Source organism: Macaca thibetana, chromosome 19 (genome assembly GCF_024542745.1).
Source record: "Macaca thibetana thibetana isolate TM-01 chromosome 19, ASM2454274v1, whole genome shotgun sequence".
In the NCBI taxonomy this organism is placed as follows: Eukaryota; Metazoa; Chordata; class Mammalia; order Primates; family Cercopithecidae; genus Macaca; species Macaca thibetana.
In genome coordinates this window covers 4227144-4734463 of record NC_065596.1, presented here as the reverse complement: position 1 = coordinate 4734463, position 507320 = coordinate 4227144, and the positions used below count along the sequence as shown (strand labels likewise).

At 42.0% G+C, this 507320-nt stretch overlaps 6 protein-coding genes, 3 long non-coding RNA genes and 3 pseudogenes across 14 annotated transcripts; 8 read left to right on the top strand and 4 right to left on the bottom strand.

Annotated features, from left to right (window-relative positions):
* Positions 1-22720: 22720 nt before the first annotated feature.
* Positions 22721-39805, top strand: LOC126942407 (uncharacterized). The gene is made up of 2 exons (XR_007721552.1): positions 22721-23341; positions 39584-39805. It is a non-coding gene; the product is annotated as an uncharacterized LOC126942407 (long non-coding RNA).
* On the bottom strand, positions 29287-59122 carry ZNF506 (zinc finger protein 506). The gene is given in 6 exon segments (XM_050769646.1): positions 29287-30466; positions 30469-31521; positions 41575-41670; positions 42488-42614; positions 57567-57623; positions 58945-59122. Coding segments are annotated over 6 exon segments (1458 nt in total). The 5' UTR covers positions 58948-59122; the 3' UTR covers positions 29287-30344.
* A 6983-nt stretch (positions 59123-66105) lies between these two features.
* Positions 66106-67163, top strand: LOC126942363 (iron-sulfur cluster assembly 1 homolog, mitochondrial-like; annotated as a pseudogene).
* A 26-nt stretch (positions 67164-67189) lies between these two features.
* On the top strand, positions 67190-82793 carry LOC126942406 (uncharacterized). The gene is made up of 2 exons (XR_007721551.1): positions 67190-72530; positions 82682-82793. It is a non-coding gene; the product is annotated as an uncharacterized LOC126942406 (long non-coding RNA).
* Positions 82794-100364: 17571 nt separating this feature from the next.
* Positions 100365-368947, top strand: LOC126942272 (zinc finger protein 486-like). Of its 3 annotated transcripts, none has more exons than XM_050769677.1 (4): positions 100365-100497; positions 120015-120141; positions 355986-356081; positions 366594-368947. In XM_050769677.1, exons 1-4 carry the CDS (start codon positions 100495-100497, stop codon positions 367646-367648), a joined length of 1281 nt encoding a protein of 426 aa, XP_050625634.1. In that variant the 5' UTR covers positions 100365-100494; the 3' UTR covers positions 367649-368947. The 3 variants fall into 3 exon arrangements, 2 of the variants coding, with proteins under 2 accessions (XP_050625634.1, XP_050625633.1); XM_050769676.1 differs by lacking the exons at positions 100365-100497; positions 120015-120141 and adding exons at positions 343497-343660; positions 354367-354493; XR_007721535.1 differs by lacking the exons at positions 120015-120141; positions 355986-356081; positions 366594-368947 and adding an exon at positions 146306-146997.
* On the top strand, positions 127952-128371 carry LOC126942361 (transcriptional repressor p66-alpha-like). Its single transcript, XM_050769861.1, has one exon. The coding sequence runs from the start codon at positions 127952-127954 to the stop codon at positions 128369-128371; it is 420 nt and encodes a 139-aa protein (XP_050625818.1).
* On the top strand, positions 128381-129947 carry LOC126942263 (transcriptional repressor p66-alpha-like; annotated as a pseudogene). The gene has a single exon (XR_007721533.1). The product of XR_007721533.1 is annotated as a transcriptional repressor p66-alpha-like (transcript).
* On the top strand, positions 209428-243023 carry LOC126942205 (zinc finger protein 93-like). The gene is made up of 4 exons (XM_050769533.1): positions 209428-209655; positions 224834-224960; positions 226201-226296; positions 236135-243023. The coding sequence occupies exons 1-4, from the start codon at positions 209653-209655 to the stop codon at positions 238024-238026; spliced, it is 2118 nt and encodes a 705-aa protein (XP_050625490.1). The 5' UTR covers positions 209428-209652; the 3' UTR covers positions 238027-243023.
* ZNF682 (zinc finger protein 682) lies at positions 263611-297533 on the bottom strand. Of its 3 annotated transcripts, none has more exons than XM_050769640.1 (4): positions 296472-297533; positions 281746-281872; positions 280516-280611; positions 263611-265311 (listed from the first exon to the last, which is right to left on the bottom strand). In XM_050769640.1, exons 2-4 carry the CDS (start codon positions 281777-281779, stop codon positions 264041-264043), a joined length of 1401 nt encoding a protein of 466 aa, XP_050625597.1. In that variant the 5' UTR covers positions 281780-281872; positions 296472-297533; the 3' UTR covers positions 263611-264040. The 3 variants fall into 3 exon arrangements, with proteins under 3 accessions (XP_050625597.1, XP_050625596.1, XP_050625598.1); XM_050769639.1 differs by lacking the exon at positions 296472-297533 and adding an exon at positions 292338-292521; XM_050769641.1 differs by lacking the exons at positions 281746-281872; positions 296472-297533 and having other exon boundaries at positions 263611-272414.
* LOC126942355 (zinc finger protein 93-like) lies at positions 323545-324749 on the top strand (annotated as a pseudogene).
* Positions 368948-382308: 13361 nt separating the features above from the next.
* On the bottom strand, positions 382309-405277 carry LOC126942402 (uncharacterized). The gene is made up of 3 exons (XR_007721543.1): positions 405082-405277; positions 386020-394296; positions 382309-382579 (listed from the first exon to the last, which is right to left on the bottom strand). It is a non-coding gene; the product is annotated as an uncharacterized LOC126942402 (long non-coding RNA).
* A 69581-nt stretch (positions 405278-474858) lies between these two features.
* Positions 474859-491747, bottom strand: LOC126942246 (zinc finger protein 737-like). The gene is given in 5 exon segments (XM_050769613.1): positions 474859-475143; positions 475145-476498; positions 483373-483468; positions 484612-484738; positions 491592-491747. Coding segments are annotated over 5 exon segments (1671 nt in total). The 5' UTR covers positions 491595-491747; the 3' UTR covers positions 474859-475052.
* Between the last annotated feature and the right edge of the window lie 15573 nt (positions 491748-507320).

Sequence of the window (507320 nt, the reverse complement as noted above, 5' to 3'; positions counted from 1 at the left end):
TCTTCTAATTGATTTCATGGCAGTTTGCTAATGTGGACAGAGGCTGATTCTCTCTTTGTTATTGTTACTATGTGTTTATTATTAGTACGAAAGATTCAAGATTTATCGTATGTACAACGTGTATTTGTTCAATTTCCTGAATATTGTTAAACAGTTTTTGTTCTGAAATTTGAAATCGATTCCCCTGCTTTTCTATTTGCACTCATGGCCTCTGTAGATAACTGCAGTTCAAATTCTTTGACTTACATTCTTTCCTGTTTCCTCCTCTTCTCTCTTCTGGTCCAGGCTCAGGCATCCCCCAGAGTGATAAATGGGAGAGGCCTGGCTGGCCCTTGTCTTAGACTTTTCTTCATTGAAACGCTTCTGATGTTTGCTGTTGATTATGATGTTTGCACAAATATCTTTGCTTAATATGAATTTTATTTCCTTCCTTCCTTCCTTCCTTCCTTCCTTCCTTCCTTCCTTCCTTCCTTCCTTCCTTCCTTCCTCCCTCCCTCCCTCCCTCCCTCCCTCCCTTCCATCCATCCTTCCTTCCTTTTGAAACATGATGTCTGATGTTTCTCAGGCTGGAGTGCAGTGGCTAGTCACAGGCGAAATCATAGCTCACTGCAGCCTCAAACTCCTGGGCTCAAGCGATTCTCTCACCTCAGCCTCCTGAGTAGCTGGAACTGTAGTCATGTGCCACCATGCCCAGCCAGAAGTTTCTGTTATCCTATTTGGTATTCTTAATCATTACATATTTTATTTAAGGATATACTAAAGTGATTACATATTTTTTCTATGTTAATCTTTTAATCAAATAAATAAACTAAATAATTTTTTTTGAGACACGGTCTTGCTCTGTCACCCAGGCTGCAGTGCAGTGGTGCCATCACAGCTCACTGTAACCTCTGCCTCCTGGGTTCAAGCAATTATCCTGCTTTAGCCTCCTGAGTAGTTGGGACTACAGGCGTGTGCCACCACACCTGGCTAATTTTTGTCTTTTTAGTAGAGACAGGGTTTCACCATGTTGGTCAGGTTGGTCTCGAACTCCCGACCTCAGTTGATCTGCCCGCCTGAGCCTCCCAAAGTGCTGGAATTACAGGTGTGAGCCACCGCGCCCAGCCTCGATTTTATTTTTAATAGTAAAATGTACATGAATAGTTTTTCACGTAATCTGGTAGTAGAAATACACAAGATATCACCATTAGATACTGCTAATCAAACACTTAACAGGTGCAAGTATGTGGGTGATTTTGTATACAGTACTTCCAAACCTTTTTGTCAGACTAATGAGTATAATGAGATTTGATATTTGCTTCTGATGTTGCTGGATAAACTGGGTAAAGAAAAGGATTAAGTCAGGGATTCAAAGTTTTTAATACAAGTACTGCATTAATATCCTAAAAATTTATATGGAGCCCTGAAGAAGATCCTTATCTCCCGCAGCTTCCGGGCTCAAAATGCCGAAAATAAATCGCAGCATCTCACCCCGTAACTGGATGAATTACAACAAAAATTAAATTCCCAGGCTGGCAGGATGCCTACTATTAAAGTGGGTGTATTCATTCGGAAAACATTGGATATTAAAAAATTAGAATGAGGACCTGGCGCAGTGGCTCACGCCTGTAATCCCAGCATTTTGGGAGGCCGAGGTGGGTGGATCACCTGAGGTCGGGAGTTTGAGACCAGCCTGGCCAACGTGGAGAAACCCCTTCTCTATTAAAAATATAAAATTAGCTGGGCGTGGTGGTGCATGCCTGTAATCTCAGCTACTCAGGAGGATGAGGCAGGAGAATGGCTTGAACCCGGGAGGTGGAGTTTGTGGTGAGCTGATATCTCACTACTGCACTCCAGCCTGGGCAACAAGAGAGAAATTCCATCCAAAAAAAAAAAAAAAAGTATAGGCCAATGCTGGAACACAAAGTTGAATCAGGTAAGATTTATCAATGTGGGTCTTCTAAGCAGATTCTACGTTTAATGTTGCAGCTTAAGGAATCAAAAAAAGTTCTCCTAGTTTGCTTCATTGACCAAAACATAAGCCAAAATGTGGTCAGTAGTAACTGAGTTAGAAATGCTGGATCTTAGGCCGGGTGGCTCACGCCTGTAATCCCAGCACTTTGGGAGGCCGAAGCACGTGGATCACCTGAGGTCAGGAGTTTGAGACCGACCTGACCAACATGGAGAAACTCCGTCTCTATTAAAAATACGAAATTAGCTAGAAAAGGATTAAGTCAAGGATTCAAAGTTTTTAATACAAGTACTGCATTAATATCCTAAAAATTTATATGGAGCCCTGAAGAAGACCCTTATCTCCTACAGTTTCAGGGCTCAAATGCTGAAAATAATCACAGCATCTGGATGAATTACAACAAACTATAACTGGATGTAACTGGATGAATTACAACAAAAGTTAAATTCCCAGGCTTGCAGGATGCCTACTTTTAAAGTGGGTGTATTCATTCGGAAAACATTGGATATTAAAAAGTTAAAATGAGGGCCAGGCGTGGTGGCTCACGCCTGTAATCCCAGCACTTTGGGAGGCTGAGGTAGGAGGATCACCTGAGGTTGGGAGTTCTAGACCAGCCTGGCCAACATGGAGAAACTCTTTCTCTACTAAAAATAGAAAATTAGCTGGGCATAGTGGCGCATGCCTGTAATTCCCAGCTACACAGGAGGCTGAGGCAGGAGAATCTCTTGAACCCGGGAGGTGGAGGTTGCAGTGAGCTGAGATTGCACCATTGCACTCCAGCCTGGGCAACAAGAGCAAAACTCCATCTCAAAAAAAAAGAAAAGAAAAGAAAAGAAAGAAAGAAAGAAATGCTGGATCTTCATTGGTTTGCTATAAAGTGATTCAAAAGCTTTGAAAGATTTGAATGATAAAGTGTCTTTTTTTTTTTTTTTTTTTTTTGAGGCGGAGTCTTGCTCTGTCTCCCAGGCTGGAGTGCAGTGGCCGGATCTCAGCTCACTGCAAGCTCCGCCTCCTGGGTTTACGCCATTCTCCTGCCTCAGCCTCCCGAGTAGCTGGGACTACAGGCGCCCGCCACCGCACCCGGCCTCCTGAGGAGGATCCAGGAGATACCATTCATTATAACTGTGAGACATATATTTGTGAGAGGAGTCCCAGTATCTCTGAAGAGCTTGATCAACACACTTCTCTGTAAGACAGAACTTACAATGAAGATTGTTGCCACCAAAATGAAAAATCTAAATGCATTGGTTATAACTGGGTCTTGGGACTGCAGGATTTAAGTGGCAGCACTCAAATGCAGCTGTGAAAAAAATGGTGGGAATGGGTATTTAATAGACTGCAAAGTCAAAGCAAGCAATAAGAACAGTTTGACTCATGGGCTTCCTAGAATTAGAATAGATGGCACAGTGACTCATGCCTGTAATCCCAGCACTTTGGGAGGCCGAGGTGGGTGGATCACCTGAGGTCGGGAGTTTGAGACCAGTATGACCAACATGGAGAAACCCCATCTCTACTAAAAATACAAAATTAGCTGGGTGTAGCGGCACATGCCTGTAATCCCAGCTGTTAAGCAGGAGAATTGCTTGAACCTGGGAGGCGGAGGTTGCAGTGAGCTAAGATTGCGCTGAGCTGAGATCACACCATTGCACTCCAGCCTGGGCAACAAGAGCGAAACTCCGTCCCCCGCCCCCTGCCAAAAAAAAAAAAAAAAAAAGAATTAGAATAGATAGGAAGACTACTAAGTTCTTACTTGATCTGTAAAAGTTCAAGTCAAACAAACAAAGTCAAACCTGAAGTATGAAACAAAAAACAAAACCAAGGATTTATGGCTTCTCAATTTTTTTTTTTTTTTTTTTTTTTTTTTGAGACGGAGTCTTACTCTGTCACCCAGGCTGGAGTGCAGTGGCCAGATCTCAGCTCACTGCAAGCTCCTCCTCTCGGGTTCATGCCATTCTCCTGCCTCAGCCTCCCGAGTAGCTGGGACTACAGGCACCCGCCACCTTGCCTGGCTAGTTTTTTTTTTTTTTTTTTTATTTTTTAGTAGAGACGGGGTTTCACCGTGTTAGCCAGGATGGTCTCGATCTCCTGACCTCGTGATCCGCCCGTCTCGGCCTCCCAAAGTGCTGGGATTACAGGCTTGAGTCACCGCGCCCGGCCTTTTTTTTTTTTTTTTTTTTTTTAAATGGAGTCTCACTCTGTAACCCAGGCTGGAGTACAGTGGCGCGACTTCGGCTCACCGCAACCTCCACCTCCTGGGTTCAAGCCTTCCGAGTACCTGGGATTACAGTTATGTGCCACCACGCCGGCTAATTTTTGTATTTGTTTAGTAGAGACTGGGTTTCATCATGTTGGTCAGGCTAGTCTCGAACTCCTGACCTCAGGTGATCCACCCACCTCAGCCTCCCAAAGTGCTGGGATTACAGGCATGAGCCACTGCACCCAGCCTGAAATCATAATTTTAAAACTAAAAAAAATAAATAAATTCAAGCCTGAATGGTTTTCTGAGTCCAGTGTTTAAAAAAGAATTAACACCATTTCTACTCAATATTGTTCAGAAAGTAGAAGAGGAAGGAACATTTCCCAATATATTTTAGGAACCTAGTACTACCCTCAAACAGAATCAGAGAAAGGCAATACAAGTTCAGGTGCGGTGGCTCAATGCCTGTAATCCCAGCACTTTGAGAAGCCAAAGCAGATGAATCATTTGAGGTCAGGAGTTCTAGACCAGTCTGCTCAACATGGCAAAACCCTGTCTTTATTAAAAATATAAAAATTTGTCGGGTGTGGTGGTGGGTGCTTGTAATCCTAGCTACTTGGGAGGCTGAGGGAGGAGAATCGCTTGAACCCAGGAAGCAGAGGTTGCAGTGAGCCAAGGTTGCGCCACTGTACTCCAGTCTGGGCAACAGGGCGCAACTGTCTCAAAAAAAAAAAAAAAATTCACTAGTATTTAAATGTGCCTGTTGCTGCAGGTTCACATTATCAGTAAAATAGCATCAGATATCGAAATATGCAAAAAGAATAACACCCATGAACCCAAAGACAAGATTCCCAGCTTCATAAATGGCCCAGCAGCATCAGAATTAGAAGATTTCTAAGTAACTAGAATTCTTTGCTCCACTGGAGAGGATGAACATGGGGGCTCCAGCAAGATAAGGACAGGGCCAGTGGACAGTGACTGGTCTAGTGAGCGTAGAATCCCAAAGACCTTGGGAAATAGTTACACAACAAGCTTTCAGGAAACAACTGGAACAAACCAGGCAACCCCGCAGATACTACCAGGAATGGATAAGCAGAAGAGGGTCAGAACCACAAAATCTAAGCAAAAGACACCAAACCACAAGAAGCACCCAGCCCTGTGAACACCAGCTATGGCTACATCAGGACCAATCTTTTCAGACAACTGCTGTGGACTGATGAGAGCAGCCACACACCAAACAGCAGTGCATCTGAATACAAGTCCCAAGACTCTCTTCTCTATTAATCCTCGTTTTGAGAGGATGGATATGGTTACATTACAACATCCCCAAGCAACACTTGTGGGCGAGGGTGATCAGACACCCTCACCTAAAGAGGGCACAGAAAGGAGTAGGATGAAAACAGAGGGATAGGGAAGGGATGTGTGCACTGGATCACATGGACTTTCCCCACAGGCACTATTTAAAACAAAAGAAGAGCCCTAGAAATGTGCTGTGGTCTCCCTATACTTCCTCATCTTGCCAGGTGCATAGGTGCCACATGGTTTTGTTTTGTTGGTTTTTGAGATGGAGTTTCGCTCTTTTGCCCACGCTGGAATGAAGTGGCTTGATCTAGACTGACTGCAACCTCCATCCCCTGGGTTCAAGCGATTCTCCTGCCTCAGCCTCCAGAATAGGTGGGATTACAGTGCCTGCCACCACGCCTGGCTAATTTTTGTATTTTAGTAGAGATGGTGTTTCGCCATGTTGGCCTGGTCTCAAACTCCTAGTCTCAAACTCCTGACTTCAGGTGATCTACCCGTCTCGGTCTCCCAAAGTGCTGGGATTACAGGCGTGAGCCACCATGCCTGGCAGATGCCATAATTTTTTTTCTTTCTTTACACAGGTGCTGATGAACTCAGGTGTAATTAACCCTAAGGGGTAAATTATTCACTAAGTACAGTAATAGGGTCCAATTTTTATGGCCAGGTTTTCAGTTCTTTGAAAACCTACATTCAGACATCACAAATGGGCCCGGCGCGGTGGCTCAAGCCTGTAATCCCAGCACTTTGGGAGGCCGAGACGGGCGGATCACAAGGTCAGGAGATCGAGACTATCCTGGCTAACACGGCGAAACCCCGTCTCTACTAAAAACACAAAAAAAATTAGCCGGGCGAGGTGGCGGCGCCTGTGGTCCCAGCTACTCGGGAGGCTGAGGCAGGAGAATGGCGGGAACCCGGGAGGCGGAGCTTGCAGTGAGCTGAGATCTGGCCACTGCACTCCAGCCTGGGCGACAGAGCGAGACTCCGTCTCAAATTAAAAAAAAAAAAAAAAAAAAAAAAAAAAGACATCACAAATGAAACATACTGGAATGTGTGACGCGAACAATGTCTTGGAGATTAACATCCAGGTTTTTACATATTAGATATAACAACATGAAAGCTGGTACCATCTGGGAACCAAAGGAACTGTCCCTGAGAACATAGAATTTTAGGGACATCAATTATTAAGAGGTTACATGGAAGCAGAAGTGGTCCTAGATGTTTCCATTATCTAGATAGAAAAATTCAACAGATGAGCCCCAGTGAGTTAAGGAACATCCCTGACAGCTGTGGGTGATGGGCTTTCCATCCAAAGCAGAGATGTGAAACCTGATGGCTTTCAAATGACCCCCCAGTGCTCCACATCTCAAAAGTCAATCCCACAAAGCTGAAACGCTATCTGTTCCTGAGGGATCAGGTCCGACCTGTGTCTCTGAGACACTGATTTGAGATGAGGCCAATGATTTCAAACGTAAATTGCCTAAATCATCATCAGTTTCATGTTGTGTTTTGGAGCTTGTCCACTTGAGAGGGTTGACAAAAAATGGCTCACAAGACACATGCCTGGGAAATGGGGTTTTCTCCTTTGCTCTTGGCAGATCCTGGGCAACCCAATAATTAAGCTTCTTGATGTCTCAACTTTCACATTCGCGAAAAAGGCGCCAGTGTGCGGGATATTTCCCCGAAGCCACGGCCCTTGTCACCCCCGACAAAGCTCTGAAGTTGTGCACAGGTGGGCCAGGTGGTAGATTTTTCTCAAAAGCAGCTGAGCTCGCACTCTAGCTAGAGAAGGTACAGGGCTGCGGCACAACGTACATTGTCTTAGACATCAGGACAGTTTCCAAAGCAGTTTGGGAAAGAAGGCAGCTCCCTGGGCTGGAGACGACGCCATGCTCTGGGAAGACCCCTGGGTGCGGGTGAGAGGAATCCAAGCTGCACAAGGCCAATGACGGGAGGACGATCCGCCCGATTTAGACAAAGGTAAGGTATATTTCCTAGCTTAATACCCTCCTCAATGCCCAGCCCAGACCTGCCTTTCACGTCCCTAGCTGTATTCACTCTCCCTGGCAAGGGGGCGGCGTGAAATCGGCGGCCAGCAGTGCTTTCCACACTGGTAAATCCACACCGCTATGCCCCTCCCTCCAGGGCTACGCACCGCCCCGATGCATACTGGGATTGTAGTTCTGAAGCTACCTACCCATGGGCCTAGAGCAATGAAGAGACTATAATTCCCAGCATACAAGGCGCGGCGCGCACCACCCGGCCCCTTCCTCTAAGGCTGCGAACCGCCCCTGAGCCTGGTACAGCTGGGATTGTAGTCCTGCAGCCTTGTGGCCGAAGGGCTGGGAGTTGGCTATGAGATTACATCTCCCAGCAAGCTCAGCGAAGCGCGCGCAGCTCCGCCCCTTCCTCCAGTGATGCGCACAGTCCCTGATCCCTGTGCACGCTGGGATTGTAGTCCTGCAGCCCTGTGATCACTGGCTGGTAACAAAAAATTTCAGCTCACGGAATGGTAGGCGAAGGCCCCCAACCTCAGCCTCGCTCCTCCATGCCTTCACAGCAGTTCTGCCATGCGGAGGGGGAGCCTGCCTGTTCTTTAACCTCACCTACCTGATGGGAGAGGGCAAGCTACCAGGGCAGCTTGTCTCACCAAGTAATTGTGATCCCGTATCCCCCAACGTGCTGGCTTCTTGACTTCCAAAGTTGCGGTAAGTTTGATTTCTCACAGAACTGCAAGAGTCCGGGATCGTTTCCCAGCCTGCCCAAAGTTGCCATGGTTCTCACCCTCTGGGAGGTTGGCACACCCAGTGACACCTTGTGTCCCTTGAAACTAATCTGTGTCACCTTTTAGGGTTTTGAGACCGCTTGAACTCTGACTTTGTGGCGTTTATTACCAAATCTACTAAAATGGGTCAACTGTCTGATTTTACCTCCTTTTTCACACATGTTGGTTAGGTCATCTGTTGATTAGACATGGTTTTCTCCAAAAGGGGATTATCTCTTCTTGATTACCTCCAAGAGAAGGATGAAACGATTGGGCGCTCTAAGGATCTATTTCCCAAATTTGGGATTCCACACTGATCATTCCTGGGCAAAATGTGTCTTTCTGTTCCATAACCACAATCTTAGGCCAGCCTGAGTGCCATTCCAGCCCAATGGGGGTTATGGAACTCCAACTTAGTTCTGGTTAAGTTTTATGTAAATATCCTTGTCTCTGTTTCGCCTGGCTCTGTTAGATAAAATGTCTGGGAGAAAGTAGGAGGTGACAAGAATACAGGTGAAATCATAGGTACTGGAATGGGACACACTGATTCTGTGGAGGTAGAGGGAGAACAACAACCTAAAACCCAGGGAATGAACAACTTAGACCTCCGAAGCTGTGGGGAATGGAGGGGCATTAATAACTTTTTGTCTTTCTGAATTACCTCTGGTGCAACCCAGAAAAGAGTATGGGAATCCTGTTGGGCCAGGACAAGAGTAGGGTTAGACCAGAAGGTAACGCAGAGGCTGTGAATTCATCTTCTCCTTTTGGCTCCCCATATTAACCTTAAGAATCCTTTGAGACTGTTCTCTCTGTGATGTAGGTGTGGAATTCTAGGGGGCAGCATGCACTCTCGGTGCCCAGCTGTCTGAGACCACGGTTCTTGCAGATGATGAATGATATGGTTTGGCTGTGTCCCCACCCAAATCTCATCTTGAATTGTAGCTTCCATAATTCCCATGTGTTGTTGGAGGGACCTAGTGGGAGGTAATTGAATCATAGGGGTGAGCCTTTCCCATGCTGTTCTCGTGATAGTGATTATGTCTCAGGAGATCTGATGGTTTTATAAAGGGCAGTTTCCCTGCACATGCTCTCTTGCCTGCCACCATGTAAGACGTGACTTTGCTCTTCCTCGCCTTCCTCCATGATTGTGAACCCCGCTGCCCTGACCTATAGGTCACATGTGGAATTGTGAGTCAATTAAACCTCTTTCCTTTATAAATTACCCTGTCTTGGATATGTCTTTATTAGCAGCATGAGAACAGACTAATACAATGGAGAACCATGGCTTTTTTCTGAAGAGACTCAGTCCCCCGTGGGTAAGCTTAAGCTGGGTGCTATGCAGCATTGATTACATTTTCTCCTTCTTCTGTGAACTGGGGCTCCTCCTTCCGTTTTCCTACCACCATTAATCTTTTTGGTCAATATTTGGGTAAATTAGAGACATAGGTAAGGGAATCTTAGACAGCCCCAGCATAGCTAGACTCTAGCCTATTTCTTTTCCCAGTTTATGAAATCAATTATATTGGCAAAGAGAGATACCCTTAGGTGGGGTCACTTAGGAGCAATTAGAGCAGCGTACTTCTAGAGAAGCTGATAGGACAGGGCAGATGTGCCAGTGAGGATCAAAGCTTCTGTCTAAATTTTTGAGTCTATCTGTGTGTGGCAGATGAATTCAGGAAAGATCCCAGATCCCTGGAAGGTACCATTAAGAGAGGATTCATGTAGATCAGAACACTAGGGCGTGTGTTCATCAGTGACCTTCTAAGTCAGATTCTCAGGGTTAAGTCTGTGGTAGGGCTGCAGAGCAATGCTTGCCTGTGAAAGCCTCTGATCATGTGTAAAATATGTGGCTCTGGCACAGGGAGACATCTTTATCTGACAGAACATTGTACTTCTGTGGATGTGAGACTCTTTGCTCTTCCTTAGCAGAGCACCGCTGACTGATTGTTTGAGAATCATGCATACATAGGCCTGTTTATTTTGAATTTCTTAAATATTAGAACAGGTAAAAACTTTTTTTTTTTTTTTTGAGATGGAGTCTTGCTCTGTCGCCCAGGCTGGAGTGCAGTGGCCGGATCTCAGCTCACTGCAAGCTCCGCCTCCCGGGTCTACACCATTCTCCTGCCTCAGCCTCCCGAGTAGCTGGGACTACAGGCGCCTGCCACCTTGCCCGGCTAGTTTTTTGTATTTTTTTAATAGAGACGGGGTTTCACCGTGTTAGTCAGGTTGGTCTTGATCTCCTGACCTTGTGATCCGCCCGTCTCGGCCTCCCAAAGTGCTGGGATTACAGGCTTGAGCCACCGCGCCCAGCCAGGAAAAAACATCTTTATCCACTTTCTTTTTTTTTTTTTTGAGACGAAGTCTTAGTTTGTCTCCCAGGCTGGAGTCCGGTGGTGCGATCTCGGCTCACTACAACCTCCCTTTCCCAGATTGAAGCAATTCTCCTGCCTCAGCCTCCCGAGTAGCTGGGATTACAGATGCGTATCACTATGCCTAGCTAATTTTTGTGTTTTTTGTGGAGACGGGGTTTCACAATGTTGTCCAGGTTGGTCTTGAACTCCTGACCTTGTGATCCGCCCGCCTCGGCCTCCCAAAGTGTTGAGATTATAGGCGTGAGCCACCACGCCTGGCCTTTATCCACTTTCAAGTTGAATAAGAGCATGAGCATCTTCAGGGAGAATGTCACAGGAGGAAATTCTGGGGCCTTGCCCATTCCCAAAAACCTCAGAAATCCTGATACAATTTGTAGAATTCACCTTATCAACACTGATTCGTTTTTTTGTATAGATTTATTTTTCATTGGACCTTTATTTTGTTCTATATTCTGAAGAACATGAAGAGTAAATCATTTCTTTCCTTTGTGATAGGAACATCAATTTTTCACATGTAAAAGTATTAATGATGCCATCCTCCACATAGCTTTTCCTGCTTATTAAATTTTTGCTGTGGTCTAAATATTTGTGTCCCCCTCCAAATTCATATGTGGATAGTATTAGGCATGCGACCTTTGGGGAAGTGACTAAGCCAAGAGAGTGCCATCTTCCTGAATGGACTAAGTGCCCCTTTGAATGAGGTTGAAGGGAGTGTCCTTGTCTTTCACCATGTGAGGACACACCAAGAAGGTATCATCTATGAGGATCAGGGCTGTCACCAAACACCAAATTTGTTGGTGCCTTGATCTAGCACTTTCCAGCCTCCAGAATTGTGAGCAATAAATTTCTGTTGTTTTTACATTACCCAGCCTAAGGTATTTTGTTACAGCAGCCTGGATGGACTAAGACACTTTCTTAGGTACTTTAGTCTATTTCTGAATTTTTAGTTCCAATGATCTATTAGCTTTTATTTATTTTATTTTATTTATTTATTTATTTTTAGACAGAGTCTTGCTCTGTCACCCAGGCAGGAGTGCAGTGGCGCAATCTCAGCTCACTGCAAGCTCCGCCTCCTAGGTTCACGTCATTCTCCTGCCTCAGCCTCCCAAGTAGCTGGGACTACAGGTGCCTGCCACCACGCCCTGCTAATTTTTTTTGTATTTTTAGTAGAGACGGGGTTTCACCATATTAGCCAGGATGGTCTCGATCTCCTGACCTCGTGATCCACTCACCTCGGCCTCCCAAAGTGCTGGGATTACAGGTGTGAGCCACCACGCCCAGCCGATCTGTTAGCTTTTTTAATCAAGATTTTTCACAGGGCTGGCCAATATTATCTGTGTTATTTTTTGTTTCCCCAGAGTTTTCTTGGCTCTTCTTATCTTTTCATCTATATGCTGTTTTATGTATGTATGTATGTATATGTGTATGTATGTATGTATTTATTTCTGAGACAGAGTCTTGCTCTGTCACCAGGCTGGAGTGCAGTGGCACCATCTTGGCTCACTGAAACCTCTACCTCCCAGGTTCAAGCAGTTCTCCTGCCTCAGCCTCCCAAGTAGCTGGGATTACAGGCACCTGCCGTCTTGTCTGGCTAATTTTTGTATTTTCATAGAGATGGGTTTCACCATGTTGGCCAGCTGGGGCTCAAACTCCTGACCTCAGGTGATTCACCCACCTCGGCCTCCCAAAGTGCTAGGATTACAGGTGTGAGCCACCACACCTGGCTTATATACTACTTTATAGTAAAATGCCTACCTCCAATATTTAATGGTATCTATATTAGAACAAAATTTAATGTATGAACTACCTTAAGGACAATTTATATTGATAGTATATTTTCTGTCTAAGAACATGTAATTTTTCTATTTGCTTATGTCTACATTCATATATTTCATGAACATCGTGTGTCTTTTCTCATATTCTGTAAACCTTTTTGTAATATGGATTCCTAGATGGTTTATTTTATTCTACTAAAAAGTAATCTGAGACACAATAAATTGTAAAGAGTTTATTTGAGTGAGAACAATTGATTAATTATAGGACACCAGTCTAAAAGAGGTTTAGGTTTTATTAACAGTGTAAGAGGCAACTATTTATTGGAAAAATGTAGAAACAAATTATTTGATTAATGGTAGTTACAAACTTGTTTCTTCTTGGTTTTTTGTTTATCTTGTTGAAAAGTCCCTAGTTATATAAGGTTGTTGGCTACTTCTGATTGGTTTAGCTTCCTTTCTATTTTTCTTTAAAATAGGCAGCTACGAGAAATAATTCAAGTTAAGTTTAGCTGGGCATGGTGGCTCATGCCTGTAATCCTGGCACCTTGGGAGGCCACGGCGGGTAGGTCACCTGAGGTCAGGAGTTCGAGACTAGCCTGGCCAACATGGTGAAACCCCCATCTCTACTAAAAATACAAAAAAATTAGCTGAGCATGGTGGCGGGCGCCTGTAATCCCAGCTACTCAGGAGGCTGAGGCAGGAGAATCACGTGAACCCCTGAGGCAGAGGTTGTAGTGAGCCGAGACCGTGCCATTGCACTCCAGCCTGGGCAACAAGAACGAAACTCCAACTCAAAAAAACCAAAAACAAAAACCAATACCCAAATCCAAAATACTCTTCCAACATTAACTTTTGAAAACTGCCTGTGATTCATGCTGACTCATACACCTCCCTCCTCCTCAATTCATGGAGAACGTGCAGGAACTATCAAGTTGTAGGACAGATGGCCAGAACCAGACACGGTGACATGCTGGGGTGGGGCCTATTTCACAGACCTTCGAACCCATAAGAAGGAAAAGTAGAACCTGGAACTGAGGATGCTCCAGCAACTCCAGATTTCATAACCCCTTAACAGGACTGACAGGAAGACCAAAGGCAAAGTTGAGACATCTGGAGGGTGAAAACCACCCTTGAACATCGGAATCCTTGGACATTGGAACTCCCCATGTCCACAGCCCTCTCCAAGCATGGATAGAGAAACTCAACAAAAATACACAAAAAGCTCAGTATACTCCAGAGTTTCTCACTCAGGAGCTCATTTTAATCCTGGAGGGTCAATGTGGGCAGGTGTAGGAGAATATCTTGAAATTGCATATGGCAGGCCCAATAGCAATAGAGCCATATTAAAGTGGATCTTGATTGTACATTAAGAAACTATGGCTGGGCACGGTGGCTTACGCCTGTAATCCCAGCACTTTGGGAGGCTGAGGTGGGTAGATCATCTGAGGTTGGGAGTTAGAGACCAGCCTGACCAACGTGGATAAACCCTGCCTCTACCAAAAAACACAAAAATTAGCCGGGTGTGGTGGTATAGCAGGACGAGCCACAGACAAAACCCCTCAGACACCGATTTAAAGAAGGAAAGGCTTTATTGGGCCAGGAGCATTGGCAAGACTCACATCTCAAAAACCGAGCTCCCGGAGTGAGCAATTCATGTCCCCCTTAAGGGCTTACAATTCTAAGGGGGTCTGCGTGAGAGGGTCGTGATTTATTGAGCAAGCAGGGGGTACGTGACTGAGGGCTGCAAGCCCTGGTAATTAGTACGGAACAGAACAGGACAGGGATTTTCACAGTGCTTTTCTATACAATGTCTGTAATCTATAGATAACATAAACCAATTAGGTCAGGAGTCGATCTTTCACTACCAGGCCCAGGGTGTGGCGCCGGGCTGTCTGCCTGTGGATTTCATTTCTGCCTTTTAGTTTTTACTTCTTCTTTCTTTGGAGGCTGAAATTGGGCATAAGACAATATAAGGGGTGATCTCCTCCCTTATTCCCCGCTTTTGAGAACTTCACTCATTAGTGGGAGTTCTCACTTTCATTTTCACTACCCATGTCTTCTTGCAAAACAGATCAATAGTGATTTATATAGTATACTTCTGCTAAAGCATTTTGGTGAACTAAGGTAGCAATGAAGCTTTTTATCATTCGAAGAAGTACAGGTAGCAAACAAGGGAGCAGTAAGCAGGTTCCTATTACTATTATGACTCTTATTATAAGAGTTTTATTTATTTATTTATTTTATTTATTTTTTTTTTTTGAGGCGGAGTCTCGCTCTGTCGCCCAGGCTGGAGTGCAGTGGCGCGATCTCGGCTCACTGCAAGCTCCGCCTCCCGAGTTCCCGCCATTCTCCTGCCTCAGCCTCCAGAGTAGCTGGGACTACAGGCGCCGCCACCACGCCCGGCTAATTTTTTTGTATTTTTAGTGGAGACGGGGTTTCATTGTGTTAGCCAGGATGGTCTCGATCTCCTGACCTCGTGATCCGCCCGTCTCGGCCTCCCAAAGTGCTGGATTACAGGCTTGAGCCACCGCGCCCGGCCATTATAAGAGTTTTAAATCCTCTTAGCTCTGGGAACCATTTTTTAAACATGGCCCCAGGATCAAATCCATGCCACACTTGCATGGGCACATGTGCCAGTTTTGTCATAACTCTATGTCTTCAACTACTTGCCCTTGATCAACTATGTGTAGACAGCAATTAGTAAGGTTATATTTCCTACATACCCCTCTTTCAGCTGCTAGCAAGTAGTCGAGAGCCAATCTGTTTTGATAGATAGCATTTCTCATCTGAGTTTCTTGCTGGGCCAGAATAGTCAAGGCTCTGCTGGTCTTATTAGTGATTATTTCTAAGACAGCTTGTAACTGTATGATTTGGTTGAGCATGTAAATGGGGATACGGTATCCCTGCGAGCCATCTTGTGCCCAAGTACAGGCCCATGATATTGTATGATTCTTTCAGGGGGACATTTATCATCTTTCTAATTTCCTATAGCTGTGCTTCTCTTTTCACGGGAAGCATAGACAGGGAAGCCCAGGAGTTTGCCTGTCTTTATGGCAGTAGGAAGAAAGATGGTTTAATAGTGCCAGTAACACAACTACCTGCCCACTGGTGGGTAATTTGGTGTAAGCTCTATGCCCACATATCCAGTATAATCCAATGGGGGCTGTCCAGTCCCGGTGGAACTCTGGGTGGGTCCTCAGTTTGCAACTTTGTGAATTTACTAAATGGATTTTTCTTAGTGTGGTTTTAACTCCTCTAGGTGACTGTTTTTGTAGTACTATTATACAGTTTTTGCCCAAGGCAGCTGAGTCTTCTCACAGGAAGGGTGAAGTCCTTCCCCACTCTTGCTATATGGTATTGTCTAATGATTGAGGCTTTTAGGACCCAGAAGTTATCAGGGTGATTCTTTTGAGCCAGGAATTCATCAGGAACTGGGTCTGCAGGTACTAATTCTCGGGCTTCCCATGGCCATTGATCTCCCATTACAGTTCCTCCACATACATAACATGAAGTGACACTGAGAGACTGGGCTACATGCTCAGCTAATTGGAAAAACAAATTTCTTGTTTTTCCTGGAATTTCTGGTACTGGCACATTCAGTTCATCATAGAAGGTTTGAAATACCGCCTCAGGTGAGTGTTAATAAACTTCTTTTCAAACCACGATATTTACTCAAGGATCTAGTCCAGCCCCATCAATTCCTAGGATTACACGCTCCCCTTTTTTCCAGTGAGGATCAAGGAGGTTGGTTATTACTAGTTCTAAGGGGTTCCACTGACCACTGGTACAGAAAGGGCTACTTTTCCCTTTCCGAAGGTGGACAGGATCCTTTTTATTTTTTACCCAACTAGCCTAAATGATACATGACCAGTATCCACATTCATTTTCACACAGTCTTAATTCATGACAAATGTACTTATTTTCTGCCACATAGCCTCTTTCTTAATTAAGAGAACCACATCTTATTCCTAACTTATTACTATTAATGACAGCACAGGCATCAAACTTCAAGGTGACTTGTTTGGGGACCCCCCCCCTTTTTTTTTGTTTTGGCTAAGACTTTACTCATATCATTCATGAGTCCCCACCAGTCCTCAGTCCTTAATCTCATTTTAAAAATTGTGGTCGTGGGAGGCTCAGATGGGTCATAACACACATCAGGTTGGTCATTCCCTGGGCTATATACCTTGTATAGTATAGCATTACACAAACAAGTTCTTTTTAGAGTCCCGGTACACTTATAATAACCATAAAATAATAGGACGGTAGCAACTTTTTGTCCTATCTCAGTGACTTGATATATACACTGGGAACAGCCCTCAGTCTGAGGAAGGTCAGTTGAAGTCCTTACTGTACAAGTCCAAATTTTAAGGAAAATGAGTCCCACAATGAGTTTTCTCATGCTTTGGCCATGCATGGACCAGTCAGCTTCCGGGTGTGACTGGAGCAGGGCTTGTCGTCTTCTTCAGAGTCACTTTGCAGGGGTTGGTGAAGCTGCTCCTGCCCACTACAGCTCACAGTCTACTGATGTTCAAGGATGGTCTTAGAGGTTGGGCCACTAGAATAAACTGAGTCCAATACCTCTACACAGTTATGTTTAACTGGGCTCTCTGATACCGGAAGCAAGGTGGCGGGGTTTAGGGTGTTGCAAACTTCAATGGTTATGCGGGGATTTTCACATAGCAAGCTTTGGCACTTGGTTAATCTAGCATTTGTTAGCCAATGATGTCCTGTGGTATTCATCAAAGTCACCACAGCATGGGGGGCCTTTATATTCAGGTTTTGCCCAGGGGTTAGTTTATCTGCTTCTTGTGCTAACAGGGCCGTTGCTGCCAGGGCCCGTAGACATGGGGGCCAGGCTTTGGAAACCCCATCTAGTTGTTTTGAGAGATAGGCCACTGGCCTTGGCCAGGGCCCCACAATCTGGGTTAAAACTGCAACTGCCATTTTTTCTGTTTCTGGCACATAGAGTGTGAAGGGTTTTGTCAGGTCAGGTGGCCCCAGGGCTGGGGCTGACATGAGTTTTTCTTTTAACTCATGAAAAGCTTATTGCTGTTGGTTGTAATAGATGTAGTTTATCCAATTTACATTTTTATTAACTGTCACCCACCAAAATATTGACTCAAATCCTGCAGTTATTTGATTTCAAGCTTTAAATTGATCTGGTATTCCCTGTGGGACTCCAATTGCATCTAAATAAACGTGAGAGTCGAAAGACCCATAAGGGGCTTCTCTTGCTTTATGATATCTTATTTTTCCTCCCTCTGGTTGATGAAATGCCAGGGTGAAAGGGATAGCCAATTGGACTAAAGTACAAGTGCCACTCCAGTTATTCGGCAGAGTGCCCAGTAAAGGTCTACTGCAGTACCACCACACATCTGCATGGGGGTGAACAAGGGCTGACTGATTGATAAGCTCTTGAAAATTCTGAAGCTCACTGCATCCTTTCAGGTCTCCAAGGAACGCTAAGTATCCTCCCTGTTGTGAAAAACACGAAGTGAACTTAGTGTTGGGAGATGGAGGCTGGATGGCCCTCGGGGGCTGACCCATAGGGTGCCAGACTTCAAGATATAGCAGAGAGGGCTTGGCACAACTTATTACTCCAGGCTGTAGAATCCTGAAAAAGAGCTACCATGCAGCACATGCCTGGTCAACTGGAGGACCACCTTAGTGGAAAGGGGACAGTCTGGGCCTCTGGCCTGCCATATGCACAAGCAAAACAATTGCTTTTGTTTAACATGCGGATGCAATACTCGATCCATTCCAACCAGGCATTTGCGTCTTGGTATCCTGTTTTAATTGCCAAAGTTTGTTTTAAGTCTTTAACTTCTGTGATCCTCTAATAAAATTAATATGATTTTAGGAAATTACAACAACTGGTTGGGGCAGTCCATCCTTTCTCTTTAGTGGTCCACAGAATGTTGGACCAACTACAGCATAAAAGCTCTACATTGGGGAGCAAGACTCCTGGTTGACACTGGAGTCTTTATCAAAATTTCCCCAGATTAAATGGCCCTAATTTACTGATGCCCAGTCTGAGGAGAGTCAGAAGGGACGGAGGTACTTTTCTGAAGTAGAGAACTGTCTTTGACTTGGCAAGTCCCCACAGGGTATAACAAGGGAAGCATTAAATGCAATAGTTTGAGACAAAATTGACTTGGTTATGTTAATAACTAGATGGTCAGCAATAGAGTGAGGAAAGAAGAAAGAGTAATAGAATGGATGAAAGAGTTAAAAGAGATGAATGGATGAAAGAGTTAAAAGAAATGAAAGAGTTAAAAGTTTTCTTAGCTTTAGTTTGGTAGGGTTTTCCCCTGGGACTATTGCCCATGACTCTGGAGGGGGTGGTGCTTTCTTGACTTGGTTGTGACGAGTCCATCCTTTTTCAGCAGTCTTGGTGGTTAGCAACACAAACTAGGGTCCTTCCTAGGCTAGCTCGAGTTTCCTTTCTTTTCATCTTTTGATGAAAATGTGATCTTTAGGCTGGTGCTGGTTTACTGGAAATTCTAGGGGTGGTACATGTGCTAAAAGACTTTTAGTTTTGAGGGAAAGGAAAGTGGAAGATAAAGTATACAATTTCTAAGGAAATGACCTCTTGTTTTAATGTGGGGACATCAGCAGTGGACTTTATAGTCCTTGGTGCCTTTCTACTGAGAAATTTCTTTTAGCACCTATTTTTATTAGTTTTTAAACCAAAGAAAGCCAAACACCATTTTATATTTAATAATGCTTCTTGTATGATTTTCATACCAGATAAGCTAAATTTCACCTTTATATTAGTGTGTTATTAATGTTAAACTTAATTTTAATAAAACCTTGTAGACATATTTATCCAATTTTTAATGTTGGACCATAAGGTAAGATTTTTACAGACTCTTTTTAATCTTTTATAATTTTTGTTAAAGGGTAGATTAGTGCTTTAAGAAAAACCTGTTGTGTTTTTACTTTAATGTCCAGTTCACAGAAAAACTGGATGACCCCTTTGACTTTAATATGTTTATACACAGAATTTTCTTTACAATTAACATTTTTAAACTTGCTTAAACCTTCAAAACAATAATTTTTTAACCTTTTAATGTAGGTAAAAATTTACATTCTTATGCCTCCTTATAATCCTTTTACCAAAGGTATATTTTACTTTCCTTATACAACTTTCACATAAACTGTTTTTTTAAATAGTTTTACATTCAGGAGGCCTACTTATTTATTTATTTATTTTTTGAGACGGAGTCCCACTCTGTCGCCCAGGCTGGAGTGCAGTGGCGCGATCTCGGCTCACTGCAAGCTCTGCCTCCTGGGTTCACGCCATTCTCCTTCCTCAGCCTCCCGAATAGCTGGGACTACAGGTGCCCGCACCACACTCGGCTAATTTTTTGTATTTTTTTTTTTTAGTAGAGGCGGGTTTCACTGTGTTAGCCAGGATGGTCTCAATCTCCTGACCTCGTGATCCGCCTGCCTCAGCCTCCCAAAGTGCTGGGATTACAGGCATGAGCCACCGCGCCCAATTACTTTTAAATTATACAATATTTCTTGAATAAATTCTTTTTTTATAACATTTTGCTCTTTCACAACTTTCGCAGACAATTCTTTGACATGCCTCAACTTTCTGACTTATTACAAACATTTCTTTCTTTAAACAACCAGTTAATTTATTTCAGGACAAGAATTTACCATATAACACTCTTTTTACATAAATTCTGCCCCCCCTTTTTTCCCTTTTTTCCGAAGATAACCATTCTTTTTTTGTTGTTGTTGTTGAGGCAGAGTCTCGCTTTGTGGCCCAGACTAGAGTGCAGTGGCCAGATCTCAGCTCACTGCAAGCTCCGCCTCCCGGGTTCACGCCATTCTCCTGCCTCAGCCTCCCGAGTAGCTGGGACTACAGGCAACCGCCACCTCGCCTGGCTAGGTTTTTGTATTTTTTAGTAGAGACGGGGTTTCACCGTGTTAACCAGGATGGTCTCGATCTCCTGACCTCGTGATCCGCCCATCTCGGCCTCCCAAAGTGCTGGGATTACAGGCTTGAGCCACCGCGCCCAGCCAACCATTCTTTTCCAAAGCGAACTTCCTTTATGTCCGTGTGCTAGACTGTCTAAGGCCACAAGATGAGAAGTTACTGTAATACATGTTACACTGTTAACTTTTAGCAAACTTTACTTTTGTTGAAAACCTTGTAAGTTTGGGATTTTAATTATCCTTTGCTATTAATAAGACCTTGTTTTGTCCAAATTAATTTAGAATCGTATAGATGGCTTTTTTTTTTTTCCTTCAATTACCTGGGAGGAACCATCCATCCTCCTGTCCTGAAGGGAGTTCCTCCTAGGTCTGGTTGGACCTTTGTATGGTAATTAAGATTTAGATGCCCTGTTAGGAAAACTGGGTTAAGGGAATTTTCAGTGGTTAATGTTAAATCACGCTTTTTTTTTTTTTCCCCTTAGGATACTTCTGAACTGGTGAGGTGTGCTCACAATGATGTTTTCTCTAAAAGTTATTTTTTTACTTTCTTCTGTTAGCAAAACAGTTGCTGCTACAGATTGAATGCATCTGGGCTATCTGGGGGTTACTGGGTTAAGGATTTTTGATAGGAAGGCTACGGGTTTTTAGTGGCCTCAGTGCTTTTGGAATACTCCCTTGTTTACACTGACAACAAAGTGGTATTGGAGTGTTATAGGGTTATGGAGAATACCTTCAATTATCAATTATAAGTTTTAAATTTACCCTGGCTTTTAAAGGAATAGGGTACACTGTTTTTTTTTTTTTTTTTTTTTTTTTTTTTGAGACGGAGTCTTGCTCTGTCTCCCAGGCTGGAATGCAGTGGCGTGATCTTGGCTCACTGCGACCTCCACCTCCTGGGTTCATGCAATTCTCCTGCCTCCGCCTCCCGAGTAGCTGAGATTACAGGCGTGTGCCACCACGCCTGGCTAATTTTTGTATTTTTAGTAGAGATGGGTTCACCATGTTGATCAGGCTGGTCTCGAACTCCTGACCTTGTGATCTGCCTGCCTCAGTCTCCCAAAGTGCTGGGATTACAGGCATGAGCCACCATGCCCAGCCTTTTTGTTTTGTTTCTTAACTACTTGTATAGTTCTTTCTTTCTCTCTTTGATTTTCTGTCTCTTTTTCTCTTTGACTTTCCTTTACTTCTGTCTCTCTTTCTCTCTTTCTTTGACTCCCTCTTTGTCTCTCTGTCTCTTTGTTTCTCTGTCTCTTCCTCTTTCTCTCTCTGCTGGTCTTTCCTTGCCTGTGCCAGCCGCTTATGCTGCTGTTCTCTCCACCACTATGGGGTGAGGGTCTAAAACCTGCTGTAACCAAGTGTCTATGTACAGGAACTGATCTGGGTGCCCTGGCTTACAGGTTACCTTGTGCCATACCTTTGAAACAAGGGATCTGTCCAGGCTTCCTTCTGATGGCCAACCCACCTCTAATGCTGGCCAGTCTATTTCACACAAAAGTTCTAAGTTTTCCTGGTGTCATAATAACACCGTAATCTCCCTTAAATTCTTTCTTGAAAATTTTCAACATAGTTCATACTGGGGTGGGCTTACTTTGTGCCTGACCCATGCTTCTTCGAGACATAACACCATGCTCACACCACCCGCACACCACAAAACAAAGAATGGGTAAAAAGGGCACACACACACTTTTACAGTTTACACCAAACCAGAATCAATACCAAAATCAGAGTATCCAGAAATCCAAGCAAGGTCAAAACCAAAACCAAAGTATCAAGCAATCCAAGTCAAGTCAAAAACAAAAACCAAAGTGCCAGTATAGGCACGCCGTGGGTGATCAGGCCACACTTCCACTCAAATGGAGTGGGCAAGTTCCAAAGACTAGTCTTCCCAAGTTTCAGATGTCCAGATTTCAAGTGCCAGTTCCCTCCTGGTGTTCAGCCACTGTGTTGATCCTCTGCAAGGGCCTGCCATCCTGCTCTGGCAAGGTGTTCCATTGGGGAAATTGCCTACCTTAGAGTGCTGTCAGGATCTGCGTCACTCAAGCTGGCCAGAGTCCCCCGCAGGAATGCTCCACAGGGCAGGCCGAAGCCGCCTAAGGGGCTGCCTCAACTGCCCATTAATCACCTCGCTTCCCGGTCAGGGAACCAAGAAATGTAGTAGGACAAGCCACAGACAAAACCCTCAGACACCGAGTTAAAGAAGGAAAGGCTTTATTCGGCCAGAAGCATTGGTAAGACTCACGTCTCAAAAACCGAGCTCCCCAAGTGAGCAATTCCTGTCCCTGTTAAGAGCTTACACCTCTAAGGGAGTCTGCGTGAGAGGGTCATGATCGATTGAGCAAGCAGGGGGTATGTGACAGGGCTGCATGCACCAGTAATTAGTACAGAACAGAACAGGACAGAGATTTTCACAGTGCTTTTCTATACAATGTCTGTAATCTATAGATAACATAACCGATTAGGTCATGGGTTGATCTTTAACTACCAGGCCCAGGGTGTGGTGCCGGGCTGTCTGCCTGTGGATTTCATTTCTGCCTTTTAGTTTTTACTTCTTTCTTCGGAGGCAGAAATTGGGCATAAGACAATATGAGGGGTGGTCTCCTCCCTTAGTGGCGCATGACTGTAATCTCTGTTACTCAAGAGACTGAGGCAGAACAATCACTTGAACCTGGGAGGTGGAGGTTGCAGTGAGCTGAGATTGTGCCATTGCACTCCTGCCTGGGCAACAAGTGCGAAACCCCATCACAAAAAAAAAGGACGCTATGGTGGGCTGCTTGGAGTTAGGAGCTGTATCTGACATGAGGCCAGGAGAAGCCTCAGCAAAGCTCACATGACCTTCAATGTTCCTTTTACTCCAAAACATGAGCAAGGACTGTGCCCTTGCTTTCCATTCCTCAGGTGGGGACAGGAAGTGGAAAAACATGCAGACACTAAAGATAGTTTGTTTTGCAGGCAAGGTAAGAACTACAGAGGAAGAACCTACTGCAGACATTTCCCAGGAGACTTTAACTGAAGCATCAGCAAAACTGAAAGGTAATGGGAGAATCTTGTGCCTCTGAGGATGTCTTTCCCATGGATCCCTGCTCAGTTGCCTTTTACAGGTCCCCTGATTTGCCTGAACTCCTGACCTCAGGTGATCCATCTGCCTTGGCCTCCCAAAGTGCTGGAATTACAGGCATGAGCCACCATGCCTGGCCTGTTCCGTGCATTTAAAAAAAAAAAAAAAAAAAAATCAGTGAGAACAAGAAGAAATGTAAATGCTAGGCTTTTCCTGTAAATCCAGGGAATTATGAGACAGTTAGTACCCACCTCCCAGGGTGTTATGAGGATAAATTCACATTATGTCATCTTTCCAGCACAGTGCTCTGTAGCGTGCTTCTGACCACATAGTACATGCTCCATAAACGTCGCATTAATGCATGTGCACGTTTTCTAAATGCAGACTTACTCAGACATGAGCTACCTTCTTCAGCCTCTGTGAAGTTTTTAAGGACCAGCAGGGAATGCCATGTTTAGGATAGTGATTGGTAGTTTTTATTTTGGACCAAAAGCATTTGTGTTGTGAGAAGAGTATGGGTTTAAGGAACTGTGTGCTGTGGCACTTTGTCTAGTTGAGTGCTGCTATAAGTGAAGCTTTGTTGATGTTTAAACATAACATTGTATGGCTGTATTCCATTCTGAGATGGTATGAATCCATATAGGTGAGAGTAAGTTTATATCTACATCCTCAGTGTAGGCTGGGAAATTTAAAATGTTTGTTGATTAATATCTTTTGTATACATAAATAACTACATAGGCAAACTCATATAATTATGTATGTGTTTTTATTATTTTATTTTGAGACGGAGTCTCGCTCTGTCGCCCAGGCTGGAGTGCAGTGGCGAGATCTTGGCTCACTACAAGCTCCACCTCCCGGGTTCACACCATTTTCCTGCCTCAGCCCCCTGAGTAGCTGGGACTACAGGCTCCCGCCACAACGCTCGGCTAATTTTTTAGTATTTTTAGTAGCGACGGGGTTTCACTGTGTTAGCCAGGATGATCTCTATCTCCTGACCTCGTGATCCACCCGCCTCGGCCTCCCAAAGTGCTGGGATTACAGGCATGAGCCACTGTGCCCGGCCTATGTGCGTGTTTATCTATCTGCCCATACCATCTCAGAATGAGAGTAAGTTTATATCTACATCCTCAGTGTAGGCTGGGGAATTTAAAATGTCTACCCATTGTATTTGCTTTCAGTATCACAGTCTATCTTCTAATAAGAAACCTAGGCTTCTGGCTGGGTGTGGTGGCTCACGCCTGTAATCCTACCACTTTGAGGCGCTGAGGTGGGTGGATCACTTGAGGTCAGGAGTTCGAGACCACCCTGGCCAACATGGTGAAACGCCATCTCTACTAAAAACATTAAAATTAGCTGGGTATGGTGGCGTGTGCCTGTAATCCCAGGTCTAGGGAGGCTGAGGCAGGAGAATTGCTTAAACCCGGGAGGCGGAGGTTGCAGTGAGCTGAGATGATGTCACTGCACTCCAGCCTGGGCGACAGGAGTGAAATTCCATCTCAAAAAAAAAAAAAAAAGTATTATTATTATTTTTTTTCCTGTGCTGGGTTATTTTACTTAGCATAATACCTTTCAGATTCACATTGTTGCAAATAACAAGACTTTATTATTTTTAAGGGCTGAATAGCATTTTATTGTATACACATACCACGTTTTCTTTCTCCATTCACCTATTGATGGACACTCAGGTTGATTCCATACCTTAGCTATTGTCAGTAATTCACTTCCTTCCCTTTCATTTGTGTTTTTTTTGTTTGAGATGGAGTCTCGTTCTGTTGCCCAAGCTGGAGTGCAGTGGCATGGTCTCGGCTCACAGCAACCTCCACCTCACAGGTTCAAGTGATTCTCATGTCTCAGCCTCCCGGGTTCAAGCAATTCTCCTGCCTCAGCCTCCCGAGTAGCTGGGATTACAGGCACGCACCACCACGCCCAGGTAATTTTGTATTTTTAGTAGACATGGGGTTTCTCCATGTTGGTAAGGCTGATCTCCAACTCCTGACCTCAGGTGATCCACCTGCCTCGGCCTCTCAAAGTGCTGAATTACAGGCTTAAGCTACCATGCCTGGCCAAAAGCCTAGGTTTCTTTCTATGTAAAATGTAAAAAAAATTTAAACTCGTAGAAGCAGCGTGCAATAATGAAAAAAAAAAAAGAATTCCCTATGGGGTTTTTTGTCTGATTAAGAGAGCTTCTTCAAGATCTTTCAGGGATTATATTTTCTTCCATATTCTGCATCATCCTGTTTTTCAGCCAATGGATGAAAAAAGATACAGAGAAAACACATTTGCTTTTATCCCCTTCACTTCCACTCAATATTAGTCAATGTGGATACAGCTGAGAATAGCAGTTTTCTGGCAGGACAGCCACGTCTCAGTAATAAACAACACACTGAAAATAAAGTACCCATCTGTCATAAAAAGCTAATGGATTTTAAGAAAAATAAGTATATGCATCAGTAATTCTTGTGGTAAAGATTCATCTTGTTGATTTCTATTGAGCTCCCATAATATTTGACCAAAAGCTTGCAAATATACAGCAGAAAAGGAATATTATTCTAAGAATATTGTTATGGTTATTTTGTCAATATAAGTCAATATCCAATATATAGAATAGTTTTGTCAATATAAGTAAAAATATGACCTCACACTAATAGTCTCACCTATAGTTGTAATCAAATGCTATTTATTTATTTATTTATTATTTTTATTTTTTGAGAGTCTGGCTCTGTCGCCCAGGCTGGAGTGCAGTGGCGCGATCTCGGCTCACTGCAAGCTCCGCCTCCTGGGTTCACGCCATTCTCCTGCCTCAGCCTCCCGAGTAGCTGGGACTACAGGCGCCCGCCACCGCACCCGGCTCATTTTTTGTATTTTTAGTAGAGACGGGGTTTCACCGTGGTCTCGATCTCCTGACCTTGTGATCTGCCCGCCTCGGCCTCCCAAAGTGCTGGGATTACAGGCGTGAGCCACCATGCCCGGCTTTCAAATGCTATTTTTAAAAATTTTATTTAAGTAATCCCGGCACTTTGGGAAGCCAAGGTGGGCGGATCACGAGGTCAAGAGATCGAGACCATCCTTGCCAGCATGGTGAAAGCCCGTCTCTACTAAAAATATAAAAATTAGCTGAGCATGGTGGTGTCCCAGCTACTAAGGAGGCTGAGGTCGGAGAATCACTTGATCCCGGGAGCTGAGATCACGCCACTGCACTCCAGCCTCGGGACAGAGCAAGACTCCATCTCAAAAAAAAAAAAAAAAAAAAGGTCTATATGTTTGCAGACAGACCAGATGTTCAAATAAAACTATATAATAAAAATTTACTAATAAGTTTTCAGGACTCAGAAATGTATGGATTCTATTTATAGTTTTTTTTTTTTTTTTTAATAGTCTCGCTCTCTTGCCCAGGTTGGAGTGCAGCAGCATGGTATCAGCTCACTGCACCCTCCACCTCTGGGGTTCAAGTGATTCTCTCCTGCCTCAGCCTCCAGGTGTGCGCCACCACGTCTGGCTAATTTTCGTATTTTTAGCAGAGATGGGTGTTGGGGTTCAATCAGGCTGGTGGGAAAAATATTAAAAATAGAGTAATAGTCAAAAGCTGTCTTAAAGGCCTGAGTTTGTATAGCTTCAGATTGCTTGGCTGAAGGCAGCCAGGGTGCAGGAGCCAGAAAGATTAGGGTGCAAGTACAAAGGAATGTGGGAATTTTATTTTACTAATCTGTTAGTTATGTGGGCTTAAGACTAAGTTTTGTGCTGCCACGGGTACTTTACTGCCTCCTACTCGGGGTTTGGCAGAAGCTTAATACCTGCAAATGGTATTTGCTTTAGGCCTGGGAAACTGGCCTTTAATCTTTACCCGCTAGTGGTGTTTACGCACAACTTTTGTTAATTAGTCTTACTGAATAAATGCGAACCTCACTATCTGATCAGAGCCAAGTTGCAACTGTTTACAGAACTCACCTTGGAGCCTGTAAGCGGCTCGGATCCTCAGCTGGACTGAAGGAGTGGAATATGAAAGCGCTGCCTCAAGACGGGGTTTCACCATGTTGGCCAGGCTGGTCTTGAACTCCTGACCTCAGGCAATCCACCTGCCTTGGCCTCCCAAAGTGCTGGGATTACAGGCGTGAGCCACTGCACCTGGCCGTATTTTATTTTTCTGTATAATTTTTATTATGACCATAAAAATAAACCTGTAGTCAATAACAATTTGTACATTTAAAAATAATTAAAAATGTATAATTACACTGTAATTCAAAGGATAAATGCTAGAGGTGATGGATACCTTATTTACCCTAATTACTACATATTGTATGCCTGAATCAAAATATGCCATATAAGGCATAAATATATACACATACTATATACCCACAAATACTAATAATAAATTTCAATAAGAAAAAATAAAAATTTAAACTATGGGAACAATATTCTTCAACTCATTTGCAGTTGAAAGCCACTGGCAAAGTGACGACTAGAGATGTTATTCCACTATGCACCAAATAGTATATTGTTACCATCTTTTAAGTACACCCTTGATTAAGGTGGGATAGGTTAAAGTTAGTGGCATAATATTGCTTCATTAAACACACAATAGTCTTAACAAGGCAAAAAAAAAAATAAAGTTCACACATAATTTAACAATTTTTATATGTACTGCATTCTATTACATAAAAGTACAATAAAATAATATTCTCATTTAATACTTTTAACTATAATTTTTCTCACTATAATGTAGAAAACTATTACTCTGAACCCCCACCTTATCTTTATTAATAAAGTGATTCATTATTTTTTTTTTTTTTTTTTTTTGAGACGGAGTCTGGCTCTGTCGCCCGGGCTGGAGTGCAGTGGCCGGATCTCAGCTCACTGCAAGCTCCGCCCCCCGGGTTCACGCCATTCTCCTGCCTCAGCCTCCCGAGTAGCTGGGACTACAGGCGCCCGCCGCCTCGCCCGGCTAGTTTTTTGTATTTTTTAGTAGAGACGGGGTTTCACCGTGTTCACCAGGATGGTCTCGATCTCCTGACCTAGTGATCCGCCCATCTCGGCCTCCCAAAGTGCTGGGATTACAGGCTTGAGCCACCGCGCCCGGCCTCATTATAATTTTTGAAAAAAAGTTTTAAAATGGTCTGCCAACATGTTAATGTAGGTTAGGCCATCCAAAAGACAAAGCAAAGCGTCAACATTAAGTCATAGGCTAGGATTATACAAATAGGAACCCCCACCTTATACATTACTTAATATAAGTTAACTACAAAGAGCCTCTCCACTGACATTTTCATCAGGCACCTTACATTTTAATGTCCTTACTCTTCTATAGAAAAAGTCATAATACCCAATAAAAAAAGAATCTGTAGTATCTCTAATGCAGCAATAATCACGTTTTCACATGTGAATACAATAGGAATAAAATAACAGCATAAAGAAATTTGAAAGCTGTATTACATCATTATTCACTTTTCAATTTTTTTTTTTGAGGAAACAAGTATACTTTCAATGTAATTACAATGCTTCAGAAAATCTCCTTTTAGAGTTATATACAAAAACAGTTTTAGTTGTGGATTCGTTTTTATATTCAACACTGATTTAGTGTAATGTCTGAAGTGTCAGTGCCTTAGTTATTCTAGTGTAAATTATTTGATATTTACATAGAATCAATTTTGAATTAAATATTTTTTCATATTTACTGCATCTGCAAAAATATTTTAGTATAAACTCTGTGGTGTTTTCTAAGTTATAGATTTTGAAAAAAAGTCTTTACAAATTCATTATATTTGCAGGACTCTTCTCCAATATAAATTCCATGATGTTGAACAAAACTGGAGCAACTGCTTCAGGGTTTTCCTCTAGTACAAATGTGTGCAATAAGATCTGTGATACAAGTAAAGGTACTACAACCCCCTTTATATTTGTAATGGATGATTTCAGAATATTCTTCTTTAAAGGGTTATATTTTCTGAAAGATTTTTTTTTTTTTTTTTTTGAGACGGAGTCTCGCTCTGTCACCCAAGCTGGAGTGCAGTGGCCGGATCTCAGCTCACTGCAAGCTCCACCTCCCGGATTCACGCCATTCTCCTGCCTCAGCCTCCCTAGTAGCTGGGACTACAGGCGCCCGCCACCTCACCCGGCTAGTTTTTTGTATTTTTTTAGTAGAGACGGGGTTTCACCATGTTAGCCAGGATGGTCTCAATCTCCTGACCTTGTGATCCGCCCATCTCGGCCTCCCAAAGTGCTTTGAGCCACCGCACCCGGCCTGAAAGATTTTTTGACAGTAATTGCACTTTTAATGCCTTTATTAACTGTGAACCTTCTTCTCTTGAATAAGATGTAAGTAGGCATTAATGGCTTTTCGATATTCTTTATATCTGTACAATTTTTCTCAAGGATAAAAGCTTTCCTGTGAAATAAAGTGTAAACACTCATTAAAAGTTTTGCCATATTCTTCACACTTCTAGGAGTTTTGGTAGCATTAATTCTCACATTTCATACATTTCTAAGGTTTCACACTAATTTATTTTTCTGTATACAAAAGTTGGAGGTGGTAAGCACTGTCGCATCTTTCAGGTTTGTAGAGTTCCTCTTCAGCATGAATTATCGCCATGTCTCTTAAGAATTGAGAACTTGTGGCCTGGCATGGTGGCTCATGCCTGTAATCCCAGCACTTTAGGAGGCCGAGGTGGGTGGACCACCTGAGGTCAGGAGTTCGAGACCAGTCTGGCAAACACGGCAAAACCCCATCTCTACTAAAAATACAAACATGAGCTGGGCGTGGTGCTGGGCACCTGTAATCCCAGCTACTCAGCAGGCTGAGGCAGGAGAATGGCTTGAACCCAGGAGGCAGAAGTTGCCATGAGCTGAGATCATGTCATTGCACTCCAGCCTGGGTGACAAGAGTGAAACTCAAACTTGTAGGGTTTCTGTCCAGTATAAATTATGTGTAATAAAAAGCTTTGTCACATTCTTTGTATTTGTAAGGTTTATGTTCCATATAAATTCTCATAGAGTCGAGGGCTGGTTAAAGGCTTTCCCACATTCATCAGGTTTCTCTCCAGTATGAATTATCTTATGCTTATTAAGGGTTGAGGAACATTTAAAAGATTTTCCACATTCTTTGCTATGTAGGGTTTCTGTCTAATATGAATTTTCTTATGTTTATTAAGGGCTGAGGACCAGTTAAAAGCTTTGCCACATTCTTCACATTTGTAAGGTTTCTCTCCAGTATGAATTATCTTATGTTCAGTTAGAGTTGAGAATGCAGTAAAGGCTTTGCCACATTCTTCACACTTGTAGGGTTTCTCTCCAGTATGAGCTCTCTTATGTTTAGAGAGGCTTGAGTACCAAGTAAAGGTTTTGCCACATTCATCACATTTGTAGGGTACATCTCCAGTATGAATTCTCTTATGTTTAGTAAGGTTTGAGGAACGGTTAAAAGCTTTGCCACATTCCTCACATTTGTAGGGTTTCTCCCCAGTATGAATTATCTCATGTTTAGTAAGGGTTGAGGATGAAATAAAGGCTTTGCCACATTTATCACACTTGTATGGTTTCTCTCCAGTATGAATTTTCTTATGTGAAAAAAGGGTTGCGGGGTGGTTAAAAGATTTGCCACATTCTCTACATCTGTAGGGTTTCTCTCCAGTATGAATTATCTTATGTGTAGTAAGGTTACAGGACTGCTTATAGGCTTTGCCACATTCTTCACATTTGTAGGGTTTCTCTCCAGTATGAATTTTCTTATGTGTAGTAAGGTGCGAGGACTGCTTATAGGCTTTACCACATTCTTCACATTTGTAGCGTTTCTCTCCAGTATCAATTTTCTTATATGTAGTACGGGTTGAAGACTGGTTAAAAGCTTTCCCATATTCTATACATTTAAAAGTTTTTTTTCCAGTATCTCTTATCCTTATCTTATGTCTGTTTGAATTTGAAAATTTAGGCAAGAATTTCACATATTCATCACAATGAAATATTTTTCTCTGGGTAGTTGTCAAACATTGTTTAAGTCCATTATAACCTCTTTTGTGTACTGGACACTCATCTACACTTTCACAGCCTTTTTTTAACTGTAAATTGTCATGTCCACATTTTTCATACCTTCTTAGTATCACTTTTTGGAAAGAATCTTTTATGCTCTGCTCTGACCAAACGTCTTGGGCAAAATGAGAACATATAACTGAAAGAAAAAAATAAAAACACATTACTTCAATTGCTAGACTCAGATAAATACAAATCTAATCTATAAAATTATACAAACTACATAAGCAAGATGACATAGCAAAATACCACAAGCTGTAATTTCTTCCTGGACATATAAGTGTAACAAAAACATACTGACCAAAATACATTTGTAAAAAATTTATAAATGAGTTAAGTGTGTCAAGGACCCCACAATGCAAAGAGCCACATGGAAGAAAAGGAAAAGTCTATTACTTATACCCAACACAGCTCTTCCTGCTCTCCAGTATAACATTGTGCCTTTAAAAGTAAATTGTGGGCTGGGCACAGTAGCTCACATATGTGATGCCAGCACTTCGGGAGGCCTGAGGCAGGTGGATCATGAGGTCAACAGTTCAAGACTAACCTGGCCAAGATGGTGAAACCCCATCTCTACAAAAATACAAAAAATTAGCCAGGCATGGTAACAGGTACCTGTAATCAGTTTCTTTGGAGGCTGAGGGAGAATTGCTTGAACTGGAGGCAGAGATTGTAGTGAGCCAGGATCATGACGTTGTACTCTAGCCTAGGTAACAGAGTAAGACTCTGTCTCACACATGCACACAAAAATGTAAATTGCCAACTCCTGGTTCCTTTTTTAAAAAACAAGAAAAATATTGGCACATACATCTTTATTTCTGGCTTCTAGGGGCTTTTTTAGATACTGGTTAATGTCTCCCACGACATGAATATACGTTGGAATGACACTTTGAGTCTAAAGGTAAATGTTACAGAAGCAAAGAAACTGCTGTATCCCAAACACGGAATGGGTGAAGCAAGTGATTACTGATTATTAAGAAGAAATATGAATAAGCCGATTTAACAACACAAAATTTTAGACAAGACACATCTTAAAAACATGTTTGAGAAATTCCCAGAATCTCGAGCCAAGACAACTGATTTCAGACTATGCCAGGACAGAGTTACATTATAAAGATCGTAACAGGTAGCTTTTTGTTAATGTCCAAATCTCAAAGATTACAATGTATACAAAATATTAGGGTGACATGGCCCCATCAAAAAAATTATAAAATTTTCAAACACAACAATAAAAAGTGTATAATTTTTAAAATTCCAAATAAATTGAACAGGCCAGGATTAGTGGTCTTGGCATTTGCCTGTAATCCCAGTTACTTGGGAGGCTGACAAACGAGAATTGTTTGAACCCAGGAAGGGAAGCAGTGAGCAGAGATTGTGCCACTGCCAGCCTGGGCAACATAGAAAGACTCTGTCTCAAAAATAAAATAAAAAAGGCCAGGCATGGTGGCTCACACCTGTAATCCCAGCACTTTGAGAGGCAGAGGTATGCAGATCATTTGAGGTCAGGAGTTCAAGATTAGCCTGGCCAATGTGGTGAAACCCTGTCTCTACTAAAAATATAAAAAATTAGCTAGGCGTGCTGGCAGGCGTGTGTAATCCCAGCTACTCAGGCGACTGAGGCAGGAGAATCGCTTGAGCCTGGGAGGCAGAGGTTGCAGTGAGCTGAGATCACAGCTCTGCACTCCTGGGTGAGACTCTGTCTCAGGAAAAATAAAATAAATGAAATAAAATAAATTGAACAATATTCACGAAGTGAAATAGGAACACAGACAATTACTGAAGATCAGAAAAATGAGGATAACACCAAAAAATATTAAAATATAAAACAAAAATTGTGGAAGTAAAAAATACAAAAACTAAGTGAAAAATTTCTTAAAAGAAAGAAAAAATGGTGTAAATATGAAAAAGCTGAAAAGGTGAACAAAACTAGGATACACCCAAACATATATTTATAACAAACACATATATAAACAAAATTTCAAAAATCACAGATCAGAAAAGAATTTTGGGAGCTGCAAGATAAAAATGATGGCCATTTATAAGCACAGTCTTATGAGATAATAAATTTATCAAAAAAATGTTTGCAGGTCAAAAGGAAACTGTGATATTGTTATTAAAGTTATAATAATAAAAAAAAGCTGTTAAGTGGGAATAGTACCATCAGCAAAATTGTACCACCAAATAAAAAGAAGTCCTTCCAAAATAACCAAATGCTGAGAAAGTATATTGGCACTGCATATGCCCTATATATCAAGGATGCTGAAAGGAGTTTTTTTCCACAGAAAATAACATAATGCAAGAAAACAACACATAATCATATGAAAATATGTAAATTTCTGGAAAAGATATGCACATACATAAAAATGGAATTTCTTAACATCATAATGGTACAGAAAACATTTTTAATTCTCTAAAATTTAAAAGATAAAAGTATAGAAATTATTAACATCTGTTAATGAATAGACAACATAAAGATATAATTAGTAAAATCAATAACAAAGTTGAAGGCAGATGTAATAATGAGGAATTTTTGTATGCAACCGGAGTTAATTTTTTACCACATTAAAATATATTGTTGGATCTTTTAGAGGTTTTAGGTAATCCCCCAAGGTACTAAGAAAACATCTATATAGATACACAAAAGAAAGCAAGAAAAAAACTCAAAGCATATCAATACAAAAATCAAAAAAGTTTAAAAAAGAGAAAATGAGACACAAAGATACAAGAATCAAAACAATTATTTTATTAACAGTAAGTTTTTCTTTCAGAAAACTATTTAAATATATATAATTATCTTTCCAATCGAGAGACATACTTTTAATAAAGAGGTTCATTAAAAAACTTTAAAAATCAAGATTCAACTTGCCTTTTTACAAGAGTCACCTGAGATCTAATGACAAGAAAAGACTGAAAGTGGCAAGAGAGAAGTAGAAATTTCATGTAAATATTAACAAAATGAGAGAAGAGGTCAAAATAATATTACACAAGCTACATGTTAAGTCAAAAACTGTCATATTTTATAAAATGTACTTTAAGTCAAAACTTCAAAAGATAAAGAAGGACATTAAACAATATATAGATTAATTCACTGGGAACCTATGACAGATTTTTTTTTTTTTTTGAGATGGAGTCTCACTCTGTCACCCAGGCTGGAGTGTAGTGGTGCGATCTTGGCTCACTGCAAACTCCGCCTCCTGGGTTCATGCTGTTCTCCTGCCTCAGCCTCCCAAGTAGCTGGGACTACAGGCACCTGCCACCACGCCCAGCTAATTTTTTGTATTTTTTAGTAGAGATGGAGTTTCACCGTGTTAGTCAGGATGGTCTTGATCTCCTGACCTTGTGATCTGCCTGCCTCGGCCTCCCAAAGTGCTGGGATTACAGGCGTGAGCTACCGCGCTGGGCTGAGACAAATTTGTTTATCCATGTGTGTATTTTTTTGTGTGTGTGTTTCAAACTGGGGTTTCAAATATATGAAGCAAATACTAACAAAGCTGAATAAACAGAGAGAGAGAGCAATAGAATTATAGTAGGATATTTCAATACCCCACTTTCTGTAATAATAATAAAACAAGACAGTATATTAGTAAGGGAACAGACGACTAGAAGGCAGTAAAAAACAATTATTTCTATTGAAGGTATAGAGAATACTCCTCAACAATATCAGGATACACAGCCTTCTCAATAGCTCATACAACATTCCTTTTTATAGACCACCTGTTAGGTCAAAAACAAAGTCTTAACACATTTTTAAAACTGAAATTTCATAGTTACTTTCTATGACAAAAATGAATTAGCGTATAAGACAATAATATAAATAATTGATAAATTTACGAATGTATAGAAATGATTCAACACACTCTTGAGCATGCACTTGTTCAAATAACTGGGCTGGATGCCGTGGGGCTCACTCCTTTAGGAGGCTGAGGCGGGTTAATTTAACTCCATTTCAAAAACAATCAAAAAGGAAATAATATTGTGAGGATGTCTATACCGCTCAATTTAATCTATAGATTTAATGCAATTTTTTCAAATTTCTCATTGCATTTTTGAAGAAATAAAAACAGCAAATCCAAAAGAACATGGAGTCTAAAGAGGCAATAAAGTACCCAACAATCTTCAAAAAAAAAAAAAAAAAAAAAAGTTGGAGGCATTACAATTTCTGATTTCAAAACACATCAAAAAGCTACAGAATTAAAACAATTTGGTATGAGTATAAAAGTGAAAAAGTAGACTAACAAAACAGAATGCAGCACATATATCATCTTTCACATAATTATAGCAGCACTGCTACTGAAAGCCAACAGATAAAAGCAATGCAAATTTCTGTCACCAAATCAGTAGATATAAAAATACTGGCATATCACTCAATTTTCAAAAAGCAGAAAATACTCTAACAACTATTATGAGAAATATTGATGACATTATGCAAAGTAAAATGAGCCAGCCACAAAAAGACAGATTGTATGAGATGTATAAAGCAGTTACACTCTTAGAAACCGGAAAAAGTGGTGCTTTAAAAGTGCTATCAAATGGGAAGAATTGGTAGTTGTTTAATGTATATTGAGATTTAGCTCTGCAAGATAAAAATATTCTAGTGATATGATGCATAACAATGTCAACATAATATGACTAAACAGTATACATATATATACTTACTATTTTTTGAGATGGAGTTTCACTCTGTCTCTGAGGCTGGAGTACAGTGGCAAGATCTCGGCTCACTGCAACCTCTGCCTCCTAGGTTCAAGCAATTCCCCTGCCTCACCCTCCTGAGTAGCTGGGACTACAGGCATGCGCCACCATGCCCGGTTTTTTGTATTTCAGTAGAGACAGGGTTTCCCCATGTTGGCCAGGATAGTCTCGATCTCCTGACCTCATGATCCGCCTGCCTTGGCCTCCCAAAGTGCTGGGATTACAGACTATGAGCCACTGCGCCCGGTCTAGAAATATTTTATTATAAATTTTGTTATGTGTTTTTGACAGATAAAACATTTTGTTATGTGTTTCTCCCACACAAAATAAAATAAATAGATGTTGAAATTAGGAGAATTTTTATGACTACTCACCTAGATAGGATTAAAAAACTGTTTCAGGCCAGGAGTGGTGGCTCACACCTGTAATCCCAACACTTTGGGAGGCGGAGGCAGGCGGATCACCTGACGTCAGGAGTTTGAGACCAGCCTGACCAACATGGTAACATCTCTACTAAAAATACAAAATGAGCTGGGTATGGTGGCACGTGCCTGTACTCCCAGCTACTCAGGAGACTGAGGTAGGAGAATCACTTGAAACCGGAAGGTGGAGGTTGCAGTAAGCTAAGATTATGCCACTGTACTCCAGCCTGGGCAACAAGAGCAAAACTCCCTTCAAAAAAAAAAAAACAAAACAAAAAATGGCTGGGTGTGGTGGCTCACACCCGTAATCCCAGCACTTTGGGAGGCCAAGGCGGGTGGACTGCTTCAGGTCAGGAGTTCGAGATCAGCCTGACAAACATGGTGAAACCTCATCTCTACTAAAAATGCAAAAATTAGCAGGGCATGGCACACCTGTAGTTCCAGCAGTACTCACAAGGCTGAGGCAGGAGAATCGCTTGAATCCAGGAGGTGGAGGTTGCAGTGAGCCAAAATCATGCCATAGAACTCCAGCCTGGGTGACAGTACGAGAATCCATCTCAAAAAAAAAAAAAAGGATGGGGACGGAGGCTCGAGCCTGTAATCCTAGCACTTTGGGAGGCTGAGGCGGGTAGATCACCTGAGGCCAAGAGTTTGAGATCAGCATGGCCAACATGGTGAAGCCCCATCTCGACTAAAAATACAAAAATTAGTCGGGTATGGTGGCATACGCCTGTAGTCCCAGCTACTCGGGAGGCTGTGGCAGAAGAATCGCTTGAACCTGGGAGGTGGAGGTTGTAGTGAGCCGAGATCGCGCCATTGCACTCCAGCCTGGGTGATAGAGTGAGACTCTGTCTTTAAAAAAAAAAAAAAAAAAAAAAAAAGAAACCTACTCTGAAAAAACACAGTAACATGGAACTTCAAAACAATAATAAGAGAAATGTTCACTCATAAAATCTGGTATGCAACATTGATGTATCATTTTAAAAAACATTGTTAGGCCAGGTGCAGTGGCTTACATCTGTAATGTCAGCACTATGGGAGGCCAAGGCGGGCAGATCACCTGAGGTCAGGAGTTTAAGACCAGCCTGACCAACATGGTGAAACCCCATCTCTACAAAAAATACAAAAATTAGCTGGGCATGGTGGCACATGCCTGTAATTGCAGCTACTTGGGAGGCTGAGGCATGAGAAACGCTTGAAGCCAGGAGGTGGAGGTTGAGGTGAGCCAAAATCACACGCACCACTGCACTCCAGCCTGGGTGACAGAGCGTGACTCTATCTCAAAAAAAAAAAAAAAAAAAAAAAGGTCTACAGGTGTACTCATTAAATGCGGGTATTTTGAATCACTGGCATGCACTGTGTGGCAGTACAATTTCAGAGACTATGCAGTATCATTATACATAGAAGATTCTAATGAGAAATTTTTAATAAATAATGATTTAAAAGAAACTAGTGTTACTTTTTATGTTTTAAATATTCTTACACAAAATGAAACTGCTGTAATCAACTTTAGAAGAAAAGAATAGACTTATATTGTTAAATAAAGAAAAATATATATATTTTGCAGAGTGGGATTAGACCCTCCGATATGTAAAACAAATATTAGGAAATAAACTATGTTATTATTTAGATATAAGCTGAAGAAAGTAGATGAAAATTCTGTAATTCCTTTTTGCCTGCAGCAAACTTAAATTTATAAGTAACTATTTTAGTAAATATGGAGTGTCTACTAATTATCTAATTTACTTCCGGCCATGCAAATTCTAGCGTATTGTCCTAAACATCTGAATCTAAAATTACAGACAAATTTGAAACAGAAAACAGAAAGTAAAAATGTATAGGGACAGTGACCTCACCAAGATGAAAAGATTAAAAGTCCCCTATTTTCATATCCCTTTACAGCAAAAAAATGTCAGCCATCCCTGACCAGAATGCCTTTATGAGAGAACCAGGCTAATGCCTGGTTACAGGCATTACCAGCTTACACCTGTAATGACAGCTCCATGATACATTAAGGTTGGAGAAATGCTTCAGGCCAGGATGTTGAGACCAGTCTGCGTTATGTAGCAAGACCCCATCTCCAAAATAAGTGCCTGTAAGATTTCAGAGCCAGAGAGGGAGTTCTGAAACGCTGTTAAAGCTTAAGATTGAGAAGTGTTCTATTCAGAAGGCAGGCCCTCATTCAGGTGGGAAACTACAGGACCCCTGTTCTTGGCCACAGACCAAGATAGGGTTCACTCAACTTGGTCTGACTGAGAATTCTGAACTTAATCTGAAACTATGCGAAACTCCTCCCAGCCACAGTCTGGGAGAGGTCCTGCCATTCCAGAGACCTGGAGGAAGGCACCCATTTACAGCCATGTAGGCAGGCCTGCAGACCTTGGCCTTTACTGTGGTCACTGAAACAGTTCAGTGACTCAGTTTCAGTTACCTGAGCCACAGTTTATGGCCAGTTCTGCCTATATAGAAACCCATACAGTTACCTGAGGAAATATTCTCTGGTACTCACTGAAAACCGTACTCATCCATATCCTGATACAAGGCCCACCGTATGCAGACCCGACTGCAAAAACATGCCCTAGTGTCTGCCCTACAGAGCAAAGTCCTGAAGGGTATTCAGTCTGTCCAAAAATAAAATGGGAATTACAACTACCCAAGTCCCTGTATCAAGCCAACTAAAGGTGGACCATAGTGCAGACCCAGCAGCCTTGTGACCAATCTACAATCCCTCTTCACTACAAATTCAGAGGGCATCTCATCACGTTAAGGGCCCAATAAAATAAGATTTTTTACCTTCTAAAAAATCAGTTTAGGAAAACTTGAAGAGGTGTTTTTCTCCATCAAATTCAGACACCGATACAAAACTATATTGTGCCCATTGTCAATGCTTCTATTTTAATCTAGCACTGGATGTGGCAGAATAATTAGTCAAATAAATAAAAAAATCCACTGAAACAGAAAAATACGTAAAATGCTGTTGGTAGATCATACAATCTTATATTTAAAAAACCATACACAGTACTTTTACATTGGCTGAGGAATGGTTTACCAACTATATGGTCAATTTTGTCAATTTTGTCTATTCAGGACATAGGCATGAGCAAGGACTTCATGACTGCAACACCAAAAGCAATGGCAACAAAAGCCAAAATAGACAAATGAGATCTAATTAAACTAAAGAGCTTCTGCACAGCAAAAGAAACCACCATCAGAGTGAACAGGCAACCTACAGAATGGGAGAAAATTTTTGCAATCTACCCATCTGACAAAGGGCTAATATCCAGAATCTACAAATAACTTAAACAAATTTACAAGAAAAAAAAAAAACCATCAAAAAGTGGGCAAAGAATATGAACAGACACTTCTCAAAAGAAGACATTTATGCAGCCAACAGACACATGAAAAAATGTTCATCATCACTGGTCATCAGAGAAATGCAAATCAAAACCACAATGAGATACCATCTCATACCAGTTAGAATGGCAATCATTAAAAAGTCAGGAAACAACAGATGCTGGAGAGGATGTGAAGAAATAGGAATGCTTTTACACTGTTGGTGGCAGTGTAAACTAGTTCAACCATTGTAGAAGACAGTGTGGCGATTCCTCAAGGATCCAGAACTAGAAATACCATTTGACCCAGCCATCCCATTACTGGGTATATACCCAAAGGATTATAAGTCATGCTACTATAAAGACACATGCACACGTATGTTTATGGTGGCACTATTCACAACAGCAAAGACTTGGAACCAACCCAAATGTCCATCAATGACAGACTGGATTAAGAAAATGTGGCACATATACACCATGGAATACTATGCAGCCATAAAAAAGGATGAGTTCATGTCCTTTGCAGTGACATGTATGAAGCTGGAAACCATCATTCTGAGCAAACTATCACAAGGACAGAAAACCAAACACTGCATGTTCTCACTCATAGGTGGGAACTGAACAATGAGAACACTTGGACATGGGCGGGGAACACCACACACTGGGCCCGGCCTGTCGTGGGGTGGCGGGTTGTGGGAGGGATAGCATTAGGGGAAATACCTAACATAAATGATGAGTTAATGGGTGCAGCAAACCAATATGGCACATGTATACCTATGTAACAAACCTGCATGTTGTGCACATGCACCCTAGAACTTAAAGTATAATACAAAAACAAAAACACACATAGTACATTAAAACCTGTCTAAACTAATAAATACACTAATTAAATTAGCAAAATATTAACATAAAAGTATATCTATGGTTTCATAGTTTAACTATCTGATAAAATAAAGAACAAATCTTATTTACTATAGCATTAAATAATAAATTTCTGAAGAAAAAATTAACCAAGGAGTTAATACAAAAAAAAAAAAAAAATCAGAGAAGATCCAAGTAAATTTTAAAATAGTTTATGTCTATGGATTGAAAGATTAAATATTATTGAAGTGCCATATTATCCAAAGTAATCTATAGATTCAATAAACTTCCTATTAAAATTGCAGTGGTATTTTTTTCACAGTAATGGAGAATACAATTCTAAAATTTACATGAAACTAAAATAAACTTTGAATAGCCAAAGCAATCATGAGGAAAAAGAACAAAGCAGGATATCATACTTAAAATTTCAAGCTATATATTTCAAGACTATATAGTAATAAAAACAAAAATGGACAAAAAAGTGGAACAGAAGCTAATATACATTTAAGACCTGATGCAAAACGAGAACTTAAAAAGGTCTTAGTTTCTCAAAATCATGCAGATACTTGTGTGTCCCCAAAACAATGGAAAAGCAGCCAGATTGTGCAGTCTGTTAGCTGTCATGAAGAGGACTTTGGCTCTCACTGTGAACTTGAAGGAAGCTCACTGAAAGAAAAGTAGAATCCCCAGAGAATTTAAAAACATAAGACAGATGCCTCTTTGTAAGAGCAAAATTAAAAAAAAAAAAAAAAAAAAAAAAGCTGCCCAGGAACTATTTCCTTGGGAACACAGCTTCCCATATAACATTTTAAGGACTCGCTTTCTCTTTGACCTTGGGACCTCTTATCTGTGTCGTCTGTTGTGTTCATTTTCACTCACACCTACCTGGGGGTTTGGCAATCATCTCATGTCTCTTCATAGTTAAAGGTTTTTTTCCTTGCTCCAGACAGGTGATCAGGTCTGGTTTAGAGACAACAATACCTGTTTTATTAAGAATAAATAACATGAATCTTGCTCATATTCTCCAATTACAAGCTAGTAATGTGCTCAGCAGAGAGGATGTGATAAAATATTCTAGTAAATAAATACTAAAATACTAAGTTATAACAGAAATTTCTTTCTTTTTTTTTTGAGATGGAGTTTCGCTCTTGTTGCCTAGGCTGGAGTGCAATGGCTCGATCTTGGCTCACCACAACCTCCACTCCCGGGTTCAAGCTGTTCTCCTGCCTCAGCCTCCCGAGTAGCTGGGATTACAGGCATGCGCCACCATGCCCAGCTAATTTTTGCATTTTTAGTACAGGCAGGGTTTCACCATGTTAGTCAGGCTGGTCTCGAACTCCTGACCTCAGGTGATCCACCTGCCCAGCCTCCCAAAGTGCTGGGATTATAGGCGTGAGCCACCACGCCTGGCCTATAACAGAAATTTCTAAATATTTAGAAAATACTTTCAATTTGTAGGTTTCTTAATTTTACTACCTGGTACTACTAAAATCAAAAATTGGTGGTGGCAATTAGATTTTTAGGTGGGGGCAACAATATTTTATGCCACTAAATTTCTGGAATTACCACTAATTTGGAGTGAAGAATAAAGCTCAACTCAGGAATGTGGAAAGTTTGGATTAAGATGAAACATCTTGAAAAAATTCTTTTCTAAATGAACAAACTCTAAAGATTTTTCTGGAAAAAGGGTATCTGAAACTCTTGTATGCAAAGAATAAATTACTAAAAAACATTCTACAAAAAAGAGAAATAAAACCTTTAGGGTATATTATTAATTAGGTACTCAAGTTATCCTCACCAAGGAAGACCAGGTTTCTGTAGTTCTCTAACATCACATCCCTATATAAATTCCGCTGTGCAATGTCCAGGCAATGCCACTCCTCCAGAGAGAATTCTATGGCCACATCTCTAAATTGTAATGGTCCCTGAAAAACACACACACACACATATTTTTACCAAGTGGCCATGGGCGGAATTTTTAATTTGACTTAAGGTGAAATTAGAGAGTAAAGAGAAGTGGTTCTGACTTATAGGATTAGAATTATCCAATAAAATGTTTTCAACACAGAAATATTCTCTAACTCTGAGAAAAAAGAGCAGCACAAGATCCACATCACTTCATATATTTTTCTAAAGTATAAAATTAAGGCCATGAACACGAACATGTACATTTTTGAGTGCTATATTTACATCATACGGAATGAGTTGTGAATATTTTTCAGACAGAAATGCTGAGTTAGAAGGCACCTCTCAAATTTTAATATGTACAATAAGCTGAAGACCTTGTTATGCAGATGCAGGGTTTTTTTTTTTTTTTTTTTTCCCCAGAAGATCTTATTTACTTATTTATAGATTTATTTATAGATGGAGTTTCACTCTTGTTGCCCAGGCTGGAGTGCGATGGCGCCATCTTAGCTCACCAGACTCCACCTCCCGGGTTCAAGCAATTCTCCTGCCTGAACCTCCCGAGTAGCTGGGATTACAGTCATGCACCACCACGCCCGGCTAATTTTTTGTTTCGTATTTTTAGTAGAGATGGGGTTTCTCCATGTTGGTTAGGCTGCTCTTGAACCCCCGACCTCAGGTGATCCGCTGCTTCAGCCTCCCAAAGTGCTGGGATTACAGGCATGTGCCACCGCGGCCCGCCAATTTTTTGAATTTCTAACACACCAGTAATGCAAATGTTTTTGGCCCAAGAGGGATATTTTTTCAAACATTTACTAAGTGGAAGAGCCTGTGTTTTTCCCATATTTTCTAGCCTATAAACAAAGAGCCCTCATTTATCAAAGAAAAATATGCAGGGAAAAAATAAGAAAGGACAGCTGCCAGATTAAATATGATGGTTTATGCACATCAGCTGCATAAAGATACTTAATAATAAAGAGAAAAATTATAGTGAAAAAAATCTATCAGACAGCTGCTTAACCAAGTGAATTATTAACCATTAACTGCACTAGGGCAGATTTTTATGTTGTGCTAATGCTCACAGAAGAACACAGCATCACTGTTGAAATATTCCCCCCAAAAAAGAAAATTATAGTCTGAATTTAACCATAAAGAAACATTAGTTTTAGGCCGGGTGCGATGGCTCACACTTGTAATCCCAACACTTTGGGAGGCACGAGGTGGGCGGATCATGAGGTCATGAGTTTGAGACCAGCCTGACTAACAGGGTGAAACCCTGTCTCTACTAAAAATACAAAAATTAGCTGGGTGTGGTGGCAGGCACCTATAATCCCAGCTACTCGGAAGGCTAAGGCAGGAGAATTGCTTGACCCTGGGAGGCGAAGTTTGCAGTGAGCCGAGATCGCGCCACTATACCCCTGCCTGGGTGACAGAGTGAGACTCTGTCTCAAAAGCAAAAAAAAAAGGAAAAAGAAAGAAACATCAGTTTTATGGAGACTTTTACTTAGCACCCTAGAGAGCAGGTATCTCCTAATAATTGTTTTCAGAACTTTCTGGGTAATAAATGCCATCCCATTTTAATACGTATTTTCTTAATCCCGTTGTGCACAGAGCTAATGGAACACACAGATGGAGCCTCAACATTACATGTTCTATATCTTTACTAAGGACCAGAGTTTTCCCCCAATAGAAATCTTGAGTATCCACATCTTTCTATGTTCAACCGCCACAAAGGACACATTTTTAATATTGCAGATCATAAATTATTGCTGAGAATCCTGCATGGCATATAAGAAGCTATGATGCAGCAAATAAAGAGAAGTCTCTGAGATATAGGAAAGAAATATTTTTCAGAGACCCTTGACTATCATAAGAATTTTAACAAGTAGTTAAACCAAACTCATTAGGGAGGAAAAACACAAGTAGAGAAGTAAAGGTGTGTGAGTACTAAATGCATGGCAGTCCAGGAGGAAGAGTGGACACAGCTCTTCATCTGACACGTTTACCTGAAGAAAAGCCTTTTTTTTCTTCCTCCTCCTCCTCTGGAATTCATTCTCAGATGAGACTCTCTGGATAAATTACACCTGCATCTTGACAATATGCCTTTAAAGGTGTCAGTATTACATGTTTACCTGCTAGGATGACATCAACTGGCAGAAAAAGAAAAAGTCAACCCATTTCTGTCCTTTAAAACAGAAGAGATTCTGGCACCATGAGCTGCTCCATGAAGATAAAAACATGTTTCTCCTTTCCTGTCCTCAGGTGCCCTCCCCTGCCACAGACACCAGTAATTTCTGTTACAGTAATGCAAATATGTGCCACACTGACCTGTCCCTATCAAACCCAAATAGAACAGGCCCTGTGACCACCCTAGAGTACAAAGGTGGAACTTAACTCTCATGAATGTATTTTGAAGCCCTCATACCTGATTCTGGCCTCACCTTAGAGTCATATGAGGCCCTTCATTAAAACAACATGGATGCTTCCACCCACAACAATAAACAGAAGCTGTGGGGAGGGCACAAGAGGTTTCTGCAAATTGACCATGTGATCCTAAGGAGAAGCCTGGGCTGATAACCACTAAGCTAAGCATTGCTTCTCAGGCTTTAACGAGTTTATGAATCACTTGGTAATTTTGGCCTCACTTTAGCCCCCCTGTCACAACCAAATACTTCTGGCACAAATAAGGACAACCCATCTCCATCCTAAAGTTTTATATTCTTTGCTGGCTATTTAAAGTTTACAGACGGCCGGGTGCGGTGGCTCAAGCCTGTAATCCCAGCACTTTGGGAGGCCGAGACGGGCGGATCACGAGGTCAGGAGATCAAGACCATCCTGGTGAACATGGTGAAACCCCGTCTCTACTAAAAAATACAAAAAACTAGCCGGGTGTGGTGGCGGCGCTTGTAGTCCCAGCCACTCGGGAGGCTGAGGCAGGAGAATGGCATGAACTCGGGAGGCAGAGCTTGCAGTGAGCTGAGATCCGACCACTGCACTCCAGCCTGGGCGACAGAGCGAGACTCCGTCTCAAAAAAAAAAAAATTAAAATAAAGTTTACAGACAAAACAGAAGGCAGCAATGTCTGAATAAGTCTGTATTTAAAAAGGAACATGTGTACACATGTACTAATGCAATGTTTATTAAACAGGCACTATGTGCTTAAGGGTATGATGCAGAGCACTGTGCTGGGCATAACACATTATGTGATTTAATTCTCATAACACCTGGGAGCTGGTACGAAGGGTTTCATAATTTCCAGGATTTAGATAAAGGTCCCAGCATTTTTATTTCTTCTTCTATTTCTCAGTCATCAAATTTTTTTTTAATTGTGTAGAATAAAAGCCAAATATAGACAGATGAAAGAGATATAGAAGGAAGAGTTTAATGTAGTATACAGAAAATTTTATTCTATTCATATTTACTTTTTTGTGACTTATGGAACAACTACTGGATCTTCAGGAATAGAAAACAAGTTGCTAATCAGAATGTCTCTCCCAGCACTGGTTTTAATACAACAGTTAAAAACTAAGACTCTAAAATACATACTTTATTTTTCCCATTTATTTGCTTTTGGGTTTCAGGAAATTGTGAGCACCAGCTCTAGAAACTTACTAGGATTTATCAGCCAAAACTCTGATCTCTTTTAATCAGTTCTGTGAGGCAAGACTCCAAGGTAGGGTCAGAACTCAATAAAGGCTCCAAAAAGGGTGTCTCTGCGGCTGGTCGCAGTGGCTCACGCCTGTAATCCCAGCACTTTGGGAGGCCAAGGCAGGCAGATCATGAGGTCAGGAAATCGAGACCATCCTGGCTAACACGGTGAAACCCTGTCTCTACTAAAAATACAAAAAAATTATCTGGGCGTGGTGGTGGACGCCTGTAGTCCCAGCTACTCGGGAGGCTGAGGCAGGAGAATGGCGTGAATCCAGAAGGCAGAGCTTGCAGTGAGCCGAGATCGCTCTACTGCACTCCAGCCTGGGTGACAGACTCCGTCTCAAAAAAAAAAAAAAAAAAGGGGGGGGGGGAATCTGAACAGATCTGGGGCAGGGTGAGGACGCTATATAGAATTCTGTTCTCTATGCCACTGGGGTACTTCCAGTTTTGTTTTTTCTAAGCTTACCTAAAAGAAACTTAAATCCAGAGCTTCTGCAATTTTAATCCTTTCTAGCCACTGCCCTGTCAACTTTATACTATATACTAATATGCAATTTAAACAAAACAAATCCCTTCACATCTTCTAGGGTAATTTTGTTTTTTGTTTTGTTTTGAGATGCAGTCTCACTCTGTCGTCTAGGCTGGAGTGCACTGGTGCGATCTCGGCTCACTGCAACCTCTGCCTCCCAGGTTCCAGTGATTCTTCTGCCTCAGCCTCCCAATTAGCTAGAACTACAGGTGCATGCCACCATGCCTGGCTAATTTTTGTATTATTAGTAGAGATGGCGTTTCACCATATTGGCCAGGCTGGTCTCAAACTCCTGACCTCATGATTCGCCTGCCTCGGCCTCTCATGTGCTGGGATTACAGGCATGAGCCACCGTGCTCGGCCCTTCTAGAGCAATTTTATTAGAAAATAAATACGTGTACTTAACAAGGAAAAATAAATAGAAATTCTACTGCTGGGTGTGGTGGCTAACGCACGTAATCCCAGCACTTTGGGAGGCCAAGGCAGGTGGATCGCAAGATCCGGAGTTCAAGACCAGCCTGACCAAGATGGTGAAATCCCATCTCTACTAAAAATACAAAAATTAGCCAGATGTGATGGCAGGCACCTGTAATCCCAGCTACTCAGGAGGCAGAGGCAGTAGGATCACTTGAACCAGGGTGGCAGAGGTTGCAGTGAGCTGAGATCACGCTACTGTACTCCCGCTCAAAAATAAAAAGAAAAGAAATTATAGTAACAGTTCTTCTGTTCATAAATATGCCCTCAGATGTAGACCTCAGAAGTCACAACGATATAAAAAAAGTGACCTAAATAAAGCCCAAGATTTTGGACACATGTATTTGTTGTACCAACCATATGATGCACAATTCAATTATTTATCCAGTTGCTAGTCTAAACTAAAAGTTTCTGGATTGTAGGAACCATGACTGCTTTATGTTTTTTTTTTTAATGGCCATATGAAATGGAAGCTACTAGTTTATCTATTTGGGTCTCCAGATCTCATCCTTGTTTATTATCCAAGTACCAGGAAATTGGAGAAACTCTCATCTAGGTATCAACCAAAGACACCTCTTGTATGAGGGGATGAACAAACACAGGATGACTCATTTCTCTTACACTGAGACAGAAGCAGAATTAACCATTCTTGTCAGCCTGACATAATTCTGTACAGGACATCTCAAATGCCTCAAAAATGCCTCAAAGACACCTAGGTGATTTTGAGGGAATTCCCAGTGACCCTGGGCCAATGGCCCAATGATAAGCCAGGCTGGAGAGACTCAGACTGATTCTAAATAGAAAATGGAACAGCCCTGGTGGAGCTCCAGAACCTGGATCACCCGTTCTGATTTACTAGCTCTTGGGTAAGAGAAATAACAAAAATACTCTACTCCAGTATCACATTTTACAGGTAAATTTAGTTGCGGTTGTGGTCATGGCTCTGGATACTTTGTGGCCTTGATCTCTCACTACACATTCTGCCATCAGATTCTATTTCCTCCTGGAGCCTCTCACATAACTGTAGCAGGTCAATGAAGAAGATGTGAAAAATCTCAAATAGCCATACTCCCAAATGGGGGCTATAAGATGTCTATGTTGACATCTCACAATGCAGAAAAAGCCTTTTGTTAGTTGTCTGTACATTCTCTATCCAAAGTCTGGCCCTTTTTTTGTAAATCCCAGGCAGAGGTCAGACCTTATCTGCAGATTCTAGGTAGGAGCAACTTGGCTCTGTATCCTTTGGTGTTACAGCAAGTGGAGTACAATTAAAGGAGAGATGTTAAGAAAAAGCTCAGATTAGATATGAGATTGATCAAGTCAGCCAGAAAATATTCCCTTAAAAGCAATTTCTCTCTAAACACCCAAAGTACACAGCTACTCTCAGCATGAAAAACATGAGCATTATGAAGAAAGGGGGCAGATTTTCAGAAGAATTTTTATAAAGTTTCTTTTCCATCTCTGCTGCTCTCTCATCTCCTAGCCATTGAATGGGGGTTCTATATTTAAATACATCTGACAACTTCCAACAACACTTTTTGATGAAGAAATAGAATCTGACTGTGTTCATATAATGGAATATATTAGAGCTTGCAACATAGCTAACTGAAGAGCTATGTTGGTCGTGTTTGGGTGGCCACATCACCTGTCTTTATTTGTCCTGTAATAGCAGAATTCCAATTTAGTGAAATAAAAGATACTAACATTGTGTTTACTCATAATTATCCCTATTGAATAAAGTAATAAACATGTCAGACTAATATCTACTACAACAATTTGGTAAATTTTCTTTGGATATTAGATATAAATAATTATCAATAATTTTAATGAAGTAGTCATAATGTACGTAGCATTTTTAAAAATTGCAACTATACTTCAGTTAAAACGCTTTAAATAACAATATTAAAATAACCATTTAAGTGATTCATTCAAAGTAATTATTGTGGCTTTATATTCATACTATTGTAGAAAATACTGTTTATGGCTCAGCCCTATAATCCCAGCACTTTGGGAGGCTGAGGTGGGTAGATCACCTGAGGTCAGGAGTTCAAGATCAAGGTGGGCAACATGGTGAGACCCCATTCCTACTAAAAAATACAAAAACTTACCCAGGCATGGTGGTGCACGCTTGTAATCCCAGTCACTCGGGATTCTGAGGCAGGAGAATTGCTTGAACTCGGGAGGCAGCGGTTGCAGTGAGCTGAGATCATATCGCTGCACTCCAGCCTGGGCAACAGAGAGAGACTCTGTCTCAAAAAAAAATGAAAATACTGTTTAATTTATATGAATGCAGGTTGTCTACAAACACCACACATAACTATGCTAACTGTTCTGAAGTAGTAAATAGAACGCAAGGTACAACTACAGACTCCACTGTTCAGTTTATACACTGAACTGTTCTTGCTTTTGCAGTATAAGTACTTTAGCCTGCAAATATTGGATAATTTCCTTGGCTAATCAGGTTTCTGTCAAAGAAACTTAATATCTTTTAGTCTTTATCATTATGTATTGCTAAATTTAATTTTATCTTTGTGCTAAGCTTCTGTGTGCTCTTAAAATAAGCTTTTATCTAAACAAATCTGTGTATACTTTTAAGGACTAAAAATGCAAAAAATAAACTTTTCAGAAGCAAAAAGAAAGCAAAAAATCTGAAGTACTAGCTAAAGATAATCTGGAGTCAGAAAAAATGACAAAAGGTTTATTTAGCTGTTAATATGATTTACATATATTTCCAAAAAAAGCAGAGAAAAATATTTACATATAATCTAAATCCCTTAAGAGAGAATAGCAAAAAATTTTTTGGAACTTTTTAAAGAGTTTTTGAACCCTTGGACATCTGAATTTTGCACACTGTATGCACTTGAAAGAATGTTTATGGGAGAAAAAGCAGAAGAAAGATGTTATAAAAAATAAATGAGTGCACAAGACCAATGCAACAGAATAGAGAGCCCAAAATAGACACTCTCTATAACCGTCAGATTTTTGACAAATCTGACAATAAGAATGTAGGAAGAATTCTCTGTTTAATAAATGGTGCTGGAATAACTATCTAGCACTATGTAGAAGACAGAAACTGGACCCCTTTATTACACCATATACAAAAATCAAGATAAAGACTTAAGTGTAAAACTTAAAATTACAAGAAGTCCTGCAAGATAACCTAAAAGATACCATTCTTGACACAGAAACTGGCAAAGACTTCATGAGGAAGCTACCAAAAGCAATTGCAACAAAAGCAAAAATTGACAAATGGACCTATTTAAACTAAAGAGCTTCTTCACAGCAAAGGAAACTATCAACAGAGTAAACAGACAACCTACAGAAGAAAAGAAAATATTTGCAAACTTTGCCTCTGACAGAGGTCTAATATTCAGAATTTATTAGAAACTTTAAAAAGTTTACAAGAAAAAAACCTCATTAAAAAGTAGGCAAAAAACATGAACAGATACTTTTCAAAAGAAGATATACATGTGGCTAACAAGCATATAAAAAAAACTGCTCATCACTAATCATTAGATAAATTAAAAGAGAAACCACAATGAGATCTCACATTACACCAGTCAGAATGGCTATTTTTAAAAAGTCAAAAAATAACAGATGCTGGCAAGGTTGCAGAGAAAAGGGAATGCTTATACTCTGCTGTTGGAAGTGTAAATTAGTTTAACAACTGTAAAAAGCAGTGTGGCAATTCTTCACAGAACAAGAAACAATTATCATTTGACCCAGGAACCTCATAATTGGGTATATACCCAAAGAAATATAAATTATATTATAAAGACACATCCACATGCATGTTCATTGCAGCACTATTCACATAACAAAGACATGCACAGGCCATAAATGCCTATCAATGGTAGACTGGATAAAGAAAATATGGTATGGTCAGATGCGGTGGCTCATGCCTGTAATCCCAGCACTTTGGGAGGACGAGGCAAGTACACTGCCTGAGCTTAGAAGTTTGAGACGTGCCTGGACAACATGGCAAAATCTTGTCTCCACAGAAAATACAAACAGAAAAATTGGCCAGGTGTGGTAATCCTCGCGTGTAGTCCCAGTTACTTGGGAGGATGAGGTAGGAGAGAATTGCTTGAGCCTGGGAAGTTGAGGCTAAAGTAAGCCAATATCACACCACAGCACTCTAGCATGGGCAATAAGTGAGACCCTGTCTCCAAAAATAAAATAAAAGATTTAGTAAAAACAAAATATGGTACATCATGGAGTACTCTGTGACCATTAAAAAAAAAGATCATGTCCTTTGCAATAACACTGATGAAGCTGGAGACCATTATTCTTAGAAAACAAATGCAGAGGCTGGGTGTGATGGCTCATGCCTGTAATCCCAGCACTTTGGAGGCCAAGGGGGATGGATCACCTGAGGTGTGGAGTTTGAGATCAGCCTGACCAACATGGAGAAACCCCGTCTCTACTAAAAATACAAAATTAGCCAGGGGTGGTGGCACACGCCTGTAATCCCAGCTACTCAGGAGGCTGAGGCAGGAGAACTGCTTGAACCTGGGAGGCGGAGGTTGTGGTGAGCCAAGATCACACCATTGCACTCTAGCCTGGGCAACAAGAGCAAAACTCCGTCTCAAAATAATCATAATGCAGAAACAGAAAACCAAATGCATGTTATCATTTATAAGTAAGAGCTAAATAACAACAACACATGAACACAAAGAGGAGAACAACAGACACTGAGGCCTAGTTGAAGGTGGAGGGTGAGAGGACTAAGAGGATCAGAAAACAGACCTGTCAGGCCGGGCGCGGTGGCTCAAGCCTGTAATCCCAGCACTTTGGGAGGCCGAGACGGGCGGATCACGGGGTCAGGAGATCGAGACCACCCTGGCTAACACGGTGAAACCCCGTCTCTACTAAAAAATACAAAAAACTAGCCGGGCGAGGTGGCGGGCGCCTGTAGTCCCAGCTACTCGGGAGGCTGACGCGGGAGAATGGGGTAAACCCGGGAGGCGGAGCTTGCAGTGAGCTGAGATCCGGCCACTGCACTCCAGCCTGGGGGACAGAGCGAGACTCCGTCTCAAAAAAAAAAAAAAAAAAAAAAAAAAAAAAGAAAACAGACCTGTTTGGTACTATGGGTAGTATCTCAGTGACCAAATCTGCACGCCAAACCCCCATGACATAATCTTAGCTTTTTAACAAACACACGTGTACCCCAAACCAAAAATAAAAGCTAAAAGAAAAAAAAAAATCCCTGGGTGGGAGAGAGTGCAATGTAGGTGAAAGGACTGATTTTTGGTACAGACAGTGGTTCCAGTGGGGCTGTACTCTGACTTCTGTGTGCATGCAAGCAGGTGAGATTATGAATAGCTGGTCCAAAATGCTAGGATAGTGGAGAAAACAGGTTGCTGCTGCAGATTCAGTGTCTGTTAGTGGGAATATGCTAGGAGACTTGTAGAGCCTTGTGGATTCTTGGCAAGAAACACTAGGATCAAAAATGCCATTGTGAAGTTCCTGAGAGTGGTGCCAAGTCTTGGCAGGGGTGTGGACACGTCAATGTCTAGTGTGTGTGTGTGTGTGTGTGAGTGGGTGGGAATCCTGTGGGTGGCAGCTGTGGGAAAAGGGAGTCTGTCACAGAGCTCCTTTCCTCTATATTTTCAATCATTTGTCACCCTGAGAGAAGACCTGGAATCACAGGACAATGGGCAGTGTGACAGCCTGCATACAACAGAGCATAGCCTCCCATTCCCAATCTCCCAAAGTTTTATTCCAGGTCAGGCCTCTGTTATATCTTTTTTCTGGCACCACATCTGTAGAGTTTGCTGAACATCAAACAATTCTCCAAGACTAATTTATTGTCTCACATTTGAATTCTGACACCACCCACAGTCAGCACAGACCCTGATTCAGGGCTCCGTCCCACAACATTGTCCTCATGGCAGATGCCAGTCACAAACCCCAAGGGCCCATCTATGCTTCTGAGCTACTGTGTAAAACCTGGGGACTCCCATAACCTCCCTGCAGTTCAATAATTTGGTACAGTAAGCTACTCACAGAACTCATCAAAACACTGTAGTTACCTTTACTGGTTTAATATATAAGATGCAGCCATGGAAAAGCCAAATGGAAGAAATGCATAAACAAAGAAAAAGAGATGGGGAAAGATGAAACACATAGATAATCCTGGAAAATATTTGTGATTAATAAAATTCTTCATCCTTTATGTGCTCCAGGAACAGTTTATGGAAAGAAACACCCTTCCCATTATGAGTTAGATGGTGCTCTCTTTTCTTACCTGTCACACAGCCAGACACACACTCTGCACATTTTTTTCTCATTAAAAAAATCAGCTGAATTTGTTTTCAGTGGTCATAATGAAATATTTCTTTTCTTTGCTTTTTTTTTTTTTTCCAAGCTGGATTCTCACTCTGTCGCCTAGGCTGGAGTGCAGTGGCGCTATCCCGGCTCACTGCAACCGCTGCCTCCCAGGTTCAAGCAATTCTCCTCCCTCAGCTTCCCGAGTCACTGGGATTACAGGTGCCTACCACCACACCCGGCTCAATTTTTGTTTTTCTTGGTGGTTTTTTTGAGATGGAGTTTCGTTCCTGTTGCCCAGGCTGTAGTACAATGGTGTGATGTTGGCTCACCACAATCTCCACTTCCCGGGTTAAAGCAATTCTCCTGCCTCAGCCTCCCGAGTAGCTGGGATTACAGGCATATGCCACCACACCTGGCTAATTTTTGTATTTTTAGTGGAGACAGGGTTTCACCATGTTGAGCAGGCTGGTCTCGAACTCCTGACCTCAAGTGATCAATCCCCCTCGGCTTCCCAAAGTGCTGGGGTTACAGGCATGAGCCACTGCACCTGGCTAAGGTGCTTGCATTTTACACCTCCATAAGAAAAGCAAATATGTCTACTTCTTTCAGACAATATATTATTATTTATATTTTATTATATTAAAAATAATGTAGTAAAAAATTAGTCATATGGGAACACTTCTAGAAGTACCACGTTTCATCACATATAATTTAGCATTAAACTCAGAAATCAAGACAACAGGATATAGAACTGAGATATTCACTGTCACAAATTTACCCAGCAAAAGGAGGTACTGTGGTTTGACGAATCTATATAACTCATCAATTATCTACCAGATTTTCCTGTGGAAACATTTTCATTGTCTACAGCCAAAATGGAAGAGAGATTTTCCCTACTTTTTTCCCTTGGTAGCTAGCATTCTTAAAGCTACGGCTTAGAATTCTGTTTGAAATCACAGCTATAAAAAACACACCTGAGAAAATTCCTAAACTCACTCTGGGAAAGAAAAAGATAAATGAGAATTATTAACAAATATATGATTAAATACTAATATTTTGAAACTCATCTCTTTTATGTCCTTCGTAAATATTTTGTTACCTTTCAAGCCCTACTAATAAAATGCAAATTACAGTTAAAAAATTGATGCAGCTGGGTGCAGTGGCTCACGCCTGTAATCCCAGCACTTTGGGAAGCCAAGGCAGGTGGATCGCTTAAGATCAGAAGTTTGAAATCCGCCGGTTCAGGCGCAGTGGTGGGCACCTGTAGTCCTAGCTACTCGGGAGGCCGAGGCATGAGGATCACCTGAACCCAGGAGCCAGAGGTTGCAGTGAGCTGAGATCGAGCCACTGCATTCCAGCCTGTGCAACAGAGACTGTTTCAAAACAAAACCAACAACAAAAACACTTGAAGTTAAAATAAGTGAACAAATCTTTTCAAGCTAGAGATCCTATCACCCACCCCATCCTGTTCAGTTACATGCTCAATAACTACCCTCCCAGGAGACACTGCGCTATGCCCCAGTGAGTGCCCCATGTGCATTTTACTTTCTTTTTTACACCATCTCACTGGGGTCAGTTTTTTTGTCTTTTGAAGTGTTTTTTCACAAATTTTTCACTACTTTTCCGCTGCCCAAGCAAGAGAATCCAGGGGGCAGAAATTATTTGTTTTCCCCTCAATACCAGCATCTGATTGGCTGACCAGCAATGTTGTCTCCAAGAAATGGAATCTAGGTTGAGTGAAGACAATTTTTATGTCGCAAGGGGTTAGCTTTTCCAAAAAAAAAAAAAAGTGCACCAGGATCTGTCTTTCAACCCCAAGGCTGCCACCTGCTCCCTTCAGAGGCTACACTCTATACTTCAGGTGGTCCTATGGCATAAAATGACCCAAGAGCTAATATTCACTAGACACTCTAGCAGACATAGCCATGGTGGGTATCTTGGTTTATCCCCAGAAAGTTCTAAAACCCAAGACCACTGAAGGTTGGCTGAGGACACATCATCCTATTAAGTTTCCAGAGGGTAATCTTGACCAAAAAACATTCGGTAAGTTCTCTGGAAAAATAAAAGACAAAGAGGCACAGATAGTTTTTACAATACAGTATCAGGGAATTATTCTTTGCTTTCTTCTCATGGGAAATATTTACAAACAAAAAACATATTTTCAATAGCGTTATGCAATGCTTTTTAAAAAATGACTATTGGCCGGGCGCGGTGGCTCAAGCCTGTAATCCCAGCACTTTGGGAGGCCGAGATGGGCGGATCACGAGGTCAGGAGATCGAGACCATCCTGGCTAACACGGTGAAACCCCGTCTCTACTAAGAAATACAAAAAATAGCCGGGCGAGGTGGCAGCGCCTGTAGTCCCAGCTACTCGGGAGGCTGAGGCCGGAGAATGGCATGAACCCGGGAGGCGGAGCTTGCAGTGAGCTGAGATCCGGCCACTGCACTCCAGCCTGGGCTACAGAGCGAGACTCCGTCTCAAAAAAAAAAAAAAAAAATGACTATTGGCCAGGCGCGGTGGCTCACGCCTGTAATCCCAGCACTTTGGGAGGCTGAGATGGGCGGATCACGAGGTCAAGAGATAGAGACCATCCTGACAAACAAAGTGAAACCCTATCTCTTCTAAAAATACAAAAATTATCTGGGCGTGGTGGCACGCGCATATACTCCCAGCTACTCAGGAGGCTGAGGCAGAGGAATTGCTTGAACCCAAGAGGCAGAGGTTGCAGGGAGATCGCCCCACTCTGCTTGGGACACATGTGAAAAATGCCAGAGAAAATCAGTCCCCTGTGGGGTGTGAAAATAATTAAGTGGCAGGCAATTAGAATGAGGAAGCTCTAGTACCCAGATTCCTACCTCTAAGAAAAAAAATCAAAACTCAAGTGCATTTTTTGGTAAATTACTACATTCAGGGAAAAAAAATTCAGGCTTAAGCAACTATAAACTGCCAATTAAACTCTGATTACATAACCAAGAAATTTCCACCTCGATTGTACAAATTTAAAAACTACCTAACTAGGCTGGGCACGGTGGCTCACACCGGTAATCCCTGCACTTTGGGAGGCCGAGGCGGGTGGCTCACGAGGTTAGGAGATCGAGACCATCCTGGCTAACACGGTGAAACACGTCTCAACTAAAAATACAAAAAATTAGCCTGGCGGTGGCAGGCGCCTGTAGTCCCAGCTACTTGGGAGGCTGAGGCTGGAGAATGGCGTGAACCCAGGAGGCAGAGCTTGCAGTAAGCTGAGATCCAGCGACTGCACTCAAACCTGGGCGACAGAGCGAGATTCAAAAAATAAATAAATAAATAATAAACATAAAAAAGTAAAAACTATGTAAGTATACCTAACCAATAATTGAATTTGGTTTTCTTCATGATGCACCTTATAAATGTCTTTCCTTCAAGCCCCTCCCATGGACCACAAACCACAAACTGTAGCTGGGTGCTCTACAATTCTTTTTTTTTTTTTTTTGAGACGGAGTCTCCCTCTGTAGCCCAGGCTGGAGTGCAGTGGCCGGATCTCAGCTCACTGCAAGCTCCGCCTCCCGGGTTCACGCCATTCTCCGGCCTCAGCCTCCCGAGTAGCTGCGACTACAGGCGCTGCCACCTCGCCCGGCTATTTTTTGTATTTCTTAGTAGAGACGGGGTTTCACCGTGTTAGCCAGGATGGTCTCGATCTCCTGACCTCGTGATCCGCCCATCTCGGCCTCCCAAAGTGCTGGGATTACAGGCTTGAGCCACCGCGCCCGGCCTTGAATCACTCTTTGATTAAATTATTTGATATTTTTGCGATGACTCCTCGCTTTTTTTTTTTTTTTTTTTTTTTTTTTTTAAGGCAGAAACTAGCTCTGTCGCCCAGGCTGGAGTGCAGCGGCCGATCTCAGCTCATGGCAACCTCCGCCTCCTGGGTTCAACTGATTTTCTCACCTCCGTCTCCAAAGTAGCTGGGACTACAGGCGTTTGCCATCACACCCAGCTAACTTTTGTATTTTTAGTAGACATGGGGTTTCCCCATTTTGGCCATGCTTGTCTTGAACTCCTTACCTCAACTGATCCGCTCGCCTCGGCCTCCCAACGTGCTGGGATCACAGGCGTGACCCACTGAAAGGAATAAGGCACATTCCTCATGTATCTCCCAACTCCCTGAGCCCAGCACCAGCCCAGCACAAACACATTCCTCATATATCTCCCAACTCCCTGAGCCCAGCACGAGCCCAGCACAAACACATTCCTCATATATCTCCCAACTCCCTGAGCCCCGCAGGAGCCCAGCACAAACACATTTCTCATATATCTCCCAACTCCCTGAGCCCAGCACAAACACAACCCACCATATATCTCTCAACTTCCTGAGCCCAGCACAAACACATTCCTCCATATTTCTTTCAAACTTTAGAAAAACACCACCTGGGAAATCTCCGATAAAGACACAGCGGGAACCAATAAAAAAAATGCTAAATGTAGGCCGGGCGCGGTGGCTCAAGCCTGTAATCCCAGCACTTTGGGAGGCCGAGATGGGCGGATCACGAGGTCAGGAGATCGAGACCATCCTGGCTAACACGGTGAAACCCCGTCTTTACTAAAAAAAATACAAAAAACTAGCCGGGCGCGGTGGCGGGCGCCTGTAGTCCCAGCTACTCGGGAGGCTGAGGCAGGAGAATGGCGTGAACCCAGGAGGCGGAGCTTGCAGTGAGCTGAGATCCGGCCACTGCACTCCAGCGTGGGCGGCAGAGCGAGACTCCGTCTCAAAAACAACAACAACAACAACAAAAAATGCTAAATGTATAATATTAACCAATTGTAATGCTATAACTGAGAGAATTACCTTGTTCCCCTGTAACTTTACATATCCTGTTTACATCGGGCTATAAAAAGCAAGCACTCGCATTGTTCCCGGCCCTCTTGTACGCTGTGGAATGGAGGGACCAAGTTCGAACTTGTAGTAAAAGATCCTTGCCGCTTGGCTTTGACTCTGGACTCTGGTGGTCTTCTTTGGGGAACAAACGGTCTGGGTATACCACCACCACTCCCGGCCCCATAAATTTTTAATAGGAGAAAAGAGAAACTGTGAACCCCATGAACCAAAGCTCTTCCCATTCATGAACCCGTACCCCGAGTCAGGATTCTCCCCTGACTACCCTCCCGTGGTCCCTAAACAATCTGGGAAAGACCTGTTGGTGCAGAGCTGCCCGGAGAGGGCTCCAGGCCAGGGCACAGTCACTGAGCAAGGAAAAGACAGGAGGCCCGGGGCCCCGCTGTCAACGCAGCCTCCATCTTACGGCTCAGGCGGAACTGGGCAACCAGAACTTGGAGCGCAGACTGCGGAGCTAACTGCCGGGAGGCCTAAATTCTGCCACAGCCACTTCCTCCCCAGTTCCAACCAGTCCCTCCCTGTCTCTCGGGATGTCGAACCGGCACTCACCATTTCTATGCTTCCAGGGGGTCCCAGCGTCTTAGCGGTGGCTCTCCCAATACCTGCAGGTCACAGGGCCACAGAGGCTGGGCCTCTAAGAGCAGACGCCACAGAGCAAGACCACACCTGAAGCTGTGACGGCCGAGAGACAATGGGCACGCCAAGGCCGGAAGCCGGAAGCAGTCTTGTTCGCTCCAGCTGCCTACCTGACTGGACGATTTGCAGCCCAGCGTCCCTGATTGGATAATGCTTAAGGCCCCGCCCCTCAGGTCCTAAGTGACAGAAGACGTGATCAGATGCTGGACTGAGTGAAGAGTAACAGTGTAAGCCTGCAGCCTTTTCTTTTTTTCCTTTCATTTATTTATTTTTTTGAGACGGAGTTTCACTCTTGTTTCCCAGGCTGGATTGCAATGGCGTGATCTTGACTCAATGCAACCTCCACCTCCTGGGTTGAGCGAATTCTCCTGCCTCAGCCTCCCGCCTATCTGAGATTACAGACGCCCCCTACCATGCCCGGCTAATTTTTTTTCTAGTTTTAATAGAGACGGGGTTTCACCATATTGGCCAGGCTGGTCTCAAACTTCTGTCCTCAAGTTATCCGCCTGCCAAGGCCTCCCAAAGTGCTCGGTTTACAAACGTGAGCCGCCGCACCCGGCCGGCTGCAGCCTTTTCAAACAGGACTTCCTCCCTGAGCTGAGCCAGACCCACCCAGAGCATGGGAAAATTCTCTTTTTTACTCTCTCTCTTTTTGAATGTATTCAAAAGGTGAACAGAAGTATTCTGCTGTCGTATTAATAATACATAAAATTTTTGTTCAAGAGAAAATCAACTTTTACTTTGGTAACAGTGTGTAGCTAATTTTAATAAAACTTTACAAATAAATCAAATTTGTCATTTTTGAACACCAGATTTACATATATATTTTGCAATTTCTTGTAATTTTTCTTAACTTTTTATATTTTATTTTTATCCACATTCTTTTTATTTTTCCATTTGAAACAACCTTTACTTTCAAACTGCTATAGGAAGTAGAAAGAAATCATTTAGGGCCAGGTGCAGTGGCTCACACCTGTAATCCCAACACTTTGGGAGGCCAAGGTGGGCAGATCACTTAAGGTCAGGAGTTCAAGACTAGCCTGGCCAACATGGTGAAACCCCATCTCTATTAAAAATACAAAAAATTAGCAGGGTGTGGTGGTGCACACCTGTAGTCCCCGCTGCTCTGGAGGCTGAGGCAGGAGAATCTTTTTTTTTTTTTTTTTTTTTTTTTTGAGACGGAGTCTCGCTCTGTCACCCAGGCTGGAGTGCAGTGGCCGGATCTCAGCTCACTGCAAGCTCCGCCTCCCGGGTTTACGCCATTCTCCGGCCTCAGCCTCCCGAGTAGCTGGGACTACAGGCGCCCGCCACCTCGCCCGGCTAGTTTTTTGTATTTCTTAATAGAGACGGGGTTTCACCGTGTTAGCCAGGATGGTCTCGATCTCCTGACCTCGTGATCCGCCCGTCTCGGCCTCCCAAAGTGCTGGGATTACAGGCTTGAGCCACCGCGCCCGGCCCAGGAGAATCTTTTGAACCCAGGAGGTGGAGGTTGTGTAACGGCCCAAGGGGTTCACCTTGCCCTTTGCCTAGACAGAGCCAATTCATCAAGACAGGGGAATTTGTGGAGGAAAACTTAAATATTAAATTTGAACTTAATTGAACCTGGACACAAACAATGGTCACCAAGTCCTGGAAAATGTTATGTGTGCCCCTTGAGGCGTTTATCCTGTGCTGTTTTGGAGAAATCTCTATTTCAATCTATTCCAATACATTGGTTATTGAAAAACAATAGACAATTGAAAAAAAAAAAAAGTTGACCTTTTTGTGTTCCTTGACCCCATTCGTGAAGGGTCCTCATGACTGGGCCTCATGCCAAAGAACTCGTTACAAAAAGAGCTAGGGTCCCAGATCGCGCGGAAGCTTCATGAGACCTCTCCTTGTCTGTGCACGGATGGGTGTCCGACTCTGGAGCCCAGCCTGTTGCTTCCCGGTCTGGTGGTGAATCCTCCATAGTCTGGTGTGGAGGAAAAGTTAAATATTAAATTTGAAGTCAATTGAACATGGACACAAACAATGGTCACCAAGTCCCGGAACAGGTTGTGTGAGCTGCTTGAGGCGTTCATCCAGCGCTGTATTGGAGAAATCTCTATTTCAATCTATTCCTATACATTAGTTGTTGAAAAACAATAGGCAGGCCGGGCGCGGTGGCTCAAGCCTGTAATCCCAGCACTTTGGGAGGCCGAGACGGGCGGATCACGAGGTCAGGAGATCGAGACCATCCTGGCTAACACAATGAAACCCCGTCTCCACTAAAAAAAAATACAAAAAAATTAGCCGGGCGCGGTGGCGGCGCCTGTAGTCCCAGCTACTCGGGAGGCTGAGGCAGGAGAATGGCGGGAACCCGGGAGGCGGAGCTTGCAGTGAGCCGAGATCGCGCCACTGCACTCCAGCCTGGGCGACAGAGCGAGACTCCGCCTCAAAAAAAAAAAAAAAAAAAAAAAAAAAAAAAAAAAAAAAACAATAGGCAATCGCAAAAACCACTTGACCTTTTTGTGTTCCTTGGGCCCAGTTGCGAATGGCCCTCATGAATGGGTCTTATGAATGGCAACGAATTATGCCAAACAATTCGTTTCAAAAGAGCTAGGGTCCTAGACTGCACTGAAGCTCCATGAGAGACTTCTCCTCGTCTGTGCATGGGCGAGTGTCCAACTCTGGAGCCCAGGTGGTTGCTTCCCACTCTGGTGGCGAATCCTCCACAGTCTGGTGAGTGTAAATATATATATCTCTTTTCCCATCTCCTCTTCCCATTGTAACTTGCTTATTATATGAATCTGCTTATTATATCAATCTGCTTATTATATTTATTTGCTTATTATATCATTTGCTTCTTATATCTGCATTGCCATTTACATGGGATAAAGTTTGTTTACTCTTTTTTTTTTTTTTTTTTTTTTTTGAGACGGAGTCTCGCTGTGTCTCCCAGGCTGGAATGCAGTGGCTTGATCTTGGCTCACTGCAAGCTCCGCCTCCCGGGTTCACGCCATTCTCCCGCCTCAGCCTCCCAAGTAGCTGAGACTACAGGCGCCCGCCACCACGCCCGGCTAGTTTTTTGTATTTTTAGTAGAGACGGGGTTTCACCATGTTAGCCAGGATAGTCTCGATCTCCTGACCTCGTGATCCACCCGCCTCGGCCTCCCAAAGTGCTGGGATTACAGGCTTGAGCCACCGCGCCCGGCCAGTTTGTTTACTCTTTTTTTTTTTTTTTTTTTTTTGAGACGGAGTCTCGCTCTGTCGCCCAGGCTGGAGTGCAGTGGCTGGATCTCAGCTCACTGCAAGCTCCGCCTCCCGGGTTTACGCCATTCTCCTGCCTCAGCCTCCCGAGTCGCTGGGACTACAGGCACCCGCCACCTCCCCCGGCTAGTTTTTTGTATTTTTTAGTAGAGACGGGGTTTCACCGTGTTAGCCAGGATGGTCTCGATCTCCTGACCTCGTGATCCGCCCGTCTCGGCCTCCCAAAGTGCTGGGATTACAGGCTTGAGCCACCGCGCCCGGCCTGTTTACTCTTAAAGGTATTCTGTATGTGTCTTTTCTTCTCCCCTCACGCCTTTCCCTTACCGAACATTTTTGGCATTACAAACAGGATTCGAAACCAAAAGTGTGCCTCTTTTTGGCCACAAGGACAGGGCTGGAGGCTCGGGAACTTCCCATACCTTGGTATGGGAACTCCCCTAGTTCTCCCCCTTGGCGATTGAATGGTCCAGGGAAACTGGCCTTTGTGAGAATTGAGAATCTAAATTAGTGCAATTTAAATCTCTGTGCATGAAGTGCTACAGGGGATTCTAGTCAGCAAAAAAGATGCTGAGGGAATCTCTCAGAGTGGATGGTGTTTGCTTACTGCTTATAAGTTAATATGTCAAATTAGGGGCTGGTTGCAAAAAGAGAAATGTAAGTTGGAAAAAGAAAATGCTAATCTGACGTCCAGACTGGCCCTGGCCCAATGCCAGGCCTATGTCTTGACTGATCAGGCTCAAAGCTATCAGCCTATTGCTGAAAAAAGCAGCTGTCCAAGTGGCCCAGTCAGGGTGAAACTGAGGCACTAGTCAGCTGGGGCTTGGAACAAGTAAAAACCCAGCTCCTATCTCAAAAATGGGAAATTAGCCTAGTAAAATTCAAGGAACTGCACAAACTGTAAAATTCCTTGGTGTCTTGTGGAATGCAGGGAAATAGTCCATTTTACCAAAGACTAAGGCTAAAATACTAGAATTTGCAACCCCTACCACTAAAAAGGAGGCTCAGAAATTTATTGGCTTGTTTGGATTCTGGAGACATCATATTCCCCACTGGGGTTGTTATGCCCAGTCCGTTTATTCCCCGAAGAAGACCACCAGAGTCCAGAGTCAAAGCTAAGCAGCAAGGATCTTTATTACAGGTTCGAACCCGGAACTCTCACTCACTCTCGGCATGAGAGGGTCAAGAGAGAGAGAGTTCCCCCACAGAGCATTCAACAGTGTTATATAGTCTAAGAAGAGTGGTCATAGAATCATTATACAGATCAGATGTATGATTGGCTGGTGTTTGAACAAGGCGATTTGGCTAACTATGATTGGTTCCCGCCATTTCTGGTATCTCAGTTCAACCCTTGAGACGGAAGAGCAGTTTCTGCACAAAGGCAGTTAATTATATTGCGTCAGGTTGCACAACCGGTTTATGGCAGCATGAGTTTATCTTACTTAAACATGTCTTGTGACCTAGCCCCAGGAAGAGAAACAGGTACTTACAGAACTTTCGAAACCTCTGGTACGTGCAGAGATAAGAAAGCAGAAGCAGAACAAAGGGTGTAGCAATAGGGAGCAAGGGGGGTGGGGGTGTCTTTGTGTTTTTGTGTCCTTTCAGGGTAACATTTTACAACCTCTGCATGCAGCCACTAGAAAATGCTATGACTTTCATTGAGGAGAGACAGCATGACTTCTGAACAAGCTAAACAAGTGGTGCAACTGGTCCTGGATCTGTGGCCCATATGGCATGGGCCAGCAGAACTGCAAGTGACTGTCCTAGATCAACATGCTAATTGGAGCCTTAGGCAGAAACAAGATGGGAAGAGGGTACCTTTCAGGTTTTGGACCCAGAAACTGCCAAAGGCGGGAAAAGCTTATACCCCTTTTGAGAAGCAATTGTTAGCTTGCTATTGGGCTTTGCTGAAAATGGAACACCTCTGCTTCAACCATGATGTCTTTATGAGGCCTGAAATTCCTAGTATTACTTGGTCTTGAGTTCCCCCAAAACCCACCAGACAGGGCATGCCCAAGAATGTAGCATCATAAAATGGAAATGGTACATACAAGACCAGGCTAAGCCAAAACCAAAGGAGGTATCAGTTTTACATGAGGATGTATGAAACTTCCCAGCTCAGGAAATCACCGAGCAAGTCCTGCAGATAGGGAAGGAAACCTCCCCCGCCCAATGGGGCAGATCCTTTAAAGAACTAAGCCCAGAGGATCAGAAACATGCTTGGTTTATGAAGGATCCACCAAATACATTGGGGACCCGATGCTCGAAGGCCATGGCTTATAATTCTATTAAAAACATAAGAATTTATGATGAAGGAAGGGGTGGGAGCAGCCAGTTAACTGAACTAGTAGCCATCCTCCAAGCTATTCAAGAGGAGGCCAGAGGGATTTGTCACTTGTATACCAACTCGGTCTGTAGCAGATGGTCTTACTACCTGGATACCCCAATGGTAACAAAACAAATGGTTAATTGGGAATAAAGAGGTTTGGGGAAAAGAATACTGGGAAGATATCTGAATCCTGGGACACACTACCATTATCGCTGTTTTCCATGTTGGTGCCCATGCATCTCTGCTTTCTCTTGACAGACTATTTAATCAGCAGGATGATCAATAGGCCAAAATCTCCACCATAACTGCAAAATTGAATCCAAATGAATGGATTACAGTGTGTTCAAGCCTTTCAATGACAGGCATTGTAATGTATGGTGGTATAACCGATAGTGATTATTGGCCTAAATGCTACTAATTTAGTGGCCTAAATGCTCCACTTAAAAGATACAGAATGGCAGAATGGATAAGAGTTTACCAGGCTGGGTGCAGTGGCTCATGCCTGTAATCCCAGCACTTTGGGAGGCTGAGGTGGGTGGATCACCTGAGGCCGGGAGTTTGAGACCAGCCTGATCAACATGGAGAAACCCTGCCTCCACTAAAAATACAAAAAAATTAGCCAGACGTGGTGGTGCATGCCTGTAATCCCAGCTACTCAGGAGGCTGTGGTAGCAGAATAACTTGAACTCAGGAGACAGAGGTTGCGGTGAGCTGAGATCATGCCATTGCACTCCAGTCTAGACAACAAGAACTCAACTCCAACTCAAAAAAAAAAAAAGATTTTACAAGCCAAATATGTGCTGTCTTCAAGAGACTCACCCAACATATAAGGACTCACTTAAACTTAAGGAAAAGGGTTGGAAAAAGATATTCCATGCAAAGGTACCCCAAAAGCAAGCAGTAGTAGTCATTCTTACATCAGACAAAACAGATGTTAAAGCAAAAACAGTTAAAAGAAAAGACAAAGAGGGACATTATATAATGATAAAAGGACTAGTCCAACAGGAAAATATCACAATCCTAAATATATATGCACCTAACACTGGAGCTCCCAAATTTATAAAACAATTACTACTAGACCTAAGAAATGAAATAGATGACAATACAATAATAATGAGGGACTTCAATACTCTACTGACAGCACTAGACAAGTCATCAAGACAGAAAGTTAACAACAACAACAACAATGGACTTAAACTATATCCTAGAACAAATGGACTTAAAAAATATTTACAAACATTCTATCCAAGAACTGCAGAATATACATTTTACTCATCAGCACATGAAACATTTTCCAAGATAGGCATATGATAGGCCATAAGTCTCAATAAATTTAAGACAATCAAAATTATATCAACTACTCTCTCAGACTGCAGTGGAATAAAAGTGAAAACCAACTTCAAATGAATGATCAAAACCATGCAAATACATGGAAATTAAATAAATTTTAGGAATTAAATAAATACATGGAAATTAAATTAAAAAATTAAAGATCAACCTGTTTCTGAATGAGCGTTGGATGAAATCAAGATGGAAATTTAAAAATTCTTTGAATTGAATGCGCCCGCCATGTCCATGGAGAGAGGCTGAGGCGGCTGGGCTTGAGGTACTGGAGCACCCCGATGGCGAAGACGTCGGCTTCCTTAGTCCCGGCAACTGTCTGGGCTGTAAGCAAGAGGAAGCGTCAGCCCACCCGGACCGCCCTCGCCCTGACACCTTCAGCAGTAAACAAGATAAAACAACTTCTTAAAGATAAGCCTGAGCATGTAGGTGTAAAAGTTGGTGTGCACGCCAGGGGCTGTAATGGCCTTTCTTATGCTCTAGAATACAGGAAGACAAAAGGAGATTCCAACGAAGAAGTTATTCAAGATGGAGTCAGAGTATTCATTGAAAAGAAAGCACAGCTAAACTTTTAGAACAGAAATGGACTATGTTGAAGAAAAATTATCCAGTGAGTCTGTGTTCAATAACCCAAACATCAAAAGAACTTGTGGCTGTGGAGAAAGCTTTAATATTTGAAATCTCAGGACTCTTCTGGCTGTAGGTTCCAGGAAAGCTCCGAAGCCTTGGGGCTCACTGCAGAAATCATGTGACTGTCACATGCTTAATGTGTAGCTGCCTTGTAGGAAAATAAAGTGATGCATTTTGAAAATGAAGCCAGTGTGTTAGATTCCAGAAGAAATGATATTTGTATTCTCTGTAGGGGACAGAAAATGAGAAGCCATCACTTTCTTCATATCATTTAGGTCTCTTATATCCTTTGTTTTAGAACCAGTTTCATTAAAGTTGCCTTCCTGGGCACCTGTTTATCCATTTCCTGGACTGTGTGCACTCCTTAGATCTCTATTGACTGGCTTGAACATGCATCCCCCTCGGCATTTCTCCCAACCAGATCAGAAACTTCTAAAATCGGAGACAGGACATCCTGACTGCTTGTAGTAACATGGTGGTGCATTGTTTTATCCACCCAAACTTAACATAGCCTTTTGTATACATTTTAATGAAAACTTTCATTGTCAGATGCCTCATTGCGTACCCTTTAATAGTACTGGGCAAAGATTTTCTTCAACTATAGTACAGATTAGTTCTGAGTGATGGTATCAAAAGGTGAGAAAGATGTCATCCACCTGTTTTTTAATCCATTTCTTTTGCCACCCTATATGTCTGCTCAGAGATGGGATCTCAAGCTGACTGATTCTTTTAATTGAGGGGTCTCTTACAGCCATCTAGCCTGCCTCCCTCAATTCCCTCTGTGAGGAAGCAAAACCCCAGGGAAGCCAAAGTGCTCCTGTCCACCCCCACTCCACAGGCCAAGGGAGAGTGGGGACTCTACCCCCATCTCCCCTTCCTTGTAGGTGACACATGCTCTGCCCTCTGAGGCAATCAGTGAAGGCAAATGGTCTGATTTCTTTATTTGGTTGACATTTTGATAGAATTTATTTATAATTTGATGGAGGTCGTAGTATTTTTATTTTATTTTGAGTGGGAAGAATTTTAAAACCCTTTTATGTGAATTACCATCTTGTTTCTTTCACCTTTGAAACAATGGTTTGTAGCAGAGAAGACATTGTAGAAATCCAGAATTATGTTTTTGGAATGTGGTCCTCATTGTGCAGGAGAATGTGGGGATCTTTTCTTAAAATTCCCAGTGTGCATACACTTTCTGTTTCCTCAATCCAGTCGCTAAAGTTCTTAATATTTTAACCTAATATTTTTATCATCAACTTTTCTTTAAAAGTGTTCCTTTCATCACATAGTTATCGATTTTCCTGGGTTTGACATGTTAAGTATTCTATGAGATGATATATATGCTTTTTTTGAAAGCTGATTCTCATGAATTCAAGTAGCTGAGGTCTTTTATGTTTCTGTTATTCCCTAAAATAGCTGGCACAAAACACACCAAAACCCAGAGCAGTAGTTTTATGTAAATGCTCATGAGTTTGTATCAATAATATAATTGTTGATCCACTTATAATTTGTGCAATACTGTATGTATCTAGAGATTGAGTTGTCAAAAAAAAAATGAGGCCTCAGGCCGGGTGCAGTAGCTTATGCTTGTAATCCCAGCACTTTGGGAGGTCAAGGTGGGTGGATCACCTGAGGTCAGAAGTTCGAAACCGGCCTGGCCAACATGGTGAAACCCCATCTCTACTAATAATACAAAAAAATTAGCTGGGCGTGGTAGCAGGTGCCTATAATCCCAGCTACTTGGGAGGCTGAGGCAGGAGAACTGCTTGAACCTGGGAGGTGGAGGTAGCAGTGAGCTGAGATCGTGCCATTGCACTCCAACCTGGGCAACAAAGTGAGACTCTATCAAAAGAAAAAAATGTGGCCTCTTTGTGATAAAAAAAATAATAATTCTTTGGACTGAACAATAATAATGACACAAGTTATCAAAATATCTGGGATACAGCAAAAGCGGTACTAAAAGGAATGTTCGTAACATTAAGTGCCTATATCAAAAAGTCTGAAAGACCATAAGTAGACAATGTAAGATAACACCTCAAGGAACTAGAGAAACAAGAACAAGCCAAACCCAAACCCAGTAGAAGAAAAGAAATAACAAAGATCAGAGCAGAACTAAATGAAACTGAAACAACAACAACAACAACAACAACAACAACAACAACAAAAAAACCAGAAGATAAATGAAATGAAAAGCTGGCTCTTAGAAAAGATAAACAAAATTGATAGATCATTAACAGCATTGACCAAAAAGAGAGAAGATCCAAATAAACTCAGTTAGAAATGAAACAGAAGATATTGTAACTGATGCCACAGAAATACAAAAGATCATTGAGGACTACTGTGAACACCTTTACATGCACAAATTAGAAAACCTACAGGAGATGAATGAATTCACAGAAATGTACAACCCTCCTAGATTAAGAAACAACAACAACTCTGAACAGACAAATAACAACCAGTGAGATTGAAATAATAATTTTTAAAAATTGCCAACCAAAAAAAAGTTCAGAACCAGGTGGATTCACAGCTGAATTCTATCAGACATTCAAAGAAAAATTGGTGGGGGTGGGCTCAAGATGGCTGACTAGAAGCAGCATCCCATAGAAAAGAATCATAATAGCATGTGAATCCTGCACCGACACCTGAGGTATCCAGGTTCTCTCATCAGAACTGTCTAGGTGGCTGGCATGAACCATGGAGAAGAAGGAAGAGCAGTGTGGTGCAGCAGCCTACCTGACACCCACCTGGGGCTGGGGAGCCCCCACCCCCAACCCAGCCTGGGAAACTGTGCTTTTTCCATGGAACAGTGCAACCCATCGGTCAGAAGATTCCACTCATGAACCCATGCCACCGGAGCCTAAGGTCCCAACTGTTGGAAACAAGAGCTGAGTCACAAAGAAAACAAGCACTCAAGGAATTTCTCAGCAAGGCAAATTTGCTTCTGCAGAGGGTGCTCCTCACATCTCTTGTTGTTGCGAGAACATGCTGTGCTAGAGAGGGAAGGAGTTATTATTGCTAACATAGTCCCTACTTCTCTGTCCTGTCCCCATTGGCTAGAGTCGGACCGCATAATCTAAGCTAACTCGATTGGCTATTTTAAATCAAGACTGGCAGGAAGCTTGTTTACAGAGCACATAACTAGGAGTGAGGAGGACTTATTCCAAATAAAGAAGAGATGTGGGTTACAGATTGGGACTGGCGGGAAGAGTTGTTTACAGAGCAGGTAGCTAGAAGCGGGAACGTACAAGGAAGTTGATTTCAAGAACAAAAAACAAGGAAGTTACCATTTGAAGAGAAACTTATTATGCCTGACGTAAGTCTGGAGCTGAGCAGATTCTTAATAGCCTCTCAGCTAGAATCTGCTTAAGCCTGCCGAGTTCCTAGGGGAGGGGTGGCCAGTAGCACAGCTGTGGCTGGCTGCTGTCTAAGCCCTTTGAGCTCCTGGGGGGAGGGACAGCAGCCAGCACTGGGACTCCCAACTGCCTGACAGGCTAAGCTCCCTGGGCTCAGGAAGGGCAGCAGTCATCTCTATAGCTCCCGGCCACACTTTTCCCCTGCTAGAGCCAGGGAGACTGGACAGCTTGGTCTCAAGAGGTGTCGCCTACAACCCAACACTCTGGCTGTGGCAGACTGTGGCCAGAGTGTCTCTTCAGGCCTGACCCTGACCCATCCCTCCTCACTGGGCAGGGCCTCCCTGCAGGAACTACAGCAACTCCAGCCGGCGCTCAGGGACAGAACTCTGATCTCTCTGGGCCTCAGCCCCTAGGGGGAGGGGTGGCTGCAGTCTCTTTGGACCAGCAGACTTAGCCTTTCCTCCTGCTAGTTCTGAGGAATTCAGGCAGCCCAGATGAGTGGGTTTCCCCTCAGGAAACACCCCCCCTTCCACCAAAGGACAGTCAAAATGCTTCATTAAATGGGTTTGGCTCCCTGTGCCACCCAACTGGGTGACACCCTTCAACAGGGGTTGTCAGACACCCTATACAGGAACGATCCTATGGGCATCAGGTTGGTGCCTCTTGAGGTCAGAGATCCTAGAGGAAAGAGCAGGAACCTACCTGTCTTTGCTGTTCTCCAACCTCCTTGAGTGACATCTCCAGGCACAGGAGTGAACCAGATCAATAGCGCCTGAAGTGACCCCCCAGCAAGCTGCAGCAGCCCTACAGAAGAGGGACCTGACCACTGAAAGAAAAACAAACAGAAAGCAACAACAACAGCATCAACAACAAAAAAGTACCCACAAAAACCCTATCCAAGGCCAGGCATGGTGGCTCACACCTGTAATCCCAATACTTTGGGAGGCCGAGGTGGGCAGATCGCTTGAGGTCAGGAGTTCGACACTAGCCTGGCCAACATGGCGAAACCCTGTCTCTACTGAAAAATACAAAAATTAGCCAGGTGTGGTGGTGCATGACTGTAGTGCCAGTTACTCGGGAGTCTGAGACATGAGAATCACTTGAACCTGGGAGGAGGAGTTGCAGTGTGTCGAGATCATGCCACTGCACTCTAGCCTGGGTAACAGAGCAAGACTCAGTCTAAAAAAACAAAAACAAAAACAAAAACAAAACAAAACAAAAAAATCATCCAAGGGTCAGCAGCCTCAAAGATAGAAACTAAACTCATGAAGATGAGAAAGAATCAACAAAAAAATGCTGAAAGGCCACAGTGCCTCTTCTCCTCCAAATGATCAAAATGTCTCTTCAGCAAGGTGCAGAACTGGGCAGAGGATGAGATGGATGAATTGACAGAAGCAGGCTTCAGAAGATGGGAAAAAACGAACTCTGCTGAGCTAAAGGAACATGTTCTAACCCAATTCAAAGAAGCTAAGAACCTTGATAAAAGGTTAGAGGAACTGCTAACTAGAATAACCAGTTTGGAGAAGAATGTAAATGACCTGATGGAGCTGAAAAACACAGCACGAGAACTTCCTGAAGCATACAAAAGTATCAATAGCCGAATTGACCAAGCAGAAGAAAGGATATCAGAGTTTGAAGACTTTTTTATTATGGCGTCCTGTGTGGGAAATGCACAAGGGGAGAAGAAAAGACACACACACGATACCTTTAAGGGTAAACAAGCTTTATCCCACGTAAATGGCAATGCAGATATAATAAGCAAATTGATATCATAAGCAAATTGCAATGGGAGAAGGGAAAACAGATATGTATGTGTAAATATATATATATTTATATATATATATATCAGACACCACACTCACCAGACTATGGAGGATTAACGCCACGCTGGGAAGCAGCAGCCTGGGCTCTAGAGTCAGCCACCCATTCATGCACACACGAGCAGAGGAATCTTAAAGCTTTGGGGTCCAGGACCCTAGCTCTTTTTGTAATAAGTTGTTTGGCATGAAACCCAGTCATGAGGGCCCTTCGCGACTGGGCTCAAGGAACACAAAAATGTCAACTTGTTTTTGCGATTGTCTATTATTTTTCAATAACTAACGTATAGAATACATCGAAATAGAGATTTCTCTGAAACAGCGCTGGATGAACACTTCAAGGGGTTCACACAACCTGTTCTGGGACTTTGTGGGGAAAAGAAAGAGAGATCAGCCTGTTACTGTGTCTATATAGAAAGAAGTAGACATAAGAGACTCCATTTTGTCCTGTATTTGAGATGCTGTTAATCTGTGACCCTACCCCAACCTTGTCCTTGCAAGAGACATGTGCTGCGGTGACTCAAGGTTTAATGGATTCTGGGCTGTGCAGGATGTGTCTTTGTTAAACAAGTGCCTGAAGGCAGCTTGCTGGTTAAAAGTCATCACCATTCTCTTAATTTCAACTACCCAGGGACACATACATGGCCAAAGGTCGCAGGGACCTCTGCCTAGGAAAGCTAGGTATTGTCTAAGGTTTCTCCCCATGTGATAGGCTGAAACAATGCTGCTAAAAGGTTTATGGAGATGTTTGCATATGCATCTCAAGGCACAGCATTTTCCTTTAAACTTATTCATGTCACAGAGGTTTTTGTTCATATGTCTTTTTTTTTTTTTTTTTTTTTTTTTTTTTTTTTTTTTTTTGAGACGGAGTCTCACTCTGTCCCCCTTGCTGGAGTGCAGTGGCCGGATCTCAGCTCACTGCAAGCTCCGCCTCCCGGGTTCAGGCCATTCTCCTGCCTCAGCCTCCCGAGTAGCTGGGACTACAGGCGCCCGCCACCTCGCCCGGCTAGTTTTTTTGTATTTTTTAGTAGAGACGGGGTTTCACCGTGTTAGCCAGGATGGTCTCGATCTCCTGACCTCGTGATCCACCCGTCTCGGCCTCCCAAAGTGCTGGGATTACAGGCTTGAGCCACCGCGCCCGGCCTGTTCATATGTCTTACTGCGGATTTCTTCCCTACAATGATCCTATTGTCCTGCCACTCCCTTATCTTTAAGATGGTAAAGATAATTATCAATAAATACTAAGGGAACTCAGAGACCGGTGCCGGCGTGGGTCCTCTGTAAGCTGAGCGCCGGTCCCCTGGGCCCCCACTTTTCTTTCTCTATACTTTGTCTCTGTGTCTTATTTCTTTTCTCAAGTCTCTCGTTCCACCTAACGAGAAACACCCACAGGTGTGGAGGGGCAGGCCACCCCTTCATCTGGTGCCCAACGTGGAAGCTTTTCTCTAAGGTGAAGGTACGCTGGAGCGTGGTCATTGAGGACAAGTCGACGAGAGACTCCCGAGTACGTCTACAGTCAGCCTTGCGGTAAGCTTGTGCGCTTGGAAGAACCTAGGGTAACAATGGGGCAAACTAAAAGTAAATATGCCTCTTATCGCAGCTTTATTAAAATTCTCTTAAAAAGAGGGGGAGTTGGCCGGGCGCGGTGGCTCAAGCCTGTAATCCCAGCACTTTGGGAGGCCGAGATGGGCGGATCACGAGGTCAGGAGATCGAGACCATCCTGGCTAACACGGTGAAACCCCGTCTCTACTAAGAAATACAAAAAAAAAATAGCCGGGCGAGGTGGCAGCGCCTGTAGTCCCAGCTACTTGGGAGGCTGAGGCCGGAGAATGGCGTGAACCCGGGAGGCGGAGCTTGCAGTGAGCTGAGATCCGGCCACTGCACTCCAGCCTGGGCTACAGAGCGAGACTCCGTCTCAAAAAAAAAAAAAAAAAAAAGAGGGGGAGTTAAAGTCTCTACCAAAAATCTAATTACGCTATTTCAAACAATAGAGCAGTTTTGTCCATGGTTTCTGGAACAGGGAACTTTAGATCTAAAAGACTGGGAAAAAATTGGCAAAGAATTAAAACAAGCAAGCAGGGAAGGTAAAATCATTCCGCTCACAGTATGGAATGATTGGGTCATTATTAAAGTAGCTTTAGAACCGTTGCAAACAGAAGAAGATAGCGTTCCAATTTCTGATATCCCTAAAAGCTGTGCAGTAGATTGTGAAAAAGAGGCAGGGATAGAACCCTGGAAAGGAAAGTTCACACTGTAAATGTGTATCAGAGCCGGCAAAATGTTGACAATAATCAATTACAGGAGGTAGTATATCCTGAAACGTTAAAATTAGAAGGAAAAAATCCAGAATTAGCAGAGCCATCAGAGTCTAAACCACGATGGCCAACTGCTCTTCCAGCAGCTCAGATGCCTGTAACCTTACAACCTCAAATGCAGGTTAAACAAGTACAAACTCCAAAAGAAGATCAAATAGAAAAAGATAGAGTCTCTTTCATGGCAATGCCAATCCAAATGCAGTGTCCACAATATCAGCCGGTAGAAGATAAGACCCAGCCACCAGTAGCCTATCAATACTGGCCGCCAGCCGAACTGCAGTATCGGCTGCCCCCAGAAAATCTGTATGGACAGCCAGGAACATTTCTAGCGCCACAGGGCAGGGCGCCATATCCTCAGCCACCCACCATGAGACTTAATCCTACAGCACCGCCTAGTACACAGGGTAGTGCGTTACATAAAATTATTGATGAGGCAAGAAAACAAGGAGATATTGAGGCGTGGCAATTCCCAGTAATATTAGAAGCAAGACCACCTGGAGAAGGGGCCCAAGAGGGAGAGCTTCCCGTAGCTGAAGCCAGATATAAGTCCTTTTCTATAAAAATGCTAAAAGAAATGAAAGAAGGACTAAAACAGTATGGACCCAACTCTCCTTACATGAGAACATTATTAGATTCCATTGCTCGTGGACATAGATTGATTCCTTATGATTGGGAGATTCTGGCAAAATCCTCACTCTCACCCTCTCAATTTTTATAATTTAAGACTTGGGGCACAAGTACAGGTCTGAAAAAATAGGACTGCCAATCCTCCAATTAACATAGATGCAGATCAACTATTAGGAATAGGTCAAAATTGGAGCACTGTTGACCAACAAGTAATAATGCCAAATGAAGCCATTGAGCAAATCAGGGCTATCTGCCTTAGGGCCTGGGAGAAAATCCAAGACCCAGGAACCGCCTGCCCCTCCTTTAATACAATAAGACAAGGCTCTAAAGAGCCCTACCCTGATTTTGTAGGAAGACTTCAAGATGCTGCTCAAAAGTCAATTACCGATGAAAATGCCCATAAGGTCATAGTGGAGTTGATGGCATATGAAAACGCCAATCCTGATTGTCAATCAGCCATTAAGCCATTAAAAGGAAGGGTTCCCGCAGGATCCGATGTAATCTCAGAGTATGTTAAAGCCTGCGATGGAATTGGAGGAGCTATGCATAAAGCTATGCTTATGGCTCAAGCAATCACAGGAGTTGCTTTAGGAGGACAAGTTAGAACATTTGGGGAAAAATGTTATAATTGTGGTCAAATTGGTCATCTAAAAAAGAATTGCCTGGTCTCAAATAAACAAAATGTAACTACTCAAGCTACTACAACAACAGATAAAGAGCCACCTGGCCTATGTCCAAGATGTAAAAAGGGAAAACATTGGGGTGATCAATGTCGTTCTAAATTTGATAAAAATGGGCAACCACTGTCGGGAAACGAGAGGAGGGGCCAGCCTCAGGCCCCGCAACAAACTGGGGCATTCCAAATTCAGCCCTTTGTTCCTCAGGGTTTTCAGGAACAACAACCCCCACTGTCACAAGTGTCTCAGGGAATAAGCCAGTTATCACAATACAGCAGTTATCCCCCGCCACAAGTGGCAGTGCAGCAGTAGATTTATGCACCATACAAGCAGTCTCTCTGCTTCCAGGGGAGCCCCCACAAAAAATCCCCACAGGGGTATACGGCCCATTGCCTGAGGGGACTGTAGGACTAATCTTAGGAAGATCAAGTTTAAATCTAAAAGGAGTTCAAATTCATACTGGTGTGATTGATTCAGACTATAAAGGTGAAGTTCAATTGGTTATTAGTTCCTCAATTCCTTGGAGTGCCAGTCCAGGAGACAGGATTGCTCAATTATTACTCCTACCTTATATTAAAGTTGGAAACAGTGAGATAAAAAGAACAGGAGGGTTCGGAAGCACTGATCAGACAGGAAAGGCTGCATATTGGGCAAGTCAGGTCTCTGAGAGCAGACCTGTGTGTAAGGCCATTATTCAAGGAAAACAGTTTGAAGGGTTGGTAGACACTGGAGCAGATATCTCTGTCATTGCTTTAAATCAATGGCCAAAAAATTGGCCTAAACAAAAAGCTGTTACAAGACTTGTCGGCGTAGGCACAGCTTCAGAAGTGTATGAAAGTACAATGATTTTACATTGTTTAGGACCAGATAATCAAGAAAGTACTGTTTGGCCGGGCGCGGTGGCTCACGCCTGTAATCCCAGCACTTTGGGAGGCCGAGGCGGGCAGATCACAAGGTCAGGAGATCGAGACCACGGTGAAACCCTGTCTCTACTAAAAATACAAAAAATTAGCCGGGCGCGGTTGTAGTCCCAGCTACTCAGGAGGCTGAGGCAGGAGAATGGCGTAAACCCAGGAGGCGGAGCTTGCAGTGAGCCGAGATCGCGCCACTGCACTCCAGCCTGGGCGACAGAGCGAGACTCCGTCTCAAAAAACAAAAACAAAAACAAAAAAAAAAAAAAAAAAAGAAAGTACTGTTCAGCCAATGATTACTTCAATTCCTGTTAATCTATGGGGTCGAGATTTATTACAACAATGGGGTGCGGAAATCATTATGCCAGCTCCATTATACAGCCCCACGAGTCAAAAAATCATGACTAAGATGGGATATATACCAGGAAAGGGATTAGGAAAAAATGAAAATGGCATTAAAGTCCCAATTGAGACTGAGAAAAATCAAGAAAGAAAAGGAATAGGGTATCCTTTTTAGGGGTGGCCGCTGTAGCGCCTCCTAAACCCATTCCATTAACTTGGAAAACAGAAAAACCGGTATGGGTAAATCAGTGGCCGCTACCGAAGCAAAAACTGAAGGCTTTACATTTATTAGCAAAGGAACAATTAAAAAAAGGACACATTGAGCCTTCATTCTCACCCTGGAATTCTCCTGTATTTGTAATTCAGAAAAAATCAGGCAAATGGCGTATGTTAATGGACTTAAGAGCCGTAAATGCTGTAATTCAACCCATGGGGCCTCTTCAACCCGGATTGCCCTCTCCGGCCATGATCCCAAAAGACTGGCCTTTAATTATAATTGATCTTAAGGATTGCTTTTTTTTACCATTCTTCTGGCAGAGCAAGATTGTGAAAAATTTGCCTTTACTATACCAGCCATAAATAATAAAGAACCAGCCACCAGGTTTCAGTGGAAAGTATTACCTCAGGGAATGCTTAATAGTCCAACTATTTGTCAAACTTTCGTAAGTCAAGTCCTTCAACCAGTTAGAGACAAATTTTCAGATTGTTATATCATTCACTATATTGATGATATTTTATGGGCTGCAGAAACAAGAGAAAAATTAATTGACTGTTACACATTTCTGCAAGCAGAGGTTGCCAACGCAGGACTAACAATAGCATCTGATAAGATCCAAACCTCTGCTCCTTTTCATTATTTAGGGATGCAGATAGAAAATAGAAAAATTAAGCCACAAAAAAATAGAAATAAGAAAAGATACATTAAAAACATTAAATGACTTTCAAAAATTGTTAGGCGATATTAATTGGATTCGGCCAACTCTAGGCATTCCTACTTATGCCATGTCAAATTTGTTCTCTATCCTAAGAGGAGATCCAGACTTAAATAGTAAAAGAATATTAACCCCAGAGGCAACAAAAGAAATTAAATTAGTGGAAGAAAAAATTCAGTCAGCGCAAATAAGTAGAATAGATCCTTTAGCCCCACTCCAACTTTTGATTTTTGCTACTGCACATTCTCCAACAGGCATCATTATTCAAAACACTGATCTTGTGGAGTGGTCATTCCTTCCTCACAGTACAATTAAGACTTTTACATTGTACTTGGATCAAATAGCTACATTAATTGGTCAGGCAAGATTACGAATAATAAAATTGTGTGGTAATGACCAGACAAAATAGTTGTTCCTTTAACCAAGGAACAAGTTAGACAAGCCTTTATCAATTCTGGTGCATGGCAGATTGGTCTTGCTGATTTTGTGGGAATTATTGATAATCATTACCCAAAAACAAAAATCTTCCAGTTTTTAAAATTGACTACTTGGATTTTACCTAAAATTACCAGACATGAACCTTTAGAAAATGCTCTGACAGTATTTACTGATGGTTCCAGCAATGGAAAAGCGGCTTACACAGGATCAAAAGAGCGAGTAATCAAAACTCAATATCAATCAGCTCAAAGGGCAGAGTTGGTTGCAGTCATTACAGTGTTACAAGATTTTAATCAACCTGTTAATAAATAATCAGATAATCAGATTCTGCTTATGTAGTACAGGCTACAAGGGATGTTGAGACAGCTCTAATTAAATATAGCATGGATGATCAGTTAAACCAGTTGTTCAATTTATTACAACAAACTGTAAGAAAAAGGAATTTCCCATTTTATATTACTCATATTAGAGCACGCACACACTAATTTACCAGGACCTTTAACTATAGCAAATGAACAAGCTGACTTACTGGTATCCTCTGCATTCATAAAAGCACAAGAACTTCATGCTTTGACTCATGTAAATGCAGCAGGGTTAAAAAACAAATTTGATGTCACATGGAAACAGGCAAAAGATATTGTACAACATTGCACCCAGTGTCAAGTACTACACCTGCCCACTCAAGAGGCAGGAGTTAATCCCAGAGGTCTGTGTCCTAATGCATTATGGCAAATGGATGTTACCCATGTACCTTCATTTGGAAAATTATCATATGTTCATGTAACAGTTGATACTTATTCACATTTCATATGGGCAACATGCCAGACAGGAGAAAGTACTTCCCATGTTAAAAAACATTTATTATCTTGTTTTGCTGTAATGGGAGTTCCAGAAAAAATTAAAACTGACAATGGACCAGGTTATTGTAGTAAAGCTTTCCAAAAATTCTTAAATCAGTGGAATATTACACATACAACAGGAATTCCTTATAATTCCCAAGGACAGGCCATAGTTGAAAGAACTAATAGAACACTCAAAACTCAGTTAGTTAAACAAAAAAAAGGGAGAGACAGTAAGGAGTGTACCACTCCTCAGATGCAGCTTAATCTAGCACTCTATACTTTAAATTTTTTAAACATTTATAGAAATCAGACTACTACTTCTGCAGAACAACATCTTACTGGTAAAAAGAACAGTCCACATGAAGGAAAACTGATTTGGTGGAAAGACAACAAAAATAAGACATGGGAAATAGGGAAGGTGATAACCTGGGGAAGAGGTTTTGCTTGTGTTTCACCAGGAGAAAATCAGCTTCCTGTTTGGATACCCACTAAACATTTGAAGTTCTACAATGAACCCATCGGAGATGCAAAGAAAAGCACCTCCACGGAGACGGAAACACCACAATCGAGCACCATTGACTCGCATGATGAACCAAGTGATGATATCAGAAGAACAGATGAAGTCACCACGCACCAAGAAGGCGGAGCTGCCGACCTGGGCACAGTTAAAGAAGCTGACACCGTTAGCTGGAAAAAGCCTAGCTAGCACAAAGGTGACACAAACCCCAGAAAAAATGCTGCTTACAGCTTTAATGATTGTATCAATGGTGGTAAGTCTCCCCATGCCTGCAGGAGCAGCTGCAGCTGCAGCTAATTATACCTACTGGGCCTATGTGCCTTTCTCGCCCTTAATTCGGGCAGTCACATGGATGGATAATCCTATTGAAGTATATGTTAATAATAGTGTGTGGGTACCTGGTCCCACAGATGATCGTTGCCCTGCCAAACCGGAGGAAGAAGGAATGATGATAAATATTTCCATTGGGTATCGTTATCCTCCTATTTGCCTAGGGAGAGCACCAGGATGTTTAATGCCTGCTATTCAAAATTGGTTGGTAGAAGTACCTACTGTCAGTCCCACCAGTAGATTTACTTATCACATGGTAAGCGGAATGTCACTCAAACCACAGGTAAACTATTTACAAGACTTTTCTTATCAAAGATCATTAAAATTTAGGCCAAAAGGGAAAACTTGCCCCAAAGAGATTTCCAAAGAATCAAAAGATTTAGTTTGGGAAGAATGGGTGGCCGATAGTGCGGTAATATTACAAAACAATACATTCGGAACTGTTATTGACCTCACTCGAGGTCAATTCTACCACAATTGCACAGGACAAACTCAATTCTGTCCCAGTGCACTAGTGAGTCCAACTGTTGATAGTGACTTAACAGAAAATTTAGACAAACATAAGCACAAAAAATTACAGTCTTTCTACCCTTGGATATGGGGAGGAAAGGGAATCTCTACTCCAAGACCAAAAATGATAAGTCCTGTTTTTGGTCCTGAACATCCAGAATTATGGAGGCTTACTGTGGCTTCATACCGCCTTAGAATTTGGTCTGGAAATCAAACTATAGAAACAAGAGATTATAAGCCATTTTACTCTATCAAACTAAATTCCAGTCTAACAGTTCCTTTACAAAGTTGTGTAAAGCCCCATTATATGTTAGTCACAGGAAATATAGTTATTAAACCAGACTCCCAAACTATAACTTGTGAAAATTGCAGATTGTTTACTTGCATTGATTCGACTTTTGATTGGCAGCACTGTATTCTGCTAGTGAGAGCAAGAGAAGGTGTGGATCCCTGTGTCCATGTGGATCCCTGCGTCCATGGACCGACCATGGGAGGCCTCACCGTCCATCCGTATTTTGACTGAAGTATTAAAAGGCATTTTAAATAGATCCAAAAGATTCATTTTTACTTTAATTGCAGTGATTATGGGATTAATTGCAGTCACAGCTACAGCCACTGTGGCAGGAGTTGCATTGCACTCTTCTGTTCAGACAGTAAGCTTTGTTGACAATTGGCAAAAGAATTCCACAAGGTTGTGGAATTCACAATCTGGTATCGATCAAAAATTGGCAAATCAAATTAATGATCTTAGACAAACTGTCATTTGGATGGGAGATAGACTCATGAGCTTGGAACATTGTTTCCAGTTACAGTGTGACTGGAATACGTCAGATTTTTGTATTACACCCCAAGTTTATAATGAGTCTAAACATCACTGGGACATGGTTAGACGCCATCTACAGGGAAGAGAAGATAATCTCACTTTAGACATTTCTAAATTAAAAGAACAAATTTTTGAAGCCTCTCAAAGTCACTTAAATATTGTGCCTGGAGCTGAGGCATTAGATCAAGTGCCAAAAAATCTTTATGGATTAAACCCCACCACTTGGATTAAGTCTATTGGGAACTCTACTGCAGTAAATTTTGGAATTATATGTCTCTGTTTAATCGGCTTGTTTTTAGTGTGCCGGACCAGTCGAAGAATCCTGCGTCAAAATCGAGAGAACGAACAGCCTTCGTCGCCATGGCACATTTATATAGAGGAAAAGGGAGGGAAAACTTTGCGGGAAGTCAGGGACCTTGAACGCGGGGACTGGCTGAAGCCACGGCAGAAAAACAAAAAATGTGAAGATTTCATGGACATTTATTAGTTCTCCAAAATTAATACTTTTGTAATTTCTTATGTCTGTCTTTAATCTCTTAATTCCATCAGCTTCTTTGTAAACTGAGGAGGATATATGTCACCTCAGGACCCTGTGATGATTGCCTTAACTGCACAAATTGTTTGTGGAGCATGTGTGTTTGAACAATATGAAATCTGGGCATCTTGAAGAAAGAATAAGATAACAGCAATGTTCAGGGAACAAGGGAGGCAACCTTGAACTGGCCGCCGGTGAGCCGGACGGAACAGAGCCATATTTCTTCTCTTTTCTTATGCAAATAGGAGAAATATCGCTGAATTCTTTTTCTCAGCAAGGAATATCCCTGAGAAAGAGAATGCGCTCTGAGGGTAGGTCTATAAACGACCCCCTTGGAAGTGTGCCACCTTTTACAGTTGAAGCCAAAGGGATGAAATAAGCCCCGGCCTCCTGTAGCACTCCCAGGCTTATTAGGAAATTCCCACCTAATAAATTTTGGTCAGACGGGTTGTCTGCTCTCAAACCCTGTTTCCTGGTAAGATGTTATCAATGACAATGCATGCCCCAAAATTTTTAAATTTAATTTTAACGCCATCCTGTGATCTCATCCTGCCTCCACTTGCTTTGTGATATTTTATATTCTATTACTTTGTGAAGTATGTAATTGCAGGAGTCTCGCAAATCGGTGTCAAAGATGACATTTGGTGGTTTTGCTGTTAGTAGAAAAACAGTTCCAAAAGGGGAGAACGAGTCATGAAAATGTGGGGAAAAGAAAGAGAAAAGAAAGAGAGATCAGCCTGTTACTGTGTCTATATAGAAAGAAGTAGACATAAGAGACTCCATTTTGTTCTGTATTTGAGACACTGTTAATCTGTGACCCTACCCCCAACCTTGTCCTTGCAAGAGACATGTGCTGCGGTGACTCAAGGTTTAATGGATTTTGGGCTGTGCAGGATGTGTCTTTGTTAAACAAGTGCCTGAAGGCAGCTTGCTGGTTAAAAATCATCACCATTCTCTTAATTTCAACTACCCAGGGACACGTACACGTATGCCAAAGGTCACAGGGACCTCTGCCTAGGAAAAAACCACTAGATATTGTCCAAGGTTTCTCCCCATGTGATAGGCTGAAGTAATGCTGCTAAGAGGTTTATGGAGATGTTTGCATATGCATCTCAAGGCACAGCATTTTCCTTTAAACTTATTCATGGCACAGAGGTTTTTGTTCATATGTCTTACTGCCGATTTCCTCCCTACAATGATCCTATTGTCCTGCCACTCCCTTATCTTTAAGATGGTAAAGATAATTATCAATAAATACTAAGGGAACTCTGTAAGCTGAGCGCCGGTCCCCTGGGCCCCCTCTTTTCTTTCTCTATACTTTGTCTCTGTGTCTCATTTCTTTTCTCAAGTCTCTCAGCCCGGCTAATTTTTTTTTTTTTTTTGTATTTTTAGTAGAGACGGGGTTTCATTGTGTTAGCCAGAATGGTCTCGATCTCCTGACCTCGTGATCCGCCCGTCTCGGCCTCCCAAAGTGCTGGGATTACAGGCTTGAGCCACCACGCCCAGCCTTGAATGAATTTCTTAATCATGAATTTTTTTTTTTTTTTTAGATGGAGTCTTTGTCACCCAGGCTGGAGTGCAGTGGTGCGATCTTGGCTCACTGCAAGCTCCACCTCCTGGGTTCATGCCATTCTCCTGCCTCAGCCTTCCAAGTAGCTGGGACTACAGGTGTCTGCCACCACGCCTGGCTAATTTTTTGTATTTTTTTAAGTAGAGACTCAGTTTCACCGTGTTAGCCAGGATGGTCTCGATCTCCTGACCTCGTGATCCGCCCACCTCGGCCTCCCAAAGCATTGGGATTACAAGCTTGAGCCACCGCGCCTGCTTTCTTAATCCTGAATTCTAATTTGATTGCTCTGTGGTCTGAGAGACAGTTTGTTGTGATTTCTGTTCTTTTACATTTGCTGAGGAGTGCTTTACTTCCAGTTATGTGGTCAATTTTAGAATAAGTGTGATGTGGTGCTGAGGAGAATGTATATTCTGTTGATATGGGATGGAGAGTTCTGTAGATGTTTATTAGGTCCACTTGGTGCAGAGTTGAGTTCCAGTCCTGGATATCCTTGTTAACCTTATGTCTCATTGATCTGTCTAATATTGACAGTGGGGTGTTAAAGTCTCCCATTATATTGTGTGGGAGTCTAAGTCTCTTCATAGGTCTCGAAGGGCTTGCTTTATGAATCTGGATGTTCCTGTATTGGGTGCATATATATTTAGGATACTTAGCTCTTCTCGTTGAATTGATCCCTTTACCATTATGTAATGGCCTTCTTTGTCTCTTTTGATCTTTGTTGGTTTAAAGTCTGTTTTATCAGAGACTAGGATTGCAACCCCTGCTTTTGTTTGCTTTCCATTTGCTTGGTAGATCTTCCCCCATTCCTTTATTTTGAGCCTATGTGTGTCTCTGCATATGAGATGGGTCTCCTGAATACAGCACACTGATGGGTCTTGACTCGTTATCCAATTTGCCAGTCTGTGTCTTTCAATTGGAGCATTTAGCCCATTTACATTTAAAGTTAATATTGTTATGTGTGAATTTGATCCTGTCATTATCATGTTAGCAGGTTATTTTGTCCGTTAATTGATGCAGTTCCTTCATAGCATTGATGATCTTCATGATTTGGCATGTGGTTTTTTTTTTTTGTTGTTGTTGTTGTTGTTTTGTTTGTTTGTTTGCAGTGACTGGTACTGGTTGTTCCTTTCCATGTTTAGTGCTTCCTTCACGAGCTTTTGTAAAGCAGGCCTGGTGGTGAAGAAATCTCTCAGCATTTGCTTGTCTGTAAAGGATTTTATTTCTCCTTCATTTATGAAGCTTAGTTTGACTGGATATTAAATTCTGGGTTGAAAATTCTTTTCTTTAAGGATGTTTAGTATTGGCCCCCAGTCTCTTCTGGCTTGTGAGGTTTCTGCTGAGAGATCTGCTGTTAGTCTGATGGGCTTCCCTTTGTGGGTAACCTGACCTTTCTCTCTGGCTGCCCTTAACATTTTTTCCTTCATTTTAACCTTGGTGAATCTGACAATTATATGTCTTGTGTTTGCTCTTCTCAAGGAGTATCTTTGTGGTGTTCTCTGTATTTCCTGAATTTGAACTGGCTTGCTTTGCTAGGTTGGGGATATTCTCCTGGATAATATCCTGAAGAGTGTTTTCCAACTTGGTTCCATTCTCCCCACCACTTCCAGGTACACCAATCAAATGTAGATTTGGTCTTTTCACATAGTCCCATATTTCTTGCGGCTTTGTTCATTTCTTTTTACTCTTTTGTTTAAATTTGTCTTCTTGCTTTATTTCATTAATTTGACCTTCAATCACTGATATCCTTTCTTCCACTTGATTGAATTGGCTACTGAAGCTTGTGCATGTGTCATCAAGTTCTCGTGCCATGGTTTTGAGCTCCATCAGGTCATTTAAGGTCTTCTCTACGCTGTTTATTCTAGTCGTCTAACTTTTTTAAAGGTGTTTAGCTTCCTTGTGATGGGTTAGAACATGCTACTTTAGCTCGAAGAAGTTTGTTATTACCGACCTTCTGAAGCCTACTTCTGTCAACTCATTAAAGTCATTCTCTGTCCAGCTTTGTTACATTGCTGGCGAGGAGCTGCAATCCTTTGGAGGAGAAGAGGTGCTCTGGCTTTTAGAATTTTCAGCTTTTCTACTCTGGTTTCTCCCCATCTTTGTGGTTTTATCTGCCTTTGGTCTTTGATGTTGGTGACCTACAGATGGGGTTTTGGTGTGGATGTCCTTTTTGTTGATGTTGATGCTCTTCTTTTCTGTTAGTTTTCCTTCTAACAGTCAGGTCCCTCAGCTGCAGGTCTGTTGGAGTTTTCTGGAGGTCCACTCCAGACCCTCTTTGCCTGGGTATCACCAGCGGATACTGCAGAACAGCAAATATTGCAGAACAGTAAATATTGCTGCCTGATCCTTCCTCAGGAAGCTTCATCCCAGAGGGGCACCCACCTGTATGAAGTGTCTGTCAGCCCCTACTGGGATGTGTTTCCTAGTTAGACTACACAGGGGTCAGGGATCCACTTGAGGAGGCAGTCTGTCCATTCTCAGAGCTCAAACACCATGCTAGGAGAACAACTGCTCTTTTCAGAGCTGTCAGACAGGGACATTTAAGTCTGCAGAAGTTTCTGCTACCTTTTGTTCAGGTATACACTGCCCACAGAGGTGGAGACTATCGAGGCAGTAGGCCTTGCTGAGCTGTGGTGGCCTCCTCCCAGTTTGAGTTTCTTGGCTGCTTTGTTTACCTACTCAAGCCTCAGCAATGGCAGATGCCCCTCCCCCTACCAGGCTGCTGCCTTGCAGGTCAATCTCAGTCTGCTGCGCTAGCAGTGAGCAAGGCTCCGTGGGTGTGGGACCCACCAAGCCAGGCACGGGAGAGAATCTCCTGGTCTGCTGGTTGCTAAGACCATGGGAAAAGCACAGTATTTGGGTGGGAGTGTCCTGTTTTTCCAGGTACAGTCTATCATGGCTTCCCTTAGCTAGGAAAGGGAAATCCCCTGACTCCTTGCACTTCCTGGGTGAGGCGACAACCCATCCTGCTTTGGCTCACCATCTGTGGGCTGCACCCACTGTCCTACCAGTCCCAATGAGATGAACCAGGTACCTCGGTTGGAAATGCAGAAATCACTTGTCTTCCACATTGATCACACTGGGAGCTACAGACCAGAGCTGTTCCTATTCGGCTATCTTGGAATGTATCAGCATCTTCCTTTTATTTCTCATATTCCATGACAGCATTTTCTCTTCCCTGGCTCTGCTCTCATTTGGTAGAATGAGGTTGTGGCTTGCATCTGTGGTTTCTAACCCAGTGTGGCTGGGCTGCAGGATGGTAGTGGGGTCCCTGAGAAGTGCATGGCTTCATGTTAATATGATCTCCTCTGTTCTTGCAGAGACCTATGTATGTCAGCCTTCATCATCCTGTCCTTGCTGGAGATAGGTCAACTCTGGAAATCAAATATTAGCACCCCCGCTTTTTCTTTTTCTGAGATGGAGTTTCCCTCTTGTCACCCAGGCTGGAGTGCAATGGCACCATATTGGCTCACTGCAACCTCCACCTCCCAGGTTCAAGTGATTCTCCTGCCTCAGCCTTTCCAGTATCTGGGATTCCAGGCATGCCCCACCATGCCCAGCTAATTTTTTTTTTTTTTTTTGAGATAGAGTCTTGCTCAGTTGCCCAGGCTGGAGTGCGGTGGCGTGATCTCAGCTCACTGCAAGCTCCGCCTCCCAGGTTCATGCCATTCTCCTGCCTCAGCCTCCTGCTGGGGCTACAGGTGCCCGCCACTATGCCCAGCTAATTTTTTTGTATTTTTGGTAGAAATGGGGTTTCACCATGTTAGCCAGGATGGTCTCAATCTCCTGACCTCGTGATCTGCCCATCTCGGCCTCCCAAAGTGCTGGGATTCCAGGCGTGAGCCACCGTGCCTGGCCAGCTAATTTTTTTTTTTTTTTTTTTTTTTTTTTTTTTTTTTTTTTTTTTGAGACGGAGTCTTGCTCTGTCATCCAGGCTGGAGTGCAGTGGCGAGATCTCAGCTCACCTCAAGCTCCGCCTCCCGGGTTCACGCCATTCTCCTGCCTCAGCCTCCCGAGTAGCTGGGACTACAGGCGCCCGCCACCTCGCCCGGCTAGTTTTTTGTATTTTTTAGTAGAGACAGGGTTTCACCGGGTTAGCCAGGATGGTCTCGATCTCCTGACCTCGTGATCCGCCCGTCTTGGCCTCCCAAAGTGCTGGGATTACAGGCTTGAGCCACCGCGCCCGGCCGATTTTTTTTTTCTTTTGAGATGAAGTTTTGCTCTTGTTGCCCAGGCTGGAGTGCAATGGCTCGATCTTGGCTCGCCGCAATCTCCACCTCCAGGGTTCAAGTGATTCTCCAGCTTCAGCCTCCCGAGTAGCTGGAATTACAGGTGCCTGCCATCAGGCCCAGCTAATTTTTTTTGTATTTTTAGTAGAGATAGGGTTTCCACCATGTTGGCCAGGCTTGGTCCTGAACTCCCAACTTCAGGTGATAAATCTGCCTTGGTCTCCCAAAGTGCTGGGATTACAGGCCTGAGCCACCATGCCCAGCCTCGCAGTCTTTTTATACATATAGACATATATATAAGATAGGTGGTTAGATAAACATATACATGGAAAATGGGTAACATAAGTATGTCAATGTAGTTTCCCTTATTGTATATGTCCTGTGGAGAAGCCTCAGAATAAGTAGGTCGGAGGTCATTTTCCTTCCCAACTTCTGCAGCCCAGATGAGTTTAATGAGCCACTTAGACCATCTTAGATGGATATAAGTCAATTAGCTAAACTGGGAAAGTGAAGGCATCCAGGCAGGACCCAAATGGCAAATGTGAATCACATAGGCATACAGTGAGAAGGGAAGCAGGGCCCTGAAATGCTAATCTGGAACTACAGTCTTACATGGCTTTACCAAAAACATACTTCCCAGGCCATGCACCTAAACGTGAAGCTTTCTTGATATTTAAACATAACATTGTATGGTTGTGTTCCAATCTGAGATGGTATGGATCCATATAGGTGAGAGTAAGTTTATATCTGCATCCTCAGTGTAGGCTGGGAAATTTAAAATGTTTGTTGATTAATATCTTTTGTATACATAAATATCTACTTAGGCAAAGTCATATAATTCTATATGTATGCATTTATCTACCTATGTATATCTACATACAGATCTAGCTACCATTTTTTCCATATGCGTACAGAATAAAGATACAGGAGGTCAAAGGATATACAGGTATTTTTCTACTTACAGCAATGTAAAGAAAAACGTCAATAAATGCAAAAATCTTATTTGCCCTTTAAATTTTATCTATAAGAATACAAAAATGGAGGTATGCTCTGATCTGCATCTTGCTGCATTTAATGTTTTCAGAGAAAGAATTGGCTTTTATTGCTCACATCTGTTAGCAAAAATGCATTAAGGCCATGAGAGTCATTTATTGCCAAGTCAAAAATGGCCTTTTTTATTCTGGTGAACATGAAAACATGGATAAACTAGCCTCAGCTGGAAGGCCTTAACACAAATTTGCAAATGAGAAATAATTCTTTTTAAAGCTTCCCTCAATTTTAGAGCTCTTATTTTCAAACACGTGACATAGAAATAGAATCTTTTTTTTCCTTTTTTTTTTTTTTTTTTTTTGAGACAGAGTTTCATTCTTGTTGCCCTGGCTGGAGTGCAACGGCATGATCTTGGCTCACTGCAAACTCTGCCTCCTGGGTTCAAGTGATTCTCCTGCCTCAGCCTCCTGAGTAGCTGGGATTACAGGCACATGCAACCATGCCCAGTTAATTTTGTATTTTTAGTAGAGTCAGGGTTTCTCCATATTGGTCAGGCTGGTCTGGAACTACTGACCTCAGGTGATCTGCCCACCTTGGCCTCACAAAGTGCTGGGATTACAGGCGTGAGCTAACATATCTGGCAGAAATAGAATCTTATCTTATTGTTTTGTTTGCTCAAGTAGTGACATTTTGGGTAAGAAAATTAAACACGAGGTATCTGACTTGAAGATAGACTGCTATACTGAAAGTGAATTTCTGGGTGTTTTCAGATGCTTTTTTCTGCAGATTTAGATACAGATATAAGATGTGTAGATAAACATATACAGCCAGGTGTGGTGGCTCATGCCTGTAAAACCAGCATTTTGGTAGGTGGAGGCAGGTCAATCCCTTGAGGCCAGGAGTTCAAGACCAGTCACATCAACATGGCAAAACCCCGTGTCTACTAAAAATACAAACATTAGCTGGGCATGGTGGTGCACACCTGCAACCTCAGCTATTAGGAAGGCTGAGGCACAAGAATTGCTTGAACTTGGGAGGTGGAGGTTTCAGTGAACCATGATCATACCACTGCACTCTGGCCTGGGTGACAGAGTGAGACTGTCTCAAAAAACAAAAAGCAAAAAACAAAACTATATGCAAAGACACAAGAGCGAGACAGAGTCTCACTCTGTTGTCCAGGCTGGAGTGCAATGGTGCAATCTTGGCTCACTGCAACCTCCACCTCCTGGGTTCAAGCAATTCTCCTACCTCAGCCTCCCCAGTAGCTGGGATTACAGGCACCTGCCATCATGCCCAGCTAATTTTTGTGTTTTCATAGAGACAGGGTTTCACCATGTTCGCCAGGCTGGTCTCGAACTCCTTACCTCAGGTGATCCACCCACCTCGGCCTCCCAAAGTGCTAGGATTACAGGTGTGAGCCACCGCACCCAATCTAAAGTAGGGTCTTTTTTTTTTTTTTTTTTTTTTTTTTTTTTTTTTTGAGACGGAGTCTTGCTCTGTAGCCCGGGCTGGAGTGCAGTGGCCGGATCTCAGCTCACTGCAAGCTCCGCCTCCCGGGTTTGCGCCATTCTCCTGCCTCAGCCTCCTGAGTAGCTGGGACTACAGGCGCCCGCCACCTCGCCCGGCTAGTTTTTTGTATTTTTAGTAGAGACGAGGTTTCACCGTGTTAGCCAGGATGGTCTCGATCTCCTGACCTCGTGATCCACCCGTCTCGGCCTCCCAAAGTGCTGGGATTACAGGCTTGAGCCACCGCGCCCGGCCTAAAGTAGGGTCTTTATAGTAATGGGAAGAAAGTCTAGGTCTCTTTTTAGAAGACAGATTGTGATACTGAAAGCAAATATAACAGTACATGGTGTCTGGCCACATTTCTTTTCTTTCCTTTTTCTTTTCTTTTTGAGATTCTCTGTAGCCAGGCTGGAGTGCAGTGGTGCAACATTGGCTCACTGCAACCTCTGCCTCCCGCATTCAAGCAATTCTCTAGCTTAGCCTCCCAAGTAGGTGGGATTACAGGTGCCTGCCACCACACCTGGCTAATTTTTTTTTTTTTTTGTATTTTTAGTAGATGCAGGGTTTCACCATTTTGGCCAGGATGGTATTGATCTCCTGACCTTGTGATCCACCTGCCTCGGCCTCCCAAAGTGCTGGGATTACAGGTGTGAGCCACTGCACCTGGCCTAATTTTTGAATTTTTAGTAAAGATGGGGTTTCACCATCTTGGCCAGGCTGGTCTTGAACTCCTGACCTTGGTGATCCACCTGCCTCGGCCTCCCAAAGTGCTGGAATTACAGGCATGAGCCACCGCACCTGGCCAAATTGGGCATTTAATCCTAACTAGAATGTGATAAGCTGAGATCTACTGAGCTAAGAATTGCCTCTTAAACTTTAATGTGCAGAGAAATCATCTGGTAATTCAGGCCCCACTCTAATTTGATTCTACAGGTGTTTTTTTTGTTTGTTTTGTTTTGAGACATAGTCTTTCTCTGTCACCCAGGCTGGAGTGCAGTGGTGCAATCTCAGTCCAACTTCTGCCTCCCAGTTTACAGGCATCCGCCTCCACACCCAGCTGGCTAATTTTTGTATTTTTAGTAGAGATGGGATTTCACAATATTGGTCAGGCTGATCTTGAACTCTTGACCTCAGGTGATCCGCCTGCCTCGGCTTCCCAAAGTGCTGGGATGACTGGCATGAGCCACTATACCCGGCTGATTCTGCAGGTTTGAAAGGGGTCCATTGTTTGGCTTCATTCACAGCTAATGCTGAGCTTGCTTGCCCTAGATCACTTATAGCAGCACTCACCTAGACAAAGCGCCACAGTACACAGTCTGAAAGGCCGAGGCGGGTGGATCACCTGGTCTAGAACTCCTGACCTCAAGTGTGATTCATCTGCCTTGGCCTCCCAAAGTGCTGGGATTACAGGCGTGAGCCACCACCCAAGAGAAAAGCCTTGTATTGCCTTTCTCTGATTCTGTTTGAGGGTAATACTAGGTTCCTAAAATATACTGGGAAGTGTTCCTTCCTCTTATATTTTCTGAACAACATTGAGTAGAAATAGTGTTAATTCCTTTTTAAACACTGGAAAACTCAGTAAAACTATTTGGGTCTGAATTTACTTATTTATTTATTTTTAATTTAAAAATTATTATTACTTCAGTTTCTTTCTAGTGTAGGGCAATTCAAAAATACCAGTTTTTTAATTGAGTAATTGTGGTAGTCAGGAGTTTGAGACCAGCCTGGCCAACATGGAGAAACCCCGTCTCTACTGAAAATACAAAAATTAGCCGGGCATGGTGGCGGGAACGATAATCTCAGCTACTCGCCTGGCTGAGGCAGGAGAATCGCTTGAATCCGGGTGGCGGAGGTTGCAGTGAGCCGAGATCACTCCACTTCACTCCAGCCTGGGTGAAAGGGTGAAACTCCTTCTCAAAGTACAAAACAAAACCAAACCATGTGGCACCTATGCACGTGGCAAGATGAGGAAGTATAGGGAGACCACAGCACATTTCTAGGGCTCTTCTTTTGTTTTAAATAGTGCCTGTGGGGAAAGTCTGTGTGATCCAGTGCACACATCCCTTCCCTATCCATCTGTTTTCATCCTACTCCTTTCTGTGCCCTCTTTAGGTGAAAGTGTCTGATTACCCTCGCCTACAAGTGTTGCTTGGGGATGTTGTAATGTAACCATATCCATCCTCTCAAAATGAGGATTAATAGAGAAGAGAGTCTTGGGACTTGTGTTCAGATGCACTGCTGTTTGGCATGTGGCTGCTCTCATCAGTCCATAGCAGCTGTCTGAAAAGATTGGTTCTGATGTAGCCACAGCTGGTGTTCACAGGGCTGGGTGCTTCTTGTGGTTTGGTGTCTTTTGCTTAGATTTTGTGGCTCTGACTCTCTTCTGCTTATTCATTCCTGGCAGTATCTGCGGGGTTGCCTGGTTTGTTCCAGTTGTTTCCTGGAAGCTTGTTGTGTAACTGTATTTCCCAGGATCTTTGGGATTCTATTCTCACTAGACCAGTCACTGTCCACTGGCCCTGTCCTTATCTTGCTGGAGCCCCTATGTTCATCCTCTCCAGTGGAGCTGGGAAGAATTCTAGTTACTTAGAAATCTTCTAATTCTGATGCTGCTGGGTCATTTATGAAGCTGGAAATCTTGTCTTCAGGTTCATGGACGTTATTCTTTTTGCTTATTTTGATGTCTGATGCTATTTTATTAATAATGTGAACATGCAGTTGCAGGCACATTTAAATATTAGTGATTTTTTTTTTTTTTTTCAGACAGATCTCCTCCTGTCACCCAGGCTGGAGTACAGTGGTGTGATCTTGGCTCACTGCAACCTCCCCCTCCTGACTTCAAATGATTCTCCCACCTCAGCTGGGATTACAGGCACCCACCACCACACTTGGCAAAGTTTTGTATTTTTTTTTTTTTTTTTTTTTTGATACGGAGTATTGCTGTCACCCAAACTGGGCGATCTTGGCTCACTGGGCGATCTTGGCTCACTGCAACCCATGCCTGCTACGTTCAAGCAATTTTCCTGCCTCAGCCTCCCGAGTAACTGGGATTACAGGCATGCACCATCATAATCAGCTAATGTTTGTATTTTTGTAGAGATGGGGTTTTACCGTGTTGGCCAGGCTGGTCTGGAACTCCTGAACTCAGGTGATCCGCCCACCTCGGCCTCCCAAAGTGCTGGAATTACAGGCATGAGCCACCACACCTGGCAAATTTTTGCATTTTTCATAAAGATAGGTTTCCGCTATGTTGACCAGGCTGGTCTAGAACTGCTGTCCCCAAGTGATTCATCTGCCTTGGCCTCCCAAAGTGCTGGGATTATAGACGTGATCCACTGCACAAGAGAAAGGCCTTGTATTGCCTTTCTCTGATCCTGTTTGAGGGTAATACTAGGTTCCTAAAATGTTTTGGGAAGTGTTCCTTCCTCTCATATTTTCTGAACAATATTGAGTAGAAATGGTGTTAATTCCTTTTTAAATACTGGAAAACTCAGTAAAACTATTCGGGTCTGAATTTATTTATTTATTTATTTATTTATTTATTTATTTATTTATTTATTTATTTTGAGACGGAGTCTCGCTCTGTCCCCCAGGCTGGAGTGCAGTGGCCGGATCTCAGCTCACTGCAAGCTCCACCTCCCGGGTTCACGCCATTCTCCTGCCTCAGCCTCCCGAGTAGCTGGGACTACAGGCGCCCGCCACCGCTCCCGGCTAATTTTTGTATTTTTTTAGTAGAGACGAGGTTTCACGTGTTAGCCAGGATGGTCTCGATCTCCTGACCTCGTGATCCACCCGTCTCGGCCTCCCAAAGTGCTGGGATTACAGGCTTGAGCCACCGCGCCCCGCCTATTTATTTATTTTTAATTTAAAAATTATTATTTCAGGCTGGGCGTGGTGGCTCACGCCTATAATCCCAGCACTTTGGGAGACCGAGGCAGGTGGATCACGAGGTCAGCAGATCGAGACCATCCTGGCTAACACAGTGAAACCCCGTCTCTGCTAAAAATTCAAAAAATTAGCTGGGCGTGGTGGCAGGCGCCTGTGGTCCCAGCTGCTCGGGAGGCTGAGGCAGGAGAATGGCGTGAACCCGGGAGGCGGAGTTTGCAGTTAGATGAGATAGCGCCACTGCACTGCAGCCTGGGCAACAGAGCGAGACTCAGTCTCAAAGAAAAAAAAAAAATTATTATTTCAGTTTCTAGTGTAGGGCAATTCAAAAATATCACTTTTTTAATTGGATAATTGTGGTAGTTTATGTTTTGAGGGATTAAATCACTTCATCTAAGCTGTTAAATTTTATGTGTATGGAGTTGTTCCTATTGAAGTTCCAACCCTCATTGGGACTGGGTGTGGAAATAGAGCTTTCTAAGAGGCAATTAAAGTTAAATAAGGTCATGAGAGTAAGGCCATAATCCAGTATGACTATCCTCATAAGAAGAGATAGAGGCTGGGCACTGTGGCTCACGCCTGTAATCCCAGCACTTTGGGAGGCCAAGGGAGGTGGATCACTTGAGGCCAGAAGTTTGAGACCAGCCTGGCCAACATGGTGAAAGCTTGCCTCTACTAAGAAAAAAAAAATTAGCTGGGGTTGGTGGTGCACACCTGTAATCCCACACCTGTACTCAGGTCACTGAGGCAAGAGAATCACTTGCACCTGGGAGGCGGAGGTTGAAGTGATCCAAGTTTGCACCACTGCACTCAAACCTGGGTGACAGAGCAAGACTCTGTCTCAAGAAGAAAAAAAGAGAAGGGACAAAGAGACATTAATTATAATATATTATTATATATAATAATGTATATTTATATAATTATATATTTAACACTGAAGATTATAAATGTAGTCTCAATTTAGAATAAATTAACAAAAGATTTGTTTTTGAAAAAAGCAAATGTATAAAATTAATGGGTAACAGATGCCATTAGCTGCTAAAAAATAGTATGACTAAATTCAGTAAATATCTAGCCATGCAAATAACAGCCCAATTAAATGAAGACCCGAATAGGTGCATGTGGAAAGCATTGCTGTGCAGTGTTTTCTCAGCATTTTCTTCTGCCTTTTTACAGAGATACCAATTTCCCCTGGGTGACTCAGGGTGCATACTGGGAACTGAGAATGCTGTGTTCTGAGTGATTACTGAAAACATGGTTAATAACTTCTTCCATATCATAATAAAATGTTAAAAATCTTACTCTGCCTCAGAAAAGCTTTCAGTGAAAGATTATCTATAGTACTCAATTTGGGTTCATGGAAAATTTCAATATTCCAGAAAATTCAGGCACTTAAATGTCAATGAAATCCCATAAAACATATTTGAATAAGATAAAGTCTTCTTAGCTAATAATTTTATATTACCCATAAATTTAGAAAAAAATAGAAAACCAGGGCTTTAAGCCAAATAACAGCGTTGACACATGAGTAGCACCCAAACAAGTACTCTTCATGATCGTTGTTAAAGTAGCAATAGCACCACGTGCTTTCCTGGGACTTGCTGACCTGTTTTCCACTGATATAAAGTGGAGAAGCCATTAAAATAGCAAAGGAGAGTGATATAAATTAAATACTTATATGAAATAAAATGTTAAATAAAACATAGCATTTGATGTTGTACAACTATAGGTGAGACTATTAGTGTGAGGTCATATTTTTACTTATATTGACAAAATAACAATTCGCAATATTCTTATTTAGAATAATTTTTTAATTTTATTTTATTATTTTTTTTTAAGACAGAGTCTCGGCCGGGCGCGGTGGCTCAAGCCTGTAATCCCAGCACTTTGGGAGGCCGAGACGGGCGGATCACGAGGTCAGGAGATCGAGACCATCCTGGCTAACACGGTGAAACCCCCTCTCTACTAAAAAAATACAAAAAACTAGCCGGGCGAGGTGGCGGGCGCCTGTAGTCCCAGCTACTCGGGAGGCTGAGGCAGGAGAATGGCGTGAACCCGGGAGGCGGAGCTTGCAGTGAGCGGAGATCTGGCCACTGCACTCCAGCCTGGGCGACAGAGCAAGACTCCGTCTCAAAAAAAAAAAAAAAAAAAAAAAAAAAAAACGGAGTCTCGCTCTGTCGCCCAGGCTGGGGTGCAGCGGCCGGATCTCAGCTCACTGCAAGCTCCACCTCCCAGGTTTATGCCATTCTCCTGCCTCAGCCTCCCGAGTAGCTGGGACTACAGGCGCCCGCCACCTCGCCCGGCTAGTTTTTTTTTTGTATTTTGTAGTAGAGACGGGGTTTCACCGTGTTAGCCAGGATGGTCTCGATCTCCTGACCTCGTGATCCGCCTGTCTCGGCCTCCCAAAGTGCTGGGATTACAGGCTTGAGCCACCGCGCCCGGCCTAATTTTTTTTTTTTTTAGACAGAGTCTTGCTCTTGTTGCCCAGGCTGGTGAGCAGTGGCATGATCTCAGCTCACTGCAACCTCCGCCTCCTGGGTTCAAGTGATTCTCCTGCCTCAGCCTCCTGAGTAGCTGGGATTACAGGTGCCCACCACCATGCCTGGCTAATTGTTGTATTTTTAGTAAAGACGGGGTTTTGCCATGTTGGCCAGGCTAGCCTTGAACTCCTGACCTTGTGATCTACCCGCCCTGGCCTCCTAAAGTGCTGGGATTACAGGCGTGAGGCACCACACCCAGCCAGAATAAGATTTCTTTTCTGCTGTATATTTGCTACCCTTTGATCAAACATTATGGGAGCCCAATAGAAATCAACAAAATGAATATTTGACCACAAGCATTATTGATGCATATGCTTGTTTTTCTTAAAATCTATTAGTTTTTTATGAAAGATTTATACTTTTTTTCCAGTTTATTGTTTATTGCTGAGAAGTAGCTGTCCTTCCAGAAAACTGCTATCCTCAGCTGTACACATTGACTAATAGTCGATGGAAGTGAAGTGGATAAAAAGCAAATGTGTCCTCTCTGTATCTTTTTTCATCCATTGCCTGAAGAACAGGAGGATGCAGACAATGAAAGAAAATATAATCCCTGAAAGATCATGAAGAAGCTCTCTTAATCAGACAAAAAAACCTCATAGGGGATTCTTTTTTTCCATTATTGTACTCTCTGCTTCTATGAGTTTAAATTTTTTTTACACTTTACATAGAAATCAGATTATGTGGGCCAAATATGGTGGCTCACGCTTGTAATCCCAGCACTTTGAGAGACTGAGGTGGGTGGATCACTTGAGTTAGGAGTTTGAGACCAGCCTGGCCAACATAGCTAAAACTTGTCTCCACTAAAAATATAAAAATTAGCGGGGTGTGGTGGCACGTGCCCATAATCCCAGGTACTGGGAAGGCTGAGGCAGGAGAATCACTTGAACTCTGGAGCGGAGGTTGCAGTGAGCCGAGATGATGCCACTGCACTCCAGCCTGGTCAACAAGAGCGAAACCCCATCTCAAAAAAACAAAACAAAACAAAAAAGGATGATTTTTTAAATTTTTTTCTGTGCTGGGTTATTTTACTTAGCATAATATCTTTCAGGTTCATTAATGTTCTTGCAAATAACAAGACTTTCTTATTTTTAGGGGCTGAAAAGCAGTTCATTGTGTACATATACCACATCTTCTTTCTCCATTCACCTATTGATGGACACTGAGGTTGATTCCATACTTTAGCTATTGTGAGTAATCCACTTCCTTCCTTCTATTTGTGTTTTTTTGTTTTGTTTTGTTTTTATTTTGTTTTGTTTGAGATGGAGTCTCATTCTGTCACCCAAGCTGGAGTATAGTGGCACTATCTTGGCTCACTGCAACCTTTGCCTCCCAGGTTCAAGAAATTCTCATGCCTCAGCCTCCCAAGTAGCTGAGATTACAGGTGTGTACCACCGCACCAGGCTGATTGTTATATTTTTAGTAGAGGCAGGGTTTCACATGTTGGCCAGGCTGTCTTTCATTTGTTTGTATATTTCTTTCTTCCTTTCCTTCCTTATTTCTAGAAGAATTTTAATTTTGAAATACAAGTTATGACTGTTAAAATCCTTCATTTCTCTGTCTTTTTTTGAGATGGAGTCTTGCTCTGTAACCCAGGCTGGAGTGCAGTAATGTGATGTTGGCTCACTGCAACCTCCACCTCCTGCATCCCAGTTCAAGAAATTCTCCTGCCTCAGCCTCCCAAGTAGCTGGGATTACAGGCACATGCCACCATGCCCAGCTAATTTTTTAGTAGACGTGGGGTTTCACCATGTTGGCCAGGCTGGTCTTGAACTCCTGACCTCGTGATCTGCCTGCCTTGGACTCACAAAGTGCTGGGATTATAGGCATGAGCCTATAATGTTTTTAAAAAAATTTGTAGTGGCCATTATAATGGGCATTAGGTTATTTGGTTTGTCATTGTGTTTTTTTTCTTTCTCCACAAATTAGTAATTTTGTGTGTCCTTTCAAATGCATTTTCCCATTTGTGTTTTTTTGATGAAAACTTTATCCATTTCTAAATTGAGTTGATTCAACTTTACTGTTTAAAGAGTTGTTAATATATTTTGAATATTAACTCCTTTAACATATAATATACAAATGTTTTCACCTATTTTCTAAGGGATGTTGTCACTCTTAAATTTTTTTTGATGTGCAGAAATTTTGAAGTCTCGTGTAGTTAAACTTTTATTTGTTGCTCATGCATTTAATGTCATATCTAAGAAAATAATGCCAAGACCGATGTCATGCCTTTTTCTTGTATTTTTCCTAAACAATGTGTTAGTTTTTTTATGTCTTTGTATTTTATTTAAAATATGTTTTGTATCATTCAAGGAAATAATGCAACTTTATTTTATCGGTGTTGATACTGTAGCTTTTAACTGTTGGTTGTATTCACATCCTTGAACAATGAAATTTTTTACCCCTGAGCAAGAATATGATGAAGAGTGTATTTTATATTCACATATTTTTGAATTTGCCAGTTTGACTTTTGCTTTTAATTCCTAGTTTTATTCAGTTTTTGTTAGAAAACACACAGCGTATAATTTTAGTCTTTTAAAATGATTTGTTGTTGTTTTGAGACAAGATCTTACCATCACCCAGGCTGGAGTGCAGTAGCATAATTTGGCTCACTGTAGCCTTGGCCTCCTGGGCTCAAGTGATCCTTTCACGTCAGTTTCCTGAGTAGCTAGAACTACAGACATGCACTACCATACAGCCTCCGCCTCCTGGGTTCAAGCGATTCTCCTGCCTCAGCCTCCGGAGTAGCTGGGACTACAGGTGTGCACCAGCACGTCCGGCTAATTTTTTGTATTTTTAGTAGAGATGGGGTTTCACCGTGCTGGCCAGGCTGGTCTTTAACTCCCGACCTCAAGTAGTCTGCCCACTTTGGCCTCCCAAAGTGCTGGGATTACAGGCGTAAGCCAACACACCTGTCCCTAAATGATTTCTTTCTATCTCCTATAACAGTTTGAAATTACTTAAAGGTTGTTTCAAATTGAAAAATTAAGAAGAATATAGATATAAATAAAATATAAATAGTTTAAAAATTACAGGAGATTACAAATTAAAAATGTAAATCTCGAAAGGTCAGAAATGACAAATTTTGTTTATTTACAAGGTTTTATTTATTCATTTTTGGAGACTGCAGTCTCACTTCGTCTCCCAGGCTTGAGTGCAGTGGTGCCATCTCGGCTCACGGCAACCTCTGCCTCCCGGGTTCAAGCGATTCTCCTGCCTCAACCTCCTGAGTAGCTGGGACCACAGGTGCATGCCACCACACCCGGCTAATTTTTTGTATTTTTAGTAGAGACAGGGTTTGACGGTGTTAGCCAGGATGGTCTCGATCTCCTGACCCAGTGATCTGCCCGCCTCAGCCTCCCAAAGTACTGGGTTTACAGGCCTCAGTCACCGCACCCGGCTTTACAAGGTCTTATTAAAATTAGCTTTAGTATTGATAATACACTATTACCAAAGTAAAAGTTGATTTTCTCTTGAACAAACATTTCATGTATTATTAATATGACAGCAAAGTACTTCTATTCACCTTTTGAATACATTCAAAAAGAGAGCGAATACGAGATAGAATTTTCCCATGCTCTGGTATAGGATGCTCAGCTCAGGGAGGAAGCCCTGTTTGAAAAGGCTGCAGCTAGGCCGGGCTCGGTGGCTCACACCTGTAATCCCAGCTCTTTGGGAGGCCGAGGCTGGCGGATCACCCGAGATCGGGAGCTCAAGACCAGCCCGACCAACATGGAGAAACCCCGTCTCTACCAAAAGTACAAAACATTAGACAGAGGTGGTGGCCTGTAATCCCAGCTACATGGGAGGCTGAGGAATAATTGCTTGAACCTGGGAGGTGGAGGTTGCGGTGAGCCAACATCGTGCCATTGCACTCTAGCCTGGGCAATAAGAGCTAAACTCCGTCTCAGGGGGGAAAAGAAAGAACGAGAGAAAGAAAAGGCTGCAGCCTAGGCTGCCACTCTTTCTTCACTCAGCCCAGTATGTGATCACATCTTCTGTCACTCAGCGACTGAGGGGGCGGGGCCTTAAGCATTATCCAATCAGGGACGCTGGGCTGGAAACCGTCCAATCAGGAACGCAGCTGGAACGAACAGAATGGTTTATGGGGGCCTTTGTTTCTCGCTGCAGCGGGAGCTCCAGGTTTATCTTGGGATGTGTGTCCTGTACTTATAGGACCCAGCCTCTGTGGCCGTGTAACCTGCACGTATTGAGAGCCACAGCTAAACCCCGGGACCCCCTGGAAGCCTAGAAATGGTGAGTGCCGGGTCCAACCTCCGGAGAGAGGGGAGGGGCTGGTTGAAACCCGTGGGAAGTGGCTCTGGCGGGACTCTGCCTCCTCACAGTCAGCTCCACAATCTCCCGCCCGAGTTCTCCTTGCCCAGCTCGGCCTCAGTCTCCTTCAGCCATAAGATGGCGGCTGCGGTAACAGCCGGGGCCCTGTCTCTTCCCTGCACAGTGACTGCGTCCTGGCCTGGAGCCCTCTTTCAGCAGCTCTGCACCCGCAGCACCGCGTCTCTCCCAGATCGTGCAAGCACCACGGGAGGGTTGTCAGGGGAGAATCCTGACTCGGGGTGCGGGTTCATGAATGGGAAGAGTTTTGGTCCGTGGGGTTGTTAGAAACAAGCGCTCGGTGCCGCAAAACAAAAAAAAAAAAACAAAAAACCACCCAGCACTTAGAAAATTTCACAAGAAGGCATATTTACTTCTGAAGAAGGGTGCTGCTCGCGTCTATCTTGATCGCAAGAGCACACCGAAGAAAGGAAGGTTTTTTTGTTTTTTGGTTTTCTTTTTTGAAACGGAGATTTGCTCTTGTTGCCCAGGCTGAAGTGCAATGGGGCGCAATCTCGGCTCACTGCAACCTCTGTCTCCCGGGTTCAAGTGAATCTCCTGCCTCAGCCTCCCGAGTTGCTGGGGTTACAGGCATGCGTCACCACGCCCGGCTGATTTTGTATTTTTAGTAGAGATGGGGTTTCACCATGTTGGTCAGGCTGGTTTTGAACTCCCGAACTCAGTTGATCCGCCCGCCTCGGCCTCCTAGTTAGAAAGGGGTTTTTAACCCTAACGCCGTTATTGTCTTTGTGTCTTTCCCCCGGTGGCCGGGGTCTGACCTCACAATCTAGGCTGACCCGATAGGCTACTTTCCAAATAAGGAAGGGGTGCGGGTCGCAGATTGGAACTGGCGGTTTGGGTTGCTTACAGAGCGGGTGTCTAGGTACAAGGAGGTACAAAAAAGTTGGTCCTAAGAACAAGGAACAAGAAAGGCCTTTGGAGAGGAGTCTATTATATCTGTCAGGGTTCACAGTTTCTCTTTTCTCCTATTAAAAATTGATGGGGCCGGGTGTGGTAGCTCACGCCTGTAATCACAGCACTTCAGGAGGTCGAGGCGGATGGATCACGTGAGGTCAGGAGTTGAAGACCAGCGTGGCCAAAATGGGGAAACCCCATCTCTACTAAAAGTACAAAAATTAGCTGGGTGTGACGGCGAATGTCTGTCGTCCCAGCTACTCGAAAGGCAGAGATGATGGAATCGCTTGAACCCGGGAGGCGGAGGTTGCAGTGAGCTCACATCACGCCACTGCACTCCAGCCTGGGCGACAGAGCAATTATGTCTGGAAAAAAAAAAAGTGTGAGAGTCACTGCAAAAATATGAAATAATTTAGTCAAAGAGTGATTCAAGAATTGTAGAGCACCCAGCTATAGTTTGTAGTTTGTGGTCCATGGAGGGGCTTGAAGAAAAGACATTTATAAAATGCCTGATGGCGGGGTGCAGTGGCTGGCCTTCCCAGCACTTTGGGAGGCTGAGGCGGGAGGATCACGAGGTCAGGAGTTCAAGACCAGCCTGACCAACATGGTGAAACCCTGTCTCTACTAAATATACAAAAATCAGCCGGTCGTGGTGACAACGCGCCTGTAATCCCAGCTACTGGCAAGGCTGAAGCAGGAGAATGGCTTGAACCTGGGAGGCGGAGGTTGCAGTGAGCCGAGATGGCGCCACTGCACTCCAGCCTGGGCAACAGAGACTCTGTCTCAGACAAAAAATAAAATAAAACAAAATGCATGATGAAGAAAACAAATTCAATAATTGGTTAGGTATAGTTACATAGTTCCTTAATTTGTACAATCAAGGTGGAAATTTCCTGGTTATGTAATCAGAGCTTAATTGGCAGTTTATAGTTGTTTAAGCCTGAAGTTTTTTCCCCTAATGTAGTAATTTACCAAAAAATGCACGTGAGTTTAGATTTTTGTTTTAGAAGTAGGAATCTGGGGACTAGAGCCTCCTCAGTCTAATTGCTTGCCACTTAGTTATTTTCACACCCCACAGGGGACTGATTGTCCCTGGCATTTTTCACATGTGTCCCAAGCAGGGCCTCAAGTGTACCCCATGTTCCTCAATCATTTTTTTAAAAAGCATTGCCTGGCCGGGCGCGGTGGCTCAAGCCTGTAATCCCAGCACTTTGGGAGGCCGAGACGGGCGGATCACGAGGTCAGGAGATCGAGACCATCCTGGCTAACCCGGTGAAACCCCGTCTCTACTAAAAAAATACAAAAAACTAGCCGGGCGAGGTGGCGGGCGCCTGTAGTCCCAGCTACTCGGGAGGCTGAGGCAGGAGAATGGCGTAAACCCGGGAGGCGGAGCTTGCAGTGAGCTGAGATCCGGCCACTGCACTCCAGCCTGGGCGACAGAGCGAGACTCCGTCTCAAAAAAAAAAAAAAAAGCATTGCCTAACAATATTGAAAAGATTTTCCGTTAGTAAATATTTCCAATGTGAAGAGGGCAGAGACTAATCCCCTGACACTGTATTGTAAAAAATATCTGTGCCTCTTTTTCTTTTATTTTTCCAGAGAACTTACCAGAATGTTTTTGGGTCAAGATTTCCCTTTTGAAGCCGGGCGCAGTGGCTCACGCCTGTAATCCCAGCACTTTGGGAGGCTCAGGTGGGCGGATCACGAGGTTAGAAGATGGAGACCACCTTGGATAACACAGTGTAATCTCGTCTCTAGTAAAAATACAAATACTTAACTGGGCGTGGTGGCACGCGCCTGTAGTCCCAGCTACTCAAGAGGCTAGAGTAGGAGAATCGCTTGAACCCGTGAGGTGGAGGAGGTTGCAGTGAGCCGAGATCGTGCCACTCCACTTAGGCTGTTTTAGTACTTTCTGGGGATAAACCAAGATACCCACCATGGCTATGTCTGCTAGAGTGTCTAGTGACTATTAGCTCTTTGGTCATTTTCTCCCATAGGACCACCTTAAGTATGGAGTGTAACCTCTAAAGGGAGCAGGTGGCAGCTTTGGGGCTGAAAGGCATCTCCCTGGATTCTCTTGGCGGGGACAGAAAAATAGTGAAAAAAAAAATAGTGAAGAGTTCGTGAAAAAACACTCCAAAAGACAAAAAAATTGACCGCAGTGAGATGGTGTAAAAACTTACAAAGTAAAATGCACCTGGTGCACTCACTGGGGCATAGCGCAGTGTCTCCTGGGAGGGTGGTTATTCAGCATGTAACGGAGCAGGATGGGGTGGATGATTGGATCTGTACCTTGAAAAGATTTCAATCCGTCCAATGAGGTACGCAGCTGGAGCGAACAGAATGCTGTCTGGGGGCCTTTGTTTCTCGCTGCAGCGGGAGCTCCAGGTTTATCTTCTGTGTTTTGTGTCCTTTGCTTATAGAGACCCAGCCTCTGTGGCCGTGTGACCTGCAAGTATTTTTTTTTTTTTTTTTTTTTTTTTTTTTGAGACGGAGTCTTGCTCTGTCACCCAGGCTGGAGTGCAGTGGCCGGATCTCAGCTCACTGCAAGCTCCTCCTCTCGGGTTCACGCCATTCTCCTGCCTCAGCCTCCGGAGTAGCTGGGACTACAGGTACCCGCCACTTCGCCCGGCTAGTTTTTTGTATTTTTTAGTAGAGACGGGGTTTCACGGTATTAGCCAGGATGGTCTCGATCTCCTGACCTCATGATCCGCCCGTCTCGGCCTCCCAAAGTGCTGGGATTACAGGCTTGAGCCACCGCGCCCGGCCGACCTGCAAGTATTGAGAGAGCCACAGCTAAACCTTATTTTGACCTCACTATTTTTATTTTATTTTATTTTATTTTATTTTATTTTATTTTTTTTTTTTTTTTTTAGACAGTCTCACTGTGTTGCACAGGCTGGAATGCAGTGGCTTGATCCCAGCTCACTACAGCCTCCACCTCCTGGGTTCAGGTGATTCTCATGCCTCAGCCTCCCGAGTAGCTAGGACTACAGGTGCGCACCACTGCACCCCGCTAGTTTTTGTATTGTTAGTAGAGATGGACTAGACTGGTCTCCAACTTCTGGTCTTAAGTGATCTGCTGGCCTTGGCCTCCCAAAATGCTGGGATTACAGGTGTGCGCCACTGCACCCAGCTGACACCAGTTTTTAAGTGTAATTTGCATTTTATTATTAGGGCTTGGAAAGTAAGAAAATATTTATAAAGAACATAAAAGAGATGAATTTCAAAAAATATCTAATCACATATTCCATTTGTTAATAATTCTCATTTACCTTTTTATTTCTCAGAGTCAGTTTAGGAATTTTCTCAGGTGTATTTTTTTTTTTTTTTTTTTTTTTTAGACGGAGTCTTGCTCTGTCGCCCAGGCTGGAGTGCAGTGGCCGGATCTCAGCTCACTGCAAGCTCCGCCTCCCGGGTTCACGCCATTCTCCGGCCTCAGCCTCCCGAGTAGCTGGGACTACAGGCGCCCGCCACCTTGCCCGGCTAGTTTTTTGTATTTTTAGTAGAGACGGGGTTTCACCGTGTTAGCCAGGATGGTCTCGATCTCCTGACCTCGTGATCCGCCCGTCTCGGCCTCCCAAAGTGCTGGGATTACAGGCTTGAGCCACCGCGCCCGGCCCTCAGGTGTATTTTTTATGGCTGAGTGACTTCAAACAGAATTCCAAGCCTTAGCTTTAAGAATGCTAGCTACCAAGGAAAGAAATAGGGAAAATCTCTCTTCCATTTTGGCTGTAGACAATATATTTCCACAGGAAAATCTGGTAGATAATTGATGAGTTACATAGATTCGTCAAAATATCAGTTTCTCCTTTTGCAGGGTAAATTTGTGACAGTGAATATCTCTGTTCTATATCCTGTTGTCTTGATTTCTGAGTTTAATGCTAAATTATATGTGATGAAATGTGGTACCTTTTTTTTTTTTTTTTTTTTTAATGGACTCTTGCTCTGTCACCCACGATGGAGGGCAATGGTGCAATCTTGGCTCACTGCAACCTCTGCCTCCTGGGTTCAAGCCATTGTCCTGCCTCTGCCTCCCAAATAGCTGGTATTACAGGTGCATGCCCCCACACCTGGCTACTTTTTGTATTTTTAGTAGAGACGGGGTTTCACCATGTTGCCCAGACTGGTCTCGAGCTCCTGACCTCAGGTGATCTGCCTGAGTCAGCCTCCCAAAGTGCTGGGATTACAGGCGTAAGCCACCACGCCCGGCCGAAATGTGGTACCTTCTACAAGTGTTCCCATATGACTAATTTTTAATTACATTATTTTTTAATGGAAATAAAGAAGTAGATATATTTGCTTTTCTTATGAAAGTATAAAATGCAAGCACCTTAGGTGCAATGGCTCACGCCTATAATCCCAGCACTTTGGGGAGCTGAAGCGGCTGGATCAGTTGAGGTCAGGAGTTTGAGACCAGCCTGCCCAACATGGTGAAACCCCATCTCTACTAAAAATACAAAAATTAGCCCGTTTGGTGGCACATGCCAGCAGTCCCAGCTACTTGGGAGGCTGAGGCAGGAGAATCGCTTGAACTGGGGAGGTGGAGGTTGCAGTGAGCTGAGATCATGCCATAGCACTGCAGCCTGGGAGATAGAGCAAGACTCCATCTCAAAAAAAAAAAAAGCACCTTAAAATTTCCTTCCTTTATGTAAACACTGTGAATGAGTAATTTCACTGGGTTTTTCAAACACTTAATTTTTGCAAGCCATTTTTCCAAGTGAATAACTCTGACATGGAAATTAAAGCTTGAACCTGGTGACTCCTAGGTTATAATTAGACTGCGACTGGCCTAATTATAAGATCTTTATGGCTTGCAAAAACCATATGGTATGCAGAAAAGGGCTTTCTTTCCTAGGGAGAAGCAAATAAGATTAGAAAGGAGGTGGGAGGGGAATGAGAGGGTGAAAAAGTCAAATTATAGAAAAGAGAAGGCCTTACCCTGAAATCAGCATGTTCTTAGGAGAGACATAAAATGCTTTTGTATGTTGACTCAGACTGAGGGTCAGGAGCCTAAGGGAGGGAGATAAACTTAAGTAAAGTTTGATTAAGAAATATTTTATTTTAAGCTGGGTGCGGTGGCTCACGCTTGTAATCCCAACATTTTGAGAGGCCGAAGCAGGCAGATCACCCGAGGTCAGGAGCTCGAGACCAGCTTGGCCAACATGGTCAAAGTCTGTCTGCACTGAAAATACAAAAAGTATTGGGAGGATGAGGTGGGCGAATCACCTGAGGTCGGGAGTTCAAGACTAGCCTCACCAACATGGAGAAACTCTGTCTCTACTTAAAATCCAAAAAATTAGCCAGGTGTGGTAGGGCATGCCTGTAATCCCAGCTATGGGACGGTGAGGCAGGAGAATTGTTTGAACCTGGGAGGCAGAGGTTGCAGTGAGCCAAGTTCGTGTCATTGCACTTCAGCCTCGGCAACAAGAGCAAAACTCCGTCTCAAAAAAAACCCCAAAATAACAAAAATTAGCCTGGCATGGTGGTGGGCACCTGTAATCCTAGCTACTTAGGAGACTGAGGCAGGAGAATTGCTTGAACCCAGGAGGTGGAGGTTGCAGTAAGCCGAGATTGTACCACTGCACTCCAGCCTGGGCAACAGAGCGAGACTCTGGCTAAAATGAAAAAAAAAAAGGAAAAGATTTTATTTTAACCACTGAAGACAAATTCAGCTGATTTTTTTTTTTAATGGGAAAAAGGAGAAAATGTGCAGAGTGTGTGTCTGGCTGTGTGATAGGAAAGAAAAGACAGCACCATCTAAGTCATAATGGGAAGGGTGTTTCTTTCCATAAACTGTTCCTGGAGTACACAAAACTTGGAGAATTTTATTAATCATAAATGTTTTTCAGTATTATCTATGTGTTTTATCTTTCCCCATCTCTTTTCTTTGTTCTATGCATTTCTTCCATTTGGCTTTTCCTGGTCTGTATCTTATAGATGAAGCCAGTAAACATAACCACAGTGTTTTGCTGAGTTCTGTGAGTAGCTCTACCAAATTACTGAACTTCAGGGAGGTTATGGGAGTTCCCAGTTTTTAAATAGTAGCTCAGAAGCATAAATGGGCCCATGGGGTTTGTGACTGGCATCTGCAGTGAGGACAATGTTGTGGGACCCAGCCCTGAATCAGGGTCTGTGCTGACTCTGGGTGGTGTCAGAATTCAAATGTTAGACAATTGTTGTTGTTGGAGAATTGTTTGATGTTCAGCAAACTACAGATTTGGTGCCAGAAAAAATGTATCACTGAGGCCTGGCCTGGAATAAAACTCTGGGTGTCTGGGAAAGGGAGCCTCTGTACACAGGCTATCACACTGCCCATTGTCCTGTGATTCTAATTCTTCTCCCAGGGTGACAGAAGACTGCAAACTTAGAGGAAAGGAGCTCTGATGACAGACCCACTTTTCCTGCAGCTGCCACCACAGGATTCCCACCCACTCACAAACACACACACTAGACATTGACATGTCCACACTCCTCCCAGGACTAGGCACCACCCTCAGGAACTTCACCACGGCATTTTTGATCCTGGTGTTTCTTGCCAAGAACCCACAGTGTCTACAATTCTCCTGGTATTTCCCCACCCCCAGACACTGAATCTGCAGCAGCAACCGTTTTTCTCCACCAACCTAGGATTTGGACCACCTATTCATAATCTCATCTGTCTGTATGCACACAGAAATAAATCAGAGTACAGCCCCACCTGGGTCACTATCTGTAGCAAAGATCAGTCCTTTCACCTACATTGCACTGTCTCCCCCCCAGAGATTTTCTTTTTCTTTTAGCTTTTATTTTTGGTTCAGGATACACATGTGGGTTTGTTATACAGCAAAAATTATGTCATGGGGGTTTGGTGTGCAGATTATTTTGTCACTCAGATACTAAGCATAGCATCAAAGAGGTATGTTCTCTGATCCTCTTGGTCCTCCCACTGTCCACCCTCAACTAGGCCTTAGTGTCTGTTGTTCCCTTTTTTGTGTTTGTGTATTCATATTATTTAGCTCTTACTTGTAAATAATATGCATTTGGTTTTCTGTTTCTGCATTAGTTTTCTGAAATAATGGTCTGCAGCTTTATTGATGTTATTGCAAAGGACATGATCATTTATTTTTTAATGGCCACAGACTATTCCGTGATGTTTATGTACCATATTTTGTTTTTACTAAATCTTTTATTTTATTTTATTTTATTTTAATTTTTGGAGACAGGGTGTCACTGATTGCCCAGGCTAGAGTGCTGTCATGTGATATGGCCCTATTTAGCCTGAACCTCCCAGGCTCAAGCAATTCTTTCCTACCTCATCCTTTCAAGTAGCTGGATCTACACGCCTGCATTACCACGCCTGGCCAATTTTTCTCTTTGTATTTTCTGTGGAGAGGGGATTTTGCCATGTTGCCCAGGTTGGTCTTAAACTTCTAAGATCAGGCAAGCCACCTGTCTCATCCTCCCAAAGTGCTGGGATTACAGGCATGAGCCACCACATCTGACCAAAGCATATTTTCTTTATCCAGTCTCCCATTGATAGGGCCTGTCCATGTCTTTGCTATTGTGAATAGTGCTGCAATGAACATACATATGAATGTATCTTTATACTACAGTAATTTATATTTCTTTGGGTATATACCCAGTTACGAAGTAGAGTATAAGCATTCCCTTTTCTCTGCAACCTTGCCAGCATCTGTTATTTTTTGACTTTTTAAAAATAGCCATTCTGACTGGTGTGAGGTGGTATCTCACTGTGGTTTCTCTTTTAATTTCTCTAATCATTAGTGATGAGCATTTTTTTCCCATATGCTTGCTAGCCACATGTATATGTTCTTTTGAAAAGCATCTGTTCATGTTTTTTTTGGCCTACTTTTTAATGAGTTTTTTTTTTTCTTGTAAACTTGTCTAAGTTCTTAATAAATTCTGGATATTAGATCTCTGTCAGAGGCAAAGTTTGCAGATTTTTTTTTTTTGTTCTGTAGGTTGTCTGTTTACTCTGTTGATAGTTTCCTTTGCTGTGAAGAAGCTCTTTAGTTTAAATAGGTCCCGTTTGTCAATTTTTGCTTTCGGTACAATTGCTTTCGGTAGCTTCATTATGAAGTTTTTGCCAGTTTCTATGTCTAGACTGGTATTTCCTAGGTTATCTTGCAAGGTTTCTTACAATTTCAAGTTTTTCATTTAAGTCTTTAATTTATCTTGAGTTGATTTTTGTATATGGTGTAATGAAGGGGTCCAGTTTCAGTCTTCTACATAGTGCTAGAGAGTTATTCCAGCACCATTTATTAAATGGAGAAATCCTCCCACATTTCTCTTGTCAGCTTTGGCAAAAATCTGATGATGGTAGGAGGGTGGCATTATTTCTGGGCTTTCTAGTCTGTTGCACTGGTCTTGTGCACTCATGGATTTTTTAGAACATCTTTCTCTCTTCTGCTTTTTCCCCCATAAACATTTTTTCAAGTACATACAGTGTGCAAAATTCTGATGTCCAAGAGTTCAAAAACTCTTTAAAAAGTTCCAAAAAGGGCCGGGCGCGGTGGCTCAAGCCTGTAATCCCAGCATTTTGGGAGGCCGAGACGGGCGGATCACGAGGTCAGGAGATCGAGACCATCCTGGCTAACACGGTGAAACCCCGTCTCTACTACAAAATACAAAAAAAAAAACTAGCCGGGCGAGGTGGCGGGCACCTGTAGTCCCAGCTACTCGGGAGGCTGAGGCAGGAGAATGGCGTGAACCCGGGAGGCGGAGCTTGCAGTGAGCTGAGATCCGGCCACTGCACTCCAGCCTGGGCGACAGAGCGAGACTCCGTCTCAAAAAAAAAAAAAAAAAAAAAAAGTTCCAAAAAGGGAGTTGGGGGGCTAGGGAAGGGACAGCATTAGGAGAAATACCTAGTGTAAATGATGGGTTGATGGGTGCAGCAAATCTCCATGGCGCATATATACTCATGTAATAAACCTGTACGTTATGCACATGTACCCCAGAAATTAAAGTATAATAAATAATAAAGAGCTTCAAAAATATTTTGATATTCTTTCTTTTCTTAAGGAATTTAGGTTATATATAGATTTTTCTCTGCTTTTTTGAAATATATGTAAATCATATTAACATTTAAATAAACCTTTAGTCATTTTTTCAGGTCCAGATTATGTAGTACTTCAGAATTATTGCTTTGTTTTTGTTTCTGAAGTTTATGTTTTTCATTTTTAGTCCTTTAAATTAGACACAGATTTATTTAGATAAAAGTCCATTTTAAGAGAACACAGAAGCTTAGCACAAAGATAGGATTAAATTTAGCAATACAGAATGATAAAGACTAAAAGATACTAAGTTTCTTTGACAGAAACCTGATTATCCAAGGTAATTATCTGATATTTGCAGGCTGAAGTACTTATACTGCACAAGCAAGAACAGTTCAGTGCATAAACTAAACAGTGGAGTCTGTAGTTGTATCTTGCTTTCTATTTATTACTTCAGAACAATTAGCATAGTTATGTATAGGGTTTGTAGGCAATATACATTACACTTTTTTTGTTTGTTTGTTTGTTTTTTGAGGCGGAGTTTTACTCTTGTTGTCCAGGATGGAGTGCAATGGTGTGATCTTGGCTCAGGCAAACTGCCTCCCAGGTCCAAGCAATTTTCCTGTCTCAGCCTCCCAAGTGGCTGGGATTACAGGGATGGGCCACCAGGCCCAGCTCATTTTGTATACAGACATGAGCCACTATGCCTGGCCATTTTTTTTTTTTTTTTTTTTTAAAAAAAACAGAGTCTCACTCTGTTGCCCAGGCTGGAGTGCAGTGGTGTAATCTCGGTTCACTGCAATCACTGCCTTCTGGGTTCAAGTAATTCTCTTGGCTCAGCCTCCTGAGTGACTGGGGTTACAGGCGTGCACCACTATGCCCAGCTACTTTTCTGTATTTTTAGTAGAGGCAGGATTTCGCCATGTTGGTCAGACTGGTCTCAAACTCCTGACCTCAGGTGATCCACCCACCTCAGCCTCCCAAAGTGCTGATATTGCTGGCGTGACCCAAAAACAGTATTTTCTACAATAGTATGAATATAAAGCCACAATGCTTACTTTGAATGGTTCACTTAAATGGTTATTTTAATATTGTTATTTATACTTTTGAAATATAAAGTGTTTTAACTGAAGTATAGTTGCAGTTTTTTGTTTGTTTGTTTGTTTGTTTGTTTTGAGAGGGAGTCTGGCTCTGTCGCCCAGGCTGGAGTGCAGTGGCCGGATCTCAGCTCACTGCAAGCTCCGCCTCCCGGGTTTACGCCATTCTCCTGCCTCAGCCTCCCGAGTAGCTGGGACTACAGGCGCCCGCCACCTCGCCCGGCTAGTTTTTTTTTGTATTTTTTAGTAGAGATGGGGTTTCACCGCGTTAGCCAGGATGGTCTTGATCTCCTGACCTCGTGATCCGCCCGTCTCGGCCTCCCAAAGTGCTGGGATTACAGGCTTGAGCCACCGCGCCCGGCCAGTTGCAGTTTTTAAAAATGCTACATAACTTGACAGGTGCAATGGCTCACGCCTGTAATTCCAGCACTTTGAGATGAGAGGCTGAGGCAGGTTAATTACCTGAGGTCAGGAGTTCGACACCAGCCTGGCCAACATGGTGTAACCCCATCTCTACTAAAAATAAAAAAATTAGCTGGGTATGGTGGCATGCGCCTGTAATCCCAGCTACTCGCGAGGCAGGAGAATCACTCATTCCTGGGAGGTGGAGGTTGCAGTGAGCTGGGATCGCACCATTTCACTCCAGCCTGGGTAACGGAATGAGACTGTGTCTCCAAAAACAAAACAAAACAATACAAAACAAAACAAAAAAGCTACATATATTATGTCTAGTTCATTAAAATTATTCATACTTAGATATTTATATCTAATATCCACAGAAAATTTACTACCAAATTGTTAAGAGTAGATAACAGTCTGATATGTTTATTACTTTACAGGAATAATTATGAGTAAACACAATTTTCTTATCTTTTATTTCACTAAATTGGAATGCTGCTATTACAGGAAAAATAAAGACAGGTGATATGGCCACCAAAAACCATAATAGCTCTTCAGTTAGCTATGTTGCAAGTTGCAATATATTCCACTATATGAACACAGTCAGATTCTATTTCTTCATCTTTAAGTGTTGTTTGAAGTTGTCAGATGTATTTCAATGTAGAACCCCCATTCAATGGCTAGGAGATGAGAGAGCAGCAGAGATGGAAAAAAACTTAATAAAATTCTTCTGAAACTCTGCCCCCTTTCTTCATAATGCTCATGTTTCTCATGCTGGGAGTACCTGTGCACTTTGGGTGTTTATAGAGAAATTGCTTTTAGGGGAACATTTTCTGGCTCATTTGATCAATCTTAACCTGAGCTTTTTTTTTTTAAAGATCTTTTTAACATTTTTCTCTCAGAATAATCTTGCTCAGATGGAGATCTGTTTTTCTCTCCAATACTTTGGGTGTCTGTTTCAGAAGCCCTATTAGCATCCCATGGTGTCTGAATGAGGTGGACTGTCACAGTGAGAACTTTTGGAGCTATTTCTATCTGGGCTCATGCTGGAAATTCAGCAGTATTTTCTTCATGTCACCATTACAAGTAGAAACTGTGGCTGAAACACTGCTCACATTCTCATGATTGTGAAGGTGCAATTCTACCCACGCGGCCTGCAGGCTCTCCTCCTGCAGCTCAGGCCTCACTCTGTGATGTGACACTAGAGTTCTGGTTTGGCAAATGGGGTTCACATAAACTGTGAACTGGGCTCTGATCTGTGTCTCAGTGGCAGCTGGTAGAGGTCAAGAGAGGACACTAGCAACCAGGAGAATGCAAGCAGGAGTGTCGTAGCCCAGTGCCAGGGAGCACTGAGCCACTACTCTAAAATGTAAATAGCCAAAAAGATAGAATGCTAGCAGAGTGAAATCCTGCCTTCAGCAGGCACCTGGCTTCAAGCTGCTAAATACATCCTGTTGTGAAGATGGGAAAAGTTTATTTGTCATTGAATATAAGCAATTAGCATACACAGATGACCTCTTCAATCTCCAGGTGAATTTCCAGCACTATGTATGACATGGTGCTGGAAATTCTACTTGTGGACTAATTGTGGTGATCATCTTTCTGTCTTTGCAGCCTCTTAAGCAGATTGACAATGATGCATGTCACATTCACATTTAATTGTGTAATAAAAATGTTTTCTTTCTTTTGTCTTATTGTGAAGATTTTCTGGGGCTAGATAAAATTTTTCTTTTAATTATTGTTTGCAAACACTGTCTAGAATTACCAGACATGATACAAACACATAAAGTGCCAACCAGAATTTACTCTAGAGGGGACTTTCCCTCTCAGGCTTCCAGTCAACTCACAGTTGTGCAGCAAAGTGCATGCTGTCCCCCAAATAGGCAGAAAAAATTGTGTCTCTTCCTATTTGGCATCTATAGTCCTCTACAGTCACTTCAAGAGAGGCTAGACTACATTTCTATGAACTCTACTGGGCTGTGATCAATTGTTTTCTCTCTCTCAGAATGACTCTTGTATCTTCAGACCTGAAACTGATTCAGAGACCATGGAGCTCACAGACCAAATCAGAGTAACATGTGTGCATTGAGTAGACATGTAGACATGAGAATGTCCACTTTCCCCTTTCTCTTCTTGCTAAAATGCTTACAGATGTGCAGGTAACACCTGCTGCTACTGCAGCCATTCAGGTCCTACATCTGCAGCTCCACATTTTGAATCCAAGTTTTCGAGATTTGGGAAATAAAAAACTTTTATCTGACAAATGCAAGTTCTTTTGGTTATCAAACTCAGATGTTAAAAAGAAAGTGCGGTTATGTCTTTCTCCCCCTTTGAACTATGTATTCATCTCTTGAAACTGTTCACTATTGTCACAAGTAGCTATAAATTAAGCTAACAGTGCCACGTTGGACACTATATCCCATAGCTTAAACCATAATGACATATAGGTAAATATATATAATCAGTGTTATTTCTGTAAATAAATAAAAATTTCTGACAACTTTGTATCACCCCACTGTGTCCCTGTTTTCTTGTCTTTACCAATCCTCTTGTAACTGCTACTAATCAAAGTGTAGATTCCAGGCAACTTGAATCTTTGCTCCCAGGTTATAATCCTTAAGCTCGATGCAAATAAACTGTCTACTTATATTCATGTTGTATGAGCTTTTTTTTCTTTGATGGAGACTTATCATTTAGAATGTGCTAGAGCAGCCTCTATGAGGAGATCTCTCCTTTGATTGTACTCCACTTGCTGTAATACCAGAAGATGCAGAGCCAGGTGGATCCTACCCAGAATCTGCAGATAAGGTCTGGCCTCTCCCTGGGATTTACAAAAAAAGGGCCGGACTTTTGATTGAGAATATACAGAAAACAAACAAAAGACATTTTCTGCATTGTGAGATGTCAACCTAGACAGCTTACAGCCTCCATTTGGGAGTGTGGCTCTGTGAGATTTTTCACATCTTGTTCATTGACCTGCTACAGTTATGTGAGAGGCCCCAGGAGGAAATGATGGCAGAATCTGTAAGTGTAAATAAGCATCTTAGGAGTGAGAGATCAAGGCCACAAAGTATCCAGAGCCATGACCGCAACTACATTTACCTGTAAAATGTGATACTGGAGCAGAGTATTTTTGTTCTTTCTCTTACCCAAGAGCTAGCAAATCAGAATGGGTGATCCAGGTTCTGGAGCTCCACCAGTGCAGTTCTATTTTTTATTTAGAGTCAGTCTGAGTCTCTCCAGCCTGGCTTATCATTGGGCCATCAATCCAGGGTCACTGGGAGTTCTCTCACAATGATCTAGGTGTCTTTGAGGTATTTGAGGATGTCCAGAGCAGAATTGTGTCAGGCTGAGAAGTGTGGTTAATTGTGCTTCTGTCTCAGTGTAAGATAAATGAGTCATCCTGTGTTTGTTCATCCCCTCATACAAGAAGTGTCTTTGGTTGGTACCCAGATGAGAGTTTCTCCAGTTTCCGGTGCTTGAATGGTAAACAAGGATGAGATCTGGAGACCTAAATAGATAACGTACTTCCTTACATTTCATATAACCGTAAAAAAAGGAATGAAGCAGTCATGGTTCCTACAATCCAGAAACTTGTAGTGTAGCTTAGCCACTGGATAAATAATGGCATTATGCATCATATGGTTGGTACAATAAATAGATATGTCCAAAATCTTGGGCTTCATTTAGGCCACTTTTTTTATATTGCTGTGACTTCTGATGTTTACACCTGTAAGGATATTCATGAACAGAAGAATTGTTATTATAATTAATTTTTGTTTTTTGAGATGGAGTCTTGCTCTGTTGCCCAGGATGGAGTGGAATGGTGCGAGCTCAGCTAACTGAAAGTTCTGCCTCCCGGGTTCAAGCGATATTCCTGCCTCAGCCTCTAGAGTGTCTGGGATTAACAGGTGCCCACCACTACACCCGGCTAGTTTTTTGTATTTTTAGTAGAGACAGGGTTTCAACATGATGGCCAGGCTGGTCTTTAACTCCTAACCTGAGGGGGTCTGCCCGCCTTGGCCTCCCAAAGTGCTGGGATTACAGGTGTGAGCCACTGTGCCCAGCCACATATTTATTTTTGAATAAAATTACCCTAGAAAGGCCTGATGAAGTGCCTCACACCTGTAATTTTAGCACTTTGGGAGGCTGAAGCAGGCGGATCACAAGGTCAGGCATTCCAAACCAGCCTGGCCATTACAGTGAAACTCTGTCTCTACTAAAAATACAAAAATTAGCTAGGCATGGTGGCACACACCTGTAGTTTCAGCTACTCGGGAGGATGAGTCAAAAGAATAGCTTGAACCCGGGAGGCGGAGGTTGCAGTGAGCTGAGATCATGCCAGGGCACTCCAGCCTGGGCGACAGAGCAAGATTCTGTCTCCAAAAAAAGAAAATAAAAATTACCCTAGAAAACTTCGGGAATTTGTTTAAATTCCATAGTAGTATATAGTATAAAGTTGACAGGGCGGTGGCTAGAAAAAATAAAAATTATAGAAACTCTGGGATTCAAGTTTCTTTTAGATAAGGTTAGAAAAAACAAAACTGGAAGTACCCTAGTGGCATAGAGAACTGAATTCCACATAGGGTTCTTACCCGATCCCAGACCTGTTAAGATTCACCCTTTTTAGAGGCCTTATTTAGGTCTGACTCTACGCTGGAGTCTTGCCTCGCAGAAATGATTAGAAGAGATCAGAGTTTTGGCTGTTGAATCCTGCTGCCTTTCTAGAGCTGGTGCTTAGAATTTACTGAAACTCAAAAGCAGATAAATCAGAAAAACGAAGTATGTATTAGAGGGTGTTAATTTTTAAATTTTCTATGAATCCAGTACTCACAGAGACATTCTATTTAGCAACTTGTTTTCTATTTCTGAAGATCCAGTAGTTGCTCCACAAGTGACAAAAAAAGAAGTAAATATAAACAGAATAAAATTTTCTCTAAACTACATTAAACTCTTTCTATAGCTTGAAATCTGTCTATATTTAGCTTTTTTTTTTTTTTTGAGACGGAGTCTTGCTCTGTCGCCCAGGCTGGAGTGCAGTGGCCAGATCTCAGCTCACTGCAAGCTCCGCCTCCCGGGTTCACGCCATTCTCCTGCCTCAGCCTCCCGAGTAGTTGGGACTACAGGCGCCCGCCACCGCGCCCAGCTAGTTTTTTGTATTTTTTAGTAGAGACGGGGTTTCACCGTGTTAGCCAGGGTGGTCTCGATCTCCTGACCTCGTGATCTGCCCATCTCGGCCTCCTAAAGTGCTAGGATTACAGGCTTGAGCCACCGCGCCCGGCCTATATTTAGCATTTATTCCATACAATTTTTTTAAAAAGTTGGTGACAGAGAAACAGAAGAAGAAATAAAAATGCTGGGCCCTTTATCTAAATCTTGGAAATTATTAAACCCTTAGTACCAGCTCCCAGGGTGTTATGAGAATTAAATCACATAATTTGTTATGCCCAGTACAGTGCTCTGTATCATACTCTCGAGCACATAGTACCTGCTTAATAAACATTGCATTAGTACATGTGTACATGTTCTTTTTTAAATACAGATTTATTCAGACATTGCTGCTTTCTGTTTCTTCTGTAAACTTTAAAGAGCCAGCAAAGAATATAAAACTTTAGGATGGAGACGGGTTGTCTTTATTTCTACCAGAAGTATTTGGTTGTGACAAGAATGCTGAGTGTAAGGGACCCTGTGCTGTGCCTGCTTCTCTAACTAATGCTAATAATGAGCCAAGGGGAAGCAACATCAGCATTGACAGGAAACTTGTTTAAAACATCCTTCATGGACCCTTTTCAAACTTGCAGAATCACATTCCACAAAGTGGGGTCAAAATTACCAAGTGATTTATAAGCTCATTAAAACTTTAGAGGCAATGCTCTCATTCATAAGAGTTAAGTTCCACCTTTGCACTAAAGGGTGGTCACAGGGCCTGTTGTGTTTGGGTTTAGTAGGGAGCGGTCAGTGTGGTGCATATTTCCATTACTGTAGCAGAAATTGCTGGTGCCTCTGGCAGGGGAGGGCACCTGAGGACAGGAAAGGAGAAACTTATATTTTTATCTTCATGAAGCAGGTTATTGTTCCTGAATCTCTTCTGTTTTAAAGGACAGAAATGGGTGGACTTTTTCTGTCTTTTTTTTTTTTTTTTTCCTGCCATTTGATGTCATGCTACCAGGTAAACACGTGGTGCTGACACTTTTAAGGACATACTCTCAAGATACAGGTATAATTTGTCCAGAGAATCTCATCTGAGAAGGAATTCCAGAGAAGCAGGAGAAAGAAAAAAAGTGGCTTTTCTGTCTCAGATCAAGACCTGTATTCACTCTGCCTCCTCGAATGCTATGCATTTAGTATTTACAAACATTTATTTCTCTACTTTTGGTTTTTTTTTCTAATGAGTTTGGTTTAAATACTTCTTAAAATTCTTATGATAGTCAAGGGTCTCTGTAAAATATTTCTTTTCTATAGCTTAGAGCCTCCTCTACATTTGCTACATCATAGCTTCTTATATGCCATGCAGGATTCTCAGCAATAATTTATGATCTGCAATATTAAAAGTGCTCCCTTTGTGGCTGTTGAACATGGAAAGATGTGGATACTCAAGATTTCTATTGGGGGAAACTGTAGTCCCTAGTAAAGATGGAAAACGTAATGTTGAGGCTCCATCAATGTGTTCCATTAGCTCTATGCCGAACAGGATTAAGGAAAAGCTTATTTAAATGGGATGGCAGTTATTAACCAGAAAGTTCTGGGAAAAAAAATTAAGATACCTGCTCTCTAGGGTGCTAAATGAAGCCTACTTAAAATTTCTACTAAAAATTATAGAACATAGGAGTTATCTGTATTTTGAAGTTAGCATAAAACATGTTTCTTTATGGTTAAAATCATAATTTTTTTTTTTTTTGAGACGGAGTCTTGCTCTGTCGCCCAGGCTGGAGTGCAGTGGCCCGATCTCGGCTCACTGCAAGCTCCGCCTCCCGGCTTCACGCCATTCTCCTGCCTCAGCCTCCCGAGTAGCTGGGACTACAGGCGCCCGCCACCTCGCCCGGCTAGTTTTTTGTATTTTTTAGTAGAGACGGGGTTTCACTGTGTTAGCCAGAATGGTCTCGATCTCCTGACCTCGTGATCCACCCGCCTCGGCCTCCCAAAGTGCTGGGATTACAGGCTTGAGCCACCGCGCCCGGCCTAAATTCAGAATTTTATTTACTTTCTTTGGGAGGAATATTTCAGCCGTGATGCTGTGATGTGCATTAGTACATCATAAAAATTTGTCCTAGTGCAGTTAATGGTTAATGATTCACTTGGTGACATGGCTCTCTGATAGATTTTTTTACAATAGAGTTAATTATTTTTCTCTTCATTATTAAGTATTTTTTTTTTATGCAGCTGATGTGCATAAAGCATCACATTTAATCTGGCAGCTGTCCTTTTTTCTCTTTTTTGCTACATACTTTTCTTTGGAAAATGAAGGTTCTTATCTTTGTTTACAGGCCAGAAAAACTGGGAAAAACACAGGCTCTTCCATTTATTGGATGTTTGACAGAATACCGTTCTTGGGCCAAAAACATTTGCATTAGAGATGAGCTCTTTAGAAATTCAAAAAGTCAGACTTTATGCCAGATCTTCTGGAATTTAAAAAAAAAACCCCTGCACAACAGTTTTCAGCTTATTGTGTAGATTAAAATTTGAGAGGTACCTTCTAACTGAAGATGTCTTTTGCATCTGAAAAATATTCACAACTCATTCCATATGATGCAAATATAGCACTCAAAAATGTACATGTTCATGGCCTTAATTTTATACTCTATTATCTAGAAAAATATCATATATAAACTGATGTTGTGGATCTTGTGCTGCTCTTTTTTCTCAGAGTTAGAGAATACATTAGAGAATATTTTTGTGTTTAAAAATATTTTATTGGATAATTTTAGGCAGTCCTATGAGTCAGAACCAGTTCTCTTTACTCTCTAATTTCACCTTAAGTCAAATTAAAAATTCCACTCATGGCTATTTAGTAAATATGTGTGTGTGTGTTTTTCAGGGACCATTGCAATTTAGAGATGTGGCCATAGAATTCTCTCTGGAGGAGTGGCATTGCCTGGACACTGCACAGCGGAATTTATATAGGGATGTGATGTTAGAGAACTACAGAAACCTGGTCTTCCTTGGTGAGGATAACTTGAGTACATAATTCATAATATACCCTAAAGATTTTATTTCTCTTTTTTGTAGAATGTTTTTTAGTCATTTATTCTTTGCATAAAAGAGTTTCAGATCCCCTTTTTCCAGAAAATCTTCTGAATTTGTTTATTTAGAAAATGATTTCTTCAACATGTTTAATCTTAATCCAAACTTTCCACATTCCTGAGTTGAGCTGTATTCTTCACTCCAAATTAGTGGTAATTCCAGAAATTCAGTGGCATAAAATATTGTTGCCCCACCTAAAAATCTAATTGCCACCACCAATTTTTGATTCAGTAGTACCAGATAGTAAAATTAAGAAACCTATAAATTGAAAGTATTTTCTAAATATTTAGAAATTCCTGTTATAAATATTATTTTGGTATTAATTTACTAGAATGTTTTGTGACATCTCTGCTGAGCACATTACTAGCTTGTAATTGGAGTATATGAGCAAGATTCATGTTATTTATTTTTAATAAAACAGGTATTGTTGTCTCTAAGCCAGACCTGGTTACCTGTCTGGAGCAAGGAAAAAAACCTATGGAGAGACATGAGATGATTGCCAAACCCCCAGGTAGGTGTGAGTGAAAATGAATACAACAGATGACACAGATAAGACGTCCCAATGTTAAAGAGAAAGCCAGTCTTTAAAATGTGATTTGGGAAGCTGTGTTCCAAAGGAAATAGTTCCTGGGCACCTGTATTTTAATTTGGCTCCCACAAAAGGGCATCTTCTGTCTTATGCTTTTAAATTCTCTAAGAATTCTACTTCTCCTTTGGTGAGCTTCCTTCAAGTTCACAGTGAGAGCCAAAGTCCTCTTCATGGCATGTAAGAGACTGCGCAGGCAGCTTATGCCTGTACTCCCAGAACATTGGGAGGCGAAGGCAGGTGGATCAGATGAGGTCAGAAGTTTGCGCTTAGCCTGACCAACATGGTGATACTCCATCTCTGCTAAAAATACAAAAATTAGCTGGGCGTGGTGGCGGGTGCCTGTAATCCCAGCTACTTGGGAGGCTGAGTCAGGAGAATCACTTGAACCTGGGAGGTGGAGGTTGCAGTGAGCTGAGATCATGCCATTCCTCTCCAGCCTGGGCAATAGAGCAAGACTCCATCTCACCAAAAAATAAAATAAAATAAAGAAGAAGAAAGAGACTTCACAATCTGGCTGCTTTTCCATTGTTTTGGGGACACACAAATATCTGCATAATATTGAGAAACTAAAACTTTTTTTTAAGTCCTCTTTTTACATCAGGTCTGAAATGTGTGAGAGTAGTAGTTTCTGTTGCATTTTTTTTTGTTTATTTTTCTGCACAGTCCATTCTGTTTTTATTACTATAAAGTCTTCAAATATAGTTTGAAATTATAAGTATGATATTTCTGCTTTTTTCCTTTTCCTCAAGATTGCTTTGGCTATTCAAAGTTTATTTTAGTTTCATGTAAATTTTACAATTGAATTTTCCATTACTGTGAAAAAAATACTACTGCAATTTTGATAGGAAATGTATTGAATCTATAGATCACTTTGGCTAATATGGCACTTTATTATAATTTGTTCTTTCAATCCAAAGACATAAAATTTTTAAAAATTTATTTTGATCTTCCCTTTTTTCATTGATTTTTTTTAATTGTAAAGGTTTTTTACATCCTTGGTTAATTTTTTTCTCAGAAATGTATTATTTAATGCTATAGTAAATAAGATTTTTTTCTCTATTTTATCAGATAGTTTAAGTGTATGAAACTGTAGCTGGGCGCAGTTTAAGTGTATTGAACCATAGCCGGGGGCGGTCTCCCAAAGTACTAGATCACACCTGTAATCCCAGCACTTTGGGAGACTGAAGCGCGCTGATCACCTGAGGTCGGGAGTTTGAGACCAGCCTGACCAACATAGAGACACCCTGTCTGTATTAAAAATAAAACAATTAACCGGGCATGGTGGTGCATGCCTATAATCCCAGCAACTCATGAGGCTGAGACAGGAGAATCGCTTGAACCTAGAAGGCTGAGGTTGCAGTGAGCTGAGATCACACCATTGCACTTCAGGCTGGACAAAAGAGCTAGACTCCTTCTCCAAAAAAAAAAAAAAGGTGTTCGAAACCATACATATACTTGTATGTTAATTTTATATTTTGCTAATTTACTGACTGTATTTATTAGATAGGGTTTAATGTACCATTTATGATTTTTTAAATATATGATTGTATGATGTACAAACAGCAACTTTTTACTTTTTTTTTTTCAATTTCAATGGTTTTTTTTTTTTATGTCTTTGACTAATTCTTCTGCTACATACTTCCAGTGCTACATTAAAATAGAAGCATTGGCCAGGCTCCCTGGCTCACACCTGTAATCCAAGCACGTTGAGAGGCCAAGGCAGGTGGATCACCTGAGGTCAGGAGTTCGAGACAAGCCTGACCAATATGATGAAACCCCGTGTCTACTAAAAATACAAAAATTAGCCGAGTGTGGTGACATGCACCTGTAACCCCACCTCCTTGGGAGGCTAAGACAGGAGAATCACTTGAATCTGGGAGGCAGAGGTTGCAGTGAGCTGGAACCATTGCATTCCAGCCTGGGCAACAAGAGCGAAACTCCATCTCAATTAAAAAAAAAAAAAAAAAAAAAAAGAAGCATCGACAATGGGCACAATATAGTTTTGTATTGGTATGTAAATTTGATGGAGCAAACACCTCTTCAAGTTTTCATAAACTGATTTTAGAAGGTAAAGATCTTCTTTTGGGCCGGGCGTGGTGGCTCAAGCCTGTAATCCCAGCACTTTGGGAGGCCGAGACGGGCGGATCACGAGGTCAGGAGATCGAGACCATCCTGGTTAACACGGTGAAACCCCGTCTCTACTAAAAAATACAAAAAACTAGCCGGCCGAGGTGGCGGATGCCTGTAGTCCCAGCTACTCGGGAGGCTGAGGCAGGAGAATGGCGTGAACCCGGGAGGCGGAGCTTGCAGTGAGCTGAGATCCGGCCACTGCACTCCAGCCTGGGTGACAGCGCGAGACTCCGTCTCAAAAAAAAAAAAAAAAAAAGATCTTCTTTTATTGGGCCCTTAGGGTGATGAGATACACTGTGAATTTTTAGTGAAAAGGGGTTGTAGCTTGGTCACAAGACTGCTGGGTCTGCACTAGGGCCCACCTTTAGTTGGCTTGGTACAGGGGCTTGGGTAGTTGTGATTCCCATTTTATTTTTGGACAGACTGAATATCCTTTCAGGTTCAAGCAATTCTCATGTCTCAGCTTTGCAAGGAGCTGGGATTACAGGAATGAGTCACTGTGCCTGGCCTTAGTGTAGGTTTCTTAACATCAGTTTATTGTGTCTTGGTTTTACTTTTATATTATAATTTTAGAAAATTTGCAATTCTGTTTGTACATTTAAGTCAAGTTGAGGTTTAATTAAGAGATAAATTGCTGGGCCCGGTGGCTCACGCCTGTAATCCCAACACTTTGAGAGGCTGAGGCAGGTGGATCATGAGGTCAGGAGTTTGAGACTGGCCTGGCCAACATAGTGAAACCCCATCTCTACTAAAAATACAAAAAAATTAGCCAGGTGTGGTGGTGGGTGCCTGTAATCCCAGCTACTTGGGAGGCTGAGGCAGGAGAATCACTTGAACTCAGGAGGCAGAGGTTGCAGTGAGCCGAGATCACACCATTGCACTCCAGCCTGGGCAACAGTGCGAGACTCTGTCTCAAAATAAATAAATAAATAAATAAATAAATAAAATAAATTATGCATGTTTATTACAATCAGATTACATATGTATGTGTGTTTATCTATAAATATGACACCAATTTTAGTTGTGGCTTCTCTTATATTCTTTCTTAGCTGATTTTCGATGGTAGTTTTAAGTGAGCAGTCATTGAGATAGTTTTATTTTTTCCATGTGTTTAATGATGAATATATACTTCCTTTTGTGAGAAAAACACTTTTGTGATTTGAAGGTAATTTTCAACAGGATTTATAATTCTGTATTTGTTTCAGTTTTTCTTTACAAAATTGTTTTAAAAACACATAACATAAAATTTACTGTCTTAAATCTATTGAAGTGTACATTTCAGGGCCAGGCGTGGTTGTGGCTCTCATCTGTAATCTCAGGATTTTGTGATGCCAAGGCAGGAGGATCCTTGGAGCCCAAAAGTTTGAGAGCAGCCTGGGGAACATATGGAGACCCCTCTCTATAAAAAAAATTAATAAATAGCCAAGCATGGTGGTATGCAGCCGTGGTCCCGGGTACTTGGGAGATTGAGAGGGAGTCAAATTTGTGCCACTACACTGCAGAGTAAGATCCTGTCTCAAAAAAAATGTTGTTCATTTCAGGCATGTTAAGTATATTCACATTGTTATGCAAAAGACTTCTAGAAACTTTACATCTTATAAAACTAAAACTTAATTCCATTAAGTAACAGCTGCTCATTTTACCCTCTCCCCAGCCCTTGACAGACAAACCTTCAACTTTCTGTTTTTATGATTTTTGACTACTTATGCTACCTCATATAGCTGGGCGCAGTGGCTTATGCCTGTAATCCTGGCACTTTGGGAGGCCGAAGCAGTCGGATCACCTGAGATCAGGAGTTTGAGACCAGCCTGATCAACATGGAGAAACCCTGTCTCTACCAAAAATACAAAAATATTAGCCGGGCATATGGCACATGCCTATAATCCCAGCTCCTTGGGAGGCTGAGACAGGAGAATCACTTGAACCTGGGAGGTGGAGGTTGTGGTGAGCCGAGATTGTGCCATTGCACTCCAGTCTGGTCAACAAGAGTGAAACTCCATCTCAAAAAAAAAAAAAAAAAAAAAAAAAACCAACATAAAGATACCTCATATAAGTGGAATCATAATTTTGTTACTGGTTTAATTCAGGTGACATATTTTCAATGTTCATCTTAAAATGTGACAAGATTGTTCTTTTTAAAGTGGAATAATATTCCATCATATGTATATGTTACATTTTTTGGTATGTTTATAAATCGAGAGACATCTGGGTTGCTTCAGCCTTTTGACTTTTGTGCATCCTGGTACAATAAACATGGATTTTCGAATGTGTCTTCCAGGTCCTGTGTTACACATTTTGTTTCTTTTGTTGTTTGTTATTTTTATTTTTATTTTTTTGAGATGGAGTCTCATGCTGTCACCCAGGCTGGAGTGTAGTCATGTGATCTCGGCTCACTGCAACCTCTGCCTTTTGAGTTCAAGCAATTCTCCTACCTCAGCCTCCCAAGTTCCTGGGATTACGTGCACGTGACATCACCCATCTAGTTTTTGCATTTTTAGTAGACACAGTGTTTCACTATGTTGGCCAGGCTGATTTTGAACTTCTGACCTCATTTGATCTGCCCACCTAGGTCTCCCAATGTGCTATGATTACAGGCTTGAGCCACTGTGCCTGGCCTGTGTTACGTATTTTGGATATAGATTTATAAATGAGGAACATTTATAACATTTTAAAATAATGGCTGCAAAGTTATTTTCCACCAGCAGTCAATGTGGGTTTCATTTTTATTGCATCATCAACAGATTTGGTGTATTTAAAAAAAATTAGGCCGGGCGTGGTGGCTCAAGCCTGTAATCCCAGCACTTTGGGAGGCTGAGACGTGCAGATCACGAGGTCAGGAGATCAAGACCATCCTGGCTAACATGGTGAAACCCTGTCTCTACTAAAAAAATAAAAAAACTAGCCGGGCGAGGTAGCGGATGCCTGTAGTCCTGCTACTCTGGAGGCTGAGGCAGGAGAATGGCACAAACCCAGGAGGCGGAGCTTGCAGTGAGCTGAGATCTGGCCACTGCACCCCAGCCTGGGCGACAGAGCAAGACTCCGTCTCAAAAAAAAAAAAAAAAATTATAGTGGCCATTCTAATGGGTGTGAGGTGATTTTGTATGTTATCATGTTTCTTTTTTTCATTTCTCTACAAATTAGTAATTTTGTGTGTCATTTCAAGTGCATTTTTCCATTTGTGTATTTTTTTGAGAAAAGTTTTGTTTGTCCATTTCTAAATCAAGTTATTCAACTTTACTGTTTAAAGAGTCATTTATATATATATATATATATATATATATATATATTTTTTTTTTTTTTTTTTTTTTTTTTTTTTTTTTGAGACGGAGTCTCACTCTGCCGCCCAGGCTGGAGTGCAATGGCACCATCTCGGCTCACTGCAAGCTCCGCCTCCCGGGTTTACACCATTCTCCTGCCTCAGCCTCCTGATTTATATATTTTGAATACTAACTCCTCTAACAAGTAATATGCAAATATTTTCAGCCACTTTCTAAGGAACGTTGTCACTCTTGAAATCTTTTAGAAATTTTGAAGTATAGTGTAAACTTTTCTGTTCTTTTATTTGTTGCTCATACATTTAATGTTGTATCTAAGAAAATGGTGCCAAGACCAATGTCATGTCTTTTTTTTGTGTTTTTTCTTTTCTTTTTTTTGAGACAGTCTCGCCCTGTCCCCCTGGCTGGAGTGCAGTGGCTCGATCTCGGCTCACCGCAAGCTCCGCCTCCCGAGTTCACGCCATTCTCCTGCCTCAGCCTCCCGAGTAGCTGGGACTACAGGCGCCCGCCACTTCGCCCGGCTAATTTTTTTCTCTTTTTAGTAGAGACAGGGTTTCACCGTGTGAGCCAGGATGGTCTCGATTTCCTGACCTCATGATTCGCCCACCTCGGCCTCCCAAAGTGCTGGGATTACAGGCGTGAGCCAGGGCGCCCGGCTTTTTTTTAAGTATTTTTTCTAAAAGATTTGTTAGTTCATTTTGTCTAAGTATTTTATTTAAAAAATATTTTTGTGGCCGGGCGCGGTGGCTCAAGCCTGTAATCCCAGCACTTTGGGAGGCCGAGACGGGCGGATCACAAGGTCAGGAGATCGAGACCATCCTGGCTAACATGGTGAAACCCCGTCTCTACTAAAAAATACAAAAAAACCTAGCCGGGCGAGGTGGCGGGCGTCTGTAGTCCCAGCTACTAGGGAGGCTGAGGCAGGAGAATGGCGTGAACCCGGGAGGCGGAGCTTGCAGTGAGCTGAGATCCGGCCACTGCACTCCAGTCTGGGCGACAAAGCGAGACTCTGTCTCAAAAAAAAAAAAAAAAAAAAAAAAAAAAAAAAAAAAAATATTTTTGTATCATTCAAGGAAATAATCCAACTTTATTTTATCAGTGTTGATACTGTAGCTTTTAACCATTGGTTGTATTGACAAATTTGAACAATGAAATTTTTTGACCCCTGAGCAAGAATATGTTTAAGAGTGTGTTTTATATTCACATCTTTTTGAATTTGCCATCTGACTTTTTCTTCTAATTCCTAGTTTCGTTCAGTTTTTGTTAGAAAGCACAGTGTGAGGCCCCGCCCAGCTGGGCGCAGGCGGGTGGCATCGCCTGTAAGAGCTCCCGGGTGTTTTGGGGACTGTGGGCCGAGCGCACTGACCTGGTGCGCATGTCCCGGGCGGTGACGCCGGCGCCCGGCTCCATGTGTGCGGCCCCGGGGCGCATTATCTGGCCGGTGTTGCTGGCGGGCCAGCAGACAGGCTGAGCGAGTACAGATGAGCGAGCTTGGCGGACCTGGGCGGCCCCACAGGCGGAACAAGCACGCGTGGCCCAGCGCCCCCGGCTCCAACACTGCCCGGCCCCGCGGGCGACCCCGGACCCGCAGCCCCACTAACCCGCGCGCTGCCCAGGGCCTGGCCGACCCACGGCCCGGTTGGTCAGCACGTCGTCTGAAGTAGGTAGCCTTTTGACGTCACTGTGGCCATGACCAACTGGTAGGACCAGCACCCCATACCGCGAAGCCAGTTCAGAATGACCGAAGAAGCATGCCAAAAACGGAGTCAGAAACAAGCGCTTGAACTGGACCCAACAGAGGACGATGTGGAGAGCAAGAAAATAAAAATGGAGAGAAGATTGTTGGCTTCAGATTTAAACACTGACAGAGACATAAGGGTGACACCTGAGCCGGGAGCGGGTCCAGCCCAAGGATTGCTGAGGGCAACAGGGGCCACGACGGTGGCCATGGGCAGAGGCGAAGGTCTGGTGGGCGATGGACCCGTGGACATGCCCTCCTCACGCAGTGACATGAAATCTGAGAGAAGACCCCCCTTACCCGATGTGATTGTACTCTCCCACAACGAGCAGCCCTCCAGCCCGAGAGAGAACGGGCTGATCACGGTGGCCTTGAAGGAGACTAGCACCGAGGCTCTCATGAAAAGCAACCCGAAATAACGAGAAAGGATGTTCAAGCAGCTGAAAGAAGAGTTGAGGTTAGAAGAAGCAAAACTCGTTTTGTTGAAAAAGTTGCGGACGAGTCAAATACGAAAGGAAGCCACCGCCCAGAAGCCCGCAGGTTGTGTCTGGAGCGCCGTGACCACCCCTCCGCTGCTTGTTCGGGGCACCCAGAACATTCCTGCTGGCAAGCCGTCACTCCAGATCTCTTCAGCTTGGATGCCTGGCAGTGTCATACCCCCGCCCCTGGTCGGAGGTGGGCAGCAGGCGTCCTTGAAGCTGGGGCCGCAGGCGAACTCGCAGGTCATCATACCCCCGCTCGTCAGGGGGGCCCAGCAAATCCATAGCATTATGCAACATTCCAGCACAGGCCCACCGCCCCTCCTGGCCCCCCAGGCATCGGTGCCCAGTGTGCAGATTCAGGGACAGAGGATCGTCCAGCAGGGCCTCATCCGCGTTGCCAGTGTTCCCAACACCAGCCTGCTCGTCAACATCCCACAGCACACCCCAGCATCACTGAAGGGGACGACAGCTTCCTACGCTCAGGCCAACTCCACCCCCACTAGCGTGGCCTCTGTGGTCACCTCCGCCGAGTCTCCAGCAAGCCGACAGGCGGTCGCCAAGCTGGCGCTGCGCAAACAGCTGGAGAAGACGCTACTCGAGATCCCCCAACCCGAGTCCCCAGCCCCGGAGATGAACTTTCTGCCCAGCGCCCTCAACAGTGAGTTCATCTACCTGGTCAGCCTGGAGGAGGTGGTGCAGAACCTACTGGAGACACAAGCGGGCAGGATGTTGGCCGCCACTGTGCTGTCCCAGGAGCCCTACATGTGTGCACACTGCAAGATGGACTTCACGTGCCACTGGCGGGAGGAGAAGAGCGGCGCCATCATGTGTGAGAACTGCATGACGACCAACCAGAAGAAGGCGCTCAAGGTGGAGCACACCAGCTGGCTGAAGGCCGCCTTCGTGAAGGCGCTGCAGCAGGAGCAGGAGATTGAGCAGCAGCTCCTGCAGCAGGGCGCAGCCTCTGCTGCACAGGCCAAGGCCGAGGCCGCGCCGCCCCACATCCCACGCTGAAGCAGGTCATAAAACTCTGGCGTAGGCTGGCGTTCCGCTCAGGAGAGGCCTGCGACTAGAGTAACGGGGCTGTGCTACAGGCCTTTAGCCTGCTGTCCCAGGGTTCGGCCATGACGCCCCGAGGTGTCCTGCACACGTTCAGTCAGTCACCCAAACTGCAGAACTCAGCCTTGGCCACAGCCCTGGTCAGCAGGACCCGCAGACATTCCGAATGAACCTGTCAAGGGCAGCAGCACCTCCAACTAGAAGAAGACGCTCCTCAGCACAGGCGGGACCCTTGCGTTTGTCAGCCCAAGCCTGGCGGTGCACAAGAGCTCCTCGGCCGTGGACCGCCAGCGAGAGTACCTCCTGGACATGATCCCACCCCGCTCCATCCCCCAGTCAGTCACGTGGAAATAGTGTGAGCCAGGCCCCGTGGAAGACGGGCTCCCTCCTTCCCCACCTGGCCCCCAGTCTAGAAGGACCCACTGTACCACCCTCCGCTAGCTCGGGAAGACACCGTGCCCGTCCCAAGAGCAAGCACCGGCCGTGCTGCAGAGGCGAGACCTCAATTCTTGGCTGCAAAGTTTCATCAGGGTTGGGGGGCTGGTGTCGCCTCATAGGCGGACAAGGATCGTCGCTGGGGAACCTTTCCCGTGGGCTTTCTTCCTTTCTCTCTTTGCCTTTAGTTTGCCCGACACCAGCAGAAAAGTGGACCTTGGGGGTTGGTTCTGCTCCCGGCCCCCTTGTTCGGCCCCTGCCGGCACACGGGCGGCTCACCCTGGACACTGTGACGCGCATGGGCAAGGCCAGCGCCCGGAGCTTCTGAACCGAGCGGGGCATTTCGTTTTGTTTTTGCTTTTCCCCGTCTTAGGCTCCCGATCGTTGACTGCCTTCCCATGGCGATCTGTAAGTTGAAAGATTTTTTTTTTTTTTAATCACCTCATAATGATGGAGTTAAAAGTAAACCATGCAGACCCTGGGGTCTTTGTTGTGCGCTGCGCCGTCCCGCTGGCCTTGTGCCCTGGAGGGTGGACGGCTTATGGTGCCATAGCCCCTGGCAGGGATGGCCAGTCAGCCCCAGTGACTGACGGACAGATGCAGGATGACAGAGGCAGCCCTCGCTTCAGCTGAACGCTTCCATTGCTGCTGGTTCTGGAGACCCCCGCCCCGGACCTCCCAGACTTAGAAGAACAAACTGAGGAACAGACCCAGCCAGAGAAGCAGGGATTCCAGAAGCTGCCCGTGAAGGCCAGAAGCTGCCCGTGAAGGGAGGAGGAGAGGATCCGGTCGGCAGCAGCCCCGAGCAGGAAGCTGGAGTGGGGACTGTTGCGGGGTTTTTCTGTTGTGGTTTATTTTATTAAATTCTTTCCTTTTTTCTATTCATTTCGATGGACGCAATCTTAAGCCACCCTGGCCTTGTTCCTAGCAGGTGAACGTGCACAGGTGTGTGGAGGTCGGGAGGCGCCGTCCAGGTGTGCGGCCAGCCGCTGCGCACAGACTTCAGGTTTTCCGTTTGGGTCTAGTTTAGAACCTGTCCTTAAACCTCGGGGTTGCTGTCAGGATTTGCTTTCAGACTTTTTTTTTTTTTTTTGTAACTCCCTTTAGAGTCTACAAAAATGTTTTAAAAGGATCAGGTCTGGTCTGCTTTTAGTTTCATTTTTGCTTCTTTCCTGTCCCACTCTTTAAAAATTGGTTCTATGAGAGGAAAGGCAGAAGCCGTTCTGTGTTTCCTGCACGCTGAGCTGGCTTCATGACAGTGCAAGGGCGTCCCAGTGCCCACTTACATGCGTGTGTCTCCGTGAGGACTGGGTTCCACCGGCCCCAGTTGAGCTTCAGCCCTGGTTTTCCTGCTCATGCAATTAGGGATTTAAATTAAAAATTTTTTTTTTTGTAGGGCAGCCGCCTTCAAACACAACTGCTACAACGTTCTTATAAAGGCTCATTTAATCACCCACCCCCCCAAAAAGAAAACAGTGTATAATTTTAGTCTTTTTAAATTGTTTTGTTATTGTTGTTTTGAGACAAGATCTTACCGTCACCCAGGCTGGAATGCAATAGCATAATTTTGACTCACTGTAGCCTCAGCCTGCTGGGCTCAAGTGATCCTTTCACGTCAGTTTCCTGAGTAGCTAGGACTACAGACATGCACTACCACGTCTGGCTAATTGTTTGCTTGTTCGTAGTGTTAGGATCTCACTATGTTGCCCAGGCTGGTCTCAAACTTTTGGCCCCAAGGGATCCTCTTACCTCAGCCTCCCAAAATGAACCTGGGTCCTTCACCTCACACTTGCTCTGTCTCTTACCATATAATATGTCCAGTTACTCTTTACCTTCCACCATGATTTTAAGCTTCCTGAAATCCTCACCAGAAACAGATGCTGGCACACACTTCTTATACAGTCTGACAAACTTTGAGCCAAATAAAACTTTTTTCTTTATAAATTATGCACTCAAGTATTCTTCTATGTGCAAAATAATTAATATAGTATATAATGTTATCTAAGTTTTCTCTTTCTTATTTTTTATCTGAATTTTATATTTATTATTGCAAACTGGGTCTTGATGTCTGCAATTATTGTGTTGCCATGTATGTCTTGCTTCACTTTTTTTTTTTTTTTGAGATGGAGTCTCGCTCTGTCATCCAGGCTGGAGTGCAGTGGCCAGATCTCAGCTCACTGCAAGCTCTGCCTCCCGGGTCTAGGCCATTCTCCTGCCTCAGCCTCCCAAGTAGCTGGGACTACAGGCGCCCGCCACCTCGCCCGGCTAGTTTTTTGTATTTTTTTTTTTTAGTAGAGATGGGGTTTCACCGTGTTAGCCAGGCTGGTCTCAATCTCCTGACCTCGTGATCCACCTGTCTCGGCCTCCCAAAGTGCTGGGATTACAGGCTTGAGCCACCACGCCCGGCCTCTTGCTTCACTTTTGTCAATAGTTGCTTTATATATTTTGGAGCCCTGATGTTATATACACACATATATATAGATAGATAAATATTACAGTTATAGATTCCTGCTAAATCAACTCAATTTACTATAATATCAGTGTATGTCACTTAAGGCATATTATGTCTAATATAATTATGACCACATCACTCAATTGTGGTTACTATTCTCATGGAATATACATTTTTTTTCATTCTTTTATTTTCAGCCTATTTGACTCAAGGCTAAAATGAGTCTCTTGTAGGCAGCATACGGAATGCTTTTTAAAAAACCACTCAGGTTGGCCGGGCGCGGTGGCTCACGCCTGTAATCCCAGCACTTTGGGAGGCCGAGGTGGGCAGATCACAAGGTCAGGAGATCGAGACCACGGTGAAACCCCGTCTCTACTAAAAATACAAAAAATTAGCCGGGCGCGGTGGCGGGCGCCTGTAGTCCCAGCTACTCAGGAGGCTGAGGCAGGAGAATGGCGTAAACCCAGGAGGCGGAGCTTGCAGTGAGCCGAGATCGCGCCACTGCACTCCAGCCTGGGCGACAGAGCGAGACTCCATCTCAAAAACAAAACAAAACAAAACAAAACAAAAAAACCACTCAGGCATTCTATTTTTTATATATATATAATTTTATTTATGTATTTATTTTCTTTTGTGACAGATTTTCACTCTTGTTGCTCAGGCTGAAGTGCAATGGTGTGATCTCAGCTCACTGCAACCTATGCTTCCCAAGTTCAAGCGATTTTCCTGTCTCAGCCTTCTGAGTAGCTGGGATTAAAGGCACCTGCTACCACACCCGGCTAATTTTTTTGTATTTTTAGTAGTGACGGGGTTTCACCGTGATGGCCAGGCTGGTCTTGAATGCCTGACCTCAGGTGATCTATATATTGTTTAATGTCCTTTGTCTTTTTGAAGTTTTGACTTAAAGTACATTTGATAAAATATGACAGTTTTTGACTTAAGATGTAGCTTGTGTAATATTATTTTGACCTCTTCTGCTGTCATTTGGTTAATATTTACATGAAATTTCTACTTCCGCCGGGCGCGGTGGCTCAAGCCTGTAATCCCAGCACTTTGGGAGGCCGAGGCGGGCGGATCACAAGGTCAGGAGATCAAGACCACAGTGAAACCCCGTCTCTACTAAAAATACAAAAAATTAGCCGGGCGCGGTGGCGGGCGCCTGTAGTCCTAGCTACTCAGGAGGCTGAGGCAGGAGAATGGCGTGAACCCAGGAGGCGGAGCTTGCAGTGAGCCGAGATCGCGCCACTGCACTTCAGCCTGGGCAACAGCGTGAGACTCCGTCTCAAAAAAAAAAAAAAAAAAAAAAAAAGAAATTTCTACTTCCATCTTGCCACTTTCAGTCTTTGTCATTAGATCTTCGGTGACTCTTGTAGAAAAGTAAGTTGGATCTTGATTTTTAATTTTTTTTTTTTTTTTTTTTTTTTTTTTTTTAGACGAAGTTTCGCTCTGTCACTCAGGCTGCAGTGCAGTTGTTCAAGTGATTCTCCTGCCTCAGCCTCCTGAGTAGCTGGGATTACAGGCATGCACCACCACTCCTGGCTAATTTTTGTATTTTCAGTAGAGATGGGGTTTCACCACGTTGGTCAGGCTGATAAAATTTTTTAATAAACCTTCTTATTGAAAGTATGTTTCTTGACTGGAAAGATAATTTGTGTGTGTGTGTGTGTGTGTGTGTGTGTGTGTATATATATATATAGTTTTCTGAAAGAGAAAACCTTGCTAATATTATTTATTTATTTATTTTGAGACAGAGTCTCGCTCTGTCACTCAGGCTGGAGTGAAATGGCACAGTCTTGGCTCACTGCAACCTCTGCCTCCAGGGTTCAAGTAATTCTCCTGTCTCAGCCTCCTGAGTAGCTGGGATTACAGGCACCCACCACCACGCCTGGCTAATTTTTGGTATTTTTAGTAGAGATGGAGTTATGCCATCTTGGCCAGGCTGGTCTTGAACTCCTGACCTCCAGTGAATCACCCACCTTGGCCTTGCGGGGATGTGCTGGGATTACAGATGTGAGCGACTGCGCCTAGCCAATGTTATTTTATTAATTGTTTTATTTGATTCTTTTATCTTTGTTTTTCTCTTTCTATCTTGTGTGGTTTTTTTTTTATTTTTGTATTGATATGCTTTCAATTATTTTTCTTATTTTCTTTTGTGTATCTAGACAGATATTTTCTTAGTGGTATCTAGGGGATTACATAAAACCTCTAACAGATCCAATTTATTTATTTATTTTCTGAGACAGAGTCTCAGTCTGTTGCTCAGGCTGGAGTGCAGTGGCATGATCCTGGTTCACTGCAATCTCCCCCTCCCAGGTTCAAGTGACTCTCCTGCCTCAGCCTCCCAGTAGCTGGGATTACAGGTGTATGCTGCCGCACTTGGCTGATTTTTGTATTTTTAGTAGAGACAGGCTTTCACTCTGTTGACCAGGCTGATCTTGAACTCCTGACCCCAAATGATTCACCCACTCCAGCCTCCCAAAAGTGCTGGGATTACAGGCCTGAGCCACTGTTCCTGTCCTTTTTTTTTTTTTTTTTGGATACAGTCTTGCTCTGTTGCCCAGCCTGGCCAGCAGTGGTACAGTCTTCACTCACTACAACCTTCCTGTCTTGGGTTCAAGTAATTCTTGTGTGTCAGTTTCTCAAGTAGCTGGGAATACAGGCACATGCCACCACACCCAGCTAATTTCTGTATTTTTAGTAGTTACAGGGTTTCATCATGTTGGCTAGGCTGGTCTCAAACTCCTGACCTCATGTGATTTTCCCACCTTGGCTTCCCAGTGTGTTAGAATCACAGGAATGAGCCTCAAAGCCTGGCCCGTTCAATTTATTCTGAATTTTAAAAATTACTTTATACACTTTTTATAGTCGCTTTTGAAAATTGTATAACTTTTTTGATGGGCCGTGTTGCCCGAATATTTTGTATACATTGTAATCTTTGATTGAGATTCAGATATTAACAAAAAGCTAACTGTTCCAATCTTTATAATATAGGTTTGTCCTTGTGTCATCTGAAATCAATTGTCTTGGCTAGAGATTCTGGGAATTTCTCAAACATGTTTTTAGGATGTGTCTTATCTAAAATGTTGTGTTTATTGTTTAGTTAAATCGGCTTATTCATATTTCTTCTTAATAATCAGTAATCACTTGTTACAGCCATTCCCTGTTTGGGTTACTGAAGTTTCTCTGCTTCTGTAACATTTACCTTTAGACTCAGCAGACTCAAACTGTCATTCTAACGCATATCAGTATTTCTTTCAGCATTTTATGTTATGGGAGACATTATCTGGTGTCTAAAAGAGTTCATAGAAACCAGAAATAAAGATGTATGTGCCAATATTTTTCTTATTTTAAAAAAAGAAACCAGGAGTTGGCAATTTACATTTGTGTGTGTGTGTGAGAGACAGAGTCTTACTCTCTTACCTTGGCTGGAGTGCAGGGGCATAATCTTAGCTCACTACAATCTCTGCCTCCACAGCTGAAGCAATTCTCCTGCTTCAGCCTTCAGGTGCTAGGATTACAGGTACTTGTTACCATGCCTGGCTAATTTTCTGTATTTTTAGTTGAGATGGGGTTTCACCATGTTGGTCAGGCTGATCTCAATCTCCTGACCTCAGGTGATCCACCTGCCTTGCCTTACCAAATGTCTGGGGTTACAGGCATGAGCCATCTTGCCTGGCCAACAATTTACTTTTTTTTTTTTTGAGGTGGAGTCTCACTGTATTGCCAGGCTGGAGTGCAGTGGTGCATTCTTGGCTCACTGCAATCTTTGCCTCCCTGGTTGAAGCCATTCTCTCCCACAGCCTACCGAGTAGCTGGGATTCAAGGTGCCTGCTGCCATGCCCGCTAATTTTTTTGTATTTTTAGTAAAGACAAGGTTTCACCATCTTGACCATGCTGGTTTTGAACTCCTGACCTCATGATCCACCCACCTTAGCCTCCCAAAGTGCTGTGATTACAGGCGTGAGTCACCATGCCCAACCAGCAATTTACTTTTAAAAGCACAATGTTACACTGGGCAGCAGGAAGAGCTGTGTTGGGTTTAACTAACAGAGCTTTCTTTTTCTTCTATGTGGCTATTTGCATTCTGCTCACCTGGGGCCCTTCACACACTTAACTCATTTATAAATTTTTTACAATTTTATTTTTGTCAGCATGTTTTTACTACATTTATATGTCCAGGAAGAAGTTAGAGTTGGTGGTATTTTGCTATGTCATCTTGCTTATGTAGTTTGTATAATTTTATAGGTTAGATTTGTAAAGTATATTTATCTGAGTCTAGCAATTGAAGTAATGTGTTTTTGTTGTTTCTTTTAGTTATGAGTTCTCATTTTGCCCAAGACTTTTGGCCAGAGAAGAGCATACAAGATTCTTTCCAAAAAGTGATACTGAGAAGATATGAAAAATGCAGACATGACAATTTACAGTTTAAAAAAGGCTGTAAAAGCATGGGTGAGCATAAGGTGCACAAAAGAGGTTATAATGGACTTAACCAATGTTTGACAACTACCCAGAAAAAAATATTTCAATGTGATAAATATGGAAAAGTCTTTCCTAAGTTTTCAAATTCAAACACATATAAGATAAGACATACTGGAATAAATCTTTTCAAATGTATAATATGTGGCAAAGCTTTTAACCGGTCCTCAACCCTTACTACACATGAGAAAATTCATACTGGAGAGAAACCCTACAGATGTGAAGAATGTGGCAAAGCTTTTAACCAATCTGCAAACCTTACTACACATAAGAGAATTCACACCGGAGAGAAACCCTACAAATGTGAAGAATGTGGCAAAGCCTTTAAGCAGTCCTCAAACCTTACTACACATAAGAAAATCCATAGTGGAGAGAAACCCTACAAATGTGAAGAATGTGGCAAAGCCTTCAACCGATCCACAGACCTTACTACACATAAGATAGTTCATACTGGAGAGAAACCTTACAAATGTGAAGAATGTGGCAAAGCCTTTAAGCACCCCTCACATGTTACTACACACAAGAAAATTCATACTAGAGGGAAACCCTACAAATGTGAAGAATGTGGCAAATCCTTTAAGCACTGCTCTAACCTTACTATACATAAGAGAATTCATACAGGAGAGAAACCCTACAAATGTGAAGATTGTGGCAAAGCCTTTCACCTATCCTCACACCTTACTACACATAAGATACATCATACTGGAGAGAAACCCTACAGATGTAGAGAATGTGGCAAAGCCTTTAACCATTCCACAACCCTTTTTTCACATGAGAAAATTCATACTGGAGAGAAACCCTACAAATGCGATGAATGTGGGAAAACTTTTACTTGGCCCTCAATCCTCTCTAAACATAAAAGAACTCATACTGGAGAGAAACCCTACAAATGTGAAGAATGTGGCAAATCCTTTACTGCATCCTCAACTCTAACTACACATAAAAGAATTCATACTGGAGAGAAACCTTACAAATGTGAAGAATGTGGCAAAGCTTTTAATTGGTCCTCAGACCTTAATAAACATAAGAAAATTCATATTGAACGAAAACCCTACATAGTGAAGAATGTGACAGATCTTTTAAATGTTCCTCCACTTTTAATTAGCATACGATAATTTATACTGGAGGGAAACCCTATGAATGTGTTGAATGTGGGAAAGCCTTTAACCAGTCCTCGACTCTGACTAAATATGAAAGTTTATATCGAACATAAACCCTACAAATATAAAGAATGTGACAAAGCTTTTTAAGGAAGTTCTCAACCCTTATTACACATAATTCATACCAAACAGAAACCCTACAAGTGTGAAGAATGTGGCAAAGCCTATAACAATTTCTCAATTCCTTGTTTTTTTTTTTTGAGATGGAGTTTCACTCTTGTCACCGAGGCTGGAGTGCAATGGCATGATCTCGGCTCACTGCAACTTTTGCCTCCTGGGTTTAAGCCATTCTTCTGCCTCAGCCTCACAAGTAGCTGGGATTACAGGTGCCCAACACCACGCCTGGCTAATTTTTTATATTTTTGGTAGAGATGGGGTTTCACAATGTTGGCCAGGCTGCTCTCGAACTCCTGACCTCAGGTAATCCACCTGCCTTGGCCTTCCAAAGTGCTGGGGTTACAGGCGTGAGTCACCATGCCTGGCTACAAGTTCTTAATTCTTAAGAGACATGGTGATAATTCATGCTGAAGAGGAACTCTACAAACCTGAAAGATGCGACAGTGCTTTTACCAACACCTCCAAATTCCCTATACGTAAAAATAAATTATACTAGTGTGAGACCCTAGAAATGTATAAAACATGACAAAGCGTTTATATGGTTGTCAACACATGATTGTAGGTAATATAATTCATATATCCAAAACTGTAAGTGTGAAGAATGTGGCAAAATATTTTATTAGTGCTTATACCATATTTCACAGGAAAGCTCTTATCCTTGAGAAAAATTGTACAAAGGATATGGAAAAACCGTTAATGCCTACTCACATCTTACTCAACAGAAGAAGGTTCATAGTTAATAAAGCATTAAGTGCAATTACTGTCAAAAAATGTTTCAGAAAATAGAAGCCTTTAAAGTGAACAAGAATATTTATTCTGAAGACAGCCATTACGAATATAAAGGGGGTAGTAGTGCCTTTACTTGTGTCACAGATCTTATTGCCCACATTTTGTACTAGAGGAAAACCCTGAAGCAGTTGCTCAAGCTTTGTTTGAGGGAATCAAGGAAATTTATATTGAGAATAGTCCTGCAAATGTAATGAATTTGGAAAGACTTTTTTTCCCCAAAACTACAGCTTAGAAAACACCAGAGGGTTTATACTAAAATATATTTTTGCAGATGCAGCAAATATGAAAAACTAATTCAAAATTGATTCTATGTAAATATCAGAGAATTTTCCATAGAATAATTAAGGTTCTGACAGTTCAGACATTACACTAAATCAGAATTTTGAGTATAAAAACGAATCCACAGCTGCGGCTGTTAGATAAATTATTTCTACATAACTTTTAAAAAAGTGGATTTTTGAAGCACTGTAATTACATTGAACGTATACTTGTTTCCTTGAAAAAATTTTTTGAAAAGTGAATAATGATGTAATAAAGCTTTCACATTGCTTTATGCTGTGATTTTATTCCTATTGTATTCACATGTGAAAGCATATGATCAATTGATGCTGCATTAGAGATATTGTTTTTTATTAGTTGGGCATTATGTATGATATTTTCTATAAAAGAATAAGGACGGCCGGGCGCAGTGGCTCACGTCTGTAATCCCAGCACTTTGGGAGGCTGAGGCGGGTGGATCACAAGGTCAGGAGATCGAGACCATCCTGGCTAAAACGGTGAAACCCCGTCTCTACTAAAAATACAAAAAATTAACCGGGCGCGGAGGCGGGCGCCTGTGGTCCCAGCTACTCGGGAGGCTGAGGCAGGAGAATGGCGTCGGCCCGGGAGGCGGAGCTTGCAGTGAGCCGAGATCGCGCCACTGCACTCCAGCCTGGGCGACAGATCGAGACTCCGTCTCAAAAAAAAAAAAAAAAAGAATAAGGACATTAAAATGTAAGATGCATGATGAAAACATATATGGAGAGGCTTTTTGTAGTTAAGTAATGTATAAGGTGAGGGTTCATGTTCTCATTTGTATGATTCTAGCCTATTACTTAATGTTGATGCTTTGAATGTCTTTTGAATGGCCTAACCTACGTTAACATGTATGCAGAACATCTGAAAACTTTTTTTCCAAAAATCATAATGAATTAATTAATAAATAAAGATAAAAAATAAGGTGGGGTTTCAGAGTAATGCTTTTCTACATTATGTGAGAGAAAGAAATTATTAATTATAGTTAAAAATTATTAAAATATGGCCAGGTGTATTTATTAGTTTAGACAGGTTTTAATATAATGTTTATGGTTTTTTAAATATAAAGTTTTATGGGCTGGGCGTAGTGGCTCATGCCTGTAATCCTAGCACTTTGGGAGGCTGAGGCAGGTGAATCACTTGAGGTCAGGAGATCGAGACCAGCCTGACCAACATGGAGAAACCCCATCTCTACTAAAAATACAAAAATTAGCTGGGCATGGTGGCACATGCCTGTAATCCCAGTTATTTAGGAGCCTGAGGAAGAATTGCTTGAACCTGAGAGTTCTTGGATTACAGGTGTGCGCCACCATGCCTGGCTAATTTTCGTATTTTTAGTAGAGATGAGTTTCACCATGTTGGCCAGGATGGTCACGTACTCCTGACCTCAGGTGATCTGCCCACCTTGGCCTCCCAAACTGCTGGGATTACAGGCATGAGCCGCTAAACCCTCCCTATTTTTTTCTTATTGAAATTTATTATTAGTATTTGTGGGTATATAGTATGTGTATATATTTATGCCTTATATGGCATATTTTGATTCAGGCATACAATATGTAGAAATTTCATTAGGGTAAATAAGATATCCATCACCTCTAGCGTTTATCATTTGTATTACAAACAGTGTAATTATACACTTTTAGTGCATAATTTAGTGAAGCAGGTGGAATGCCTGAGGTCAACAGCTGAACATCAGCCTGGCAAACATGGTGAAACCCCATCTCTACTAAAAATACAAAAATTAACTGGACATGGTCGTGCACGCCTGGAGGCTGAGGCAGGAGAATCGCTTGAACCCCGGAGGGAAGGTTGCAGTGAGCTGAGATCACGCCACTGTGCTCTAGCCTGGGTGACAGAGACTCCATCTCAAAAAAAGAGAAAGAAATATAAAAAAATTCTTACATTTCTGAGTTCTGAAAAATTAGTAAATATTTGTTATATAGTTTTCTTTGAACATGTGGTCTCTCTGCCTGCAAACATACAGACTTTTAGTGTTAATTTACATAGAGTTAACTATACACAAATTACTCTGAAGATAAACCTTAGGTGGAAGAAAATTATGACATCTGTTTGCTTATTGCTTATCAGAAAAGCAATTATTCAAACAAAAATTATTTTAATAGCATGACTAATAGAAAACTAAACATCTCAAAAATGCTGAAAGCAAATCTATACTTTGTCTTGAATTTATTAATGTAAAATTTTATGGCTTATGGTTTGGATTCTTCCCAGAAAATGCCTATTAAAGCACAGACAACTTTGTCTCCAGAAATAGCACTCTTGAGTACAACAATAAAAGCCCTTTTCAAATGGAAAAAAAAATCATTTTTAACGTTTATATTAATAAAAACAACTAAAATTGAATAATTGGATATGTTTTTATTTTTCTATGTGTGTGTGAATGTATAAAACGGTACAAAAAATAATTTAAGCCAGGAAAAAGATGTTAGTTAATATTTGTAATGAATAAAACTGGAAAGTAGTTAATTATTATTTTTTAGTCTGTTACTTGGGATTATTTTATTATTATTATACTTTAAATTCTAGGGTACATGTGCACAAAGAGTAGGTTTGATACATAAGTATACATGTGCTATGTTGGTTTGCTGCACGCATCAACTCATTTACATTAGGTATTTCTCCTAATGCTATCACTCCCTCAGCCCCCCACCCCCCGACAGGCCCCAGTGTGTGATGTTCCCCACCCTGTGTCCAAGTGCCAAGTGTTCAGTTCCCACCTATGAATGAGAACATGCAGTGTTTGGTTTTCTGTCCTTGTGATAGTTTGCTGAGAATGATGGTTTCCAGCTTCATCCATGTCCATGCAGAAGACATGAACTCATCCTTTTTTATGGTTGCATAGTATTCCATGGTGTATATGTGCCACATTTTCTTAATCCAGTCTATCATTGATGGACATTTGGGTTGGTTCCAAGTCTCTGCTATTGTGAATAGTGCCACAATAAACATAGTGTGCATGTGTCTTTATAGTAGCATGATTTATTTTAATTAGATGTCATTTGTCTATTTTGGCTTTTGTTGCTATTGCTTTTGGTGTTTTAGTCATGAAGTCCTTTCCCATGCCTGTGTCCTGAATGGTATTGCGTAGGTTTTCTTCTAGGATTTTTATGGTTTTAGGTCTAACACTTAAGTCTTTAATCCATCTTGAGTTAATTTTTGTATAAGGTGTAAGGAAGGGGTCCAATTTTAGCTTTCTACATAGGGCTAGCCAGTTTTCCCAGCACTATTTATTAAATAGGGAATCCTTTCCCTATTTCTTGTTTTTGTCAAGTTTGTCAAAGATCAGATGGTTGTAGATGTGTTATTTCTGAGGACTCTGTTCTGTTCCATTGGTCTACATATCTGTTTTGGTACCAGTACCCTGCTTTTTTGGTTACTGTAGCCTTGTAGTATAGTTTGAAGTCAGGTAGTGTAATGCCTCTAGCTTTGTTCTTTCTGCTTAGGATTGTCTTGGCCATACGAGCTCTTTTTTAGTTCCCTATGAACTTTAAATTAGTTTTTTCCAATTCTGTGAAGAAAGCCATTGGTAGCTTCATGGGGATGGCGTTGAATCTATAAATTACCTTGCGCAGTATGGCCATTTTCACGATATTCTTCCTATACATGAGCATGGAATGTTCTTCCATTTATTTGTGTCCTCTTTTATTTCGTTGAGCAGTGGTTTGTAGTTCTCCTTGAAGGGTCCTTCACATCCTTTGTAAGTTGGATTTCTAGGTATTTTATTCTCTTTGTACCAGTTGTGAATGGGAGTTCACTCAAGATTTGGCTCTCTGTCTGTTATTGGTGTATAGGAATGCTTGTGATTTTTGCACATTGATTTTGTATCCTGAGACTTTGCTGAAGTTGGTTATCAGCTTAAGGAGATTTTGGGCTGAGATGATGGGGTTTTCTAAGTATACGATCATGTCATCTGCAAACAGGGACAATTTGACTTCCTCTTTTCCTGATTGAATACCCTTTATTTCTTTCTCTTACCTGATTACCCTGGCCAGAACTTCCAACACTATGTTGAATAGGAGTGGTGAGAGAGGGCATCCTTGTCTTGTGCCGGTTTTCAAAGTGAATGCTTCTAGTTTTTGCCCATTCAATATGATATTGCTGTGGGATTGTCATAAATAGCTCTTATTATTTTCAGATACATTCCATCAATCCCTAGTTTATTTAGAGTTTTTAGCAAGAAGGGCTGTTGAATTTTGTTGAAGGTCTTTTCAGCATCTATTGACATAATCATGTGGTTTTTGTTGTTGGTTCTGTTTATGTTTATGTGATGGATTACGTTTATTGATTTGCATATGTTGAACCAGCCTTACATCCCAGGGATGAATCCGACTTGATCACGGTGGATGAGCTTTTTGACGTGCTGCTGGATTCGGTTTTTTTTTAATCCAAAAAAAATTGAGGATTTTTGCATTGATGTTCATCAGGGATATTGGTCTAAAATTCTCTCTCTCTCTCTCTCTCTTTTTTTTTTTTTTGTAGTGTCTCTGCCAGGCTTTGGTATCAGGATGATGGTGGCCTCATAAAATGAGTTAGGGAGGATTCCCTGTTTTTCTATTGATTGGAATAGTTTCTGAAGGAATGGTACCAGCTCCTCTTTGTACCTCTGGTAGAATTCAGCTGTGAATCTGTCTGGTCCTGGACTTTTTTGGTTGGTAGGCTATTAGTTATTGCCTTGGCCAAGCGCGGTGGCTCATGCCTGTAATCCGAGCACTTTGGGAGGTCAAGGCAGGCAGATAATGAGCTCAGGAGATTGAGACCATCCTGGCTAATATGGTGAAACCCCATCTCTACTAAAAATACAAGAAATTAGCTGGGCATGGTGGCATGCACCTGTAATCCCAGCTACTCGGGAGGCTGAGGCAGGAGAATCACTTGAACCTGGGAGGCAGAGGTTGTTGTGATAATACCCTGGATTCCCAGTCTGTTGCACACCTGCTGTGTAATACATTCCTATTGAGTGTAAAAAAAAAGTGTGACTGTGGTGGGAAATCACTCACAAAATTAGGTCACTCATGAGTTGACTTTGTGTTTATCAAAATAGAGATTATCCTGATTGTGCCAAACTTAATTAGAGGTGCTTTTAAGAGAAAGAGACACATAGAAAAATACCTCTGCTGGCCTGAAAGTCTAAGTGATTTCTAGGCAGAACATACTGTAAGCTGCTTATAGTGGCCACATGGCAGGAAACATGTTTGTGTATTGTCATCATTCCTGCCTCCTGCACATTGCTTCCAGTAGGGAGAATAAGCGGATCCTATGGCAGAGGGAAAAAAGGGAATCTCATTTATGCAAGAAATAATCACCTCTCATCTGGGATAGCTTAAGAGAAACAGGAGACCACAACAGGGCCACATTAATGGGAGGAAAAGGGTAACCTGGGTAAAAGTGCTCACTGGTATTACAGAACAACATTTAGCAAGCTGTAGTGAATGATCAGCCTCTGGGATACCGATAGTCTACCAACAAGGCTGAACTCATTCTAATTCAATCAGCATGTCTGCACCATTCTGGTGACCCAGGTTTACACTATTCATTACAGAAATACCATGAAGACCAGTGGGTAATGTCCTAGAATTGAACTGATTTCCAAAGGCATACCTAATTTTTTTTCACATTTGAAAAACCTTAAAAAGAATAAATTTATAAATAACTTCTAATTATAGAGGATTCTACTATACTGTAATAAACTATAAACATCTTAATATGAATATTTCTTGAATACATAGTTATGTAGGCAGTTTCTTTTAGATTAACATGAAAAAATTAACAGAGAAAACATTTGAAATGAAATAAAATTAATCAAAACCACATCTTTTCAATGGCTTGGCATAATTACCATGCTTTTAGAAATGGCCAGATGATTAACAAAAGAAACAAAGACAAGATTTGGGTTTTGCTCACTTGACCTTTTGAAATCTAAAATCCTGGCTAAAGTATTCAAAGGGAGTATTTTCCAGGGGGCTTCCCAGGGTTTCCAAGGCAATGAAAGAAAAATTTTGACAGGCAGAAACATGCATGCTATACAAACACATTGCTCTTCTCCGATTTGTCTTAGTGAAAAATTGAAGATTGTAAATTTAGTCTTAATTTAGAGTAAAATTAACAAAAGATTTGTTTTTCAAAAAAGCAAATGCATAAAATTAATGGGTAACAGATGCCATTAGTTGCTAAAATATAGTACGACTAAATTTATAAAGTTCCTAGCCATGCAAATAACAGCCCAATTAATTGAAGACCCTAATAGGTGCATGTGGAAAGCATTGCTGTGCAGTGTGGTGCACCTCCACTCAGCATTTTCTTCTGCCTCTTCACAGAGATACCAGTTTCCCCTGAGTGGACTCAGGGTGCATAGTGGGGACAGAAAATGCTGTGTTCAGAGTGATTACTGAAAACATTAATACACTTCTTCCATATGATAATGTCATAAATCTTACTCTGCCTTGGAAAAGCTTTTAGAAAAAGATTATCTAGAGTACTCAACTTGGGTTCATGGAAAATTTCAGTATTCCAGATAATTCAGACACTTAAATGTCAATGAAATCTCATAAAACATATTTGAATAAGATAAAGCATGCTTAGCTAAGAATTTTATATTACAGTAAACTTAGAAAAACACAGAGAACCACTACTTCAAGCCAAATAAGAGTGTTTGACATGTGAGAAACACCCAAACAAGTGCTCTTCATGATCACTCTTAAAGTAGTAATAGCACCACGTGCTTTCCTGGGACCTGCTGGCCTGTTTTCCACTGATACAAAGTGGAGAAGGCATTGAAATGGCAAAGGAGGGTAATATAAATTGAATACTTATAGGAAATACGATTTTAAATAAAAAATAGCATTTGATGTTGTACAACTATAGGTGAGACTATTAGTGTGAGGTCATATTTTTACTTATATTGACAAAATACCCATTCACAATATTACTTAAAATAATACTCCTTTTCTGCTGTATATTTGCTAGCTTTTGATCAAATATTATAGGAGCTCAATACAAATCAACAAAATAAATCTTTATTTTACCACAAGCATTATTGATGCATATGCTTATACTTGTTTTTTTTTTCAGTGTGTTATTTATCGCTGTGAAGTGGCTGTCCTACCAGAAAACTGCTATTCTTAGCCGTACTTACATTGACTAATAGTGAGGAGAAGTGAAGTGGATAAAAGGCAAATGTGTCTCCTCTGTATCTTTTTTCATCCATTGGCTGAAGAACAGGAGGATGCAGAAGATGAAAGAAAATAGAATTCCTGAATGATTATGAAGAATGTCTCTTAACCAGACAAAAAACCCAGAGGGGATTTTTTTTTTCCATGATTGTACTCTCTGCTTCTATGAGTTTAATTTTTTTTTACACTTTACATAGAAACAGGATTATGTGGCCAGGCTCAGTGGCTCACATCTATAATCCCAGCACTTTATTATGGTCGAAATAAAAATTATACAAAAATATTAATAAAATATGGCTGGGAGTGGTGGCTCAGGCCTGTAATCCCAGCACTTTGGGAGGCCGAGGTGGGTGGATCACAAGGTCAGGAGATCAAGACCATCCTGGCTAACATGGTGAAACCCCATCTCCACTAAAAATACACAAAAATTAGCCACGCATGGTGGCAGGCGCCTGTAGTCCCAGTGACTGGGAGGCTGAGGCAAAAGAATGGTGGAGACCCGGGAGGCGCAGCTTGCAGTGAGCCCAGATTGCGCCACTGCACTCCAGCCTGGGTGACAGAGCGAGACTCCATCTCAAAAAAGAAAAGAAAAGAAAAGAAAAAAAAAAACTAGTAGTAGTGGGGGTCCACCATTGCTGAGGCTTGAGTAGGCGATTTTTTCCTCCAGTGTAAACAAAGCCGTTGGAAACTTCCAACTGGGTGGCTTCCACCACAGTTCAGCAAGGCCGCTGTGGCCAGACTGCCAAATTTCTCCTCTCTGGGCCTGGCATCGCTGAAGAAAAAGGGAGCAGCCCCAGTAAGGGACTTTATATAGATAAAACCCCATCTCCCTGGAATGGAGCACCTTCAGCCGACTTCAACGTCCCTGCCTGACAGATCTGAAGAGTACAGCAGACCTCCCAGCTCAGAGTTCGAGCTCTGCTATGAGTCCAACTGCCTCCTCAAGTGGCACATGTATCCTTACTGGGAGAAACCTCCCAATAGGGGCCGACAGACACCTCATACAGGAGAGCTCTGGCTGGCATCTGCAGGTGCCCCTCTGGGACTAAGCTTCCAGAGGAAAGAACAGGCTGCAAAATTTGCTCTTCTGCAGGCTCCGCTGGTGATACCCGGGCAAACAAGGTCTGGAGTTGACCTCCAGCGAATTCTAGCAGACCTGCAGCAGACCGGCCTGTTAGAAGGAAAACTAACAAACAGAAAAGAATAGCACTTCCACTCAGAGACCCCATCCGAAGGTCACCAACATCAAAGACCAAAGGTAGATAAATCCACAAAGATGGGGAGAAACCAGCGGAAAAAGGCTAAAAATTCCAAAAACCACAGCATCTTTTCTCCTCCAAAGGATCACAACTCCTTTTCAGCAAGGGAACAAAACTGGATGGAGAATGAGTTTGATGAATTGACAGAAGTAGGCTTCATAAGGTGGGTAATAACAAACTCCTCTGACCTGAAGAAGCATATTCTAACCCAATGCAAGGAAGCTAAGAACCTTGAAAAAAAGCTAGACAAATTCCTTACTAGAATAACAAATTTAGAGAAGAACATAAATGACCTAATGGAGCTGAAAAACACAGCACAAGAACTTTGTGAAGTATATACAAGTATCAATAGCCGAATTGATCAAGCAGAAGAAAGGATATCAGGGATTGAAGATAAACTTAATGAAATAAAGCAAGAAAAGATTAGAGAAAAAAGAATAGAAAGGAATGAATAAGGCCTCCAAGAAATATGGGACTATGTCAAAAGGCCATATCTATGTTTGACTGGTACCTGAAAGTAATGGAGACAATGGAGGTAAGTTGGAAAACACTCTTCAGGAGACTATCCAGGAGAACTTCCCAAACCTAGCAAGACAGGCCAACATTGAAATTCAGGAAATACAGAGAACACCACAAAGATACTCCTCAAGAAGAGCAACCCCAAGACACATAATCATCAGATTCGCCAAGGTTGAAATGAAGGAAACATTGTTAAGGGCAGCCAGAGAGAAAGAGGGAAGCCCAACAGACTAACAGTGGATCTCTCTGTAGAAACCTTACAAGCTAGAAGAGAATGGGGTCCAATATTCAAGATTAAAGAATTTTCAACCCAGAATTTTGTATCCAGTAAAACTAAGTTTCATAAGAGAAGGAGAAATAAAATACTTTACAGACAAGCAAATTCTGAGAGATTTTGTCACCACCAGGCCTGCCTTAAAAGAGATCCTGAAGGAAGCACTAAACATGGAAAGGAACAACTGGTACCAGCCACTGCAAAAACATACCAAATTGTAAAGAATATCAACACTATGAAGAAACTGCGTCAACTAATGGGCAAAATAACCAGCTAGCATCATAATGACAGGATCAAATTTACACATAACAATATTAACCTTAAAGGTAAATGGGCTAAATACCCCAATTAAAAGACACAGACTGACAAATTAGATAAAGAGTCAAGACCCATCAGTGTGCTGTATTAAGGAGATTCTTTTCACATGCAAAAACACACATAGGCTCAAAATAAAGGGATGGAGGAATACTTACCAAGCAAATGGAAAGTGAAAAAAAAAAAAAAAAGCAGGAGTGCACCCTAATCTCTGATAAAACAGACTTTAAACCAACAAAGATTAAAAGAGACAAAGAAGGGCATTACATAATGGTAACGGGATTGAGGCATCAAGAAGAGCTAATAATCCTAAATATATATGGACCCAATACAGGAGCACCCAGATTCATAAAGCAAGTTCTTAGAGACCTACAAAGAGACTTAGACTCCTACACAATAACAGTGGGAGACTTTAACACCCCACTGTCAATATTACACAGAACAATGAAACAGAAAATTAACAAGGATATTCAGGATTTGAACTCAGCTCTGGATCAAGTGGATCTAAAAGACATCTACAGAACTCTCCACCCTAAATCAACAGAATATACATTCTTCTCAGCACCACATCACACTTATTCTAAAATTGACCACATAATTGGAAGTAAAACACTGCTCAGCAAATGGGAAAGAATGGAAATCATAACAGTCTCTCAGGTCACAGTGCAATCAAATTAGAGCTCAAGATTAAGAAGCTCATTCAAAACCGCACAACTACATGGAAACTGAACAACCTGCCCCTGGACGACTACTGGGTACATAATGAAATGAAGGCAGAAATAAAGATGTTCTTTGAAACCAATGAGAACAAAGACGCGACGTACCAGAATCTCTGGGGCACATTTAAAGCAGTGTGTAGAGGAAAATTTACAGCACTAAATATCCACAAGAGAAAGCAGGAAAGATCTAAAATCACAACCCAACATCAAAATTAAAAGAACTAGAGAAGCAAGAGGAAACAAATTCAAAAGCTAGCAGAAGACAAGAAATAACTAAGATCAGAGCAGAACTGAAGGAGATAGAGACACGAAAACTCTTCAAAAAATCAGTGAATCCAGGAGCTGGTTTTTTTGAAAAGATAAACGAAATAGATAGACTGCTAGCCAGATTAATACAGAAGAAAAGAGAGAAGAATGAAATAGACACAATAAAAAATGATAAAGGGGATATCACCACTGATTCCACAGAAATACAAACCACCATCAGAGAATACTATAAACACCTCTATGCAAATAAACTAGAAAATCTAGAAGAAATGGATAAATTCCTGGACACATACACTCTCCCAAGACTAAACCAAGAAGAAGTCAAATCCCTGAATAGACCAATAACAAGTTCAGAAATTGAGGCAGTAATTAATAGCCTACCAACCAAAAAAAGTCCAGGACCAGACGGATTCACAGTCGAATTTTACCAGAGGTAAAAAGAGGAGTTGGTACCATTTCTCATTAAAATATTCCAAACAATAGAAAAAGAGGGAATCCTCCCTAACTCATTTTATGAGGCTGGCATCATCCTGATACCAAAACCTGGCAGAGACACAACAAAAAAACCCACAAAATTTCAGGCCAATATCCCTGATGAACATCGATGCAAAAATCCTCAATAAAATACTGGCAAAGCGAATCCAGCAGCACATCAAAAAGTTTATCCAGCAAGATCAAGTCGGCTTGATCCCTCAGATGCAAGGCTGGTTCAACATATACAAATCAATAAATGTAATTCATCACATAAGCAGAACCAATGACAAAAACCACATGATATTCTCAACAGATACAGAAAAGGCCTTTGACAAAATTCAACACCCTTTCCTGCTAAAAGCTCTCAATAAACTATGTATCGATGGAATGTATCTCAAAATAATAATAGCTATTTATGACAAATGCACAGCCAATATCATACTGAATAAGCAAAAACTGGAAGCATTCCCTTTGAAAACCGGCACAAGACAAGGATGCCCTCTCTCACCACTCCTATTCAACATAGTATTGGAAGTTCTGACCAGGACAATCAGGCAAGAGAAAGAAATAAAGGGTATTCAATTAGGAAAAGAGGAAGTCAAATTGTCTCTATTTCATGACTGTATATTTAGAAAACCCCATCGTCTCAGCCCAAAATCTCCTTAAGCTGATAAGCAACTTCAGCGAAGTCTCAAGATACAAAATCAATGTGCAAAAATCACAAGCATTCCTATATACCAATAACAAAGAAGACAGCCAAATCATGAGTGAACTCCCATTCACAACTGCTACAAAGGGAATAAAATACCTAGGAATACACCTTACAAGGGATGTGAAGGACCTCTTCAAGAAGAACTACAAACCACTGCTCAAGAAAATAAGACAGGACACAAACAATTGAAAAACATTCCATGCTCATGGACAGGAAGAATCAATATCATGAAAATGGCCATACCACCCAAAGTAATTTATAGATTTAATGCTATCACCATCAAGTTACCAATGACTTTCTTCACAGAACTGGAAAAACTACTTTAAACTTCCTATGGAACCAGGAAAGAGCCCGCATAGCCAAGACAATCCTAATCAAAAAGAACAAAGCTGGAGGCATCATGCTACTTGACTTCAAACTATACTAAAAGTCTACAGTAATCAAAACAGCATGGTACTGGTACCAAAACAGATATATAGACCAATGGAACAGAACAGAGGCCTCAGAAATAACACCACACAACTACAACCATCTGATCTTTGACAAACCTGACACAAACAACCAATGTGGAAAGGACTCCCTATTTAATAAATGGCGTTGGGAAAACTGGCTAGCCATATACAGAAAACTGAAACTGGACCCCTTCCTTACACTTTATACAAAAATTAACTCGGCCGGGCGTGGTGGCTCAAGCCTGTAATCCCAGCACTTTGGGAGGCCGAGACGGGCGGATCACGAGGTCAGGAGATCCAGACCATCCTGGCTAACACGGTGAAACCCCGTCTCTACTAAAAAATACAAAAAACTAGCCGGGCGAGGTGGCGGGCGCCTGTAGTCCCAGCTACTCGGGAGGCTGAGGCAGGAGAATGGTGTAAATCCGGGAGGCGGAGCTTGCAGTGAGCCGAGATCCGGCCACTGCACTCCAGCCTGGGTGACAGAGCGAGACTCCACCTCAAAAAAAAAAAAAAAAAAAAAAATTAACTCAAGATGGATTAAAGACTTAAATGTAAGACCTAAGACCATAAAAACCCTAGAAGAAAACCTAGGCAATACCATTCAGGACATAGGCATGTGCAAAGACTTCATGTCTAAAACACCAAAAGCAATAGCAACAAAAGCCAAAATTGACAAATGGGATCTAATTAAACTAAAGAGCTTCTGCAGAGCAAAAGAAACTATCATCAGAGTGAACAGGAAACCTACAGAATAGGAGAAAATTTTTGCATTTATTCTTCTGACAAAGGGTTAATATCCAGAATCTACAAAGAACTTAAACAAATTTACAAGGAAAAAACGAACAACCCCATCAAAAAGTGGGCAAAGAATATGAACAGACACTTCTCAAAAGAAGACATTTATGTGGCCAACAAACACATGAAAGAATGCTCATCATCACTGGTCATTAGAGAAAATGCAAATCAAAACCACAATGAGTTACCATCTCACACCAGTGAGAATGGCAGTCATTAAAAAATCAGGAAACAGATGCTGGAGAGGATGTGGAGAAATAGGAATGCTTTTACACTGTTGGTGGGTGCGTAAATTAGTTCAACCATTGTGAAAGACAGTGTGACAATTCCTCAAGGATCTAGAACTAGAAATACCATTTGACCCAGTAATCCCATTACTGGATATATACCCAAAGGATTATAAATCATTTGACTATAAAGACACATGCACACTTTTTTTTTTTTTTTTTGATATGGAGTCTCGCTCTGATGCCCAGGCTGGAGTGCAGTGGCATGGTCTCAGCTCACTGCAAACTCCACATCCCAGGTTCATGCCATTCTCCTTCCTCAGCCTCCCAGTAGCTGGCACTACAGGTGCCCACCACCATGCCCAGCTAATTTTTGTATTTTTAGTAGAGATGGAGTTTAACCATGTTAGCCAAGATGGTCTTGATCTCCTGACTTCGTGATCCACCTGCCTTGGCCTCCCAAAGTGCTGGGATTACAGGCATGAGCCACCGCACCCGGCCCATGCACACATATTTTTATTGCAACACTATTCACAATATCAAAGACTTAGAACCAACCCAAATGTCCATCAATGATAGACTGGATAAAGAAAATGTGGCATACATACACTGTGGAATACCATGCAGCCATAAAAAAGGATGAGTTCATGTCCTTTGCAGAGACATGGATGAAGCTGGAAACCATCATTCTCAGCAAACCAACACAAGAACAGAAAACCAAACACCACATGTTCTCACTCCTAAATGGGAGTTGTACAATGAGAACACACGGACACAGGGTGGGGAACATCACACACTGGGGCCTGTTGAGGGGAGGGGGACTAGGGAAGGGATAGCATTAGGAGAAATACCTAATGTAGGTGACAGGTTGATGGGTGCAGCAAACCACTATGGCACGTGTATAACTGTAACAGAACTGCATATTCTGCACATGTACCCCAGAACTTAAAGCATAATAATAAAAAAAAAGTTGAAAAAAAAAAAGATGGGGGGTAATTAAAGGAAGATAAGGTAGATAGATTAAGTTTTTCTTAGCTTTAATATGGTAGGGCTTCACCTGGAACAATGGCCCATGATTTTGAACATGATGATGCTTTTTTGACTTGGGTGTGACGTGTCCATCCTTTTTCTGCTGTGCAAACGGCAGTCTCGGTGGGTAGCAGCAATGAGGTAGGGGCCTTCCTAGGCTGTCTCAAGTTTTCCTTTTTTCTATCATTTGATGAGGACGTGGTCTCCAGGCTGATGTTGGTGTGCTGGACACTCTAGGGGTGGTGCCTGTGCTAAAAGACTTTTAGTTCTGAGAAAAGGGAACGTGGAAGATCCTGCTATAGGGTCCTACGGGGCCTGTGGGTTTTTCTTTTCATGTGCGGAGACAAGAGATCTTGTAAATAAAGACACAAGACAAAGATAGAAGAAAAGACAGCTGGAGCCCGGGGGACCACGACCACCAAGTCGCGGAGACCTGTAGTGGCCTGGAATGCCTGGCTGTGCTGTTATTTATTGGATACAAGGCAAGGGGACAGAGTAAGGAGTGTGAGCCATCTCCAGTGATAGGTAAGGTCACGCGAGTCATGTGTACACCGGACAGGGGGCCCTTCTCTGTATGGTAGCCGAGGTGGAGAGAGAGAACAGCTTACGTCATTATTTCTTCCCTGCATTTCAAAGACTTTAGTGCTTTCACTAATTCTGCTACTGCTATCTAGAAGGCGGAGCCAGGTGTGCAGGGCGGAACATGAAAGCAGACCAGGAGCATGACCGCTGAAGCACAGCATCACAGGGAGATGGTTAGGTCTCCGGATGGTTGCGGCGGGCCTGACTGATGTCAGGCCTTCCACAAGAGGCAGTGGCGCAGACTCTTCTCTAACTCCCTGGGGCGGGGGGAAGGGAGACTCCCTCTCCCCGTAGGCTAAGTAATGGGTGCCTTCCCAGGCACCGGCGTTACCGCTAGACCAAGGAGCCCTCTAGTGGCCCTGTCCGGGCATGACAGAGCGCTCACACTCTTCTTCCTAGGTTACAATAGTAGAACAAAGATTATTATAATATTGGAATAAAGAGTAATGCTATAAACTAATGATTAGTAATATTCATGTATAATCATATCTATATTCTATGTCTAACATAACTATTCTTATTTTAAGTATTTTCTTTATTATACTGGAACAGCTTGTGCCTTCGGTCTCTTGCCTCCGCACCTGGGTGGCTTGCAGTCCACACTCGCTTAGCGCCACCCGGGAGACATGGCGTCCTTGCACCCTCTCAGGGTTTCAGACTCACTGTGGCCCTCACCATTCCTGTGCATCCCCGCCTTGGGAATGAGGGGCTCTGGAACTGGCCCAGTTGTCCCTGGAGGTTGCTCCTGCCTGAGCCCCCACCATCTGGCCCCTGGCCTCTGGCTAGTTTGCGCTGTCCAGTGGTTGCCCAGCGCCCTCCCCAGCACAGGAAGTGTCCACAGCTAGGTCCCCCTGCCGCCTCATGCCGCGGCCTCTCTAGGAGCCGCTGGAGGTGGAAATTTGTTGGCATTAACTTTGGGCTGGCCTGGGTTCCTTGATGCAGTTGGAACAAGATTTCTTTTATAAGGGATTTGGATAACATTTCTCATTGCTTTAGTATTATTCATTTTTCCTTCTGAATTTTCTTTACCACCTTTCTTATCCTTTTCCTAAAAGTATATTTTAATTTCCTTACATACCTTGCATATAAACTGTTCCTTTAATAGTTTTATATTCAGGAGGGCTAATTACTTTTAAATTATACAATATTTCCTGTATACATTCTTGTTAAATAATTTTTTTATGACTTTCACAGACGATCTTTGACATGCCTCAACTTTCTGACTTCCTTTTACAGTATTTCTCTCCCTGGTCTCACCCTCTGTGTCTTTCTCTGATCTCTGTCTCTTCCAGTCTCTCTCTCTCACTCTTTCTCCCTCTCCGTTTCTCTCTCTCATTTGCACTTTGTCTTTCTCTCTCTGTCATCCCCTCTTGCTTCTCTCCCCACGTAGTCTCTTGGGCTGGGTGGGATCCAGGTGGCTGCAGTCCAGGCCCTGGGGCGCCGCCGGCCAAGAGACTCAGCAGATGCCCGCAGCAAGTTGCACGAGTCATGGAACTTCTCCTCCTCTGCTCTCTTCCCAGCGCCAGTCCCTGCGCTCTTCTTCTATGCAGAGCCAGGCTGGGGAGAGCAATCCACACGCCCCCCCACCCCCCCCTCCCGGGCAACTGGCTGCCTGGCTGGGTGGCACAGGCTCCTGGCCCTGACGCCCTCACACTCTTCTGCTCAGCTCCAACTTACAGGTGTCCATGGCCTGCCGTCCTCCGAGGGTGGCAAGACACGCCCGAGTGGCATGGAAGGTTTGGAGCTTGGCGGCCGGTGGCCTGAGTGGCTCTGGCTGCATGGCCACGTTCGAGGAGAGCGTTCCAGCCGCCACTCTGCTGGGTGCCAGCGATCTGCAACAATGTGGAGCTGTGCTTGCTGCTCTCTCTTTCTCTCTGACTTTTCTCAGTTTCTCTTTCCTCTCTGCTGGTCTTTCCCTGCCTCTGCCAGCCACCTACACTGCTGTTCTCCCCTCTCCTTCTCCTGCCCCTAGGGAGCGGCCAGTAGGAGTGGAGCTTAGCTTCTTTCTTCCGCTGAGAAGAGGGGAAAGGGAAGTTCTGACTATTTTTCCTACTGCCAGAGGAGTGTGTGAGGTTCAGTCTCCCCCTAATGGGAATTTTTCACCTTTTTGTAACCTCTAAGACATCCCGACTAAGGAATACTTCATCACTCCCAGTGGCTTTTCTTCCCTTACTCCCAACTAAGGAATGCCTTACTGCCCCTGTGGCTCCTCTTTCCTTGGTATGTCCTAACCAAGGAATGCTTCACTGCCCTGCTGCTTTTCTTTTCTTAGTCCTGACCACCAAGGAAATACTTTACCGGCTCCTCTGGCATTTCCTTCCTTGGTTCATGCATGAGGTTGCCTGGTCCATGTGGTATATGAGGGTCTTTACTCCAGGTCACTGGCTGGTTTCTTCCTGCATTGCTGAGAGTCGGGTTTATTTGTCACACTGAGTAGATCTTGATTCCTTACCCCCGAGGCTCCTGCAAGGAGGCAGTGGGGTGCCTCCTCATGAGAGAGGACTGGAGACCCCCCGGAGGAGAATGGCTCTCCATATGGGCCACCATTTTGTTATAAGTAAAATGTTTAAGGCCGGGCGCGGTGGCTCAAGCCTGTAATCCCAGCACTTTGGGAGGCCGAGACGGGCGGATCATGAGGTCAGGAGTTCGAGACCATCCTGGCTAACACGGTGAAACCCCGTCTCTACTAAAAATACAAAAAACTAGCCGGGCAAGGTGGCGGGCGCCTGTAGTCCCGGCTACTCGGGAGGCTGAGGCAGGAGAATGGCGTAAAAACCCGGGAGGCAGAGCTTGCAGTGAGCTGAGATCCGGCCACTGCACTCCAGCCTGGGCGACACAGCGAGACTCCGTCTCAAAAAAAAAAAAAAAAAAAAAGGTAAAATGTTTATTCAGAAATAGAATGCTTGTTCCTCAGTACCACAAGGAAAAATCAGGATTCAGACAAAAGTTTTCTAAGCAAGGCAAATTTACATTCTGCACAAGGCTGCTCCTTGCAGATGGGATAGTGGCAAGAGCACAGCTGAATAAAGGAGGAAAGTAATTTTTATCCCTTAAGCAGCTTGTCCCTGCTACTTGTCTCCATTGCCTGGAGCCAGACCTCACAATTTAAACTGAACCTGATTGGCTAACAACTTAAAACTTTTCTAAATAGGTAAAAGCAATGGAGAACAAAGGAAAAGAGGAAGTTCCTTATGAAAAGACTTAGAAAAGTAATAATATTCCCAAATAAGGAAGGGGCATAGCCTGTGAGCTGGGACATGACTGTAAGCACGTGCAGCACAGATATCCTGATTAAAGTACAAGGATATAGGGTGTACTACGTGCCTGTGAGCATGTGTAGCACAAATATGTTGGTCTCGAACTGCTGACCTCACGTGATCCACCCACCTCTGCCTTCCAAAGTGTTGGGAATTACAGGCGTGAGCCACCACACCTGGCCAGGCACTTTATTCTGTAGATTTAGAAACATATAAGACATGTATATACAGAAACATATACAAACACAAAGGCTTATACACATGTCTAATTAATGTCCATTTGTGAGTATGTATTGAAAAAAAGGCCCCAAAGAAAAGTATGTAAGAGGTCATTACCTTACTCATTCGCCTCAAGACACAGAAATTCAATGAACTCAGCCCATGTGATTCTAGTCAGCCAGTTAGCTCAGCCCAAGTGATTCCAATCAGCCAATTAAATTAGCCCAAGTGATACCAATTAGGCAATTATATCACCATAGGTGAATTGAATTAGCCAATTAGATTAGCCCAAGGTGATTCCAATCAGCCAATTTTCTTAGCCTAGGTACATTCAATCAGCCAATTATCTAAGTAGTGACTACAGATTTAACAAAGCAGGCCCAAACTAGTGGATGTGAAGAGCACATACATACATCGAGAAGGAATGCAGGATGCTGAAATGCACACCTGAACAGCATGTATAATGTGGCTTTGCTGTCAGCTCATTTCTGAGGCCTATGCTACTGAAGGTGAAGGTTATTTTGTTTATACAAACAATATTGTACAAATATGTTTCATTCTGAAATGCTATTGAGTAAAAGAGATTGGAAGTAATTACATACCTGCATAATGTGTATATGCCAAGTGATTGAAAATGGTCTTTTGGGGAATATTTCTTGTATACATATTTACATAGACATACTCAACCTGTATGTAAGTTTAAAAAAAATCTATTTACCTGGCCAGGTGCAGTGGCTCATGCCTGTAATCCCAGCAATTTGGGAGGCCAAGGTGGGTGGATCACCTGAGGCGGGGAGTTCAAGACCAGCCTGACCAATATGGAGAAACCCTGTCTCTACTGAAAATATGAAAATTAGTCAGGTATGGTTGCACAGACCTGTGATCCCAGTTACTTGGGAGGCTGAGGCAGGAGAAGTGCTTGAACCCAGGAGGTGGAGGTTACACTGACCCAAACTGCACCATTGCACTCCAGCCTGGGCAACAAGAGTGAAACTCCATCTCAAAAAAAAAAAAAAAAAAAATTATATTTACCTATGTGTGTATATATACACCAATATATCAATATTTTTATTTATATTTATAGAGAATAAAGATGTAGAATGAATATGGAAGTATTGATAAATATTGGTACTAACAGTAATATAGAAAGAAACTTTCATACATGTATAAACTTAATTGCCTTATAAACTATATCCAGAATAGTACACAAATAGAGGTATGCTCTGACATCCACTCTGCTGCATTTAACATAAAAGAAGAAAGCACTGGACTTTGTTGTTGATTTCTGTAAGATGTCAATGCACTAAGGCCATGGGAGTCATGAACTGTCATGTCAAGGTTGACCCCTACTCTATGTTGTATATATGGCCAGAGATAAAGCAGCCCAAGTCCAAAGGCACACACCTACATTTGACAATGCTTATTCTTCTTCATTAGAACTTCCATCAGGACAAGGGTCCTTGTTTTTGTCTTTGTGGCTAAAGAAGGGGCCTTTTTTTTTTTTTTTTTTTTTTTTGAGATGGAGTCTTGCTCTGTTGCCCAGGCTGGAGTGCAATGGCATGATCTTGGCTCACTGCAACCTCTACCTCCAAGGCTCAAGCAATTCTCCCACCTCAGCCTCCCCAGTAGCTGGGATTACAGGCATGCATCACCATGCATAAATTTTCTTTGGCCCCTATTTTTATTAATTTCTCCTTTTCAGCAGAAGAAAAGATAGGAACTGCAGTTGGGGGAGGAAGGCAAGGGGTTAAGAGAAAAACAGGCATTTGAGAAGAAACAGCAGCCTGTTTGGCTATTTGATCTGCAAGGTTATTCCCTGAGCTTTCAAAGGAGGTCTTTTTTTGGTGTCCTGGAACATGGACAATAGCGATTTCTTCTGGCAGCTGGAGATTATCTAATACTTTGATGATTATACCTTTGTGGACCAGGTCTTGGCCTTTACTATTAATAAGACCTTGTTCAGTCTGAAATTTTCCTAAAGGTATGAGCTACTCCAAAGGCATATTTGGAATCAGCATAAATTGTCCCTTCTGGATTTTGCAAGTGCTTTACAGCTTGATTTAGTGCAAACAATTCACATGTTTGAGCGGACCAATTATTAGGCAATCTTCCCGACTCTATCTCTGCGAGAGCTTCGCCATCAATTACTGAATGTCCGTTATGCCTTTTTCCTTCAATCACTCGAGAAGAGCCATCTAGGATTAGGTCTTGTCCCGTTTTGAAAGGGGCCTTAAATCAGGCCTGACTTGTGTGTGAGAATTAATTAGATCTAAACACTTATGTTCTGGCCCTTTTTGATTTGGGTTCCCTGTTGGGAAACCTGCTGGGTTAAGTGAATTGTCAGTGGTTAATGTTAAGTCATCTCTTTTTAATAAGATAGCTAGATACTTAAAAATTCTTGAGTCGGTGAGCCATCTCCCTGCTTTTTGGTTCTAGATAGTTGTAACTTGATGGGGTGTGCTCACAATTAAGTTTCCTCCAAAGGTTACTTCCTACTTTCTTCAGTTAACATGGTGGTAGCTGCAACGTATTGAACACATTCGGGCCATCCAAAGGTTAGTGGATCTAAAACTTTTGATAGGAAGGCTACAGGTTGCCGATGCCCCCAGTGTTCCTGGGTAAGTGCTCCTAGAGCTACCCCCTCGTTCACATTAACGACAAAGTGAAATGCTTTCTCTAGGGAAAGTAAGGCTAGAACAGGGCAAGTTACAAGTTGATGTTTAAGTTCTTCAACCTGGTGTATTTCTTCAGAATTCTGCAGAAGGTTAGGCTTTTCTTGGGTAAGCTTTAGGTAGAAAGGCTTTATCCTTAGGGTGTATAAGTCAATTCATAAGCAACAATACCCAACTAATCCTAGAAATTTTCTTAGGCAAAGGCAATGACACGATTCCTTCAACTTGTTCAGGCCCTATCCTTCATTTGCCTTTACTTATTAAGTATCCCAAGTACTTCACTTCTGGATCTACAAATTGAAGCTTTCCCTTTGAAACTCATAACCCTCCTCCTTGCAAACAGTTAAGGACATGGATGGAAAAATCAGTCACTTGTTCTACAGCCTCACCAGTCATAAGAAGATCATTTACATAATAGAGCAAACATATGTGTTTGGGGGTAGAAATCCATTCTAGAACCTGTTCTAAAATTTGGCCAAAGAGGTTAGGGGAATCTGTGAACTCTTGGGACAAAACTGTCCATGGGTACTATTGCTTCCATCCAGAACGAGGATCTTCCCATTCGAAAGCAATTATGTCCCGGCTGTTTTCAGCCAAGGGGCATGCCCAGAAGGTATCTTTTAAGTCTATTACTGTAAACCATTGATGGTCACATGGGATTTTGCTGAGGATGGTGCAACGATTAGGACAATGGGATGAGTAGTTTGGACTATTTGGCTGATAGCTCTGAGGTCAGGTACTAGTTGATATGACCCATCTGATTTCTTTACAGGCAGTATTGGGGTGTTATAAGGGGACAAACAGGGTTCAAAGAGCCCGTCCTGAATGAGACCTTCAATTATGGGCTTCAAGCCTATTCTGCCTGCTAGGGGAATGGGATAGTGCTTTCTTCTTACTATTTTCCTAGGGGTTTTAAACTTTATGTGTATCGAAGGGACTTGAAGTCTTCCCCAATTTCTTTCTCTTGACCAGACAGCAGGATGAATGTATTTTTCATCCACGGTGATAAGTAGGTTTAATGAGGTGAGGAATCCCTCTGTGCCAACATGTAAGCCTATAACTAGTTTAGCATTAAGTCCCTTCCTAATTGATTAATTCCTGACTCAGGTAAGGGATTAATAAAAATATGAGTTGTTCGGTTTTCGTATCTGACTTCTGCTTCCTCTGGGATTTTGGCTTTAAATCCTTCTCCCTGCCGGGCGCGGTGGCTCAAGCCTGTAATCCCAGCACTTTGGGAGGCCGAGACGGGCGGATCACGAGGTCAGGAGATCGAGACCATCCTGGCTAACACGGTGAAACCCCGTCTCTACTAAAAATACAAAAAACTAGCCGGGCGAGGCGGCGGGCGCCTGTAGTCCCAGCTACTCGGGAGGTTGAGGCAGGAGAATGGCGTGAACCCGGGAGGCGGAGCTTGCAGTGAGCTGAGATCCGGCCACTGCACTCCAGCCTGGGCGACAGAGTGAGACTCCGTCTCAAAAAAAAAAATAAATCCTTCTCCCTTTACCCCTGAAACAAAAAGTTCTTCCAAGGAGCAGGTGATATCAGATGGAGGGAAACAGAGGAGCGGGCTGCTTCTGAATCTACTAAAAAGGTTATGAGCTCATATTTTTGCCCTACCTCTAAATTTACCAAGAGCTTTTGGTGGGATTCGAGAGAAAAAAAGTCATAGCCCCTGACCCCCCATTCTTCCTCAAAAGTCATGAGTGGAATAACTTCTTTCCTTCTCCCAGTCAGAACATTCCCTCTTGAAGTGACCTTCTCTACCACATTTAAAACATCCTGTCCTTCCTCTTTTCCTACTCTAGGATTCTTTGGTTTTGCTTCCCTACGCCCTTTATAGGCTGTGACAGATGAAGGCTTGGATCCTTCACAGGTTTTGGCCCCCTGGAAGCTTTGTTTAGAAGTGTGTGGGTTTGGAGCCCCCTGCTGGAAGGTGGATAACATCATTTTTGCCTTCTGGTTTTGCTTCTCTTCATCCCTCCTCACATATACTCTCTGAGCTTCTCTGAGAAGATCACTCATAGGATGGTCTTTCCAATTCTCTATCTTTTGTAATATTTTTGAGATATCTGGCCAACCATTGGTGACAAAATGAAGCTTTAGCATTTTGCGCCCTAGTGGGTCTTCTAAATCTAAGTCTGCATATGTTCTCATTACTCGTTCAGTCTATCTACGAATTCCATAGGCCCTTCATCCTTCCCTTGTTGAATGTTGAATGCTCGGGAAAGATTGCATTTTTTGGGGGGGTACTGACTCCCGAATTTATTATCATTTCCCTGAGGTCTTGCATATTTTCCCAGTGAGCTGCATTGTTATTATCCCACTGGGGGTCTTGGGTGGGGAATTTTTGGTCCACAGCTGGAACGTTTTGACCAAGAGGATGTTCATGTTCCCAGACTATCATAGCAGCCCTATGGATCATGCTCCTTTCTTCCCCTGAAAAGAGGATGTCCAGGATGGACATTAACTCGGCCCAAGTGTACAACTGAGGTCCTAACAATTTGCCAATTTGATCTGCCACTCCTTAAGTGTCATCTAACAGTGGCTTGAGTTCTTGTTTTAAATTTTGAACTTCTGAGCTAGTTAAGGGAGCATTCATGAAGCCAATGGCCCCCCTCCTTGGGATACCTCCCTTAAGGGGAAGAGAGTTGGGGCTGACTCCTTAGAGGCAAGAGGAAAAGGGAAATTCTGAATATCCTTTTTACATTGTTCTACCTCACATTGGAGTCCTTTTTTTTTTTTTTTTTTTTTTTTTTTGAGACGGAGTCTCGCTCTGTCACCCAGGCTGGACTGCAGTGGCCGGATCTCAGCTCACTGCAAGCTCCGCCTCCCGGGTTCACGCCATTCTCCTGCCTAAGCCTCCCGAGTAGCTGGGACTACAGGCGCCCGCCACCTCGCCCGGCTAGTTTTTTGTATTTTTTAGTAGAGACGGGGTTTCACTGTGTTAGCCAGGATGGTCTCGATCTCCTGACCTCGTGATCCGCCCGTCTCGGCCTCCCAAAGTGCTGGGATTACAGGCTTGAGCCACCGCGCCCGGCCTGGAGTCCTTTTAGGGAATGGTACTTAGACTGGTAAGGAGCAGGCTCATGGGATGACAATTCCCAAGAATCAGGCTTGTAAGGAGGAGGGGATTTGGAGCCGGGTCTGGGGCAGCTTTGAGGAAGAATAGGGGGGTCAGGGGCTTTGTCTTTTTTCTCTCAAATCCCATCAAGAGCTCTTGGTAAATTTAGAGGATTCAGAAGCAGCCCACTCCTCTGTTTGTTTCCCTCCATCTGATATCACCTGCTCCTTGGAAGAACTTTCTGTTTCAGGGGTAAAGGGAGCCCCAGGAGGTCCCTGAGGAGAGGGATTGGGGGGTACTGAGCAGAGGAAGATGGTCTAGGGGATCCCATGCATTGGAGTCTTTAGGCATTGGAACTAGCTTTCAGAGGTGCTAGATCAGGGTTTCCCCCGGTTGTCTTTAAAGGACAAAGGAGGACAGGTCCTTGTCTCCAATAAAGAGTATAGTCCAGCTCTTCTTGAGTGACCGGACTTTTATCATTCACATATTGAATTAAAAGCCAACACATCACATCCTCATTTGACCCAAACTTTGGCCAGAAGACTAAGGTTTGAGGATGGGTTCTTGGGTCCAAATAAAACAGCAACATTTTATCATTTGTTTCTTTTCCCTATGTCTTTTTTTTTTTTTTTTTGAGACAGAGTCTCGCTCTGTTGCCCAGGCTGGAGTGCAGTGGCCGGATCTCAGCTCACTGCAAGCTCCGCCTCCCGGGTTCACACCATTCTCCTGCCTCAGCCTCCCGAGTAGCTGGGACTACATGCGCCCACCACCTCGCCCGGCTAGTTTTTTGTATTTTTTTAGTAGAGACGGGGTTTCACCGTGTTAGCCAGGATGGTCTCGATCTCCTGACCTCGTGATCCGCCCGTCTTGGCCTCCCAAAGTGCTGGGATTACAGGCTTGAGCCACCGCGTCCGGCCTTCCCTATGTCCTTTAATTATCTTTCCAATACTTTAACATGAAACTTTAGGGGACTATCAAGGGGAATATCATTGCTGTTAGTTTTATCCTTTTTACTACCTATCCTACTTGGGGTATTTCCCATTTTGGGTACTGGTCAGGCTCAATCTGTCGTACTAGAGATTTCTTGCCTTTCTTACCTTGGAAGTCTGGGGTGAGGCTGAACTCATTATATTAGAGATTTCTTGCCTTCCCTCTCCTGAAAGGCTTAACCCCACCTATTGGAGGTCTCTTCCACTCTTCTCATTTTGCTTCCTTCTCTCTGGCCACTTCCCCAGAGGGAATTTAGGTACATCTCAGCATTGGTGGCTTCAGTATAAGCTCCCGACCTGGACTCCCTTACAGGAGGGCCGCCATAAGCCATATGAGGTGACCATGGAACTGCAGATTGGACTCCCTCACTCCGCATTCAATGTCCTTGAATCTCATTCATGCACTTTCAACCTCCAAGATATCCTGACCACCAAGGAAATACTTTATAACGCCTGTGAAGTTTCTTACCTTGGTCTGTGCACAGAGTTACCTGGTCACCGTGGTGTGTAACGATCCTTCCGCCCACATTGCTGACAGTCCACGTTTATTTATCACTCCAGGGGAAGTCCCAGTACCCCTGCCTCTGAGGCCACGGCAACAAAGCAGTGGGACACATCTCATCAGAGATGATTGGGGACCTCTCCCCAGAGGAGAAAGTGAATCCCAGACGAGCCCCCAAGATCGTTGGAAATAAATGCTTGGTGCCACAAAGAAGAATAAGCACTCTGGCAGAAAGCTTTCTCAGCAAGGCAATTTACTTCTGCAGAAAGGTGCCCCTTGCACCTGGTGTGGTCGCAAGAGCACACCAAGCAAGGTAGGGCAGGAGTTTTTATCCCTAACACAGCAGATCCTGTGGCTGTGTCCTCTCCCCATTAGCTGGAGTCCTACTGCACAATCTAACTGACCTGATTGTCTACTTAAAATTGAATAGGGCTAATTATGCAGGAAGGGAGAGGCTGTCCGTTACAGTACAAGGCATGTTGCCCAGGGTGGAGTGAAGTGGCATGATCTTGGCTCACTGCAACCTCCATCCCTCAGGTTCAAGCGATTCTCCTGCCTCAGCCTTCCAAGTAGCTGGGATTATAGCTCCCGCCACCACCCCCAGCTAATTTTTGAATTTTTAGTAGAGATGGGGTTTTACCATGTTGGCCAGGCTACACTCAAACTCCTGACCTCAGGTGATCCACCCACCTCGGCCTCCCAAAGTGCTGGGATTACAGGCGTTGAGTCACAGTGACCAGCCAAGGTCACATTTTTTTTTTTTTCTTTTCTTTACACAGGTGCTGATGAACTCAGGTGTAATTAACCCTAAGGGGTAAATTATTCACTAACTACAGTCATAGGGTCCAATTTTTATCAACAAGTTTTCAGCTCTTTGATATTGTCCTACATTCAGAAGTCACAAATGAAACATACTGGAATGTGTGATGTGAACAATGTCTTGGAGATTAACATCCAGGTTTTTACATATTACATATAACAGCATGAAAGCTGGTGCCCTACGGAAGCAAAAGAAACTGTCCCTAAGAACATAGAATTTTAGGGACATCAATTATTAAGAGGTTACATGGAAGCAGAAGTGCTCCTAGATGTTTACATTATCTAGATAGAAAAATTCAAGCTGAGCCCCAGTGAGTTAAGGAACATCCCCGACTGCTGTGAGTGATGGGCTTTCCATCCAAAGCACAGATGTGAAACCTGACAGGTTTTTTTTTTTTTTTGAGATAGAGGCTCTGTCACCCAGGCTGGAGTGCGGTGGTGCGATCTCGCCTCACTGCAAGCTCTGCCTACGTGGTTCAGCCATTCTCCTGCCTCAGCCTCCCGAGTACCTGGGAGGCGCCCACCACCATGCCCGGCTAATTTTTTGTATTTTTGGTAGAGATGGGTTTTCACCGTGTTAGCCAGGATTGTCTCGATCTCCTGACCTCGTGATCCGCCTGCCTCGGCCTCCCAGAGTGCTGGGATTACAGGCGTGAGCCACCACGCCCAGCAACCTGACCAGTTTCAAATGATCCCCCGGCGCCCCACATCACAAAAGTTGCTCCCACAAATCTGGAATGCTGTCTGTTCCTAAGGGATCAGGTCCCACCTGTGTCTCTGAGACACTGACTTGAGATGAGGCCAATTAGTTCAAGCGTAAATGGCCTAAATCATCATCAGCTTCAGGTTGTGTTTTGCAGCTTGTCCACTTAAGAGGGTTGATAAAAAATGGCTCACAAGACACAGGCCGGGCGCGGTGGCTCAAGCCTGTAATCCCAGCACTTTGGGAGGCCGAGACGGGCGGATCACGAGGTCAGGAGATCGAGACCATCCTGGCTAACACAGTGAAACCCCGTCTCTACTAAAAAATACAAAAAGCTAGCCGGGCGAGGTGGCGGGCGCCTGTAGTCCCAGCTACTCGGGAGGCTGAGGCAGGAGAATGGCGTAAACCCGGGAGGCGGAGCTTGCAGTGAGCCGAGATCCGGCCACTGCGCTCCAGCCTGGGCGACAGAGCAAGACTCTGTCTCAAAAAAACAAACAAACAAACAAACACAAAAAAAAACAAGACACATGCCTGGGAAATGGGGTTTCCTCCTTTGCTCTTAGCAGATCCTGGGCAACCCAGTAATTAACCTTCTTGATTTCTCAACTTTCACATTTGCGAAAAAGGCGCCAGTGCCCGTGGCATTTCCCGGAAGACGCAGCCCTTGTGACCCCCTACAAAGTTCTGAATTTCTGCGCAGGTGGGCCATCTGGCAGATTTCTCTCAAAAGCAGCTGAGCTTGGGCTCTGGCTAGAGAAGGCAGAGGGCTGAGGCACAACGGACATTGTCTCAGACATCAGGACAGTTTCCATAGCAGTTTAGGAAAGAAGGCAGCTCCCTGGGCTGGAGACGATGCAATGCTCTGGAAAGAGACTTGGGTGCAGGTGAGAGAGGAAACCCAGCTGCACCGGGCCAATGAGGGGAGGCCGAACCGCCCGATTTGGACAAAGGTAAAGTATACTTCCTAGCCTAATGCCCTCCTCAATGCCCAGCCCAGACCTACTCTTCACGACCCTAGCTGCAGTCACTCTCCCTGGCAAGGGGGCAGCATGGAATTGGTTGCCAGCAATACTTTGGACACCAGTAAGTCCACGGCGCTCTGCCCCTACCTCCAGGACTACGCACCGGCCCGATGCATACTGGGATTGTAGTTCTGAAGCAACCTACCCACTGGCTAAGAACGGTGAAGACACTACAACTCCCAGCATAGGAGGCGCTGCGCGCACCGCCCTGCCGCTTTCTGTGGGCTGCGAACCGCTCCCGAGCCTGGTACAGTCTGGGATTGTAGTCCTGTAGCCTTGTAGCCAAAGGGCTGGGAGTTGCTATGAGACTACATCTCCCAGAAAGCTCAGCGAGGCGCGCCCCGCTCTGTCCCTTCCTCCAGTGAGGCGCGCAGTCCCTGATCCCTGTGCACGCTGGGATTGTAGTCCTGCAGCCCTGCGATCACTGGCCGGCATTGATTAAGAAATTTCAGCTCCTGGCCTCGCTCCTCCATACCTTCAGAGCACTTCCGCCATGAGGAGGAGGAGCCTGGCTGTTCTTTAACCTCTCCTACCTGATGGGAGTGAACGTAGCCAAGGCAGCCTGTCTCACCAAGTAATTGTGATACCGCATCCCCCAGCGTGCTGGCTTCCTGACTTCCAAAATGCCGGAAGTTTGATTTCTCACAGAACTTCAAGGGTCCGGGATCGTTTCCCAGCCTGCTCAGAGTTGCCATGGTTCTCACCCTCTGGGAAGTTGGAACACTCAGTGACACCATGCGTTCCTTGAAACTAATCTATGTTACCTTTTAGGCTTTTGAGACCATTTGAACTCTGACTTTGTGGCATTTATTACAAAATCTACTAAAATGGGGCAACTGTCTGATTTTACCTCGTTTTCCACACATGCTGGTTAGGCCATCTGTTAATTAGACATGGTTTTCTCCAAAAGGGGATTATCTCTTCCTGATTGCCTCCAAGAGAAGGATGAAATAGTTGGGGACTCTAAGGATCCATTTCCCAAATTTGGGATTCCACACTGATCATTCCTGGGAAAAATGTGACATTCTTTTCCATAACCACAATCTTAGGCCAGCCTGAGTGCCATCCTAGCCCGATGGGACTTATGGAACTCCAACTTAGTTCTGGTTAAGTTTTATGTAAATATGCTTGTCTGTGTTTCACCTGGCTCTACTACATAAAATGTCTAGGAGAAAGTAGGAGGTGACAAGAATACAGGTGAAATTACAGGTATTGGAATGGGACACACTGATTCTGTGGAGGTAGAGGGAGAACAACAACCTGAAACCCAAGGAATGCAGAACTTAAACCTCAGAAGCTGTGGGGAATGGAGGGGCATTAATTACTTTTTGTCTTTCTGAATTACTCCTCATGCAACCCAGAAAAGAGTATGGGAATCCTCTTGGGCCAGGACAGGAGTAGTATTTGTTAGACCAGAAGGTAAGGCAGAGGCTGTGAATTCATCTCCTCCTTTTGACTCCCGACATTACCCTTAAGAATCCTTTGAGACTGTTCTATCTCTCTGTGATGTAGGTGTGGAATTCTAGGGGGCAGCGTGCACTCTCAATGCCCAGCTGTCTGAGACCACAGTTCCTTCAGGTGTTGGATGATATGGTTTGGCTGTGTCCCCACCCACATCTCATCTTGAATTGTAGCTCCCATAACTCCCATGTGTTGTGAGAGGGACCTGGTGGGAGGTAATCGAAGCACAGGGGGGTGCATCTTTCCCAAGCTGTTCTCGTGATAGTGAATATGTGTCACGAGATCTGATGGTTTTACAGAGGGCAGTTCGCCTGCACATGCTCTCTTGCCTGCCACAATGTAAGATGTGACTTTGCCTCTCCTTGCCTTCCTCCATGATGTTGAACCGGCTGCGGAACTCCAGCCATGTGGAACTGTGAGTCAATTAAACTTCCTTTCTTTGTAAATTACCCAGTCTTGGGTATCTCTTTATTAGTAGCATGAGAACAGACTAGTACTATGGAGAACCATTGTTTTTTTCAGAGGAGACTCAGTCCCACATGGGTAAGCTGAAGCTGGAAGCTAGGCAGCATTGATTACATTTTCTCCTTTTTCTGTAAACTGGGGCTCCTCCTTCCATTTTCCTACCACTTAGACATGAAGCTGTATTAGTCGATATGTGTGTGAAGTAGAGACACAGGTAAAGGAATCTTAGACAGCCCCTAGCATAGCTTGACTCTTGCCTATTGTCTTCCCACTTTATGAAATCTATTATGTTGGCACAGAGAGATACCTTAAGATGGGGTCTCTCAGGAGCAATTAGAGCAGCGTACTTCTAGAGAAGCTGATAGGACCGGGCAGGTGTGCCAGTAAGGATCAAAGCTTTTGTCCACATTTTTGAGTCGGTCTGTGTGTGGCAGATGACTTTGGGAAAGATCCCAGATCCCTGGAAGGAACCATTAAGAGAGGATTCATGTAGATCAGAACACTTGCGTGCGTGTTCATCAGTGTTTAAGTCGGATTCTCAGGGTTAAGTCTGTGGTAGGGCTGCAGGGCAATGCTTCCTTGTGAAAGATTCTGATCAGGTGTAAAATATGTGGCTCTGGCACAGGGAGGCATCTTTATCTGACAGAACATCATACTTCTGTGGATGTGAGATTCTTTGCCCTTCCTTAGCCGGGTACCACTGACTGTTTGAGAATCATGCATACATAGGCCTTTTTGTTTTGAATTTCTTAAATATTGGAACAGGAAAAAACATTTTTATCCATTTTCAAATTGAATAATAGCATGAGCAACTTCAGGGAAAATGTCACAGGAGGAAACTCTGGGGCCTTGCGTATCCCCAGAAATCTCCAAAATCCTGATACAACCTGTAGAATTCACCTTATCAACACCGATTTATTTGTTCGTATAGATTTATCTTTCTTTTTTTTTTTTTTTTTTTTTTTTTTTTTTTTTTGAGACGGAGTCTTGCTCTGTCGCCCGGGCTGGAGTGCAGTGACCGGATCTCAGCTCACTGCAAGCTCCGCCTCCCGGATTTACGCCGTTCTCCTGCCTCAACCTCCTGAGTAGCTGGGACTACAGGCACCCGCCACCTCACCCAGCTAGTTTTTTGTACTTTTTAGTAGAGACGGGGTTTCACCGTGTTAGCCAGGATGGTCTTGATCTCCTGACCTCGTGATCCGCCCATCTTGGCCTTCCAAAGTGCTGGGATTACAGGCTTGAGCCACCGCGCCCGGCCTAGATTTATCTTTCATTGGACCTTTATTTTGTTCTATCTCATGAAGAACATGAAGAATAAGTCATTTCTTTCCTTTGAGATAGGAACATCAATTTTTCACACGTCAAGTATTAATGATGTCACCCTCCACATAGTTTTTCCTGCTTATTAAATTTTTGCTGTGGTTTAAATATTTGTGTCCGCCTCCAAATTCATATGTGGATAGTATTAGGGATGTGACCTTTGGGGAAGTGACTAAGCCAAGAGAGCGCCATCTTCCTGAATGGAATAAGTGAGGTCAAAGGGAGTGTCCTTGTCTCTTTTGCCATGTGAGGACACACCAAGAAGGTATCATCTATGAGGAACTGGGCTGTCACCAAACTCCAAATTTGTTGGTGCCTTAATCTGGCACTTTCCAGCCTCCCAAACTGTGAGCAATAAATTTCTGTTGTTTTTACATTACCCAGCCTAAGGTATTTTGTTATGGCAGCCTGGATGGACTAAGACAGTTTCTTTTTTTTTTTTTTTTTTTTTTTTTTTTGCCTTGCTGGATGGACAGTGGCCGGATCTCAGCTAAGACAGTTTCTTAGGCACTTTAGTCTATTTCTGAATTTTTAGTTCCAATGATCTATTAGCTTTTTTAATCAATCATGATTTTTTTCCATGGCTGGTCAATATTATCTGTGTTTTGTTGTTGTTGTTGTTGTTTTTTCCAGAGTTTTCTTGGCTCTTCTTGTCTTTTCATCTATATGCTGTTTTATTTATTTATTTATTTACTTTTGAGATGGAGTCTTGCTCTGTCTCCTAGGCTGGAGTGCAGTGGTGTGATATCGGCTTGTGCAACCTCTGCCTCAGAGGTCCAAGCAATTTTCCTGCCTCAGCCTCCCGAGTAGCTGGGATTACAGGTATCCACCATCATGCCTGGCTAATTTATGTCTTTTCGTAGAGACAGGGTTTCACCATATTGGCCAGGCTGATTTTGAACTCCTGACCTCAGGTGACCCACCCGCCTCAGCCTCCCAAAGTGCTGGGATTACAGGTGTGAGCCACTGCACCCGACCTATATGCTATTTTATAGTAAAATGTCTACCTCCAATATCTAATGATATCTATATTAGAACAAAATTAAATTTATAAATTACCTAAGGACAATTGACATTGATAGTATATTGAGTTTTTCTGCCTAAGAACATGTAAGTTTTCTATTTGCTTATATCTACATTCATATATTGTATGAACATTCTGTCTTTTCTGATATTCTGTAAACCTTTTTGTAATATGGATTCCTAGTTTACTTTATTCTGCTAAAAAGTCATCTGAGACACAATAAAATTGTAAAGAGTTTGAGTAAGAGCAATTGATTGATTATAGGACACCAGTCTGAAAGAGGTTTAGTGTTTCACTGACAGTGTAAGAGGCAACTATTTATTGGAAAAATGTAGCAACAAAATAAATTATTTGATTAGTGGTAGTTAGAAACTTGTTTCTTCTTGGTTTTTTGTTTCTTTACCTTGTTGAAAAGTTCCTAATTATATAAGGTTGTTGGCTACTTCTGACTGGTTGACATTCATTTCTGTTTTTCTTTAAAATAGGCAGCTACAAGAAATAATGCAAGTTAAGTTTGCTAGGCTTCCTGGGATAGAAGCCATGGCTGGTCATCTGATCTTATTGTGTTAATTTCTTTAGGTGAACACTAGGGAGATGTCATCAGTCATGGTAGTGTCTATTTCTTTTTTTTTACCAACTCCTATGTCTCTACATCAGACATGGTGTTGTTTAGACATAAATGAAGTGAACAAACACAGAAAATCACTACCTGTGTGAAAGCACTACCATGTGTTATACACACTGCATAATTAGTGTTCCAGTTGGAATGAGTTGGTGGCTTCAGGATAGTAAAATTATTCAGATGAAAACATGGCATTGATTCTGCATGTCTGGAGAGGGCATCTGTACCCAGGCTACACAACTGACTCTAAATTTAGAGGAATTGTGCTGCTTTCATTTTCTAATATCTTCAGGTTTCATTTACGTCCATCCCCACTTATGTATGCATCAGAGCCCTTCACCTTTTTACCTGAGTCACGGTTGCAGCTTTCTCACTGTTCTCCCCACCCCATGTTATTTTACACACTACTTTGTAAGCACTCATGAGAAGTTTGGAGTGCTTATTGTGGTAAAAAAAAAAAAAAACTTTTTAACTTAAAATTTATAGTCATTTACAAGTTGTAAATACAGTCTTTGGTTTTGATTTATTTGATTTTTTTTTTTTTTTTTTTTGAGACGGAGTTTCGCTCTTGTTGCCCAGTTTGGAGTGCAATGGCGCGACCTCGGCTCACTGCAACCTCTGTCTCCTGGGTTCAAGTGATTATACTGCCCCAGTTTCCCAAGTAGCTGGGATTACAGGTGCCCACCACCACACCTGGCTAATTTTTTTTTTTTTTTTTTGTAGTTTTAGTGGAGACGGGTTTTCACCATGTTACCATGTTGGCCAGGCTGGTCTCGAACTCTTGACCTCAGGCGAGCCACCGCACCGGGCCTAAATGCAGTCTTTGGATTACTTAACTGAAGTAAGCTGGATTCATTCTCTACAGGCCACAGGATTTAATCAGTCAGTCAGTATTGTTCACCTTTGTAAAAGAAAAATGTTACTCTATTCTATCACAGAGTGTGTACAATATACAATTATGTAGAACAGGTAAATCATTAATAGCATTGTGCCATATATTGTAAGCACCATATAAAGAAACACAATAGAATTTGGAAATCTCTTAAGAGAAAATATACCGTAGAAATAAATTCTTAAGAAGTGTCAATAGTAGTTGATGAATGTTTAATTGAACTTTTTATGAAATACTTATAGCACAACTTACGTTTCCATGCAGAATCTTCTGTTTATGAGTGTGTGTGTTAAGTGTTGAACAATAGTATAATAACTACTCTGGATTTTTTTAAAAGGGTAAGAACCAGGAGAGCAGGCCATGAGGATATCACCAGTTAATATTGAGTGGACATCCTGATGATATTTACTGTGTTTAACTCTGCAGATAGAATTGAGGCCCTGTGATTATCTGCTTTCTTCAATGAATTATGCCAAGCAGCTACAAAAGGGACTTCACAAGTTAAGTACTTAACATACATGTAATTAATGAATGAAGCCTAACCACAGCCTTCCAAAATGTCTAAGTGGGCCTGAGGCCCATCTTTCAGCGCCCAGGGACCTCTGTTATGTCTGTGTGAAGGACAAAGTCCAGCTAAAAGAATTGCCTTGGGAGGCCGAGGCGGGCAAATCGCGAGGTCAGGAGATCAAGACCATCTTGGTCAACATGGTAAAACCCCATCTCTACTAAAATACAAACAAAAATTTAGCTGGGGATGGTAGCACATGCCTGTAGTCCCAGCTACTTGGGAGCCCGAGGCAGGGGAATCGCTTGAACCTGGGAGGCAGAGGTTGCAGTGAGCCAAGATCACGCCACTGCACTCCAGCCTGGGTAACAGAGTGAGACTCCACCTCAAAAAAAAAAAAAAAAAACTAACTATAATAATAACAACTCTTCTGTTCATGAGATGGTGACATTAGAGTTCCCAACACAAGGAAAGTGGCCCTAAATCCCCTGCACACCTCTCTTTTTTATACTGACCCCATGATGTAAAATTCTGCCATTTAATCATTTGCCACAGACAAACTTCCTCTACAAAGGCAAAAAGAGCACTGCTTCAGATTGTGACTGTATTTGGACATAGGGTCATTAAAGAGGTAATTAAGGTTGTGAGTTCACTGGCATGGGACCTAATTAAATATAACAGGTTCTTATAAGAGGAGGTAGTGAAGACAGAAGCACAAGAAAAGATTCTGTTAACACAGTTAGAAGACAGCCATCTACAAGCCAAAGAGAGAGCCTTGGAGAAGTTATTCCACCGACATCTGTTAGATTTCTAATTTCCAGAACTGCAAGAAACAACTTGCTGTTTTTAAGGCCCTTCATTCTGTGATGCTGTGTTATGGCAGTCCTAGCAAACTATTACAGCCTATTAGTACACACACACAATATTCCCTGCAGCATGACTGACATGGAAAGAGGATGGTATACCATGCTGCATCAGCATTGAAAGACTAAACCACTGTGGGGAAGAGCCTCCCTTGTGGCATATTATGAAGACATGTGCGTGCACACCTCCTTCCCTGATGGGATACGGGCATGAGTTCTTGAGATGACACATTGCAGGAACATGCATAAAGCAGTCTCACACCCTTTTTTTTTTGTTGTTTATACAACACATTCCTCTATTTTTGCATAAAAACTTCCCTAGTAATGTTGGCTTTTAAGTTTTGGAGAAGGTCTGTAGGACTGAAGCTGCATGCCACAGGAGATGCCTGGGGTGGGGAGTTAAAACAATACAAACGATAGCAACATGCAAAAATGCTCATGGCCTAATGTAAAGTGAAAACAAGATGAAAGCCTTTTCTCTAATATTTCTACAAGTGTGTGAACAGAGACTTCCCACCTAACCAAGTTGCCACTGGGACGAATGAAGGCCAGACTGTATTGAAACAGGACTGTGGGTCACTCCTGGGAAGGCCCTAGGACAGAGATCAGAGAGTTTCCATATTTCAATCTGGGACCTGGGCCTGTCCTGGTCGTCTCAGGTTCCGATCTCTAGAGACCCCTAGATGCCTGCTCTCGCCACAGCCCAGCGCTGACTAAGGTTGGTGGTGTAGAGCACCCGGTCTTTTTCCAAAGAGATGGAGGAGTTACACTCATCAAACAGCTCTTCATTAATCTGAATGCGGGCCGGGCGCAGTGGCTCAAGTCTGTAATCCCAGCACTTTGGGAAGCCGAGACGGGCGGATCACGAGGTCAGGAGATCGAGACCATCCTGGCTAACCTGGTGAAACCCCGTCTCTACTAAAAAATACAAAAAATTAGCCGGGCGAGGTGGCGGGCGCCTGTAGTCCCAGCTACTCGGGAGGCTGAGGCAGGAGAATGGCGGGAACCGGGAGGCGGAGCTTGCAGTGAGCCGAGATCCGGCCACTGCACTCCAGCCTGGGCGGAGAGAGCGAGACTCCGTTTCACAAAAAAAAAAAAAAAAAAAAAAAAAAAAAAAAAAAAAAAAAGACCTTGAGGAAGAGGCACCTAACTAAACTGTGTCCGGTTTCTGGTCCCCACAAATTGTGAGATAGTATTTGTTGTTGAAATGTGCTAAGTTTCAGGGCAATGTTGTAAGAAAGAAGCAGATAACTAGTCTCATCTTCCAGGCCCCAAGATTCTCCATCCTTCTTCTCTCTCTCAGGTTCTCTGCAGCCACAGTGGTCCCTTTCTAACTTCTGCCCAACTCACACCTGTGAGTCTCTTTACTAACGGTGGCTTCTCCTGACACATTCTTATGCAGGGCTGTATTGTCATTGTGATCATGGCATAAATGTCATCTCAGGGAGGCATTTGGGTCACTCCATGTAATGATTTCCCAGCTCTTCTGTCAACATTCTACTTTATATCAGTTGCTTTTTTTTTTTTTTTTTTTTTTTTTTTTTTTTTTTTTTTTTTGAGACGGAGTCTTGCTGTGTCACCCAGGCTGGAGTGCAGTGGCCAGATCTCGGCTCACTGCAAGCTCCGCCTCCCGGGTTCACGCCATTCTCCTGCCTCAGCCTCCCGAGTAGCTGGGACTACAGGCACCCGCCACCTCGCCCGGCTAGTTTTTTTTTTTGTATTTTTTATTAGAGACGGGGTTTCACCGTGTTAGCCAGGATGGTCTCGATCTCCTGACCTCGTGATCCGCCCGTCTCGGCCTCCCAAAGTGCTGGGATTACAGGCTTGAGCCACCGTGCCCGGCCAATCCCAGCACTTTGAAAGACCAAGGCAGGTGGATTGCCTGAGCTTAGAACTTTGAGACCAGCCTGGGCAACATGGCAAAATCCTGTCTCCACGGAAAATACAAAAAGAAAAAATGGCCAGGCATGGTAATGCATATGTGTAGTCCCAGCTACTTGGGAAAATGAGGTAGGAGAATTGCTTGAGCCTGGGAGGTTGAGGCTAAAGTAAAGCAGTATCATGCTATGGCACTCTAGCCAGGGCAATAAACCTGTTTCCAAAAATAAAATTAAATAGAAGATTTAGTAAAAACAAAATATGATACATAAATATCATGGAACACTCTGCGGCCATTATAAAAAACAATCGTGTCCTTCATAATAACCTCGATGAAGCTGGAGACCATTATGCTTAGAAAATTAATGCAGAGGCCAGGTGTAGTGGCTCACATCTGTAATCCCAGCACTTTGGGAGGCTGAGGCAGGCAGATCACTTGAGGTTGGGAGTTTGAGACCAGCCTGACCAACATGGAGAAACCCCATCCCTACAAAAGTAGCCAGACATGGTGGCGTCTGCCTGTAATCCCAGCTACTTGGGATGCTGAGGCAGGAGAATTGCTTGAACCCAGGAAACGAAGGTTGAGGTGAGCCGAGATTGTACAGCTTGGGCAACAAGGGCAAAACTCCTTCACAAAAACAAAACAAAATGAACAATAAACAAACAAAATCTAATGCAGAAACAGAAAACCAAATGCATGTTATTATTTATAAGTAAGAGCTAAATAACAAGAACACATGAACACAAAGAGGACAACAACAGACACTGAGGTGTAGTTGGGAGTGGGGGGTGGAAGGACTAAGGATCAGAAAACATACCTGTTTGGTGCTATGGGTAGTACCTCAGGGACAAAATAATCTACACATCAAACCTTCATGACATAATTTTAACTGTATAACAAACCCACCTGTGTACTCCGAAATAAAAATAAAATCTAAAAACAAAAAAAATCTCTGGGTGGAAGAGAGTGCAATGTAGGTGAAAGCACTGATTTTTGCTACAGATAGTGGCCCAGGTGGGGCTGTACTCTGATTTATTTCTGTGTGAATGCAGGCAGATGAGGTTATGAACAGGTAGTCCAGACCCAAAGTTGGTGGAAAAAACAGGTTGCTACTGCAGATTCAGTGTCTGGGGGTGGGGATACACCAGGAGGCTTGTAGACACTTGTGGCTTTTTGGCAAGAAACACGCGGATCAGAAATGCTGTGGTGAAGTTCCTCAAGGTGGTGCCTAGTCCTGGGAGGAGTGTGGAAACAACGTCTAGTGTGTGTGTTTGTGAGTGGATGGGAATCTTGTAGTCGCAGCTGCAAGAAAAGGGGCTGTGTCATCAGGGCTCTTTCCTCTAAGTTTTCAGTCCTCTGTCACCCTGTGAGAAGACCTGGAATCACAGGACAATAGGCAGTGTGACAGCCTGTGTACAGGAGAGCAGAGCCTCCTATTCCCAAACACCCAGAGTTTTATTCCAGGCCATGCCTCCGTGATATTTTTTTTCTGGCACCAAATCTGTAGAGTTTGCTGAATATCACACAATTCTCCAACAACAACTCATTGTCTAACTTTTGAATTCTGACACCACCCAGAGTCAGCACAGACCCTGATTCAGGGCTCAGTCCCACAACATTGTCCTCACTGCAGATGTTAGTCACAAACCACATGGGTCCATCTATGCTTCTGAGCTACTGTTTGAAAACTGGGGACTCCCATAACCTCCCTGAAGTTCAATAATTTGGTAGAGATACAGAACTCAGCAAAACACTGTAGTTACATTTACCGGTTTCATATATAAGATGCAGCCCAGAAAAAGCCAAAGGGAAGAAATGCATAGAACAAAAAAAAGAGATGGGAAAGATGAAATACATAGATAATCCTAGAAGATATTTGTAATTATTAAAATTCTCTATTTTTTGTGTGCTCAAGGAACAGTTTATGAAAACAAAACAAAACACCCTTCCCATTGTGTCTTAGATGGTGTTTTCTTTCTTTCCCTTTTTTTTTTTTTTTTTGAGACAGTTTCACTCTTGTTGCCCAGGCTAGAGTGCAATGGCGTGATCTCAGCTCACTGTAACCTCCATCTCCTAGGTTCAAGTGATTCTCCTGCCTCAGCCTCCTGAGTAGTTGGGATTATAGGCATGTGCCACCATGCTTGGCTAATTTTGTATTTTAGTAGAGACAGGGTTTCTCCATGTTGGTCAGGCTGGTCATGAACTCCTGACCTCAGGTGCTTCACCTGACTCAACCTCCCCAACTGCTTGGATTACAGGCATGAGCCACCACACCTGGCCATATGGTGATTTCTTTTCTTACCTTTCACACGGCCAGACACACACTCTGAACATTTTCTCCTTTTTCTCATTAAAAAAAATCAGCTGAATTTGTCTTCAGTGATCAAAATAAAATCTTTCTTAAAGATCCTTTTTTTTTTTGAGCCAGAGTCTCGCTCTGTCACCCAGGCTGGAGTGCAGTGGCACAATCTCAGCTGACTGCAACCTCTGCTTTCTGGGTTCAAGCAATTCTACTGCCTCAACCTCCAGAGTAGCTGGGATTATAGGAACTGGCAACAACGCCTGGATAGTTTTTGCATTTTAAGTAGAGACAAGGTTTCACCATGTGGGCCAGGCTGGTCTCAAACTCCTGATGTCAGGTGATCCACCTCCATCTTCTTCCCAAAGTGCTGAGGTTACAGCCATGAGCTACCACACCTGGCCTAAAAGGAAATATTTCTCAATCAAACTTTACTTATATTTATCTTTCTCCTTCAGGCTCCAGACCTTTGAGCTACCCTCAGTCTGAGTCAACATACAACTCCACTTTATGTCCTTTTAAGAACATGCTGATTTCAGTGTAAAACATTCTCTGGGCTGGGCATGGTGGTGCATGCCTGTAATCCCAGCACTTTGGGACGCTGAGGCAGGCAGATCATGAATTCAGGAGTTCCAGACCAGACTGACCAACATGGTTAAACCCCGTCTCTACTAAAAACACAAAAATTAGCTGGGTGTGGTGGTGGGTGCCTATAATCCCAGCTACTCAGGAGGCTGAGGCAGGAGAATCACTTGAACCCAGGAGGTGGAGGTTGCAGTGAGCCAAGATTGCACCACTGTACTCCAGCCTGGGGAACAGAAGGAGACTCTGTCTCAAAAAGCAACAACAATAACAACAACAAAAGAAACAAACAAAGAAAACCAAACACATTCTCTGGTCTAAAATCTGACTTTTTCACCCTCCATTTACCATTCCTCTCCCACCTCCTTTCTAATCTTGTTTGCTCCTTCCTAGGAAAGAAATTCCTTTTCTGCCTATATCTTTGCAAGCCAGAAAGATCTTACAGTTAGTTGGTACTTCCTCCTGTTGCAATACATTTTTGGAATTCCTTTTGTTTTTTACATAAATCTAACATTTTTATTTTACAAAGTCTAGAAAGTGCCTCAAAACAATGACAACTTCAGCCGGGCGCGGTGGCTCACGCCTGTAATCCCAGCACTTTGGGAGGCCGAGGCGGCCGGATCACAAGGTCAGGAGATCCCAGAAATCTTTGGGAGGCCGAGGCGGCCGGATACAGTCAGGAGATCGAGTTGGTAAACCCCGTCTCTACTAAAAATACAAAAAATTAGCCGGGTGCGGTGGCGGGCGCCTATAGTCAACTCGGGAGGCTGAGGCAGGAGAATTTTGGAATTCCTTTTGTTTTTTACATAAATCTAACATTTTTATTTTACAAAATCTAGAAAGTGCCTCAAAACAATGACAATCCGGCCACTGCACATCCAGCCTCAACAGAGCCAGACTCTGTCTCCAAAAAAAAAAAAAAAAACATGACAATAAGACCCTCCCGGTTTCCTTTCGTCTTAACCTTAACTGCATCTGCCTGTGGGGCCCCAAGTTTCCAGGGCTTTGTAGCTTCTCTCAGAATAAGGGCTCCTTCTATGGCTGGGGTGAGCAGGCTGAGAAATCTGCAGGGGAGGCTTTCCAAACAAAACTAACTGGGCCTTAGGCTGGGTGCGGTGGGTCATGCCTGTAATCCCAGCACTTTGGGAGGCCGAGGCGGGTGGATCACGAGGTCAGGTGTTTGAGACCAGCCTGGCCAACATAGTGAAAACCCATCTCTACTAAAAATACAAAAAATTAGCCAGGCATGGTGGTGGACGCCTATAATCCTGGCTACTCAGGAGGCTAAGGCAGGAGAATCGCAGTGAGCCGAGATTGCACCACTGCACTCCAGTCCAGGAGACAGTGCGAGACTCCATCTCAAACAAACAAACAAACAAAAAAAACCTAAATGTGTCTTTAATAACCTCCTGTTGCAGGTTTAATATTACCCTTAGCTTGGATTCACTAGGTTCAAGCTTTAATTTCCATGTCAGAGTTATTCCCTTAGTTTCTGAAACTAAATGTTTGAAAAATTAAGTAAAATTACTTAAACACAGCATTTACATAAGGGAAAGAAATTTTAAGGTGCTTACTTTATTTTTTTTATTTTTTTGAGACAAAGTCTTGTGCTATTGCCCAGGCTGGAGTGCAATGGCACGATCTAGGCTCACTGCAACCTCTGCATTCTGGGTTCAAGCCATTCTCCTGCCTCAGCCTCCCAAGTACCTGGGACTACAGGCATGCACCACCACACCTGGCTAATTTTTGTATTTTTACTAGAGATGGGGGTCTCACCACATTGGGCAGGCTGGTCTCAAACTCCTGACCTCAAGTGATCGATCCCCCTTGGCCTCCCAAAGTGCTGGGATTACAGGTATGAGCCGCTGCACCTGGCTAAGGTGCTTGCATTTTATACCTCCATAAGAAAAGCAAATATAGCTACTTCTTTCAGATAATATATGTATTACTTTATTATTTCTATTAAAAACAATGTAAAAAATCAGTCATATGGGAACACTTCTAGAAGCACCCCGTTTCATCACATATAATTTAGTATTAAGCTCAGAAATCAAGACAACAGAATATAGAACCGAGATATTCACTGTCAAAAATTTGCCCTGCAAAAAGAGGAATTGATGTTTTGACGAATCTATGTAACTCATCAATTATCTAACACATTTTTCTGTGGAAATATATTCATTGTCTATAGCCAGAATGAAAGAGGTTTTCCCCATTTTTTTCCTTGGTAGTTAGCATTCTTTGTTTTTTTTTTTTTAAATGACAGAGTCTAGCTCTGTCATCCTGGCTAGAGTGCAGTGGCATGTTCTTGGCTAACTGCAACCTTCACCTCCTGGGTTCAACCGATTCTCCTGTCTCAGCCTCCTGAGTAGCTGGGACTATAGGCACGTGCCACCACGCATAGCTAATTTTTGTATTTTTGGTAGAGACGGGGTTTCACTATGTTGGTTAGGATGGTCTTGATGTCCTGACCTTGTGATTCACCCACCTCGGCCTCCCAAAGTGCTAGGATTACAGGCGTGAGCCACTGCACCTGGCTGTAGCTAGCATTCTTAAAGCTAAGGCTTGGAATTCTGTTTGAAATCATTCAGTCATAAAAAACACACTTGAGAAAATTCCTAAATTCATTCCGGGAAAGAAAAAGGTAAATGGGAATTATTAACAAATGGAATATATGATTAAACACTAATTTTTTGAAACACATCTCTTTTATGTCCTTTGTAAATATTTTCTTACCTTTCAAGCCCTACTAATAAAATGTAGATTATAGTAAAAAAAAAAACTGATGCAGGTGGGTGCAGTGGCTCATGCCTATAATCCCAGCATTTTGTGAGGCCAGAACAGGTGGATCACTTAAGACCAGAAGTTTGGAACCAGCCCGGTCCATCTCTACTAAACATACAAAAACTAGCCTGGTGCAGTGGTGCGCACTTGTAGTCGTAGCTACTTGGGAGGCTGAGGCATGAGAATCACTTGAACCCAAGAGGCACAGGTTGCAGTGAGTTGAGATTGAGCCACTGCATTCCAGCCTGTGCAACAGAGTGAGACTGTCTCAAAAACAAACAAACAAAAACCGAAACAAAAAACCAAAACAAAAACAAACCAAAAAACAAAAAAAAAACCCTGAGGTCAAAATAAGTGAACCAATCTTTTCGAGGTACAGATCCAATTATCCACCCCACCCTGTTCACTTACATGCTCAAAAACCATCCTCCCAGGAGACACTGCACTATGCCCCGATGAATGTTCCAGGTGCATTTTATGCCATCTTACTGGGGTCAGATTTTTGTCTTTTGGAGTTTTTTTTGTTTGTTTTTTTTTTACAAATTTTTCATGATTTTTCTTTCACTATTTTTCTGCCACACCCAAGAGAATCCAAAGGGCATAAATTATTTGGTTTTCCCTCAATACCAGCATCTGATTGGCTGACCAGCAATGTGTCTCCAAGAAATGGAAGCTAGGTTGGATGAAGACAATCTTCACGTCTCAAGGGGTTAGCTTTTCCAAAAACAAACAAACAAACAAACAAAAAAATGCACCAGGAGATGCCTTTCAGCCCCAAGGCTGCCACCTGCTCCCTTGCGAGGCTACACTCCATACCTCAGGTAGTCCTATGGGAGAAAATGACCAAGGGCTAATAGTCACTAGACACTCTAGCAGACATAGCCATGGTGGGTATCTTGGTTTATCCCCAGAAAGTACTAAAACCCAGGACCAGAAAAAAACAGAAAGTTGCCTGAGGACACATCACCCTATAAAGTTTCCGAAGAGTAATCTTGACCCGAAAACATTCCATTAAGTTCTCTGGCAATATAAAGGAAAAAGAGGCACAGATATTTTTTCCAATACAGTGTCAGGGGGGTATTCCTTGCTTTCTTCTCATAAGAACTATTTACAAACGGCCGGGCGCGGTGGCTCAAGCCTGTAATCCCAGCACTTTGGGAGGCCGAGACGGGCGGATCACGAGGTCAGGAGATCGAGACCATCCTGGCTAACACGGTGAAACCCCGTCTCTACAAAAAAATACTAGCGGGGCGAGGTGGCGGGCGCCTGTAGTCCCAGCTGCTCGGGAGGCTGAGGCAGGAGAATGGCGTGAACCCGGGAGGCGGAGCTTGCAGTGAGCTGAGATCCGGCCACTGCAGTCCAGCCTGGGCAACAGAAAGACTCCGTCTCAAAAAAAAAAAAAAAAAAAAAAGAACTATTTACAAACAAAAAACAAATTTTTCATTAGTATTATGAAACGCTTTAAACAAATTATTAATTGAGGAACATGGGGTACACTTGAGGCCCTGCTTGGGACACATGTGAAAAATGCCAGGGATAATCAGACCCCTATGGGGTGTGAAAATAATTAAGGGGCAGGCAATTAGACTGAGGAGGCTCTAGTCCCCGGATTCCTACCTCCAAAAAAAAAAAAAAAAAAAAAAAAAATCTAAACTCAAGTGCATTTTTTGGTAAATTACTACATTAGGGGAAACAAAATTCAGGCTTAAAGAGCTATAAACTGCCAATTAAGCTCTGAATACATAACCAGGAAATTTCCACCTTGATTGCACAAATTAAGAAACTACGCAACTAAGCCCCAACCATGGACCACAAACTACAAACCTGGGTGCTCCACAATTCTTTTTTTTTTTTTTTTTTTTTTTTTTGAGACGGAGTCTCGCTGTGTCGCCCAGGCTGGAGCGCAGTGGCCGGATCTCAGCTCACTGCAAGCTCTGTCTCCCGGGTTTTTACGCCATTCTCCTGCCTCAGCCTCCCGAGTAGCTGGGACTACAGGCGCCCGCCACCTCGCCCGGCTAGTTTTTTGTATTTTTTAGTAGAGACGGGGTTTCACCGTGTTAGCCAGGATGGTCTCGAACTCCTGACCTCGTGATCCGCCCGTCTCGGCCTCCCAAAGTGCTGGGATTACAGGCTTGAACCACCGCGCCCGGCCGGGTGCTCCACAATTCTTGAATCACTCTTTGATTAAATTATTTGATATTTTGGCAGTGACTCACATAATTTTTTTTGAGACAGGGTCTTGCTCTGTCTCCCAGGCTGGAGGGCAGTGGCGTGATCTCAGCTCAGTGCAACCTCCGCCTCCCAGATTCAAGACATTCTCTCACCTTTGCCTCCCGAGTAACCGGGGTACAGACATTCACCATCACACCCAGTTAATTTTTGTATTTTTAGTGGAGCTGTATTTTGGCCAGGCTGGTCTTGAACTCCTGACCTAAAGTGATCCACCAGCCTCCGCCTCCCAAAGGGTTGGGACTACAAGCGTGAGCCACCGCGCCCGGCCCCATAAATTCTTAATTGGTCAAAAGGAAACTGTGAACCCCACGACCAAAGCTCTCCCCATGCATGAATCCGCACTCCGAATCAGGATTCTCCCCTGACAACCCTCCCCTTGGTCCCTGCACAATCTGGGAGAGACGTGGCGCTGCCGGTGCAGAGCTGCCCGGAGAGGGCTCCAGGCCAGGGCACAGTCACCACGCAGGGAAGAGACAGGACGCCCGGGGCCCCGGCTGTCAGCGCAGCCGCTATCTTATGGCTGAAGGGGACTGAGGCCGACTGGGCAAGGAGAACTCCGGGCGCCGATTGTGGAGCTGACTGCAGGGAGACCTGAGGGCCCGCTACAGCCACCTTCCACTGGTTTCAACCAGCACCCCCCCCCCCCCGCCCACCTCCCGAGATGTCGGACCCGACACATTCACCATTTCTACGTTTCCAGGGGGTCCCGGAGTCTTAGCTGTGGATCTTTCAATACGTTCAGGTCACAGGACCACATAAGCTGGCCCTGTAGGAGCAGAGGACACATAGCAGTGAAGACAAGTCCTTGAGCTCCAGCTGCAGGGAGAGACAAAGGCCCCGCCAAATCCGAAGCCGTTCTGTTCGCTCCAGCTGCGTGCCTGATTGGACGGTTTCCAGCCCGATGTCCCCGATTGGATAATGCTGAAGGCCCCGCCCCCGCAGGCCCTGAGTGACAGAAGATGAGATCAGATGCTGGGCTGAATGAGAAAAGAACAGCCTAACCTGCAGACTTTTCAGGCAGGGCTTCCTCCCTGAGCTAAGCCAGTCCCATCCCAGAGCATGGGAATATTCTTTTACTCTCTGTTTTTGAATGTATTCAAAAGGTGAACAGAAGTATTTTGCTGTCATATTAATAATACCTACAATTTTTATTCAAGAGAAAATCAACTTTTACTTTGGTAATAGTGTATTATCTATACTAAAGCTAATTTTAATGTAACTTTATAAATAAACCAAATTTGTCATTTTTGACCACTCCAGATTTACATATATATTTTGTAATCTCTTGTATTTTTTTAACTTTTTATATTTTATTTGTATTTACATTCTTTTTAGTTTTTCAGTTTGAAACAACCTTTCAGTAATTTCAAACTGCTATAGGAGATAGAAAGAAATCATTTAGGGCCAGGCACTGTGACTCACGCCTGTAATCCCAGCACTTTGGGAGGCGAAGGTGGGAGGATCGCTTGAGGTCAGCAGTTCAAGACCCGCCTGGCTAACATGGTGAAATCCCATCTCTACTAAAAATACAAAAAATTAGCTGGGCGTGCTGGTGCACACCTGTAGTCCCAGCTACTCTGGAGGCCGAGGCAGGAGAATCGCTTGAACCCAGGAGGCAGAGGTTGTGTAACAGCTCAAGGGGCTCGTGTTGCCCTTTGCCTAGACAGAGCCAATTCATCAGGACAGGAGAATTTGTGGAGGAAAAGTTAAATATTAAATTTGAACTCAATTGAACGTGGACACAAACAATGGTCACCAAGTCCTAGAACAGGTTGTGTGAGCCCCTTGAGACGATCATCCAACTCTGTTATGGAGAAATCTCTATTTCAATCTATTTTTATACTTTAGTTATTGAAAAATGATAGACAATTGCAAAAAAACCAAGTTGACCTTATTGTGTTCCTTGGGCCCAGTCGCCAAGGACCTTTGTGACTGGGCCTTATGGTAAACAACTCATTACAACAAGAGCTAGTGTCCCAAACACGCGGAAGCTTCATGAGACCTCTCCTCATCTGTGTCCGGACGGGTGGCTGAATCTGGAGCCAAAGCTGTTGCTTCTCAGTCTGGTCGTGAATCCTCCATAGTTTGGTGAGTGTAAGATCTGACTCTGGAGCCCAGGCTGTTGCTTCTCACTCTGGTGGTGAATCCTCCATAGTCTGGTGTGGAGGAAAAGTTAAATATTAAATTTGAACTCAATTGAATGTGGACACAAATAGTGGTCACCAAGTCCTGGAACAGGTTGTGTGAGCCCCTTGAGGCATTTTTCCAGAGCTGTTTTGGAGAAATCGCTATTTCAATCTATTCCTATACATTAGTTGTTTAAAACAATAGACAATCACAAAAACAAGTAGATTTTTTTGTTGTTGTTTCTTGAGACCAGTTGTGAAGGGCTCTGGTGACTGGGCCTCATGCCAAACAGCTTATTACAAAAGAGCTTGGGTACTAGACTGCGCTGAAGCTTCATGAGACCTTTCCTGGCCCACTCTGGAGCCCAGGCTGTTGCTTCCCAGTCTGGTGGTGAATCCTCCATAGTCTGGTGAGTGTAAATATATATATATCTCTTTTTTCTTCTCCTCTTCCCGTTGCAACTTGCTTGTTATATCAATCTGCTTCTTATATTGATTTGCTTATTATATCATTTATTTATTATATCTGCATTGCCATTTACATGGGATAAAGCTTGTTTACTCTTAAATGTATTGTGTGTGTCTTTTCTTCTCCCCTCACACATTTCCCATACAGCTCATTTTTGGCATCACAAACAGGATTCGAAAACAAAAGTGTGGCCGGGAGCGGTGGCTCAAGCCTGTAATCCCAGCACTTTGGGAGGCCGAGATGGGCGGATCACGAGGTCAGGAGATCGAGACCATCCTGGCTAACACAGTGAAACCCCGTCTCTACTAAAAAAAATACAAAAAAAAAAAAAAAAAAACTAGCCAGGCGAGGTGGCGGGCGCCTGTAGTCCCAGCTACTCGGGAGGCTGAGGCAGGAGACTGGCGTAAACCCGGGAGGCGGAGCTTGCAGTGAGCTGAGATCCGGCCACTGCACTCCAGCCTGGGCGACAGAGCAAGACTCCGTCTCAAAAAAAAAAAAAAGAAAACAAAAGTGTGTCGCTTTTTTGTCCACAAGGATGGGGCTGAAAGCTCAGAGACTTTCCATATCCTGGGATGGGAACTCCCCCAGTTTTCCCTTTGGTGGTTGAATGGTCCAGGGGAACTGGCCTTTGTGAGAATTGGGAATCTAAATTAGCGCAATTTAAACCTTTGACTGTGTGTGAAGTGCTGCAGGGGATTCCAGTCACCAAAGGACACGCTGAGGGGATCTCCCAAAGTGGATAGTGTTTGCTTACTGCTTATAAGTTAATGTATCAAGAGAGGGGCTGGTTGCTACAAAAGAAATGTAAGCTGGAAAAGGAAAATGCTACTCTGACTTCCAGACTGACCTGGGCCCAATGCCAGGCCTATGTCTTGACTGATCGGGCTCAAAGCTATCAGTGTATTGCTGAAAAAACAGCTGTCCAAATGGCTGGTCAGGGTAAAAGTGAAGAATTAGTCAGCTGGGGCTTGGAGCAGGTAAAAGCCCAGCTCCTATTTCAAGGATGGGAAATTAACCTAGTAAAATTCAAGGAACTGCACAAAATGTAAAATTCCTTGACATCCTATGGAATGCAGGGAAATAGTCCATTTTACCAAAGGCTAAGGCTAAAATACTAGAATTTGCAACCCCTACCGCTAAAAAGGAGGCCCAGAAATTTATTGAATTGTTTGGATTCTGGAGACATCATATTCCCCACTTGGGTAACATTTTACAACCTCTGCATGCAGTCACTAGAAAATGCTATGACTTTCATTGGGGAGAGACAGACAGCATGGCTTCTGAACAAGCTAAACAAGCGGTGCAACCATCCCTAGATCTATGGTCCATACAGGATGGGCCAGGAGAACTGCAAGTAACTGTCCTAGATCAACATGCTAATTGGAGACTTAGGCAGAAGCAAGATGGGAAGAGGGTACCTCTCGGGTTTTGGACCCAGAAACTGGCAGAGGCCAGCAAAGCTTATAATCCTTTCTGGAAGCAATTGTTAGCTTGCTGTTGGCTTTGCCAGAAACAGAACACCTCTGCTTCAACCTGTGGGGAAAAGAAAGAAAGATCAGACTGTTCCTGTGTCTATATAGAAAGAAGTAGACATAAGAGACTCCATCTTGTTCTGTATTTGAGATGCTGTTAATCTGTGACCCTACCCCCAACCTTGTCCTTGCAAGAGACATGTGCTGCGGTGACTCAAGGCTTAATGGATTTTGGGCTGTGCAGGGTGTGCTTTGTTAAACAAGTGCCTGAAGGCAGTTTGCTTGTTAAAGGCCATCACCATTCTCTTAATCTCAAGTACCCAGGGACACGTACAAGGCCAAAGTCGCAGGGACCTCTGCCTAGGAAAGCTAGGTATTGTCCAAGGTTTCTCCCCATGTGAGAGTCTGAAATATGGCCTTGAGGGAAGAGAAAGAGCTGATCATCCCCCAGCCCAACACCCGTGAAGGGTCTGTGCTGAGGAGGACTAGTACAAGAGGAAAGAAGGCGTTTTGACGGATGTTGGCAGTTAAGATAGAGAAAAGCATCTGTCTCCTGCCCGTCCCTGGGCAATGGAACATCTCGGTGTAAAACCCGATTGTATGCTCTGTTTACTGAGATAGGAGAAAACCGCTTACGGCATAAGGTGGGACTTGCTGGCGCAATGCTGCTAAAAGGTGTATGGAGATGTTTGCATATGCATCTCAAGGCACAGCATTTTCCTTTGAATTTATTCATGTCACAGAGATCTTTATCCATATGTCTTACTGCTAATTTTCTCCCTACAATGATCCTATTGTCTTGCCATTCCCTCATCTTTAAGATGGTAAAGATAATTATCAATAAATACTAAGGGAACTCAGAGACTGGTGCCGGCGTGGGTCCTCTGTATGCTGAGCGCTGGTCCCCTGGGCCCACTTTTTCTTTCTCTATACTTTGTCTCTGTGTCTCATTTCTTTTCTCAAGTCTCTCATTCCACCTAATGAGAAACACGCACAGGTGTGGAGGGGCAGGCCACCCCTTCACAACCATAATGTCTTTTTGAGGCCTGAAATTCCTATTATGACTTGGGTTATGAGTTCCCCCAAAACTCACCTGATAGGGCATGCCCAATGAAGTAGCATCATAGAATGGAAATGGTACATACAAGACCAGGCTAAGCCGAAACCAAATGGGGTATCATTTGTGTTTTGAGACAGAGTCTCACTCTGTCACCCAGGCTGGAGTGCAGTGGCTTGATCTTGGCTCACTGCAACCTCTGCCTCCCAGGTTCAAGCAATTTTCCTGCCTCATCTTCCAGAGTGGCTGGGATTACAGGTGAGCACCACCACGTCTGGCTAATTTTTGTATTTTTAGTAGAGACGGGGTTTCACTATGTTGGTCAGGCTGGTCTCGAAATCCTGTCCTCGTGATCCACGCTCCTCAGCCCCCAAAGTGCTGGAATTACAGCGTGAGCCACCGCGCCCGATAGGGGTATTATTTTTACATGAGGATGTACAAAACCTGCCAGCTTAGGAAACCACTGAGCAAGTCCTGCAGATAGGAAAGAAAACCTCCCACATCTAATGGGGCAAATCCTTTAAAGAACTAAGCCCAGAGGATCAGAAACATGCTTGGTTTACCGATGCATCCACCAATGGGACCTGATGCTGGAAGGCCGTGGCTTATAATCCTGTTAAAAACATCAGCATTTCTGATGAAGGAAGGGGTGGGAGCAGCCAGTTAGCTGAACTAGTAGCCGTTCCTCGGAGCTATTCAGGAGGAGGCCAGAGGGATTTGTCACTTGTATACCAACTTTTGGTCAGTAGCAAATGGTCATACTAGCTGGATGCCCCAATGGTAATGAAATGAATGGTTAATTAGGAATAAAGAAGTTTGGAGAAAACAATACTGGGAAGACAGCTGAATCCTGGCACACACTATTATTACAGCTGTTTTCCATGTTGATGCAAATGTGTCTCTGCTTTCTTTTGACAGGCTATTTAAACAGCAGGAAGATCAACAGGCCAACATTTCCACCATAACTGCAAACTTGAATGTGGATTAATGGATTACAACTTGTTCAAGCCTTGGAATGAGAGGCATCATAATGTATGGTGGTATAACTGATAGCAATTACAGGCAAGATAGAAAGGTCATTTTATATAATACCACTCCAGATTCTTTTGCTATAAAACCACAGATGCAGGTTGTTCGATTGTTAGTGGCACCTTGTCAACAGTTAACCCCTGAGGAAATCTCCGCCCCAACAGAGGCTACATACAGAACTGGGAGATGAGATCCACTGGTAGCTTAAATCCTGGAGCCAAAATATGGGTATGAGATCCACTGGTAGCTTAAATCCTGGAGCCAAAATATGGGTACAGCGTTCATTAGATCCCATTCCTAAGGCTGGTGACCTTGTACCTATGGGGGCGGAAAATAAAGGCATAGTACCATTTCCTAAAGATGAAAAACAATATCGTGTTCTCCTCTGCTTTTGTCATTACAGGGAGTAACCTATCTACTAATTATCAGCACCTGGGTCTTTGTATCTGAGGCCAAGAAAAAATTCATCAGCTGGATAGCCACCGCTGCAACAGAAGCCAAATGCTGTCAATGTTGGCTATATGTTGAGTTGCCGGAGACCACTTGGAATGGGCTACCTTGGAGAATCATCCCTGACAACATTTCTGCAAGGCTATGTCGTTACCAGTGGGGCCACAACAACAACACTTGCAATCCAACCTGGACTTCCTTTGACCACACTAAGCAATCCATGTTTGCCAAGTCAGAAAAAGATGAACTCTACCCTCATGTTGCATCAAAAGCCTTGGTATTCTGCCCAATATGCCTGGAATGGAATATATTGAGAACCTACTGTGCTGGTGGCCAGATTTGATATAGCATCCCCTTTGTCTGGAGGCCTTAAATGGAGTTTTTCCAGACAATTGTCAACACACACTCCAAATCGACAACATCGCACCCAATGAAACACAATCTCTTTCTTACTTTAATAACACATTAGTACACTATGATTACAGTAGCTCCATTGCTGTCCCCTGAGGGGGCTCTTGGTATGCAGATCCTATGGGTGATGGTACCTGTCCCTGCATTGAATGGGGGGGATGGACTTGGGGGTGGCCATTAATTCCATTCACCATCGGGGATAATATTCCCCTCCCCAGTAATCTAGATGCTTATAAACATCACTAGTTATGAATGTGCTGGCCTCCCTGGTGGTGGTATTTTATAACAGTATTTTCCCTTGCTGCTGGTACAATCCTGCTTCAGCAACAAATTAAAACATTAACCTTACATACAGAAAAATCTCTTAACAATAGTAGCACTGAACTTACGTTTTTATCAGATGAATTTGCTCAGCTGCATACTTTTGTGTTGCAAAATCAAATGGCATTAGAGATGCTTACCGCAGCCCAAGGAGGGGTTTGCGCCTTGCTGCATACTAAATGTGGTGTGTATATTCCTGGTAATTCTCACAATGTTACACTCCTTGCAAAGCCATGCCAAATTTGGTTTTTATTCATTGCGCTTTTAATTCTCCTGTGCTTACCCTGTATCTGTAATCTCTTTCAACTTTGCCTTCCCCATATATCTGTAAGAGTATTTTCCTACAGTTGAGTATCCAAATGTGGTCAAATGTGGAGGAAAAGTTACATGTTAAATTTGAAATCAGTTGAACATGGACACAAACAATGGCCACCAAGTCCCAGCACAGGTTGTGTGAGCCCCTTGAGACAATCATTCAGCACTGTTTCAGAGAAACCTCTATTTCAATCTATTCCTATACATTAGTTATTTAAAAAAATAGACAACCACACAAAAACAGCTTGACGTTTTTGTGTTGCTTGAGCCCAGTCGCGAAGGGCCCTCATGACTGGACCTCATGCCAAACAACTTGTTACAAAAAGAGCTAGGGTCCCAGACCGCGCCAAAGCTTCAGGAAACCTCTCCTCATCTGTGCACGGATGGGTGGCTGACTCTGGAGCCCAGGCTGTGGCTTCCTGGTGTAGTGGTGAAGCCTCCATAGTCTGATGAGTGTAATGTCTGACTCTGGAGCCCAGGCTGTTGCTCCCCCATCTGGTGATGAATCCTCCATAGTCTGGTGAATGTAAACATATTTATCTCTTTTCCCTTCTCCCCTTCCCATTGCAATTTGCTTATTATATCAATTTGCTTACTATATCTGCATTGCCATTTACGTGGAATAAAATTTGTTTACCCTTAAAGGTATTGTGTAGGTGTCTTTTCTTCTCCCCTCATGCATTTCCTGCACAGAACACAGAATATTTCTCAGAGGTTTTGTTTGTTCCTGTTTATTCTTTTTTCTTTAATCTTGTCTGCATGCTTTATTTCACCAAGGTGGTTTTTAAACTCTGATATCCTTTCTTCTGCTTTATCAATTCAGCTATTGATACTTTTGTATGCTTCATGAAGTTCTCGTTCTGTGCTTTTCAGCTCCATCGGTCATTTATGTCCCTCTCTAAACTGGTTATTCTAGTTAGCAGTTCCTCTAACGTTTTATCAAGGTTCTTAGCTTCTTTGCATTGGGTTAGAACATGTTCCTTTAGCTCAGTAGTTTGTTATTTCCCATCTTCTGAAGCCTGCTTCTGTCAGTTCATCCATCTCATCCTCTGCCCAGTTCTGTACTTTGTTGAAGAGACAGTTTGATCATTTGGAGGAGAAGAGGCACTTTGGCCTTTCAGCGTTTTTTTTGTTGATTCTTTCTCATCTTTGTGAGTTTGTCTAGTTTCAATATTTGAGGCTGCTGACCCTTGAATTGTTTTTTTGTTTTTTTTTGTTTTTGTTTTTTTTTTGAGACGGAGTCTCGCTCTGTCACCCAGGCTGGAGTGCAGTGGCTGGATCTCAGCTCACTGCAAGCTCCGCTTCCCGGGTTTACGCCATTCTCCTGCCTCAGCCTCCCGAGTAGCTGGGACTACAGGCGCCCGCCACCTCGCCCGGCTAGTTTTTTGTATTTTTAGTAGAGACGGGGTTTCACCATGTTAGCCAGGATGGTCTCGATCTCCTGACCTTGTGATCCGCCCATCTCGGCCTCCCAAAGTGCTGGGATTACAGGCTTGAGCCACCGCGCCCGGCCTGAATTGTTTTTTTTTAAACAGAGTCTTGCTCTGTCACCCAGGCTGGAGGGCAGTGGCATGATCCCGGCTTACTGCAACTTCCCCCTCCTAGGTTCAAGTGATTCTCATGTCTCAGACATGTCTCGTGTAGCTGGGACTACAGCCGTGCAACACCACACCTGGCTAATTTTTTTGTTTGCTTGTTTGTTTTGAGATGGAGTTCCACTATAGTTGCCCTGGCTGGAGTGCAGTGGTGCGATCTTGGCTCACTGCAACCTCTGCCTCCTGGATTCAAGCGGTTGTCCCGCCTCAGCCTCCCAAGTAGCTGGGATTATAGGCATGTCCCACCACACCTGGCAAATTTTGTATTTTTAGTAGAGACGGGGTTTCCCCATGATGATTAGGCTGGTCTTGAACTCCTGACCTCAGGTGATCTGCCTGCCTTGGCCTCCCAAAGTGCAGGGATTACAGGCGTGAGCCACCAAACCTGGCCTAATTTTTGTATTTTTTTGGACAAATGGGGTTTTTCCATGTTGGTCAGACTGGTCTCCTGACATCGTGATCCACCTACCTTGGCCTCCCAACATATTAGGATTACAGGTGGGAGCCACTAGGCCTGGACTTGGATGGGGTTTTTGTGGGTACTTTTTTTTGTTTGTTTTTGATGCTTTTGCTGTTGCTTACTGTTTGTTTTTCTTTCAATGGTCGGATCTCCATTCTATAGGGCTGCTGCAGTTTGCTAGGGATTCACTTCAGGCCCCATTTATCTGGTTCACTCCCATACCTGGAGATACCACTCAAGGAGGTTGGAGAACAGCAAAGAAGAGGGTCTGCTCCTTCCTCTGGGATCCCTGACCTCAAGAGGCAGCAATCTGATGCCAGTAGGATCGCTCCTGTTTCTCTGAAACAGCGCTGGATGAATGTCTCAAGGGGCTCACACAACCTGTTCCAGGACTTGGCTACCATAGTTTGTGTTTACATTCCATTAGTTCAAATTTAATTTTTAACTTTACCTCCACACCAGACTATGGAGGATTCAGCAACAGACTGGGAAGCAACAGGCCTGCCTTCAGAGTCGGAAACTGTACTCCTCAGACTATGGAGGATTCACCACCCAACCGGGAAGCAACACCTTGGGTTCCAGAGTTGGCCACCCATCCGTGCACAGACGTGGAGATGTCTTATGAAGCTTCAGTGCTGTCTGGGACCCTAACTCTTTTTGTAATGAGTTGTTTGGCATGAGGCCTAGTCATGGGGTCCCTTCGTGACTGGACTCAAGGAACACAAAATGGTCAACTTGTTTTTTTGCAATTGTCTATTGTTTTTCAATAACTAATATGTATGAATAGACTGAAATGGAGATTTCTCCATATCAGCACTGGATAAATGCCTCAAGGGGCTCACATAACCTGTTCCAAGACTTGGTGACCATTGTTTGTGTCCACGTTCAATTGAGTTCAAATTTAATATGTAACTTTTCCTCCACAAATTACCCTGGCTTGATGAATCGGCTCTGTCTAGGCAAAGGGCAAGGTGAACCCCTTGGGCCGTTACACACCCTCCGCCTGCTGGGTTCAAGTGATTCTCCTGCCTCAGCATCTAGAGTAGCTGGGACTACAGGTGTGCACCAGCACGCCCGGCTAATTTTTTGTATTTTTAGTAGAGATGGGGTTTCACCATGTTAGCCAGGCTGGTCTTGAACTCCTGACCTCAAGTGATCCTCCCACCTTGGCCTCCCAAATTGCTGGGATTACAGATATGAGCCACCGTGCCTGGCCCTAAATGATTTCTTTCTATCTCCTATAACAGTTTGAAATTACTTAAGGGTTGTTTGAAAAACTAAAAATAATGTAAATACAAATAAAATACAAAAAGTTAAAAAAATACAAGAGATTACAAAATATATATGTAAATCTGCAGTGGTAAAAAATGACAATTTGAGTTTATTTATACGGTTTTATTAAAATTAGCTTTAGTATTGATAATACACTATTACCAAAGTAAAAGTTGATTTTCTCTTGAACAAAAATTTTATGTATTGTAAAATACAATAAAATTTCTTTTAAAAGGTTTAGCCTGTTAACTTCCTTGTTCTTTGTTCTCAGATTCAAATTTCTTGTTCTCCATGCTTCCTTGCCCCTAGTTACTGTAACAATCTTTCTTCCCATCAGTTCTAATCAATAACTCACATCTGTTTTCTTGGTTACTCACTCTGCACCCATTCTACCTTTTAAAACCACAGGTCCCACTAATGTGACTCATACATCTCCCTTCCCTTCATTTGTAAAAATATTCACAAATAGCCAATCGGGTCAGTTTAGATTGTGTGGTCTGACCCCAGCCCATGGGGGAGTGACACAGAGGTAGAGACTTTGTGCTAAAAATAAAAAACTTGGCTGGGCACGGTGGCTCATGCCTGTAATCCCACCACTTTGGGAGGCCAAGGTGGGCAGATCATGAGGTGAGGAGTTCGAAACCAGCCTGAACAACATGGTGAAACCCCATCTCTACTAAAAATACAAAAATTAGTTGGTCATGGTGGCATGAACCTGTAATCTCAGCTACTCAGGAGGCTAAGGCAGGAGAATAGCTTGAACTCGGGAGGTGGAGGTTGCAGTGAGCTGAGATTGTGCCACTGCACTCCAGCCTGGGCAACACAGAGAGACTTCGTCTCAAAATAAATAAATAAATAAAAGACCTTTTCTCTCCTTTGTTCTGGGTGCTCTTGCGATCGTGATTGACACAAACAATACCCTCTTGCCTTACTGAATAATCTTTCGCCTGAGTGCTGGTTTCACTTTGTGACATCAAACATTTTACTTCCAACAATTCTAGGGGCTCATCTGGGATTCCCATTCTTCTCCAGAGAAGGGTCTTCCATCAACTCCTGGGGGAGACACATCCCACTGCCTTGTTGTGGTGGCCCCAGAGGCTAGAGATCGAGACCCATTCATTGTGATGTATAAATCTGGACTCTCAGCAACACAGAAAGAAAAAGGCTCACAACACCCTGGAGACCAGGTAACTCTGTGCACGAGTCAAGGTAAAAAATTTCACATGGGTGACAAAGTATCTCCTTGGTGGTTGGGATTCTGGAGGTTGAGAGCCTGCATAAATGATCACAAGCACTACTGCTTGCGGTGCTGCTTGTTGGAATGATACTGAGCACTACTGCTGTGCAGAGTGAGTGGGTCCTATCTGTAGTTCCATGGTCACCTCATACTGCTTGTGGCAGATCCTGCCATGGGACTTATACTGGCATGCCAATGCTAAGAGAGACCTAAATTCCCATGAGAAAAGCAGCCAGAGTGGACGAAGTGAAAGAAAGATGCAAGGAGCCTCCAGCAGGCGGGACTAAAATACAGGCAAGAAATCTCTAGTATAAGTGATTAAGCCTTAGCAAGCGTACAGGGAAAGAATAGGCAAGAAATCTCTATTATGAGGGATTGAGCCTTAACAAGCCTCCAGGGAAAGAACAGGCAAGAAATCTTTAGTATGAGAGATTGACCCTAACCAGGACCCAATATGGGAAATACCCCAAACAAAACAGGGGGTAGAAAAGATAAATATAATAACAATAATAATCCCTTTGATATCCCCCACGTCTCTTAAAATATTGGAAAAATAATGAAAGGACTAAACATAAGACAAAACAACAAATTATAAAATATTGCTGGTTGGGTGCAGTGACTCGCACCTGTAATCCCAGCACTTTTCGAGGCTGAGGTAGTCAGATAGCCTGAGCTCAGGAGTTTGCGACCAGCCTGGATAACACAGTGAAACCCAGTCTCTACTAAAATACAATAAAAATTAGCCAGGCATGGCGGCGTGCGCCTGTAGTCCCAGCTACTTGGGAGGCTGAGGCAGGAGAATTGCTTGAACTCAGGAGGCAGAGCTTGCAGTTAGCTGAGATAGTACCACCACACGCCAGCCTGGGCAACAGAGCAAGACTTCATCTCAAACAAACAAACAAACAAAAATTGCATTTTATTTGGACTCAAGAACCCATCCTCAAACCCTCAATCTTCTGGCCAAAGTTTGGGTCAAATGAAGATGTGATGTGTCAGCTTCTAATTCAATAGGCATGATCTTGGCTCACCGCAATCTCCACCTCACAGGTGCAAGTGATTCCCCTGCCTCAGCCGCCTGAGTAAAGGGAATTATAGGCATACACCACCACACCCAGCTAATTTTGTATTTTTAATTGAGACGGGGTTTCTCCATGTTGGTCAGGCTGGTCTCGAACTCCTGACCTCAGGTGATCTGCCTGCTTTGGCCTCCCAAATTGCTGGGATTATAGGTATGAGCCACCGCATCTGGCCCAAAGAAAAACTGGACTATGCTCTTTGTTAGAGACAGGGACTTGTCCTCCTTTTTCTCTTAAAGACAACTAGGGAAAAACCTAATATAGCACCCCAAAATAAAAAGTCAGAAAAGCCAGTTCCCATGCCTAAAGACTTCAGCACACGGGATCCCCTAGACTATCTTCCCCGCTCAGCGGCCCCGACCCTTCCCCTCAGGCATTCGAGGAAAAAATGATAGCCAGGCACAATTCTACCAGAGACTATGTGAGGCCTATTGTATGTATACTCCCTTCGATCCTGATAGCCCTGAAAATCAGTGCATGATTAACATGGCTTTAGTTAGTCAAAGCGCAGAAGACATTAGAAGAAAATTGAAGAAGCAGTCTGGGTTTGCAGGTATGGATACTTCACAGTCATTGGAGATAGTCAACCAAGTGTTTGTGAATAGAGATGCACTAAGCAGCAGAGAGAACCGCAGAGAGAGTGAACGCCAAGCCCACTGACCTGCTAGCCACAGCTATTTGAAGGATCCCCCACAAAGGGGCAAGAAAAGGGGGGCCCCAGGAATAATACCCAGTCTGGCTGTCCACACTTGCAGCATAACCAGTGTGCTTACTATAAGGAAATAGGACGTTGGAAAGACAAGTGCCCGCTGTGGAAAGGGAAACAAGGTGACTCTGAGCAGGAGGCCTCAGACAAGGACGAAGGGGCCTTGTTCAATCTGGAAGAAGGGTTACTGGACTGAAGGGGACCGGGCTTATGTGCCCCCAAAGAGCCCATGGTCAGGATGACAGTCGGGGGCAAGGACATTGAGCTTCTTGTCAATACTTGTGCTGAACATTCAGTAGTAATTCAGGCAACCACCCTGGTTGCCCCCTTAATCAAAAAGATTTTTGATATAATTGGAGCCACAGGTGTTTCAGCAAAGTAAGCTTTCTGTTTGCCCTGGGCCTGCACTGTGGGGTGTGGGTGGGGGGCATGAAATGATTCACCAGTTTCTGTACATGCCTGAGTGCCCCTTGCCTTTGCTAGGAAGGGACCTACTTAGCAAGCTGAGAGCCACCATCTCTTTTACAAAGCACAGCTGTTTACAGTTAAGCTACCTGGAATGGGAGTCATCATAGCCCTTATGGTTCCTCAGGAGGAGGAATGGAGACTTCTTAACCGAGCCAGGACAAGAGATAGGACCAGCTCTGGCTAAGCGGTGGCCAAAGGTATGGGTGGAAGGCAACCCTCCAGGGTTGGAAATCAAGCAGGCCCCTGTACTCACAGAAGTTAAGCCTGGGGCTCAGCCGCTCAGGCAAAACAGTACCCAGTCCCCAGAGAAGCTCTTGAAGGTATCCAGGTCCACCTCAAGTGCCTGAAGGCCTTTGGAATTATAGTCCCTTGTCAGTCTACATGGAACACTCCCCTCCTGCCTGTTCCCAAGCCAGGGACCAAGGACTACAGGCCAGTACAGGATTTGTGCTTGGTCAACCAAGCTATAGTGACTTTGCACCCAATGGTGCCTAACCCGTACATGTTGTTGGGGTTGCTGCCAGCTGAGGACAGCTGGTTCACTTGCCTGGACCTGAAGGACACTTTCTTTAGCATCAGACTAGGTCCTGAGAGCCAGAAACTGTTTGCCTTTCACCTGGGGCCAGGTGTCACCACTCAGTATACTTGGACCTGGCTTTCCCAAGGGTTCAAGAACTCCCTCACCATCTTCAGGGAGGCGCTGGCTCGAGACCTCCAGAAGTTTCCTGCCAAAGACCCAGGCTGCGTGTTGCTCCAGTACATGGAAGACCTTCTGCTGGGACACCCCATGGCAGTCAGATGTGCCAAGGGAATGGATACCCTGCTCTGGCACCTGGAGGACTGTGGGTATAAGTTGTCCAAGAAGAAAGCTCAGATCTGCAGACAGCAGGTACGTTACATGGGATTTACTATCCGACAGGCAGAGTGCATTCTGGGATCAGAAAGAAAGCAGGTCATTTGCAGCCTACCAGAGCCTAAGACCAGAAGGCAGGTGAGAGAATTCTTAGAAGCCATGGGGTTCAGGTTATGGATCCCAAACTTTGCAGTACTGGCCAAGCCCCTGTATGGAGTCACAAAGAGGGGGTGACAAGGAACTTTTCTAATAGGGGTCCCAACAGCAACAACATTTTCCTGAGTTAAAAGAGAAACTCATGTCGGCCCCAGCCCTGGGGCTGCCTGATCTGACAAAACCATTTACACTAGATGTGTCAGAGAGAGAGAAGATGGCGGTTGGAGTTTTGACCAGACTGTGGGGCCCTGGCCGAGGCCAGTGGCCTACCTCTCTAAACAACTAGACGGGGTTTCTAAAGGTTGGCCCCCATGTTTGAGGGCCTTGGCAGCAACTGCCCTGCTAGTACAAGAAGTGGATAAGCTGACTCTTGGGCAAAACCTGAACATAAAGGGCCCCCATGATGTGGTGACTTTAATGCATACCAAAGGACATCATTGGCTAATGAATGGTAGACTAAGTACCAAAGCTTGCTCTAAGGAAATCCCCACATAACCATTGAAGTTTGCAATGCCTTGAACCCCGCCACCTTACTCCCGATATTAGAGAGCCCAGTTGAACATAACTGTGTAGAGGTGTTGGACTCAGTTTATTCTAGCAGGCCCAACCTCCAAGACCATCCTTGGACATCAGTAGACTGGGAGCTGTATGTGGATGGGAACAGCTTTGTCAACCCACAAGGAGAGAGGTGCGCAGCATATGCGGTGGTAACCCTGGATGTTGTCATTGAAGCCAAATCATTGCCCCAGGGTACTTCAGCCCAGAAGGCTGAACTCATTGCTTTAATTCGGGCCTTTGAGCTAAGTGAAGGTAAGACTGTAAACATTTATACTGACCCTCTGTATGCCTTCTTAACTCTCCAAGTGCATGGGGCATTATACAAAGAAAAAGGCCTGTTGAATTCTGGGGGAAAAAGACATAAAGTCTCAGCAAGAGATCCTATTATTAGAGGCAGTGTGGAATCCCTAAAAGGTGGCAGTCATGTACTGCAGAGGACACCAGTGAGCTTCCACCTTGATTGCCTTGGGGAACTCCTGAGATGACTCAGAGGCTCGAACAGCAGCATCCACTCCCTACTGGGCATCAGTCACAGCCCCCCTGCTCCCTCAGGTACCTGACATTGTACCTACTTATTCTAAAGAAGAGAAGGACTTTCTCCAGGCAGAGGGAGGGCAGGTGATAGAAGAGGGATGGATCTGGTTATCAGACAGAAGACTAGCCATGCCACAACTGCTAGGAGCCACAGTTGTACTGGCTGTGTGTGAGATCACCCACCTAGGCCAAGAGTCACTTGAAAAGTTGCTAGGCCAGGACTTCCACCTCTTGCATCTGTCAGCCCTTGCCAAAACAGCGGTGCAGCAGTGTGTCATCTGCTGGCAGCACAATGCTAGTCAAGGTCCAACTGTCCCTCTCAGCATACAAGCTTATGGAGCAGCCCCCTTTGAAGATCTCCAGGTAGACTTCACCAAGAAGCCCAGATGTGGAGGTAGCAAGTATTTGCTAGTTCTAGTGTATACATACTCTGGGTGGGTGGAGGCCTATCCAACACGAACTGAGAAAACTCATGAAGTAACCCATGTGCTTCTCCGAGATCTCATCCCTAGGTTTGGACTGCCCTTATGAATTGGCTCAATGGGCCAGCGTTTGTGACTGACTTGGTACAGAAGACAGCAAAGGTATCGGGGATCACATGGAAACTATATACCACTTACCAACCACAGAGTTCTGGGAAGGTGGAGCAAATGAATCGGACTATAGAAAATAGTTTAGGGAAAGCGTGTCAAGAAACAGGATTAAAGTGGGTACAAGCTCTCCTTATGATATTGTTTAAGATTAAATGTACCCCTTCTAAAAGAACAGGATATTCCCCTCATGGACTATTATATCATAGGCCCCCTCCCATACTACAGGGACTCCCAGGCACTCCTCATGAGCTAGGTGAAATTGAGTTACAGAAACAGCTACAGGCTTTAGGGAACATAACACAAACAATTTCAGCCTGGGTAAACGAGAGGTGCCCTGTCAGTTTATTCTCCCCAGTTCACCCTTTCTCTCCAGGTGATTGGGTGTGGATCAAGGATTGGAACATAGACCCCTTGCGGTCACAGTGGAAAGGACCCCAGATCATCATCTTGACCACTTCCACAGCCATAAAGGTAGAGAGAATTCCAGCCTGGATCCACCATAGCCATGTAAAACCTGCAGCACCTGAGACCTGGGGGGTGAGACCAAGCCTGGACAACACCTGCAATGTGACTCTGAACAAGATGACAAGCTCTGCTCCAGTCACACTTGGAAGCTGACTGGTGCATGCACAGCCAAAGCATGAGGATAGGCACATATGCCTGTGCAGATTTGGCATAGGTTTGATCCTGGATCCCTATTTGGAAAATGGTTTCCAGCTCTAGGAGGATTTAAAACTCTTATAATGGGAATAATAATAGTGTTAGGAACATGCATGTAACTCCCCTGTATGTCACCCGTATTTCTCCAGTCACCAAGAGGGTTTGTTACCACCTTAGTTCATCAAGAGACCTCAGCTGTTCACAGGAAGACCTGGGTAGTGAAGATGAGAATGAAAACCCTCACTAGTGAGTAAGGTTGTCAAAGGAGGGAATGAGGAGAGAGGCCATTTCTCTTACTGTCTCTTGTCTCTGAAGAGAAGGAGGAAGTAAAAGCTGCCTGAAGTTAAAGATGAACCCCCTACTCTAACCATGTGCTATCTATAGATCTTAATCTATCATGACCCTTTCACATGGACCCCTTGGAGTTGTAAGCCCTTAAAAGGGTCAGGAACTCTTTCTTCAGAGAGTTCATTCTTGAGATGCAAGTCTGCCGATGCCCCCAGCTGAATAAAGCCTCTTCCTTCTTTAACCCAGTGTCTGAGGGATTTTGTCTGTGGATCATCCTGTTACAAAAGGAATCTATGAGGCTATTCTACTAGAAAAAAATGATTTAACATTAACTGCTAATAATTCACTTAACCCAACAAGTTTCTTTTTTTTTTTTTTTTTTGAGACGGAGTCTGGCTCTGTTGCCCAGGCTGGAGTGCAGTGGCTGGATCTCAGCTCACTGCAAGCCCCGCCTCCCGGGTTCACGCCATTCTCCTGCCTCAGCCTCCCGAGTAGCTGGGAGTACAGGCGCCCGCCACCTCGCCCGGCTAATTTTTTTGTATTTTAGTAGAGACGGGGTTTCACCGTGTTAGCCAGGATGGTCTCGATCTCCTGAACTCGTGATCCGCCCGTCTTGGCCTCCCAAAGTGCTGGGATTACAGGCTTGAGCCACCGCGCCCGGCCAACCCAACAAGTTTCTTAACAGGGGATCCAAATCTAAAAACAGAACATACATGTTTAGACTTAATTGATTACCATGCAAAGGTCCAGCCAGACCTAGGAGAAACTCCCTTCAGGATGGGATGACACTTACGTATAAATGGTTCCTCTTGGGTGATTGAGGATAAAAGACATGGGTATTCAGTAATTAATTTTAAAAAGCTCTTAAAGAAATAGAGTCAGAAAAATTGCCTAATAACTGGTCTGCCTAAACTTGTAAAGTGTTTGCACTCAGCCAAGCCTTAAAGTACTTATAGAACCAGGAAGAAACCAACTATACTGATCCTAGGTACGCTTTTGGGCTGGCACATACATTTCATACATTTGGAAAAATTTGGACTGAATGAGGTCTTATCAATAGTAAAGGTCAAGACTTTGTTCACACGGAGTTAATCACCCAAGTATTAAATAAGCTTCAGTTGCCAGAAGACATAACTATTGTCCATGTCCCCACACACCAAAAAAGCTTTTCTTTTGAGAGTCAGGGAAATAATCTAACAGGTCAGATAGCCAAACAGGCTGCGGTTTCATCTAAAATGCCTATCTTTCATTTAACTCCTCGTCTTCCTCACCATTACAATCCCTATTTTCTCTGCCACAGAGAAAGAGAAATTAATAAGAATGGGAGCCAGTCTGGACAATGAAAAAAGGATGGACTCATCACAATTGAGTCAAAAAAGTGCCACCCCCTCCAGAATCATGGGCCATAGTTTCAGGGGAGAACCCTACCAAAACTAAAGCTAAGAAAAGTTTAACTATCTTCCATCTGTTCTATTACTCCTTCTCCTTCTCCCCTTCTATTGCTAATCCTCTCGTTATTAATGTAACTAGGATGGGCTCACCCCAGACTATTTCCTTTAATGCTTGCCTCATTGTGCCCTGTGAAAATCTCCAGAGTCAAAAACAGCTCTTAGCCTCAGAGAAATATCTCTGTCACTGTTGGACAAGAGGCTCCCCCTAAAGCGACTCATGTTTGTTTGTTTGTTTATTTATTTATTTATTTATTTTTTGAGACAGAGTCTCGCTCTGCTGCCCAGGCTGGAGTGCAGTGGCACCATCTCAGCTCACTGCAACCTCCGCCTCCTGGGTTCACGCCATTCTCCTGACTCAGCCTCCTGAGTAGCTGGGACTACAGGCACTTGCCGCCATGCCCAGCTAATTTTTTGTATTCTTTAGTAGAGACGGGGTTTCACTGTGTTAGCCAGGATGGTCTCGATCTCCTGACCTCGTAATCCACAGCCTCGGCTTCCCAAAGTGCTGGGATTACAGGTGTGAGCCACTGCACCCGACCACAACTCCTGTTCTTTAATAAATGTAAAAAAAACAGGCCTGTCTTGGCTGGAACGATGTATTATAAACAACCGAATGTCAGGACTAGACCTCATCAACAGGTGATTGTATGTCCTTAAAGCCATACATTTGCTTTGCTAAAGGAAACACTCCTTCCAATTGCCAGTTTAACCAATGTAATCTGGTGCAAATTTCTATTCTCACCCCCACTTCTACGGATCCTAACCCTGCTTTGAGCTACTTCTATGGCATAAGACCCAACTTGGCTGGCACAAATCTTACAGGGTCTTTCAAAATGTGTTTAGTCATCCCTCATGCTCTTAGCCCCCTTCCCTCTCTTCTCCTAAGCTCTTTTCTAACCAGACTGTCATATCTTCTATGCCCAGTGATAAGAATAAAATAGTTATTGTAAAAGTAACTAATTTAGGCCAGGCGCGGTGGCTCAAGCCTGTAATCCCAGCACTTTCGGAGGCCGAGACGGGCGGATCACGAGGTCAGGAGATCGAGACCATCCTGGCTAACACGGTGAAACCCCGTCTCTACTAAAAAATACAAAAAAAAAAACTAGCCGGGCGAGGCGGCGGGCGCCTGTAGTCCCAGCTACTCGGGAGGCTGAGGCAGGAGAATGGCGTAAACCCGGAAGGCGGAGCTTGCAGCGAGCTGAGATCCGGCCACTGCACTCCAGCCTGGGCGACAGAGCGAGACTCCGTCTCAAAAAAAAAAAAAAAAGTAACTAATTTAAGGCAAACTTTAACAATTAAAATAAGGTATCAAGATACAAATGTCTGGTTAACATGGATCAAATATTCTGTGCATGCATTAAACAAATGCTTGTGCACACCACCAGTCAGAGGCCCAGATTGTCCCTTTCCCACTCAGATGGTCTTCTAGTTGACCAGGCATGAACTGTATAGTAGCTCTTTTCCAAGACCCCACAGCCTGGGGTAATAAATCCTGCTGAGCTCTCTCTCCGCTATTTCTTTTCTTTTCTTTTTTTTTTTTTTTGAGACAGAGTCTCCCTCAGTCTCCCAGGCTGGAGTGCAGTGGCGCAATCTCAGCTCACTGCAAGCTCCGCCTTCCGGGTTTATGCCATTCTCCTGCCTCAGCCTCCCAAGTAGCTGGGACTACAGGCGCCCGCCGCCACGCTTGACTAATGTTTTGCATTTTTGGTAGAGACAGGGTTTCACCGTGTTAGCCAGGATGGTCTCAATCTCCTGACCTTGTGATCCGCCCGCCTCGGCCTCCCAAAGTGCTGAGATTACAGGCGTGAGCCACCACGCCCAGTCTCTCTCTGCTATTTCTTAAAGTCCAACACCCTGTGGGTCAGGCCCCAAGAGCCATCCAGCCTCCATCTCCTAGCGTCAATTTTACCTTGTGTCTCTCACAACAAGGGGAAAACTTGGCATTTGTTGGGGGCCGCACCGGGGGTGGTGGAGAATGAAAGAACACACACAAAGACAAAGACACACAGAGAACATGGCGGCCGCACTCAGAGCCTCCGCCTCACTTTATTTATACCCCATAAATTTCACGTCAGCAAAAAGAATGCAATGCAAAACAAACTTTCTTTTCCCACATGTAACCTTCTACTCAGTTCCTTGTTTCTATGCTTTTTCTTATCTGCCCGCCTTCTTGGCGCCTACAGGAGTTCATTAAAAGTTCAACTGGAGATGCTGTCCTTGAGCCCTATCTATTCTCAGCATACTGTTTTCAAAGGCCCCTGCAGGCATTTCTTGGAGACCTTATGGGATACAATGAGCTTAAGCCTTTCCAAGAGCTTACCAGTCAGTCTGCCCCTGTTCATCCTCCAGCAAATGTATGGTGGTATTGTGGTGGACCCTTACTGGACACTCTGCCAAGTAACTGGAATGGCACTTGCACTGTTGCCCAATTGACTATCCCTTTCACCCTGGCATTTCATCAACTAGAAAAAGAAAAACCATAACACCATAAAATAAGAGAAGCCTCTTATGGGTCTTTTGACTTTCTTTTTTTTTTTTTTTTTTTGAGACGGAGTCTCGCTCTGTAGCCCAGGCTGGAGTGCAGTGGCCGGATCTCAGCTCACTGCAAGCTCCGCCTCCCGGGTTCACGCCATTCTCCGGCCTCAGCCTCCCGAGTAGCTGGGACTACAGGCGCTGCCACCTCGCCCGGCTATTTTTTGTATTTCTTAGTAGAGACGGGGTTTCACCGTGTTAGCCAGGATGGTCTCGATCTCCTGACCTCGTGATCCGCCCATCTCGGCCTCCCAAAGTGCTGGGATTACAGGCTTGAGCCACCGCGCCCGGCCAAGGGTCTTTTGACTTTCAAGTTCATTTAGACACAATTGGAGTCCCGCGGGGGGGTACCTGATGAATTCAAAGCCTAAGACCAAATAGCTGCAGGATTTAAATCAGTATTTCCATGGGTAACTATTAATAAAAATGGAGATTAGATAGATAAATTACATCTATTACAATCAATAGTGGTTTATTAATTTCACCAGAAATGCTATCAAAGAAATAGCCGACCAATTAAGGCCTGCTAGCCAGATAACTTAGAAAAACAAAATGGCCCTGGACACAGTATTAGCTGAAAAAGGTGGAGTTTGTGTTATGATTACTTTTTTTTTTATTTTTATTTTTTTTTGAGACGGAGTCTCCCTCTGTCACCCAGGCTGGAGTGCAGTGGCCGGATCTCAGCTCACTGCAAGCTCCGCCTCCCGGGTTCACGCCATTCTCCTGCCTCAGCCTCCCGAGTAGCTGGGACTACAGGCGCCTGCCACCTCGCCCGGCTAAGTTTTTGTATTTTTAGTAGAGACGGGGTTTCACTGTGTTAGCCAGGATGGTCTCGATCTCCTGACCTCGTGATCCGCCCGTCTCGGCCTCCCAAAGTGCTGGGATTACAGGCTTGAGCCACCGTGCCCGGCCTGTGTTATGATTAAAACTCAATGTTGTACCTTCATCCCAAACAATACTGCCCCCAATGGGGACATAACAAGGGCCTTACACGAACTTACCACTTTATCCAATGAATTAACTAAAAATTCTGGGGTCAATAACACGTTTTCAGAATGGCTAGAGAGGTGGTTCAGTAAACAAAAAAAAAATCATAGCCTCGATTCTTTTTTTTTTTTTTTTTTGAGACGGAGTCTCGCTCTGTCGCCCAGGCTGGAGTGCAGTGGCCGGATCTCAGCTCACTGCAAGCTCCGCCTCCCGGGTTTACGCCATTCTCCTGCCTCAGCCTCCCGAGTAGCTGGGACTACAGGCGCCCGCCACCTCACCCGGCTAGTTTTTTGTATTTTTTAGTAGAGACGGGGTTTCACCGTGTTAGCCAGGCTGGTCTCGATCTCCTGACCTCGTGATCCGCCCGTCTCGGCCTCCCAAAGTGCTGGGATTACAGGCTTGAGCCACCGCGCCCGGCCGATTCTTACTTCTCTTATAGTTGTAATAGTTTTACTAATTCTTGTTGGGTGTTGTGTTGTACCCTGCATCTGTGGGCTAGTACAAAGACTTATAAAAACAACGCTTACTAAAATCTCCCTTAGTTCTCCTCCACCTTATTCAGAAAAACTTTTCCTTTTAAAAGATCAAGTCAAACAACAAAGCAAAGGTATGTTTAAAAAGTTTTAAAAAGGCCGGGCGCGGTGGCTCAAGCCTGTAATCCCAGCACTTTGGGAGGCCGAGGTGGGCGGATCATGACGTCAGAAGATCGAGACCATCCTGGCTAACATGGTGAAACCCCGTCTCTACTAAAAAAATACAAAAAACTAGCGGGGCGAGGTGGCGGGCGCCTGTAGTTTCAGCTACTCGGGAGGCTGAGGCAGGAGAATGGCGTGAACCTGGGAGACGGAGCTTGCAGTGAACCGAGATAGCGCCACTGCACTCCAGCCTGAGCAACAGAGCGAGACTCGGTCTCAAAAAAAAAAAAAAAAAAAAAAAAAAAAAAAAAGTTTTAAAAAGCGTGCGGTTGCGGTGGCTCACGCCTGTAATCCCAGCACTTTGGGAGTCTGATGCGGGCGGATCACCTGAAGTCAGAAGTTAGAGACCAGCCTGACAAATATGAAGAAACCCCGTCTATACTAAAAATACAAAATTAGCTGGGCGTGGTGACACATGCCTGTACTCCCAGCTACTCCGGAGGCTGAGGCAGGAGAATTGCTTGAACCTGGGAGGCATATGTTGTAGTGAGCCGAGACCGTGCCACTGCACTCCAGCCTGGGCAACAAGAGCAAAACTCCATCTCGAAAAAAAAGGTTTTTTTTTTTTTTTTAATTATAAAAATTAAAAGGGGGAAATTGTAAAATACAATAAAATTCCTCTTCAAAGGTTTAGTCTGTTAACTTCCTTGTTCTTTGTTCTCAGACTCAACTTTCTTGTTCTCCATGCCTCCTTACCCCTAGTTACTGTAACAACCTTGCTTCCCATCAGCTCTAATCAATAACTCACATCTGTTCCCTTGATTACTCACTCTGCACCCTTTCCACCCTTCAGAACCAAAAGTCCTAGCACTGTGACTTATACATGCCCCTTCCCTTCCTTATTTGGAAAAACATTTACAAATAGCCAATTGGGTCAGTTTAGATTGTGCGGTCCAACCCCAGCCCATGGGGCAGTAACACAGAGGTAGAGACTTTACGTTAAAAAAAATAAACCCTTTCCCTCCTTTGTTCAGGGTGCTCTTGCGAATCGTGATTAACGCAAATAAAAATCTTCTGCAGAAGTAAATTGCCTTACTAAAAAAACTTTTGCCTGAGTACTGGTTTCACTTTGCGCCACCGTATATTTTACTTCCAACAGTATTATTAATATGACAACAAAATACTTCTGTTCACCGTCTCAATAACATTCAAAAAGAGAGAGTAAAAAAGAGAGAATTTTCCCATGCTCTGAGGTGGACGTGGCTCAGCTCAGGGAGGAAGCCCTGTTGAAAAGGCTGCAACTTATGCTGTTACTTTTCTTCACTCAGCCCAGCATCTGATCACATCTTCTGTCACTCAGGGCCTGAGGGGGCGGAGCCTTAAGCATTATCCAATCAGGGACGCTGGGCTGGAAACGTCCAATCAGGCACGCAGCCTGAGCGAACAGCCCCGCATCTGATCACGTCTTCTGTCACTCAGGGCCTGAGGGGTCGGGGCCTTAAGCATTATCCAATCAGGGACGCTGGGCTAGAAACGTCCAATCAGGCACGCAGCCGGAGCGAACAGGGCGGCTTCTGGTTTGGCGGGTCCTTTGTCTCTGGGTGCAGCCGGAGCTCCTAGTCTCCTGTTTACTGCTCTGTGTCCTGTACTCCTAGAGGCCCAGCCTCTGTGGCCCTGTGATCTGCAGGTATTGTGAGATCCACAGCTGAGACACCAGGACCCCTGGAAGCCTAGAAATGGTGAGAGTGCCGGTCGGACATCCCAAGCGAAGGGCAGGGGCTGGTTGGAACCGGTGGAAAGTGACGGTGGCGGGACTCAGGTATCCCCTTAGTCAGCTCCACAATTTGCGCCCCGAGTTCTTCTTGCCCAGCTGGGCCTCGGTTCCCTTCAGCCAAAAGATGGCGGCTGCGCTGACAGCCCAGCCCCCAGGCGTCCTGTCTCTTCACTGCGCGGTGACTGTGCCCTGGCCTCGAGCCCTCTCTGGGCAGCTCTGCCCCCGCAGCGCCGCTTCTCTCCCAGATTGTGCAGGGAACACGGGAAGAGTCGTCAGGGGAGAATCCTGACTCGGAGTGCGGGTTCACGAATGGGAAGAGCTTTAGTGCCTTGGGTTCACAGTTTCTCTTTTCTATTAAAAATTTATGGGGCTGGGCGCGGTGGCTCATTCCGGTAATCCCAGCACTTTGAGAGGCCGAGGCAGGCGGATCACTTGAGGTAAGGAGTTGTTAGGACAAACTAAGCTCCTCCTCAAAGACTTAACTTCCTGGTCATAAGTTGTAAAAATTGTAAATCAACCCTACCTCTTCTTCCGCCTTCTCCTTTTCTCAAAACATCGCGCGTTTATCCTATTTGGAAAAAGTTTGTATCTAGCCCAACCGGGATCAGCTTAGATTGTGCAGTCCGACCGCAGCCTATATGGGAAGGACACAAAAATAGGAACAGCGTTAGGGTTAAATACCCCTTCCTGGCCCAGCGCGGTGGCTCATGCCTGTAATCCTAGCACTTTGTGAGGCCGTGGCGGGTGGATCACAAAGTCAGGCGTTGTAGGCCAGCCTGGCCAACATGGTGAAACCCCGTCTCTACTAAAAATACAAAAATTAGCCGGAGTTGGTGGCAGGCGCCTTTAGTAATCCCAGCTACTTGGGAGGCTGAGGCACTAGACTGGCTTGAACCTGGGAGGCGGGGTGCAGTGAGCTTATATCTTGCCATTGTACTCCAGCCTTGGTGACAGAGTGAGACTCCGTCTAAAAAAAAAAAAAGACATCTTAAAATGGCCTTCCCTTATGTAAAACTGTGTTTAAGTAATTTCACGGATTTTTCAAACACTGAGTTTCAAAAACCAACTGAATAACTCTGACATGACAATTAAAGCTTGAACCTGGTGACTCCAAGATAAGGCTAATATTAAGCCTGAAACAGGAGGGTTTTTTTTTTTTTTTTTTTTTTTTTTGGGACAGAGTTTTGCGTTTTGCCCTTGTCGCCCAGGTGGAGTGCAATGGCGTGACCATGGCTCACTGAAACCTCCGCCTCCTGGGTTCAAGCGATTCTCCTGCCTCAGCCTCTCAAGTAGCTGGGATTACAGGCATGCACCATCATGCCTGGCTAATTTTGTATTTTTAGTAGAGACGGGTTTTCTCCATGTTGGTCAGGTTGGTCTCGAGCTCCCGACCTCAGGTGATCTGCCTGCCTTGGCCTCCTGAAGTGCTGGGATTACAGACGTGTTATTCTGAGAGAAGCTACAGAGCCTAAAAAGCTGGGGCCCCACAAGCAGATGCAGTTAAGGTTAAGATGAAAGGAAACTGGAAGGCTCTTTTTTTTTTTTTTTTTTTTTTGAGACGTCCCCTGTCGCCCAGGCTGGAGTAAGCTCACTGCAAGCTCCGCCTCCCGGGTTCACGCCATTCTCCTACCTCAGCCTCCCGAGTAGCTGGAACTACAGGCACCCACCACCACGCCCAGCTAATTTTTAAAAATATTTTTTTAGTAGAGACGGGGTTTCACTGTGTTAGCCAGGATGATCAATCCTGACCTCGTGATCCACTCGCCTCGGGCTCCCAAAGTGCTCGGATTACAGCCATGAGCCACCATGCCTGGCCTTTGGGAGGATCTTACTGATGATGAAGTTGTTATTGTTTTGAGGAACATTTTAGACTTTGTAAAATAAAAACGTTAAATTTATGTTAAAAATGAATTTCAAAAAAGTATTACAGCAGGAGGAAGTACCAACTAACTATAAGATCTTTATGGCTTGCAAAAATGTAGGCAGAAAAGGGCTTTTCTCCCTAGGGAGGAGCAAATAAGATTAGAAAGGAGGTGGGAGGAGAATAGCACATGGAGGGTGAAAAAGTCAGATTTTACATCAGAGAATGTCTTACCCTGAAATCACGTTCTTAGGAGAGATGTAAAATGGGATGTATGTTGACTCAGAGTGAGGGTAGCTCAAAGTTCAGGAGCCTGAGGGAGAGAGATAAACTTAAGTAAAGTTTGATTAAGAAATATTTTATTTTATGCCTGGCCCAGTGGTTTATGCCGTAATCCCAGCACTTTGGGAGGCCAAGACGGGCAGGTCACTAGGTCAGGAGATTGATACCATCCTGGCCAACGTGGTGAAACTCTGTCGCTACTAAAAATACAGGTGTGGTGGCCCGCACCTGTATTCCCAGGTACTCAGGAGGTTGAGGCAGGAGAATTGCTAGAACCCGAGAAGCAGAGGTTGCGGTGAGCGAGATCAAGCCAGGGCACTCCATCCTGGAGACAGAGCGAGACTCTGTCTCAAAACAAACAAACAAGAAAACAAAAAAAATTTTACTTCAGACCAGGCACAGGCCGTGGTTCACACCTGTAATCTAGGCACTTTGGGAGGCAGAGGCAGGTGGATCATCTGAGGTCAGGAGTTCGAGACCAGCCTGGCCAACATGGTAGAACCCTGTGTCTACTACAAATACAAAAACTAGCCGAGTGTGGTGGCGGGTGCCTGTAATCCTAGAAACTTGGGAGGCAGAGGCAGGAGAATTGCTTGAACCCTGCAGACAGAGGTTGCAGTGAGCCGAGATTGCGCCCCTGCACTCCAGCCTGGGCAACAGAGCGAGATTCTGTCTCAAAAAAAAAAAAAAAAAGAAATATTTTGACCACTGAAGACAAATTCAGCTGATATTTAAAAATGAGAAATAGGAGGAAATGTGCAGAGTGTGTGTCTGGCTGTGTGATAGGTAAGAAAAGAGCAATATCTAAGTCATAAGGGGAAGAGTATTTCTTTCTATAAACTATTTCTGGAGCACACAAACGATGGAGAATTTTATTTTTATTTTTATTATTTTTTTTTTTGAGGCGGATTTTTGCTCTGTCGCCCAGGCTGGAGTGCAGTGGCACGATCTTGGCTCACTGCAACCTCCGCCTCCCGGGTTCAAGCGATTCTCCTGCCTCAGTCTCCTAAGTAGCTGGGATTACAGGAGCCCGCCTCCACGCCCGGCTAATTTTTGTATTTTTAGTAGAGATGGGGTTTCACAGTGTTGGCCAGGCTGGTCTAGAACTCCTGACCTTATGATCCACCCACCTCGGCCTCCCAAAGTGCTGGGATTACAGGCATGAGCCACCGTGCCCGGCCGGAGAATTTTATTAATCACAAATATTTTCCAGGATTATCTATGTGTTTCATCTTTCCCCATCTCTTTTCTTTGTTCTATGCATTTCTTCCTTTTGGCTTTTCCTGGGCTGCATCTTATATATGAAACCAGTAAACATAACTACAGTGTTTTGCTGAGTTCTGTGAGTAGCTCTACCAAATTACTGAATTTCACTGAGGTGATAGACCCCAATTTTTAAACAGTAGCTCAGAAGCGTAGATGGGCCCATGGGGTTTGTTGCTGGCGTCTGCAGTGAGGACAGTGTTGTGGAACCAAGCCCTGAATCAGGGTCTGTGCTGACTCTGGGTAGTGTCAGAATTCCAATGTTAGACAATGAGTTGGTGTTGGAGAATTGTTTGATGTTCATCAAACTACAGATTTGGTGCCAGAAAAAAGATATAACGGAGGTCTGGCCTGGAAAAAAACTCTGGGTGTTTGGGAATGGGAGGCTCTGCTCTCCTGTACACAGGCCGTCACACTGCCCATTGTCCTGCAATTCCATGTCTTCTCCCAGGGTGACAGATGACTGAAAACTTAGAGAAAAGGAGCTTCACTGTGGCATTTTTGATCTGTGTTTTGTGAAGAACCCACAAGTGTCTACAAGTCCCCTGGCATATCCCAACCCCCAGACACTGAATCTGCAGCAGCAACCTGTTTTCTCCACCAACCTAGGATCTGGACCACCTGTTCATAATCTCATCTTCCTGTATTCACACAGAAATAAATCAGTACAGCCCTACCTGGGTCACTCTCTGTAGCAAAAATCAGTCCTTTCACCTACATTGCGCTCTCTCCCACTCAGGGATTTATTTTTTTTCTTTTAGCTTTTATTTTTGGTTTGGGGTGCACGTGTGGGTTTGTTATACAGCTAAAATTATATTACTGGGATTTGGCGTGCAGATTTTTTTTCACTGAGGTACTAAACATAGCACCAAACAGGTATCTTTTCTGATCCTCTTACTCCTCCCACCCTCCACCCTCAACTAGGCCTCAGTGTCTGTTGTTTTCTCTTTGTGTTTATGTGTTCTTATTATTTAGTTCTTACTTGTAAATAACAACATGCATTTGGTTTTCTGTTTCTGCATTAGTTTTCTAAGAATAATGGCCTCCAGCTTCATCAATGTTATTGCAAAGAACATGATCTTTTTTTAATGGCCACAGAGTATTCCATGATGTTTATGTACCATATTTTGTTTTTACTGAATCTTTTACTTTATTTTTGGAGACAAGGTCTCACTTATGGCCCAGGCTCGAGTGCCATGGCATAATATTGGCTTACTTTAGCCTCAACCTCCCAGGCTCAAGGAATTCTCTCCTACCTCATCCTCCCAAGTAGCTGAAACTACATGTATGCATAACCACACCTGGCCAATTTTTCTTTTCTTTCTTTTTTTTTTTTTTTTTTTTCTGTGGAGACAGAATTTTGCCGTGTTGCCAGGCTGGTCTCAAACTTCTAAGCTCAGGCGATCCACCAACCTCAGTCTCTGCCTCCCAAAGTGCTGGGTTTACAGGTATGAGCCACCGCATCTGACCATACCATATTTTCTTTATCCATTCTACCATTGATAGGCATATATGGCCTGTCCATGTCTTTGCTGTTTTGAATAGTGCTGCAGTGAACATGCATGTGGATGTGTCTTTATAATAATTTATATTTGTTTGGGTATATACCCAATTATAAGGTTCCTAAGTCAAATGATAATTCTGTTTTTAGTTCTGTGAGGAATCGCCACACTGCTTTTTATAGTTGTTGAACTAATTTACACTCCCACCAGGAGAGTATAAGCATCTCCTTTCTCTGCAACCTTGCCAGCATCTGTTATTTTTTGACTTTTTAAAAATAGCCATTCTGACTGGTGTGAGGTGGTATCTCATTGTGGTTTTTCTTTAATTTCTCTAATGATTAGTGATGAACTTTTTTTCATATGCTTGTTAGTCACATGTATGCCTGCTTTTGAAAAGCATTTGTTTGTGTTTTTTTGTTTACTTTTTAATGGGGTTGTTTGGTTTTTTCTTGTAAAATTGTTTAAGTTCTTTTTTTTTTTTTTTTTGAGACGGAGTCTCGCTCTGTCGCCCAGGCTGGAGTGCAGTGGCCGGATCTCAGCTCACTGCAAGCTCCGCCTCCCGGGTTCACGCCATTCTCCGGCCTCAGCCTCCCGAGTAGCTGGGACTACAGGCGCTGGGACTACAGGCGCCCGCCACCTCGCCCGGCTAGTTTTTTGTATTTCTTAATAGAAACGGGGTTTCACCGTGTTAGCCAGGATGGTTTTGATCTCCTGACCTCGTGATCCGCCCGTCTCGGCCTCCCAAAGTGCTGGGATTACAGGCTTGAGCCACCGCGCCCGGCCTGTTTAAGTTCTTAATAAATTCTGGATATTAGACCTTTGTCAGAGGCAAAGTTTGCAAATATTTTCTTTTATTCGGTAGATTTTCTGTTTACTCAGTTTCCTTTGCTGTGAAAACTTCTTTAGTTTAAATAGGTCCATTTGTCAATTTTTGCTTTTGTTGCAGTTGCTTTTCGTAGCTTCATCATGAAGTCTTTGCCAATTTCTGTGTCTAGAATGGTATTTCCTAGTTATCTTGCAGGGTTTCTTATAATTTTAAGTTTTTCATTTAAGTGTTTAATTTGTTTTGAATTGATTTTTGTATATAGTGTAATGAAGGGGTCCAGTTTCAGTCTTCTACATAGTGCTAAGTAGTTATTTCAGCACCATTTATGAAATAAATAACTCTTCCCACATTTCTCTTGTTAGCTTTGGCAAAAATCTGATGGTTGTAGGACGGCGGCATTATTTCTGGGCTCTCTATTCTGTTGCACTGGTCTTGTGCACTCATGGATTTTTTATAACACCTTCTCTCTTCTGCTTTTTCCCCCATAAACATTCTTTCAAGTGCATCTATTGTGCAAAATTCAGGTGTCTAAGAGTTCAAAAATGCTTTAAAAAGTTCCAAAAGAATATTTTACTATTCTCTCTTTTCTTCAGGGTTTCAGATTATATGTAGATGTTTTCCTCTGCTTTTAAGAAAATATATGTAAATCATATTAACAGCTAAATGAACTTTTTGTAATTTTTTCTGACCCCAGATTATCTAGTACTTCAGATTTATTGCTTTGTTTTGGCTTCTGAAAAGTTTATTTTTTCCAGTTTTAGTCCTTTAAAGTAGACACAGATTTGTTTAGATAAAAGCTCATTTTAAGAGCACACAGAAGCTTAGCACAAGAATAGGATTAAATATAGCAATACCGAATGATAAAGACTAAAAGATACTAAGTTCCATTGACAGAAACCTGATTATTCAAGTTAATTATCCAATATTTGCAGACTGAAGTGCTTTGTATACTGCAAAAGCAAGAACAATTCAGTGCGTAAACTGAACAGTGGAGTCTGTAGTTGTAGCTTGCTTTCTATTTATTACTTCAGAACAATTAGCATAGTTATGGTAGTGTTTGCAGACAACCTGCATTCATGTAAATTAAACAGTATTTTCTTTTTTTTTTGAGACGGACTCTCACTCTGTTGCCCAGGCTGGAGTGTAGTGGCATGATCTCAGCTCACTGCAACTGCTCCCTCCCGGGTTCAAGTGATTCTCCTGCTTCAGCCTCCCAAATAACTGGGATTACATGCATCACCACACCTGGCTAAGCTTTCGTATTTTTAGCAGAGATGGGGTCTTACCATGTTCACCAGCTTGATCTTGAACTCCTGACCTCAGGTGATCACCTGCCACAGCCTTCCAACGTGCTGGAATTACAGGCGTGAGCCATAAACAGTAAACAATAGTATGAATATAAAGCCGCAATACTTACTTTGAATAAATCACTTAAATGGTTATTTTAATATTGTTATTTATACTTTTGAAATAGAAAGTGTTTTAACTGGTTTAGTTGCAATTTTTTAAAATGCTACATACATTACTACTAGTACATTAAAATATTCATACTTATTTATATCTAATATCCAAAGAAAATTTACTACCAAACTGTTAGAGCAGATATTAGTTTGACATGTTTATTACTTTATTCAATAGGGATAATTATGAGTAAACACAATTTTAGTATCTTTTATTTCACTAAATTGGAATGCTGCTCTTATAGGACAAATAAAGACGTGTGATGTGGCCACTAAAAACCATAATAGTTCTTCAGTTACCTATGTTGCAAGATCTAATATATTCCACTATATGAACACGGTCAGATTCTATTTCTTCATCAGAAAGTGTTGGAAGTTGACAGATGATTTCCATATGGAACCCTCATTCAATGGCTAGAAAATGAGACAGCAGCAGAGATGGAAAAGAAACTTTATAAAATTTTTTTGAAAATATGCCCTCTTTCTTCATAATGCTCATGTTTCTCATACTGAGAGTAGCTGTGCACTTTGGGTGTTTAGAAAGAAATTGCTTTTAGGGGAATATTTTCTGGCTGATGATCAATCTTGTATCTAACCTGAGCTTTTTCTTAAGATCTTTTTAACTTTTTTCTCTCAAAATCTTGCTCACATGGAGATCTGGTTTTCTCTCTAATGCTTTGGGTGTCTGTTTCAGAAACCTATTAGTATCCCACGGTGTCTGAATGACATGGGCTGTCACAGTGAGAACTTTTGGAGCTATCTCTATCTGGACTCATGCTGAAAATTCAGAAGTATTTTTGCCTGCGCCATTCAGAAGTATTTTTTCATGTCGCCATTATAAGTAGAAACTGGGGCTGAAACACTGCTCACATTCTGATTATTGTTAAGGTGAAATTCTATCCACGACACCTGCAGGCTCTCCTGCAGCTCAGACATCACTCTCTGATGTGACACTAGAATGCTGTTGTGGCAAATGGGGTTCACATAAAATGAGAGCTGTGCTCTGGGCTGTCCCTCAGTGGCAGATGGTAGTGGTAAAGAGAGGACAGTAGCACTCAGGAGAAAGCAAGCAGGAGTGCTGTAGCCCAGTGCCAGGGAGTACAGAGCCACTGGTCTAAAATGGAAATAGCCAAAAAGATAGAACACTATTCAGCCATTTTTGTAGCAGAGTGAAAGGCTAGCTTCAGCAGGCACCTGGCTTCAAGCTACTAAACTACCCGCTTTCATGAATATGTGAAAAGTTTATTTGTCATTGAATATAAGCAACTAGCATACACAGATGACCTCTTCAATCTCCAGGTGAATTTATGATGAACTATGTATGACATGGTGCTGGAAATTCTTCTACTTGTGGACTAATTATGATGACCATCTTTCTGACTTTGCAGTCTTTTATAAGCAGATTGACGATGATGTGTGTCACATTCAAGATTAATTGTGTAATAAAACCATTTTCTTTCTGCTCTATTATTGTGGAGCTTCTCTGAAAATAGAGAAAATTTTTCTTTTAACTATTGTTTCCACACAGTGTCTAGAATTACCAGACATGATATAAACACATTTCCCTCTCAGACTTTGAGTCAATTCACACTTGTGCAGCAAAGTGAATGCTGTCCCTTAAATATGCACGTGGAATTTTGTCTCTGCCTATTTGGTATTGATAGTCCTCTACTGTCACTTCTAGAGAGGCTAGACCCAATTTCTACAAACTTCACAGAGCAGCAATTAATCATTTTACATTTTTCAGTGACTCTTGTATCTTCAGATTTGAAACTGATTCAGAAACTACAGAGCCCAGAAACCCAATCAGAGTAACATGTGTGCACTGAATAGACATGTAGACATGAGAATCTCCACTTTCCCCTTCCTCCTCTTGCTAAATGCTCACAAATCTACAGGTAAACAGCTGTGGCTACTCCAGCCATTCAGGCCCTAAACTTGAAGCTCCAGAGTTTGAATCCAGGTCTTGAGATTTGAGGAAAAAAAAGTTTATCTAAAAAATGCAAGTCCTTTTGGTTATCAAACTCAGAGAGACATTAAAATGAAAGTACTGGCCGGGCGCGGTGGCTCACACCTGTAATTCCAACACTTTGGGAGGCCGAGGCATGTGGATCATGAGGTCAGGAGATTGAGACTATCCTGGCTAACACAGTGAAACCCCATCTCTACTAAAAATACAAAAAATTAACCGGGCGTGATGGTGGGCATCTGTCATCCCAGCTACTCGGGAGGCTGAGGCAGGAGAATGGCATGAACCCGGCAGGCGGAGCTTGCAGTGAGCTGAGATTGCACCATTGCACTCCAGTCTGGGCAACAGAGCGAGACTCAGTCTCAAAAAAAAAAAAAAAAAAAAAAAAGGTGCCGTTATGTCTTTCTCCCCCCCCTTTGAACTATGTATTCATCTCTTGAAACTGTTCACGATTGCCACAGGTAACTATAAATTAAACTAATAATGCCACATTAGACACTATATCCCATACCCTAAACCATAATGATATATATGTAATCAATAATCGATGTTCTGTAAATAAATAAAAATTCCTGACAATCGACTCTGTATCAGCCCACTCTCTGTCCCTGTCTTGTTGTCCTTACAAATCATCTTGTAACTGATGGTAATCAAAATGTAGATTCCAGGCAACTTGAATCTTTGCTCCCAGGTTATAATCCTTAAGCTTGACCCAAGTAAACTGTATACTTATATTCATGTTCTATCAGCTTTTTTAAAAAATGTAGACTTATCATTTAGAATGTGCGAGAGTAGCCTCTATGAGGGGGATCTCTTCTTTGATTGTACTCCACTTGCTGTAACAAGTGGAGTAAAAGATGCAGAGCCAGGTGGATCCTACCTGGAATCTGCAGATAAGGTCTGGCTTCTGCCTGGGATTTATGGGAAAGGACCGGAATTTGGATTGAGAATGTACAGAAAATGAACAAAAGTCATTTTCTGCATTGTGAAATGTAAACATAGGCATCTTTTTTTTTTTTTTTTGAGACGGAGTCTCGCTCTGTCGCCCAGGCTGGAGTGCAGTGGCCTGATCTCAGCTCACTGCAAGCTCCGCCTCCCGGGTTCACGCCATTCTCCTGCCTCAGCCTGCTGAGTAGCTGGGACTACAGGCGCCCGCCACCTCGCCCAGCTAATTTTTTGTATTTTTTTAGTAGAGACGGGGTTTCACCGTGTTAGCCAGGATGGTCTCGATCTCCTGACCTCGTGATCCGCCCGTCTCGGCCTCCCAAAGTGCTGGGATTACAGGCTTGAGCCACCGCGCCCGGCCAAAACATAGGCATCTTACAGCCCGCATGTGGGAGTGTGGCTCTTTGAGATTTTTCACATCTTGTTCATTGGTCTACTACAGTTTTATGAGGGGCTCCAGGAGAAAATAGAATCTGATGGCAGAATCTGTAAGTGTAAATAAGCATCTTAGGAGGGAGAGAGCGAGGCCACAAAGTATCCAAAGTCATGACCACAATTATATTTAGCTGTAAAATGTAATACTAGAGTAGAGTATTTTTGCTCTTTCTCTTACCCAAGAGCTAGCAAATCAGAATGGGTGGTCCATGTTCTGGAGCTCTACCAGGGCAGTTCTATTTTCTATTTAGAGTCAGCCTGAGTCTCTCCAGCCTGGGTTATCATTGGGCCATGAGGCCCAGGTCACTGGGAATTCTCTCACAATCATCTAGTTGTCTTTGAGACATTTGAGGATGTCCAGAGCAGAGTTGTGTCAGGCTGACAAGAGTGGTTAATTCTGCTTCTGTCTCAGTGTAAGAGAAATGAGTCATTCTGTGTTTGTTCATTCCCTTATACAAGAGATATCTTTGGTTGGTATCCAGATGAGTTTCTCCAGTTTCCTGGTACTTGGATAATAAGGAGAAGATCTGGAGACCCAGATAGATAAACTAGTTACTTCCACTTCATATGGGCATTAAAAAAAGCTCACTGCAGTCTCCGCCTCCCGGGTTCATGCAATTCTCCTGCCTCAGCCTCCTCAGGAGCTGGGATACCATTCCCGGACATGAAGCAGTCATATTTCCTACAGTCCAGAAACTTTTAGTCTAGACTAGCAACTGGATAAATAATTGAATTATGCATCATATGGTTGGTATAATAAATAGATGTGTCAAAAAATCTTGGGCTTTATTTAGACCACTTTCTTTATATTGTTGTGACTTCTGATGTCTACACCTGAAGGGAGATTTATGAATAAAAGAATTGTTATAAATTATTATTATTTTTTTTGAGATGGTGTTTTACTCTGTCACCCAGTCTGGAGTGCAGTGGCACGATCTCGGCTCACTGCAAACTCTGCCGCCCAGGTTCAAGTGACTTTCCCTCCTCAGCCTCCCGAGTAGCTGGGATTACAGGTGCCTGCCACTGCGCCCAGCTAATTTTTGTATTTTTACTAGAGGCTGGGTTTCATCATCTTGATCAGGCTGGTCTTTAATTGCTGACCTCGTTCCGCACCCGCCTCAGCCTCCCAAAGTCTTGAGATTACAAGCGTGAGCCATTGCTCTCGGCCATATATTTTCTATTTCTTTTACCTTGCTAACTGTAGATAGTTTTATTTTCTAATAGAATTACCCTAGAAAACCTTAAGGGATTTGTTTAAATTGCATATTAGTATATAGTATACAGTTGTCAGGGCAGTGACTAGAAAAGATAAACACTACAGAAACTCTGGGATTTAAGTTTCTTTTAGGTAAGCTTAGAAACAAGACAAAACTGGAAGTACCCTAGTTGCATAGAGAACAGAATTATACAAAGGGTTCCCACCCTGCCCCAGACATGTTCAGATTCATCCTTTTTGGAGGCCTTAGTTAGGTCTGAACCTACCCTGGAGTATTGCCTCACAGAACTAATTAGAGGAGATCAGAGTTTTGGCTGCTGAATCCTGCTCCCTTTCTAGAGCTGGTGCTCACAATTTCCTGAAATTCAAAAGCAGATAAATGGGAAAAATAAAGTATGTATTGTATGGTCTTTGTTTTTAAATTTTTATTAAAACTAGTGCGGAGACATTCTATTTAGCAACTTGTTTTCTATTCCTGCAGATCCAGTAGTTGCTCCACAAGTCAAAAAAAGTAAATATAAACAGAATGAAATTTTCTCTATATTACATTAAACTCTTCCTTTCTATATCTCTTTCATCTGTCTATATTTAGCTTTTATTCTATACAATTTTTTAAAAAATTTGATGACAGAGAAACAGAAGAAAAAATAAAAATGCTGGGCCCTTTATCTAAATCCTGAAAATTATGAAACCCTTAGTACCAGTTCCCAGAGTGTTAAGAGAATTAAATAACATAATGTGTTATGCCCAGCACAGTGCTCTGATTCATACTGTTGAGCACATAGTGCCTACTTAATAAACATTGCATTAGTACATGTGTACATGTTGTTTTTTAAATACAGACTTATTTAGATATTGCTGCCTTCTGTTTCCTCTGTAAATTTTTTTTTTTTTTTTTTTTTTTGAGACGGAGTCTCGCTCTGGAGTGCAGTGGCCGGATCTCAGCTCACTGCAAGCTCCGCCTTTCGGGTTCACGCCATTCTCCTGCCTCAGCCTCCCGAGTAGCTGGGACTATAGGCGCTCGCCACCTTGCCCGGCTAGTTTTTTTTTGTATTTTTTAGTAGAGACGTGTTAGCCAGGATGGTCTCGATCTCCTGACCTTGTGATCTGCCCGTCTCGGCCTCCCAAAGTGCTGGGATTATAGGCTTGAGCCACCGCGCGCGGCCTCCTCTGTGAATTTTAAAGAGCCAGGAAAAAATATAAAACTTTTAAATGGAAATGGGCTGTCCTTATTTGTACTAGAAGTATTTGGTTACGGCAAGAGTGCTAAGTGTAAGGGACCCTGTGCTGTTCATGCTTTCTCTAACCAATGCTAATAATGAGCCAAGGGGAAGCAACATCAGCATTGACAGGGGACTTGTTTAAAACACTCATTCATAAACCCTTTTCAAACCTGCAGAATCACATTACAGAATGTGCGGCCACAATTATCAAGTGATTTATAAGCTCGTTAAAGCTTTAGAGGCAATGCTTAGCTTAGTGTTTATCAGCCCAGGTTTCTCATTAGGATCACATGGCTGATATGCAGAAATCTCTTGTGCCCAGGCTTCAAAATACATTCATGAGAGTTAAGTTCCACCTTTGCACTAGAGGGTGGTCACAGGGCCTATTCTGTTTGGGTTTGGTAGGGACAGGTCAGTGTGGTGCATGTTTCCATTACTGTAGCAGAAATTGCTGGTGTCTATGGCATGGGAGGGCACCTGAGGACAGGAAAGGAGAAACTTATATTTGCATCTTCATGGAGCAGCTCATTGTTCCTGAATTTCTTCTGTTTTAAAGGACAGAAATGGGTGGCCTTTTCTGTCTTTTTCTGCTAGATGATGTCATGCTAGCAGGTAAACATGTGGTACACTTTTAAAGACATATTCTCGAGATGCAGGTGTAATTTGTACAGAGAATCTCATCTGAGAAGAAACTCCAGAGAAGGAGGAGAAAGAAAAAAAATGGCTTTTCTTCAGGTAAACGTGTCAGATGAAGAGCTGTGTCCACTCTTCCTCCTGGACTGCCATGCGTTTAGTACTCACAAACCTTTACTTCTCTACTTGTGTTTTTCCTCCCTGAGTTTGATTTAATTACTTCTTAAAATTCCTATGATAGTCAAGGGTCTTTGAAAAATATTTCTTTTATATATCCCACAGACTTCTGTACATTCTGTATGTAATAGCTTCTTATATGCCATGCAGAATTATCAGCAAGAATTTATGATCCACAATATTAAAAATATTCCCTTTGTGGTTGTTGAACATGGAAAGATGTGGATACTCAAGATTTATATTGGGGAAAATTGTGGTCCTTGGTAAAGATGGTAAAGTAAAAGCCTCCATTTATGTGTTCCATTAGCTCTATGCAGAACAGGATTCAGAAAATGCTTATTTAAATAGGGTGGAATTTATTACCCAGAAAGTTCTGAAAAAAAATTATTAGGAGATAACTGCTCTCTAGGGTGCTAAATGAAGCCTACTTAAAATTACTACTAAAATTACAGAACGTAGGAGTTAACAGTATTTTGAAGTTTGCATAAAACTGATGTTTCTTTATGGTTAAATTCAGATTATAATTTGTTATTTGGGAGGAATATTTCAATAGTGATGCTGTGTTCTTCTGTGAGCATTAACACATCATGAAAATTTGTCCTAGTGCAGTTAATGGTTAATGAGTCACTTGGTGAAGTAGCTCTCTCACAGATTTTTTCCACTATAGTTAATTATTTTTTCTCTTCATTGTTAAGCATCCTTATGCAGCAGATTTGCATTAACCATCACATTTAATCTGGCAGTTGTCCTTTTTTCTTTTTTTCCTACATAATTTTCTATGGAAAATGAAGGCTGTTATCTTTGTTTACAGGCCAGAAAAACTTGGAAAAACACAGGCTCTTCCACTTACTGGATGTTTGACAAAATATCCTTCTTGAGCCAAAAACATTGACATTATTGGTGAGCTTGTTACAAATTCAAAAAATCAGACTTCATTCCAGGTCTTCTGGGGAAAAAACCCCGCATAACAAGGTCTTCAGCTTATTGTACATATTAAAATTTGAGCGGTGCCTTCTAACTCAATATGTCTTCTCCATATGAAAAATATTCACATCTCATTCTGTGTGATGTAAATATAGCACTCAAAAATGTACATGTTCATGCCCTTAATTTTATACTTTATTATCTAGAAAAATATCATATATTAACTGATGTTATGGATCTTATGCTGCCCTTTTTTTCTCAGAGAATACATTAGAGAATATTTCTGTGTTGAAAATTATTTTATTGGATAATTTTAGTCCTGTAAGTCAGAACCACTTCTCTTTGCTCTCTAATTTCACCTTAGGTCAAAATAAAAATTCTGCCCATGGCCACTTGGTAAAAATGTGTGTCTGTGTTTGTGTTTCAGGGACCATTGCAATTTAGAGACGTGGCCATAGAATTTTCTCTGGAGGAGTGGCATTGCCTGGACACTGCACAGCGAAATCTATATAAGAATGTGATGTTAGAGAACTACAGTAACCTGGTCTTCCTTGGTGAGGATAACTTTAATACATAATTCATAATATACCCGAAAAGTTTTCTCTTTTTTTGTAGAATGTTTTTTAGCAATTTATTCTTTACGTAAAGGAGTTTCAGATCCATTTTTTCCAGAAAATCTTCAGAATTTGTTCATTTAGAAAAGAGTATCTTCAGTGCTTCTGGCCTGTAATCCCAGCACTTTGGGAGGCTTGGGTGGGGGGATTGCCTGAGGCCAGGAGTTTGAGACCAGCCTGGCCAACATGGTCAAACCCCATCTCTACTAAAAATACAAAAAATTAGCCATGCATGGTGGCACGCGGCTGTAATCCCAGCTACTTCAGAGGGCGAGGCAGGAGAATTGCTGGAACCCAGGATGCGGAGGTTGCTGTGAGCCGAGATTGCGCCATTGCACTCCGCCTGGACGACAGAGCAAGATTATGTCTCGAGAAAAAAAATTTTTTCTTCAAGGTGTTTCATCTTAATCCAATCTTTCCACATTCCTGAGTTGAGTTGAGAGGTTTCCACATTCCTGAAACCTCTTCAAGTTTCCATAAACTGATGTTTCATCTTAATCCAATCTTTCCACATTCCTGAGTTGAGCTGTATTTTTCACTCTAAATTAGTGGTAATTACAAAAATTTACTGACATAAAATATTGCAGCCCCCACCTGAAAATCTAAATGCCACCACCAATTTTTGATTCCGTAGTACCAGGTACTAAAATTAAGAAACCTACAAATTGGAAGTATTTTCTTTTTCCTTTTTTTATTTATATTTTTGAGATGGAGTCTTGCTCTGTTGCCCAGGCTGGAGTGCAGTGGCATGATCTTGGCTTACTGCAACCTCCAACTCCTGGGTTCAAGCAATTCTCCTGCCTCAGTCTCCCGAGTAGCTGGGACTACAGGCATGCGTTACCATGCTTGGCTGAGTTTTGTATTTTTAGTAGAGATGGGGTTTCACCATGTTTCCCAGGCTGGTCTCCAACTCCTGACTTCGTGATCCGCCCGCCTTGGCCTCCCCCTGACCTTGTGTTCCACCCGCTTTGGCCTCCCAAAGTGCTAGGATTACAGACATGAGCCACTGCACCCTGTAAATAGGAAGTATTGTTTAAATATCTATAAATTTCTGTTATACATTTGTATTTTGGTATTAATTTACTAGAATATTTTATCACATCGTCTTTGCTGAGTACATTACTAGCTTGTAATTGAAGAATATCAGCAAGATTCATGTTATTTATTCTTAATAAAACAGGTATTGTTGTCTCTAAGCCAGACTTGATCACCCGTCTGGAGCAAGGAAGAAAACCTTTGACTATGAAGAGACATGAGATGGTAGCCAAGCCCCCAGGTAGGTGCGAGTGAAAATGAATACAACAGACAACACAGTAAGAGGTCCCAAGGTCAAAGAGAAAGCCAGTCCTTAAAATGTGATTCGGGAAGCTGTGTTCCAAAGGAAATAGTTCCTGGGCAGTTGTTTTTTGTTTTTGTTTTGTTTTTTAATTTTGGTGTCACAAAGGAACATCTTCTGTCTTATGCTTTTAAATTCTCTAAGGAGTCTACTTTTCATTTGGTGAGCTTTCTTCAAGTTCACAGTGAGAGCCAAAGTCCTCTTCATGGCATATAAGAGATTGCACAAGCTGGCTGCTTTTCCATTGTTTTGGGGACACAAAAATATCTGCATGATTTTGAGAAACTAAAACTACTTTTTAGTTCTATTTTTGCATCGGGTCTGAAATGTGTGAGAGTAGTAGTTTCTGTTGCATTTTTTTGTTCATTTTTCTTTATAGTCCATTACATTTTTATTACTATATAGTTTTAAAATATAATTTGCAATTATACATATGATATGTTTCTGCTTTGTTCTTTTTCCTCAAGATTGCTTTGGCTATTCACACTTTATTGTAGTTTCATGTAAGGTTTAGAATTGTATTTTCCATTACTGTGAAAAAAATACCACTGCAATTTTGATAGGAAGTTTACTGAATCTGTAGATTACTTTGGATGACACTTTAGTAATACTTATTCTTTCAAGCTACAGACAGAAAATATTTTAAAATTATTTGTATATCAATTTTTTTATTATAAAGATTTTTGATCTCCTTAATTTTTTTCTCAGAAATTTTTTTAATGATACATTAAATAAGATTTTTCTTCCTCTATTTTATCAAATAGTTTCTTTTAAGTGCATGAAACCATTCATGTACTTGATGTTAATTTTCTATTTTGGTAATTTACTATTTACTGAGTGTATTTATTAGACAGCTGTTTTTTTGTTGTTTTTTTTTTTTTTTTTTTTTTTTTTTGTTTTTTGACAGTTTCGCTCTTGTCGCCCAGGCTGGAGTGCAGTGGCACAATCTTGGCTCACCACCACCACGCCTGGCTAATTTTGGGTTTTTAGTAGAGACGGGGTTTCACCATGTTGGTTAGACTGGTCTCAAACTCCCGACCTCAGGTGCTCCACCCACCTTGGCCTTTCAATGTGTTGGGATTACAGGAGTAAGCCACCACACCTGGCTAGACAGTTTTTAATGTACTGTTTATGGTTTTTAAAATATGAGATTGTATGATCTACAAACAGCAACTATTTTACTTATTTTTCTTCATTTTCACTTTCCTCCCTCCCGCCCTCCTGCGCTCTCTCCCTTTCCTTTTCCTTTTCCTTTTTCCTTTCCTTTCCTTTCATGGGGTTTCACTCTTGTTTCCCAGGCTGGAGTGCAATGGTGTGATTTTGGCTCACTGCAACCTTTGCTTCCTGGGTTTATGCGATTGTCCTGCCTCAGCCTCCAGAGTAGCTTGGATTACAGGTGCTCGCTACAATGCCTGGCTAATTTTTTGTAATTTTTTGGTATAGACGAAGTTTCACTCTGTTGGTAAGGCTGGTCTGAAACTCTTGACCTCAGATGATCCACCCGCCTCTGCCTCCCAAAGTGCTGGGATTACAGCCGTGAGCCACCGCACCCGGCTGGATTTTTTTTATTTCTGTGAATAATTCTTCTGTCACATACTTCTAGTGCTACATTCAAATAGATGTATTGCCAATGGGCACAATATAGTTTTGTATTGGTGTCTGAATGTGATGGAGCAAACACCTCTTCAAGTTTTCATAAACTGATTTTAGAAGCATTTCCTCAGGTAACCTTGTGGGTTTATTTTTTTTTTTCTCTTTATTTTTTTTTCTTTTTTTGAGATGGAGTTTCACTCCTGTTGCCCAGGCTGAAGTGCAACGGTGCGATCTAGGCTTGCTGCAACCTCCACCTCCTGGGTTCAAGAGATTCTCCTGCCTCAGCCTCCCAAGTAGCTGGAATTACAGGCATGTGCCACCACGCCCCGGTGATTTTGTATTTTTAGTAGAGAAGGGGTTTCTCTATATTGTTCAGGCTGGTCTCCAACTCTCGACCTCAGGCGATCCGCCAGCCTCCGCCTCCCAAAATGCTGGAATTAGAGGCCTGAGGCACCCAGCCTGGCCCAACTGTGTGGATTTCTATGTAGGCAGAACTGACCTTAAACTGTGGTTCAGGTAACTGAAATTGAGTCATTGATCAGCTTCAGGGACCACAGTAAAAGTGAAGGTCTGTAGCCCTGCCTACATGGCTGTAAATGGATGCCTTCATTTAGGTCTCTGGAATTGCAGGACGTCTCCCAGACTGTGGCTGGAATGAGTTTGGGATGGTTACAGATTAAGTTCAGAATTCTCAGTGTGAGACCAAGTTGGCTGAATCCTATCCTGGTCTGTAGCCAAGAACAGGGGCTAACCCTGTAGTTTCCCACCTGAATGAGGGCCTGTCTTCTGAATAGAACACTTCTCAATCTTCTGCTTTAACAGCGTTTCACAACTCTCTCCCCAGATCTCAAATTTCTTTTAGAGGCACTTATTTTGGAAAAGTCATCTTGCTACATAACCCAGGCTGGTCTCAAAATCCTGGCCTGAAGAAGTTCTCCAACCTTAATGTACCATGTAGCTGTCATTACAGTTGTGAACCATAATGCCTGGTTTTCTCATAAAGGCATTTTTGTCAGGGATGGTTGAGATTTTTTTTGCTGTAAGGGGATATGAAAATAGGGCACTTTTAATCTTACTGATATCACTCTCCCTATATGTTTTTACTTTCTATTTTCTATTTCAAATTTGTCTGTAATTTTAGATTCAGATATTTAGGACAATATGCTAGAATTTGCATGGTATGCCTAAAGTAAATTAGGTAATTAGTAGGCACTCCATATTTACTAAAATAGTTACTTATAAATTTCAGTTTGCTGTAGGCAAAAAGGAATTAAAGGATTTTCATCTACTTACTTCAGCTTATATCTAAATAATAATAAGCTATATTTTCTAATTGTTTTATATATCAGAGGGTCTAACCTATTCTGCAAAATACATGTTTTCTTTATTTAACAATGTAAGACTAGTCTTTGCTTCTAAAATTGGATGACAGCAGTTTCATTTTGTGTAATAATAGCATATATTTAAAACATTAAAAGTAACTCTAGATTCTTTTAAGTGCTAATTTACTGTTTCTTTATTAGAATCTTCTATTTATACTGCATATTCTCTGAAATTTTACTCCCGCACAGTACATGCCAATGATTCAAAATACCTACATTTAATGAGTACAAACTAACAGTTAAATATTGCAGCTACCTAGAATTTTTTTGTTTGTTTGTTTTTGTAAGATGGAGTCACACTCGTTGTCACCCAGTCTACAGTGCAGTGGTGCGATCTTGGCTCACTGCAACCTCCACCTCCCGGGTTCAAGCCATTCTCATGCCTCAGTCTCCCAAGTAGCTGGGATTACAGGCATGTGTCCCCACCTGGCTAAATTTTGTATTATTTGTAGAGACGGGGCTTCACTATGTTGGCCAGGCAGGTCTTGAATTCCTGACCTCAGATGATCCACTTGCTTTGGCCTCCCAAAGTGCTGCGATAACAGGTGTGAGCCACTGCGCCCATCCTGACAGTTATTTTTTTGTGATACATCAATGTTGCATACTAGATTTTATGAGTAAACATTTCTATTATTGTTTCAAAGTTCCATATGAGTGTGTTTTCTCAGTGTAGGTTTTTTTTTTTTTTTGAGACGGAGTCTCACTCTGTCGCACAGGCTGGAGTGCAGTGGCGTGATCTTGCCTCACTGCAACCTCTGCCTCCAGGGTTCAGGTGATTGTGGTTCATGCCTCAGCCTCTCAAAGTGCTAAGATTACACGTGTGAGCCACTGTACCCAGCCTCATTTTAAGTTTCTTAACATTAGTTTATTGTGTTTTTTGGTTTTATTTATGTATTATAATTTTAGACAATTTGCAATTCTGTTTGTACACTTTAAGTCAATTTGAGTTTTAATTAAGAGATAAATTATGTATGTCTATCATAATCAGATTACATATGTATATGTGTATATCTGTAAATATGACTCCAATTTTAGTTATGGCTCATATTCTTTCTTAGCTGATTTTCCATGGTAGTTTTTTTTTTTTTTTTTTTTTTTTTTTGAGACGGAGTCTCACTCTGTCGCCCAGGCTGGAGTGCAGTGGCTGGATCTCAGCTCACTGCAAGCTCTGCCTCCCGGGTTCACGCCATTCTCCTGCCTCAGCCTCCGTAGTAGCTGGGACTACAGGCGCCCGCCACCTCGCCCGGCTAGTTTTTTGTATTTTTAGTAGAGACGGGGTTTCACCATGTTAGCCAGGATGGTCTCGATATCCTGACCTTGTGATCCGCCCGTCTCGGCCTTCCAAAGTGCTGGGATTACAGGCTTGAGCCACCGCGCCCGGCCGTTTTTTGTATTTTTTAGTAGAGACGGGGTTTCACTGGATTAGCCAGGATGGTCTCGATCTCCTGACCTTGTGATCCGCCCGTCTCGGCCTCCCAAAGTGCTGGGATTACAGGCTTGAGCCACCGCACCCGGCCTTCCATGGTAGTTTTATCTTGTCTGAGTAGTCATGGAGATAGTCTTATTTTCACTATGTGTTTAATGATGAATATATATTTCATTTTTGTGAAAGAAACGCTTTTGTGATTTGAAGGTAATTTTCAAAAAGACTTACAATTCTGTATTTTTTTTCAGTTTTTCTTTAAAGACATTGTTTTAAAAACACATAAAATAAAATTTGCAATCTTAAATTTATTGAAGTGTGTATTTCAGGGCCAGGTGTGATTGTGGCACTGATGTGTAATCCCAGGATTTTGGGAGGTCAAGCCAAGAGGATCCCTGGAGCCCAAAAGTTTGAGACCAGCCTGGGCAACATGGAGACCGCTCTCTATGAAAAAAATTTAATAATAGGCAGGCATGGTGGTGTGCAACTGTGGTCCCAGCTACTAGGGAGATTGCAGGGAGTCAAAATTGTGCCACTACACTCCAGCTTGGGTGACAGAGTGAGACCCTGTCTCAAAAAAACCTGTTCATTTCAGGCATGTTAAGTATATTCACATTGTTATGCAAAAGACTTCTAGAAACTTTACATCTTGTAAAACTTAAATTCAATACCCATTAAGTAACAACTGCTCATTTTACCCTCTCTCCATACCTTGACAGACAAACCTTCTACTTTCTGTTTTTATTGTTTTGACTACTTAAGATATATAAGTGGAATCATATAGTATCCATAATTTTGTTACTGGTTTAATTCAGGTGACATAATATTCACAAAGTTCATCAAAAAGGTGATGATTATTCTCTTTTTTTTTTTTTTTTTTTTTTTTTTTTTTGAGACGGAGTCTCGCTCTGTCACCCAGGCTGGAGTGCGGTGGCCGGATCTCAGCTCACTGCAAGCTCCGCCTCCCGGGTTCACACCATTCTCCTGCCTCAGCCTCCCCAGTAGCTGGGACTATAGGCGCCCGCCACCTCGCCCGGCTAGTTTTTTGTATTTTTTAGTGGAGACGGGGTTTCACCGTGTTAGCCAGGATGGTCTCGATCTCCTGACCTCGTGATCCGCCCGTCTTGGCCTCCCAAAGTGCTGGGATTACAGGTGTGAGCCACCGCGCCCGGCGATTATTCTCTTTAAGGTGGAATAATATTCCATTGTATGTATATGTTACATTTTTTAATATGTTTATAAATCAAGAGATATCTAGGGTGCTTCAGCCTGTTGGCTTTTGTGAATACTGGTTACAATAAACATGGGTTTGCTTTGCTACCCAGGCTAAAGTGCAGTGGTGCAATCTCAGCTCTCTGCAACCTCTGCCTTCTGGTTTAAGCAATTCTCCTACCTCAGCCTCCCAAGTAGCTGGGATTACAAGTGCATACCACATCGCCAAGTTAATTTTTGTGTTTTTAGTAGAGATGGTGTTTTACATGTTGGCCAGGCTGGTCTCGAACTTCTGACCTCATGTATCTGCGCACCTTACCCTCCCAAAGTGCTAGGATGACAGGCGTAAGAAACTGCACCTGGCCTGTGTTACCTATTTTCGATATAGATTTATAAATACTTTTTTCCATTTATGTATTTTTATGTCTAAGTAGTTTATTTAAAATATGTTTTTGTATCATTCAAGAAAATAAGCCAACTTTATCAGTGTTGATAATCAGTTTTTGACCTCGTTTTTTAAAGAGATTATTTTTCTCTATTTTGTAAACATGGCAACTTTGTGGAAAATCATTTGATCATATACAAAATGGTTCATTTCTGAGCTCTGTTCTTTCATCTGTTTATCTTTGTCTCAGTATCATATTGTTTATGTTACTGTAGCTTATAACTGAAGGTTGTATTGATATCTTTGAAAAATGAATTTTTTTGCCCCCTGAGCAAGAATATGTTGAAGAGGGTGTGTTTCATATTCACATATTGTTGAATTTGCCAGTTTGACTTTTGCTTTTAATTCCTAGTTTTATTCAGGTTTTATTAGTAAATACCCAGTGCATAATTTTGGTGTTTTTAAATTGATTTGTTGTTGGTTTGAGACAAGATCTTACTGTCACCCAGGCTGCAGTGCAGTGGCAGAATTTTAGCTTACTGTAGCCTCAGCCTCCTGGGCTCAAGTGATTATTCTTTCACCTCAGTTTTTTGAGTAGGTAGGACTGTAGACACGCACTACCATGTCTGGCTAATTGTTTGCTTGTTTGTAGTGTTAGGATCTCACTATGTTGCCCAGGCTGATCTCAAACTTTTGACACCAATGGATCTCCCAAAGTGTTAGGAATATGGGCAAGAGCCTTGGCACCCAGCCAGTATTTTTAAATTAAATAAAACTTGTTATATGTCCTAACAGAATATGCCAGATGCAAATAAGAATATTGTGTATTATCTTGGTTTTCACTGGAGAGTTTTGTGTGTTTCTGTGAAGCCTAGTTGGTCTATAATATGGTTTGGATGTCCATGTTGTCCAAACCTCATGCTGCAATATAAATCCTCAGTGTTGGCTGTGGGACCTGGTGGGACATGTTTAGGTCACGGGGGCAAATTTCTCATGAATGGCTTGGTACATCCTCTCTGTAACCAAAAAGTTTACACTCTATGAATTCAAATAAGAGCTGGTTCATTAAAATAACGTGGCTCCTTCACCTCACACTTGCGCTGTCTCTTACTACATAATATGTCCAGTTACTCTTTACCTTCTACCTTCATTTTAAGCTTTCTGAAATCCTCACCAGAAGCAGATGCTGGCACACACTTATATACTCTGCCAAGCTGTGAGCCAAATAAACCATTTTTTTAAAATAAATTATGCACTGTTAAGTATTTCTCTATATGCAAAATAATCAATATAGTCTATAATGTTGTCTAAGTTTTCTGGTTGTTATTTTTTATCTGAATTTTCTATTATTGCAAACTGGGTCTTGATGTCTACAATTACTATGTTGCTATGTATATCTTGCTTCACTTTTATCAATATTTGCTTTATATATTTTGGAGCCCTGATGTTATATACACATATACATATAGATAGATAAATACTATAATTATAGATTTCTGCTAAATCAACTCACTTTAACATCATATAATATCAATTTTTGTCTTGTAGAAGTACTTGACTGAAAGCATATTGTGTCTGATATAATTATGACCACCTTACTCAATTGTGGTTACTATTTTCATGGAATATACATTTTTTTCATTCTGTTACTTTCAGCCTATTTGACTCAATGCTAAAGTAAGTCTCTTGTAGGCAGCATACTGTATGCTTTTTTAAAAAAAATTCAGGCATTCTATATCTTTTTCTTTATATAATTTATATATATATTTATATTTGTATTTATTTATTTTATTTGGTTTGTTTTTGAGATGGAGTTTCACTCTTGTTGCCCAGGCTGGAGTGCAATGGCATGATGTCAGCTCACTGCAACCTTCACCTCCCAGTTTCGTGATTCTCCTGCCTCAGCTTTCAAAAAGCAGGCATGTAATCCTGAGTAGCTGGGATTACAGGTGCATGCCACCATGCCCAGCTGATTTTTTGTATTTTCAGTAGAGATGGGGTTTCACCATGATGACCAGGCTCGTCTTGAACTCCTGAATTCAGGTGATCTGCCTGCCTCAGCCTCCGAAAGTGTTAGGATTAAGCATGAGCCACCGTGCCCAGCCTCATTTATTTTTTAGATAGTGTCTCACTCTGTCAGCCAGCTTGTTTGTATTTTTTTGTAGAGACAGAGGTTTGCCACTTTGCCCAGGATGATCTTGAACTTTTGGGATCAAGTGATCAGCCCACCTTGACCTTCCAAAGTCCTGTGATTACATTTCATTTTATTAAGTAATCTATATTTAAAATGATTGGTTAAAGAAATGAAGTTGTTATTACCACTAATATTGTTATTGTTTTGTGTGTTTCTAGTAGTTAAATTTTTCTCATTTCCTATTTTACTTACCTAATTTCCATTTAATTCTGTACCGGCATGCTTTGATTATATTTTACTTTCTTTTGCATACTTTCTACAAATAGTATCTTTGTAATTATCTCAAAAACTGGAGATTACATACATCTTAAAGTTAAAACAATATATTTTAATCTCATAACAACTTCAATTGAATAAAAAAACTATGCCTCTATATTTTCCAGTTTGTTATTGATATTAAAATTATTTTACATAGTGTATCTACAGGCTCACGCCTGTTATCCCAGCACTTTGGGAGGCTGAGGTGGGTGGATCCCGAGGTCAGGAGATCAAGACCATCTGGCCAACATGGTGAAATCCCGTCTCTACTAAAATACAAAAAATTAGCCAGGCATGATGGCCCATGCCTGTAGTACCAGCTACTCAGTAGGCTGAGGCAGGGGAATCACTAGAACCCAGGAGGCACTCCAGCCTGGGAGACAGAGTGAGACTCCATCTCAAAATATATATATATGTATTTCCAAATACTCAGTTTGGTCTTATTAATTATATTGACATTGTTATGCAACATATCACTAGAGTGTTTTTATCTTGCAAAACTAAATCTCAGTACACATGAAACAACTACCAATTCTTTGTATTTTGTGGTTCTTTTCAAACACCACTCTGTTTTCTGTTTCTGAGAGTATAATTGCTTTATATATCTCATCCAATCTCTTTTTGTGACGGTCATTTTATTTTGCATAGTGTCACAATATTTATCTTAATAGTTGTTACAATATTTTCTACTTTTTGAAAACTGAGTGATATTCCTGTATTTTTGTGTCTACTGAATAATTTGGTGACACAAATTTGGATTACTTTTACCTATTGGCTTTCAGTAACAAAGCTGTAATAATTATGTGAAAGTTAATATATGTGCTGCATTCTGTTTTATTAGTCTACTTTTTCAGCTTTAAACTCACCAAATTATTTTAATTCTGTAGCTTTTGATGTGTTTTGAAATCAGAAATGGTAATGCCTCTAACATTGTTCCTGTTTTTGAAGATTGCTGGGTACTTTATTGTAGGTTTGGATTCCATATACTTTTAAATTTGCTGTTTTTATTTCTTTGAAAATGCAATTAGCCATTTGAAAAACATTGCATTAAATCTGTAAATTGAGCAGTAAAGACATCTTCAAAATATTAGTTATTTCTTTTTCAATTGTTTTTGAGATGAAGTTAAATTTACCTCCTTTACCAGTTACCTTGTGCCATTTTGGTTAGTATGTTTTTGTTACATTTATATGTGCAGGAAGAAATTACAGCTTGAGGTATTTTGCAATGTCATCTTACTTATGTAGTTTGTATCATTTTATAGGTTAGGTTTGTAAAGTATATTTATCTGAGTCTAGCAATTGAAGCAATGTGTTTTTATTGTTTCTTTCAGTTATGTGTTCTCATTTTGCCCAAGACCTTTGGCCAGAGCAGAACATGAAAGATTCTTTCCAAAAAATGATACCGAGAAGATATGCAAAACGTGGACATGGAAATGTACAGTTAATAAAATGGCGTGAAAGTATGGATGAGTGTAAGGTGCACACAGGAGGTTATAATGGACCTAACCAATGTTGTACAACTACCCAGAGCAAAATGTTTCAATGTGATAAATATGGGAAAGTCTTTCATAAATTTTCAAATTCAAACAGACATAAGATAAGACATACTGAAAAAAAACCTTTCAAATGCATAGAATGTGGCAAAGCTTTTAACCTGTTCTCAACCCTTACTAGACATAAGAGAATTCATACTGGAGAGAAACCCTACATTTGTGAAGAATGTGGCAAAGCCTTTAAGTACTCCTCTACCCTTACTACACATAAGAGAATTCATACTGGAGAGAAACCATACAAGTGTGATAAATGTGACAAAGCCTTTATTGCATCCTCAACCCTTAGTAAACATGAGATCATTCATACAGGAAAGAAACCCTACAAATGTGAAGAATGTGGCAAAGCCTTTAACCGATCCTCAATCCTTACTACACATAAGAGAATTCATACTGGAGAGAAACCATACAAGTGTGATAAATGTGGCAAAGCCTTTATTACATCCTCAACCCTTAGTAAACATGAGATCATTCATACAGGAAAGAAACCCTACAAATGTGAAGAATGTGGCAAAGCCTTCTTCCAGTCCTCAATCCTTACTAGACATAAGATAATTCATAGTGGAGAGAAACCCTACAAATGTGAAGAATGTGGCAAAGCCTTTAAGTACTCCTCTGTCCTTGCTACACATAAGAAAAGTCATACTGAAGAGAAACGCTACAAATGTGAAGAATGTGGCAAAACCTTCAAGCAGTCCTCATACCTTAGTACACATAAGATTATTCATACTGGAGAGAAACCCTACAAATGTGAAGAATGTGGCAAAGCTTTTAACCAGTCCTCAACACTTACTAAACATAAGAAAATTCATACTGGAGAGAAGCCCTATGTTTGTGAAGAATGTGGCAAAGCCTTTAAGTACTCCTGTACCCTTACTACACATAAGAGAATTCATACTGGAGAGAAACCATACAAGTGTAATAAATGTGGCAAAGCCTTTATTGCATCCTCAACCCTTAGTAAACATGAGATAATTCATATGGGAAAGAAACACTACAAATGTGAAGAATGTGGCAAAGCCTTCGTTTGGTCCTCAGTCCTAACTAGACATAAGATAATTCATACTGGAGAGAAGCCCTACAAATGTGAAGAATGTGGCAAAGCCTTTAAGTACTCCTCTGTCCTTAGTTCACATAAGAGAAGTCATACTGGAGAGAAACCCTACAAATGTGAAGAATGTGGCAAAGCCTTCAAGTACTCCTCAGCACTTAGTACACATAAGATAATTCATACTGGAGAGAAACCCTACAAATGTGAAGAATGTGGCAGAGTCTTCAAGCGCTCCTCAGTCCTTAGTAAACATAAGAAAATTCATACTGCAGAGAAAACCTACAAATGTGAAGAATGTGGCAAAGCTTTTAACCAGTCTTCAACCCTTACTACACATAAGAAAATTCATACTGGAAAGAAACCTTACACATGTGAAGAATGTGGCAAAGCTTTTCACCTATCTGCACACCTTACTACACATAAGATACTTCATACTGGAGAGAAACCGTATAGATGTAGAGAATGTGGTGAAGCTTTTAACCGTTCTGCAACCCTTTTTTCACATAAGAAAATTCATTCTGGAGAGAACAAACCATACAAGTGTGATAAATGTGGCAAAATCTTTATTTCACCCTCAAGCTTTAGTAGACATGAGATAATTCATACTGGGGAAAAATCCTAGAAATATGAAGAATGTGGCAAAGCCTTCAAGTGGTCCTCACACCTTACTATACACTGAGAGTTCTGAACTTACTCTGTAATCATGCCAAACTCCTCCCAGCCACAGTCTGGCAGAGGTCCTGCCATTCCAGAGACCTGGAGGAAGGGGCCCATTTACAGCCATGTAGGCAGACCTTGGCCTTTACTATGGTCCCTGAAGTGGTTCAGTGACTCAGTTTTAGTTACGTGAGCCACAGCTTAAGGTCAGTTCTGCCTATATAGAAACCCACACAGTTACCACACAGAGGAAATGCTCTCTGGTACTCACTGAAAGCCATACTCATCCACATCTTGATACAAGGCCCACCATATGCAGACCTGACTGCAAAAACATGCCCTAGTGTCTGCCCTACAGAGCAAAGTCCTGAAGGATATTTAGTCTGTCCAAAACTAAAATGAAAATTAAAACTCCCCAACCCCCTCTAACAAGCCAGCTAAAGGTGAACCCTAGTGCAGACCCAGCAACCTTGTGACCAAGCTACAACCCCTCTTCACTACTAATTCAGAGGGTATCTCATCACCCTGAGGGCCAAACAAAAGATCTTTACCTTGTAAAATCAGTGTATGAAAAATTGAAAAGGTGTTTGCTCCATCAAATTCAGACGCCAATACAAAACTATATTGTGCCCATTGTCAGTGGTTCTATTTTAATGTAGCACTGGAAGTACGTGGCAGAAGAATTAGTCAAAGAAATAAAAATAGCCATTGAAATTGAAAAAAAATAAAAAGTTGCTGTTTGTAGATCATACAATCTTATATTTGAAAAACCTTACGCAGTACATTAAAACCTGTCTAAACCCATAAATACACTCAGTAAATTAGCAAAATATAAAATCAACATACATTATATATATGGTTTTATACACTTAAACTCTCTGATTAAACAGAGGAACACACTGGGCACTTTGGGAGACCGAGGCGGGTGAATGATCTGAGGTCAGGAGTTTGAGACCAGCCTGGCCAGCATGTTGAAACCTCATTTTTACTAAAAATACAAAAATTAGCTGGGTGTGGTGGCTAGCACCTGCAATCCAAGCTCGTTGGGAGGCTGAGGGAGGAGAATCCTTGAATTTGGGAGGTGGAGGTTGTGGTGAGCAGAGATCATGGCATTGCACTCCAGGCTGGGCAACAGTGCCAGACTCCATCTGAAAAAGAAAAAAAGGAAGAAAAAAATCTTATTTACTATAGCATTAAATAATAAATTTCTGGCCAGATCTGGTGGCTCATGCCTGTAATGTCAGCACTTTTGGAGGCTGAGGTGGGTCATGAGGTCGGGAGATCAAGACAATCTTGGCCATGGTGAAACCCCATCTCTGCTAGAATACAAAAAATTAGCTGGGCATGGTGGTGCACGTCTGTAGTTTCAGCTAATTAGGACTGAGTGGGGGGGAATCGCTAGAACCTGAGAGGTGGAGGTTCCAGTGAGCTGAGATCATGCCACTGCACTCCAACCTGGAGAAGAAGCAAGTCACTGTCTCAATAAATAAATTTCTGAGAAAAGCTAAAAAGTCTTTACAATAAAATGTCAATAAAAAAATTAGAGAAAATCCAAATAAATATAAAACTTTATGGGTTGAAAGAATAAATATCATTAAAGTGCCATATTATCCAAAGTTATCTACAGATTCAATAAACTTCCTATCAAAATTTGCAGTGGTATTTCTTTCAGAATACTGGAAAATACTATTTTAAAATTTATATGAAACTAAAATAAACTTTGAATAGCCAAAGCAATCTTGAGGAAAAAAAAAAGTAGAAGGATATCATACTTACAATGTCAAGCTGTATTTTAAGACTGTATAGTAATAAAAACAGAATGGATTGTGCAATAAAGTGAACAAAAATGCACCAGAAACTACTATCACATTTTTCAGACATGATGAAAAAAGAGAACTTAAAAAATAGTTTCTCAAAATCATGTAGATATTTGTGTGTCCCCAAAACAATAGAAAAGCAGCCAGATTGTGCAGTCTCTTATATGCCATGAAGAGGACTTTGGCTGTCACTGTGAACTTTAAGGAAGTTCACTGAAAGAAAAGTAGAATCCTCAGAGAATTTAAAAGTATAAGACTGAAGATGCCCCTTTGTGAGAGCAGAATTAAAAAACAGAAACAAACAAACAAAAAAAAACAGCTGCCCAGGAAATACTTCTTTGGAACACAGCTTCCCGAATCAGATTTTAAGGATTGGCTTTCTCTTTGAGCTTGAGACCTCTTACCTGTGTTGTCTGTTGTGTTCATTTTCACTCATACCTGGGGGGTTGGCAATCATCTAATGTCTCTTCAGAGTCAAAGCTTTTTTTCCTTGCTCCAGATGGGTGATTAGGTCAGGCTTAGGGACAACAATACTGTTGTATTAAGAATAAATAACATGAATCTTGCTCATGTTCTCCAATTACAAGCTAGTAATGTGCTCGGCAGAGCAGATGTAATAAAATATTCTAGTAAATTAGTACCAAAATACTAATTTGTAACAAATTTCTAAATATTTAGAAAATGCTTTCAATTTGTAGATTTCTGAATTTTACTATCTGGTACTACTGAATCAAAAATTGGTGGTGGCAATTAGATTTTCAGGTGGGGGCAAGAATACTTTGTCACTAAATTTTTGGAATTACCACTAATTTAGAGTGAATTATACAGCTCAAATCAGGAATGTGGAAAGTTTGGATTAAGATGAAACGTCTTCAAGAGATACTTTTCTACATGAGCAATTTTGGAGATTTTCTGTAAAAAGGGGATCTGAGGCCGGGCGCGGTGGCTCACGCCTGTAATCCCAGCACTTTGGGAGGCTGAGACGGGCGGATCACGAGGTCAGGAGATCGAGACCATCCTGGCTAACACGGTGAAACCCCGTCTCTACTAAAAATACAAAAAAACTAGCTGGGCGAGGTGGCGGGTGCCTGTAGTCCCAGCTACTCGGGAGGCTGAGGCAGGAGAATGGCATAAACCTGGGAGACAGAGCTTGCAGTGAGCTGAGATCCGGCCACTGTACTCCAGCCTGGGTGACAGAGCGAGACTCCGTCTCAAAAAAAAAAAAAAAAAAAAAAAAAAAAAAGGGATCTGAAACTTTTCTGCAAAGAATAAATTACTAAAAAAATTCTACATAAAAGAGAAAACCTTTAGGGTATGTTATGAATAATGTCTTAAAGTTATCCTCAACAAGGAAGACCATATTTCCGTAGTTCTCTAACATCACATTCATATACAATTTCCACGGTACAGTGTCCAGGCCATGCCACTCCTCCAGAGAGAATTCTATGGCCACATCTCTAAATAGTAATGATCCTTGAAAAACACACACACACATTTTTACCAAGTGGCCATGGGTGGAATTTTTAATTTGACTTAAAGTGAAATTAGAGAGTAAAGAGAAGTGGTTCTGAGTTATAGCACTAAAATTATCCAATAAAATGATTTTCAACACAGAAATATTTTCTAACGTGTTCTCTATGATAAAAAAAAGAGCACCATAAGATCGAGAACTCTGTTCATGTGTTGTATTTTTCTAGATATTAGAGTATAAAATTAAGGGCATGAACACAAACGTACATTTTTGAGTGCTGTATTTACATCATACGGAATGAGTTGTGAATATTTTTCAGATGGAAAAAACATTCAGAAGGAACCTCTCAAATTTACTATGTACCATAAGGTGAAGATTTTCTTATGTAGGTTTTTTTTAATTTTATTTCCAAGAAGATCTGGAGTAAAGTCTGATTTATGTATTTATTTCCTTTTTTAAATTTGAGATGGAGTTTCATGCTTATTGTCCAGGCTTGAGTGCAGTGGCATGATCTTGGCTCACGGCAGTGTCCCCCTCCTGGGTTCAAGCAATTCTGCCTCAGCCTCCTGAGTAGCTGAGGTGACAGGCATGTGCCACCACGCCCAGCTATTTTTGTATTTTTAGTAGCGATGGGTTATTCTCCATGTTGGTCAGGCTGGTCTCAAACTCCCAACCTCAGGTGATCTACCCGCCTCGGCCTCCCAAAGTGCTGCAATTACAGGCATGAGCCAGGGCTCCCTGCTGATTTTTTTGAATTTCTAACAAGCTCAGCAGTAATCATATTTTCAGAGGAAGGAGCAGGCACCTTTTTTTGCTGTTCTCCAACCTCCTTGAGTGACATCTCCTGATACAGGAGTGAACCAGATGAATAGGGCCTGAAGTGACTCCCCAGCAAACTGCAGCAGCCCTACAGAATAGGAACCTGACAATTTAAAGAACAACAAGCAAACAGAAAGCAACAACAACAGCATCAACAACAAAAAGTACCCACAAAAACCCCATCCAAGGCCAGGCATGGTGGCTCACATCTGTAATCCCAACACTTTGGGAGGCCAAGATGGGCAGATTGCTTGAGGCCAGGAGCTCGAGACCAGCCTGGCCAACGTAATGAAACCCAGTCTCTCCTAAAAACTACAAAACAGACAGGCATTGTGGTGCCTGCCTGTAGTCCTAGCTACTCAGGAGTCTGAGACATGAGAATCACTTGAATCTGGAAGGCAGAGGTTGCATTGACCCGAGATTTTGCCACTGCACTCCATACTGGGTGACAGAGTGAGTCTGTATCTCAAAACGAAACAAAAAAACCTCATCCAAGGGTTAGCAGCCTCAAAGATTGAAATTAGACAAACTCATGAAGATGAGAAAGAATCAGCAAAATCCCCTGAAAGGCCTCATCTCCTAGAGATGATCACAATGTCTCTTCACCAAATTCACAGAACTGGACAGAGGATGAGATGGATGGAGTGACAGAAGTGGGCTTCAGAAGATGTGTAATAACACACTCCACTGATCTAAAGGAACATGTTCTAACCCAAGGCAAAGAAGCTAAGGAACTTGATACAAGGTTAGAGGAGTTGCTAACTAGAATAACCAGTTTAGAGAGGAACATAAATGACCTGATGGAGCTGAAAAACACAGCACAAGAACTTCATGGAGCATACAAAAGTATAAATAGCCTAATTGACCACGCAGAAGAAAGGATATCAGAGTTTGAAGACCACCTTGCCAAAATGAGGCATGCAGACATGATTAAAGAAGAAAGAATAAAAAAGAATAAACAAGGCCTCTGAGAAATATGGTGTTCTGTGCAGGAAATGCATGAGGGGAGAAGAAAAGATACACACAATACCGTTAAGTGTAAACAAGCTTTATCCCACGTAAATGGCAATGCAGATGTAATAAGCAAATTGATATCATAAGCAAATTGCAATGGGAAAGGGACAAGGGAAAATATATAAGTAAATGTACAAAACCAAACTATGTGGTCCATAGTTCACTCTATTTAAAAATATGTAGTCCTCATAATATTCTATTTAACAGCCTGTCGTAGCTCTTTGGTGTTCAGCCCAAGCACATCTAATATATGCTGGTGCCACCACCAGGAACATGTGTCCCATCACACCACAATCAGTGGTGTCTCTCTGATGGGAAGAGACAGTGCCAAGGACATTTTCGCTGGAGGTAGGAGGTGGGGTCATAAAGCAATAGCAAAGAACCTTGTTCAAAAGGGTCAGATATATTTACACTCATCAGACTAGGGAGGATTCGTCACCACACCAGGAAGCAACAACCTGGGCTCCCAGCCAAGTCCGTACACAAATAAGCAGAGGTTTCTTGAAGCCTTGGTGTGGTCTTGGAATCTCTTTTTGTAACAAGTTGTTTGGCATGAGGCCCTGTCCTGAGGGCCATTTGCGACTGGGCTCAAGGAACACAAAAATGTTAACTTGTTTTTGTGACTATTGTTTTTCAATAACTAACGTATAGGAATAGATTGGAATAGAGATTTTTTTCTGAAACAGCACTGGATGAATGCCTCAAGGGGCTCACACAACCTGTGCCGGGACTTGGTGACCATTGTTTGTGTCCACGTTTAATTTAGTTCAAATTTGATATTTAACATTTCCTCCACATTTGACCTCGCTTGGATACTCAAATGTAGGAAAATACCCTCACAGATTCATGGGGAATGCATAATTGATATAGATTACAGATCAAGGGTAAGCACGTGAGAATTAAAAGCACAATTAATAAAAACCACACCCAGCATGGCTTTGCAAGGAGAGTCATATTGTGAGAACTGCCAGGGATATACACACAACATTCAGTATGCGGTAAGGTGCAAATGCCTCCTTGGGCTGCCGTAAATATATTTAATGCCATTTGATTTTGCAACACAATAGTACTCAGCTGAGAAAATTCATCTGATAACAACATAAGTCCAGTGCTACTATCATTAAGAGCTTTTTCTAGGCCGGGCGCGGTGGCTCAAGCCTGTAATCCCAGCACTTTGGGAGGCCGAGACGGGCGGATCACAAGGTCAGGAGATCGAGACCATCCTGGCTAATATGGTGAAACCCCGTCTCTACTAAAAATACAAAAAACTAGCCGGGCGAGGTGGTGGGCGCCTGTAGTCCCAGCTACTCGGGAGGCTGAGGCAGGAGAATGGCGTAAACCCGGGAGGCGGAGCTTGCAGTGAGCTGAGATCCGGCCACTGCACTCCAGCCTGGGCGACAAAGTGAGACTCCGTCTCAAAAAAAAAAAAAAAAAAAAAAAAAGAGCTTTTTCTACATGTAAGGTAAATATTTTAATCTGTTGCTGAAGCAGGATTGCACCAGCAGCAGGGGAGAATACTGTGATAGGGTACCACCACCAGGGAGGCCAGCGCATTTGTAACCAGCAGTGTTTGTAAGCATCAAGATTACTGGGGAGGGGAATATTAACCTGGGTGGTAAATGTAATAAATGGCCAACCCCAAGTGTATCTCCCCATCCAATGCAGGGACTGGTATCACCATCCACAGGATCTGCATACTCAGAGGGCCCGCCAGGGGACAGTAATGGAGCTACTGTAATAATAATGTACTAATGTCTTATTAAAATAGGAAAGAGATTGTGATTCACTGGGGGCAATGTTGTTGATTGGGAGTATGTGTTGACAAATGTCTGGAGAAACCCCAGAGAAACATTAGAGGAGCCATTTAACGCCTCCAGACAAAGCAAGGGCTGTATGGAATCCAGCCACCAGCATAGCAGGTTTTCAGTAGGTACCATTCCAGGAATATTGGGCAGGATACCAAGGCTTTCGACGCAAGGTGAGGGTGGAGTTCATCTTTTGTCTGACTTGGCAAAGATAGATTGCTTAATGTGGTCAAAGGAAGTCCAGATTGGATTGCGAGTGTTGTTGTTGTGGCCCTATTGGTAACTACATAGCCATTCAGAAATGTTGTCAGGGACAATTCTGCAAGGTAACACATTCCAGGCGGCCTCCGGCAACTCAACATACAGCCATCATTGATTGTGGTTGACTTCAGTTGCAGCAGTGGCTACCAAGGTGATGAATTTATTCTTGGCCTCAGACACAAAGACACAGGTGCTGACCATTAATAGATAGGTTATTCCTTGTAAAAACAAAAACAGAGGGGAACATGACATTATTTTTCATCTTTAGGAAATGGTACTATGCCTTCATTTTCTGCTTTCATAGCTACAAGGTCACCAGCCTTAGGGTTGGGATCTGATGGGCTCTGTACCCATAGTTTGGCTCCAGGATTTAACCTACCTGTACCAGGGGATCTGAATCCCCCAGTTCTATATGTAGACTCTGTTGGCGCAGAGATTTCCTCAGGGGTTAATTTTGACAGGGTACTACTAACAATTGAGCAGCCCGCATCTGTGGTTTTATAGCAAAAGAATCTGGAGTGGTATCGTATAAAATGACCTTTAACTCTCCCTAGTAATCACTATCAATTATACCACCATACACTATAATGCCTCTCATTGCAAAGCTTGAACACGTTGTAATCCATTCATCTGCATTCAAGTTTGCCTTTATGGTGGAAATTTTGGCCTATTTTTCTTCCTTCTCATTAAATAGTCTGTCAAGAGAAAGCAGAGACTCATTTGCATCAATATGGAAAACAGGGCAGGGTGCAGTAGCTCATGCCTGTAATCCCAGCACTTTGGGAGGGCCACGTGGGCAGATCACGAGGTCAGGAGATTGAGACCATCCTGGCCAACATGGTGAAACTCTGTCTCTACTAAAAATATAAAAATTAGGTGGGCGTGGTGGTGCATGCCTATAATCCCAGCTACTCAGGTGACTGAGGCAGGAGAACCGCTTGAACCTCGGAGGTGGAGGTTGCAGTGAGTGAGACTGTGCCACTGCACTCCAGTATGCTGACAGAGCTAGACTCCATCTCACACACACACACAAAAATAAAATAGAGAAAAGAAAAGAAAAAGAAAACAGTGATAATGATAGTGTGGGCCAGGATTGAGATATCTTCCCAGTACTGGTTTCCCTAAACCTCTTTATTCCCAATTAAACATTTGTTTTCTTGCCATTGGGGCATCCAGGTAGTAAGACCATTTGGTACTGACCAAGAGTTGGTATAGAAGTGACAAATCCCTCCGGTCTCCTCCTGAATAGCTGAGAGGAACGGCTACTAGTTCAGCTAACTGGCTGCTCCCACCCCTTCCTTCATCAGAAATGCTGATGTTTTTAATAGGATTATAAGCCAGGGCCTTCCAGCATCGGTTTCCACCAATATATTTGGTGGATGCATCAGTAAACCAACATGTTTCTGATCCTCTGGGCTTAGTTCTTTAAAGGATTTGCCCCACTGGGTGAGGGAGGTTTCCTTCCCTATCTGCAGGACTTGCTCGGTGGTTTTCTGAGCTGGCAGGTTTTGTACATCCTCATGTAAAAGTGATACCCACTTTGGTTTTGGCTTAGCCTGGTCTTGTATATACCATGTCCATTTTATGATGCTACCTTCTTGGGTATGTCCTATCTGGTGGGTTTTGGGGGAACTCATGTCCCAAGTCATAACAGGAATTTCAGGCCTCATAAAGACATCATGGTTGAAGCAGAGGTATTCCATTTCCAGCAAAGCCCAATAGCAAGCTAACAATTGCTTCTCGAAAGGGGTGTAAGCTTTTCCGACCTTTGGCAGTTTCTGGGTCCAAAACATGAAAAGTACCCTCTTTCCATCTTGTTTCTGCCGAAGGCTCCAATTAGCATGTTGATCTAGGACAGTTACTTGCAGTTCTCCTGGCCCATCCTGTATGGACCATAGATCCAGGGCCAGTTGCGCTGCTTGTTTAGCTTGTTCAAAAGCCATGCTCTCTTTCTCTCCCCAGTGAGAGTCATAGCGTTTTCTAGTGGCTGCATGCAGAGGTTGTAAAATGTTACTCAAGTGGGGAATATGATGTCTCCAGAATCCAAAGATGCCAGTAAATGTCTGGGCCTCCTTTTTAGTCATAAGGGTTGCAAATTCCAGTATTTTAGCCTTACCTTTGGTAAAATGGATTATATCTCTGCATTCCATAGGATGCCAAGGAATTTTACAGTTTGTGCAGGTCTTTGAATTTTGCTAAGGTTAATTTCCCATCCTTGAGATAGGAGCTGGGTTTTTACCTGCTCCAAGCCCCAGCAAACTAGTTCTTCAGTTTTAACCTGACCGAGCCATTCGGACAGCTGCCTTCTTCAGCAACGGGCTGATAGCTTTGAGCCTGATCAGTCCAGATATAGGCCTGGCATTGGGCCAGGGTCAGTCTGGAAATCACACTAGCATTTTCCTTTTCCAACTTACATTTCTCTTGTAGCAACCAGCCCGTATCTTGACACATTAACTTATAAGCGGTAAACGAACACCATCCTTCCGGGAGATCCCTCAGCATCTCCTTTGGGGACTGGAATCCCCTGCAGCACTTCACGCACAGTCAAAAGTTTAAATCGCACTAGTTTAGATTCTCAATTCTCATAAAGTCCAGTTTCCCTTGACCATTCAATTGCCAAGGGGGAGAACTGGGGGAGTCCCCATCCCAAGATATCGGAAGTCTCTGAGCCTCCAGCCCAGACCTGCCGGCCAAAAAGCAGCACGCTTTTGTTTTCAAATCCTGTTTGTGACGCCAAAAATGTTCTGTGCGGGAAATGCGCGAGGGGAGAAGAAAAGACACACACACAATACTTTTAACGGTAACAAGCTTTATACCACATAAATGGCAATGCAGATATAATAAATAACATAATAAGCAAGTGCTATAATAAGCAAATCAATATAAGCAGATTGCAGATATAATAAGCAAATTGCAATGGGAAGAGGAGAATGGAAAATGTTTACACTCACCAGACTGTATATATTTACACCACCAGACTGGGAAGAAACAACCTGGGCTCCAGAGTCGGCCACTCATCCATGCAGATGAGGAGAGGTCTCACGAAGCTTTGGTGCAATCTGGGACCCTAGCTCTTTTGTAATGAGTTTTTAGGCATGGGGCTTAGTCACAAGGGCCTTTCACTACTGGGCTCAAGGAACACAAAAAGGTCAACTTGTTTTTGTGCTTCTCTATTGTTTTACAATAACGAATGTATAGGAATAGATTGAAATAGAGATTTCTCTGAAACAGCTCTGGATGAATGCCTCAAGGGGCTCATACAAGCTGTTCCAGGACTTGGTGACCATTGTTTGTGTCCAGGTTCAATTAAGTTCAAATTTAATATTTAACTTTTCCTCCACACTAGACTATGGAGGATTCACCACCAGACTGGGAAGCGACAGGCTGGGCTCCAGAGTCGGCCACCCATCTGTGCACAGATGAGGAGGAAAAAAGAAAAAAAAAGTGAAAGACATTATCCCACAGTTTGCAAAAAATATTATATTTAAATAGCTGTAAATACATGAACATATCATCTCAGTCATAATCGAAATTAAATACCTGACAACACACTTGAAAGTTTGGGAGAAACAGAAAAGTGTTTTTGTCTTCCCCAGGCCCACAGGTCCAGTGCCTTGTGCCCCCTCGCTGTCACGCGGGTTGCCATGGGCCCCACAGGATATGGGAGGCACACAGCAGATGGTGGCTGAAGGTGGGGTGTCTGGCGGGACCAGCTTCAAGATCAGAGACCTTGGTTCATTGTATTGAAATCAGCCAGCTCAGGAAGAGACCTGGCTGCCTCAAGCTCTATGTCCATCTGCATTAGCCATGTAAGGAGGCTTGAGCACCCATGGGCACACAAACCCATCCCATTCCAATATTTCATCAACTATTGAGGAGTCTGAAGCCATGTTCTCAATGAGCATATGTTTCTGCAGTTACAACCACTATGGAAAACAGTATGGAGATTCCTTAAAGAACTAAAGGTTATCTACCATTTGATCCAGCAATCTCAGTACTGGCTATCTACCCAGAGGAAAAGAAGTCACTATATGAAAAAGACACTTGCACATGCAAGTTTATAGCAGCACTATTTGCAATTGCAAAAATATGGAACTAGACAAAATGCTCATCAATATTGAGTGGATAAAGAAAATGTGGTACATGTATATTATGGAATACTACTCAGTCATAAAATGGAACAAAATAATGGCGTTCTCAGCAGCCTGGACGGAGCTGGAGACCTTATTCTAAGTGAAGTAATTCAGAAATGATAAAACAAACATCATATGTTCTCATTTATAAGTGGGAATTAAGCTATGAGGATGCAAAGGCATAAGAATGATACGTGAATTTTGGGGACTCAGGGAGGAAAAATGGGAGTGAGTAAGGGATAAAAGGCTACACTTTGGGTACAGTGTTTACTGCTCAGATGATGGGTGTGCCAAAATCTCAGAAACCACCACTAAAGAATTTAGCCATGTAACAAAACAACACCTGTACCCCTAAAACCTATTGAAATTTTAAAAAAGAAAAACCATCCCAATTTCTCATTTTAAAGTTGGGAAACTGAGGCCCCAAAAGAGGCAGACCCCAGGAGGAAGGCAGGGTCTGGAGTATTAGGGAGAGCTCCAGCTTCCTCGGCCTTGGCTCTACTGCACCCATCAGGTTTGCTCTGGAAATTAGAGCCCCTAAATACTAGAAAGCCCTGTGCTCTCCTTCTCCACATGGGCTATTTTTGTCTCCATATTCTCAGGTAAGTACCCACAGACACACACACACAAACACTTCTCAGGGAAAGATCACAGAGGTGAGGACAGAGAAGAGGTAGACAGAAACCAGGCATAAGACAAACACACACACACACACACACACACACACACACACACACACACACACACACACAAACAGAATAGGGGCAGCTCTGCTATAAGCCAGGGGGATGCCCTCCTCTAGCTACATGTCCAGGGGCACAGAGAATGAGCAGGAGGATCCTCCAGGTTCCAGGGTTCTCCATCAGCTGGGGTCCTCTCCAGGTCAGTTTCAAGAGGACAGGACTGGGGTCCTGCTATCCACATCTGTAGGTACCAGAAATGGAAATGAGCTATGTCCCCATCTCAGCCTAGTATAGACAATGGTTACAGCAAAACCTTTTTGTACCTCACAAACAAGAGTACTTGAAGTGGGTGACCTCAATGGTTGCACAAACCCGTAAGTGTCTGCTGGCCTTGGTTCTTCATTGGTGAACCAAGACTCTTTGCTCTGAGACTGCAAAAATGCTTCCACTCCCTAGAAGTCCTTCAGAGTGAGGCATGGTCACTCCAGAGGCATCTTGGGGAGATAAAGGTGGGATAGAGCAAAATGTGCCATGTAACTGGACTCTGAGTCTGAAGTTCAGGGAAAATACTAGTTCCTGTTGTGTTCTTTAGATGATCATTTAGAAGTAGTAGAAAATAATTTCCCTGGATGAGGGGTTGTCCCTCGTGAGTAAAGAGCACAACCCAAAAGGTGGAGGCAAAGAGAGGACAATGGAGGCTTCCAAGGTTATTCTTATTGCACTTGGAGTCTTCAGATGCTGCTCCTTTGTCCCCTGGGACCCTGGAGAGTCAGTGTCTTGAGGACCCAAACATAAAAGTAGCTTTGTTCTGTGATGCTCCTGCATGGGGCTGCAGTGCCAGTGATGGCCTCTAGGTGGTGACAGCCTTCTGGGTTTCTGGTGCCTATTGAGCTTTGCTGGAGAAGCTGGAGCAAGGAAGAGTCACACTGAGGTCATGCACCTTGTGTTATTATTAACGATCCCCACATTATCAAGTGGTCAAAAGCAGGAAGGAGAATTTGAGATTCCCCGACGCATTCACTTAGCCAGTCTTTTCCTTGCACTAACCCTTTGCCAGTTACCCTGGTGGACCCAACATGTGGTACAGAAAATGACTGAATCCTGCCTGCACCCTACCCTGAGGACCAGTCTAGGGACAGATGACCAAAAACACTAAAGCAAATATATGAAAAAAAAGAGCAACTGCTATAATATCAAGTAGAATGTTGACAGAAGAGCTGGGAAATCATTACATGGAGTGACCCAAATGCCTCCCTGAGATGACACTTATGCCATGATGACAATAACAATAGGGACCCATACCTGCACACAGAAAATATAGAGGTGTGATGTGGGAAACTTCGGCGGTTTCTACAGCTTTCAGGAGTTGAGAGTCAACGGGCGATTTACCTACATATTTATTTAACGCATACATAGACATTATCAATGTTTCTATAGAATGTTAAATTATTAACAAGAATGTGCCAAGACCAGCTTGATCAGGGAGACCTTAACCTAGTGGTGCTAGAGGAATTAAAGACACACACAGAAATATAGAGGTGTGATGTGGGAAATCAGGGGTCTCACAGCCTTCAGAGCTGAGAGCCTCAAACGGAGATTTACCTACATATTTATTAACAGCAAACTAGTCATTATCATTGTTTCTATAGATGTTAAATTAACTAAAAGTATCCCTTATGGAAAATGAAAGGACGGACCAAATTAAAGGGATAGGTTGGGTTAGTTAACTGCAGCAGGAACATGCCCTTAAGACACAGATCGCTCATGCTATTATTTGTGGCTTAAGAATGCCTTTAAGCGGTTTTCTGCCCTGGGTGGGCCAGGTGTTCCTTGCCCTCATTCCTGTAAACCTACAACCTTCCAGCTTGGGCTTTAGGGACATTATGAACATGTTACAGTGCTGCAGAGATTTTATTTATGGCCAGTTTTGGAACCAGTTTGTGGCCAGATTTTGGGGGTCTTGCTCCCAACATGTCTCCTTTCTTCGATTTGCAAAGAGATAAAAGCAAGGGCAGCTTTGTCACAGTGAGCTACTTCTCGCAGGAGTTGGGATCCACATCTGCAGACTATACAAAGACAAATAACATAGATTAAAAGCACAATCATCATTGAAATCACAGAGCTTCTAAGTGTTTTTATCTATTTTAATGGATTACTGGCTAATTTGTCTGCAGCTCCTTTAAGCACTCCAGTTCCTGGCATTAAGGTCAGTTGTGCCTAGGATGCTTAAATTTTTGTCCTTTTAATTTTGCTATATCTAAAAACAAGTTTGTAGAATGTCCTTCTAGATGCATTTCTATTCTTTCCTAAATTTTGATATTATTAAGAGCATTTAATAGTTTCCACAAATCTTTATGTTTAGCTCCTAGAGCAGGCCATATCATTTGAGGTTGAGGTGCAACTATACCACCATGGTTCCAGGTAATAGGAACTTTTGCTGTACTTCTTATCATTTCTACTATCTGACCATTTTGTCCAGATCATCTGAACATAGTGTGGCCATGGCACACAGACTGAGAGGTGCAATTCGAGCTAAACATCCCTTTAGGTGACCAATTAATAATGATTCCATAGGAATCGTTGTGCAGCACCTTTGCCTGTTCTGCAAAACAAGCTTCTTGAACAAGTACGTTCATTTTTTCTAACTGGGTCCAGTCCTGTTTACAAATAGGTTTTTGAGGGTGGTATGCCTCAATTATAGGAGCAGATTTATTATGATAAATACTGAGATCAGAAAGCATGTGTAACTGTCAGAGTTATTGCATCTAGGCATTATTACCAGCCTTTATTGAAGGAATACTCACAGCGGTGGTGATAACTGCTATCATAGCTACCATTAAATCATTCAGTGTGACTGGTTGTCCCACTTTCCTCAGGTTTTCTTCCGCCATCTGTGACAGCTTCTTGATCTGTCCCCAGGTGGGTGGCTGTGGATCCTCCTGGAGTCTCTTCCTTGGCATCTGGCTCATGATAAGGTTTCAGATGTCTTGATGGTATCGAAATTGGCTGTTAATTTTGGACTGGAGAAATACAAGCATAACCTCTACCCTAAGTTATTATTTTACTTATTTCCTTTTGGTTATTGGATCTTTCCACTAAATCAGGTGTTTTGCTTCTGTCTTTGCAACTGGTTTCTGCAGATGCTGTTCAGCTGCTGATAACATCTGACCTTTGGGCAGGCTCAAAAAGTTTAAAGTTAATAATGCTAGGTTCAGTTGCATTTGTGGGGTTCCATATTCTCTGTCTCTTCTTTTCTGCTTTTGCAACTGCTGTTTTAGGGAGAGATTCTTTCTTTCTATTATGGCTTGTCCTTGAGAATTGTATGGGATACCAGTAATGTGTTTAATATTCCACATAGAGAAAAATGTAGCTAGAGTTTGGCTAGTATAGCCTGGGGCATTATCTGTTTTAATAGGAGCTGGAATGCCCATCACCAAAAACACTGCAAAAGACGATGTTTAACACAGGCAGCAGACTCTCCTGTTTGGTATGTAGCCTAGACAAAGTGAGAAAAGGTGTCCACACATACATGTACATAAGCTAGTCTCCTAAACGAGGGAACATGTGTGACATCCATTTGCCAAATAGAGTTAGGTTCCAGTCCTTGAGGATTAACTCCTCCTGTAAAAGATGAGGAATACACCATTTGGCAAGTTGGGCATTGCTGGATAATAGCTTTAGCTTCTTTCCAGGTAATGTTGTATCTGTGCTTGAGACCAGAGGCATTAACATAGGTTAAATTGTGAAAGTGTCTAGCATTAGATATTGCAGTAGCAACTAGGCGATCAGCCATTTGATTCCTTTTAGTTAAAGGTCCTAGAAGAGGTGTATGAGCTCTAATGTGAGTGATGTAAAAAGGGTGCATTCTACTCCTAACTGCTGTTTGCAACTGGGTAAATAAAGTCATCAATTGTTTATCTGTATGAAATCATAACTGAGCATTTTCAATTAACTGTGTGGAGTGAACCACGTATGAAGAATCAGAAATCACATTAATAGGCATATCAAAAGCAGTCAATACCTCAATTACAGCTACAAGCTCTGCTTTTTGAGCTGAAGTATAGGGCATCTGAAAAACTTTACTTTTTGAGCCAGAATAAGAAGCTTTACTATTATTAGACCTATCTGTAAAAACATTCTTGGCACCTTCAATTGGTTTCAATTTAGTTATTTTAGGGAGAATCCAATTAGTTAATTTCAAAAACTGGAACAGCTTCATTTTAGGAAAATGATTATCGAGAATACTTACACAGTCAGCTAAATGGGCTTGCCAAGTAAGACTATTTATAAAAGCTTCCTGTATTTGTGCCTTCGTGAGAGGGACAATATTTTTTCCAGGATCATATCTATGTAATTTAACAGTCCTAGTTCTCCTAATCCTTATCAAAGTAGCGATTTGATCTAAATAAGGAGTTAGAGTCCGTGAATTAGTATGTGGAAGAAAAGCCACTCTACTAAGTCCTGTTCTTGGACAATAACACCAGTAGGTGAATGCTGAGTTGACAAAATTAACAAATCTTGTCTTCTCTGGATCTATTCTATTTATCTGAGCTTTATGGACCTGCTTCTCAATCAGTTGTAACTCTGCCTCAGCCTCTTTCGTTAATTGCTGAGGGCTAGCGAGACTAGGATTTCCTCTAAGGATAGAAAACAGATTACTCATGGCATAGGTAGGAATGCCTAGAGCAGGTCGTATCCAATTAATATCCCCTAGTAATTTTTGAAAGTCATTTAATGTTTTTAGTTGATCCTTACCTAAGGCAACTTTCTGTGCCACAAAGGTAGTGTCATTTATTCAGGTACTCAAGTAGGAGTAAGGAGTAGTAGTCTGAATTTTGTCAGGAGCTATAATTAAACCAGTGCGAGAAACAGAATTTTGCAAGTGATCATAACATTGGGGTAATATTTCTCAAGTGGGGGCAGCACAAAGTATATCAGCCATATAGTGAATAATGTAACACTGTGAAAATTTTGTACTAGTAGGTTCAATTGCTTGCCCCACATATATCTGGCAAATTGTTGGGCTCTTTGACATGCCTTGTGGCAACACTTTCCAATGAAAACGCTTAGCAGGCTGCAGGTTGTTTACTGCAGTAATTGTAAATGCAAACCGTTCATAGTCTTGCTCAGCTAAAGGGATAGTAAACAGTCTTTTAAATCTATGACTATTAGAGGCCAATTTTTTGGAATTGTAGCAGGAGAAGGCAATCCTGGCTGTGATGCTCCCATAGGTTGTATAACTTAATTGATGGCTCTTGAGTCAGTTAATATTTTCCATTTACCTGATTTTTTCTTAATTACAAAAGCTGGAGAATTCCAAGGAGAAAATGTTGGATCTATGTGCCCATTTTCTAATTGTTCAGCAACTAATTTCTCTAAAGCCTCCAGTTTCTCTTTATTTAGCAGTCATTGTTCTATCCAAATTGGCTTATCTGTTAACCATTTTAAAGGTATAGGTTCTGGAGGCTTAACAACAGCTGCCATCAAAAATTATTTCCTAATCTTTGGCAGGAACTTTGTTTTTCTGCTTGAAGTGGTTCTTTCAAACCTTGCAAATTTTTTTTTAGTCCCATACCAGGTACATACCCTATTTCATGCATTGTATGTTGACTTTGAGGGCTACATAATTCTTCTGGAATTAGAACTTGTGCTCCCCATCGTTGTACTAAATCTCTTCCCCATAAATTTATAGGCACAGAAGTTATAATTGGCTGAATAGTCCCAGGTTGTCCATCGGGTCTCTCACAATACAAAATATAACTACTTTGATATACTTCAGCGGCTTTACCAACTCTAACTATGTTAAATTGAGTGGGTTGAATTGGCCACATGGACCGCCAGTGCTGTAGAGAAATGATTGAAATGTCTGCTCTTCTATCTACCAAACCTTTAACTTTCTTTCCTTGAATAGTTATTTCACAGGCAGGATGTATATCAGTAATTTGATTTACCTAATAAGTTGCTTTGCCTTGTTTATTTGTGCTTCCAAATCCTCCTGTTCATTTAATTTTACTTTTTCCTATTCCTACATATAGCACAGTCAGGAGCTGTGCTATGTGCTCTCCTGGCTCTGCTTTCCAGTGAACTGAAGTAGATATGACAATTTGAATTTCCTCATTATAATCTGAATCAATGACTCCTGTATGTATTTGTACACCTTTTAAACTTACACTAGACCTTCCTAAAAGTAATCCTATTGCACCTGCTGGCAAGGGTCCACAGACTCCTGTTGGGACCTTTTGTGGGGATGCCCCAGGCAGAAGGCTCACAGCTTTTGTGCAGCATAAATCTACTGTGGCACTACTGGCTGTGGCGGGGGACAGACATTGTACAGGGGTGAGGGAATGGCCTGAGCTGGAAATGCCCCAGTTTAGAATGGGGCCTGGGATGGGCCCCTCATGGCGTTTCCTGAAATCGGGTTCCTTTCTTTATCAAATTTAAGAGTGACACTGACTTGTCCAGTGTTTTCCTTTTTTACATTTTGGACATATTTCAGGCTCAACAGATTTCTTTTTTCCTCTATCTGGCAGCCTGACTTGCTGTTTTTTTTACATTCTTTTTTATATGAATAGCTTGTTTAAATTCTTTGAGTAATTTGAAAGGAAAAGGCTCAAATGTAGCTGTAATATTTCCCTGTTGATCTGGGGGTTGTATTCTAACAGTGAACTGCCAAGCCTCTAAATCACCTTCTCATCTAGCTTGCTGAAGTCCTACCTGAATAGAACTAAGAACCATTGCTTGAGGTGCTGCTTGAACAGTCACTGGGGCAACTACTTTTTGCCTAGTGTCCTCCAGAAAGGAAAGATCTGGGGGGTCATTTTCTTCAAAATAATAATGAGGGGGTGCAGAAGGGTAGGGATGAACCTCTCCTTCCTTTGCCGCTTTGGCTTTAGCTGGCAAATAAACATTATCTGTAACCTTTTCTGTTACTTCACTATACTCTTGTTCCTCCTTATTATCAGTGTGAAAAAGTTCCAAGGTGAAACGAACCAGATCCTATACTTGTCCCATTGCTACCTTGACACTTCCGAGCTCCTCTCCTTACTCACCAAGGGGATTACTTTTAAGAGTACTTGGGTGTCCTCCAGCTAGTTTTCCATTCCAACCGTCACTCCAGCGACCCTTGGACCGGGATTCGAGCCCCACATTTGGCGCCACTTGCCGAGACCAGCTCAGTCAGGGAGACCTTAACTTAGTGGTGCTAGAGGAATTAAAGGCATACACATAGAAATATAGAGGTGTGAAGTGGGAAATCAGGGGTCTGACAGCCTTCAGAGCTGACAGTCCCGAACAGAGATTTACCTACATATTTATTAACAGCAAACTAGTCATTAGCATTGTTTCTATAGATATTAAATTAACCAAAAGTTTCCCTTATGGGAAATGAAGGGATGGGCCGAATTAAAGGGATAGGTTGGGCTAGTAACATGCCCTTAAGACACAGATCACTCATGCTATTGTTTGTGGCTTAAGAAATGTCTTTAAGTGGTTTTCCACCCTGGGTGGGCCAGGTATTCCTTGCCTTCATTCCTGTAAACCTACAACCTTCCAGCTTGGGCATTAGGGCTATTATGAACATGTTACAGTGCTGCAGATATTTTATTTATGGCCAGTTTTGGGGCAAGTTTATGGCCAGATTTTAGGCGATCTGCTCCCAACAAGAATGTGTCAAGAGAAGCCACTGTTAGTAAAGAGACTCACAGGCGTGAGTTGGGCAGAAGTTAGAAAGGGACCACTGTGGCTGCAGAGAGCCTGAGAGAGAAGAAGGATGGAGAATCTTGGGGCCTGGGAGATGAGACTAGTTATCTGCTTCTTTCTTACAACATTGCCCTGAAACTTAGCACCTTTCAACAACAAATACTATCTCACAATTTGTGGGACCAGAAACTGGACACAGTTTAGTTAGGAGCCTCTTCCTCAAGGTCGTTAGGAGGCTTAGGCCTCATAAGAAACTGGACTTCTCAACAGAAGCTGGAGTAGGGAAGGATCAGCTTTAAACTCACTCATGTGGAAACTGGCAAGATTTCATGTGGCCGGAAAGCCCAAGTTTCTTCCATCTATTGGCATGAGCACTCCCTCAGTTCTTTTTATGTGGGTCTGTCATAGAGCATCTTCTACATTGGAATTTGCTGTCAGTTTGAGGAATACAATACAGAAACAGAGAATTAAACAGAAACACAAAAAAAGAGAGACTGAGGGAGCAAACAGGACAGAGCAAGTAGGAAGAAAATGACAGTTTTTAGAAATCTATATATAATCTTGAGAGTTACGATTTCTCCCCCTATATTTGTGTGAAAGTTCTAACCCTCAGAATAATGGTACTATGAGGCAGGGCATAATTAAGTCCTGAAGGTGGGGTCCTCGTGATTGGGATTACTGGCTTTAAAAAAGATACCCCAGAGGGCTATCTCCCTCCTTCTGCCAAATGATAAAATCCTAAGTACACAGTCTGCAGTTCAGGAGAGTCATCACCAGAGTTCAACCATGCTGACACTTTGATCCCACATTTCCAACCCCTACAAGTGTGAGAAATTAAGTTCTGTTCCTTATAAGCTTCCTAGTCCATGGTTCTTTGGTATGGCAGCCTGAACTGCAACAAAAAATCATACCCTATCATTTCGCACTCCATTGGACAGAAGCGGAATTTTTGTCCCCAAAGTGTTAAAACAAAACAAAACAAAACCTACAACTAAAATGTTGGGTTATCCGAATGACAAATAAGAAACAACTTGTTGAAACACTGAAATTTCCTTTGCTTAAGAGATTTTTTAAAATGGGCTGAAGTTGATTGGAACCAATATGGTCAACTGAAGCCTGTGAAGAATAAGCTTGGTGATGTCAGGGCCCAAATTGTCATTGCATGTTTCTTTTTCTTTTCTTTTTTTTATTTTTGAGACGGAGGTTCACTCTGTTGCCCAGGCTGGGGTGCAATGGCATGATCTTGGCTCACTGCAACCTCTGTCTCCTGGGCTCCAGTGATTCTCCTTCCTCAGCTTCCTGAGTAGCTGAAATTACAAGTACACAACAACATGCCCAGTTATTGTATTTTTAGTAGAGAGGGGGTTTCACCATGTTGGACAACTGGTCTCGAACTCCTGGCTTCAAGTGACCTACCCACCTAGGCCTCCCAATTGCTGGGATTACAGGCTTGAGCCACTGCACCCAGCCTACACCATGATTTTTATAAGTTTTGTCTCATATACACTTGAAAAATTCCCTAGGAGGTAGATGCTAGCATAATCCCCACTGTGCATGGTAGGAGGCTGGGGAAGCCCCAAAATAGACAACGGCTTTTACTGGGTCACAGAAATGGTAAGATAAACAAGGTTCTGACCCAGCTGTCTCTTCTATTCTAAAGCCCAGGCTGCATTTAGGTCTTCCCAGGAAATTAAGGGGGAGGTGTGATTTCACAATTACATACAAATAGAGGCCTGACATGGGAGAGGAGGCTGAGTAATCAGTGGGGCCTTTGGGTAGGTCTTATAGAAAGAAGGGGCCGGTGGATGGAACCTTGAAGAGACTAACATACTTCCTTGGTGATGGAACCCAACAGAACTTAGAAAACCAGGACCCCACCTTCTAGAGACAACTCTGTATCCAGCTCCTTTGGTGAGAGATGCTCAAGAGAGTAACATGCTCTTCCATGGTATCCTTACATTTCTGAGTTTTAGCCTTACAAAGGCTCAAACTAAAAGCCTTCTCTGAAAATGCAGATGTTCACTCAGCCCTCATTTCTAATGAGGCGCACCCGCAGATAACAGGGCAACCCAGAACACATCCAGGCCAGTCCTCTCTTGTCATTTCATCTAGACAGCCCCACATTGTCCCCCATTGCCATGTCTTGCAGGGGGATGAAGAGGTGGGGGCATTCTTCCTGGACAGAACCAGGTTGTCAAAAGTTGAAACTCTTGTGGGTCTGTCATGTTCACACCCAGGTCATGGCTGGCAAAATGGGGACCAAGTTTGTCTACTCACATGTGAATCCCAAGACTTTAAGCTGTCCTCTGGTTTCCTTCCTGGCTGAAGATCTATGCAGATGTTCCTATGTGCCTGATCTGAACAGCAAAATTTCTTTTTTTTTTTTTTTTTTTGAGACGGAGTCTCGCTCTGTCGCCCAGGCTGGAGTGCAGTGGCCGGATCTCAGCTCACTGCAAGCTCCGCCTCCCGGGTTCACGCCATTCTCCTGCCTCAGCCTCCCGAGGAGCTGGGACTACAGGCGCCCACAACCGTGCCCGGCTAATTTTTTGTATTTTTAGTAGAGACGGGGTTTCACCGTGGTCTCGATCTCCTGACCTTGTGATCCGCCCGCCTCGGCCTCCCAAAGTGCTGGGATTACAGGTGTGAGCCACCGCGCCCGGCCTCTGATGTGTTTCTTTATAGGGTGCTTACAATATATGGCACAATGCTATTAATGATTTACCTGTTATACCTAATTGTATATTGTACACACTCTGTGATAGAATAGAGTAACATTTTTCTTTTACAAAGGTGAACAATGCTAACTGACTGATTAAATCCAGTGACCTGTAGAGAGTGAATCCAACTTACTTCAGTTAAGTAATCCAAAGACTGCATTTAGGCCTGGTGTGACCTGAGGTCAAGAGTTGGAGACCAGCCTTGCCAACATGGTGAAACTCTGTCTCTACTAAAACTACAAAAAAAATTAGTCAGGTGTGGTGTTGGGCACCTGTAATCCCAGCTACTTGGGAAGCTGAGGCAGTATAATCGTTTGAACCTGGGAGATGGAGGTTGCAGTGAGCCAAGGTTGTGCCACTGCACTCCAGCCTGGGCAACAAAAGCAAAACTCTGTCTCAAAAAATATCAAAAAATTCAAAACCAAAGACTGCATTTACAACCTGTAAATGACTACAAATTTTAAGTTTGAAAGGTTTTTTTTTGTTTTTGTTTTTGTTTTTTTACCACAATAAGCACTCCAAACTTCTCATGAGAGCTTACAAAGTAGTGTGTAAAATAACATGGGGTGGGGAGAACAGTGAGAAAGCTGCAACCGTGACTCAGGTAAAAAGGTGAAGGGAGGGCGAGCGCAGTGGCTCACGCCTGCAATCCCAGCACTTTGGGAGGCCAATGCGGGCAGATCATGAGGTCAGATCGAGACCATACTGGCTAACACAGTGAAACCCCGTGTCTACTAAAAATACAAAAAATTAGCCAGTCATGGTGGTGGTGGTCACCTGTAGTCCCAGCTACTTGTGAGGCTGAGGCAGAAGAATGGCATGAACCTAGGAGGCAGAGCTTGCAGTGAGCTGAGATCGCGCCACTGCACTCCAGCCTGGGCGACGGAGTGAGACTCCATCTCACAAAACCAAACCAAACCAAACCAAACCAAACCAAACCAAACCAAAAAAAAAACGGTGAAAGACTCTGATGCATACATAACTGGGGATGGACATAAATGAAACCTGAAGATATTAGAAAATGAAAGCAGCACAATTCCTCTAAATTTAGAGTCAGTTGTGTAGCCTGGGTACAGACGCCCTCTCCAGACATGAAGAATCAATGCCATGTTTTCATCTGAATAATTTTCATCTCCTGGAGCCACCCACTCACTCCAACTGGAACACTAATTATGGAGTGTGTATAACACATGGTAGTGCTTTCACACATGTAGTCATTTTCTGTGTTTGTTCACTTCATTTATGTCTAAACAACACCACGTCTGATGTAGAGACATAGGAGTTGGTAAAAAAAGAAATAAACACTACCATGACTGATGGCATCTCCCTAGTGTTCACCTAAAGAAATTAACACAATAAGATCAATAAACTCAATGATGTTAATTATAAAAATTAAAAGAACAACAAAGGAAAAATTGACATAGAGTTCTCCAACTGAAAAAAAATGTACTAAATAAAATGTTACAATACACTTACTATGGAATTACATGTTTACATTGTTTTGCAAGCACCATTAATTTCCAATTTCCAATAATTCTGGAGCAGATTATATAAAGAATATTTTATAAATTTTGATGCATTAGGTCTACTATCAATATCAGGTAAGTAAAACCTGGACTTACATAAGGATATTCTGAACTAGGAACCATAAGGTTTTAGAAAAATGAATTCAATACATATGGGAAAAACATTTGCTTTGAAATTCTTTAAGGTTTTTAGTTTGGTAGTAACTTATCAACACTTTAAAAATTACCAATTTGTTCTAACACATTTTCTTTCTTCTCAAAATAGGTACACATCCACATTCAAATATAATTACTTGCTTCATAATTCTCTTACATTTTATCTTTAGAGTAACACGTTTATATATTAAACTTTCATGTAAGTGAAAACTTAGAGTCTATGTGTGTTGGGAAGGCCATAGAGGTTGCATGTTCAAAGAAAAATGTAAGATAACATCTTCTACATACTCATTTAAGATTCAGAAATATATGGCTTTTGATTATATGCCTGTGTAATTTTCATAATAACCATCTTAATGACTCTATAGTTCGAAGAAAAATAATAAAAATGTAACCTATGGAAACAGTATTCTCCAACGTATTTGAAGTTTAAAGTCACTAAGGATAAGAATCACTAGAGACGCCATGCCACCATATTACTGAACAGTATGTTGTTACTGTCTGTTACCTAAAAACTTGAGTAAGGTAAAATAGGCTAATGTTGGTGGCAGGATAACACCTAATTCAATGCACAACTGTCTTAACACATTAAAACAATTTTGTTTTATTAAAACAAATGAAGTTCACACAGTCTAAGAAAAGCATTACAAAATCCACTATATTAATGTACAATCGGTAAAACAATTTACTAAAATTTGAATAATGCACAAGACTATTACTCTGAACATCTATCTCATGCAGCACTTACAACAGTTTTATAAGTCAACCACAAAAGCTTCTCCGTGTAGACTTTCTTCACACACCTCACATTTCAGTGTCCTCAATCTTCTGTTGAAAAGCATATAAATGATATCCTAATATGGAACCTCTCAAAGCTCCGAGCAGCAGAAATTGACCACATGCTTTTACACAGACACTAGGAATAAAGACACAGCATCAAGTAATTTGAGAGTTGAATTACATCAAAATTTGCCTTTGTAAAAATCTAAAACTCTTTCAATGCAAAAAACAGTGTACTTTGAATACAGTTTTAAGTTCTAAAATATTAGTCTCTTATTCCTGTTTAGCCTAACTAAATTATGTTAACTTTGAATTATTCTTTGTAATCAATACCCTGATTTAGAATAACATTGAAAGTGTTAGCATCTTAGTGGTTTCTACTGTGAATCTTCTGATATTCATTCAGACTTGATTTTTGATTAATTTTTTATATTTATTGCATCTGTTAAATGCTTTCATATAAACTCTCTAGCGTTTTCTAAGGTGTACTTTTAAAACATTTTTTTCATATTCATTACAGTTGTAGGGTTTCTTTCCAATATAAATTCTCTAAAATTGAATAAAATTTGAGCAACTGTTAGAGGGTTACCCTTCAGCATAAATTCTCCCAGGTACAACAAAATCTGTAACATAAGTAAAAGTATTGCACCAATCTTTGTATTTGTAATGTTTTTCTTCAGGATAAAAACTCTTATGTTACTCTAAGGCTTATATTTTTGAAGCCTTTCCACGTACAAATGTATCACTAACATTACACCTTGTGCACTCGAAGGCTTTTATTTGGTAACATCTTTCCACAGATAAATGTAATGTGTATCATTATACTTTTATTGCTTTTATCTAGCATAAAACCTCTCATGAGTAAGCTCGTAGCAGTTATTAAACACTTTGCCACATTCTTTAAAATCAGAATTTTTCTCAGTATGAATTTTCTTATGTGCAATAAAGTGTGAGCAGTGGTTGAAGACGTTCCCATATTCTTCACATTTGTAGTGTTTCTCTTCAGTATGAATTATCTTGTGACTTCAATGGCTTGAGCAAGATTTAAGGACTTTGCCACATTCCTTATATTTGTAGGATTTCTCGATAGTAAAAATTCTTACGTAGTAAGGTTTGAGCAGTGAGTAAAAGCTTCCCCACATTTTTTATACTTGCAGGATTTCTCTCTTCTTTGAACTCTCTTATGTTCATTAAGATGTGAGCATCGTTTAAAAGCTTTGCCACATTCTTCACATTTATAATGTTTGATGGCAGTATGAATTTTCTTATGTCTAGTAAGGTGTGAGCACCGATTAAAGGCTTTGCCACATTCTTCACAGTTGTAGGGTTTCTCTCCAGTATGAATTCTCTTATGTTCAGTAAGGATTGAGGACCAGTTAAAAGCTTTGCCACATTCTTCACATTTGTAGGGTTTCTCTCCAGTGTGAATTCTCTTGTGTTTAGTAAGGTATGAGAACCTCTTAAAGACTTTGTCGCATTTTTCACATTTGTAGGGTTTCTCTCTGCTATGAATTACCTTATGTTCAGTAAGAATTGATGATGAGTTAAAAGCTTTGCCACATTCTTCACATTTATAGGGTTTCTCTCCCGTGTGGGTTCTCTCATGTACAGTAAGTAGGGAGCAGTGGTTGAAGGCTTTCCCACATTCTTTACATTTGTAGGGTTTCTTTCCAGTGTGAATCGTCTTATGTTTGGTGAGATGTGAGTGCCGGTTAAACGCTCTGCCACATTCTTCACATGTATAGGGTTTTTCTCCAGTATGAATTTTCTTATGTCTAACAAAGGGCGAACACCAGTGAAAGGCTTTTCCACATTCTTCACATTTGTAGGGTTTCTCACCAGTATGGATTCTCTTATGTTTAGTAAGGGTCGAGCACCAGTTAAAAGCTTTGCCACATTCTTCACATTTGTATGGTTTCTCTCCAGTGTGAATCCTCTTATGTTTAGTAAGGTATGAGAACCATTTAAAGGTTTTACCACATTCCTCACATATGTAGAGTTTCTCTTCAGTATGAATTATCTTATGATAAGAAAGGCCTGAGTGAGATTTAAAGACTTTGCCACATTGTACACATTTGAAAAGTTTCTCTGTAGTATGTCTTATGCTTTGTCTCTTTAGACTTGATGATTTACTAAAGACTTTCACACATTTATTATATGGGAAAATTTTGCTAGGTAGAGTTGACAAACACTGGTTAAGTCCATTATAAATTTCTTTTTGATCCTTACACTCACCCACATTTTCCCCATCTTTCCTTAAGTGTAAATCCTCAAGTCCACAGCTTCCATATCTTCTCAGTATCACCTTTTGGAATGAATCTTTCATGCCCTGTTCTGGCAAAAAGTCTTCAGTGCAATGAGAAGACACAGCTGGAATATAAAATTAACAAAATATCCCACTTGTTATTTTCAGTCAGATACATATACTTTACAAAGCTAACATAGAAAATTAAGAAAAGGACAGAATGACTTACTAGATGCAGCTGGGAAACACTCACTCCAAGGAGAGAAAACAAAATGTTGAGTAAAACATCACACTCTAAACAGATCTTTTGAGAGAAAGCTTAATTCAGAAGAAATGCAGACACTGTGGCTGAAGAGGAAGATGGAAAGCTTGCTCAAAGTCACTGGGCACCAGGACTGCCTCCTAGATCCAGACCAGACTTAAGGAAGGGATATGTGAAGAAACCCCATGGCAACACAGTCTAGCCATGGACCTCTGAGATTCTCACTTTGGTTCCTTCTCCTTGAAAGGCATTTCCCAGCTAAATCTAGCCTGAGCTCCTGATTATAGGATCTCATATGATCCCTATACGTCTGTGAACTGGCAGGGGGAGCCACCTGGAGAATAGGCAGAGGCACAGCTTAAACTCTTGTGGAAATCTGAAGTTTTCACTGTGCTGTGCAGCTGTAGCTGACCATAGGTGCCCATCCTCCGAGGCTCTGCATCTTGCACTGAGGGGATCCATCTCCTGCTGTCTGCCAGGCTGAGAGGGAGCAGGATTGTAGCTGTCATGGGACTGAGGTGAATCTGATCCATGCACCATGAATCTGGCTGGTCCTGCAGAAGGGTGCCCACAGCACAGCATCCACTTACATCACAGATGGTGCTTGACCCCAAAGGGCCAGAGGACAAATCCATGGGCCCAGTGCCAGCTGCCCAGGTCTTCCGCACACTGACTAATAATATTCAGCTGATATATGTGGTCTGAGCGTAAGTGGGGTAGAAGCCCACAGTGTCAGCACACAGAGAAGAGTGTGACATGGGAACATGAGCCAGCTTGGGAGCTGGCTTCCCCTTCATTCACATGAATAAACTGGGAAGGGTGTGGCCAGATGACCAGCCATGGTTTATATCCCAGGAAGCCTAGCAGCCTAGAACATCTGGAAGAGCTCAGCCATTTCAATGCAGATGGCTTGGAACAAGCCTCGCCAATTCAGCCTGCTCCCAGGGAAGACACTGGAGACAGACCTGCTGAGTTGAGGGACCACAGACTGGGTGGGCCCCATAGCCATCCGCTGGACTAAAAATCCTGGGCTGCAGGTGCAATACTGGTTACAAACCCATGGTGCAATTGCCCTGCCTGGTGATTTTCCATCCTCGAGCCGCTGCATCACCAAACGACTCACAGAAACATTCCAAAACCCACCCTTACTTTTGCAAACAAAGGAGAACGGCAGGACCCCTGATATAAATACGGGTCTCCTGGTGACCTAAAAGTGTGAACTGTCCCTAAGGGAGGGGGGAGCACAGACCACCAAAGCCCTCCTCGAAGCAAAGGAAATGGGTGCAGTGCCAGCAGTTGAAGGGAATATCACCAAGGCCCCAAAATAAATTTGCAGAGAAAATAATTTCTCACACACGATCTTCCCTCCCCAGAAATCTCTTAAGCGCCATGTACTTGGACTGAAACCTGAATTCCACCACAAACAAGAATCCATTGCTTCAACATGAAGCACTCTATGAAATCCACTGCAGGAACTTATCTACAACCCAGGGACCTAGACAGAGCCTCTGCCTCTGAAAACAACCTTAAATGACACCAGCTGATTACACACAACATACACCACAGCCAAAACCTCAAGGAAAACAGAGAATTAAAAAACATTTTCAAGCCCTATCCAAATCACAGAAAATTCAAAAGCAAAAGAAGCACCAGCTCCCTCAGATGAGACAGCAAAAGAACTCTGGCAATATAGAACGCCAGAGTGTTTCATACCTCAAAAGGATCTCATTAGTTCCTTTGAAAGAACCAAACACAACTTTATTTTTTTTTATTTTTTATTTATTTATTTTTTTTTGAGACGGAGTCTCGCTGTGTCACCCAGGCTGGAGTGCAGTGGCCGGATCTCAGCTCACTGCAAGCTCTGCCTCCCGGGTTTTTACGCCATTCTCCTGCCTCAGCCTCCCGAGTAGCCGGGACTACAGGCGCCCGCCACCTCGCCCGGCTAGTTTTTTGTATTTTTTAGTAGAGACGGGGTTTCACCGTGTTAGCCAGGATGGTCTCGAACTCCTGACCTCGTGATCCGCCCGTCTCGGCCTCCCAAAGTGCTGGGATTACAGGCTTGAGCCACCGCGCCCAGCCAAACACAACTTTAAAAATTGTAAATTTTACTACGGGACTTTCAAAATACAATGCAAAGCCTTAAAAACAGAATAGACGAAGCAGACGAAAGTATTTCAGAGCTCAGAGACTGCTCCTTTATATCAACCCAGTCAGAAGACAGTAAAGAAAAAAGAATTCACTACAAACAAACACAGCTTCTGAGAGATACGGAATTATGTAAAGGGGTCAAACTTATGACTCATTAGTATTCCTGAGAGAGAAGGAAAAAAAACTAACCAACTTGGAAAACATACTTAAGGATATAATCTACGAAATATTTTCCCATCTTGCTAGACAGGTTGACATAAAGATACAAGAAATTCAAGGAACTCCTTTGAGATACTATACAAGACAACCATCCCTAAGTATAAGTATAGTATCTGAATACTATACACATAGTATTCAGACTTTCCAAGGTCAACATGAAATAAAAAAAAAAAAAGGCAACCAGAGAAAAGGGTCATATTACCTAAAAAATGAATTCTATCAAACAGTGGACTTCCTCACAGAAACCTTACAATCTGGAAGATATTGGGGGGTCTGTTTTTAACATTTTTAAAGAAAGAGGGCAGGTGCAGTGCTCATGCTTGTAATCCCAGCACTTTGGGAGGCCAAGGTGGGTAGATAACCTGAGCTCAGGAGTTCGAGACCACTCTGGGGAACATGGTGAAAGCCGGCCTCTATTAAACACAAAAAGTTAGCTGCCTGCCTCTATTAAATATAAAAAATTAGCCGGGTATGGTAGCGCTCACCCGTAGTCCCAGCTACTGGGGAGGCTGAGGCATGAGAATTGCTTGAGCCCCAGAGGTGGAGGTTGTTGTGAGCTGAGATTGCACCACTGCACTCCAGGCTGGGCCACAGAGTGAAACTCCATTTCAACAACAACAACAACAACAAAAAGATTAAAAAAAAGAAAGAAATTCCAGTCGGGAATTTTATGTTCCAGCAAACTAAGTTTCATAAGCAAAGAATTCACAAGCAATCACTAAGTGAATTAACTACCACTCAACTGGCATCACAAGCTGCTTAAGAGTGTTCTAAACATGGAAATGGAAGAATGATACCTACTATCACAAAAACACACATACGTACATAGCCCACAGACCCTACAAAGCAACTGCACAATCAAGACTACAGAGCACATGAAGCGAACAAAAACTAAGATATCAATATTAACCTTGAACACAGCAGTCTAAATGCTCCACTTAAAAGACACGAAGTGGTGGCCAGGCATGGTGGCTTGTGCCTGTAATCCCAGCACTTTGGGAGGCTGACACAGGTGAATCACCTGAGGTCAGGAGTTTGAGACCAGCCTGGCCAACATGGTGAAACCGCGTCTCTACTAAAAATACAAAAATTAGCCCGTAGTGGTGGCACGTGCCTGTAATCCCAGCTACTCAGGAGGCTGAGGCAAGGGAATCACTTGAAACCGGGAGGCAGAGGTTTCAGGAAGCTGAGATCATGCCTGCACTCCACCCTGGGTGACAGAGTGAGACTCTGTCTCAAAAAAAAAATAAAAAAATTCTAAAAATTAAAACGAAAATGACACAAAGTGGCAAATCAGATTAAAAAAAAATAAGACTTAACCTTCTGCTGGCTTTAAAAAACTCATCTCACGTATAATGACACCCATAAACTGAAAGTAAAGGGAAAAAGTAACATCTATCACACAAATGGGAAAAAAACCAACAAACAAAAAAATGCAGTGGTCACTATACTTATATTAATAAAATAGATTTTAAACCAACAATAGTAAAAAAGACAAACACATTACATACTAATAAAGGATTCAATAAATAAATAGATAAATCAATAATATTTAACTATCCTAAATATGTATGCACCCAACATTGGCACACCCAGGTTTATAAAGCAATTATTACTGGACCTAAAAAAAAGACTTAGCCAGCCATAGTGGAAGACAACACCTTACAGATAGCATTACAGATCATCAAGGCAGAAAACTAACAAAGAAATTCTGGACTTAAACTCAGCACTTGACCAACTGGACCTCATAGACATCTACAGAATAATTCATCTAATGAACACATACATACATTCTCATCTGTGCACAGAACATACTTTAAGACTGACCACATGCTCAGTCATAAAACAAATTTCAAAAATCCAGAAAAATTGAAATCATCTTCTTGAAACAGAGTGAAATAAACTCAAAACTCAATAGCAAGAGGAACCCTCAAAACTACACAAATACAGAAAACAAAACAACTTGTTCTGGAATGACTTTTGGGGAAACAATGAAATTAAGGCAGAAATCAGAAACTTACTTGAAACAAGTAAAAATGGTGACGAGGCTGGGTGCGGTGGCTCACACCTGTAATCCCAGCACTTTGGGAGGCCGAGGTGGGCAGATCACGAGATCAGGGGTTCAAGACCAGCCTGGCCAACATAGTGAAACCCCATCTCTACTAAAAATACAAGAAATTAGCTGGGCGTGGTAGCAGGTGCCTGTAATCCCAGCTACCTGGGAGAGTGAGGCAGGAGAATCACTTGAACCCAGGAGGCAGAGGTTGCAGTGAGTGGGAAATAGCGCCACTACACTCCAGCCTGGGTGACAGAGTGAGACTCCGTCTCAAAAAAAAAAAAAAAAAAAAAAGTGACAAAATGTAACAAAACCTTGGAATGTGGCAAAAGCAGTGTTAGGAGGGTTTATAGTGCTAAACTTTTATACCAAGAAGATAGAAAGATCTCAAGTTAACAACCTGATACCTTGCCTAAAGAAATCAGAAAAACAACAAAGCAAATCCAAAGCTAGAAGAAGAAAAGAAATAATTCAAATCAGAGCAGAACAAAAAAATATTGAAACCAAGAAAACCATTCAAATAATCAATAAAATAAGTTTTTCTAAAAGATAAACAAGATCACTAGATCTCTAGCTAAGTTAACAAAGAAAAAAAAAAAGATCCAAATAAGCACAATCAAAAATGACAAACTATCAATAGACTGTAACAGACAACCTACTGGGAGAAAGTATTTGTAGACTACGCATCTGACAAGGGACTAATGTTCACGATCTATAAGAAATTCAAATCTACAAGAAAAACAGAAATAATCTCATTAAAAAGTGGTCAAAGGACATGGTCATTTCTCAAAAGACATAAAAGCAGCCAAGAAACGTGAAAAAATGAGACAAAAAGGGAGAAAAAGAAGGACAAAACAGCAACAAAAATCAAAACAATCAATAAAATGGCAATGGTAACCCTTCTCTATCAGAAAATTAAATATTCATGGAATAAACTTCCCAATCAAAAGACATAAACTGGTATAAAAACAAGATTCAACTACATTCTTTGTACAAGATACTCACTTTCAATCTGAAGAAGACAATAGACTAAAAGAAGGATGGTACAAGTCATTCTATTAGAATGTTAACCAAATCAGAAGAAACTAGGTCAAAATTACATAAGGCAAAATACATTTTAGGTCAAACACTGTTATAAAATATACTTTGGTCAAAATTCTCACAAGAGACAAAGAAGGACATTAAATAATAGTAAAAAGATTAATTTACTAGAAAACGATAACATATATATAATCATCAGGTTCCCAAATATATAAAGTAAACATTAACAAAATTGAAGAAATATACAGCAATATAATAATAGTAAGATATTTCAATATCCCACTTTTAGTAATAAGTTATAAAGCAAGGTAGAATATTAAATATAAGAACAGAGGACTTCAAAGCACTCTAAAAATTACACCTAACGGACATATAGCAAACACTCCACACAACAGCAGAATACACAATCTTCTCCATAGCTCACAACACATTCTCTTGGATATATCACTTGTTAGGGCACAAAGCAATTCTTAGCAAACTTTTTTTTTTTAATTTTGAGACTGAGTTTCGCTCTTGTTGCCCAGGCTGGAGTGCAATGGCACGATCTTGGCTCACCATAACCTCCGTCTATTAGGTTCAAGCGATTCTCCTGCCTCAGCCTCCGGAGTAGCTGGGATTACAGGCATGTGCCACCACATCCGGCTAATTTTGTATTTTTGGTAGAGATGGGGTTTCTCCATGTTGGTCAGGCTGGTCTCGAACTCCCGACCTCAGGTGATCTGCCTGCATCGGCCTCCCAAAGTGCTGGGATTACAGGTGTGAGCCACCATGCCTGGCCTAGCAAACTTTTAAAAATGGAAATCTTATAGACTATTATTATGACCAAATGGAATGAAACTAAAAATTAGTAATAGAAAAAAATCCACAAATATATGGAAATTAAACACAGTCTTAAGCATGCTCATGTTCAAGGACTGGAAGAATTAATACTGTACAACATCTTTACAGCACCCAAAGTAATGTTCAGATTCAATGTGATCCCCTTCAAATTCCCAATTTCATTTTTTGCAGGAATAAAAAACAATGCCCAAATCAAATAAAATCTCAAGAGACCATGAAGAGCTAAATAATCTTTAAAATGAGGAAAGGTGTTGGAAGCATCACACTTCCTGATTTCAAAACACATGACAAAACTACAGTAATAAATGCAGTTTAGTACTAGCATAAAGGCAGACAATTAGACCAATGAAAAAGAATGTAGCACAGATATTATCTTTCATGTATATGGTCAAATAGTTACTTGCACACCCATATTAATTGTAGCATTATTCACAAAAATCAATAGGTGAAAGAAACCTAAACTTCTCTCACCACATGAATGGAAAAATACAATTTATAATATACAAATAATGGAATAATACTCAGCTTTTAAAAAGGAGAAAATCGGGTCAGGTGTGTAGGCTCACGCCTGTAATCCCAGCATTGTGGGAGGCTCAGGTGGGCGGATCACGAAGTTATGAGCTCGATATCATCCTGGCCAACATGGTAAAACCTCGTCTCTACTAAAATACAAAAAAAAAAAAAAAAAAAATTAGCTGGGCATGGTGGCACATGCCTGTAGTCCCAGCTACTCGGGAGGCTGAGACAGGGGAATTGCTTGAACCCGGGAGGCAGAGGTTGCAGGGAGCCGAGATTGCACCACTGTACTCCAGCCTGGCAACAGAGCGAGACTCCATCCAAAAAAAAAAAGGAAGAAATCTTCTAACATTGACAATAAAGATAAATCTGATGGCATGATGCTAAGTAAAATAAGCCAGCCATAAAAAGACAGATATTGTATAAATCCATTTATATGAGACATCTAAAGTAGTTACACTCAGCAACAAAATAGAGAGGTGTTTGTAAAGGGTCAATGAGGAAAATGAGTAGTTTCATGTATGTTGAGTTCGAGTTTCCCAAGATAAAAACATGTGGAGATATACTGCATGACAGTGTCAATATACCCAACATAACAGAACTGTATAACTTAAAAATATTTAAGATTCTAAATTTTATGTTATCTATTTTGGACAATTAAAAATAAACAATTACACCTAAAAGAAATACAGAGTTATAAAGCTTTTTAAAAATTACCTTCAAATCACAAGTGTTTCTCTCACAAAAAGAAAATATACATTCACCAATGAATAGATGTTGAAATTACAACAATTTTCATGACTCCTCACCTAAACAGAATAAAACCACCATTGATGACCAACAAAAATATAAATATAAGAGTCATAAACAAAATGGGGTGATACTTATTCATTCAAACACAGAGATAATTAAATTGGCAATAAACATACGGCTGATTCATATTTGACTTTTGCCTCACACTGCCTTAAAATGTACAGAGCTGAATACTGTCATACAAAATTATATGAATAAAAACTAAAAAATACTATGAATGTGAAATGGCCTATTATAAAAATTGTAACAAATAAATACAAAATTGCAAAGCAAAATTAAAAGAAACTATAATCCATAAAATTCTGAATAAACATAGTGGACTACTGATGAAGAATCCTTCTAGATAGCTACAATTTTCAACCATGACTGGCTATCCATAAAAAGTACACATTTTTGAATCAGGAGTATACAGTTAGAGCACTGTTTCACAGAAACCCCATTATAATTATTGATAAAAAGCTTTGAGAAAATAATTTTTAAGAAACAAGCACTTACATAATACTAGAGAAACTTATTAATATGTTGCTCTTCTTTTTACACAAAATGGTAAGGTGGTAATCTAGTCTGTAGAAGCAGAGAAAAGACTTACATTTTTTACTGGAGGAACAATATAAATATTGCAAAATATGGTATAAAATACTGATTATGAATTAGGAATAAATTATGCTATCATTCAGATAAAGGTGGAAGAATATAGATGAAAATGCAAAGAAAGCTTTTTACATGCCGGCAACTTAATTATACAAACTAGGCCGGGCATGGTGGCTCACGCCTGTAACCCTAGCACTTTGGGAAGTTGAGGCGGGTGGATCACTTGAGCTCAGGAGTTCAAGACCAGCCTGGACAACATGGTGAAACTCCGTCTCTAGAAAGAATACAAAAATTAGCCGGGCATGGTGACACGCACCTGTACTCTCAGCTACTTGGGGGGCTGAGGCAGTCTATAGAGTCAGTCTATTTCCAAATGTCATCAAAAGATCACAAGGCATAGAGAGAAGACAGGAAATAATATTCATTTAAAGGAAGAAAATGACTCTTTGGAAATCAGTTTTTAAGAAATTAAGATCTTTGTACTATCTGACAAGGAATTCAAAATAATCATTTTAAACATGTTCAATGAGCAAAAATAGAATGTAGACAACTAAACAGAATCAAGAAAACAGTGCATGAAGAAATGAATATATCAACAGAGATTTTAAAAACTATTAAAAGTATTTTTTAAAAAAACAAAAATTGTGGAGCTGAATACAATAATTAAGTTAAAAAAATTATTACAGAGCCACAGCAAATAATGAGGAGATAGAAGTTATCAGCAAATTAAAGACATTTCACTTAACAAATACTGAGTTATAAAAGCAAAAAAATACTGCCAACAAAGAAAATTTTATCTGGAAAAATTTACTTCTAGAATAAGGGGAAAAAAAAAGATGTTACAAGATAAACAAAAGCTGTCAGTCTTTGTCACCATGTGTATAGTTCTATAAGAAATGGTAAAGTAAATATATACATAGATCTACAATTATCTACTATAATAATGGTGCATAACACTGAAAATCCTGCCATATAATTTAATAAACCAAAACACAAATTTGCGTAAATCTCTTAATAGATACACAATACGAAATGATATAATATGTGACATTAATAACAAAGGATGTAAAAAGGTATAGTTTTATATTCAATTGAAGTAAAGATGTCATGGGATTTAAGCATATGTTTCATAAACTCTCATTTTTCAAGGTGATCACAAAAATACCTATAAAAGATATGCAAAAGAAAATGAAAAAGGAATCAAAGTATGCCACTACAAAATTAACAAAACAAAAACAAAGGCAGTAAGAGAGGAAATGAGGGAAAACGTATTTATGACAAGCACAGAAAGTAATCAAAAACAAAACACTACTAGTAATTTTATTTCTTTCTGGTATTATTTTAAATGTGAACAGATTGAACCCCTTAAAAAAGTAAAATAGCTGAATAAGTTAAAAACAAAATCTTACAATGTGCGTCTTTAGGGGACTCACTTTAGTTTTAAGGAGACAAACAGACTGAAAGTGACAGGATACAAAAATATATTCCATTCAAACAGTAAGCACAAGTGGGTGGGGTGGCCATAGTTAGACAAAATCCACTTTAAGTAAAAAACTTACAAAAGATAAAGATTGGTATTATATAATGGCAAAATGGATCCATTTACCAGGAATCTATAACACATATAACTGTTATATAAGTATAACATTAGCACTCTCAAACATATAAAACAAATATTGACAGAAGTTAAGAAACAAATACACAGCAGCACAATAATTATAGACTTCAAGGCCTCATTCTCAATCATAAATATAAAAAACTCAGATAGATTAGTAAGAAAATAAAAAACTTAAACGTTACACACCAATTAGACCTAAGAGACATATACAGAACGTTCCAGTTAAACGCAGCAGAATACATAATATTCTCAATCACACACAGAGCATTCTGTTTGGACGCATAACAAGTCTTAATACATTTAAGGAGACTGAAATCATACAGTGTATATTTTCTGACCAAAATGGAATGAAACTAGAAATCAGAAGCAGAAGTAAAACTGTAAATCCAAAAAATGTGGACATTAAACCCACTCAAACATATTCTTGCTCAAGGATCAGATAATTTCATTTTGTTAAGATGTCAACATGCACAGCCACATACAAATTCAATGTAATATCAGAATCTTCATGGTACTTTTTTTTTGCAGAAATATATTTAAGTTTCTCAAATTCTTTTAGGAGCTATAACTAGCAAAACACCCTTTAAAAAGAATAACAAAGAGGTATTGCACTTCCTGGTTTTATAACACATTACCCAAAGCTATAAAGATACAAATAATGTGGTATTAGCACAAAGAAAAATAAATGGATGATAAAACAAAATAGAGAGCTCAAAATTAAGCACGTGTGTTCGTAATCAATGACCTTATATAAGATTGCTATGGCCACACAATGGGGAAGAAAATAGTTTTTTTAACAGATGATGTTGAAAACTGAGTATTTACATGAAAAAAATAAGTTGAGCCCTTCCGTTACATGCACCATATAAAAACAGTATTTAAAATGGATGAAATACTTGAACATAAAAATATAACACACTTCCTAGATAAATATATGGGGGAAAATATGACATTGGACTTGGCATTAATTTCTCGTTACAAAAGACAAAGAATTTGATGTCATTTTCTTAGATATGAAATCAAATGCATAAGGAAAAAATAATAGAGAAATGGGACTACATCAAACTTCAAAATTTCTGCACATCAAAGGAAAAATTTAGTGGGGTGAAAATGCTGCCTAAGAAATGGGTGAAATATTTGAAAATCACATATTTGATAGGAGTTAATTTTCACAATATATAAACAATGTCTAAAACTCAACAATAAAAAGTGAGTAGCTTAAGAAATGGACAAATAATTGAACTGGCATCTCTCCAAAGAAGATACATAAATGGCTTATAAGCATTTGAAAGGATGCTCAAGATTACTAACTTTTAGACCAATGCAAAGTACAAATCACAGTAAAATATTACCTCAAACCCATTAGGAGAGCCATTAAGAAATGTAACCACCCCCCCAAAAAAAATTGTTATGGATATGGAAAATTGAGAGGCCTTTTGAGCCACTAGTAGGCAAAAATGATGCAGCTACTGTAAAAAACATACTATGAAGGTTTCTCAAAAAATTAAAAATAGAGTTACTATATAATCCAGCAAACATGGAAAATCCTATTTGATACTGTTCTTGGCAGTTATTTTTTGGGGTATGACACCCAAAGCACAGACACAAAAGCAAACATAAATAAGTGGGACTGCATCAAACTGAAATTTTTCTGCACAGCAAAGAAAATAAAACAAGGAAACTTACAGGATGAAAAAAAATATTTGCAAGCCATGCATCTGATAAGAAGTTAATATCCAGAATATATAAGGAATTCACACAAATCAAAGGCAAAGACAATAAGAAGAATGATAATAAGAACTAAATTGAAAAACAGACTGAATGGATAGGTATTTTCCCAGTGAAGACAAAGAGCGAACAGGTATGAGAAAAGGACCTCAACATCACCAGTCATCAGGCAGGTGCAAACCAAAATGATGATAAAATATCACTTCACATTTGTTAGGATGGCTATTATTAAGTGACACGTATATTTTTTGGGTGATGGATACCCTAAAAGCACTGACTTCACCACCATGCAACCTATCTGTGTAACAAGGTTGCACTCATATCCCACAAATTTATACAAAAAGAATAGGGCTGGGTATGGTGGCTCATGCCTGTAATCCCAGCATTTTGGGAATCTGAGGTAAGAGGACTGCTTGAGCAAAGGAGTTCAAGGCCAGCCCTGGCAACACCGTGAGACCCCTTCTCTGTCAAAAAAAAAAAAAAGAAATTTTAAGCATAAAAACATTTTTAAAAAGAGATAACAAGTGTTAACAAGTGTGTGATGAAAACAATCTTGTACATTGTTGGTGTGTTGTAAATTGGTAGAGTCATTATGAGAACCAGTATGGACATTCTTTAAAAAATAAAATTAGGCCACGCACGGTGGCTCACACCTGTAATACTAGCACTTTGGGAGGCTGAGGTGGGTGGATCACGAGGTCAGGAGTTTGAGACCAGCCTGGCCAACATGGTGAAACCCTGTCTCTACTAAAAATACAAAACTTAGCTGGGCGTGGTGACAGGCGCCTGTAATCCAAGCTACTCAGGAAGCTGAGGCAGCAGAATCGTTTGAACCCGGGAGGCGGAGGTTGCAATGAGCTGAGATCGTGCCACTGCACTCCAGCCTGGGTGACAGGGTGAGACTCGATCTCAAAAATAAATAATATTTTTATATTTATATTATTTATAAATTTTATATATTAATAATTTATTTATATTATTTATAAAATAAATAAATTAAATTAAAAAAAATTCCACATAATCCAGCAATCCCACTTCTGTGTATATAACCAAAGGAAATAAAATCACTATTTCTAATATTTGCATCTCCATGTTCATTTCCCAATTGCCAAGACATGAAAACAAGAAAACATGAAGACATGTTTGTGGACACTGACTGGATAAAGAAAATATGGCATATATACACAATACAGTATTATTCAGCCATAAAAAATCATGAAATGCTGCCAACATTTCAACGACATGGATGGACCTGGAAGACATTATACTAAGTGAAATAAGCCAGACACAGAAAGAAAAATAATGCACGGTCTCACCTCTGTGTGTAATCTACAAAGGATGAACCCATAGACACAGAGAGTATAAAGCTGGCTGACCCAGTCTAGAAGTAGGGAAAATGGGAAGATGTTCAATGAGTGCATACTGCCAGTCATGAAATGAATAAGTTTTGAGGATCTAATGCATAGCATCATGGCTATAGCTAAATCGTAATGCTCTATATTAGGGTACCCAGTCTTTTGGCTTCCCTGGGCCACACTGGAAGAAGAATTGTCCTGGGCCACGCATAAAATACACTAACGCTAATCATAGCTGATTAGCTTTCAAAAATCTCATGTTTTAAGAAAAATTTGTGTTTGGCCACATTCAAAGCCATCCTGGGCTGCATGCAGCCAGCAGGACACAAGTTGGACGAACGTGCTCCATATGCTTACATTTTAATAAGACAGCAAACCTTCAGTGTTCTCACTACAAAAGAAAACGCTGCATGGTGGCTCATGCCTGTAATTCCAGCACTTTGGGAGGCCAAGGAGGGTGGGTCACATGAGGCCAGGAGTTTGAGACCAGCCTGTAATTCCAGCTACTTGGGAGGCTGAGGCACAAGAATCACTTGAACCTGGGAGGCAGAGGTTGCAGTGAGCCGAGATCCCACCACTGCACTCCAGTCTGTGTGACAGAGTGAGACTTGTCTCAAAAAAGAAAAAAAAAACAAAAAACCAAATAACTCTGTGAGGTAACAGATGCATTCATTAACTGTATTAATCATTTCACAATGTTTACACATACAATATCATTACATTTTACATAATAAATAGTTATATACTTTTAATTTGTGGAAAGTAACCACACGGTCCACACACGTATATGTGTGGGTATATTTGTGTGTATATGTGTACACATCTCAACTAGTACAATTGAAGACGCTGGGAAAATAAAGTTTAAATTACCAATTTTAGTTCACACTGAAAATATAAAATGTAGAAATAAAATAATATTAGATTTTCTTATATTTAGGGAGATGCTTAGCATTATAAAAAAATTACTGAATAGGAATTTCTGTAGAATCACATTTGAAAATTCTGTAAGGGGCTGGGCACGGTGGCTCACGCCTGTAATTCCAGCACTTTGGGAGACCGAGGCGGGTGGATCACCTGAGGTCAGGAGTTCTAGACCAACCTGGCCAACATGGTGAAACCCTGTCTCTACTAAAATACGAAGGTAGCTGGGCGTGGTGGTGCACACCTGTAATCCCAGCTACTTGGGTGGCTTAGGTGGGAGAGTCGCTTGAACCCAGACGGCAGAGGTTGCAGTGAGCCAAGATGGCGCCATGCACTCCAGCCTGGGTGACACAGTGAACCTCCGTCGCAAAACCAAACAAACAAAAAAATTTATTTAAAAAAAAAAAGAAAGAAACTTCCATAAGAAATCATAAAGCAGAAAACATACCACATCTGTTTGTGGTGTTACTGGGATTTTGGAACCAAATATGGTTAACACTAATACTCTCACACATTTCAGACATAATGCAAACAATAACAACAACAAAAACCCAAACCAAACCAAAACAAAACAAAACAAAAACCTTAAAAAAAAAGTTTAAAGGCCGGGCGTGGTGGCTCATGCCCGTAATCCCACCACTTTGGGAGGCCGAGGTGGGTGGATCACCTGAAGTCGGGAGTTCAAGACCAGCCTCAACAACTTGGAGAAACCCCATCTCTACTAAAAACACAAAATTAGCTGGGCCTGGTGGCACATGTAATCCCAGCTACTTGGGAGGCTGAGGCAGGAGAATCACTTGAACCCAGGAGGCGGAGGTCATGGTGAGCCAAGATTGTGCCATTGCACTCCAGCCTGGGAAACAAGAGCGAAAATCTCTCTCTCAAAAGAAAAGAAAAAAATAGTTTAACATAGAGTTCCTCAAAAGTACACATATATTCCTGTGGCCCCTGAGACAATGAAAGGGCAGTCAGATAATAAAGTCTGTTATAAGCCATGAAGAGGACTTTGGCTCTCACTGTAACCTCAAAGGAAGGTTACTTTTTAGAGAATTTAGGAGCATTAGACAGAAGATGCCTCCATGTGAGAGCAAGAAAAAATAACCATGCCCCTCAAAATCATCTCCATTGAAGCAGAGCTTCTCAAATAACTTTTGAAGCCCGTCTTCCCCCTTGGCCTTTGGAGCTTTCACCTGTGGCATGTGTTTCATTCATCCAACCTACCTGAGGGTTTAGCTATGGTCTCATGTCTCTTCACATTCCAGGGCTCCTGTCTTTGCTCCAGACAGCTAATCAGTTCTGGCTTAGAAACAGTCAGACCTGTTTTATTAGAAAAAAGTAATGTGATGCTTGTTGGGATTCTCCAATTACCAAGCTAGTGTTGTGCTCTGTAGAGAAGACAGAATATTATAGATGATTCTAGAAAATTAATAATAAGGCCGGGCGCATTGGCTCACGCCTGTAATCCCAACATTTTGGCAGGCCGAAGCGGGCAGATCATGAGGTCAGGAGATCGAGACCATCCTGGCCAACATGGTGAAAACCCATCTCTATAAAAATACAAAAACTAGCAAAGTGTGGTGGCACGTGCCTGTAATCCCAGCTACTTGGGAGGTTTAGGGAGGAGAACCGCTTGAAGGAGGCAGAGATTGCAGTGAGCTGAGATCGCGCCACTGCACTCCAGCCTGGCAACAGAGTGAGACTCTATCTCAAAAAAAAAAAAAAAAAGAAAATTAATAACAAAATAATATTTCTAAACAGAAAGTTTAGAATATTTTATATTTTTGGGTGTTTAGCTTCCCTACCCAATACTACTTAATCAAAAATTGGTGGTGGAAGTTGGATTTTAAGGTCTGGTCAATAATATTCTATAAAGGAATTTTTATAATGGAATTCCAAGAATTACCACTAAAGGCTGGGTATGGTAGTTCACACTAGTAATCCCAACACTTTGGGAGGCCAACGAGGGTGGATCACTTGAGGTCAGGAGTTTGAGATCAGCCTGGCCAACATAGTGAAACCTCCTCTTTACTAAAAATACAAAAATTAGCTGGGTGTGGTGGTGGGTACCTGTAGTCCCGGATACTCAGGAGGCTAAAACAGGAGAATCACTTGAACCCAGGACGTGGAGGTTGCAGTGAGCTGGACTGTACCACTGCACTCAAGCCTGGGCAACAGAGCTAGACTCTGTCTCAAAAAAAAAAATAAAAACAAACAAAAAGAATTACCACTAGAGTGAAAAATGCCCATCACCTCAAGGCAGAAGAAAGTTAATGTAAACATAAAACTTCTTGAAAATTTTCTTCTCTATCCCAACAAATCCCCAAGTTTTCCTTGAAAACAGAGATCTAAAACTCATTTACACAAAGCAGAAATCCCCACCAAACATTCTACAGAGGAAGAAAGTAAAATCTTTAGTGTGAAATAGGAATTGTGTATTGAAATTCTTCTCACCCAGAGAGACCAGGTTTCTGTAGTTCTCTAGCATCACTTTCCTATACAAATTCTGCTGAGCAGGTTTCAGAAACTCCCACTCCTCCAAAGAGAATTCTATGGTCACATCCCTGAATGTCAACAGCTCCTGAAAAACAAAACAAAACAAAACATAGTGACCAACTGTGAATGGGCAGTTTTTGACTCCATGTGAAAAGAGAATTGCTGTGACTTATATCAGTTACTGGAATTATTCAAACCAGTTAAAAATACTGGTATTTTTAACAAAAATATTCTCTGATGTATTCTCTAACACTGAGGAAAGAAAATAGAATCCACGTGGCCAGGTTCGGTGGCTCACGCCTGTAATCCCTTCGCTTTGGGAGGCCGAGGCAGGCAGATCACCTGAGGTCAGGAATTCCAGACCAGCCTGGCCAACATGGTGAAATGCTGTCTCTACTAGAAATACAAAAATTAGCTGGGTGTGGTGGTGCATGCCTGTAATCCCAGTTACTCAGGAGGCTGAGGGAGGAGAATCGCTTGAACTTGGGAGGCAAAGGTTACAGTGAGCCGAGATCATGACACTGCACTCCTGCCTGGGCTACAAACCAAAAGGAAAATAGAATCCACAAAACCAATGTAGATACTTTTTTAAATAATCAGTATAAAATTAAGGGCATCAACACAGGCATATACAGTTTGAGTTTTATGTCTGCAGATTACAGAGTAAGTTGTAAATATTACTCATACAGAGAAGTCACGATGGGTTAGAAGGTATCTGTCAAATTTTAATGTACACAACAACGAACTACAGATCTAGTTAAAATGCAGTCTGATTCAGGTGATCTCAGGTGAAGCCTGAGTTTCTGAATTTCTAACAAGCTAGCCAGGGATACCAATGCGTCCGAATCAAGAATATTTTGTCAAACAGAACAAGTGGTTGAGCCCGTTTATCTGACTAGTAAACAAAGATAAGCCTTCATTTTCCAAAGCAAGCTTTAAGCAAAGAGAATCTAAAAAGAAAGGGGGAGTTTGCAGATTAAATGTGATGGTTTATGTACATCAGTCAGTAAATCTCCCAAAGTACTTATGAAAAATAAAGATAAAAATAATTAACTTTATAGTTTAAAAAAACCTGTCACAGACAGCCTTAACTTAGTGATTGAAATTAACATGAACCGGGCTGGGCATGGTGGCTCACGCCTGTAATCCCAGCACTTTGGGAGGCTGAGGTGGGCAGATCACGAAGTCAAGAGATCGAGGCCATCCTGGCTAACACGGTGAAACCCCATCTCTACTAAAAATACAAAAAATTAGCTGGGCATGGTGGCACGCACCTGTAATCCCAGCTACTTGGGAGGCAGAGGCAGGAGAATTGCTTGAATGTGGGAGGCGGAGGTTGCAGTGAGCTGAGATTGCGCCACTGCACTCAAACCTGGGCGACAAAGTGAGACTCCGTCTCAAAAAAAAAAAAAGAAGAAATTAACATGAACTACAACAGAACAAATTGATGTGCAGTATCAACACACATGGGTGGACACATCATCAGAGCTATGATATTATTGGCAACAAAAAGTAAATTATAACCTTAATCTAAGCATAAAGAACACCTTTATGCAAAGTTCAAGCTACAGATATCTCCCAGGTTTTCTAACCTCTAATAATGTATTTGAATAGTCTTTCCTCAGCATTTTAGAGAGCAAGTCTTATCTAACTATTCTCTTTTCCAGAACCTTCTGAGTTATTCTGGGCAATTAGTGCCATCCCCTTTAAATGTGCATTTTAAAAATCCTGTTTCTGCATAGAGTTGATGGAATATCCAGATGGAACCTAAACAATACACATTCCCCCTTCACTAATATCTGAGGACCCTACACGATCCCTAAGAGAGATCTTAGGTATCTACACCTTTCCACATTGATGAGACACAAAGAGAACTTTATTTATTTATTTATTTATTTTTGAGACAGAGTCACTCTGTCGCCCAGGTTGGAGTCCAGTGAGTGGTGTGATCCCGGCTCACTGCAACCTTGCCTCCTGGGTTCAGGCGATTCTGCCTTAGCCTTACAAGTAGCTGGGACCACAGGCACGTGCCACCACAGCTGGTTAATTTTTTGGATTTTTAGTAGATACAGGGTTTCGCCATGTTACCCCAGCTATTCTCAAACTCCTGGCCTCAAGCGATCCTCCCGCCTCAGCCTCCCAAAGTCCTGGGATTACAGGCATGAGCCACTGTGCCCAGTCACAAAGAACATTTTTATTCTTGCAGGTCATACACTTGATGGTGAGAACTGGTCATGGTATGTAAGAAGCCTAGATAGAAAGAATAAAGGAGAAGGCTCCGTTATATAAAACAGAAGAAGCCTCTCACACAACTGCAGCAGGTCAGAGGACAACATCTGGAAATTTTCAAGGACCACACTTTGAAGGGTGGGGCTCTAAGATGTTGATGCTGACCTGCCATGATGCAGAACATGTTTCCTATGGGCTTTCTGTACATTCTCAATCCGAAGTCAGGCCCTGTCTCATGAGTCCCAGAAGCCAGTGCTTATATGTAGTTTCTAGTGACATCAACCTGGCTGTACATTATCGGGCGTTATAGCATGCTGCGCAAAACCAGAGGAGAGATCCTGTCATGGAGATTCCTTTAACGCATTAGAAATGATGTGTCAACCAAAAAAAAAAAAAATGAGGTCAAATTAATATAAGTAGAGAGTTCATACGTGCCACATTTGAGAACAGCAAGAACAGCAACCCGGAAGCATAGATTCAAGTTGGCTTGAATATACACTTTGAATAGCAGCAGTGAGAAGCGGATATTTTTTTTTTTTTTTTGGAGACAGTCTCACTTTGTCACCCATGCTGGAGTGCAGTGGCATGATCTCGGCTCACTGCAAACTGAATCCTTGGTTCAAGCAATTCTCCTGCCTCAGTCTCCTGAGTGGCTGGGATTACGGGCACGCCCGGCTAATTTTTTTTGTATTTTTAGTAGAGGCGGGGTTTCGCCATGTTGGCCAGGCTGGTCTCGAACTCCTGACCTCAAGTGATCCACCCACCTCAGCCTCCCAAAGTGCTTGGATTACAGGCGTGAGCCACCGTGCCCAGCCAAGAGGTAGATTTTTAAAGGTAAAAAAGGGGAACAGAAAGTGGGCTGATACAAAGTTCTTTATCAAGGATTCTCATTAGTTTACAGGAATAACATTGATTAGTGATTGGCTATATAGGGTTAAGCTAGAAGGTGTGGGCTATAGTGTCCTGTGTGACATTATTAGATTAATTTATAGCTATGTGTGGCAGTAACAAGCAGTTTCAAGAGATGAATACATTGCTCAAAGGAGAAGTAGGACATAATTCTGGATTCATTTTAATGTCTCTCTGGGCCCGATAACTAACAGAACTTGCATCCCTCAGATAAAAGCTCTTTTACTTTCTCAAATCCCAGGGTCTGGATTCAAATTTGGGGTTTCCGATTTAGGTTTCAGAGGTGTGGGAAAGCAGCAGGTGCCCTCTGCACATTCACAGGCATCTGTGCAGGAGCAGGAAAAGAACATTGTAAATTCTTAGGTCTATTCAATGCATATGTGTAACCCTGACAGGGTTTCTAGGCCCTAATTGTCTCTGAATTCATTTCAGATCTGAAGATGCCAGGGACATTGAAAGAGGTGGAATGGCTGTTGTTGCCCTGTAAAGTTATTTTTGTAGAAATCTGACCTGACTGCTCTACAAGGGACTATAGAACACAAATAGGCAGAGAGACCATTTTGCCTGCAAATTTGGGGTTTGCACAATTATGGGTTGTGACTGGAAGTCCAAGAGGGAAAGACCCTCTAGGGTGAAGTCTGATGGGTACCTTCTATGTTTATATCATACCTGGTCTTTTCAGACAGTGTTTTGAAAATGTAATTAAAAGCACAATCATCTCCAACCCTAGAAAAACTCTCCACAGTGGCAGAACAGAAAGCAAAAACTGTATGATTACACAATTAAGCCAGAGCGTGACATTAATTGCAGGCAATTTGCTAAGAGATCACAAAGACAGAAAGAACGTTGTCAGAATTAGACCTCAAGAAGAAGACGTGACAGCACTCACTTGTCGTAGTTTATCCTAAATCCACCTGGGAATTGGAGAGGTCAGTTGATTATATTCTATAAAAGAGAAACTTCCCACATCTTCATGACAGGAGGTGGTTTTGCAACTTGGAGTGAAATTCAGGTACCTGGTGAAGGTAGGATTTTACTCCTCTATAGAAACTGTGGTGCCAGGTGCGGTGGCTCAATACTGTAATTCCAGCACTTTGGGAGGCCGAGGTGGGCAGATCACCTGAGATCAGGAGTTCGAGACAAGCCTGGCCAACGTGATGAAACCCCATCTCCACTAAAAATACAAAAAATTAGCCAGACGTTGTGGCGGGCGCCTGTAGTCCCACCTACTTGGGAGGCTGAGGCAGGACAATCGCTTGAACCTGGGAGGTGGAGGTTGCGGTGAGCCGAGATCACGCCATTGCACTCCGGCCTGGGTGACAGAGGGAGACTCCGTCTCAAAAAAAGAAAAAAGAAACTGTGGAAGAGGGATCTATGTTCTTGGCTATTTATATATTAAATCAATGGTTCCTGACTCAGAGTGCTGGGCCATGGTGCTCCTGCCCGTGAAGCTTAGGCTACAGCCTGCAGCCCACACACACCCTCACTGCTACATCTGCGCTCCAGCACCATGCCACAGAGCAGAGCCCTGGGCTGCAGGAGGAGGCACTCCTGGTTAGAATTATATTTTCACAATAATGGAAATGAAAGTGGTGTTCCAGCCTAAGTTTCTGGGTTTTTTTTTTTTTTTTTTTTTGAGACAGAGTCTCGCTCTGTTGCCCAGGCTAAAGTGCAGTGACGCGATCTCGGCTCACTACAACCTCCACCTGCCGGGTTCAAGCGATTCTCCTCCCTCAGCCCCTCGAGTAGCTGGGACTACAGGTGCCCGCCACCACGCCTGGCTAATTATTTGTATTTTTAGTAGAGACAGGGTTTTGTCATGTTGGTCAGACTAGTTTCAAACTCCTGACCTCAAGTGATCCTCCTGCCTTGGCCTCCCAAAGTGCTGGGATTACAGGCATGAGCCACCACGCCCAGCCTCCAGCTTCAGTTTCTACTGATAACGATGACATGGAAAAAGTACTACTGGATGCCCAGCACGAAGTCTGGATGGAGTTGCTCCACGAGTTGTCATCGTGACAGCTCACCTCACTCACAGACACAAGGCACCAACAGAGATTCTGAAACATCTAAGGCATTGGAGAGAAAAACAGTTATTAGTCTGTGGAAGATTATATTGAGAGAAAGAAAGAAGTTGAAAGCATATTGAAGGAATACTCAGATTCGATATGGGATTGGTTAAGTGAGCAAGAAAAAATTCCCCCCAATGTGTTTCTCTTTAAAGAACCAAAGAGCACAGCTTCTCTCAGCATGAAAAACACACGCATTCTGAAGAACAGATACAAATTCTATGTAGAATTTCTAGAGGTTTTTCTTCCATTTTTGCTGCTGTCTCATCTGTTGGCCACTGGACTGGGGATTTATATTGGAAGCCATCTAACAACATCCACCGGCATCTTTTGATGAGGAATAGGAAACAACATTGTTCACATACTGGAATTATATCTGAGCTTGTGGCACAGCTAAATGAAGAGCTATTATCATCCATGGGTGGGTGACTGCATCCATTGCATTTATTAGTTCTGTAAATGCTGCATGCCTAAGTTAGTAAAATGAAAAAATAGGGCCAGGTGTGGTGACTCACGCTTGTAATCCCAACACTTTAGGAGGCCGAGGCGGACGGATCACCTGAAGTTGGGAGTTCGAGACCAGCCTGACCAACATGGTGAAACCCCATCTCTACTAAAACTACAAAATTAGCTGGGCATGGTGGCACATGCCTGTAATCCTAGCTACTTGGGTAGCTGAGGCAGGAGAATCACTTGAACCTGGGAGGCAGAGGTTGTGGTGAGCCAAGATCAGGCCATTGCACTCCAGTCTGGGGCAACAAGAGCAAAACTCCATCTCCAAAAAAAAAGAAAAGAAAAAATAAGGTCAGTCCCGGTGGCTCATGCCTGTAATTCAAGCCCTTTGGGAGGCTGAGGCGGGCAGATCGCCTCAGGTCAAAAGTTTGAGACCAGCCTGGCCAGCATGGCGAAACCCTGTCTCTACTAAAAAATCCAAAAACTAGCCGGGCATATTGGTGAGTACCTGTAATCCCAGCTACTTGGGAGGCTGAGGCATGAGAATTGCTTGAACCTGGGAGGTAGAGGTTGCAATGAGCCGAGATCGTGCCACTGCACTCCACCCTAATCAACAGACTGAAATTCTTTCTCAAATATATATATGTATATATAGACACTAAAATCATGCTGACCTCTAATCATACCTATTGGATTAATTAGTAAGCATATTAATTGATGTGACAGAGGTGGGGTTAATATTTATTGTAACAATTTGTTACTATATTTTTTCTTTTTTTTTTGAGATGGAGTTTTGCTCTTGTTGCCAAGGCTGGAGTACAGTAGCATGATCTTGGCTCACTGCAACCTCTGCCTACCTGTTTCAAGCAATTCTCCTGCCTCAGGCTCCCAAGTAGCTGAGATTACAGGTGCCCACCACCACACCCAGCAAATTTTTGTATTTTTAGTAAAGACATTGCTTCACCATGTTGGCCAGGCAGGTCTCGAACTCCTGACCTCATGATCCACCTGCCTCAGCTTCCTAAATTGCTGTGATTACAGGCATGAGCCGCCATGTCCGGCCTATTTTCTTTTGATATAAAAAATAAATATCTTAGGATAAATAATTTTAATATATTAGTCATAATGTATGAGTATTCAAAAATTATCTGTAATATTAACTCAGTTAAAATAATTTATATTTCAAAAGAATGCATAATATTAAAATCATTATTTTAAAGGGGTTTGTCCAAAATAAATATTGTGCTGTTATATTCACACTATTGTACAAAATACTGTTTATTTTATTTTTATATTTTTGAGACGGAGTCTCGCTCTGTTGCACAGGCTGGAGTGTGATCCCAGCTCACTGCAACCTCTGCCTCCCAGGTTCAGGCAATTATCCTGCCTCAGCCTCCCAAGTAGCTGGGATTACAGGCGCTTGCCACCACACCCAACTAATTTTTGTATTTTTAGTAGAGATGGAGTCTCACTATGTTGGCCAGGCTGGTCTTGATCTCTTGACCTCAGGTGATCCTCCCACCTCAGATTCCCAAAGTGCTGGGATTACAGGCGTGAGCCACTGCACCCGGAAAATACTGTTTAATTTAAATGGATGTAATTTGCCTACACAAGAGTACATATAACTATGCCAACTGTTCTTAAAAAACAAATAGAAACCAGGGTACAGGGTGTACTCTAAGCTGGTCTTGCTACTGCAGCATAAGCACTTCGACCTCCACATATTAGTAATTACCTTGGATCATCAGTTTTCTACCGAAAACACCTATTGTTTTTCTCTCTCCAGATACTGAAGCGATACCCTTCAGTATCTGTGACCCTTTAGCTTTCTGGATTGCTGAATTAAATCCTATCCTTTGTGTTCACTTTTTGTATTTTTTAAGACAAAGTTTCACCCCTGTTGCCCAGGCTGGAGTGAAGTGGGCAAATGACCTGAGGTGAGGAGTTCAGAACCAGAATGGCCAACATGATGAAACCTTGTCTCTACTAAATATACAAAAAATTACCCAGGTGTGGTGATGGGCGCCTGTAATCCCAGCTACTCAGGAGGCTGAGGCAGGAGAATCGCTTGAACTCGGGAGGCAGAGGTTACAGTGAGCTGAGACTGTGCCATTGCACTCCAGCGTGGGCAACAAGAGTGAAACGCCATATTAAAAAAAAAAAAAAAAAAAAAAAAGATTTACATATATTTTGAAGAAGCAGAGAAAAATGGTACATATAAAAGTCGTCTAGGCCAGGCACGGTGGCTCATGCCTGTAATCCCAGCATTTTGGGAGGCCAAGGCAGGAGGATCTCTTGAGGCCAGGTGTTCGACACCAGTTCGGGGAACATGGTGAGCTGCTGTCTCTACAAAAAAAAATTAGGCAGGTGAGTTGGTGCATGCCTATAGTCCTAGGCAATTGGGAGGCTGAGGCAGCAAGACTGCTTAAGCTCAAGAGTTCAAGGTTACAGTGAGCTATGATCACGCCGCTGTACTCTGGCCTAAGTGCAAGAGTGAGATTGTGTCTCAAAAAAAAAATTAATCAATCAATAACAGTACTTTTCTAAATTATATCCTTTAAGAAAAGGCAAAAGAACAAAATGTCTTCCCTCATTTTCAAGTGGGGGAATGAAGCCTCTTATTTCTAATTTGCATTTGCTTCTGCAAAAGGTAGGTCTAGGCCCATGGTCTTGAACTACTGGACATCTGAATTCCAGTAGGTGCTGGATTCAGACAACTGAGGGGTGGTGTTGGGCACACTGTGTGCACATAAGAAAAAGGGTTTGTGGGTGGAACTAAAAGGCAAACGAGGGAAAGTTGCTATCAAGAAACCATGGGTGGGACAGTGCAGGCTTAGGGAAGGACTGGTTCATGCTATAGATCGTGTCCCAGGAGAGGCTATGCTCTGACTTCTTCCTGTGTCCATGTAGGCAGATGAGACTATGATTAGGTGGCACAGAAGCCTGGGTTGGTGAATAAAACAGGTTGCCAGTACAGATTGCCTTTCAAGCTCTACTGATAAAATGTGTAAATACACTTAATTAAAAACTGAAGTTAAAATAAGTAAAGAAATCTTTCCAAGGTGACAAACTCAGGAAGCGGCAATGCTGATTGGAACACAGACATATCTGACTCAGATGTCAAGTCAAGCCGTTCTATCACTTGGGACATTTTCCCACCCCCATCCTGCTCACTGAAGGGGACAATAACCGTACTACCAAGAGCCATTGTGCTGTGCCCCACTGTGTCCCTTAGATGCATTTTGCTTTGCAGGTTTGTGCACTGCCTCACCGGGTTGGGTGTTCCTCGTTCTTGGGGATATTTTTTCTCTCTTCACCAATCTGAGAAAATTTTCTCCTCAATACCAGCATCCAATTGCCTGGCCAGCACTGTATCTCTAAGAAACGGAAACTGGGAGCTGGGGAAGAAAATCTCAATGTCCTAATGGATTTGCTTTTAGAGGAAAGGTATACCTGATTTCTCCCAGGCACAATGCACCAATCACTCCACAGACAGGCGGCATTCCCATACCTCAGGCTGCCCCTGAGAGGAAATGACCCAGGGGCTGATATTCACTAGACACCGCAGGAGACACAGCCACCGTTCTGAAACTCAAAACCAGGAAAATAACACAGGGTGGCTGAGGATGCATTGCCCTGTGAAGTTTCCAAAGTGGAACCTCAACCTAAAAACATTCCGATAAGGTGTCTGTGCCTAGGAAATATTAAAGGGAGACTAGCACAAAGGTTTTGTTTTTTGGTCTTTTTTTTTTTTTTTTTTTTTTCCCCACAGTGAAGTGTTGGGATTATTCTCTGCTTTCATCTCCTGTAAAATGTTTGCAAATGAAAAACATTTATTTTTCTAAAAAGTGCCATCCGCTGCTCTTTGAAATAATGATTAATCAAAATACTGTATCTGAAATGTACAAAAAAGGACTAAGAGTTGATAATGTTGTGAATTAGAGAGGCGAAGTTGGTGTTGAAGACTGTCAGGAAAGAACTGAAAATTTAAAATTCGACTGCAAGCCACAGTTAGGCTGGGGCAACAGAGTGGTGGATTTGAGACTCTGCTTGTCACACATTTGGAAAATACAAGAGAAAATCACTTCTCCTGTGGAGTGTTAATTAAATAGCAGGCAGTTGAGGTGGCTCTAGTGCCCTGAGTTCCTACATTAAAACACACACACACACACACACACACACACACACACGCAAATACATTTCTTGTAAATTGCTACCTTAGGGGGAAACAAAATTCAGATTTAAGCAACCACAAACCTTAAATTAACTTCTGATTACATAACCAGGCAATGACAACCTGAATAGTCTAAATAAGATGATCACATAACTGGAACGAGTCAGTTACTGAATTCGCTTTGCTTCTTCCTTCACCTATGAAAAAACTTTCCTTCAAGCCCTTCGGTTGGACCCCAAACCACAAACCGTGGCTGGGTGCTCTCCGATCATGAATCACTGTTAACTTCAGTAAGTTTTTTAACATTTTAAAGGTGACTCCCATTGTTTTTTAACAGGAGAAGGAAAAGACTGAGGACCCCCAGGATCACAGCACTTCCCACGCACAAACTACACACGGGGTCTGGACTCTGCCCTGAGGACCCTTCCATTGTCCCCGCAATCGGGGCAGACGCGAGAACGCGCGCGGTGCTTCCCAGGGTGGGCTCCGGGCGGGATGCGGAAGAACGGAACGAGATGCCCGCCCGGATTCCCGGTTGCTGGCCCACCTCGCACCCTGTGCCCGAAGGGGACCGAGGGCCGAGCTGTGCCTGCAGGGACTCCAGTCCGCAGACCCCGCAGCTGACAGCTGGGAGGCCCCGGTCCCGTCACAGCCGGTTCCGGCCGCTTTCAACCAGCCCTGCCCCCACCTCGGGACGCGCGGCCTGGCACACTCACCATTTTTCGGCTTCCGGGATGTCCCGGAGTCTTAGCTCTGGATCTCACAGCATCTGCAGGTCAGAGGGTGACAGAGGCTGCGACAGAGTCACCGAGACCTCCTAGCGCAAAGGATACTAAGCAATGAAGATGGACCCTGAGCTCTGGCTGGAGCGAGACAAAGGCCCCGCCAGCTCCAGGACACCGCCCCCTCTACCTTGGCTGCGCACCTGATTGGACAGTTCCCACTCCAACGCCCATGATTGGATACAGTTCCACGCCCCGTCCCCTCAGGTCATGAGTGATAGTAGACGTGATCTGAGAATGGGTTGAAAAAGGCAGGAGTTACAGGTTTTTCCTGAACCCTTTTCTGGCGCCCTTCCTTCCTTAACTGGAAACTGGCCCCGCCTGGGGAACATTTGCATTTAACTTTGTATATAAGGTTATCTTTATTTGTGAATAATAGACATATGCTATTCACAAATGGAAACAATATGACAATTATTTTAAAATTTCAGATTTCATCACTTTCCTAGCCTCCAGTCTTTTGAGCAGGCAGCCTGAGATGTCACAAGGGAGGCAATTCTCTAAGAAATAAACTGTGAGGCACATATGAATTTTAAATTTTCTAGTAGCCACATTTTAAAAAACAAACCAGGCATGGTAGCCTGTGCCTGTAGTTCGAGCTACTAGGGAGGCTGAGGCGGGAGCATCACTTGAGGCTAGGTGTATAAGACCAGCTCTGGCAACATAGCGAGACCCCATCTCTGCAAAAAATAATTAAAAATTTCGCCAAGCCTGGTAGTGCACGCCTGTAATCCTGGCTACTCAGGAAGGCTGAGAGGCAGGAGGATCACTTGAGCCTGGGAGGTCAAAACTGCAGTGAGCCACGATCACACCACTGCATTACAGCCTGGGTGACAGAGTGAAACCCTGTTTTAAAAAAAAAGATCTCTGAAGAAGGCATTTTCTCTTTCTGCAATTTAGCCAAGCAGTTAAGTACGTCTTGAAGTCATCTTCGAGTTTTTAACAGGGCAAGGATGTTTTCTAAAACCCCAATCTCCAGAGTTGCCATGAGGCAAATCCCCCCAGCATACATGAAAATCACTCACAGCTAATGCATTCCTCATCAGATCCAGCGCTTCTTACCCCTGGCAAATAAAAATCACCTGCGGGGCAGGGAGCGGTGGTTCACGCCTGTAATCTCAGCATTTTGGGAGGCCGAGGCGGGCGGATCACCTGAGGTCAGGAGTTCGAGACCAGCCTGGCCAACATGGTGAAACCCTCGTCTCTATTAAAAATACAAAAATTAGCCGGCCATGATGGCACACGCCTGTAATCCCAGCTACGCGGGAGGCTGAGGCAGGAGAATGGCTTGAACCTGGGAGGCGGAGGTTGCAGTAAGTTGAGATCGCGCCATTGCAGAGTGAGACTTCGTGGCGGGGAGGGGGGTTCGGGAGATGGTGGAGAATGACTGGCAGGGCGGGGCAGGATGGAAACTTAAAATCCCTTAAGCCCAAGTTGCAACAGACCAATTAAATTAGAATCCTTGGAGTTGGATCTGGGCAACAATATGGTTTAAAGCTCTCAGGGTGATTACAGTGTGTAGCCAAGCCCCCAAACCACTGCTTTTCACCAACAGTTTGATGAATTAGTTACAAATGGTTTTTCAAATGCATGTAAAAACGTTTGCTGCTGAGTTGTGACCTTGCAATCTTAACTCATTTCCTACTTACTATACTTTGCAGAACCAACCTCTGCTACTCGCTTTGTTCCTGATTCTACCTGGCTCCATATGTGCTTAGTGCATACTATGCACGGGGCACTGTGCTGTGTGCCCTGGTCCCGGTGAGCATCATTCTCGGGGGAGAATCTTGCTGAAAACAAAATCACATCCCAAAAAGTTAAAATCATCCTACTGGCTGGGCACGGTGGCTCACACCTGTAATTGCAGCACTTTGGGAGGCCGAGGCTGGTGGAACACAAGGTCATGCGTTCGAGACCAGCCTGGCTAACACAGTGAAACCCCATCTCTACCAAATATACAAAAAATTAGCCAGGCATGGGGGCAGGCGCCTCTAATCCCAACTACTTGGAGGCTAAGGCAGGAGACTCTTGTAGTGGGCCAAGATTGCACCGCTGCACTCCAGCCCAGGGGACAGTGCGAGACTCCATCTCAAAACGAACAAACAAACAAACGAAAAAACCATGCTACTTACAGAATTGAGGTGAAAATTAAAAGACCTAGGGGGTCACCCAAAGTTAGAACCTGAATCAATAACTTGGAATATTAATATATATCTGATGGTGCCCTGAGCACACACGTCCATTTTATTTTATTTTACCTTATATTATTTTATTTTTATTTTTTGAGACAGAGTCTTGCTCTGTCGCCCAGGCTGGAGTACAGTGGCACGGATCTCGGCTTACTGCAACCTCCGCCTCCCAGGTTCAAGTTATACTCCTGCCTCAGCCTCCTCAGCAGTTGGGATTACAGGCACGCACCAACACGCCCAGCTAATTTTTTGTATTTTTAGTACAGACGAGGTTTCACCATGTTGGCCAGACCTTGGGTGATCTGCCCGCCTCGGCCTCCCAAAGTGCTGGGATTGCAGGCGTGAGCCACTGCACCCTGCCACATGTCCGCCTTTAAAATAAAACAAAATAAAGCATTACTATTATTCTCAAATATTAATCTATAACTACTATGCAAACATGTAATATTTAAATTTTGATTGATGTATAACATGCATACAGAAATATATGTGCAAAACATTTATGGAAAGCTTGATGAATTATTACAAACCGAACTTGGGTAACCAAGAAATAGAATCAGACGTACTCATGCCCGACAGTCACTTTCTCCTTCTCTTCCCAAAAGTAAGAGCTTAAGAGTTAAGTGTAGATCGACTTTGTCATTTTGTACAAGTGTTTTATTACAGAGCATTAAAACCATATACAAGATACAAAGAAGGTGTATAATAGACCTGTTACCCAGCTTTAACAGCAACCTGACACGTGCCATTTTTGTTTCATTGACATATCAACCAATTTCCCAACCCTTTATTAATTTTTTAGTTTTTTTTAGATAAAATGTATATACATTAAAAGGTGCGATCTTAACTGTACTTTTTGGACAAATCAACTCGCTCATATAAACATCTCCTCTTTTAAGAACAGAATTACTCCACTTAACAATCATAAATGTGCCCTCAAGTTACCTCAAAGTATTATTTAAAATCTAGATTTTTATAAAGTAGGTCTGAGTTTGGACTCAGAATTCATATTTCGGATCCATAGAGCACACGGCAAGTACAATGTCTCTTTTATCTAAAGTAAATACCATTGGATGAATAAAATTAAGAAAAATTGACTTAAGGTGAAAGGACAATCAAAACATCTGTGCAATATGCTATCTGTAGGAGCATTTGGTTAAGAAAAACAAGTTCACCAAAATTTTTTATTATTTTAATAACCAAAATTGGCAAAATTCCTACTCTTGTTTTCATAGAAATGCTCCCTCACAATAACAAATTTTCATATAGGAATGGGCGCGGTGGCTCACGCATGTAATCCCAGCACTTTGGGAGGCCGAGGCAGGTGGATCACGAAGTCAGGAGTTCAAGACCGGCCTGGCCAAGATGGTGAAACCCCGTCTCTACTAAAACTACAAAAATTAGCCAGGCGCAGTGGCAGGCGCCTGTAATCCCAGCTGCTCAGGAGGCTGAGCCAGGAGAATCGCTTGGACCTGGGAGGTGGAGGTTGCAGTGAGCTGAGATCAGGCCACTGCACTCCAGCCTGGGTGACAGAGTGAGACTCTGTTGCAGGTAAAAAAAAAAAAAAAAAAAAAAAAAGAAAGAAAATTTGTATCATGAGAAGGCACTGGTTAAAAACAGCAAATATTTGAAAGTAAATGTCTTATAACATTAAGTAGCAGATACCTTTTGAAGCCCATAGATGGCCTTTACATAGTCACCCAAACTTCAGTTGTTAACACAGTAAGTGCAGATAATTTTTATAGCTTCCTATTAAAATTGTGTTAATGCCTTTACAAATTTTAACTCAAGTTTTCTTCTAAAATTCACTAACTTAAATTTTGTATATGGCATATAAGTTCCCTTTCCATTCAACTTAAATTTCCTTATTAGGCAGTACCTGTGTGTCTACCACCCAATATTATTTGGGGTTCCTTCATTCGCACAGACATCACGGCTGGAGAAACAGGCTGTTCCTGCTTCTTCTTCCTCTTCAGTGCATCAGTTCATCAGTCAACCAAGTCGTGTGGGAGTGGAGGTCATATATCCCCTAGCATAGAGGGTGTCATTCCTGCGCACCCTGCTCAGCGTAGAAAAAGATCAGAAGGTCCTCTTAGGGGACACTTACTCAGGGAGGGCTAAGCCCCTTAAGTTGTGAGAGCTCTAATCAGCAGGTATAGACTGTTCAGGAGGGAGGGATGAGGCAGCCATTCTGAACCTGGAGCTCCGCCACCTCTTGTCCCATCTCCAGACAATTCTGGAGGGCTGTTCTGGCACATGTCTGAAAGGTGCACGTGGAGGAACAGTGTGGGCTTTGATCTGGTTCAGATGATGTCTGTCCTGGAGAGGCAGGAGGTCAGTGCTCAGTATCTGGGCTGGTGTCTTCGAGGTCACTAGGTTACGTTTTTGTATCCAAGTCCATTTTCACTAGGGAAGAGGCCAGACAGTCTAAATGGCTTCCAGAGCCCCTCTCTGCTTCTCTTTGGGAGCATAGGGTCTGAAAGAGGCCAAGTCAGTATTTTGGGGAAATTCTACAAAGTCTGGTTGGAAACTGGGGAGCCCTCTTGCCTGGTGCTTAGTATTTGCAGTCCTAGCCACATAGATGTTTGTTAGTCCTAGCCACACAGAGCTAGGTTTGCATTTACATCAGCACAACCTTAAGTCAGAGTTGAAGAAGTGGCCAGGATAAATGTCTGGGTTGCAGGCTGGAGAACATCATAAAAGCAAACTGCTAGTTTGCTGATTTTCGTCTTGGCAATGAGCATTGCGTCCTGGCTAAAGTGCTTGAGTGCAGCATGAGGCTGATTCAAAAATCCACCTCCATGCATCAGCTGTCCATAAGATAAGAGGAAGCTCAGTTCATGTGTTGATGAGAGGCTCTGCCAGGTGAAAGAATCACAACTCAGGTGTCTTGACAGCTGGCTGACTTGTGAGAAAAGATCCAGGACAGATCTATTTTTGGATGCATGGACAGGCTTCAGCCTTCTAGAATAATGTGGGAGAAATGGTATGCAAATAAAATATGGTAGGAACTCCTGATAATGAAGAGTAAAAACATGAACTTAATAAAAAGAAGACACAGAACCTATAAAAACATTCCATGGTAAAAGAAATACAAATGGACTTTTCTAGCATAAAGAGGCATTCAACCATAATGGTGATCAGGGGAAAATAAATTACAAAATAAATGTGTTTGGTTGGTGTGTAATCAGGGATACTAATCTGTATCTTTGTTTGGGTTTCATTTTGAGATTGAGGATGGGAAATGGCTTATAGCCCTCAGGGGCCTTTGAGAAATGTGGCAATCATCCCCAAGAGCTATGTTCTTCCTGTTCATTCTTGACACTGGCTGAAGAGCCTCAGCTGAGAGAACGACCCACAAATACAGGTTAGGGATAGACTGTGGGGCTCTGTGTCTAGAGAGAGGAGAGTCACCTAAACTCCTCTTTACCGCAGCCCAATTCAAATGAGGATAATTCCAAGGAAACTAAACTCAAAGTCAGAAACAGCACTGCTAGGTTAGGCAAGAATTTGACTCTTCCAAGGTGAGAAGAAACAGAGGATGGATTAACACAGCCTTCCCTGGGAAAGGAACTGGGAGCTTTTTTAGCAGCTAGGGCCTTATAGATCCTGGACTCTGTGTAAAAAGTAAAGTAGAGGTTCCTCTTCAAAGACTTTCCTCCCCATTTGATTATGAATAAATAGTAACTTCTCTTAGAAGCAAAATTTATTCAAAGACCGGTGCTCCTAAATATTTGCCCTGGCATGCTTATAGTGGTCCAAGCAAGCATTAGGTCATGGCCTGTTCCTCTTCCTCATTTAAAAGTGTTTTCACCTTTCTCAGCATTCCACAAGTTACTTCCTCCTTCCTTCGTTCTCCTCTACCTTTGTCTCTTTTAAAAAGTTCTAAGTTGCTAAACAATCGGGGACAAATACGAATGTGAGGTCCTGTTCCAGCAGTAGGGTGGATGTGTCAGCTTATAAATAACCCTGTCTCTTGTTCGGTGTACTCTCGTGGCAAAACTGCTGGCGAGTGTACCCTTTCTGCAGGAAGTAAAAATGGCCTCACTAAATAAATTAAATTGATGTTCAAGTGCTATTTCTTTACGGCACTGAAAAACAAACATTTCAAAACACTCTGGAAACAGAAAATGTGGCTCCTGCAGGAAAAGGTCTGCTACTTGTCAGACACTTTTACACTCATTGTGGTAGTAAATGACAGAACCTGTGGTGGTCCTAGGAAAGAAACTTGAACAGTGTACTCAGAATGGCGAACTCTGGGTTTTCTTGAGGGTCAAGATTACTGACATTTCATGTATTATATTTCATGTAAGACATTTGATGTCTTTTGGATATCTTATGACAGTTATGCATTTCTTTATAATCAGAAAAAAATTAGCATATAATCATGCATATATGTTTGTATATTGTACAGTGTACCAAAATGAATATGTATTTATATTCTCCTCCTTCTTTTTTTTTTTTTTTTTTTTTGAGACGGAGTCTTGCTCTGTCTCCCGGGCTGGAGTTGCAGTGGCCGGATCTCAGCTCACTGCAAGCTCCGCCTCCCGGGTTCACGCCATTCTCCTGCCTCAGCCTCCCGAGTAGCTGGGACTACAGGCGCCCGTCACCTCGCCCGGCTAGTTTATTTTTTGTATTTTTTAGTAGAGATGAGGTTTCACCATGTTAGCCAGGATGGTCTTGATCTCCTGACCTTGTGATCCACCCGTCTCGGCTTCCCAAAGTGCTGGGATTACAGGCTTGAGCCACCGCGCCCGGCCTATTCTCCCCCCCTTCAATTCAGAAAAAGCTGACGCTCTTTACTCTCTCAGCCTGAGTCCAGGGAGGACTGATATCCACAAATTAGTGGATAGAAACTAATCAGCATTCTCTAATGGAGAAGTGTTTCTATTGTTTGCAGGTTGATAAAATCATGGTGAAATTACCATGCTACTTTTTTTAGTTTTTATTGTTTAATATAAAATCTAAAACAAAATACATTAAATGCTTATTGACACATGTATTTATTCCTCACCTGGTTCATAATATCTGCCTAATTTTAAATTTTCTTCCATTTCATAGGTTTCAATTGATCTTATTTTATTGTAGGATATTAAATCTTACACAGGCATTGTTATTTTATATATTATGTTCTTTTATTTTGTATATTTTCTATTGGCATTTTACACTGAAACAAAGCAGTGTTTCATCATATAAATGACTTTATCTGTATTTTAAAAATAAGTCTGGCCAGGTGCGGTGGCTCACACCTGTAATCCCAGCACTTTGGGAGGCCGAGGTGGGTAGATCACGAGGTCAGGAGATCGAGACCAACCTGGCTAACACTGTGAAATCCCATCTCCACTAAAAATAAAAAAACAAATTAGCCCAGCATGGTGGCGGGCGCCTGTAGTCCTAGATACTCGGGAGGCTGAGGCAGGAGAATGGCATGAACCCGGGAGGCAGAGCTTGCAGTGAGCCGAGATCGCGCCACTGCTCTCCAGTCTGAGTGATAGAACAAGACTCCGTCTCAAAAAATCCCTAATACTATCCACATACGAATTTGGAGAAGGACACAAATATTTAAACCAAAGCAAAAATTTATAAGGAGAAAAAACTATGTGGAGGATGACATCACTAATACTTGATGTGTCAAAAATTGGTGTTCCTATGACAAAGGAAAGAAATGACTTATTCTTCATGACATAGAACAAAATAAAGGTCCAATGAAAGATAAATCTATACGGAAAAATAAATTGGTGTTGACAAGGTGAATTCTACAGGCTGTATCAGCATTTTGGAGGCTTCTGGGGATGGGCAAGGCCCCAGAGTTTCCTCCTGTGACATTCTCCCTGAAGTTGCTCATGCTCTTATTCAGTTTGAAAGTGTATAAAAATGTTTTTTTCTGTTCCAATATTGAAGAAATTCAAAACAAAAAGGCCTATGTATGCATGATTCTCAAACAATCAGTCAGTGGTGCCCGGCTAAGGAAGGGCAAAGAATCTCACATCCACAGAAGTACGATGTTCTGTCAGATAAAGATGCCTCCCTATGCCAGAGCCACATATTTGACATTTGATCAGAATCTTTCACAGGAAGCATTGCCCTGCAGCCCTACCACAGACTTAACCCTGAGAATCCGACTTAAACACTGATGAACACGCGCGCAAATGTTCTGATCTACATGGATCCTCTCTTAATGGTTCCTTCCAGGGATCTGGGATCTTTCCCAAAGTCATCTGCCACACACAGACCAACTCAAAAATGTGGACAAAAGCTTTGATCCTCACTGGCACACCTGCCCTGTCCTATCACCTTCTCTAGAAGTACGCTGCTCTAATTGCTCCTGAGAGACCCCATCTTAAGGTATCTCTCTGTGCCAACATAATAGATTTCATAAAGTGGGAAGACAATAGGCAAGAGTCAAGTTATGCTGGGGGCTAAGATTCCCTTTACCTATGTCTCTAATTTACGCAAATATTGACTAACACAAATTCATCTCTAAGTGGTAGGAAACGTGAAGGAGGAGCCTCAGTTCACAGAAGAAGGAGAAAATGTAATCAATGCTGCCTAGCGTCCAGCTTAAGCTTACCCATGGGGGACTGAGTCTCTTCTGAAAAAAAGCAATGGTTCTCCATAGTATTAGTCTGTTCTCATGCTACTAATAAAGACATACCCAAGACTGGATAATTTATAAAGGAAGGAAGTTTAATTGACTCACAGTTCCACATGGCTGGAGGTGGGCGGTCGGTTCAAAATCATGGAGGAAGGCAAGGAGAGGCAAAGTCACATCTTACATTGTGGCAGGCAAGAGAGCATGTGCAGGAGAACTGCCCTCTGTAAAACCATCAGATCTCGTGACACATATTCACTATCACGAGAACAGCTTGGGAAAGATGCACCCCTGTGATTCAATTACCTCCCACAAGGTCCCTCTCACAACACATGGGAGTTATGGGAGCTACAATTCAAGATGAGATGTGGGTGGGGACACAGCCAAACCATATCATCCATCACCTGAAGGAACTGTGGTCTCAGACAGCTGGGCATTGAGAATGCACGCTGCCCCCTAGAATTCCACACCTACCTCATAGAGAGATAGAACAGTCTCAAAGGATTCTAAAGGGTAATGTGGGGAGTCAAAAGGAGGAGATGAATTCACAGTCCCTGCCTTACCTTCTGGTCTAACAAATACTACTCCTGTCCTGGCCCAACAGGATTTCCGTACTCTTTTCTGGGTTGCATGAGGAGTAATTCAGAAAGACAAAAACTTATTAATGCCCCTCCATTCCCCACAGCTTCTGAGGTTTAAGTTGTTCATTCCCTGGGTTTTAGGTTGTTGTTCTCCCTCTACCTCCACAGAATCAGTGTGTCCCATTCCAATACCTGTAATTTCACCTGTATTCTTGTCACCTCCTACTTTCTCCTAGACATTTTATGTAGTAGAGCCAGGCGAAACAGAGACAAGCATATTTACATAAAACTTAACCAGAACTAAGTTGGAGTTCCATAAGCCCCATTGCGCTGGGATGGCACTCAGGCTGGCCTAAGATTGTGGTTATGGAAAAGAATGTCACATTTTGCCCAGGAACGATCAGTGTGGAATCTCAAATTTGGGAAATGGATCCTTAGAGCTCCCAACCGTTTCATCCTTCTCTTGGAGGTAATCTGGAAGAGATGATGCCCTTTTGGAGGAAACCATGTCTAATCAACTAATTACCTAACCAGCATGTGTGGAAAGAAGGTAAAATCAGACAGTTGACCCATTTCGGTAGATTTGGTAATAAATGCCACAAAGTCAGAGTTCAAGTGGTCTCAAAAGCCTAAAAGGTGACACAGATTAGTTTCAAGGAACACATGGTGTCACTGAGTGTTCCAGCTTCCCAGAGGGTGAGAACCACGGCACCTCTGAGCAGGCTGGGAAACGATCCCGGATCCTGGCAGTTCTGTGAGAAATCAAACTTCCGGCACTTTGGAAGTCAAGAAGCCACAACGTTGGGGGATGCGGGATCACAATTACTTGGTGAGACACGCTGCCTTGGCTACGTTCACTCTCATCAGGTAGGAGAGGTTAAAGAACAGCCAGGTTCCCCCTCCGCATGGCGGAAGTGCTCTGAAGGCATGGAGGAGCGAGGCTGCAGGTGGAGCCTTCGTCCACCATGCCGGGAGCTGAAATTTCTTAACCAATGCCGGCCAGTGATGGCCGGGCTGCAGGACTACAATCCCAGCGTGCACAGGGATCAGGGACTGTGCGCATCACTGGAGGAAGGGGCAGAACGGTGCGCGCTTCGCTGATCTTTCTGGGAGATGTAGTCTCATGGCAACTCCCAGCCCTTTGGCTAGAAGGCTACAGGACTACAATCCCTGCCTGTACCAGGCTCGGGGGCAGTTCGCAGCCCAGAAGAAGGGGCAGGGCGTTGCGCGCCGCGCCTGGTATGCTGGGAGCTGTAGTCTCTTCACCATTCTTAGCCAATGGGTAGGTAGCTTCAGAACTACAATCCCAGTATGCTTCGGGGCGGTGCGTAGCCCTGGAGGTAGGGGCAGAGCGGTGTAGACTTACTGGTGTCCAAAGCGTTGCTGGCAGGCAATTCCGTGCCGCTCCCTTGCCAGGGAGCGTGAATACAGCTAGGGACATGAAGAGTAGGTCTGGGCTGGGCATTGAGGAGGGTATTAGGCTAGGAAGTATACTTTACCTTTGTCCAAATCGGGCGGTTCGGCCTCCCCTCACTGACCCTGTGCAGCTGGGTTTCCTCTCTCACCCGCACCTGAGGGTCTTTCCAGAGCATTGCATCGTCTCCAGCCCAGGGAGCTGCCTTCTTTCCTAAACTGCTATGGAAACTGTCCTGATGTGTGAGACAATGTCCATTGTGCCTCAGCCCTCTGTCTTTTCCAGCCAGAGCGCGAGCTCAGCTGCTTTTGAGAGAAATCTGCCACCTGGCCCCTGCGCACAACTTAAGAACTTTGTAGGGGGTGACAAGGGCTGTGTCTTCGGGGAAATGTCACGGGCACTGGCGACTTTTTCGCAAATGTGAAAGTTGAGAAATCAAGAAGGTTAATTACTGGGTTGCCCAGGATCTGCTGAGAGCAAAGGAGAAAACCGCATTTCCCAGGCATGTGTCTTGTGAGCCATTTTTTATCAACCCTCTTAAGTGGACAAGCTCCAAAACACAACCTGAAGCTGATGATGATTTAGGCCATTTACGCTTGAACTAATTGGCCTCATCTCAAGTCAGTGTCTCAGAGACACAGTGGGACCTGATCCGTCAGGAACAGATAGCATTCCAGATTTGTGGGAGCAACTTTTGAGATGTGGAGCACTGGGGGGTCCTTTGAAACCTGTCACGTTTCACATCTCTGCTTTGGATGGAAAGACCATCACCCACAGCAGTTAAGGATGTTCCTTAACTCACTGGGGCTCATCTGTTGAATTTTTCTATCTAGATAATGGAAACATCTAGGAGCACTTCTGCTTCCATGTAACCTCTTAATAATTGACGTCCTTAAAATTCTATGTTCTCAGGGACAGTTCCTTTGGTTCCCATATGGTACCAGCTTTCATGTTGTTCTATGTAATATGTAAAAACCTGGATGTTAATCTCCAAGACATTGTGCGCATCACACATTCCAGTATGTTTTTGTGATTTCTGAATGTAGGACAATATCAAAGAACTGAAAACCTGTTCATAAAAATTGGACTCTATTACTGTAGTTAGTGAATAATTTACCCCTGAGGGTTAATTATACCTGAGTTCATTAGCACCTGTGTAAAGAAAAGAAAAAAAACAAAAGCAAAAATATGTGGCATCGGCCAGTCGTGGTGACTCAATGCCTGTAATCCCAGCACTTTGGGAGGCCAAGGTGGGTGGATCACCTGAGGTCAGGAGTTTGAGACCAGCCTGGCCTACATGGTAAAACCCCATCTCTACTAAAAATTCAAAAATTAGTTGTGGGTGGTGGCGTGTGTTGTAATCTCAGCTACTTGGGAGGCTGAGGCAGGAGAATTGCTTGAACCCGGGGGATGGAGGTTGTAGTGAGCCGAGATCATGCCACTTCACTCCACCCTGGGCGACATGCCTTGTACTGTAATGGACAGTCTCTCCCTTCCCGCCTAATAAGCCCTATTCAATTTTAAATAGTAGCCAATCAGGTCAGTTAGATCGTGCAGTATGACTCTAGCCAATGGGGAAAGGACACAGCTACAGGATCTGCTGCGTTAGGGATAAAAACCCGTGCCCTGCCTTGCTCAGTGTGCTCTTGCAGCCACGCCAGGCACAAGTGGCACTCTTCTGCAGAAGTAAATTGCCTTGCTGAGAAAGCTTTCTGCCAGAGTGCTTATTCTTCTTTGTGGCACCAAGCATTTATTTCCAACGATCTTGGGGGCTCGTCTGGGATTCACTTTCTCCTCTGGGGAGAGGTCCCCCATCATCTCTCATGAGGAGATGTATCCGACTGCCTTGTTGCCATGGCCTCAGAGGCAAGGGGATTGAGACTTCCCCTGGAGTGATGAATAAACACGGACTGTCAACAGTGAGGGTGGAAGGATCCTCACACACTTCCGTGACCAGGTAACTCTGTGCACAGACCAAGGTAAGAAACGTGGCAGGTGCAAGAAAGTATTTCCTTGGTGGTCAGGATATCTTGGAGGTTGAAAGTGCATGAATGAGATCCAAGGACATTGAGTGTGGAGTGAGGGAGTCCAGTCTGAGTTCCATGGTCACCTCATATGGCTTATTGTGGCCCTCCTGTAAAGGAGTCCAGGTCAGGAGCTTATAGTGAACCCACCAATGCTAAGAGGGACCTAAATTCCCTCTGAGGAAGTGGCCAGAGAGGATGAAGCAAAAGGAGAAGAGTGCAAGAGACCTCCAATAGGTGGGGTTAAGCCTCTCGGGAGAGGGAAGGCAAGAGATCTCTAATATAATGGGTTCAGCCTCACCCCAAACTTCCAAGGTAGGAAAGGCAAGAAATCTCTAGTATGACGGATTGAGCTGACTAGCACCCAAATGGGAAATACTCCAAGTAAGACAGGTAGTAAAAAGGATAAAGCTAACAGTAATGATATTCCCCTTGATAGTCCCCTAGGTTTCATGTTAAAATATTGGAAAGATAATGAAAGGACTAAGCATAAGGAAAAGCAACAAATGATAAAATGTTGCTGTTTTATTTGGACTCAAGAACTCATCCTCAAACCCTCAGTCTTCTGGCCAAAGTTTGGGTCAAATGAGGATGTGATGTGTCCGCTTTTAATTCAATATGTGAATGATAAAAGTCCAGTCAAGAAGAGCTGGACTATGCTCTTTGTTGGAGACAAGGACCTGTCCTCCTTTTTCCTTTAAAGAGAACCGGGGGAAACCCCGATCTAGCACCTCTGAAAAATAAGCTTGTTCCAATGCCTAAAGACTCCAATGCATGGGATCCCCTGGACCATCTTCCTCTGCTTAGTACCCCGGATCCCCTCCTCAGGAAGCCACTGCTGCCCCAGACCCCACTCCAAATCCCCTCCTCCGTACAAGCCTTGTTCTTGGGAATTATCATCCCATCAGCCTGCTCCTTAGCAGCCTAAGTACCATTCCCTAAAAGGACTGTAGTGTGAGGTAGAACAATGTAAAAAGGATTTTTTCCTCTTGCGTCTAAGGAGTCAGCCCCAACCCTCTTCCCCTTAAGGGAGGTGTCCCAAGGAAGGGGGCCATTGGCTTCGTGAATCCTCCCTCAACTAGCTCAGAAGTTCAAAATTTAAAAAAAGAATTCAAGCAGCTGTTAGATGACCCTTGGAGTGGCAGATCAAATTGACCAATTTTTAGGACCTCAGTTACACACTTGAGCCGAGTTAATGTCCATACTGGACATCCTCTTTTCAGGAAGAAAGGAACATGATCTGTAGGGCTGCTATGGTAGTCTGGGAACATGAACATCCTCTTGGTCAAAACGTTCCAGCTGTGGACCAAAAATGCCCCATCCAAGACCCCCAAAGGGATAATAACAATGCAGCTCACCGGGAAAATATGCAAGACCTCAGGGAAATGATAATAAATTCGGGAGTCAGTACCCCCCCACAAAAATAAAATCTTTCCTGAGCATTCAACATTCAACAAGGGAAGGATGAAGGGCCTATGGAATTCATAGATAGACTGAAAGAGTAATGAGAACATATGCAGACTTAGATTTAGAAGACCCACTAGGGCACAAAATGCTAAAGCTTCATTTTGTCACCAATGGTTGGCCAGATATCTCGAAAAAATTACAAAAGATAGAGAATTGGAAAGACCATCCTATGAGTGAGCTTCTCAGAGAAGCTCAGAGAGTATATGTGAGGAGGGATGAAGAGAGGCAAAACCAGAAGGCAAAAATGATGTTATCCACCTTCCAGCAGGGGGCTCCAAACCCATACACTTCTAAACAAAGCTTCCAGGGGGCCAAAACCTGTGAAGGATCCAAGCCTTCATCTGTCAGGCCCTATAAAGGGCATAGGGAAGCAAAACCAAAGAATCCTAGAGTAGGAAAAGAGGAAGGACAGGATAAGTGTTTTAAATGTGGTAGAGAAGGTCACTTCAAGAGGGAATGTTCTGACTGGGAGAAGGAAAAGAAGTTATTCCACTCGTGACTTTTGAGGAAGAATGGGGGGTCAGGGGCTATGTATTTTTTCTCTCGAATCCCACCAAAAGCTCTTGATAAATTTAGAGGTGGGGCAAAAATATGAGCTCATAACACTTTTAGTAGATTCAAAAGCAGCCTGCTCCTCTGTTTGTTTCCCTCCATCTGAGATCACCTGCTCCTTGGAAGAACTTTCTGTTTCAGGGGTAAAGGGAGAAGGATTTAAAGCCAAAATCCTAGAGGAAGCAGAAGTCAGATACAAAAACCAATCAACTCATATTAAGTTTTTATTAATCCTTGACCTGAGTCAGGAATTAACCAATTAGGAAGGGACTTAATGCTAAACTAGTTATAGGCTTACATGTTGGCACAGAGGGATTCCTCACCTCATTAAACCTACTTATCACCGTGGATGAAAAATACATTCATCCTGCTGTCTGGTCAAGAGAAAGAAATCGGGGAAGACTTTATGTGTATCAAGTCCCTTCGATACACATAAAGTTCAAAACGCCTGGGAAAATAGTAAGAAGAAAGCACTATCCCATTCCCCTAGCAGGCAGAATAGGCTTGAAGCCCATAATTGAAGGTCTCATTCAGGACGGGCTCTTTGAACCCTGTTTGTCCCCTTATAACACCCCAATACTGCCTGTAAAGAAATCAGATGGGTCATATCAACTAGTACCTGACCTCAGAGCTATCAACCAGATAGTCCTGGCTACTCATCCCGATGTCCCTAATCCTTACACCATCCTCAGCAAAATCCCATATGACCATCAATGGTTTACAGTAATAGACTTAAAAAACACCTTCTGGGCATGCCCCTTGGCTGAAAACAGCCGGGACATATTTGCTTTCGAATGGGAAGATGCTCATTCTGAATGGAAGCAACAGTACCCATGGGGATTTTTGCCCCAAGGGTTCACAGATTCCCCTAACCTCTTTGGCCAAATTTTAGAACAGGTTCTGGAACAGATTTCTACCCCCAAACACATATGTTTGCTCCAATATGTAAATATTCTTCTTATAACTGGTGAGGGTGTAGAACAAGTGACTGATTTTTCCATCCATGTCCTTAACTGTTTGCAAGGAGGAAGGTTATGAGTTTCAAAGGGAAAGCTTCAATTCGTAGATCCAGAAGTGAAGTACTTGGCATACTTAATAAGTAAATGCAAATGAGGGATAGAGCCTGAACGAGTTGAAGGAATCGTGTCATTGCCTTTGCCTGACTAAGCAAGAACTCAGAAAATTTCTAGGATTAGTTGGGTATTGTCACTTATGAATTGACTCATAGGCCCTAAGGACAAAACCTTTATATCTAAAGCTTACCCAAGAAAAGCCTAACCTTCTCCCGTGGACTTCTGAAGAAATCCACCAGGTTGAAGAACTTAAACATCAACTTGTAATTGCCCCTGCCCTAGCCTTACTTTCCCTAGAGAAAGCATTTCACCTTGTCGTTAATGTGAACGAGGGGGTAGCTCTAGGAGCACTTACCCAGGAACACTGGGGGCATTGGCAACCTGTAGCCTTCCTATCAAAAGTTTTAGATCCACTAACCTATGGGTGGCACGAATGTGTTCAGTACATTGCAGCTACCACCATGTTAACTGAAGAAAGTAGGAAAGTAACCTTCAGAGGAAACTTAGTTGTGAGCACACCCCATCAAGTTACAACTATCTAGAACCAAAAAGCAGGGAGATGGCTCACCGACTCAAGAATTTTTAAGTATCTAGCTATCTTATTAAAAAGAGATGACTTAACATTAACCAGTGACAATTCACTTAACCCAGCAGGTTTCCCAACAGGGAGCCCAAATCAAAAAGGGTTAGAACATAAGCGTTTAGATCTAATTAATTATCACACAAAAGTCAGGCCTGATTAAAGGCCCCTTTCAAAATGGGACAACACCTAATCCTAGGTGGTTCTTCTCGAGTGATTGAAGGAAAAGGCATAACGGACATTCAGTAATTGATGGCGAAGCTCTCCCAGAGATAGAGTCGGGAAGATTGCCTAATAATTGGTCCCCTCAAACATGTGAATTGTTTGCACTAAATCAAGCTGTAAAGCACTTGCAAAATCCAGAAGGGACAATTTATGCTGATTCCAAATATGCCTTTGGAGTAGCTCATACCTTTAGGAAAATTTCCGACTGAACAAGGTCTTATTAATAGTAAAGGCCAAGACCTGGTGCACAAAGGTATAATGATAATTATATTAGATAATTAGATTATTAGTATTAGATAATCTCCAGCTGCCAGAAGAAATCGCTATTGTCCATGTTCCAGGACACCAAAAAAATACCTCCTTTGGAAGCTGAGGGAATAACCTTGCAGATTAAATAGGCAAACAGGTTGTCGTTTCCTCTGAAATGCCTTTTTTTCACTTAACCCCTTGCCTTCCTCCCCCAACTGCAGTTCCTATCTTTTCTTCTGCTGAAAAAGATAAATTAATAAAAATAGGGGCCAAAGAAAATTTATGCATGGTGGTGCATGCCTGTAATCCCAGCTACTGGGGAGGCTGAGGTGGGAGAATCGCTTGAGTGCGGGAGGTGGAGGTTGCAGTGGGCCAAGATCATGCCATTGCACTCCAGCCTGGGCAACAGAGTGAGACTCCCTCTCAAAAAAAAAAAAAAAAAAAAAAAAAAAACCCTACTTTAGCCACAAAGACAAAAAGACAAGATTGTACTTTTACAGCACACACTCATGGGATAAAACAAGGACCTTTGTCCCGATGGAAGTTCTAATGAAGAAGAATAAGCATTGTCAAATGTAGGTGTGTGCCTTTGGACTTGGGCTGGTTTATCCATACAACATAGAGTAGGGGTCAACCTTGACATGACAGTTAATGACACCCATGGCCTTAGTGCATTTACATCTTACAGAAATCAACAACAAAGTCCAGTGCTTTCTTCTTTTATGTTAAATGCAGCAGAGTGGATGTCAGAGCATATTTGTGTACTATTCTGGATATAGTTTATAAGGCAATTAAGTTTATACATGTATGAAAGTTTCTTTCTATATTACTATTAGTACCAATATTTATCAATACTTCCATATTCATTCTACATCTTTATTCTCTATAAATATAAATAAAAATATTGATACATTGGGGTATATATACACACATAGGTAAATAGATTTTTATTTTTATTTTTTTTTGAGATGGAGTTTCACTCTTGTGGCCCAGGCTGGAGTGCAATGATGCTATCTTGTGTCACTTTAACCTCTGCCTCCCGGGTTCAAGCACTTCTCCTGCCTCAGCCTCCCAAGTAACTGGGATCACAGGTCTATGCAACTATGCCTGACTAATTTTCATATTTTCAGTAGAGACAGGGTTTCTCCATGTTGGTCAGGCTGGTCTTGAACTCCCCACCTCAGGTGATCCACCCACCTTGGCCTCCCAAATTGCTGGGATTACAGGCATGAGCCACTGCACCTGGCCAGGTAAATAGATTTTTTAAACTTATACACAGGATGAGTATGTCTATGTAAATATGTATACAAGAAATATTCCCCAAAAGACCATTTTCAATCACTTGGCATATACACATTATGCAGGTATGTAATTACTTCTAATCTCTTTTACTCAATAGCATTTCAGAATGAAACATATTTGTACAATATTGTTTGTATAAACAAAATAACCTTCACCTTCAGTAGCATAGGCCTCAGAAATGAGCTGACAGCAAAGCCACATTATACATGCTGTTCAGATGTGCATTTCAGCATCCTGCATTCCTTCTCAATGTATGTATATGTTCTTCACATCAACTAGTTTGGCCCTGCTTTGATAAATCTGTAGTCATTCCTTAGATACTTAGATAATTGGCTGATTGAATCTACCTAGGCTAAGAAAATTGGCTGATTGGAATCATCTTGGGCTAATCTAGTTGGCTAATTCGATTCACCTATAGTGATATAATTGCCTAATTGGTATCACTTGGGCTAATTTAATTGGCTGATTGGAATCACTTGGGCTGAGCTAACTGGCTGACTAGAATCACATGGGCTGAGTTCATTGACTGAATTTCTGTGTCTTGAGGCGAATGAGTAAGGTAATGACCTCTTACATACTTTTCTTTGGGGCCTTTTTTTCAATACATACTCACAAATGGACATTAATTAGATGTGTATATAAGCCTTTGTGTTTGTATATGTTTTTGTATAACATGTCTTTTTTTTTTTTTTTTTTTTTGAGACGGAGTCTTGCTCTGCCACCCAGGCTGGAGTGCAGTGGCCGGATCTCAGCTCACTGCAAGCTCCGCCTCCTGGGTTCACGCCATTCTCCTGCCTCAGCCTCCCGAGTAGCTGGGACTACAGGCGCCCGCCACCGCGCCCGGCTAGTTTTTTGTATTTTTTTAGTAGAGACGGGGTTTCACCGTGTTAGCCAGGATGGTCTCGATCTCCCGACCTCGTGATCCGCCCGTCTCGGCCTCCCAAAGTGCTGGGATTACAGGCTTGAGCCACAGCGCCCAGCCTGTATAACATGTCTTATATCTGTTTCTAAATCTACAGAAGTGCCTGGCCGGCTGCAGTGGCTCATGCCTGTAATTCCCAACACTTTGGAAGGCAGAGGTGGGTGGATCACCTGAGGTCAGGAGTTCGAGACCAACATATTTGTGCTACACATGCTCACAGGCACGTAGTACACCCTATATCCTTGTACTTTAATCAGGATATCTGTGCTGCACGTGCTTACGGTCATGTCCCAGCTCACAGCCTATGCCCCTTCCTTATTTGGGAATATTATTACTTTTCTAAGTCTTTTCATAAGTAACTTCCTCTTTTCCTTTGTTCTCCATTGCTTTTACCTATTTAGGAAAGTTTTAAGTTGTTAGCCAATCAGGTTCAGTTTAAATTGTGAAGTCTGGCTCCAGGCAATGGAGACAAGACACAGTAGCAGGGACAAGCTGTGTAAGGGATAAAAATTGCTTCCCTCCTTTATTCAGGTGTGCTCTTACCATTATCCCATCTGCAAGGAGCACCCTTTGCAGAATGTAAATTTGCCTTGCTGAGAAAACTTTTTGTCTGAATCCTGATTTTTCCTTGTGGTACCAAGGAACAAGCATTCTATTTCTGAATAAATATTTTACTTATAACAAAATGGTGGCCCATATGGGGAGCCATTCTCCTCCAGGGGGGTCTCCAGTCCTCTCTCATGAGGAGGCACCCCACTGCCTCTTGAGGCAGCCTCAGGGGTAAGGAATCAAGATCTACTTGGTATCACAAATAAACCTGGACTCTCAGCAATGCAGGAAGAAACCAGCCAGTGACCTGGAGTAAAGGACCCTCATATACCACGTGGACCAGGCAACCTCATGCATGAACCAAGGAAGGAAATGCCAGAGGAGCCGGTAAAGTATTTCCTTGGTGGTCAGGACTAAGAAAAGAAAAGCAGCGGGGCAGTGAAGCATTCCTTGGTTAGGACATACCAAGGAAAGAGGAGCCACAGGGGCAGTAAGGCATTCCTTAGTTAGGAGTAAGGGAAGAAAAGCCACTGGGAGTGATGAAGTATTCCTTAGTGGGGATGTCTTACAGGTTACAAAAAGGTGAAAAATTCCCATTAGGGGGAGACTGAACCTCACACACTCCTCTGGCAGTAGGAAAAATAGTCAGAACTTCCCTTTCCTCTCTTCTCAGGGGAAGAAAGAGGCTAAGCTCCGTTCCTACTGGCCGCTCCCTAGGGACAGGAGAAGGAGAGGGGAGAACAGCAGTGTAGGTGGCTGGCAGAGGCAGGGAAAGACCAGCAGAGAGGAGAGAGAAACTGAGAGAAGAAGTCAGAGAGAAAGAGAGAGAGATTGAGCAGCAAGCACAGCTCCACATTGTTGCAGATCGCTGGCACCCAGCAGAGTGGCGGCTGGAACGCTCTCCTCGCACCTGGCCATGCAGCCAGAGCCACTCAGGCCACCGGCCACCAATCTCCAAACCTTCCATGCCACTCGGGAGTGTCTTGCCACCCTCGGAGGACGGCAGGCCATGGACACCTGTAAGTTGGAGCTGAGCAGAAGAGTGTGAGTGCGTCAGGGCCAGGAGCCTGTGCCACCCAGCCAGGCAGCCAGTTACACCAGGAAGGGTGTGGATCCCTCTGCCCAGCCTTGCTCTGCATGGAAGAAGAGGGCGGGCACTGGCGCTGGGAAGAGAGCAGAGGAGGAGAAGTTCTATGACTCATGCAACTTGCCTCGGGTATCTGCTAAGTCTCTTGGCTGGCGGCTGTCCAGGACCTGGACTGCAGCCACGCGGATCCCATCCAGCCCAAGAGACTAAGTGGAGAGAGAAGAAAGAGGGGTTGACAGAGAGAGAAAGAGAGAAAGTGCAAATGAGAGAGAAATAGATGGGGAGAATCAGTGAGAGACTGGAAGAGACAGAGATCAGAGAAAGACACAGAGGGTGAGAACAGGGAGAGAAATACTGTAAAAGGAAGTCGGAAAGTTGAGGCATGTCAAAGTTTGTGAAAGTCATATAAGAATGTATACAGGAAATATTGTATAATTTAAAAGTAATTAGACCTCCTGAATATAAAACTATTCAAGAAACAGTTTATATGCAAGGTATGTAAGGAAATTAAAATGTATTTTTAGTAAAAGGATTTTAAAAAGGTGCTAAAGAAAATTCAGAAGAAAAAATATTACTAAACCAAAGACAAATGTTATCCAAACCCCTTATAAAAGAAATCTTGTTCCAACTGCATCGAGGAACCCAGGCCAGCCCAAAGTTAATGCCAACAAATTTCCACCTCCAGCGGCTCCTAGAGAGGCCGCGGCATCAGCCAGCAGGGGGACCTAGCTGTGGACAGACACTTCCCGTGCTGGGGAGGGCGCTGGGCAACCACTGGACAGCGCAAACCAGCTAGAGGCCAGGGGCCAGATGGTGGGGGCTCAGGCAGGAGCAATGTCCAGGGACAACCGGGCGAATCACAAAGACCCTCATCCCCAAGGCCGCAATGCACAAGAGTGGTGAGAGCCACAGCAAGTCTGAAACATTGAGAGGGTGCGAGGCCGCCATGTCTCCCGGGTGGCGCTAAGCGAGTGTGGACGGTAAGCCACCCAGGTGCGGAGGCAAGAGACTGAAGGCACAAGCTGTTCCAGTATAATAAAGAAAATACTTAAAATAAGAATAGTTATGTTAGACATATACTATAGATTGATTATGTATGGATATTACTAATCATTAGTTTATAGCATTACTCTTTATTCCAATGTGATAATAATCTTTGTTCTACTATTGTAACCTAGGAAGAAGAGTGTGAACCCTCTGTCATGCCCGGACAGGGCCACTAGAGGGCTCCTTGGTCTAGCGGTAACGCCAGTGCCTGGGAAGGCACCCATTACTTAGCCGACCAGGAAAGGTAGTCTCTCTTTCCCGGGGGGAAGTTAGAGCGAAGAGTCTGCTCCACTGCCTCTTGTGGAAGTCCTGACTGATGTCAGGCCCGCCAGCAGCCATCTGGAGGCCTAACCATCTCCCTGTGATGCTGTGCTTCAAGCGGTCACGCTCCTGGTCTGCTTTCATGTTCCGCCCTGTACACCTGGCTCCGCCTTCTAGATAGCAGTAGCAGAATTAGTGAAAGTAGGAAAGTCTTTGAAATGCAGGGAAGAAATAATGACTCAAGGTGTCTGTCTCCACCTCCGCTACCAAACAGGGAAGGGCCCCTTGTCTGGTGGACACATGACTCGCGTGACCTTACCTATCACTGGAAATGGCTCACACTCCTTACCCTGTTCCCTTGCCTTGTATCCAATAAATAACGGCACAGCCAGGCATTCGGGGCCACTACTCGTCTCCGCGTCTTGGTGGTCGTGGTCCCCTGGGCCCAGTTGTCTTTTCTTCTATCTCTTTGTCTTGGGTCTTTATTTCTATGATCTCTCGTCTCCGCACATGAAAAGAAAAAATCACAGGCCCTGTAGGGCTGGACCCTATGGCGAGGATCTTCCACTTTCCGTTTTCTCAGAACTAAAAGTCTTTTAGCACAGGCACCACCCCTAGAGTGTCCAGCACACCAACATCAGCCTGGAGACCACGTCCTCATCAAAGGATAGAAGAAAGGAAAACTTGAGCCAGCCTAGGAAGGCCCCTACCTCATGCTGCTACCCACCGAGACTGCCGTTTGCACAGCAGAAAAAGGATGGACACATCACACCCAAGTCAAAAAAGCATCATTACCTTCAAAATCATGGGCCATTGTTCCAAGGTGAAGGCCTACCAAATTAAAGCTAAGAAAAACTCTATCTACCTTTTCTTTTTCTTTTCTTCCTTTAACTGCTCGCCATCTTTTTTTTTTTTTTTTTCAGCTTTCTTTAAAAAATTTTTTTATTATGCTTTAAGTTCTGGGGTACATGTGCAGAATATGCAGTTTTGTTACAGTTATACACGTGCCATAGTGGTTTGCTGCACCCATCAACCTGTCACCTACATTAGGTATTTCTCCTAATGCTATCCCTCCCCTAGTCCCCCACCCCTTGACAGGCCCCAGTGTGTGATGTTCCCCACCCTGTGTCCATGTGTTCTCATCATACAACTCCCATTTATGAGTGAGAACATGTGGTGTTTGGTTTTCTGCTCTTGTGTTGGTTTGCTAAGAATGATGGTTTCCAGCTTCATCCATGTCCCTGCAAAGGACGTGAAATCATTTTTTACGGCTGCATAGTATTCCATAGTGTATGTGTGCCACATTTTCTTTATCCAGTCTATCATTGATGGACATTTGGGTTGGTTCTAAGTCTTTGCTATTGTGAATAGTGCCACAATAAAAATATGTGTGCATGGGCCGGGCACAGTGGCTCATGCCTGTAATCCCAGCATTTTGGGAGGCTGAGGCGGGCGGATCACAAGGTCAAGAGATTGAGACCATCCTGGCTAACACAGTGAAACCCCATCTCTCCTAAAAATACAAAAGTTAGCTGGGAGCCAAGATCACGCCACTGCACTCCAGCCTGGTGACAGAGCAAGACTCTGTCTCAAAAAAAAAAAAAAAAAAAGCAAAACAGATAATGAGAAAAATATGACTGCTAGACACACATAAAACAATAACAATGTAACTGGTAATAACAACTCCATTTCTTTAATCAATTATTTAAAATATAAATTAATTAAACTACTTAATAAAATGAAATGTGGTCTTGGGACTTTGGAAGGCCAAGATGGGTTGATCACTTGATCTGAAGGGTTCACTACCAGCTTGGGCAACATGGGAAAACTGTCTCTACAAAAAATACAAAAAGCTAGCCAGGTGTGATGGCAAATAGTTGTAAACCAGCCACTTGAGAGGCTGAAACAAGAGGAGCATCTGAATTTGGGAGGTTCTGGCAGCAGCGAGCCCTGCAAATCAGCCTGGTTGGCCAAATGAGACCATATTTGAAATATAAATGAGGACTGGCACGTTGGCTCATGCCTGTAATCCCAGAACTTTGAGAAGCTGAGGCAGGCAGATCACGAGGTCAGGAGTTCGAGACCAGCCTGGCCAATAAGGTAAAACCCCGTCTCAGCTAAAAATACAAAAATCAGCCAGGTGTTATGGCATGTGCCTATAGTCCCAGCGACTCGAGAGGCTGTGGCAGAAGAATCTCTTGAACCCGGGAGACAGAGGTTGCAGTGAGCTGAGATCGCTCCACTTCACTCCAGCCTGGGTGACAGAATGAGACTCCATCTCAAAAAAAAAAAAAAAAAAAAAGAAAGAAAGAAAGAAAGAAACCTACACTGAAAAAACACACTAATATGAAACTTCAAAATAAGAATAAGAGAAATGTTTACTCATAAAACCTGGTATGCAACATTGATGTATCATTTAAAAACATTTGTCAGGCTGGGTACAGTGGCTCACACCTGTAATCTCAGCACTATAGGAGGCTGAGGTGGGCGGATCACCTGAGGTCAGTAATTTAAGACCAGCCTGGCCAATGTGGGTGAAAGCCCATCTCATACAAAAATACAAAAATTAGCTGGGCATGGTGACACATGCCTGTAATTCCAGCTACTTGGGAGGCCGAGGCGTAAGAACTGTTTGAATCCAGAGGTGGAGGTTGCAGTGAGTCAAGACTGCACCACTGCACTCCAGCTTGGGTGACAGGGCGTGACTCCATTTCAAAGAAATAATTTAAAAATATTTGTCTAGGTAACTGCAATATTTAGCTGTTACTGTGTCTCATTAAATGCAGGTATTTTGAATCATTGGCATGCACTGTGTGGCAGTGAAATTTCAGAGAATATGCAGTATAATTATAAATAGAAGATTCTAATGAGAAACTTTTAATAAATAAGCATTAAAAAATTAGAGTTAGTTTTTATATTCTAAATATATGTTATTCTTATACAAAATGAAACTGCTGTAATCTAACTTTTGAAGCAAACAATAGCCTTACATTGTTAAACATAGAAAATATATCAGAATAGGGTTAGACCCTCTGATATGTAAAACATATATTAGGAAATAAACTATGTTATTATTTAGATATAGGCTGAAAAAAAGTAGATAAAAATCTTATAATTCTGTACTGCCTGCAGCAAACTTAAATTTATAAGTAATTATTTTAGTAAATATGGAGTGCCTACTAATTATCTCATTTGCTTTAGGCATACCACGCAAATTCCAGCATATTGTCCTAAATATCTGAATCTAAAATTACAGACAAATTTGAAATAGAAAACAGAAATTAAAAATGTATAGAGAGTGACATCAGTAAGATGAAAAGATTAAAAGTCCCCTACATTCATATCCTCTTACAGCAAAATAATGTCACCCAACCCTGACAAAAATGCCTTTATGAGAGAACCAGGCATTATGGCTCACACCTGTAATGACAGTTACATGGTACATTAAGGTTGGAGAACTGCTTCAGGCCAGGATTTCGAGACCAGTTGGGTTATGTAGCCAGAGCCCATCTCCAAAATAAGTGCCCGTAAGAGAGATTTGAGATCCACGGAGGGAGTTGTGAAATGCTGTTAAAGCTGAAGATTGAGAAGTGTTCTATTCAGAAGGCAGGCCCTCATTGAGATGGGAAAGTGCAGGGTCCCTGTTCTTGGCTACAGACCAGGATAGGGTTCACCCAACTTGGTCCCACTGAGGATTGTGAACTTACTCTGTAACTATCCCAAACTCCTCCCAGCCACAGTCTGGGAGAGGTCCTGCCATTCCAGAGACCTGGAGGAAGGCACCCATTTACAGCCACAAAGGCAGACCTGCAGACATTGACCTTTACTGTTTCTGAAGTGGCTCAATGACTCAGTTTCAGTTACCTGAGCCATAGTTTATGGTCAGTTCTGCCTATAGAGAATCCACACAGTTACCTGAGAAAATGCTGATACTCAGTGAAAGCCATACTCATCCGCTTCCTGATATAAAGCCCACTATATTCAGAACCCACTGCAAAAACCTGCCCTAATGTCTGCCCTACGGAGCAAAGTCCTGAAGGACATTCAGTCTGTCCAAAAATAAAATGGGAATTACAACCACCCAAGCCCCTGTAACAAGCCAACTAAAGGTGGACCCTAGTGGAGATCCAGCAGCCTTGTGACCAAGCTACAATCCCTCTTCACTACAAACTCAGAGGGCATCTCATCACCCTAAGGACCCAACAAAAGAAGATCTTTACCTTCTAAAATCAGTTTATGAAAACATGAAGAAGTGTTTGCTCCATCAAATTCAGACACCAATACAAAACTATACTGTGCCCATTGTCAATGCTTCTATTTTATTCTAGCACTGGAAATATATGGCAGAAGAACAAGTCAAAGAAATAAAAGAAGCCATTGAAATTGAAAAACAGTAAAAAGCTGCTGTTTGTGGATCACACAATCTTATATTTAGAAAACCATAAAGAGTACATTGCAACCTATCTAAACTAACAGATACACTCGGTAAATTAGCAAAATGTAAAATTAGCATAGAAGTATATGTATGGTTTCATCCACTTAAACCATCTGATAAAATAGAGGAAGAAAAAAATCTTATTTACTATAGCATTAATTAATAAATTTCTGAGGAAAAAATTAACCAAGGAGGTAAAAAGTCTTTACAATCAGCACTTTGGGAGGCCGAGGCGGGCGGATCACGAGGTCAGGAGATTGAGACCATCCTGGCTAACACGGTGAAATCCCGTCTCTACTAAAAATACAAAAAATTAGCCAGGTGTGGTGGCAGACGCCTGTGGTCCCAGCTACTCCGGAGGCTGAGACAAGAATGGAGTGAACCCTGGAGGCGGAGCTTGCAGTGAGCCGAGATCGTGCCACCGCACTCCAACCTGGGGGACAGAGCAAGACTCCGTCTCAAAATAAATAAATAAATAAATAAATAAATAACTCTCCTAATTTCAACATCTATTTCCTTTTGAATCTATCTTATTTTTGTGTCTGAGAAACACTTTTGGATTTGAGGATAATTTAAAAACAATAATAACTCTATCTCTTTTAGGTATTATTGCTTATTTCTACTTATGTGTTATGTGTCAAAAAAAAAAAAAAACCACAAAATTTATAATAAAACATTTCTAGGCCTTTCGGGATGGCTTACGCCTATAATCCCGTCACTTTCAGAGGCTGAGGCAGGCAGATCACAAGGTGGTTAGATCGAGACCATCCTGGCCACCATGGGGAAACATAGTCTCTACTACAATACAAAAAATTAGCCAGGTATGGTGGCACGCACCTGTAATACCAGCTACCAAGGAGGCTTAGGCAGGGGAATCACTTAAACCCGGAAGGCGGAGGCTGCAGCCAGCCGAGATCGTGCCACTGCACTCCAGCCTGAGAGAGAGAGTGAGAAGTACATCTTTCTAAATATTGTTTGTTCATATTAATTATATTGACATTATTATGCAACATATGACTAGAATGTTTTTATCTTGCAAAGCTAAATCTCACTACACATGAAACAACTACCAATTCTTCCCATTTCATGGCACTTTTCAAACACTACATTGTTTTCTGTTTCAAAGAGCATAACGGTTTTTTTTTTTTTTTTTTTTTTTTTTTTTTTTTTTTTTTTTGAGACGGAGTCTCGCTCTTTCGCCCAGGCCGGACTGCAGTGGCGCTATCTCGGTTCACTGCAAGCTCCGCCTCCCGGATTCACGCCATTCTCCTGCCTCAGCCTCCCGAGTGGCTGGTACTACAGACGCCCGCCACCGTGGCCGGCTAATTTTTTATATTTTTAGTAGTGACGGGGTTTCACCGTGTTATCCAGGATAGTCTCGATGTCCTGACCTCGTGATCCGCCCGCCTCGGCCTCCCAAAGTGCTGGGATTACAGGCGTGAGCCACCGCGCCCAGCCTGCTTTATATATCTTATACAATATCTGTTTGTGGCTGGCTCATTTTATTTTGCATAATGTCATCAATATTTATCTTAGTGGTTGTTAGATATGTGTTGTGTATCATTTCTAAATATTTGTAAATTTATTAATTATTTGCATTATTGTTTTATACTCTAATTCCATTTTTGTCATAGAAAGGAATCTATTAATTTTCAGCTTTAAAAAATGAGTTAAGACTTTGTTTTTGGCCTAACAGGTGGTCCATAAAGAAGAAAGTTGTAGAGCTACTGAGAAGGCTGTGTATCCTGATGTTTTTGAGGAGTATTGTGTATACCTTCATTGGAAATAATTGTTTTTTTACTGCCTTCTACTCCTCTGTTCCCTTACTAATATTCTGTCTTGTTTTATTATTAAAACAGAAAATGGGTTACTGAAACAGCCTATTATAATTATAATTCTCTCTATGTGTTTATTCAGTTTTCTTAGTATTTGCTTTATATATTTGAAACCCTAATTTGAGACACACACACACACAAATACAAGCATGTATAAACAAATTTGTCATAGTTCCCAGTGAATGAATCTACATATTGTTTAACGTGTTTTTGTCTTTTTAAGTTTTGACTTAATGTACGTTTTATAAAATATGGGTTTTTGACTTAAGATGTAGCTTGTATATTACTATTGTGACCTCTTCTGCTCTCATTTGGTTAACACTTACATGAAATTTCTACTTCCATCTTGCCACTTTCAGTCTTTTTTTGTTATTAGATCTCAACTGAGTTTTGTAGAAAGGCAAGTTAAATCTTGATTTTGCAAAATTTTTAATAAACCCTTTTATTGAATTTCTCTTGATTGGAAAGATAATCATATATATAATTTTAAATAGTTTTCTGAAAGAGAAAAACTTATGAATGTTATTTTATTATTTGTTTTATTTGATTCTTGTATCTTTGTCTCTCATTTTCCTTTCTTTTATTTATTTTTTTTTTTGTATTGCTTTCAGGTTTTTAAAATTTTTCAGTTGTGTATCTATACAGGTATTTTCTTAGTGGTACCTTCGGGGATTATATTAAACCTCTAAAAGATCCAACAATATATTTAAATGTGGTTAAAAATTAACTTAAGGTACATACAAAAATTCTTCATCATTACATCTGCCTACATTGCTGCTCTGAAAATTCTCTTATTTGTGAATTTTGAAATTTTACTTATATATGTGTTTGTTATAAATATCTTTGTGTATATCCTAGTTTTTTTGTTCAGCTTTTTCATGTTTACATAATTTTTTCTTTTAAGAAATTTTTCAGTTACTTTTTGTAATTTTTATATCCAAAATTTTTATTTTTGGCTATTTTAATATTTCTTGTTGTTATCCTCATTTTTCTGATCTTCAGTAGTTTTCTGCATTTCTATTTCACTTACTGAATATTATTATATTTTATTTATTTATTTATTTTATCTGAGATGGAGTCATTATCTGTCGCGCAGGCTGGAAGCAGTGGCACAATCTCAGCTCACTGCAACCTCCGCCTTCCAGGTTCAAGCGATTTTCCTGCTTCAGTCTCCTGAGTAGCTGGGGTTACAGGTGCTTGCCACCATGACTGGCTAAGTTTTTGTATTTTTAGTTGAGACAGGGTTTCACCATGTTGGCTAGGCTGACCTTGAACTCCTGACCTCAAATGATTTACACACCTTGGGCTCCTAAATTGCTGGGATTACAGGCATAAGCCACTGTGCCCAGCCTATTTTATTTTATTTTTGAGACAGTCTTGCTCTGTTGCCCAGGCTGCAGTGCAGTGATACAATCTCCAGTCACTGCAACCATCCCTTCCCGGGTTCAAGCAATTCTTGTGTGTCAGCCTCCCAAGCAGCTGGGATTACAGGCTCATGCCACCATGTCCAGTAAATTTTTGTGTTTTTAGTAGACACAGGGTTTCACCACGTTCTCTAGGCTGGTCTCAAACTCCTGACCTCATGTGATTTTCCCACCTTGGCCTCTCAGTGTGTTGGGATTATAGGAATGACCACCAACCCTGGCCTGTTCAATTTATTTAGAATTTTAAAAATTACTTTATATGCTGTTTATATTGCTTTTGAAATTTTTTTTTCATGGGGCCATGTTTCTCTAATATTTTGTGTACATTATAATCTTTGATTGAGATTTGGACATTGACAGAAAGCTACCTGTTCCAATCTTTATAATATAGTTTGTCCTGGCATAGTCTGAAATCAATTGTCTTGGCTGCAGATTCTGGGAAATTCTCAAACATGTTCTTAGGATGTGTCTTGTCTAAATTTTGTGTTTATTGTTTAGTTAAATTGGCTTATTAATTTTTTTTAATAATTAGTAATCACTTGCTGGAGCCATTCCCTGTTTGGGGTACTACAGTTTCTCTGCTTCTATAACATTTACCTTTAGACTCAGTGGACTCAAACTGTCATTCCAACGTATATCACCACTTCTTTCAGCCTTTTGTGTCATGGGAGACATTAATCAGTGTCTAAAAAGCATGTGGAAGCCAGAAATAAAGATGTATGTGCCAATGTTTTCCTTTTTTCTTTTCTTTTTTCTTAGTTGGCAATTTATATTTGTGTGTGTGTGTGAGACAGAGTGTCACTCTGTTCCCTATGCTGGAGTGCAGTGGCATGATCTTGTCTCACTATATTCTCTACCCCCACAGTTCAAGCAATTCTCCTGCTTAAGCCTCCCAAGTAGCTAGGATTAGAAGTACCTGTTTCCATGTCTGGCTAATATTTTGAATTTTTAATAGAGATGGGGTTTCACCATGTTAGTCAGGCTGGTCTCAATCTCCTGACCTCAGGTGATCCACCTGCCCTGGCCTCCCAAAGTGCTGGGATTAAAGGCATGAGCCATCACATCTGGCTGGAAATTTCTTTTCTTTTTCTTTTTTTCTTTTCTTTTTTTTAATGAGACGGAGTCTTGCTCTGTTATCCAGGGTGGAGTGCAATGGTGTGATCTCAGCTCACTGCAATCTCTGCATCCTGGGCTCAAACAATTCTCTGCCTCAGCTTCCCAAGTGGCTGGCATTTGCCCACCACCATGCCTGGCTAATTTTGTTTGTAAATGTATCCCATATTTATCAGAATCTTGCAGTTGAAGTAATGTGTTTTTGTTGTTTCTTTCACTTATGTGTTTTCATTTTGCCCGAGACCATTGTCCAGAGCAGAGCCTACAAGATTCTTTCCAAATTGTGATACTGAGAAGATATGAAAAATGTGAATATGGCAATTTAGAGTTTAAAAAAGTCTGTGAAAGTGTGAATGAGTGTAAGGTGCACAAAAGAGGTTATAATGGACTTAACCAATGTTTAACAACTACCCAGAGAAAAATATTTCCATGTGATAAATATGGGAAAGTCTGTCATCAATTTTCAAATTCAAACAGACATGAGATAGGACATACTGGAAAAAAACCTTTCAAATGCGTAGAATGTGGCAAAGCTTTTAACCAGTTCTCAACCCTTACTATACATAAGAAAATTCATCCTAGCGAGAAACCCAACAAATGTGAAGAATGTGGCAAAGCCTTTAAGTACTCCTCTACCCTCATTACATATAAGAGAATTTATACTGGAGAGAAACCATACAAGTGTGATAAATGTGGCAAATCTTTTATTGCATCCTCAACCCTTAGTAAACATGAGATCATTCATACAGGAAAGAAACCCTACAAATGTGAAAAATGTGGCAAAGCCTTCAACTGATCCTCAATCCTTACTACACATAAGAAAATTCATACTGGAGACAAACCCTACAAATGTGAAGAATGTGGCAAAGGTTTTCACCTATCCTCACACCTTACTACACATAAGATACTTTATACTGAAGAGCAACCCTATAGATGTAGAGAATGTGGCAAAGCTTTTAACCATTCCACAACCCTTTTTTCACATAAGAAAATTTGTTCTGGAGAGAAACCATACAAGTGTGATAAATGTGGCAAAACCTTTATTTCATCCTCAAACCTTAGTAGACATAAAATAATTCATACTGGAGAGAAACCCTACAAATGTGAAGAATGTGGCAAAGCCTTCAACCGATCCTCACACCTTAGTAGACATAAGATAATTCACACTGGAGAGAAACTCTACAAGTGTGAAGAATGTGGTAAAACCTTTACCTGGTCCTTAAGCCTTAGTAAACATAAGAAAACTCATATTGGAGAGAAACCCTACAAATGTGAAGAACGTGGCAAAGCTTTTAACTGGTCCTCAGACCTTAATAAACATAAGAGAATTCATATTGGACAGAAAATCTACGTAGTGAAGAATGTGGCAAAGCTTTTAGATGTTTCTCATACCTTAATAAGCATAAGATAATTCATACTGGAGAGAAACCCTATGAATGTGATGAATGTGGGAAAGCCTTTGACTACCCCTCAACTCTTTTTTTTTTTTTTTTTTTGAGACGGAGTCTCGCTCTGTCGCCCAGGCTGGAGTGCAGTGGCGCTATCTCGCCTCACTGCAAGCTCCGCCTCCCGGGTTTACACCATTCTCCTGCCTCAGCCTCCCGAGTAGCTGGGACTACAGGCGCCCGCCACCTCGCCCGGCTAATTTTTTTGTATTTTTAGTAGAGACGGGGTTTCATTGTGTTAGCCAGGATGGTCTCGATCTCCTGACCTCGTGATCCGCCCGTCTCGGCCTCCCAAAGTGCTGGGATTACAGGCTTGAGCCACCGCGCCCGGCCCCCCTCAACTCTTACTAAATATGAGAATTTATATGGAACATAAACCTTACAAGTACAAAGAATGTGACAAAGCTTTTTAAGAAAGTTCTCAATGCATATTAAAACAATGAATTTATAAGTAATTAACTTCTAACTATAGAGGATTCTACTATACTGTAATTCAAGATTAAACTGTAAACACTTTAACATGAATATTTCTTGAATGTATGATTGGTTATGTAGATAGTTTCTTTTAGATTCATGTGACCAATGTAATAATTAGAGAAAACATTTGAAATGGGATAAAATGAATCAAAATCACATCTTTTCAATGGCTTGGCATAATTGCCATGCGTTTGGAAATGGCCAGATGACTAACAAGAAACAAAGACAAGATTTTGGCTTTGCTCTATCATTGTTTTTGACCTCTTAAAATCTGAAATCCTGGCTAAAGTATTCAAAGGGAGTATTTTATAGGTGAATTCCTAGGGTTTCAAAGGCAATGAGGGAAGAATTTTGATAGGCAGGAAAATTCACACTATATATACACATTGCTCTTCTCTGATTTGCTTTAACACTGAAAAAGTGAAGATTGTAAATGTAGACTCAGAGTAAATTAACAAAAGATTTGTTTTTCAAAAAACCGAATGTATAAAATAATAGGTAACAGATGCCATTAGCTGCTAAAAAATAGTATGACTAAATTCAGTAAGTATCTAGCCATGCAAATAACAGTCTAATTAAATGAAGACCCGAATAGGTGCATGTGGAAAGCATTGCTGTGCAGTGTTTTCTCAGCATTTTCTTCTGCCTTTTTACAGAGATACCAATTTCCCCTGAGTGACTCAGGGTGCATACTGGGAACTGAGAATGCTGTGTTCAGAGTGATTACTGAAGACATGGTTAATACACTTCTTCCATACTACAATAAAATGTTATAAATCTAACTCTGCCTCAGAAAAGCTTTTAGTAAAAAATTATCTATAGTTTACTCAATTTGGGCTCGTGGAAAATTTCAATATTCCAGATAATTCAGATACTTAAATGTCAAGGAAATCCCATAAAACATATTTGAATAAGATACAGTCATCTTAGCTAAGAATTTTATATTACCAGTAAATTTAGAAAAAAATAGAAAAATAGTACTTTAGGTACTGGTGCCCAGTAATGAGAACATTTTCACATTTAGCACAACGTGATTTGGTGTGTGGCTTGGATATCATAAATCTTCACTGAGCTAATGGCTGATTGGATTTACCTGGCCTGAATGGAAAATAAAAATCACCTCTGGCCTACTCTTCAGCTTTTTTTAAAAAAATACATATAGATTTAAGATAAGTGTCTAAATAAACATATACACGGAAAATGGGTAACATAGGTATATCAATGTAGTTTCCATTATTGCATATGTCCTGTAGAGAAGCCTCAGAATAAATAGGTCAGAGGTCGTTTTCCTTCCCAACTTCTGCCGCCCAGATGAGTTTAATGATCAGCTTAGATGGATATAAGTCAATTAGCTAAACTGGGAAAGTGAAGGCATCCAGGCAGGACCCAAATGGCAAATGTGAATCACATAGGCATACAGTGAGAAAGGAAGCAGGGCCCTGAAATGCTAAGCTGGAACTAGAGTCTTCCATGGCTTTACCAAAAACTTACTTCCCAAGCCATGCACCTAAACGTGAAGCTTTGTTGATGTTTAAACACAACATTGTATGGCTGTGTTCCATTCTGAGATGATATGGATCCATATAGGTGAGAGTAAGTTTATATCTGCATCCTCAGTGTAGGCTGGGAAATTTAAAATGTTTGTTGATTAATATCTTTTGTATACATAAATAGCTACATAGGCAAATTCATATAATTCTTTATGTATGTGTTTTTATTATTTTATTTTATTTTGAGATGGAGTCTCACTCTGTCGCCCAGGCTGGAGTGCAGTGGTGAGATCTTGGCTCACTACAAGCTCCACCTCCCGGGTTCACACCATTTTCCTGCCTCAGCCTCCTGAGTAGCTGGGACTACAGGCTCCCACCACAACGCTCGGCTAATTTTTTAGTATTTTTAGTAGAGACGGGGTTTCACTGTGTTAGCCAGGATGGTCTCTATCTCCTGACCTCGTGATCCACCCACTTCGGCCTCCCAAAGTGTGGATTACAGGCATGAGCCACTGTGCCCGGCCTATGTATGTGTTTATTTGTCTACCCATTTATATCTACATACAGATCTAGCTATCATTTTTTCCATATGCCTACAGAATAAAGATATAGGACTTCAAAGGATAATTAGGTATTTTTGTACTCATAGAAATGTAAACAAAAACTTCAATAAATGCAAAATCTTATTTGCCCTTTAAATTTTATTCATAAGAGTACACAAATGGAGGTATCCTCTGACCTGCATCTTGCTGCATTTAATGTTTTCAAAGAAAGAATTGGTTTTTGTTGCTCACATCTGTTAGCAAAAATGCACTAAGGCCATGAGAGTCATATCACCAAGTCAAAAATGGCCTTTCTTATTCTGGTGAATGTGAAAACATAGATAAACTAGCCTCCGCTTGAAGGCCTTAACACAAATTTGCAAATGAGAAATAATTCTTTTTAAAGCTTCTCTCAGTTTTAGAGCTCTTATTTTCAAACACATGATACAAGAAATAGTATTTTTTTCTGTCTTTTTTTTTTTTTTTTTTTTTTTGAGACAGAGTTTCACTCTTGTTGCCCTGGCTGGAGTGCAACAGCGTTATCTTGGCTCACTGCAAACTCTGCCTCCTGGGTTCAAGTGATTCTCCTGCCTCAGCCTTCTGAGTAGCTGGGATTACAGGCACATGCCACCATACCCAGCTTATTTTGCTGTTTTAGTAGAGACGGTGTTTCTCCATGTTGGTCAGGCTGGTCTGGGATTCCTGACCTCAGGTGATTCGCCCACCTTGGCCTCCAAAAGTGCTAGGATTAAAGGCATGAGCCACCGCACCTGGCAGAAATAGAATCTTATTGTTTTGTTTGCTCAAGTAGTGACATTTTGGGTAAGAAAATTAAACACCAGGTATCTGACTTGAAGATAAACTGCTATACTGAAAGCAAATTTCAAGGTGTTTTCAGATGCTTTTTTCTCTAGATTTAGATAAAGACGTAAGATATGTAGATAAACATACAGACAGGTGCGGTGGCTCATGCCTGTAATTCCAGCACTTTGGGAGGCCAAGGCAGGTCGATCACTTGAAGCCAGGAGTTCAAGACCAGCCACACTAACATGACAAAACCCTGTCTCTACTAAAAATACAACCATTATTTGAGCATGGTGGTGTACATCTGCAATCCCTGCTACTAGGAAGGCTGAAGCATGTGAATTACTTGAACCTAAGAGGTGGAGGTTGCAGTGAACCATGATCACACTGCTGCACTCTGGCCTGGGTGACAGAGTGAGACTGTCTCAAAAAATGTATATATAGATCTATCTATCTATCTATCTATACATATATATATACACACAAAGACACAAGAGCGAGACAGAGTCTCACTCTGTTGTCCAAGCTGGAGTGCAATGGTGAGATCTCAGCTCACTGCAACCTCTACCTCCCGGGTTCAAGCAATTCTCCTGCCTCAGCCTATCCAGTAGCTGGGATTACAGGCACTCGCCATCATGCCCAGCTAATTTTTGTATTTTTGTAGAGACGGGGTTTTTCATGCCCAGCTAATTTTTGTATTTTTGTAGAGACGGGGTTTCACCATGCTGGTCTTGAACTCCTGACCTCAGGTGATCCGCCCACCTCGGCCTCCCAAAGTGCTAGGATTGCAGGCATGATCCACCACACCCAGCCTAAAGTAGACTCTTTATGGTAATGGGAAGAAAGTCTAGGTCTCTCTTTAGAAGATAGACTGTGATACTGAAAGCAAATATAATGGTACATGGTGTCTGGCCACATTTCTTTTCTTTTTTTGAAATGCACTCTGTCTCCAGGCTGGTGTGCGGTGGTGCAATATTGGCTCACTGCAACCTCTGCCTCCCAAGTTCAAGCAATTCTCTGCCTCAGCCTCTCGAGTGGCTGGGATTACAGGTGCCCGCCACCACGCCTGGCTAATTTTTGTATTTTTAGTAGAGATGGGGTTTTACTGTGTTGGAGAGGCTGGTCTTGAATGCCTGACCTTGTGATCCACCTGCCTCAGCCTCCCAAACTGCTGGGATTATAGGAGTGAGCCACTACATGTAGCCAACCTGGCCATTTAATCCTAACTAGAATGTGATTAGCTGAGATCCACTGAGCTTAGAATTGCCTCTTAAATTTAATGTGTAGAGAACTAATTTGGTATTTCAAGCCCCAGTCTAATTTGATTCTACAGGGTTTTTTTTTGTTTTATTTTTTTAGACGAAGTCTTACTCTGTCACCCTGGAGTGCAGTGGCTCAATCTCACTCCAACTTCTGTCTCCCAGTTTCAAGTGATTTTCCTGCCTCAGCATCCCGAGTAGCTGGGATTACAGGCATCCGCCTCCACACCCGGGTGGCTAATTTTTGTATTTTTAGTAGAGATGGGGTTTCATGATATTGGCCAGGCTGGTCTTGAACTCCTGACCTCAGGTAATTTGTCCACCTCGGCTTCCCAAAGTGCTGGGATTACAGGCATGAGCCACCATGCCCGGTCGATTCTGCAGGTTTGAAAGGGGTCCATGGATTGGCTTCATTCACAGCTAATGCTGACCCTACTTGCCCTAGATCACTTACAACAGCACTCAACTGGACAAAGCGCCACAGCACACAGTTCCTTAAACCCATACTCTTCTCACAACACAAATGCGTTCAGTCCAAAATAAAAACCACCAATCACTATCCTAAAACATAGCATTCTCTGCTGGTTCTTTAAACTTTACAGAGGCTGGAGAAGGCAGCTCATGTCTGAGTAAGTCTGCATTTGGAAAATAACATGCGCACATGCATGAATGCGATGTTTTTGGAGCATGCGCTGTGTGCTCAGAAGCACACTACAGAGCACTGTGCTGGAAAGACAACATAATGTGAATTTATCCTCATAACACCCTGGCAGGTGGTTAGGAACTGTCCCATAATTCCCTGGATTTATATGAAATGCCTAGCACAACAGTGGCTCATGCCTGTAATTCCAGCACTTTGCGAGGCCAAGGCAGGTGGATCACTTGGGGTCAGGAGAGAGGGCAAATTAGGGGACCTGTGAAAGGCAACTGAGCAGGGATCCATGGGAAAGACCCTCCGAGGCACAAGATTCTCCCATTACCTTGCAGTTTTGCTGATGCTTCTCCTGGGAAACATCTGCAGTAGGTTCTTCCTCTGTAGTTCTTCTTACCGTGCCTGCAAAACAAACTATCTTTAGTGTCTGCATGGGTTTCCACTTCCTGTCCCCACCTGAGGAATGGAAAGCAAGGGCACAGTCCTTGCTCATGTTTTGGAGTGAAAGGAGCATGAAGGTCATGTGAGCTTTGCCGAGGCTTCTCCTGGCCTCACGTCAGATCTAGCCCCTAACTCCAAGCAGCCCAACATAGTTTCTTAATGTACAAATAAGATCTACTTTAATATGGTCTATTGCTATTGGACCTGCCATATGCAATTTCAAGATATTCCCCTACACCTGCCCACAATGATCCTCCAGGAATAAAATGAGCTCCTGAGTGAGAAACTCTGGTGTTTACTGAACTTTTTGTGTATTTTTGTTGAGTTTCTCTATCCATGCTTTGAGAGGGCTGTGGACATGGAATTCCAATGATTCCGATGTTCAAGGGTGGTTTTTACCCTCCAGATGTCTCAACTTTGCCTTTGGTCTTCCTGTCAGTCCTGTTAAAGGGTTGTGAAGTCTGGAGTTGCTGGGGCTTCCTCAGTTCCAGATTCTACTATTCCTTCTTATGGGTTCTGAGGTCTGTGAATCAGGCCCCACCCCAGCATGTCACCATGTCTGGTTCTGGCCATGTGTCCTAAGACTGGATAGTTCTTGCACATTCTCTGTGGGTTGAGGAGGAGGGAGGTGTGTGAGTCAGCATGAATCACAGGCAGTTTTCAAAGGTTAATGTTGGAACATTTTTTTGGATTTGGATATTAGTTTTTGTTTTTGTTTTGTTTTGCTTTTTTTGAGTCAGAGCTTCATTCTTGTTGCCCAGGCTGGAGTGCAATGGCGTGACCTTGGCTCACTGCAACCTCTGCCTCCTAGGTTCAAGCAATTCTCCTGCCTCAGCCTCCTGAGTAGCTGGGATTACAGGTGCCCACCACCATGACCAATTAAGTTTTTTGTATTTTTAGTAGAGACTGGGTTTCACCATATTGGCCAGTCTGGTCTTGAACTCCTGAACTCAGGTGGTCCGCCCACCTCGGCCTCCTAAAGTGCTGGAATTACAGGCGTGAGCCCCCCACCCAGCCTGGGTATTGGCTTTTTAGGACAGGACACAAACAAGTGGTCCATTAGGTGTCTGGCAGTCCACAGCAACAGTCATGTTCACAACCCATTTTCAACAGGGAGAAGAGACCAAAATGTGTAAAATGATAATCACCTAGTTAAACTTATCAGCTCAGATTTCAAATGCTGTGCAAATTCTACAGAATACAGTGAGGCTTTCAGTGACCAAGGGAAACGTGGGAAGGGTGAGGTCTCTCCAGTTGGACTTTTTGCTGCCTCAGAAATCATGAGTTGCTAAGGTGAGTATCAGCTCTAACCTCGTCAATCGAATGAAGGCACATTGAATCTAATCATTTCCTTCACTTTCAATGTAGGAAGGGATGCTTTATTTAGTGCTTACTTTTTCTCTCCACTTTTGTGCTTTCACATATGTGTGTATCTAACATAATCAAGTATAATTGTCAGTTGAGATCTAATGACAAAAGAAAGACTGAAAGTGGCAAAATGGAAGTAGAAATTTCATGTAAATATTAACAAAATGAGAGCAAGAGGTCAAAATAATATTACACAAGCTACATCTTAAGTAAAAAACTGTCATTTTATAAAATGTACTTTAAGTCAAAACTTCAGAAAGACAAAGAAAGACATTAAACAATATATAGATTCATTCACTGGGAACCTATGACAAATTTGTTTATACACGTGTATTTGTGTGTGTGGAAAGTATATAAAGAAATTACCAACAAAATTGAATCACACAGAGCAAGCAATATAATTACAGTAGGATATTTCAATACCCCACTTTCTATAACAATAATGAAACAAGACAGAATATTAGTAAGGGAACAGAGGACTAGAAGGCAGTAAAACGCAATAATTTCTAATAAAGGTATAGAGAACACTCCTTAACAACATCAGGATACACAGCCTTCTCAATGTCTCATACAACATTCCCCTTCATAGACCACCTGTTAGGTCAAAAACAGAGTCTTAATACACTTTTTTTTTTTTTTTTTTTTTTGAGATGGAGTCTCCCTCTGTCACCCAGCCTGGAGTGCAGTGGCATGATCTCAGCTCACTGCAAGCTCTGCCTCCCGGGTTCACACTATTCTCCTGCCTCAGCCTCCCAAGTAACTGGGACTACAGGCGCCTGCCACCTCGCCCGGCTAGTTTTTTGTATTTTTTAGTAGAGAGGGGGTTTCACCGTGTTAGCCAGGATGGTCTCAATCTCCTGACCTTGTGATCTGCCCGTCTTGGCCTCCCAAAGTGCTGGGATTACAGGCTTGAGCCACCGTGCCCAGCCAACACATTTTTTAAAACTGAAATTTTATAGGTTACTTTCTATGACAAAAATCTAATTAGAGTATAAAACACTATATAAATGATTGATAAATTTACAAATATATAGAAATTATGCAACGCACTCTTGAGCATGTACGTGCTGAAATAACTGGGCTAGGTGTGGTGGCTCATGCCAGTAATCCCAGCACTTTTGGAGGCCAAGGCGGGTCAATTTAACTCCATCTCAAAAAAAAAAAATCAAAAATTAAATAATATTGTGAAGATAGCTATACCATTAAATGTAATCTACAGATTTAATGCACTGTTTTTCAAATGTATCATTGCATTTTTGAAGAAATAAAAACACCAAATCCAAAAGTATATGGAATCTAAAGAGAAAATAAAGTACCCAATGATCTTCAAATATATATATGTATATGTATAAATGTACATAAATACATATATGTATGTTTATTGTGTGTATATATATATTTTTTGAGATGGAGTTTCACTCTGTCTCCCAGGCTGGAGTGCAGTGGCATGATCTAGGCTCACTGCAACCTCCACCTCCTGGGTTCAAGCAATTCCCCTGCCTCATCCTCCTGGGTAGCTGAGACTACTGAAACGTGCCACCATGTCCAGCTAATTTTTTGCATTTTAGTAGACATGAGGTTTCACCATGTTGGCCAGGATAGTCTCGATCTCCTGACCTCATGATCCGCCCACCTTGGCCTCCCAAAGTGTTTGGATTATAGGTGTGAGCCACCACACCTGGCATAGAAATATTTTATTGTAAATTTTGTTATGTGTTTTTGACACATAACACACATAAAAATAAACAATAATATCTAAAGGAGATACAGAGTTATTATAGTTTTAAAATTATCTTCAAATCCAAAAGTGTTTTTCCCACACAAAAATAATATAGATTCACAAATAAATAGATGTTGAAATTAGGAGAATTTTTATGATGACTCACTTAGAATCATAAAACTGTTACAGGCCGGGTGCGCTGGCTCATGCCTGTAATCCTGGCACTTTGGGAGGTCAAGACCGGTAGATTTCCTGAGGTCAGGAGTTTGAGATCAGCCTGACCAACATAGTGAAACCCCATCTCTACTAAAATTGCAAAAATTAGCCTGGTGTTGTGGCGCACACCTGTAGTCCCAGCTACTCAGAAGGCTGAGGCAGGAGAATTGCTTGAACCCAGGAGGTGGAGGTTACAATAAGCCAAAATCATGCCATTGCACTCCAGCCTGGATGACAGAGCAAGATGCCATCTGGAAAAAAAAAAAAAAAAAGGATGGGTGCAGTGGCTCAAGCCTGTAATTCCAGCATTTTGAGAGGCCGAGGCGGGTAGATCACCTGAGGTCAGGAGTTCAAGATAAGTATGGCCAACATGGTGAAACCCCATGTCTACTAAAACTACAAAACAAAATTAGCCGGGCCTGGTGGCCTGCACCTATAACCCCAACTACTCGGGAGAGAGGTTGAGGCAAGAGAATCGTTTGAACCTGGGAGGCAAAGGTTGCAGTGAGCCAAGATTGTGCCACTGCACTCCAGCCTGGGCTACAAGAGCAAGACTGTCTCAAAAAAAAAAAAAAAATTATTAAAAAAATAAATAAATAAAAATACTACACGGGCTCAGGCACAGTGGCTCATACCTGTAATTATACATCTTTAGGAAGCCAAAAGCAGCCACATCACTTGAGAACAGTTAGAGATCAGCCTGAGCAACATAATGAGACTCTATGTATAAAAATACAGAAATGTTAAAATGTGTCCATTATGTTGAAGCATAAAATGATGCTGGACAGCATCATAAAAACATATATAAATATAAAGCTCTCCATCTAGAATTCTTTACTGTCAAAATGATGGCACAGGCTGGGTGTGGTGGCTCATGCCTGCAATCCCAGGACTTTGGGAAGCTAAGGTGGACACATCACTTGAGGTCAGAAGTTCCAGACCAGCCTGGCCAACATGGTGAAACTCTGTCTCTACTAAAAATTTTTAAGAAATTTAGCAGGGCATGTGGTGGGCACCTATAATCCCAGCTATTTGGGAGACTGAGGAAAATTGCTTGAACCCGGGATGCAGAGTTTGCAGTGACCTGAGATAAGGCCACTGCACTCCAGACTGGGCAACGGAGAGGGACTCCATCTCAAAATAGTAATAAATAATAATTATTACTATAATAATAATTATTTTAATATCAATAACAAACTGGAAAATATAGAGGCATAGTTTTTGTATTCATTTGAAGTTGTTGTGAGATTAAAATATATGTTTTAACTTTAAGATGTATGTAATCTCCAGTTTTCAAGATGATTACAAAGATGTACAGAAAGTATGCAAGGGAAAATAAAATATAATCAAAGCATGGCAGTACAAAATTAAATGAAAATTAAGAAAGTCAAACAGGAAATGAGAAAAATATAACTACTAGAAACACAGAAAACAATAACAATATAACTGGTAATAACAACTTCATTCCTTTAAGCAATTATTTTAAATATGAATTAATTAAACTACTTAATAAAATGAAATGTAATCTTAGGAGTTTGCAAGGCCAAGGTAGGCTGATCACTTGATCCCAACAGTTCAAGACTAGACCAGGCAACATGACAAAACTCTGTCTCCAGAAAAAAATACAAAAAAGCTAGCTGGGTGTGATGGCACATACTTTTAACCCAGACACCTGAGAGGCTGAAATGGGAGGATCACCTGAGTTTGGGAGGTTCAAGCAGCAGTGAGCCGTGCAAATCAGCCTGGTTGACAGAGTAAGACCCTATCTCAAAAACAAATGAGGTCGGGCACGGTGGCTCACGCTTGTAATCCCAGCACTTTGGAAGGCTAGGCGGGCAGATCATGAGGTCAGGAGTTTGAGACCAGCTGGCCCAACATGCTGAAACCCTGTCTCTACTAAAAATGCAAAAAATTAGCTGGGCATAGTGGCATGCACCTGTAGTCCCAGCTATCAGGAGGTTGAGGCAGGAGAATCGCTTGAACCCAGGAGGCAGAGGTTACAATGAGCCAAGATGGCATCACTGCACTCCAGCCTGGGTGACAGAGCAAGACTCCATCTCAAAAATAAATAAATAAATAAATAGATAAATAAATAAATAAATAAATAAAATTTTAAAAAATAAAAAAAAAAAATTGAAATAGAAAATAGAGAGTAAAGTCTGGGCATGGTGGCTCACGCCTATAATCCCAGCACTTTGGGAGGCTGAGGTGGGCAGATCAAGAGGTCAGGAGATCAAGACCATCCTGGCTAACATGGTGAAACCCCGACTCTACTAAAAATACAAAAACAAAATTAGCCAGGCGTGGTGGTGGGAGCCTGTAGTCCCAGCTACTTGGGAGGCTAACGCAGGAGAATGGCGTGAACCCGGGAGGCAGAGCTTGCAGTGAGCCGAGATCGCGCCACTGAACTCCAGCCTGGGTGACATAGCGAGACTCCGTCACAAAAAAAAAAAAAAAAAAAAAAAAAAAAAGCTAAATATAGTCAGATGAAAGAGATATAGAAATAAAGAGTTTAATGCAGTTTAGTGTAAATGTTATTGTTCATATTTACATTTTTGTGACTTGCAGAGCAACTACTGGATCTGCAGGAAAAGAAACAAGTTGCGAAATAGAATGCTCTGCAAGCACTGGTTTCGATAGAACATTTAAAAACTAAGACCCGGCCGGGTGCGGTGGCTCAAGCCTGTAATCCCAGCACTTTGGGAGGCCGAGGCGGGTGGATCATGAGGTCAAGAGTTTGAGACAAGCCTGACCAATATGGTGAAACCCCCTCTGTACTAAAAATAGAAAAATCAGCCATGCGTTGTGACAGACACCTGTAATCCCAGCTACTCAGGAGGCTGAGGCAGGACAATTGCTTGAACCAGGGTGGCAGAGGTCATAGTGCACTGAGATCATGCCATTTCACTCCAGCCTGGGGGACAGAGACTCTATCTTAAAATATATATATATATATATATATATATATATATATATATATATAAAACAATTTTTCCATTTATAAATATCCCTTTAGGTGCAGACATCAGAAGTCACAACAATCTAAAGTGGCCTAAATAAAGCCCAAGGTTTTGGACACATCTATATATTATACCAATCGTATGATGCATAATTCAACTATTTATCCAGTTCCTAGTCTAGACTAAAAATTTCTGAATTATAGGAACCATGACTGCTTCATGTATTTTTATAATGGCCATAAGAAATGGAAGCAACTAGTTTATCTGTTTGGGTCTCCAGATCTCCTCCTTGTTTATCATCCAAGTACCAGGAAACTGGAGGAACTCTCATCTGGGTACCAACCAAAGACACCGCTTGTATGAGGAGATGAACAAACACAGGACGACTCATTTCTCTTACACTGAGACAGAAGCAGAATTAGCCACTCTTGTCAGCCTAACACAATTCTGCTCTGGACATCCTCAAATGCCTCAAAGACACCTAGATGATTATTTATTTATTTATTTATTTTTGAGACAGAGTCTCGCTCTGTTGCCCAGGCTGGCTACACGCGCCCGCCACCATGCCCGGCTAATTTTATTTTTTTTTGTAGTTTTAGTAGAGATGGCGTTTCACCGTGTTAGCCAGGATGGTCTTGATCTCCTGACTTCCTGATCTGCTCGCCTCGGCCTCCCAAAGTGCTGGGATTACAGGTGTGAGCCACCGTGCCCGGCCCAGAGGGTAATCTTAACCTAAAAACATTCTGGTAAGTTCTCTGGAAAAATAAAAGAAAAAGAGGCACAGATATTTTTTACAATACAGTGTCAGGGGATTAGTCTTTGCTTTCTTCTCATGGGACATATTTACAAACAGAAAACATATCTGTTCAATAGTGCTGTGCAATGCTTTAAGAAATGATTGAGGAACATGGGGTACACTTGAGGCCCTGCTGGGGAGAAATGTGAAAAACACCAGGGAAAATCAGTCCCTTGTGGGTTGTGAAAATAATTAAGCGGCAGGCAATTAGACTGAGAAGGCTCTAGTCTTCGGATTCCGACTTGTAAAAAAAATGTAAACTCAAGTGGATTTGTTAATAAATTACTACATTTGGGGAAATAAATTGCACGCTTAAACAATTATACACTGCCAATTAAGCTCTGATTGCATAACCAGGAAATTTCCACCTTGATTGTACAAATTAAGAAGCTGCCGGGCGTGGTGGCTCACGCCTGTACACCCAGCACTTTGGGAGGCCAAGGCGGGAGGATCATGAGGTCAGGAGATCGAGATCATCCTGGCTAACACGGTGAATCCTCCATAGTCTGGTGAGAGAATTTTAAAATTCTCTGCCTCCAATACCCCCAGTTTTCCTCTTTGGTGATTGAATGGTCCAGGTAAGTGGGTCCTGCTCCCTGTGCCACCCAATTGGATGAGACCCCTCAACAGGGATCGTCAGACACCCTATACAGGAGCAATTCTACTGCCGTCAGTTTGGTGCCTCTTGAGGTCAGAGATTCCAAATACATATACATATACACCAGTATATGTATCTCTTTTCCTTTCTCCTCTTCCCATTGCAATTTGCTTATTATATCAACATGCTTATTATATCAATCCAGTTATTACATTGATTTGCTTATTATATTACTTGCTAATTATATCTGCATTTCCATTTATGAGGCATAAAGCTTATTTACCCTTAAAGGTATTGTGTGTGTGTCTTTTCTTCTCACCTTGAACGTTTCCCACACAGAATATTTTTGTCGTCACAAACAGGATTCGAAAGCCAAACTGTGCTGCTTTTTGGCAGCAAGGACAGGGCTGGAAACTCGAAGAATTCCCATACCCATGGATGGGAACTCCCCAATGTCGCTGTCAGTTTCTACAGGATTGAATAAAGGGGGACAAACACAGAAATGAAGACAAAGACAAAAGATTTGTTTTAAAAGAAGGGGTTAGGTGGGGTGCGGTGGCTCACACCTGTAATCCCAGCACTTTGGGAGGCCGAGACGGGCGGATCATGAGGTCAGGAGATCGAAACCATCCTGGCTAACACGGTGAAACCCAGTCACTAATAAAAATACAAAAAAAAATTTAGCCAGGATGCCGATGGACGCCTGTAGTTGCAGCTACTCAGGAGGCTGAGGCAGGAGAATGGCATGAACGCAGGAGGCGGAGCTTGCAGTGAACCGAGATCACACCACTGCACTCCAGCCTGGGTGATAGAGCGAGATGCGGTCTCAGAAAAAAAAAAAAAAAAAAAAAAGAAGGGGCCAGGGGCTCCTCGCTTGTAGTGAGCAGAAGGCAGCCCTGAGTTTCCACAGGCCTTAGTATTTATTAGGTAGAATCAATAGGGAGGGAGAGGTAATGGTTGGTCAGCTGCTTGATTTATCACAGGTACATATAATTGCTTCCTTCATGCAACAGGCTTCAGATGTTCCTATAGATAACCACAAGGAACACTGCGCCTGGGGCGTGACTGCCCTCAGCACCCCGTCGGCAGCAGATGCAGTTTGTCAGTTTTCTTGACTGAGTTGGTCAGGACCCTCATTTTCTCTACCTCCAATACCCCCAGTTCTCCTCTTTGGCGATTGAATGGTCCAGGGAATCTGGCCTTTGTGAGAATTGAGAATCTAAATTAGTGCAATTTAAACCATTGACTGTGCGTGAAGTGCTGCAGAAGATTCCAGTAGGCAAAGGAGATGCTGAAGGGATCTCCCGGAGTGAATGGTGTTTGCTTACTGGTTATGAGTTAATGTATCAAGATAGGGGATAGTTGCTATAAGAGAAATGTGAGCTGGAAAAGGAAAATGCTAATCTGATTTTCAGACTGGCCCTGGCCCAATGCCAGGCCTATGTCTTGACTGATCAGACTCAAAGCTATCAGCCTGTTGCTGAAGAAAGCAACTGTCCAAATCACAACGTGTCCGGATTACAACGTGTTCAAGCCTTGCAATGACAGGCATTATAATGTATGGTGGTATAATTGATAGTGATTAGTGGCCTAAATGCTCCACTTAAAAGATACAGAATGGTAAGAATAGATAAGAGTTTACCAACCAAATATCTGCTGTCTTTAAGAGACTCACCCAACACATAAAAACTCACATGAAGTTAAGGTAAAGGGTTGGGAAAAAATAGTACAGGCAAATGTACCCCAAAAGCAAGCAGTAGTAGCCATTGTTACATCAGACAAAATAGATATTAAAGCAAAAACAGTTAAAAAAAAAAAAAAGACAAAGAGGGACATTCTATAATGATAAGAGGACTAGCCCAACAGGAAAATATCACAATTCTAAATATATATGCACCTAACACTGGAACTCCCAATTTATTAAACAATTACTACTAGACCTAAGAACTGAGATAAATGGCAACACAATGGGGAACTTCAATACTCTGCTGACAGCACTAGACAAGTCATCAAGACAGAAAGTCAACAACGACAACAAAAAAATGGACTTAAATTATACCCTAGAACAAATGGACTTGACAAATATTTACAGAACATTCCACCCAACGACTGCAGAATATACATTTTATTCATCAGCACATGGAACATTCTCCAAGATAGACATATGATAGGCCATAAAACTAGTCTCAATAAATTTAAGACAATCAAATTTATATCAACTGCTCTCTCAGTCTACAGTGGAATAAAAGTGAAAGTTAACTCCAAATGAACCATGAAAATCATGCAAATATATGGAAATTAAATAAATACATGGAAATTCAATAAAAATAAAATTTAGGATCAACCTGTTTCTGAATGATTGTTGTATGAAATCAAGATGGAAATTTAAAAATTATTTGAGTTGAACGATAATAATGACACAATCTATCAAAATGTCTGGGATATAGCAATAGTGGTGCTAAAAGGAAAGTTCACAGCATCAAGTGCCCATATCAAAAAGTTTGAAAGACCATAAGTAAACAATCTAAGATAATACCTCAAAGAACTAGAGAAACAAGAACAAGCCAAACCAAAACCCAGCAGAAGAAAAGAAATAACAAAGATCAGAGAAGAGCCCCATGGGGAGGGGTGGCTCTAGTCTCTGTGGACCACCAGACTTAGCCTATCTTCCTGCTAGTTCTGAGGACATCCAGCAGCTCAGTTGAGTGGATTTCCCCCCAGCAAAACATCCCCCCCCATCAAAGGACAGTCAAAGTGCTTCAGTAAGTGGGTTCTGCTCCCTGTGCCACCCAACTGGATGAGACCCCTCAACAGGGGTCATCAGACACCCTATACATGAGCTATTCTACCGGCATCAGTTTGGTGCCTCTTGAGGTCAGAGATTCCACAGGAAGGAGCCAGCGCTCCTCTTTGCTATTCTCCAACCTCCTTGAGTGACAGCTCCAGGCACAGGACTGAACCAGATGAATAGGGTCTGAAGTGAACCCCTAGCAAACTGCAGCAGCCCTACAGAAGAGGGACCTGACCATTGAAGGAAAAACAAACAGAAAGCAACAACAGCATCAACAAGAAAAAAATGTACCTACAAAAACCTCATCCAAGGCCGCACGTGGTGGCTCACACGTGTAACCCAATACTTTGGGAGCCCCAGGGGAGCAGAGCACTTGAGGTCAGGAGTTTGAGACTAGCCTGGCCAACATGGTGAAACCTCATCTGTACTAGAAAATACAAAATTAGCCAGGCGTGGTGGTGCATGACTGTAGTTCCAGCTACTAGGTAGTCTGAGACATGAGAATCATTTGAACCTGGGAGGCAGAATTTGCAGTGAGCCATGATCATGCCACTGCACTCCAGCCTGAGCGACAGAGAGACTTAAAAAAAAAAAAAAATCTAAGGGTCAAGCAGCCTCAAAGATGGAAACTAGACAAATTCACGAAGATGAGAAAGAATCAACAAAAAACCGTTGAAAGGCCACAGTGCCTCTTCTCTTCCAAATGATCAAAATGTCTCTTCAGCAAGGTGCAGGACTGGACAGAGGATGAGATGCATGAATTGACAGATGTAGGCTTCGGGAGATGGTTAATAACAAACTCTGCTGAGCTAAAGAAACATGTTCCAACCCAATTCGAAGAAGTTAAGAACCTTGATAAAAGGTTAGAGGAACTGCTAACTAGAATAACCAGTTTGGAGAGGAACATAAATGACCTGATGGAGCTGAAATGTTTGGTATGAGACCCAGTCATGAGGGCCCTTTGCCAATGGGTTCAAGGAATACAAAAAGGTTAACTTGTTCTTCAATAACTAACATATAGGAATAGATTGAAAGCCAGATTTCTCTGAAACAATACTGGATGAATGCCTCGAGGGGGTCACACAACCCGTTCTGAGACTTGGTGACCATTCATTGTTTGTGTCCATGTTCAATTGGGTTCAAAATTAATATTTAACTTTTCCTCCACAAATTCCCCCCGCTTTTTTTTTGAGACGGAGTCTTGCTCTGTCGCCCAGGCTGGAGTGCAGTGGCACAATCTCAGCTCACTGCAAGCTCCGCCTCCCGGGTTCACGCCATTCTCTTGCCTCAGCCTCCCCCCTAGCTGGGACTACAGGCGCCTGCCGCCATGCCCGGCTAATTTTTTTCGGTATTTTTTTTAGTAGAGACGGGGTTTCACCGTGTTAGCCAGGATGGTCTCAATCTCTTGACCTCGTGATCCTCCCGCCTCGGCCTCCCATAGTGCTGGGATTACAGGCGTGAGCCACCGCTCCCGGCCAAATTAACAAAAGGCAAGGTAAATCTCTTAGGCTGTTACACAATCTCCGCCTCCTGGGTTCAAGAGATTCCCCTGCCTCAGCCTCCGGAGTAGCTGGGACTACAGGTGTGCGCACCAGCACACCCAGCTAATTTTTTGTATTTTTAGTAGAAATGGGCTTTCACCATGTTGGCTAGGCTGGTTTTGAACTCCTGACCTCAAGTTATCCGCCCACCTTGGACTTCCAAAGTCCTGGAATTACAGGTGTGAGCCACCGCGCCTGGTTCTAAATGATTTCTATTTCCTGTAACAATTTGAAATTACTTAAAGGTTGTTTCAAATTGAGAAAAATAAAAAGAATGTAGATAAAAATATAAAAAGTTACAAAATTACAAGAGATTATGAAATATATGTGTAAATCTCGAGCTGTCAAAAGTGACAAATTTGATTTATGTATAAGGTTTTATTAAAATTAGCTTTAGTATTGGGAATACATTATTATCAAAGTAAAAGTTGATTTTCTCTTGAACCAAAATTTTATGTATTATTAACATGACAGAAAAATACTTCTGTTCACCTTTTGAACACATTGAAAAAGAGAGTAAAAAAGATATAGAATTTTCCCATACTCGGGCCGGGCGCAGTGGCTCACACCTGTAATCCCAGCACTTTGGGAGGCCGAGACGGGCGGATCACGAGGTCAGGAGATCGAGACCATCCTGGCTAACACGGTGAAACCCCGTCTCTACTAAAAATACAAAAAACTAGCCGGGTGCGGTGGCGGGCGCCGGTAGTTCCAGCTACACTGGAGGCTGAGGCAGGAGAATGGCGTGAACCCGGGAGGCGGAGCTTGCAGTGAGCCGAGATCTGGCCACTGCACTCCAGCCTGGGCGATAGAGAGAGACTCCGTCTAAAAAAATAAATAAATAAATAAAAATAAAAAGAACTTTCCCATACTCTAGGGTGGGCCTGGCTCAGCTCAGGGAGGAAGCCCTGCCTGAAAAGGCTGCAGCTTTCATCCCTCAGCCCAGCATGGGATCACATCTTCTGTCACTCAGCGGCTGAGTGGGCGGGGCCTTAAGCATTATCCAATCAGGGACGCTGGGCTGGAAACCGTCCAATCAGGCAGGCAGCTGGAACAAAGAGGACGGCTTCCGGGTTTGGCGCGGCCTTTGTCTCTCGATGCATCGGGAGCTCTAGGTTTCTTCTTCGCTACTGTGTGTCCTCTGCTCCTAGAGGCGCAGCCTCTGTGGCCCTGTGTGCTGCAGGTATTGGGAAATCCACAGCCAAGATGACGGGACTCCCTGGGAGCCTAGGAATGGTGAGCGTGCCGGTTTGACATCCTGAGAGAGGGGAGGGACTGGTTGATGGGAAGTGGCTGTGGCGGCACTCAGGCCTCCCCGAAGTCAGCTCCACAGTCTGCGCCCTGAGTTCTCCTGGCCCAGCTCGGCCTCAGTCCCCTCCAGTCATAAGATGGCTGCGGCGCTGTCAGCCAGTCCGGGGCTCCTGTCTCTTCCCTGCGCAGTGACTGTGCCCTGGCCTGGCGCCCTCTGGGCAGCAGCTCTGCACCCGCAGCTCCGGGTCTCTCCCAGATTGTCAGGAACCACGAGAAGGTCATCAGGGGAGATCTTGACTCGGGGTGCGCGTTCACGAATGGGAAGAGCTTTGGTCCTTGGGGTTCACAGTTTCTCTTTTCTCCTGTTAAAAATTTATGGGGCCGGGCGCGGTGGCTCACGCCTGTAATCCCAGCATTTTGGGAGGCGAAGGCGGAGGGATCACTTGAGGCAAAGGATTGTCAGGCAAACTAAGTTCCTCTTCAAAGAGTCAACTTCCTGGTCAGAAGTTGTAAAAGTTGGAAATCAACCCTACCCCTTCTTCCCCCTTTTCCGTTTCTCGCAAATCGCGCGTTTATCCTATTTGGAAAAAGTTTGGGTCTAGCCAACCGGGATCAGTTTAGATTGTGCGGTCTGACCCCAGCCAATAGGGGAAGGACACAAAACCAAAAACTACGTTGGGGTTAAAAACCCATTCCTGGTCGGGCGCGGTGGCTCAGACCTGTAATCCCAGCACTTTGAGAGGCCTAGGCGGACGGATCACGTGGTCAGGAGTTCTAGACCATCCTGGCCAGCATGGTGAAACCCCGTCTCTACTAAAAATACAAAAATTAGCCAGGTGTGGTGGCGGACGCCTGTAATCCCAGTTACTTGGGAGAGTGAGGCATGAGAATTGGTTGAACCCAGGAGGAAGAGGTTGAAGTGAGCTGAGATCACGCCATCGCACTTCAGCGTGCGGGACAGAGCAAGACTCCTCAAAAAAAAAAAAAAAGTAAGAATCTTAAAATTTTCTTCGTTTATGTAAACACTGTGTTTAAGTAATTTCACTGGATTTTTCAAACAGTTTCAAGAACGAAGTGAATAACACTGACACGGAAATTAAAGCTTGAACCTGGTAATTCCAAGCTAAGGCTAATATGAAGCCTGCAAAAGGAGGGGTTTAAAAAAAATTTTTTTTTGTTTTGACACGGAGTTTAGCTCTTATTGCCCAGGCTGGAGTGCAATGGTGTGATCTCGGCTCACCACAACCTCTGCCTCCCTAGTTCAAGGGATTCTCCTACCTCAGCCTCTGGAGTAACTGGGATTACAGGCATGCGCCTTCACGCCCGCCTAATTATGTGTGTTTACTACAGATGGGGTTTCTCCTTGTTGGTCAGGCTGGCCTCCAATTCCCAACCTCAGGTGATCCACCCGCATTGGCCTCCCAAAGTGCTGGGATTACAGGCTTGCGCCACCACGCCCGGCCAACAGGAGGTTATTAAAGGCCCAGTTAGTTTTTTCTGGGGAGCCTCCCTTGCAATTGTCCCAGCCTGCTCACCCCAGCTATGGAAGGAGACTTTATCTTGAGAGAAGCTACAAAGCCCTGGAATGCTAGGGCCCCACAGGCAAATGCCGTTAAGATTAAGGCGGAAGGAAACTGGGAGGGTCTTACTGATAATAAAGCTATTGTTTTGAGGCACTTTTTAGACTTTTTTTTTTTTTTTTTTTTTTTTTTTTGAGAGGGAGTCTGGCTCTGTCGCCCAGGCTGGAGTGCAGTGGCCGGATCTCAGCTCACTGCAAGATCCGCCTCCCGGGTTTACGCCATTCTCCTGCCTCAGCCTCCCGAGTAGCTGGGACTACAGGCGCCCGCCACCTCGCCCGGCTAGTTTTTTTTTGTATTTTTTAGTAGAGATGGGGTTTCACTGTGTTAGCCAGGATGGTCTTGATCTCCTGACCTCGTGATCCGCCCGTCTCGGCCTCCCAAAGTGCTGGGATTACAGGCTTGAGCCACCGCGCCCGGCCCACTTTTTAGACTTTTTAAGATAAAAAAGTTAGATTTACATTAAAAAATGAATTAGTATTGGAACAGGAGAAAGTACCAACTAATTATAAGTTCTCTGTGGCTTACAAAAATGTAGGCAGAAAAGGGTTTTCTTTTCTAGAGAGGAGCAAACAAGATTAGATAAAAGGTGGGAGGGGAATGGCAAATGGAGGGTGAAAAAGTCGTATTTTAGCTGAGAGAATGTCTTACCCTGAAATCAGCATGTTTTTAGGAGGGTCGTAAAATGGGGTTGTATGTTGACTTAGACTGACAGAAGCTCAAAGTTCGGGAGCCTGAGGGAGGGAGATAAATAAAGTTTGATTAATAAATATTTTATTTTAGGCCAGGCACAGGGGCTTATGCTTGTAATCCCAGCACCTTGGGAGGCCTAGGCAGGCCGATCACCTGAGGTCAGGAGTTCGAGAACAGCCTGGGCCGCATGGTGAAACACAGTATCTACTAAAAATACAAAAATTAGCCGAGTGTCGTGGTGGGCGCCTATAATGCCAGCTACTCAGGAGGCTGAGGCAGGAGTATTGCTTGAACCTGGGAGGCTGGAGTGCAGTGGCCGGATCTCAGCTCACTGCAGGCTCCGCCTCCCGGGTTCACGCAATTCTCCTGCCTCAGCCTCCCGAGTAGCTGGGACTACAGGCGCCCGCCACCTCGCCCGGCTAGTTTTTTGTATTTTTTAGTAGAGACGGGGTTTCACCGTGTCAGCCAGGATGGTCTCGATCTCCTGACCTCGTGATCCGCCCGCCTCGGCCTCCCAAAGTGCTGGGATTACAGGCTTGAGCCACCGCGCCCGGCCGCAGAGTGAGACTTAATCACAAAAAGAAAAAAAAGAAAAGAAAAAAAAAAGAAATTTGACCACTGAAGACAAATTCAGCTGATTTTTCTAATGAGAAAAAGGAGAAAATGTGCAGAGTGTGTGTCTGGCTGTGTGATAGGTGAGAAAAGACAGCACCATCTAAGTCATAATGGGAAGGGTGTTTCTTTCCATAAACTGTTTCTGGAGTACACAACAAATGGAGAATTTTATTAATTACAAATATTTTCCATGATTATCTATGTATTTCATCTTTCCCTATCACTTTTCTTTGTTCTATGCATTTCTTCCATTTGGCTTTTCCTGGGCTGCATCTTATATATGAAACCGGTAAACATAACTACAGTGTTTCATTGAGTTCTGTGAATAGCTCTACCAAACTATTGAACTTCAGGGACATTTCAGGAGTCCCCAGTTTTCAAACATTAATTCAAAAGAATAGATGAGCCCCTAGGGTTTGTGACTGGCATCTGCAGTGAGGACAATGTTGTGGGACCAAGGGTCTGTGATGACTCTGTGTGGTGTTAGAATTCACATGTTAGACAATGAGTTGGTGTTGGAGAATTGTTTGATGTTCAGCAAACTCTACAGATATGGTGCTAGAAAAAAGTTATCATGGAGGCCCGGCCTGGAACAAAGCTCTGGGTGTTTGGGATTGTGAATCTCTGCTCTCCTGTACACAGGCTGCCACACTGCCCATTGTTCTGTGATTCCTGGTCTTCTCCCAGAGTGACAGAGGACTGAAAACTTAGAGAAAAGGAGTTCCGATTTAAGACCCCCTTTTATTGCAGCTATCACCACAGTATTCTCACCCGCTCACAGACACACACACAAGACATTGACGTGTCCACGCTCCTCCCAGGACTAGGCATCAGCCTCTCAGAAACTTCACCACAGCATTTTTGGTCCTAGCGTTTCTTGTGTTTCTTGTCAAGAACCCACAAGTCTCTGTAAGTCTCCTGGCATATCTCCACCCCCAGACACCAAATCTGCAGCAGCAACCTGTTTTCTCCACCAACTTAGGATCTGGACTGCCTGTTTATAGTCTCATCTGCCTGCATGCACACAGAAATCAATCAGAGTACAGCCCCACCTGGGCCACTACCTGTAGTGAAAATCAGTCCATTCACCTACCTTGCACTCTCTTCCACCCAGGAATTATTTTTTGTCTTTTAGATTTTATTTTTATTTTTGGTTTGGTGTACACATGTGGATTTTTTTTTTTTTTTTTTTTTGAGACGGAGTCTTGCTCTGTCGCCCAGGCTGGGGTGCAGTGGCCGGATCTCAGCTCACTGCAAGCTCCGCCTCCCAGGTTTACGCCATTCTCCTACCTCAGCCTCCCGAGTAGCTGGGACTACAGGCGCCCGCCAACCCGCCCGGCTAGTTTTTTTGCATTTTTTAGTAGAGACGGGGTTTCACCGTGTTAGCGAGGATGGTCTCGATCTCCTGACCTTGTGATCCGCCCGTCTTGGCCTCCCAAAGTGCTGGGATTACAGGCTTGAGCCACCGCGCCCGGCCGATTTTTTTTTTTTTTTTTGAGATGGAGTCTGGCTCTGTCACCCAGGCTTGAGTGTAGTGGCGTGATCTGGGGTCACTGCAAGCTCCGCCTCCCGGGTTCATGCCATTCTCCTGCCTCAGCCTCCTGAGTAGCTGGGACTACAGGCGCCCACCACCACGCCGGGCTAATTTTTTGTATTTTTAGTAGAGATTTCACTGTGTTAGCCAGGATGATCTTGATCTCCTGACCTCGTGATCCGCCTTCCTCGGCCTCCCAAAGTGCTGGGATTACAGGCGTGAGCCACCGCACTTGTCCTGAAGTCTACTTCTTAAGGGATATTTGTGAACAGAATAATTGCTATTGTAATTTTTTATTTATTTATTTTTATTTTTATATTTTTTTAGCAGAATCTTACTCTGTTACCCAGGCATGAGTGCAGTGACATGATCTCGGCTGACTGCAATTCCTGCCACTCAGGTTCAAGTGATTCTCCTGCCTCAGCCTCCCGAGTAGCTGAGATTACTGGCCCCGGCCACTGTGCCCAGCTAATTTTTGTATTTTTAGTAGAGGCGAGGTTTCACCATCTTAGTCAGGCTGGTCTTAAACTCCTGACCTCGTGATCCACCCTCCTTGGCTTCACAAAGTGTTGGGATTACAGATGTAAGGCACTGCACCCAGCTGTATAATTTAAATTTTTTTTAACCTTCTTTAGTGTACATATTGATTATCTAATAAAACTACCCTAGAAAACCTTAAGGGATTTGTTTAAATTGTGGATTAGTATACAGTATAAAGTTGACAGGGCAGTAGCTAGAAAAGATTAAAAGTATAGGAACTCTGGGATTTAAGTTTCTTTTAGGTGAGCTTAGAAAAAACAAAACTGGAAGTACCTCAGTTGCATAGAGAACAGAATTCTACATAAGGTCCTCACACTGCCTGAGACCTGATCAGATTCACACTTTTTGGAGGCTTTCTTTAGGTCTGACCCTACCCTGGAGTCTTGCCTCACAGAACTGATTAGAAGAGATCAGAGTTTTGGCTGCTGAATCCTCCTGCCTTTCTAGAGCTGGTGCTCACAATTTCCTGAATTCCAAAAGCACATGAATGGGAAAAATAAAGTATGTATTTTAGGGTCTTAGTTCTTTAAATTTTCTGTTAAAACCAGTGCTTGCAGAGACATTCTGTTAGGCAACTTTTTTTCTATTCCTGCAGATCCAGTAGCTGCTCCACAAGTCACACAAAAGTAAATGTAAACAATAAAATTTTCTCTAAATTACCTTAAACTCTTCCTTTCTCTTTCATCTTTCTATATTTTGCTTTTATTCTTTACAGTGTTTAAAAAAAAAGTTGATGACAGAGAAACAGAAGTAGAGATAAAAATGCTGGGCCCTTTACCTAAATCCTAAAATGTATTAAATCCTTAGTACCAGCTTTCAGGGTGTTATGAAAATTAAATCACATAATGTGTTATGCCCAGCAAAGTGCTCTGTATCATTCTCTTGAGCACAAAGTACCTGCTTAATAAACATTGCATTAGTACATGTGCACATGTTGTTTTTTAAATAGACTTATTCTGACATTGCTGCCTTCAGTTCCTCTGTAAACTGTAAAGAGCCAGCAAAGAATATAAAACTTTAGGATGGAGATGGGTTGTCCCTATTTGTATCAGAAGTATTTGGTTGTGACAAGAGTGCTGAGTGTAAGGAACCCTGTGCTGTGCCTGCTTCACTAACTAATGCTAATAATGAGCCAAGGGGAAGCAACATCAGCATTGACAGGAAACTTGTTTAAAACACCCATTCATGGACCCTTTTCAAACCTGCAGAATCACATTACATATAGTGGAGCCAAAATTACCAAGTGATTCATAAGCTCGTTAGAGCTTGAGAGGCAGTGCTTATCTTGGTGGTTATCAGCCCAGGCTTCTCATTAGGATCACATGGCCAATTTGCAGAAATCTCTTGTTCCCTCCCCACAGCTTCTGTTTATTCTGCGTGGAATCATCCATGTTATTTTAGTAAAGGGCCTCATGTGACTCTTAAGGTGAGACCAGAATCAGGTATGAGGGCTTCAAAATACATTCATGAGAGTTAAGTTCTACCTTTGCACTAAAGGGTGGTCACAGGGGCAGTTCTGTTTGGGTTTGGTACAGACAGGTCAGTGTGGCCCATAATTCCATTACTGGAAATTGCTGGCGTCTGTGGCAGGGAGAGCACCTGAGGACAGGAAAGGAGAAACTTATATTTCTGTCTTCGTGGAGCAGCTCTGAATCTCTTCTGTTTCAAAGGATGGAAATAGGTGGGCTTCTTCTGTCCTTTTCTGCCAGTTGATGTCATGCCAGCAGGTAATCATGTGGTACTAACACCTTTTGCCGAGACCAGCTTGGTCGGGGAGACCCTAACCCAGGGGCACTAGAGGAATTAAAGACACACAGAAATATAGAGGTGTGAAGTGGGAAATCAGGGGTCTCACAGCCTTCAGAGCTGAGAGCCCAAAACAGAGATTTACCCACATATTTATTAACAGCAAACCAGTCATTAGCATTGTTTCTATAGATATTAAATTAACTAAAAGTATCCCTTAAGGGAAACAAAGGGATGGGCTGAATTAATTGCAGCAGAAACACGCCCTTAAGACACAGATGGCTCAGGCTTCTGTTTGTGGCTTAAGAATGCCTTTAAGCAGTTTTCCGCCCTGGGCAGTCCAGGTGTTCCTTGCCTTCATTCCTGTAAACCCACAACCTTCCAGCTTGGGCTTTACGGCCATTATGGACATGTTACAGTGCTGCAGAGATTTTGTTTATGGCCACATTTTGTTTATGACTTGCTCCCAACACCTTTAAAGGCATGTTCTCAAGATGCAGGATAGTTTTTCTAGAGAATCTCATCTGAGAAGGAATTCTATTTGATTTCAAGTTTTAAATTGATCTGGTATTCATTGCAGGGCTCCAATTGCATCTAAATAGATGTGAGAGTTGAAAGACCTATAAGGGGCTTCTCTGGCTTTACAATGTCTTATTATTTATTTATTTATTTATCCTCTGGTTGATGAAATGCCAAGGTGAAAGGGATAGCCAAATGGACTCAAGCACAAGTGCCACTCTAGTTATTCGGCAGAGTGCCCATTAAAGGTCCACTACAATACCACCACACATTGCTCAGGGATGAACAAGGGCTGACTGATTGATAAGCTCTTGAAAATTCTTAAGCTCACTGCATCCCTTCAGGTCTCCAAGGAATGCTAAGTTTCCTCCATGCGGTGAGAGACAGGAAGTGAATTTAGTGTCTGGAAGCTGGATGGCCCTCGGGGGCTGACCACAGGGACCTCGAGATACAGCAGAGAGAACCTGGCATGACGTATTACTTACTCCAGACTGTAGAATCCTGGAAAAGAGCTACCATGTAGCTCATGCCTGGTTGACTGGAGGACCACCTTAGTGGAAGGGGGACAATCAGGGCCTCTGGCCTGCCATGTGCACAAGCATAACAATTGCTTTCGTTTAATGTGCAGATGGAATATTTGATCCATTTCAACCAGGCATTTGCATCTTGGTATGTTGTCTTAATTGTCAAAGTTTGTTTTAAGTCTTTAACTTCCATGATCCTCTAGTAAAATGAATGTTTTATCACCTATTTTTATTAATTTTTAGCCCAAAAAAGCTAAACACCATTTTATATCTAATAATGCTTTTTGTATGATTTTTATACCAGATAAGCTAAATTTTACCTTTATATTAATGTGTTATTAATGTTAAATTTAATTTTAATAAAACCTTATAGATATATTTATCCAATTTTTATGTTTGACCACAAGGTAAGATTTTATAGACTCTTTTTAACCTTTTATAATTTTTGTCAGAGCAGGTTGATGCTTTAAGAAAAACCTGTTGCATTTTTACTTTAATGTCCAGTTCACAGAAAAATTGGATGATACCTTTTTAACTTTAGCTAATGTGTTTATACACAGAATTTTCTTTACAATTAACGTTTTAAAACTTGCTTAAACTTTTAAAGCAATAATTTTTTTAACCTTTTAATGTAGGTAAAAATCCACATTTTTATGCCTACTTATAATCTTTTTACCACAGGTATATTTTACTTTTTTTATACACCTTGCACATAAACTGTTTTTTCAGTAGTACTCAGGAGGCCTTATTACTTTTAAATTATACAAATTTTTTGCATAAATTTTTTTTATAACTCTTTTCTTTTTTTTTTTTTTTTTTTTGAGACGGAGTCTCGCTCTGTCGCCCAGGCTGGAGTGCAGTGGCTGGATCTCAGCTCACTGCAAGCTCCACCTCCCGGGTTCACGCCATTCTCCTGCCTCAGCCTCCCGAGTAGCTGGGACTACAGGCGCCCGCCACCTTGCCCAGCTAGTTTTTTGTATTTTTTAGTAGAGACGGGGTTTCACCGTATCAGCCAGGATGGTCTCGATCTCCTAACCTCGTGATCCGCCCGTCTCGGCCTCCCAAAGTGCTGGGATTACAGGCTTGAGCCACCGTGCCCAGCCTTATAACTCTTTTCTTTTACGACTTTTGCAGACAATTTTTTTTTCTTCTGTCGCCCAGGCTGGAGTGCGGTGGCTCACTGCAAGCTCCGCATCCTGGGTTCACACCATTCTCCTGCGTCAGCCTCCCGGGTAGCTGGGACTACAGGCGCCTGCCACCACGCGTGGCTAATTTTTTGTATTTTTAGTAGAGATGGGGTTTCACTGTGTTAACCAGGATGGTCTCGATCTCCTGACTTCGTGATCCGCCCGCCTCGGCCTCCCAAAGTGCTGGGATTACAGGCGTGAGCCACCGCGCCCGGCCGTAGACCATTTTTTGACATGTCTCAACTTTCTGACTTATTACAAACATTTTTTTCTTTCTTTTTTTTTTAATTAATTTATTATTATTATTATACTTTAAGTTCTAGGGTACATGTGCATAACGTGCAGGTTTGTTACATATGTATACTTGTGCCTTTTTTTCTTTAAACAACCAGTAATTTATTTCAGGACAAGAATTTACCATATAAAATTATTTTATATAAACCCTGCCCTCCCCCCTTTTTTCCCTTTCTTGGAATTTTTTTTAACATAGTTCCTAGTGGGGTGGGCTTATTTGTGCCTGACCTATGCTTCTTCGAGACAATACACTACGGTCACACCACACGCACACCAGAAAACAAAAAACAGGTAAAAAGGGCACATACACATTTCTGCAGTTTACACCAAACCAAAATCAAAACCAAAATCAGAGTATCCAGAAACCCAAGCCAGGTCAAAACCAAAATGAAAGTATCAAGCAATCCAAGTCAAGTCAAAAACAAAAACCAAAGTGCCGGTCCAGGCCCACCGTGGATGATCAGGCTAAGCTTCTACTCAAATGGAGAAGGCACCAAAGTGCCAATAAAGGCACACTGTGGGTGATCAGGCCACGCTTCCACTCAAATGAAGTGGGCAAGTTCCAAAGACTAGTCTTACCAAGTTTCAGATGTCCGGACTCCAAGTGCCAGTTCCTTCCCAGTGTTCAGCCACTGTGTTAATCCTCTGCTCTGGCGAGGCATTCCACTGGGGCAATTGCCTACCTGGGAGCGCTCTTTGGATGGCCTCACTCAGTCTGGCCAGAGTCCCCCACAGGGATGCTCCAAGGGCAGGCCTAAGCCTCCTAAGGGGCTGCCTCGGCCAGTGATTGATTTGAGCAACCAGGGGGTACGTGACAGGGGCTGCATGCACCGGTGGTCAGAGTGAAACAGAACAGGGCAGGAATTTTCACAATGTTCTGCTATACAATGTCTGGAATCTATGAATAACATCAGTTTCTAAGTTATGAGTTGATTTTTAACTATTGGGTTTAGGCCAGGCAGGCCCAGGCCTGGTGCCAGGCTGTCTGCCTTTGGTTTTACTTCTTTGCTTTTTCTTAAAATAGGTACTGAGTATAAAACAATATAAAACAATATGAGAGGGTCTCTCTCTTTGCTCAAGTGTACATATTAAAGTTTGAGAGGTGCCTTCTAACTCAACATGTCTTTTCCATCTGAAAAATATTCATAGCTGATTCTGTATGATGTAAATATAGCACTCAAAAATGTACATGTTCATGTTCATGCCCTTAATTTTATACTTTTTTATCTAGAAAAAATATCATATATGAACTAATGTTGTCGATCTTAGGCTGCCCTTTTTTCTCAGAGTTGGAGAATATAATAGAGAATATTTTTGTGTTGAAAATTATTTTATTGGAGAATTTTAGTCAGTTCTATAAGTAAGAACCAGTTCTTTTTACTCTCCCATTTCACCTTAAATCAAATTAAAAATTCCACCAATGGTGACATGGTAAAAACGTGTGTGTTTGTGTGTTTTTCAGGAACCATTGCAATTCAGAGATGTGGCCATAGAATTCTCTCTGGAGGAGTGGCATTGCCTGGACACTGCACAGCAAAATTTATATAGGGATGTGATGTTAGAGAACTACAGAAACCTGGTCTTCCTTGGTGAGGATAACTTAAATACATAATTCATTAAAAAAAACCCAAAAAGTTTTATTTCTCTTTTTTTTTTTTTTTTGAGACGGAGTCTTGCTTTGTCGCCCAGGCTGGAGTGCAGTGGCCGGATCTCAGCTCACTGCAAGCTCCGCCTCCCAGGTTTACGCCATTCTCCTGCCTCAGCCTCCCGAGTAGCTGGGACTACAGGCGCCCACCACCTCGCCCGGCTAGTTTTTTGTATTTTTAGTAGAGACGGGGTTTCACCATATTAGCCAGGATGGTCTCGATCTCCTGACCTCGTGATCCACCCGTCTCGGCCTCCCAAAGTGCTGGGATTACAGGCTTGAGCCACCGCGCCCGGCCTATTTCTCTTTTTTGTGGAATGAATTTAGTACTTTATTCCTTGCATAAAAGAGTTTCAGATGCCCTTTTTCCAGAAAATCTTCAGAATTTTTTTATTTAGGAAAGAATTTCTTCAAGATGTTTCATCTTAATCCAAACTTTCCACATTGCTGAGCTGAGCTTTATTCTTCACTCTAAATTAGTGGTAATTTCAGAATTTTAGTGGCTTAAAACATTGTTGCCCCCACCTGAAAATCTCATTGCCACCACCAATTTTTGATTCAGTAGTACCAGCTAGTAAATTTAAAAAGCCTACATGCAGGGCCGGGCGCAGTGGCTTATGCTTGTAATTCTAGCACTTTGGGAGGCTGAGGCGGGCAGATCACCTGAGGTCGGGAATTTGTGACCAGCCTGACCAACATGTAGAAACTCCATCTCTACTAAAAACACAAAATTAGTCGGTCATGGTGGCATAATCCTGTAATCCCAGCTACTCTGGAGGCTGAGGCAGGAGATTCCCCTGGACGCAGGAGGCAGAGATTTTGGTCAGTCGAGTTTGAGACATTGCACTCTAGCCTGGGCAACAAGGGCAAATACCACTGTAATTTTGATAGGAAGTTTATTGAATCTATAGATCACTTTGGATAATATGGCAATTTAAAAATCTATTTGGATCTTCTCTAATTTTCTGTTTTGTTTTTAAAGGTTTTTTACCTTAGTAATTTTTTTCTCAGAAATTTATTATTTAATGCTATAGTAAATAAGACTTTTTCCTTTCTCTATTTTATCAGATAATTTAAGTGTTTGAGACCATATACTTGTATGTTAATTTTATGTTTTGCTAATTTACTGAGTGTATTTGTCAGTTTAGAAATGTTTTAAAGTACTGTTTATGGTTTTTAAAGTACTGTTTATGGTTTTTAAAATGTAAGACTATGATCTACAAACAGAAACTTTTTACTTATTTTACTCCATCTCCAGAAGAAAAAGAAACCTACAAGTTGAAAGTATTTCCTAAATATTTAGAAATTTGTTATAAATTAGTATTTTGGTATGAATTTACTAGAATATTTTATTACATGCTTTCTGCTGAGCACATTACTAGCTTGTAATTGGAGAATATAAGCAAGATTCATGCTATTTGTTTTTAATGAAACAGGTATTGTTGTCTCCAAGCCAGACCTGATCACCCGTCTGGAGCAAGGAGAAAACCCTTTGACTGTGAAGAGACATAAGATGACTGCCAACCCCTCAGGTAGGTGCGAGTGAAAATGAACACAACAGATGATACAGATAAGGGTCCCAAGGTCAAAGAGAGAGCTAGCCCTTAAAATGTGATCTGGAAAGCTGTGTTCCAAAGGAAATAGTTTCTGGGCAGCTGTATTGATTGATTGATTGATTTTATTTAATTTTTCTCTCACAAAGGGACATCTTCTGTCTCATGCTTTTAAATTCTCTAAGAATTCTACTATTCTTTCCATGAGCTTCCTTCAAGTTCACAGTGAGAGCCAAATTCTTCTTTATGGTACCTAAGAGACTGCAGCTGCTTTTCCATTGTTTTGGGGACACACAAATATCTGTGATTTCGAGAAACTAAAACTTTTTTAAGTTGTCTTTTTGCATCAGATCTGAAATGTGTGAGAGTATTTGTTTTTGTTGCCTTTTTGTTCATTTTTTCTGCACATCTGTTTTTATTACCAGATAGTCTTGAAATATAGTTCGAAATTGTAAGTATGATATCCTTCTGCTTTGATCTTTTTCCTCAAGATTGCTTTGGCTATCAAAGTTATTTTAGTTTCATTTAACTTTTAGAAATGTATTAGGATTATTACTATGAATAAAATACCACTGCAATTTTGATAAGAAGTTTATTGAATCTATAGATCACTCAGAATAATGTGGCAATTTTAAAATTTATTTGAATCTTCTCTAATTTTTCATAGTTCTTTTTTTTTGAGACGGAGTCTTGCTCAGTTGCCAGGCTGGAGTGCAGTTGCGCAATCTCTGCTCACTGCAACCTCTGCCTCCTGGGTTCAAGCTATTCTCTGCCTCAGCCTCCCAAATAGCTGAGATTACAGGTGCCCGCCACCTTGCTCAGCTAATTTTTTTTTTGTATTTTTTGTAGAGATGGGATTTCACCATGTTGGCCAGGCTGATCTTGAACTCCTGGACCTCATGATCCACCCACCGCAACCTCCCAAAGTGGTGGGATTACAGGCGTGAGCCACACTCCTGGCCCGAATTTTTTCTTCCTCTATTTTATCAGATAGTTTAAGTGTATGAGACCATACATATGCTTGTATGTTAATTTTATATTTTGCTAATTTACTGAGTGTATTTATCACTTTAGACAGGTTTTAATGTACTATTTATTGATATTTAAATATAAGATTGTATGATCTACAAACAGCAACTTTTTACTTATTTTTCTTTAATGTCAATGGATTTTTTTCTTTGATTAATTCTTCTTTCACATGCTTCCAGTGCTACATTAAAAGAGAAACATTGACAATGGACACAACATAGTTTTGTATTGGTGCCTAAATTTGATGGCGCAAACACCTCTTCAAGTTGTTATAAACTGATTTTAGAAGGTAAAGATCTTTTGTTGGGCCCTTAGGGTGATGAGACACCCTCTGAATTTGTAGTGAGGAGGGGTTGTAGATTGGTCACAAGGCTGCTGGGTCTGCACTAGGGTCCACCTTTAGTTAGCTTGTTGCGGGGTCTTGGGACTACCCAAGAAAACTACCCAATAATATTCTCATTTTATTTTTGGACAGACTGCATGCATATCCTTCAGGGCTTTGCTCCATAGGGAAGACACTAGCGCATGTTTTTGTAGTCAGGTCTGCATATGGTGGGCCTTATGTCTGGATATCGATGAGTATGGCTTTTATTGAGTACCAGAGAGCATTCCCTCAGATAACTGGGTGGGTTTCTTTTTTTTTTTTTTTTTGAGATAGTCTTGCACTGTTGCCCAGGCTGGAGTGCAGTGGTACAATCTCAGCTCACTGCAAGCTTCGCCTCCTGGGTTCACGCCATTCTCCTGCCTCAGCCTCCCAAGTAGCTAGGACTACAGGCGCCCGCCACCATGCCCGGCTAATTTTTTTGTACTTTTAGTGCAGACGGGGTTTCACCATGTTAGCCAGGATGGTCTCGATCTCCTGACCTCGTGATCCGCCTACCTCGGCCTCCCAAAGTGCTGGGATTACAGGTGTGAGCCCCCGTGGCTGGCAACTGTGTAGGTTTCTATATAGGCAGAACTGACCATAAACGTTATCTTGTCTAAGTGAGTAGTCATGGAGATAGTCTTTTTTTCACCACGTGTTTAATGATGAACATATATTTCCTTTTGTGAGAGAAACGCTTCTTTTATTTGAAGGTCATTTTCAAAAAGATTTGTAATTCTGGTTTGTTTTTTTTTCAGTTTTCTTTAAAAAAAATTGTTTTAAAAACACATAACATAAAATTTACCGTCTTAATTCAATCGTACATTTTCAGGGCCAGGCATGGTTGTGGCTCCCATCTGTAATCCCAGGATTTTGGGAGGCCAACACAGGAGGATCTCTGAAGCCCAAAAGTTTGAGACTGGCCTGGGAAAGATATGGAGACCCCTCTCTATAAAAATAATTTAATAATTGCCAGGCATGGTGGTGTGCAGCTGTGGTACCTGCTACTTGGGAGATTGAGGGGGAGTCAAAGTTGTGCCACTACATTTCAGTTTGAATGACAGAGTGAGACCCTGTCTCAAAAAAAAAAAAAAAAAGCTATTCATTTCAGGCATGTTAAGTATATTCTCATTGTTATGTAAAAGACTTCTAGACACTTTACATCTTGTAAAACTAAAGCTCAATACCCATTAAGTAACAACTGCTCATTTTACCTTCTCTCTAGCCCTTGACAGACAAACTTTCCACTTCCTGTTTTTATGATTTGACTACTTAAGATATCTCATATAAGTGGTATCATATGGTATCGATAATTTTGTTACTGGATTAATTCAAATGACATAATATTTTTAGTGTTCATCTTAAAATGTGACAAGATTGTTCTTTTCAAGGTGGAATAATATTCCATTGTATGTATATATTACATATTTTGATATGTTTATAAATCAAGAGACATCTGAGTTGCTTCAGTCTTTTGGCTTTTGTGAATACTGGTGCAATAAACATGGATATTCAAATATGTCTTCCAGGTCCTGTGTTGCTTTTTTTTTTTTTTCTTTCTTTCCTTCTTTTTTTTTTCTTGAGAAGGAGTCTTGCTCTATTGCCCAGGCTGAAGTGCAGTGGTGTGATCTCAGCTCACTGAGACCTCTGCCTCCTGGGTTCAAGCAGTTCTCCTGCTTCAGCCTCCCAAGTAGCTGGGATTATAGGCGCCCAGCTAATTTTTTATATTTTTAGTAGAATGGGGTTTATTATGTTGGCCAGGAAGGTCTCGAACTCCTGACCTCAGATCATCTGCCCACCTTGGCCTCCCAAAGTGCTAGGATTACAGGCTTGAGCCACTGGGCCTGGCCTGTGTTACATATTTTGTATATAGATATAATAAGTGAGGAACATTTATAACATTTTTAAATAATGGCTGCATCTTTGTTTTCCAGCAGCAAGCAACATGGGTTTCATTTTTATTGCAACATCAACAAATTAGGAGTTTTTAAAAAAATTTACAGTGGCCATTCTAATGGATATGAGGTGATTTTGTTTGTCATGTGTGTTTTTTTTTTTATTTCTCTACAAATCAGTATTTTTGTGCATTCTTTCAAATGCTTTTTCCCATTTGTGTAGTTTTTTGATGAATTTTTTTTGTTCATTTCTATTTTTTTTTTTTTTTTTTTGAGACGGAGTCTCGCTCTGTCGCCCAGGCTAGAGTGCAGTGGCACGATCTCGGCTCGCTGCAAGCTCCGCTTCTCGGGTTCACGCCATTCTCCTGCCTCAGCCTCCTGAGCAGCTGGGACTACAGGCACCCGCCACCGTGCCCGGCTAATTTTTTGTATTTTTAATAGAGACGGGGTTTCACTGTGGTCTCGATCTCCTGACCTTGTGATCCGCCCGCCTCGGCCTCCCAAAGTGCTGGGATTACAGGCGTGAGCCACCGCGCCCGGCTGTTCATTTCTAAATCAAGTTATTCAACTTTATTGTTTAAAGAGTTGTTTATTTATTGTGATTATTAACTTCCTTCACATGAAATTTGCAAATGTTTTCATCCATTTTCTAAGGGAAGTTGCCACTTTGGAATTTTCTTTTGATGTATAGAAATTTTGATGTCTAGTGTAGTCAGACTTTTCTGTTCTTGTATTTGTTGCTCATGCATTTAATGTCGTATCTAAGAAAATGGTGCCAAGACCAATGTCGTGTCTTTTTCCTGCATTTTTTCTTTCTTTCTTTTTTTTTTTCTTTTCGGTGAGACGCAGATTTACTCTTTTTTCCCAGGCTGGAGTGCAATGGCACAATCTCGGCTCACTGCATCCTCCGCCTCCGAGGTTCAAGCGATTCTCCTGCCTCAGCCTCCCGAGTAGTTGGGATTACAGGCATGTGCCACCATGCCCGGCTAATTTTGTATTTTTAGTAGAAACGGAGTTTCACCGTGTTGCCCAGGCTGATCTTGAACTCCTGACCTCAGGTTATCTGCCCGCCTCTGCCTCTCAAAGTGCTGGGATTACAGGTGTGAGCCACTGCGCCCGGCTTTCCTGTATCTTTTCTAATAGACTTGTTAGTTATGTCTAAGTATTTTGTTTAAAATATATTTTTGGGCCAGGAGCAGTGGCTCACGCCTGTAATCCCAGCACTTTGGGAGGCAGAGGTGGGAGGATCACGAGGTCAGGAGATCGAAACCATCCTGGCTAACATGGCGAAACCCTGTCTCTACCAAAAATACAAAAAAAATTAGGCAGGCATGGTGGCGGGCACCTGTAGTCCCAGCTACTCGGGATGCTGAGGCTGGAGAATGGTGAACCCGGGAGGCGGAGCTTGCAGGGAGCCAAGATCGCGCCACTGCACTGGAGCCTGGGCGACATGGCAGGACTCTGTCTCAGAAAATGTATATATATATATTTGTATCATTCAAGAAAATAATCCAACTTTATTTTATCAGTGTTGATATTCAGTTTTCAGCATCATTTTTTTGAAGAGATTACTTTTCTCTATTTTGTACTCATGGTAACTTTTTGAAAGATCATTTTATCATATGCAGAAGGGTTCATTTCTGAGCTCTCTAGTCTGGTCTTTCATCTGTTTATCTTTGTGTCAGTATCATATTGTTTATGTTACTGTAGCTTTTAACTGTAGGTTGTATTGACATCTGTGAAGAATAAAATTTTTTGACCCCTGAGCAAGAATATGTTGAAGAGTGTGTTTTATATTCACATATTTTTGAATTTGCCAGTTTGCCTTTTGCTTTTAATTCCTAGTGTCATTCAATGTTTGTTAGAAAACACACAATGTATAATTTTAGTGTTTTAAAATTGATTTATTGTTATTTTAAGATAAGATCTTACCAACACCGAGGCTGGAGTGCTGTGCCATATTTTTGGCTCACTATAGCCTCAGCTTCCTGGGCTCAAGTGATCCTTTCACCTTTGTTTTGTGAGTAGCTTGGACTACAGTCGTGCACTACCATGTCTGGTTAATTGTTTGCTTGTTTGTAGTGTTGGGATCTCACTATGTTGTCCAGGCTGGTCTCAAACTTTTGTCCCTAATGGATTCTCTTACCTAGGTCTCCCAAAGTGTTAGGATTATAGGCAAGATCCACTGCACCCACACCCAGTCAGTACTTTTAAATTTAATAAAACTTGGTATGTGTCCTAACAATATACCAGATGCAAACAAGAATATTGTGTATTATCTTGGTTTTGACTGGAGAGTTGCATGTGTCTGTGAAGCCTAGTTGGTCTATAATATTATTTGCATGTCCATGTTCTCCAGACCTCATGCTGCAAAATGAATCCTCAATGTTGGATGTGGGATCTGGTGGGACATGTTTGTGTCATGGAGGCAAATTGCTCATGAATGGCATGGTACATTCTCTTTGTAACCAAAACTTTACACTCTATTAATTCAGTGACAGCTGGTTCATTAAAAGAACCTGACTCCTTCACCTCACACTTCCTGTGTCTCTTACCATATAGTATGTCCAGTTACTCTTTACCTTCCATCATGATTGTAAGTTTCCGGAGACCCTCACCAGAAGCAGATGCTGGCACACACTTCTTATAGTCTGCCAAACCGTGAGCCACATAAATTATTTTTCTTTAAAAATTATGCACTCTCAAGTATTCCTCTGTATGCAAAATAATATGGTCTATAATGTTTCCTAAGTTTTCTGTTTCTCATTTTTTCTCTGAATTTTCTATTTATTATTGCAAATGGGGTCTTGATGTCTACAATTATTATGTTGCTATGTATATCTTGCTTCACTTTTGTCAGTATTTGCTTTTTATATTTTGGAGCCCTGATGCTATGTACACATATACATATAGATAGATAAATAATATAGTTACAGATTCCTGGTAAATTAACTCACTTTGCCATAATATAATATCATTCTTTGTCTAATGGTAGTACTTGACCTATAGCATATTATGTCTAATACAATCATGACCACTTCACTCAATTGTGGTTACTATTTTTATGAAATACACATTTTTTTTCCTTCTGTTACTTTCAGCCTATTTGACTCAATGCTACAATGAATCTCTTGTATGCAGCATACTATATGCTTTTAAAGAAACCACCGAGGCATTCTATAGCTTTTTTTTTTAATGTATTTATTTATTTTGAGATGGAGTTTCACTCTTGTTGCCCAGGCTGGAGTGCGATGGCGTGAGCTCACTGCAACCTCCGCCTCCCGAGTTCAAGCAATTCTCCTGCCTCAGCCTCCCGAGTAGCTGGGATTACAGGCACCTGTCACCACACCCGGCTAATTTTTTTGTATTTTCAGTAGAGATGGGGTTCCACCATGATGGCCAAGCTCGTCTTAAACTCCTGACCTCAGGTGATCTACCCACCTCTGCCTCCCAAAGTGCCAGGATTACAGGCATGAGCCACCACGCCCGGCCTCATTTAATTTTGAGATAGGGTCTCACTCTGTCAACCAGGCTGATTTGCATGATTCACTGCTGCCCAAACCTCCAAAACTCAGATCATCCTTTCATTTTAGCCTCTCAAACAGCTGGGTTACAAGGATGTGCCATCACAGTCAGCTAGGTTTTTTGTATTTTTTGTAGAGACAGAGTTTTGCCCTGTTGCCCAGGCTGGCCTTAAACTCACGGGATCAATTGATCAGCCTACCTTGGCCTTCCAAAGTCCTAAGATTACATTTGATTTTATTAAGTAGTTTAATTAATTCATATTTACAATGATTAAAGAAATGAAGTTGTTATTACCAGTTAGATTGTTATTTTACGTGTTTCTAGTAGTTATATTCTTCTCATCTCCTGTTTTACTTTCTTAATTTTCATTTAATTTTGTACTGTCATGCTTTCATTATTTTTTAATCTCCTTTTGCATACTTTCTATAAATATTACCTTTGTGATCATCTTGAAAACTGGAGATTATATACATCGTAAAATTAAAACTATATTTCAATCTCATAACTTCAATTGAATACAAAAACTATGCCTCTATGTTTTACAGTTTGTTATTCATATAAAAATTATTTTATATGGTATATCTATTAGATTTATGCAGATTTACATATTGTTTCTTATATTTTATAAAATCACTTTAAAAGTTTTTATGTACCGGCCGGGCGCGGTGGCTCAAGCCTGTAATCCCAGCACTTTGGGAGGCCGAGGCGGGCGGATCACAAGGTCAGGAGATCGAGACCACAGTGAAACCCTGTCTCTACTAAAAAAAAAAAATACAAAAAATTAGCCGGGCGCGGTGGCGGGCGCCTGTAGTCCCAGCTACTCAGGAGGCTGAGGCAGGAGAATGGCGGGAACCCGGGAGGCGGAGCTTGCAGTGAGCCGAGATCGCGCCACTGCACTCCAGCCTGGGCAACAGTGTGAGACTCCGTCTCAAAAAAAAAAAAAAAAAAAAAAAAGTTTTTATGTACCATCTTTTTTTTTTTTTTTTTGAAACTGAGTCTCTATTGCCCAGGTAGTACAATTTTGCTGATGGCATTATTCCCATTTGACAGCCTTTTTTTTTTTTTTTTTTTTTTTAAATAACTTTAGCAATATCACAGTTTTTTTCTGAGGTACAAAAATGTTTTAAATAAATTCACTGGTGTTGGGCGCAGTGGCTCATGCCTGTAATCCCAGCATTTTGGGAGCCCGAGGCGGGCAGACCACCTGAGGTCAGAAGTTCGAGACAAGCCTGGCTAACATGGTGAAACCCTGTTTCTACTAAAAAAGAAAAAATTAGCCAGGCATGGTGGCGCACGCCTGTAATTCCAGCTACTCGTGAGGCTGATACAGGAGAATCACTTGAACCCTGGAGGTGGAGGTTGCAGTGAGCTGAGGTTACATCATTGCACTCCAGCTTGGGCAACAAGAGTGAAACTCTGTCTAAAAAAAAAAATTCACTGGTTATCTTATGTGACTATGCTTATAAATGGAACATCATTATATGATTTTTGAAATTTTGTTTATATGTGTGTTTGTTATAAATACATTTGTGTGTATCTAAGTTTGTTTATACAGTTTTTCATGTTTACATCATATTTTCTTTTAATAAATTTTTCAGTTATTTTTTGTATTTATATCCACAATTTTTGGTTTTTGGTATTTTAGTATTTCTTTTTATTCTCATTTTTCTGATTTTCAGTAGTTGTCTGGGTTTCTCTTTTTTTTTTTCTTATACAGAGTCTTTTTCTGTCACCAAGGCTGGAGTGCAGTGGTGTGATCTCAGCCAGGCTGATCTTGAACTGCTGACCTCAAATGATCCACCCACCTCAGCCTTCTAAAGTGCTGGGTTTACAGGCATCAGCCACCATGCCTGGCCTTTTTAATTTTATTTTTGAGACAGTGTTGCTCTGTTGCCCAGGCTGCAGTGCAGTGGTACAGTCTCCACTCACTACAACCTTCCCCGCCCAGGTTCAAGCAATTCTACTGTGTCAGCCTTTCAAGTAGCTGGGATTACAGGCACATACCACCATGCCCAGCTAATTTTTGTATTTTTAGTAGATACAGGGTTTCACCATGTTGGCCAGGCTGGTCTCAAACTCCTGACCTCATGTGATTTTTCTCACCTTGATCTCCCAGTGTGTTGGGATTACAGGAATGAGCCACCAACACTGGGCTGTTCAATTCATTTGGAATTTAAAAAATTACTTTATATACTTTTTGTGGATGCTTTTGAAAATTTTATAATTTTTTTGATGGGGCCATGTTGTTTTACTATTTGGTATACATTACAATCTTTGATAGAGATTTGGAAATTAACAAAAAGCTACCTGTTACAATCTTTATAATATAGCTTTGTCCTGGTGTAGTCTGAAATCAATTGTCTTGGCTAGAGATTCTGGGAATTTCTCAAACATGTTTTTAGGATGAATCTTGTCTAAAATTTTGTGTTTATTGTTTAGTTAAATCAGCTTATTTGTATTTCCTCTTAATAGTCAGTAATCACTTGCTATCACTTGCTACACCTATTCCCTGTTTGGGGTACTGCAGTTTCTCTGCTTCTCTATAATTTACCTTTAGACGCAGCAAACCGTCATTCCAATGTATATCACCATTGTTTTCAGCATTTTATGTCATGGGACACATTATCTGGTGTCTAAAAAAGCCCCTAGAAGACAGAAATAAAGATGTATGTACCAATGTACATACACTGTTTTTTAAAAAGGAAACCAGGAGTTGGCGCAATTTACATTTTTGTGTGTGTGTGTGAGACAGAGTCTCACTCTTACCCAGTCTGGAGTGCAGTGGCATGATCTTTGCTCGCTACATTCTCTACCTTCACAGTTTGAAACAATTCTCCTGCCTCAGCCTCCAAAGTAGCTAGGATTACAGGTACCTGTTACCACGCGTGGCTAATTTTTTTTGTATTTTAGTAGAAATGGGGTTTTATCGTGTTGTTCAGGCTGGTCTCAAACTCCTGACCTCAGGTGATCCTCCTGCTTTGCCCTCCCAAATTGCTGGAATTACAGGCATGAGGCATGAGCCATTATGCCTTGTTGGCAATTTATTCTATTATTATTATTATTATTTTGAAACAGAGTCTCGCTCTGTCGCCCAGGCCAGAGTGCAGTGGTACAATCTTGGCTTACTGCAACCTCCGCCTCCTGGATTCAAGAAATTCTCATGCCTTGGCCTCCTGAGTAGTTGGGATTACAGCTGCCGATGACCATGACTGGCTAACTTTTTGTAATTTTAGTAGAGATAGGTTTCACCATCTTGGTCAGGCTGGCCTTGAACTCCTGACCTCAAGTGATTCACATCAGCCTCCCATAGCGCTGGTATTACAGACGTGAGGCACTGCACCAGGTTGGCAATTTACTTTTAAAGGCACAGTGTTATGCTGGGGAGCAAGAAGAGCTGTTGCATATAAGTAACAGACTTTTCTTTATCTTGTTTGTGAATGTTTGCTTTATGCTCACCCGGGGCCTTTCACACACTTAACTCATTTATAAATTTTTCACAAATGTATTTTGGGCAGTATGTTTTTGTTACATTTATATGTCCAGGAAGAAATTACAGCTTGAGGTATTTTGCTATGTCATCTTGCTTATGTAGTTTTTATAACTTTGTAAGTTAGATTTGTAAAGTGTATTTATCTGAGTCTACCAATTGAAGTAATGTGTTTTTGTTGTTTCTTTCAGTTATGTGTTCTCATTTTGCCCAAGACCTTCAGCCAGAGCAGAGCATAAAAGATTCTTTCCAAAAAGTGATACTTAGAAAATTTGAAAAATGTGGACATGGCAATTTACAGTTTAAAAAAGGCTATGAAAGCGTGGATGAGTGTGAGGTACACAAAAGAGGTCACAATGGGCTTAACCAATGTTTGACAACTACCCAGAGCAAAATGTTTCAATGTGGTAAATATGGGAAAGTCTTTCATCAATTTTCAAATTCAAAGAGACATAAGAGAAGACATACTGAAAAGAAAACTTTGAAATATGTAGAATGTGACAAAAATTTTAAACAGTCCTCAACCCATACTACACATAAAAAAATTGATACTGGAGAGAAACCCTACAAATGTGAAGAATGTGACAAAGCCTTTAAGTACTTCTGTACCCTTACTACACATAAAAAAATTCATACTGTAGAGAAACCATACAAATGCGAAGAATGTGGCAAAGCCTTTAAGTACTCCTATACCCTTACTACACATAAGATAATCCATACTGGAGAACAACCCTACAAATGTAAAGAATGTGGCAAAGCTTTTAACCATCCTGCAACTCTTTCTTCACATAAGAAAATTCATACTGGAGAGAAACCATACAAGTGTGATAAATGTGGCAAAGCCTTTATTTCATCCTCAATCCTTCGTAAACACGAGAAGATTCATACGGGAGAGAAACCCTACAAATGTGAAGAATGTGACAAAGCCTTCACCCGTTCCTCACACCTTACTATGCATAGGATCATTCATACTGGAGAGAAGCCATACAAATGTGAAGAATGTGGCAAAGCTTTTACATGGTCTGCACGCCTCCATAAACATAGGAGAACTCATACTGGAGAGAAACCCTACAAATGTGAAGAATGTGGCAAAGCCTATACTACATCCTCAAATCTAATGGAACATAAGGCAGCTCATACTGGAGAGCAACCTTACAAATGTAAAGAATGTGGCAAAGCTTTTAACTGGTCCTCAGACCTTAATAAACATAAGAGAATTCATATTGGACAGAAACCAAGAATGTGACAAAGCTTTATTTTATTATTATTATTCATTTATTTTTGTTTGAGAGCGAGTTTCGCTCTTGTTGCCCAGGCTGGAGTGCAATGGTGCAACTTTGGCACACCACAGCCTCCGCCTCCTGGGTTCAAGCGACTCTCCTGCCTCAGCCTTCCTGAGTAGCTAGGATTATAGGCATGCGCCACCACACCTGGCTAATTTTGTATTTTTAGTAGAGACGGGGTTTCTCCATGTTGGTCAGGCTGGTCTCAGACTCCTAACCTCAGGTGGTCTGCCTGCTTTGGCCTCCCAAAGTGTTGGGATTACAGGCATGAGCCACTGTGCCTGGCCGACGAAAGTTTTTAAGGAAGTTCTTAACCCTTATTACGCGTAATTCATACTGGACAGAAACCCTACAAATGTGAAGAATGTGGCAAAGCCTGTAACAAGTTCTCAGTTCTTTTATTTTTATTCATTTATTTATTTTTTGAGATGCAGTTTCACTCTTGTGACCCAGGCTCGAGTGCAATGGTATGATCTCAGTTTACTGCGACCTCTGCCTCCTGGGTTAAAGCCATTCTCCTTCCTCAGCCTCCTGAGTAGCTAGGATTATAGGTGCCCACCACCACGCCCAGCTCGTTTTTGTATTTTCAGTAGAGACAGGCTTTTGCCATATTTGCCAGACTGGTCTTGAACTCCTGACCTCAGGTGATCCACTCACCTCGGCTTCTAAAGTTCTGGGATGACAGGCATGAGCCTCAATTCCCAGCCACAAGTTCTCAATTCTTAAGAGACATGGCGATAATTCATGCTGAAGAGGAACTCTACAAACCTGAAAGATGTGACAGTGCTTTTCCCAACACCTCCAACTTTTCTACGCATTAAAAAAAATTATACTCTGTGAAACCATAGAAATGTATGAAATGTGACAGAGCCTTTATATGGTTGCCACACTTTATTGTAGGTAAGGTAATTCATACTTCCAAAACATGCACAAGTATGAAGAATGTGGCAAAACTTTTAATCAGTGCTTACACGTTATTTCATAGGAAAGCTATTATCCTTGAGAAAAATTGTACAAATATAAAGAATATGGAAAAGCCATTAATGCCCATCACATCTTAGTCAATGTAAGATGGTTCATAGTTATTAAAAATAAAAGAGAAATTACTGTGGAAAAAAATCTTTCAGAAAATATAAGCCTTTAAGGTGAAGAAGAGTATTGATTCTGAAGACAAGCATTACAAATATAAAGGGGTCTGTAGTACCTTTGCTTGTATTACAGATCTTTTTTTTTTTTTTTTTTTTTTTTTTTTGAGACAGAGTCTCGCTCTGTCTCCCAGCTGGAGTGCAGTGGCGGGATCTCAGCTCACTACAAGCTCCGCCTCCTGGGTTCACGCCATTCTCCTGCCTCAGCCTCCCCAGTAGCTGGGACTACAGGTGCCCGCCACCTCGCCCGGCTAGTTTTTTGTATTTTTTAGTAGAGACGGGGTTTCACCGTGTTAGCCAGGATGGTCTCGATCTCCTGACCTCGTGATCCACCCGTCTTGGCCTCCCAAAGTGCTGGGATTACAGGCTTGAGCCACCGTGCCCGGCACTGTATTACAGATCTTGTTGCACGCATTTTGTATTAGAAGGAAACCCTAAAGCAGTTGCCAAGCTTTGTTCAACATCGGGGAATGTATATTGAAGAAGATTCCTGCAAATGTAATGAATTTGGAAACACTTTTTAGATAATTATTTGTGACCGGTCACGGTGGCTAATGCTTGTAATCCCAGCACTTTGGGAGGCCGAGGTGGGAGGATCACCTGAGGTCGGGAGTTTGAGATCAGCCTGACCAACACAGAGAAACCCCATCTCTACTAAAAATATAAAATTAGTCATGCGTGGTGGCACATGCCTGTAATCCCAGCTACTCAGGAGGCTTGAACCTGGGAGGCAGAGGTTGAGAGTCGAGATCATTGCACTCCAGCCTGGGCAACAAGAGTGAAACTCCGTCTCCAAACAAACAAAAACTATTTGTGTATAACTAAAAGTAGATTTTTAGAAGCATTGTAATTACATTAAAAGTATACTTGTTCCAGCCGGGCACGGTGGCTCACACCTGTAATCCCAACACTTTGGGAGGCCAAGGCAGGTGGATCATGAGGTCAGGAGTTCAAGACCTGCCTGGCCAAGATGGTGAAATCCTGTCTCTGCTAAAAATACAAAAATTAGCTGGGCATGGTGATGGGTGCCTATAATCCCAGCTACTTGGGAGGCTGAGGCAGAGAACTGGAATTGCTTGAACCCGGGAGGCGGAGATTGCAGTGAGCTGAGGTCACACCATTGTCCAGCCTGGGTGACAGAGCAAGACTCCATCTCAAAAAAAAATATATACTTGCTTCCTTAAAAAATTTTTTCTGAAAAGTGAATAATGATGTAATCCAGCTTTCAAATTACTTTATGCTATTATTTTGTTCTTACTGTATTCACATGTGAAAGCATATGTTCAATTTTTGCTGCATCAGATATATTAGTGATACTTTTTTATTAGTTGGGCGTTTATGACCTTTTCTATACAAGTAAGGACATTAAAATGTAAGATGTATGATGAAAATATAAGTGGAGAGGCTCTTTGTAGTTAACCTATATTAAGTAATGTATAAGGTAGGTGTTCAGAGTAATCCTTTTCTACATTATAGTGAGAAATAATTATAGAGAAAAGTATATTAAACTAAATTAGTATATTGTACTTGTACTTTTATGTAACAAAATGCAGTACATTTAAAAATTGTTAGATTATGAGTGAATTTAATTTGATGTTTTTTTACTATGTTAAGACTATTGTGCATTTAATGAAGCATTATTATGCCACTAACTAACCTATCCCACCTTACTCAAAGGTGTAGGTAAAAGATGGTAGCAATATACTATTTGGTACATAATAAAGTAATATCTTTACTAATCACTTTGCCAGTGGCTTTAAACAGCAAATGAATGTAAGAATATTGTTCCTATAGGTTAAATTTTTATTTTCAGGAGAAAAGAACAATTATTGGAACAAAACAAATTATTTTAATAAGGTGGTTAATAAAAAACTAAGCACCTCCAGAATGCTGAAAGCAAATCTATGCTTTCTGCTTTGTCTTTTATTTATTAATGTAAAATTTTATGGCTTATGTGTCAAATTTTTTTCAGAATCTGCCTATTAAATTATAGGCAGCTTTGTCTCCAGAAACAACACTCTTAAGTATAACAATAAAAGCCCTCTTCAAACAGAAAACAAATAATCATTGTTAACACTTATTTTAATGAAAATTCAACCAAAATCAAGTAATTGGATATATTTTTATTATCCTATGTGTGTGAATGTATAAAATGATGCATAAAGGAAAAATAATTTAAGCCAGAAAAAAAGATGTTAAATAAAAATATTTGTAATGAATAAAACTCTAAATTAGTTAATTGTTATTTGCAGGTGATATCTTTGTTTATGTAGATAACAAAAGCAGCAGAAAATTTTCACGGAGTCTCTATCACCCAGGCTGGAGTGCAGTGATGCGATCTCAGCTAACTGCAAGTTCCGCCTCCTGGGTTCACTCCGTTCTCCTGCCTCAGTGTCCCCAGTAGCTGGGACTACAGTCGTCTGCCACCACGCCCGGCTAAATTTTTTTTGTTGTTTTTTGTAGAGACGGGGTTTCACTGTGTTAGCCAGGATGGTCTCGATCTCCTGACCTCGTGATCCACTCGCCTCAGTCTCCCAAACTGTTGGGATTACAGTCGTGAGCCGCGACACCCAGCCGTGAGAAGCTTTTAATAAGCATTTAAAAGAAACTAGGGTTACTTGTTATGTTTAAAATATATGCTATTCTCACACAAAATGAAACTGCTGCAATCCAACTTGAGAAGCCAAGTTTTACATTGTTAAACACAGAAAATATAAATGTATACTTTGCAGAATAGGGTTAGGCACTCTGATATGTGAAAGAAAATATTAGGAAATAAACTATGTTATTCTTTAGATATAGGCTGAAGAAAGTAGATGAAAATCCTGTAATTCCTTCTTGCCTGCAGCAAACTTAAATTTATAAGTAACTATTTGGGTAAATATAGAGTGCCTATTAATTATGTAATTTACTTCAGGCATAACATGCAAATTCTAACATATTGTCCTAAATATGTAAATCTAAAATTACAGACAAATTTGAAATAGAAAACAGAAGGTATAGGGAGAGTGACATCAGTAAGATGAAAAGATTAAAAATGCCCTATTTTGATATCCCCTTACAGCAAAAAAATAATCAGCCATCCCTGACAAAAATGCCTTTATTGGCTGGGCACGGTGGCTGATGCCCTTAATCCCAGCACTTTGGGAGGCTGAGATGGGCAGATCACGAGGTCAGCAGTTTGAGACCAGCATGGCAAACATGGTGAAACCCTGTCTCTACTAAAAATACAAAAAAAAAAAAAAAAAAAAAAAAAAATAGGCGGTTGTGGTGGCACACGACTGTAATCCTAGCTCCTCAGGAGGCTGAGGCAGGAGAATTGCTTAAACCCAGGAGGCAGAGGTTGCAGTGAGGTGAGATGGCGCCATTGCACTCCAGCCTGAAGGAGAGAGTGAGTCTCAGAGAAATAAATAAATGCCTTTATTAGAGAACCAGGCATTATGGCTCACACTTGTAATGACAGCTACATGGTACATCAATGATGGAGAACAGCTTCAGGCCAGGATTTCGAGACCAGCCTGTGTTATGTAGCAAGATGTCATCTCTAAAATAAGTGCCTCTATGAGAGATTTGAGATCCAGGGATGGAGTTGTGAAACTCTGTTAAAGCTTAAGGTTGAGAAGTGTTCTATTCAGAAGGCAGGCCCTCATTCAGATGGAAAACTACCTGACCACTGTTCTTGGCTACAGACCAGGAAAGGGTTCACCCAACTTGGTCCCACTAAGAATTCTGAACTTACTCTGTAATCATCCGAAACTCCTCCCAGCCACAGTCTGGCAGAGGTCTTCCCATTCCAAAGACCTGGAGGAAGGCACATATTTATAGCCATGCAGGCAGGCCTGCAGACCTTGGCCTGTACAGGGGTCCCTGAAGTGGTTCAATTACTCAGTTTCTGCAGACCCAGCAGCCTTGTGACCAAGCTACAACCCCTCTTCACTACAAATTCAGAGGGCATCTCATCACCCTAAGGGCCCAACAAAAGACGATCTTTATCTTCTAAAATCAGTGTGTGAAAACTTGAAGAGGTGTTTGCTCCATCAACTTCAGACACCAATACAAAGCTATATTATGCCCATTGTCAATGCTTCTATTTTAATGTAGCACTGGAAGTATGTGGCAGAAGAATTAGTCAAAAAATGTTTTTAAATCCATTGAAATGAAAGAAAAATGAGTAAAAAGTTGCTGTTTGCAGATTATACAATTTTATATTTAGAAAACCATAAATAGTATATTAAAACCTGTCTAATAAATACACTCAGTAAATTAGCAAAATACAAAATTAACATACAAGTATGGTTTCATTTACTTAAACTATCTGATAAAATAGAGAAACAGGCTGGGTGTGGTGGCTCATGGCTGGAATCCCAGCAGTTTGGGAGGTCGAGGCGGGTGGATCATCTGAAGTCAGGAGTTTGAGACCCCAGTGTGGCCAACAAGGTGAAACTCTGTTTCTACTAAAAATATAAAAATTAGCTGGACAAGGGGCCAGAGATTATAAGGGGCCTAGAACGGTCTTAAGAGGACCCAAGCCTCCATCTGGAGGGCCAAGGCCCTCAACTAATAAGCCCCCTAAGGAGTATAGGGGGGCAAGGGCAGAGAATGCTAAGATTGAGAAGGGAGAAGGACAAGATGTTACCAATGTGGAAAAAACACACCACTTCAAGAGTGAGTGTCCTGAACTAGAGAGAGAGAAACTCTCACACTCAGGACTTTTGAGGAACAATAGGGGAGTCAGGGGCCCCACCTTTTTTATTTTGAGTCCCACCAGGAGCCCTTGATAAATTTGGAGGTGGGACCTAAATGTGAATTTATCACCTTTCTTGTCGATTCAGGGGCTTCACCCTCCTCTGTTTGTTTCCCTTCACCTGGTCTCACCTGCTCTTCCAAAGAACTTTTAATCTCTGGGGTAAAAGGAGAAGGATTTACGCAAAAAAATTTTAGAAAGCACAGAAGTCAGATATCAAGATTGATTTACCCATATTCAATTTTTATTAATTCCTGAAGCAGGAACTAATCTACTAGGAAGGGACTTAATGTTAAGGCTAGGCATAGACCTTCCAGTGGGCCCTAAAGGAATCCTCACTTTCACTACACTTAACTGCTGTGGATGAGAAATATATTCATCCTGATGTCTGGTCAAAGGAAGAAAATAGAGGGATGCTCTAAATCCCTCCAATACATATCAAACTAAAAACCCCTGGGGAAATAGTAGGAGAAAGCAATACCCCATTCCTTTAGAGGGCAGAGTAAGGCTGAAGCCTGTAATTGAGGGTCTCGTTAAAGATGGGCTTCTTGAACCCTGTATGTCTCCTTACAATAACACCAATCCTGCCTGTCAAGAAATCAGATGAATCATATCAATTGGTGCAAGAACTTAGAGCTATTAATCAAATAGTCCAGACCACTCACCCCGTTGTTCCCAACCCTTACACCATTCTTAGCAAAATTCCATATGATCATCGATGGTTTACAATGACAGATTTGAAGTATGCCTTCTGGGCATGCCCATTGGCTTAGGATAGCTGAGATATATTTGCTTTTGAGTGGGAAGACCCCTATTCGGGGCAGAGACAACAATATTGATGGACGGTCTTGCCCCAGGGTTTCGCAGACTCCCCCAACCTGTTTGTTCAGATCCTAGAACAAGTACTAGAAAAAGCCACAGTCCCTAAACAAATATGTCTGCTTCAGTATGTGGATGATCTTCTTATATCTGGTCAAGTCGTAAAAGAAGTAGGTGACTACACATATTCTCAATCACTTGCAGTGTGAGGGGTTGCGGGTTTCAAAAGGGAAACTTCAGTATGTAGAACCTGAAGTTAAATGCTTAGGCTACCTAATCAGTGCAGGTAAATGAAAAATAGGACCTGAAAGAGAATTGTTTCCCTATCCTTGCCTCAAACTAAACAAGAACTCAGGACATTTTTAGGACTAATTGGATATTGTCATTTATGGATTTGACTCATATGCATGAAACAGTACAGGTTTTTTTTTGTTTTGTTTTGTTTTGAGACGGAGTCTCGCTCTGTCGCCCAGGCTTGAGTGCAGTGAGGCGATCTCGGCTCACTGTAAGCTCTGGGTTCAGGCCATTCTCCTGCCTCAGCCTCCCGAGTAGCTGGGACTACAGATGCCTGCCACCACACCCAGCTAATTTTTTGTATTTTTAGTAGAGACAGGGTTTCACTGTGTTAGCCAGGATGGTCTCGATCACCTGACCTCGTGATCCACCCACCTCGGCCTCCCAAAGTGCTGGGATGACAGGCATGAGCCACCGCGCCCGGCCGAAACAGTAAACTTCTATGAGAAACTTGCCCAGTGGAAGCCTGATAATTTCATCTTTCCATGTTCAACAGCCACAAAAGGAACATTTTTAATATTGCACATCATAAATCCTTGCTGGGAATCCTGCATGACATATAAGAGCTATGACATAGAGAATGCAGAGATGGCTCTGGAATACAGGAAATAACATTTTTCAGAGACACTTGACTATCATAAGAATTTTAACAAGTAGTTAAATCAAACTTATTAGGGAGGAAAAAATATATGTAGAAAGGTAAAGGTTTGCGAGTACTAAAAGCAAGGCAGTCCAGGAGGCAGAGTGGACACAGCTCTTCATCTGAGACATATTTACCTGAAGAAAAGCCTTTTTTTTTTCTATCTCCTACTTCTCTGGAATTCCTTCTCAGATGAGATTTTCTGGACAAATTACACCTGCATCTGAAGGATATGCCTTTAAAGGTGTCAGTACCACATGTCCACCTGCTAGCATGACATCAACTGGCAGAAATAGACAGAAAAAGTCCACCCATTCCTGTTCTTTAAAACAGAAGAGGTTCAGGCACAATGACATGCTACATGAAGATGAAAACATAAGTTTCTCCTTTCCTGTCCTCAGGTGCCCTCCCCTGCCAGACACCAGCAATTTCTGCTACAGTAATGGAAATATGTGCCACACTGACCTGTCCCTACCGAACCCAAATAGAACCAGCCCTCTGACCATCCTTTAGTCCAAAGGTGGAACTTAACTCTCATGAATGTATTTTGAAGCCCTCATACCTGATTCTGGCCTCACCTTAGAGTAACATGAGGCCCTTCATTAAAACATGATAGATGCTTCCATCGAGAATGATAAACAGAAGCTGTGGGGAGGGCACAAGAGATTTCTGCAAAATTGGCCACGTGATCCTAATGAGAAGCCTGGGCTGATCACCACTAAGCTAAGCATTGCCTCTCTAGCTTTAACGAGCTTATAAGTCACTGGTAATTTTGGCTCCACTTTATGTAATGTGATTCTGCAGGTTTGAAAAGGGTCCATGAATGGGTGTTTTAAACAAGTCCCCTGTCAATGCTGATGTTGCTTCCCTTTGGTGCATTAACAACATTAGAGAAAGCAGTCACAGCACAGGGTCCCTTACACTTAGCACTCTTGTCACAACCAAATACGTCTGCTACAAATAAGGACAACTCATCTCCATCCTGAAGTTTTATATTCTTTGCTGGCTCTTTAAAGTTTACAGAGGAAACAAAAGGCAGCAATGTCTGAATAAGTTTGTATTTAAAAAACAACATGTAAACATGTACTAATGCAATGTTTATTAAGCAGGTACTATGGGCTGAAGAGTAAGATACAAAGCACTGTGCTAGCCATCCCACATTATGCAATTTAATTCTCATAACACCCTGGGAGCTGGTACTAAGGGTTTAATAATTTTTAGGATCTAGATAAAGGGCCCAGCATTTTTATTTCTTCTGTTTGTCTGTCATGAAAGGTAAATAATAAAGCTAAATATAGAGAGATGAAAGAGATATAGAGTTTACCGTAGCTTAGAGAAAATTTTATTCTGTTTATATTTACTTTTTTGTGACTTATGGAGCAACTACTGGACCTGCAGGAATAGAAAACAAGTTGCTAAAGAGAATGTCTCTGCAACCACTGGTTTTAATAGAAAATTTAAAAACTAAGACTCTACAATACATATTTTATTTTTCCCATTTATCTGCTTTTGGGTTTTAGGAAATTGTGAGCACCAGCTCTAGAAAAAGGCAGCAGGATTCACCCGCCAAAACTCTGATATCTTCTAATTAGTTCTGTGAGGCAAGACTCCAGGGTAGGGTCAGACGTAAATAAGGCCTCCAAAAAGGGTACATCTGAACGGGTCTGGGACGAGGTGAGGACCCTATAGAATTCTGTTCTCTATGTCACTGGGGTACTAACAGTTTTGTTTTTTGTAAGCTTACCTGAAAGAAACTTAAATCACAGAGTTTCAGTAATTTTAATCTCTTCTAGCTACTGCCCTGTCAAATTTATACTATATACTAATATGCAATTTAAACAAATCCCTTCAGGTTTTGTAGTGTAATTTTATTAGAAAATAAATACCACGCACTTAACAACATAAAAGAAATACATTTTATATGGCCTGATGCGGTGGCTCATTCCTGTAATCCCAGCACTTTGGGTGGCTGAGGCAGGTGGAACACAAGGTCAGGAGTTTGAGACCAGCCTGACGAAGATGGTGAAACCTCGCCTCCACTAAAAATACAAAAATTAGCCAGGTGCAGTAGCAGGTGCCTGTAATACCAGCTACTCGAGGGGCTGAGGCAGGAGAATTGCTTGAACCTGGGTGGCAAAGGTTGCAATGAGCCAAGATTGCACCACTGCACTCCAGACTTGGTGACAGAGTAAGACTCCATCTCAAAAATAAAAAAGAAATTATAATAACAATTTTTCTATTCATGAATATCCCTTCAGGTGTAGACATGAGAAGTCAGAACAATGTAAAGAAATAGCCTAAATAAAGCCTAAGATTTTGGGCATATCTATTTATTGTACCAACCATATGATGCATAATTCAATTATTTACCCAGTTGCTAGTCTAGACTAAAAGTTTCTGGATTGTAAGAACCATGACTACTTCATGGCTTTTTTTTTTTTTTTTTTTTTTTAATGGCCATATGAAATGGAAGCAACTAGTTTATCTATTTGAGTCTCCAGATCTTCTCCTCGTTTATCATCCAAGTACCAGAAAACTGGAGAAACTCTCATCTGCGTACCAACCAAAGACACCTCTTGTATGAGAGGATGAACAAACACATGATGAATCATTTCTCTTACACTGAGACAGAAGGAAAATTAACCATTCTTGTCAACCTGACATAATTCTGCTTGGGACATCCTCAAATGCCTCAAAGGCACCTAGATGATCATGAGAGAATTCCCAGTGACCAGGGGCTGATGGCCCAATGATAAGCCAGGCTAGAGAGACTCAGGCTGATTCTAAGTAGAAAATGGAACGTCCTGGTGGAGCTCCAGAAACTAGATCACCTGTTCCAATTTGCCAGCTCCATGGTATAAAACCTTTTTTTGGAACTTTTTAAATTTTTTGAACTCTTGGACATCTGAATTTTGCATACGGTATGCACTTGAAAGCATGTTTATGGGTGAAAATGCAGAAGAGGGAAATATGTTATAAAAAATCCATGAATGAACAAGACCTATGCAACAGAACAGAGAGCCCAGAAATAATACCACCCTCTTGCAACCATCAGATTTTTGCCAAAGCTGACAAGAGGAATGTGGGAAGAATTCTCTGTTTCATAAATGGTGCTGGAATAACTACCCAGCACTATGTAGAAGACTGAAATGGGACCTCCTCATTACACCATATACAAAAATCAACTCAAAATAAATTAAAGACTTAAATGTAAAACTTAAAATTATAAGAAACCCTGCAAGATGGCCAGGCGCGGTGGCTCAAGCCTGTAATCCCAGCACTTTGGGAGGCCGAGACGGGCGGATCACGAGGTCAGGAGATCGAGACCATTCTGGCTAACACGGTGAAACCCCGTCTCTGCTAAAAAATACAAAAAAAAACTAGCCGGGCGAGGTGGCGGGCGCCTGTAGTCCCAGCTACTCCGGAGGCTGAGGCAGGAGAATGGTCTAAACCCGGGAGGCAGAGCTTGCAGTGAGCTGAGATCCGGCCACTGCACCCCAGCCTGGGCGACAGAGCAAGACTCTGTCTCAAAAAAAAAAAAAAAAAAAAAAAAAAAAAACCCTGCAAGATAACCTAGGAAATACCATTCTAGACATACAAACTGGCAAAGACTTCATGATGAATCTATCAAAAGCAATTGCCACAAAAGCAAAAATTGACAAATGGGACCTATTTAAACTACCGAGCTTCTTCACAGCAAATAAACTATCAACAGAGTAAACAGACAACATACAGAACAAGGAAAATATTGGCAAACTCTGCCTCTGACAAAGGACTAACATCCAGAATTTATTAAGAGCTCAAACAAGTTTACAAGAAAAAAACCAAACAACCCCATTAAAAAGTAGAAAAAAAATGAACATATTCTTTTCAAAAGACAAATGTGCAGTTAACAAGCATGTGAAAAAAATGCTCATTGCTAATTATTAGAGAAATTAAAAGAAAAACCACAATGAGGTACCACATCACACCCATCAGAATGGCTATTTTTTAAATGTCAAAAAATAACAGATGCTGGTAAGGTTGCAGAGAAAAGGGAATGCATATAGTCTGCTGGTGGCAGTGTAAATTAGTTCAACAACTGTAAAAAGCAGTGTGGCGATTCCTCACACAACTAAAAACAGAATTATCATTTGACCCAGCAACCTCATAATTGGGTATATATCCAAAGAAAATATAGTATGGTTAGATGTTGTGGTTCATGCCTGTAATCCCAGCACTTTGGGAGGCCATGGCAGGTGGGTTGCCTGAGCTTAGAAGTTTGAGACCAGCCTGGACAACATGGCAAAATCTTATCTCCACGGAAAATATATACATATAAAAAAAATTGGCCAGGCGTGGTAATGCACGCATGTGGTCCCAGCTACAAGGGAGGATGAGGTAGGAAAGAATCACTTGAACCTGGGAGATTGTGGCTAAAGTAAGCCAATATCATGCCCTGGCACTCTAGCCTAGGCAATAAGCCTGTCTCCAAAAATAAAATAAAATAAAAGATTTAGTAAAAACAAAATACGGTATGGAAACATTACAAAATACTGGGTAGCTATTTTTAAAAATCATGTCCTTTGCAATAACACAGATGAATCTGGAAACCATTATTCTTAGAAAACGAATGCAGAGGCCGGACGTGGTGGCTCACGCCTGTAATCCCAGCACTTTGGGAGGTTGAGGCAGGTGAATCACCTGAGGTCGGGAGTTTGAGACTAGCCTGACCAACATGGATTAACCCCGTCTCTGCTAAAAATACAAAGTGGGCTAGGCATGGTGGCGCCTACCTGTAACCCCAGCTACTCGAGAGGCTGAGGCAGGAGAATCACTTGAACCTGGGTAACAAATGTTGTGATGAGCCAAGATGGTACCATGGCTCTCCAGCCTGGACAACAAGAGCAAAACTCCTTCTCAAAAAAACAAAACAAGACAAAACAAAAAACAACAACAAGAAAGAAAACTAATGCAGAAACACAAAAACAAATGCATGTTATTATTTTTAAGTAAGAGCTAAGCAATAAGAGCACAGAACACAAAAAGGAGAACAACAGACACTGAGGCCTAGCTGAGGCTGGAGGGTGGGAGGACTCAGAGGATCAGAAAACGTAATTGTTTGGTGTTATGGGTAGTACCTCAGTGACAAAATAATCTGCACACCAAACCCCCATGACATGATTTTAGCTGTAAAACAAACCCACATGTGTACACTGAACCAAAAATAAAAGCTAAAAGAAAAAAAAAAAAAATCCCCTGGTGGGAGAGAGTGCAATGTAAGTGAATGGACAGATTTTTGCTACAGATAGTGGCCTAGGTGGGGCTGTACTCTATTTCTGTGTGCATGTAGGCAGATGAGATTGTGAAAAGGAGGGCCAGAACCCTAGGTTGGTGGAGAAAACTGATTGCTGCTGCAGATTCGGTGTCTGGGGATGGGGATATGCAAGGAAACTTATAGATACTTTTGACTTTTTGTCTAGAAATGCTTGGATCAAAAATGTCATGGTGAAGTCCCTGAGGGTGGTGCCTAGTCCTGGGAGGTGTGTGGACACATCAATATCTAGTGTGTGTGTTTGGGAGTGGGTGGGAATCCAGTGGTGGCAGCTGCAAGAAAAGGGGGTGCATCATCAGAGCTCCTTTCCTCTAAGTTTTCGGTCCTCTGTCATCCTGGGAGAAGACCTGGAATCACAGGACAATGGGTGGTGTGACAACCTGGGTACAGGAGAGCAGAGTCTCCCATTCCCAGACACCCAGAGTTTTATTCCAGGCCAGGCCTCCATGGTATCTTTTTTCTGGCATCGAATCTGTAGAGTTTGCTGAACATCAAACAATTCTCCAACACCAACTCGTTGTCTAACATTTGAATTCTAACACTACCCAGGGTCAGCACAGACCCTGATTCAGGGCTCGGTCCCACAATATTGTTCTCACTGCAGATGCCAGTCACAAACCCTATGGGCCCATCTATGGTTCTGAGCTACTGTTTAAAAATTGGGGACTCCCATAACCTCCCTGAAGCTCAATAATTTGGTAGAGCTCCTCACAGAACTGAGCAAAACACTGTAGTTATGTTTACTGGTTTCATACATAAGATGTGGCCCAGGAAAAGTCAAATGGAAGAAATGCATAGAACAAAGAAAAGAGATGAGGAAAGATGAAACACAGAATTATGAAAAATATTTGCGATTAATACAATTCTCCTTCCTTTGTGTGCTTCAGGAAGAGTTTATGGAAAGAAACACTCTTCCCATTATGATTAAGATGATGCTCCCTTTTCTTACCTATCACACAGCCAGACACACACTCTGCACATTTTCTCCTTTTTCTCATTAAAAAAAAAAAAAAAAAAAAAAAAAGCTGAATTTGCCATCAGTGGTCAAAATCAATCTTTTTTTTTTTTTTTTTTTTTTTTTTAGATGGAGTCTCGCTCTGTCACCCAGGCTGGAGTATAGTTGGGCCATCTCGGCTCACCGCAACCTTCACCTCCTAGGTTCAAGCAATTCTCCTGCCTCAGCCTCCCAAGTATGTGGGATTACAGGCACCTGCCACAATGCCCGGCTAATTTTTGTATTTTTAGTAGATACAGGGTTTCACCATGTTGGCCAGGCTGGTCTTGAACTCCTGACCTCTGGTGATATGCCTGCCTCAGTCTCACAAAGTGCTGGGATTGCAGGCTTGAGCCACCGCAACCGGCCTAAAATAAAATATTTCTTAATCAAACTTTACTTAAGTTTATCTTCTCTCAGGCTCCTGAACTTTGAGCTACCCTCATTCTGGGTCAACATACAATCCCATTTTATGTCCCTCCTAAGAACATGCTGATTTCAGGGTAAGAAATTCTGTGATCTAAAATCTGACTTTTTCACTCTCCATTTGCCGTTCCCCTCCCACCTCCTTTCTAATCTTGTTTGCCCTTCCTTAGAAAAGAAAGCCCTTTTCTGCCTATATTTTTGCAAGCAATAAATTATATTATAGTTATTTGGTGCTTTCTTTCGTTGCAATACATTTTTGGAATTTTTTTTTTTTTTTTTTTTTTTTACCTGCATCTTGAGAACATACATGCCTTTAAGGGTGTCAGTACCACATGTTTACCTGCTAGCATGACATCAACTAGCAGAAAAGACAGAAAAAGTCGACCCATTTCTGTCCCTTAAAGCAGAAGAGATTTAGAAAAATGTGCTGCTCCATGAAGATAAAAAAGTAAGTTTCTCCTTTCCTGTCCTCAGGTGCCCTCTCCTGCCACAGACAGCAGCAATTTCTGCTACAGAACCTGCAGAGATAAACAGAAGAAATTAAAATGCTGGACACTTTTTTTAAATTCTGGAAATTATTAAATCCTTAGTACCAGCTCCCAGGGTGTTATGAGAATTAAATCACATAATGTGTTATGCCCAGCACAGTGCTCTGTATCACAATCTTGAGCACATAGTACCTGCTTCATACAGTAATACAAATATGCACCACTCTGACCTGTCCATACCAAGCCAAAACAGAAAAGGTCCTGTGGCCATGCTTTAGTGCAAAGGTGGAACTTAATTCTCATGAATGTATTTTGAAGGCCTCATACCTGATTCTAGCCTCACCTTAGAGTCACATGAGGCCCTTCATTAAAACACCATGGATGCTTCCACCCAGAACAATAAACAGAAGCTGTGGGGAGGGGACAAGAGATTTCTGTGTATTGGCCATGTGATCCTAATAAGTCTGGGCTGATAACCACTAAAGCTAAGCATTGCCTCTCAAGCTTTAAAGAGCTTATAAATCACTTGGTAATTTTGGCCCCACTTTAGGTAATGTGATTGTGCAGGTTTGAAAAGGGTCCATGAATCAGTGTTTTAAACAAGTTCCCTGTCAATGCTGATGTTACTCCTCCTTGGCTCATTATTAGCATTAGTTAAAAAAGCAGGCAAAGGCAAGGTCCCTTACACTTAGCACTGTTGTCACAGCCAGCTACTTCTGGTACAAATAAGGACAACTCATCTCCATCCTAAAGTTTTATATTCTTTGCTGACTCTTTAAAGTTTGCAGAAGAAACAGAAGGCAGCAGTGTCTGAATAAGTCTGGATTTAAAAAACATGTACTCATGTACTAGTGCAATGTTTATTAAGCCGTTACTATGTGCTCAAGTATGATACAGAGCACTGTGCTGGGCATACCACATTATGTAATTTAATTCTCATAACACCCTGGAGCTGGTACTAAGGATTTGATAATTACCAGGATTTAGAAAACAGGCCCAGCATTTTAATTTCTTCCGTTTTTCTGTCATCAACTTTTAAAAAAAATTGTATAGAATAAAAGCTAAGTATAGACAGATGAATGAGATATACAAAGAAAAATTATTTTATTTTTATTTTTATTTTTATTTTTTTTGAGACGGAGTCTCGCTCTGTCACCCAGGCTGGAGTGCAGTGGCCGGATTTCAGCTCACTGCAAGCTCCGCCTCCCGGGTTCACGCCATTCTCCTGCCTCAGCCTCCCCAGTAGCTGGGACTACAGGCGCCCGCCACCTCGCCCGGCTAGTTTTTTGTATTTTTTAGTAGAGACGGGGTTTCACCGGGTTAGCCAGGATGGTCTCGATCTCCTGACCTTGTGATCCGCCCGTCTCGGCCTCCCAAAGTGCTGGGATTACAGGCTTGAGCCACCGCGCCCGGCCTAGAAAAATTATTTTAGAGAAAATTTTATTCTGTTTATATTTACTTTTTTTGTGACTTATGGAGCAACTACTGGATCTGCAGGAATAAAAAACAAGTTGCTAAATAGAATGTCTCTGCATCCACTCGTTTTCATAGAAAATTTAAAAATGAAGACCCTCAAATATATACTTTATTTTTTGTACTTATCTGCTTTCGGATTTCAGGAAATTGTGAGCAGCAGCTCTAGAAATGCTGCAGGATTCACCAGCTAAAGCTCTTATCCCTGCCAATCAGTTCTGTGAGGCAAGACTCCAGGGTAGGTCTGGACCTACATAAGACCTCCAAAAAATGTGAATCTGAACAGGTCTGGGGCAGGGTGAGGATCGTTTGTAGAATTATGTTCTCTATGCCACTGGGATACTTCCAGTTTTGTTTTTCTAAGCTTACCTAAAAGAAACTTAAATCCCAGAGTTTCTGTAATTTTAATATTTTCTAGCTACTGCCCTGTTAACTTTATACTATATGCTAATATGTAATTTAAACAAATCCCTTAAGGTTTCCTAGGATAATTTTAGTAGAAAATAAATATGTAAAATTAGCAAGGTAAAAGAAACTGTACGGCTGGGTGCAGTGGCATTCCAGCATTTTGAAAGGCCAAGGTGGGTGGATCATGAGGGCAGGAGTTTAAGACCAGCTTGACCAAGATGGTGAAACCTCGCCTCTACTAAAAATACAAAAATTAGCTGGGCACCATGGCTGTGGCCAGTAATCTTAGCTACTTGGGAGGCTGAGGCAGGAGAATCACTTGAACCCAAGTGGCAGAAATTGCAGTGAGCCAAGACCGTGCCACTGCACTCCAGCCTGGGCAACTGAGTAAGATTCTGTGTGTGTGTGTATATATATATACACACACACACATATACACAAACAAAACAAAAAACAAAAAACAATTATTCTGTTCATAAATATCACTTCAGGTGTAGACATCAGAAGTCAAAACAGTATAAAGTGGTGTAAATAAAGCCCAAGATTTTGGACACATCTATATATTGTAGCAACCATATAATGCTTAATTCAACTATTTATCCAGTTGCTAGACTAAAAGTTTCTGGATTGTAGGAACCATGACTGCTTCATGTTTTTTTTTCCTATCATTATGATTATTTAATGATAAATTGTACCTGTAAGGGATTTTTTTTAAGAGGTTCATTTTAAAATTTTATTTATATATATATGTGTGTATATATATATTTTATTATACTTTAAGTTCTAGGGTACATGTGCACAATGTGCAGGTTTGTTACATATGTATACTTGTGCCCTGTTGGTGTGCTGCACCCATCAATTCATCAGCACCCATCAACTCGTCATTTACATCAGGTATAACTCCCAAAGCCATCCCTCCCCCCCATGTATTTTTTTAATGGCCATATGAAATGGAAGTAACGAGTTTATCTACTTGGGTCTCCAGGTCTCCTCGTTTATCATCCAAGTACCAGAAAACTGGATAAATTCTCATCTGAGTACCAACCAAAGATACCTCTTGTAGGATGGGATGAACAAACAAAGGATGACTGATTTCTCTTACACTGAGACAGAAGCAGAATTCATCACTCTTATCAACCTGACACAATTCTGCTCTGGATATTCCCAAATGCCTCAAAGACATCTAGGTGATTGTGAGAGAATTCCAAGTGACCATGGGCTGATGTCTCAATGATAAGCCAGGCTGGAGAGACTCAGGCTGATTTTAAGTAGAAAATGCTCCAGAAACTGATCACCCATTCTGATTTGCTAGCTCTTGGGTAAGAGAAAGAACAAAAATACTCTACTCCAGTAACACATTTTACAGGTAAACATAGTTGTGGTCATGGCTCTGGATATTTTGTGGCCTTGATCTCTCAATCCTAAGATGCTTATTTACACTTACAGATTCTGCCATCAGATTCTATTTCCTCCTGGACACTCTCACATAACTATAGCAGGTCAATGAACAAGATGAGAAAAATCTGAGCCACACTCCCAAATGGGGGCTGTAAGATGTTTATGTTGACATCTCACAATGCAGAAAATACCTTTTTTAGTTTTCTGTACATTCTCTATCCAAAGTCCGATGCTTTTTTGTAAAGCCCAGGCTTATCTGCAGATTCTAGGTAGGATCCACCTGGCTCTGCATCCTTTGGTGTTACAGCAAGTGGAGTGCAATCAGAGAAGAAATTCCCTAATAGCACATTCTAAGTAATAAGTCTCTATGGGGAAAAAAAAAAAAGCTGACACAACATGAATATAAGTAGACAGTTTTTTTGGGTCAAGTTTAAGGATTATAACATGGGAGCAAAGACTCAAGTTGCCTGGAATCTAACTTTGATTAGCAGCAGTTGCAAGAGGAGTTGTAAAGACAAAAACAAAGGGACAGAGAGTGGACTGATAGTTGTTTGTCAGAAATTTTTATTTATTTTTTATTTAAAGAAATAACATTGGTTATTGATTAGATATATACCATTATGGTTTAGGGTACGAGATAGTGTCCAATGTGGTATTGTTAGTTTTATATATATCTACCTGTGGCAATAGTGAACAGTTTCAAGAGATGAATACATAATTCAAAGGGGGAGAATGACATAACAGCACTTTCAATGTCTGAGTTTTATAACCAAAAGTACTTGCATGTTTTAGATAAAAATTTTCCATTTCCCAAATCTCGAGACCTGGATACAAAATGTAGAGCTGCAGATTTAGGGCCTGAATGGCTGGAGTAGCAGCAGGTCTTACCTGCACATTTGTGATCATTTTACCAAGAGAAAAAAGGGGAAAGTGGAGATTCTCATGTCTACATGTGTACTCAATGAATACATGTTACTCTGATTAGGTTTCTGGGCCCTATGGTCTCTGAATCAGTTTCAGGTCTGAAGATAACAAGAATCATTGAGGGAGATAAAATGATTGTTGCCCGGTGAAGTTGGTAGAAATTTGGTCCAGCCTCTGTAGAATTGACTGTAGAGGACTATAGATAACAAACAGGCAGAAACACAATTCTGCCTGCATATTTAGGGGACAGCATGCACTTTGTTGCACAAGTGTGAGTTGACCAGAAGTCTGAGGGAAAGTCCCCCCTATAGTAAATTCTGGTTGGCACTTTATATGTTTATATCACATCTGGTAATTACAGACAGTGTTTGGAAAAAATAATTAAATGAAAAATTTTCTCCAGCCCCAGAAAAATTCTACAATAATAAACAGAAAGAAAACTGTTTTGTTACACAATCAAACTTGAATGTGACATGCATTATAGTCAATCTGCTTAAAAGACTGCAGAGACAGAAAGATGGTCACCAAAATTAGTCCACAAATATAAGAATTTCCAGCACCATGTCATAGTTCATCCTAAATTCACCTGGAGATTGAAGAGGCTATCTGTGTATGCTAATTGTTTATATTCAATGACAAATAAACTTTTCACATCTTCATAACAGGAGGTAGTTTAGCAGTTTGAAACCAGGTACTTGCTGAAGGTAGGCTTTCACTCTGCTACAAAAATAGTTGAAAAGAGTTCTATCCTTTTGGCTACTTACATTTTAGAGCAGTGACTCTGCGCTCTATGGCATTGGCTACAGCACTCTTGCTTGCTTTTTCCTGGTTGCCAGTGTCCTCTCTTGACCTCTATCATCTGCCACTGAGGCACAGCCTTGAGCACAGCTCATAGTTTATGTGAACCACAATTCCCACAGCAGCACTCTAGTGTCACATCAGAGAGGAAAGCCTGAGCTGCAGGAGGAGACCCTGGAGGCCTCTTGAGTGGAATTGCACCTTCACAATAATGGGAATGTGATCAGTGTTTCAGCCCCAGTTTTTAATTATGATGACATGGAAAAAATTTAGATGCATTTCCAGCATGAGTCCAGATAGAGATAGCTCCAAAAGTTCTCACGGTGACAGCCTACCTCATTCAGACACCATGGGATACTAATAGGGCTTCTGAAACAGACACCCAAATTATTGGAGAGAAAAACAGATCTCCACCTGAGCAAGATAATTTTGAGAGAAAAAAGTTAAAAAGATCTTAAGAAAAAGCTCAGTTTTGATATAAGATTGATTAAGTCAACCAGAAAATATTCCCCTAAAAGCATTTTCTCTCTAAACACCCAAAGTGCACAATTACTCTCAGCATGTGAAACATGAGCATTATGAAGAAAGGGGGCAGAATTTCATAAGAATTTTATAAAGCTTTTTTTCCCATCTCTGCTGCTCTCTCATTTCCTAGCCATTGAAGGGGTGTTCTATATTGAAATACATCTGACAACTTCCAACACTTTTTGATGAAGAAATAGAATCTAACTGTGTTCACCTTGTGGAATATATTAGAACTTCCAACATAGTTAACTGAAGAGCTATCATGGTTTTTGGGTGACCACATCACCTGTCTTTATTTCATTTGTAATAGCAGCATTCCAATTTAGTGAAATAAAAGATACTAAAATTGTGTTTACTTATAATTATCCCTATTGAATAAAGTAATAAACATGTCAGACTAATATCTACTGTAATAATTTGTAGTACATTTTTTGGGGTATTAGATACAAATATCTAAGTATGAATAATTTTAATAAACTAGTAGTAATGCATGTAGCATTTAAAAAAATTTTAACTATACTTCAAAGTTTATATTTCAAAAGTGTAAATAACAATATTAAAATAACCATATAAGGGATTCATTCAAAGTAAGTATTGTGGCTTTATATTCATAGTATTATAAAAAATACTGTTTATGTCTCACACCTGTAATCCCAGCACTTTGGGAAACTGAGGTGTATGGATCACCTGAGGTCAAGAGTTCACAATCAAGCTGGCCAACATGGTGATACCCTATCTCTACTAAAAATACAAAAACTTAGCCAGGCATGGTGGCATGTGCCTATAATCCCAGCTACTCAGGAGGCTGAGGCAGGAGAATTGCTTGAACCCAGGTCCCAGTGGTTGCAGTGAGCAGAGAGCAAGCCCTTACACTCCAGCCTGGGCAAAAGAGTGAGACTCTGTCTCAAAAAAAAAAAAAGAAAATACTGTTTAATGTATATGAATGTATTGTTATGTGTAGTGTCTGCAAACGCTACACATAACTATGCTAATTATTCTGAAGTAATTAGTAGAAATCTAGGTACAACTACAGACTCTACTGTTCAGTTTATGCCCTGAACTGTTTTTGCTTTGCTGTGTAAGTACTTCAGCCTGCAAATTTTGGATAATTACCTTGGCTAATCAGGTTTCTTTCAAAGAAACCATCTTTTAGTGTTTATCACTCTGTATAGCTAAATTTAATTTTATGTTTCTGCTAAGCTTCCGTGTGCTCTTAAAATGAGCTTTTATCTAAACACATTTGTGTTTACTTTAAAAGACTAAAAATGGGCCAGGCATGGTGGCTCACACCTGTAATCCCAGCACTTTCGGAGGCTGAGGCAGGTGGATCACTTGAGTTTGGGAGTTCGAGACCAGCCTATCTAGTAAAAATACAAAATTAGTTGAGTGTGGTGACACGCGACTGTAACCCCAACTACTTGGGAGGCTGAGGCGGGAGAATCCCTTGAACCTGGGGGGCAGAGGTTACGTGAGCCAAGATCATGCCATTGCACTGCAGCCTGGGCAACAAAAGTGAAACTCCATGTCAAAAAAAAAAAAAAAAAAAAGTCCTAAAAAGGAGAAAAATAAACTTTTTAAAATTAGAAACAAAACAATAAATCAGAAGTACCAGATAAGATAATCGAAAGTAAAAAAAAAAATCACAGAAAGTTTATTTGTTAATATTGTTTACAGATATTTCAAGAAAGCAGACAAAAATATCTAGACATAATCTAAATCCCTTAAGGAAAAAGAATAAGAAAAAAATTTTTTGGAACTTTTTAAAGAGTTTTTGAACTCTTGGTGACCTAAGTTTTGCAAATTGGATGCACTTGAAAGAATGTTAGCCTGGGCACGGTGGCTCACACCGGGAATCCCAGCACTTTGGGAGGTTGAGGTGAGCAGATAACCGAGGTCAGGAGTTGGAGATCAGCCTGACCAACAAGGAGAAACCCTGTCTCTACTAAAAAATGCAAAATTGGCTGGCGTGATGGCGCATGCCTGTAATCCCAACTACTCGGGAGGCTGAGGCTTGAACAAAGGAGGTGGAGGTTGTGGTGAGTCGAGATCGTGCCACTGCACTCCAGCCTGGGCAACAATAGCCAAAGTCCGTCTCCAAAAAAAAAAAAAAAAAAAAAAAAAAAAAAAAAAAAAAAAAAAAAAGAATGTTTATGGGGGGTGGGGAAGCAGAAGAGAGAAAGATGTTATAAAAAATTCATGAGTGTTCATGAGTGCACAAGACCAATGCAAAAGAATAAAGAGCACAGAAATAATGCTACCCTCTTGCAACCATCAGATTTTTGACAAAGCTGACAAAAGAAATGTGGGGAAAATTCTCTATTTAATAAATGGTGCTGGAATAACTAACTTGTACTATGTAGAACACTTAAACTGAACCCCTTAATTACACCATATACAATAATCAACTCAACATAAAGACTTAAATGTAAAACATTATAAGAAACCCTGCAAGATAACCTAAAAGCTACTGTTCTAGACATAGAAACCTGCAAACACTTGAGGATGAAGCTACCAAAAGCAATTGCAACAAAAGCAAAAGTTGACAAATGGGACCTATTTAAAATAAAGAGCTTCTTCACAGCAAAGGAAACTATCAACAGAATAAACAGACAACCTACAGAAGAAAAGAAAATATTTGCAAACTTTGCCTCTGACAAAGGTCTAATATCCAGAATTAATAAGAACTTAAACAAGTTTATAAGAAAAAAAACAAACCTCATTAAAAAGCAGGCAAAAAACATGAACAGATGCTTTTCAAAGGAAGACATACATGTGGCTAACAAGCATATGAAAAACAAAGCTCATAGGTGATCATTAAAGAAATTAAAAAGAAGCTGGCACGGTGTCTCATACCTGTAATCCCAGCACATTGGGAGGCTTAAGCAGGCAGATCACAAGGTCAGGAATTTGAGACCAGCCTGTCCAATATGGTGAAACCTTGTCTCTAATAAAAATACAAAAATTAGCCTGGCATGGTGGTGGGCACCTGTAGTCCCAGCTACTCAGGAGGCTGAGACAGGAGAATCGCTTAAACCTGGGAGGCGGAGGTTGCAATGAGCCGAGATCGTGCCACTGCACTCCAGCCTGGGTGACAGAGTCAGAGTCAGTCTCCAACTCAAAAAAAAAAAAAAAGAGAGGCCGGGCGCGGTGGCTCAAGCCTGTAATCCCAGCACTTTGGGAGGCCGAGACGGGCGGATCACAAGGTCAGGAGATCGAGACCATCCTGGCTAACACGGCGAAACCCCGTCTCTACTAAAAACACAAAAAATTAGCCGGGCGAGGTGGCGGCGCCTGTGGTCCCAGCTACTCGGGAGGCTGAGGCAGGAGAATGGCGGGAACCCGGGAGGCGGAGCTTGCAGTGAGCTGAGATCTGGCCACTGCACTCCAGCCTGGGCGACAGAGCGAGACTCCGTCTCAAAAAAAAAAAAAAAAAAAAAAAAAAGGAAGAAATTAAAAGAAAAACCACAATGAGATACCACCTCACATCAGTCAGAATGGCTATTTTAAAAATGTCAAAAAATAACAGATGCTACCAAGGTTTCACAGAAAAAGGAATGCTTATACTCACTGGTGGGAGTGTAAATTAGTTCAACAACAGTAAAAATCAGTGTGGCAATTCCTCACAGAACTAAAAAGAGAATTATCATTTGACTCAGGAACCTGATAATTGGGTATATACCCAAAGAAATATAAATTATTATAAAGACACATCCGCATGCATGTTCATTGCAGCACTATTCACAATAGCAAAGACATGGACAGGCCCTATATGCCTATCAATGGTAGACTGGATAAAGAAAATATGGTATGGTCAGAAGCGGTGGCTCATGCCTGCAATCCCAGAGCTCTGGAAGGCCGAGGCAGGTGGATTGCCTGAGCTTAGAAGTTTGAGACTGGCCTGAAAAAAATAGCAAAATCTTGTCTACATGGAAAATACAAAAAGAAAAAGTGGCCAGGCATGGTAATCCACACAGTAGTCCCAGCTACTTGAGAGGATGAGGTAAGGGAGAATTGCTTGAGCCTGGGAAGCTGAGACTAAAGTAAGCCAAAATCACATCATGGCAATCTAGCCTGGGCAATAAGCGAGACCCAGTGTCCAAAGATAAAATAAAAGATTTAGTAAAAAAAACAAAATATGGCACATAAACATCATGGAATACTCTGTGGCCATTAAAAAAAAAAAAAAATCATGTCCTCTGCAATAACATCAATGAAGCCCATTAAAAAAAATCAGCTCTGATCTTAGTTATTTCTTGCCTTTTGCTAGCTTTTCAGTGTGTTTGCTATTGCTTCTCTAATTCTTTAAATTGTGATGTTAGGGTGTCAATTTTAGATCTTTCCTGCTTTCTCTTGTGGGCATTTAGTGCTATAAATTTCCCTCTACACGCTGCTTTAAATGTGTCCCAGAGATTCTGGTATGTTGTGTCTTTGTTCTCATTGGTTTCAAAGAACATCTTTATTTCTGCCTTCATTTCATTATGTACCCAGTAGTCGTTCAGGAGCACGCTGTTCAGTTTCCATGTAGTTGAGCAGTTTTGAATGAGTTTCTTAATCCTGATTTCTAGTTTGACTGCACTGTGGTCTGAGAGACAGTTTGTTATACTTTTTGTTCTTTTACATTTGCTGAGGAGTGCTTTACTTCCAACTATGTGGTCAATTTTGGAATAAGTGTGATGTGGTGCTGAGAAGAATGTACATTCAGTAGATTTGAGGTGGAGAGTTCTGTAGATGTCTATTGGGTCCACTTGGTGCAGAGCTGAGTTCAATTCCTGAATATCCTTGTTAACTTTCTGTCTCATTGATCTGTTTAATGTTGACAGTGGGATATTAAAATCTCCCATTATTATTGTGTGGGAGTCTAAGTCTCTTTGTAGGTCTCTAAGGGCTTTATGAATCTGGGCGCTTCTGTATTGCATGCATATCTATTTAGGATAGTTAGCTCTGCTTGTTGAATTGATCCCTTAACCATTATGTAATGGCCTTCTTTGTCTTTTTTGATCTTTGTTGGTTTAAAGTCTGTGTTTTCAGAGACCAGGATTGCAACCCCAGCTTTTTTTTTTTTGTTTTCTATTTGCTTGGGATATCTTCCTCCATCCTTGTATTTTGAGCCTATGTGTGTTTCTGCACATGAGATGGGTCTCCTGAATACAGCACACTGGTGGGTCTTGACTCTTTATCCGATTTCCCAGTCTGTGTCTTTTAATTGGGGCATGTAGCCCATTTACATTTAAGGTTAATATAGTTATGTATGAATTTGGTCCTGTCATTATGATGTTAGCTGGTTATTTTGCCTGTTAGTTGATACAGTTTCTTCCTAGCATTGATGGTCTTTACAATTTGGCATGTTTTTGCAGTGCCTGGTACCGGTTGTTCCTCTCCATGTTTAGTGCTTCCTTCAGGAGTTCTTGTAAGGCAGGCCTGGTGGTGACAAAATCGATCAGCATTTGTTTGTCTGTAAAGGATTTTATTTCTCCTTCGTTTATGAAGCTTAGTTTCGCTGGATATGAAATTCTGGGTTGAAAATTCCTTTCTTTAAGAATGTTGAATATTGGTCCCCACTCTCTTCTGGCTTGTAGAGTTTCCGCTGAGAGATCTGCTGTTAGTCTGATGGGTTTCCCTTTGTGGGTAACCCGACCTTTCTCTCTGGCTGCCCTTAACATTTTTTCCTTCATTTCAACTTTGGTGAATCTGACAATTATGTGTCTTGGAGTCGCTCTTCTCGAGGAGTATCTTTGTGGTGTTCTCTGTATTTCCTGAATTTGAATGTTGACCTGCCTTGCTAGGTTGGGGAAGTTCTCCTGGATAATATCCTGAAGAGTGTTTTCCAACTTGGTTCCATTCTCCCTGTCACTTTCAGGTACACCAATCAGACGTAGATTTGGTCTTTTCACATAGTCCCATATTTCTTGGAGGCTTTGTTCATTTCTTTTTAGTTGTTTTTCTCTAAACTTCTCCTCTTGCTTCATTTCATTCATTTGATCTTCAATCACTGATACCCTTTCTTCCACTTGATCAGATTTGCTACTGAAGCTTATATATGCATCACGTATTTCTCGTGTCATGGTTTTCAGCTCCATCAGGTCACTGAAGCTCTTCTCTACACGGTCTATTACAGTTAGGCATTTGTTGAACATTTCTTCAATGTTTTTAGCTTCTTTGTGACGGGTTCGAACATCCTCCTTTAGCTTGGAGGAGTTTGTTATTACCGATTGTCTGAAGACCTGAAGGAGACAGAGACACAAAAAAAAAACTTCAAAAAAAAAAAAAAAATCAATTAATCCAGGAGCTGCTTTTTTGAAAAGATCAACAAAACTGATATACCACAAGCAAGGTTAATAAAGAAGAAAAGAGAGAAGAATCAAATAGGTGCAATAAAAAAAGATACAGGGGATATCACCACGAATCCCAGAGAAACAAAAAATAGCAACAGAGAATACCATAAAAACCTCTACACAAATAAACAGGCTCTGAAATTTAGGCAATAATTAATAGCCTATCAACCCAAAAAAAAGTCCAGGACTAGACAGGTTCACAGCTGAATTCTACCAGAGGATCAAAGAGGAGCTGCTACCATTCCTTCTGAAACTACTTCTATCAACAGAAAAAGAGGGAATCCTCCCTAACTCATTTTATGAGGCCAGCATCATCCTGCTACCAAAGCCTGGCAGAGACACAACAAAAAAAGAGAATTTTAGACCAATATCCTTGAAGAACATGGATGCAAAAATCCTCAATAAAATACTGGCAAACTGAATCCGGCAGCACATTAAAAAGCTCATCCGCCACAATCAAGTTGGCTTTATCCTTGGGATGCAAGGCTGGCTCAACATATGCAAATCAATAAACGTAATCCATCATGTAAACAGATCCAAAGACAAAAATCACATGATTATCTCAATAGATGCAGAAAAGGCCTTCAACAGAATTCAACAGCCCTTCATGGTAAAAACTCTCAATAAACTAGGTATTGATAGGACGTATCTCAAAATAATAAGAGCTATTTATGACAAACCCACAGCCAATATCATATTGAATGGGCAAAAACTGGAAGTATTCCCTTTGAAAACTGGCACAAGACAGGAATGCTCTCTCTCACCACTCGTATGCAAAATAGTGTTGGAAGTTCTGGCCAGGGCAATCAGGCAGGAGAAAGAAATAAAGGGTATTCAATTAGTAAAAGAGGAAGTCAAATTGTCCCTGTTTGCAGATGACATGATTATCTATTTAGAAAACCCGGTTGTCGGCCGGGCGCGGTGGCTCAAGCCTGTAATCCCAGCACTTTGGGAGGCCGAGACGGGCGGATCACGAGGTCAGGAGATCGAGACCATCCTGGCTAACATGGTGAAACCCCGTCTCTACTAAAAAAATACAAAAAACTAGCCAGGTGAGGTGGCGGGCGCCTGTAGTCCCAGCTACTCGGGAGGCTGAGGCAGGAGAATGGCGTAAACCCGGGAGGCGGAGCTTGCAGTGAGCTGAGATCCGGCCACTGCACTCCCGCCTGGATGACAGAGCCAGACTCCGTCTCAAAAAAAAAAAAAAAAAAAAAAACCCGGTTGTCTCAGTCCTAAATCTCCTTAAGCTTATAAGAAACTTCAGCAAAGTCGCCGGGCACGGTGGCTCACGCCTGTAATCCCAGCACTTTGGGAGGCTGAGATGGGCGGATCACGAGGTCAGGATATCGAGACCATCCTGGCTAACACGGTGAAACCCCGTCTCTACTAAAAAATACAAAAAACTAGCCGGGCGTGGTGGCGGGCGCCTGTAGTCCCAGCTACTTGGGAGGCTGAGGCCGGAGAATGGCCTAAACCTGGGAGGCGGAGCTTGCAGTGAGCTGAGATCGGCCACTGCACTCCAGCCTGGGCGACAGAGCGAGACTCCGTCACAAAAAAAAAAAAAAAAAAAAAAAAAGAAACTTCAGCAAAGTCTCAGGATGCAAAATCAATGTGCAAAAATCACAACCATTCTTATACACCAATAACAGACAAATAGAGAGCCAAATCATGAGTGAACTCCCATTCACAATTGCTTCAAAGAGAATAAAATACCTAGGAATCCAACTTACAAGAGATGTGAAAGACCAAGGAGAACTACAAACACTGCTCAATGAAATAAAAGAGGACACAAACAAATGGAAGAACATTCCATGCTCATGGATAGGAAGAATCAATATTGTGAAAATGGCCATACTGCCCAAAGTAATTTATAGATTCAATGCCTTCCCGATCAAGCTACCAATGACTTTCTTCACAGAATTGGAAAAAATACTTTAAAGTTCATATAGAACCAAAAAAGAACCCGCATTGCCAGGACAATCCTAAGCAAAAAGGACAAAGCTGGAGGCATCACGCTACCTGACTTCAAACTATACTACAAGGCTACAGTAACCAAAACAGCATGATACTGGTACCAAAACAGAGATATAGACCAATGGAACAGAACAGAGCCCTCAGAAATAATACCACACATCTACAACCATCTGATCTTTGACAAACCTGACAAAAACAAGAAATGGGGAAAGGATTCCCTATTTAATAAATGGTGCTGGGAAAACTGGCTAGCCATATGTAGAAAGCTGAAAGTGGATCCCTTCCTTCCACCTTAAACAAAAATTAACTCAAGATGGATTAAAGACTGAAGTGTTAGACCTAAAGTCATAAACAACCTAGAAGAAAATCTAGGCAATACCATTCAGGACATAGGCATGGACATGGACTTCATGACTAAAACACCAAAAGCAATGGCAACAAGAACCAAAATTGACAAATGGGATCTAATTAAACTAAAGAGCTTCTGCACAGCAAAAGAAACTACCATCAGAGTGAACAGGCATCCTACAGATTGGGAGGAAATTTTTACAATCTACCCATCTGACAAAGGGCTAATATCCAGAATCTACAAAGAACTTAAACAGATTTACATGAAAAAAAATCAAACAACCCCAATGAAAAGTGGGCAAAGGATATGAACAGACACTCCTCAAAAGAAGACATTTATGCAGCCATCAGACACATGAAAAAATACTCATCATCACTGGCCATCAGAGAAATGCAAATCAAAACCACCATGAGATACTATCTCACACCAATTAGAATGGCGATCATTAAAAGTCAGGAAACAACAGGTGTTGGAGAGGATGTGGAGAAATACGAACACTTTTACACTGTTGGTGGGACTCTAAACTAGTTCCACCATTGTGGAAGACAGTGTGGCAATTCCTCAAGGATCTAGAACTAGAAATACCATTTGACCCAGCCATCCCATCACTGGGTATATACCCAAAGGATTACAAATCATGCTGCTATAAAGACACATGCACATGTATGTTTATTGTGGGACTATTCACAATAGCAAAGATTTGGAACCAACCCAAATGTCCATCAATGATAGACTGGATTAAGAAAATGTAGGCCAGGCGCAGTGGCTGACGCCTGTAATCCCAGCACTTTGGAAGGCCGAGGCGGGCGGATCACAAGGTCAGAAGATCAAGAACATCCTGGCTAACTCGGTGAAACCCCGTCTCTACTAAAAAATAGAAAAAATTAGCTGGGTGTGGTGGCAGGCGCCTGTAGTCCCAGCTACTCGGGAGGCTGAGGCAGGAGAATGGCGTGAACCCGGGAGGCGGAGGTTGCAGTGAGCCGTGATCGTGCCACTGCACTCCAGCCTGGGTGACAGAGCGAGACTCTGTCTCAAAAAAAAAAAAAAAAAAGAAAATGTGGCACATACATACCATGGAATACTATGTAGCCATAAAAAAGGATGAGTTAATGTCCTTTGTAGGGACATGGATGAAGCTGGAAACCATCATTCTGAGCAAACTATTGCAAGGATAGAAAACCAAACACCGCATGTTCTCACTCATAGGTGGGAACTGAACAGTAACAACAGTTGGACACAGGGTGGAGAACATAACAAGCCAGGGCCTGTCGTGGGGTGAGGAGAGGAGAGAGGGATAGAATTTGGAGATATACCTAAAATAAATGACGAGTTAATGGGTGCAGCACACCAACAATGGCACATGTATACTTATGTAACAAACCTGCACGTTGTGCACACGTACCCTAGAATTTAAAGTATAATAATAAAAAAATTAATAATAAAAAAAAATCAGGTCTTTGCAATAACATCAAGGCACGATGACTCACGCCTCTAATCCCAGCACTTTGAAGGCCGAGACGGGTGGATCACCTAAGGCTGAGAGTTTGAGACCAGCCTGACCAACATGGAGAAACCAAGTCTCTACTAAAAATACAAAATTAGCCAGTTGTTGTGGTGCATGCCTGTAATCCCAGCTACTCAGAAGGCTGAGGCAGGAGAATCGCTTGAACCCACGACGTGGAGGTTGTGGTTAGTGGAGATCAAACTGTTGCACTCAAGCCTGGGCAACAAGAGTGAAACTCTGTCTCAAAAACCAAAACAGTAACAAAAAACAAACCAAACCAAAAAGAAAACTAATGTAGAAAAAGAAAACCAAATACATGTTATTATTTATAAGAGCTAAATAATAAGAACACATGAACACAAAGAGAAGAACAACAGACACTGAGGTCTAGTTGAGGGTGGAGGGTGCAAGGATTCAGAGGATCAGAAAACATACCTGTTTGGTGCTATGGGTAGTATCTCAGGGACAAAATAATCTGCACACCAAACCCCTGTGACATAATTTTAGCTATATAACAAACCCACATGTGTATCCCGAAACAAAAATTAAAGCTAAAAGAAAAAAAAAAAATCCCACGGTGAGAGAGTGTAATGTAGCGGAAAGGACTGATTTTCGCTACAGATAGTGGTCCCAGTGGGGCTGTACTCTGATTTATTTCTGTGTGCATGCAGGCAGATGAGATTATGAACAGGTGGTCCAGAACCCTAGGTTGGTGGAGAAAACAGGTTGCTGCAGCAGATTTAGTGTCTGAGGGGATATGCCAGAAGACTTGAAGACACTTGTGTTTTTTTGGCAAAAAACACTTGGATCAAAAACGCTGTGGTGAAGTTCCTGATGGTGGTGCCTACTCCTGGGAGGAGTGTGGACACGTCAATATCTAATGTGTGTGTTTTGGAGTGGGTGGGAATCTTGTGGTGGTAGCTGTGTGAAAAGGGGGGTCTGTCATCAGAGCTCCTTTCCTCTAAGTTTTCAGTCCTCTGTCACCCTGGGAGAAGACCTGGAATCACAGGACAATGGGCAGTGTGACAGCCTGTGTACAGGAGAGCAGAGTCTCTCATTCCCAAACACCCAGAGTTTTATTCCAGGCAAGGACTCTGTCATATCTTATTTTTGGCACCAAATCTGTAGAGTTTGCTGAACATCAAAAAATTATCCAGCAACTTATTGTCTAACATTTGAATTCTGACACCACCGACAGTCAGAACAGACTCTGATTCAGGGCTTGGGTTCCAACATTGTCCTCACTGCAGATGCCAATCACAAACCCCATGGGCCCATGTATGCTTCTGAGCTAATGTTTAATATTTGGGGACTGCCATGACCTCCCTTAAGTTTAATAATTTTGTAGAGCTACTCACAGAACTCAGCAAAACACTGGTAACCACAGTTTACCAGTTTCATATATAAGATGCAGACCAGGAAAAGTCAAATGGAAGAAATGCATAGAACAATGAAAAGTGATAGGGAAAGATGAAACGCATAGATAATGCTGGAAAATATTTGCGATTAATACAATTCTCCATCCTTTATGTGCTCCAGGAACAGTTTATGGAAAGAAACACTCTTCCCATTATGACTTAGACGGTGCTCCGTTTTCTTATCTATCACAGAGCCAGACACACACTCTGCACATTTTCTCCTTTTTCTCATTAAAAAAAATCAGCTGATCAAGCCTGTAATCCCAGCACTTTGGGAGGCCGAGATGGGCGGATCACGAGGTCAGGAGATCAAGACCATCCTGGCTAACACGGTGAAACCCCGTCTCTACTAAAAAATACAAAAAACTAGCCGGGCGAGGTGGCAGGCGCCTGTAGTCCCAGCTACACGGGAGGCTAAGGCAGGAGAATGGCGTGAACCCGGGAGGCGGAGCTTGCAGTGAGCCGAGATCCCGCCACTGCACTCCAGCCCGGGCGACAGAGCGAGACTCCGTCTCAAAAAACAAAACAAAACAAAACAAAAAAAAATCAGCTGAATTTGTCTTCAGTGGTAAAAATAAAACATTTCTGTCTTTTTCTTCAGCCGGAGTCTCACTCTGTCACCCAGGCATAAGTACAATGGCGTGATCTTGGCTCACTGCAACATCTGCATCCCGAGTTCAAGAAATTCTCCTGCCTCAGCCTCCAGAGTAGCTGGGATTATAGGCACCCGCCACCATGCCCGGCTAATTTTTGTATTTTAAGTAGAAACAGGGTTTCACCATGTTGCATAAACTGGTCTCAAACTTGTGACCTCAAGTGATCTGCATTGCCTTGGTCTCCCAAACTGCTGGGATTACAGGTGTGAGCCACCATGCCAGGCCTAAAATAAAATATTTCCTTTTTTTTTGAGTTGGAGTCTCGTTCTGTTGAATAGGTCGGAGTGCAATGGCGCGATCTCGGCTCACTGCAACCTCTGCCTCCCAGGTTCAAGCTATTCTCCTGCCTTAGCCTCCTGAGTAGCTGGCATTACAGGCATGCACCCCCACACTCGGCTAATTTTTGTAGTTTTAGTAGAGAAAAGGTTTCACCATCTCAGGCTGGTCTGGCACTCCTGACCTTGTGATCTGCCCGCCTCAGACTCCTCAGACTCCCAAAGTGCTGGAATTACAGACGTGAGCCATCGCACCCAGCCTAAAAGTAAATATTTCTTAAACTTTACTTAAGCTTATCTCCCTCCCTCAGGCTCCTGAACTTTGAGCTACCCTCCGTCTGAGTCAACATATGACCCCATTTTATGTCCCTCCTAAGAACATGCTGATTTCAGGGTAAGACATTCTCTTTTCTATAATCTTTTTCACTCTCCATTTGCCATTGCCCTCCCACCTCCTTTCTAATCTTGTTTGCTCCTCCCTAGAAAAGAAAGCCCTTTTCTGCCTACATCTATGCAAGCCATAAAGATCTTATAGTTAGTTGGTACTTCCTCCTATTGCAATACGTTTTTGGATTTTTTTTTTTTTACATAAATCTAACATTTGTATTATACAAAGTGTAGAAGGTGCCTCAAAACAAGAACAACTTCATCATCATTAGTAAGACCCTCCCAGTTTCCTTTCATCTTAATCTGAACTGCATCTGCCTGTGGGGCCCCAGCTTTCCAGGGTTCTGCAGCTTCTCTGAGGATAAAGGCTCCTCCTTCCATGGCTGGGGTGAGCAGACTGAAACATCTGCAGGAAAAGTTCCCCAGAAATAACTAACCGGGCCTTTAATAACCTCCTGTTGCAGGCTTAATATTAGCCTTAGCTTGGAGTCACCAGGTTCAAGCTTTAATTTCCATGTGAGAGTTATTCACTTGGTTTTTGAAACTGTTTGAAAAATCCAATGAAATTTCTCAAACACAGTGTTTACATAAGGGATGGAAATTTTAAGGTGCTGACACTTTTTTTTTTTTTTTGAGATGGAGTCTCATCCTGTCACCCAGGCTGGAGTGCCATGGTATGATCTCAGCTCACGGCAACCTCTGCCTCCCGGATTCAAGTCATTCTCCTGCCTCAGCCTCCCAAGCAGCTGAAACTACAAAGTATGTGCCAGCATACCCTACTAATTTTTGTATTTTTAGTAGAGATGGAATTTCACTATGTTGGGAAGGCTGGTGTGGAACTCCTGACCTCAAGTTATCTACCCGCCTCAGCCTCCCAAAGTGCTGGGATTACAGGTGTTGAGTCACTGCACCTGGCTAAAGTGCTTGTATTTTATGCCTTTATAAGAAAAATGAATATACCTACTTCTTTCAGATAATATGTGTATTATCTTATTACTTCTATTAAAAATAATGTAGTAAAAAATTAGTCTAATGGGAACACTTATAGAAGGTACCATATTTCATCACATATAACTTAGCATTAAACTCAGAAATCAAGACAATAGGATATAGAACTGAGATATTCACTTTCACTAATTTACCCAGCAAAAGGAGGTACTGATGTTTTGATGAATCTATGTAACTCATCAATTATCTACCACATATTCCTGTGGAAATATATTGTCTACAGCCAAAGTGAAAGAGATTTTTCTTATTTTTTCCTTTGGTAGCTAGTATTCTTAAAGCTAAGGCTTGGAATTCTGTTTGAAATCACTCAGCCATAAAAAACACACCTGAGAAAATTCCTAAACTCACTCTAGGAAAGAAAAAGATAAATAAGAATTATTAACAAATGGAATATATGGTTAGATATTGTTTTAAACTCATCTCTTTTCTTTGTAAATATTTTCTTACCTTTCAAGCCCTACTAATAAAATGCAAATCGCAGTTAAAAAAAAACTGATGTCAGCTGTGTGCAGTGGCTTATGCCTGTAATCCCAGCACTTTGGGAGGCCAAGGCAGGTCGATCACTTAAGACTAGAAGTTTGGGACCAACCTAGTCCATCTCTACTAAAAATACAAAAGCTAGCCGGGCCTAGTGGTGCGTACCTGTAGTCCTAGATACTTGGGAGGCTGAGGCATGAGAATCAATTGAACCCAGGAGGTGGAGGTTGCAGTGAGCCGAGATTTAGCCATTGCATTCCAGCCTGTGCAATGAGTGAGACTGTCTTTAAAAAAAAAGTGAGCTCAAAATAAGTGAACACATCTTTTGAAGGTACAGATTCAATTACCCACCCCATCCTGTTCACTTACATGCTCAATAACCACACCCCCAGAAGACACTGTGCTATGCGCCAGTGAGTACCCCAGGTGCATTTTACTTCGTAAACTTTTACACCATCTCACTGGGGTCAGTTTTTTGTTTTTTGTTTTTTTTTGGCTTTTGGAGTGTTTTTTTAAACAAAATTTTCACTATTTTTCTTTCATTATTTTTCTACCCCTGACCCCCCACAAGAGAATCCAGGGGGCAGAAAGTATTTGTTTTCAATACCAGCATCTGATTGGCTGACAAGCAATGTGTCTCCAAGAATTGGAAACTTGGTTGGGTGAAGACAATCTTCATGCTGGGATTACAGGCGTGAGCCACTGCGCCCAGCCTCAAGGGGTTAGCTTTTCAAAAAAAAAAAAGTGCACCAGGAGATGCCTTTCAGCTGCAAGGCTACCACCTGCTCCCTTGAGAGGCTACACTCCATACTTCAGTCGGTTCTATGGGAGAAAATGACCCAAGAGCTAATGTTCACTAGACACTCTAGCAGACATAGTCATGGTGGGTATCTTGGTTTATTCCCAGAAAGTACTATAACCCAGGATTAGAAAAAAACTGAAGGTTGGCTGAGGACAAATCATCCTACAAAGTTTCCAAAGGGTAATCTTGACCCAAAAACATTTTGTTAAGTTCTCTGGGAAAAGTAAAAGAAAAAGAGGAGCCGGGCGCGGTGGCTCGCCTGTAATTCCAGCACTTTGGAAGGCCCAGGCGAGTGGATAACGAGGTCAAGAGATCGAGACCATCCTGGCCAATACGGTGAAACCCCGTCTCTGCTTAAAACACAAAAAATTAGCTGGGCGTGGTGGCACGCGCCTGTAGTCCCAGCTACTCGAAAAGCTGAGGCAGGAGGATCCCTTGAACCCAGGAGACAGAGGTTGCAGTAAATCGACATCCCCTGACTGCACTCCAGCCTGGCAACAGAGCCAGATTCCGTCTCAAAAAACAAAAACAACAAAAGAAAAACAGGCACAGATATTTTTTACAATACAGTGTCAGGGGATTATTGTTTGCTTTCTTCTTCTGGGAAACATTTACAAAGAGAAAACAAGTCTTTTCAATAATGTTATGCAATGCTTTTAAAAAATGATTGAGGAACATGGGGTACATTTGAGGCCCTGCTTGGGACACATGTGAAAAATGCCAGGGAACATCACTCCCCTGTGGGGTGTGAAAATAATTAAGGGGCAGGTAATTAGACTGAGGAGCCTCTAGTGCTCCGATTCCTACTTCTAAAATAAAAATCTAAACTCAAGTGCAGTTTTTGCTAAATTACTACATTCGGGAAACAAAACTCAGGCTTAAAAAACTGTAAACTGCCAATTAAGCTCTGATTACAAAACCGGGAAATTTCCACCTTAATTGTACAAATTAAGAAACTACATAACTATACCTGATCAATTATTGAATTTGGTTTTCATCATCATGCACCTTATAAATGTGTTTCCTTCAAGCCCCTCCCATGGACCACAAACTACAAACTATAGCTGGATGCTCTTGAATGACTGTTTGATTAAATTATTTGATATTTTTGCGGTGACTCCCATAATTTTTTTTTTTTTTAGACGAAGTCTTGCTCTGTCTCCCAGGCTGGAGTGCAGTGGCGCGATCTCAGCTCACTGCAACCTCTGCGTCCTGGGTGCAAGCGATTCTCTCCCTTCTGCCTCCCGAGTAGCTGGGACTAGAGACATTCGCCATCAAAGCCAGCTAATTTTTGTATTTTTTGTAGAGACGGGGTTTCCCCATTTTGCCCAGGCTGGTCTTCAACTCCTGACCTCAAGTGATCGGCCCTTCTCAGTCTCCCAAAGTGTTGGGATTACTGGAGGCAGCCACAGCGCCTGGCACCATACATTTTTAATAACAGAAAAGAGAAACTGTGAACCCCAGGGACCAAAGCTCTTCTCATTCATGAACCCACATCCCGAGTCAGGATTCTCCCCACGACCCTCCGATGGTCCCTGCACAATCTGGGAGAAACGCGGCGCTGCCGCTGCAGAACTGCCCAGGGAGGGCTCCAGGCCAGGGCACAGTCACTGCCAGAGGAAGAGAAACGAGGCCCAGGGCCCGGCTGTCAGCGCAGTCGCCATCTTACGGCTGAAGGGGACTGAGGCCAAATTGGGCAAGGAGAACTTGGGGCGCACATTGTGGAGCTGACTGCCCGGAGGCCTGAGTCCCGCCACAGTCACTTCCCACCGGTTCCACTCTACCCCTCTTTCTCTCTCGGGATGTAGGCCCCCGCACGCTCACCATTTCTAGGCTTCCAGGGGGTCCTGGCGTTTTAGCTGTGGATCTCCCAATACCTGCAGGTCACAGCGCCACAGAGACTGGGCCTCCAGGAGAATAGGGCACAGAGCGGTGAAGAGGAGACCTGAAGGTCGGGCTGCAGCCAGAGACAAAGGCCGCGCCAAAACCGGAAAGCCGTCCTCTTCCCTCCAGCTGCATGCCTGATTGGACGGTTTCCAGCCCAGCGCCTCTGATTGGATAATGTTTTAGGTCCCACCCCTCAGGTCCTGAGTGACAGAGGATGTGATCAGATGCTGGGCTAAGTGAAGAGAGACAGCCTAAGCTGCAGCCTTTAGAGGCAGGTCTTCCTCCCTGAGCTGAGCCAGGCCCACCCCGGAGCATGAGAAAATTCTCTCTTGTACTCACTCTCTTTTTGAATGTCATGCGCATCTGTGTGAAGAGACCCCCAAACAGGCTTTGTGTGAGCAATAAAGCTTTTAAATCATCTGGGTGCAGTCGGGCTGAGTCCGAAAAGAGAGTCAGCGAAGGGAGATAAGGGTGGGGCTGTTTTATAGGATTTGGGTAGGTAAAGGAAAACTACAGTCAAACGGGGGTTGTACTCTGGCGGGCAGGAGTGGGGGTCACAAGGTGCTCAGTGGGGGAGATTTTTGAGCCAGGATGAGCCAGGAAAAGGAATTTCACAAGATAATGTCATCGCTTAAGGCAAGGACCGGCCATTTTCACTTCTTTTGTGGTGGAATGTCATCAGTTAAGGCAGGGGCAGGGCATTTTCACTGATTTTGTGATTCTTCAGTTACTTCAGGCCATCTGAGAGTATAGGTGCAAGTCACAGGGGATGCAATGGCTTGGCTTGGGCTCAGAGGCCTGATAGTGAACAGAGTATTTTGCTGTCATATTAATAATACATACAATATTTGCTCAAGAGAAAATCAATGTTTACTTTGTTAGTAGTGTATTATCAATACTAAAGCTATTTTTTTTTTTTTTTTTTTTTTTGAGACGAAGTCTCGCTTTGTCACCCAGGCTGGAGTGCAGTGGTGCGGTCTTGCTCACTGCAACCTCCGCCTTCCGGGTTCAAGCGACTTTCCTGCCTCAGCCCCCTGAGTAGCTGGGATTACAGCTACTATTATTGAAAAACAATTAACAATCGCAAAAACAAGTTGACCTTTTTGTGTTCCCTGAGCCTAGTCCTGAAGAGCCCTGGTGACTGGGCCTTATGCCAAACAACTCATTACTAAAGAGCTGTGGTCCCAGACTGCACCGCAGTTTCATGAGACCTCTCCTTATCTGTGCAGGGACGAGTGGCTGAGTCTGGAACCCAAGCTGTTGCTTCCCTGTCTGGTGGTGAATCCTCCACAGTCTGATGAGTGTGGTGTCCGACTCTGGAGGTCAGGCTGTCGCTTCCTGGTCTGGTGGTGAATCTTCCAGTCTGGAGAGTGCGGTGTCTGACTCTTGGAGCCCAGGGCTGGAAACTTGGGGGTATCCCGAATTCCGGAATGGAAACTCCTCCAGTTCTCCCCCTTGGCGTGCCCTATCTGGTGAGTTTCGGTGGAACTCATGACCCAAGTCATAATAGGAATTTCAAGCCTCATAAAGACGTCATGGTTGAAGCAGAGGTGTTTGTTTCCAGCAAAGCCCAATAGCAAGCTAACAACTGCTTCTCAAAAGGGGTATAAGCCTTGCCGGCCTCTGGCAGTTTCTGGGTCCAAAACCAGAAATGTACCTCTTCCCATCTTGTTTCTGCCTAAGGCCCCAATTAGCATGTTGACCTAGGACAGTTACTTGCAGTTCTACTGGCCCTTCCCGAATGAATCATAGATCCAGGACCCGTTGCACTGCTTGTTTATCTTGTTCAGAAGCCATGATCTCTTTCTCTCCCCAATCAAAGTCATAGCGTTTTCCAGTGACAGCATGCAGAGGTTGTAAAATGTCACCCAAGTGGGGAATATGATGTCTCCACAATCCAAACAAGCCAGTAAATTTCTGCACCTCATTTTTAGTGGTAGGGGTTGCAAATTCTAGTATTTTAGCCTTAACTTTTGGTAAAATGAATTATTTCCCTGCATTCCATAGGATGCAACCAGCCCCTATCTTGACACATTATCTCATAATCAGTAAGCAAACACTATCCACTCTGGGAGATCCCCCAGCATCTCCTTTGCTGACTGGAATTTCCTGCAGCACTTCACACACAAAGTTCTAAATTGCACTAATTTGGTTTCCCAATTCTCACAAAGGCCAGTTCCCCTTGACCATTCAATCGCCAAGGGGGAGAACTGGGGGAGTTTCCGTCCAGGGATATGGGAAGTCGCCGAGCCTCCTGACGTGTCCTTGTGGCCAAAAAGTGGCACACTTTTGTTTTTGAATCCTGTTTGTAACACCAAAAATGTTCTGTGCGGGGAACGCACGAGGGGAGAAGGAAAGACACACACACAATACCTTTAAGGGTAAACAAGCTTCATTCCACGTAAATGGCAACGCAGATATAATAAACAAATTATGTAATAAGCAAATCAATATAATAAGCAGATTGATATAATAAGTAGTGGATATAATAAGCAAATTGCAATGGGAAGAGGAGAAAGGAAAAAAGATATATATATTTACACTCACCAGACTATGGAGGATTCACCACCAGAGTGGGAAGCAACAACCTGGGCTCCAGCATTGGACATTGCACTCACCAGACAATAGAGGCGTCACCACCAGCCTGGGAAGCAACAGCTTGGGCTGCAGAGCTGGCCACTCATTCCTACACAGATGAGGAGAGGTCTCATGAAGCTTCAGTGCAGTCTGGTACCCTAGCTCTTTTGTAATGAATTGTTTGGCATGAGGCCCAGTCAGGAAGGCCCTTCATGACTGGGTACAAGGAACACAAAAAGGTCAACTTGTTTCTGTGATTGCCTATTGTTTTTCAATAACTAATGTATACGAATAGATTGAAATAGAGATTTCTCCAAAACAGCGCTGAATGAATGCTTAAAGGGGTTCACACAACCTGTTCTGGGACTTGGTGACTGTCATGCGCGTCCGTGTGAAGAGACCACCAAACAGGCTTTGTGTGAGCAACATGGCTGTTTATTTCACCTGGGTGCAGTCGGGCTGAGTCCGAAAAGAGAGTCAGCAAAGGGAGATAAGGGTGGGGCCGTTTTATAGGATTTGGGTAGGTAAAGGAAAATTACAGTCAAAGGGGGGTTTTTCTCTGGCTGGAGTGGGGGTCACAAGGTGCTCAGTGGGGGAGGTTTCTGAGCCAGGATGAGCCAGGAAAAAGAATTTCACAAGATAATGTCATCGCTTAAGGCAAGGACCGGCCATTTTCACTTCTTTTGTGGTGGAATGTCATCAGTTAAGGCGGGGCATTTTCACTTCTTTTGTGATTCTTCAGTTACTTCAGGCCAGCTGGGCGTATATATGTGCAAGTCACAGGGGATGCGATGGCTTGGCTTGGGCTCAGAGGCCTGACGGTGACCATTGTTTGTGTCCACATTCAATTGAGTTCAAATTTATTATTTAACTTTTCCTCCATCCTGGCTAACACAGTGAAACCCCGTCTCTACTAAAAAATACAAAAAACTAGCCGGGCGAGGTGGCAGGCGCCTGTAGTCCCAGCTACTCGGGAGGCTGAGGCAGGAGAATGGCGTCAACCCAGGAGGCAGAGCTTGCAGTGAGCTGAGATCCGGCCACTGCACTCCAACCCGGGCGGCAGAGACTCCGTCTCAAAAAAAAAAAAAAAAAACAACAACAAAAAAAAAACTTTTCCTCCACAAATTCCCCTGCCTTGATGAATCAGCTCTGTCTAGGCAAAGGGCAAGGGGAACCGCTTGGGTCTTACACAACCTCTGCCTCCTGGGTTCAAGCGATTCTTCTGCTTTGGCCTCCAGAGTAGCTGGGACTACAAAAGTGCACCACCCATACCCTGCTAATTTTTTGTATTTTTAATAGAGATGGAGTTTCATCATGTTGGCCAGATTGGTCTTGAACGCCTGACCTCAAGTGATCCGCCCACCTTGGCCTCCCAAAGTGCTGGGATTACAGGCGTGAGCCACCGAGGTTGTCTCTAAATGATTTCTTTTTTTTTTTTTTTTTTGAAACAGAGTCTCGTTCAGTCGCTCAGTCGCCCAGACTGGAGTGCAGTGGCACGATCTCTGCTCACTCTAAGCTCCGCCTCCTGGGTTCACGTCATTCTCCTGCCTCAGTCTCCCGAGTAGCTGGGAGTGGGAAGCAACAGCCTGGGCTCCATCGGAACTCCTGAGTTGACTCACAGGTTCAAAAGGCAGCATCCACCCCTTACCAGGCAGGCGTCAATCACTGCGCCCCTGCTCCCTTAAGCACCTGAACTTGTACCTACTTATTGTAAAGAAGAAAAAAACTTTCTCCAAGTGGAAAGGGTACAGGTAATAAAAGAAGCATGAATCTGGTTACCGGATGGGAGAATAGATGTGCCACAGGCTACTTGGAGCAGTGGTTGTACTGGCTGTGCATGAAACTACCCATCTAGGTCAGGAGTCACTTGAAAAGTTGTTAGGCCGGTATTTTTACATCTCCCATTTATCAGCTCTTGCCAAAACAGTAGCACAGCTATGTGTTATCTGCCAACAGCACAATGCAAGACAGGGTCCAGCCGTTCTGCCAGGTATAAAGACATATGGAGCAGCCCCCTTTGAAGATCTCCAGGTAAACTTCACAGAAATGCCAAAGTGTGGAGGTAGTAAGTATTTACTAGTTCTTGTGTGTACCTACTCTGGGTGGGTAGAGGCTTATCCAACCTGAAAAGTTGGTGAGGCAACCTGTGTGCTTCTTCGAGATCTCATCCCTAGGTTTGGACTGCCCTTACAGATTGGCTTGGACAATGGGCCAGCGTGTGTGGCTGACTTGGTACAGTAAACATCAAAGGTATTGGGGATCACATGGAAACTGCATGCCGCCTACCAACTGCAGAGTTCCGGAAAGGTGGAGTGGATGAATCAGACAATCAAAAACAGTTTAGGGAAAGTTGTCAGGAAATAGGATTAAAGTGGTACCTTTAACCCTGGTACTGTTCAAGATTAGAGGCAACCCTTCAAAGAGAACAGGATATTCTTCCTATGAAATATTATATCGTAGGCCCCTTCCTATGTTATTAGAACTCCCAGGCCACAAGGTATCCAGAGCCATGACCACAACTATATTTACCTGTAAAATGTGATACTGGAGTAGAGTATTTTCATTCTTTCCTTTATCCAAGAGCTAGCAAATCAGAACAATTGATCCAGGTTCTGGAGTTCCACCTGGGTAGTTCTATTTTCTGTTTAGAATCAGCCTGAGTCTCTCCAGCCTGGCTTATCATTGGGCCATCAATCCAGGGTCACTGGGAATTCTCTCACAATCACCCAGGTATCTTTGAGGCATTTGAGAATGTCCATAGCAGAATTGTGCCAGACTCAGAAGAATGGTTAATTCTGTTTCTCTCTTAGTGAAAGAGAAATTTAGTCATCCTGTATTTGTTCCTCTCCTCATACAAGAAATGTCTTTGGTTGGTACCCAGATGAGAGTTTCTCCAGTTTCCAGGTACTTGGATGATAAACAGGGAGGAGAAATCTGGAGACCCAAATAGATAATGGAGTTGCTTACATTTCATATCACCATTAAAACAATACATGAAGCAGTCATGGTTCCTACAACCCAGAAACTTTTTGTCTAGACTAGCAACTGGATAAATAATTGAATTATGCATCATATCGTTGGTAAAATAAATGGATGTGTCCAAAATCTTGGGCTTTATTTAGGCCGCTTTCTTTATATTGTTGTGACTTCTGATGTCTATACCTGAAGGGATATTCACGAACAGAAGAATTGTTATTATAATTAATTTCTTTTTTTTTCTTTTCTTTACTTTTTTTTTTTTTTTTTTGAGACGGAATCTCGCTCTGTCCCCCAGGCTGGAGTGCAATGGTGCTATCTCGGCTAACTGGAACCCCCACCTTCCGGGTTCATGGAATTCTCCTGCCTCAGCCTCCCAAGTAGGTGGAACTGCGGGTGCCTCCCACCAGGCCCAACTAATTTTTGTATTTTTAGTAGAGACTTGGTTTCACCGTGTTAGCCAGGATGGTCTCAATCTCCTTACCTCATTATCTGCCCACATCGGTCTGCCAAAGTGGTGGGATTACAGGCGTGAGACACGACGCCTGGCCACATATTTATTTTCTAACATAATTACCTTAGAAAGTTTGGGTGTGGTGGCTCATGCCTGTAATCCTAGCACTTTGGGAGGCCAAGGCGGGCAGATCACAAGGTCAGGAGTTCGTGACCAGCCTGGTCAGTATGGTGAAACCCCATCTCTACTAAAAATACAAAAATTAGCAGGGCATGGTGGTGCGTGCCTGTAATTTCAGCTACTTGGGAGGTTGAGGCAGAAGAACCGCTTGAACCTGGAAGGCGGAGGTTGCAGTGAGCCGAGATCATGCCACTGCACTCCAGCCTGGGTGACAGAGTTAATGATTCACTTGGTGGAATAGCTCTCTGAAAGAATTTTTTTCACTATAGAGTTAATTATTTTTCTCTTCATTATTAAGTATCTTTATGCCGTTTATGTGCATAAAACATCACATTTAATCTGGCAGCTGTCCTTTTTTCTTATTTTTTTTTACTACATATTTTAATTTGAAATATGAAGGCTCTTATCTTTGTTTACAGGCCAGAAAAACTGGGAAAAACACAGGCTCTTCCAATTACCAGTTGTTTGACAAAATATCATTCTTGGGCCAAAAACATTGGCATTATTGATGAGCTAGTTAGAAATTCAAAAAATCAGATTTTATGTCAGATCTTATGGAAAAAAAGCCTGCATAACAAGGTCTTCAGCTTATTATGTATATTAAAATTTGAGAGGTGCCTTCTAACTCAACCTGTCTTTTTTTTTTTTTTTTTTTTTTTTTTTTTTTGAGACGGAGTCTGGCTCTGTCGCCCAGGCTAGAGTGCAGTGGCCGGATCTCAGCTCACTGCAAGCTCCGCCCCCCGGGTTTACGCCATTCTCCTGCCTCAGCCTCCCGAGTAGCTAGGACTACAGGCGCCCGCCGCCTCGCCCGGCTAGTTTTTTTATATTTTTTTAGTAGAGACGGGGTTTCACCGTGTTCGCCAGGATGGTCTCGATCTCCTGACCTCGTGATCCGCCCGTCTCGGCCTCCCAAAGTGCTGGGATTACAGGCTTGAGCCACCGCGCCCGGCCTCAACCTGTCTTTTTCGTCTGAAAAATATTCACAACTCATTCTGTATGATGTAAATATAGCACTCAAAACTGTACATGTTTTTGTTCATGCCCTTAATTTTATACTTTATTATCTAGGAAAATATATATGAACTAATGTTGTGGATCTTAAGCTGCTCTTTTTTCTCAGAGTTAGAGAATACAGTAGAGAATATTTCTGTTTTGAAAATTATTTTATTGGATAATTTTAGTCCGTCCTGTAAGTCAGAACCAGTTCTCTTTACTCTCACATTTCACCTTAAGTCAAATTAAAAATTCTGCTCATGGCCATTTAGTAAAAGTGTGTGTGTGTGTGTGTGTGTGTGTGTGTGTGTGTTTCAGGGGCCATTGCAACTTATGGATGTGGCCACAGAATTCTCTCTGGAGGAGTGGCATTGCCTGGACACTGCACAGCGGAATTTATATAGGGATGTGATGTTAGAGAACTACAGAAACCTGGTCTTCCTTGGTGAGGATAACCTGCATACATAATTCATAATATACCCTAAAGATTTTATTTCTCTTTTTTTGTAGAATGTTTTTTAGTAATTTATTCTTTTCATAAAAGAGTTTTAGATTCCTTTTTCCAGAAAATCTTCAGAATTTGAGAATAGAATTTCTTCAAGATGTTTCATCTTAATCCAAACTTTCCACATTCCTGAGTTGAGCTGTATTCTTCACTCTAAATTAGTGGTAATTCCAGAAATTTAGTGGTATAAAATATTGTTGCCCCCATCTGAAAATCTAATTGTCACCACCAATTTTTGATTCCGTAGTACCAGATAGTAAAATTAAGAAACCTGCATATTGAAAGTATTTTCTTTCTTTCTTTCTCTTTCTTTTCTTTCTTTCTTTCTCTTTCTTTCTTTTTCTTTCTCTTTCTTTCTTTTTCCTTCCTTCCTCCTTTCCTTTCCTTTCCTTTCCTTTCCTTTCCTTTCCTTTCCTTTCCTTTCCTTTCCTTTTCGACAGAGTTTCGTTCTTGTTGTTCAGGCTGGAGTGCAATGGCATGATCTCCGCTCACCACAACTTCCACTTCCTGGGTTCAAGCAATTCTCTTGTGTCAACCTCCTGAGTAGCTGGGATTACAAGCATGTGCCACCATGCCCAGCTAATTTTTTGTATTTTTAGTAGAGATGGGGTTTCTCTATCATGGTCAGGCTGGTCTTGAACTCCTGACCTCAGGTTATCTGCCCACCTCAGCCTCCCGAAGTGCTAGGATTACAGGTGTGAGCCATCATACTCAGCTGAAAGTATTTTCTAAATATTTAGAAATTTCTGTCATAAATTAGTATTTTGGTATTAATTTACAAGAATATTTTATTACATCTGCTCTGCTGAGCACATTACTAGCTTGTAATTGGAGAATATGAGCAAGACTCATGTTATTTATTTTTAATAAAACAGGTATTGTTGTCTCTAAGCCAGACCTGATCACCTATCTGGAGCAAGGAAAAAAACCTTTAACTATAAAGAGATATGAGATGATTGCCAAACCCCCAGGTAGGTGTGAGTGAAATTGAATACCACAGACTACACGGATAACAGGTCCCAAGGTCAATGAGAAAGCCAGTTTTTAAAATGTGATTCAGAAAACTGTGTTCCAGAGAAAATAGTTCCTGGGCAGCTGTGTTGTTTGTTTATTCATTTATTTAATTTTGCTCCCACAAATGGGCATCTTCTGTCTTGTCATTTTAAATTCTCGAAGGATTCTACTTTTCTTTTGGTGAGCTTCCTTCAAGTTCACAGTGAGAGCCAAAGTCCTCTTCATGCCATGTAAGAAACTGCAGAGGCTGGGCACATTGGCTCATGTCTGTAATCTCAGAATTTTGGGAGGCCAAGGCAGGTGGACCATCGGAGGTCAGAAATTCAAGACTAGCCTGACCAGCATGGTGAAACCTCGTCTTTACTAAAAATACAGAAATTAGCCAGGTGGGTTGTTCGGCGCCTGTAATCACAGCTACTTGGGAGGCTGAGGCCAAAGAATCACTTGAGCCCAGGAGATGTAGCTTGCCATGAGCTGAGATTGTGCCATTGCACCCCAGCCTGGGCAACAGAGTGAAACTCTGTCACAAAACAAAACAAAACAAAATAAAACAAAACAAAACAAACAAACAAAAAGAGACTGCACAGTCTGGCTGCTTTTCCATTGTTTTGCAGATATGCAAATATCTATCTGCATGATTTAGAGAAACTAAAACTGTTTTTCATGTTCTCTTTTTGCATCAAGTCTGATATGTGTGAGAGTAATAGTTTCTGTTGCATTTTTTTGTTCATTTTTCTGCACAGTCTATCTGTTTTCATTACTATAAAGTCTTGAAATATAGTTTGAAATTATAAGTATGATATTTTTCTGCTTTGTTCTTTTTCCTCAAGGTTGCTTTGGCTATTCAAAGTTTATTTTAGTTTCATGTAAATTTTAGAATTGCATTTTCCAGTACTGTGAAAAAAATGCCTGTGCAATTTTGATAGGAAGTTTATTGAATCTATAGATCACTTTGGATAATATGGCACTTTATTAATATTTATTCTTTCAATCCATAGACATAAAATATTTTAAAATTTATTTGGATCTTCTCTAATTTTTTCATTTTTTATTGTAAAGATTTTCACCTCCATGGTCAATTTTTTTCTCAGAAATTTATTACTTAACACTATAGTAAATAAAATGTTTTTTCCCTCTAGTTTGTCAGATAGTCTGTTTTAAGTGTATGAAACCATAGCCAGGCACGGTGGCCAATGCCTGTAATTCCAGCACTTAGGGAGACTGAGGCAGGTGTATCAACTGAGGTGGGGAGTTCAAGACCAACCTAACTAACATGGAGAAACCCTGTCCCTACTGAAAATACAAAAATTAGCTGGGTGTGGTGGTGCATGCCTATAATCCCAGCTACTCAGGAGGCTGAGGCAGGAGAATCACTTGAACCTGGGAGGTGGAGGTTGCAGTTAGCCAAGATCGCACCATTGCACTCCAGGCTGGTCAACAAGAGCAAGACTCTTTCAAAAAAAAAAAAAAAAAAAAGTGTATAAAAACCATATATATACTTCTACGTTAATTTTGTATTTTGCTAATTTACTGAGTGTGTTTATTAGTTTAGACAGATTTTTATGTACTGTTTATGGTTTTTTATATATACAATTGTATGATCTACAAGCAGCAACTTTTTTCTTATTTTTTTTTATTTCAATAGATTTATTTTTATTTTTATTTTTTATTTTTTTTGAGACGGGGTCTCACTCTGTCCCCCAGGCTGGAGTGCAGTGGCCGGATCTCAGCTCACTGCAAGCTCCGCCTCCCAGATTTAGGCCATTCTCCTGCCTCAGCCTCCCGAGTAGCTGGGACTACAGGCGCCCGCCACCTCACCCGGCTAGTTTTTTGTATTTTTTAGTAGAGACGGGGTTTCACCTGTTAGCCAGGATGGTCTCGATCTCCTGACCTTGTGATCCACCCATCTCGGCCTCCCAAAGTGCTGGGATTACAGACTTGAGCCACCGCGCCTGGCCGATTTTTTTTTTATTTCTATGACTAATTCTTCTGCCACATACTTCCAGTGCTACATTAAAATAGAAGCATTGGCCAGACTCCGTGGCTCACACCTGTAATCCCAGCACTTTGGGAGGCCAAAGTGTGTGGATCACCTGAGGTCAGGAGTTTGAGACCAGTCTGACCAATATGATGAAACCCCATCTCTACTAAAAATACAAAAATTAGCCGAGTGTGGTGACATGAGTCTGTAATCCCAGCAACTCAGGAGGCTGAGACAGGAGAATCGCTTGAACACGGGAGGCAGAGGTTGCAGTGAGCCAAGATCACACCAATGCACTTCAGCCTGGGCAACAAGAGCAAAACGGCATCTCACAAAAAAAAAAAAAAAAAAAAAAGAAGCATTGACAATGGGCACAATATGGTTTTGTACTGGTGTCTGAATTCAATGGAGCAAGTACCTCTTCAAGTTTTCACAAACTGATTTTAGAAGGTAAAGATCTTCTTTTGTTGGCCCTTAGGGTGATGAGATCTTCTCTGAATTTGTACTGAAGAGGGGTTGTAGCTTGGTCACAAAGCTGCTGGGTCTGCACTAGGGTCCACCTTTAGTTGGCTTGGTATAGGGGCTTGGGTAGTTGTAATTTCCATTTTATTTTTAGACTGAATATCCTTCAGGACTTTGCTCCACAGGGCAGACACTAGGGCATGTTTTTGCAGTCAGGACTGCTTATGGTAAGCCTTATATCAGGATGTGGATGAGTATGGCTTTCAGTGAGTATCAGAGAGCATTTCCTCAAGTAACCCTGTGAGGGTTTCTATATAGGCAGAACGGACCACATACTTGGCTCAGTTAAATGAAACTGAGTCATTGAACTGCTTCAGGGACCACAGTAAAGGCCAAGGTCTGCAGGCCTGCCTGCATGGCTGTAAATGGGTGCCTTCCTCCAGGTCTCTGGAATGGCTGGACCTCTCCCAGACTGTGTCTGGGAGGAGTTTGGGATGGTTACAAAGTAAGTTCAGAAATGTCAGTGGGACCAAGTTGGGTAAACCCTAGCCTTGTCTGTAGCCAAGAACAGGGTTCCTTTAGTTTCCCACCTATATGAGGGCCTACCTTCTGAATAGAACAATTCTCAATCTTAAGCTTTAACAGCATTTCACAACTCCCTCCATGGATCTCAAATCTCTCTTACAGGCACTTATTTTGGAGATGGCATCTTGCTACATAACCCAGGCTGGTCTCGAAATCCTGTCCTGAAGCAGTTTCATAACCTTAATGTACCATGTAGCTGTCATTACAGGTGTGAGCCACAATACCTGATTCTCTCATAAAGGCATTTTTGTCAGGTATGGCTGATTTTTTTTTTTTTTTTTCCTGTAAGAGGATATGAAAATAGGGCACTTTAGTCTTTTCTTTCTTTTTTTTTTTTTTTTTGCAATTTGTTTTCTTTTTCTTTTTTTTTTTGAGATGGAGTTTTGCTCCTTTTGCCCAGGCTATAGTGCAATGGTGCGGTCTTGGCTCACTGCAACCTCCATCTCCCTGGTTCAAGCGATTCTCCTGCCTCAGCCTCCCAAGTAGCTAGGATTACAGGCGCCTGCCACCATGCCTGGCTAATTTTTTATTTTTAGTAGAGACGGGGTTTCACCATGTTGGCCAGGATGGTCTCAATCTCTTGACCTGCATGCCTCAGCCTACCAAAGTGCTGGGATTACAGGCTGAGCCACTGCGCCCAGGTAGTCTTTTTATCTTACTAATGTCACTCTCCTTATACATTTTTACTTTCTATTTTCTGCTGCAAATTTTTCTGTAATTTTAGATTCAGATATTTAAAACAATATGCTAGAATTTGCATATTATGCCTGCAGTAAATTAGATAATTAGTAGGTAATCTGTATTTACTCAAGTATTTACTTATTTTTTTTTTTTTTTTTTTTTTTTTTTTTTTTTTTTGAGACGGAGTCTTGCTCTGTCACCCAGGCTGGAGTGCAGTGGCCGGATCTCAGCTCACTGCAAGCTCCGCCTCCCGGGTTTACGCCGTTCTCCTGCCTCAGCCTCCCGAGTAGCTGGGACTACAGGCGCCCGCCACCTCGCCCGGCTAGTTTTTTTGTATTTTTTAGTAGAGACGGGGTTTCACCGTGTTAGCCGGGATCGTCTCTCGATCTCCTGGCCTCGTGATCCGCCCATCTCGGCCTCCCAAAGTGCTGGGATTACAGGCTTGAGCCACCGCGCCCGGCCAAGTATTTACTTATAAATTTAATTTTGCTGCTGGCAAAAAGGGATTATAGGATTTTCCTCTACTTTCTTCAGCCTATATCTGAATAATAACATAGTTTATTTCCTAATATTTGTTTTATATATCAGAAGGTCTAACCCTGTTCTGCAAAGTAAATACATATATTTTCTGTATTTAACAATGTAAGGCTATTCTTTGCTTCTAAAGTTGAATTACAGCAGTTTCATTTTGTGTAAGAATAGCATATATTTAAAACATAAATATAACTCTAGTTTCTTTTAAATGCTTATTTATTAAAAGTTTCTCATTAGAATCTTCTATTTATAATTATACCGCATATTCTCTGAAATTTTACTGCCACACAGTGCATGCCAATGATTCAAAATACCCGCATTTGATGAGTACACAGTAATAGTTAAATATTCCAGTTACCTAGACAATCTTTTTGTTTTTGTGAGACAGAGTCACATTCTGTAGCCCAGGCTGGAGTGCAGTGGTGTGGGCTTGGCTTACTGCAACCTCCACCTCCTGAGTTCAAACCAATTCTCGTGCCTCAGCTTTCCAAGGAGCTAAGATTACAGATATGAGCCACTGCACCTGGCCTCAGTGTAGGTTTCTTAACATCAGTTTTTTGTGTCTGTTGGTTTTACTTTCGTATTACAATTTTAGACAATTTGAAATTCTGTTTGTACAGTTTAAGTCAATTTGAGGTTTAATTAAGAGATAAATTATGCATGTTCATCACAATCAGATTACATATGTATGTATGTTTATTTATAAATATGATCCCAATTTTAGTTATATCTTTTTTTTTTTTTTTTTTTTTTTTTGAGACGGAGTCTCACTCTGTAGCCCAGGCTGGAGTGCAGTGGCCGGATCTCAGCTCACTGCAAGCTCCGCCTCCCGGGTTCACGTCATTCTCCGGCCTCAGCCTCCCAGGTAGCTGGGACTACAGGCGCCCGCCACCTCGCCCGGCTAGTTTTTTGTATTTCTTAGTAGAGACGGGGTTTCACCGTGTTAGCCAGGATGGTCTCGATCTCCTGACCTCGTGATCCGCCCGCCTTGGCCTCCCAAAGTGCTGGGATTACAGGCGTGAAACACCGTGCCCGGCATGATTTTGACTTCTTAAGATACCTCATATAAGTGGAATCATAGAGTATCCGTAATTTTGTTACTGGATTAATTCAGGTGACATAATATTCTCCAGGTCATCTTAAAATGTGACAAGATTGTTCTTTTTAAGGTGGAATAATATTTCATCGTATGTATATGTTACATTTTTTGATATGTTTATAAATCAAGAGACATCTGAGTTGCTTCAGCCTTTTGTCTTTTGTGAATAGTGGTACAATAAACATGGATTTTCAAATATGTCATTATTATTATAGCAAGTGGGGTATTGAAATATCCTGCTATAATTATATTTCTCTCTATATGTTTATTCAGTTTTGTTAGTATTTGCTTTATATATATGAAACCCTAATTTGAAACACACACACACAAATACACACATGTACAAACAAATTTTTGATAGGTTCCCAGTGAATGAATCTATATATTGTTTAATGTCCTTCTGTGTCTTTTTGAAGTTTTGACTTAAAGTACATTTTATAAAATATGACAGTTTTTGACTTAAGATGTAGCTTGTGTAATATTATTTTGACCTCTTCTGCTCTCATTTGATTAATATTTACATGAAATTTCTCCTTCCATCTTACCACTTTCAGTCATTATCATTAGATCTGAGGTGACTCTTGTAGAAAGGCCAGTTGGATCTTGATTTTTAATTTTTTTTTTTTTTTTGAGATGGAGTCTCACTCTGTCACCCAGGCTAGAGTGCAAGTGGCGCAAACTTGGCTCACTGCAACCTCCACCTTCTGGGTTCAAGCGATTATCCTGCCTCAGCCTCCCGAGTAGGTGGGATTACAGGTGCACACAACCACACTTGGCTAATTTTTGCTTTTTTTGTAGAGACAGGGTTTTGCCATGTTGGTCAAGCTGGTAAAATTGTTTAATAATGCTTTTTATTGAAAGTATGTCTCTTGATTGGAAAGATAATTGTATATATATATATATTTAAATAGTTTTCTGAAAGATAAAAACTTATCTTTTTTTTTGTGTGTGATGGAGTCTCATTCTTTCATCCAGGTTAGAGTGCAATGGTGCAATCTCAGATCACTGCAACCTCCACCTCCTGGGTCCAAGCGATTCTCCTGTCTCAGCCACCTGAGCAGCTGGGATTACAGGCACCTGCTACCACACTGGGCTAATTTTTGGTATTTTTAGTAGAGATGGGTTTATGCCATGTTGGCCAGGCTGGGCTTGAATTCCTGACCTTAAGTGGTCCGCCTTCCTTGGCTTCCCACAGTGCTGGGATTACAGGCATGAGCCACCACACCTGGCCAATATTACTTTATTAGTTCTTTTATTTGATTCTTGTATCTTTGTCTCTCATTCTTTTTCTGCCTTTTTGTATATTTTTTTAATTTTTGTATTGATATGCTTTCAATTTTCTTCTTATTTTCTTTTGTGTATCTATACAGATATTTTCTTAGTAGTATCTTGGGGATTACATAAAACCTGTAAAAGATCCAACCATATATTTAAGTGTAGTAAAAAATTAACTTCAGTTGAATGCAAAAAATCTTCATGATTACATCTGCCTTCAACTTTGTTATTGATTTTGCTAATTATATTTTTTATGTTTTATATATTCATTAACAATGTTTGTACAAGCCTGTAATCCCAGCACTTTGGGAGGCCGAGACGGGCGGATCTCGAGGTCAGGAGATCGAGACCATCCTGGCTAACACGGTGAAACCCCGTCTCTACTAAAAAGTACAAAAAACTAGCCGGGCGAGGTGGCGAGCGCCTGTAGTCCCAGCTACTCGGGAGGCTGAGCCAGGAGAATGGCGTAAACCCGGGAGGCGGAGCTTGCAGAGAGCCGAGATCGCGCCACTGCACTCCAGCCTGGGAGACAGAGCGAGACCCCGTCTCAAAAAAAAAAATCACCTTTAACCTACTCTTCTTTGGCAGTCTTTTATATACATATAGATACAGATATAAGATAGGTGGCTAGAGAAACATATACAGGGAAAATGGGTAACATAGGTATGCCAATGTAATTTCCATTGTTGCTAAAAAACAATGTTTGTAATAATTTCTCTACTTTATCTTTTAAGTTTTAAATAGCTGAAAGTGTTTTCTGCACCCTTATGATAATGATAAGTAAGCAATTCCATTTTTGTGTATGTGCATATCTTTCCCAGAAAGTTATGTATTTTCATCTGATTATGTGTTGTTTTCTTGCATTATGTTATTTTCAGTGGAAGAAACTCCTTTCAGGATCTTTGATATGTAGGGCATATGCAGTGCCAATATGCTTTCTCAGGATTTGGTTATTGTGGAAGGACTTCTTTTTATTTGGTGGTAGGATTCTGCTGATGGTATTATTCTCACGTGACTTTTTAAAATTATAACTTTAACAATATCACAGTTTCCTTCTGACCTGTAAAGCTTTTTTTTTGATAAATTCGCTGGTTATCTCATGAGACTATGCTTACAGATGACACATTTTTTAATCTTGCAGCTCCCAAAATTCTCTTATCTGTGATTTTTGAAATTTTGCTTATAGTTGTGTTTGTTATAAATATCTTTGTGTGTGTCCTAGTTTGTTCAGCTTCTTCATGTTTACATTATTTTTTCTCTTAAGAAATTTTTCAGTGTTTTTTTTTGTATTTTTTATATCCACAATTTTTGGTTTTTGCTATTTTAAGATTTTTTCTTGTCATCCTCATTTTTCTGATCTTCATTAGTTGCCTGTGTTCCTATTTCACTTACTGAATATTATTCAATTTTATTTATTTATTTTTCTGAGACAGAGTCTCGCTCTGTCTCCCAGGCTGGAGTGCCATGGCACTATAGTGGCTCACTGCAATGATACTGGCTCACTGCAACCTCTGCCTCCTAGGTTCAAGCGAGTCTCCTGCCTCAGCCTCCCAGTAGCTGGGATTACAGGTGCCTGCCTCCACACTCGGCTGATTTTTGTATTTTTGCTGGAGACTAGGTTTCACCATGTTGGCCAGGCTGATCCTAAACTCCTGAACTCAAATGATCCACCCACCTCGGCCTCCCAAAGTACTGGGATTACAGGCGTGAGCCACCGTGCCAGGCCTACTTCATTTTATTTTATTTTATTTTTGAGACAGTCTTGCTCTGTTGCCCAGCCTGGAGTGCAGTGGTACAATCTTCACTTACTGCAACCTTCCCCTCCTGGGTTCAAGCAATTCTCATGTGTCAGTCTCCCAAGTACCTGGGATTACAGGCACAGGCCACCATGCCCAGCTAATTTTTGTATTTTTAGTAGATACAGGGTTTCACCATGTTGGCCTGGCTGGTCTCAAACTCCTGACCTCATGTAATTTTCCCACTTGGCCTCCCAGTGTATAAGGATTACAGGAGTGAGCCACCAAGTGTGGCCTGTTCAATGTATTCTGAATTTTTAAAATTACTTTATACAGTTTTTATAGTTGCTTTTAAAAATTTTAACGCCGGGCACGGTGGCTCAAGCCTGTAATCCCAGCACTTTGGGAGGCCGAGACGGGCGGATCACGAGGTCAGGAGATCGAGACCATCCTGGCTAACACGGTGAAACCTCGTCTCTATTAAGAAATACAAAAAACTAGCCGGGCGAGGTGGCGGGCGCCTGTAGTCCCAGCTACTCTGGAGGCTGAGGCAGGAGAATGGCGTGAACCTGGGAGGCGGAGCTTGCAGTGAGCTGAGATCCGGCCACTGCACTCCAGCCTGGGTGACAGAGCGAGACTCCATCTCAAAAAAAAATAAAAATAAAAATAAAAATAAAAAATAAAATAAAAATAAAAATTTTATAATTTTTTTAATGGGGTCATGTTGCCCAAATATTTTGTATACATTGTAATCTTTGAGATTCCGACATAACAAAAAGCTACCTGTTACAATCTTTATAATACAGCTTTGTCCTGGTGTAGTCTGAAATCAATTGTCTTGGCTAGAGATTCTGAGAATTTCTCAAACATGTTTTTAGGATGAGTCTTGTCTAAAATTTTGTGTTTATTGATTAATTAAATCAGCTTATTCATATTTCTTCTTAGTAGTCATTTGCTACACCCCTTTCCTGTTTGGGTTCCTGCAGTTTCTCTGCTTCTGTAACATTTACCTTTAGACTCAGCAGACTCAAACTGTCATTCCAATGTATATCACCATTTCTTTCAGCATTTTATGTCATGGGAGACATTAACCAGTGTCTAAAAAAGTTCCTAGAAGCCGGAAATAAAGATGTATGTGCCAATATTTTTCTTATTTGTTTTTTTTTTTTTAAATAAACCAGGAGCCGGGCGCGGTGGCTCACGCCTGTAATCCCAGCACTCTGGGAGGCCGAGGCGGGCGGATCACAAGGTCAGGAGATCGAGACCACGGTGAAACCCCGTCTCTACTAAAAATACAAAAAATTAGCCGGGCGCGGTTGTGGGCGCCTGTAGTCCCAGCTACTCGGGAGGCTGAGGCAGGAGAATGGCGTGAACCCGGGAGGCGGAGCTTGCAGTGAGCCGAGATCGCGCCACTGCACTCCAGCCTGGGCGACAGAGCGAGACTCCGTCTCAAAAAATAAATAAATAAATAAATAAATAAATAAATAAACAAACCAGGAGTTGGCAATTTACATTTGTGTGTGTCTATGTGTGTGAGAGACAGTCTCTCTCTGTTACCTAGGCTGGAGTGCAGGGGCATAATCTTGACTCCCTACAATCTCTGCCTCCACAGTTGAAGCAATTCTCCTGCCTCAGCCTCCAGGTACCTAGGATTAAAGGTGCCTGTTACCATGCCTGGCTAATTTTTTTTTTAATTTTTAGTAGAGTTGGGGATTCACCATGTTGGTCAGGCTGGTCTCAAACTTTTGACTTCAGTTGATCCACCCGCCTTGCCTTCCCAAAGTGCTTATACAGGCATAAGCCATTATGCCTGGCCAGCAATTTACTTTTTTTTTTTTTTTTTTTTTGAGACGGAGTCTCCCTTTGTTGCCCAGACTGGAGTGCAGTGGTGCAATCTTGGCTCACTGCAACCTCCGCCTCTCTGGTTCAAGCAATTCTCTACCTTTGCCAAGTAGCTGGGATTAAAGGTATCGTCCACCACATCAGGCTAATTTTTTTGTGTTTTTAGTAGAGACGGGGTTTCATCATCTTGGCCTGGCTGGTCTTGAAGTCTTTTTTTTTTTTTTTTTTTTTTTTTTTTTGAGACGGAGTCTCGCTCTGCCGCCCAGGCTGGAGTGCAATGGCCGGATCTCAGCTCACTGCAAGCTCCGCCTCCCGGGTTCACGCCATTCTCCTGCCTCAGCCTCCCGAGTAGCTGGGACTACAGGCGCCCGCCACCTCGCCCGGCTAATTTTTTGTATTTTTAGTAGAGACGGGGTTTCACCGTGTTAGCCAGGATGGTCTCGATCTCCTGACCTCGTGATCCGCCCGTCTCGGCCTCCCAAAGTGCTGGGATTACAGGCTTGAGCCACCGCGCCCGGCTGGTCTTGAAGTCTTGACCTCGTGATTCACCCACCTCTGCCTTCCAAAGTACTTGGATTACAGGCATGAGCCATCATGCCCAGCTGGCAGTTTACTTTTGAAAGCACAATGTTATACTGGGCAGCAGGAAGAGCTGTGTTGAGTATAAGTGACAGAGCTTTCTTTTTCTTCTATATGGCTCCTTTGCATTGTGCTCACCTGTGGCCCTTCACACACTTAACTCATGTATAAATTTTTTACAAATGTATTTTGGTCAGTATGTTTTTGTTAAATTTATATGTCCAGGAAGAAATTGCAGTTGGTAGTATTTTGCTATGTCATCTTGCTTATGTAGTTTGTATAATTTTATTGGTTAGATTTGCAAAGTATATTTATCTGAGTCTAGCAATTGAAGTAGTGTGTTTTCGTTGTTTCTTTCAGTTATGTGTTCTCATTTTGCCCAAGAACTTTGGTCAGAGCAGAGCATAAAAGATTCTTTCCAAAACGTGCTACTGAGAAGATATGAAAAATGCAGACATGACAATTTACAGTAAAAAAAAAAAAAAAAAGGCTGTAAAAGTGTGGGTGAGCATAAGTTGCACAAAAGAGATTATAATGGACTTAACCAATGTTTGACAAACACCCAGAAAAAAATATTTCAATGTGATAAATATGGAAAAGTCTTTCCTAAGTTTTCAAATTCAAACAGACATAAGATAAGACTTACTGGAAAAAGTCCTTTCAAATGCATAGTATTTGGCAAAGCTCTTAACTGGTCCTCAACCCTTACTACCTGTAAGAAAATTCATATAGGAGAGAAACCTTACAGATGTAAAGAATGTGGCAGAGATTTTAATCAATCTGCAAACCTCACTACACATCAGAGAATTTATACTGGAAAGAAACCCTACAAATGTAAAGAATATGGCAAAGCCTTTAAGCACTCCTCAAACCTCACTACACATAAGAAAATTCATACTGGAGAGAAATCCTACAAATGTGAAGAATGTGGCAAAGCCTTCAATGGGTCCTCAGACTTTACTACACATAAGTTAGTTCATACTGGAGGGAAACCTTAAAAATGTGAAGAATGTGGCAAAGCTTTTAACTGGTCCTCAGACCTTAATAAACATGAGAGAATTAATATTGAACAGAAAACCTACATAGTGAAGAATGTGGCAAATATTTTAAATGTTCCTCCACTTTTAATAAACATAAGATAATTCATACTGGAGAGAAACTCTATGAATGTGATGAATATGGGAAAGCCTTTAACCAGCCCTCAGCTCCTACTACATAAGAGAATTTATATGGAACATAAACCCTACAAATATGAAGAATGTGATAAAGCTTTTTTAACAAAGTTCTCAACCCTTGTTACACATAATTCATACTGGTCAGAAACCCTACAAGTGTGAAGAATGTGACAAAGCCTATAACAAGTTCTCAATTCTTTTTTTTTTTTTTTAATTGAGATGGATTTTCACTCTTGTCACCTAGGCTAGAGTGCCATGGCAAGATCTCAGCTCACTGCAACTTCCACCTCCTGGGTTAAAGCCATTCTCCTGCCCCAGCCTCCCAAGTAGCTGGGATTACAGGTGCCTGCCCACCACTACACCTAGCTAATTTTTGTATTTTTAGGAGAGATGGGGTTTTGCCATGTTTGCCAGGCTGGTCTCCAACTCCTAACCTCACGTGATCCACCTGCCTTATCCTTATAAAGTGCTGGGATTACAGGCATGAGCCACAACACCTGGCTATAAGTTCTGAACTCTTAAGAGACATGGCGCTAATTCATGCTGAAGAGGAAATCTACAAACCTGAAAGACGTGACAGTGCTTTTACCAACACCCCCAAAGTTCCTATACATAAAAATAAATTATACTAGTGTGATGCCCTAGAAATGTATAAAATGTGACAAAGCCATTATATGGTTGCCACACTGGATTCTATGGCAGTATGCTTGTTTGGCAGTATGATTGCCATACTGTCAATACTGTCAAAACTCCTATAAGTGTGAAGAATGTGGCAAAACTTTTAATCAGTGCTTACACCTTATTTCACAGGAAAGCTATTATCCTTGAGAAAAATTGTACAAATATAAAAATGTGGAAGAACCATTAATGCCTACTCACTGGAACAAAACAAATAAATAAAATTGGAGCATTTATGGGAACAAAACAAATAAATAAGGTGACTAATAGAAAACTAAACACCTCAAAAATGCTGAAAGCAAATGTATACTTTCTGCTTTGTCTTGAATTTATTTATTTATTTTATTATTATTATTTTTTTGAGACAGAGTTTCACTCTTGTTGCCCAGGACCGAGTGCAATGGCACGATCTCAGGTCACCTTAACCTCCACCTTCTGGGTTCAAGCGATTCTCCTGCCTCAGTTTCCCCAGTAGCTGGAACTGTAGGCATGTGCCACCATGCCCAGCTAATTTTTTTGTGTGTTTTTAGTGCAGAGAAGATTTCACCATTTTGGCCAGTCTAGTCTTGCACTCCTGACCTCAAATGATCCTTCCACCTCGGCCTCCCAAAGTGCTGAGATTACAGGTGTGAGCCACCACACCCAGCCTGTCTTGAATTTATTAATGTAAAATGTTATGGCTTATGGGCCGTGCGCGGTGGCTCATGCCTGTAATCCCAGCACTTTGGGAGGCCGAGGAGGGCGGATCACGAGGTCAGGAGATCAAGACCATCCTGGTTAAAACGGTGAAACCCCGTCTCTCCTAAAAATGCAAAAACAAAATTAGCCGGGCGTGGGGGTGGGCGCCTGTAGTCCCAGCTATTCCGGAGGCTGAGGCGGGAGAATGACGTGAACCCGGGAGGAAGAGCTTGCAGAGAACCAAGATCACGCCACTGCACTCCAACCTGGGAGACACAGCGAGACTCCGTCTCAAAAAAAAAAAGTTATGGCCTATGGTTTGGTTCGGATTCTCCCCATTATCTGCCCCTTAAAGGACAGGCAACTTTATCTCCAGAAATAATACTCTTGCCGGGTGCAGTGGCTCACGCCTGTAATCCCAGCACTTTGGGAGGCCGAGGCGGGCGGATCACGAGGTCAGGAGATCGAGACCGTCCTGGCTAACACGGTTTAAATTAGCCCAGCGTGGTGGCGGGTGCCTGTAGTCCCAGCTACTCAGGAGGCTGAGGCAGGAGAATAGCATGAACCCAGGAGGCGGAACTTGCAGTGAGCCGAGATCGCGCCACTGCACTCCAGCCTGGGCGACAGAGCGACACTCTGCCTCAAGGGAAAAAAAAAAAAAAAGAATAACAGTCTTGAGTAAACAATAAAAGCCTTCTCCAAACAGAAAAAAAAATCCTTTTACCACTTATTTTAATGAAAATTTAACCAACATTGAATAATTGGATATATTTTTATTGTTCTATATGTGTGTGAATGCATAAAATGCTACATAAAGGAAAAATAATTTAAGCCAGAAAAAAGATGCAAGTTAATATTTGTAATGAATAAATTGGGAAGTAGTTAATTATTATTTGCAGATGATATCTTTGTTTATGCAGATATCAAAAGGAGCAGAAAGACTATTTTAAAAGTTTATTAAGGTGGGTAGGCAACATTCTAAAATAATACCTTGGATTCCCAGTCTGTTGCACACCTGCTGTGTAATATTTTCCTCTTCAGTGTAAAAAACATATGTGACCGGCCGGGCGCGGTGGCTCAAGCCTGTAATCTCAGCACTTTGGGAGGCCGAGACGGGCGGATCACGAGGTCAGGAGATCGAGACCATCCTGGTTAATACGGTGAAACCCCGTCTCTACTAAAAAGTACAAAAAACTAGCCGGGCGAGGTGGCGGGCGCCTGTAGTCCCAGCTACTTGGGAGGCTGAGGCAGGAGAATGGCATGAACCCGGGAGGCGGAGCTTGCAGTGAGCTGAGATCTGGCCACTGCACTCCAGCCTGGGCGACAGAGCAAGACTCCGTCTCAAAAAAAAAAAAAACAAAAACAAAAACATATGTGACTGTGGTGGGAAATCACTCATGAAATTAGGTTCCTCATGTGTTGACTTTGTGCTTATCAAAATGGGGATTGTCTTGATTGTGTTAAACTTAATCAGAGGTGCTTTTAAGAGAAAGAGACACATAGAAAAATGCCGCTGCTGGCCTGAAAGTAAGTGACTTCTAGGTGGAACATGTTGCAAGCTGCTTATGGTGGTCACACGGCAGGAAACATGATTAAATACTGTCATGGTTCCTGCCTCCTTCATGTTGTTTCCAGTACGAAGAATAAGAGAATCCTATGGCAGAGGGTAAAAAAGGGACTCTCATTCATACAAGAAATAATCACCTCTCACCTGGGATAGCTTAAGAGAAACAGGAGACAGGCCGGGCGTGGTGGCTCAAGCCTGTAATCCCAGCACTTTGGGAGGCCGAGACGGGCGGATCACGAGGTCAGGAGATCGAGACTATCCTGGCTAACACGGTGAAACCCCGTCTCTACTAAAAAATACAAAAAACTAGCCGGGCGAGGTGGCGGGCGCCTGTAGTCCCAGCTACTCGGGAGGCTGAGGCAGGAGAATGGCGTAAACCCGGGAGGTGGAGTTTGCAGTGAGCTGAGATCCGGCCACTGCACTCCAGCCTGGGCGACAGAGCGAGACTCTGTTTGAAAAAAAAAAAAAAAAAAAAAAAAAACAGGAGACAACAGGATCACATTAATGGGAGGAAAAGGGTAACCTGGGTAAAAGTGCTCACTGGCATTATGGAAGAACACTTAGCAAGTTGTAGTGAATGATCAGCCTCTGGGATACCGATAGTCTACCAAAAAGGCTGAACTCATTCTAATTCAATCAGCATGTCTGCACCATTCTGGTGACCCAGGTTTACACTGTTCCTTACAGAAATACCATGAAGCCCAGTGGGTAATATCCTAGAGTTGAACTTATTTCAAAAAGCATACCTAATTACTTGTTTTCACATTTGAAAAACCTTAAAAACAATGAATTTATAAATAATTAACTTCTAATTATAGATGTTTTTTTTTTGTTTTTTTTGTTTTTTTTTTTTTTGAGACGGAGTCTCGCTGTGTCACCCAGGCTGGAGTGCAGTGGCGCGATCTCGGCTCACTGCAAGCTCCGCCTCCCGGGTTTACGCCATTCTCCTGCCTCAGCCTCCGAGTAGCTGGGACTACAGGCGCCCGCCACCACTCCCGGCTAGTTTTTTTGTATTTTTAGTAGAGACGGGGTTTCACCATGTTAGCCAGGATGGTCTCGATCTCCTGACTTCGTGATCCACCCGCCTCGGCCTCCCAAAGTACTGGGATTACAGGCTTGAGCCACCGCGCCCGGCCTTATAGATGATTCTATTATACTGTAATACAAGATTAAACTGTAAACACCTTAATATGAGTATTTCTTGAATTCATGATTAGTTATGTAGATAGTTTCTTTCAAATTAACATGACAAAAGTAACAATTAGAGAAAACATTTGAAATGAGATAAAATGAATCAAAACCACATCTCAATGGCTTGGTGTAATTGCCATGCTTTTGGAAATGGCCAGATGACTAACAAGAAACAAAGATTTTGGTTTTGCTCAATGATTGTTTTTGACCTTAGAAATCTAAAATCCTGACTAAAGTATTCAAAGGGAATATTTTATAGGTGGCTTCTCACGGTTGCCAAGGCAACGAAAGAAAAATTCTGATAGGTAGGAAAATGCACACTATATACACACATTGCTCTTCTCTGATTTACTTTAACATTGAAAAATTGAGGATTGTAAAGGCAGTCTCAATTTAGAGTACAATTAAAAGATTTGTTTTTCAAAAAAAGCAAATGTATAAAATTAATGGGTAACAGATGCCATTAGTTGTTAAAAAATAGTATGACTAAATTTAGTAAGTATCTAGTCAGGCAAATAACAGCCCAATTAAATTAAGACCCTAATAGGTGCATGTGGAAAGCACTGCTGTGCAGTGTGGTGCACCTCCACTCAGCATTTTCTTCTGCCTCTTTACAGACATACCAATTTCCCCTGAGTGACTCACGGTGCATACTGGGAACTGAGAATGCTGTGTTCAGAGTGATTACTGAAGACATGATTAATACACTTCTTCCATATGATAACAAAATGTTATAAATCTTACTCTGCCTCAGAAAAGCTTGTAGGAAAAGATTATAGTACTCAATTTGGGTTCATGAAAAATTTCTTTTTTTTTTTTTTTTTTTTTTTTTTTTTTGAGACAGAGTCTCGCTCTGTAGCCCAGGCTGGAGTGCAGTGGCCGGATCTCAGCTCACTGCAAGCTCCGCCTCCCGGGTTCACGCCATTCTCCGGCCTCAGCCTCCCGAGTAGCTGGGACTACAGGCGCCCGCCACCTCGCCCGGCTAGTTTTTTTTTTGTATTTCTTAGTAGAGACGGGGTTTCACCGTGTTATCCAGGATGGTCTCGATCTCCTGACCTCGTGATCCACCCGTCTCGGCCTCCCAAAGTGCTGGGATTACAGGCTTGAGCCACCGCGCCCGGCCGAAAAATTTCAATATTCCAGATAATTCAGACTCTTAAATGTCAATGAAATCTCATAAAACATATTTGAATAAGATGAAATCGTCTTAGCTAAGAATTTTATATTACCAGTAAGTTTACAAAACCAGTACTTTAAGCCAAATAACAATGTCTGACACGTGAATAGCACCCAGGCAAGTGCTCTTCATGATCGTTGTTAAAGTAACAATAGTACCATGTACTTTCCTGGGACCTGCTGGCCTATTTTCCACTGACATAAAGTGGAAAAGGCAGCCGGGCACGGTGGCTCATGCCTGTAATCCCAGCACTTTGGGAGGCCGAGGCAGGAGGACCATGAGGTCAGGAGTTCAAGACCAACCTGGCCAAGATGGTGAAACCCCGTCTCTACTAAAAAATACAAAACTTAGCTGGGCATAGCGGCAGGCACCTGTAATCCCAGCTACTGGGGAGGCTGAGGCAGGAGAATTGCTTGAACCCGGGAGGTGGAGTTTGCAGTGAGCTGAGATCGTGCCACTGCACTCCAGCCTGGGCGACAGAGCAAGACTCTGCCTCAAAAAAAAAAAAAAAAAAAAAAAAAAAAAAAAAAAAGTGGAAAAGGCATCAAAATGGCAAAGGAAAGTGATATAAATTGAATGCTTATATGTAATAAAATTTTAAATAAAAAATAACTTTTGATGTGCAACTATAGGTGAGACTATTAGTGAGGTCATATTTTTACTTATATTGACTAAATAACCATTCACAATATTCTTATTTAGAATAATATTCCTTTTCTGCTGTATATTTGCTAGCTTTGATCAAATGTTATGGGAGCTCAATAGAAATCAAAAAAATGAATCTTTATTTTACCACAAGCATTGACGCATATGCTTGTTTTCCTTAAAATGCATTAGCTTTTTACAAAATATTTATACATTTTTTTCAGTTTATTGTTTATTGCTGAAAAGTGGCCATCCTGCCAGAAAACTGCTATTCTCAGTTGTAACCACACTGACTAACAGTGAGTGGAAATGAAGTGGATAAAAAGCAAATGTGTCTTCTCTGTGTATTTTTTTTGTCCATGGTCTGAAGAACAGAAGGATGCAGAAGATGGAAGGAAATATAATCCCTGAAAGATCACGAAGAAGCTCTCTTAAACAGCCAAAAAAAACCCACACAGAGGAAGTTTTTTTTTTTTTTTTTTTTTTGGACTTTCTACTTCTATGAGTTTAATTTTTTTTTCTTTTTCTTTTTGAGACAGAGTCTCAATCTTTTGCCCAGGCTAAAGGGAAATGGCACAATCTTGGCTCACTGCAACCTCCAGCTCTTGTACTCAAGCGATTCTCCTTCCTCAGCCTCCTTAGTAGCTGTGATTACAGGCACACGCCACCACGCCCACGCTACTTTCTGTTTTTTTAGTAGAGATGGGGTTTCACCATGTTGGTCAGGCTGGTCTCAAACTCCTCACCTTGTGATTTCCCTGCCTTGTTCTCCAAAGTGCTGAGATTACAGGCGTGAGCCACTGCGCCTGATGAGTTTACTTTTTTTTTTTTACACTTTACATGCAAATAGAATTATGTGGGCTGGGTGCGGTGACTTATGCCTGTAATCCCACCAATTTGGGAGGCCCAGGTGGGTGGATCGTTTGAGGTCAGCAGTTCGAGAACAGCCTGGATAACATGGCTAAACCCTGTCTCTACTAAAAATATAAAAATTAGCCAGGTGTGGTGGTGGGTGTCCATAATCACACGTACTGGGGAGGCTGAGGTAGGAGAATTGCTTAAATCCAGGAGACGGAGTTTGCAGTGACCAAAATGGTGTTACTGCATCATTGCCTGGGCAACAAGAGCTAAACTCTATCTCAGAAAAAAAAAAAAAAAAAAAAAAAGGATTTTTTTGCATGTGTTTTTCTGTGCTGGCTTACTTTACTTAGCATAATATTTTTCAGGTTCATGAATATTGTTGCAAATAACAAGACTTTCTTATTTTTAAGGGGTGGCTGAATAGCATTTCATTGTGTACATATACCACATTTTTTTTCTCCATTCCCTATCGATGGACACTTAGGTTGATTCCATACCTTAGCTATTGTGAGTAATCCACTCGCTTCCTTCTCTTTTGTTTTGTTTTGTTTTCATTTTTGATTTGTTTTGTTTGAGATGGAGTCTCATTCTGTCAGCCAAGCTGGAGTGCAGTGACGCAATCTCGGCTCACTGCAACCTCCGCCTTCCAGGTTCAAGGAATTCTAGTGCCTCAGCCTCCTGAGTAGCTGAGATTACAGGTGTGCATCACCACACTTGGCTAATTTTTTTATTTTTAGTAGAGGCAGGCTTTCACCATGTTGACCAGGCTACTCTTTCATTTGTTTGTATATTTTTTTCTTCCTTTCCTTCTTTATTTCTAGAAGCATGTTAGTTTTAAAATATAAATTGTGAATATTAAAGGCCTTCATTTCTCTGTCTTGGATTACTATTATGACTGATTTAAAAATAAGTTTTTTTGAAATTTTCTGCATAAAGGTTATTACTTCATTATTCACGTGACTTGAGACAATATAGAAATTAAAATGAACATTTGTTAGTAAAACAGCAATTATCTAGCTCCTGGGAGTGATTTAATCTCTCACCTAGTCTTTAGAAATTCCATCAAGACAAGAACTCTATTTTTTTTTTTTTTTTTTTTTGAGACGGAGTCTCGCTCTGTCGCCCAGGCTGGAGTGCAGTGGCCGGATCTCAGCTCACTGCAAGCTCCGCCTCCCGGGTTCCCGCCATTCTCCTGCCTCAGCCTCCCAAGTAGCTGGGACTACAGGCGCCCACCACCTCGCCCGGCTAGTTTTTTTTTTTGTAGTTTTAGTAGAGACGGGGTTTCACTGTGTTCGCCAGGATGGTCTCGATCTCCTGACCTCGTGATCCACCCGTCTTGGCCTCCCAAAGTGCTGGGATTACAGGCTTGAGCCACCGCGCCCGGCCAAGAACTCTTTTTTTTTTCCAGGAGTGTGTAATGTAAAATCACACTCTTGTCTTTTTGTCTTTGTGGCAGAAGTCGAGTGGTTATGGTAATGAAAAAGAAGTCTAGGTCTCTTTTCAGAAGTAAGATGGTGATGGTGGAAGCAAATATAATGGTACTTGGTACTTAGCCACATTTCAAAACATGCCAGTACAAATTTAAATGAAAATTAAGGAAGTCAAACAGGAAATGAGAAAAAAGTAACTACTAGAAACACATAAAATGATAACAATATAACAACTTCACTTTTTTTTTTTTTTTGGTTTTAGACAGAGTTTCCCTCTTGTTGCCCAGGCTGGAGTGCAATGGCACAATCTTGGCTCACTGCAACCTCCGCCTCCTGGGTTCAAGCGATTCTTTTGTCTCAGGCTCCCCAGTAGCTTGGACTACAGGCACATGCCACCACACCCAGCTAATTTTTGTATTTTTAGTAGAGAGAGGGTTTCATCATATTGATTAGGCTGATCTCAAACTCCTGACCTCAGGTGATCCACCCGCCTCGGCTTCCCAATGTGCTGGCGGATACAGGCATAAGCCACAGCTCCTGGACAACAACTTTATTTCTTGAAGCAATTATTTTAAATATAAATTAATTAGACTACTTAAAAAAATGAAATATAATCTTAGGACTTTGGAAGGCCAAGGTAGGCTGATCAGTTGATCCCAGGAGTTCACGAGAGGCCTAGGCAACATGGCAAACTCCGTCTCTACGAAAAAAAAAAAACAAATAAGCTAGCTGGGTATGATGGCACATACTTGTAACACAGCTACCTGAGAGACTGAAATGAGGATCATCTGAGTTTGGGAAGTTCAGGCAGCAGCAAAATGTGCAAATCAGCCTGGTTGACACAGTGAGGTCCATTCTGAAAAATAAATGAGACTAGGCACAGTGGTTCATGCCTGTAATCCCAGCCTTTTGGGAGACCAAGGCAGGCAGATCACCTGATGTCAGGACTTAAAGACCAGTCTGGCCGTGATGGTGAAAACCCGTCTCTACTAAAAATACAAAAAATTAGCCGAGTGTGGTGGCAGGCACCTATAATCCCAGCTACATGGGAGGCTAAGCCAGGAGAATCACTTGAACCCAGGAGGCGGAGCCTGGGCCAGAAGAGCAAAACTCCATCGCAAAATAAATAAATAAATAAATAGGTTGGGCACTGTGGCTCACACCTGTAATCCCAGCACTTTGGGAGGCTGAGGTGGGTGGATCACGAGATCAAGAGATCAAGACCAACATGGTGAAACCGTGTTTCTACTAAAAATACAAAAATTGGCTGGGCACGGTGGCATGTGCCTGTAATCCTAGCTACTCAGGAGGCTGAGGCAGGAGAATCACTTGAACCTGGAAGGTGGAGGTTGCAGTGAACTGAGATTGCACCAATGAACTCCAGTCTTGGCGACAGAGTGACACACCACCTCAAAAATAAATAAATACATACATAAAAATAAATATATAAATAAATAAAAGTATATAACGAAAAAGAAATAGAATACCTGAGTGGTTTTTTAAAAAGCACACAGCATGCTACCTACAAGAGATTCATTTAAGCATTGAGTCAAATAGGCTGAAAGTGACAGGATGAAAAAAAATGCATATTCCATGAAAATAGTAACCACAATTGAATAAGGTGGTCATAATTATATTAGACACAATATACAATTTTGACATTATATTACGGTAAAGTGAGTTGATTTACCAGGAATCTATAACTATAATATTTATTTATCTATATATATGTGTGTATATAACATCAGGACTCCAAAATATATAAAGCAAATATTGACAAAAGTGAAGCAAGACATACATAGCAACATAATAATTGTAGACATCAAAACCCCATTTGCAATAATAAATAGAAAATTTAGGGGAAAAATAAGAAACAGAAAACTTAGACAACATTACAGACTATATTAATTATTTTGCATATAGAGGAATACTTGAGAGTGCATAATTTATATAGAAAAAAAGATTTATATGGCTCACAGTTTGTCAGACTGTATAAGTGTGTGCCAGCATCTGCTTCTGGTGAGGATTTCAGGAAGCTTAAAATCATGGTGGAAGGTAAAGAGTAACTGGACATATTATATGGTAAGAGACAGAGCAAGTGTGAGGTGAAGGAGCCAGGTTCTTTTAATGAACCAGCTCTCATTTGAATTAATAGAGTGTTAACTTTTTGGTTACCAGGAGGATGTACCAAGCCATTCATGAAAAATTTGCCCCCATGACCCAAACGTGTCCCACCAGGTCCCACATTCAACACTGAGGATTTATATTGCAGCATGAGGTTTGGAAAACATGGACATCCAAACCATATTCTAGACCAACTAGGCTTCACAGACACATAAAAAACTCTCTAGTCAAAACCAAGATAATACACAATGTTCTTATTTGCATCTGGTGTATTTTGTTAGGGCACATAGCAGGTTTTATTAAATTTTAAAATACTGACTGGGTGCAGTGGCTGTTGCTTATAATCCTAACACTTTGGGAGGCTGAGGTAAGAGGATCCACTGGGGCCAAAAGTTCAAGACCAACCTGGGCAACACAGTGAGATCCTAACACTACAAGCAAGCAAACAATTAGCCAGACACAGTAGTGCATATCTGTAGTCCTAGCTACTCAGGAAACTGACATGAAAGGATCACTTGAGCCCAGGAGGCTGAGGCTACAGTGAGCCAAAATTATACTACTACACTCCAGCCTGGTTGATGGTAAGATCTTGTCTCGAAACAACAACAAATCAATTTGAAAGACTAAAATTATACACTGTGTGTTTTCTAACAAACACTGAATTAAACTAGGAATTAAAAGCAAAAGTCAAACTGGCAAATTCAAAAATATGTATATATAAAATACTCTTCAATATATTTTTGCTCCGGGGTCAAAAAATTTTATTTTTCAAAGATATCAATACAACCTACCATTAAAAGATGATACAAAGTTGTTTGTCAGAAATATTTATTTATTTACAGAAATAGCACTGATTATTGATTAGATATATACTGTTATGGTTTAGGATATGGGATATAGTGTCCAATGTGGCATTATTAGTTTATACCTACTTGTGGCAATAGTGAACAGTTTCAAGAGATGAATACATAGTTCAAAGGGAGGAGAAGTAACTGCACTTTTATTTTAATGTCTCTCTGAGGTTGATAACCAAAGGGACTTGCATTTTTTAGATAAAAGTTTTTTATTTCCCAAATCTCAAGATCTAAATTCAAAATTTGGAGCTGCACATTTAGTGCCTGAATGGCTAGAGTAGCAACAGGTGTTAACTGCACATTTGTGAGCACTTTGGCAAGAGGAGTGAGGGGAAAGTGGGGATTCTCATGTCTAAATGTCTACTCAATGCACACATGTTATTCTGATTGGGTTTCTGGGCTACACAGTTTCTGTATCAGTTTCATTCTGAAGATACAAGAGTCATTGAAAGAGGCAAAATGATTGATTGCTGCCCGGTGAAGTTTGTAGCGATGTGGTCTAGCCTTTCTAGAAGTGACTGTAGAGGACTATAGCTACCAAATAGGCAGAGACACAATTCTGCCTGCATATTTAGGCACTTTGCTGCACAACTTTGAGTTGACCGGAAGCCTGAGAGGGAAAGTCTCTAGAGCAAATTCTGGTTGGTACCTTATGTGTTTATATCATGTGTGGTAATTCTAGATAGTGTTTGGAAACAATAATTAAAAGAAAAATTTTCTCCACCCCAGAGAAACCCCACAATAATAGAATAGAAAGAAAACGATTTTATTACACAATAGAACTTGAATGTGACATGGATCTTCGTCAATCTGCTTAAGAGACTGCATAGACAGAAAGATGGTCACTATAATTGGACCATAAGTAGAAGAATTTAAAGCACCATGTCATACATAGTTCATCCTAAATTCACCTGGAGATTGAGGAGGCCATCTGTGTATGCTAATTGCTTATTTTCAATGACAAATAAACTTTTCACATCTTCATAACAGGATGTAGTTTAGCAGCTTGAAGCCAGGTGCCTGCTGAAGGTAGGCTTTCACTCTGCTACAAAAATGGTTGAATAGGGTTCTATCTTTTTGGCTATTTACATTTTAGAGCAGTGGTTCTGTACTCCCTGGCACTGGGTTACAGCACTCCTGCTTGCTTTCTCCTGGTTGCTAGTGTCCTCTCTTGATCTCTATCATCTGCCACTGAGGCACAACCCACAGCACAGCTCACATTTTATGTGACCTCCATTTGCCACAGCAGCACTCTAGTGTCACATCAGAGAGTGAAGCCTGAGCTGCAGGAGGAGAATCTGCAGGCCTCCTCAGTAGAATTACACCTTCACAATAATGGGAATGTGAGCAGTGTTTCAGCCTCAGTTTCTACGTATAGAGGTGACAAGGAAAAAATATCGCTGAATTTTCAGCATGAGTCCAAATAGGAATAGCTGCAAAAATTGTCACTGTGACAGCCCACCGCGTTAAGACACCATAGTATACTAATAGGCCTTCTGAAAGCATTGGAGAGAAAAAAGAGATCTTGATCTGAGCAAGATTATTTTCGTAGAAAAAAGTTAAAAAGATCTTAAGAAAAAGCTCAGATTAGCTTTGATCGATCAAGTCAGTAAAAGAATATTCCCCTAAAAGCAATTCCTCTCTAAACACCCAAAGTGCACAGCTACTCTCAGCTGAGAAACATGAGCTTTAGGAAGAAAGAGGGCAGATTTTCAGAAGAATTTTATAAAGTTTTTTTTCTACCTTTGCTGCCCTCTCATTTCCTAGCCATTGAATGGAGGTTCTGTATTGAAACACATCTGACAACTTCCAACAACACTTAAAGATGAAGAAATAGAATCTGACTGTTTCTATAGAGTGGAATACATTAGAACTTGTAACATAGCTAACTGAAGAGTTATTATTGTTTTTGCGTGGCCACATTACCTGTCTTTATTTGTCCTGTAATAGCAGCGTTCCAATTTAGTGCAATAAAAGATACTAAAGATGTGTTTACTCATAATTATCCCTATTGAATAAAGTAATAAACGTGTCACACTAATATCTACTATAACAATTTGGTAGTAAATTTTCTTTGGATATTAGGTATAAGTATCTAAGTATGAATAATTTTAATGAACTAGTCATAATGTATGTAGCATTTTAAAAAATTACAACTATAGCTGGGTGCGGTGTCTCACATCTATAATCCCAACACTTTGGGAGACCGAAGTGTGCAGATCATGAGGTCAGGAGTCTGAGACCAGCTTGGCCTGTATGGTAAAACCCCATCTCTCCTAAAAATACAAAAAAAAATTTAGCCAGGCGTGGTGGAGTCCGCCTGTCATCCCAGCTACCCGGGAGGCTAAGGCAGAAGAATCGCTTGAACCCAGGACGTAGAGGTTGCAGTGACATGAGATTGCAGCACTGTGGTCCAGTCAGGGCAAAAAAGCGAGACTCCATCTAAAAAAAAAAAAAAAAAAAAAAAAAAAAAATCAACTATACTTCAGTTAAAACACTATATTTCAAAAGTACAAATAACAATATTAAAATAACAATTTAAGTAATTCATTCAAAGTAAGTATTGTGACTTTATATTCATATGATGTAGAAAATACTGCTTATGGCCCATGCCTGTAATCCCAGCACTTTGGAAGAATGAGGCGGGTGGATCACCTGAGGTTAGGAGTTCAAGACCAGACTGGCCAACATGATGAGATCCCATCTATACTAGAAATACAAAAACTTAGCCAGGCATGATGGCATGTGCTGTAATGCCAGCTACTTGGGAAGCTAAGGCAGGAGAATCACTTGAACTTGAGAGGCAGCTGTTTCAGTGATCCAAGATCATGCCACTGCACTCCAACCTGGGTGACATAGTGAGACTCTATCTCAAAAAAAAGATAATACTGTTTAATGTATATGAATGCAGTTTGTCTGCAAACCCTGCACATAACTACGTTAATTGTTCTGAAGTAATAAATAGAAAGTAAGATATAACTACAGACTCCACTGTTCAGTTTGTGCACTGAACTGTTTCTGCTTTTGCAGTATAAGTACTTTAGCCTGCAAATAGTGGATAATTACCTTGGATAATCAGATTTCTTTCAAAGAAACTTAGTATCTTTCAGTCTTTATCATTCTGTGTTGCAAAATTTAATCCTATCTTTTTTTTTTTTTTTTTTTTTTTTTTTTTTTTTTTTTTGAGACGGAGTCTCGCTCTGTCGCCCAGGCTGGAGTGCAGTGGCCGGATCTCAGCTCACTGCAAGCTCCGCCTCCCGGGTTCACGCCATTCTCCTGCCTCAGCCTCCCGAGTAGCTGGGACCACAGGCGCCCGCCACCTCGCCCGGCTAGTTATTTTTTGTATATTTTTTAGTAGAGACGGGGTTTCACCGGGTTAGCCAGGATGGTCTCGATCTCCTGGCCTCGTGATCCGCCCGCCTCGGCCTCCCAAAGTGCTGGGATTACAGGCTTGAGCCACCGCGCCCGGCCAACCGTCAGATTTTTGACAAACCTGACAAAAGAAAAGAGGGAAGAATTCTCTCTTTAATAAATGGTGTTGTAATAACTACCTAGCACTATGTAGAAGACAGAAACGGGACCCCTTCATTAATACCATATACAAAAATAAGTTCAAGATAAATTAAAGACTTAAATGTAAGACTTAAAGTTATAAGAAACCCTGCAAGATAACCTAAAAATTACTATTCTAGACATAGCAACTGGCAAACACTTCATGACAAAGTTACAAAAAGCAATTGCCACAAAAGCAAAAATTGACAAATGGGACCTATTTAAACTAAAGAGCGTCTTCACAGCAAATAAACTATCAACAGAGTAAACAAGCATACAGAATAAAAGAAAATATTTGCAAACTTTGCCTCTGACAAAGGTCTAATATCCAGAATTTATTAAGAACTTAAGTTAACAAGAAAAGAAAAAAAAAACCTCATTACAAAGTAGGTAAAAAATATGAACAGATGTTTTTCAAAAGAAGACATACATGTGGCTAAGAAGCATATGAAAAAAATGCTCATCGTTGATCGTTAGAGAAATTAAAAGAAAAACCACAATGAGATACCACATCATACAGGAACCAGGAGAACGGTTCACACCATTCTCCTGCCACAGCCTCCTGAGTAGTTGGGACTACAGGCGCCCGCCACCACGCCCGGCTAATTTTTTTTTTTTGTATTTTTAGTAGAGACAGGGTTTCACCGTGTTAGTCAGAATGGTCTCAATCTCCTGACCTCGGCCGGGCGTGGTGGCTCACGCCTGTAATCCCAGCACTTTGGGAGGCCGAGGTGGGCGGATCACAAGGTCAGGAGATCGAGACCATGGTGAAACCCCGTCTCTACTAAGAATAGAAAAAATTAGCCGGGCGCAGGGGCGGGCGCCTGTGGTCCCAGCTACTCGGGAGGCTGAGGCAGGAGAATGGCGTGAACCCGGGAGGCGGAGCTTGCAGTGAGCCGAGATTGCGCCACTGCACTCCAGCCTGGGCGACAGGGCGAGACTCCGTCTCAAAAAAAAAAAAAAAAAAAAAAAAAAAAAAAAAAAAAAAATCTCCTGACCTCGTGATCTGCCCACCTCGGCCTCCCAAAGTGCTGGGATTACAGGCGTTAGCCACCACGCCCGGCCTCAAACAAAGTGTTTACACAAGGGAAGGAAATTTTAAGGTATTCACTTAAAAAAAATTTTTTTTTTGAGATAGAGTCTCGCTCTATCACCCAGGCTGGAGTGCAATGGCACAATCTTGGCTCACTGCAGCCTCCGCCTCCTGGGTTCAAGCCATTCTCCTGCCTCAGCCTCACAAGTAGCTGGGACCACAGCCATGCGCCACCACACCTGGATAATTTTTGTAATTTCAGTAGAGATGGGATTTCACCATGTTGGGCAGGCTGGTCTCAAACTCCTAACCTTAAGTGATCGACCCACCTAGGCTTCCCAAAGTGTTGGGATTACAGTTGTTAGCCACTGTACCTGGCTAAGATGCTTGCATTTTATACCTCCAAAAGAAAAGCAAATATATCTACTTCTTTCAGACAATATATGTATTATTTTATTATTTCTATTAAAAACAATGTACTACAAAATTAGTCATATGGGAAAACTTGTAGAAGATACCACGTTTCATCACATATAATTTAGCATTTAACTCAGAAATCAAGACATGATATAGAACTGAGATATTCACTGTTACAAATTTACTCTGCAAAAAGAGGAACTGATGTTTTGACGAGTCTATGTAACTCATCAATTATCTACCACATTATCCTGTGGAAATATGTTTATCGTCTACAGTCAAAATGGAAGAGAGATTTTCTTTTTTTTCCTTTTTTTTTTTTTTTTGGAGTCTATCTCTGTTGCCCAGGCTGGAGCGCAGTGGTGCGATCTTGGCTCGCGGCAAACTCCACCTCCCAGGTTCAAGCAATTCTCTGCCTCAGACTCCCAAGTAGCTGGGATTACAGGTGCCTGCTATCATGCCTGTATGATTTTTGTAGTTTTAGAGACAGGGTTTCACCATCTTGGAAAGGCTGGTCTTGAAATCCTGACCTCGTGAGGCACCCACCTCATCCTCCCAAAGTGCTAGGATTACAGGCGTGAGCCACCGCGCTTGGCCGATAGCTAGCATTCTTAAAGCTAAGGCTTGGAATTCTGTTTGAAATCACTCAGCCATAAAAAATACACCTGGCCGGGCATGGTGACTCATGCCTGTAATCCCAGCACTTTGGGAGGCTGAGGCAGGTGGATCACGAGGTCAGGAGTTCAAGACCAGCATGACCAACATGGTGAAACCTGTCTCTACTAAAAGTAAGAAAATTAGCCGGGCACGATGGCATGGTGCCTGTAATTTCAGCTACTCAAAAGGCTGAGGCAGGAGATTCGCTTGAACCTGGGTGACAGAGGTTCCAGTGAGCTGAGATCATGCCACTTGTTGGGATGATCAGACCCAACACCAGGCCATGGGGGCTATGAAGTCCCCTTTCAGCCCCTACTAATAAAATGGAAATTACAGTAAAAAAACCTGATGCAGCTCGGTGCAGTGACTCACTCCTGTAATCCCAACACTTGGGGGGCCAAGGCAGGCAGATCACTTAACACCAGAAGTTTTGGAGCAGTCTGGTCCATCTCTACTAAAAATACAAAAACTACCCAGGCAAAGTGTTGTGCACCTATAATCCTAGCTTCTCGGGAGGCTGAGGAATGAGAATCACTTGAACCTAGGAGGCGGAGGTTGCAGTGAGCTAAGATCAAGCCACTGCATTGCAGCCTGTGTAACAGAGTGAAACCGTCAAAGAAAAAAAAAAAAAAGAAAAACAGAAAAACCTGAAGTCAAAATAAGTAAAGAAATCTTTTCAATGTACAGATCCAATCACCCAGCCCATCCTGTTCACTTACACGCTCAATAACCACCCTCCCAGAAGACACTGCGCTATGCCCCAGTGAGTGCCCCAGGTGCATTTTACTTTGTAAGTTTTTATGCCATCTCACTGGGGTCAGTTTTTGTGTTTTCTGTAGTTTTTTTTTTTTTTTTCTAATTGCAAAATTTTCACTATTTTTATTTCACTGTTTCTCTGCCCCACCCAAGACAATCCAGGGGGCAGAAATTATTTGTTTTCCCCTCAAACCAGCATCTGATTGGCTGACCAGCAATGTGTATCGAATAAAAGGAAGCTAGGTTGGGTGAAGACAATCTTCATGTCTCGAGGGGTTAGCTTTAAAAAAAACAAAACAAAACAAACAAAAAAAAAAACTTGCACCAGGAGATGTCTTTCAGCTCCAAGGCTGCCACCTTCTCCCTTGAGAGGCTACGCTCCATACTTCAGGTGGTTCTATGGGAGAAAATGACGCAAGAGCTAATGTTCACTAGCCACTCTAGCAGACATAGCCATGGTGGGTATCTTGGTTTATCCCCAGAAAGTACTAAAACCCATGACCAGAAAATAAAACTGGAGGATAGCTGAGGACACATCACCCTATAAAGTTTCCAAAGGGTAATCTTAACCTAAAAACATTCTGGTAATTCCTCTGGAAAAATAAAAGAAAAAAAGGGACAGATATTTTTACAATACAGTGTCAGGGGATTAGTCTTTGCTTTCTTCTCAGGGAAAAGATTTACAAACAGAAAATAAATCTTTTCAATACTGTTATGCCATGCTTTTAAAAAATGATTAACTGGCCGGGCGCGGTGGCTCAAGCCTGTAATCCCAGCACTTTGGGAGGCCGAGACGGGCGGATCACGAGGTCAGGAGATCGAGACCATCCTGGCGAACACCGTGAAACCCCGTCTCTACTAAAAAATACAAAAAACTAGCCGGGCGAGGTGGCGGGCGCCTGTAGTCCCAGCTACTCGGGAGGCTGAGGCAGGAGAATGGCGTAAACCTGGGAGGCGGAGCTTGCAGTGAGCTGAGATCCGGCCACTGCACTCCAGCCCGGGCTACAGAGCGAGACTCCGTCTCAAAAAAAAAAAAAAAAAAAAAAAATGATTAACTGAGGAACATGGGGTATGATAGAGGCCCTGCTTGGGACACTTGTGAAAAATGCCAGGGAAAATCAGTCCCCTGTGGGGTGTGAAAATAATTAAGTGGCAAGCAATTAGACTGAGGACGTGCTAGTCCCCAGATTCCTACTTCTAAGAAAAAATTCTAAACTCAAGTGCATTTTTTGGGTAAATTACTACATTAGGGGCAACAAAATTCAAGTTTAAACAACTATAAACTACCACTTAAGTTCTGATTAAATAACCAGGAAATTTCCACCTTTATTGTACAAATTAAGAAACTATGTAACTATACCCAACCAATTATTGAATTTGGTTTTCTTCATCATGCACCTTATAAATGTCTTTTCTTCAAGCCCCTCCCATGGAGAACAAACCTCAAACTATAGTTGCCTGGTCTACAATTCTTGAATCTCTCTTTGATTAAATTATTTGATATTTTTTACAGTGCCTCCCATAATTTTTTTTTTTTTCTTTAGATAGACTCTTGCTCTGTCGCCCAGGCTGGAGTGCAGTGGCAAGATCTCAGCTGACCACAACCTCCGCCTCCCTGAGTTCAAGCCATTCTCTTTTCTCTGCCTCCAGAGTAGCTGGGACTACAGGCATTCGCCATCACACCCAGCTGATTTTTGTATTTTTAGTAGAGATGGGGTTTCCCCATTTCGGCCAGGCTGGTCTTCAACTCCTGACCTCAAGTGATTCGCCCGCCTCAGCCTCTACTGGTCCCTGCGCAATCTGGGAGAGACGGGGCACTGCGGGTGCAGAGCTGCCTGGAGAGGGCGCCAGGCCGGGTCGCAGTCACCGATGCAGGGAAGAGAAAGGACGGCTGGGGGCCTGGCTGTCAGCACAGCCGCCATCTTATGGCTGAAGGGGACCGAGGCAGAGGTGGGCAAGGAGAACTCGGGGCGCAGATTGTGGAGCTGACTGCGGGGAGGCCTGAGTCCTGCCACAGCCATTTTCCCGCCAAGGGAGGCGGTGACTGAGCGGGCTACCCAGCCTGGGAAACTGTGCTTTTTCCTTGGAACTGTGCAACCCACAAATCAGAAGAAGCCAAGGACCTTCATAAAAGGTTAGAGCAACTGCTAACTAGAATAACCAGCTTAGAGAGGAACATAAGTGACCTGATAGAGCTGAAAAACACAGCAGGGAAACTTCAGGAATCATACAAATGTATCCATAGCCGAACTGACCAAGCAGAAGAAAGGATATCAGAGTTTGAAGACCACCTTGCCGAAATAAGGCATGCAGACACGATTAAAGAAAAAAAATAATAATAAAAAACAAAGCCTCTGAGAAATATAATGTTCTGTGCAGGAAATGCATGAGGGGAGAAGAAAAGACACACACATGCAGTACCTTTAAGGGTGAACAAGCTTTATCCCATGTAAATGGGAATGCAGATATAATAAGCAAATTGATACAATAAGAAAATTGCAATGAGAAGAGGAGAAAGGAAAAGATATATATGTGTGTGTGTGTGTGTGTGTGTGTGTGTGTGTATACACATATATATATGTACACTCACCAGACTATGAAGGATTTATCACCAGACCAGGAAGCCACAGCCTGGGCTCCAGAGTTGGCCACCCATCCGTGCACAGACAAGGAAAGGTCTCTTGAAGCTTTGGTGCACTCTGGGACCCTCGCTCTTCTGTAACAAGTTGTTTGGCGTGAGGCCCAGTCACGAAAGCCCTTTGGGACTGGGCTCAAGGAACACAAAAAGGTCAACTTGTATTTTTGCAGTCGTCTATTGTTTTTCAATAACTAAAGTATGGGAATAGATTGAAATAGAGATTTTTCCAAAACATCGCTGGATGAACGCGTCAAGGGGCTCACATAACCTGTTCCAGGACTTTGTGACCATTGTTTATGTCCACTTTCAATTGAGTTCAAATGTAATATTTAACTTTTCCTCCACCAGCTCCCCTGTCTTGATGAATCAGCTCTGTTTAGGCAAAGAGCAAAGTGAATCCTTTTGGCCATTAAACAACCTCCGCCTCCTGGGTTCAAGTGATTCTCCTGCCTCAGCCTCTATATTAGCTGGGACTACAAATGTGTGCCACCATGCCTGGCTAATTTTTTGTATTTTTAGTAGAGATGGAGTTTTACTATGTTGACCAGGCTGGTCTTGAACTCCTAACCTCAAGTGATCCACCCACTTTGGCCTCCCAAAGTCCTGGGATTACAGGCTTGAGCCACGCCCCTGGCCCTAAATGATTTCTATCTCCTATAACAGTTTGAAATTAAAGATTGTTTCAAATTGAAAAAAAAAAAAGACTGTAAGTAAAATATAAAAAGTTAAAATTACATTAGATTGCAAATATATATGTAAATCTCGAGAGGTCAAAAATAACAAATTTGATTTATTTATAAAGTTTTATTAACATTAGCCTTAGTATTGATAATAAACTATTACAAAAGTAAAAGTTGATTTTCTCTTGAACAATAATTTTATTTATTTATTATTATGACAGCCAAATACTTCTGTTCACCTTTTGAATACATTCAAAAAGAGAGAGAGTAAAAAAGAGAGTATTTTCCCATGCTCGGGGGTGTGCCTGGCTCAGCTCAGGCAGGAAGCCCTGCCTGAAAAGGCCACAGGTGGCCGGGCGCGGTGGCTCACGTCTGTAATCCCAGCACTTTGGGAGGCCGAGGCGGGTGGATCACCTGAGGTCGGAAGTTCGAGACCAGCCTGACCAACATGAAGAAACCCTGTCTAAACTAAAAATACAAAATTAACCAGGCGTGGTGGCTCATGCCTGTAATCCCAGCTACCAGGGAGGCTGAGGCAGGAGAATCGCTTGAACCCGGGGGGCGGAGGTTGTGGTGAGCCGAGATTGCGCCATTGCACTCCAGCCTGGGGCAAGGAGAGCGAAACTCCGTCTCAAAAAAAAAAAAAAAAAAAAGAAGGCCACAACTTAGGCTGTCACTCTTTCTTCACTGAGCGCCAAGTCGCAGGGCCTGAGGAGCAGGGCCTTAAGCATTATCCAATCAGGGACGCTGGGCTGGAAACTCGTCCAATCAGGCACGCAGCTGGAGCGAAGAGGCCGGCTTCTGGGTTTGGCGCGGCATTTGTTTCTCGCTGCAGCTGGAGCTTCGGGTCTTGTCTCCACTGCTCTGTGTCCTCAGCTCCTAGAGGCCCAGCCTCTGTGGCCCTGTTACCGTCATGTATTGGAAGATCCACAGTTAAGACGCCAGGACCCCCTGGAAACCAAAAATGGTGAGAGTGCCGGTCCGATATCCCGAGAGAGGGGAGGGACTGGTTGGAATCGGTGGGAAGTGGCTGTGGCGGTACTCAGGCCTCACTGTAGTGAGCTCCACAATCTGCGCCCCGAGTTATCCTTGCCCAGCTCGGCCTCAGCCCCTTTCAGCCATAGAATGGTGACTGCGCTGACAGCCGGGCCCGGGGTGTCCTGTCTCTTCCCTGCGGAGTGACTGGGTCCTGGCCTGGATCTCTCTGGTCCATTCTGCACCTGCAGCGCGGCGTCTCTCCCAGATTGTGCAGTGACCAGGGGAGGGTCATCAGGGGAGAATCCTGACTCGGGTGCGGGTTCATGAATGAGGAGAGCCTTGGTTCGTGGGGTTCACAGTTTCTGTTTTCTCTTATTAAAATTTATGGGGCCTGGGCCGGGCGCGGTGGCTCACGCCTGTAATCCCAGCACTTTGGGAGGCCGAGGCGGGCGGATCACGAGGTCAGGAGATCGAGACCATCCTGGCTAACACGGTGAAACCCCGTCTCTACTAAAAAAAAAAAATACAAAAAATTAGCCGGAGGTGGTGGCGGGCGTCTGTAGTCCCAGCTACTCGGGAGGCTGACGCAGGAGAATGGCGTGAACCCGGGAGGCGGAGCTTGCAGTGAGCTGAGATTGCGCCACTGCACTCCAGCCTGCCCGACAGAGACTCCGTCTCAAAAAAAAAAATAAATAAATAAAAATAAATAAATAAATAAATTTATGGGGCCTGGTGCAGTGGTTTACACCTGTAATCCCAGCATTTTGGGAGGCCAAGGTGGGTGGATCACTTGAGGTAAAGAAGTGTTAGGATAACTAACTTACCCTTCCAAGATTCAACTTCCTGGTCATAAGTTGTAAAAGTTGTAAATCAACGCTACCCCCTTCGTCCCCTTCTCCTTTTTCCCGCAAATCGCGCGTTTACCTTACTTGGAAAAAGTTTGGGTCTAAGCCAAAGGGATCAGCTTAGATTGTGCCTTCTGACCCCAGCCAATAGGGGACGGACACAAAACCAGGAATTGCATTAGTGTTAAAAACCGCTTCGTGGCCGGGCGCGGTGGCTAAGGCCTGTAATCCCAGCACTTTGGGAGGCCGAAGCGGGCGCATCAAGTGGTCAGGAATTCTAGACCAGCCTGGCCGACATGGTGAAACCCCATCTCTACCGAAAATACAAAAATTAGCCGGGCATGGTGGCGGGCACCTGTAATCCCAGCTACTTGGGAGGCTGGGGCACGAGAGAAATGCTTGAACCCGGGAGATGGAAGTTGCAGTGAACTGAAATCGAGTCATTGCACTTTAGCCTATGTGACAGAGCGAGACTCCTGCTAAAAAAAAAAAAAAAAGTAAGTATCTTAAAATCTCCTTCGTTTATATACACTATGTTCGAGTAATTTCACTGGATTTTTCAAACAGCCTCAAAAATCATGTGAATAACACTGACATGGAAATTAAAGCTTGAACCTACTAATTCCAAGCTAATGCTAATATTAAGCCTGCAAAAAGAGGCTTTTTTTTTTTAAACTTTTTTTTTTTTTTTTTTTTGAGATGGAGTTTCACTCTTGTTGCAATGGCGTGATCTCGGCTCACCATGACACTACCTCCTGGGTTCAAGGGATTTTCGTACCTCAGCCTCTGGAGTAACTGAGATTGCAGGCATAGCCATCATGCCTGGTCAACAGGAGGTTATTAAGGCCCAGTTAGTTTTTTTCTGGAGACCCTCCCTTGCAGATTTCTCAGCCTGCTCACTTCAGCCATGGAAGGAGCCTTTATTCTGAGAAAAGCTACAGAGCACTGGAAAGCTGGGGTTTAAAAAGTTCAAAAACAAATTTTGCTATTCTCTTTGCTCTTAAGGGATTTAGATTATATGTAGATATTTTCTCTGCTTTTTAAAAATATATGTAAATCATATTAACAGCTAAATAAACCTTTTGTTATTTTTTATGACTCCAGATTTTCTTTTTCTAGTACTTCAGATTCATTGCTTTGTTTTTGCTTCTGAAAAGTTTATTTTTTCATTTTTAGTCCTTTAAAGTGGGCACAGATTTTTTTAGATAAAAGCTAATTTTAAGAGCACACGGAAACTTAGCACAAATATAAAATTAAATTTAGCAATACAGAATGATAAACACTAAAAGATACTCAGTTTCTTTGTCAGAAACCTGATTATCCAAGGAAATTATCCAATATTTGCAGGCTGAAGTGCTTATACTGCAAAAACAAGAACAGTTCAGTGCATAAACTGAACAGTAGAGTCTGTAATTGTACCTTTCTTTCTATTTATTACTTCAGAACAATTAGCATCATTATGTGTAGTGTTTGTAGGCAACCTGCATTCATATAAATAAAGCAGTATTTTCTTTTTTTTGAGACAGAGTCTCACTCTTTTACCCAGACTGGAGTGTAGTGGCATGATTCAGCTCACTGCAACTGATGCCTCCCAGATTCAAGTGATTCTCTTGCCTCATCCTCCCTAGTAGCTGGGATTACAAGTGTGCACCACCACACCTGGGTAAGATTTTGTACTTTTCGTAAAGATGGGTTCCCACTGTGTTGTCCAGCTTGATCTTGAACTCCTGACTTCAGGTGATCTACCCACCTCAGCCTCCCAAAGTGCTAGGATTATTAGTCTGACATGTTTGTTACTTTATTCAATAGGAATAACTATGAATAAACACATTTTTAGTATCTTTTATTTCACTAAATTGGTATGCTGCTATTACAAGACAAACAAAGACAGGTGATGTGGCCACCCTGACACCATAATACCTCTTCAGTTAGCTATGTTGAAAGTTCTAATATATTCTACTATATGAACGTAGATTTTATTTCTTTATCAAAAAGTACTGTTTGAAGTTGTCAGATGTATTTCAGTATAGAACACCCATTCAGTGGCTAGAAGATGAGAGAGCAGCAGAGAAGGAAAAGAAACTTTATAAAATTATTCTGAAAATATACCCCCTTTCTTCATAATGCTGATGAGAGCAGCTGTGCACTTTGAGTGTTTAGAGAGAAATTGCTTTTAGAGGAATATTTTCTGGCTAACTTGAACAATCTTATATCTAATCTGAACTTTTTCTTTTTTTTTTTTTTTTTTTTTTTTTTTTGAGACGGAGTCTCCCTCTGTGGCCCAGGCTGGAGTGCAGTGGCCAGATCTCAGCTCACTGCAAGCTCCGCCTCCCGGGTTCACGCCATTCTCCTGCCTCAGCCTCCCGAGTAGCTGGGACTACAGGCGCCCGCCACCTCGCCCGGCTAGTTTTTTTTTGTATTTTTTAGTAGAGACGGGGTTTCACCGTGTCAGCCAGGATGGTCTCAATCTCCTGACCTCGTGATCCGCCCGTCTCGGCCTCCCAAAGTGCTGGGATTACAGGCTTGAGCCACCGCGCCCCGCCTGAACTTTTTCTTAAGATCTTTTTAACTTTCTTCTCAAAATAATCTTGCTCAGAAGGAGATCTGTTTTTCTCTCCAATGCTTTGTCTGTTTCAGAAGCCTTATTAGTATCCCTCGGTGTCTGAATGAGGTGGGCTGTCACAGTGAGAACTTTTGGAGTTATCTCTATCTGGACTCATGTTGGAAATTCAGCAACATTTTTTCCATGTCACCATTATAAGCACAAACTGAGACGGAAACACTGCTCTCAGTTTCATTATTGTGAAGGTGTAATTCTACCCAGGAGGCCTGCAGGCTCTCCTCCTGCAGCTCAGGCTTCACTCTGATGTGACACTAGAGTGCTGCTGTGGCAAATGTAGTTCACATAAAATGTGAGCTGTGCTCTGGGCTGTGCCAGACGGAAGAAGTCGAGAGGACACCAGCAACCAGGAGAAAGCAAGCAGGAGTGCTGGAGCCCAGTGCCAGTGAGTACAGAGCCACTGCTCTAAAATGTAAATAATCAAAAGATCCAACCCTTTGCAACCATTTTTGTAGCAGAGTGAAAGCCTAGCTTCAGCAGACACCTGGTTTGAAGCTGCTGAACTACCTCCTGTTATGAAGATGTGAAGTTTATTTGTCATTGAATATAAGGAATTCGCATACACAGATGGCCTCTTCAATCTCCAGGTGATTTTAGGATGAACTATGTATGACATGGTGCTGGAAATTCTACTTACGGATTAATTATGGTGACCATCTTTCCGCCTTTGTTATCTGTTAAGCAGATTGAGTATGATGCATGTCACATTCAAGTTTAATTTTGTAATAAAACCATTTTCTTTTTCTGGGGCTGGAGAAAATTTTGTTTGTCTGGGGCTGATGAAACTGTTTTCTTTCTCTGGGGCTAGAGCTTCTCTAGGGGCTGCAGAATTTTTTTTTTTTTTCTTTTCTTCTTTTTTTTTTTTGAGCTAGAGGTTGCTCTCTGTCACCCAGGCTGGAGTGTGGTGGCACAATCTCAGCTCACTGCAACCTCCGGCTCCTGGGTTCAAGTGACTGTCCTGCCTCTGCCTCCCGTGTACCTGGGATTACAGGCACCTGCCACCGTGCCGGGCTAATTTTCATGTTTTTAGTAAAGATAGGGTTTCACTGTGTTGGCCAAGCTGGTCTCAAACTCCTGACCTCAGTTGATTCACCCACCTTGGCCTCCCAAAGTCCTGGGATTACAGGTGTCAATCACCACTCCCGGCCTGATTTTTCTTTTAATTATTGTTTCCAAACACTGTCTGGAATTACCAGACATTATATAAACACGTAAGGTGCCAATTAGAATTTACTATAGAAGGGACTTTCCCTTTCAGGCTTCCAGTCAACTTGTGCAGCAAAGTGCAAGCTGTCCCATAAATATGCAGACAGAATTGTGTCTCTGCCTATTTGGTATCTATAGCCCTCTACAGGCACTTGTAGAGAGACTAGACCAGACCAAATGTCTACAAACTTGACAGAGAAGCAATCAATCATTTTACCTCTTTCACTGACTCTTGTATCTTCAGACCTGAAACTGATTCAGAAAATATGGAGCCCAGAAAACCAATCAGAGTAACATGCATGCATTGAGTAGATATAGAGACATGAGAATCTCCACTTTCTTCTTCCTCCTCTTGCCAAAATGCCCACAAATATGCAGGTAACACCTGCTGCTATTCTAGCCATTCAGGTTGTAAATCTGCAGCTCCAAATTTTGAATTCAGGTCTTGAGATTTGAGAAATAAAAATCTTTTATCTGAAAAATGCAAGTCCTTTTGGTTCTCAAACTCAGAGAGATGTCAAAAGTGCAGCTATATCTTTCTCCCCCTATTAACTATGTATTCATCTCTTGAAACTGTTTACTATTGCCACAAGTAGCTATAAATGACACTAATAATGCCACGTTGGACACTATATTCCTTTTTGTGTGTTTTGGAGATGGAGTTTCAATCTTGTTGCCCAGGCTGGAGTGCAATGGTGCAATCTCAGCTCACTGCAACCTCTGCCTCCCGGGTTCAAGCAGTTCTCCTGTCTCAGCTTCCCCAGTAACTGGGATTACAGGCATGTGCCACCATGCCCTGCTAATTTTGTATTTTTAGTAGAGATGGGGTTTCTCCATGTTGGTCAGCCTGGTCTCAAACTCCTGACCTCAGGTGATCCGCCCACTTCAGCCTCCCAAAGTGCTGGGATTACAGGCGTGAGCCACCGAGCCCAGCCTGGACACTATATTTTATACCCTAAACCATTAATATATATCTAATCACTAATCAATGTTATTTCTGTAAATAAAAATTTCTGAAAAACAACTTTGATCCAGCCCACTCTGTTCCTCTGTTATTGTCTTTACAAATCCTTTTGTAACTGCTGCTAATTAAAGTGTAGATTCTAGGCAACTTGAATCTTTGCTCCCAGGTTATAATCCTTAAGCTTGACCCAAATAAACTGTGTACTTTTATTCATGTTGTATCAGCTTTTTTTTTTTTTATGTAGAGTTATCATTTAGAATGTTCTAGAGCAGCCTCCATGAGGCAATCTTTACTTTGATTGCACTCTGCTTGCTGTAACACCAAAAGATGCACAGCCAGGTTGACCCTACCTAGAATCTGCAAATAAGGTCTGGCCTCTGCCTGGGATTTACAAAAAAGACCGGACTTTGGATAGAGAATGTACAGAAAACTAACAAAAGGCATTTTCTGTGTTGTGAGACATCAACCTAAACATCTTACAGCCTCCATTTGGGACCGCGTCTCTTTGAGATTTTTCACATCTTGTTCATTGACCTGCTACAGTTATGTGAGAGGATCCAGGAGAAAAATGAATCTGATGGCAGAATCTGTAAGTGTAAATAAGCATCTTAGGCATGAGAGATCAAGGCCACAAAATATCCAGAGCCATGATCACAACTATATTTACCTGTAAAATGTGATACTGGAGAAGAATATTTTTGTTCTTTTTCTTACCCAAGAGCTAGCAAATTAGAACGGGTGATCCAGGTTCTGGAGCTCCACCAGGGCAGTTCCATTTTCTATTTAGAATCAGCCTGAGTCTCTCCAGCCTGGCTTATCATTGGCCATCAGCCCAGGGTCACTGGGAATTCCCTCAGAATCACCTAGGTGTCTTTGAGGCATTTGAGGATGTCCAGAGCAGAATTGTGTTAGGTTGAAAAGAGTGGTTAATTTCTTTTCTATCTCAGTGTAAGAGAAATGATTCATCCTGTGTTTGTTCATCCTCTCCTACAAGAGGTGTCTTTGGTTGGTACCCAGATGAGAGTTTCTCTAGTTTCCTGGTTCTTGGATGATAAAGAAGGAGGTGATCTGGAGATCCAAATAGATAAATTAGTTGCTTCAATTTCATATAGCCATTGAAAAAAAAACCATGAAGCAGTCATGGTTCCTACAATCCGGAAACTTTTAAGTCTAGACTAGCAACTGGATAAATAATTTAATTATGCATCTTATGGTTGGTACAATAAATAGATGCATCCAAAATCTTGGGCTTTATTTAGGTCACTTTCTTTATATTGTTGTGACTTCTGATGTCTACATCTGAAGGCATATTTATGAACAGAAGAATTGTTATTATGATTTTTTTTTTTTCTTGAGACGTAGTCTCAGTTACCCAGGCTGGAGTACAGTGGTGTGATCTCGGTTCACTGTAACCTCTGCCACGCTGGTTCAAGTGATTCTCCTGCTTCAGCCTCCTGAGTAGCTGGGATTACATGTGCTGGCCACAGTGCCCAGCCACTTTTTCTGTTTTTAGTAGAGACGGGGTTTCTCCATCTTGGTCAAGCTGGTCTCAAACTCCTGACGTCATGATCTACCAGTGTCATTCTCCCAAAGTGCTGGGAATCCAAGAGTGAGCCACCACGCCTGGCCATATAATTTCAATTTCTTTTACTTTGCTAAGTGTACATATTTATTTTCTAATAAAATTACCCTAGAAAGACTGTGCATGGTTGCTCATGCCTGTAATCCCCACACTTTGGGGGGGCGGAGGCAGGTGGATCACAAGGTCAGGAGTTTGAGACCAGCCTGGCCAATATGGTGAAATTCCGTCTCTACTAATAATACAAAAATTTGCCATGTGTGTTGGCGTGCACCTGTAGATCCAGCTACTCAGGAGGCTGAGGCAGAAGAATCACTGGAATCCAGGAGGCAGAGGTTGTAGTGAGCTGAGATGACACCACTGTACTCCAGCCTGTGTGACAGAGTGAGACTCCACCTCAAAAAAAGAAAAAAACAAAACCCTAGAAAAGTTTAAAGGATTTGTTTAAATTCTGTATTAGTATGTAGTATAAATTTGACAGGGCAGTTTTTTTTTTTTTTTTTTTTTTTTTTTTTTTTTTTTTTTTTTTGGTAAGCTTAGAAAAAACAAAACTGTTAGTACTGCAGTGGCATAGAGAGCCAAATTCTACATAGGGTCGCCACCTTGCCCCAGATCTCTTCAGATTCACCCTTTTTGGAGGCCTTGTTTAGGTCTGACCCTACCTTGGTGTCTTGCCCCAGATAACTGATTAGAAGAGAAGAGATCAGAGTTTTGGGTGATGAATCCTGCTGCCTTTCTAGAGCTGGTGCTTACAATTTCCTGAAACCCAAAAGCAGATAAATGGGATAAATAAAGTATGTATTTTAGGGACCTACTATTTAAATGTCCTATTAAAACCAGTGCTTGCAGAGACATTGTATTTAGCAACTTGTTTTCTATTCCTGCAGATCCAGTAATTGCTCCATAAGTCATAAAAAAGTAAATATAAACAGAATCAAATTTTGTCTAAACTACATTAATCTCTTTTTATATCTCTTTTATCTGTCTATATTTAGCTTTTGTTCTATACAATTAAAAAAAAAATTGATGACAGAGGAACAGAAGAAGAAATAAAAATGCTGGGCCCTTTATCTAAATCCTGGAAATTATTAAACCCTTAGTACCAGCTCCCAGGGTGTTATGAGAATTAAATCACATAATGTGTTATGCCCAGCACAGTGCTCTGTATCATACTCTTGACCACATAGTACCTGCTTAATAAACATTGTATTAGTACATGTGTACATGTTGTTTTTTAAATCCAGACTTATTCAGACATTGCTGCCTTCTGTTTCCTCTGTAAACTTTAAAGAGCCAGCAAAGAATATACAATTTTAGCCATGGAGATGGGTTGTCCTTGTTTGTACCAGAAGTATTTGGTTGCAACAAGAGTGCTGACTGTAAGGGACCCTGTTCTGTGCCTGCTTCTGTAACTAATGGTAATAATGAGCCAATGGGGAGCAACATCATCGACAGGGGAACTTGTTTAAAACACCCATTCATGGACCCTTTTCAAACCTGCAGAATCACATTACATAAAGTGGGTAAAATTACCAAGTGATTTATAAGCTCGTTAAAGCTTGAGAGGCAATGCTTAGCTTAGTAGTTATCAGCCCAGACTTCTCATTAGGATCACATGGCCAATTTGCAGAAATCTCTTGTGCCCTCCCCACAGCTTCTGTTTATTGTTCTGGGTGGAAGCATCCATGTTGTTTCAATGAAGGGCCTCATGTGACTCTAAGGTGAGGCCAGAATCAGGTATGAGGGCTTCAAAATACATTCATGAGAGTTAAGTTCTACCTTTGTACTATAGGGTGGTCACAGGGCGTGTTCTGTTTGGGTTCAATAGGGACAGGTCAGTGTGGCACATATTTCCATTACTGTAGCAGAAATTGCTTGTGTCTATGGCAGGGGAGGGCACCTGAGGACAGGAAAGGAAAAACTTATATTTTCATCTTCATGGAGCAGCTCATTGTTCCTGAATCTCTTCTGTTTTAAAGGACAGGAATGGGTGGACTTTTTCTGTCTATTTCTGCCAGTTGATGTCATGCTAGCAGGTAAACATGTGGTACTGACACCTTTAAAGTCATATCCTTCAGATGCAGGTGTAATTTGTCCAGAAAATCTCATCTGAGAAGGAATTCCAGAGAAGTAGGAGATAGGAAAAAAAAAAAAAAAAAAAGTATTTTCTTCAGGTAAACATGCCTCAGCTGAAAAGCTGTGTCCACTCTGCCTCCTGGACTGCCATGCATTTAGTACTTGAAAACCTTTACTTCTCTACTTGTGTTTTTCCTCCCTAAGGAGTTTGGTTTAAGTACTTGTTAAAATTCTTATGATAGTCAAGGGTCTCTGAAAAATATTTCTTTCCTGTATCCCAGAGGCTTCTCTTCATTCTCTACAGAATAATTTCTTATATGCCATTCAGATTTCTCAACAAGTATTTATGATCTGTAATATTAAAAATATTCCCTTTGTGGCTGTTGAACATGGAAAGAAGTGGATACTCAAGATTTCTACCGGGGAAAACTGTGGTCCTTAGTAAAGATGGAGAACATGTAATGTTGAGGCTCCATTCCTGTATTCCATTAGCGGTATGCAGACCAGGATTAAGAAATTGTTTATGGCTGGGCGCGGTGGCTCAAGCCTGTAGTCCCAGCACTTTGGGAGGCCGAGACGGGCGGATCGCGAGGTCAGGAGATCGAGACCATCCTGGCGAACACGGTGAAACCCCGTCTCTACTAAAAAAATACAAAAAACTAGCCGGGCGAGGCGGCGGGCGCCTGTAGTCCCAGCTACTCGGGAGGCTGAGGCAGGAGAATGGCGTAAAACCCGGGGGGCGGAGCTTGCAGTGAGCTGAGATCCGGCCACTGCACTCCAGCCCGGGCGACAGAGCCAGACTCCCTCTCAAAAAAAAAAAAAAAAAAAAATTGTTTATATAGGTTGGGTGCAGTGGCTCACACCTGTAATCCCAGCACTTTGGGAGGTCGAGGCAGGCAGATTACCTCAGATCAGGAGTTCTAGACCAGCCTGGCGAACATGGTGGAACCCTGTCTCTACTAAAAATACAAAAATTACCCGGGCATGGTGGCAGGCACCTGTAATCCCAGCTAGTCGTGAGGCTGAGGCAGGAGAACCGCTTGAACCCAGAAGGTGGAAGTTGCAGTAAGATGAGATTGCACCATTGCACTCCAGCCTGGGAGACAAGAGTGAGACTTCGTCTAAAATAAAAAATTGCTCATTTAAATGTGATGACATTTATTACTCAGAAAGTTCTGAAAAAAAATTATTAGGAGATACCTACTCTCTAGGGTGCTACGTGAAGCCTACTTAAAATTGCTACTAAAAATTACAGAACATAGGAGTTATCTGTAATTTAAAGTTTGCATAAAACTGATGTTTCCTTATGGTTAAATTCAGATTTTAATTTACTTTGGGAGGAATATTTCAACAGCGATGAAATATTCTTCTTTGTGCATTAGCATATCACAAAAATTTTTTGTCGTGCAGTTAATTTGTAATGATTCACTTGGTGAACTAGCTCTCTGACAGATTTTTTCACTATGTAGTTAATTATTTTTTCCTTCATTATTAAGTATCTTTTTGCAGCTGATGTGCATAAACCATCACATTTAATTTGACAGCTGTCCTTTTTTCTTATTTTTTTTTACATATTTTTCTTTGGAAAATTAAGGCTCTTATCTTTGTTTACAGGCTAGAAAAAGTGGGAAAAACAATGGCTCTTCCACTTGTTGAATGTTTGAGAAAATATCCTTCTTAGGCCAGAAACATTGGCATTATTAGTGAGCTTGTTAGAAATTCAAAAAATCAGCCTGGCATGGTGGCTCACACCTGTAATTTCACCACTTTCGGAGGCCGAGGCGGGTGGATCACCTGAGGTCGGGAGTTCCAGACCAGCTTGAGCAACATGGAGTAAAACCTTGTCTCTACTAAAAATACAAAATTAGTCAGGCGTGATGGGGCATGCCTGTAATCCCAGGTTCTTGGGAGACTGACTCAGGAGAATCTCTTGAACCCAGGATGTGGAGGTTGCGGTGAGCCGAGATTGGGCCACTGCACTCCAGCCTGGGCAACAAGAGAGAAAATTCGTCTCAAAACAAACAAACAAACAAACAAACAAAATTGTTGAGAGATACCTTCTAATTCAGCATGTCTTTTCCATTTGAAAAATATTCACAACTCCTTCCGTATGATGTAAATATAGCACACAAAAATGTACAGTTTCATGTTCATGCTTTTGATTTTATACTTTTTATCTAGAAAAGTATATGAACTGATGTTGTGGATATTATGTTGCTCTTTTTTCTTAGAGAATACATTAGAGAATATTTCTCTATTGAAAGTTATTTTATTAGATAATTTTAGTCAGTCCTGTATGTCAGAACCAGTTCTGTTTACTCTCTAATTTCACCTTAAGTCAAATTAAAAATTCTGCTCATGGTTACTTAGTAAATGTGTGTGTGTGTGCATGTGTTTCAGGCACCATAGCAATTTAGAATGTGGCCATGGAATTCTCTTGAGGAGTGGCATTGCCTGGACAATGCATGGCAGAATTTATATACAGATGTGATGTTAGAGAACTACAGAAACCTGGTCTTCTTTGGTGAGGATAACTTTAATACATTATTCATAATATACCCTAAATATATTATTTCCCTTTTTTATGGAATGTTTTTTGGTAATTTATTCTTTGCATAAAAGAGTTTCAGATACCCTTTTTCAAAAAAACTTCCTGAATTTGTTCATTTAGAAAAGAATTTCTTCAAGATGTTTCATCTTAATCCAAACTTTCCACATTCCTGAGTAGAGCTGTATTCTTCACTCTAAATTAGTGATAATTCCAGCAATTTAGTGGCATAAAATATTGTTGTCCCCACCTGAAAATCTAGTTGCCACTGCCAATTTTTGATTCAGTAATACCAGGTAGTAAAATTAAGAAACCTACAAATTGAAAGTATTTTCTAAATACTTAGAAATTTCCTTTATAAATTAGTATTTTGTTATTAATTTACTAGAATATTTTATTACATCCTCTCTGCTGAGCATATTACCAGCTTGTAACTGGAGAATATGAGCATGATTCATGTTATTTTTTGTTTGTTTGTTTGTTTTTTAATTTTGCTCTCACAAAGAGGCATCTTCTGTCTTATGATTTTAAATTCTCTAAGGAGTCTACTTTTCTTTTGGTGAGCTTTCTTCAAGTTCACAGTGAGAGCCAAAGTCCTCTTCATGGCAAATAAGACACTGCGTAATCTGGCTGTTTTTTCATTGTTTTAGGGCACACAAATATCTGCATGCTTTTGAGAGGCCAAAACTATTTTTTAAGTTCTTTTTTTCATCAGATCTGAAATGTGTGAGAGTAGTAGTTTCTGTTGCATTTTTTGTTCATTTTCCTGCACAGTCCATTCTGTTTTTATTACTATATAGTCTTGAAATATAGTTTGAAATTATAAGTATGATATCCTTCTGCTTTGTTCTTTTTTTCAAGATTGCTCTGGCTATTCAAAATTTATTTTAATTTCATGTAAATTTTGGAATTGTATTTTCCATTACTGTAAAAAAAAAAAAATTGCAATTTTTTTTTTTTTTTTTTTTTTTTTTGAGACGGAGTCTCGCTCTGTCGCCCAGGCTGAGTGCAGTGGCGCAATCTCGGCTCACTGCAAGCTCCGCCTCCCGGGTTCACGCCATTCTCCTGCCTCAGCCTCCTGAGTAGCTGGGACCACAGGCGCCCGCCACCTCGCCTGGCTAGTTTTTTTGTATTTTTTAGTAGAGACGGGGTTTCACCGTGTTAGCCAGGATGGTCTCGATCTCCTGACCTCGTGATCCGCCCGTCTCGGCCTCCCAAAGTGCTGGGATTACAGGCTTGAGCCACCGCGACCGGCCGAGTTTGTTATTGATATTAAAATTATTGTATATAGTGTATCTATTAACGTATTTATGCAGATTTACATATTGTTTTTTATATTCTACAAAAGTACTTTAAAGGTTTTACATACCATCATTTGTTTGTTTGTTTGTTTTGTTTTTGTTTTGAATTGAATCTTGCTCTATTGCTTAGGATGGAGTGTATGGATGCAATGTTGGCTCACTGAAACCTCCGCCTCCCAGGTTCAACAATTCTCCTGCCTCCTCCTTCCTAGTAGCTGGGATTACAGATGCCTGTCACCAAGTCCGGCTAGTTTCTTATATTTTTTTTTTTAGAAAAGATAGGGTTTCACCATGTTGGCCAGGCTGGTCTTGAACTCCTGACCTCAAGTGATCTACCTGCCTCGGCCTCTCAAGAAGCTGGACTTACAGGTGTGAGCCACAGCACCCAGCAGGAAGTTACTTTTTATCTCACTATTCATAGTGTTTCATATCAATACAAAGATTGACACATCTAGATATAAATATACATAGGAAGACAATTACTCCCATACAGAAGTTTATAAATATTTCTATCTAAACATTTATGTATATAAAACATGTTCCCCAAAAGACATTTTTAATCTTTTAGCATGCACTAAAGATGCTGATGTAGAATTACTTCTTTTTTCTTTTGTTTAATAACATGTCAGAATGGAACATAGTTATACAATTTTGTTTATGTAAATATCAACAAAGCTCTATCTTCAAAGGCAAGGCTACAGAAATAAGCTGAAAATAAAGTCATGGAACACATCTGTCCAGGACAGTATTTCAGTGCTCTGCATGTCTCCTCAGTGTGTGCATGTTCTGTTCGCATCCAGTATTTGGGGCCTGTCTTGACAAAGCCACAGTCACCATTTAGATAATTTGATGATTGCATCCACCTGGGCTGAGCTACTTGGCTGGTTGGGATCACCTGGGCTGTGCAAACTGGCTCATTGCAATCACCCGGTTTCTCCTAATTTGCTTATTTAATTTATCTCAGCTTCAGGGGTAGAATACGGAGATGTCATCTGACCTACTTTATTTCTGAGGTTTTTTTTTAAGGGTCGTATGCACAAATAAACATTTCATAGACATACTCATGTGATTCATTTTCTGTATATGTTTATCTAGCCACCTATTTTCTATCTATATGTACAGAAAGAAGCCTATAAAATAAACTTGATCAGAGGTTATTTCCATTTTCTTTACCTACAGGTTAGGTAAATCAATCTGCTACTGAGCTCTGAAGATTTATTCAAACCAAGCCACACACCACATTACATTTTTTTCATAAATGTAAAAATGTCTTTAATAATCTGGAACCTGGGTGTTTTTAATTCTGGTCCCAATTAAACCAGCCCCATGAGGTTCTGTTCATCTATTTAGGAACCGCCAGAAATGCTTGACATCAGTGGGCTGAGCCTTCCTCACACAGAAGATTTGACCTGGCAAATAAGAGCCACCTATGGCACTTCAGTGAATGTTCACTATCACCCATTTGAAATGCGGCCAAGTACCGTGTACCATTATATTTGCTTCCATCATCACCATCTGTCTTCTAAAAGGAGACCTAGACTTCTTTTTCATTACTGTAAATACCCGACTTCTGCCACAAAGACAAAAAGACAAGAGTGTGATTTTACATCACACATTCTTGGAAATAAATACAGTACTTGTCTTGATGGAAGTTCTAAAGAGAAAGAATAAGTATTCCATATTTAGGTTAGGACTTTTGCACTGGGGCTGGTTCATCTGTGACCCTACATACAATAAAAGAAAAGTCAGCCCTGACATGGCAGTAAATAACTCCAATGGCCTTAGTAAGTATTCTTCTTCCAGAAGTGCACAACAAAACCCAGTGCTTCCTTTGAATATGTTAAGTGCAGCAGGATGTATATCAGAGCATTCCTCTATTTCTATACTATTCTAGATATAGTATTCTATAGGGAAAATATTTTTATACATGTATGGAAGGTTTTTTATTACTGTTTATAGCAATAGGTATCAATATTTCTACATTCAAAGTCTTTATTCTGTATGAACATACATACAAAGATTGTTCCAGCTTCATATATATATATATATGTAGGTATATATATGAATATACATATGTGGTAGATACATAAACACAAATATATGAATGTGTCTATGTAAATATTAATGTATACATACAATATTTCCCCCCTTTTTAAATTATAGAGCATATACTAAGAATGCAGATGTAGAATTAATTGCCTTCTGTTTTGCACGATAGTATGTCAGAATGAAACATAATCATACAATGTTTATAGAAACATAAAGATTCAGCTTCAGGTTTCAGGCCTTGTAAAGCTGTGTGATATACACTGTCCAGGTTAGCATATAAGGCCCTGCATTTCTTTTTGGTGTGCATGGGCTATTTACATTTACCATTTTGGGCATACCTTAATGAATCTGTAGTCGCTATTTAGAGAATCGGCTAATTGGGATCACCCAGACTGAGCTAATTGGCTAACTGAATTCACCTGGACTGAGCAATTGGTTGATTGGAATCACCTGGGCTGAGCTAATTCACTGATTGAAATCACCTGGGCTGAGTGACTCGGTGGTTCAAAATCACCTGTGCTAAACTAATTGGCTTATCAGCTGAGCTAACTGGCTGATTGGTATCACCTAGAAAAAGCTAGTTGACTGTTAGAAATCACCTGGGCTAATCAGCTGGGCTGAGCTAATTTGCTGATTGGATTCTCCTGGGGTGTGCTAATGTGCTGCTTGGAATCCCCTGAGGTAAGCTACTTGGCTGATTTAAATTATCTGAGCTGAGTTAATTGATTCAGAAAAGTTGAACACTGGGCCAGGCAGGTGGTTCACGCCTGTAATCCCAGCACTTTGGGAGGCCAAGGAAGGCAGATCATTTGATGTCAGGAGTTCGAGACCAGCTTGGCCAACACGGTGAAACCCCCATCTTTACCAAAAATACAAAAATTAGTCACGCTTGATGGTGGGTGCCTGTAACACCAGGTACTGAGGAGGCTGAGGCAGCAGAATCGCTTGAACCCGGGACGTGGAGGTTGCAGTGAGCCAAGATCGTGCCATTGCACTCCAGCCTGAGCAAGAGTGAAACTCTGTCTCAAAAAAAGAAAAAAATCTCTCTCTCTCTCTCTCTCTATATATATATATATAGTTAGAGGATGATAACTTGAAGTATTTTAGAGATGTTAAGAATCTAAAATTATTTTTACTTTTAGTTTTTATAAATGTTTTTTAAGCATTTTTAATTTCCCAAAAACTTTTAAATAAATGTTGTTAGTTTAATTTTTCTGAAGAATTTAGATAGAGTCAAATTACACATATCAAAAAATCAACTTTTCTGATAGTAGATCAGCTTAATTTTCAGAACAAATGTGTTAAACTTCACAAAATGCTATGCTGACCAATTTGATCAGTAGCCTCTTTCATACAACTGGGAGAGATGACACCAAGATGTAGCATTCATGTTGGGTGAGAGAGATTAAATGACTACCAGTAGCTAGATAATTTCCATTTTACTAACAAATGTTGATTTTCCTTTCTATATTGTCTCAAGTTAACGTTAACAATAAAGTAATAACCTTTATCCAGGAAATTTCAAAAACTTATTTTTTAATCAGCCATAATAGTAAGCAAAGACAGAGAAATGAAGGTTTTTACCAGTCATGATTTATATATTAAAATTAAAATACTTCTAGAAATAAAGAAGGAAAGGAAGAAAGAAATATAGAAACATTTGTATGTATATACAGGCATGGTCAACATGGTGAAAGCCTGCCTCTACTAAAAATACAACATTAGCCTGGTGTGGTGACGCACACTTGTAATCTCAGCTACTCCAGAGGTTTAGGCATGAGAATCACTTGAACCTGGTAGGCAGAGTTTGCAGTGAGCTGAGATTGCACCACTGCACTCCAGCTTGGGTGACAGAATGAGACTCCATCTCAAACAAAACAAAACCAAACAACAACAAAATAAAAGAGCAAGAAGGAAGTTGATTACTCATAATAGCTAAGGTATGAAATCAAACTAAGTGTCCATCAATGGGTGAATGGAGAAAGAAAATACAGTATATGTACACAATGAAATGCTATTCAGCCCTTAAAAGTAAGAAAGTCTTGTTATTTGCAACAACATTCATGAACCTGAAAGACATTATGCTAAGTAAACTAAGTCAGCACAGAAAAAAACAAAAAAACATAATCCTGTTTTTGTTTTTGTTTAAGATGGAGTTTTGTTTTTGTCACCCAGGCTGGAGTGTAGTGGCACCATCTCCACTCACTGCAACCTCCACCTCCCAGGTTCAAGACATTCTCTTGCCTCAGCCTCCTCAGTACCTGGGATTACAGGCACATGCCACCAGGCCCAGCAAATTTTTGTATTTTTAGTAGAGATGGGGTTTCCCCATGTTGGCAAGGCTAGTCTCAAACTCCTGACCTCAAGTGTTCCATCCACCTCGGCCCCTCAAGGTGTTGGGATTACAGGCATGAGCCCCTGTGCCCGGCCCACATAATCCTATTTCTATGTATAGTGTAAAGAAAAAATTAAACTCATAGAAGCAGACGGTACAATAATAAAACAAAAAAACAAATCCCCTATAAGGTTTTTTGTCTGGTTAAGATAACTTATTCATGATTTTTCAGGGGTTATATTTTCTTTTATTTTCCACATTTTCCTGTTCTTCAGCCAATCGATGAAAAAAGATATAGAGAAGACACATTTGCCTTTTATCCACTTCACTTCTACTCACTATTAGTCAATGTGGGTACAGATGAGACTAGCAGGTTTCTAGTAGGACAGCCACTTCTCTGTAATAAACAACAAACTGAAAAAAAATTAGCATATGCATCAATAGTGCTTCTTGTAAAATAAAGATTCATTTTGTTGATTTCTATTGAGTTCCTGTAATATTTGATCAAAAGCTAGCAAATACACAGTAGAAAAGGAAAATTGCTCTAAATAAGAATATTGTGAATGATTATTTTGTCAATATAAGTAAAAATATGACCTCACACTAATAGTCTCACCTATAATTGTACAATATCAAATGTTAATTTTTATTTAAAATTTTATTTCATATAAGCATTAAATTTACATCACCTGCCTTTGCTATTTCAATGCCATCTTCACTTTATATCAATGAAAAACAGGCCAGCAGGTCCTAGGAATGCACGTGGTGCTATTGCTACTTTAACAATGATCAGGTCAAGCATGGTGGCTCATGCCTGTAATCCTAGCACTTTGAGAGGCTGAGGTGGGTGGATCACAAGGTCAGGAGCTCGAGACCAGCCTGGCCAATATGGTGAAACCCTGTCTCTACTAAAAATAAAAAAATCGCCGGGTGCAGTGGCTCACGCCTGTAATCCCAGCACTTTGGGAGGCTGAGGCCAGTGGATTGCTTGAGGTCAGCAGTTCAAGACCAGCCTGGGTAACATGATGAAACCCTGTCTCTATTAAAAACACAAAAAATTAGCTGGGTGTGGTGGTGGGCACCTCTAATCCCAGCTGCTCAGGAGGCTGAGGCAGGAGAATCTCTTGAACCTGTGAGGCCAAGGTTGCAGTTAGCCAGGATCATGCCACTGCACTCCACCCTCAGCGACAAAGTCTTACTTTTTTTTACTCTCAAAACAACAAAATTAGCTGGGCGTGGTGGTGGGTCTCTGTAGTCCCAGCTACTAGGGAGGCTGAGGCAGGAAAATTGCTTAAACCCGAAAGCCAGAGGTTGCAGTGAGCTGAGATCACAATATTGCACTCCAGCCTGGGTGACATAGCGAGACTCTGTCTCAAAAAAAGAAGAAAAAAAAAAACAGTGATCATGAATAACAGTTGTTTGGTTGCTACTCACATGTCAAACACTGTTATTTGGCTTAAGATGCTGTTTTGTTTTTTCTTTTTCTTTTTTTCTTTTTTGAGATGGAGTTTTTCTCTTGTTGCCGAAGCTATAGTACAATGGCATGATCTCAGCTCACTGCAGCCTCTGCTCCCAAGGTTCACGCAACTCTTCTGCCTCAGCCTCCCCAGTAGCTGGGATTACAGACAACTGCCACCATGCCCGGCTAATTTTTTGTATTTTTAGTAGAGATGGGGTTTCACATGTTGGCCAGGCTGGTCTCGAACTCCAGACCTTAGGTGATCCAACCGCCTTGGCCTCCCAAAATTCTGAGATCACAGGCGTGAGCCACTGCATTCGGCTTGGTTTTCTACTTTTTTTTTTTCTAAATTTACTGGTAATATAGAATTCTTCACTAAGAAGACTATCTTATTCAAATGTTTTATGATATTTCATTGACATTTAACTGTCTGAATTATCTGGAATATTAAAATTTTTCATGAACTCAAATCAAGTACTATAGATAATCTTTTAGTAAAAGCTTTTCTGAGGCAGAGTAAGATTTATAACATTTAATTATCATATGGAAGAAGTGTATTAACCATGTTTTCAGCAATCACTCTGAATACAGCATTCTCAGTTCCCAGTGTAAAAAGTAAAGTAGAGGTTCCTTTTTAAAGACTTTTCTCCCCGTCTAATTAGGAATAAATAGTAACTTCTCTTAGAAGCAAAGTTTATTCAAAGACCTGTGCTAACATTCTTAAATATCTGCTAGCCATAAGAAAAAAAATCAAGGTACTTTATGTTCTTAGCTCCCACAATGTAGCCTAAATATTTGCCCTGGCATGCTTATACTAATCCAAGCAAGCATTAGGTCATAGCCTGTTCCTCCTTTTTAATGGAAGGTGTTTTTACCTTTCTCAGCATTCCACAAGTTACTTCCTCCTTCCTTTGTTCTCCTTTGCCTTTGCCTCTTTTAAAAAGTTCTACAGGCCGGGCGCGGTGGCTCAAGCCTGTAATCCCAGCACTTTGGGAGGCCGAGACGGGCGGATCACGAGGTCAGGAGATCGAGACCATCCTGGCTAACACCGTGAAACCCCGTCTCTACTAAAAATACAAAAAACTAGCCGGGCGAGGTGGCGGGCGCCTGTAGTCCCAGCTACTCCGGAGGCTGAGGCAGGAGAATGGCGTAAACCCGGGAGGCGGAGCTTGCAGTGAGCTGAGATCCGGCCACTGCACTCCAGCCCGGGCTACAGAGCAAGACTCCGTCTCAAAAAAAAAAAAAAAAAAAGTTCTACATTGCTAAACAATTGGGACAAATACAGAATGTGAAGTCCTATTCCAGCCAATAAAAACCAGGCACAGCAGTAGGGTGGATACGTCACGTATAAATGACCCTGTCTCGTTTGTTGAGTGTACTCTCATGGCAAAACTGCTGGTAAGTGTACCCTTTCTGCAAAAAGTAAAAATGGCCTTGCTAAAAAAAATTAAATTTATGTTCAAGTGCTATTTCTTTACAGCACCAGAGAAAAGCATTTCTAACACCAGTATGTACCCTGAGTCACTCAGGGGAAATTGGTATGTCTGTAAAGAGGCAGAAGAAAATGCTGAGTGGAGGTGCACCACACTGCACAGCAATACTTTCCACATGCACCTATTAGAGTCTTAATTTAATTGGGCTGTTATTTGCATAGATACTTACTAACATTAGTCATACTATTTTTTAGCAGCTAATGGCATCTGTTACCCATTAATTTTATACATTTGCTTTTTTGAAAAACAAATCTTTTGTTAATTCACTCTAAATTGAGACAACATTTACAATCTTCAGTTTTTCAGTGTTGAAGCAAATCAGAGAAGAGCAATGTGTGTACATAATGTGCATTTTCCTGCCTACCAAAATTCTTCTGGCCAGGCAAAGTGGCTCATGCCTATAATCCCAGCACTCTGGGAGGCTGAGGTGGGTGGATCACCTGAGGTCAAGGGTTCAAGAAAAGCCTCGCTAATGTGATGAAACCCCATCTCTACTTAAAATACAAAAATTAAGTGGGCATAATGGCAGGTGCCTGTTATCACAGCTACTTGGGAGGCTGAGGCAGAAGAATCACTTGAACCAGGGAGGCAGAGGTTGCAGTGAGTTGAAAACGTGCCATTGCAGTGCAGCCTGGGCGACAAGAGTGAGAATCCATCTAAAAAATAAAGTAAAATAAATTCTTTCTTCATTTACTTGGAAACCCTGGAAAGCCCCATACTCCCTTTGAATACTTTAGCCAGGATTTCAGATTTCAAAAGGTAAAAAACAATCATTAAGCAAAGCTTAAATCTTGTCTTTGTTTCTTGTTAGTTATCAGGCCATTTCCATTTTCATAAGTATGGCAATTATGCCAAGCCACTGAAAAAATGAGGTTTTGGTTAATTTTATTCCATTTCAAATGTTTTCTGTAATTGTTACTTTGGTCATGTGAATCTAAAAGAAACTATCTACATAATCATTCATTCAAAAACTATTCATATTAAGGTGTTTACAGTTTAATCTTGTATTACAGTATAGTAGAATCCTCTATAATTATGCTAATTATTTATAAATTCATTGTTTTTAAGGTTTTTCAAATTTGAAAACAGACAATTAGGTATGCTTTTTGAAGCAAGTTCAATTCTAGGACATTACCCACTGGTCTTCATGGCATTTCTGATAATAAATAGTGTAAACCTGGGTCACCAGAATGGTGCAGACATGCTGATTGAAATAGAATAAATTCATCCTTGTTGGTAGACTATTGGTATCCCAGAGGCCAATCATTCAGTATAGCTTAGTAAATATTGTTCCATAATGTCAGAGAGCACTTTTACCCAGGTTACCCTTTTTCTCCCATTAATGTGGTCCTGTTGTGGTCTCCTGTTTTTCTTAAGCTATCCCAGGTGAGAGGTGATTATTTCTTGAATGAATGAGATTGCCTTTTTTTACCCTCTGCCATAGAATCCTCTTATGCTCCTTACTGGAAGCAACATGCAGGAGGCAGGAATGATGACAATCTACAAACATGTTTCCTGCCATGTGGCCACCCATAACCAGTTTACAACATGTTCTACCTAGAAGTCATTACTTTCAGGTCAGCAGGGGTGTTTTTCTGTGATGTGTCTCTTTCTCTTAAAAGCACCTCTGATTAAGTCTACAGATGAGTAACCTAATTTCTTTTTTCTTTTGATAAAGAGTCTCGCTCTATCGCCCGGGCTGGAGTGCAGCGGCCGGATCTCAGTTCACTGCAAGCTCCGCCTCCCGGGTTTAGGCCATTCTCCCGCCTCAGCCTCCAGAGTAGCTGGGACTACAGGCGCCCGCTACCACGCCCAGCTAGTTTTTTGTATTTTTTTAGTAGAGACGGGATTTCACCGTGTTAGCCAGGATGGTCTCGATCTCCTGACCTCGTGATCCGCCCGGCTCGGGCTCCCAAAGTGCTGGGATTACAAGCTTGAGCCACCGCGCCAGGCCGAGTAACCTAATTTCATAAGTGATTTCCTACCATAGTCACACATTTTTTTTTACACTCAAGAGGAAAGTATTACACAGCAGGTGTGCAACAGACTCGCAATCCAGGGTATTATCTTAGAATGTTGCCTACCCACGATAATAAACTTTTAAAATCGTCTTTCGTCAGGCACGGTGGCTCATGCTTCTAATACCAGCACTGTGGGAGGCTGAGGCAGGCAGATCATGAGGTCAGGAGTTTGGGACCAACCTGGCCAACATGATGAAACCCTCTCTCTACTAAAAACACAATCTGACATGGTGGTGCACGCCTGTAATCCCAGCTACTGAGGAGGCTGAGGCAGGAGAATTGCTTGAGCCCAGGAGGTGGAGGTTGCTGAGATCACGCCTCTGCACTCCAGCCTGGGCGACAGAGCGAGACTCCATCTTGGGGGAAAAAAAAAAAAGTCTTTCTGCTGCTTTTGTTATCTACATAAACAAAGATATCAACTGGATATAATAATTAACTACTTTTCAGTTTTATTCATTACAAATATTAACTAATGCCGGGCGTGGTGGCTCACGCCTGTAATCCCAGCACTTTGGGAGGCCGAGGCGGGTGGATCACGAGGTCAGGATATCGAGACCATCCTGGCTAACACGGTGAAACCCCGTCTCTACTAAAAATACAAAAAATTCGCCAGGCGTGGTGGTGGGCGCCTGTAGTCCCAGTTACTCGGGAGGCTGAGGCAGGAGAATGGCGTGAACCCAGGGAGGGGGAGCTTGCAGTGAGCCGAGATCGCGCCACTGCACTCCAGCCTGGGCAACAGAGTGAGACGCAGTCTCACAAAAAAAAAAAAAAAAAAAAAATTAACTAACACCTTTTTTCTGGCTTAAATTATTTTTTATGCACTGTTTATACATTCACACACACATAGAATAAAAATATATCCAAGTATTCAATTTTGATTGCTCATTCAAGTAAGTGTTAAAAATGATTTTTTTTTTTTTTAATTTTTCTGTTTGAAGAGAGCTTTTATTATTGTACTTAAGACAGTTGTTTCTGGAGACAAAGTTGCCTGTGCTTTAATAGACAGATTCTGGGGAGAATCCGAATCACAAGCCAGAACATTTTATATTAATAAATTCAATACAAAGCAGAGTATAGATTTGCTTTCAGCATTTTTAAAGTGTTTAGTTAATCACCTAATTAATATAATTTGTCTTGTTGCAATAATTGCTCTTTTCTTCTGAAAATATATACAAACCTATACTCACACAAAAACACTTCGTAATTTTCTTACACCTAAGGTTTCTCTTCGGAGTAGTATGTGTATATTTAACTCTATGTAAATTAAAACTAAAAGTCTGTATGCTTGCAGGCAGAGACCACATGTTCAAGGAACACTATATTACAAATATTTATTAATAATTTTTCAGGACTCAGAAATGTATACTTTTATTTTTTTTCTTTCTTTTTTTTTAAGATGGAGTCTCACTCTGTCAGCCAGGCTGGAGTGCAGTGGCATGATCTCAGCTCAGTGCAACCTCCACCTCCCAGATTCAAACGATTCTCCTGCCTCAGCATCCTGGCATGTGCCACCATGCCTGGCTAATTTTTTTTTTTTTTTTGAGACGGAGTCTCACGCTGTTGCCCAGGCTGGAGTGCAGTGGCGCGATCACGGCTCACTGCAAGCTCCGCCTCCTGGGTTCACGCCATTCTCCTGCCTCAGCCTCCTGAGTAGCTAGGACTACAGGCGCCCGCCACCGCGCCCGGCTAATTTTTTGTATTTTTAGTAGAGACGGGGTTTCACTGTGGTCTCGATCTCCTGACCTTGTGATCCGCCCGCCTCGGCCTCCCAAAGTGCTGGGATTACAGGCTTGAGCCACCGCGCCCGGCCCATGCCTGGCTAATTTTTGTATTTTTAGTAGAGACAAGATTTCACCACGTTGGCCAGGCTGGTCTTGAATTCCTACCCTCAAGCATTCCACCTGCCTCGTCCTCCCAAAGCACTGGAATTACAGATGTGAGCCACTGCACCTGGCTGTATTTTATTTATACTTTTGTATAATTATTACGACCATAAAAATAATCCTGTAGTCAATAACAATTGTACATTTTAAAATGAAAAAGCATATAATTACACTATTAGTAATACAAAAGATAAATGCTAGAGGTGATGGACACCTTATTTACCATGATGTAATTATTACATATTGTAGGCCTGAATCAAAAGATGCCATATAAGGCATAAATATATACACATACTACATATCCACGAATACAAATAAAAAATTTCAATAAGAAAAAAGAGTAAACATGTAATCTATGGGAATACACTTTAACTCATTTGCAGTTTAAAGCCACTAACAAAGTGACTAATAGAGATGTTATTTTACTATGTGCCAAATAGTATATTATATTCCTACCATCTTGTACCTACACCCTTGAGTAAGGTGGGATAAAGTTAGTGGCACAATAATGGTTCATCAAATGCACAATAGTGTTAATATGGTAAAAATAAAATAAAATTAAGTTCACAACCTATTTTTTTTTTTGACAGTTTTGTTCTTGTTGTCCAGACTGGAGTGCAATGGCACAATCTCGGCTCCCTGCAACCTCTGTCTCCCGGGTTCAAGCGTTTCTCCTGCCTCAGCCTCCTGAGTAGCTGGGATGACAGGAATGTACCACCATGCCTGGCTAATTTTTTTGTATTTTTAGTAAAGACTGGGTTTCTCCAGTAGTTCAAGACCAGTCTGTTGGTCAGGCTGGTCTTGAACTACTGACCTCAGGTGATCCACCCGCCTCAGCCTCCCAAAGTGCTGAAATTACAGGTGTGAGCCATCAAGCCCAGCCCTAACAGTTTTAAAATGTACTGCATTTTATTACATAAAAGTACAAGTAGTAAAGTAATATACTCATTTATTTTAATAACGTTCTAAACATAATTGTCACTATAATAAAGTTATTGCTCTGAACATTTACCTTATACATTACTTAATAGAATTTTACTACAAAGAGCCTCTCCACTTGTATTTTCATTATGGAGCTTACATTTTAATGTTCTTATTATTTTATAGAAAAGGTCATAATGTCCAAATAATTTTTTTAAATCTCTGATATCTCTGATGCAGAAGCAATTGATCACATGCTTTCTCACATGTGAATAGAAAATAACAGCATAATTTGAAATCTGTATTACATCATTATTCAGCTTTCAAAACATTTTATTCAAGGAAACAAATACACTTTCAATGGAATTACAATGCTTCCAAAAATCTACTCCTTTTAAAGTTACATAGAAATCATTTACCTAAAAACTGCTGCTGTGGATTAGTTTTTATACCCAATGCTCTGATTTAGTATAATGTCTGAAATATCAGGGCCTTAGTTATTCTACTGTAACTTCTCTGATATTTATATACAATCTATTTTGAATTAAATATTTTTTCATATTTACTGCATCTGCAAAATTATATTTTAGTATAAACTCTCTGCTGTTTTCTAAGCTGTAGTTTCTGAAAAAAAAAAAAAAAAGTGTTTCTAAACTTAATACATTTGTAGGACTCATCTCCAGTATAAATTCCCTGATGTTGAACAAAGCTTGAGCAACTGCGTTAGGGTTTCCTTCAGTACAAAATGTGTGCAATAAAATCTGTGATAAAAGTAAATGTACTATATAACCCTCTTTATATTTGTAATGCTTTTCACAAAAAATACTCATTTTAAAGACTTATACTTTCTGAAAGTTTTTTTGACAGTAATTGCAATTTTAATGCTTTTATTAAAAGGAATCTTTTTTTTTTTTTTTGGAGACAGAGTCTCGCTCTGTTGCCCAGGCTGGAGTGCAGTGGCCAGATCTCAGCTCACTGCAAGCTCCACCTCCCGGGTTCACACCATTCTTAAAAGGAATCTTTTTATGTTGAGTTAGATGTGAGTAGGAATTAATGGGTTTTCCATATTCCTTCTATTTGTACAGTTTTTCTCAAGGATACTAGCTTTTCTGTGAAATAAGGTTTAAGAACTGATTAAAAGTTTTGCCACATTCTTCACACTTGTAGTTTTGCCAGTATGAATTATCTTACCTACAATCAAGTGTGGCAACCATATAAAGGCTTTGACACATTTTATATATTTCTAGGGTTTCACACTAGTATAATCATTGTTACGTATAGAGAAGTTGGAGGTGTTGGTAAAACCACTGTCATATTTTTTAGCTGTGTAGATTTCCTCTTCAGTATGAATTATCACCATGTCTCTTAAGAATTGAGAACTTGTGGCTGGGCATCATGACTCACGCCGGTAATCCCAGTACTTCAGGAGGCCAAGGCAGGTGCATCTCCTGAGGACAGGAGTTCGAGACCAGCCTGGCAAACATGGCGAAATCACATCTCTACTAAAAATACAAAAGTGAGCTGGGCATGTTGGAGGACACCTGTAATCCCAGTTACTCAGGAAGCTGAGGCAGGAGAATGGCTTAAATCCAGGAGGCAGAGGTTGCAGTGAGCCGAGATCATAGCATTGTACTCCAGCATGGGTGATGAGCATGAAACTTCATCTCAAAAAAAAAAAAAAAAAAAATTGAAAACTTGTTATAGGCTTTGCCACATTCCTCAAACTTGTAGGATTTTTGTCCAGTATGAATTATGTGTAAGAAGGGTTCAGAACTTCCTAAAAGCTTTGTCACATTCTTTGTATTTATAGGGTTGTTTCATATAAATTCTCATATTTAGTAAAAGTTGATAGCTGACTAAAGGCTTTCCCACATTCATCAAACTCACAGGGTTTCTCTCCAGTATGAATTATCATATGTCTAGGAAGGGCAGAGGTGTCCTTAAAGGCTTTGTCGCATTTTCTTATTTATTGGCTTTCTCTTCCGCATGAATTATCTCATGTCTACTAAGCTGTGAGGATGAAATAAAGGCTTTGCCACATTTATCACGCTTTACAGTTTCCCTCCAATATGAATTTTCTCATGTGTAAAAAGGATAGTGGGTTAAAAGCTTTGCCACATTCTTCACATTTATAGTTTCTCTCCAGTATGAATTACCTTATGTGTAGTAAGGGTAGAGGAGCACTTAAAGCCTTTGCCACATTCTTCACATTTGTAGGGTTTCTCTCCAGTATGAATTCTCTTATGTCTAGTAAGGATAAAGGAGCGCTTAAAAGCCTTACCACATCGTTCACATTTGTAGGGTTTCTCTCCAGTATGAATTCTCTTATGTGCAGTAAGGTGTGAGGACGAGTTGAAGGCTTTGCCACATTCTTCACATTTATAGGGTTTCTCTCCAGTATGAATTCTCCTATGTGTAGTAAGGATAGAGAAGCACTTAAAGGCCTTGCCACATTCTTCACATTTGAAGGGTTGCTCTCCAGTATGAATTATCTTATGTGTAGTAAGGCAAGAGGAGTACTTAAAGGCTTCGCCACATTCTTCACATTTGTAGGGTTTTTCTCCAGTATGAATTCTCTTATGTGTAGTAAGGTGTGAGGACCAGTTGAAGGCTTTGCCACATTCTTCACATTTGTAGGGTTTCTCTCCAGTATGAATTATCTTATGTGTAGTAAGGGATGAGAAGTACTTAAAGGCTTTGCCACATTCTTCACATTTGTAGGGTTTCTCTCCAGTATGAATTCTTTTATGTGTAGTAAGGACAGAGGAGTGCTTAAAGGCCTTGCCACAGTCTTCACATTTGTAGGGTTTCTCTCCACTATGAATTATCTTATGTGTAGTAAGGATAGAGGAGCGCTTAAAGGCCTTACCACATTCTTCACATTTGTAGGGTTTCTCTTCAGTATGAATTATCTTATGTGTAGTAAGGTTAGAGGAGCGCTTAAAGGCCTTTCCACATTCTTCACATTTGTAGGGTTTCTCTCCACTATGAATTATCTTATGTGCAGTAAGGTATGAAAACCGGCTAAAGGCTTTGCCACAGTCTTCACATTTGTACCGTCTCTCTCCACTATGAATTATCTTATGTGTAGTAAGGTGTGAGGACCAGTTGAAGGCTTTGCCACATTCTTCACATTTGTAGGGTTTCTCTCCAGTATGAATTTTCTTATGTGTAGTAAGGGTTGAGGACTTGTTAAAAGCTTTGCCACATTCTATACATTTGAAAGGTTTTTTTCCAGTATGTCTTATCTTATGTCTGTTTGAATCTGAAAATTTACGAACGACTTTCACATATTTATCACACTGAAATATTTTCCTTTGGGTAGTTGTCAAATATTGGTTAAGTTCATTATAACCTCTTTTGTGCACCTTACACTCATCCACACTTTCACAGCCTTTTTTAAACTGTAAATTGTCATGTCCACATTTTTCATATCTTCTCAGTATCCCTTTATGGAAATAATCTTTTATGTTCTGCTCTGGCCAAAGGTCTTGGGTAAAATGAGAACACAAAACTGAAAGAAACAATAAAAACACATTACTTCGATTGCTAGACTCAGATAAATATAATTTACAAATCTAACCTATAAAGTTATACAAACTACCTAAGCAAGATGACACAGTAAAATATCGCGAGCTGTAATTTCTTACTGGACACGTAAATGTAACAAAAACATACTGCCCAAAATACATCTGTAAAAAATTTATAAGTCAGTTAAGTGTATGAAGGGCCCCAGGCGAGCACAATGCAAAGAGTCACATAGAAGATAAAGAAAAGCCTGTTACTTATACCCAACACAGCTCTTCCTGCTCTCCAGTATAACATTATGCCTTTAAAAGTAAATTCCCCATCAGATGCAGTGGCTCATGCCCGTAATCCCAGCACTTTGGGAGGCTGACACGGGTGGATCATGAAAAATTCGCCCCCATGACCCAAACATGTCCCACCAGGTCCCACATCCAACACTGAGAATTTCTATTGCAGCATGAGGTTTGGATAACATGGACATCCAAACCATATTATAGACCAACTAGGCTTCACAGAAACACACAAAACTCTCCAGTCAAAACCAAGATAATACACAATATTCCTATTTGCATCTGGTGTATTCTGTTAGGACACATACCAAGTTTTGTTAAATTAAAAATACTGACTGTGTGCCATGGCTCTTGGCTATAATCCTAACACTTTGGGAGATTGATTGGGGCCAAAAGTTTGAGACCAGCCTGGGCAACATAGTGAGATCCTAACACTACAAACAAGCAATTAGCCAGACATGGTAGTGCATATCTACAGTCCTAGCTACTCAAAATATTGAGGTGAAGGGGATCACTTGAGCCCCGGCGGCTGAGGCTACAGTGAACCACAATTCTGCCACTGCACTGCAGCCTGGGTGACAGTAAGCTTTGTCTCAAAACAACAACCACCAATTATTTTAAAAACACTACATACACTGTGTTTTCTAACAAAAACTGAATGAAACTAGGAATTAAAAACAAAAGTCAAACTGGAAATTTCAAAACTACGTGAAAATGAAACACACTCTACAACATATTCTTGCTCAGGGGGCAAAACATTTCATTTTTCAAAGATGTCAATACAACCTACAGTTAAAACCTACAGTAACATGGCCAGGCGTGGTGACTAATGCCTGTAATCCCAGCACTTTGGGAGGCTGGGGTGGTGGATCACGAGGTCAGGAGATTGAGACCATCTGGCTAACATGGTGAAACCCCATCTTTACTAAAAATACAAAAAATTAGCCGGGCATGGTGGTGAGTGCCTGTAGTCCCAGCTACTTGGGAGGCTGAGGCAGGAGAATGGCATGAACCTAGGAGGCAGAGCTTGCAGTGAGCCAAGACTGCGTCACTGCACTCCAGCCTGGGTGACAGAGTGAGACTCTGACTCAAAAAAAAAAAAAAAAACCCTACAGTAACATAAACGATGTAACACTGACACAAAGATAAACAGATGAAAGAACAGAATAGAGAGCTCAGAAATGAACCCTTCTGTTCATTTGATCTTTGATCTTTGTGATCAGAAGATCTTTGTGATCAGAAGATCATCTGATCTTCCACAAAGTTGCCATGCATACAAAATAGAAAGAAATAATCTCTTTTAAAAATGTTGAAAACTGAGTATCAACACTGATAAAATAAAGTTGTTTATTTCCTTGAATGATACAATAATATATTTTATTATTTTTTTTTTGAGACAGAGTCTTGCTCTGTCACCCAGGCTGGAATGCAGTGGGGCAATCTCAGCTCACTGCAAGCTCCGCCTCCCGGGATCACGCCATTCTCCTGTCTCAGCCTCCCGAGTAGCTGGGACTACAGGTGCCCACCACCATGCCCAGTTAATTTTTTGTATTTTTTGTAGAGACGGGGTTTCACCGTGTTAGCCAGGATGGTCTCGATCTCCTGACCTCATGACCCCCTGCCTCAGTCTCCCAAAGTGCTGAGATTACAGGCATGAGCCACCATACCCGGCCAATTACATATTTTAAATAAAATGCTTAAACATAAAAATACACAAATGGGAAAAAGCATTTGAAAGAACATACAAAATTACTAATTTGTGGAGAAATTTTTAAAAAAACACCATGACAAAATCAACTTACACCCATTAGGTGCAATGAAAATAAAACCGATGTTGATTGCTGGTGGAAAACAAAGACACAGCCATTATTTTAAAATGTTATAAATGTTCCTCATGTATAAATCTATATCCAAAATGTGTAACACAGGCCATATGCAATGTCTCAAGCCTGTAATCCTAGCAGTTTGGGAGGCTGAGGTGGGCAGATAACCTGAAGTCAGGAGTTTGAGACCAGCCTGGCCAACATGGTGAAATACCATTTCTACTAAAAATAAAAGATTAGCTTGGCGATGTGACATGCACCTGTAATCCCAGCTACTTGGGAGGCTGAGGTAGGAGAATCACTTGAACCCAGAAGGCAGAGGTTGCAGTGAGCCGAGATCGCACTACTGTACTTTAGCCTGGGCAACAGAGTGAGACTCCATCTCAAAAAAAGGAAAACAACAAAAAAACAAAATATGCAACACAAGACCTGGAAGATATAATTGAAAATCCATGTTTATTGTACCAGTATTCACAAAAGCAATCCAGATGTCTCTTGATTTATAAATAAAAATGTAACATATACATATGATGAAGTATTATTCCACCTTAGAAAAAACAATATTCTCAATTTTAAGATGAACTTTGAGAATATTATGTCACCTGAATTAATCCGGTGACAGAATTATGGATACTGTATGATTCCATGTATATGAGATATCTTAAGTAGTCAAAACCATAAAATCAGAAAGTAGAAGGTATGTCTATTAAGGCCTGGAAAGAGGGTAAAATGAGCAGTTGGTACTTAATGGTCAATGACTTTTAGTTTTACAAGGTGTAAAGTTTCTAGAAGTCTTTTGCATACAATGTGAACATATTTAACATGCCTGAAATGAACAGCTGTTTTTTTGAGACAGGGTCTCACTCTGTCACCGAAGCTGGAGTGTAGTGGTACAATTTTGACTTCCCCTCAATCTCCCAAGTAGCTGGGACCACAGCTGCACACCACCATACCTAGCTAAAAATTTTTTTTTTTTTTATAGAGAGGGGTCACCATATGTTGCCCTGGCTGATCTCAAACTGTTGGGCTCCAGGGATCCTCCAGTCTTGGCCTCCCAAAATCCTGGGATTACAAATAAGAGCCTCCACCTAGCCTGGCCCTGAAATGCACACTTCAATAGATTTAAGATGGTAAATTTTATGTTATGTGTTTTTAAGACAATTTTTTAAAAGAAAAACTGAAAAAAAAACCAAAACAGAATTATATATCTTTTTGAAAATTACTTTCAAATCGTAGAAGTGCTTCTCTCACAAAAGCAAATATATAGTCATCATTAAACACATGGTGAAAATAAGACTATCTTGATGACTAGTCACTTAGACAAGATAAAACTACCATCAAAAATCAGCTAAGAAAGAATATAGGATAAGCCATAACCAAAATTGGGGTCATATTTATAGATAAATACACATACATATGTAATCTGATTGTGATAGACATGCATAACTTATATCTTAAATTGACTTAAAATGTACAAAAAGAATTGCAAATTGTCTAAAATTGTAATACATAAGTAAACCCAAAACACCCAATAAACTAATGTTAAGAAACCTACACTGAGGCCAGGTGCAGTGGGTCACATCTGTAATCCCAGCACTTTGGGAGACCAAAGCATGCAAATCCCGAGGTCAGCAGTTCCAGACCAGATTGGCCAATATGGTGAAACCCTATCTTTGCTAAAAATACAAAAATTAGCTGAGCGTGGTGGCACATGCCTGTAGTGCCAGCGTCTCAGGAGGTCAAGGCAGAAGAATCACTTGAACCCCAGAGGGGTTCAAAACTTCAAAACAACAATAAGAGAAATGTTTACTCGTAAAATCTTGTATGCAACATTGATGTATAATTTAAAAAAATTGTCAGGCCGGGCGCAGTGGCTCACGACTGTTATCTCAACACTTTGGGAGGCCAAGATGAGCAGATCACCTGAGGTCAGGAGTTCAAGACCAGCCTGGCCAATGTGGTGAAGCCCCATGTCTACTAGAAATACAAAAATTAGCTGGGGATGGTGACACATGTCTGTAATCCCAGCTACCTGGGAGACTGAGGTATGAGAATAGTTTGAACCCAGGAAGTGGAGTTCGCAGTGAGCTAAGATCACACCACTGCACTCCAGCCTGGGTAACAAAGCGTGACTCCATCTCAAAAAAAAAAAAAATTTTTTTTCTAGATAATTGCAATATTTAACTATTAGTATGTACTCACTAAATGCAAGTATTCTGAATCATTGGCATGCACTGTGTGGCAGTAAAATTTCAGAGAATATACAGTATAATTATGAATAGAAGATTCTAATGAGAAAATAAATTAGCATTTAAAAGAAACTAGTTACTTTTAATGTTTTCAATATATGGTATTCTTACACAAATTGAAACTGCTGTAATCCAACTTTAGAAACAAAGAGTAGCTTACATTGTTAAATAAAAAAATATATATTTTCCAGAATAGTGTTAGACCCTCTGATATGTACAACAAGTATTAGGAAATAAACTATTTTATTATGGAGATATAGGCTGAAAAAAGTAGATGAACATCCTATAATTCCTTTTTGCCTGCAGAAAACTTAAATTTATAAATAACTATTTTAGTAACTATGGGTGCCTACTAATTATACAATTTACTTCAGGCATACCATGCAAATTCTAGCATATTGCCTTAAATATCTGAATCTAAAATTACAAACAAATCTGAAAGAGAAAATAGAAAGTAAAAACTTATAGGGAGAGTGACATCAGTGAGATGAAAAGATTAAAAGTGCCATATTTTCATATTCCTTTACGGCAAAACAATGTCAGCCATCTCTGACAAAAATACTTTTATGAGAGAACCAGGATTATGACTCACACCTGTAATGACAGCTCCATGGTACATTAAGGTTGGAGAACTGCTTCAGGCCAGGATTTTGAGACCAGCCTGGGTCTCAAAGACCAGATCAAAGATGTAGCAAGATGCCATCTCCAAAATAAGTGCCGCTAAGGGAGATTTGAGAGCCAGGGAGGGAGTTGTGAAACGCTGTTAAAGCTTAAGATTGAGAAGTGTTCTATTCAGAAGGCAGGCTCTCATTCAGGTGGGAAACTACAGGACCCTTGTTCTTGGCTACAGACCAGAATAGGGTTCACCCAACTTAGTCCCACTGAGAATTCTGAACTTACTCTATAACCACCCCAAACTCCCAGCCACAGTCTGGCAGAGGTCCTTCCATTCCAGAGACCTAGAAGAAGACATCCATTTACAGTAATGTAGGCAGGCCTGCAGACCTTGGCCTTTACTGGGGTTCCTGAAGTGGTTCCTGACTCAGTTTCAGTTACTTGAGCCACAGTTTATGGTCAGTTCTGCCTACATAGAAACCCACGCAACTGGGCTAGAAGGCGTGCCTCATGCCTGTAATTCCAGTACTTTCAGAGGCCAAGGCCGGCAGATCATCTGAGGTCAGGAGTTTGAGACCAGCCTTGCCAACATGGTGAAACCCGGTCTCTACCAAAAAAATACAAAAAATTAGCTGGGTGTTGTGGTGAGTACCAGTAATCCCAGCTACACAGCAGGCTGAGGCAGGAGAACCGCTTGAACCTGGGAGGCAAAGGTTGCAGTGAGCCGAAATCATGCCATTGGACTTTAGCCTGGGCAATAAGAGTGAAACCCAACCCCATCTTGGGGGAGAAAAAAAAAAAGAAAGAAAAGAAAAGAAAAGAATCCATTGCAATTGAAGAAAAATAAGTAAAAGTTGCTGTTTGTGGATCATACCTCTTATATTTAAAAAACCATAAACAGTACATTAAAACCTATCTAAACTAACAAATACACTGAGTAAATTAGCAAAATATAAAATTAACACACAAGTGTATGTATGGTTTCATATGCTTAAAACAAACTATCTGATAAAATAGAGGAAGAAAAAATCTTATTTAATATAGCATTAAATAATAAATTTCTGAGAAAAAAATTAACCAAGGTAAGAAAATGTTTACAACAAAAAAAGAAAAAATGAGAAGGTCCAAATACATTTTAAAATATTTTATGTTTAGAGATTGAAAGAATAAATCTTATTAAAGTGTCATATTATCCAAAGTGATGTATAGATTTTATAAACGTCCTGTCAAAATTGCAGTGGTTTTTTTTTTTTTTACAGTAATGGAAAACACAATTCTAAAATTTACATCAAACTAAAATAAACTCTGAATAGCCAAAACAATCTTGAAAAAAAAGAACAAAGCAGAAGAATATCATCTTATAATTTCAAACTATATTTTAAAACTATGTAGTAATAAAAATAGAAAGTACTAAGCAGGAAAAAAAAAAATTTTTTTCAACAGAAATGACTACTTTCACACATTTCAGACCTGATGCAAAAAGAGAAATAATTCTCAAAATCATGCAGATATGTATATGTCCCCAAAACAATGAAAAAGCAGTCAGATTGTGCAGTTTTTTACATGCCATGAAGAGGACTTTGGCTCTCACTGTGAACCTGAAGGGAGCTCACTGAAAGAAAAGTAGAATTTTTACAGAATTTAAAAGCATAAGCAGAAGATGCCCCTTTATAAGAGCAAAATTTTAAAAAAGAATCAAAACAAAAAAACAAAAAAAAACAAAAAGAAAAAAACCCAGCTGACCAGGAACTATTTCCTTTGGAACACAGCTTCCCAAATCACACTTTAAGGACTGGCCTTCTCTTTGACCTGGGGACCTCTTATCTGTGTCTGTTGTATTCATTTTCACTCACACCTACCTGAGGGGTTGGCTACCATCTCATGTTTCTTCATAGTCAAAGGTTTTTCTCCTTGCTCCAGACAGGTGATGAGGTCTGGCTTAGAGACCACAATACCTGTTTTATTAAAAACAAATAACATGAATCTTGCTCATATTCTCCACTTGCAAGCTAGTAATGTGCTCAGCAAAGACAATGTAATAAAATATTCTAGTAAATTAATACCAAAATACAAATTATAACAGAAATTTCTAAATATTTAGAAAATACTTTCAATTTGCCGGGTGCAGTGGCTCACGCCTGTAATCCCAGCACTTTGGGAGGCCGAGGCGGGTGAATCACGAGGTCAGGAGTTCGAGACCAGCCTGGCCAGCATGGTGAAACCCCATCTCTACTAAAACTACAAAAATTAGCTGAGCATGGTGATGTGCATCTGTAGTCCCAGATACTCAGGAGGCTGAGGCAGAACTGCTTGAACTTGGGAGGTGGATGTTGCAGTAACCTGAGATCACACCACTGCACTCCAGCCTGGGTGACAGAGCAAGACTCTGTCTCAAAACAAAACAAAACAAAACAAAACAAAAACAAAAAGAAAGAAAGAAAATAACTTTCAATTTGTAGGTTTCTTAATTGTCCTGCCTGGCACTACTGAATCAAAAATTGGTGGTGGTAATTAGGTTTTCAGGTGGAAGCTACAATATTTTATGCCACTAAATTTCTGGAATTACCACCAATTTGGAGTGAAAATTACAGCTCACCTCAGAAATAGGGAAAGGTTGGATTAAGATGAAACATCTTAAAGAAATTTTTTTTCTTTTTTTTCCTCAAGACGAAATCTTGCTCTGTTGCCCAGGCTGGAGTGCAATGGCATGATTTCAACTCACTGCAACCTCTGCCTTCTGGGTTCAAGCTATTCTCCTGCCTCACCCTCCTGAGTAGCTGGGATTATAGCCGCGTGCCACCATGCCTGGCTAATTTCTTCTACTTTGAGTAGAGATGGGGTTTCACCATGTTGGCCAGGCTGATCTTGAACTCCTGGCCTCAGGTAATCACCTCACCTCAGCCTCCCAAAGTGCTGGGATTACAGGCAAGAGGCACCGAAGAGTTTCTCTTTTCTAAATGACCGAATTCTGAAGATTTTCTTGAAAAAGTGGATCTGAAACTCTTCTATAAAAGAATAAATTACTAAAAAAATTCTACAAAAAAGAGAAATAAAACCTTTTGTGTATATTATGAATAATGTATTAAAGTTTTTCTCACCAAGGAAGACCAGGTTTCTGTAGTTCTCTAACATCACATTCCTATATAAATTCCGCTGTGCAGTGTCCAGGCAATGCCACTCCTCCAGAGAGAATTCTATGGCCACGTCTCTAAACTGCAATGGCCCCTGAAACACACACACATACGTTTTTACCAAGTGGTCATGCGTGGAATTTTTAATTTGACTTAAGGTGAAATGAGAGAGTAAACACAAATGGTTCTGACTTATAGGACTAAAATTATCCAATAAAATAACTTTCAAAACAGAAATATTATCTAATGTATTCTCTGAGAAAAAGAACAGCATGAGATCCACAACATCAGTTCATATATTTTTCTAGATAGTAAAGTGTAAAATTAAGGAACACAAACATGTACATTTTTGAGTGCTATGTTTACACCATACGGAATGAGTTGTGAATATTCAGATGAAAAAGATGCCGGGCGCGGTGGCTCAAGCCTGTAATCCCAGCACTTTGGGAGGCCGAGACGGGCGGATCACGAGGTCAGGAGATCGAGACCATCCTGGCTAACACGGTGAAACCCCGTCTCTACTAAAAAATACAAAAAACTAGCCTGGCGCGGTGGCGGGCGCCTGTAGTCCCAGCTACTCGGGAGGCTGAGGCGGGAGAATGGCGTGAACCCGGGAGGCGGAGCTTGCAGTGAGCTGAGATCCGGCCACTGCACTCCAGCCTGGGCGGCAGAGCGAGACTCCGTCTCAAAAAAAAAAAAAAAAAAGATATGTTGAGTTAGAAGGCACCTTTCAAATTTAAATATATACAATACGTTGAAGACCTTATTGTGCAGGGGTTTTTTCCCAGAAGATCTGGAATGAAGTCTGATTTTTCGAATTTCTAACAAGCTCACCAATAATGTCAATGTTTTTGGCCCAAGAAGGATATTTTGTCAAACATCCAGTCAGTGGAATAGCCTGTGTTTTTCTCAGTTTTTCTGGCCTGTAAACAAAGATAAGAGCCTGCATTTTTTTTTTTTTTTTTTTTTTTTTTGAGACGGAGTCTTGCTTTGTCACCCAGGCTAGAGTGCAGTGGCCGGATCTCAGCTCACTGCAAGCTCCGCCTCCCAGGTTCACGCCATTCTCCTGCCTCAGCCTCCCGAGTAGCTGGGACTACAGGCGCCTGCCACCTCGCCCGGCTAGTTTTTTGTATGTTTTAGTAGAGACGGCGTTTCACCATGTTAGCCAGGATGGTCTCAATCTCCTGACCTCGTGATCCGCCCGTCTCGGCCTCCCAAAGTGCTGGGATTACAGGCTTGAGCCACCGCGCCCGGCCTAAGAGCCTGCATTTTCCAAAGAAAAATATATAGACAAAATTAAGAAGAAAGGACAACTGCCAGATTAAATGTGATGGTTTACTCACATGAGCTGCATAAAGATACTTAATAATGAAGAGACAAATAATCAGCTATATAGTGAAAACAATCTGTCAGAGCCATTTAAGCAAGTGAATCATTAACCATTAACTGCACTAGGAGAAATTTTTATGATGTGCTAATGCACATAGAAGAACACAGCATCACTGTTGAAATATTCGTCTTTCAAAAAAGTAAATAAAATCTGATTTAATCATAAAGAATCATCAGTTTTACGCAAACCTCAAAAGACAGATAACTCCTATGTTTGGACACATCTATTTATTGTACCAAGCATATGATGCATAATTCAATTATTTATCCAGTTGCTTGTCTAGACTAAAAGTTTCTGGATTGTAGGAACCAAGACTGCTTAATAGTTTTTTTTTAATGGTCCTATAAAATGGGAGCAACTAGTTTATCCATTTGGGTCTCCAGATCTTTTCCTTCTTTATCATCCAAGTACCAGAAAACTGGAGAAACTCTCATCTGGGTACCAACCAACGAGGGGATGAACAAACACAGGATGACTCATTTCTCTTACACTGAGACAGAAGGAGAATTAGCCACTCTTGTCAGCCTAACACAATTCTGCTCTGAACATCCTCAAATGCCTCAAAGACACCTACGTGATTTTGAGGGAATTTCCAGTGACCCTGGGCTGATGGCCCAATGATAAGCCAGGCTGGAGAGACTCAAGCTGAAGACCAATGCGACAGAATAGAGAGCCCAGAAATAATGGCACCCTCCTGCAACCATCAGATTTTTGACAAAGCTGACAAGAGAAATGTGGGAAGAATTATCTCTTTAATAAATGGTGCTGGAATAACTACCTAGCACTATGTAGAAGACAGAAACTAGGTCCCTTCATTACAGCATATACAAAAATCAACTCAAGATAAACACTTAAATGTAAAATTATAAGAAACACTGCATGACAACCTAGGAAATACCATTCTAGACATAGAAACTGGCAAAGACTTCATGATGAAGCTACCAAAAGCAACTGCAACAAAAGCAAAAATTGACAAATGGGACCTATTTAAACTAAAGAGCTTCACAGCAAATAAACTATCAACAGAGTAAACAGACAACCTACAGAAGAAAATATTTGCAAACTTTGCCTCTGACAAACGTCTCATATCCAGAATTTATTAGAAACTTAAACAAATTTAAAAGAAAAAAACAAACAACCTCATTAAAAAGTAGGCAAAAAAGATGAACAGATGCTTTTCAAAAGAAGACATACATGTGGCTAACAAGCATATGAAAAAAATGCTCATCTGTAATGATCAGAGAAATTAAAAGAAAAACCATAATGAGATACCACCTCACACCAGTCAGAATGGCTATTTTTAAAAAGTCAAAAAATAACAGATGCTGGCAAGGTTGCAGAGAAAACGGAATGTTTATACTCGGCTGGTGGGAGTGTAAATTAGTTCAACAACTGTAAAAAGCAGTGTGGTGATTCCTCACAGAACTAAAAACAGAATTATCATTTGACCCAGGAATCTCATAATTGGGTATATAGCCAAAGAAATATAAATTATTATATTATAAAGACACATCCACATGCATGTTCAGTGCAGCACTATTCACAATAGCAAAGACATGGACAGGCCCTAAATGCCTATCAGTGGTAGACTGGATAAAGAAAATATGGTATGGTCAGATGCGGTGGCTCATGCCTGTAATCCCGGCACTTTGGGAGGCCGAGGCAGGTGGACTGCCTGAGCTTAGAAGTTTCAGACCAGTCTGAGAAAACAATGCAAAATCCTGTCTCCACGGAAAATACATAAAGAAAAATTGGCAAGGTGTGGTAATGCCCATGTGTAGCCCCAAGAAGAGGATGAGGCAGGAGAGAATTGCTTGAGCCTGGGAGGTTGAGGCTAAAGTAAGCCAATATCATGCGATGGCACTCTAGCCTGGGCAATAAGGGAGACCATGTCTTCAAAAATAAAATAAATACAAAATATGGTACATAAATATCATGGAATACTTTGTGGCCACTAAAAAATAAAATCATGTTGTTTTCTATAACATCAATGAAGCTGGAGACCATTATTCTTAGAAAACAAATGCAGAGGCTTGGTGCAGTGGCTCAAGCCTGTAATCCCAGCACTTTGGGAGTCAAATGTCAGTTGATAACTTGAAGTCAGCAGTTTGAGACCAGCCTTCCCAACATGGAGAAACCCTGTCTCCACTAACAATACAGAATTAGCTGGGCGTGGTGGCACGCACCTGTAATCCCAGCTACTCAGGAGGCTGAGGCAGGACAATCACGTGAAACTGGGAGATATAGGTTGCAGTGAGCCTGGATCACACCACTGCACTCCAGCCTGGGCAACAAGAGTGAAACTGTCTCCAACAAAAAAAAAAAAAAAAGAAAGAAAGAAAAAGAAAATAATGCAGAAACAGAAAACCAAATGCATGTTATTATTTATAAGTAACAGCTACATAATAAGAACATATGAACACAAAGAGAACAACAGATGCTGTGGCCTAGTTGAGGGTAGAGGGTGGAAGACTAGGAGGATCAGAAAACATACCTGTTTTGTGCCATGCTTAATACCTCAGTGACAAAATAAGCTGTGCACAAAACCCCCATGTACCAAAACAAACCCAAGGGTACCCCGAAACAAAAATAAAAACTAAAAGAAAAAATTAAATCCCTGGGCGGGAGAGAGTGCAATGTGGGTGAGAGGACTGATTTTTGCTACAGACAGTAGTCCCAATGCAGCTGTACTCTGATTTATTACTGAGTGCATGCAAACGTATGAGATTATGAACAGCTGGTCCAAAATGCTAGGTTGGTGGAGAAAACAGGTTGCTGCTGCAGATTCAGTAGCTGGGGGTGGGGATATGTCAGGAGACTTGTAGAGACTTGTGGGTTCTTAGCAAGAAACACTAGGATCAAAAACGCCATGGTGAACTTCCTGAGGGTGGTGCTTACGCCTCAGTGGAGTGTGGCCATGTCAATGTCTAGTGTGTGTGTGTTTGTGAGTGGGTGAGAATCCTGTGGTGGCAGCTGTGGGAAAATGGGGTCTGTCATCAGAGCTCCTTTCTTCTAAGTTTTCAGTCCTCTGTCACCCTGGGAGAATACCTGGAATCACAGAACAATGGGCAGTGTGACAGCCTGTGTAGTGGACAACAGAGCTCCCATTCCCAAACACCTAGAGTTTTATTCCAGGCCAGGCCTCTGTGATATCTTTTTTCTGGCACCAAATTTGTAGAGTTTGCTGAACATCAAACAATTCTCCAACACCAACTCATTGTCTAACACTTGAATTCTGACACCACCCAGCGTCAACACAGACCCTGATTCAGGGCTCGGTCCCGCAACACTGTCCTCACTGCAGATGCCAATCACAAACCCCATGGGCTTATCTACGCTTCTGAGCTACTGTTTAAAAACTGGGGAGTCCCATAACCTCCCTGAAGTTCGATAATTTGGTAGAGCTACTCACAGAGCTCAGCAAAACACTGTAGTTAGGTTTACCAGTTTCATATGTGAGATGCAGCCCAGGAAAAGCCAAATGGAAGAAAAGCATAGAACAAAGAAAAGAGATGGGGAAAGATGAAACACATAGATAATCCTGGAAAGTATTTGTGATTAATAAAATTCTCCATCCTTTGTGTGCTCCAGGAACAGTTTATGGAAAGAAACACTCTTCCCATTATGACTTAGATGGTGCTCTCTTTTCTTACTTATCACACAGCCAGACACACACACTGCACATTTTCTCCTTTTTCTCATTAAAAAAATCAGCTGAATTTGTCTTCCATGCTCAAAATAAAATATTTCTTCACTTTGTCACCCAGACTGAAGTGCAGTTTTGCGATCTCGGCTAACCACAACCTTTACCTCCCGGGTTCAAGCGAATCTCCTCCTGCCTTAGTCTTATGGGAAGCTGGGATTACACGCATGCACCACCATACCTGAATCTTTTATTTTTATTTATTTATTTATTTATTGGTCTCGAATTCCCGACCTCAGGCGATCTGCCCGCCTCAGCCTCCCAATAATTTTTGTATTTTAGTAGAGACAGGATTTCACCATGTTGGCCAGGCTGGTCTCAAACACCTGACCTCAGGTCCACCTGCCTCAGCCTCCCAAAGTGCTGGGATTACAGGTGTGAGCCACCACACTTAGCCTAAAATAAAATAATCCTTAGTCAAACTTTTCTTAAGCTTATCTCCCTCCTTCGGGCTCCTGAACTTTGTGCTACCCTCAGTCTGAGTCAACATACAACCCCATTTTACGTCCCTCCTAAGAATACGCTGATTTCAGGGTAAGACATTCTCTGATCTAAAATCTGACTTTTCACTCTCCATTTGCCATTCCCTTCACACCTCCTTTCTAATCTTCTTTGCTCCTCCCTAAAAAAGAAAGCCCTTTTCTGCCGACATCTTTGCAAGCCATAAAGATCTTATACTTAGTCGGTACTTTCTGCTGTTGCAATAATTTTTTGGAATTCATTTTTTTCTACATAAATCTAATGTTTTTTATTTTACAAAGTGTAGAAAGTGCCGCAAAACATAAAAACTTCATCATCAGTAAGACCCTCTCAGTTTCCTTTCATCTTAATCTCAACTGCAACTGCCTGTGGATCCCCAGCTTTCTAGGGCTCTGTAGCTTCTCTCAGGATAAAGGCTCCTTACATGGCTGGGATGAGCAGGCTGGGAAATCTGCAGGGGAGGCTCCTCAGAAAAAAACTGAGTCTTTAATAACATCCTGTTGCAGGCTTAATATTAGCCTTAGCTTGGAGTTTTTAGGTTCAAGCTTTAATTTCCATATCAGTTATTCACTTGGTTTTTGAAACTAAGTGTTTGAAAAATCCAGGGAAATTACTCAAACACAGTTTACATAAGAGAAGGAAATTTTAAGGTGCTTTTTTTTTTTTTTTTTTTTTTTTTAAAGACAGAGTCTTCCTCTGTCGCCAGGCTGGAGTGCAGTGGCAGGATCTCAGCTCACTGCTAACTCCACCTTCCGGGTTCAAGCGATTCTCTCACTCCTGCCTCTCGAGAAGCTGGGATTATAGACATTTGTCATCACACCCAACTAATTTTTGCATTTTTAGTAGACATGGGGTTTCCCCATTTGGGCCAGGCGGATCTTCAAGTCCTGACCTCAAGTGATCCGCCTGCCTCGGCCTCCCAAAGAGCTGGGATTACAGGCGTGAACGATCGCACCCGGCCCCATAATTTTTTAATAGCAGAAAACAGAGACTGTGAACCCCACGGACCAAAGCTCTTCCCTCTCCAGCTCTTCCCTGACCCGCACCCCGAGTCAGGATTCTCCCTTGACGACCCTCCGGTGGTCCCTGCACATCTGGGAGAGATGGGGCGCTGCGGGTGCAGAGCAGCCCACAGAGCGCTCCAGGCCAGAGCACGGTCACTGCGCAGGGAAGAGACAGGACGCCCGTGGGCCCGGCTGTCAGCGTAGCCGCCATCTTATGGTTGAACGGGACTGAGGCCGAGCTGGGCAAGGAGAACTTGGGGCGCAGATTGTGGAGCTGACTGCCCGGAGGCCTGAGTCCCGCCACAGCTACTTCTCACCGGTTCCAACCAGCGCGTCCCCCTCTCTCGGGATGTCGGACCGGCACTCTCACCATTTCTAAGCTTCCAGGGGGTCCCGGCGTCTTAGCTGTGAATCTCCCAATACCTGCAGGACACAGGGCCACAGAGGCTGGGCCTCTAGGAGCAGAAGACACACAGCAGTGAAGAAGACACCCGGAGGTCCGGCTGCAGCGAGAGACAAAGGCCCCGCCAAACCCGGAAGCCTTACGGTTCACTCTGGCTGCGTGCCTGATTGGACGGTTTCCAGCCCAGCGTCCCTGATTGGATAATGCTTAAGGCCTCGCCCCCTCAGGCCCTGAGTGACATAAGGTGTGATCAGACGCTGGGCTGAGTGAACACAGAGCGACAGCCTAAGCAGCAGCCTTTTCAAACAGGGCTTCCTCCCTGAGCTGAGCCACGCCCACTCTAGAGCGTGGGAAAATTTTATCTTTTTTTTAATCTCTCTCTTGTTGAATGTGTTCAAAAGGTGACCGGAAGTAATTTGCTGTCATATTAATAATACATAAAATTTTTGTTCAACAGAAAATCAACTTTTACTTTGGTAATAGTATATTATCTATTAAAGCTAATTTTAATAAAACCTTATAAATAAATCAAATTTGTCATTTTTGACCACTCCAGATTTACGTATGTATTTTGTAATATCTTGTAATTTTTTATTTATATTTTAATTTTATCCACATTCTTTTTATTTTTTCAATTTGAAACAACCTTTAAGTAATTTCAAACTGCTGTAGGAGATAGAAATCATTTAGGGGCAGGCACGGATGGCTCACGCTGGTAATCCCAACACTTTGGGAGGCCAAGGTGAGTGGATCACTTGAGGTCAGGAGTTCAAGACTAGCCTAGCCAACATGGTGAAACCCCATCTATACTAATAATATAAAAAGTTACCCATTTGTTGTGGTGCACATCTGTAGTCCCAGCTACTCCGGAGGCCAAGTCAGGAGAATCGCTTGAAGCCAGGAGGCGGAGGTTGTGTAACAGCCCAAGGGGTTCACCTTGCCCTTTGCCTAGACACAGCCGATTCATCAAGACAGGGGGATTTGTGGAGGACGGATGAATCTGTGCACAGACAGGTGTCTGACTCTGGAGTCGTGGCTGTTGCTTCCCTCTCTGGTGGTGAATCCTCCATAGCCTGGTGAGGATAAATATATATCTTTTCCCGTCTACTCTTCTTATTGCAATTTGCTTATTATATCAATCTGCTTATATTTATTTTCTTATTATGTCATTTGCTTATTATGTTATTAGTCTATAATGTCTGCATTGCCATTTACGTGGGATAAAGGTTGTTTACCCTTAAAGGTATTGTGTGTGTGTCTTTTCTTCTCCCCTCAACATTTCCAGCAGAGAACATTTTTGGCGTCACAAATAGGATTTGGAAACAAAAGTGTGCCCCTTTTTGACCAGAAGGACAGGGCTGGAGGCTCAGGGATTTCCCATATCCCGGGATGGGAACTCCCCCAGTTCTCCCTCTTGTTGAGTAAATGGTCCAGGGGAACTGGCCTTTGTGAGAATTGGGAATCTAAATTAGTGCAATTTAAACCTTTGACTGTGCGTGAAGTGCTGCAGGGGATTCTGGTCAGCAAGGGAGATGCTGAGGGGACATCCCAAAGTGGATGGTGTTTGCTTGCTGCTTATAAATTAATTTATCGAGATAGGGTCTGGTTGCTACAAGAGAAATGTAAGCTGAAAAAGGAAAATGCTAATCTGACTTCCAGACTGGCCCTGGCCCAATGCCAGTCAATGTCTTGACTGATCAAGCTCAAAGCTATCAGCCTATTGCTGAAAAAAGCAGCTGTCCAGAGGGCCTGGTCAGGGTAAAACTGAAGAACTAGCCAGCCGGGGCTTGAAGCGGGTAAAAACCCAGCTCCTATCTCAAAAATGGGAAATTAACCCTAGTAAAATTCAAGGACCTGCACAAAGTATAAAATCCCTTGGTGTTTTATGGAATGCAAAGAAATAGTCCATTTTACCAAAAGCTAGAGCTAAAATACTAGAATTTGCAAACCCCACCACTAAGAAGGAGGCCCAGAAATGTACTGTCTTGTTTGGATTCTGGAGACATCATATTCCCCACTTAGGTAACATTTTACAACCTCTGCATGCAGTCGCTAGAAAACGCTATGACTTTCACTGGGGAGAGAAAGACAGCATGGCATTGGAACAAGCTAAACAAACAGTGCAACTGGCCCTGGATCTATGGCCCATACGGGATGGGCCAGTAAGACTCCAAGTAACTGTCCTAGATCAACATGCTAATTGGAGCTTTGGGCAGAAACAAGATGGGAAGAGGGTACTTTTCGGGTTTTGGACTCAGAAACTGCCAGAGGCCGGAAAAGCTTATAACCCTTTCAAGAAGCAATTGTTAGCTTGCTATTGGGCTTTGCTCGAAATGGAACACCTTTGCTTCAACCATGATGTTTTTATGAGGCCTGAAATTGCTATTATGACCTGAGACATGAGTTCCCCCAAAACCCACCAGATAGGCCACACTCAAGAAAGTAGCACCGTAAAACAGAAATGGTACATACAAAACCAGGCTAAGCCAAAACCAAAGGGAGTATTACTTTTACATGAGGATGGACAAAACTTGACAGCACAGGAAACACTGAATAAGTCCTGCAGATACAGAGGGAAACACCACCCCGTGTTGCCCGTCAAATGGGGCAAATCCTTTGAAGAACTAAGCCCAGAGGATCAGAAATATGCTTGGTTTCCTGATGGATCCACCAAATACATTGGTGGGACCCGATGCTGGAAGGCTGTGGCTTATAATCCTCTTAAAAACATAAGCGTTTCTGATGAAGGAAGGGGTGGGAGCAGCCAGTTAGCTGAACTAGTAGCCATCCTCTGAGCTATTCAGGAGGAGACCAGAGGGATTTGTCACTTGTATACCAACTCTTGATCAGTAGCAAATGGTCTTACCACCTGGGTGCCCCACTGGCAACGAAATAAATGGCTAATTGGGAATAAAGAGGTTTGGCGAGAACAATACTGGTAAGGTATCTGAATCCTGGTGCACACTACCATTATCACTGTGTTCCATGTTTGGTTTTGTTGTTGTTGTTGTTTTTTTTCTAGCCCTGAGATTGCAGTGCAATCTCAGCTCACTGCAACCTCTGCCTCCCACGTTCATGAGATTCTCCTGCCTCACTCTACCAAGTAGCTGGGATTACAGGCATGGGCCGCCATGCCCAGCTCATTTTTTTTTTAAGACTCAGTCTCACTCTGTTGCTAGGCTGGAGTGCAGTGGCGCGATCCGGGCTCACCACAACGTCCACGTCCCAGGTTCAAGTGATTTTCCTGACTCAGCCTCGCGAGTAGCTGGGACTACAGGTTCGCACTGCCATGCCCAGCTCATTTTTGTATTTTTTGTGGAGACAGGGTTTCATCATGTTGGCCAGGATGATCTCGATCTCTTGACCTTGTGATCCACCCAGCTCAGCCTCCCAAAGTGCTGGGATTACAGGCATGAGCCACTGCACCCGACCCTGTTTTCCATGTTGATGCTCAGGCATCTCTGCTTTTTCTTGACAGACTATTTAATCAGCAGGAAGATCAACAGGTCAAAATTTCCACCCTAACTGCAAACTTGAATGCAGGTAAATGGATTGCAACATGTTCAAGCCTTGCAATGAGAGGCATTCTAGTGTATGGTGGTATAATTGATAGCGATTACCAGGGAGAGTTAAAGGTCATTTTACACAATACCACTCCAGATTCTTTTGCTATAAAACCACAGATGCTGGTTGCTCAATTGTTAGTGGTACCTTGTCCACAATCAACCCCTGAGGAAATCTCTGCCCAACAGAGTCTACATGCAGAACTGGGGGTTTCAGCTCCCCTCGTTGCAGGTAGCTTAAATCCTGGAGTCAAAATATGGGTACAGTATCCATCAGATCCCGATCCTAAGGCTGGTGACCTTGTAGCTATGAAAACAGAAAATGAAGGCATAGTACCATTTCCTAAAGATGAAAAACAATATCATGTTCCCCTCCATTTTTGTTATTACAGGGAATAACCTATCTACTAGTGGTCAGCACCTGTGTCTTTGTGTCTGAGGCCAAGAATAAATTCATCACCTGGGTAGCCACTGCTGCAACAGAAGCCAACCGCAATCAATGTTGGCTGTAAGTTGAGTTGCCAGAGGCCGCCAAAAATGGGCAAACTTGGAGAATCATCCCTGACAGTATTTCTGAATTGCTATGTTGTTACCAGTGGGGCCATAACAACAACACTTGCAATCCAACCTGGACTTCCTTTGACCACACTAAGGAATCTATCTTTGCCAAGTCAGACAAAAGGTGAACTGCACCCTCACCTTGTATTGAAAGCCTTGGTATCCTGCCCAATAGTCCTGGAACCGTATATTTTGGAAACCTAATGTGCTGGTGGCCGGATTCCATACAGCCCCTGCTTTGTCTGGAGGTAGTAAATGACTCCTCTAATGTTTCTCTGTGGTTTCTCCAGTCAATTGTCAACACACACTCCAAATCAACAATATCGCGCCCAGTGAACCACAATCCCTTTTCCTATTTTAATAAGAAATTAGGGCCGGGCGCGGTGGCTCAAGCCTGTAATCCCAGCACTTTGGGAGGCCGAGATGGGCGGATCACAAGGTCAGGAGATTGAGACCATCCTGGCTAACACGGTGAAACCCCGTCTCTACTCAAAAAAAAAAAAAATACAAAAAACTAGCCAGGCGATGTGGTGGGCGCCTGTAGTCCCAGCTACTTGGGAGGCTGAGGCAGAAGAATGGCGTAAACCCCGGAGGCGGAGCTTGCAGTGAGCTGAGATCCGGCCATTGCACTCCAGCCTGGGCAACAGCCTGGGCAACAGAGCCAGACTCCGTCTCAAAAAAAAAAAAAAAAAAAAAAAAAAAAAAGAAATTAGTACACTATGATTATGGTAGCTCCACTGCTGTCCCCAGGGGGGCCCTCTGGGTATGCAGATCCTATGGGTGGTGATACCTGCTGCCGCTTTTGATGGGGAGATGTACTTGGGCGTGGCCATTAATTTCATTCACTATCCGCGATAATATTCCCCTCCCCAGTAATCTAGATGCTTACAAACATGGCTGGTTACAGATGCGCTGGCCTCCCTGGTGGTGGTACCCTATCACAGTATTCTCCCCTGCTGTCTGTACAATCCTGCTTCAGCAACAGATTAAAACATTTACCTTACATGTAGAAAAAGCTCTTAATGATAGTACTGGCCTTATGTTGTTATCAGATGAATTTGCTCAGCTGCGTACTGTTGTGTTGCAAAATCAAATGGCATTAGAGATGCTTACCAGAGCCCATGGAGGGGTTTGGGCCTTGCTGCATACTGAATGTGGTGTGTATATACCTGGCAAGTCTTACAATATTACTCTGCTTGCAAAGCCATGTTGGGTTTAATTTTTATTAATTGTGCTTTTAATTCTCCTGTGCTTACCCTGTGTCTGTAATCTATATCAACTATGTGTTCCCTGTATATCTGTGAGGGTATTTTAATACAATTGAGTATCCAACTGAGGCCAAATGTAGTGGAAAAGTTAAATATTAAATTTGAACTCAATTGAACATGGACACAAACAATGGTCACCAAGTCTCGGAACAGGTTGTATGAGTCCCTTTAGGCGTTCATCCAGCGTTGTCTCAGAGAAATTTCTATTTCAAACTGTTTCTATAGGTTAGTTATTTAAAAACAATAGCCAAGCACAAAAACAAGTTAACCTTTTTACAGGTGTGAGCCACCATGCCGGGCCTTGGATGGGGTTTTTGTGGGTGCTTTTTTGTTTTGGATGCTGTTGTTTCTTTCTGTTTGTTTTTCTTTCAGTGGTCAGGTCCCTCTTCTGTAGGGTTGCTGCAGTTTGCTGGGGGTTCACTTCAGGCCCTATTCATCTGGTTCACTCCCGTGCCTGGAGATGTCACTCAAGAAAGTTGGAAAACAGCAGAGTGTCTGCTCCCTCCTCTGTGATCTCTGCCCTCAAGAGGCACCAACCTGATGCCAGTAGGATTGCTCCTGTATAGGGTGTCTGACAAGCCCTGTTGAAGGGTCGCCAGGGGATAGCACAGGGAGCAGAATCCATTTAATGAAGCACTTTGACTGTTCCTTGGTGGAGGAGGGTGTTTTGCTGAGGAGAAACCCACTCATCTGGGTTGCCCAAATTCCTCAGAACTAGCAGGAGGAAAGGCTAAGTCTGCTGGTCCACAGGGACTGCAGCCACCCCTCCCCCTAGAGGCTCAGGCCCAGAGACATCAGAGTTCTGTCCCTGAGCCCCTGGCTGGAGTTGTTGGAGTTCCTGCAGGGAGGCCCTGCCCAGTGATGAGGGACGGGTCAGGCCTGAAGAGACATTCTGGCCACAGTCTGCCACAGCTAGTGTGTTGGGCTGTGGGGGACACCTCTTGAGACGAAGCTATTCAGTTTCCCTGGATCTAGTAGGGGAAAAGTATAGCCAGGAGCTATGGAGATGGCTACTGCCCTTTCCCCACCCAGGGAGCTGAGCCTGTTAGGCCGTTTCGAGTCCCAGTGCTGGTTGCTGTCCCTCCCCAAAGAAGCTCAAACAGCTAAGACAGCAGCCAGCTGCAACTGTGGTACTGGTCGCCCCTCCAGTGGGAACTCCGCAGGCTTAAGCAGATTCTAGCTCATAGGCTGTTCATAATCTGCTCAACTCCAGGGTTGTGTCAGGCATAATAAGTCCCTCTTCAAAGGGTAACTTCCTTGTTCTTTGTTCTCAAAATCAACTTCCTTGTACCTTCCGCTCCTAGCTACCTGCTCTGTAAACATCTCTTCTCCCCGTCGCAATCTGTAACCCACATCTCTTCCTTATTTGGAAGAAGCCCTCCTCGCTCCTAGTTATCTGCTCTATAAACAACCTTCCTGCCAGTCTCCATTTAAAACAGCCATTGAGTTAGCTTAGATTGTGCCATCTGACTCCGGCCAATGGGAGCAGGACACAGAAGCAGGGACTGCGTTAGGGATAAAAACCCCTTCCCTCCCTTGTATGCTGTGCTCTCACAACAGCCAGAGACATGACTGGCACCCTTCTGCAGAAGTAAATTTGCCTTGCTGAGAAATTCCTTGTTTAATTGCTCTTTTTCTTTGCGACTCTCAGCTCTTGTTTCCAACAGTTGGGACCTTAGGCTCCAGTGGCGTGGGTTCATGAGTGGAATCTTCTAATCCATGGGTTGCAAGTTTCATGGAAAAAGCACAGTTTCCCAGGATGGATAGCATGCTCACTCATGGCCTCCTTTGGCTGGGTGGGGGTGGGGGCTCCCCAGGCCCATGTGGGTGTCAGGTGGGCTGCGTACCACACTGCTCTTCCTTCCTCTCCATGGGTCACGCCAGCCACCTAGTCAGTTCTGATGAGAGAACCTGGATACCTCAGGTTGTGGTGCAGGATTGACACACTATTATGGTTCTTTTTTATGGGATGCTGCTTCTAGTCAGCCGTCTTCGCCCTGCCCCCACCAATTTTTCTTTGAAAGTCTAATATAATTCAGCTGTGAATCCACCTAGTTCTGAACTTTTTTTTTTTTTGGTTGGCAATTTTTAAAAATTATTATTTCAATCTCACTTCTTGTTATTAGTCTGTTCAGAATTGTTGTTTTTTAATCCAGGAGGGTTGTACATTTGCAGGAATTTATTCATCTCCTTTAGGTTTTCTAATTTGTGCACATAAAGGTGTTCACAGTCACCCTGAATGATCTTTTGTATTTCTGTGGCATCAGTTGCAATATCTTCTGTTTCATTTCTAATTGAGCTTATTTGGATCTTCTCTCTTCTTGGTTAATGCTGTTAATGGTCTATCCATTTTGTTTATCTTTCCTAAGAGCCAAGTTTTCATTTCATTTATGGTTTGGATTTTTTGGTGGTGGTTGTTTCAGTTTCATTTAGTTCTGCTCTGATCTTTGTTATTTCTTTTCTCCTGCTGGGTTTGGGTTTGGCTTGTTCTTGTTTCTCTAGTTCCTTGAGTTGTTATCTTACATTGTCTACTTATGCTCTTTCAGACTTTTTTGATGGAGGCTCTTGATGCTATGAACACTCCTTTTAACACCACTTCTGCTGTATCCCAGACGTTTTGATAGGTTGTGCCATTATTATTGTTCCGTTCAAAAAATTTTTAAATTCCAATCTTGATTTCATCCAATGATCATTCAGAAACAGGTTGATCTTAAATTTAATATTTAATTTAATGTCCATGGTTTTATTTAATTTCTAAAATTTAATTTCCATGTATTTGCATGGTTTTGATGGTTCATTTGGAGTTGATTTTCAATTTTATTCCACTGCAGTCTTAGAGACTAGTTGATATAATTTTGATTGCCTTAAATTTATTGCAACTTGTTTTGTGGCCTATCATATGTCTGTCTTGGAGACTGTTCCATGTGCTGATGAATAAAATGTATATTCTGCAGTTGTTGGGTAGAATGTTCTGTAAGTATTTGTCAAGTCCATTTGTTCTAGGACGTAGTTTAAGTCCACTGTGTTTTTTTGTTGTTATTGTTGACTTTCTGTCTTGATGACTTGTCTAGTGCTGTCAGTAGAGTATTGAACTTCCCCATTATTACTGTGTTGCCATTTATCTCAGTTCTTAGGTCTAGTAGTGATTGTTTTATGAATTTGGGAGCTCCAGTGTTAGGTGCATATATATTTAGGATTGTGATATTTTCCTGTTGAACTAGTCCTTTTATCATTATATAATGTCCCTTTTTGTGTTTTTTATTTTTACCTGTTTTTGCTTTAAAGCCTGTTTTGTCTGATGTAAGAATGACTACCCATTTATAACTATGTTATCTTTGACAAAGTTGATGATAACGATCAATTGGGAAGTAACTTCTTATTCAATAAATGGCGCCGAGATAATGGACTAGCCATATGCAGAAGTTTGAAACTGGACCTCTATCTCTCGCCATGTACAAAATTAACCTAACGTTGATTAGAGACTCAAATATAAAATCTAAAACTGTAAAGTCCCTAGAAGAAAACCTAGGAAATACCATTCTGCACATAGGTTTTGACAAAGATTTCATGATGGTGACTCTCAAAGCAACTGCAACAAATACAGAAACTCACAAACAGGACCTGATTAAACTTAAGAGCTTCTACACAGTGAAAAAAACCATCAATAAAGTAAACAGACAACCTGCAGAATCAGAGAAAATATTTGAAAACTATGCATCTGAAAACGGTCTAATATCCAGAATCTATAAAGAAACATAAATCAACAAGCAAAATATAAACAACCAATTAAAGAATGAACAAAGACATAAACAGACACGTCTCAGCTGGGCACTGTGGCTCACGCCTGTAATCCCAGCACTTTGGGAGGCTGAGGCAGACGGATCTCAAGGTCAGAAGTTTGAGACCAGCCTTGCCAACATGACAAAACCCCGTCTCTACTAAAAATACAAAAATTAGCCAGGCGCGGTGGTGGGTGCCTGGAATCCCAGCTACTCGGGAGACTGAGGCAGGAGAATCGCTTAAACCCGGAGGGTGGAGGTTGCAGTGAGCAGAGATCCTACCACTATACTCTAGTTTGGGTGACAGAGCAAGACTCCATCTCAAAACAAAAACCAGATACTTCTCAAAAGAAAACATACACAAAGCCAAAGAGCACATTTAAAAATGGTAAACATTACAATTATTAAAGAAATGTAAAAAAACCCCACAATGTGATATTGGTCAGGTTGCAGAGCAAGGGGAATGTAAGTTAGTTCAGCCACTGTGGAAAGAGCAGTGTGAAGATTTCTCAAATAACTTTAAACCATTTGACACAGCCATCCTGTTACCAGGTATATACCAAAAGGGATATAAATCATTCTACTATAAAGACACATGCACACATATGTTCACTGTAGCCCTTTTGACAATAGCAAAGATATGTAATCAATCTACGTGCCCATCAACAGTTGACTGAATTAGAAAAACGTGGCGCCGGGCGCGGTGGCTCACGCCTGTAATCTCAGCACTTTGGGAGGCCGAGGCGGGCGGATCACAAGGTCAGGAGATCGAGACCATCCTGACTAACACGGTGAAACCCCGTCTCTACTAAAAATACAAAAAACTAGCCGGGCGAGGTGGCAGGCGCCTGTAGTCCCAGCTACTCGGGAGGCTGAGGCAGGAGAATGGCATGAACCCGGGAGGCGGAGCTTGCAGTGAGCCGAGATGGCGCCACTGAACTCCAGCCTGGGGGACAGAGCAAGACTCCGTCTCAAAAAAAAAGAAAAAGAAAAAGAAAGAAAAACGTGGCGCATGTACACCATGGAATACAAGTCAGACATAAAACAGAGTAAAATTACGTCCTTTGCAGCAACATGGATACAGCTGGAGGCCATTATTATAAGCAAATTAATGCAGGAACAGAAAACAAAATACTGAATATTCTCACTTATAAATTGAAGCTAAACATTAAGTACACATGACTCAAAGAGGAAAACAATAAACACCAGGGTCTACGTGAGAGTAGAGGGTGTGAGCAGGGTGAGGATCAAAAATCCAGCTATCTGCCAGGCACGGTGGCTCACGCCTGTAATCCCAGCACTTTGGAAGGCTGAGGCGGGCGGATCACCTGAGGTCAGGAGTTGGACACCAGCCTGACCACCATGGTAAAACCTTGTCTCAAAATACAAAAATTGGGCCAGGCGCGGTGGCTCATGCCTATATTCCCAGCACTTTGGGAGCCTGAGGCAGGCAGATCACAAGGTCAGGAGTTCGAGACCATCCTGGTTAATATGGTGAAACTTGGTCTCTATTAAAAATACAAAAATTAGCCGAGCATGGTGGCATGAACCTGTAATCCCAGCTACTCAGGAGGCTATGGCAGGAGAATCACTTGAACCTGGGATGCAGAGAGGTTGCAGTGAGCCAAGATGAGGCCACTGCACCCCAGCCTGGGCAACAAGAGCAAAACTCCATAAAAAAACAAATAAATAAATCTACCTATCAAGCACCATGCTGACTATCTGGCTGATGAAATAATGTATACACTAAACCCCAGTGACATGCAATTTACCCATTTCACAAACCTGCACATGCACCCTTGATCCTAACATAGAAGTTGGAAGAAAACAGCACAAATAAAATAAAATTCAGAAATTGAGTAGATGGAACAACGATGATTTTAAAAAGAGCTTTTTTGGTTTTCAAAAATACGGATGTTAATAGATGTTCTGGATCTTCAGCCTCGTCTTGGACCATGAAGAATGGAAAACGAATGTCAGGGGTGATGGAGCAGAGATATCCCTAAATGCTTCCTGAAGCTTCCATGCTGGCCCAGGTATGCCTAACTCCCAAGTTTTTATGAAAAAAAAAAAAATTACTTAGGTGTTTTAAGTCATTATGGATAGATCTCAATTATTCATAGCTGAATAAAGGAAAATGAGCTGTTGAACTTGAACAAAAAATAAGATATTTTGAAAAATTTGCTCCAGTTACAATTTACCAATAACAATTACAGCTCTTTGCCAGGTGTGGTGGCTCCCTCCTGTAATTTTAGCATTTTGGGAAGCCGAAGTGGACAGATCACCTGAGGTCAGGAGTTTGAGACCAGCCTGGCCAACATGGTGAAACACCATCTCTACTGAAAACACAAAAATTAGTCAGGTGTGGTGGGGTGCACCTGTAATCCCAGCTACTTGGGAGGCAGAGGCAGGAGATTAGCTTGAACCTGGAAGGTGGAGGTTGCAATGAGCTGAGATCATGCCACTGCACTCCAGCCTGAGCTTGGAAAAGAAAAGTGAAGTGACATCTTCTGTGATGTGTTGTAAGGAATTGAAAAGTTAAATAATATAGTTTTGATTTATGAACAGATTTAGAGACAAATGGAATATAAAATTCAAAAATAGTATGAAATATATATGAAATGTAGTGTATGATAGATGCAGCAGTAGTGAAATAGGAGATGTGCGCTCAATGTGTCTCACTGGAGACTAAAACCCACAAATATGCAGTGAGGGCCTTGTCTCCCAATGTTTTATGTTTGCACATCTGATGTTTCCACATGTGAGAGAAGATGTTTAATATTTGACTGTCTTTGGCTGTGGTCTGATGGATGAGTTTCTCCTGACTCAATACACATTGTAACCTGTTCTCAGAGTTCACAGTATGTCTCTTGGTGAACGTAGATGTTACTACTGTCTGGAAAGGTTGACCATCTACAGCAGACACTCTTGCTCTGTTTGGGAATAGGCACATATTGTTTCTGTAGTTATTTTCAGTTGGTGAATTTTCTGGGGGACTCCCCCACGCCCTTGCCCCACATGAGGTAATTGTCTTAAAGCAGTTCAGGAAGAACAACTTTGTGTAGACTCTGGAATGGGCTGCTTCAAAGTAGGATACTCTATATAACCTATATTCTAATATGCAACCAACAGAAGACAGTACACTTTTTTTTTCTTTTTTCTTTTTGTTTTTTAGAAAAAAACTTTTGGAGAAAATAGGCAAGGCATGGTGGCTCATGCCAATAATCCAAGGACTTTGGGAAGCCATGACAGGAGAATCACTTGAGGCCAGGAGTTTGAGATCAGGCTGGGCAACCTAGGGAGACTTTGTCTCTCTATATAAAAAAAGAAATTAGGCCGGGCGCGGTGGCTCAAGCCTGTAATCCCAGCACTTTGGGAGGCTGAGACGGGTGGATCACGAGGTCAGGAGATCCAGACCATCCTGGCTAACACAGTGAAACCCCGTCTCTACTAAAAATACAAAAAACTAGCCGGGCGAGGTGGCGGGCGCCTGTAGTCCCAGCTACTCGGGAGGCTGAGGCAGGAGAATGGCTTAAACCCGGGAGGCAGAGTTTGCAGTGAGCTGAGATCCGGCCACTGCACTCCAGCCTGGGCAACAGAGCGAGACTCCGTCTCAAAAAAAAAAAAAAAAAAAAAGAAATTAATAGGGCATGTTGACATGCAACTAGAGTCCCACCTACTCAGGAGGCCAAGGCAGGAAGATCACCTGAGTTCAGGAGTTCCAGGCTACAGTGAGCTATAATCATACCACTGCATTCCAGCCTGAGTGACAAAGTAAGATGTTGTTTATAAATAAAAGAAACAAATAAAGATTCTTTGTTATAAGAAATAAAACTAATCTTAAGAGGATGTTCTATAATGTAAATTAACAGATGTTTTATGCCTATATTGAAACTTTTGTTTATTTGTTTATTTTTGAGACAGAGTCTCACTCTGTTGCCCAGGCTGGAGTGCAGGGGTGTGACCTCGCCTCACCGCAACCTCCACCTCCCGGGTTCAGCTGTAATCCCAGCCACTCAGGAGGCTGAGGCAGGAGAAATAACATGGTGAAAGTACCAATAAACATGGTGAAATACCATCTCTACTAAAAATACAAGAATTAGCCTGGCATGGTGGCACACGCCTGTAGTCCCAGCTACTTGGGAGGCTGAGGCAGAAGGATCACTTGAACCCGGGAGATGGAGGTTGTAGTGAGCCAAGATTGCATCACTGAACTCTAGCCTGTGGGATGGAGCGAGGCTCTTTCCAAACAAAAAAAAAAAAAGAAGAAGAAAAAGAAAAAAGGAAAAAAGAAATACTTTTATCTAATAAAAGAAATCAGAAGAAGAAAATAGTGGAGAGATACAACATGATCATGAATGCAAATACTCCATATTGTCAAGATGTCAGTCCTCCGTAGCTTGATCTGTGATGCACTACAACCTTTTTTTTTTTTTTTTTTTTTTGAGACGGAGTCTCGCTCTGTCACCCAGGCTGGAGTGCAGTGGCTGGATCTCAGCTCACTGCAAGCTCCGCCTCCCGGGTTCACGCCATTCTCCTGCCTCAGCCTCCCGAGTAGCTGGGACTACAGGCGCCTGCCACCTCGCCTGGCTACGTTTTTGTATTTTTAGTAGAGACGGGGTTTCACTGTGTTAGCCAGGATGGTCTCGATCTCCTGACCTCGTGATCCGCCCGTCTCGGCCTCCCAAAGTGCTGGGATTACAGGCTTGAGCCACCGCGCCCAGCCGATGCACTACAACCTTAAACAAAATTCCACAAACTTCTTTTGGGGCTATTGACAAACTGATTCTAAAGTTTATATGTACAAGCAAAAACCTAGAATGAGTTTACATGTAGAGGCTAAAGACCTAGAATAGCCAACACAATACTGCAGAACATAAAATTGGATGACTGAGACACCACTCAGCTTCAAGATTAAATATAAAGCTATAGTAATTAAGAGAGTGTGATATTGGTAAAAGAATAGACAAATCAGTTGATGGAATGAATGCAGAGCCCAGAGGTAAGCCCATATTAATATGCTGAATGAATCTTTGATAAAAGACTAAAGGCAGTTGTAATGCAGCCAAGAGAATCCTTTCAACAAATGATGCTAAAACAATTGGACATCCACATACAAAAGCATGAATCACAAACATTACAGCCTCACAAAAACTAACACAAATGGATCACCGACCTAAATTTAAAATGCAAAACTCTAAAATTCCTAGAATGTAATTAGAGAAAATCTAGATGACCCGGGATTTAGCAATTATAAGTTAGATAAAATACCACCAGTTCATTTTCTAAAAGTAAAAAATTGATGTCAAATTTACCAAAATTAAGTATTTTTGCTCTATGAAAGACACTGTAGAGAATGAAAAGAAAGACACAGTATGGAAGAAAATATTTGCAAAAGACATATCTGATAAGGATGGTTATCCAACATATAGAAATGGTTTTCAAACTCCACGCCAATAAAACAAACGACCTGACTGAAAAGTAAAAACAAAGAGTGAGCCAAAGACCTCAATCAATACCACACCTGAGGGCAGCAGGAATGAAATAACCACAGGTAAACCGCTGCTTACCACCTGTTGCCCACCTTTCTTTCAGAGAACAGACAGTGAACAAAGGATGCTGGGGCCACAGGAGAAGAAAACTCTATGTCTTCAGATCTGTTCACAGTCTGGAACTTTCATGTTTACATAGGAAGAAAATAGATTAAAGGCAAACTTATTTTGCTATTTGGCCTTGACCCTAATGATCAGACTGTGGTTATCTGTTTTCTCCTGTGGTATGGGAAACTGAGTGAATATAAGCACCAATCACATGCATACATGTCCACATGTCCACATGTATTTCTGCATTTATTTATTTATTTATTTATCTATTTATTTATTTACTTTTTGAGACTGAGTTTTGCTCTTGTTGCCCAGGCTGGAGTGCAATAGCATGATCTTGGCTCACAGCAACCTCTGCCGCCCGGGTTCAAGATATTCTCCTACCTCAGCCTCTTGAGGAGTAGCTGGGATTACAGATATGTGAAACCACGCCCGGCTAATTTTTTGTATTTTTAGTAGAGATGAGGTTGCTCCATGTTGGTCAGGCTGCTCTCAAACTCCCGACCTCAGGTGATCTGCCCCACCTCGGCCTCCCAAAGTGCTGGGATTACAGGCATGAGCCACCACACCCAGCAATAACAGTTCTGCATTTCTCAACATTATCTTACAAGACATCTAACTTTAAATAGGGAAAAATATCAGTACTTTTATGGTGCTCAGCATTAGAAGGTAACTAGTAATCAACCTGTCATTCAATCTTGGCATTCTATCTGCACTGGGTGCATGTATTAGTGACCTTTGGCAGCATAACAAACCATCCAAAACTGATTAGCTCATAATTGCACTGCTCAGCCATTTAGCCATTCTTCTCTCTAAGAACTCTAGGAACAGAAGGCCATTCTTCTGTTCTTAGCTGAGCTCGTTCAGACATGTATCATGAGCTGCTCATTGACTAGGAAGGCAGCCCTCTTCTAGGGGTGAGCTT

What these genes read in the sequence shown, in the direction of transcription:
- LOC126942361 (XM_050769861.1), top strand. Translation starts at nt 127,952, where the DNA reads ATGACCGAAGAAGCATGCCAAAAACGGAGTCAGAAACAAGCGCTTGAA.
- LOC126942272 (XM_050769676.1), top strand. Translation starts at nt 343,631, where the DNA reads ATGACGGGACTCCCTGGGAGCCTAGGAATG. An exon ending in TCCCTGGGAGCCTAGGAATG is followed by an intron (nt 343,661 to 354,366) that starts GTGAGCGTGCCG and finishes TGTGTTTTTCAG; the next exon opens with GAACCATTGCAATTCAGAGA. An exon ending in GATGACTGCCAACCCCTCAG is followed by an intron (nt 356,082 to 366,593) that starts GTAGGTGCGAGT and finishes TGTTTCTTTCAG; the next exon opens with TTATGTGTTCTCATTTTGCC.
- LOC126942205 (XM_050769533.1), top strand. An exon ending in CAGTAACCTGGTCTTCCTTG is followed by an intron (nt 224,961 to 226,200) that starts GTGAGGATAACT and finishes TTAATAAAACAG; the next exon opens with GTATTGTTGTCTCTAAGCCA. An exon ending in GATGGTAGCCAAGCCCCCAG is followed by an intron (nt 226,297 to 236,134) that starts GTAGGTGCGAGT and finishes TGTTTCTTTCAG; the next exon opens with TTATGTGTTCTCATTTTGCC.
- ZNF682 (XM_050769639.1), bottom strand. An exon ending in CAGAAACCTGGTCTCTCTGG is followed by an intron (nt 280,612 to 281,745) that starts GTGAGAAGAATT and finishes CTAATAAAACAG; the next exon opens with GTCTGACTGTTTCTAAGCCA. An exon ending in GACCATAGCTAAACCCTCAG is followed by an intron (nt 265,312 to 280,515) that starts GTAGGTTGGATG and finishes TTTATATTCCAG; the next exon opens with CTGTGTCTTCTCATTGCACT.